Genomic DNA, 576,716 nt, shown 5'->3' with positions numbered 1-576,716 from the left:
GTTTTTTTAAATGTTCTGGAGATGGCTGGTAACAATGGTGATGCAACAATGTGAATGTTCTTAATGCCACAAAACTGTACACTTAAAACAGTTAAAATTATAAATTTTGTATTATGTATATTTTATCGCAGTAAAAATCAATTAAAAAGGCAAAAAAAAAAAAAAGAATAAACAAGACAGCCCTGGGAAAACGAATGGGACGAGAACAGAAGATATGAGAAGAGATGACTGAGATAAAGGTGCTTTAAAAACACTCTAACTTTATCTGTGCAGATAAAATTTATAGTGAAGACTGTGGCCTGGTTCTTAGACTTGATAGTCATTTCAAACACCTCTGGGTTCCCTGGTTTCACACACCTGGGGTTTATCACACTGGGAGCTAATCATTCACACAGCTCTGGGCCAACACTGTTAAGTGCGTCAGCAACTTTAAGGCTCCTAAGAACAGAGCTGGGGCACCCGCTTTCCTCCAGACACCACTGCACCATGTGACACAGCTGGGGCGTGGGGGGAAAAAGAGATGGGTGACATTGGTGGGGTTGCCAAGGTAGAGCCATCTTTTAGGTCTAAAGAAAATCTGAAAGAAAAAAAAAACCCACATCAGATCATTTCTGCAGCTATGACCAAAACCTGGGGAGCCAGGTCAGGGAATGGTGAAAGGGTGTCACTAAATTCCTGACCCAGGAAGCCAGGTCCCAGCCTGGACATGGCAGCTTGGCAACTCCACATGCTTCTCACCAGGGCCTGCAGGGAAGGGAGGCCAAGACCCCAGCACCAGCCCTGCCTCCTGCCCTGGAGGCCCCACTGCAATCTTTCCCAGACTCTGAATTGGATCCTCCATTTGGCCTCCCATTAATGGGGTCTCAGACCAGTCCCAGCAGAAGCACATGTGGCTCCAGTCTCCTTGTGTCAGAAAAGTCCCAACCCCATCATTCCCCCTCCTCGGCCTCCCTTCTGTTCTCCACTCCTGCACTAAGCCAACGTGACTATGTGCACTGCTGCAAAAAAAAAGATGTTCCAGACCACGCTGGCAGCCCTGATGCCAGTCATGGAAAGGGCCAAGAGGGAGAAGAGACAGGGTGTGGGCCTGGCCCCAGCCACACCCCGGGACATCAGCTGGAGGGCTGCACATGCCCTCCACACAGGAGAACACACCAAAACATAACACAGCCCTGTACCTTTGCAAATGACCAGAGCCTGCAGCCAAACATGACAGAGCCTTCCCAGCTCCCCAGCAGATGGAGGCATCAGCCAAGCTTGCCAAGCTTGAGTTCTGTCAAAAAGACTCTGGAGGGGGCTTCCCTGGTGGCACAGTGGTTGGGAGTCCGTCTGCCGATGCAGGGGACGCGGGTTCGTGCCCCGGTCCGGGAGGATCCCGCATGCCGCGGAGCGACTGGGCCCGTGAGCCATGGCCGCTGAGCCTGCGCGTCCGGAGCCTGCGCTCTGCGACGGGAGAGGCCACAGCAGTGAGAGGCCCGCATACCACACACACACAAAAAAAAGACTCTGGAGGGAGCCTATTGAACCACAGACTGTGCTCTCAGCCCAAGAGCAGAGCCAAAGCCTGTCATATCCATTCAAGGAGCAATGGAGTAGAGGAAGTGGAGGATCTAAGGGGCTCTGTCCTCAGGGCAGCCCCAGACGTGCCTCTTAGGAGTGGGCCCTGAGGACTTGATAACTTGTCTGAACCTCGCTTGCCATATCTGCAAAATGAGGCTAATAAAACCCCACAGGCTGACTGTACTAAAAGAGAAAGTAAACAAGTGCTCCTTGATCTTAGTTATGATTATGCCAATGACTATTAATCATTGCTTGGTTAATCAACATGAATTTATTGATCACCTACTATACGCCAAGGACATTCTACACATTGCCTCATCTTATCTTCACAACAGCCCTAACAAGAAGGTATTGTTATTCCCGTTTTATGGTCAAGGAAATGGAGGCTGGGCAGGGAGGTTAATCATTTGCTCAGAGTTATGTTGCCAGTAAGTAACAATTCTTGCAGACGTGCGGCCTCCAAAGCCCATGGTCTTTACACTGTAGGACTCTAACCCAGCTCTCCGGGGCAGAAAACATGCACAAGAGACAGGACGCACGTGGGTGGAACAATTAGGGTAAGGTGTAGACTCAGGCTGAAGGAGTTCAGCCTCCAGGGAGAGACAGGTGAGCAGACAACAGAAACCAGGGCCCAGTGTCCGGTGAGCCTGGAGCCCCCTAGGGCCAAGGTGAGGGCTGGGTGAGAGAGAGCAGCTGCGAAAGGGCTCCTCTTGGAGAGGGGGGTGAAGGGGGATGGGTAGGTGCAATGGTTTACAGAGACCCAGGGAGTCAAGTCTCTGAGAATGTTCTCCTTCTAGAAGCTGTGACAGCCCCTCTCCCCACCCCCAACTCAGAGCACAATTACAGCTCAGCCAAGTTTGCCTTCATCTCCTGCAGCTTCCTCATCTTCACCCTCTGTCCCCTTGGGGGTTCCCTTCTATCTAAGCACTCAAGACTCCGAGGTTCCCTTGTCCTTCCACTGATTCTCAACTCCTCCTGAGCACTAGAATCTCCTAGGGGACCCTTAAAAACAGACGTGGACCCTCCTCTAGAAATTCCATTTCAGTTAGTCCGGAAGGGGTGAGGAAGGTCGACAATGGCCTGAGAGATGAAAGGACTTTTCTGGGTCACAAAGCCGCTGGCAGGGAGGCCTGGATTCCCCTAAGGCTTCCTAACTTGGAGCTCAGTTCCTCCCCGTAGCAACCGCGTGCCTGTGGAGGACGGGCTCCCGAGCACTTGCCCACGCGTGGCTCCTAGTGTCGGGGTCCCGGGCTGGAGTTCCTCCCTCGGCCTCGCCTTGCCCCAGTCCACGCCCAGCAATGACCACTGCCGTTTCCCACTTGATGTCAGAAACACGTTCCTCGGCAAAGTCTGACTTTTGGACTTTGGACAGTGAAAAATACAGCTGTGATAGCCAGGCCGTGTAGAACCCAAAATAAGTTTCCAAACTCCTGTTGACTACAAGGCCTGTAAATAGACTTCGATGCCCCTCAGGTCAGCCCCTGGAGGCCCTTAGCCTTGGTTTCCATGTCTTGAATTGAGAATAAATACTAGTCCTAACTCACAAGGCTTTTGCAAAGGTAACTGGAAATGATACTCACAGAGAAGAATGCCTGACAGAGGAAGTGGCATTCAGTCCTCCCACAAATGCTTGCTCAGAATCTGCTGCAGACTAGGCGTTATCTGAGCATGAGGGGAGAACGTTTGTGTCCCTAAGATGCCCCTGTCTCAGGGCTCCCAGGAGAGGAGGGATTCAGGCAAGTAGAGAGGCAATTAGTACGCAGAGAGCCGTGTGCTCTGGGGACACAGAAGGGACACAAGTAACCTATCTGAGAACACACATCCAGAGGTTCCCATGAGTCAGGCTGAAGGGGAAAGGAGTCAGGGCAGCCCTGGAGGAAAGGCGAGTACAAGGAAATCCAAGTAACTGCGCGTCACAGCTGAAACAGAAGTCGTGCTTTGGTTTCCTAGGGCTGCCATAACAAACTACCGTAAACATGGTGGATTAAAAGGACAGAAATTTATCCTCTCACAGTTCTGCCAGCTATAAGTCCAAATCAAGGTATCATCAGAGCCAAACTCCCCTCTGAAGGCTCTAGGGGAGAATCCTTCCTTGTTTCTTCCTAGCTTCTGGGGGGTCCCGGCAATCCTTGACGTTTGTAGCTACATGACTCCAATCTCTGCCTCTTCTCTCTGTGTCTTTTCTTCCCATGAGGACAATTATCATTGGATTTAGGGCCCACCTAACCCAGAATGAGCTCATCTCCATCTTTAATTACATCTGCAAAGACCCTAGCTCCAAATAAAGTCACATGCTGAGGTTTCCGGGGATGTGAATTTGGGGGTCATGTTTCAACCCACCACAGAGGGCAAGGGTGGAAGTGGAGAGAGATGAGATTCCCAGAGGTGGGCTGGGGACACACACAGACTTCATCCAGGGACACTGGTGACAGGTGGAGGCGTTTTAGAATGTAAGCTTTCGAAAGATATGCTGCCTGCGGGATGGAGGGCAGATAGAGAAGAACAAAGTCAGATGCTTTATAGTAATTCAGTGAGATGTATTTCTTGACAGTCAATAGGTATTTGGGAGACAGAACTGACAAGGTGTGGTGGTGATTTGGAAGTAGGGAGAAGGAAAGGAGCCACACTGTGTTCTCAGGTTTCTGAGTAAGGGAACTGAATGAGGGCACGTGGCAAGGTGGGAAGGAAGGAGATAGGAGACCCAAGCGGAGATGCTGAGGAGACTCTGGACTCGATGCAGGAGGCTCAAGCTCAGGGGAGCTCTCAAGGCTGGAGAATGAGCTCATGGAAGGACCTGGCACTATGGGAAGAGAGTGATGTGTAGTGTGGGGAGAAACAGAGGCTCAGAACAGACCAGAGGAGCACCAACATTAAGGGCTCGGGCAGCCAAAGAGCTCACGACAAAGACTAAGGAGGAGGGACGAGAGGCCAGGGGAGCGGGCAACGGGCAGTCACACAAGGAGACAGTGCCCAGCCCTTTCCCTGTCCCCCTCCTCGCCTCCTGTCCACTTCCCTTTCCAGTTTGCTACAGTGAAAGTACTTGACCTTTCTTGGGGTGATGGGAGGATAGCCTCACAGGGCAAACGGTACAGCTCCCTATTTATTTACTCAAGCTTGTTCTGTGCTTCTGTTACCTAATCACAGCCTGGACTGGGCAACCCTGGTTTCACTTCCATCATCTTCCTCCAGCCCCACACCCCTGGGTAATCCGGAGCCTTCCATCCAGTCATCTCTGGCAAAGAGCCCACACCCTCCATCTGCTGTCTCCAAAAGGCAGCTGTCAGACCCATGTGGGCTAATGTTGATCACCTGAGATGGGGCTGGTACGAATGGAGATGTGCACTAAGTGTAAATTAGATGTGGATTTCAAAGACTCACTCTGAAAATAAATGTAAACTATCCTAGGAATAATTGTATATTGATTACATGCTAAAATTACATTTCAATATATGTAATTATTAATTAAATTAATTAAAGTATATTTTATTAAATATATTAATTAAATATATATTAAAATATATTACTAAGTTAATTAAATGCAGATGCAGTTAAATGCAGGTTAATTGAAATATATTATTTTAATTAAATTATATTAATATAAATTAAATTAAAATAATAAATATATTAATATATTTAATATATTGATATTAAATTAATATTAAATTTAATTTAATATTAATTCAATTAAATGCAGGTTAATTAAAATATATTATTAAGATTAATGTCACCTGTTTCTTTGTACTTTTTTTAAACCTAAAATTACATATGTGGCTTGCATTATATTTCTTTTGGGTAGTACTACCCTAGAGACCTTCTTTGATATCAAAACTTACCGGAAACACAGAACACTTTTGCATTTCCCCAGAGTCCGGCTGGCACAGGTCATGGCAAGGGAGAATGGCATGCTGTATGTTGCCCCTGGTTTTTCACGTTCTCATTTTATTTCTCATAACTCATGTGATTCCCCCTCTGTCCCCTAACTTTTTAAATGAGAAAACCAGAGGGCAAATTTAACTCATGTCTACTCAATTCCTCAACCCATAATTTGTCCAATACACAATGTTGTCAAGTCTAATGGTGGTAATAGTTTTTAAGGAACCCCCTTAGATAGTAACAATAATAATCCCTTTATGCACATAAAGTGTCTTATATCATTTACATCACCCCATCTGCTCCAAAAGAAAACCTTAAGACTTCCAACATAAAATATTTTCATTTAAAAATTTTGTTTATACACGGCAGAAAATTAAAAGGTACAAAGAAATAGAAAAGTCAACTTGCCACCCACCCCTGACTTGCTCCCTCCTGCCACCCTCCACCCCTACCTCCCTCTCCACCCCTACCTCCCCCTCCACCCCTGCCAACAGCATGCTCTGTATATCCTCCTAGTGATGGTGATGCACAAACACAATCAGACATGCATGTGGATATATGGCCATTTTCCAAAAAACTCAAATAGCAGTAGATTGCACCCATATTCCACGTTACTCTTTGTACTTAGCACCTTATCTTGGAAACCCTTCATATCAGTACATAAAGGTCTGTCTTTAACTGATATGTCATATTTAACTGAAAAGACTTTCATCAATTACAAAATATATTTAAATCAGGAAACTAAGTTCAGGGAAGGAGTCACTTGTTCTCCTTGACGGCGACAGTGACAGATTGAGACCAGCTGATTCCAGTCCGAGCCTGCTTGCTCTCCTTGATGCTCCCCGTGCCCCCATCTGTGAAACAGTAGCAACAATTCCTGGCCCACCTACTGTGAAACTGACATGGAGACTGAAGGAGCTAATGAAACCTGGAAAGCAAAATTCAAACAAGAAGCATCGTCCTTACTGTTACTGTAACTGTAATCTGAGTCACATTTTGGTAGAAATGTAAGCAACGTAGGGGAGGGCAAATGTATCTGGGCAGGAGGACTCTACCACCCTTTGAATCACATCATCACTGGGCCCATAGTATTGACCCCCACCCAGCACTGATCTAGCCCAAGGGGACAGATCCTGGCTGCCTCCTTAAAAAGGGTTGGAATGTTCTGAAGGGCTCAGGTGTGACTGTCCAGCCCCTCATCTTGCGGGGAGTAGGTGGTCACAGGTTCTGGCCCCCAAGGACAGGCTTTCTCAGGAAGAAAACTTCACTCACAAGGCTGAGACATAAACACACACAGACACAGGCCCTGGAAATCTGGAGCAAGGTGAGTGGAAAACTGTCCTCCGCCTAGGAGTAGCTGGCTGTTTATGTACAGTAGGCCACGGGCTGACATTTTCCAGGCCCAGGCTCAGCACGGGAAGCTGACTGCACCCACCAGCACAGCTCCAGCCCAGACACAGGAGCAATGTGACTGACAGGAACCACAGCCAAATTAGGCTGGCCGAGGGGTCTGGCTGGCACGGCCCAAGCGAGTGAGCGACTGCTTAAAGGGATGCTGCCTCATTTCATCTGGCGGCCCTGCCCACCGCCTTGCTGTCTGGGGCTTTCTTCTCCTTGCTTGTTCCCAGCTCTCCCCTGTGACCCAGGGTCTTGGGGACGAACAGGGGGGAGGGGGAGGAGACACATCTCCAGGGAAGAAAAAGCAAACCCAGGCTTAGCCAGCATGTACCCCACATGTCTTCTCAGCTCCTCCAAGTTGGCCCCATGGTCCCCAGATGTGCAGGAAAAGTGTGCTTAAGCTGTGTGATCACAAAGATTGAGCTTCCCCAAGAAATTTCTAGAGCCCATTAGAAGGGCTCACAAGGCACAGAGCCTCCAGAAAACGTGCCTTCCCTTACCTTGGTTCCTCATCTTGGCAAAACTTCACGCTGTCTCCACCCAGAGAGGTGGAAGGCCAGTCCACTCATCCTGTTTATAGGAGAAGGGTGGGGAGAGTGAAAGGACAAGTTCCAGCCTCGCACAGGGCTTCTCACCAACCTGCCCTGTCTGAGCAGTTACTCTCTGAGCTCAATCGACCATCCACTCTTCCTAGAGTCAGCCGGTCAGTGCTCCACACAGTTGATCCTAAGAAAGAAACAAGTATTCAAAGCTGGATGTTCAAAGCACATTGCCGACAGTCCTCCACTTAACAAAAGAATTAATTATGGAACTTCTTTGAAGAGACAACTTTCCTAGGGCGTATAAGGTACAATTTTTACTTAGCATCAATGTATTCACAATTTTGGGGGGTATAAACCTAAAAAGGCGCGTATGTTTGGCTATAAATGTATTTGTGTTATTTTTCAATTCTCAGTACAAAAACTTGATTTAGGCAGGGCTGGTATTATTATTTCTACCTTTCAGGTGAGGAAAGGGAGACTCAGAGAGATTCTAAGCAAAAATGGGCGTTCCCACTGCTCCACAATGACTGGCTGAGGGTCGTATTTCTCAGCCTGCCCAAATCCCACTGTTATACCTGCGCTGTTTACAGAAAGTGGGGTGGACGGTACCAGGGACTGGGGAGAGGGTGGGGAAGATATTATTTAATTGGTGCAGAGTCTCTATTCTGGATGATGAAAATGTTCTGGAAATGGATAGTGGTGATGGTTGCATGACATTATGAATGTCCTTAGTATATGCCGAATGTACACTTAAAATGGTTAAAGGGTACATTGTATATTAATTTTTTAACATAGAAAAAGAATTACCTAGCTGAAATTCTGAATCGTAGCAGGATTATGTTAGTTCACTTCTCCTCTGCCCTTTCCTTCCACCTCCCACTTCCCCCATATAATATAGAGAACTAATCAAGAGAAAATAATTAAAATTGAAGTAACACTGAGAAATCACTTCTAACCCAGGAGATTGGCAAAAAATAAAGTATGATAATACTCTTTGCTGGTAAAGATGCAGAAAAAGGACACTCTCGCACACTGTTGTTGAAAAGATAAACTGGGCAGACTGGAAAACAATCTAGCAATATATTATAAAAATGTTTATTAAAATTAAAAATACACATACGTGGTATTGGAGACAGGGAAAATATACAGATCAAATGAAGAGAATAGAGTTTGAGGAGAGGGATATTTCCTAGACTAAAACCAGGGGTGGGGTGTGGTCTATGGGTCACAAGATCAATTGGAACTTGCAACCTGCTCACTAAAGGCACCCTAAACTGAGAGACCCTCAGAAGGAATAGTGGTTTGGGGTATCCTGGGCTCTGGGATCACCATAGAAGCCCATGACCCAAAGGTGATCATCAAGATGCAAAACCTGCAGAGACCACACCTGGGGTAGGGGCTTCTCCCCTGTGATCAATATGGACCCATGGCAAGGGGGCCTGGACACTTTACCCAATCCAGTGGCGGATCAGTTAGTGACCAGAGAAAGATTTCGGTTGAATTTCCTGACATCCCAGTAGGACGGGGATGTGAAGTCAACATTAAGTTGTGTTTGGTCAGGGTTTCCCAGAAAAACATAACCAGTAGGAGATAGATAGATAGATAGATAGATAGATAGATAGGTAAAGATTTATTATGGGAATTGGATCACACAATTGTGGAGGCCAAGAAGTCCCGGGATCTGCCGTCTGTAAGCTGGAGAAATAAGAAAGCTGGTTGTGCAATTCAGTTCAGATCTGAAGCCCAGAGAACCAGGAGTGTCTATTCAAGCAGAGAGAGTGAATTCATGTTTCCTCCACCTTTCCGTTCTATTCAAGCCCTCAGTGGATTGGATGGTGCTACACAAATTGGTGAGGGGGATCTTCTTTACTTGACCTATTGATTCAAATGCTAATCTCTTCCAGCACCACCTCAGACACACCCAGAAATAATATTTTACCAGCTATCTGAGCATCCCATAGCCCAGTCAAGTTGACACATATAATTCACCATCACAAACAGTTTTTCAGAAAGTAAAGAACTATGCTATTACCTGCACACCTGAGTTGGTGAACTGAGAGTCTTCCCAGTTACATGAGATTTAGAGGTAGGTATTATGGATGAGGTGGGGTTCAATCTCACCTTGAGCACAACAGGTAGGGATTGGGGTGAGCACAGGTGTGTGACAGCCCAGGTGAGCAGGGAGTGGGTGGCAGGGACAGTGAAGAAACGGGCTTGGCTGGAGCATATGGTCCCAATTAGGGAGCGGAAAGGACCCACTCTTAGTGTCTGTCCTCCTCATTATCAAAACACATCTGTCACTGAACACCTCCACGTACAAGGTTCCGGGCTGTACGCTGTGAGGTATGGAAAGGTGAGAAATGCAGGGTCAGCGCTTTCTGTGAGCTCATAAGTTAGCTTCATAATGTGCGTCCATGAAGAAAAACCCTCAGAAAGTGGAGTGCCCGATTCCTGACATAGATCATCCATACACTTGTTTCCTCAGCTAAATCTTACTGTGTTTAATCCTCATACCGGGCTAAGTATTAGGGATGCAGAGATGAATGATAGAGTGCACCATCCCTGGGAAATGCATAGAAATCACCTCCGGCTGAGGAAGGTCTCCCAGAGCTGGACCTAGGTGGGCTGGTAGGATGTGATAGGCACCTGGGACTGATGGCCTGTGGAACACCCAGGTGAGCTGGGGGCAGGGGCCGGGGGGTAGGGGAGGTGGGCAGAGAGCAGCAGAGAGCGGGCAGAAGATCCAAGTGAGGGCAAAGAGGCAGATGAGGCTGGACAGGACAGCTGGGCGCAGATGACAGAGTGTTCTGTGCTCTGGATTTTTGGACTGTGGGAACCCGGGGTTAGTGAGGATTTCTGATCTGCCATGAGGCCCTACTGTGCCCACCAAGCTCCTGCCACCTCCAAAGTGAGTGGTAGATGGGGCCGAGCAGGGCTGGGTTTTTTAACATGAGGAATGTGCCCAGCAAAGATCATCTGTGGCCCACTTAGCTAGTGCCCATCCCCGAGTAACTTCTCTCCTGGGACGCCTGCCAGCCCCGGACACTCACCAGAGCCCACGGGAGCCCTCAGCCTCTCCAGCCTGACCGGGAGGCCTGGAGGGCCCATGTGCTCTTGAAGAGCTGAGCTCCAGCCTTCCTTGTTCCTCCCACTCAGAGAGCAGGGAGTCCCTGTCACATCAACCTCTGCCCCCCATCACCAGCTGAAAGGTGGGGAGCGGGGAGGAAGCCCTGAGGCTTACAGCAAAACCTCAGGGTGCCCCTGAGTCCCAGGAGTGCTCAGATGTTGTCTGGGCCAGCCAAGCCTGCTGGGCCATCAACTTGGATGCAGGATACACAGAATGTACCTTCACCTCCTCGGGCAGGTAGGGGTGTGTGTGTGTGTGTGTGTGTGCGCGTGTGCACGCACGTGAGCGCACACACATGTGCGCACATGAGGCTCCCGGGCACAGGGTGTTGGGTAACCTACATCTAATGTCCCAGCCCAACACGCAGCCAAAGGATTGGGACAGGCTTTGCCTTTGAGGATGCCGACAAGCACATCTCCTTGTGAGAAGATCATTGTCCCCGCGAACCCTGACGTCACAAACCCATTGCAGCATGTCCTCCCTCTTCTCACGGACAGTTGTGTCCAGCTGAAAGCAAGCACCAAACCTCAACTTTAAGCTGTGTGCCTAAGTTTTCACCAACACCAAGGGATGCAGTAAGTGCTGATTTGATGGTAAAGGGGTCATAGAAAGACCAACCCCATGGGGTTTTAGCATATGGAAGTGAAGAGGGCTTTTCTATCCCTTTCCTTTAGGGAGGTGGGGATGGAGGCAGAGGTGATGGGATTGATGGGGAAGGAGAGAAGCTACGGATTTGCTACAGCAGAATCTCTGGGGCATTAGTAATCATGCATTAATATTTCCTAAAGCTCCCCAGATGAAGAAAAACATTGAGAACCAACTGCCCCAAGGAGAGAGGTATGAAGAGGTGCCTTCTTTCAGATTGAATCGTGCGCCCAGAATAAATCAGTCCACCACTGCTGTAGAATCCACCTGCTGGACGCTCACTGTGACCCAGATTCTTGTCTCATTCCATCAGCCCCATTCCACGTCTCCCCCGCCCCCACCCCCAGCCTTATTCCAGTTCAGCCCCTTTAATATCCCTGCTCCCCATTGACTGCCATTTCCTTAGGACTTCCTTCCAGCCCCAGTTAAGAAAAACATAGGATCACCAGCTTCCAGACCCCACCGCTTCCATTCTGCATACTCCAGGACCCTCTCCCAGATTGGAAGGAGTGAGAAGAGTTTGGGGTCTTTCTTCCCCCCAAGCGAGTGGGCATCCAGATATGGGCAAAATCAGAGGGTGCTCAGCATGCGACCTCCGGGTGTCGGGATGAACGTGCAGGCCAGGCTGCAGCCCTGCCAGGGTGCCCGGCACTTGGAATCCTTAAATGCAAATTTCCCTTGTGGCAGCCCTGGCCTCTTCTGCAGGGGTGGCAGCCGCCCTGGGAGGAAAGACGAGATTTAAATTGGTAATCAAGCACTGTACCAAACCGGACTTTGACCTTGCTCAGAATTCCACTGGCCCGTGTTCCCTGACCCGCCACCGCCCTGTCTGCCCAATTGTTCCCTTGAGTAGCTGCCTGCTATCTAAGGCAGTAAGGCAGGCTGTCACCAGCTGCTGCTTCCCTGGCTGCCTTCCACCTGGCTGGATCGGAAGGCCTTGGAAATCAAAGAGCTTTGCCTTTCCAGCCACTTTGCTACCTCTGCTCCTGGAGCAAGACAAGAATGGTCTGGATGAGGTCTCTGGTCCTGGCTGTGTCTGCTGGTAGGGCATGGGAGAGGTGAAGGCAGCCCTGGCAAACTTCTTTTATGCCCTCTTGGTTACCAAAGCGATTCCCAGACAAGGCCTGGAATGGCCAGTGTGGGCCCACACGCCTGCTATGTCCAGGAAGCAGCATGGATCCAGCATCCATTCTCTCCAACTCCTTCCACTGACCCAGAACACCCTCTGCTTGCTGCAAAACAGCACGTTTTTGCTCATTTCTTCTGCCGAGAAGGTCTTCCACCTTCTCTTCTACATGTCTTAATTCGGCCCTTCCTCCCATGGCCTGGGGAACCACTCTCCACCGTAGAGTGCCTACTCACCCCCCTGCAGCCCTACCACGCTTTTTCTCTGACCTCCTCAATTCATGACTCCAACCAAATATCTGGGGCATCTAGTCACATGTTGATTTGCCATGTTGTCTCATTGTTTCAAGTGTTATCTCCCCAACAAGATGGTAGGCTCCTAGGGACTATGCATTACCTAGAATTGGCACTTAGTAGGTCTACTGGGAATCAGTGAATGTGAAAGGACAAATGAATGAATATAGGCATTGCTTTATTCGGAGCTCTGTTTTCTTTACACACCTAGAATTCTTCCCAACAAGAGAGCTCTTCTTTCCATTGGCTGTCGTCACAACGAAGCTGCCGGTGGAAACTTTGCTTCCCATGCCTCCCAGAGCACAGGGAAACCAGGAATGTTTCACCAGGAGGAGTGAGTTGCCAGAACAGTTGGATTTCCACCAGCGTGCAGGGCACTAGTGGCTGCTGGGAGCAGATGTCCTGCCCTCTTTGATCTAACTGGGATGCTAGACTGTGCCCACACGAAGCTTTGTTTCCGTTAATACACACAGTACGTAAGGGCTAAGAATGACCGGGTGCAGAAAGCACCCAGTCTAGGCTGTCCTAATCAGAGAGCATGTGAAGGATGCAGAAAATAGGGCTGTTGAAAGGAGGCAGGGGGAGGCTTGGTGTCCAAGGGAGGCATGAAAGAGTGCCCCTACTCCCTCTTCCCCAGCCAGACTCCATCTGTCCACGTCTGCTCCCCCACCCAGGTGAGCAAGAGCCAAAGATGGGGCCAGGACAAGGGACAAGATTGGGAGCAGGGTGGAGGATGGGTAGTTAACCCAGGGGGTTCATCTGAGAGGAAACACCTTGGGAATGCAAGGCAGCTCTCACACATGCACTAGCCATCCGAAGGGGAGGCATAGAGGAGGCTCAGAAAGCCAGGCGAAGACCAGACAGGCAAGAAAGAAGATCTAGAAAGACAGGTGAAGTGTGAGCTGTCACGTCTTTGTACACAGAGGGCCCAAGGGTTGGGGTAGGGGGTCGTTGAGGAGCTCTGTCCATGGGGCTTCCACCTGTTGTCTCAGAAGGAAGTCAGGAGCCGGGGGCCAAGCATGGAGCAGCCTATGTGTGGCCCCTGTGTGCCATCGTGCTCCTGTGTCCTTCGCTGTGGTTAGGGCAGAGAGATCCTCTGACAAAAAGACATAGGGTGCTTGTCTTCTGGGCAGAGGAGAGGCTCAGAGACAAGAACCTGAGTGAAGGGGAGGTGGCAGCATCTGACTACAGGCAAGTGGACCGAGTGTGGTGGGGTGAGCCTGGGTGTGGAGGAGTCATTCTGGGGCTCCCCAAGGAGCAGAAATGCCCACATGACGTTTCCTAGCAGCGCCCTCCCCCAGGCCCTTCCCCTCTGGCCTCAGGCCTCTTGCCTGCCAGTGCATGCAGTCCCATCATTGATGACAGTGATCAGAGTTTGCCAATTCCATTCCTTTTATTACTCATGCCTTTCCCAGGGAAAGGAACAGGCTCGAAAGAGAAGGCAGTTGCCATGGACTGGCACTTGCTGACTCACCTCTCAGCTAACTCGACCCCTTTCTTTCAAGAGGAATTTTACACAGCCCATTTTATGGGTACCTACTGACATCAAAACTGTTAGTCACAGGGCAGACATCCAGGTCAGAGAATGCCCCACCCCTGGGGCGTATTTCCTCCTTCTGCTCCACAATGTCCCCCAGGACCATGGGAGGATGGGCAGGCAAAAAAGAAGAAGATTTCATATGCCCAGATGTGTGTGCAGGGGAACTTTCTCTCCCACTCTATAGCCAGAGACATAGAATTTAATAAATCCTCAGAACTGGGGAGGCAGGGGTGTGTGAGAATGTCTTTCATTGTGGGGAGGCTGGGTCAAACACCTAGAGCATCTGATAACCACATGCTCTTGAGAGCATGCCCACACACATGGTGTACTGCTGAGGCCCAGAAACAGAGGGAAGAGAAAGGGGGCCAATCTGGAAGCCAGTGCTCCATCCCCAGTCACTCCACATTGGTTAGGACTGTGGTTCCCATACCTGGATGGATGGCAGAATCACCTGGCAAGCTCAGTGAACGTGCAGATTCTTGGGGTCCCACTGCAGTTCCCACCAAGTCAGAACCATGTGGGGTGGGGAAATTGGGGTATGTGTGTGTGTGTGTGTGTGTGTTCAACAAGCTCCCCTGGGATTCTCATGCCACATTCCCCTTCCTGAGGTTAGAGTTGCCGGATCCACGTGGGGTTCCTTGAAAACTGATGCTACTCTTGTTCAAGGCCACAGGCAGACCTCCAAAGACAGACCCCGGACCCAGCACATGGAATGGGAGAGCCAGATCTACTCCCAGAGAAGCACCTTGCAGCCTGAGTATCCTGCTGGCACACTCAGCCACTGCAGGTGATCACCTGGGATGCTTTGATTTCCATTATCCCATAGGACCTCTTTTGTAGCATTTTGTTGTTTGTTTTCACAAAATCAACTATTACAGATATTTGATGATGGACTTGAATGCTATTCTTCTCCCTGTTTAACATGTTTGCCAACCAACCTTACCTGCCAAAGGTAATGTGGAAACCCATCACCCATTGGCTTGTTCAAGATGAGCCCAGGGTCGCTAAACAATTATCCTATTTTCTTTGGAGCTTCTATTTGCCTGAACAACAGGCTGCAAAGTGATTTGGAAAATCAAGGTTAGACCCATACCCCTGGGCAAAATGCCTGAGAAGAAAAGACAGTTTCTTATCTCTTTTTTTTTTTTTTCTACTTTTTTTCCCGACCTAAGGTATATATAAGGTCACAAAAAAAGAGTGTTGATTCCACGTGGCTGGAGCTGAACCCTTGCAATTTACCAATGACGTTTCACTCACTCATGAGTCTTCCTGGGTCTGAGTCACACACAGTGAGGCTTTTAAGCAGAGAAAAGAAAATTCCTGAAATGAATGAGTTACATTCTGGCCCGGGAGGCAATACCACAGAAGCACTCACTCTCACCCACACAATCGGGCCTGATAGCTGATGGAAATTTGTAGGAAAGGTTGTGAAATTGGGGATTACAGAAACAAAGTCTAAGGCAGTGGAAGGAATGCTACTGGCAGACTGCCTTTGAACTTGAACTCCCTTGGGTTGCCAGCCTGCTGGCCTGCCCTGCAGATTTTGGACTCGCCCGTCTCTATGATCACATAAGCCAACTCCTTAAAATAAATCTCTCTTTATATGTGCACATCCTATTGACAAATGCACAGTCCAAGAGACAAGAACACCTACACACACCCACAACCAGCCCAGCAGGGAGATCTTTAGTCCCTACAGTGGGCCAGACTGTTACAATAACAAAATCAACACTGACCTAGACTGCAGTTTCTACATGGCTTCTGTCAAGTACACAAAGGTGTATACGGGACAGAGTCCCTGTCCTCCAGTGACTTTCCAACTCGTCACCAAGTTAAAGAACCTCAACACTGAAAGGGGCCCCAGTGAACCTCACCTAGTCCAACCCCTCTGTTTTACAGACAGGGAAACTGAGGTTCTGAGAGGGGACAGGACCTGGTCCAGGCAGCACAGCCTGATGGTGGAAAGGTCGGGACGAGATCCCAAGGAAAACATTCCAGACAAAAAGAGCGTGAGTATGAGTGATTGTGTGTGTGTGTGTGACACACACACTGAAGAAGGTGGGAAGGTGAGCAGCTGGAGCAGGGTAATTATGGGCTGCACACAAGGTGGAAATGGGGGAAGGTGACCGTGGAGAGTGTCAGACACCTGCGTGTGAAGTTTAGAATGGGTCCACCGGATTGGAGAAGCTTCCAAACACTTTGGATGTGGGGAGCGACATGATGAAAGAGTTCTTACAAAAGTGCTGCTGTTACAGGAATATTGTAAAAGAGAAACATGTTGAAGAAAACCTTCTTTTTTTTTTTTTTTTTTTTGGCCGCACCACACATCTTGTGGGATCTTAGTTCTCTGACTAGGAATCGAACCTGTGTCCCCCGCAGTGGAAGCACGGAGTCCTAACAACTGGACCGCCAGGGAATTCCTGAAGAAAGCCAAACCTTATGACAGATATCTGTCTCTTGAGAGATTAGGAGGCCCGATACAGATTAGAACTGGAGTAGAAGAATTACCCAGTTAGAAGAATGTCAAGGGAAAAGCAGAATGAGACAGAATGAACTAGAAGGGACTTCCCTGGTGACACAGTGGTTAAGAATCCGCCTGCTAGGGAGATCAGCTCGGTGCTTTGTGACCGCCTGGAGCGGGGGGATGGGGAGGGTGGGAGGGAGGGAGATGCATGAGGGAAGGGATGTGGGAACAGATATATATGTACGACTGATTCACTTTGTTATAAAGCAGAAACTAATAAAAAAAAAAAAAAAAAAAAGAATCCGCCTGCTAATGCAGGGGACACAGGTGTGAGCCCTGGTCTGGGAAAATCCCACATGCTGTGGAGCAGCTAAGCCCGTGCGCCACAACTACTGAGCCTGCGCTCTACAGCCCATGAGCCACAACTACTGAGCCCACGTGCCACAACTACTGAAGCCCACATGCCTAGAGCCCGTGCTCTGCAACAAGAGAAGCCACCACAATGAGAAGGTCCCGCACCACAACGAAGAGTAGCCCCTGCTCGCCGCAACTAGAGAAAGCCCGCGCACAGCAATGAAGACCCAACACAGCCAAAAATAAATAAAAATTAAAAAAAAAAATTAAAAAAAAGGAATGAACCAGAAGAGTAGAGATCATGAGCCAATCTTCCAAGGAGGTATCCAGGCTGTTCAACACCAAGAATAGCAAGGAGATGCTGGGCTTTTTGCTCAGAGCCTGTGAGGAGGTACAAGAACCTCTCCACCAAAAGCTGGATGGTTGAGCCCCACCGAAGGCTCAGGCACACCCTTGGCCTCTGGTCTCCCCACCGGAGGTGAGGAGGGCTGGCTCGTATCATCTTCGGAGTCTCCCTGTGGCCTCTGCCTCCCATAATGGGCCCCCCTCCCTCCCAGGCCTCCAGGGTCTGTTTGCCTGAAGCTGGGTCCCTGGGAGATGGTGGGTATCCCTTCTTCACTCCAGTGACGCCAGGCTCCTTCACCAGCGCTCAGCAGCCCCTCCCTGGTTGTAATGTCAGGATGGTGGCACCGTCTGCACGTCCAGCCTTTCCTCCCCCTCCCCACAAGCCCTCTCCTAGTCACAGCTTCTTGTCTGGGGACTTCAGCTTTTGGATCAATGCTCTGCTGAGGTGCCTGACCCAGACCTGAGCTCAAGAAAAGATCAGGACTATTTTCTTGTTTGGGTTCATCCTCAAGGGCATTCTCTGAGGTGTCCTCTGATGAGGAATCTGCCAGAATCCTACATTGACAACTTTTCACCATTAACGTGCTGTAAACATGGATAAAACATGTCACAGATGCTCAGCCTTAGAAAAGAGATCATACGCTATCTCATGCCTCTCTCTCTCTCTCTCTCCATCTCCTCCTTCCTCTCCTTCCCCACCTTCTCTCTCTCCTTCCAGAACCTACTTTCCTGGGGTGGTGGGAGAAACTGTGGGCTCAAGGGAAATGTTCATGTACTCACCATTCACCCCACACCTTACTCACAAAGCCAGGTTTCTGACTGAGTAACAGAGTTACTAACCATGTTGCTCTCTGAAGCACAGTCCGGGGAGGGAGCCGGCTCACATACTCACTGTGGGTGTCCAGAGACATCAAAGCAGAGCTCAGGAAATCTGCCTAGACCAGAATCTGAGACAGGTGGTGGATTTTGCCTGGTATAACTGGATGAAATAGGTGAGGGTGAGTGTAAAAAGAGAGAAAGAGAAGACAGCTCAGGACACAAGAACAGAAACTGGTGAGAGGAGACGGAGCAGGAGAAACTGGAGACCCAGGAAAAGCAGGAACGTGTGTGGTGTCAGGGGATTTAAGGGAAGAGTGGGGGGTTTTCTCTTGCTAGGAAAAAAGAGGTCAAAAGAATCAAATCTGCTGAGAAAATGCACACTGGCTCTACAGACGGGCCCTTGGTACCACACTGAGAGCAGTCTTGGCCCAGCGGTAGATGGACAAGCCAGAGAGCAGTGAGTTTGGGCGTGAACACGAGGGGGGAAAGTGCTGGAGAGGGCAAGTATAGAAAACACCTTCCAGACGGTGTGAGAAACAGAGTGGCAGGGCGTGTGAAGACAGGAGGGAGGCTTTTATTTTTTTGAATGAATGAGACTTGATTGTGTTAAATGCAGGTGGAAGGCAGACTAGCCCAGGGAGAAGGGATAAAGACCTGAGAGAGAGGAGACGTTTAAGGAGATCAGTACGTTGTGAAATTGGGGGTGTTGGTGTAGGATGTGGACAAGAGGAGATCACAGACACAACTTCTACTGTGACCCAGAGAAGGATCAAAGGGTGCAAACAAATAAAGGAAAGTTTGGGGACCAGGAAGGGGAAGAGGCTGCTTCTGATGGTTTCTATTTTTCTTTTCTTTTTTTAAATAGGAAGGCCCTCATCTTTGGGACACAGGCTAGTTCAAGTCAGAGGAGGCATCGTAGGGTGACAGGCTTAGAGTCCCTGGGCAACTGTCTTCCAGAGCAAGTAGTCATCCCTGGGCATGCATCTGATATGGCCTATGAAATAGATACTTGTTTGCCTCAGAACAGACTGGCTTCAAACCCAGACTGATGAAATGATGCTCTCAGTCTACCAGCTCATGGTGGCCAAAATGTGAGGCTCTGTGGAGACACATGGCCATGGGTGTGGTTGTGCAGCTACCCACCAACCATCAGACTCCTGGGACTCTCCCGACAATACCTGTCTTAGTCCATTTGGACTGCTATAATGCAATGCCAGAGACTGGATAGCTTATAAACAACAGACATTTATTTCTCAAGGTTCTAAAGGCTGGACGTCCAAATCAGGGTGCCAGCATGGTCAGGTGAGGACCCTTTTCTGGTTTTCTCATTGTATCCTCGCATAGTAGAAGGGGCTGGGGAGCTCTCTGAGATCTCTTTTATAAGGGCACTAATCTCGCTCATGAGGGCTCCACCCTCATGACATTAGGGGCCACCTCCCAAAGACCCCATCTACTAATACCATCACATTGAGGATTAGGCTTCAACATAGGAATTTTGGGGGACACACATTAAGACTATAGCAAAACTCTAAATCCCCCTTCACACAGTGTTGGTACCTCCCTAGTAGTGGTCACCACAGTCCCCCCGGATCATAACCATATGTGGCTATATTCAATATCCTTTCCTGTAGGTTCCTGAAGAGTTGGAATCCTAAGTTATTGATCCTTGCTTCCCTATTCAAAGTTGCTCTCTGCATGAAATTGATCTGTTTCTGGCTAAATTCCACAGTCCTGATGCCGACATTTTGGCTCAGCCACCACTCAGAGATGGTCCCCAGAAAGCCCCTCTTCTGGCACTGGCCTGCTTCATATAAGAGAGTTTTGGGCTTCCCTGGTGGCGCAGTGGTTGAAAGTCCGCCTGCCGATGCAGGGGACACGGGTTCGTGCCCCGGTCCGGGAGGATCCCACATGCCGCGGAGCGGCTGGGCCCATGAGCCATGGCCGTTGAGCCTGCGCGTCCAGAGCCTGTGCTCCGCAACGGGAGAGGCCACAATTGTGAGAGGCCCGTGTACCGCCAAAAAAAAAAAAAAAAAAAAGAGTTTTAACAAGATGACACCCAGAGGCTTACAAGCCCCCTGCCCCACTCCCAGCAGCCAGATCAGAAAGAATTCCAGCTCTTCAACCCTTCCTAGCACAGCTGCCTCCCAACCAAAAGAGAATTGCTGGGAGGTTGTAAAGTCCCAGGCTCACAGCTTTTATTGTCCAGCACATGATTCCTTCTCCTTCCCCCTTATTAATTTGACACCGGCCAGTACTACAAAGACATGTGCTGAATTCCAACCATGTCATCACTGGGGAAACAATAAAATGCCTGACTGACCATAAAGGGTCTAACTGTCACAGAGATAAAGACCAGTCTCCGATCTTCTCCAGTAAGGCGGGGCTCGAAGTACAGCCCGGGAAAGCTTGGTTTTCTTGTGGCAGAAACTGTGAAAACATTTCCTGCTTTGAAGCCCTCACTGGCTCTTCTGTAGGACAAAATGAGCAAGAGACACAAGGCAGCAGACTGTGCTGCCAGCTGGAGGACCCCAAATTGGGCTGAAAGAGCCCCACACCCACATATACCCGTGTGGACCACACCCTGTGGGCCCGTGTGTTCTGATTTAGTTAATATCTGGAGGAGGAAAAGTCCAGCTGATTTGTAATCAAAAGTACCATCCTGGGCTTCCCTGGTGGCGCAGTGGTTGAGAGTCCACCTGCCAATGCAGGGGATGCGGGTTCGTGCCCCAGTCCAGGAGGATCCCACATGCCGCAAAGCGGCTGGGTCCGTGAGCCATGGCCGTTGAGCCTGCGCGTCCGGAGCCTGTGCTCCATAACGGGAGAGGCCACAACAGTGAGAGGCCCGTGTACCACAAAAAAAAAAAGTACCATCCCTTACTGCAAGGGCTCTTTCACATTTTTAGCTCATTTGATCCTCAAGACTAGCCCGTGAGGGCCTAAGACAGGTACTCTTATTCCCATTTTAGAGACAGGAAAACTGACACCCAGGTTGTGAAGGGTTCTTGGCTCTTAAGTGGCAGAATCACTCAGGTCTTCTGATTCCTAGTTCACGTTTTTTTCCTGCGAAAGCGCACTACCTCCCCTTTTTAGAGAGTGGTTATTGCACTGAAAGTTACAAACAGACTCTGAAGATCCTGTAATTTCTTCATCCTCTCAAGCCCACTGGGCAGCAAAGCATCAGGGGTGGTCTCCTCAATTTCAGATGCAATAACCGCTCCGCACAGCGAGCTCTGACTGAGTCACAGCACACGCTCTCACTGCCTGATCAGAGCCAGAGGGTGAAGGAAGCTCTCGCTCAATCTCTGCTTTATCCACCAACTGAGACTCCAAACCAGGCCTTCATGGGGTAGCGTCTTCATGGCATCAAGGGCAGACAGAGGTTCCTTCAGTGCTTTCTCTGTAGAACAGGGAGATTGCCTTTCCTCCCGATGGGCTGGGTCTGCTCTGGCCCTGGGTTACCTTGAGAAGTTGGTTACAGCACAGGACAGAATTAGAGGCTGTCCAGGCCAGAGCAGATCCGGTTAGCAGATCCCAGAGAGGACGGTCCCAGGAGTTCTGAGACCACCTCATGGGCCTTTGGGTTACCTTCAGGGCAGGTCTGAACAGATCTGGTCCAAATTTCCACTTCCCATTGGAGCCCATGTATATGACTTAACGTGAACTTGCCATCACCAAGAACGTGCTTTGATTGTTAGGCTCTCTCATGGCTGTGGTCATCCTGACTCCTCAATTGCGTGGGAAGTGACGTGAGGGTAGGGAGGTGGGCAAGTGTTTCCCAGAGCCGTAACCTCCCATTTCTCAGTCCCTCACCCTCCACAGAAGCCCTTCTTCCCTCTCAGGTAATGTAACATCCTTCCAGGCTCTTCCTATCAAAACCTAATCTCAAGAAAGGATCTGGGGTTTCCCTGGTGGCGCAGTGGTTGGGAGTCCGCCTGCCGATGCAGGGGACACAGGTTCGTGCCCCGGTCCGGGAAGATCCCAGATGCCGCGGAGCGGCTGGGCCCGTGAGCCATGGCTGCTGAGCCTGCGCGTCCGGAGCCTGTGCTCCACAACGGGAGAGGCCACAACAGTGAGAGGCCTGCGTACTGCAAAAAAAAGAAAAAAAAAAAAAAGAAAGGAAATAAAAATTAAGCAGAATCCAAGCCAACTGGAGCTGGAATGATGCCTTGACTTTCCAGATGAGGAGAGTGAGGTTACGGCAGCACTTAAGGTACAACACATACCCTCAGAGATCAAGAGAATTCCAGGATCAGTGAGGAGGGAACATCATCTGTGAGTGGTCAGAGCCTTTCACTTATAGCCCCTGTTTACAAAATCATCACTGATGACTCTGCTTCCTTTGAAGACTGCATGACCTAGTAGGGATAAGACTTAGCACACCCTTGGCACCCATAGACAACAATTCCAGGAACACAGGTGAGCCACTCTGGGTCCACATACCTGATATGGACATGCTTGAACTTGCACTTAGACATTTATTCCCAAGGCATTGGCTCCGGGTTGACAAGCAGGGAAACCTCAGAGCCCTCAGCTCTTTACCATTTTTCTTGATCACACGAGAGTCACCAGATGCTTTGTGGCTCCAACACCAGGACAGTCACAGTTCACTCCACTTGGGTCTCCCCAGGTAGGCAGTGGCTGGAAGCAGGAGCCCTCACCTGCCATCTCATTCACACAAGCTGGTTCAAGGCACATTTTTTGAGCACCTACTTTGTGCCAGGCCCCAGGATAGGTTCTGGGAACCCCTAGCTACATGGGCTCTGTTCTTGTGCTCCTCACGGTCAAGAGGAGGACACGGGGCTTCCCTGGTGGCACAGTGGTTAAGAATCCGCCTGTCAATGCAGGGGACACAGGTTCGAGCCCTGGTCCGGGAAGATCCCACATGCTCTGCAGCAACTAAGCCCGTGCGCCCCAACTACTGCGCCTGCGCTCTAGATCCCGCGGGCCACAACTACTGAGCCTGTATGCCACAACTACTGAAGCCTGCGTGCCTAGAGCTTGTGCTCCGCAACAGGAGAAGCCACTGCAATGAGAAGCCCGCACACCGCAACAAGTAGTAGCTCCCGCTCGCTGCAACTAGAGAAAGCCCGCGCACAGCAACAAAGACCCAACGTAGCCAAAAATAAATAAAATAAATTTATTTTAAAAATTTAAAAAAGAAGAGGAAGACACATAACAAACTGACAACCCAGTTCACCACCTGTGTGCTTTGCCAGAGCTCTTCACAGGGCTGGGGCTCTGGGAGAGGAGCAGCCCCTAACCCAGACTGGGGTGCATGGGATGCTGGGGTGGTCAGAGAGGCAGGCATCCCCCCGCACAGATAATTTCAGTGAAACTGGGAAAGTGAAAGGTTAGAGATACATACAAAATCTGTCTTAAAAAGAAGGCTTCCCTACCCCTGCTCCCCTTTAGCTTCATTTTATCATCTCCCGCTCTTCAAAGCAAAGCTTTTTGGAAGTATCTTCCACTCATTCCCTGCTCCACTGAAACTGCTCTAAAATCACCAGTAACCTCATGATTGATAATCCAACATGCCCATCTTCACCTCATAAACCCCTGTGGTACCTGGTCTCTCGGCCCCTGCCTCCTCCTTTCTCAGTCTCCCTGGTCCCACCCTCCTGATGCCCCCCTAGTCCCCCCTTCCAGGTCATCCCCCCCAGTCTGCCCTCCGCACTGTGGCCCTCTCTTTCTAAAACTCTGACCACACTACCCCCTTATTCAAATCCTTCACTGGTTGCACAGTGCCCTCAAGTCAACCTCCAAACTCTTTGGCTTGGAAGGTAAAACCTTCTAGGACCCAGCCACCTGCCTCTCCAGTTCGCCTCTGCCGCCCGTGACCCCAGAAAAGCCCTAAACTCTGTCCCACCAGGTGACTTTGTACATGCTTTTTCCTCTGTCTATAACCCCTATGTGGTAAACCCTACTCATCCTTAATCTTGTTCAAATGTCACCTCCTCCAGGAAGCCCTCCATTGCTCCTCCTTTCACTCCTTCCCAGGCACATTTCTGTACCCCCTCTTCAATCTTCCCAGAGCATCCTCTATTCACCACTGGCATGTAACTGATCACTTGGCTATGTACCCCTGCACCCCTAACTAAGTTACACAGGCCTCATTGCAGATGGTGCCTTACTGATCTTTGCACGGTACTTGGCAAAAAAGGTTTCTTTAATGAACATTGATTGATTGCCTGGTTGATTCATTAATTAAGTATAAAACAAGGTCCCCTGTGAAGAAACCACAGTCCAGATGGGAAGGAAAGCCAATCATGGGTGAGGTGATGGAAGATACTCATGCCAAGAGTAAGCATATTTTCCTGACCACAGAGGACTCGGGAAACTTGGAGGAGGAAGATACTGAGAGAGCTTGGAAGGACGGGAGCAACAGGAGGTTTCCTGGATGGGAAGCAGGTTAATCAATGCACAAGCCTGGGCTGTGGCTTCACCTACACCTGGTTCATTTCCAGCAGCAGCAACATTGCAGCAAGGATTTGGTGCCAATGGGCACCCAGGGTCCCATCCACGTAATTAACATGTCTCTGGGGGAGGCCTGAATCCCACAGTCTGGAATGTAGACAAAGAGGATCTGTTCCAGTTATGCTAATTGCTGCCTCTCTCCCACAGAGGATAGGGCGGTGAGAGATTCCAGGAGGCTGCTGAGCAGAGGGGGAATTCCTCAGCTCCTGCAGCCTGGCCCGAACCCAGGGAGGGGCCCCGCCAGCCCCCACCGGGGAAAGCTGGAGGCAGAGCCGCATTCATCTGCCCCATAGGCTGTCTCTGAGAGGTGTGATTTGAAGACCAGGCAGCTTCCTAGCCAGGCACCCTAAACCTTAAAACTGCACTTTAGAAACATTGCTTTCCCCTGAAAGCCACTTTTTAAATGCAAATGACCCAGGAAGAAGTAGCACATTAAGTTCCTAACACCTTCCGTATAAATGGGTGGCTGTGCAGCTTTCCCAAAGGGTCTGGGAACCTGGGAAGGCAGGTGCCTGAGCTGTAGAAGGGACACAGTGAAGACAGGAGGCCCTGGATCACAGATTCACTTCTGCCACAAATGTACCCCCCCCAACCCCTGACCGTTGTTGCCCCACAGCCCGGTTCTGTGCTGGCCTTTCCTTCTGCCACCATCCTGGGCTGAAGACCTCGTTAGCCCTCAGGGGTGCCCACCACCCCACTCTAACACCTCCTTCTCCACGGCTTCCTTTGCTCAAAATCAGTGGCCCCCTGAGGCCACTGGCACCTCTGAGTTTACAGCCCTCAGCTCCCTTATTGGGATGCTGGTCCAGGCTTTTGTGTGAGGCATTTCTGGGGGGTAAGAGCACTTGCTGTGCATCTGCAGTGGTTCTCTGACCCCAGCCTGCAGCAGAATTGCTGCGAGGGCTTGTTGAAACAGATTGGCTACAGAGCTTCTGTACGTCTGAAGTAGAGCCTGAGAATCTGCATCTCTGATGAGTTCCCAGGTGATGCTAATGCCGGTCCGGAGAACCCACTCCGAGAACCACAGCTTTATAACCTTGCGACTCACACTGTGGTCTGCAGACCAGTATCCCTGGCATCATCCAAGAGCTGGTTAGAAACGCTGAACCAGAAGCTGCATTTTAACAAGGTCCTGGGTGACTTGTATGCACATTACATTTTGAGATCCCTTCCCCAAAGCAGTGTTCTCAAAGTGTGGGGCAGACCACCTGCATCAGCATCACCAGGGAGCTTGTTAATAACAAAAGCTCCCCTACATTCATAGCAGCACCATTTACAATAGCCAAGACATGGATACATCCTAAATGTCCATTGACACATGAATGGATAAAGAAGATGGAATACTACTCAGCCATAAAAAAGGAATAAAATAATGCCATTTGCAGCAACATGGATGGACCTGGAGATGATCATACTAAGTGAAGTCAGAAGAGAAAGACAAATACCATATGATATCATTTATATGTGGAATCTAAAATATGACACAGACGAACTTTTCTATGAAACAGAAACAGACTCACAGACATAGAGAACAGACTTGCGGTTGCCAAGGGGAAGAAGAGGTGGAGGAGGGATGGACTGGGAGTTTGGGATTAGCAGATGCAAACTATTATATAGAGAATGGGTAAACAAGGTCCTACTGTATAGCACAGGGAACTATATTCAATACCCTGTGATAAACCATAATGGAAAAGAATATAAAAAAGAATGTATATATATGTATAACTGAATAACTTTGCTGTACAGCAGAAATTAACACATTATAAATGCACTATACTTCAATAAAATAAATCTTTTTAAAAAGTTCTCAGTGCCCCCTTCCTCCTCCAGGCCTTCTGGTGATCACCGTGACCCTAACGTTTAGGAACTTGTGCTTCACAGTCTCCACTTTGGCTACCTGTTAGAATTCCCTGAGGAGCTTGTCCAGGCTGCACCTCCAGAACAATCAAATGGGTTCTGGGGAGTGGGGACCCAGACATGGGCATTTCTAACATTCCCCAGGTCACGGCAATGTGCATTTAAAGCTGAGAACTTCAGTTTAATACCATCCTCTTCTCGATAGCAAATGTTGGAGCATGTAGCCCAGGTTACCTTACACCGAGGTTCTCAAACTTGGCTGCAAATCAGAATCCCCAGAAAGCTTTTAACTTTTAATTTTTTTTTTTTTTTTTTTTTTTTTTTGCGGTACGCGGGCCTCTCACTGTTGTGGCCTCCCCCGTTGCGGAGCACAGGCTCCGGACGCGCAGGCTCAGCGGCCAGTCGCTCCGCGGCATGTGGTATCTTCCCAGACCGGGGCACGAACCCGTGTCCCCTGCATCGGCAGGCGGACTCTCAACCACTGCGCCACCAGGGAAGCCCTTAACTTTTAATTTTTGAGATGAAATTCACATAACATAAAATACATCGTTTGACTATTTTAAAGTGGACAATTCAATGGCTTTTAGAACATTTTAGAACATTCTTCACAATGTTGTGCAACTATCACTACCGTCTAGCTCTAAAACATTACCATCAGAGAGAAATTTCCCATTCTCTTCTTTGTTCACACAGCTCCTGGGGTTCAGCTTTGGTTTTGGCCTCGCCTCTGCGTGTAGGCCACCCTCAGGTGTCTGTTCGCCACCAGACAGGAGGGGGTTAAAGCAGCAGCTGATTAGGGCTCTCTTGCTCTCTCAGGCTGAGGAGAGTGAGGGGTATGGTGGTCATAATTGGAATGAGGGGCGTGCCTGCGGTGGCAGAGGCTGGCATGACATTGCAACCGCCAGAGGCATGCCATGTGTTCTCCCGGGGAACTTGTCCCTGGATCATGGGACCCTGCCAGTGGCATGCTGCACAGGCTCCTGGGGGTTGTGGGTAGTGACCTGTGCTTGCACACAGGATTCTTGGTGGCAGCGGCAGCAGCGTTCGCCGTTCATGCCCATCTCTGCGGTCCAAGCTGATAGCCATGGCTCGCGCCCATCCCTGGAGCTCACTTAGGCGGTGCTCTGCCTTCTGTGGGCACACTGGGAGGGAATCGCCTCTCCTTGCGCACTGTGAAACAGGTCTCTTGCCTCTTCAGCAGGTCCAGACTTTTTCCCGGACTCCCTCCTGGCCAACTGTGGCGCACTAGCTCCCTTCAGGCTGTCTTCACGCTTCCAACCCCAGTCCTCTCCCTGGGGTCTGACCTCCGAAGCCCGAGCCTCAGCTCCCATCCCCCACCCACCCCGGTGGGTGAGCAGACAATCGTCTCAGGCTGGTGGGTGCTGGTCGGCACCGATCCTTTGCACGGGAATCTCTCTGCTTTGCCCTCTGCACCACTGTTGCTGCGCTCTCCGTTTTGTTTTGGGATTTTTTACTGTTTATTTTTAATAATCACAACAACCCTGCAAGGTATTGTCTGTTTCTCAGATGAGTAAATAGGGGTTCAGAAAGATTGTATTTAGCCTAAAGTTCAAATAATACTGAGTGACACACCAGGACTTCTGACTCCAAGTTAATTGCTCTTTTCTCAATCCCCCTCCTGCCTGTTTAAGCAGCAGGTTTCTCGTACCTAATGTTATTCATTCACTTAAATATCTATTGAACACCTAATATGTTCCAGACACTATTCTAGGTTCTAAGACTGCAATAGAAAACAAGCCAGATAAAAATCTCAGCCCTCTTAGAACTAACATGGCTAAAGGCCCAGGGTAGCGCTGAAAACAGAGGTGAAAACTGAGAAAAGTACATTTGGTAACAGTGGCTGTTCTAGTACCTACTTGGCATCCATCCTTCCAAGGAGTTCAGTGTTTCAGTTTGTTCATATAGTCAAAGGAGGCCCCATGGAAGCACCTTGACTCTAATTTGTAGAGGGGGCGCCACTGGACCCCCAAGTCAGACAAGACACAATGGAGGCACCCAGACTATACTTCTGCCTTTCGGCAATTTCAAGAAGTTCCTTTAGTCGGCCAGAAAGAAGGTTTCAGCCCTTTCCTCTGTCACCTGAATTAGGTTAAGAATATATTTCTTACTCTCTAACCCAGTCCCCCCACCATGTCCATGATTAAGCCTGGTATTTCAGAATGTCTTGGGTGGAAGTGAAGAACAGCCACTTCCCACCATCATGAAGGCCCCTAGAGATTTTTCTTCTCACTTTAAAACGTTTTAACATTTAAGACTAGAAATAAAGTCAAATGTATGTACTTCATCCAACTTCATAGTGATAGATCAGTTTAAATTTACTAAAAGTTGACTACAAGATGGAATGACTTAAAGGGAATAAAAATGAATTCCTGGGACTTCCCTGGTGGTCCAGTGGTTAAGAATCCGCCTTCCAATGCAGGAGACGTGGGTTCAATCCCTGATCAGGGAACTAAGATCCCATGTGCCTCGGGGCAACTAAGCCTGCACACCACAGCTAGAGAGAAGCCCAAGCACCGCAAGGAAAAGCCTGCATGCCACAACTAAGACCCGACACAGCCAAATAAATAAATAAATATTTAATTGCATTTTCAGCTGAGCCCCTGGGCACCCTGAAGAAAGACAGCATTTTTCAGCTTCTGGTATGATCATCCGACTGATTTCTGGCCATATAATGTGGGCAACTCCTCACTGATGCTCTTAAAAGGTAATATTTCCACCCCTTTCCACCCTCCCACGGGCTAGAAGTGGACCTAATGGGGGACACTTTGGACTGTGGGTGTGAGGGGAACATCCTATGAATGACAGAGCAAAAACTAAGAGCCTGGCTTTATGGAACAGAACCTCAACACCAGCTGAGACTTTAACACAATAGAGAATTCATCTTCTATCTGGTTTAAGTCACTGTTATCTAGATGCCATGGGACCAAACCTATATCCTCACCAACGTTCCCCACTACCCAGCCCTCCTCCCCTCCCAAACACCCACCTTCAGGACTTTCTACTGCGATTCGAATAATTTCTCCTCTTGTTCTTCAGTGAAAGGAGTTGTTGTCTGCTTCTTACCAACAATTAGTATCAAATAGAGAATATATCCTATATTAAACTAACTTTTTGTCAAAACCTAGCCTTAGGCAGGATAATTCTTTCAAATTTAAGAACTGAGTTGCTAGACCGTGAAGAATTTTGTAGATTTTTATTATTTTACTATTAAAATTTTTAATCTTGAAATCAGTTAATCATAAAGTAAAAACTAACCATATATTTATTTTTATACATTATATACATTTGAGAAATAAATAGTATTCTAAGCATTTAAAAAAGCATCATTATATACAAATAAGGCTTCAAGCCAAATGTATAAATACGGGACCCACTGAGGATTCGATTCCCAAGGCTTCCATTACAAAAGTAGAAGTAACCAGGATGCACAGTCAATAATACAAGCTGTACCTTGGCTAGAATGCAGTCACAGAAGCAACAGAAAAGGCACACATTGGATTGAGAAAATACCTTGAATTAAGGTATTTGACTGGTTATGTCTTCAGAGGTTTGGCACAGAACAATGACACAACCTTGGCACAATAGAGATTAAAACAATGTCCTTTTAAAACCTAAGTACAGAGAAAATCACTCTCCCCCTTTCCCACCTGACATCACATCTCCTTCCAAATCAATCTCATCCATAAAAATCCCAACCCTTGGCCCAGTTGTTCTCCCAGTTATATATTAAGAAAAGAGTTTCGGGTTTCATGGATGGCTCTGAAAAAAATTCCTTGCTTGTTACATCCGGGGCGTATTGGTGGGAAGTGGCTATACGAGTCCTGATGAAGTTGCAGAGATGAGCATACCATGGGCATTGCCTCCGGGAAGTCTAGGTCCTCACCTGGCTCCTCCACCAACTTGGTATATAACTCTAGGCCCGTGCTGAACCTCACTAAGCTTCGGTTTTGTAAAATAGAGATAATAGTAACTGCCCTGCTCACCTCCTGTTGTGAGTCTCTAATTAAGTGATGCATGTTCAAATCTTTTGAAAATTATAAAAGGGTTCCTCAGATATCATGTATATTAATTCAAACCAAGATCTAGAATTAGGGGCTTTTTGAAGAAGTTCGGCACAGAAAGGGCACTGGTATCGGAGCAGGATATTTCAAGAAGGAAAAAGCATGGCATTAATTCAATCTTGGCACCAGCTGTGTGCGACAGGTGCTGGTTTCTGTATGAACAGACATGTGTAACATATGTAATAGCCTCCAGCTTCCTACACAGAAGAGATTTTGCCAATCATGTTCAGCAATTGGCACCATTCTGTCCCTAACATGTATAACACTCCACTTGCCACCCTGCTGGTGATCAAAGATGTCACTCTTAAGGGAAATGCACTTTAACTAAGAAGAAATAGGTAGAAATCACTTAAAGCCTCAGGGTCCCCAACTCTTACATCCTGTAGCCCTCCCAGTGCCCCTCATGCCTTTCATCACATGCATATTCATGGATCATCTAAACGGGAAGGGAGCCTAGACATCCCAACCCCATTAGGTTTCAAATGAGAAGATGGTCTGCAAAGATTTACTAAGGTGTCTACTGCCATGTGCTAATTAAGTTTCAGGGCTTAATAAACATTTGTCCAATCAAAACATGAGCAATGGAGGGGCTTCCCTGGTGGCACAGTGGTTAAGAATCTGCCTGCTAATGCAGGGGACACGGGTTCGAGCCCTGGTCCGGGAGGATCCCACATGCTGCGGAGCAACTGGGCCTGTGAGCCACAACTACTGAGCCTGCGCGTCTGGAGCCTGTGCTCCGCAACAAGAGAGGCCGCGATAGTGAGAGGCCCATGTACCGCGATGAAGAGTGGCCCCCGCTTGCCACAACTAGAGAAAGCCCTCGCACAGAAACGAAGACCCAACACAGCCAAAATAAATAAATAAAAATTAATAAACTTCTACCCCCAACATCTTCTTAAAAAAAAAAAAAGAGCAATGGAAAAAGAAGAAAGCCAATGATGTGTACTTTAGAGAAGGAGCTGGGGAACAGGACCGAATAAAATGTAACCAGTCCACATTACCAGTTACCCATTGAACCCCAAGAGCGAGGACCACCACACCTCCCCAGATCTACTCTCCCTCCCCCGGTGAACAAGGTCCCAGCTCTGCCATCCTGACACGAGTCAGCTCCCAGCAGCAAGAGCCCTCATTATGACTCAAGTCAGGTCAGGCAGCTGACAGCACTCCACGCAGAGTCACTCAGAGCCTGTGTTCCTTGTTGGGTGAAGCACAGGCTCATCCAGTCACTGAGAAACCAGCCCGGTATGCAGAGAGGCCAGGGCATCGGCCATTTGCACACAGATCTGGACTTAGAGCTATCCTAGAGCAGCAGCGGGAACAGCAGGAACAGCAGAATGTGGTCTCCTCTGGAGAAAAGTCCCAGCCATCATGGGAGGCACGGTGCTGGGCCCAGCAAGTGGGCTCCTCCCATTGCTCCAGGGTCAAGGCCAAGAAGGGTCTTTCCATCAGGTGGGTCCTCAGCAGTAACGTTCCTCCATGTGCTTGGAAATCAGGGAGTGGGGGGCCTTGCGGGCACCTTCAAGGTTGCTCCAGGGTTGGACTGAAAGGAACCACATGGGAGTGGTGTTCATTAGCTGGCTCTGCAAACATGCAACTCTGTTTACCACAAGACCAAGCTTCCTTCCATACCTCTCAGCCTCTTTTATTTGCTTCCCTTTCAGAACAAATGGAGAAAAGTCCTGACTTCTCCTTCCTCCCCCTCCCCCAACAAGCCACAGATTCACTTTGAGAAACACCACACCGGAGCCTGCTCTGGGTTCCTAGTTCCATACACCTCAGTGTTGGCGTCTGCGTATTTAGCAGAATACTCACCCACAGCACGCACACGTGCGCACAAGCACACACACACAAACACAACTCCGGGGAGAACTATAAAGTGCCCCTTTGCTTTGATCTAGAAACACAAGAGAGCCGGCAGTACGGCAGGAAGGGGACAAGGCAAAGTCAAGACATCTTGATTCTAATCTCAGCTACACTAACACGCTATTGAGACTCTCGGAACCTCAGTCTCCTCTGTGAACAGGTGAACGGTCTCCATGGCACGAGAGAGAGTACTGAAGGTGTAATATATGTCCAGGGATTCACCACTTCCTGGTGTTAATTTTTTACTCGGGCTCCTATTGCTTTCTGTTCCTTTAAATGCAAAGGAAAGAAGCTGTTTTCTCAAAGAGGTATTCTGAGGCGATGTATAACGGTCTCAACTGTTATGAAGTTCTGGAGTGGAAAAGAAGTATATAAGAATAAGAATAGCAATCCTTCCTGGGTGTGTCCAATTTACATGGCTGTTCTGAGGATCAATGAAGTTCATACATGTGGAAGCACTTGGAAAGGTATAAATTTGAATACAAACATAAAGAATTAAAATTATTACTATAGCAGAAAATCATGTCCAAACTAGACTGAGTCACTTAATTAGATGGGCAGTTTTCAGAATCCCACAAGTCCTGTGATCACCGAGCTTGTGGTCACGCTGATGCTCCTGAACAGGAGACAGAGCAGCCAGGATGTAGCCCGGCCCTCCGGGTCGGCAGACAGTTAATCACAGGGGATCCCAGCACGGGCGCGGCTGCTTGATAACTGATACCCATATTGAGGAGAGGTGACTTATCTGAGCAAGTGGAACCTCCACGCACGAGAAAGAGCACAGGCTTTAGAGTAAACCAACCTGCTTCAAAGCCTTACTCTGCCATCACCAAGTGGGGGACCTGGAAAAAGGGACCAAACCTCCCTGAGTCTCAGGTTCCCCCACTGTTCACAGGGTTACGACACCAGCATCATGAGGTTGATGATCAAAGTAAATGGGATGATGTATGGAAGGCACTGACACAGGGTGGGCACACACTAGGTGCTTGGTGTAAGGCAGCAGCATTATTATCTAGTACCTCTGATGGAACCATGGGTAGGGGCTGGTGAGGGCCATCTCCCTCCTCCTCAGCAGGCATTTAGACTCAGAGGGTGTGTGACGGAGTCCCCTTTTGGATGCACCCACTGCCTCATACCACGAGATCATCCTTCCTCAATTCTGAGATAATGAGACTTGCACGGAGCAAGGAGGACACTGAAGCAAGAGCACGTGAGCATTCCTGCTTCTCAAAAAGGGGGAGAGTTGCCCACTAATATCCACTCACACCAACCTGGGTTCCAGAAAACTGTAAAGGGGGGCTATGCCTTGTGCTTCTCCCTTACCTCCCACCCAACTCCCCACTCCAACCTAGTGCCCAGAAGGAAGCTGGGAGCCCTGGAACTTCCCACAGCCCCAGTCACTACAGAGAAGTTCCATCTAAGATGAGGACATGGGTACCAAGCTTGGGACTTAGTCACTGAAAGACCTCATTCCAGCAGGACCATGGCTGTGACACCTACAGGATGAAGCAGAGTAAGAGGCAAAGGGACATTCACATCATCCAACATCCTATCACACTGATTTGTCTGTCTCCTTCCAGCAGAAGGTCATCTTCATAAAGGAAGGGACTTTTATCTGTTTTTGTTGACTTCTATGTCCCGAGTGCCAGACACATGTCCTGCCTACAATGGGGGACCCACCAACATGCATTGCATGAACCTCTGAGAATGTTCTGCTTACCTGGTTTCATTTTTTATTCTCCAGCCATCCCGACACTTGTGAAACCAGAGCTCTTGGCCAGGGGATATGCGGGTGTTCTCGAGATCTTCTGCACAAAAAGTCAATCTAGTAGGAAAAAGAAACCACTGATGTAGCCAAAACTCTAGGGGTAGGTACATGGCTGTGCAACAGCCCTATGTTGCTTTCTGGACCTGAGGCAGATGGAATAAGGAGAAAAGAGAAGTTTTTATCATGTGACCCCTGACTCAAGACCCTTCAGGACTCCCCACTGCCGCTACAAGCACGCTAAAAGGGTCTCACTTTGATGTCTCCCATGATTCAGCTCATGCAGACTTTAATCACACCCCTTCCACCCTCTTCCTTCTGTCTGTCCAAAAGCTTGCCTGCCTACCAAGGCATATCCTCTCTGAAGCCTCCCTGATTGCCCGAGACCTTATTAATCTAACCCTCCATTGACCTTCCAATTTCATAAATAGGCACATCCTTATATAAATGTTGCTTTTGTTATTGTCATTACTTCTTATGGCATGGAGTTAATAATGAAAGCTTTAGCTCATTTTAACACATTATATCTTGCCTTGAATAGCTTGTGGATTCTTGCATCCATGGTGGACTATAAACTCCTTGAACAGAGGAACTCCAGGTCCCTCCAGCATGGTGTCCAGAAATACCCATTGAAAAGTGTAACTGGAACTCAGCTGTGAGTTAATATCAAAGATTCAAGAAGTAGACAACCAAGATCACAGGAAGAATCAGTGATCTAATAATCGTTTCAACTGTAACTTACAGCCCAACCATGTGGGCTGCCCCAGCTTCAGTGGTGTGTGGACAGCATGACCTCATGACCAATAGACATGTGGTACAACTGACCGTGATGCTTACCAGCAGGACAAAAGCCACATTTCCGAGCAGCTTTCAGAACCTTTGCCAGGAAGTCCAAACAGCCCATAAACACCCGCAACACTCACAATCAGGAAATACAAATGAAAACAACAGTCGGGGACCAATTCACACTCAACGGAATAGCAAGAATGTCCACCAAAGATAGATGAGGAGGAGGGGGAAAAGGAAGCTCTTACTCTGTGGACAAGATTAAAAATTTGTCCAACCACTTTCGAGAGGGATTTAATAATATCCAGTCCAGTTGGAGAATACATATACTATAACCCAGTGATTCAACATGCCCCAAAGAAGCCCTCACACACGTACACAAGGAAGAGGTCCCAGGATGTTCGTCTCAGCACTATTTGTAACTGCAAAAAAGTAGCAACAACTTAAATATTCAGCAGAACAATGGTGAAACTATTGTTTGTGCAATGGCAGTTTACATACAGGAGTTGAATGTGAATAGACCAGATCTGTATGCATTGGATAAATCTCATAAACTATGTTAAATGGAGAAAAGCAACTTTTAAAGGAATATGTCCACTCATGTAAACTTCAGAAGCAACCAAAACAATTCTATAGGTTGTTTATGGATACAAACAGAAGTAGTGAAAGTATAAAAATCATGAAGAGGAAAACACAGTAACATTAGTTAATGTTGGAAGATCAGTACATTTGGTTTGAAATGGGAGGAGTCGGACAGGGGAGGGGCACAAAGGGGCTTCAGCTTTATCTGTAATGTTTTACTGTTTAAAATCTTATATCTGAAACCAATATGAAAATGGTTTACAGTTATTAAGTCTCAGTGATTTATTAAATTTGAAATATTTTATAAAAATGATCATCTTTCTGCTACCACACATCTTTCTGGTACAGGCTGCACTTATAAGCACCGAGAGAAGGAAAAAGACATGCAATTATCTAGACCACAGCCTTCATACTAACAGCTCCCCTCAGCTGGCACCCACCCCTGCCACATACACACCAGTGCACAGGTCTTTAGACCAGAATCACTCAGACAAGAACCTAAGCCTCCACCCTCTGCATGGCCAAGCTGCACCATAGGTGGTGGATGGAAACGGGATGCAGGAAGAACTGTAATGGAGAAAGTGCCAGAAGAGATAGAAAGAGGGTGGAGCCTTCTTCCCAACATCCCAAGGCTGGCAGTGACCTCCCGGAGGTCTGCTGAAGGATTTGGCCAAGGAAACCCTCCTCTCTTGACAAAGGTCTTCCGGGCTTCCTGGCTCCCACTTAGAAGCTGCTCCAAGAGTCAAGCCGTGTTTTAGTGGCTGATTCAGGGGTGGATTTTTCGTGTTAGGCTTGGTTAACAGACGTGGGGAAACTGCCAGCTGGCGTGGCACAGAGGAATCTGTTACTTGACGTTAGTGCCCCACCCATGTCCTTGAGTCAGAGCCTCCCAAGGAGAGGTATAATGCTCTGAAAATTGGATGCAAGGGAAGCCAGGACTCCCACAGACCTCATGCATGCAGGCTCCCTAAACTGGACAGTCTGGTTTGCTCTGGACAGGAGCAAGCAAAGGCTTTTGGTTGCATGGGCCCCAGAGCAAACAAATTAACAAGGCAGCATTCCTAAAGGGCCCTGTCCAGGAGAAGCCCTCTTCCTCCGGGCCAGCACAGGGCTTGGCAAACGGAACAAGGGCTGGATTCCAGCCCCCGCTTGCCAACCCCTCTCAGCCCAGGGCCTGCGATCAGGGCACAAGCTGCACAACAGTTGACAGAGGCCTTGATCTGGAATTCAGTTTTCCTCGCAAAGGGTTTGCGGTTTTGCCCATGTACTCTGGATACGGAAAGATGGAAGGTGTACGCTTAGCAAAGGAAAGGATGCTGCAGAGACACACGCCTTCTGCTGACCATGGACGCAGAACAGGGAAAGGGTCGTGAGGCACTTACTTCCTCTGGGTTTCCCCAGATTTGACCCGGATGCGTCTGATATTCAGCTCTTGCTCAGACCTGCGGGGCTGAGACAGGTAGCTGCGAAGCTCTTTCCACAGGTTGTACCAGGACTGAGAAGTCCTCTCCCAGGTGAGTTTGATCTTCAGGAGGTCTCCCAAGTCCTCCTCGGTGTAGACCAGGAAGGTGTTGGTGGCATTCAGCCCGATCTGCTCCACTCTGCAAAGGGAGAGGGAAGCTGGTCTCAGTCCCCCCGCCACCTGGAAAACTGCAGCACCGTGGGGGTTGATGCAATGGCAGCATCTGCCCCACTCGGATTGGAGAGAAATGCACAAGAGGTCCCCCCTACGTCCTCCACATCCCACCAGCAGGACCAGGATGGAAACTCAGCTGTGCTCCACACGGGCAGAGAGATCATGTTGCCCACGGTACCCCAAACCATTCCTGAGCATCCCCCCATTCATGCTACTTCCTGGGGGGACAAGACCAGGAAAGAACAGAAGTGAGAAAGGGCAAAGAAGTCACATCCCCACTCAGCAGTGCCTCCTCCTCTCAGCCCACAGGCATCCATCTCCCTCGAAACTCTCAGCCCCTCTTGCCTCTCCCTCTCACGTGGCACTTGGGGGAGCCTGTCTCACCCCATCTGTGTGCATGAGTGTGTGCGTACAAGCCTGTTCCTCCCGCTAGAGCCCCAGCCCTGAGAGCGAGTATTCTGATGACGTTACTTTGCACGCCCAGCATTACTCAGGGTGGCGCTTTGCACCTTACAAGTGCTCAACATGTACAGATCACCGTGTGCCCCTCCCACAGATCATTAGAAACATGCCAGGGCTGATGTTTATCAAGTTCCAAATTTCCTAAAGCCTCAGGAATCAGGCGTTCTCTGAAATGAAACAGCAGTTTCTGCCCAGCTGATCCAGCAGATTCTCACGCTGCTGATTCATCCCAGGAGCTGCCCTCCCAGAAATTTTCTGAGTCAAGGGCTAGGTGGAGGGTGTGAGGCAGGAGAGGAACCACACAGCTCCTCCCTGGCACTCAGACTAGCTCCTCTGCACTTGTTCATCTGGCACACAGAGAGCTCCTGCGCTCTCTCTACTTTTCAAACCAACTAGTTCTCTGTCCTGAACTCAGCAAAGGAAACCTGTGACTTACATTTCCAAAGGCAGAATCTGGGAGTCTGCATTGGTGCCATAAATGGTGACATAAAAGGTGGGCTCGATTTCTCCCATGTTCTTGTAGCTGAAGACATGGATTTTCATCTGATAATGGTAAACTGCAGAGACAGCAGAACAAAGACATTTGTGAGCCTTGCTTGTCATCTTAGGGCACCCTGACCAAAACTGAGTCACCCAGCACAGTGAGTTGTTTGTTTTTTTTTTTGCGGTACGCAGGCCTCTCACTCTTGTGGCCTCTCCCATTGCGGAGCACAGGCTCCGGACGCTCAGGCTCAGCGGCCATGGCTCACGGGCCCAGCCGCTCCGCGGCATGTGGGATCTTCCCGGACCGGAGCACGAACCCACATCCCCTGCATCGGCAGGCGGACTCAACCACTGCGCCACCAGGGAAGCCCGAGCACAGTGAGTTTATAGGGACTCTCATCCTTTTGGTCCAGCCCAGCCTCTAGCCTCCCTTTGATCTCATTCTGTCCAATGACCTAAGAGGTCACTGCAGTATAGAAGAAGGAGCCCTGAACTTGGGGTTTGGGGGACCTTTGGGGGATGCTGACCTAGATGCTTTCTAGCTGTGTGACCTTGAATTAAGGACCAAGGTATTAACTTCTTGAGCCTCAACTTCCACCCACAATACCCACAAAACCTTACGGTTTTATAACATGCTATAAAGATGCGAGATATCATTTTGATCCCGTTAGTCCTATCACAGATTATTTTGATGATCAAATGAGAAAACAAATATGAAACAGCTTTGAAAAGCTAAATGCAAGATAGAAATTTAAGATAGCGATATTGTGATCATAGAGTGATGATTCACATCACAAAAGGAGTCCCCATCATTTATTTTTAAAGATTTACTTTCCTAGGCATACACAATTTAATGTGATTTGCAGTTATTTGATTTAACTTCCGGAATGTGCCTGTCTACAATGTGGTATTCAGAAGGAGGAAAAAGGTCCTTCCCCAGGGCAATGCAGGTTTGGATGAAGGTTACCTCTGAAAGGCATGCCTGCCCGGGTTTTTAGGTACATTTTGCTGTTCCTCTTGTTCCTCATTTTCTTGGCATTGTAGCCAATGCTATTACAACGGTTCTTCCGGCAACTGAGGCAGATCCCCTTTTTGAAGCGGTTGGAGTCCGTGCACTGGAATGCGAAGCTCGGCTTGTCCTGATTCACCAGGGAGTCGACAAAGAGGTGTACTGCCCGCTCGTGCTCGCATCTCACCACCTCTGCAATTGCTGGGGGAGAGAGAGACGGAGACCATCAGGATGAGCTGCTTCTAGGTGATCCGCCCACTCCATCAGTAAGTACTGTACACTTCATCAGAAATAACTGCTTTTCATGTCGCTGTTAGTATGCTTGTTTGTGTCATTCTTAATGCATGCCCAGTGATACGCTGTCTTTAGAACTGAAAGCCAGGCCTGCCACCAAACTGCTTGCCCTCCGGGTGGGAAGACAGCACTGATACACATGAAGCAATAAAGAGCAAGAGAGTGCATAGGACAGGCACTAAACAGGGTGATGGAGACCAGTTGTGCAGTAAGAGTCACTAAGTCCCGATAGAGTCATGCGGTCACAAAATGCTGGAAATGGATCAGATGCTAAACATCATCTAGTCCGGGGCTCAGCAAACTGCACCTTGCAGGCTGGCCCCATGTTAGTAAAGTTTTATTGGAACATAGCCACACGCATTCATTTACCTATTGTCTCTGGCTGCCTCCATGCTACGGTAGCAGAGTGGAGTTGTTGAAACAGAGACTGTATGGCTTGCAAAGCCGGAAATATTTACTAGCTGACTCTTTAAGAAAATGTTTGCCGGGCTTCCATGGTGGCGCAGTGGTTGAGAATCCACCTGCAAATGCAGGGGACACAGGTTTGATCCCTGGTCTGGGAAGATCCCACATGTCATGGAGCAACAGAGCCCATGCACCACAACTACTGAGCCTGCACTCTAGAGCCAGTGTGCCACAACTACCGAGCCTGCGTGCTGCAACTAGAGAAAGCTCACAAGTGCAGCAACGAAGACCCAAAGCAGCCAAAAATAAATAAACAAAATAAATAAGTTTATAAAAAAAAAACTTAAAAAGAAAAAGGAAAGAAAATGTTTGCCAACCTCATTCTAGTCCAATACTTTCAGTTGTAGATTATGGGCCCAAATGCCCTTAGAGGTGAAGTCATTTGCTCAGGGTCACAGAGTCAGTTGGTTGCAGATTAGGAGTATAATTTGGATTTTTCTGACCCGCAGTAATCATTATTTCTTGTAACCAGAGGCTAAAGCCAATAGTTCCAGTAAATCCTTGGACCTTAAGAAAAATTTGGCAAAGCTCCCCTTCCCCTTCCTGATTAACATCACCAGGCTTAAGAAATGCCAACATCTGATCTCCCTGAGGCAGGGCTGAACTCCCCTTGCATGAACCCCCAAGCCCCGCAGGGGCTCCTTGGATGTTATCACCTTAGGAGAGGGCAACTTAAGACTGAGTGACAGCATGGACATCCCAAGAGCAGAGCATCACAGTGGAGGGAACCAACTGGGGCCAAGACTTTGAAATGCTGCCAGGATGCAAGGCCGTGAGCAAATGAGAAACCAAGCACATCAGTTTCAGCAGCAAACTCACTTCAGCCCAAGACTGCTGGGAATAGGCTTAGGCATTCAGGAAGACAGATTATAAGTGAATGGAGGAAGAATCTTGATTTTATTTCTTTAAAATGTTACCAAAAATTAAATTATAGTACTTCCATGCTAAAGAATATTATATAGCCTTTTAAAAGAATAAGGTAAGTAGATATATGTACTCTGATGTCTAAGAATGCCCATAATATATATTAGGACTGAAAAAGCAAAGTTGCAGAACAATGTGATTTTGAAAAATATCACACACACACACACACACACACACACAAATAACTTTGCAAAGCAGTAAGAGTGGAAGGATACACACAACATGATCATATTGGCTACATCTGGAGAGTGAAAGGAGTAAGGTGTGGGAAATTAGGGGGTATTTTTACTTCTTGCTTTAGGCAATTTTATAATGCTTGATTATTTTCCTAACAAATATGTATTCCTTTTGTTATAAAAAGAAATTAATCAATAATAACTGTGGGGCTTCCCTGGTGGCGCAATGGTTGAGAGTCCGCCTGCCGATGCAGGGGACACGGGTTCGTGCCCCGGTCTGGAAAGATCCCACATGCCGTGGAGAGGCTGGGCCCGTGAGCCATGGTCGCTGAGCCTGCGCGTCCGGAGCCTGTGCTCCGCAACGGGAGAGACCACAACAGTGAGAGGCCCGTGTACCGCAAAAAAATAAAAATAAAAATAAAAAATAATAATAACTGTGACCTCAAAGCACAAGAAAGCAGAGCAGAGACCACAGGAAGGCTGTTAATAGGCTTGCAGGATGATGAACTGTAGAATAAACAGTGTTGAAGGACCACTAGGAGGTAGTGGGAATAATGAAACGGATGCTGTCGGGAGCACTAACAGCTCTGGCTGATTTAGGAGGAGATGCTATAATTGAGTCAAAACAAAAAATAAGGAACTCGGGGCTTCCCTGGTGGTGCAGTGGTTGAGGGTCCACCTGCCGATGCAGGGGACACGGGTTCGTGCCCCGGGTCCAGGAAGATCCCACTTGCCACGGAACTGCTGGGCCCGTGAGCCATGGCTGCTGGGCCTGTGCGTCCGGAGCCTGTGCTCCGCAATGGGAGAGGCCACAACAGTGAGAGGCCCGCGTACCACAAAAAAAATAAAATAAAATAAGGAACTCACTTCCATATGCAATTGACCCCAAGACATCGTTGAGTCCACAGCCCGGCTGGAAGTCACCTCCGTTGGGGTAGATGTCAATGTGACCCACGGGCATCTGAATCCCGATGCTCAAGCCAAAGGAGCGCGTGTAGGTGTGCAGGACATCCACGAAGTCTGCATCGTCAGGGGACAGCCTCTTGTGGATGTCAACCCCTTCAAACATGGGCCCAGCAGGATCCAAACCTACAGCAGAAGGGGGAGCCAAGACCAGCTGTGTCAGGTGCGCTAAGGCAGTGAGTCCTGATGGATAGCTAAGTCGGGGAGTATAAAATGAAGACATCCCCACCCTGGGAATCCTAAAGGGTGTGGTGCCTGCTGCAGAGGAACGTATGCTTTCTTCTGAAGCCTTCACCTGTCCTGACAACTCAGCTGACTCAGTAAACTGGCCACGAAGTTCAACTGACACGTGGATCTGAGGAACCGTGCACTGTCAGAACTGAAGCAGTTCTAGAGGCTTCCCTGGTGGCACAGTGGTTAAGAATCTGCCTGCGAGTGCAAGGAACACAGGTTCGATCCCTGGGCTGAGAAGATCCCACATGCCACAAAGCAATGAAGCCCGTGCGCCACAACTACTGAGCCCGCGTGCCACAGCTACTGAAGCCTGCACGCCTAGAGCCCGTGCTCCAAAACAAGAGAAGCCACCGCAATGGGAAGCCTGCACACCACAACGAAGAGTAGCCCCCGCTCACAAAACTAGAGAAAGCCTGCGTGCAGCAATGAAGACCCAATGCAGCCAAAAATAAATAAATTAAATTAATTAATGAGAAACAAGAAGAACTGAAGCAGTTCTAGAAAGAACTTGGGCTGGCTGAAACTAAGCCATTCATTCCATTTATTCTGTCTTAATTTTAGCAGAATTTTGACAGACTAACTAAGCTACCTACATCTTCAAGAGGGAAGACTCAGTCTCCCCAAACTGAGCTATTTGTATTTGGACTTACACTTCCCCTGCCTTCAGTTATGAATCAGGCCCAGGAGTGGGATGGCAAGAGGCGGGTACCCAAGGCACACTGAGCAGCCATATCTCAAGCCTCCAGAATTCCTCTCTTTTGCAGCCACAAGGAGAAAACCTTTTGTCTGCAAACTTTCTGTATCAAACGAACAAACAGCACTGCAGAGAGCACTGGTTCTCACATTTGAAACAGCACAAATATCTCTGGGGAGCTTCTTACAAATTTGGATTCCACCGTGTAGCTATGAAAAACTCTGGGAGGACGCACAAGCCCCAGGTCACCTGTGTGTATGTGTGTCGGGGGAGAAGGCAGGGAAGGCAACTGCAAAGATAGTGGCAGCAACAGAGACACTTTCACCATCTTGTATAATAGCTTGGGAACCACATGAGTGTAAAACCATTCAAAATAGAATTTGCAAAGCATAAAATGCAGATTCCCTGACCCCCAAGAGATTCTGATTGGTAGGTCTGGTGTAGAGCCCAGAAGCAGAGCTGATCCTAAAAATAAGTGGTCTGTGGACCAGATTCTGGAAACACTTCTCCATGCTTCAGTAGCATTTCGAAAATGAAATCTGAATGTCTTGATTCATACAGTTCTTGTGCGCTATTAAGGAGTAAGGGCTTGTCAAGGTAATACTAGCTACTATTACCAAGCTTAAGTAATTATGGGAGCTGGATTCATCCCAACCTAGAGCCCTGCAGACACAGAGAGAGGACCTGGAGAAAGTTAAGAAAAGATTATGTGCAGCAGAGGAAGGGGGTTTGTTTAGTCTAGAACAGTGGTTCTCAACTAGGAGGGATTTTGCTCCCGAGGGGACACTTGGTGACGTCTGGAGGCATCTTTGGTTGTCACAACTGGGGAAGAAGGAGAAAAGAAGCTGCTAGCATCAGGGGGTAGAGGCCAGGGATGCTGATACACATCCTGCAATGCACAGGTCACCTCCCACACAAGCATTATCTGGCCCCAAATGTGAATCGTTACTGAGGTTGAGAAACCTGGATCTAGAAACACCAAGGTAGGGAGGAGGTATGACCAAGAACAGAGCTGTGAAAGCAGGAGATGAGTAATAGAACAGTGTTTCCCGGACCCCAGTGCAGTGGAACAAGGGAGCACATCGTGAAGCTTGAGGGGGGTCATTTTAGGATAAACAAAAGGTAGAACTGTTGTCCAGAGTGGACAGCAAACTTGTGGAACTCGCTACTCATGAGAACTGGTAATGAATGATTAACACTCTGAAGTTGAGAAAAATGTATGAATGACAGTGGCAGAAAGGGAGCCCAGGCTGCCTGGGGGCTCATCTCTAGCCCAGGACCCAAAAGAAAGATGGCACAAAAACAGTGGCCTCCCGGAATAGCCCTGGATGACTCTTTTTAGGGACTGAATGGACACAGTACTGACACAGGTGGCCTCTCCCTGCCTCTCACTATGTCCTCTGGAGAAAAAAAAAAGAAGAGGAACATTCTGCTTTGCAGCCAATAAGAGAGGGGCTCTTGTGTCGGTGAACAAAAGTCTCCACCAGACAGTCAGTGCCATGGAAACCAAGCTGGGCTGGAGGAATGCAGGCAGCTGACGGGCTTCTGGAAAGGCAGGCTGGCAGGCAGGCTGAGCTTTCACCTCCCCAGACTGACCCCGCCTGACATGTAGCTAGGGCCCACCAACTCTGGGGAAAAGTTTCACAATTTACTTCTTAACTAGGAGTGAGAGGGTGAACGCATCCCCTCCAAAAAAAGAGATGATGGAGAACCACCTCTTCTTCCATTCAGTCAGACTCCCCCCAAGATGTTCTGTCCAGCAAATGGAATATACACATGCATGCACACGCACACACACCCTGTTGTGCACATGCATACACACAGGAAAACCTCCACCTTCTGGCCTGGCAGGGCGGAGGCTGCTGCGCTGTAACAGCTACTGTATCTCTCCTAGCAGGAGAGCGGCAGCATTGTGCAGTGGTGAGGTGCAGGTTCTGGAATCTGATGGCCTGGGTTTGAATCCCAGCTCTGCTACTCAGGATGTGAGATATCATTAAAGTACATACTGAGTCCTATTTTCCCCATCTGTAAAATGAAGCCCAAGGACCCTTTTGCCTGGATGCTATGTGGCTTACATATGGCATAAAATACCTGTCACACATTGAGTACTTGACATTAGGTAGCATCTAGCCCATAGCCTGCAGGATGGACACTTAGTTCATATCTCTTGAATGAATGAACAGATCTGCTTGCTTATTTATTTATAACTAACAAGACACAAGTTCAATTAGAAATATATGACCTCTTCCCTAATATGTCACGGAATTCCCTCAGAAGCCTAAGAGGATAAAACTTTAGCAAACCTCAGTCCACAGCTCTCTGGTCCAAACAAGACTGGGGTTCAGGTACCTCCTGCAGGTCCAGGCTAAGGACCCCTGCTGGCCCCTGTACAGCGGCATCACTGGCCTCTGCCCCACACAAGCTGCAGTCTCTGGTCCTCTTACCAGTCAGGACCACCTGGTTCCCAGACCCATGGGAAGTCTGAGGGGAGAGGAGAGGGCACAGGCCTCTCCCATCAGACATGCACAGCAGCATGCGTCAGGTCAGCCGGATACCCTCTGAGGTGCTGCCTGGCAACTGGACAGAGGCCACTCCTTCCTGTTATGTTCACCCCGGTCCCCTGCTCCACAGAGAGAGGCCGCAGAGAAGGGGCTGTGCTCAGGACATGCCGGCCCCAATGCTCTACGCAGACAGCCCAGAGCACTGATTAGCATTCTGCCGGCAAAGCCCGCATCTCAGCAGCTCCCACCCAGACAGGCAGGGGGAAAGAACTGGAACCCTCCTACTAGCCCCATCTCATTTCAGGTTTAGAAAGAGGGAGAGGGCGGATCTGCAGCTTGTCTTTGTTGCCAAGGACACTGGCCCTGGTGCTCTGGCAGGGGCCTTGTGTGTGCTGCAGTTTGAGCACAGCTGGCCGAGCTCTGCAACATCTTGCCCCTTGCTGGGGGCTAGGAGGAGGTGCTCAGCCAATAGAACCCCGAGGGGCTTGAGGCCCAACGGCTTTGCTCCAGCGATGGGTTAATGAGCAGTCATGTGTGGCCACATTGCCCGTTAGACAGTTCAGGCCCCGCATCTTGATAACCAAAAGTAAAGCTCTCAAGCTACGCTGAATCAAACAGTTGGATCTAAAGGAGTGTGTGTGTGTGTGCTCATTAGACTTAAGCCCAGGGACAATGATTTACGCAGGGCTACTAAACCTCACAAATGTATGTATTTTTAAATCTGCCCCACTGGCTTGTTGCTGAAACCAGAAACTCTACCTTTACTAAATCATTCTCTAGCTAAGGACTCCCTTCTACCTGAACCCTGTTTTCAAACGAAAACATTGCCAGGAAGGAGATGATTAACTCTTTTCTTCTGGGTGGCCAGTTAGGCCCTTAGTATGTTGGAGGTGAGGGAGAAGCTGGGAGGGAAAACAAATAAAAGAATGCTAACAGGGGGATAAAAATTCAGGGCAACAAATTTGCCATTAAGGACTTCCCTGGTTGCACAGTGGTTAAGAATCCTCCTGCCAATGCAGGGGACACAGGTTTGAGCCCTGGTCCGGGGAGATTCCACGTGCCACAGAGCAACCAAGCCCATGCACCGCACCTACTGGGCTCACATGCTGCAACTACTGAAGCCCACGCACCTAGAGCCCGTACTCCGCAACAAGAGAAGCCACCGCAATGAGAAGCCCGTGTACCGCAAAGAAGAGTAGCCCCCGCTCGCCGCAACTAGAGAAAGCCCGTGTGCAGCAACGAAGACCCAAGGCGGCCAAAAATTAATTAATTTAAAAATATATATATAATCTTAAAAAAAAATTTGCCATTAATTTTCTCCTAGAGGAGAGTATGTTTTCTGAGAGGCCCCTCAAATGGGGAAGAGAATCCTTTCCACTTTTCACAATCATTCAATGATTTAAATCAAACTCTCATATCAAAAGGTCACCAATTATTTGCCAAGGGGAAGGGGGGAGGGAAGGATTGGGAATTTGGGATTGGCAATTGCAAACTATTATATATAGGATGGATAAACGTCAAGGTCCTACTGTAGAGCACAGTGAACTGTATTCAATATCCCGTGATAAACCACAATGGAAAAGAATATGAAAAGAATATGTATATGTATAACTGAATCACTTTGCTGTAGAGCAGAAATTAACAAAACATTGTAAATCAACTACACTTCAATAAAATTTTTTTTAAAAAGGTCACCAATTCTGCCTATGGAATGTGTATCTCTCCAAATAAACTTGCTTTCACTTAAAAAAAAAAAAGCTCGCTAAGATGGAAAATTCAAATTTCTATCGACTACCTGGGTACCAAGAAAGGTAGCAGAAAGGTCTCTTTAATGACAACATTTAACCACTCATTCTAAACAGGTAATTATCACTAATAAATATGCCAACTAAACATGGGAAAGAGGCTGTTCGCGGATGAAATAGAAACCAGAGGCAGAATTCAAACCACAACCCATCTCTCATTCCTTGCCCTTGAGGTCCTGGCATTCTCATGGGCAGAGACTAGGAGTGAGTACCAGAAGCTTGCAGGCCTGGGCTCCACCCCAGTTCTGCCCTTGAGTCTTAGCTCTTTGCCTCTGGGTGTTTCCTCACCTGTTGCACTAGACCTGGTTTTCAAGCTGTGCTCCCTGGTGCTCTGGGACCCGGAAATTCCTCCAGAAAAGGGGGAGGCTCAAATAACAAGGTTAACACTACTTGCAAATACCCAGCTTTGACCAGAACACACCTTCTATCTGTTTTGTACATTGGGGACCTGCACATGTTCAATTTGAAAAAGGGCTCTGAGACTTTTTGGATATTTGAAAAGCCCTGGATTAGATGTTCTCCAGGTTTCTTCCAAGGCTAACCCTCTACGGCTCACTCCTGCTGCCTCTTAGGGAGCACTCTGGTTCAGGAAAGCCTGGTGGGTAGAGCAGCTGAGGGAGCTCCAGGATCAGCCACGAGTGAAGGGAGCAACACTTACCCGTGATTCTGCCCACCATGCCTTTCACGAAGTTGCCAGCATACCCGGCCACGTGAGCTCCAAGGCTGTAGCCAATCAAGTGAACATCCCCGAGAGAAAAATCCTCCTTCGCCTGCAGGAAGTCACAGAGGTGTGTGAGTGAAGAGTGTGGTCCTGAGCCCCAAGGCCACCAACAATTCAACAAGTCAATCACGTTGGGGAGACGCGGGAGGGGGGAGGCGGGGTGGCAGTGTGGAGCTCAAAGCCACCGGGCTCACTGGAGACTAAGCGTCAGCCACAGCCTGCAGCAGGGTGCTCCCTGCCCACCCTCTCAGGCCCATGAGCTGCCGATCTCCTCATTCCAAACCTGCCTGGGGCCCCAGATTTGAAGCATCAGACCCTGACAGGGCACTCAGCAGTGGGGGTGAGGAGGTGGCGATTTGACCCCATGGCTCAGGAATCAAGCTCGACAAAACAACCCAGGTAGAGGACTGAGGACTGTTCAAGACTGCTGACCAGAATTCTGCCAAAATTATTCAGATTCCATGGGCTTCTAAAAGGAAGCTCAGGCTGTAATTACCCAGATAATAGGGTCACTTAGCCAGTGTACCAGCCAGTGTACCCCTGCCTCCCATTAAGTCCACTGATCTCGGGTAAATCATTAACCTATAAAAAGTAAATATAAGGGCTTCCCTGGTGGCACAGTGGTTGACAGTCCACCTGCCAATGCAGGGGACACGGGTTCGTGCCCCGGTCCGGGAAGATCCCACATGCCGCGGAGCGGCTGGGCCCGTGAGCCATGGCCGCTGAGCCTGCGCGTCCGGAGCCTGTGCTCCGCAACGGGAGAGGCCACAACAGTGAGAGGCCCGCGTACCGCAAAAAAAAAAAAAGTAAATTTAAGACTTCAAGATCTGTTTTCCACATGTTATGCAAGGCACTAAGCTACATTGGTTTGAACCAACCCTCCGTACCCTCAGCCCAGCCACCCTTCAGAGGCCAGAGCAGACTTCAGTAGGTATTTAAGATTACAAACTGGTCCTGGCTTCTCAGGGCATCAGCAATTAATGAACCAAAAGGCAAATTTTCTTCCTGCAAGTAAAGTAAAAGGAAAAATCCAGAAATGTGTCAATAATTAGGAAGTTTTCTAAAAGTCCCAGCTTCCAAATATTTCAAGCAATACTTAATTCCGTAAAAACTGGAAGCTCAAAGATATTCTCAGACTCCTGAAGTTCACTGTAACTGACCTGTCTGACCTGTATTTGTTTTACAGTCTTAGAATTTTTAAAATAAATTTATTTATTTTATTTTTATTTATTTTTGGCTTCGTTGGGTCTTTGTTGCCGCGTGTGGGCTTTCTCTAATTGCGGCGAGAGGGGGCTACTCTTGGTTGCAGTGTGCGGGCTTCTCATCGCGGTGGCTTCTCTTGCGGCGGAGCACAGGCTCTAGGTGCATGGGCTTCAGTAGTTGTAGCACACGGGCTTCAGTAGTTGTGTCTCACGGGCTGTAGAGCGCAGGCTCAGTAGTTGTGGCCCACGGGCTTAATTGCTCCATGGCATGTGGGATCTTCCCGGACCAGGGCTCAAACCTGTGTCCCCTGAATTGGCAGGCAGATTCTTAACCACTGTGCCACCAGGGAAGCCCCTGACCTATATTTCTTAAAAGGGTTCAGGTTCAAGGTCCTGCTCGTAAAAGGAGATGACTCCCTTTGCTCCCGTTACCTGCAGCCAGTTGAGCATCCTGGCAACGCTGTGTCCCACCTCCCTTGTATGATTGACCGCGTCTGTGTAAAGCTGGTGAGCCAGCGGGAGCCAGTCCACCACCACGACGTTGGCTCCTTTCTCTCTTGTCTGCAGGGCTGACACGAGTTTGTACAGCCAGCTTTCAAACATGCCGCTCATCTGCAGAGAAAACAGGACTTTAAAAAAAATTCTTCTTCTGGGTTTCAGAAATCCTAATGAATATGGAATTCAGTTCCATGACCTTCTCCCCAGCCACTTCCAAAACGTTCACATTGCCTACCCAGGCATCAAACACTTGCACATGAGCCGGGCCAGCCACAGGCAGGATTGCTACATGGGTGATTGTCTTCCACTGCGCTTGACATCTCCAGTTTTTCCCATCAAAGATGTCAGAGCTGGTGTCCTCTGCTGCTGCCCCACTGACTGATAGGCCCCCTATGAGATATAAGTTGGTGGCGATGCTGGCCTGAGGTTAACCCAAGTCCCTGTCACAGTCAGGCAAGTAAGTGGCCTGGTCCATCATTCAAAGGCAGCTGAGAAGGGTTGCCCTGGCGAATTAGTTTCTTTCTCAGAGATGCAGGGAGATTCTGTCTCTTAGGCAAATGCAGAGTTAACAAATGACCCCTTCCCACAAGCCATCTCTGCCACCCTTTTTGACCCCAGAGTAGGGAAGATCTGTCCCTGGAATCCCAAATTAGAACTCAGAACACACGTTCCCACAGAAACAAAGTGTAAATGGTGACTAGGTCCAGTTGTAAACCCATCCACAAGTACCTTATTAGATAAATAGATTTTCTGTGCCTGGCCTGGGAATCCTAACGCTATTTACAATCTTGCTTCTATGGGAAACTGCTGTTCCAAGTTCCAAACAGATGATAAAAGAACTTTCTGGAATGCAACCCATTTGTAAGTTGCAGGCAGTTTGTATTTGCATTTTGACAGGGGGCCTTATAAAGGTTCAAATGCATAATTCTAATCCTAGGCTGTGGGGTGAGGATGGATGGCAGGCCCTTAATCATCCCTTCAATTACATTAGATATATAGGTGCCTACATACCACCCACCCCCACCAGGCCTGACCCCAACAGTTGGTGATAGACCTAAAGACCCAGAAAGCATGTAACGGATATGAATTTCTCATCATTAAGAGGCGGAATGTCCCCTCCCAAGTAGCCCAGGCAGAAACCTGCTCACTTAATAGTGCCATTTTCCTACAGACTGCCATTAGATGAATGAATAAATCCCTCGCTGGTCAAAAGCTTCTGAGGCTGAGTGTTAAAGCCCTTTTTTGTTGAAGTTCGTCATGGGCTTTTCAATGTGAATTGCTCAGCTAGGTCATATAAAGACTCCAGTGCCTTTAAACGGAGCCATCTCTATGCAAACAGGAGGGCACCATGCCAACCAGGGCCAGCCAGCCAGGCCAGCTGCCTCCTCACAGACTCTCTGAGCCAGTCAAGTTGCTTCAGTTCAGCTCAGCTCTTATGGAGGGATGGCCCCCGCGACGCAGTGGTTGACCAATGTAATTAAGCATAATTAGAGGGCCCCTTAAGAGCCAGTGGAGCTGGGCTGCTGCCCTCAGGAGAGCCACTTTCTGAAAGCCCGCTGTGTGCCAGTGTTAAATACCGCCCTGCTGGAGTCCAGATTGCCCCCTTAGCAAAGTGCCCATTACATTCTTCACAGCTGTCTGAAATACAAGCAGCCCACAAGAAAAGAGGGGGAGAGAGAGTGGAATCTGGAAGCACCAGTATTCTTTCTAATTGACCAAAACAAAGGAAACCAAATCTCCCGGAAAGCTGTCGAGCTCCCTCCCCCAGAGGCGGCTCACCGTCCATCCATGAATGATGAAAAAGGTTTTGGCTGTCATGTTGAAGCCACAGTCTTCTAAGGGCTGGCTGTGGCCAAAGGAGAGGTAGCATCCTTCGTGTTCTGGGTCCTCAGAGGTGCGGAGGTTAAATCTCACAGGGGGTTTGGCAGCAGCCGGTACAACCCTGGATTTGTTGAGTTCATCTGGGGAGAAATAACAGAGCAAGCGTATAACTAGCAGGCCTGGGTGGTGAGAGATCTAGGGTCTAGTTCTAATTCACTCTTGAGCAAATTACTTAACCCCACTGGGTTTCAGTTTTTACATCTGCTGAATGTTTCCTCCTCACCTCCCAGAAGAGTTGCGAAGATGTTATAAAAGGGACATCTCACCAATATTTGAGTATTAATTAGTCACTAGGATCAATTACTGTGAATCTGAAATAAGTCTCTCTTGCTTTTCTTTCTTCTTCCCCATCCAAACGAGTTCTCTTTCTTTCCCTCAAGTTACTAGTTTCAGAGTATGGGTCCTTAATGCTTTTCCTGAAATGCTTGGGACCAGTTGAGTTTCAGAATTCAGAAATTCTCAGATTTTAGAAAGGTATTATGGCATATATATATATATATATATATATATATATATAATATATTATTATATATATTATTATATAACACCCCCAGCAGGGTCTGGGGTATTCCCATTCATCAAACACACCAATAATATTTCTGCAGGGAAATACATAACTACTCACACTCAAGGGGAAAAAAAAAAAAGATTCTAAATACCCTCTTGTCGGTTCAGGTCAGTTTTTGCTGCCAAATGAGTAAGAGTTCAGGTCAGGTAAGGCCAGTTCTTGCTGCCAAACAAGTTACCAAACAGATTTTTCAATTTTCAAAGATTTTGGATTTTGGAATTGGCGGTAAGGAGCTGTTGACCTCTTATGCAATGGGCTTCCCTAATGCTCTCATCTCGATTTCAACACTTGCTCCAAAGACCTCATGCATCATCCTCAGTGCTCCTTGCAGCACCAGACATGTGCCAGACATGCTTCTAGTCGGTTGAATAAATTAAATAAGTTATTGAAGCCATGGAGAAGCTCATAAGAGCAGCAAAACCTCTCTTTTCAGCTCCACTGCACACACACAGTGCCGTCTAGGAGACGGCCCTACTACAAAACACAGCCCGTGTCACTCATGGTCCCTATGGCCTTTTAACACTAGGTACTGTCATCACCACACTATTTCAGAAGGTCCTAAATGAGCCTCATCTAGCATTCTTCCAACCATCCAGGATACCATCCCTTGATAACAGGCTAGGAAATTAGAAAATCAAACTGTCCGGTCACCCAGAAATCAAATGAAAAGGTACCAAATGACCATCCCAGGAGCTTCATTTATCCCAGAGTTAAAAAACAAATGGAGTCATGGAAAGAGAGACCAGAGTGGTGGACAGGTTGGTGGTGAAGCGGACAAGGGGGAGGACAGCAATGCACCAGATGTAAAAAGGGTAAGGTTCCAGAAAATGCGACTAAATATACATGAACAGAACTTTGTCATTTTGTCATTAAAGTAATGAACAAAAGCCCCAACTGACAGAAATTTGAACCACGGACATAACTCATTCAATATCTCCCAATTTCCACCCAGATAGCCACTCACAGAGACCAGGTGGGAAGTCCAGGAAAAAAGGAAAGGGAGTCTGCTGGCTTCCTGGCACCGACTTGTGGACAAACTCGCAAACTGACATAAAAGGTTCACCTGAGCAGCTGGCTCTCTCTGACACCACAGTTCTCTAGCTCATTTCTACTACTTCCAGCCTGAGTCACTTCAGCCTCTGGAACTTCATGATCGTCCTTCATCCGGATGTCCTCAGGCTCATTCTCTTACCTCCTCCAGTTCCTTGCTCAGGGGTCAGCTCCTCAGGGATGGAAGCCTGGTGCCAGGCTAACACTGCACCACCTTCTCCCACCAGCCCTCTGTACTTTCCTCCTCGGCTTTATTTTTTTCCATAACACTGAGCACTATTTATATATTTTAATTAGTTGACTAGCTGTTTTCCCACCACTGAAATGTAAGATCCACGGGGGTAGGGGTTTACACCCATTTTGTTCTCTGCTCTATCCCTCACTCCGAGAAGCATGCCTGGCAAACAAATACTTTTTTGAATGAACGAAATGGCCCCCAAATACTCAGAATCGCAGAACATAGAAGTTGGAAGGAATGCTAGCATTTTACAGGAGAGGAAGTAGAGATGCAACCTACCCTGGTTCAACTGCACTAGAGTTGGGAACATGTTAAATAAAACAAGTTTTTTTCCATTCATTCCAATGAACCTCCTGCATGCACATAAGCAACATGGACCAACATCATTTGACCCAACCTCAGCAGAATAGTAGAAGATGAACTAATAGTGTGCGGTTCAGAGGTTCCCCACTCTCCCCTGCTTCACTAATTGACTTGGTACTCCCGCTGGGTGACCCTACCCTCGCCCCTTGGGGCAGGTTCCTCCAGTAGAAAAGACTGCCACGCAGAACTCAGAAGAAAAGCTGGCAGCTGGGAGGAGGAGGAGGAGGAGGCCGGAGAGGTAGAAGAGAAAGAGCAAGGGCTGGAAAGCCTTGGGGAAGAGGAGGCCGGCAACCCGGGGAATAAGCCCAGCAGCTTCTCTGCACAAATTACTCACCTAAGATTTCCGGCAAGCACTACTCAAACCAGAGCCAGCTACCCTGATACCTTAACTTTCAAGTCACCTACACCGAGATTAAAAGGAAGGGCACCAGGTGATAGAGCTCTAACAAGCTTCTTGCCTCGAAAACCCCAGGCTCAAAGAGGAGGACAGGTTAAACAGCTGCTGGCAGCCAACTCTGCTGACTGGACAGCACCGAGCGGAGAACCGTATAACAAGGGGGTGGGGCGAGAGCGAGCGCGGGCGAGCCTGCGGCCTCTTGGATGCCTGGCTGGGGATGTCCTCGTCGGAAGCGCCCAGGAACAAGTGCTCTCCGAGGCTGATTAGGACCAAATGGACAGCGCAGGGGGTAAGGAAGGAGAATGACGCAGGATCGAGGAAGAAGGGTAGGCAAGACAGAGGGGAACCGGCACAGAAAAGAAGTTGTGGGGTGTTAATAAAAACAAGGACACGTTACCTTGCAGCCGACCCTCTGGACCAAGGGTTGCGGGACCTCCCGCGGCAAAGCAACAGTAAGCGCTCCAGAGGCAGAGCAGAAGACCGGAGTTTCTCATCCTTCCCGGCCACCACAGCCCCTTCCCCCAAACGGGACTTTTAGAAAGACCACAAAAAAAAAAAAAAAAGCCGCCTCTCGAACGATGTTTCCAGCAGTCCGAGCCCGTAAGACCCGAAGTGGGAAGGCTTCTCTCGACCAGAGAGAGTGGTGGCCTTAGACAGCTGCAGGTGGAGAAGGTGGAAAATGAAAACTTGGCTAAACTGAGCCACGGGGTGGTGCGGGGAGTGCGAAGATGCTCCAACCAGAACCAGATCTGCCCTCACCCGTGCCGCTCGCCCGGGAAGCCAGGGCTCGCCACTGTCACACCGCGAGCTCCCCGGCGAGGTAGTTTTTTAAACTATTGGAGTCATCTGACCCATCGCCAGATGGTGATTTGCATAATTTATTCCCGTCCCCGGACTCTGATTGGTCACACCTTCGCTGACGCCCGAACCAAAGACTCCCCAAAGTTTGAATGAAAGCGCCGCACACCCACCGCGTGGACACTCCGCACGCGCCGCCTTGTCTCCTCCCCAGTCAGCTTCGCGGGCAGCCGCGCTCTCGCCACCCCACTTTTTCCTAGTGTCCGTGCCCGGACCCTAGATTCTCCGCTCGCCCCTGCAGCCCCAGGAGGGTCATTGCCCCAAAGCCCTGTTCCCGCCGCGCTTGCGATCGCTGGAGAAGGAAGGTTGTTCTCTCCAAGGCGCAAAGCCATCCCCGCGCCCGAAATGATCTCTCCTCGCCCCGGGCCAAGGGTACGGATGGAGGAAAGCCACCTGGTCACCCTGTGGTCCTTCTTTTCTCCCTTTCCTCCTGCGCTCCTGCCTAGCGAGGCCCGCGACAGGTGCAGACGGCGTGATCAGACAATAACCCGGCAGAGCGGAGGGGCTGCGGGCTGTGGCCTGGGCATCAGGATCGCTCAGACGCCTCTCGGAGTCCTCGCTCAGCTACTAGCTGCAAAACTCGCGGCAAGCCACCCAACTTCTCCAAGGCCTTTCCTTAGTCCCCAGTACGCGGGCGGTAACAGTTCCTGTCGCTTAGGAATGTTAGGGAAATTTAAAAACCTACTATAGTTCAGAGCTCAGTGCGGCGTCTGCCGCGTGGTAGGCGCTCTCACACCTGCGGGTGGAGGACTAGAGGGACGCCAGGCGACACTCCGCAAAGGAAACAGTAAGCCAAGCTTGGGGATCTCGGGCGCATAACCAGCGCCGAGAGTCGGCTGACGCGCGCAACTACTTATTGAGGGGAATTAGGCAGCTTCTTCCTCTCCCTCCTCATTTTTTCCTCCTCTCCTTCCCTTTATTGCGCGTGTCCCTGCTTCTCCCACGGGTGCCGGCTCCATCTCCGCCCGGGGGACCCCGGGACCGAGGGTGGCGAGCGCCCCGACCTTGGCGGGGAGCCCGGGGCGCTAGGCCGGCAGCGGCCGGGACAGCTAGGGAGCGGCTGTGCCTCAAAAGCCCTCGGGAACGCCGAGGAGGTGCGAGAGATACAAAGCGCCGCGGCGGGGCCGAGCACCGCCATCCCGCCTCCTTCCAGCCAGAACTGGCTCTCCCAGACCACACCTTTGACTGCGAGTAACCCCGCCGTCACCAGAACCGGTCCCGCTCCTGCCTGGGGAGGAAAACGGCCCGAGCAGCCCCGCGCCCCTTCCTCCCTGGTGTCGGGGGCCCCTCCTGGAAGATCTGTGTGGGGAAACCAGTCTGGAGGAGCAGGTCCTGTTCCAACCTTTCCTCGTTACTTTTGTTACTCCAGCTGCCAGCAAAGCACGCTTCGTTCCTCCTGTACGCTATAATTCATTAACAAGAGGCAGGCCGGCTTTATTTTTTCAGTGTAAAACTCAATGTATTTTATGGGATGGTAAATGGCACCCCCCCAATATGTTTTTTCCCTCCTCTTACCGCTCTCCTTCTCCACTGGCAAACTATACAGACATAAGTCAGGTATCATCTCCATTTTACAGATGGGAAAACTGAGTCTCGGGAACAGGCTGCCGGTCTGAAGCAAGTCTGACAACCAGATCTCTCTCTTCTGCTCTCAGTTTGATTTAGCCAGTTGACCTCTAAATATGCGCCTTTGGGAGTCATGTCTCCATCTCTTCAGTGGTCCAGTCAGTAGGTAACCTGTGAGTCAAAAATCCCCTTATCTGGGGACTTCCCTGGTAGCACAGTGGTTAAGAATCCACCTGCCAATTCAGGGGCCACGGGTTGGAGCCCGGTCCCGGAAGATCCCACAATGCCCTGGAGCAACTAAGCCCTGCGTGCTACAGCTATTGAGCCTGCGCTCTAGAGCCTGCAAGCCACAAGTACTGAGCCCGCGGGCCTAGAGCCCATGCTGCACAACAAGAGAAGCCACCACAATGAGAAGCCCGCACACTTCAAGGAAGAGTAGTCCCTGCTCCCAGCAGAAAGCCGGTGCGCAGCAATGAAGACCCAATGCACCCAAAAACAAACAAACAAAAAAAACCCTCTCTGTTCTGAGTTACTCAAATCACAGTCCCTAGAACCTTAACTGGACAGTGTGGAGGGTGTGTCTTGGGGACCTCTGTCACAAGTGAGATCCCCTAGGAGAGCTTAGGCACTCCTACAAAGTTGGTTATTCTACCTTAAAAAAACGTAGATTCAACAAGATCAACACCCATCTTTTTTACATTTTATTGCTGGTTGGTTAGAGTGCCCTCCTGTGTCTTTATATTAAAACATCATGTGAGAACTTCCAAAGGACATCACGAAATTATAATCACAGTATTAAAGTAATGGATAACATCAACTGTCTGTTATGCAAAGCATAACATATGTATAAAATATGCAAAACATATTTTCCAGAAGAACCATGAGGAGATTTGGGGAGCCTCCAGTGTGGAGGAAGTCCCTGCCTAGGGAGTGTCAGCAGAAACTTCTGTTTGTGTCGCAGTCAAAATGTCAGGGCCTCAGGTTACTCTAGCAAAGGTTCTGGTCATTCTTTTAGGCAGTTTGTCATCTGAAGACACCTGCCTATGTTAGAGGAATGAATCTCCCTCTCATGAGAGAAGCCCACTTTCCACTTCAGAAGCCTCCCTTGCAGCTAGAGTTCCTGGTTTAAACTCAGCCAATCAAACCCTGAGGTGAAAGCAAGTGAGCCTGAAGGCACACAGCCACTCCACTCCACCAGTGGGGCAGCAGCAGCCAGCTCTAGTTTTGGGGGGCAGCAGTGGCATCACCCCCAGACCAGTCTGCAGTGGGACTTGGGCAATGCAGTCTGCCTGAGTATACTTTCCAAGCCTGGTTCTTTTGCCCTGCAGATAATCTGATTGCTACCTAATATGTTTTTAATGAGTTCCTCTTCTGCATAAATGAGCCAAAGACTGTGTTGCTTATAACTAAGAAGATAATTTAATCACCTGATTCTTATTGAATGTCTACTGGAGTAAAACACTGAGCACCCCAAGGAATGTTCAGGAGGCCATCCATGCTCTCACAGACATGATGTTGAAAGTATGGTATGTAGGAGTTACCAGACATCTGGACCAGTGCTGTCCAATAGAAATATAATACAAACCACATGTCTTGGTCAGCTATAGCTGCCGTAGCAAAATATCATAAGCTGGGTGGCTCGAACAACAAGAATTTATTTTCTCACAGTTTTCAGGGCTAAATGTCGGAGATTAGGATGCCAGCATGGTCAGGTTCTGATGAGAACCCTCTTCCTGTTTTGTAGATAGCTTCACTGTGTCCTCACATGGCGGGGAGAGGGAGAGCAAGCTCTCTGGTGTCTCTTCTAATAAAGGCACTAATCCCATCATTAGGGCCCCACCCTCAGGACCTCATCCAAACCTAATGGTCTTCCAAAGACTCCATCTCCAAATACCATCACATTTCGGGGTTAAGCCTTCAACATATGGATGGCAGCGAGGGAAAGGATTGTTGAAACACAATTCAGTCTAAGCACCAAATATGTGATTTTACTTTTTCTAGTAGCCACATAAAAAGGTAAAAAGAAACATGTGAAACTAATTTTTTAATAATTTTTTGTTTAATGTAATATATCCAAAATATCATTACTTCTACATGTCATCAAAAAATTACTGAGACTATTTACATTCTTGTTTTGAAATCTGGTGTGTTTTTACACTTACAGCACATGTCAAATTGGATTAGCCACATATAAAGTGGTCAATAGCCACATGGAGCTAGTGGCTACCCTATTAGACAGCATACATAGATTTAGAGTGTTAAACCTAAAACAAATCTGAGACATCACTTAGTACAGCCATCTCACTTTACAAATCGTGAGCCTAAGACCCAACCAGATTGACTCACTTGCTCAAGGTCACACAGCTGGTAAAAAAGCAAAGATGGAACACAAATCCAAGTTTCTGATTCCAGGACTTCCTCTCCCTGTTTGAAGACAGAGAAGATGATGGAGAGCTGAGAGGACCAGACTTAGTGGAAAGTCTAGAATAAAAATCATACCACTGGTTCAAAAAAAAAAGGAAAAAACTAGCACAAACCGGACCCCTTCAAATATTTATTAAACCTCTGTCATAGGCCCAGCATTATGCTAAATGCTATAAGCAACTCAAAAAGAAATGGAAAATATAATTAAATGCACAGTGTACTCAAACTCCACTTTCCAAGATCAGAGAAGAGAAAAATATAAGTGAATCAAACTGATAGAAAAGACTATTAGGTGGAGATGGGACTTAAAAAGACTTTAAAGAATGAAAAGGCCTTAAGTCCCAGCTCTTGGCTGGCACTTGGATCCCCCTGAGTGAAGTACTGACCACAGAGTTTGGAAAGGGAGTGCCAAGCCTCCATCAAGGGGGTAGCATTCCTCTGCTTACTCAGCTGTTAGTTCTGGGTGACAAGCAGGAGTTAAAGTCGCCAGACTCTTCTCTTGATAAATTCAGAGACCTGAGGTCTCCAACTCCTGAAGCTTATATCACTCAGAAGCAACATTTCCTCCAAAAGAAATAAGCTAGAGAAGCATTTCCCCATGTGGGCCTGGGATGTTAATAGGTGTTACATGGAATAAATATGGGAACACTGAGTTAAGCAAGCTAAAACAGGCTTCTTCACTGCAGGACTTCTCAGGACCTTTATTATGCTTTAACCCTTCAGTAGCTTCAGGCTCGAGATTAAGACCCTTCAAATGGCCAAGCATACCCTCCATGGACTGGCCCAGGCGAGAGGCACCACTCTGTCCCCCACCACCCTCCTCTCCTCTCTCTGCCTTCCTGCTACCCTGGCCTTGTCTTAGCTCCTTTATCTGCTCTGTCCAATCCGGTACCCACGGCCCCCTGAGCACTTGAAATGTGGCAAGTCTAAACTAAGTGTAAAATGCATACCAGATTGCAAAGACTTAAAACCAAAACATATATTAAAAATACTGTATTCAGGGCTTCCCTGGTGGCGCAGTGGTTGAGGGTCCGCCTGCCGATGCAGGGGACAGGGGTTCGTGCCCCGGTCCGGGAAGATCCCACATGCTGTGGAGCAGCTGGGCCCGTGAGCCATGGCCGCTGAGCCTGCGTGTCCAGAGCCTGTGCTCCGCAACGGGAGAGGCCACAACAGTGAGAGGCCCGCGTACCACAAAAAAAAAAAAAAAATACTGTATTCATAATTTTTATGTTGATTAAATGTAGAAATGACAATATCATGGATACACTGAGTTGGGTAAAATATATTACTAAAATTAATTTCACCTTTTTCTTTTTACATTTTTAATGATTGCTGGAGAATTTTTCATTACATATGTGGCTCATATTATATTTCTAGTGAATGTTCTAAAGCATCAAGATTTGGCTTTTGACCTAGTTAATGCTAACTCTTACCAAATTTCAGATATCTACTTGTGTCCCTTCTTCAGAGAAACTTTTCCTGACCCCTGGCCTAGGTTTCCTATAAGAATGCTGCTTTCTTGTATAAAACTTACCTAGGTCTTTAATTAGACATAATTTGTTTCGTTATTTGATTAATGTCTCTCTCCCTGTTGGTGTATAAGCTCCATGAAAGCAGCAACTGGATTTGGTTTTGCTTATTATTCTCTCTCCCAGAGCCCACCATAAAACCTGGTGCATAGAAGGCTCATCAAATATTTGTTGAATGATTATGTAAATGAAGGTGTGATGAATCTCCAAGAAAGGGACAAAGTATTCAGCTTTTGCTAAATTAAGTTAACCACAGAACCCTCACCCCACAAAGGGTTTAGTGAAGGATCAGAATTCCCCAGGAACACAGTTTGGGAAGCACTGGATTAGGGGTTGTAACTACAGAGAGAGAGTTAACTGAGCCCCATTTTAAATCTCCATCTGCTATATGACCTCAGCTCGCCTATGTGCTGAAGGTAGCTCTGCGTAGGTTTGTTTTGTTTTGTTTTATGTTTCCCTTCCTCTGCAAACCACAAGCTCCAATTCCTTGAATTCTTCCACTTAGAAGACATCTAAAGGAAGCTGAGTTATTCTTTATTCTTAATAGAGAGATTTTTATGCAAATTCAGACATGCAGTTCATGAATGATTGTATGTTTTTCTCCTGCATCTATACAAGCATGGAAGAGGTGAAATATTGAGTTTAACCAGGACTGGGGGTAGTTTAAAGGAATTTACCTAAGAAAGAGTCAGGCCTGACACATTTCTTTTGGAAAAGATAGCATGATAATGGGCTACCTGATCAATTGACCCAGAGGATAAAACCCAGGGAAAGGTTGTCAAGTCACACTCATACCTCCCAAGAAAACAACCAGAGTGGTTCAGCTCACATGCCATTTTAACTCACAATGTTAAAACATGTCTTCTGCAACTAGCCCTGCACACAAAAGCTAAATGACTGCTATGGGATCAGCGAAGAACTTGAGGATTCTGAGCAGCCTGGAGACCAGCACCTCCCAGGGGGAGGACGAGAGGGAGGACGGCAGCCAGCCCTGCTCGGGGGAAGCAGAGCTGAGCAAACCCCGCCACTCCACCTGCCAGACCCTTTCACTTGTCCATCACTTCCACACCACAGAACAGAGAGAGGAAAAGCCGAGACAAAGGGGCTCATTGCCAAATTGAGAAGCATTTAAAGTGTTTCCAGTGACAGACTGGAGAGGCGGATCACCAAACTAAGTCCATTTTTAAATGCTCTGGGCCCTTCCAAAGCTCTGTGGGGAAAAACAACAAGAACAAAAACATTTAAACCTGATTCCAAAAGGTCCATTCTCTAACAAAATATGTTACAAAGAACTGACCTCAGAATATCTAAATAGACCAGTAGGGACTTCCCTAGTGGTCCAGTGGGTGAGACTCCATGCTCCCAATGCAGGGGGCTCAGGTTCGATCCCTGGTCGAGGAACTAGATCCCTCATGCTGCAACTAAGAAGTCCACATGCCGCAACTAAAACATCCCACGTGCCGCAATAAAGATCCCACGTGCCGCAACTAAGACCTAGTGCAGCCAAAATAAATAAATAATATTGTTTTTAAAATTAAAAAATAAATAGACCAATAACCACAAGAAAAGATTGAGAGTGACCAATCATCCTATCCACACAGACCTCCAAGATGCCAGATGGATATGGTTCCCCAGGCAAATTCCCTCAAACTAAACCTTGATTAAATCCCATTTTTCACCTATTTCTGCACCTACACCTACAAACAAGCTTGCTAAATTAAATTAGTAACTACTAATCTCAAGGGGTCTTTTAATTCTGCCTAGCAATCAACCGTATTTCTCTAGACCCCTCCTACTCCTTCTCCTAGATGACGCTCTCACACCTTCTTCTCTCCCCTCAGACCTCCAACATCTCTCCCATCCTTACTCTGAGCTGATGACCTGACTTCCCATCTTACTGGAAAAATAAAATCAATCAGAAGAGAACATCCACAAGCCACCACTGTCACACCCCCAACTATGCGCATCTGTACCCATGTCCTCAGCCTCCCTGCCAGTTACTAGAGATGAGCTGTCTGTGCTTCTAAATACCCCCCATGCCCACACACATTAACACACCAGATTCCATCCCCTCTCACACAAGGACATCACTCCAACAATTTCTCCCTCTCTATTGGATCATTTCCATCAACATTCCAGCACAAGTTACAAATTCTCCACCTTAAAAAAAATTCCAGTGACTCTACTTCCCTCCCCAGACTCACCCTATTTCTCTGCTGCCCTTTACAGTGAAATTTCTTTACAGAGTTCTCTATGCTCCCTGATTCCAAGCCCTCTCCTCCCGTTTTCTCTCGAGCTCCAACTCCTCCCCACAGCCCTGCCCACCAAGGTCACCCCACACAGCCGGCTGTACCCTCAGTCTTCCTCTCGCTCCATCACAGGCTCTGCCTCCTCCTTGAACTCATCTGGTTTTCCTTCTCTCTCACTGGTCCCTCCTCCCCAGTTTCCTTTGCTGACTGACTTCCCATTGTTGGAGCATCCCAGGGTTCATCTATGGATCTCTTCTTTTTTGTTCATCTAAAATCACTCCCTTGATAATCTCATCTACTCTCATGCCTTCAAAGACAAATACGTGATTCTCCAGTATACACCTCTAGCCTGAACCTCCTCCCTGAAATCCAAACTTCTTTATCACCTTAGATGACTAAAAGGCATCTCAAACCTACCATGTTCAAAACTGAATCCCTGGACTTCCCTGATGGCACAGTGGTTAAGAATCCGCTTGCCAACGCCGGGGACGCGGGTTGCAGCCCTGATCCGGGAGGATCCCACATGCCATGGAGCAACTAAGCCCATGCGCCACCACTACTGAGCCCGTGCTCTAGAGCCCACGAGCCACAACTACTGAGCCCACGTGCTGCAACTACTGAAGCCCACGTGCCTAGAGCCCATGCTCCGCAACAAGAGAAGCCACCGCAATGAGAAGCCCACGCACCTCAACGAAGAGTAACCCCCGCTGGCCGCAACTAGAGAAAGCCCACAAAGTAACAAAGACCCAACACAGCCAAACATAAAATAAATAAAATTTTAAAAATAAATAAATAAATGGGGAAAATGTTTAAAAAAAAAAAAGAAAAGAAACCAAATCCCTGATCTTCCCTCAAAATCTACTCTTGCCTCTGTCTTCCCAGTCTCAATAAATGGAAAACTAACTGTTCCAGTCACGCAGGCCAAAAACTGGAGTCAGCTTTGATTCCCTTTTTCCATATCCCACAGCCAATATCCAGCAAATCCCTGTGGCTTCACCTTCAAGATCCATCCAGAATCTGACCACTGCTTACCACCTCCATTGTTCCCACCACAGGGCAAACCACCATCATCTTTCATCTGAAATAAACCAAATACCCTCCTATGAGTCCCTAATTCATTCACTGTAAAGACTGGTAACATATAGTAACATACCAGGGTCTGCAAGGTCTCCCTTTGACCTCTCTGATATTAATTCATACTCTTCTCCCCTGGCTCACCCCTCCTCATTCTGGTCTTCTGACTGTTCTTTCAACATACCTGGCATGTTCCCACCTGAGATCTTTTACATTTGCTGTTCCCTCTTCTGATCCCCAGGTATTTTCAGAGCACAGTTTCTCACCTCCTTCAGATTTTTGCCCAAATGTCACTGGTGCTTCCCTGATACCTACCTGAAAATTGCAAAGCTCCTCCTATCTCCCTCCCCTGATTAATTTTTCTCCATAACACTTACCACCATCTGACACATATATCTTAGCTACTTATTTATTTACAATGTGCCTTCCCCCACTAGGATGAAAGGGATTTTTGTGCATTTTGACCATTTCTGTATTCCCAGCCCCAGGACTTGATAAATACTTGTTGACTAAATGCATGAACAAATTCTGAAACTAACTAAACTTTTTCAGAACCAGACAAAAAATAAAAGCTTCAAAATGTTTTCTACAAATTCAGGATAACACTGATACCAAATCTGACAAAGACTGAAATGAAGAAAAAAAGAAAGAAAGAAAAACTATAAACTGATTTTATTTCAAATATTTTAAGTAAAATTTTAACAAATAAAACTCAACAGTACAGATTTCCCTGATGGCACAGTGGTTAAGAATCCGCCTGCCAATGCAGGGGACACAGGTTCGATCCCTGGTTCGGTAAGATCCCACATGCCGCAGGGCAACTAAGCCCGTGCACCCCAGCTACTGAGCCCTCACTCTAGAGCCCGCAAGCCAGAACTACTGAGCCTGCACACCACAACTACTGAAGCCTGCACACTCTAGGGCTTGCGTGCCACAACTACTGAGCCTGCATGCTGCAACTACTGAAGCCTGCACAGCTAGAGCCCATGCTCCACAGCAAGAGAAGCCACAGCAAATGAGAAGCCTGTGCGCCACAACGAAGGGTAGCCCCGGCTCGCCGCAACTAGAGAAAGCCCGCTTACAGCAACAAAGACCCAACGCAGCCAAAATTTTAAATAAATAAATAAATAGATTGCATTAAAAGGACAATACATCATGAACAATTGAGGTACATTCAACCTAGAAATATAAACATGGCTCAGTACAAGGAAATCTATAATTCGCCACATATATACATCAAAGGTGAAGAAAAAAATTATTTCAACAGATGCTTGAAAAAATTAGAAATAAGATAATCCAGTAACAAGGGTGATTACATAATTACTATACAAAAATCTCTACTTTTCCAACATCATAGGGAAGGATTTTTTTTTTTTTTTTGGTTTGTGATAGGTAAGAAGTGGATTTATTTAGAGAGAAACACACTCCACAGAGTGTGGGCCATCTCAGAAGGCGAGAGTGGCCTCATAGGGAAGGGTTTTTAAGCAGGATATAAACACAGCAGATAAAAGAAAGACATAATAATCGTGACTACACAAAATTTTTTAAAAACTTGTCTGCAGTAAAAAAAAGAGTTTAAACAAATTCAAAAGACAATTTAAACTGTGTTATAAAATATTTGTTACATACAAGAACTTGTTTTATTAATTTTCAGTAAAATTTTACCAAAAAAAAGAAAGACAATTCAATATGCCACTTCCATGCAAATTACAAAAAGGATTTCCCTCCTTAAGATGCTTTACTTTTGGAAAAAGCTATCATGCTATACTAATTTTGTTAGGACAAGACACTTCATTGCCACCTGCCAGAAAAATGGCATAACAAATATTGAAATCTATGATTTCTATGATGTGAATAACATCTGCTAGGTTGGACAGCATACAACCCACACAACCATTAAAAACATCTATAGTCTAGACTTAGATCATTGAAAATAGTATTATTCACTTATATGAACATCCACCAGGATTAAAAGTTTGTGTGGGATACAACTAAAAAAAAAATTTTTTTTTTGCAGAATTATATGCATTCTTGGCCTCTTCCTAAATTCCAGTAATACCCTCTAATCATTGAAACAATCATAAACACTGCCAGTTTTCCAAAATGTCCCCAGGAGATGGCACTCCTCTTGGAGAACAATGGTCTAGATTGATTGGAAGACATAAAGGAAGACTTTAACTCTTCATTTTATGCTTTTCGATACAGCTTGAATTTTTCACCATGTGCGTGCATAAGAAATGAATAATTAAATATAAAAATATAAATAAACTAAATTTCTACTCTAGAGAGGAGCTAAGTATTAGGGATGAAAGAGGGATTCCAATAAAAGACACGCAATATTTATCCCAGTACATAATAGTAACAGAGGTCTGAGGTCCACCAAGGTCTCAGCAGTAACTAGTTGAAAGAACTTGGTCCAGAAAGCCAAGAGCTTGAATCTCCCCCAAGAAAAACATCAGCAACCACCCCCATTGCGTCTTGCATCTCTAAATAGATGGATGCATCTCTAAATAGAGTGCGGTAGTGTTCAGACTTGTTCAGATGAGAAAGCACCTGAAATGCTTTTTGCTGATGCTTTTTGCTGAAGAGCTTTAAATGTTAAAATATTTCATTCCGTCACATAAGCTATGATCTCACATAAAACTGTTTGTTTAGCTAAAGTGCGTTGCTTTAAAATGTCAGTTTAATTAAGTTTACACACTACAAAATAAAGTGAAAACACAATTACAAATACAGATGAAAAACCAGCTTTCACAGCATTATCAGCCAGTTCTGAGTTTTTCCGTTACTACTCCTTTGTTACTTATTTGTTTTCTTTTATCTGTTGGAAGCACACAAGTAGTAGAAAGCACAAAAACTTTAAGAAAAATTATGTCTTTTCTGTAAGCCTAAAATGAGTTCAAAATAAAGCTTTTTAAAACGGTAAAATTGGGGCTTCCGTGGTGGCGCAGTGGTTGAGAGTCCGCCTGCCGATGCAGGGGACAGGGGTTCGTGCCCCGGTCCGGGAAGATCCCACATGCCGCGGAGCGGCTGGGCCCGTGAGCCATGACCACTGAGGCTGTGCATCCAGAGCCTGTGCTCCGCAATGGGAGAGGCCACAACAGTGAGAGGCCCGCGTACTGCAAAAAAAAAAAAAAAAAAAAAAAAAGAAAAAAAAATGGTAAAATTGAAATAAAGACTGTGGTTTAGTTAACGGTATTGTACCAGTGTTGAGCCCTTAGTTTTTGTTTTTTGCGGTACGCGGGCCTCTCACTGTTGTGGCCTCTCCCGTTGCGGAGCACAGGCTCCGGACGCACAGCCTCAGAGGCCATGGCTCACGGGCCCAGCCGCTCCGTGGCATGTGGGATCTTCCCGGACCGGGGCACGAACCCCTGTCCCCTGCATCGGCAGGCAGACTCTCAACCACTGCGCCACCAGGGAAGCCCGAGCCCTTAGTTCTGATCATTGTGCTGTGCTTATGCAGGATGTCAACATTAGGAGAAGCTGGGTAAGGGATATGGAGGTCTCTGGACTATTGTTACAGCTTTTCTGTAAAGAAGAAATTAAGGGGCTTCCCTGGTGGCACAGTGGTTAAGAATCCGCCTGCCAATGCAGGGGACACGGTCCGGGAAGATCCCACATGCCGCAGAGCAACTAAGCCCGTGCGCCACAACTACTGAGCCTGTGCTCTAGAGCCCGTGCTCCGCAACAAAAGAAGCCACCGCAGTGAGAAGCCCACGCACCACAACGAAGAGTAGCCCCGCCCTGCCCGCTGCAACTAGAGAAAGCCCGCGCGCAGCAACAAAGACCCAATGCAGCCATAAATAAATAAATAAACAAACAAACAAATAAATAAATAAAATTAGTCCAAATAAAATTCTTTAAATTATGGGAGAAAACTTGAATTTGAGAATATTATCTCTGTCAATTTTTTCTGCAAATTGGGAGAAGGCAGTTATTCCATTTAAGTTAAGAATGTTTTATCTCTTCTTGAAACTCACCAGAAGCAGCATAGTTTGGAAAACACAGGCTGGGGTTGGGGGAAGCAACCTGAGACCTCAGCTTGCAAAAACCCCTTAAGTGATTTTAATCCACACCGTCAGCAAGAACCACTAGAGAAGTACACTCTAAGGTCTCTTTCCAATCCCTTTGTCTTGTACACTTGGCAAATTCCTGTTCATCCTTAAAGGTCTAAGTCAGAAATCACCTCCTCCATGAAACCCTCCTTTGCCAGGAAGACAACCAACTAGAATTCTGGAGACGCTGTTCCCAGATGAGGTGAATTTACGCTGTAAACCAAAAGGAGCCAATTGTCTCAATGGTAGACCATAGTGGATGTCATGAGTCATGACCCAAATGCCCCCTGCAGGTCCAAGGCAGACACCCGCCCCCAGCTAATGGGAGTGTCAGCTGCTGAGGATTCATAGCTGAGTCTCTCCCTGGGTTTGCTCTTGGCTTAAGGGAATTGCCTGCCCAAAGTCACTCTCCCTTCCCCCAAGGCAGCCGGTATATAATGTGTAGTCAACTGTGGAGTAGAAAGGCCAGGTTCCCTTTGCCCCAGTTCAACACAGCTTTGCAGGACTGACTGTGATATCTCTGTAGCGTCACAGTTCAACTCCTCCCTCTGCCTTCTTGTGCTGTCCTGGACCCCTCAAAGGTAAGATCCCAAGAGCACTTCCCTAATAAGCCACCTGCACAAAAAATTCTGCTTCAAAGTTCATTTTCTGGGGAATCCATCCTAAGACAATCACAACTGCCAATACCTTGGAATTATCCAATTTATTTAAAGAAATTTATCCTTCATTTTGCTGTACAAATTCATATACCCACAGGATAATTTATTGCAGCATGTTTGCAATAGCAACATATTATAAACAAAGTTCATCGACAGACAACTGTAAATCATGGCCGTGGTGGAATAATACGCAGCTGTACAAAAGAATAAGGAAGCACTTTATGTCATGGTATGACCAATCTTCAATTTATAAATTTAAGTAAAAAAGCAAGGTATAGAAGAGTGTGTACAGTATGCCATAATTTTGTTTAAAAAAACAAAAAGAAAAAATATATGTACATGTTTATATATTCACAGAATATTTCTGGAAGGATTTAGAAGAAACTAGAAACATTAGTTGACTCTGGGAAGGACATCTGAGTGACTGGAGGAAGGGGTGGAAATAACTTTTTGAGGTTGTTTTTTTTTTTAATACCATAGCTTTTTTGAACCTTTTGAATTTTGAACCACATGAATACCTTGTTCAGAACTAAATAGATGAGGGACTTCCCCAGTGGCACAGTGGTTCAGAATCTGCCTTCCAGTGCAGGGAACATGGGTTCGAGCCCTGGTCTAGGAGGATCCCACGTGCCACGGAGCAACAAAGCCCATGCGCCACAACAGCTCAACTTGTGCTCTAGAGCCCACAAACCACATCTACTGATTCCGCGTGCCACAACTACTGAAGCCCGAGCGCCAAGAGGCTGTGCTCCGCGACAAGAGAAACCACCACAATGAGAAGCCCATGAACTGCAACAAAGAGTATCCCCCGATTGCCGCAACTAGAGAAAGACCGCACACAGCAACTAAGACCCAACACAGCCAAAAATAAATAAATAAATTTATTTAAAAAAGAAAAAAACTAAATAGATGAAAGTAAAGCAAAAGGAAATACATGTTGAGGACTGAAAAGAGGCCTTGGTCTTGGAGAACAGTAACTATGGAGGGTCCTCGGGAAAGAGGTTTCAACATAGTCATGGAAATAGAGTCTTCCTCAGTGCTCTGATCCCACCTTCACAAGTGGATCTGAGGCAAACAAAGCCCCTTCACTGGCTGGCAGCAGCAACCTAGCACCTTAATCAGATTTCTCTCCTTTCAGCATCTGATCTGAGAAATACTAAAGGGTCAAGTAGGAGCCGAAGAGGGAAGCCAAAAAGATGCACAGAATGTCAGAGGGGCCTTGTTAGGATCCAAGTGAGCCAAAACCAGCTATGGGAGATAAAGAAAAGATGCACAGGGAATTCCCAGGCTGTCCAGTGGTTAGGGCTCTGCGCTTCCACTGCAGGGGTACAGGTTCAATCCCTAGTCGGGGAACTAAGGTCCCACAAGCCGAGCAGCATGGCAAAAAAAAAAAAAAAAAAAAGATGCACAAAGCAGCAGGGGATTGTGAGGAACAATTCCTGAAGGATGAAAACATCAAAAACAGAGAAAGTGGGCTTCCATGGTGGCGCGGTGGTTGGGAGTCCGCCTGCCGATGCAGGGGACACGGGTTCATGCCCCGGTCCGGGAGGATCCCACATGCCGCGGAGCGGCTGGGCCCATGAGCCATGGCCGCTGAGCCTGTGCATCCGGAGCCTGTGCTCCGCAACGGGAGAGGCCACAACAGTGAGAGGCCCGCGTACTGAAAAGAAAAAAAAAAAAAAAAAACAGAGAAAGTGGCTGAGTCACAATAATGGTGATTACACAAGGCTAAGGGCCGAGGTCCATGAACTATGCTCTTAAGGTTGCCAGACCTTGGAATTCCCTGGTGGTCCAGTGGTTAGGACTCCACCCTTTCACTGCCAAGGGCCCGGATTCAATCCCTGGTCGGGGAGCTAAGATCCCACTAGCCCTGGGGCGCGGCCAAAACAAAAACCAATAAAAGGTTGCCAGACCTGTCTTAGACAGGAGGGTGACAAAGTGTGGTGCTCAGACCAGCAGCCTCAGCATCACCTGAGAACCTGTTAGAAATGCAGATTCTCTGGCCCTGCTCCAGTCTGACTGAATCAAAAACTCTGGAGGTGGGGCCCAGCAATCTGTGCTTTCACGAGCCTTGCAGATGATTCTGATGCACCTTAGAACCACTGCCGTAGACCTTAGAACCTGAGGCCCAGCTGTACTAGGTCTCCTCTGTGTGGATGATTCCTGCCTGTGTGCGTCTTTACAACAGACCCCACTGCTAAAGCTAGCATAAGCTCTCTAGCAGAAGGTATTGTTTCCTGCACCAAAAGTGCCTAATACAACCTTACCCCACTGGGCAAGCGAACTCCTACTCTTATTTGGAGACTCTGCTCAAGGGCCACCTCCTCCAAGAAGCCTTCCTTGAAGATCTCTCCCAGCCTAAGTTAAGTGTCGCTCCGCTATGCTCCTGTAGCCACCCCCTAACCTGTGGCATAACACTTATCACCATGTCCTGTACTCAAGGACCTATTTGTACATTTCCCACTAGGGTGGGACTATGTCTTCATTGTATCTCCAGCCTGGATACTCAATTAATATTAGTTCTTTTTTTTTTTTTTTTTTTTTTTTGCGGTACGCGGGCCTCGCACTGCTGTGGCCTCTCCCGTTGCAGAGCATAGGCTCTGGACGTGCAGGCTCAGCTGCCATGGCTCACGGGCCCAGCCGCTCCGCGGCATGTGGGATCGTCCTGGACCAGGGCACGAACCCATGTCTCCTGCATCGGCAGGCGGACTCTCAACCACTGCGCCACCAGGGAAGCCCTAATATTAGTTCTTAATAGCTATTATTATTAAGCACTCAATAAATAAACAAATGTATATGTGGAATGATTATTATTTTCCGTGGATTACAGCAGCTTCCTTAAACAATGCCTAACTCCTCACTTGAGATGTTTACCAGGAGGGCAAGCTTGCTGAGCCAAGTGATAATTGTTACTAATGGGCTGTGACAACCCAAGCTGAATTAACCCTTTGTTTCTATGCAGGGAATTCCAAGTAGTTGGCAGATAATCACTGGGCAAAAGCAACAGAACGTGGCCAGGAGGTGTGCCCTGCTGACTGGGTCTGTGTTTGAGGTGCAGATAAAAGGTCCCTTCTCTCAAGGATCCTGTCTAACAGGGAGGCAGACACATAAGAGATCATTTTAACACAAACTATCAGTTCTACAAAGATGATACAACAATAAGATAATCAAGGGAAAGGAAGAGGAAAGAAAATAAGAAAGTACTCAGAATATATGCATAACATATATGAGTGAGCTAACACTATGAGTGGATAAATGAGGGAAAATATGCATAGCTGTTACTGTCCTCGTTTCTATAACTGGTCACAAGGCTATAGTGGATATTTAGGACTTTCTTCTCCCACCACCCCATTCCACGTGCCTTCTGTCCTCAGCCATTATCTTAACTGCTTCCATTCTTTACTTGGTGAGGCGACCCAAACCTTCATTCCTGAAAAGTCTGAATCTTCACTGGGCTTGCCTTTCTTAGTGGCTGTATTTTTACATTAGCTTCTATTATTGGACGTGGAAGTCCTAAGAGACACCCCAGAGAACGCCCAGAGTTCCAGACATTGTCTTCTTTGCCCCAACTGAGTGGCAGTAACCGAATTTCCCCAGGTAATTGGGGTCAGTCACGCCTGCAGTACTTCATAAGCAAGTGACACTCTCATCTTCCAATTCAATGGAACCATTATGGAGTTTCCCATTGGAACCTTCCTCTCTTAGGAACTAAGACCTCCAAACAATCAGATCCCAAAGGTGCAAGAACCACAGACAAAAATTCCGTGAATGGGGCTTCCCTGGTGGCGCAGTGGTTGAGAGTCCGCCTGCCGATACGGGGGACGCGGGTTCGTGCCCCGGTCCGGGAGGACCCCACGTGCCGCGGAGCGGCTGAGCCCGTGAGCCACGGCCGCTGGGCCTGCGCGTCCGGGGCCTGTGCTCCACAGCGTGAGAGGCCACGGCACTGAGAGGCCCGCGTACTGCAAAAAAAAAAAAAAAAAAAAAAAGAGCAGCCCCCGCTCTCCACAACTGGAGGAAGCCCGAGTGCAGCAACGGAGACCCCACACAGCCTAAAATAAATTAAATAAATAAATTTATATTAAAAAAAATTCCGTGAATGGGTTAAGTGTAATAATTAGGGGAGCCACTGATTCCTAGACCCTATGTTCCATATGTGGGAAAAGCAGCACCATGTTTTGGTCACGGATTCAAAGCATATTCTACATCCTGTAAGCCAAAACCTCAGCATTTCAGGTTGTTAATCCCAATTAGCACTGTATCTAAGTCTTCTATTCTATCACTCAGGCCAAAAGGGGCCACAGGGTAAGAACAGTGATTTCCATGGGCTTGAGCCCATTGTTAGTTGTTGAAATCAGTTCCTTGGTCAGAAGTAACGTTGTTTGGATACATTATGTGTATAAAGCATTCTATAAATTCATAGATGGTGACAGTGCTACGTGTCAAGACTGGAGAAGGCAAATCCATGCTCAGAATACTACCTATTCCAGTGGGAACAAAACATTATCCCCTTCCTAATGAAACAGACCCAATGTAATCAATCTGCCACCATGTGGCTGGCTGACCTGCCCATCCCAGGAAAAACTGCTCCATTGGGGGCTTAGCTGATCTCAGGTGGCCTTGGCCTGCAATAGCTTGAAGTAGGGTTTCAGTTCCCAGCCAGTGACTGAGGTCGGGTGGCGGCAGTGAGAGCGCTGAATCGTAGCCACTAGACCAGTGGTCAGCGACAAGGCCCTGGCCCTACAGCTCTGCAGAAAAAGAATTCCCACAAATACGGAAAGTAGTGAAACAAGTAAAGTATTTATTAGGAGAAAAGAAGAGTACAGTACGTGTGGATAAACACACAGGTGGACTCAGAGAGAGAGTTGTGCCTTCATGGTAGTTTGAATCACTTTTATGGGACATTTCTTCCGGGTTTCCTTTGGCCAATCATTTTGATTTGCCTGGTTCAAAGTCTGTACTTGGGGGCTTCCCTGGTGGCGCAGTGGTTGAGAGTCCACCTGCCAATGCAGGGGACACGGGTTCATGCCCCGGTCTGGGAAGATCCCACATGCCGCGGAGAGGCTGGGCCCATGAGCCATGGCCGCTGAGCCTGCGCGTCCAGAGCCTGTGCTCCGCAACGGGAGAGGCCACAACAGTGAGAGGCCCGCGTACAGCCAAAAAAAAAAAAGTCTGTACTTGGTATATCTCAGACCTTCCTATGTGTGCGCACAAATCTCTTAGCCAAGATGGATTCTACCGAAGAGGGCTATGGGTAGTTAGCATCACTTAGCATCACTCCCCCACCCTTTTTTAAAAATTTATTTATTTGTTTGCGCCAGATCTTAGTTGTGGCTTGATGGCTCCTAGTTGCAGCTCGTGAACTCTTAGTTGCGGCATGCATGTGGGATCTAGTTCCCTGACAAGGAATTGAACCCTGGCCCCCTGCATTGGGAGCGCGGAGTCTTTTTTTTTTTTTTTTAACTTTTTTATTTTATTTTATTTATTTTTGTATACAGCAGGTTCTTACTAGTCATCAATTTTATACACATCAGTGTATACATGTCAATCCCAATCGCCCAATTCATCACACCACCATCCCCACCCCACCGCGGCATCCCCCGCTTGGTGTCCATACGTTTGCTCTCTACATCTGTGTCTCAACTTCTGCCTTGCAAACTGGTTCATCTGTACCATTTTTCTAGGTTCCACATACATGGGCTAATATACGATATTTGTTTTTCTCTTTCTGACTTACTTCACTCTGTATGACAGACTCCAGATCCATCCACGTCTCAACAAATGACTCAATTTCGTTCCTTTTTATGGCTGAGTAATATTCCATGGTATATATGTACCACAACTTCTTTATCCATTCGTCTGTCAATTGGCATTTAGGTTGGGGAGCAGGGAGTCTTAACCACTGTGCCACCAGGGAAGTGCCAGCATCACTCCCCTTTTGACCTCCAAGGAGCCTTTCTGCACATGTGTAGTCAGGGAGGTCTCCTGACTTCGAGAATGGGAAATATGTGGTCTCTTATCTTCTATCTGGGCAGGGCCCAGCCTCTGCTATTCGCATCTCGGAGTATCTGTCCACAGGAGCGAATTCCAACCATTTGCCCCGGGGACCCATCTACCTCCTGCCTCATAGCAATGGCCCCTGCTGTCAGCATGTTAGGCTCTCAGTAAAAGCAGTATCCATATTAGTTTTGGTGAAGGGAAGACCTTCTCAGGAGTCTGAGCACCAACTTAGCAGAGCCTGTTCTCCAATCACGAGGTCCCAGAAGGAACTAGGAGATGCCCCTTTCTCAGAAGCCTCCATGGGGCCCCTCCTCTGATACTCTAATATCAACCTCTTCTGCTTGTCTCCCATCCCCACCTGCTTTCTGTGGTTACAATCTCTGTATTACTTCCGTGTTCCATTTTTGTTCTTTCAGCCAATGGCCAGTGAACCATGGGAAAAAGGAAGAAGCGAGGGTGCTCATCCCCCTCCCTCTCTATCTCTGGCAGCTTCTCCAGGGGAGGCATGTCTCCACCATGGCTCCAACTGCTATCTGTCAGACCCCCTGTGGTTCCAGTCTCCCTTGGGAGATCCTGGCCCCTGGCTGTGATAACACTACTTCCTCCCTTGGACCGTCTGACCTCAGAGCTGTCAGGATGCGCTTCCTCCTTCTGTTGCTTCTCTGGATGCCTCGTCAGCCCTTATTTGGCACCTCAGCTCCTCCATCACCTGTGTAACCAAGACCCAGCATTAAATTCCTCCTGTTTCACAGACTTCAGTGGTTTCTCTTAAGCTGGTTAACCCCTAATTAATATAGTTAGATTTGATTGGTTTGGATTTTGAAGGCACATTCATAAATTCATTACACCACCACCTTTGTTTGCCTGGAAAAATCTTATTTCATACCTCAAGTTTCAGCTTGAAAATTCTTTCCTTTCTAAAGATTTTCTTATCTCCCACTTCCCCCACCTCATCTCACCTTTGCCCCTGAATTCATTGCTCTGCCCCTGGACTCTCTCAGCACTTGGATTTTATCACTTGTTCCATATTATTGTTCCCGTGTCTGTCTTTGACTACGTTGGGGATTTCTTGATGGCAGAAACTAAATTTTATACACCTATTTATACGTTTGAAAGATGATAGGTATGTAATAAACGTTTACAGCATGAACGAGGAAGTAACAGTAACCTCCTCTGCTTAAAACAAGAACAAGGGGCTTGGGGGAGGGATGAGAGAGGAGCTTTCGTTGGATGGGGTCAGAGTTTCCTTTTGGGAAGATGAAAAAGTTCTGGAGACAGAAGGTGGTGATGATTGTACAACAATGTGAACGTACTTAATGCCACTGAACTGCACACTGAAAAATGGTTAAAATCATAAATTTTACACCATGTCTATTTTATCACAATTTTAAAAACTAACAACAAAAATACCCTTTATTCTCACCTATAAGATAAAGTGCTGCACCCTATTTTTGAGATCAACCTCGAGGATCAGCACCTTGGGAATATTCCCACAAGGAAGGAAGCAAGTCCATGGAATTTCACTGCAGCCTTACTTACAACAGTGACAGCAAGGGGGAAGGAGGGACAACTCAAATGTCCAGTAGGAAAATGGGTAAATACATTGTACCATACTATGAAATACTCTATAACATTGAAAATGAATCAGTGAGAACTTTATTGATCAGCACAGATCAATCTTAAGTGAAAAACAAAGGTTGCAAATTTTATCTACAGTATGATTTAGTAAATCTTAAAAAGAAACAAAACAATATAACATATTGTTTATGGCCACATTCATATACGTAGTAAAAATATAAAAACATGCAATTTCAGGTGAGTGATTAACCTGAAGGGAGAGAGCAAGAAGGGATGAGAGTCTCAGCCTTTAATATTTTATCACCTACAAAAGGAGAGAATTCTGAAGCAAGTAGGCAAAATATCACACGTTTGTTCAAGTGAGCGGGATATATGGAGGTCAATCCTATTTTTCGGTACTTTGCTGTATTCCTGAAATATTTCATAATTTAAGAATCTAAAATTAAATTAAGTTGATAAAAGTCAGATTCCTTTGTGATACATACTTTGACTAACCAAATCCCTAATACACAACAATTTACAAACCCAGGCATGTGCCTACTTACTGCAGCACCAGGCAGTGCCAAAAGATTTCAGTAAGAGGAAATAATTGCAATAGGATGATTTGGGCAACAAAAACCTCACAACACACCACATGACGTGCACATGCATGGGTGGGTACACACACACACACGCACACACACACTCACATACAGACAAAACAACCAGCTGTAGAGCGCTAAATGAAAAATCTAGAGTGCCCACAGTAGGACAACAACAGAGTAGAAATGGAATGTCCTCTCTTTTTTATTAAGAAAAGAACCAATTAGGTCACTGCTTGAAAGCAAAATTTCTGCTAATGACAGCCAGTGCAAGTAAGCCTGTTACCCAGAGGCTGGTAACAATGCAGGAAGAGCAGTGAAGAATGCTGATTTCTCATCGTCTGGCCTAAGAGGGCCTCGGGGAGAGCCAGGCTCTCAAGGAGGGTGAGCCAGGAAGCGGGGGAGCCGGTGGCCACCTGCCCAAGATTCCAGCAACTCACAGAGGGAATTTTGCCAAGGCCTCTAGTGCACGGAATCCTTAAAAAGCTTCCAGACCAACTGCGCACCTACCGCAGAAATCTCTTTCACAGCACCCTGTCAAACCTCTGCTTAAACACTTCCAGAGTTGGGGCCCCACTCTTTTCTGAGGCAGCCAATTCCATTATTGGACCATCTTGGTTGTTGGAAGAGCCTTATAGTTTTGAACAGAAATAATCAGAACTAAAGCAGGAGGCATAATAGTACAATCACAGTGTGTAGAATGTGTATGGGTTATCTGTGTGTGTGTGTGTGTGGTGGGGGGTGGTTTGGGAGATCACACACCAAAATATAAAATGTTAACACTCTTGGGGAATTCCCTGGTGGTCCAGTGGTTAGGACTCCACGCTTTCACTGTTATGGCCTGGGTTCAATCCCTGGTCGGGGAACTAAGATCCCACAAGCCATGCCACGTGGCCAAAAAAATAAAACAAAATATTGCAAAATATTAACACTATGATTAAACTCTCCGAGCACTGGAATTACTTGGTGATTTTTATTTTATTTATTTATTTGTCTGTATTTTCTAAAATGAACAAGTTTCACTCTGGTAAAGTGGGAAGAGGTACTATTACATATATTTTAAGTTTGCTGGGGAGATACAGTTCTCACCGAGGTGAAATAAGCCCTTTCCTGTCTTGTGTCCATTGGTCTCAGTTCTCTTGGATCTACTCTCAGGGAGGGAAATGGATCCAGGCGGGGCCAGCTGGAAAGAGGCCAGGTCAAAACTTGCAGTGTGGCTGGTTCACACTGGACCCATGCCACCCAGTCTGAAGAGAATGAAGCTTTCCGGAAGCTCTGGTAAATTTAAGCATGTTCACACTTGAGATCAGTGAGTCGGGAAAACCAGTTTCCTCTCAGGAAAGGAGGCTGTACTCAGCCCTCACCTTCCAGAAATGCAATGATTTTAAAGTTAGGCCAGCTAAAGACAGGTTAATGGAGGAACGTTTTGGTCTGAGCACTCCTGGAGAAGAAGATAATAATGCCTGGCCTTCATACAGCACGTTGAGAGAAAACGTTTCTCAAGCATCATCTTAATTGACCCTAACCCAAATACCGTCCTCTCCTACCACCGCAACCAACACACATTGTATCCAAAATATTGTGTGTCTATGCATATGTCCACTTTCCTGGGATGAAGGGCCCAAGCTTTCGTCCGATTCTCCAAGGAGTTTGCTTACCCCAGAAGATTTAGGACCACGGGGATGATGGATGGAGCCCAGAGCTGGTTTTTCAGAGGGCCAGCTCTGATTCCTCATCCATTATAGGAAGAGTTGGGGGCTTCCCTGGTGGCGCAGTGGTTGAGAGTCCGCCTACTGATGCAGGGGATGCGGGTTCGTGCCCCGGTCCGGGAGGATTCCACATGCCGCGGAGCGGTTGGGCCCGTGAGCCATGGCCACTGAGCCTGCGCGTCCGGAGCCTGTGCTCCGCAACGGGAGAGGCCACAACAGTGAGAGGCCCGCGTACCGCAAAAAAAAAAAAAAAAAAGAAGAGTTGGGCTCATGATTTCTGCAACCCTTTCCAGCTCTGACTTCACACTGTCCAGTCCCTTGGGAGCTGGAACTTATTCCCAGAGCCTGGAGGTAACCCCATCTTCACTGTCTATCAGGGCCTCCCACGGGACCGCTTTGGAGCAGTAAGGACGTCTGCCTGCCTGGTGACAGGATCTGCAGCCAACAAAACCCTCTGTCAGGCAGGAGGATTGTGCAGCCTGTCTGGCTGCAATTTATTCTGCTCTGTCACTTTGACTTCAGCCAAGTGCCAGGAGAAATTTGAATCTGAATGCTGCTGCCTCTGAAATAAGCTTAGAAAAATATACAGGCTCTCTTCAACAGAGAGCAAGCCTGGCTGAATCTGAAGAACCCCGTTTGGGGTGGGATAAAGGCACACAGGCAGACACTGTCCAGTTGAGCCGAGTCTCAGGAAACCAGACGGAAATTAACTTCTTCCTGGAAGGAGAGCTTGAGCCTGCAGGAGAGGCAGTGGCTTTACTTAGAAATGTTGATGAAGGCAGGGCGTGACCTGGAGGGATGGGTTTATGTCAGAAAACCTTTACTGAGTTCACCTGAAGGATGCACTGGAGAAATCACGGGGGTTAGCAGGGAAAGGGCTACTTCAAATGTAAGGATGTGTAAGGATATTTGTTGCAACATGGTTTGCAATAGCAGCAGATGGAGACAACGTACATGTGCATCTCTAGGAGACCAGGTAAATGCACTATGGAATACTATCTGGCCATTAAAAAGAATGCTGGGCTTCCCTGGTGGCGCAGTGGTTGAGAGTCTGCCTGCCAATGCAGGGGACATGGGTTCGTGCCCCTGTCCGGGAAGATCCCACATGCCGCAGAGCGGCTGGGCCTGTGAGCCATGGCCGCTGGGCCTGCGCGTCCGGAGCCTGTGCTCCGCAACGGGAGAGGCCACAACAGTGAGAGGCCCGCGTACCGAAAAAAAAAAAAAAAAAAAAAGAATGCTGTAGGTCAGTGCAGGCTCGTATAGAAAAACTCCTACTTTCTTGTTAAGTGAAGGAAAAAAAACAAGGTATAGCCTGTGAGGTGTGTACAGAACCTAACTCTTTATGGGAATATGCTTCTATACTTATATAATATCTCTGAAAGAATTCCCAAGAAACAGGTTAAGAGTGGAAAGCAGACTCACTGTTTACTAGATACTTTTCTAGACCTTTCAAATTGTTTACCATGTGCCTGTATCAAGAAAAAAAAAAAGCAGCAGCAGCAGCCACTTCCCTTCAAAATCAGCTCTGCCATGGAATCATCCTCCCTTCCCAGGAGTAGTGGTTAATTTTATGTGTCAGCTGGCTGGGCCAAGGTACCCAGGGACTTGGTTATTCTAGATGTTTCTGTGAAGGTATTTTTTAGATGAGATTAGGATTTAAATCAGTAGGCTTTGGGACTTCTCCAGTCATCCAGTGGCTAAGACTCTGTGCTCCCAATGCAGGGGGCCCAGGTTTGATCCCTGGTCAGGGAACTAGATTCTACGTGCCACAACTGAAGATCCCGCATGCCACAACTAAGACCCAGTGCAGCCAAATAAATAAATAAATATTTTTAAAATAAATAAATAAATCAGTAGACTTTGAGTAAAACAGGTGACCTTCCATAGTGTGGGTGGGCCTCATCCAAACAGGTGAAGACCCTAAGAGGAAAAAAAGACTGAGGTCCCTGGAAAAAGAGTCAATTCTGCCAACAGATTGCCTTTGGACTCAAACTGCAACTTTTCCCAAGGTCACCAGCCTGTCGGCCCATGCAGCAGATTTTGGACTTGTCAGCTTTCACAATCACAAGAGCCAATTCTTTAAAATAAACCTCTCTCTCTCTCTCTCTCCATATATATATATATATATATATATATATATATATATATATATATATCCGCAGGCTCCATATCCGTAGATTCAACTAACCACAGATCAAAAATATTTGAGGGGCTTCCCTGGCAGTCCAGTGGTTAAGACTCTGCGGTTCTGATGCAGGGGCCACTGGTTCAATCCCTGGTTGGGGAATAAGATCCCACAAGCCGAACGGTGCGGCCAAAAGATTAAAAAAAATTTTTTTTTGAAAAAGAAAAAATCCAAAAGAGTTCCAAAAAGCAAAAACTGAAATTTGCCATGTGTCAGCAACTACTTACATAATATTTATATTTAATTTACCACTATTTACATAGCATTTACTTTGGGTTTTAAAAAAATTTTTATTGGAGTATAATTGATCTACAATGTTGTGTTAGTTTCAGGTGTACAGCATATACTTTATATTAGGTATTATAAGTAATCTAGAGATGACTTCAAGTATACAGGAGGATATGTGTAGGTTGTATGCGAATACATCATTTTGTATAAGGGACCTGAGCATCCTCCAATTTTGGTATCCACAGGGGTCCTGGAACCTATCCCATGTGGATACTGAGGGACCACTGTATGGTAGGTTCTGTTTCTCTGGAGGACCCTGACTTGAGGGTCTGAGGGGATCTCTGAGCCCAGACTCCTGGAAAGGCAGAGGTGTCTGCTGGGGAAACGGCCAGTGTGAGAATCACTTGGTGGGGGATGGCCACTGACCTCACTCTAGGAGGAAGAAGGCAGCCTAGCCCGTCCTCCACCAGCATGTGGGACAAACCCTGCTGTGATCCTCCCACGGACACTTTGGATACTCCCTGAGCAGTAACTGATTGGTTCCTTTGTGTCCTCCTGGACCTTCCTCACGATGTGGCTTTCTTTTCTTTTTCCTGCCCCACTCGCCAAGTCTTTTCTCTTCCATGTCTTCTTTGTGAGCAAGGTTACACCAACAAGGCAAAAATAAAGATGTTGCCAGGTTGCCGTTTCCTCCCCACTGTGATCCTATTTGCCTCAGTTCAGTTTCTGGTTTGGGCCTCTGAGGCCAGCAAATTCTGCTGAGCAGAAAAGACAGTCAATCAGCCAGTTACTTTGTCTCAGAAGAACCAAGAAATAAGTTTAACCATTTTCCCCCGGCTTTTGTTGTTTGACCAAATAAGACAAGGCAATTCAAGTCAAGATGATTGAAAATGACATGTATAGATATTCTCTTTTTTTCTCCTTTCCCAACTCATGACACACTGCGTTATTCATTCCAACTGTGTTATTCAGTCTTCATTCCACCATGAAAGGGGGCATAAAATGATCTCAAACCTAAGGTCCTTGCATTGGGTGGTCCCTTTAAAATAAGTCTCCTTCCATGGATCCCAGCTTCAATTAAGCAGTCAATCCACAAAGACTAAACCAGTTATGATTAAGGCATTACATTAGGCATTGAAAGGATTCAAAGGAGCAGAAAAAGAGCTTATGTACCAGGGGAGTAGATAAAGCACACACATAAATAGATCATAAATTAACTAAGCAGTATAGGGTTAAATAAGTGACAAATGAGATCAGTCACTGTGGGCTAGAAGGCTCTGAAGGCTCTGGCCTGGGCACCGATGATGGACAGAAGTCAAGAAATAATCCTGTTCTAACTTCCATGATGTCATTTAATCCCTACAGCTGCCCAGCAGGGGAGGTGGTTCCAGCAGGCCTTCCCACTGTCCAGGTGGGTTCAGTTTGAGTAAATAAATATTTCCTGCCACATATCAGGAATGAATGTTCAAAGAAGCCAAGAGCTTTGAGCAATATTACCCCGCACATCAGTGCTAGAATCAGGGCTGGAGCAAGATTCCTCAGCACCCTCCTTGGTGCTCTGTTGACCAGATAAGAAAAATAGACAAGGCTGTCCAAGCAAGAGAGGGCATCAACAGACACAAAGGCCCAGAGACAAGGGGAGCGTGAACAAGCCAGGCTGGCTGGCACAGGGGGAAGAAAGCAGAGAAAGTGGGGGTCCATTCCCATTCCGCCTGGGGCATACACACACACACACACACACACACTCCTTGTTTTCCTCAAATTATACTTCTGCCTGAGAGAGTATGAACAAGTGAAGAATTAATCATGCATCAGCTGAATCAGGATTCAAAAGGATAGCTTTGACCGATAGGCCCTTGCCTGCCATAGGAATCCAGCTACAAATCCTTTCAGCAGGATTAACATGATATAAAAGCTTCCACACTTGGGTCTTTCTGACTTTCTGTCAGAAACTCACAGAGGAAGTAGTAGCAATTCTATTCAACAAAATAAATAAATAAACTAAAAGAGCTTTATTATCTATGCAAAATTATGCGCATTGTCCCCAAACTGATAAACTGTGGCACAATTACAGGTACACACAAAAGAATTATCAGCGAGACAAGGAATTTGCACAAGCAGCAGTAAATAGTGGGGTGAGGTGTTTACTTCAGCTCATTGGTCTGGAGCTTCCAAATGGACAAGACTCTGCCGTCAGGTGACCAGCTTGGATACACTGTAACGAAACTGTTACAACCCCAGCTGATGTGGGCAGCAAAGAATTGAGCGTGACCCGCCAAGAGACACGGACGGTGGCCTCCACTTTGTCTCCCCTGGTGGGTCCGTCCCCTTATCCGTACAGTCAGGATAATAAAACTCAAAGAAAAGTTTCCATGAAGCACTCAGAGGGCACTTCCACGTGGGAACAACCACTGACATCATCCTGACTTTTACTCCCAGGCAGACTGTCAGTGTGAGAAGGGGGACCCATCTGGGGGCCTCTTCAGCAGAACTTCAGTCCTGGATGGGTTCACGAGCAGAGTGAAACTTAACTTCCTCCAGGATATTTCCTCCACCTGGCTGCTGGACTCTGCAGCTTCCACCTTTGATAACATCTGAGAAATACAGACTCTCTACTTCTGAGATCTTAAACCCTCCCCGGCAGATCCCCATCCAGTGGTGGAATCCCCTCCGGTGCCCTGGACAGGGTTCATCCTGCCATGGATGCTGGTTGGACCCAGGTGATGAAGGGAACAGGCCACTTCAGAAGGTAGCCTGCTCATTCTATTTAGGTCACTGTACATGTTAGAAGTCTTTTATTTGAGGTTAAATCTATTCCTGATAATGCCCAGTATTGATTTTAGTTCTATCTAAGCCCTCATCCATGTGGTGACCCAAGTTCCAGAAGACTGTCAGTATGAATCTCACCTCTGAGTCTTCTCTGATCTGGGCCAAACACCCCCAAGTTACCTTAGTGTAACACAATGAGTATGAGCTTTAAATCTACAGGCCACGTTTGGAATCCCTTCTCTACTACTTTTTACCTGAGCGCCCTTGGGCAAGTTACCTAATATGCTAATCTTCCTTTTCCTCACTTGTATAATGAGAATAGAAATGTCCTCTTCAGAGATGGTAGAGCAGACCAACTCTAAGATGGTCCCTATGATACCCACTCCTGGTCTCGAGCCCTTGTGTAATCTCCTCTTCCAAGCCTGGGCAAGACTTGTGACAAGCTTTCAACCCATAGAATACAGCAAAGGTGACAGGATATCACTGCCATCATTATGTTACATAAGATTCTAACATCCATTTTGCTAACAGACACGATCCTCGTTGGCTTTGGTGAAGTAAGCAACCATGTTGGTTACGTCCACATGGCAAGGACCTGGCAGCCTCTGGCCAACAACTAACTAGGACGTGATGATGGCCTCTGGCTAATAGCCGAGGGGAAGTTGAGGCCCTCAGTCTGACAGCCAATAAACACCTGAATCTTGGACTGATCTTGGACCGTGTGTCTTGGAAGCAGATTCTTTCCCAGTCAAGCCTTCAGATGAGAACCAAACCGTTGAGTGCAATCTTGCAGAGAATACAACCTTGCCCGGACTCCTGACAAACAGAAACTGTAAGATAACACATATGTGTCGTTTTAAGTCACTAAGTTTGTGGTTATGCAGCACGAGAAAATGAGTATGCTGAGATAATGCAAGCAAAATTCTCAGCCAATGCTTGGCAAATGATAAGTAACTTCAGTCGTTGGTAGGTTTTTTTTTTTTTTCATCTTCCTGCTCCTCATATGACATTTCAGCAGCACCTCGATCCTCTGGTCTACTCTCCTCAGAGCTTTTCCGGTTTGTCACTAATCTTCAAAACCTATTTGTGACCGAGAACCCTTCTGTTAAAGAACTGCTTTTCCAGATCACTATTAAAATGCACCTGTGTAACTACCTGGCATGGGCCCTTCAGGAAAACAATATTATCTTCACATGCGTGAGCTGCCACCCTGGGAAGCAAACACAGGGCTCCAAGGGAAAGTTCACAGGTTTGCTTTTGATGGGCAAAGGTGGTTTGGAGCAGGGAGCGGTACCTGAGAAAGTTAAATCTGGAAACAGCCCTGACTTGGAGGGCTTCAGAGAAGAATGGCATCTAAATAGGTGGCAGAAGGCAGAGGACTAAAGAAAGGGGGGCCAACTTACCCCATGGACCCTGTTTAAGGAAGCAGCATCAGGACCTTAACATCCAAGGCTACAGCACCTGGAGGGTTCAGTATTGATGACATCATCATCATCCCCAGAACTCATGGCTCCTGCGCTGTGCTCAGCCTACTTAGACCTCGACTGTATTACTGCTTGTATCCCAGGGTGTTTCCCTTAATTAGGTCTGAGCCAGCCAAAGGGGCTTAGAGACAGGGACCACATCATTTTTATCTTTGAATCGTCCTCATCTAGCACATTACTCACACATTGTAGGTGCTAATTCAATTTTAATGAACTGAACTACGTGGGGAAGAAAGCTTAGTAACTAGCCTTTGGAGAACTTTGCTGGGAAAAGGGGGAAGAAAGGGGCAGTAGAAAGGAGTTGAGGGAAGAGAAAGAGGAGTTGGAGGTGTCTAAAGGCGGAGTGGGAGCCCCAGGGATGCTGAGAGTGGGAGCCCTGGGAAGGAATGGGGGAGGTGGAGGGACTGTGAAGCAAGGAAGCAGGCGGAGGGTCTCCTGGAGGGCTCGTGGAGTAGGAGACAAAGCCATCCTCCATGAAACAGAAACAAATGCACGGACATAGAGAACAGACTTATGGTTGCCAAGTGCGGGGGTGGGGGTGGGGCAGCTGGCTGTGGACTGGGAGTTTGGGATTAGCAGATGCAAACTACGATATATAGAATGGGTAAACAACAAGGTCCTGTTGGATAGCACAGGGAACTACATTCCATATCCTGTGATAAACCATAATGGAAAAGAAAAAAAAGAAAGTAGAAATGAAGAATTGAAAAAAAAAAAAAGAAAGCCTTCCTCCAGGAGTGAGGGGGCATCTGGGGCCCAGGAGCGATGGACTCGCTGCAGTGACAATGGCTGCCACGGTTCCCAGAACAGGAGCACCATCTAGGCACAGCCACTGGTACTTGTCAGAACTATGTCTCAATTTTTTTTATCCCCCCCAAAAATGTGGCCACTAGAGAAATCACCCCTGAAGGTAGGTGGGAATGCAAGGGCATTCAGCAGCCAGGGGCCAACAGCGGAGAATCCTTTCCCCCAAAGAAATAAATAAAAACTTTCCATGTTGATTGTATTTGCACTTAATTGTATTTGCATTAAGAAATTCAAGAAGAATACCCAAGAAGTAATAAACTGATGGTTACTCATGGGTTGAGGGGTAGGAGGATGAGACAGATGGGGAAAGGGAGAGAAGTGACACTTTTTATTGATTGCCTTTTAATATTGTTTTGATTTTTGAACCAGATGAAAGTATTCCTTTTTTTTTTTTAATTTATAAGAGACAAAACTTGAAAATTTTGTCTAGAGAATTTCAAATGGACAAAAGAAAAGAAGTTCCTTCAGAAACAAAGAGAGGGGAGCCATAGTTGCAACCTTTATCTAGTTGCCTTACAAAACTGGAAGGGTCACAAGGCAAAAGATGTTAGGCCAATATTTTTTATTAGAGCAATCGGGTAAGTTGGGGATCACTTGCACAGAAAGCAACAGAGGAATGCCTCTTCATCTGTGTAATGAGAAGGTTGGGCTAAAAGACCTCCAGATCCCTCCAGCTCTCATGCTCTCCCGGCCTTTGATTGACTGTCTTACTCGGTTTGGTGTTAAAGGTAGGGCACTGCTTCTCCCCACTACAAGCCAACATTTGTGGGGCTGAGTGTGAATCATTCTCAGTCTCCTGGCCTCTCCCTCCTGCCCTATTCACAATCTCACCTTTGAAAAGCATGAGAGTCAGCCCAGGTTGGAGGAAATACAAGTTCATTACATCAAAGTAGTATTTACACTTCAAGGTAAACAGAACTTTCTATGCACACCCTTTGCCCACAAAAAGTGTTATGGGAAAAAGCTTTAACTCAACGCTGAACTGGTGCCATCTAGTGGACCATGGTGTCACTCAGCTACAACAGAACTGTGTCCTTCAAGAGACGTTTTTGTGAGCAATATTAGAGTTTCTTTCCAGGCTAGCCCTTGGCAAAATTGTGAAATCCAAGGCAAATTTTCGCATAGTTCCAGCTTCCCCTTTCCAAACTCTCCCCCATGACAGGCAGGTATAATGGAGAGAGAGCAAACGTGGGGGTCAGGACAACCTAACTCTATGCTCAATTTGTCCTGTCCTGACTGCTGATTAGCTGTAAGATCCAGGGCAAGTGACCGAACTCCCCCGAGCCTCCAGTCCCATCCTCTGTGAAATGTGGGTAGTTCAATCTTCCTTACAAAGTCGCTGTGGGGAATAAATGTGACAAAGCGTACACAGCACTCAACATACAGTAGATGTACCCTAGTTCCATTAGTTAGTTCCATTCTCAAATACATCATTATTTTTTTTTATTTTTTGGGGCACCACAAAGCATGCAGGACCCTAGTTCCCCTGCCAGAGATCGAACCCGTGCCCCGTGCAGTGGAAGCACAGAGTCTTAACCACTGGACCGCCAGCAAAGTCCTGAGTACATCATTATTTTAAAAATAGGAGTGGGGCTTCCCTGGTGGCGCAGTGGTTGAGAATCTGCCTGCTAATGCAGGGGACATGGGTTCGAGCCCTGGTCTGGGAGGATCCCACATGCCGCGGAGCAACTGGGCCCGTGAGCCACAACTACTGAGCCTGCGCGTCTGGAGCCTGTGCTCCACAACAAGAGAGGTCGCGATAGTGAGAGGCCCACGCACCGTGATGAAGAGTGGCCCCCGCTTGCCACAACTAGAGAAAGCCCTCTCACAGAAATGAAGACGCAACACAGCAAAAATTAATTAATTAATTAATTAACTCCTACCCCCAACATCGTCTTTAAAAAAAAAAAAATAGGAGTGAAAGGGGAATTCCCTGGCGGTCCAGTGGTTAGGACTTGGCGCTTTTACTGCCAAGCCAGGTTCGACCCCTGGTCGGGAAACTAAGGTCCTACAAGCCATGCAGCACGGACAAAAAAGAAAGAAAAAGAAAAAAAAATAGGAGTGAAGAGTTAAATACTGAGCTCTGGTCCCTGGAAGTATTCAAATAGACGGTGGATAATTTTCTCTTTGGATGCCAGCAGGAAACAATTCCATGCAGAGTTCACCAGAAGGGCTTTAAAGGAACTCAAGAGATGGGGACAAAGTTAAGGGAACTTACAAGAGACACTGAGGCACCCAGAGAGTAGCAACCACAGAAGGATGTTTCCATACTCTGGACTGATTGGACAAAGAGGTACTGAAATGGAGCTCAGAAAGATCTGAGCTCGGTAGGACGGGCAATCTGACAGGGGCTGTAGCCTTAAAGGGATGCAGTCACCCCAGAACCTGGCGCTAAGGCAGCAAGGGAGGTAGGAAGAAATAGTCTAGCCTTTCTCCCTGACCTTCCAGCTCCTACCTATGCTCACCATGGGCCACTCTCAACCAGAAGTCAGCTAGCAGGGAAGCCTGGGTTATAGTCGTTGGGCTCAGCTTCACGAGACACAGACATTACAGAATGGATCTGGAGGAGGCACCCAGAGGATAACCAGTGCAGGATGTCATAGAGGAAATCCCTGCCTGGGGAAAAGAATCAGATTAGGTGATGTCCAAGAATAAATTCTAAGGAGAAGTGTTAGGAGAACCACTTACCGAAACCGCCCTCCCTGGCCAGGCAAGAGAGTAACCCCTTGCATGAGTTATCTCTTACAACAGAAGGAACTAATGAGAACTAACAGAACACGGAACTAACAGAACGCGGAACTAACAAGCTACCACCAACTGGAAGAATTCAGGAAAGGTCAAAAGGAGAGAGGAGACGCCAGTCCATATGTCCTATCAACCTCCCAGAATCCTCCTCGTTGAAATCCATCTTGGCTGAGAGATGCGTGCACCACCAGGAAGGACCCTGAGTCAGAACGACTGGCCAGAGACAACCTGGAAATTAACCCCATCACCATAAAAGCCAAGACTGCGAGCCACGTGGCAGAGCAGCTCTCCTGGGCTCCCTTACCCTGCTGCTCTCCGCCCCGGCCCCCCTTCCCAATAAAGTCTCTTGCTTTGTCTGCACATGTGTTACCTTGGACAATTCATTTCCGAGTGTTAGACAAGAGCCCTGGAAGGGGTCCCCCTTCCTGCAACAGAAGGAGAGAGAATGTAGGAATTAGCCAATATTACTGAATATCTAACCTTGTGCTATTCACTGTGTCTTTTATCTTTCTCTTATAACTTTCCTAGCAACCCAGTACAATTGGTTTGTTATCTCTCTCTCTTTTTTTTTTTTACAAATGAAAGAGCAAAGCTCAGCAAAACCAAGTAACTTGCATTGAGACACCCGACTGGGAAGTAGTGGAATTCCATTCCAGTTACTGGAAGTCAATATCCCTCTACACGATCCTCCTCCCCCCAGTGCTAGCTCTGGGTGGTTGGGGAAAGACCAACCAGATGGCAGGGAGGAGCTGGCAGTAGCACACCATCCTAAGAGGCAAAGAAAAGGACTCCACCCTTGGTGTAAGGGATTACATTTTCCTTATTGTCATGTAAAGAATCCCCCTTTCCTGGCAAAGAAGGCCAATTTCTAAGGGAAGCTCAAACAGCATTGTATGGGAGGCTCAGACTGAGGAGAGCCAGTAAATCCTGCTAAGGGATTAAGGCTTTCTTCCCCTGGCTCTCCTGGAGGCCCAGGAGCCAACTATCTGAAGAATATTCTACAAAGGGGTGGGGAGGTGGATGGTAAAGCTAAAAGACAGAATATTGAATATTCACTCATCTGAAAATCCCCAAAGACATTCTTTTCTGAGAAGATGGTCAGACTAATTCATATTGGCCAACTGACTGAACGGCCAGGCAGATAAACCTTTTCCTAAGAGATTTATAGCCTCAACTGAAAACAGTTATTTGGACAAACTGTCAAACTCCTGCAGGGCCCACTTGACATCTGTGTTTGTCAGGTCAACTAGGAGAACGGCTATGACTTTGAGAGGCTAAGGATTTGTTGTTTCCTGCTGCTCCCTGGAGATCTACACAGCAAATGAAGCCCCATGGGTTGCCATCAAAAAGAATCCAATAGAAGAAGGTCCCAGGGGAGCCATGTTTCAGTCGTGTTTGAGGAGTCCAAAGGCGTTTGCTGTTGCATTCTCACTTTCTTCGCCCTTGCCAAACTCATATTACCTCATCTGCTACAGCTTTTCTGGTATTTTCTAGAATTTTCCAGAATTTAATCCGAGGTTGTTGGCCTCACCAATCCACCTAGTGCCTCAGAGCCAGAATAATCCTCCTCAACATTGCTTTCATTAGGTTCATCTTGATGAATGCAGGCAGCAGTGGGCTGAGAAAGTGGGACTGTGAACCAGGCACCAGAGAGCACTGCAAAAGCTGGAGGAAAGCTTGATAGCCAATCAAGACACGGATGGTCCAGAGGCAGGATGGGGAAGCCAGGCCAGCCACAGTGAGCCAAGGGTCACCAGGAAAGGTGGAGGTCCCTGCCTCAGGGAGGCAGGGATGTGCAGAACTGGCAGACAGGATTCTAGAAAAAAACACAGGCATTGTTACCAAGGCTGTTGACCCAAAATCATACCCCTGCCCCTCCCTCGAATGGAAACCAATTACTCTTATCTAAGCTTCAGGAGGAAGCTGCAAAGAGAAAAAACAAGAACTGGTTAGAACCAACTAGACCCAAGATGGAGGAAGCTTTTGACTTCCAGTGGACATTGAGCCTCACTATACTGCTCACTGTAATCCATTAATATGTTAAATGACACACCCACCAGCACCATGACAGTTGATGATTGCCATGACAACAACCAGAAAAGCCCATACAAGGACTGAAAAGGAGGGTTGCATCAGTTCCAGGTCCAAAGCACACACCAGTTCTCAGATAACTCATGAATATTCCTCCCACTCTTTCCAATTCCCTCCCTTTTACCTCGATCTTCCTATATATTTGGTGTTTCCTCCCAAATTGTGTTGAGAAGTTGATTTGCAAACTAGGTTCCCGCTTCTTCATTCTTTGGCCATTGAATAAAGCTTGTGCTGTTCAGTCTCAGCATCGGTTCATTATCGGCTGCATGAATTCAACTGGAAAAAGAACCTGGCTGAAGAAAACTGCCTTACCCAAGGTCACACCCCCTTCCTGGGCAGCCTACATCCAGTGATTGATCAGTGGACTTACAAAGGCCCAGCCCCTTCAGCCAACTTGGGACCACATCCAGCTCCAGAGCTCCTCTGGTTGGGAGTGGGGTACTGGTTGAATCTTTCACTGGGGACTGCATCAGAGCCTGATTTGGCCCTCAGGATCAATCCTGCTTCCTAACCCTCCTTTCCATATTATTAAACCCATGAGCACTTGTTCATCTCTGTCTCAGACTCTGCTTTCTGGGGAGCCCAACCTGAATATGCTCCTCCTCCCATCATGAAGTTCCAAGCACTAGCGAATATAGAGCATCCAGCCACAATGCCGGTGTAATAAATGCCAGTCCCTTCTCCCAGCCTAGCTCAGTTGACCCAGTATATAGTCAGCCAAATTCTTAAAGGCTACTGTAAGCATTTATTCAACCAGTATGTGCATGATGTCCCTTCTATGCCGCCAAACGTTCATTATGCAATAGAAAGCAGTCGCCAACATTACTTAAGACCCGCACAACTCTTCTGGGTGTGAATCCTGTGTTGTTTTATGACATGGCTTGCATTGCCTTTACTTCTTTATAAAATGTATCTGTGTCTTGCTATCTACCTAGGTAGAATACTGCTTAGCATTTACTATGCATGGACAGTGCATAGCCCACCCTGTACATGTAAGGCCTTCTTAGTTGAATGCATTAGTGACTGAGTGACACAAAGGAAAAAAGAAATTGTATGAATTTTGTTGTTTAAGCCACCCAGTCTGTGGTACTTTGTTACAGCAGCCCTAGCAAACTAATACACCCATGGTTACTTAAAAGAATTGAAACATCATACAAATGAAGAATAATACTGAATGTATTACATATATAATATATATATAGACACATATCATATGTGTATAACTATGGATTTTCATAAACTGCACCAGCTTGCAGGAAAGAAACTGTGAAACCAGCACCCAGGTTAAGAAATAGGACATCGTCAGCTCCCAGAAGCCACGTTTTACCCTGTTCCCCTCCGAGGGCAACCACTATCCTGACTTCATACAGAAAAGATTCATTTTTGTCTTTTATATAAATGAAATCTTAGAAATATGATCAGTCTTTAAGGTGTGACTGCTTTCACCCAACTCTGTTTGTGAGCACATAAGTGATCTTAGTGACTACTGTGCTGTTCACTGTTATAACTTAAAAAGTATTTTCTGTATCCTAAAACAGTGCCCTCCACTAAGATGGGGTGTTAACACTACTGCTGGAAAAGTATGCCAAAATATCAGTAACTTTACAGCAGAATTTAGATGTGATGAAATGTTAGGGAAAAGCTTTTTTAAAAAAGCAATCCAGGGCTTCCCTGGTGGCGCAGTGTTTGAGAGTCCGCCTGCCGATGCAGGGGACGCAGGTTCGTGCCCCGGTCTGGGAAGATCCCACATGCCGCGGAGCGGCTGGGCCCGTGAGCCATGGCCGCTGAGCCTGGGCGTCCGGAGTCTGTGCTCTGCAACGGGAGAGGCCACAACAGTGAGAGGCCCGCGTACTGAGAAGAAAAAAAAAAAAAAAAAGCAATCCATAATATGCCATGCTGTTAATTTAAGAAATCTTTCTCTGAAACATAGTAATTTTTTATTTAACAAGTACTTAATAGCACTTTCTGTGTACCACACACCATTCTAAGTGCTCTATAAATATTAACTCAATCCTCATAACAACCTTATGTGGCAGCTTCTATTATCATTGTTCCCATTTTACAGTTATCTGTAAACATATCTCATCTTTCCAGGTATCTTTCCAGTTATCTGGAAAGATAAGATAAGGAAACTGAGACACAGGTAACTTAAGTAACTTTCTCCAGGTCAGGCAGCTAGTGAATGGCAGTCCTAGAAAAAGAGAGAGGAGATGGGATTTGAAACTCAAAGTCTGGCTCCAGTGTCTATGCTCTTAAGCACTATGCTATAAAATATTAAAGATAATGCTGAAAAAAATAAGTAGACTGTTATGACAGTTGCATATTTAGATGTATTAGGAATACATTCCTTCTTCTTTTATGTTCATTGCTATGGAAAATGTCTTGCATTATGAGATGCCTTCAGGAATCCATCTGTTGCAAAAAAAAAACAAAACTCTACCACCTTCTACTGCCAGATTCTCCTCATAGAGGCTCTACTCACCTTCCATTGCTGAAACTGTGCACCTCAGATTGGGACTTGAACCCACGTGCCAGGACTCGAACATGGCCAAAACCCACAATCTTCCAACTGAGATCACACACCTGGTTTCAGGACTTAATGAAGCTCAGGTTCCTGACATCTTATCGCAGAAAGAATTCAGTGAGAGACCAAGTGATAGGTAAGAAGTGGATTTATTTAGAGAGAAACACTCTCCACAGACAGAGTGTCGGCTATCTCAGAAGGTGAGAAAGGCACAAGGGTTTGGGGGTTGTCAGTTTTTATAGGGATGGGTAATTTCATAGGCTAATGAGTGGGAGGAGTATTCCAGCTACTTGGGGAAGGGGCGGGGATTTCCAGGAATTAGGCCACCAGCCACTTTTTGATCCTTATCGTCAGCCTTGGAACTATGGTGGCACCTGTGGGTGTGTCATTTAGCTTGCAGATATGTTACAGTGATTGTATACTGAGGCTCAAGATCTAGTGGAAGTCAACTTGTCTGCCATCTTGGACCCATTTGGTTCTAATCAGTTTGGGTCATGTCCTCAGGCTATGTCATTCTTTCAAAGGTTGTGCCCTGCCCCCTTCCCTCCTGTTTCATTCCCACCATCATTGCCTCATCCCTCTCCAGATTTTATTATTATCCATTTTCTAGAAAGACCCTTGAACCCCTCCAGGGTCTGACTCTGGAACCCACATAAGTAGGGCACATGCTCGCTGAGATCTCCAAAACCATTAAGAGAATGGTTTAAGGACACCTACTTCACAAGGTCTGTGAGAAGACCCTCAAGATTTTCTCAATGAGAAAACCTACGAGAAATGCTTCAAACTGTGCCTGGCTCATAGTAAGTGCTGCTTAACTTCAAATATGTTTCTTCCTATTATCCTCCCCCACCATATCTACCAAACTATCTGCATCTACTCCACAAGCAATTCAATAAAGACATTTTTTTTCAACAAATGGTGCTAGGAATTGGATACCCATGTGTAAAAAGGTGAATTTATTTATTTTTTAAAATTAATCTATTTATTTTTGGCTGCACTGGGTCTTCGTTGCTGTGCACGGGCTTTCTCTGGTTGCATCGAGCGGGGGCTACTCTTTGTTGCAGTGCATGGGCTTCTCACTGCAATGGCTTCTCTTGTTGCGGAGCACGGGCTCTAGGCGCGCGGGCTTCAGTAGTTGTGGCTCGCGGGCTCTAGAGCATAGGCTCAGTAGTTGTGGCGCACTGGCTTAGTTGCTCCACAGCATGTGGGATCTTCCCGGACCAGAGACTGAACTCATGTACCCTGCATTGGCAGGCAGATTCTTTTTTTTTTTTTTTTGCGGTACGAGGGCGTCTCACTGTTGTGGCCTCTCCCGTTGCGGAGCACAGGCTCCGGACGCACAGGCTCAGCGGCCATGGCTCATGGGCCCAGCCGCTCCGCGGCATGTGGGATCTTCCCGGACCGGGGCATGAACCCATGTCCCCTGCATCGGCAGGCGGACTCTCAACCACTGCGCCACCAGGGAAGCCCGGCAGGCTGATTCTTAACCACTGTGCCACCAGGGAAGTCCCTAAAAAGGTGAATTTAGACCCTCACCTCAAACAAAATTGAGTTACAAAAACTAAATCAACGTAAATTTAAGAAGTACAAATATAAAACTTCTAGAAGAAAAACAGGAAAAAAAATCATTACTTTGGGATGGGAAAAGATTTCTTAAATACAATACCAAAATCACAATTCATAAAAGAAAGAAAGAATCAGTATATTGGACTTCATCCAAAGTTAAAACTTTTTTTTTTGGCCATGCCTTGCGGCATGTGGGATCTTAGTTCCCCAGCCAGGGTTCGAACCTGTGCTTCCTGCAGTGGAAGCATGGGGTCCTAACCACTGGACCGTCAGGGAATTCCCCAAATTTAAAACTTTTGCACTTTATTAAACATAATTAAGAAAATAAAAGACAAGTCAGAACCTGGGAGAAAATATTTGCAAAGCTGATAAAGAACTTGTATCCAAGGGAATTCCCTGGCAGTCCAGTGGTTAGGACACCAGGCTTCCACTGGCAGTGGGCACAGGTTCGATCCCTGGTTGGGGAACTAAGATCCCGCAAGCCGCACAGCAGAGCCAAACCAAAAAAACCCACAAAAAACCCTTGTATCCAGAATATAAAAATAACCCTTACAACTCAATAATCAGACAAACAACCCATTTAAAAATGCCCAAAAGGGGGCTTCCCTGGTGGCGCAGTGGTTGAGAATCTGCCTGCCAATGCAGGGGACACGGGTTCGAGCCCTGGTCTGGGAAGATCCCACATGCCGCAGAGCAGCTAGGCCCGTGAGCCACAACTACTGAGCCTGCGCGTCTGGAGCCGGTGCTCCGCAACGAGAGGCCGCGATAGTGAGAGGCTCGCACACCGCGATGAAGAGTGGCCCCCAGTTGCCGCAACTAGAGAAAGCTCTTGCACAGAACTGAAGACCCAACACAGCCATAAATAAATAAATAAATAAATGCCCAAAAGGGGACTTCTCTGGTGGTTCAGTGGTTAAGAATCTGCCTTCCAATGCAGGGAATGTGAGTTTGATCCCCAGTCAGGAAACTAAGATCCCACATGCCAGGGGTTGGGGGGGCGGTATATTGAATAAGCCCAGGCGCCAGAACAAAGATCCCATGTGCCACAACTGAAACAGGAGGAAAGGGGCAGGGCACATTTGAAAGAATGACATAGCCTGAGGACATGACATAAACTGATTAGAACCAAATGGGTCCACGATGGCAGACAAGTCGACTTCCACTAGACCTTGAGCCTCAGTATACACTCACTGTAACACATCAGTAAGCTAAATGACACACCCACAGGCGCCATGACAGTTCCAAGGCTGACCATAAGGATCAAAACGTGGGCAGTGGCCCACTTCCTGGAAATCCCCTCCCCTTCCTGAAATAGCTGGAATACTCCTCCCACTCATTAGCCTATGAAATTACCCACGCCTATAAAAACTGACAACCCCATACCCTAGGGTTGCTCTTGCTTTCTGAGATGGCCCACACTATGTCTGTGCTTCTCTCTAAGTAAATCCACTTGTTACCTATCACCTTGTCTCTCAGTGAACTCTTTCTGCGATGACACATCAAGAACTTGGGCTTCAGGGCTTCCCTGGTGGCGCAGTGGTTGAGAGTCCACCTGCCGATGCAGGGGACACGGGTTCATGCCCCAGTCCAGGAAGATCCCACATGCCGCGGAGCGGCTGAGCCCGTGAGCCATGGCCGCTGAGCCTGTGCTCCGCAACGGGAGAGACCACAACAGTGAGAGGCCCGCGTGCCGCAAGGAAAAAAAAAAAAAAGACAACTCTCAAAATGGGAGAAAATATTTGCAGACGAAGCAATGGACAAAGGGTTAACTTCCAAAATATACAGGTAGCTCATGCAGCTCAATATTAAAAAAACAACCCAGGGCTTCCCTGGTGGTGCAGTGGTTGAGAGTCCGCCTGCCAATGCAGGGGATACAGGTTCGTGCCCCGGTCTGGGAGGATCCCACATGCCGCGGAGCGGCTGGGCCCGTGAGCCATGGCCTCTGGGCCTGCGCGTCCGGAGCCTGTGCTCCGCAACAGGAGAGGCCACAACAGTGAGAGGCCCGCGTATCACAAAAAAAAAAAAAAAAAAAAAAACTGGGCAGAAGACCTAAATAGACATTTCTCCAAAGAAGACATACAGATGGTCAAGAGGCACATGAACAGCTGCTCAACATCACTAATTATTAGAGAAATGCAAATCAAAACTATAATGAGGTATCACCTCACACCAGTTAGAATGGGCATCAACAGAAAATCTCCAAACAACAAATGCTGGAGACGGTGTGGAGAAAAGGGAACCCTCTTGCACTGTTGGTGGGAATGTAAATGGATACAGCCACTATGGAGAACAGTATGGAGGTTCCTTAAAAAACTAAAAATAGAATTACCATATGACCCAGCAATCCCACTACTGGGCATATGCCCTGAGAAAACCATAATTCAAAAAGACACATGCACCTCATTGTTCATTGCAGCCCTATTTACAATAGCCAGGACATGGAAGCAACCTAAATGCCCATCGACAGACGAATGGATAAAGATGTGGTATGTATATACAGTGGAATATTACTCAGCCATAAAAAGGAATGAAATTGGGTCATTTGTAGAGACATGGATGGATCTAGAGAGAGTGTCATGCAGAGTGAAGTAAGTCAGAAAGAGAAAAACAAATATCGTATATTAACGCATATATGTGGAACCTAGAAAATGGTACAGTTGAACCAGTTTGCAGGGCAGAAATGGAGACACAGATGTAGAGAACAAACGTATGGACACCAAGGGGGAAAGTGTCGGGGTGGGGGAGGGGATGAATTGGGAGATTGGGATTGACATGTATACACTAATATGTATAAAATGGATAACTAATAAGAACCTGCTTTATAAAAAAGTAAATTAAAAAAAGTCTATGTGTTTGAAAAAAAAAAGTTAAACATAAACTTAACATGTAACCAGGCAATTCCACTCCTAGATAACTATCCAAGACAAGTGAAAACATATGTCCGTACAAAAACCTGTACTCAAAAGTTTACAACAGGTTCATTCATCAGAGCCCAAAACATGAAACAACGGAAATGTCCATCTACTGCTGAACTGATAAACAAATTGTGAGATAGCTGTACAATGGAATTCTATTCAACAATAAAGGAATGACTTACTGATACATGCAATAATCTAAATGAATCTCAAAAGCATTGTGCTAAATGAAAGAAGCCAGACATAAAAGACTACATACTGTAGGATTCACATGGCATTCTGGAAAAGGCAAAACTACAGCGACAGAAAGTAGAGCAGTAGTTGTTAGGTCCTATGGGTGGTTGGTTCCAAAGAAATGTTAAAAAACAAAGCCTGAGTAAATCTGAAGAGTTCATTGGCTTTATTATGTGATTCATTTAATAAATCTTTTTTTTTTTTTTTTTTTTGCTGTACGCGGGTCTCTCACTGTTGTGGTCTCTCCCGTTGTGGAGCACAGGCTCCGGGCACGCAGGCTCAGCAGCCATGGCTCACAGGCCCAGCCGCTCTATGGCATGTGGGATCTTCCCGGGCCGGGGCACGAACCCATGTCCCTTAGCATCGGCAGGCGGACTCTCAACCACTGCGCCACCAGGGAAGCCCACAAACCTGTTTTTAATTGATTGATATTTAGAATCCGTAACTTTATTTCTGGATACAAAAAAAGAAGAATTTTGAGACGGTTCCTAAGGGGGCAATTCGTTTCCAGATCTTGTTCCACACTCCCTTTCTCCTCCGCCCTCCCACACCTCTTCAAATCTCGTTCCTTGGCTGGGAATTTCGCGAGATGTCGAGTTCTCATGAATTCTCCCGTGAACCACCGCTCTTCCTTTTCCGGTCAGCGGCCTGAGGTGAGTGTTTCTTCGGCGTCTCTTCCGAGTGGTGAATCCTCTGGTTATCGCTGCCATCCTGGCCTCGGCGGTGCCGATTTCGAGACCCTCGGGAGGAGGACTCCCGCGGCTACTGATTTCTTCCTGGGAGCGGCGTTCTGTGCGGGGAGACGTGTCGGAGTCCCCCGCTTGGCGCCCCGGTGCTCTCGGGCCTCAGCGGGGCGCGATGGTTGGGAAGGGGGCTGGCCGGGGATACAGGCAGGCTGTGGTGGTTCCCGACTCCGGAGGTCCAGTGTCTTCGCGGTGAGTGGTGGCTGCTAACGCAGCGCATTTGTGGCCGCATCGAGAGAAATTGGGGGGGGGGATAAAGTCAAGTAGGGTCGAGGCTTTTATTCAGTGGCTGAACGTTAAGTGTTTCGAGTTCAGCGGCGCTTGATGCGAGTAATTGAAAGTGTGGAAAAAAGACTGGATTACGTGTGAAGTTGTGTGAGTAAAGGAGGTTTCTGTAGGGGGAGCCTGTAGAGGGTTGTAGTTGGGTCGAGTTCGTCCGAAGGATCCAGGCTTGGATTGAAACAGGCTGTGTTTTCTTCCAGAGGGTAAAAGGAATGATGTCCGTGTCACTAGTCTAGTGTCAGCACTGCTGTAGTCACTGGTAGTTCCACACGGGAAGAAACAGTGGATAGAAGGATGGCTGCGATGATGGCATTTCTTAGGACACCTTTGGATTAATCATGAAAACAACTACTCTCTGAGCAGCTGCGGGCAGCGTTTAGTACATAAACCGTGTAAGTTACTGTAAATGTGTTGACAGAATTATCCTTGCTCGTTTCCAGGTGACCTCTAAAAATGGTTCGCTATTCACTTGACCCAGAGAATCCCACAAAATGTAAGTGAACACGAAACATTTTTTATTTTGGAGTAAGAGGCAACAAGATGCCCAGAATTAACCAAAACTTTTCTCTTTGGTATTTTTTAGCATGCAAGTCGAGAGGTTCAAATCTTCGTGTTCACTTTAAGGTAAGTGAATCATATTTATGCTCTAAAAGAGTTGTTTCACGAGTTCTAGTGAGTATTTTTTAACCATTCTAAAAAGGTAGCTGCAGTGATGCATTTCTTAGGACACCTTTGGATTTACCGTGAAAATAAATCGATTTTGAGCAGCCACCTTTTGGCCCGTGATCATCAGTATATAATGAGCACTTTGATTCAGGATTTGTGGAATTGGGTTAAAACTACTAGAGAACTGCTTGAGAACCTAGTGTACATACCAAGATACGGGACACGTAATTGTAGTTCATAAGATGATGGAGAACGTATTAAAGTGAATAAACATGCTTAGGGTTCACTTTTTTCCACCTTCAAACCAAGCCTCCCTCGGCTCATAATCACAGATTTTTTTTCTTCAATGTATCAGCTCACGTCCTAATAATGGAAAGGTTTCGGCTGTTGATAAATGTTGACATGTTGAAAATGTTAGAATTTAATGTTTAAAATCTGTGATTTTTAAAAGAATATATGGTTAACTCACAGCTTACATTATTTATATTTAGAACACTCGTGAAACAGCCCAGGCCATTAAGGGTATGCATATCCGAAAAGCCACCAAGTATCTGAAGGATGTCACTTTAAAGAAGCAGTGTGTGCCATTCCGTCGTTACAATGGTGGAGTTGGTAGGTGTGCCCAGGTGAGAATTCATAGCTGTCATTTAAAAAGACAAACTGTTAGAGAAGGTGATTGGAGGGAGTAAGAATGGCCAAGATCTGCCTTTAATCAGGCTCTTTCCGGTTGCTGTGATGACAGTCTTAGGACACCTTTGGATTAACCATGAAAAAAACCATCTTCTGAGCAACCTTGGTGTTGGTTAAAATAAACTCATCTTGTAACATTCATTTAAATGGGGGGAAGTGACGAATGGGCCCTCTGATTTTGTTTTCTAGGCCAAACAGTGGGGCTGGACGCAGGGTCGGTGGCCCAAAAAGAGTGCTGAATTTTTACTGCACATGCTCAAAAATGCAGAGAGTAATGCTGAACTTAAGGTACCCAAACCATAAATACGTATAAACCATGTATAAAACATGTAACTTGGATTGTTATTCAGTTAAAGTTGCTGTTGTCCAGATTTATTTCCTTGATTGTCTTGCTTTCTTAGGTAGCTAAATTCTCCATTAAAAGAGTTCTTTTAAATCTCTACCTCCAGTTTCCAACAGACCAGAATTTTTGTCTAAAGCATTTCAGGAGCATGGTCTGCAGTTAGTTCAAGCTTAAGTCTTTAGAATTTCCCCCCCTATAATCCCAGTACATGCAAAAGAAACGCTTTTTTTTCCTTGAGTATTTTACCAAGGGTTTGTAAACTTTCTTGTGCCATGGACCTTTTTTATACTGTGGTTTGTGAATCCCTTCACAGGATATTTTTAAATACAATAAGATACGTACTATTCCAAAGGAACCAATGTGATTGCTGTAGTAATGATTAATGTGGTTTGTTGCCTACATTCATAGTTGAGAGACATTAAATTTCAGTTAGAAGTTAAAACAGCTTTGTTTAACTGAACAAAACCTGTGTCAGCAAAACAGGTTTATCCATTTGAGGAATTATCCATTACCCTTTTGCATTTGGAAAACTGGGTCAGAGCTGGAATTAATGTGGGTCTGTTTAGCTGTAGCCCTTCTAGCTGCTAAGCCTTGCTGTCAATATCCTGTTTATCATCAAGGCTTAGAAATAGACATAGACGCTACCAGATCCTATAACTCCACTCCTTTATGAATGCCACTTACAAACTTGGTGCATTTAGCACGGAGTTTTGGTAGTTAGATTTACAGAAGGACCCTTTAGAATAAAGGTTAAAAAAACTGAACAAATAGGCTATTTAAAGTCCTAAGGATTGCCTTTCAAATTATTTTTTTTAAGGCAGGGACTTGAATGATGCAGTTTGTGGTATTAAGAAAGATGTTACCTGATTTTGTTCCAGGGCTTGGATGTAGATTCTCTGGTCATTGAGCATATCCAGGTGAACAAAGCCCCCAAGATGCGGCGCAGGACTTACAGAGCTCATGGTCGGATCAACCCATACATGAGCTCTCCGTGCCACATTGAGATGATCCTTACTGAAAAAGAACAGATTGTTCCTAAACCAGAAGAGGAGGTTGCCCAGAAGAAAAAGGTAAATTACTTAGTCTCTGCTCAGTTTCATTTGGTATGTTAGATTTGTGGTTGCTGTGATGACTAACTTAGGACACCTTTGGAATAACTATGAAAGGAGACTGTTCTGAGCAACCAGCAACCTCTTCTAACCATTTTATTTTGGCTTTCATGGGTCTCATTAGTTTCTTGATTAACAGTGAATAGTAACTTTGTATTGTTCATTCAGTATGTTAAAACCCTGTGATTATCTGCTTATGTCCCCACCTAGATGTCCATAGCCAGTTCAAATGCAACATGTCCAAAACTGGGCTCTCCTCCCTGCCCCCCAATAAGCTTGTTTTCAGTATATGATTACATTTAGTTCTTTAAGCCTGAAACCTGGGAGTGATTCTTCACACCTAACGGATTTGTCTTCTGTTGGTTTTATCATTAAATATTCTCCTCCATCCTTGCTGCCACTTAGTCTTACCAGCCGGGCCCCCTGCCTGCGGTCTTGGTCTCTCCTGCTGACTACCCTGATGTCCTCCCGGCTGCCCTTCTCCCCGTACCACTTCTCTACGCCAAAGGACTCTATGTTGTTCTCTTTATGTTGACATTTCCGATTACTCTTTCATTGAGATACAACCTTCTGGAATCTTAATAGTGCTTTTTTCTTTTCCCCAGATATCCCAGAAGAAATTGAAGAAACAAAAACTTATGGCCCGGGAATAAATGCTGCAAAAAATAAATGCAAATAAAAGTAAAAGCAGAGTGTTGGTTGTCTTCATTAGTAAATCTATTTCAAGTGTCATCACAAAATGAAACAAATGAGTTTTCATAAAACATGCTGTTTTGCATCTTTTGGTGCTTTGCGTAAAATGGAATTAGAACATGGGGAAATTTCTGAATCTCTTTTCACCCACTTTATTGAGATTTAACACGCTGTACAGTCTTCAGTAGCATTTAGTATATTCAGTTATGCATCCATCAGCACAAGGAATTTTAGAGTTTTTCATGATCCCAAAGAGGAACCTTGGTAGTGGTTGGCTGTCACCTCCCCCCCAATCCAGTGCTGGGTGACTACTTAACCTATTTCTGACTGTAGATCTGCCTATTCTGGACAATTCATATAAATGAAATCAGTGTGACATTCCTCACTGGCTTTGACTTAGCATGATTTTTTCAGGGTTGTAGCATGTATCTGTGGTTCATCATATCATTTGGGGCTTTTTTTTCTTTTAGCTACTATTAGTGTTGCTGTGAACTATAAAAGTTCTTGTGTGGGCATATTTTCCTTTCACTTGGGTGTATACCAAGAGTGGTATTGCAGGGTCAAAAGGTAATTTTAATCAACACTGGAGGAATTGCAGGACTCCTACAGCAGAGCTGTTCACAGTGCGACCAGCAGTGTATGAAAGTTCGAATTTCTTCATCGCCTAGATTTCGCTGATTATAGCTGTCCTAGTGGAGGAAAGTTGTATACCCATTTCTTGTAAAAATAACCGCTCAAAGCTGACGATGTTAATTTCCCTTGCTCTTGAATTTAAGACCCTTGTAGCAGGGTGAGTAGCTTAGCCACAACTGCGTTCGAAAATAGCCTAGCCATCACCGCAAGCTTCCCTGTTGGTGGTGAGTCACCGGTACAGGCGCTTATCTTCTCCTGGGTCTGCGTCATAGACCTTCCACTGACCGGACACTGGGGAGCACAGCGCTTCCGCCTCGCCCGCAAGCTCTAAGCTGACTGCGGGGCTGCGCCGGAAACCGCCCCCGTCCCCGCAGGGCGTCACCGTTACGTCGGGTGCGTCCTCAGGCTGACGCAGGCGCGCCTTTGTCGGTCCGTCTTGCGGTGCCCATTGGGTTGGCTGCGTCACGTCCCCCCGGCGACCCTCCCTCCGGAAGCGTGGACACGGCCACTGGGGCTTGGTGGCCGCGGGTGAGCGGGGCCGGGTGGGGCCGGGTGGGGCCGGGCGGGTCCGGGCTGCGGCCGGGGCTTCGGGGCGCTGCTCGTTCTCCTGCCCTCAAGGTACACCAGCGCCCCTGCCCTGTGCCTCCCCCTGCGTCGGTCTCCACCCCTTCCTGCCTCCGTCCGCCTCTCTTTGCCTCAGGATCCGCTCTCTGGCCTGCATTGTCGGTATCACTTTTTATCGTCGTCACCATTCGCTCGTACTCTCCCTTGTGTTTCAGTCCTTGCCTTTGACTTAGCCTGTCCCGCTCTCTTTTGTCTCCAGTGAAGTGATCCGCTGACTGGTTACTTAGAGGAAGTGGCGTTCCCCCGCCACAGCTGCTCTTGTTCTCATAGAGCCTCCGCCTTTTCCTGTTCCACTGTATTGGACTAAGTCGAATGCAAGAAATTCCTCTCCTCCACGTTTCAATCCATCTTTCTCGCTGTGTTGTATATTCGAGAATTGGCTTGGAGAGAGTAAATAAAATCATGATTTTATCAATTTATCATAGTCACCTTCTAGACCTTTATAAGCCATAATTATAACAAAAGTAATTAGTACTAATTGTTCTTGAGAATTCATTTAAAGCACAATTTCAAGTAGGTAAAAACCTGAATCTTTATGATGGAGGGATTGCCTGTCATCGTATTAGCGTAGTGCTCGGTAGCATTGCCAGTTGTTTTGAAGGGTTTAGTTGCATTTGAAAGTTTGGTAGAAAGGGGAATAACATGATCGTGTTTGGGGGAGAGAAAATGCAAGAGCACAGAGCTAGGAAACTGGTTTCAGCCAGTTCTAGTTACTTGTTACCTGCAGTGTGGACTTTGGACAGGTTACAACTTTTGGATGTGTTTGGGATTTGTTTTGTTTTTTTTTCTTATGGTAGCAACATTTACGTAGTACTTAATATATGCAGTCACGGTTCTGAGCTTTGTATTCCTATTAATTTATCTCATCCACACTACATCCCTGTGAGATCGGTACTATTATTGTCTTATTTTTACGCATGGGAGAATTAAGGCACAGTCTGGTTAAATAATTTGCCCAGGAACACTATCTAGAAAATGGTGAATGCAGGGCTCAAATCCAGGCAGCTGCCAGCCATCCTGTTTGATTATCATGCTATGGTACCTAAACCAGTAAGAAGTCTTTTCAGATCAGATTCTAAATGTCTAGTAGCCAAAAATTATGATTTCTTGAAAAATGCTGAAAAAGACTCTTGCTCGTTTGGCTTATTTTGATCAGAGGATATATTCTTTAAAATTTTGGAACAAAATATTTTGGCAAATTCTAAAATTATTTTAATTTGTCTAGGGGACTGTTTTAAAGACTCCAGTTATGAATCCCTTATAAAATAGTTGGTCATTCCCTGATACACATTTACATTTTTATTTGTTTACAGCTCTTGTAATTCATTTCAAAGCCACATTCAGATTGGATTATGTATACCACTCTTCACTTGTGTTGTGAATCATTTTAAATTGCCTGAGCGTAGCAGTACTTACTCATTTACCACTAAATACTACTTACCCTACAATATTTGAAAATAAGTTTAACATGCTGAGTTATTAGCCTTATGCACTGTTCTGAAGTTTCTTAGTTTTTAAAGCCTTTGCTAAGGGATTAAAAATTCTTGTAAATTTAAGAGGTCTTCGGTTTAATTGTGTGTTATGGAAGTAATATTGGCTCTTTTTCAAGAAATTGCTGATCTGGAAAATTCCAAGTTGACTTCTACTTATCAAGGAAATTTAGGTGTTAATTTTTGGAAATGGACAATTGACTTATACCAATAATACTAAATAAAACTTTTATTATTCAATACCCCTTTATTGCCATTAAAAAGAAAAAGCAAATCTGTCAAGGGAGAGGTGTTGGCTGGGAAAGGCCAGCCAGTATGCAGCCTAGAGGTCTTCCAAAGTGATATCTTAGTGAGTTCCACATTACAAGATTTGCCCTTAGCATTGTTCAGTCCCTGGAGATGATTAGGCCCTGGGAGTTAATTCACACTAAACTGGCGTATGTCAAAATTACCAAATTCCTTAATGTTTTTGTGCCTCCTTTTCTTTATCTGTAAATGGAAATGCCAGGGTACCCAACCTCGCTGGGTGTTTTGAGGATTAAATGAGTTGATACGTGTAAAGGGCTTAACTGCCTAGCACCCCGCAAATGATGGTGTCATTCCTTTATCATCAAATTTATGGTTGTGGAGCAGTGATTGGAGAGGTTTGGAGGCAGGCACCTCACTATTATTTTCAGGTCTACCACCTGTTATTCCTTTACCTTGTAGATAGCAGCATTTTTATTTAATAGACTTGCTTTAAGCTAATACCTGTAGTGTGATTTAAGTTTTTCCTTCAGTGTAGAAATAGTCTTTTCATATATCTTAATCTAGGTAAATTCCTTCAGTCATTACTCTATGATGATCTAATTTGTTCTTTCTTCTTGTTAATCAACAGTTCAGGATCTCAAGCCTGGGACAATGGTGTGCATTCCTTGCATTGTCATTCCTGTTCTGCTCTGGGTCTACAAAAAGTTCCTGGAACCATATATATACCCTCTGATTTCCCCCTTTGTTAGTTGTATGTGGCCCAGGAAAGCTATACGAGAATCCAATGATAAAAACAAAGGCAAAATAGACTGTAAGGTAAGAACACTAAAATGCCTTGAATAAGGGGGCGTGGGGATGCAGGATGAAATACTTGGCTTTTGGAAAGGCAAGTTCTTCCAACCAGAAGTTTCATTAATGTGTCTAAATTTCCTTCTTTTTTAAAATAGAGGTTTTGGATTTTTATTTGTAATTAATGTTTGCTTTAAACTGAGGTTTTAAACTAGTCCTCTGATTTATGCATTTGCTTCTTGCTTTATGGCCAAGATAATAACCAGTATTTCCTGAGTGGTAAATAGTTAATAAGTAACAAGAGATGATTCTAAAATAAGCCAAGTTTCACTGACTGATAACTTTGATAAGAAATTTAATCGGTAGGATCATAGAGGTTTGTTTTTTTTAAACAAAATGGAGTTATTTTTTAAAATGAGTATTTAGACAACTCTGTTGTCTTTAGTGTTGGTGATTGTTAAATACAACTTTGTGTTCAACTGCACAAATTTAGCCATCCTGCACATTTCTAGAAGTAGTTTTTTCATTTTGAAGTTATTGTCTGTTTTTAAAGAGACTGTCTCTTAAAATGTATGTCTGTTTGTTGTAATAATATCTAAAGTGGTTTTTCATTTTAGGGTGCAGACGTAAATGGATTACCGACAAGAGGACCAACAGAAACCTCTGACGAGAAGAAAGACTAAAGTGATGGTCCCAAAGGATCTCATTGTTTGAAAAATGGATCTGATAGTATGAAGCACCTTCTTTGTACTTGTCTCTGATCTTTTTCCCTGAAACCAGAATTTGAGTTAGTTTAGATATTTACCTGACACTAATCAGGAAATACCTGGTATTTGTATTTAAAATGTAGCTAGTTATATTTAATGACCTCATTCCTGAGTTCCTTTTTCATTAAAGTAGCTTTCATTTCTTTTATTGCAGTTTTAAAAATAAGAATAAAGAAAAGGTTCATGCCAGTAGACACTGTTACTAAATCAGTCCCTAAAAATCCTTGGGCCTCTAGCTTTTATTCAGTCTCTTCAAATTTGAGGAGTATAATTTTACTGTGAAAGAGTGCAGTGAGACTGTGCAGTGAAATGAAAGGTAGTTTTTGGAGATGATAATGACTTGAAACATAAAGATGCAATTACTGTCTCACTCAATGGAGCAGCTTATCTGTGAGAGTAGTAATTACTGTTTATTGCTCTGAGGAAGATAGACTAGACAGGGAAATGGGGTAACCTCTCTGAAAAATGGAACATCTTTTACATAGATGGCTAATGTATATTATAAAATTTTAATTTTTGTCGCATTCCTTCTGTTCCTACGAAAGTATTAAATATTCAGTTTAGCTTGTTGTTCTTTTTTCTTTTAAAATATAAATACTTAAAAGTAAGATTTTTTTAACCACTTCAGAAATCAGGATTGTAATAATGTGATGGCATCCGGATAGTTATGGGGCAGCGATATTTTTTTTCTTCTTTTTTTTTAAAGTTTAGATTGTATCAGTTATTTTGTTCCATAATAAGACACCAAAATTCGTGGTTTTCAGCAACAGTGATGTGACTGGACAGTTGTTTGCTGGTCTGGGCCTCTCCACATGATCTTTCATCCCTAGACCTCTTCATTTTAGTGTAAGGATGTATAAATATTCAAAGACGATGAGACATATCTTTATAGAATATTTATTTTCACTGAAGCAAGGAGAAGTTAGGAAGGACTCCCCACCTTGGGTCCCCAGTGAAGTCCTGGGTCCTAACTGAGGCTCTGTTAAGCTGTGTCTGGTCAAGTCATTGATCCACCTTGGACTTCCTTTGATATAAATGTGTTTCAACTTTTCTGCCCCAGCCTACCTGAGGGATAAGATAAATTCTCATTAGCAACTAAATCCAGTTGATTAGTTTGTTTTTTAAGGTATTAAAACTATATTATGAAAATAGCAGATGTTCATAGTAGAACAATGCAAGGGCAGCTTAAATGAAAAGTTAATGTTCTTTCTCTACTCTCATTCCTTTGTTCTAGCTCCACAGATGTAACCACTATTAGCTTTTTGTATAGCCTTCTAGCAACTTTCTTAAAATATATCATTTTTTAAAAATCAAATAAGGTCTATAATGTCCTTACTCCCATAGTCCCCAAGGGCTTTACTCATTTAGCTGTTGCTTTTGTTTAGGATTTATCTTCATATTTTAAGTGATAACATGTATACTGCAGTTTTTGGAGCCATCAACTTTAAACATTATTGACTTCCTGCCATGGTTGAGATATAGCTGTTTTACACTGTAGTCCCTGTGCTTCTCCCACACATCCTCCAGATATGTTTTTTTTTTTTTTTGCGGTACGCGGGCCTCTCACTGTTGCGGCCTCTCCTGTTGCTGAGCACAGGCTCCAGACACGCAGGCTCAGCGGCCATGGCTCACGGGCCCAGCCGCTCCGCGGCATGTGGGATCTTCCCGGACCGGGGCACGAACCCGTGTCCCCTGCATCGGCAGGCGGACTCTCAACCACTGCACCACCAGGGAAGCCCTCCAGATATGTTTTTGTAAATTTTGGTTAAGTCATTGATCAGTGTATATATCATTATGCGTGCTCCAGATGTTTTCCATTTGTTCCTCCAAATCTCTGCTCCCTCACCCTACTCTCCTGCTCAAGAAAACTGTATGCACTACATCAACAGGCTTCCTATGGCCTCTGGGATCGGTTGGTTTGGCCAGTGGTATCTGCAGCAGGAGATGGGAGGGAGTGAAGGAAAGAGTGAGGTCAGGTTATTTATTCCCTCGGCTCCTTCCCTTCAAGGTCTCTTCAGGTCAGATGCGTTCCTCAGCCAGAAGTCACTGTACCTCATGGTGACCAACTCCACATGACCCCTTTCAGTTTCCACTAATGTCTCCCTTTCCTTGTCTTTTTGGGCCTAGGGTTGATGGCATCTTACTACTGGCTTTGGGACACTGCTTTATCTTGAGCATACCATCTGCTTCTTGCTGGACACTGATAGGATGAGCAGGTGACTGCTGCTCACTGCATAGACTGTGAGTGTAGTGCGATTGAGTTTCCCTTCACTTAGAGTATTGCTTGCCTGCAGTTACTCATTACCTTTTTCTCCCGTACAGTTCCTCCATTGACTAGTTGTTGCCCAGGCCCGAGGCACAGTGGCAGTCCTTGGAACTTTTCTTCACCACTCCTGTGTTGGATCTCTTGTTCCCTGGATCCCATATCTTCCTCTGTTGGTTTACTCCTTCATTTTTCCTGTAGCATACGAGTTTTTCTAAGTCAGTACTCTTAAAAAGTTGAGATGGATAATTTTGAAAAGTGATCCCCCAGGTCACTCCAGTTCATTTAAACCTACCTTCCTGAGAATCACTGGTCTTCTAAGGCCTTTTCTGCTTCTAGCAGTCTCCCACTAGAGCACTGGTTCCCCATCTTGTATTTTCACATACTAGTAAAAAAATATTTTTAAAAAAGTTGAGGGGGCTGCTACACCATTACCAACTTTATTTTGCCAAGCGGGAATGTATTAAAAGGCTGTGACTTATTATCGCCATTATTTCGTAAAAGAAGACATTTTGACACCAAAAGAGTGAAGAAGAACATGGGAATAAAGGATAATAGTAGCCCATTAGTGTGAATACGTTTACAAAAGATATCTTTGTTTTCGTGAGAAATTCACAATTTTGTCCATATTTTTCTTTTTCTTTTTTTTTTTGTCAAAAGCTTTTTCTGCATCTCTTGAGATGATCATATGGTTTTTATTCTTCAATTTGTTAATATGGTGTATCACATTGATTGTGTATATTGAAGAATCCTTGCATCCCTGGGATAAATCCCACTTGATTATGGTATATGGTCCTTTTAATGTGTTGTTGGATTCTGTTTGCTAGTATTTTGTTGAGGATTTTTGCGTCTATATTCATCAGTGATATTGGTCTTTAATTTTCTTTTTTTGTAGTTTCTTTGTCTGGTTTTGGTATCAGGGTGATGGTGGCCTCATAGAATGAGTTTGGGAGTGTTCCTTCCTCTGCAATTTTCTGGAAGAGTTTGAGAAGGATGGGTGTTAGCTCTTCTCTAAGTGTTTGGTAGAATTCACCTGTGAAGCCATGTGGTCCTGGACTTTTGTTTGTTGGGAGATTTTTAATCACAGTTTCAATTTCATTGCTTGTGATTGGTCTGTTCATATTTTCTATTTCTTCCTGGTTCAGTCTTGGAAGATTATACCTTTCTAAGAATTTGTCCGTTTCTTCCAGGTTGTCCATTTTATTGGCATAGAGTTGCTCATAGTAGTCTCTTAGGATGCTTTGTATTTCTGCGGTGTCTGTTGTAACTTCTCCTTTTTCATTTCTAATTTTATTGATGTGAGTCCTCTCCCTCTTTTTCTTGATGAGTCTGGCTAATGGTTTATCAATTTTGTTTCTCTTCTCAAAGAACCAGCTTTTAGTTTTATTGATCTTTGCTATTGTTTTCTTTGTTTCACTTTCATTTATTTCTGCTCTGATCTTTTTGATTTCTTTCCTTCTGCTAACTTTGGGTTTTGTTTGTTCTTCTTTCTCTTGTTCCTTTAGGTGTAAGGTTAGATTGTTTATTTGAGATGTTTCTTGTTTCTTTAGGTAGGCTTGTATAGCTACAAACTGCCCTCTTAGAACTGCTTTTGCTGCATCCCATAGGTTTTGGATCGTCATGTTTTCACTGTCATTTGTCTCTAGGTATTTTTTGATTTCCTCTTTGATTTCTTCAGTGATCTCTTGGTTATTTAGTAATGTGTTGTGTAACCTCCATGTGTTTGTGTTTTTTATATTTTTTTCCCTGTAATTCATTTCTAATCTCATAGCGTTGTGGTCAGAAAAGATGCTTGATATGATTTCAGTTTTCTTAAATTCACTGAGGCTTGATTTGTGACCCAAGATGTGATCTATCCTGGAGAATGTTCCATGCGCACTTGAGAAGAAAGTGTAATCTGCTGTTTTTTAATGAAATGTCCTATAAATATCACTTTATCTGGTCTGTTGTGTCATTTAAAGCTTCTGTTTCCTTATTTATTTTCATTTTGGATGATCTGTCCATTGGTGTAAGTGAGGTGTTAAAGTCCCCCACTATTATTGTGTTACTGTCCATTTCCTCTTTTATAGCTGTTAGCAGTTGCCTTATGTATTGAGGTGCTCCTATGTTGGGTGCATATATATTTATAATTGTTATATCTTTTTCTTGGATTGATCCCTTGATCATTATGTAGTGTCCTTCCTTGTCTCTTGTAACATTCTTTATTTTAAAGTCTGTTTTATCTGATATGAGTATTGCTACTCCAGCTTTCTTTTGATTTCCATTTGCATGGAATATCTTTTTCTATCCCCTCACTTCCAGTCTGAATGTGTTCCTAGGTTTGAAGTGGGTCTCTTGTAGACAGCACATATATGGGTCTTGTTTTTGTATCCATTCAGCAAGCCTGTGTCTTTTGGTTGGAGCATTTAATCCATTCACATTTAAGGTAATTATCTATAGGTATGTTCCTATGACCATTTTCTTAATTGTTTTGGGTTTGTTTTTGTAGGTCCTTTTCTTCTCTTGTGTTTCCCACTTAGAGAAGTTCCTTTAGCATTTGTTGTAGAGTTGGTTTGGTGGTGCTGAATTCTCTTAGCTTTTGCTTGTCTGTAAAGCTTTTGATTTCTCCATTGAATCTGAATGAGATCCTTGCCGGGTAGTGTCATCTTGGTTGTAGGTTCTTCCCTTTCATCACTTTAAGTATACCATGCCACTCCCTTCTGCCTTGTAGAGTTTCTGCTGAGAAATCAGCTGTTAACCTTATGGGAGTTCCCTTGTATGCTACTTGTCGTTCTTCCCTTGCTGCTTTTAATAATTTTTCTTTGTCTTTAATTTTTGCTGATTTGATTACTATGTGTCTCAGTGTGTTTCTCCTTGGGTTTATCCTGTATGGGACTCTCTGTGCTTCCTGGACTTGGGTGGCTCTTCCCTTTCCCATGTTAGGGAAGTTTTCGACTATAATCTCTTCAGATATTTTCTCGGGTCCTTTCTCTCTCTCCTCCTTCTGGGATCCCTATAATGCAAATGTTGTTGTGTTTAATGTTGTCCAAGAGGTCTCTTAGGCTGTCTTCATTTCTTTTCATTCTTTTTTCTTTATTCTGTTCTGCAGCAGTGAATTCCACCATTCTGTCTTCCAGGTCACTTATCCGTTCTTCTGCCTCAGTTATTCTGCTATTGATTCCTTCTAGTGTAGTTTTCATTTCAGTTATTGTATTGTTCATCTCTGTTTGTTTGTTGTTTAATTCTTCTAGTTCTTTGTTAAACATTTCTCGTATCTTCTTGATCTTTGCCTCCATTCTTTTTCTGAGGTCCTGGATCATCTTCACTCTCATTATTCTGAATTCTTTTTCTGGAAGGTTGCTGATCTCCACTTCATTTAGTTGTTTTTCTGGGGTTTTATCTTGTTCCTTCATCTGGTACATAGCCCTCTGCCTTTTCATCTGTCTCTCTTTCTGTGAATGTGGTTTTTGTTCCACAGGCTGCAGGATTGTAGTTCTTCTTGCTTCTCCATATTTTTCTTTTTATTGTTGGTGAAGACTTTTTTTTAATAAATTTATTTAGTTTGGCTGCATTGGGTCTTCTTTGCTGTGCATCGAGCTTTCTCTAGTTGCTGTGAGTGGGGGCTACTCTTTGTTGCAGTGCACGGGCTTCAGTAGTTGTGGCACATGGGCTCAGTAGTTGTCACTCACGGGCTCTAGAGCGCAGGCTCAGTAGTTGTCACTCACGGGCTTAGTTGCTCTGCGGCATGTGGGATCTTCCCGGATCTGGGATCAAACCCGTGTCCCCTGCACTGGCAGGTGGATTCTTAACCACTGTGCCACTAGGGAAGCCTGGTTGGTGAAAGCTTACCACCTATCCTTGGACTGGACTTGGTGGCCACTGTTCTATACCACACAACTATTCTCTTGCCCCCAACCCCAAAAATCAATTCTGACGTGTCAATCTATATTATATATATGTTAAGTGTAGAGTCTAGGATTCCAAAGCTATACTCTTAAATTGTCTTAAAATATTGATCCCCTACAGAGTGATCACAGCTGCTTATACCTTGTAAGACCTTAGTGGGAATAATTGGGCAGAAATGGAGAGGAAGAGTGTGGACTAATCAGTGTGGACTTGTTTTCAGTGTTTGATTTTGATCACCTTTCGTTAGCATGACTTTTTAACTTACCTGGTTTTCAATAGCTTATTTTGCCCTAGTTAACTTTAACTGCATTTCCTGTCTCTGTGAGACGGGCTCGTTTTCTCAGATAGTTCTCTGAGGCTCACCTGAAAGACTTGGGTTTCGTCTCATCTTTTTCATTACTAAGTGGCCTTCCTAGGAAACAGGTGAGTCAGCACTTCCCCAAAATGACCACGTCTGATGTGTTGATCTACTCAACAGACTGATGGGATTGAAAAGAACTTTTACCCACTGATCCTAAGCCTCTTGAACTCTCTAAAGCTAAATGTCCTAGGTTCACTCATAATCAAAAGGAAAAAGACGAGGGAAGTTCCCTTGTGGTTTCCTCTCCGTATAGCTACTGGCTAGTTCTATCCGCAAAGCCATATTCATGAATATGATAACAGTTCCTTAGGAAAGAAACAAAGTCTATGGGTAGATGTATTTAAATGAAGTGAGAGGTTAAATTGAGAAGATATGGCTGTGAAGGGCAGTGTGTGGTGGAGTAGTTGCAGAGTATACTTAAAAACTCCAAATGTTGAGCTGGTATGGACCTTCAGATACACCTAACCCCATCCTCTCATTTCTACTAAAATGGCTCAATGGCCAAAAAAAAAAAAGTTAAAAGAGGTAGGCTAGATGCTGGAACAGGGCAGGTCTGCAGGACTGCCATGTACAGTTGTGCTATGTGCACTGCCCAGTTTCAGAGAGCACCATTCACACAGACAACAATGTAAATGATGCCCCTAGATCTATACATTGCACATCCACAATCCTACTCAGAGGTCCTGCTCCTGACATGTAAATCAGCAGATGAAGTTTCACACCTCCTTGGTGTATTCATTTTCTATTGTTGCTTAAAAAATTACCACAAACTTAGTGGCTTAAAACAACACAAATTTATTATCCCACATTTTCTGTAGGTCAGCCATCCGGGTATGACATGGCTGGATTCTCAGGGTTTCACCAGGCTGAAACCAGGACATTGAGGTTCTTGTCTGGGCTTCCAAGTTCACTGGTTGCCAGCAGAATTCATTCCCTTATGGCTGTAGGACTGAGGTTCCTACTTTCCTCTAGTCAGCCACGGACTGCACTTAGCTCCTAGAGGCTAACTGTGGTTTCTGGGCATCTGGCCCCTATAGGCAGCTCACAACATGGATGTTCACTTTCTTCCAGGGCAGGCAGAGCACCTCTTTGATTTCTAAACTTCTGGGACCAGCAGAGAAAATTCTCTGCTTTTAAAGGGCTCATGTGATTAAATCAGGTTCAAATAATTTCCCCAACTTAAGGTCAACTAATTTGGGATTAATTACATCTGCAAAATATCTTTACAGCAGCACCTAGTTTAGTATTTGATTGTTGTTTGGGAGAAGGTGTGCGTACATCAGGGGCCGGGAAGCTAGGGGGACCATCTGAGAAGTCTGCCTGCTGCACTTAGCCTCTTTGTTGACTGATGATTCTAGTCCTTCTATTCCTAGAATCCACTTTGGATTTAAATCTCATGGTCTCCACCTATCAGTGTCCCCAGGATACATGATTTTAAACTCTTCGGCATTTATAATTGTGAAATTTAAAGAGCTACTCAGCATAGTCTCATCTAATTTGATGATCAGAAATCATGTCAGAAGAGAGGAAGAGGAAGGCAGTTAGTGTATTTTACAGAAGAAGAAAGGCTCATAAACATATGGAGACACATGTTTCAGCAGGGAAATGCAAATTAAAACCACAATGAAACAACATCGGAATGGTTAAAATTAAACATCAAGAGTTGGGAGGATGAAGAACAGAAAGTGTTTGTATATACTGCTGGTGGGAGTGTCAACTGGTACAACTGCTTTGGAAAACAACTTGGCATTCTCCAGTAAAGTAGAACATGCACTTACACTGTGCCATTCCATTCCTAGAGTCTAGATACCAGAGAAAACCCTGTTTCTGTGTACCAGGAGATGTACAAGAATATCCTTAGAAGTGTTGTTTATGTAACAGCCCAAACAAAACAAAAAACCCACAAAAGTTCATGTAAAGTAGGAAGGATAAATAAATTGGTATATTAAAACCTTGTTATAATGCTTTAAGGAGAGTTCAAAGAATTCCATTATGTAAACTTTGGGGTAATATCATTTTGGGTTCATGAAATCATGGGGGCAAGCTTTCTTAGCTCACCTGATCAAGGGATCGAAAAGCCAGTCAGCAATTATTTTATGTCTAAATTCACAAAATATGTGTATACTGGAATACTATGTAGCAGTGAAAAATGAAAGAACTCAAAAGTAATTATGTTGCATGATGTATGAAGAGTGGTTACTTCTGGGAGATTGGAAAGAAGAACAAGTGAGCTTTCTAGGGTGCTGGAAATGTCTATCTCCATGTGATTGGTGGTTACACACATATATATTGAGAAGATACACATAAGAGAAGATTTAGATACAACCTTAACATTTGCCAGTTTACTATAGGCAAGTCAATAAAAAAGTAAATATAAAAGTGAATTCTTTGATGTATGCATCTACATGGGTGAATCTCGAAAAGTAAATTTGAGGGGAAAAAAAGCCACAAAATAATATATGCTGAATGATTTTTATATAATTCAAAAATAGGCAAAATAAACAGTATTACCAAAGTGGTAAAACAATTTCTAACAATCTAGAGAATAATTAGCATAGAAGTTAGGATGGTGCTTACCTCAGGGGAGAGAGATGCAATTAAGGAGAAGCACAGAGAGGGCTTTCTGGGATATTGCTACTGTGAATGAAAAATGTTGCCTGCCATATCAGTAAACAAGGGATGCTGCAGCCATCAAGCCTTCACATTACAGCAGCAACCCCCCACACACACCCCCAACACTGAGCCCTAAGGGAACTCAGGGTGGAGACAGGATGCCTGCCACCAAGCCCTCAGCCACTGCAACCACACCCCAATGGAACACTCTGAGGAGACTCAGGATGGAAAACACAGGATACTGGCCCCAGATAGCTGAGGTGCGTATCAAAGGAATGATTTCAATGAGCCCATACTTTTGCATCTCCCCATACAGAGAAAAGTGCTAAATTCATTAACTTGAGATGACTGGTTTTCTTTAATTAACAATAATCTTTTGACTACCTGTTTTTTGTAGCAAAAACTCCCATATATCCTGGCTCCTCCCTTCCCTCTTCGGAGCAGTCCCTCCAAGCTATCTGAGAGGCTGTCTTCTGGGTTTGGGTCCTCAGAGAGTCCACCGAATAAAACATAATTCTCTACTCTTAGGTTGTGCAATTTTTTTTAGTCGACACTACTATTTCTTAGTTGGGTAGTGGGTTTAACAATATTGTTCTTTAAGCTGTGTCCATTAAATATTTCCTCTCATGACATGTTTCACAATTTAAAAAACAGCAGCATGGGTCACCTTCCCAAACCCTTTACTTATCAATGCATCTTTCCTAGAGTTTAATATTATTCTACAACTAATACATTAATGTATTCTTATTGTAAAATATTTTTAAAATACAGATAGTGGGACTTCCCTGGTGGTGCAGTGGTTAAGAATCCATCTGCCAATGCAGGGGTCACGGGTTTGAGCCCTGGTCCGGGAAAATCCCACATGCTGTGGAGTAACTAAGCCCGTGCGCCACAACTACTGAGCGTGTGCTCTAGAGCCCGCGAGCCACAACTACTGAGCCCACGTGCTGCAACTACTGAAGCCTGTGCACCTAGAGTCCGTGCTCCGCAACAAGAGAAGCCACCGCAATGAGAAGCCTGCGCACCACAACGAAGAGTAACCCCACTCACTGCAACTAGATAAAGCCCGCACGCAGCAATGAAGACTCAATGCAGCCCCAAAAATATGTATAGATAGATAGTATAAAAATCCCTCCTGACACCCCTCCTAGATTTTTTTCTTATGGTGCCTTTTTTTTTCTTATTGTTGACTTTGAAGATAGACTTTAAACAATCTGAAGGAAAAGAAATTAACACGTTAACAATCTTTTTTTCTTCAGTTTTTAGTTGTGCGGTTATTCACCTTAATTCATTAAAATTGTACTTGTCTTAAAGACCCTATAAATAGAGTGACCACCCACTAATGTGGGATATGAGTAAGTCGCCCCTCTCAGTGTGGTATTTTTTCTTTAAAAAGCAGAGTTTCTTATAGAAATCTTATTGATCACACAGTAGTTACAAGAATGTCAGATATAATGATGTATACAATCTAAACAAGTCAGGCTAATTAAGAATTTACATAATGTAAAAATATACATATTAAATGTTAGCCATGTGGACAGATGCATGCATCAGGAAGAGTAGTTGATTGGGGTTGAGGGCCCATATGCAGTAATATTGCTTTTTCTTCCTCAGTTACAATAAATAACTGCCACTCACAGGTACAAGTTTTCCACACACATTTAAATACACAAGGGTTAATGGTGACCTGTTAGTGTACAGTCTCAAGTGGGTCTGTGATCCTTCTGTGATAGCTCTCACAAAAATAGTACATAGTGAACCCCAGGCGGGTAGTAGGAAGCACTGGTTATTTATTCTAGTTGGACTTTGAAAATGTTTAACGTTTGATATTAATATCTGTGAAGAACATGTTTCCTTTTGCTATTTTCAAAACTGACATGCACATGGAGTGGGGGAATTTTGATGACTGCTTGACCTAACAGTGATAACTGAAATACTCTTAAAAATGCTTTTTAATAATATATTTTAGTCACACACTTAACATAAAACGTGGATCATCTACAGCTTTAAGACAAAAGGTAGAGAAAGTGTATGTCAATTTTAATGCTTTTAGTTTAGCGGTAGTTGTGACGTATGGGCTTAGGTGCTCCGCGGCATGTGGGATTTTCACGGACCAGGGCTTGAACCCGTGTCCCCTGCATTGGCAGGCGGCTTCTTAACCACTGCGCCACCAGGGAAGTCCCTGTGCTGTTCTTATAATAAAAATTAAAATAATATATAAACATTGAGAATAGACGACAGACGACTAGGCTTAAAACAGATTGTTCAGACACAAGAGCAGTCACTGTCGCCACAGTCGGAGCCGTGGCAGCCACCGCCTGGAGCCGCCGGGACCCTCCACCTCGCCGCCCCCGCCCAGCCTGCCGCGCCATGCCGTCAGAGAAAACCTTCAAACAGCACCGAACCTTCGCACAAAGAGTAGAAGATGTCCGACCTATCCGAGAGCAGCATCCTACCAAAATCCCGGTAGAATGATACGAAGGTGAAGCAACTTCCGGTCCTGGATAAAACAAAGTTCCTGGTGCCTGGTCACGTCAACATGAGTGAGCTCAAGATAATTAGAAGGTGCTTACAGCTCAACGCTAATACACCCAGGTATAACAGCCCATTTTACTTAGCAAGATGATGTAACTCTATGGAAGTCATCATAGATCTTCACACACTGGTGGTGTTGGCATAAAGACCTCTGAGATGACCTTTTCTAGTAAGCGTGGGCTCTGCAGCCAGACTGCCTGGATTCGAATCATTACCTGCTAGCTTTGTGTTGTTGGGAAATTTAACTTCTTGGCACTAAAACCAGGACGATAAATAAGTACCTATTCTGGAGGGTCATAATGACCATTAAGTGAGTTAATATACCTGAAACTTTTACCACAGTGCCTGGTATGGGTAGGTGTCTTCAAAACATTGTTAGCTAATATTAGTTTGTGACTCATCCTAATTTGGCCCCAGCAGGAAGGAGACACTGACAACTGCACAGTAACCCCTCTAAGTCCTCCAGCAGTGAGGCAGTGGACAGCTCCTCTTAGGAACTGTGGTCGTCTGGCTGTCCAAACAGCTTTCTCACAAGGCTTAGCCTCAGGGCTCCGGGTAAGGAAAGATGAACAGGGGCTCTGTAGACTTAGATGTATAGCTGGGCTTTCCTGCAGGCAGGAGGGATTTGAGAACTAACTGGGTAGCCTCTCACTCGGCCCGGCAGGCAACACTCTGGACCTGAGGAGTCACTGCCTCTGAGTATTCAACACTGTCTGCAGCAGTGTCTTACCTGACTGCTAAGGGCTGGCATTGCAGGGGATTCATCGTCACTGCATACAGTGAGGCCTAGGGGACTGCTCAGTCCAGTCATCTGCACAGCTTACTGGCTGTGTGTCCTTGTCTGAGTCCTCTCATGACCCTAAGGCTCAGTTCCTCACCTCTAATATAAAGAAACTTGGATAATTGCCAATGTCCCTTTCCAGGTACAATTTTATTTGACTATCTGTTCATCCAGCCTATGCTTGAACACATGTAGTGATCAGAATCTCATTTTTCTTCCAGGTAGACCATTTCATTAATAGTAAGCTTAATTTCACTTCACAACCTATTGTGAAATGTTTTCCAGGCCATTAAATAAATTTCTACATCAACTCTTCCTCACAGGATTGTTTGCAGATTTAAATAAAATAACACTGCATAAGTCATAGCAAACAATCCACAATGTGAATTGTTAATTATTAGTACTGATCTTATTGTCAAAAAAATTCTTATATGGAGTGGAAATCTGCAACCTGTAACTTCAGATCTGTGGTCCTAATTTGTTTCCCTGGCACACACAAAATAAGTGGTCATGCCCCCTGCTCCATATTTATCTCAAGTCTTCTCTTTATCTAGTTGTGCATCCTCAGATCTGTCAGCCATTCCACATCGAACATGAGACCTCTCACCATCCTGATTGCCCTTAATCTAGTTCTGGTAAATGTATCGTATATCCCTGTTAGGAGGGCACCCAGAAACTGGCAACTACATGTGAGTTGATTACCATCTGGATTATGCAGGTGAATTAACATTTACAGAAAAAGGCACACTACATGCATTACTTAATTTAACTCTCACAGCAACTGTGAGATACGAGTGGGGTATTACTGTCTCCAGTAATAGAAAACTAGTCTCACAGAGGTTAAGTAGCTGCTATGGGCTGCATGTTTGTGTTCCCCCTAAATTTATATATTGAAATCCTAACCCCAATGGGACAGTATTAGGAGGTGGGCCTTTTGGAGGTAATTAGGTTTAGGTAAGGTCATGAGGGTGGAGCCCCCAGGACAGGATTAGTGTCTTTTTTTCTTTTTCTTTTGGCCTCACCATGCAGCATGCGGGATCTTTGTTTCCTGACCAGGGATCAAACCCGTGCCCCCTGCAGTGGAAACACAGAGTCTTAACCACTAGACCACCAGGGAAGTCCCAGGACTGGTGTCTTTATTAGGAGAGAAAGAGAGTAGACCTCTCTTTCTCCACCATGTGAGGCTACAGTAGCAAGAGCCATTGACAAACCAGGAAGAGTGTTCTCACCAGATACCAGATCTGCCAGCACCTTAATCAACAGAGGTTGGACTTCCCAACCTCCAGAATTGTGAGAAATAAATGTCTGTTGTTTAAGCTACCCAGTGTATGGTATTCAGTTATAGGAGCTAACTAAGAACAGACTAGGATAGTCTCTTTCTCAAATCATTCAGCTCATAATTATGGAAACGGAATTCAAAGTCAAGTCTGACTCCAAAGTCTGCTCTTCTTTCTCAGAAAAGTTGGAAACATAAGCACTGTTCTTGGACAGGCTTGAAACAATAATCTAGAGATAGTTTTGATCCTGCTTGTGGAGTGGTCTTCTAATAGGCATAGGTCCTTTTTGGCCCTTTAGGTTCTAAGAAGAGAGTCAGCACCCTGTAGATGAAGACTTATTCACACATGAAGTCTGTATTCAACTTGCAACAGAGAAAAGCTGCATGCCAGACATTGTAAACCAGCAGTTATAAGAAACTCAACTTAGAAGGTTTAGAAAGACACCTGGTCTACCCATTTGGCTCCAGTTTATGCCCTGACCCTTCTTTTCCTCCTGCAGGGCTTCCCTGGTGGCACAGTAGTTGAGAGTCTGCCTGCCGATGCAGGGGACACGGGTTCGTGCCCCGGTCCGGGAAGATCCCACATGCCGCGGAGCGGCTGGGCCCATGAGCCATGGCCGCTGAGCCTGCACGTCCGGAGCCTGTGCTCCGCAACGGGAGAGACCACAACAGTGATGAGGCCCGCGTACCGCAAAAAAAAGAAAATCAGAAATAAAAATCTCATTCAGAGACTTGCAGTGTATTTCATTCTCTGGGTAAACCTAGTAAAATTTCCATTATTCCATAGCCAAGGCCATTTGACCACATTGGGAACCATTTATTACTGAGGGGCCATGGTGGCATTTAGCACCTCTGGAATAATTTTTTGTTGACTTAGTTCAGTTCTATTTGTTTCTTTGTTTTAACCCTAAAGGAAATTTCAATTTTGCAGGTATAAACTTTATTATTAAGATGTTGAAAATACTGGCCCTGCTCATCCAGAAAATGGTTAATTTTTCACCATTTATTTCTTGAAAAGCTGTTTTCTTGGGGCTGGATACCAGGCTGTGCTGACTGTTCTTGTTCTTCATGGCAATTTAACCCAATTTTTAATTGTATAATGCCTGTTTCCTCTTCTAGGCCTTCAGCTTGTTGAGGTCAGGCCCAGCTCTGAAGCACAGTGCACACAAAATTGCTAAGTAAATATTAGCGGAATAAGTGAATGAATGAATCAAATGGACATCCTAAATCAGAAGTACCAGTCCTTGTTTTAAGTATCTTTCTGGAAAGTCACTGAGGATGAGGAGGTTACGCAGGACTGCAATTTCAGATACCAGAATGTTTCCAATGACTCACTTGACACTTCATTGCTTGATCGACTTTCCTATGGAACTCAACATGTTTCCGGATACAGCTTGTTTTTATAATAGTCTAACCAAAATGAGCTGGGAAGTGAAGTATAATTTTTTGTGCGTTTTCTGGTTTACAGTTTCTTTCTAAGTAGCATGGATATTTGTACAGTCCCAGATTGGGAATGTGTTGGCAAGACAGGTAGCCATTTGGAAATTTTGTTTTTAATTATACCTTTTTTTTTGTTTGTTTTTTTGGCTGCATTGGGTCTTCGTCTCTGCTGCACGGGCTTTCTCTAGTTGTGAGTGGGGGCCACTCTTCATTGTGGTGCGCAGGCTTCTCATTGCGGTGGCTTCTCTTGCTGTGGAGCACAGGCTCTAGGCATGCAGGTTTCAGTAGTTGCAGAACGCAGGCTCAGTAGTTGTGGCATGCAGGCCCTAGAGTGCGCGGGCTTCAGTAGTTGCGGAGTGTGGGCTCAGTAGTTGCAGCTCATGGGCTCTAGAGCACAGGCTCAGTAGTTGTGGCGCATGGGCTTAGTTGCTCTGCGGCATGTGGGATCTTCCTGGACCAGGGCTCAAACCCCTATCCCCTGCATTGGCAGGCGGATGCTTAACCACTGTGCCATGAGGGAGGTCCCTACACTTTTTAATTTTTGAATGTATTCGTTTTCCATTACTGCTACAAAAAATTACCACATATTTAGTGGCTTAAAACAACACAAATTTATTGTCTTATAGCTCTGTGGGTGAGAGTCTGACTCAGTCTCACTGAGCTAAAATCAGGGTATCAGCAAGACTGTGTTCCCTTCTGAAGGCTCTAGGAGATAATCTGTTTCCAAAGCCAGTAATGCCTGGTCCTCACATTGAATCACTTGATCTTCTGCTAGAGCCATATTTATGACTGATGTTTTCTGCCTCCCTCTCACTTTTTACTTTTGTGATTACATTGGGCCCACCCAGATAATTGGGGATAATCTCCCTATTTTAAGGTCATCTGATTAGTGACCTTAATGCCATCTGCAACCTTAATTCCCCTTTGCCATGTAAACTAATATATTCATAGGTTTTGGGGATTAGGATGTGGACATCTTCAGGGTGGCCATTATTCGGCCTGCCAGAGGGAATAATTTCAAATTTACAGAAGAGTTGCAAGGTACAGACAGTTCCCGAATATCCTCCTCCTAGTTTCCTTAAACGTTAATATCTTATATAACCGTACACAATTGTCAAAACTAGGAAATTAACATTGGTACAATATCTTTAACTGAAGTCCAGACTTTATCTGGCTTTCATCAGTTTTCCCACTATTGCCTTTTGTGGTTCCAGGATCCAATCCAAGATACCCCATTGCATTTAGTGGGAGGGTGTTTATGGCCTTCTTGTTAGTGTTTCAGCAATAACTAGACACTGAAGTGGTCAAGTCAAAGTTATCATGATACTTGTGCAGGCAGTATTGAAAGTTGCTGACCAAGGATAATACTTTTCACATTACATGTACAATAAGTAGTTTTCAAAGGACTGCTACTTCAACTAATGCATTACATATTGTTAAAACCATTCCTATTATTATTTTCTGATTTATGATGTTTTCTTAGCAACATTATGATATTTGCCTAGGAACACTGGTTTCTAGTGAAACTTTTTATTTCAAGCCATGCAAAAATTACAAAAGGTAGGGAATATTAAATTTCACAAACAGGATTGCCTCAAAGTAGAATAAGTTGCTTCTTGGTCTATCAAGAAAGTTCTGAAGAGATGCTCACAGTTTTTGCTAGGTCACTTTGGGGTAGGTAGACTGTGTGATTTTTGTATAGGCAAAATTAAAAAGTACTTTGAGGTTGATTTGGTGCCTGACTCTCTTTTTTCTATAGTAATTTAAAAATAAAATTATACATGTAATTCATATTTATTGCAGAAAAATTAGAAAACATGTAGGAAAAAACTATTTTTAATCATGCATGGGGACTTCCCTAGCGGCACAGTGGTTAAGAATCAACCTGCCAGTGCAGGGGACAAGGGTTCGAGCCCTGGTCCAGGAAGATCTCACATGCCACAGAGCAACTAAGCCTGTGTGCCACAGCTACTGAGCCTGCACTCTAGAGCCCGTGAGCCACAACTACTGAGCTCACGTGCTGCAACTACTGAAGCCCATGTGCCTGGAGCCCGTGCTCTGCAACAAGAGAAGCCACCAAAATGAGAAGCCCGCGCACTGCAACGAAGAGTAGCTCCACTCACAACAGCTAGAGGAAGCCTGTGTGCAACAACGAAGACCCAATGCAGCCAAATAAAACTAAATAAATAAATAAATTAATTAATTAATTTATTTAAAAAAATGCATGACCTCATTTCCCAAAGATAATAATTGCTAATATTCCTTTAGCCTTTTTCCCCTTGGGCCATATATACATAAGTATTATAAATATAACTTTTTTTGAAAACGGATAATACTGTACATACCATTTCCTCTCAATATATCATGAACACATATTCATAGCATTGTTTACAATGGCTGCATAGACATAAACTATTTAATTTCAGAACATTTTTATCACCTCATTTTTAGCTAGGCTTCTCAGGTATCTTGTGTTTTAGTATATTTTCCTGTAATTATTCTGCAAGTTCAGGGAACTTGTTGGCAATAAAAGTTGGAAAAGTATATGTAAGACCTCTATAGTATTTTTCAGAGTGTATTGGCACATACTGTTTATATTAAGGAAATAAGTGATATCTATCTCATAGCGTTATTTGAAGAAATAAAGTAACAGTGAATAGCACATAGAAAACAACCCATAATGTGAGTTGTTTATTATTACTGACGTCGTTAATAGTCCTGTATGGTTAGTATCATCATGATCCCGTATATGCATTTTAGATGAGGAAACTGGCTGGAGAGGTGAAATAAGGACCTAAGGACGTCAATCTGGTAACCTCAGTTCATTTGACTTCAAATTCCATACTTTTGCCACTGCACCACATTGACACTCTTTCCTGTTGGACCTGTCCTTTCTGACAGTATTGCAGGCAATTCTAGATCTGCTATTCTGCCTCCATCAAACTTTATTTTCCTATTTCCCAATTCTTTAGAGTCCTACAAGGAACTGCTTGACTTTGGGGTGATTATTGTGTTGGAATGAACAGGAGTCTTAATGAAGTTAAGTTACCAGAACAAGTGCTGTAGGGTAAGCCAGGACTGCAGCACGAAGGTAAGAAGGTTTAGCAGCTTCTCAGTTTTGCCAAGCGGATTTGCGGTTGCCCTGTAGGCGCAGGAGAGTGGAGAAACGCTGAACGCCGGAAGCACTGCATTTCCCAGAAGTCCGCGCGCCGCGCGCCACGTGACCGCCGGCTAGAGCGCGCCGGGGCTTTCGGTACCCCGGGCGTTCTCCGTAGCTTCCCTCCTCTCTCCCCGCCCCTGGGCCTCCGCACTGACGCTGTCCGGGCGGGAGCCGAGCCGGAGTCGGAGTCGGAGCCGGAGCAGCAGAGACGTGGAAACGTGGAGGCCTGAGCCGGTGTGCGCCAACCCGGCTGCGGCGGCGACCGCGGCTTGTTCTGTCCCCTCTGCCACCCGTTCGTCCGTCCGTGAGCTGGAAGCGGATCTCCCCGCCGGCTGAGACAGGTGGGCTGTGGCGCCGCCCCTGGCAGCGCGGCCCTGGGAGCCGGGCGGGGCCCCCGCCCCTTGTCAGAGCGGGTTTGGGGACACCCTCCCCTCCCCCGGGCAGAAGGGTCCCTTCTGCCCGCGGGGGACGGGGCCACGAGAGCTGCCCCCCACTTCCAGGATTCAGTGGCACTTAGAGACGGGAAGTGAGGGGGTGTGCTAATCAAGAGAGTGAGAGGGGCCTCAGTCCGAGTCTGGTGTTAGGAGTTGGTCGGGGCGGGGGATACCGAAGAGCAAGTCGATGCTTCGGAAGATGGGGTTGATGTGACAAGTGGGCGTGTGATGGGCAAGGTGAGCAATAATATTGATTGTTTTTTTGACATACAAATTTTTATTGAGATGTAATTGACATACCATAAAATTCACCCTTTAAAAGTACAGTAAAGTATAACGCAGTGGTTTTTTCTTTTTTTTTAACTCAGTGTTTTTTAAAAGCATATTCACAGGGTTGTGCAACTGTCTAATTTAAGAACATCTTTATCACCCAAAAAAGAAAACTGTACCCATTAGAAGTCACGCCTTATTCTCCACTCCCTGGCAACTAGCGATTGTGTTTTAACTGAAAGGTGAGAGGGTGGGAAGTTAGCTTGGGTGTTTGTGAACAGTAGTGAGTTAATAAAGCTGATAGGATGAAAATACTGAAATAGAGAGAAGGGATGGGATGATTGTAATAGGGCCAGCAAAGGGGTACACAGGATAGACTCGCTAGGGGGGCAGATTGAGCGGGATCCTTGAAAGCTGGAGGGAGAGATGTGTAGAGAGAAGGTGCTGAAAGATATGAAAACACCGGGGGGTGTGTGGAGGCGGTGGAGAGGAGTGTACCCTTTCAGACGGACCCTGGCTTTGGGCGGATGAATTGAGGGCTCAAGAGAGGAGCTGGAGGTGGAAGGGAAGGGGATCTATAGTAATAGGTGAATGGTTGCTGGTGAGCATGGAAGTTATGAATAATGTAGATTTCTTGAATGGTTATCCTGCTTTGTATTGTTTATCTTAGATAATCTTCTCTGCAACTCAGAGACAGACTGGGCAAGTATAACTATTCCCATTCTGCAGATGAAGAATCAACCTTTTAGCTGTTAGGTGACTTCCTGAAACTCATTAGGTTAGTAAATAGGGCAGAATGAGTGGGAATGAAAGAATTGATGCACGTGGATTAAGTGGCAGAAAATTGAGATGGGTCAATGTTACAGGAAGGAGTTTCAACTATTAAATATATTAAGAAATCTATATTATTATGATAGTAGGTTGAGGACTTTGTTTTTGTAACTTTTAAATTTGGAAAAGTTCAACCCAGGATAATGTAATATACCCCCGCGTACCCATTACCCAGCTCTAACAATCAGTAACTCAGGCTAATTTAGTTTCATCTATGGCCCTATCTATTTCTATTCCCAACTCCATTTCATTTGTAAATATTTGGGTATATATCTCTGGAAGATTGAGTCACTCTCTTTTTAATATACCCACAATATGATTGTCACACCTAAAAAATTAATAATAAGCTCTTAATATCTAGAAGGACTTATTTTTTTAAATGTGGTATCCATTTGATATTGAAGAAGCAGTGCAAACATTTTGATGTTTGACTTCCTGAAAAATATAGTTTGTTTCCTGATTTTTCCAGTCAGTCCTGTTCTCCTGACTGTTCCATTTTCTTGGTTAATATGGTTCATCCCTCTATAGAATGCTTGAAGAATTGTCACTTTGGCTGGCTCTTTAATGGGTGGAGTTTTGTGAGGGCAGGAGAAAAATAGAAGTGAAATATACCACAAAATGCACAAATAACATATCTCATACTGCTCTAAGTTTTTGGGCAATTTGATTATGTTTCTCTCCTCCAGATGATTTCACATATTGTTAGAAGTTGTTTAATGTGTGTGTATTACTTTTCTATGACTACTGCAACAAATCACCACAAATTTAATGGCTTAAAACAATACAAACTTATTCTTTTAAAATTCTGTATTTTAGAAGTCCAAAATGGGTCTAAAATCAGTGTGTCAAGCCTGTGCTCCTTTTGGGAAGTTTCCAGGGGAGAATCTGTTTCCTTGCCTCTTCCAGCTTTTAGGGGCCGCCACATTCCTTGGCTTGTGACCCCCTTCCTCCATCTTCAAAACCAGCAGCATTGCATCTCTCTGGCTGTTCTGTAGTCCATCTGACCACAGCTGGGAAAGGTTCTCCACTTTTAAGGACCCATGTGATTAGATCAGGCACACCTGGGTAATTCAGGGTAATTTCCCTCAACTTAAGGTCCTTAACTTAATTACATCTGCAAAGTCCCTTTTGCTATGTAAAATAACCGAATCACAGGTTCCATAGATTAGGATGTGGACATCTTTGGGAATTGTTATTCTGCCTATCACAGTATGTTTTGGGATATTTTGTTGAGACTTAAGAAAATCAGTGATTTTGTTTGCTGCTGCAAATGCAGTGTGTCCTCTTTCACTTTGTAGATAATGGGAATAGTTAGTGCTGAAGAGGACTGTTCCATTTTCCTTTTAGTGACTGTAAACAAATATGTGGGAAATACCTGTGACATTTGTAGGATAGGCTTTGGTAGAATGAGACATTTAAAAGTGTAAATATAAAAACAATGTAATAACATGTAAAGTTTTTCTGTATTTTGTTTCGGTCTTTTTCATATTCATGTTTTTTAAGTATTGTTTACTTGTAATCAGAGTGTATATAATGCTCAGCTGCTACTTGAAGTCACAGGACACTCTGGCAATGACGGTTCCCATGCCCAGAGTGAGAGGGCAGGGGCTCTCTGTCCCAGTGGGTGATGGAGCCACCTCCAATTCAACAGGAAGACTCAGAGGAAGAAAAAATTTTCAGGAGGAATGAGCTACTGTGAGAGTTGGGCTTGAATTCTCGTCTAGAATTTTCCTTATGTGACTCAGCTGGGCGAGGTTGAGTGCTGTGGGCCTGAAAAGCAGAGGGGCAAGATGGCTGTCACTGCCCTTCCTCTCCCAGGATGGGGGAGAAGACTGAATCTTAGAGGTGGATTTCAGGAAGTCCTGTAGTTGGTATCCTTCTTCCTGAGGGGGTTCCACTTTCCAGCTTAGCTCTCAAGGTCTTGACTGCCTTGGAGCGTGAAGGTCTGGTCTCTCTGATGGTGGTGTGTTTTAGCTTACCGCTTCCAGTAAACATAATGGAAATTGTTATATATCTGTGCCTATTTTTAAGCTTGTTTCCCCTACTAAGATTCTTAGTTGAGCTTAATGCTTTGAACTTCTTAAAAACTGCTTGCAGTTTTAAGTTATACTCATGTATGTCTATTTGTAGACAAAGCAATCTAATAGGGCTAAGAACAACTTTACAGATAGCTCTTATTTACTGAAAGCTGTTTTTTTTTTATTTATTAAGAAAGTTTGGTCAGTACTTTTTGATGTCTTCTCTAGTTTTTGTTACATTCTTTAAAAATGCAGACACCAGGTGAGGGGTCGGGGGTGGGTGAAATGGGTGAAGGTGGTCAAAAGGTGCAAACTTCCAGTTATAAAATAAATAGGTCCTGGAATGTGATGTGCAACGTGGTGACTATAGTTAATAATACTGTGTTATATGTTTGAAAATTGCTAAGAATAGATCTTAAATGTCCTCGTCACAAGAAAAAAAATTAACTGTGTGTGGTGCTGGATGTTAACTAGACTGATTGTGGCAATCATTTTGCAATACAGTATATACGTATATTGAATCATTGTGTTGTACACCTGAAATTAATATGTTACATGTGAATTATATCTCAGTTAAAAAATGCAGACACCAAAAGTGGCTGTAACTCTCCAATAAGGATATTGGAAGAATTAACAACAATTTTTTTGTATGTCATATGACAGATAATAAGTTTCTTTTTTAGATTGAGTCAATCACTGAATCTTTTTTTTTTAAATATTTATTTATTTATTTATTTGACTGTGCCAGGTCTTAGTTGCGGCACCTGGGATCTTTGTTGTGGCATGTGGGATCTTTAGTTGCGGCATGCAGGCTCTTAGTTGTGGCATGCATGTGGGATCTAGTTCCCTGACCAGGGATCGAACCCAGGCGCCCTGCATTGGGAGCACGGAGTCTTAACCACTGGACCACCAGGGAAGTCCTGAAGTCAATCACTGAATCTTGACAATTATTCCTTCAAAATACCTTTCGCAACCCTCCACCTTACAATACTTTCAAAGCCTCCTGTGTCAGTTAAGATTAGGTTTGTCTCTGAGTAACATACAATTGCTAGCTTGAACATGTTACTAGTTTGTTTCTCATGTAAGAGGAGTCCAGAGGTAGACAATTCAGGGCTGGTATGGTGGCTATGCTGTCACCAGGGACCCAGCCTCTTTTCCAGCTTCTTACTCTGTCATCTCTAGGATATGGCCCTTGATTTCTGGGTCCATATAGTAATGTATGGCATGTAGTCAGATAAATGGTCTGACACCCATAAGACAGTTCTGGACTAGACTTAGGTATTTTGAAATCATCAGTGTATTGGGGAAGAGTTCACTGGTCTAGAAGGCTGAGTGATGTATGCAATTTTATAGTTACAGTGGGCAAAGTAGAAGACATGCCCTTTAGTAAGTGTCCCTATCAGGCATCAGCTCGCTTTCTGGCTTTTTTTGCTTCCCTCCCTACTCTAGCCATGTTGAGCTTTTTTCAGTTCCCTGGATGGGCCCTGCCTGTTTTTCCTAATCCTAGGCCTACACACATGCTTTTCTCTCTTACTTTGAAAAGTTTCTTAACCCCACACCCAACCAGGCCAGTCCTTCAGGTCTTAGCTTTTTTTTTTTTTTTTTTTTAATATTTATTTATTTGGTTGTGCCAGGTCTTAGTTGCAACAGGCGGCCTCCTTAATTGCAGCACGCTGGCTCCTTAGTTGTGGCATGTGAACTCTTGGTTGCAGCATGCATGTGGGATCTAGTTCCTTGACCAGGGATCGAACCCGGGCCCCCTGCATTGGGAGCACAGAGTCTTACCCACCGCACCACCAGGGAAGTCCTAGGTCTTAGCTTTTATGGCATGACCTCTGGGAAGCTTTCACTGAGTCTTGAATAGTTGCCATATTATAATTTCATGTTGCTTTATTTGTGTCTCAACTGTAAATAAATTCTATCCATCACAATTTTAACCTTGGGTCTTGGTATTGTGCTGGCCACATAGTGGGCACTCAGGAAATATTGACGGAGTCGTTGTGCTTACATAACCAGTGTGATGGAGCTTGGGTATTGCTAGTTTGTTTTTTCAGCCCTGCACTATTCTTTGATATTTGCACATTGAGTTATATGAATCAATGATTGTGAAATAGTAAAGCACATTCTCTCCAATGTATCTAAAAGTTAATATTTCTACTTAAAGTAATACTTGCAAATTGTTAGAAAATATAATAATTTATAATAATGTTATAAAAGATCAGCAGTACCCTGCCTTACCTATCCTTTTTAGTCTGGTTCCCAGAGATAACTGCTTTTAACTGTGTTTATACGTAATATGTCTAAATGGCTGTTTTGTGATTTATCAATTTTAGGTAATACCTGTTGATGCCTGTTGTGGTAGATGAGGTCCTCTTCCTCCTCCTCCCCCTCTTCCGGCCCTTTTAGTATAGATACTTAAGAATTCTTGATTAATTCAGTGTTTACATTATCCTGACTGCATAAATATCACTGCTGGGCTGAGTTTACCTTGTTTCCCCACCCCCAGCCCTATTTGCTTTATTTTTCTGTGAACATATTACTGATTTTTACCAAATACTTTGGAAGACCTGGGAGATTGGGACCCAGGAAACTGATGCAAGATGTTACTCTGGCTACTGCTGTTGCCGTGACAGTGAGTTGTTTTTCATCCCCTCCCAGAGGCTTCATTGTCTTTGTTAATAAAGGTGAAGTACAGTCTCACACCTTCACAGTTCCCGACTTGACAGTGTCTTAACTTAATGCTCCTCTGTTTTGTTCGTGCTTTCTGTTTGGAACTCCTGTTACTAATCTATTAAGACCTTCTAAATGGGTCTTATTTTCTGTCTCCTGTTTTCTATGTGTCTTCCTGTTCTTGATTATGGGTGTTTTCCTTGACCTTGTCGTCTCTCCTGCCTATTGAATTTTTAAATCAGTTTTTAGTTTTAAGTATCTTTTATTTATTTATTTATTTATTTATTTTTACAGTATGCGGGCCTCCCACTGTTGTGGCCTCTCCCGTTGCGGAGCACAGGCTCTGGACACGCAGGCTCAGCAGCCATGGCTCATGGGCCCAGCCGTTCCGTGGCATGTGGGATCCTCCCGGACCGGGACACGAACCCGTGTCCCGTGCATCGGCAGGTGGACTCTCAACCACTGCGCCACCAGGGAAGCCCTAAGTATCTTATCTTGTTCTTTTTTTTTTTTTTTTTTTTTGCGGTACGCGAGCCTCTCACTGTTGTGGCCTCTCCCGTTGTGGAGCACAGGCTCTGGTCGCGCAGGCCCAGCAGCCATGGCTCACGGGCCCAGCCGCTCTGCGGAATGTGGGATCCTCCCAGACTGGGGCACGAACCCATGTTCCCTGCATCGGCAGGCGGACTCTCAACCACTGCGCCACCAGGGAAGCCCTCTTTTCTTGTTCTTTGATTATTTCCTTGACATCTTGTTCTTGGTTCATGGGAACAATGTGGTATAGTGGTTAAGAGCATGGTTTCTGCACCCAGACTGCCTTAGCCTGAAACCTGGTCTGTCACTTTCTAACTCTGTAGTCTTGGTCTTGGGCAAGTCGCTTAACCTTTCTTTGTCTCAGTTTATTCTTCTAGGCCAAGGGTTGGCAGACATTTTGTGTAAAGGGCCAGATCGTAAGAATTAGGCTTTGTGGGCCCAGAGGCAAAATGAAGAATATTTTGTATGTACTTGCAAAACAAGGGAGAAAAAATTTCCTCGAGTTTTTTTTTTTTTTTTTTTTTTTTTTGCGGTACGTGGGCCTCTCACTGTTGTGGCCTCTCCTGTTGTGGAGCACAGGCTCCGGACACGCAGGCTCAGAGGCCATGGCTCACGGGCCTAGCCGCTCCGCGGCATGTGGGATCTTCCCGGACCAGGGCATGAACCCGTGTCCCCTGCATCAGCAGGCAGACTCTCAACCACTGCGCCACCAGGGAAGCCCTTACTCAAGTTTTTTAATTGATGAAATTAAAAATACAATACTAATAATGGTTGAGAACTCTTTTTTTGGTAATATAGGTTTGCTGATGAGAGGAATGAAATCTCTTTTGGGGGAGAAGGGATAACATTTTACTTAATTGGAGTTTAAAGTTACTGTTTCCTATCATCAAAATTGATCATAAATGTTCCTGTTCAATGCTGATTTGTAATGAGATTTAATGTATTTCACCTTTGAATATATCTTCTTACATAGATAAGTATTGCCAAATACTGATATCAATCTATGAACATTTTTTTTTTTTTTTGGCTGAACTGTGTGGCTTGTGAGATCTTAGTTCCCTGACCAGGGATTGAACCCGTGTCCACTGCAGTGAAAGCCCGAGTCTTAACCACTGGACCACCAGGAAATTCCCCCAGTGGTTTTAATAGAGCGTATTTATTGCTTGGAAGGCATCTATAGAATTATGTTAGATTCATTTCTCATATTTACCCTTTAGCAAATCATTCCATTACCGACTAATCACTTCCAATTGAGGACTACGTGGAACTCCTTGTTGCACAGTTAAATGGTTTTTGAAATGTGGAAAGTACTTTTGTACTTGCACTGGGGTCTGAAAAATGCTGTTGGAACTGTAGTTTGACTTTGGAAAATATATCTACTGCATACATGTGTGGGAGTGGAGGTCTCGAGTCTTATTTTGAGTTTTGACAGCATCAAAAGTGTATAAAGGGACTTCCCTGGGGGTGCAGTGGTTGAGAGTCCGCCTGCTGATGCAGGGGACACGGGTTCGTGCCCTGGTCTGGGAAGATCCCACATGCTGCGGAGCGGCTGGGCCCATGAGCCATGGCCGCTGGGCCCGCGCGTCTGGAGCCTGTGCTCCACAACGGGAGAGGCCACAACAGTGAGAGGCCTGCGTACCGCAAAAAGAAAAAAAAAAAAAGTGTATAAAGCAGCTTGACATTACCTATGATTCAAACAGTATCAGTTGTCCTTGAAATGACTTTACCTCAGTATAGGTTTTACAGATTTTTAAGTGCTGTTGGCCTTCTAATTTTAGGTAGAATTCATTGAGAAATATTATCAAATCTGCAGCAAAAACTAATTTCCAAAGCCATTCAGTGTCCAGTAACAGTGGTTGCGGGGATTCTTCTTGTTCAGAACAATTTCAGTCTCAACCCTGAGCTTGAAAAATTTAAATAAAACTATACCATTGCTGAGCCATTGTATTGTTGTGTGGTAGAACATATCAGGATATTCAGTTTTTATTTCTGAGAAAAATTTTATGGAACTTATAGTTAAGTTCATGAGAGTGGATGAAGTTGGCTGTTGACACTGCTGGTTCAATAACACATCATAGATTCAAATATTTTTATGCAGAGTACCTGCTGATAGATAGCATAATGAACACTGTAGGCTATAAACACCTTGCATTTAAGAAATATTTATGTAATTTACTTAAAAATTGAAATAATAAATCCACATGTTAACATAAATAACATATTTTTGTAAAAAAAGTATGTTTTGCAAAGTAAAATAAAATTTTGTAAACACCTTGCATTTTCACAAGGTTTGTAAACTTGTCCAGCTAAGCTTTTTCCTGCTCCACACATGTTTACCACCATCTGTCGTTATTCATCTTAGCAGATACCACTTCAGGTTGTACTGAATTAGTATTTTCTCAACCAATTTGGAAAACATTCATGGCTGTAATTGTTCCTTACAGGCTGTTCTTGGAGCAATTATTTTCACTGAGAGACAGGTCTTAAAGATGTTTTATTTTCTCTGGACACATTTCTTTGTCTGCTGTAATCAAACACAATTTAAATCATGATTGGTAAATGACTTTCCTTGCTTGGTTAACAAATGAGCCATTCAGAATCTTACTCTGGTTGTAGCCTCATTTTCATTTTTTATTTTTGGGAAGACATTTTGATTGTGATGAAATGCCTTGTTTTAAATTTTCTAATTTTCCTGATTGTTGCTCTGATGAGTTGGGAGTGAGTGCTGTGTGGTAGGGCATGTCATGTTATTACCTTAGTTGGTAATGTCTGCCTATCTTGTATTCTTCTGACATAGCTACGATGATATTACATGATAAACATAATACTTCGACATCTAATTAGATAAAAAAAATGTACACTCCACTGTGACTTAAAAGTGTGACATCAGAGTCTACTTTGTTCTTTTTTTTTTTTGGCCACGCCTTGGGGCTTGCGGGATCTTAGTTCCCCGACCAGGGATCGAGCCCAGGCCCCAGCAGTGGAACCACAGAGTCCTAACCACTGGACCACCAGGGAAATTTCCCTTTGTTCTTGTTTTGATATGAGAGATATTTACTGGTAATTAAAAATGTCGAAGTATGGCAATATGACTGACACTTGAAATGCTGTCATTGTCACGTGTCCCTGAGATTTGTAGTGCACTGAGCAGCAGTATAAAGGGATGAATGCACCACATATAGTCTCTGTTGTAACTACTCAGCTCTGCTGTTGTATCACGAAAGCAGCTTTAGTGTGTAAACAAATAACCATGGCTGTGTTCTAATAAAACTTGTAGACACTGAAGTTTTAATTTCATATGATTTCCACGTGTCACAAAATGCTGATTTTTCTTGACCACTTAAAAATGTAAAAACCATTCTTCATGCAGCAGGCTTGATTTAGCCCTCGGGTCATAGTTGCTAACCCGGTGCAGATTAAACGACTCAATATGTGTCAAGCACTTTGAATAGGACCCAGGGACATAGTAGGCTGTCTAAATGTTTGCAGTTGTTATTATTATTATTTTTATTATCTCCCTGAGGATATTAGTTTATAATTTTTTTCTTAGAATCACCTGTTTTCTGATTAATTTCTTTGGTTTCTTTTGGTTTCTTTATTTCACATCAGAGGTTTTCCTCACAAGTCTAATCGTTTTTGGTGGACCACTCTTAAGATTGAGACTCCCACTATTGCTTGAAAGCTCTGTGTGTGAGTGGATTTTGCTGAATGGTGGGCATTGCTGTAGGTGGCAAGCCAGCTTTTTTTTTTTTTTTTTTTGCGGTACGCGGGCCTTTCACTGCTGTGGCCTCTCCCGTTGCGGAGCACAGGCTCCGGACCCACAGGCCCAGTGGCCATGGCTCACGGGCCCAGCCGCTCTGCGGTGTGTGGGATCTTCCCGGACCGGGGCACGAACCCGCGTCCCCTGCATCGGCAGGCGGACTCCCAACCACTGCGCCACCAGGGAAGCTCAAGCCAGCTTTTTAAATGGGGGGAATCCCAAATGTCTGTATCTTTTCCATGGTTCCCCCTTCATTTTCTCTTGGGAAGAACCCTCCAGTCTCCTGCTTTGGAGGCTGGGAAACCCACTGTGTATCTGTGCAGCAGGCAGACTTCAACTTTATTCTCCTGTTTTTTTTTTTTTTTGCGGTACGCGGGCCTCTCACTGCTGTGGCCTCTCCCGTTGCGGAGCACAGGCTCCGGACGCGCAGGCTCAGCGGCCATGGCTCACAGGCCCAGCCGCTCCGCGGCATGTGGGATCCTCCCGGACCGAGGCACAAACCCGTGTCCCCCGCATCGGCAGGTGGACTCTCAACCACTGCGCCACCAGGGAAGCCCATTCCCCTGTTTTTATCCTCTGCCTCATTACTCTCTCCGACCTTGGCTTCGGAGTCCAGGGTCTCTTCATTCAGATTTCTTCAGAGTGCACATACGTGGTTTCCTACTCGGGTGGAAAGACTCACAGACTTGAGCCCCCTGCCTTGCCCAGTCATTCATGGTGCTTTTCTCCAGTTCTTTCACCTTCCCAGGGTTCCATGGGGTGGATTGGCTTGCTTCTTGTTAGGGTCTCCTTTGGCAGGCAGGTATGTTGGGGGCATCCTCAGCTCCGCCAGTTCAGTTACTAGCACTCTGTCACCTTTCCATCTTTCACACCTCCTCTGATCTTATACTTGTGGGCTTACATCTTTTTATTTTCATTGCTTTCATTTCACTGCCATGGAATACCCAACTGTACTTACTTAATATAGCACTTGGAACATAGTGACCTTTTAGAGAATGTTCCATTACTTGGACTAATGGCACCTGTGGTGTTTTAACACGTCCTTTGGCCAGTGATCACTGCCCACTATTTCTATGGACTCCTGTTTCAATGATGAGGTTTCACTTTAAAGTTTGTTGAGTACAGATGTGTGTGTGTGTGTATGTTTGTGTGTGTACACACACATATATACATTCAGGCGATTCTGGAATATAGTTTATGATTTATGGAGTCTCAACTTAAGTTAGGACAAAGTGCACTAGGGTGTTATTTGTATATTTTGAGGGTGTTAAGACAGAATTTGGTTATCATGGATTTTCAGATCCACTTATGTTTACTTTCCAGCTAAGATACATTAAATCAGGAGACAGTGAATCAGTACATATAGAAGAGGAAGGAGATTTATTTTATGTATATATCAGATATTTCACAAATTAAATACAAAATATTGAGCATATCATTTCTTGTTCATAGTGTTCTTTTCACTCATGATAGTAAAATCGACTTGGAATAATTGATCTCAAGTGTTAAATAGCAGTATAAGTCAGACAGCAAAACAAGGCATTATCAGAAGGGTAGTTAAATTCTAAATGAATGGTGAAGATAATGAGTGCTCTAGGACTGTAGAGAAAAACGAGCGCTCACACGATGCTTAGTGAGTAGGGTTTCAGGTGCTGTGGGACAGGTGTGTGGCAGGGAGGCAGGTGTGAACAGGAACAGAGGGGTGGGAGAGCATGCTAGGTGTTGAGGACGTGGCTTGCCTTTGTTCTGGTACTTATTTGCAAATTGAGGTTCACACACAATTTGTATCAAAATCACTGCGAATGCTTTTTAGAAAATGCAGATGCCTGGGCTCTGCCCTGACATTCTGAATCTTTGAGGCGTAAGCATTCGCATTTTTATCCACATGCTCCACAGGTGTTTTTTATGTACCTTGAAGTTTGAGAACTACTGGTTTGGAGGACAGTTGGAAATAAAATTGGAAAGCGAGCTTTCAGACTGTGGAGGGTCTTGAATGTCAGTATTTGGCTTTTCATGTAATGAAGAATCATTGAATATTTTTGAGCTGGTTAAGTAAAATGGAAGTGGTAACTTCACAAATATTAAAAATAGATTATATTTGACCTTTTATTTGGCTAAACATGCCCTGTGCCAGGTCCTTTACTGAGTGCTTTGCATGTGTCATCTTGCTTCATCCTCAGAAAATCTTTATGAGTTGTAAGTAGTGTTGTTTTTCTCATTATGCAGTAGGGTTTGATAAGTGGTAAATGGAGATTCAGGCTGAGTCTACACAGACTTAGCAGGGTCTGTCTCATACTAGAACCTTTGGTATGTATGTATGTATGTATGTATGTATATATTTATGTTTTTGGCTGTGCTGGGTCTTCGTTGCTGTGTGCGGGCTTTATCTAGTTGCGGCGAGCAGGGGCTACTCTTCGTTGAGGTGCGCGGGCTTCTCATTGTGGTGGCTTCTCTTGTTGTGGAGCTCGGGCTCTAGGCACGTGGGCTTCAGTAGTTGTGGCACGCAGGCTCAGTAGTTGTGGCTCGTGGGCTCTAGAGCGCAGGCTCAGTAGTTGTGGCGCATGGGCTTAGTTGCTCCGCGGCATGTGGGATCTTCCCGAACCAGGGCTCGAACCCGTGTCCCCTGCATCGGCAGGCGGATTCTTAACCACTGTGCCACCAAGGAAGCCCAGAACCTTTGGTCTTAATTTTGATGCTGGACTGAATTTCCTTTGTTTTTTTTTTTTAAGGATTAATGTAGTAGTGGAGTGTGCAGGGTGAATCGAATTGGAGAGATTGGGAGCAAAGAAATCAGGATACTGTTGCACTGAATCATGTGAGATTGTAGAAGCCTGGTCCAGCATAGAAGCAGCGGGAAGATAAAGAGATGGGCTTAAAAGTTGATATGTAGAATTGTGGGTATTGTAGAAGAACCCACAGGACTTGTTGATGTCATTGGAGAGTCACCCTAGTAAAGTGGTAAAGACCAGGGACTCTGGAATTAGATTGCCTGGGTTCAAATCCTGACTTTTCCACTTATTATCTCTGGGACCTCATGAATTTGGTAAGTTACTTAACCTGTCTGTGCCTTAGTTTCCTCATCTGTAAAATGAGAAAACTGTGCCTACTTCTCAGAGTTGTTAAGGGGGACTAAATGAATCAGTGAGTTTAAAGCCTTTAGACTGTGTAAATAAATCTGCTAATAGCACTGTTGCATATGAGGTTCTTCTGCCTCAGATGCTCCTGTGTATTTCCATGGATTCTTGTAATAACTCCATTGTAATACTTACCAAATGTGTTATAATAATTTATTGATATGTTTGTGTCTCCAGGATTTGAGTCCATTAATGGCAGGGACCTGGTTTTATTCATTTTTGCATTTCCGGTAGCCATCATAACACCTACATTTATAGTAAGTGTGTAATAGGCATGTGTGGAATGTATGCTTGGGTATGTGAGTGAGGTAACTTGACCCAAGAATGCTGATGACGTTGATAGGAATAGTGACTTTTGGAAGGGTTGCTTGTTTTGGGGGACAAATGTTAAATTCTATTTTAAAATTTATGATGATAATACGACATCAGTTGTTATGTTCAATATGTAGAGATTTATGCTTAGATTTTTGACTGAGAAGTCAAGACAAAATATTAATTCTGGGGTCACTCACATAGAGTTTAAAGCACAAGCCAGAAGTACATTCAGAGCCTTCCTGAAGGAGAGCAGGTAAAGAGAACAATCCATTTATTTAAGATTTTTTTTTAACTGTAAATTGCAACATCTTTCTGGTTTAAAAAAAAGTCAAGCAGTACAGAAGGACATAAAGTGAAAAGTCCCTTCCCTCCAGATTTCCATTCCCATTCTTCAGAGGGAACCAGTCTTGGATCGTTGCTTATGTTTCCTTCCAGAAATTATCTAGGCGTATATAAGAATTTACATGTTTATTTAAACTAATGGGATTTTACTATATGAGCTGTTCTGTGTCTTTGTGTTTGTTTTTACTTGCGGTATTTGGGATATCTTTACATATTAACACATAAGATCTACCTCATTCTTTTCAGTGGCTACATTGTATTCCATTATATGCTTATTCCATACTGTAGTTAATCTCCAGATGATGGTCATTTAGGTTGTTTTGTGTATTTGCTATTCCAAATAGTGATTAACATCTGTATGTATAGAACTTGTCAACCTGTATGAGTTTACCTGTGAGATGAATTTCTAAAACCAAAATTGTTGGCACACTTAACATTTTGACAGGTGTTGCCAAATACCTACACACTAATGGTGGGGATGCCTGTTTCCTTATTACTCTCACAACTGCTATTAAGGTTTTTCTTAACCTTTGCTAATCATATTGGTAAAAATCATACCTCACTGTTTTAATTAGCATATTTTATTCCTCATTTATACTGAAGATCTTTTCATATATTTATTAGCTATGGGACCTTAGCTATTTCAGTAAGTATTTTTTTGAGTAATATCTCTTCAGCAGTGTGTTGTAGGTTACTTAGTCATAAGGAGGAATAATCTACCTTGGGAGATATGTCATATATATGACAAAAACATAACATTTAAAGGTAGTTTTTACATAATGCAAACTTTAGGTGAGTGGTGGGAAGGTGAGAGGGAAGACTGGTTTTGGGAGGGAGGGTGGAATCAGTTTTACACACGTTAAGATTGAATTATTCACTACATTGCCTTAAAGATAGGTCTTTTGAAAGGTACTGCTAAAAGCATCAGCAGTTGCACACTGCTTATTTCTAGTATAGATTTATGTAAGGAACATTGTTATCCACGAAATTACTGGATATATATGTATAAATTTTTGTATGTTACATATTATAATTAATATATATATAATTGTTTATATTATATATATTATATTACCCTTAAGTTAAAAAAAATTCCTGTTTTAGGCATATTGATAGAACTGGCATTCCAGTCAGAGGTTGGGACTAGGAGAGGTTTGAAAGTATTAATAATATCATGGAAGGCACTGGTGAAACCAGGAGAGAGGCTCAGTTATTGAAACATTGAGAGAAAGAAGAGCTGAAAGCCAGGAAGTCTTCTGATGCACAGTGAGAGGGAAGAGCATTAGGACTATTAGGAGGTGGGGTGATTAGATAGTGGGGTTTTCAAGTTCCATTTTATTGTGGTTTTCATTGGTAAGTGTGTTGGGAGTTCCAAATACATTGAGTGCAAGTGGTGTGTGTGTGTGTTTGAAATCCTTGGCATGAATCAGATGCAGAAGAGGTGCTACTGGGCCTCAGTTTTCTACTTTGCTTTCTGCGAGGGTGGGAGCAGATGGAACTTTCTGGCAGGAGTACCTCAGTGGCTAGTTGTCTTTGCTTGGCTGAGCTTGTTCCTCCTTGGCATTGCAGCTGCCTTGGGTGCTGCTTTCACTCTCTGTTCTCAGCAGATAGTACCCTGTTGTTGCTGCCTAATGGAGTGAGGGCAGGGGTGACTGGGCAGGGTGTCCTAGCCAGGTCTGTTGCCCCTGGGCTCCGGCCCTTTTCTGGCCAACTGCTTCTGGACTGGGGTTGCTGTTCCACTCTTGGTGCCCTTGATTGAAGACTCTTGAGCCTGCCCTGGATGTCACTTTCCTTTTCAGACCGTCTCCAGCTGTTTTACATTTTATGGGGATTTCTCACAGCTTCTGGTTTCCTGTGAATTTTTGAGCATGGCTGTGTAATAATTGACAAAATTTTTTTGCATTATTTTAGGGTTAGGTGAGGAAAAGAGGGGAAGGAGGCATTGCATTTTGTGCTCAGTTGGCTGTCTTGGTTTTCCTTGTTAATATTCTGTTCAGTGTCTTCTTATAGCTGACAGACTTTATTCATATTGTTTTAGGAAGGTTTCATACTGGTCCTGGATGGAGCAGTTATTTTAGTACTTTGTGGTCTATCCTAGCAGTTTTGAAAATAGAATTTATTTCCTATAAATCAATAGAAAATAGACAAAGGATATGAAGAGGTGATGGCCTCATTCACAACAAGAGAAATGAAATGCAAATTAAAACCATATTGTAAACTATTTTCATGTGTCAGTTGGCAAAGATGAAAAAGTTTGATTAAACAGTGGTGGCTGTGGTGTGGAGACACAGGCATTGCTGAAGGGAGTGGAAGTTGGCAACCTCTAAAGGAGGCAGCTAGGCAGTGTAGGGGAGGAAAAATAATTTTCCGTCTACCCTTCTGAGCTCTTAACTGTGATAAAAGATCAACAGGAGAAAAACAGAAGTTTATTCACATGTGTACCTCATGTATGCATGGGAGATACCTAGGGGAAAATGACTGGCTTAGAATTCAGTTTAATACCATCTTAATAGAGAAAGGGGAAGGGGAACGTAGGCCTCTCAAGGGAGAGTAAATGATTTTTAGGAAAGATGAATGGGCCTTAGAAGAATAGATGAGAGGTATGATAGTTTGTGACAAAGTTAGTCTCAGTGTTGTGTCAACTTCTAGGCGCTCTTGTGATAAGAGTCAGTCTTCCCTGGTTGATGAAACTGCTTAATTTATGATTTATGATAATGGAGTTCCTTTTGGAGAATCTGTCTTTAGGCAGATAAGGAGAGTTCAGAGAAGGCCTCGCCCTGCATTTGCTATTTTTCAAGTGCCTACAGCTCAAAATAACGTGGCAAAGTGGCAGATTTTGAGGTGGCATATTCTGCTACTCTTCAGCAGTATCTACCAACGTTAGAAATGCACATAATCTTTGACCCAGCAATTCTGTTTCCCTGGATTTATTGTACCTATATACTGATACACATGTGAAATATGTACCAGATACTTATTGGAGAACGATTTGTAATAACGAAAGATCATAAGCTACTTAAATGCCCATTGATACGGGATTTATGGAATGAAAAACTGGAATGTTAGAGTTATAAAAATAAATGAAGTGCTTTATATACATATATGTAATGATTTCTAGTATATATTAACTGGGAAAAGCAAAGTAAAGAGTCATATATAGGGTGTTATGGTTTGTATAAAAAGGAGAAAATATGTGTTTGTATATACATAGAAAATCTGTGGAATGATATCCAAGCAACCAGTAATATTTTCTCTTGAGTTGAGAAACCAGATGGTTAGGAGAAGGGATGGGAGAGAGACTTTTTACTCTATACCCTTTGAACCCTTTGTATTTTGTACCAGGTGCATTACTGATTAAAAAAAATAAAGTATAAATAAATCAAGTCTGACTTAAATTTTCATTAATAGACTCTGTGATAGTCTCATTGTTGCCTTATTTAGGAGAGGTGGGATGGAATTCTGTTCTTTTGAAAATTCAGCATTTATGGACCTTATTAAACTCCCAAAGTAAATTTTTCATTGATTGCTTTTAAGGCACCACAAGAAAAGTAAAATACTGGTTTGTTTAATTGAGAACAATTTGCTCTGATTCTCATTTCTTTTTATCTGGTGTCATTTTTATTCTGTTAATTTTAATGAAGCAAAGAGAAAGGAAATTGAGTCCATGGCAGAGCCAAGGGAAACCATAATTAAAGTGCTTATTGCCAGTAAACCAGCACTCTCTTAACTAACCATTTTGATCCACACATTTAGGTGTTTATCCAATAAACTGTTGTTAGGCCCACAGTGCTAACTGCTAATTAGCATGGGTCCCCCCGATAAACAGAGGACTTATAAACAAGTTGTGGCTGTCTTTTTTGTTTGTTCTTAAAAAATTTCTTTGGGGCATATTCAAGAATTGCAGGGATTATTAGACAAATAAAATAATTTGGAAGGTTTGATAAAAAGGAAATAGTTCCTGTAAGTAGGTGGTAGAGGGCAAAATCTGTTGTATACTCCCAAGTTATGAAGTTAGTGTGGAATCCCCAAACGACCATGACTTATTTTGCTTTCATTGAAAAAGTTCAGTTTCGAATAAGATTTGAAAGAAAGAGTTTATTTGGGGAAGCTAAGTGAAAGAGCATTCCAGGACACCAAGTAAAATAAATGTGAGATCCTAATCATCTCACCATGTGATAATATAGGTGATGAATTAATTTAATATGTAAAAATAAACTTAGTGGTTGTGATAGAAAATAGCTGTTAGTCTGATTTGTTGGCACCTTTCTTGGACATATAGATTTGATTTTGGGGTTTGATTTTGTTTTTATTTTAAAAAACTTTATTTTGAAATAATTGTAGACTCATAAAAAGTTGCAAAAATAGTGTGGAGAAATTCCATGTACCTTTCACCCAGCTTTCCCTAAGGTTAATATAACTATAGTACATTATCAAAACTAGGAAACTTATATTGGCAGCACAGAATAGGCTGCAGACTATACTAGGATTTCTCCACTTTTTACATGGACTCATTTTTATTTCTTTTGTGCGTATAGTTCTGTGAAATTTTATCAAATGTATAGATTCAGGTAACCACTACCACAATGAGGATTCAGAACTTTTCCAGTCCCACAAATGAGCTTGCTCATCACCTGTATTCTGCATTTGTCCGAATCATTCCTCATGGGGCCCTCTGATTTGCTTCTCTATCCCCAGCTTATTGGTTTTGGGCACTCAAAGCATTTTATAATTTCTCTTCTTTAAATTTAAGATGTGTTGTATGGCCCAGAATGTGGTCTATCTTGGTGAATATTTAATGTGAGCTTGAGAAGAATGTATGTTCTGCAGTTGTTGGATGAAGCAGCTAAAAATGTCAGTTATATCCAGTTGATTGATGGTGGTGTTGACATCAGCTTTATCCTTACTGATTTTCTGCCTATTGGATCTGACCGTTTCTGATAGTGGAGCGTGCAAATCTCCAGCTATCATAGTGGATTCATTGTTTTCTCCTTGCAGTTCTATTGGTTTTTGCCTCACGTATTTTGATGGCCTGTTGTTAGGTGGATACACAGTAAGTACTGTTATGTCTTCTTGGAGAACTGACTCCTTTATCATTATATAATGGCCTTTATCCCTGATAAGTTTCCTTGCTCTGAAGTTGGTTGTATCTAAAATTAATAAAACTCTTCCTGCTTTCTTTTGATTAGTGTTAGCATGGTATACCTTTTTCCACCTCTTTACTTTTTTAAAAAAAGATTTACTTATTATTTATTTATATTTATTTTTGGTTGTGTCGGGTCTTAGTTGCGGCATGCGGGATCTTCGTTGAGGCAGGCTGGATCTTTCATTGTGGTGCGCGGGCTCTTTTTTGTGGTGAGCAGGGTTCTCTCCATTTGTGGTGTGCGGGTTTTTCTCTTCTCTCTTTGTGGTGCGCAGGCTGCAGGGCACGTGGGCTCTGTAGTTTGCGGCACACAGGCTCTAGTTGAGGTGTGTGAGCTCGGTAGTCGTGGCACACGGGCTTAGTTGCCCTGCAGCATGTGGTATCCTAGCTCCCTGACCAGGGATCGAACCCTCGTCCTCTGCATTGGAAGGCAGATTCTTAACCACTGGACCACCAGAGAAGTCCCTCTATCGCTTTCTTTAAAAAATAATTTGTTTTTGAGATGTGTCCGTGTTGGTAATTGTAGCTCTAGTTAATTCATTTTCACTAGTGTATTACATCTCATTGCTAAGATATTAAAAATTTTAATTTTAAATAGCTTAAAAGGTATAAAGTAGCTTTGGAATAGGGTATGACAAGTAAGGACTTTCTATATTTCAGAATATTTCTTTATAGCATTTTCTAATTGGGCTCAATAATTACTTGAGACATTAAACTGAAATCTAGAGTTATGATTGACTGTTGGCTTGATATGAAGCCTGAGTTGGAGTCAGCTAGTGTTGGGGTCCCTGTCCCCATGATTAAGGAGGAGGAAAGTAGTGTGTGGCCTTGAGTTCAGGGGCAGGTGATAAGAAGCCAGATCAGTGTTTCCCACTCATATTCAGAAGGCCCAGCTGTCCATGTGCATTGGGGAAGCCTCATGTCCTTAGATAAGCAGCTCAAGCCAGTCCCAGAGTTCCAGAGGGAATGTGGAAGACGTGCTTCCAAATTCTGATCTTGGCTTCGATGTCTTTGTGGAATGAGGAGGGACGTAGGTGAGAAAGTAAGTCATTACTAATGTAAATTCTCTTGTAACCCAAGCTTCCTTTAGCCACCGAACCTGTGTAGTTTCCTTTCATTGTGATGGTAAACTTTTTTTAAATAAATAAATAAATAATTAATTAATTATTGGCTGCGTTGGGTCTTCGTTGCTGTGCGCGGGCATTCTCTAGTCCTGGTGAGCAGGGGCTACTCTTTGTTGTGGTGTGCGGTCTTCTCATTGCAGTGGCTTCTCTTGTTGTGAAGCACAGGCTCTAGGTGCACGGGCTTCAGTAGTTGTGGCTCGCGGTCTCTAGAGTGCAGGTTCAGTAGTTGTGGCGCACGGGCTTAGTTGCTCCGCGGCATGTGGGATCTTCCCAGACCAGGGCTCGAACCCATGTCCCCTGCATTGGCAGGTGGATTCTTAACCACTGCGCTACGAGGGAAGTCCCTGTGATGGTAATTTTAATTTAGTTTAATTTATTATTCATTATTTTATTGTCAGTGAGAGACTTTTTCTGAAGAAGTTGAGATAAAACATGATCTTGAACTATGTTAAGTGCAATTTGATGAAGACTGTGATTCATTTTGTAACTGATCTGTTAGTTTTCCCCTTCATGACCAAGCACAACAAATACTGAAGACAGTAATAATTTATTTACACTCATTCCTTCCTTCAACATAATGCTGTTTAGAGAATGCCTGTTATATGCTAATGTAGACATCTAGAAAGATGAATAAGATAGTTCTTATTTTTAAAAAAAAACCCCAGCAAAACACAGCAGCTCATGGTTTAGGAGACTAAGAATGCCAGCAAAAAATATATGTGCATTACAGCAGGGTGAGAGAGGCACTGTCTGTGACTCCTTTGGAATTGGGAGCCCTTTCACTTTAAGCCGGTAACTCACTTCAGTCCTCATTCTCTCCTTAAGTGTAGGTAGCACATGGTAACTACTTGAATAATTTTCTGCCCTTAGCACATTCAAGCCATCCAGTCTCTATTTCTGTAGCACCATTGTTTTAGACTATTTTTTAGTAAGTTATCATTGTTATGAATTTGCTTTGAGACATTTTCTTGGGCAAAGGTATGCCCATTCTAAGATCTACAAGTATAGATTGGGATTTTGTGTTAAGTTGGCTAAGACAGATTTTAGCCTCATTTTTCGCTTTGTAACTTTGTATTTGATGTCCAATATATTTAAAAATAAAGAGAGGTATGATTCCTTTTACTAAGTTTAGAGTTTCTTACATTTAGGTCAGGGGTAAGAAAAGTATGATGATTATTTTGAACACGTTTGAAATTTCTTTTCATTCTTTATAGATTGTCTTGTGGAAATGAAGGTTTAAGGACAAGTTATCTACCAGATTAAAAGATGGGATCGAATAGCAGCAGAATTGGTGATCTTCCTAAAAATGAGTACTTAAAAAAGTTATCAGGCACAGAATCTGTCTCTGAGAATGACCCGTTCTGGAATCAGCTACTGTCATTTTCTTTCCCTGCACCAACTAGCAGGTAAGAGTGTACTTGGAATTTGAAAATTTGTATCAAGGGCCACATAAGCTTGTGTGGTATGCTGATTAAAAAAAATTTTTTTTTATTTTAATGATCTGTCTGTCCCTCCATTTGTTGTACATGTACCAGTAGAAAATTCAAAAGGTATGAAAAGGAGGAAATAAGTTTTTCTCTTTCCTTTCCCCCACTCAGCCACCTCCCTTGCCCAGAGATAGTTCCTGTTAGCAGTTTCTTTTGAATGCTTCCAGAGATAGTAAAACCATATTATTTCATGTAGTTTTACAAAACTGTTTAAACACAAATGGTAGCACACTACACATACCTTTCTTTTTCGTTTTTGCTTGCTGTCCCTTGCTTTTTTTCCCCACAGTTAAGTAAAACATATGTATATGCATACATGCAACTGCCTTATTCTTTTAAATGACTGCAGAGTGTGCATAGATTATATGAAATCGATTTTTTATTGGTGGACATTTAGATTGTTTCCAATTTCTTCTTATAACAGATTATACTGCATACATAATTTTTCAAGCATACAAATAAATCTCCAGTATAAATTCCTCAAAGTAGCATTGCTGGGTCAAAGTATATGTGCATTTGTAATTTGCCAAACTGCTCCATGGAAGTTGTACCAATTAATACTCCTACCAGCAATGTATGAGAAGGTCTGCTTCCCCACCCGTTTGTCAATTTAATGCATTTTTAGATTCTTTGGCCTTTGTCAATTTGGTAGGTGAAAACCAATATCTCATTTTTAACTCTTTATTGTAAAAACTGACAGACACATAATTATGTAGAGTGACTAGAATATTGAATTCCCATTACTCAGTATCTAGATTTTAAACATTTTTATTTATTTGTTTTTAACAGCTTTATTATGATAGACTGAATAATGGCCCCCTAAAGATACCTGTGTTCTAGTCCCTGGAATCTTTGAGTGTGATATGTTATAGCATGTATCAATATTTCATTCCTTTTTATTTCTGAGTGAGATTCCCTTGTATGAATATACCATCTTTTCTTTATCCATTCATCAGTTAATAGCCATTTGGATTATTTCCATATTTACTTCATCTATTTTTTAGGGTTTTTTAAAGTAAATTAAAATATGGACATTTTCTTTTATAACTGTAATACCATTATCACACCTTACAAAGTTAACAATAATTCCTCTTACCCAGTCCATTTTCAAATTTCCCTAGTTGTTTTGTAGTTCATTTGTTACAATTAGGAGATAAATAAGGTGTATACATTGCATTGCAATACACTGCAATAAGGTAGTTACATTTCTTCTGTCTTTAATCTCGAATAGAGGTATGTACTCCCCAACTCCTGCCACTATTTTTTTCCCTATGCTGTTACTTTTTTTTTTTTCTTTTAACAAACTGGGTCAGTTTTTCTGTAGAATGTTCCACCTTCTAGACCTACTTGATTGCTTCTCATATTTTGTTTTTTTATTTACTGTATTTTCTATAAATTGGACATCAGATTTAAAGGCTTGATAAAATTTGGGTTAAACATTTTTGGTAAGAGTATTTCATAAGTGATGCTAGGTACCTTATATTGTATTTCATTAGGTTACAGAAAATGTGTGGGTTTATATCAGTTATCATGCTAAGACTGATCAGAGGTTTGAGTGTGTTTTAACATCCATTGATTTTGGTCTGAATCACCTGTTTCATAAGAGATTCCAAAATGGTAGTATTTTTAATTTGGTCATTTCTTGTACATTTATTAACTGGAATTCTCCTGTGAAGTAGTGCTTTCATGAATTAGGATATATAAAACATAGTTTTTATTACATTATTAATAAGGGTAAGCACTTAATTCTTTTCCTCTACTGATTTTCAGTAACGAAAATGGTGTAATAGTGACAAATAAGTCTGTATTTCCCCTTTCCCCTGACCCCAGGGTTGGAAGGGCTATCTCTCTCTTTTGAGTATGAATTTAAAAATATATAAATATTGATATATGTAAATAAAATATATGTGTATGTATGTGTGTTGTGGTCCTTTAACAATCAAGGTTATGTTTATTTTTATAAGTTTAAGGATTAAGGATTATTGGTATTCCCTTTTTGTGAATTGTTTATATATTTTGGCAATACATTTTAATTTCTGACTTTTGGGTATAGTTGGATTGGACTTTACAAGGTTGGCTTAGTTTGCAGTTTTTGTGATTATGTGGATTAGTTGTATATTATGGGAAGTGGATACATACTACTGCTTCTGAGATCCTTGGAAAATTAAAGGTGGTTGTGGATTCGTGGGAGAGGTCAAACTGGAGATGAGCTGTAGCGTCAGCAAGTTTTGAAACCATTTTGTTAATCCTGAAGGAATTGTCATTGAGTATCACTGTTCATGTAGTAATAAGACTTAGAGAAAAAAGGGCATATAAAGAGAACATTATTTATTATCCAAAATAAATTTTCTTTTCACTTATGTAAACTGTAGTACAATCTATATATGCTCTTCCAAAAGACATTAAAGAAGACTTAACTAAATGGTGATGTATACCATGTTTAAGGATTAAGAATTTTAAAAGTGTCAGTTCTTTCCAAATTGACCTGTAGATTGAAGGCAATTCCAATTAAAATTCCAACAGCTTTTTTGGGGGGTGGGTGAGGAGATCTTGATAAGCTCATTCTAAAATTTGCATGGGAAAGAAAAAAACTAATAATAGCTAAAGTACTCTGAAGAAGGGAAGGAAGATGTGTGTGTGTGTGTGTGTGTGTGTGTGTGTGTGTGTATGTGTATACGTGTACTTGATTTATGCAAAGCTGGCAATTCAGAGCATTGGGGAAAGGATGAACTTCTCAAGAAACAGTGATGGGAATAATTTGTTAGCCATTTTTGTCTATTTCTTACTTTCTAAGTTTTACGTACTTGTGCTGGTGCCTTGCAGTTTGAATTATTATGACTTTATAGTTTGTTTTGCTAATTACTGCTTTTTCTCAAAGATCCTTTGCTGTTCTCATGTGTTTATTCTTTTTGATGTCATTTCTTTTTCTTAATTCATCCTAGTTTATAGAGAAAAGTATAAAGGAATCTTAGAAAATATAAAAAGATGTAAAGTGAGTAAACTGCACATTGTGGGGGGATGGGTGGCTATTCAGAATATCCAGAGAAGCTTTGTTTGTGGTGGTGCATATGCTTTTGGCACTTCTGTCACTTTGTTTGAGGCCCCCCACCCCCACCCCAGCTCCTCAGTCTGGTATTTGATGTGTGAACCTTGACATTGAGCAGGCCTTGAGGTAGAAGGTGCCACCACCTCATTGACAGTCAGGGATGGAATTACCTAGTTTATGAATTATTCAAGACTAAGAGGAATATCTTTAGGGAAGACTCTGAATCCAGACATTTCTGAGATTGCTCACTCCTGGAATTCCTTGGATCCCTTATGTGCTGTCTTCAAGTGCAGCCAAAAATTGATGGCTGCCAGTTTTTTTAGAAGCACTAAGTCCTTCAGGACTAATCTAATCCTTCCTTACTATAAACTGTTTTTTGGCACTAGAATAACCAGATTTTGTTATAGTTTCCAGGCATGGTTGAAAAATCTTTAGATTCTTCAATAGTTTTTAACTTTCCACCTTACTAAAATTCCTTGTGAAGCAAAGGTCTGAAATAAAATCAAGATTAATTCAAGAGTAGGGACTTCCCTGGTGGCTCAGTGGTTAAGAATCTGCCTGCCAGTGCAGGGGACATGAGTTTTTTTTTTTTTTTTTTTTTTTATTATTAGTTTCTGCTTTATAACAAAGTGAATCAGTCATACATATACATCTGTTCCCACATCCCCTCCCTCATGCATCTCCCTCCCTCCCACCCTCCCCATCCCACCCCTCCAGGCGGTCACAAAGCACCGAGCTGATCTCCCTGTGCTCTGCGGCCGCTTCCCACTATCTATCTACCTTACGTTTGGTAGTGTATATATGTCCATGCCTCTCTTTCCCTTTGTCACAGCTTACCCTTCCCCTTCCCCATATCCTCAAGTCCATTCTCAAGTAGGTCTGTGTCTTTATTCCCGTTTTACCCCTAGGTTCTTCATGACATTTTTTTTTTTTTAAATTCCATATATATGTGTTAGCATACGGTATTTGTCTTTCTCTTTCTGACTTACTTCACTCTGTATGACAGACTCTAGGTCTATCCACCTCATTACAAATAGCTCAGTTTCGTTTCTTTTTATGGCTGAGTAATATTCCATTGTATATATGTGCCACATCTTCTTTATCCATTCATCCGATGATGGACACTTAGGTTGTTTCCAGCTCCGGGCTATTGTGAATAGAGCTGCAATGAACATTTTGGTACATGTCTCTTTTTGAATTATGGTTTTCTCAGGGTATATGCCTAGTAGTGGGATTGCTGGGTCATATGGTAGTTCTATTTTTAGTTTTTTAAGGAACCTCCATACTGTTCTCCATAGTGGCTGTACCAATTCACATTCCCACCAGCAGTGCAAGAGTGTTCCCTTTTCTCCACACCCTCTCCAGCATTTATTGTTTCTAGATTTCTTGATGATGGCCATTCTGACTGGTGTGAGATGATATCTCATTGTAGTTTTGATTTGCATTTCTCTAATGATTAATGATGTTGAGCATTCTTTCATGTGTTTGTTGGCAGTCTGTATATCTTCTTTGGAGAAATGCCTATTTAAGTCTTCTGCCCATTTTTGGATTGGGTTGTTTGTTTTTTTGCTATTGAGCTGCATGAGCTGTTTATAAATTTTGGAGATTAATCCTTTGTCAGTTGCTTCATTTGCAAATATTTTCTCCCATTCTGAGGGTTGTCTTTTGGTCTTGTTTATGGTTTCCTTTGCTGTGCAAAAGCTTTGAAGTTTCATTAGGTCCCATTTGTTTATCTTTGTTTTTATTTCCATTTCTCTAGGAGGTGGGTCCAAAAGGATCTTGCTGTGATTTATGTCATAGAGTGTTCTACCTATGTTTTCCTCTAAGAGTTTGATAGTTTCTGGCCTTACATTTAGGTCTTTAATCCATTTTGAGCTTATTTTTGTGTATGGTGTTAGGGAATGATCTAATCTCATACTTTTACATGTCCCTGCCCAGTTTTCCCAGCACCACTTATTGAAGAGGCTGTCCTTTCTCCACTGTACATTCCTGCCTCCTTTATCAAAGATAAGTTGGCCATATGTGCGTGGGTTTATCTCTGGGCTTTCTATCCTGATCCACTGATCTATCTTTCTGTTTTTATGCCAGTACCACACTGTCTTAATTACTGTAGCTTTGTAGTATAGTCTGAAGTCAGGCAGCCTGATTCCTCCAGCTCCGTTTTTCGTTCTCAAGATTGCTTTGGCTATTCGGGGTCTTTTGTTTTTCCAAACAAATTTTGAAATTTTTTGTTCTACTTCTGTGAAAAATGCCAGTGGTAGTTTGATAGGGATTGCATTGAATCTGTAGATTGCTTTGGGTAGTAGAGTCATTTTCACAATATTGATTCTTCCAATCCAGGAGCATGGTATATCTCTCCATCTATTTATATCATCTTTAATTTCTTTCATCAGTGTCTTATAATTTTCTGCATACAGGTCTTTTGTCTCCTTAGGTAGGTTTATTCCTAGATATTTTATTCTTTTTGTTGCAATGGTAAATGGGAGTGTTTTCTTGATTTCATTTTCAGATTTTTCATCATTAGTGTACAGGAATGCCAGAGATTTCTGTGCATTAATTTTGCATCCTGCTACTTTACCAAATTCATTGATTAGCTCTAGTAGTTTTTCGGTAGCATCTTTCGGATTCTCTATGTATAGTATCATGTCATCTGCAAACAGTGACAGCTTTACTTCTTCTTTTCCAATTTGGATTCCTTTTATTTCCTTTTCTTCTCTGATTGCTGTGGCTAAAACTTCCAAAACTATGTTGAATAAGAGTGGTGAGAGTGGGAAGCCTTGTCTTGTTCCTGATCTTAGTGGAAATGGTTTCAGTTTTTCACCATGGAGGACAATGTTGGCTGTGGGTTTGTCATATATGGCCTTTATTATGTTGAGGAAAGTTCCCTCTATGCCTACTTTCTGCAGGGTTTTTATCATAAATGGGTGTTGAATTTTGTCGAAAGCTTTCTCTGCATCTATTGAGATGATCATATGGTTTTTCTCCTTCAACTTGTTAATATGGTGTATCACATTGATTGATTTGCGTATATTGAAGAATCCTTGCATTCCTGGAATAAACCCCACTTGATCATGGTGTATGATCCTTTTAATGTGCTGTTGGATTCTGTTTGCTAGTATTTTGTTGAGGATTTTTGCATCTATGTTCATCAGTGATATTGGCCTGTAGTTTTCTTTCTTTGTGACATCCTTGCCTGGTTTTGGTATCAAGGTGATGGTGGCCTCGTAGAATGAGTTTGGGAGTGTTCCTTCCTCTGATATTGTTTGGAAGAGTTTGAGAAGGATGGGTGTTAGCTCTTCTCTAAATGTTTGATAGAATTCGCCTGTGAAGCCATCTGGTCCTGGGCTTTTGTTTGATGGAAGATTTTTAATCACAGTTTCAATTTCAGTGCTTGTGATTGGTCTATTCATATTTTCTATTTCTTCCTGAGTCAGTCTTGGTAGGTTGTGCATTTCTAAGAATTTGTCCATTTCTTCCAGGTTGTCCATTTTATTGGCATAGAGTTGCTTATAGTAATCTCTCATGATCTTTTGTATTTCTGCAGTGTCAGTTGTTACTTCTCCTTTTTCATTTCTAATTCTACTGATTTGAGTCTTCTCCCTTCTTTTCTTGATGAGTCTGGCTAATGGTTTTTCAATTTTGTTTATCTTCTCAAAGAACCAGCTTTTAGTTTGGTTGATCTTTGCTATCGTTTCCTTCATTTCTTTTTCATTTATTTCTGATCTAATCTTTATGATTTCTTTCCTTCTGCTAACTTTGGGGGTTTTTTGTTCTTCTTTCTCTAATTGCTTTAGGTGCAGGGTCAGGTTGTTTACTCGAAATGTTTCCTGTTTCTTAAGGTGGGATTGTATTGCTATAAACTTTCCCCATAGAACTGCTTTTGCTGCGTCCCATAGGTTTTGGGTCGTCGTGTCTCCATTGTCATTTGTTTCTAAGTATTTCTTAATTTCCTCTTTGATTTCTTCAGTGATCACTTCATTATTGAGTAGTGTATTGTTTAGCCTCCATGTGTTTGTATTTTTTACAGATTTTTTCCTGTAATTGATGTCTAGTCTCATAGCATTGTGGTCGGAAAAGATACTTGATACAATTTCAATTTTCTTAAATTTACCAAGGCTTGATTTGTGACCCAAGATATGATCTATCCTGGAGAATGTTCCGTGAGCACTTGAGAAAAATGTGTATTCTGTTGTTTTTGGGTGGAATGTCCTATAAATATCAACTAAGTCCATCTTGTTTAATGTATCATTTAAAGCTTGTGTTTCCTTATTTATTTTCATTTTGGATGATCTGTCCATTGGTGAAAGTGGGGTGTTAAAGTCCCCTACTATGATTGTGTTACTGTCGATTTCCCCTTTTATGGCTGTTAGTATTTGCCTTATGTATTGAGGTGCTCTTATGTTGGGTGCATAAATATTTACAATTGTTATATCTTCTTCTTGGATCGATCCCTTTATCGTTATGTAGTGTCCTTCTTTGTCTCTTCTAATAATCTTTATTTTAAAGTCTATTTTGTCTGATATAAGAATTGCTACTCCAGCTTTCTTTTGATTTCCATTTGCATGGAATATCTTTTTCCATCCCCTTACTTTCAATCTGTATGTGTCTCTAGGTCTGAAGTGGGTCTCTTGTAGACAGCATATATATGGGTCTTGTTTTTGTATCCATTCAGCCACTCTGTGTCTTTTGGTGGGAGCATTTAGTCCATTTACATTTAAGGTAATTATTGATATGTATGTTCCTATTCCCATTTCCTTAATGGCTTTGGGTTCGTTATTGTAGGTATAGTCCTTCTGTTGTGTTTCTTGCCTAGAGAAGTTCCTTTAGCATTTGTTGTAAAGCTGGTTTGGTGGTGCTGAACTCTCTCAGCTTTTGCTTGTCTGTAAAGGTTTTAATTTCTCCATCAAATCTGAATGAGATCCTTGCTGGGTAGAGTAATCTTGGTTGCAGGTTTCTCTCCTTCATCACTTTAATTATGTCCTGCCACTCCCTTCTGGCTTGTAGAGTTTCTGCTGAGAGATCAGCTGTTAACCTGATGGGGATTCCCTTGTGTGTTATTTGTTGTTTTTCCCTTGCTGCTTTTAATATGATTTCTTTGTGTTTAATTTTTGACAGTTTGATTAATATGTGTCTTGGCGTATTTCTTCTTGGATTTATTCTGTATGGGACTCTCTGTGCCTCCTGGACTTGATTAACTATTTCCTTTCCCATATTAGGGAAGTTTTCAACTATAATCTCTTCAAATATTTTCTCAGTCCCTTTCTTTTTCTCTTCTTCTTCTGGAACCCCTATAATTCGAATGTTGGTGCGTTTAATGTTGTCCCAGAGGTCTCTGAGACTGTCCTCTGTTCTTTTCATTCTTTTTTCTTTATTTTTCTCTGCATCAGTTATTTCCACTATTTTATCTTCCACCTCACTTATCCGTTCTTCTGCCTCAGTTATTCTGCTATTGATCCCATCTAGAGTATTTTTCATTTCATTTATTGTGTTTTTAATCGATGCTTGATTCATCTTTAGTTCTTCTAGGTCCTTGTTAACTGTTTCTTGCATATTGTCTATTCTATTTCCAAGATTTTGGATCTGGGAAATAGAATCTTGGATCAGCTTTACTATCATTATTCTGAATTCTTTTTCAGGTAGACTGCCTATTACCTCTTCATTTGTTAGGTCTGGTAGGTTTTTATCTTGCTCCTTCACCTGCTGTGTGTTTTTCTGCTTTCTCATTTTGCTTATGTTACTGTGTTTGGGGTCTCCTTTTTGCAGGCTGCAGATTCGTAGTTCCCGTTGTTTTTGGTGTCTGTCCCCCGTGGCTAAGGTTGTTTCAGTAGGTTGTGTAGGCTTCCTGGTGGGGGGGACTAATGCCTGTGTTCTGGTGGTTGAAGCTCGATCTTGTCTTTCTGGTGGACAGGTCCACGTCTGGTGGTGTGTTTTGGGGTGCCTGTGGCCTTATTATGTTTTTAGGTATCCTCTCTGCTAATGGGTGGGGTTGTGTTCCTGCCTTGCTAGTTGCTTGGCATAGGGTGACCAGCACTGTAGCTTGCTGGTCGTTGACTGAAGCTGGGTGCTGGTGTTGAGATGGAGATCCCTGGGAGATTTTCGCTGCTTGATATTATGTGGAGCTGGGAGGTCTCTTGTGGACCCGTGTCCTGAAGTTGGCTCTCCCACTTCAGAGGCACAGCACTAACTCCTGGCTGCAGCACCAAGAGCCTTTCATCCACCCGGCTCAGAATAACAGTGAGAAAAAGTAGAAAGAAATAATTAGTAGAAGAAAGAAAGAGAGATTGAAAGAAAGGAAGAAGGGAAGTAAGGAAGGAAGGAAGGAAGAAAGAAAGAAAGGAGGGAGGGAGGAAGGATGGAAAGAAAGGAAAGAAAGGAGGGAGGGAGGGAGGAATGAAAGCAAAAGGAAGAGTGAATGGAAGAAGAGAGGGAGGGAGGGAGGAAGGAAAGAAAGAAAGAAAGACAGGAGGGAGGGAGGGAGGGAGGAAGGAAGGAAAGAAAAAGAAAGTGGAAAGAAGAAGGGTGGGAGGGAGGGAGGGATGGAGGAAAGAAAAAGAAAGAAGGAAAGGAGGAGCGGAGGGAGGGAGGGAGGAAGGGAAGGGAGGAAAAAAAGAAAGAGCAGGTAAAGTAAAATAAGAATAAAGTATGAAATATAGTAGCGTTATTAAAATTAAAAAGTAATTATTGAAAAAAAACACGGACCGAAAGAACCCTGGGACATATGGTGGAAGCAAAGCTATACAGAGAGAATCTTACACAGAAGATTACACATACACATTCACAAAAAGAGAGCAGGGGGAAAAATAAAAAATCTTGCTCTCCAAGTCCACGTCCTCGATTTGGGATAATTCGTTGTAAAAAGAGGAAAAGGGCGAAAAGTCTGAAATCTTGCTAAGTCCACCTCCTTAATTTGAGATAATTCGTTGTAAAAAGAGGAAAAAAAAGGGGGGGAAAGTCTTAAATCTTGTCCTCAAGGTCCACTTCCTCAATTCGGGATGATTCGCTGTCCATTCATGCACTCCACAGACGCAGGGCACATCAAATGGACCGTGGAGCTTTAATCCGCTGCCTCGGAGGCTGCACAGAGAGATTTCCCTGTCTCTGCTCTCACAGCTCCCGGGTCTCAGCCTTGGACCTGGCCCCGCCTCTGCGCGTAGGTCGCCGGAGGGCGTCCGTTCTTCGCTCAGACAGGACGGGTTTAAAGGAGCCGCTGATTCGGGGGCTCTGGCTCACTCAGGCAGAGGGGAGGGAGGGGAATGCCCTCTCCTCGCGCACCAGGCAACAAAAGGGAAAAAAGTCTCTTGCCTCTCCGGTAGCTCCAGACCCTTTCCCCGGACTCCCTCCGGGCTAGCACTAACCCCTTCAGGGTCTCTTCCTGCCGCCAGCCCCAGACCTCTCCCTGCGCTCCGACTGAAAGCCGATACCCGAGCCTCAGCTCCCAGCCCCGCCCGCCCTGGCGGCCCAGCAGACAAGTCTCTCGGGCTGGTGTGTGCCTGAGGGCACCGATCCTCTGTGCCAAAATCTCTCTGCTTTGCCCTCCACACCCCTGTTGCTGTGCTCTCCTCCGCTACTCCGAAGCTTTCCCCCTCCACCTGCAGTCTCTGCCCTCGAAGGGGCTTGTAGTGTGTAGAAACCTTCCCTCCTTCACGGCTCCCTCCCACTGGTGCAGGTCCCGTCCATATCCTATTGTCTCTGTTTATTCTTTTTTTCTTTTGACCTACCCAGGTATGTGGGGAGTTTCTTGCCTTTTGGGGGGTCTGAGGTCTTCTGTCAGCGTTCAGTAGGTGTTCTGTTGGAGTTGTTCCACGTGTAGATGAATTTCTGATGTATCTGTGGGGAGGAAGGTGATCTCCGCGTCTTACTCTTCCGCCATCTTCCTCCGGCTCCCCGGGCAGGTGGATTCTTAACCACTGCGCCACCAGGGAAGTCCCTGGACCCCCCCGCGCCCTTCGGGTTCCTCTTTCGTACCCCCCGCCAGGGACATGAGTTTGAGCCCTGGTCTGGGAAGATCCCACATGCCGTGGAGCAGCCAAGCCTGTGTGCTACAGCTACTGAGCCTGCACTCTAGAGCCCGCGAGCCACAACTACTGAATCCTCCGTGTCTAGAGCCCGTGCTGTACAGGAGAAGCCCCTGCTGGCTGCAATTAGAGAAAGGCTGTGCGCAGCAACAAAGACCCAACGCAGCCATAAATAAATAAATAGATAGATAGATAAATAAATATTAATTCAAGAGTAAAGTTTAAGTAATATACTGTTTGTCTTAATAAAATGTTTTAAAATTACTTATATGACTGATTTCATACTAAATATAGTAGCAAAACCAAGAAACAAAACTGTGCTAAAGACAAAGGTAGTAGAATCATCTATATCCACAATAAGTAGTTAAGGGATACATGAAACAAAAAGGTGTTGAATATGATGTCAAAACACTAAACTATGTATATGTAGTTTATATGTATAGTTATATATAAACCTCATGGTAGCCACAAACCAAAAATCTATAATAGATGCACACGAAAAAAGAGAAAGGAATCCAAACATAACACTAAAGGTCGAAGAAAGGAACAAAAACTACAAAAACAACCAGAAAATGATTAACAAAATAGCAATAAGTACATACCTATCAATAATTACTTTAAATGTAAATAGACTAAATGATCCAATCAAAAGACATAGAGTGGCGGAAGGGATACAAAAGCAAGACCCATCTATATGCTGCCTACAAGAGACTCAGTTCAGATCTAAAGACACAGACTGAAAGTGAGAGGATGGAAAAGTTATCCCATGCAAATGGAAACAAAAAGAAAGCAGGAGTAGCAGTACTTATATCAGACAAAATAGACTTTAAAACAAAGACTGTAACAAGAGACAAGGACGTTACATAACGATCAAAGGATCAATACAACAAGAAGATATACAATTGTAAATATATATATGTGCCCAATATAGGAACACCTAAATACATAAAGTAGTTAACAAACATAAAGGGAAAAACTGACAGGAACACAGCAATAGTGGGGGACTTTAACACCCCACTTACATCAATGGACAGATCATCCAGACAGAAAATCAGTAAGGAAACTCTGGCCCAAATGACATATTAGACCAGATGATATATGCTTACTATATATATTCCATCCCAAAGCATGAGAATACACCTTCAAGTCCACGTGGGACATTCTCTAGGATAGATCACATGCTAGGGCACAAAACAAGTCTCAGTAAATTTAAGAAGATTGAAATCACATCAAGCATCTTTTGTAACCACATCAATATGAGACTAGAGATCAGTTACAAGAAAAAAAAAAAAAACTGAAGAAAACCCCAAATATGTGGAGGGTAAACAATATGCTATTAAACAACTGTTGGGTCACTGAAGATTTCAAGGAGGAAAGAAAAAACCTGGAGACAAATGAAAACAGAAACACAACGATCCAAAATCTGTGGGGTGTAGCAAAAGCAGTTCTAAGAGGGAAGTTTATAGAGATACAGGCCTACCTCAGGAAACAAGAAAAATCTCAAACAATCTAACCTTATGCCTAAAGGAACTATAAAGAGAAGCAAAACCCAAGGTTAGTAGAAGGAAAGAAATAACAAAGACCAGAGCAGAAATAAATGAAGTAGAGGCTAGAAAAACAATAGAAAAGATCAATGAAACTAAGAGCTGATTCTTTGAAAAGATAAACAAAATGGATAAACCTTTAGCCAGACTCGTCAAGATAAAGGGAGGACCCATATAAATTAGAAATGAAAGGGCAGTTACAACTGACAGCACAGAAATACAAAGGATCATAAGAGATTACTATGAACAATTATATGCCAGTATAATGGACAACCTAGAAGAAACAGATTAATTCCTAGGGTGTACAGTCTTCCAAGACTGAATTAGGAGTAAATAGAAAATACGAGCAGACCAGTTACCAGTAATGAAATTGAATCAGTAATCCAAAAACTGCCAACAAACAAAAGTCCAGGACCAGATGGCATCACAGGTGAATTCTACCAAACATTTAAGGAAGAAATAACACCTATCCTTCTCAAGCTATTCCAAAAAATTGCAGAGAAATGCTCCTGAACTCATTCTGTGAGAACAGTGTCACCCAGATACCCAAACCAGAAAAGACCACAAGAAAAAGAAAATTACAGGCCAATATTACTGATGCAAAAATTCTCAACAAAATATTAGCAAACTGAATTCAACAGTACATTAAAAGGATCATACACCATGATCAATTGGAATTCATCCCAGGGATGCAAGGATGATGTTTCAGTATCTGCAAATCAATATGATACACCACATTAACATATTGAAGACTAAATCATATGATCATCTCAGTAGATGCAGAATAATTGACAAAATTCAACATCCATTTATGATAAAAACTCTCAACAAACTGTAGCTATAGAGGAAACATAACTCAGCTTAATATATGACAAGCCCACATCTAACATCATACTCAATGGTGAAAAATTGAAAGCATTTGCTGTGAGATCAGGAACAAGAAAAGGATGCCCACTCTTGCCACTTTTATTCAACAGAGTATTGGAAGTCCTAGCCAGAGAAGTCATACAAGAAGAAGAAATAAAAGGAATCCAAATTGGAAAGGAAGAAGTAGAACTGTCACTGTTTGCAGACAACATGAAACTATGTATAGAAAATTCTAAAGATACCACCAAAAAACTATTAGAAGTAATAAATGAGTTCAGTAAAGCTGCAGGTTACAAAACTAATATATAGAAATCTGTTGTGTTTGAACTAACAATGAACTATCAAATAGAAATTAAGAAAATAATCCTATTTTCAACTGCATCAAAAAAATACTTGGGAATAAATCTAAACAAGGAGGTAAAAGACCTGTACTCAGAAAACTGTAAGATATTGATGAAAGAAATGGAAGACAACACAAACAAATGGAAAGGTATATCCTACTTATGGATTGGAAGAATTAATATTGTTAAAATGACCATACTCCCAAAGGCGATCTACAGATTTAGTGCAATCCTTATCAAAATACCAATGGTGTTTTTCACGTAACTAGAGCAAATAATTCTAAAATTTGTATGGAAACACCCAAGACCCTGAATAGCCAAAAAAATCTTGAGAAAGAAGAACAAAGCTGGAGATAACACACTCCCTGATTTCAAACTATACTACAAAGCTGCAGTAATCAAAATAGCATGGTACTGGCACAAAAACAGACACAGATCAATGGAACAGAATTGAGAGCCTAGAAATAAACCCACACACTTATGATCAATTAGTCTACAACAAAAGAGGCAAGAATATACAATGGAGAAAAGACAATCTCTTCAGTAAGTGGTGCTGGGAAAACTGGACAGCTCCATGTAAAAGAATGAAATTAGAACATTCTTTAACACCATATACAAAAATAAACTCAAAATGGGTTAAAGATTTAATGTAAGGCCTGAAACCATAAAACTCCTAGAAGATAACATGGGTAGTATATGCTCTTTGACATTGTTCTTAGCAATATTTTTTGGATATGTCTCCTCAGGCAGGGGAAATAAAAGCACAAATAAACAAATGGGACTACATCAAACTAAAAAGCTTTTGCATAGCAATGGAAACTATTGAGAAAATGAAAAGGCAGTCAGTCTACTGAATGGGAGAATATGTTTGCAAATGATACATCAGATAAGGGTTTAATATCCAAAATGAACAAAGAACTCATACAACTCAACATCAAAAAAACAAATAACTGGATTAAAAAATGGGTAGAGAACCTGAATACACATTTTTCCAAAGAAGACATACAGATAGCCATCAGACACATGAAAGGATATTCAGTACCACTAATCATCAGGGAAATGCAAATTAAAAGCACAACGCAAATTAAAACCACAATGAGATACCCCCTCACATCTGTCAGAATGGCTATCATCAAAAAGACAACAAATATGTGTTGGTGAGGATGTGGAGAAAAGGAAACCCTTGTGCCCCGTTGGCAGGAATGTATGTTGGTACGGTCACTATGGAAAACAGTATGGAGGTTCCTCAAAAAGTAAAAATAGAACTACCTATTTTCCTTCTGGGTATTTTTCCAAAGAAAGTGGAAACACTAGTTAGAAGAGATACATGCACCCCTATGTTCATTGCAGAATATTTACAACAGCCAATGTATGGAAGAAACCAAAGTGTCTGTCGATTGCTGAACATACCAGAATTCATGTAGCCATTTACTTTTACCATTTGGATTGCTTCCAGTGTTTTCCAGTTACATATATTGAATAATACAGCAATAGCCTTATATGTAACCCATTACATATAATATGGCAGTAGCCTTATATGTATGGTAGAAGTGGCTTCTGTCCTGTGAGTAAAGTATGGCCAAATGACTTCCATTAATTCTTCCAGTTTGTGTTGGTAGAGCATGAGAAACAAGTATAATAGGTCAGAAACAGATTTTATGGAACACTGAACGTGCTTCCCAACATACTTCTTGTTTTTTTTTTGTTTTTGTTTTTTGTTTGTTTGGAAACTGATAAGGCTGGTCAGATGTATGTGGTGGCCTGGAGGCTCTGAGGGTGCAGGGGTTCTGACCACCGGGGACGTAACAGGAAGATCACAATCTGTCCACTTGCCCATTTTTGGCACACTGGTTAGAAAGCTGAGGATTAGAATTGATTCCTTGTGGGTTCTTGTTACGTGGATTTGGTGAAAGCATTGTTTTAAGGAGTTTACTTTTGGGGTGGAGTGAGTGGTAGATTGGAAAGAGGAGGAAAGAGGAGAAACTCAGGAAGGGAAACCAGATGGGAGGCAGCTGCAGTGACATAACCACCATGTAATGAAGGTCTGAATTTCTTTGCCTGTACAGGAAATGGGAAGTCCTCCAGCCACTATTCGTTAAAAGCTCTTTTATTTTAAATTGATATTTGACTTGAGCATTAATACTTAATAAGCTTAGAATTCTATATTTGAGAGAAGTGCTGAGCAATGTAGTGACAGCTTGTGTGCTTACCAAGAATGAGAATCAGTTTGCCAAAAGGTGTGGTGATTTTGGGCAAAGTGTAGAGAATGGAGACAGTGGAACATGGTAGGAGGAGCATAGATTTTGGAGCCAGGCTGACTTTGTCTTGCATCTCAGCTCTACTGCTTATTACCTCTGTGAGTTTAGTCAAGCTACTTAATTCTCACCGAGCCTGTTGACGCTTCTGTAAAATGGAAATAATATTACCTACCATGTATATAGATTTGTGGGGAGGACAAAACACCATAATGCATGTAAAGTGTCTGACTTTCCTCTTCTTTCAAGGAATAAATACCCATTAATTTAAAAAAGTGCAAGGGCTCTCTGTCTTGAGAGTTAGTCTAAAATATTTGAGGGTTGAAAATAAGTAGCAGAAATTGAACCAATTTTCTGATGACTGCTTTATCCTCTGATTGAAAATCCTATGACTCTTTTGAATTAATTGTTCAGCTGTTTTAAAAATTAGGCCAAACCCTGACTATAGTAATATTTGTCTTTGTGTAGACTCCATGTCCTTTTTATAAAGGCTACTTTTTAGAAGCCTTTACTACCTAATGAGAATTGTATTATGTGTACTGAGCACTAGATGGTGCTCAAATAAGGCAAGAGGCAGCTTTTGGTATAGTCACACAATCACTAAACGCATTTTTCTCAGTTGCAAAGTCATGTGTGTTCATGTTTAGTACCTTTAAATACAGAAAAGCTCAAGGAAGGTAAAAATGATAAACATAACATTAATCAGAAGTAACCTTTGTTAACTTTTTGGTGTATATCTTGTCAGTTCTCTCTCTCATTTAAAAACATTTGCATCATATTCTACACATTTTTTCTTTAACTCACATATTCTTCATGGCATTGTGTTCATACAACATAATTTTAAATGGTTGTAGAATGTTCTGTCTTATAGATGTCCATAATTTATATCGTTGAACATTTTGTTTGTTTCTTATTTTTCCTGATTGTATATAAAAAACTATGCTGGAATTCCTTGTAGCCAAGTCTTTGTGCATATCCTTAACTATATAACTGGAGTGAGTTCTTGGTAGTTGATTTGCTGGTAAAATAGTCTTTTTTTTTCTTTTTAAATCACACAAATCTTTCATTGTATAAAAGTTAGAAAATACAGAAACAAAAGGGAAAATTGTCCTGTATTATCATCATATAGAGATAACCACTGTTGATATTTTGGTATATGTTTTTCCATACTTTTTTTTTAATGGACATTCCTAATAATAGACATATGTATTTATGTCTCCCTCCCCCCATAAATATGTGATTGTACTGTATTACTGTTAAGTAACTTATAAAAATTAATGTATTTGATATATTTCCTATTTGTAAATGTGAATATTTTAAGATGTATTTACCAAAAAATGGTTATTGAATGCCTCCCATTTGTTAGGCACTGTTTTTAAGGGCTGGAAACATTGTAGTGAACATGAGGGGCAAGGTCCCTGCTCTCAAGCAGCTTATATTTTAGTGGAGTAATGGGCAATAAACAAGTAAAGAAATAAATACATAAAGTCATTTTTGAAAAATAAAGCAGAGCAAGGTCATGAAGAGTGATAGAATGGGAACAAACACCAGCGGGAAATTTCTTTAGCTAGAGGGTCTCTGGGGTAGCGGCATTTAAGCAGACATTAGTGAAATCAGGGAGCCCTGCATGTTCTGGGGAAAGCATATTCCACCGGGTAGAGGGAACAGCAAATGTAAAGGATTTGAAGCAGGAATAAGTTCTGCATGTTAGAGAAATAGCAAAAAGGCCAGTGTGGCAGAACAGTGAGCAGGGAAACAAATTACACAGGGACTTCTGGCCATGGTAAAGGTTTTTTATGATGTGTGGTGTTGCAGAGACGAGCATGCTTTAATGTTGGTATTTGGGGAATTTAGTCTAGTCTGCTGTAATTTACTTACTCTCCTATAATATGGAAAGATTTTACTCAGTTTGTTTTATTGTGGTATAATTTACATAACATAAAATTATATCATTTTAGCCATTTTTAAGTGTATAGTTCAGTGGCATTAAGTACGTTCCCAGTATTTTACAGTCATCACGACTCTCATTTCCAGAAGTTTTTCATTATCTCAAACCAAAACTCTGTACCCATTAAATAGTATCTCCCTATCCCCCCCACTTTCCAGCCCATGGTAACCTCTACTCTTCTTTCCGTCTCTATGAATTTGCCTATTCTAGGTACCTCATATAAATGGAATCGTTTAATATTTATCTTTTTGTGTCTGGCCTGTTTCACTTAGCGTAGTATTTTCAAGGTTCATCCATGTTGTAGCACGTGTCAGAATTTCCTTCCTTTTTAGGCTGAAAAATATCCACTGTATGTATTTCTCACATCACATAATGTTTTTTAAACTTCAGTTTGTTGTACTTTCTTACAAATTCTTTAAAATAAATGCCTTTCATTTCTCTTCAGCATTGTTAGGTTCCAGTTACCACTCTGATTTTGTTTTCAGGGATCCTCCTTGGATTCTAAAGAATATGTTCGTTCTGCTAAGAGACTTGGCTAATGTAAACAGCAGCGTTAATTTAGCAGTTATTTATTGAGCACTTACTGTGTGCCAGGTGCTGGGCGCATTCCTTAGACGCATTTCCTCATTTAGTTCTCACATCAAGTCTGTGGGGTTGGTACTGTTATTATTCCTGTATGTGAGAAAACAGGCCTGGGGAGGTATTCCAAGGTTACATGGCTAGTAGCTGCCATGGACCAGATTCAAACCAGGTTTATATAGATCCAGAGATGAATTCTGTTGGTCATTATGCTACACAGTCTCCATTTGGAAGCATAGACCAGTCACTGACTGACTACCAAATAATGGCTAAAGAGATGCAACATTAAATAATACATGCTAATCTTTGAGAAAAGAATCACCAGATCTATATATTCACATTTTCAAGCAGTTTCAAAGTGAGGGTGATAATAACACATACTTTATGTTTGAGTGCCATTGTTTACAATGTAAATGTAATAAATATATTATTTACAATTAATACAGGCAAGTTGATGGATAATCTGTCCTGTGTTTTAACCTTGCTTTGTGTCTTCTCTGTTTAAGGGGAGCTGCCAGAATAATCCTTCCTCAGAGTTTCTTTTTTTTTTTAAACATCTTTATTAGAGTATAATTGCTTTACAATGGTGTGTTAGTTTCTGCTTTACAACAAAGTGAATCAGCTATACATAGATATATATATATATATCCCCATATCTCCTCCCTCTTGTGTCTCCCTCCCATCCTCCTTTTTCCACCCCTCTAGGTGGTCACAGAGCACTGAGCTGATCTGGCTGTGCTCTGTGGCTGCTTCCCACTAGCTATCTATTTTACATTTGGTAGTGTATATATGTCCATGCCACTCTCTCACTTCATACCAGCTAACCCTTCCGCCTCCCTGTGTCCTCAAGTCCATTCTCTATGTCTGTGTCTTTATTCCTGTCCTGCCCCTAGGTTCTTCAGAACCTTTTTTTTTTTTAGATTCCATATATATGTGTTAGCATACAGTATTTGTTTTTCTCTTTCTCACTTACTACACTCTGTATGACAGACTCTAGGTCCATCCACCTCACTACAAATAACTCAATTTCATTTCCTTTTATGGCTGAGTAATATTCCATTGTATATATATGCCACATCTTCTTTATCCATTCATCTGTCGATGGACCCTTCGGTTGCTTCCATGTCCTGGCTATCGTAAATACTGCTGCGATGAACATTGTGGTACATGACTCTCTTTGAATTATGGTTTCCTCAGGGTACATGCCCAGTAGTGGGATTGCTGGGTCATATGGTAGTTCTATTTTTAGTTTTTTAAGGAACCTCCATACTGTTCTCCATAGTGGCTGTATCAGTTTACATTCCCACCAACAGTGCAAGAGGGTTCCCTTTTCTCCACACCCTCTCCAGCATTTATTGTTTCTGGATTTTTTGATGATGGCCATTCTGACTGGTGTGAGGTGATACGTCATTGTAGTTTTGATTTGCATTTCTCTAATGATTAGTGATGTTGAGCATCTTTTCATGTGTTTGTTGGCAATCAGTATATCTTCTTTGGAGAAATGTCTATTTAGGTCTTCTGCCCATTTTTGGACTGGATTGTTTGTTTTTTTGATATTGAGCTGCATGAGCTGCTTGTAAATTTTGGAAATTAATCCTCTGTCAGTTGCTTCATTTGCAAATATTTTCTCCCATTCTGAGGGTTGTCTTTTCATCTTGCTTAGGATTTCCTTTTGCTGTGCAAAAGCTTTTAAGTTTCATTAGGTCCCATTTGTTTATTTTTGTTTTTATTTCCATTTCTCTAGGAGGTGGGACAAAAAAGATCTTGCTGTGATGTATGTCATAGAGTGTTCTGCCTATGTTTTCCTCCAAGAGTTTTATAGTGTCTGGCCTTACATTTAGGTCTTTAATCCATTTTGAGTTTACTTTTGTGTATGATGTTAGAGAGTGTTCTAATTTCATTCTTTTACATGTAGCTGTCCAGTTTTCGCAGCACCACTTATTGAAGAGGCTGTCTTTTCTCCATTGCATATTTTTGCCTCCTTTATCAAAGATAAGGTGAGCATATATGTGCGTGTGTTTCTCTCTGGGCTTTCTATCCTGTTCCATTGATATATATTTCTGTTTTTGTGCCAGTACCATACTGTCTTGATTACTGAAACTTTGTAGTGTACTCTGAAGCCCTGGAGCCTGATTCCTTCAGCTCCATTTTTCTTTCTCAAGATTGTTTTGGCTATTCAGGGTCTTTTGTGTTTCCATACAAATTGTGCAGTTTTTTGTTCTAGTTCTGTGAAAAATGCCATTGGTAGTTTGATAGGGATTACATTGCATCTGTAGATTGCTTTGGGCGGTATAGTCATTTTCACAATGTTGATTCTTCCAAACCAAGAACATGGTATATATCTCTCCATCTGTTGGTATCGTCTTTAATTTCTTTCATCAGTGTCTTACAGTTTTTGGCATACAGGTCTTTTGTCTACTTAGGTAGGTTTATTCCTAGGTATTTTATTCTTTTTGTTGCCATGGTAAATGGGAGTGTTTCCTTAATTTCTCTTTCAGATTTTTCATCATTAGTGTATAGGAATGTAAGAGATTTCTGTGCATTAATTTTGTATCCTGCTACTTTACCAAATTTATTGATTAGCTCTAGTAGTTTTCTGGTAGCATCTTTAGGATTTTCTATGTATAGTGTCATGTCATGTACAAACAGTGACAGCTTTACTTCTTCTTTTCTGATTTGGATTCCTTTCATTTATTATCTTCTCTGATTGCTGTGGCTAAAACTTCCCAAACTATGTTAAATAATAGTGGTGAGAGTGGGCAACCTTGTCTTGTTCCTGATCTTAGAGGAAATAGTTTCAGTTTTTCACCAGTGAGAACGATGTTGACTGTGGGTTTGTCACATATAGCCTTTATTATGTTGAGGTAAGTTCCCTCTGTGCTTGCTTTCTGCATGGTTTTTATCATAAATGGGTATTGAATTTTGTCAAAAGCTTTTTCTGTATCTATTGAGATGATCATATGGTTTTTCTCCTTCAGTTTGTTAATATGGTGTATCACATTGACTGATTTGCTTATATTGAAGAATCCTTGCATTCCTGGGATAAACCCCACTTGATCATGGTGTATGATCCTTTTAATGTGCTGTTGGATTCTGTTTGCTAGTATTTTGTTGAGGAGTTTTGCATCTGTATTCATCAGTGACATTGGCCTGTAGTTTTCTTTTTTTGTGACATCTTTTTCTTGTATCAGGGTGATGGTGGCCTCGTAGAATGAGTTTGAGAGTGTTCCTCTCTCTGCTATTTTGGAAGAGTTTGAGAAGGATAGGTGTTAGCTCTTCTCTAAATGTTTGATACAATTCACCTGTGAAGCCATCTGGTCCTGGGCTTTTGTTTGTTGGAAGATTTTTTTTTTTTGCGGTACGTGGGCCTCTCACTGCTGTGGCTTCTCCCGTTGTGGAGCACAGGCTCCGGACGCGCAGGCTCAGCGGCCATGGCTCACGGGCCCAGCCGCTCCGCAGCATGTGGGACCCTCCCGGACCGTGGCACGAACCCACGTCCCCTGCATCGGCAGGCGGACTCCCGAACACTGCGCCACCAGGGAAGCCCTGTTGGAAGATTTTTAATCACAGTCTCAATTTCAGTGCTTGTGATTGGTCTGTTTATATTTTCTATTTCTTCCTGGTTCAGGCTCAGAAGGTTGTGCTTTTCTAAGAATTTGTCCATTTCTTCTAGTTTGTCCATTTTATTGGCACATAGTTGCTTGTAGCAATCTCTCATGATACTTTGTATTTCTGCAGTAGCATTTGTTACTTTCTGTTTTTCATTTCTAATTGTATTGATTTGAGTCTTCTCCCTTTTCTCCCTTTTTTCTTAATGAGTCTGGCTAATGGTTTATCAGTTCTGTTCATCTTCTCAAAGAACCAGCTTTTAGTTTTATTGATCTTTGCTATTGTTTCCTTCATTTCTTTTTCATTTATTTCTGATCTGATCTTTATTGATTTCTTTCCTTCTGCTAACTTTGGGGTTTTTTTGTTCTTCTTTCTCTAATTGCTTTAGGTGTAAGGTTAGGTTGTTTGTTTGAGATGTTTCTTGTTTCTTGAGGTAGGATTGTATTGCTATAAACTCCCCTCTTAGAACTGCTTTTGCTGCATCCCATAGGTTTTGGGTCATTGTGTTTTCATTGTATTTGTTTTTAGGTATTTTTTGATATCCTCTTTGATTTCTTCATTGATCTCTTGGTTATTTAGTAGTGTATTTAGCCTCCATGTGTTTGTATTTTTTATAGATTTTTTTCCTTGTAATTGATATCTAGTCTCATAGCATTGTGGTTGGAAAAGTTACTTTATACAATTTCTATTTTCTTAAATTCACCAAGGCTTGATTTGTCACCCAAGGTATGATCTATCCTGGTGAGTGTTCCATGAACACTTGAGAAGAAAGTGTATTTTGTTGTTTTTGCATGGAATGTCCTGTAAATATCAATTAAGTCCATCTTTTTTAATGTATCATTTAAAGCTGGGTTTCCTTATTTATTTTCATTTTGGATGATCTGTCCATTGGTGAAAATGGGGTGTTAAAGTCCCCTACTATGATTGTGTTACTGTCGATTTCCCCTTTTATGGTTGTTAGTATTTGCTTTATGTATTAAGGTGCTCCTGTGTTGGGTCCATAAATATTTACAGTTGTTATATCTTCCTCTTGGATTGATACCGTGATCATTATGTAGGGTCCTTCTTTGTCTCTTGTAATAGTCTTTATTTTAAAGTCTATTTTGTCTGATATGAGAATTGCTACTCCAGCTTTCTTTTGATTTCCGTTTGCATGGAATTATCATTTTCCATCCCCTCACTTCCAGTCTGTATGTGTTCCTAGGTCTGAAGTGGGTCTCTTGTAGACAGCATATATACTGGGTTTTTAAAAAAAATTTTTTTTTTATTAGTTTCTGCTTTATAACAAAGTGAATCAGTCATACATATACATCCGTTCCCACATCCCTTCCCTCATGCATCTCCCTCCCTCCCACCCTCTCCATCCCACCCCTCCAGGCGGTCACAAAGCACCGAGCTGATCTCCCCGTGCTCTGCGGCTGCTTCCCACTATCTGTCTACCTCACGTTTGGTAGTGTATACATGTCCATGCCTCTCTTTCGCTTTGTCACAGCTTACACTTCCCCCTCCCCATACCGGGTTTTTTTTTTTGTATCCATTCATACAGTCTGTGTCTTTTGGTTGGAGCATTTAATCCATTTACATTTAAGGTAGTTATTGATATGTATGTTCCTATTACCATTTTCTTAATTGTTTTGGGTTTGTTATTGTAGGTCTTTTCCTTCTCTTGTGTTTCCTGCCTAGAGAAGTTCCTTTAGCATTTGTTGTAAAGCTGGTTTGGTGGTGCTGGATTCTCTTAGCTTTTGCTTGTATGTAAAGGTTTTAATTTCTCCATCGAATCTCAATGAGATCCTTTCTGGGTAAAGTAATCTTGGTTGTAATTTTTTCCCTTTCATCACTTTAAATATGTCCTTCCACTCCCTTGTGGCTTGCAGAGTTTCTGCTGAAAGATCAGCTCTTAAGCTTATGGGGATTCCCTTGTATTTTTCTTTTTTTTTTAAAGAAATTTATTTATTTCATTTATTTACTTTTGGCTGTGTTGGTTCTCTGTTGCTGTGCGTGGGCTTTCTTTAGTTGCTGTGAGCGGGGGCCTCTTCATTGCGTTGTGCAGGCTTCTTATTGCAGTGGCTTCTCTTATTGCAGAACACGGGCTCTAGGCACACGGGCTTCAGTAGTTGTGGCTTGCAGGCTCTAGAGCGCAGGCTCAGTAGTTGTGGCACATGGGCTTAGTTGCTCTGTGGCATGTAGAATCTTCACGGACCAGGGCTCGAACCTGTGTCCCCTGCATTGGCAGGCGGATTCTTAACCACTCTGCCACCAGGGAAGCCCCCCTTGTATGTTATTTGTTGTTTTTCCCTTGCTGCTTTTAATATTTTTTCTTTGTATTTAATTTTTGATAGTTTGATTAATATGTGTTTTGGCGTGTTTCTTCTTGGATTTATCCTGTGTGGGACTCTGTGCTTCCTGGACTTGATTGACTATTTCCTTTCCCATATTAGGGAAGTTTTCAACTATAATCTCTTCAAATATTTTCTCAGTCTCTTTCTTTTTGTCTTCTTCTTCTGGGACCCGTATAATTCAAATGTTGGTGCAGTTAATATTGTCCCAGAGGTCTCTGAGACTGTCCTCAATTCTTTTCATTCTTTTTTCTTTATTCTGCTCTGCGGTAGTTATTTCCACTATTTTATCTTTCAGGTTACTTATCTGTTCTTCTGCCTCAGTTATTCTGCTATTGGTTCCTTCTAGAGAATTTTTCATTTCATTTATTGTGTTGTTCATCATTGCTTGTTTGCTCTTTAGTTCTTCTAGGTCCTTGTTAAATGTTTCTTGTATTTTCTCCATTCTATTTCCAAGATTTTGGATCAACTTTACTACCATTACTCTGAATTCTTTTTCAGGTAGACTGCTTGCTTCCTCTTTATTTGTTTGGTCTGGTGGTTTTTTACCTTCCTCCTTCATCTGCTGTGTATTTCTTTGTCGTCTCATTTTGCTTAACTTACTGTGTTTGGGGTCTCCTTTTTGCAGGCTGCAGGTTCATAGTTCCCTTTGTTTTTGGTGTCTGCCCCCAGTGGCTAAGGTTGGTTCAGTGGGTTGTGTAGGCTTCCTGGTGAAGGGGACTGGTGCCTGTGTTCTGGTGGATGAGGCTGGATCTTGTCTTTCTGGTGGGCAGGACCGTGTCTGGTGGTGTGTTTTGGGGTGTCTGTGACCTTATTATGATCTTAGGCAGCCTCTCTGCTAATGGGTGGGGTTGTGTTCCTTTCTTGCTAGTTGTTTGGCATAGGGTGTCCAGCATTGTAGCTTGCTGGTTGTTGAGTGGAGCTGGGTCTTAGCACTGAGATGGAGATCTCTGGGAGAGCTTTTGCTGTTTGATATTACATGGATCCGGGAGGTCTCTTCTGGACCAGTGTCCTCAGCTCGGCTCTCCCACCTCACAGGCACAGGCCTGACACCCGTCCGGAGCGTGAAGACACTGTCAGCCACATGGCTCAGCAGAAAAGGGAGAAAAAAAGAAAGAAAAATAAAATAAAGTTATTAAAATGGAAAATAAAAAATTATTAAAAATAGAAAAATTAAAAAGTCATAAAAATAACAAAGAAGAGAGCAATGAAACCAAAAAACAATGATAACAAGTGCTAAAAAGTAAAAAAAAAAAAAAAAAAAAGGACAGACAGAACCTTAAGACAGATGGTAAAAGCAAAGGTATACAGACACAGTCACACAAAGAAGCATACACATACACACTCACAAAAAGCAAAAAAGGAAAAAAAAATCTATCTATATGTTAAAAAAAAAAGGAAGAGAGCAACCAAATCAATGAACAAATCTACCGGTAATAATAAACTCTAATTACTAAACTAAGATAAACATAAAACCAGAAACAAATTAGATGCAGAAAGCAAACCCCAAGTCTACAGTTGCTCCCAAAGTTCACCGTCTCAATTTTGGGATGATTTGTTGTCTATTCAGGTGTTCCACAGATGCAAGGTACATCAAGTTGATTGTGGAGATTTAATCCACTGCCCCTGAGGCTGCTGGGAGAGATTTCCCTTTCTCTTCTTTGTTCGCACAGCTCCTGGGGTTCAGCTTTGCATTTGGCCCCGCCTGTGCGTGTAGGTTGCCTGAGGGCGTCTGTTTTTCGCTCAGCCAGGACGGGGTTAAAGGAGCCGCTGATTAGGGGGCTCTTGCTCACTCAGGCTGGGGGGAGGGTGGGGTACGGAATGAGGGGTGAGCCTGCGGCGGCAGAGGCCAGCATGACGTTGCAGCAGCCTGAGGTGCGCTGTGTGTTCTCCCGGGGAAGTTGTCCCTGGGTCACGCTCTCCTCCATAGCTCCAAAGCTTCCCCCCCAGCACCCCGGTCTCCACCCGCGAAGGGGCTTCCTAGTGTATGGAAGCTTTTCCTCCTTCACAGCTCCCTCCCAGAGGTGCAGGTCCCGACCCTATTCTTTGTCTCTGTTTTTTCTTTTTTCTTTTGCCCTACCCAGGTACGTGGGGAGTTTCTTGCCTTTTGGGAGGTGTGAGGTCTTCTGCCAGCGTTCAGTAGGTGTTCTGTAGGAGTTGTTCCACGTGTAGATGTATTTCTGATGTATTTGTGGGGAGGAAGGTGATCTCCATGTCTTACTCCTCTGCCATCTTCAAGGTCTCCCTCAGAGTTTCTTGATCTGTTTCCTGCTGAGAAACAGGAAAAGAAACTTTGATTGAATTAGGTCACAAGTTTTTAACTGACAGAAAGAAGTGATTGTAAAATTTTTGATGCTTGTCTCTGCTTTTATATTTTTATTCTCTTTGGCATGCTTTATGTACAATTTTATTAGAACTATTCAAGTTGAAACAACCTGCTCTGTCATTGAGGTGGGCCTGGGATAACTCCTAAACCGTTTTCTAAACTGTCTCTGATTCTTTCATCATATGTTTACTTGAATGGTGACCAAAATAGTGTACTAGGCCATTTTACTAAGGGAATAAATAATTCGAGACTTTTTTTGGCATCTTATTTTCTCAGATTGAGGGACCAAAAGAAGTTCAGCTTTTACATCTTGAGTCAAAACCTTTATTTCCCTATGTTTTATTTATACCTTTCTACACAAAATTATTTAAGAAGATGCTTGAGTTTGCCCAGGGTTGATTGTTCCCTTAAACTAAAAGCTTAAGTGGGGGAAAACATAACTAACATTGTTTAAAGCATGAAAATAAGGGAGAAAGTAAGTTTTGCTCCAAGTATACCTTTCTTTCCTTTTCTCTCTGTGTTGGTTGGAATCTGAATTTTTAAGTCATTTTTTTCTGTTGCTTTCTTGAGAAAATAAATGCAGTATGATCTTGCATGATAGTTGCTCAAATTTTTACATTTTAATAGTTACAGATTCTTCCATTTTGGAAGTTGAATGACAGCCTATAGAATTGTCTGTGAATCAGATGAATATAAATACTTTTTGGTTCTGCTTGGTGCATTAAAAATTGCTATAATAAATTTATATACAATTTTTATCCTTTAACTTTTTCCTTTGAATAGCCTCTTTTAAAACATTAACGTTTGGGCTTCCCTGGTGGCGCAGTGGTTGAGAGTCCGCCTGCCGATGCAGGGGACACGGGTTCGTGCCCCGGTCCGGGAGGATCCCACATGCCGCGGAGCGGCTGGGCCCGTGAGCCATGGCCGCTGAGCCTGCGTGTCCGGAGCCTGTGCTCCGCAACGGGAGAGGCCACAACAGTGAGTGGCCCGCGTACCGCAAAAAAAAAAAAAAAAAAAAAAAAAAAATTAACGTTTCCACAGTTTAACCACTGAATGGGCTGATTCTTATTGGTTTTGTGAATGATTTCCATAATTGTCTCTTTGCTAAGGTAAGAGGGAAAATGTCTTTAGAAGTGCTGCTATGCTTTTCTGCATGGTTACGTGTTGATTTTACTCATGTTGTGTTTTAAACTGACAAACATAATTTGTTAGAGAATGTATGTTGTGGGCTGAAAATGACACTATTAATATAAAATGTCAATTTTGAAATCATTTTATCGTGGAATTTTCAGGGAAAAAGACTTAAGAATTGGGCTTCCCTGGTGGTGCAGTGGTTAAGAATCTGCCCACCAATGCAGGGGACACGGGTTTGAGCCCTGGTCTGGGAAGATCCCACATGCCGCAGAGCAACAAGCGTGTGCCCCACAACTACTGAGCCTGCACTACTGAACCCGTGAGCCACAACTACTGAAGCCTGCATGCCACAACTACTGATGCCCGTGTGCCTAGAGCCCCTGTTCTACAACAAGAGAAGCCACCGCAATGAGAAGCCCGCACACTGCAACAAGAGTAGCCCCCGCTCGCCACAACTAGAGAAACCCCGTGCCCAGCAACAAAGACCCAACCCAGCCAAAAATAAATAAATAAAATAAATAAATTTATTTAAAAAGACTTAAAAATTTTCAGTGTTTATTTTATGAACCTCATAATTATATCTACTTTGATTGTTCAGCAAATCAGTGTTCAGAAGTCTGCGTGTGATTCTCCCCTCAATAACTTTCTGCCCATCTGCTTTTCATTAAAAGATTTGAACTATGAGTTTATCGTCTTTCATTATTGAGATTCACTTATGAGATTGGTGTGCTTAAAAGTAAAGTAAGGGGCTTCCCTGGTGGTGCAGTGGTTAAGAATCCACCTGCCAATGCAGGGGACATGGGTTTGAGCCCTGGTCCGGGAAAATCCCACATGCCGTGGAGCAGCTAAGCCCGTGCACCACAACTACTGAGCCTGTGCTCTAGATCCCGTGAGCCACAACTCCTGAGCCCACGCGCCACAACTGCTGAAGCCCGCGCACCTAGAGCCTGTGCTTTGCAACAAGAGAAGCCACCGCAATGAGAAGCCCGCACACCACAACGAAGAGTAGCCCCTGCTCGCCGCAACTAAAAGAAAGCCCGCGCGCAGCAACGAAGACCCAACGCAGCCAAAAATAAATTAATAAATAAATAAATTAATTTTTTTAAAAAGTAGAGTAAAACCAGTCTAAATTACTGAAAGCTGTGAATTAGGCAATATGTAATTTAAAAATTAAGCTTTCTTACCAAACTATAGTTTATGATTTCATAGCAGTTACAAAAAAGTCATCTGTCACCTTACCACTTTCCTTATTAGACTTAATTTTTTCTGTTTTCTTCTAGTTCTTTATCATTCACATAATTTTTAAATGATTTAAATCGTAACATGTAGTTTTTATAATGATACATCTATGATAACTTCTGTTAGGTATATATAGAAATTCCAGTTAGTGGTAATGTTCTAGATTGATATTATATGGGTTTGCCTTAATAAAAAAGTAGCTAAATATTATTCATATTGAAAGAGTATTAAATGAGACGTTTAACATTATTTATTCTTCTGTTGTAACCTGGGACAAGTTACTTAGCTTCTCCATTTCTGCTGCTTGTAGATTGAGGATACTCTTATTTCGTTAGTCAACTTCTCAGGGTTTTTAAAAGAAATCAAATGAAATAATCAATGTGAGAGAACATTGAATAGTATATAGGCCTCTACAGATTACAAGTTGTAGCTAATCAGCAAATTTATTTGCATATCAACAGTTAATATGCTGAAGTCTTTGAATATATTTCTTCTGTAGAAGGTTAAACAGTTCTTTTCCTTAGTCTTCTCCCATGTTGAAATACTTTCTTTAAAATATAACATAAAAGTTAGTTTCAACTCAATTTAGCCAAACAACCCCAAATTCTATGTTAGTGGAGTTCAAATTACTGAAAATCTGCTAAATGTTTACAATACTTAGTTGCAGTTTTGAGTTTTTTAAAATAAATTATTTTTCTCTGTAGTGTAAAATTTTTTTTTAAATCTGATTTTATGTGGGAACTTAAATTACTTCTACATTTGAGAATATGATAAGATTTGTTTTTTTTAGGTTGCTCTACAACCATTTGGTAAGCTTCTTTTCTAAGATTATGTATTATTCAACCTCTTTTTTCTTTCTTTAATCCCGGAGGGCCAACACCATGGCCTGGCAGTTTCCATTGGTACCCCTTATGTTACTTAAAAATTTGAAGTGCGGACACATGAAGAAGAATGAGACAGATGGGTTGACAGAAAAGAAAAGAGAAAGTTGAAAAAGAAAAAAAATGTTGTATGGTAGAAACTGCCTAAAGGACCACAAATAATTCCTTCTGGGGCTGTATGTTGGCTCTGTGGTATAGGTCATGGGTCATCAATTAAGTTATCAGCCTAAGTATGCTGCTTCTGTGAACTCCCATGGTGAGTATTTTACTTGCCAACTGTAGCCTGTCTGACTTGTTACACCAGCTGACTAAAATACTGTAAATAACTCTTACATATACTTTTATGTGTGACAGTTATCAGGAATAGGTGTTAAGTTCATTAGATGACCCATTTTATATATTTATTTTGGTTGTGGACACTTGTATTCTTGAACTACAGGCTTCATATGAAATTAGCTTTTTTCCCCTACCAACAAATGTTCTTTTTTGTTTATTTGTCAGTTTTGGAAAACCACTTGCCATCTGACAGTGGTACTCTGTTGATGAATGAAGGGATGCGTGCTGTAACAGTGAGCTCTGGTCTTTTTATTTTCATACACGAACTAATGGCAGGGTCTCCCTGAGGTTGTGGTGGAGAGCAGATCTAACCATCAAGGCCAGGGTTGTTTTTCTTCTCTTCTGTCACCTCGTGAATCATGGCTCATGACATCTGGACACATTTTCTGCATAAATGGGTGATATAGTTGATCATCTCTCTCTTTTTTTTTTTTTTTTTTTTGCGGTGCGCGGGCCTCTCACTGTTGTGGCCTCTCCCGTTGCAGAGCACAGGCTCCGGACGCGCAGGCTCAGCGGCCATGGCTCACGGGCCCAGCCGCTCCGCGGCATGTGGGATCTTCCCAGACCGGGGCACGAACCTGCGTCCCCTGCATCGGCAGGCGGACTCTCAACCACTGCGCCACCAGGGAAGCCCGATCATCTCTTTTTATAACGAAAAATATTATCCACAGTTTTTTACTTCGTATTTGCTAATTTTTTTCTTTTTCTATCACAATTGAACATTTCTGTATCCTCTTCACTATACCATTCTTCAAGTTAAGGCCAGAGTTGTTTGTCATGTCAGAGGATTGTAACACGGAGTTTAAATCCAAAGAAGTTGTAAACTCTCTGTACAGTGGTTTCTTGATATGCCCCACCATCCATGTTAGTTGATACAAAAATTGTCTGCCTGGTGCAGTGAAAGAATTTAGGTGGTGTTGAATAGAATTTGTTTTAAATTTACAGTGGCATGATAATTTGCCAGTTAGATGTCACATCCTTTATGAATTCCTCTCTATAGGCAATTTTAAAGGGAACAAAAAATCTGTTATTTGTCATGAAGTTATGCTTGCTTACTGTCAACACATGCATATCTGAATATAAAAATCACTGGATTTGGTGTTAAAAGATCTGGGTTTGTAATTTTGCAGATTTAGGAATATGTATGGGTTAAGCCACAGTTATGCATTTTGGTTTATACATTTTGGTGGGAATGGTAATTGGTTAAATCTTTCTGGAATGTAATTTGCAGTATTCATCAGAACAGAAGTGTCACTGACCTAGCAATTCCACTTTTAGAGTTTATGTTAAGGAGATGATTGGACAAGTTCAGAGATGTATGTATAAAGACACTGGTAGCAATGTTTATAACAGAAAATTGCTAACAATCCTAAGTGTCCAGATGAATGAACAAATAAAAATGGTGCATCTGCACACTGGAACAATATATAGACATTAATAATGATTATGTGTTTATAGATATGGAAAAATCCACAGCATATTAAGTGGTTAAAGCCAATTATAAAATCGTTCATATAGCATAATCTCGTTGAAGCAAAATTGTGTTATATATATTAATTTAAAAAATGTGTATATTTATATAATTCTTATGTATAAGTTTTTATACCTTTATTTTTATGTTTCTTTTTTTAAAACTTGTTATTTTGAAATAATTATAGATTCACAGGATGTTGCGCATGTGCGCGCGCGCACACACACACACGCACACACACACACACACACACACACACACACACACACACAGTAGTACAGGGGAGGTTCCTTGCATCCTTCCCTGTTTTCCCCAGTGGTAACATCTTGCGTAACTCTAGTTCAGTACCAAAACCAGGAAACTGACATTGGTATACGCCACAAAAGTTATTGAGATTTCAGCAGTTAGTTATACATGCACTCATTTGTGTGTACATGTATATATAGCTCTGTACAGTTTCATCACATGTGTAATCACCACCACAATCAACATGCATAACTGTTTCATACCAGCAAGGCTCCCTTGTGCTTTCCCTTCATAGCCACACCCATTCTTTCTACCTTCCCCATCTCTAAACCCTGGCAGCTAGTAATCAGTTTTCCATCTCTATAATTTTTTTATTTCAAGAAGGTGGTGTAAGTGGAATCATACAATATGTAACATTTTGAGATTGGCTCTTTCATTCAGCATAGTGTCTTTGAGATCTATTCAGGTTGTTCTGTGTATCATACTTCGTTCCTTTTTTTTTTGCTGAGTAGTATTCTGTGTTGTGTGTGTACTATAGTTTGTTTCTGTTTAAAGACTTATTGAAGGACATTTGGATTGTTTCCAGTTTTTGGCTGTTATGAATAAAGCTGCTATGAACATTTGTGTACAGGTTTTTGTACAGGTTTCTGTGTGAATATAAGTTTTTATTTCTTTGAGATAAATGCTCAAGAGTTTAATGACTGGGTTATATGGTAAATGCTTAGTTTTATACAAAATTGCCAAAACTGTTTTCCAGAGTGGCTGTATCACTTTACATTCTCACCAGTAATGTATGTGATAACCAGTTTCTCTGCATCCTTGCCAGCATTTGATGTTGTCACTCTTTTTTATTTTAACAGTTCTGATTGATGTATAGTGTTTCCTCCTGGTGGTTTTTAGTATGGTTCATTTTTACAATAATAAATAAAAATTATTTTCTTTTTTAAAGAAGGAAAAGTTACTTAGATTTAAGTTTCTTTTCTGCCAGTTATTAAATGTTACTTAATACTGAGAAGTTTTGCTAAGTGAATAAGGAATATTGATTTCCTTTGTAACCCACTAGTGTTATACTTCTACTGTAGTAACATATTAATGGAAATAAAATGAAAGCACATCACCTACAGTTGTTTGACACAGCTGCTTTGATACTATTTCAAAATGTAAAACTACTTCAAAAATTACTAAATTATGCCTTATACTTCCCCTCTGCCCCATGCGGGGAAGAAAGATGAAGACTGGCAATTTACTTATAAGATGTATTAAGGAATAAATATATGCAAAGTTTGACAGTTTAACACTTGTGGATTCATTTCATTTTGTTGTTGAGGGGTTAGGGAGCTCACATTTATTGAGCAGAGTGCTGAGCACTTTCCACACGTTGCTACGGTAGTCCTTACAACTATCCTATCAGATGGTGGCATCCTTACATCCATTTACATATGAGGAAACTGAGCTGCTCAAATTAAGTATCTTGGCTAGTCATACCAATAGGAATGAGGAAGCTGGAATTTAAATATGCGGCTTTGGAATCTTTCCATTATATGGGAGCATATGTTGTCTTCAGTAACGGGAATGGTTGGAAATCCATGCGGGCAGTACGCAGGAATGAGTTTGTTAATTGATGGTAATGGTTAAATCAAGAGGGTAGTACACTTGGAGTATAAGAATTGAAAGTGACCAGTCTGTGAATCTAGTGGGAACAGAATCATCTATATTATTTCTGTTACTGTTTCTTACTAGTGTTCCAATTTGGTATATTATTCTAGTGGAATTAAACTAGAATTTTTTTTTTCTTTTTTGACCATGCCATGCACCATGTGACATCTTAGTTCCCTGACCAGGGATCACACCTGTGCTGCCTGAATTGGGAGGGCAGAGTCTTAACCACTGGACTGCCAGGGAAGTCCCTAAACTAGAATTTTTAAAGATTATGTACTTGACTGTGTTCTGCTTTAGTAATAGTAGTTTATCCAAGTTTGCTAGCCCAACAGTTGGCAGCAGTGGTTAATTATAGTGGTGGTTGTATCTGGTTAGGCTTTATTATATGTACTACTAGAGGCATTATTATTGTTGTTGCTGTTCACATTGTTTTTTTGTTTTTTTTGCTAAAAATTTGAAGATGATTGAAGACATTTAACCATTGTACACCTGGGGCACCTCGCTGCTCTGTGAAGAGTTCTGTTAGTGTGTCTATATATATATTATAATATTCCAGCTGGGTTGTTGTTTTTTTTAAAATATTTATTCATTTGGTTGCACTGGGTCTTAGTTGCGGCGGGCGGGCTCCTTAGTTGCAGCACGTGGGCTCCTTTGTTGCAGCAGGCTGGCTCCTTAGTTGTGGCTCCAGGGCTCCTTAGTTGCGGCTCCAGGGCTCCTTAGTTGCAGCAAGCATGTGGGATCTAGTTCCCTAACCAGGGATCAGACCTGGGCCCTCTGCATTGGGAGAGTGAAGTCTTATCCATTGCATCACCAGGGAAGTCCAGTTAGTGTATATTTTTGATTTTTTAAAAAATTTATTTTTGGCTGCATTGGGTCTTCGTTGCTCTGCGCGGACTTTCTCTAGTTCGGTGAGTGGGGGCTACTCTTCGTTGCAGTGCGCAGGCTTCTCATTGTGGAGGCTTCTCTTGTTGCAGAGCACAGGCTCTAGGCGTGTGGGCTTCAGTAGTTGCAGCAGTTGGGTTCAGTAGTTGTGGTGCACGGGCTTAGTTGCTCCGTGGCATGTGGGATCTTCCCGGACCAGGGATCGAACCTGTGTCCTCTGCATTGGCAGGTGGATTCTTATCCACTGTGCCACCAGGGAAGTCCAGTTAGTGTATATTTTTGATTCTGTGCTTATTGGCTCCCTATTTTATGTAGGATAAAATCCAAATTCCTTTAGATGGCATTAAGGTTCTTCTCTCTTTTGCTCTATTTTACCTTGCAGGTCTTCTCTGCTACCTACACGTCCCAGTTACTTAACCTTGTCATGATGTATGTTGGCGCACTCAGCAGAGGTGGCAGAGATGACATTGATTGTTTGAGACATAACTTAGAAGTAATCCAGCTGTATTATTGGTATTCATTGGGGAATTTTGTTGTGGAAACTGTCACTGGAGCATGTGGAGAGTGAGAGGTTGACGTTGATGTTCTCTCCCGAGGGAGAGTCTCTTCATGAAATCTAAATAAGGAAGGGAATAGACTTAGGATATAGCCCAGAAATGGCCACGTAATGTTTAAGAACTTCCCTATAGTTGTGAAAATCTTGATAACCACTTCCTTGCTGAATTATCTTCAGGGAAGCCCAATGAAGGTTCTTAAAACTGGAAAAATCCCTTAGACCAGTTTCAAATTTTCCAGTGTGCGTGTGAGAGCTTCTTGGGCATGGCTCTCCAGTCCCATAGGTCTCATTGTCCATCGGGGTGTCACCCGCAAAACTGAGATTCCTGTTCTGTGAATCCATCTGTTTATGTTGTTGCTGGAATGGTAGCAGCTCTTAGGAGGAGGAGCCTGGTCTGCTGTCACATACAAGGATTGCTTCAGACAGAGCCACACCAGGCCATTGGAGCAATATGATTGTTTATCTAGAGTTTAGTTCCTTTAGCAAATGTTTAAGAGATGACTAGTTTTAAGTATTTATCCCTAATCTCTCATTAATGACATTTTCCATATTGACCTCGTTGTGGAGTTTATGTATACAGGAAGTTTGAAGACCTCTGTGTGATATTAATTTATTTAATCTGTATTGGTATGAATATTTGCTGCCTTTTTGCCCCCCTTTTGTATGCCTCCAGTGCCCCAAATCTGCCTTCAGAAACAGCATTTGGTTTCTAATTGTAATTGTCTTGGAAACATTGGCGTATTTTGCATTTCAATTTTACTTTTATTTACTGCAATTGATGATTGTTAGTTGCCTGCTACCAGAACATCTGAGTTCATTTGTTTAACTAAACAGTACTGTGCAAAAATGCCTATAAACACGCGGCAACAGTTACCAACCACCCCGGTTGCTTACCACCTCATTTTAGCTCTACATCAAGCACATGGGAAAGATTATTCTTAAAATGTTCCAAAAAGTGTAGAAAATTGGAGGATGGAGGGATGGGAGGAAAGGAATTCTATTATAACAATCAGTGTGTTGCTTTTGGCAGGGGTGTGCCTGGCTGATTTCCTTTGTAGAAATAACACTGCAACAAGCAGAGCTTTATGAATCCTTCATTTAATAGGTAATTGCCATGTGTTCTTCTCCTGACTGAGCCACTGTACCAGGCGTGGTGGGGGAAGGCATCGATGAATGAGACATTTTCTCTGTTCTCACGGAGGTTATAATCTGGATACTCAAGATGCTTCTGATCTGCAGTGCTGATTGTTGAGGAAGTGTGGTAGCTGTGGTGCTGTTTCAGATCATGGCCATGTGTAGGGGATGCAGGCTTGAGGGGCCTCATTACAGAATGGTAGGTGCTGGCTGGCTAACCACAAGCCGGAGCTTTCCAGCAGAGGCGGGATAGTTCCCAGCTTTTCCTGTCTCTTCATCCTTGAGTGACAAAGAAACCAGCCTGCTTCAAAAAGTTATATTATTTTACATTTAGAAACAAATAAGTGTCTTTAAAAATACTTTAATAAAAATTTAAACTTGGGGGCAGATGCTGCCTTGAAATCTGGGGAGCGTGAAGTGTTTCTTGAGGGACGGGGAAGGAATTTTGTCCCTGGTAATGAAGTGTCTGACAAAGGCTTTCATTGATTCAGTGCATTTTTATTAAGTGCCTGATTTGTACCAGGCTGAGAATGCTGTGATGAGCAAGGAGCACACAGTCTAGGGGGGCCACAGACGTAACTTGGCAGTCTTGCTCCCGGGTGCTCAGTTTCATGATTGGGTGCTGTTGGGACAGAAAGCAGACTTCTTACCTGGTCTTTGGTGATCAGAGGTGGTTTCCTGGAGGAAATGGTGTCTAAACCAACCTCACTAATACATGTTGGGATTAATTCTTTTTTTCAGGCTAATATTGTATTCAAAAGAAATCAGAACCTTGTTTTTGTTTTTGTTTGGGGAACACTCAACTCAATACCTTTCCGTTGAGAACGAGTTGAGAAACTGAACCCCATACTCCACCCATCTGGTATATTTTTCCAGGCTTGTAGTTGATCATTCTCCAGTGTTGATTAACCTCTGCTTCCCAGAACCTTCCAGGCTCTCTGTGACTGCCATGCCTTTGCGTACGCATTCCTTGTGTCTGGAAAGCCGTCCCTTTTTGTCTGCCCAACTGCCTTCTCTTCCTCCTTCAGGACAGAGTCACTTCCTCCAGTATGCCTTCCTTGAGTGCTAATAGGGTAGGTTGGGACAGGGCTGGGCTTGATCTGCGTACTTCCCCTGCACCAAATAGTCTGTCTGATTTTTCATTCCTCTGTGTAGCCTGGAGGCAGAGGCAGCATCTTTCACAGAGCCCAGCATGTCCTGGGCACCCAGGCAGTGTTTGTTGAACAAGCAAATTCCGAAGCTTTTGAAGGTTATAGCCACATGTATATAATTGAAGCTCTTGGTTCCAGCTGGTTTTAAGAGAGTGTTGTTGATTCAAAGTAGAAGCACCCGTGAAACAGACTTTATGCATGTGGTCTAGTTATTAGCCTCATAAAACTCTTTACAGTCTTTTGCATTTTATACGTCTTTACTTTTATTTTTTGCCCGAGTAACCCATAAACTGAGTAATTCATAGTTTTCACTTCTTGCCAACTACTAATGTATATTATTAAATCTGATCACAGTGATTTATTAATTAGAAGTCTTTTGGTTATTAACAAAAATCAATTTGATTTAGCATATGTCAGAAAGAGGGGCTTATGTGATGAAGAGAAAGGGCTGTCTCATAGAATCCCAGATGAGAAACACAGCTAGGCTTCAGGAAGAACTGGTCCCAAGAATTACAAGGCCAGCAGGACTCCCGACTGTCCTTTTTGTTTATCTCTGCTGCTCAGTGGATAGAGGATGGCTTCCTCAGCATGGCAGGCCAGTTCCAGCCATACGGAGAACCTGTCCTTACATCTCAATTCCAAATTCCCCAAGACTCTGGCATAGCTTTTGTTAGATGCCTATCTCTGAGCCTTCAGCTGTGGCCAGGGAGTGGGGGTCAGGCTGAACAAGCCTGTGTGCCTCTGCTCACCCCTGAGGAGTAGGTGGGAAGGTAGAAGAAAGTGGGGGGGAGGACAGTAGACAGATCATATGAGGTGGGCAGACTCTCCAAAAATATCTAAAACAGGGATAAAGACCAGGGACTTACAAACAGTTGACTATAGAATCATTTCTAGGTACTTTTGGCTAAACATTTTTCAATCTTAGGAGAAGCTTAAAGATTACTTTGGAAAGATATTTATCTTTTTGAATATGAATGTAATTTGAGATTCTTAAGGTAATGGCATATTCACTGAAGTAATTAGTTTTAGCTTTGTGTATATGTACAATCCTTCTTATACATGATACTGCAATTGCTGGGAGACAAGTTCTAGAGTAGCTCTAATAGAAATAAAAGGTTAGATTGGAATGTATTTGAAGTTTTCCAGTAGCCATGTTAAAAATGTAAAATAGTGCTTCCCTGGTGGCGCAGTGGTTGAGAGTCCGCCTGCCGATGCAAGGGACACGGGTTCATGCCCCGGTCCGGGAAGATCCCACATGCCGTGGAGCTGCTGGACCCATGAGCCATGGCCGCTGAGCCTGCGCATCTGGAGCCTGCGCGTCCGGAGCCTGTGCTCCGCAATGGGAGAGGCAGCAACAGTGAGAGGCCCACGTATTGCAAAAAAAAAAAAAAAAAAGTAAAATAAAACAGGTGAAATTAATTTTAACAGTATGTTTTATTTAGCTCAGTATATCCCAAATATTATAATTTCATGAACATAAAGATTAATAATGAAGCATTTTCTATTTTTTAAAAAATCTTTGAAATCTGGTATGTATTTTGTATTACAGTTCATCTCAGTTGGGACTGGCCACCTTTCAAGTGGTCAGCCACTACATGTAGCTAGTGGTTACCATATTGGACAGCATAGTTCTAGAAATAGCTAAAGTAATCCATTTTCTTTCATAGTTTCTCTAAAATTTTCTTGTCAAAAGCATTGGTGCTTATGGATTGTTTTTTTTTTAAACTATGCTTCAGCAGCAACAGCAGAGAACCCTGGGAGGTAAGGGTTTTTAAACTAGACCTTGAAAGAGTTGCCCATTTGGAGGATTTGCTATGTGCCATGTGTGTTGGCAGAAAAGAACAAAATTTTTAAACCAGTCACCAGGCTGTAAAGCTGGTTCTTGTTCTTCCTAGACTGCTGATTCCTGGAATGTTACTTAAACTCCTCAGAAGCCTCAGTTTGCTTATCTATTAAAATAGGGTTTATAATTGTCCTGCTCATTAGAAGAGGTTCTCATGTGCTAATAAATTTGAAAGTGCTTTGAAAAACTTTTAAAGGGTTACACAAATGTAAAGCATTATTTTAATTTATTAACTGGGAAAAAAGCACTGCATTTTGGAATCAGTAGTAGCTCATTTATTGAGGTTTTACTTTGTGCCAGGCACTGTCCTAAGTGCCTTATACATATTACATTATTTTTAGTAGTTGTGGGGCACGGGCTTAGTTGCTCCACGGCATGTGGGATCTTCCCGGACCAGGGCTCAAACCTGTGTCCCCCCCATTGGCAGGCGGATTCTTAACCACTGCGCCACCAGGGAAGTCCTACATTCACATTGCTGTTTAACTATCTCCATCGTCCATCTCCAGAACGTTTTCATCTTCCCCAACTGAAACTCCATACTCATCACATACTGACTTGCTGTCCCTCCCCCTCCCCCCACCTCCCTGTTCCCAACCACACCAATAGCAACCACCATTCTACTTTGTCTCTATGGATTTGACTACTCTAAGAACCTCATATACGTGGACTCATACAGTTTTTGTCTTTTTGCGACTGGCTTATTTCACTTAGCATAATGTCTTCAGGGTTCATCCACGTTGTAGCGTGTGTCAGAACTTTTCCTTTTTAAGGCTGAATAATATTCCATTGTATGTATGTACCACATTTTGTGCCATCATTCATCCATTGATGGACACTGGTTGCTTCCACCTTTTGGCTATTGTGAGTAATGCTGCCATGAATGTGGGTGTACAAATATCAGTCCTTTTGGGTATATGTATACCCAGAAGTGGAATTGCTGGATCATATGATAATTCTATTTTTGATATTTTGAAAAGTTGCCATACTGTTTTTCACAGCACTTGCTCCATTTTACACACCGATCAGCAATTGCACGAGTGTCCCAGTTTCTCTGCGTCCCCTCCAACATTTTTTTCCTTTTCCCTTCCCTCCTCTCCTCTCCCATCCCCTCTCCTTCTTTTTTTTAACTAATACCATCCTAATGGTGTGAAGTAGTATTCACTGTGGTTTTGATTCGCATTTCCCTAATGACTAGTGATGTTGAACATCTTTTCATATACCTGTTGGCCGTTTTTATGTCTTTGGAGAAATGTCTATCTGAATCCTTTGCAGATTTTTAAACTGGGTTCTTTGGGTTTTTTTGTTGTTTCTGAGTCAGAGTTTTAAAAAAATACACCCTGGATATTAGTGCCTTATCAGGTATGTGATTTGCAAACATTTTCTCCCATTCTGTTGGGTTGACTTTTCACTCTCTTGGTAGTATCCCTTGATGTGCAAAAGTGGTTTTTTTTGTTTTTTTTTTTGCGGTACGCGGGCGTATCACTGTTGTGGCCTCTCCCGCTGCGGAGCGGGCGTATCACTGTTGTGGCCTCTCCCGCTGCGGAGCACAGGCTCCCGACGCGCAGGCTTGGCGGCCATGGCTCACGGGCCCAGCTGCTCCATGGCATGTGGGATCTTCCCGGACCGGGACACGAACCCGTGTCCCCTGCATTGGCAGGCGGACTCTCAACCACTGCGCCACCGGGGAAGCCCTGCAAAAGTTTTTAATTTTGGTTAAGTCCAATTTATTTATGTTTTCTTTTGATGCCTGTGTTTTTGGTGTCATATGTAAGAAATTACTGCTGGATCCACTGTCCTGTAGCTTCCCCAGTTTTTAAATCTAAGAGTTTTATGTCTCTCTCTCGTGTCTCTGTGTCAATTTGCATTGGCTTCTGTTTTTCTGTATATTTATAAATTATTGAAGCTTATGTCTGTGTTTTCTCTCTTTTCTTGCCTTGTTTCTTTTTTGTTGTTGTTGAACTGTTTGAAAGTATTGTAGAAAAATAATGGCATTTTTCTAAATAACTATAATCCTATGATCAGTACTTCCTTGGAAATGGGCACATGAGGCCTCTGCCTTGTGCTCTGTGTTTGAGAATACCTTTCTCGAATTTTTCTAAGTCCCACCAGCCCCACCTCTCCTCCCCGCCTCAATACCTAAAAGGCAAGGTGCCCCAAGTGCTTTTCTTTAGGAGTCTCATGTTGAGAATTATAGTAAATTTTCTAATTACATTGAGAATAGAAGCTTTATTTTGCTGATATTATTGTTTACCACTGTACACCTTATTTTCCTTCTAAATTGTCTTTCTTGTCTTTATTTTTATGTATTCCTTTAACTGGTTAGTATGTACATAGTTAATGTTATAGTTATTAATTACCTTTCTTCTCATTTTCCAGTACCGAGTTGAAGCTCTTGGAGGAGGCAACCATTTCAGTCTGCAGGTCTTTAGGTAAGGAGGAAAAGTGAATGTGTGTGTGTGTGTGTGTGTGTGTCATGTGTATATATATATGTATGTGTGTGGAGACAGTTATTTCAAAATTTCTGTTACAGATTTTGCTGGTGCAATGTGAATTGAATTAATGAAGTGATATATTTTTGTTGATGATGATAATTATAATTGTACTAATAATTATATTCTTGGTGCTCATTGATGCCTCTAGAGGTTCTCATTCAGTTAACAGCAATGAGACACATGCTTGGTTTATTTGCAGTAGTGGTAATGGACTCCACTAAGCCATAGAGCTTATTCTTTTTACAAATTTTGAAATACTGAGAAAAACCCAAAATATTCTTTGTTTTGTAGTTGCATGTAAATAGTTCCTACAGAATATGGATCATTCATCCTTTGCTTTGCCAACTGCATGTACTACATATGCTGTTGCTGGCTGTGTTAACTCAATAATTATCACTCATTAATAGGAAAATATATTAGGAATCTTCCCAAATTAGTAATAACAACTTGTTGTTATGGTAAAGTGCATGGGCTCTGGAATTATTTTATGGTCTTAATTATAGCTCTGTTACTTACTAGCTGAGCTTTAATTTCCTCATCTAAATTGCAGGATTCTCATGGGAAGAAGTCAGATAACATATGAAACATCCAGTATAGTGCCTAGCATCTCGTCATTATTCATTATTTATGTCAACAAATGTTACCTTTTTTTGGACCTCATTTCTCAAATACTTTGCTTTCAAATTGGTAGCAATTGGAAAGAAATGTATGCTTTAAAAAATGTGAATGATTATACGTACATTTCACTGTTGCTTTGAAAATTAGAGATAACGTATCTGTGAAACGACTGGTGGACAGGAGCTTAATAAGTGACGACGAGCTTGTTTTTAAATCAAGCTTATGGATATGCTCCATATAAGCTATGTGGCTAACTCCCATATAAGTTACTCTGCCAAAAACAATCTTTGATGAAATATTTTTGCTTTTAAAAACAAATTACGTTGGTAATGAATGATAGAGGTGGTATTATAATAGTTGCCTTGAGTTTTGTCTGCAGTTATAACCATAGATTTGAGGATTTTGCGCTAAATAGAGCTGACTTTCAAAAACCTATATGACAGTTTGCTGAAAATTAATTTTATGTAACAGTGATATTAATGCAGTTATTATGATGATGGTTTTTAACATGACCTTGGGGTTTTACAAAAATAACATTTTAAAATGGGAGTAATAGTTACTTATTAATACAATGTGGAAAGCATACTAAAATGTAAAAAAGGCAGTAATTGCTCATATTCCACAACCCTGACATAGCTATTGGTAATATTTTGCCTTCTGTTATTTATTCTTTGGATATACATTTACATGCATATTAAATACACATACTCAATTATTTTAATCTGTGTTTTTCACTTGATATTATGTATCTAAGTGTGTCATTCTATATTTAAAACTACTTTGGAGAATAGCAAAAAAATATATATATACATTTAATTCCCCAAATTCTAACAATATAGTGGTATAGTTAAAATTAAAGTCTTCCCATATTAAACAGTGCAGGAAATCATTGCTAATCTTTTGTGATAAGATCAAAATCTTATCAGTATTCTGTGTGTATTGATTTATATGCACAATTTTATGTAAGTGGTATTATTTCTATGTTGTTTTCACTTAGCAGTATTCAGGAACTTCTTTCCACATTAATAGATATAAATGTATATCAATTTTAAGGGCTATGTGGGTATGTAACAATTCTCTCTTTTTTTTTTTTTTTGGTCTGAAAATGTTTTCATTTTTCCTTTACTTTTGGAGGATATATTTGCTGGGTGTAGAACTCTGGGTTGGCATTAATGTCTTTACATGCTTTAAATATACCATTCTGTTATTTTTCTGGTTACTCTCATTTTTGTTGAGATTAAAGCTGTCAGAAAAAAAAAAAAAGCTGTCAATGTTAGTGTTGTTCCTTTGAAAAAAATGGAGTTTTTTTCTTCTGGATGCTTTTAAGTTTTTCTTTTTTGTCCTTTGGTTTTCAACATCTTAGAATATGCTGAGGAGTATTTTTCCTTCCTTCTCTCCTTCCTTCCTTTTTTCTCTCCTTCCTCCCTTTCTTCTTTCCTTCCTCCCTCCCTCCCTGCTTGAGGTTTGTAGAGCTTGTTAAATCTGTGGGTTGATGTCTTTCATCAGTTTTGGAAAATTCTCAGCCATTATCTATTTATACATTGTTTCTGTCCTATTCTGTCTCTCCTCTCCTTCTAGGGTCTCTGTTATATTTGTGTTAACATTTTCATTGTGTCGCATAGGCTTGTTAGGCTCTCTCTCTCTCTCTCTCTTTTTGTATTTTACTTTCTTTTTTACTTTCTCTCTGACCTTCCGTAGGATTTTTTTTTTTATTAATCTGTCTTTAGTTTACTAATCTTTTTTCTGGTAAATACATCTATTGAGATTTTTAAAATAAAATTTTAATTTTAGAATAGCTTTAGATTTATAGAAAAGTTGCAAAGCTATGTAGAGAGTTCCCATATAACCCTCTTCAGTTTCCTCTGTTGGCAAGATCTTACATTAATATGGTACATTTGTCACACTAAGGAATCAACATTGGTACATTACTATTAAGTAAACTTGACCCTTTATTCAGATTTCACTAGTTTTCCCAAATGTCCTCTTAGACTTTTTTCTGTTCCAGGATACTACATTACGTTTAGTCATTAAGTCTCCTTAACCTCCTCTTGTCTCAGATTTTCCTCAATTTTAATGACTTTCAGAGTTTTGAGGAATACTGGTATAGTATTTCCAGAATGTCCCTCAGTTCGTTTGATGTTATTCTCATGGCTAGGTGGGGGTTAGGGGTTTGTAGGTGGAAGATCACAGAGGTGACATGCTGTTCTCAACACATCATATCAGGGATACATGCTATTAACATGAGTTTCACTGATGATGTTGACCTTGATTATGTGGCTAGGGTTGTTTTTGTCCATTTTCTCCACTGTAAAGTTGTGCCCCTGCCCTGCTGTTGCCTTCATTTTGAAGGAGAGTTTTTCTGGATACAGAAATCTTGGTTGGCATTTATTTTCTCATGTCCCTTTGACTATATCATTCTGTTGCCTTCTGATAAGTCATTTTTTTGTTACTGCTGTCAAGATTTTGTCCTTGCCTTTACAAAATTTTAAAATTTATTCTTTATTCTGCTTGGGGTTTGTTGATGTTCTTGGATACGTAGATTAATGTTTTTCATCAATTTGGGGATGTTCGTGGCCATTATTTTTGTTGGGCTTTTTATGTTATCTTTATTACTTTTTTCTATGAATCTGCACATGAGGTTCTCTGGGTCCAAACAGATTTCTTATTAAATATCTCACAGTGAATTTTAAGTGCATTTCCCCCACTTTTTCCTAGTTCTTACCTGCTAGGATAGTGCTATGAGAGCCAGGTCAGTTGTTTTATGTGAGGAGGTGAGGTTTGCTCTGTGTTTGGCTTGTTTAATTCTTACCAGTTGTTTTCTGGGACTTGTCGCCTCTGAATCTGTATAGCAAGGTATCAGGTGGGACGATTAACGTAAGTTTTCTGGTTAGAGTAGACAGAGGTACTTTCAGGCAGTTAGGCTAGCTAATGATCCATTGATTACCAAATAAAATTTTAGTCCAGTTCTGTAAAATTTGTAGTTAGTTAAAGTGTTTCCTGTTTTCTGGGGAAAAGGACTATCCTTACTCAGCCTTTTCATGAGCTTGTATCTTTTTGTATTTTTTCATAGGTATTTTATTTTTAATTCTTTATTTTAAAAAATTTCCCACTCATACAGAGGCAGACAGAATAATATAATGACCTCCCGTATGCTCATCTCCCAGTTTCAATCATTTTCAACTCATGGCCAGTCTTGTTTCATCTGTATCTCTCACCTATTTATTGACATATGGATATGTACAGAAAAGTGCACAAGTAAAAAGTGTATACAAAACAAAAAGCATCTCCTCACATAATTAATTTGACACAAACCTCTGGCATTATATTATTTCATCCATAGATATTGTGATATGTATCTCATAATAACAATTTTTTAATGGAAAAAAGTGCCATTATCTACTAAAAACAATTTTTAATATCGCAAAACATCCACTGACTGTTCAAATTTCTAATTGTCTCAGTTTGTTTGAATCAGGAGCCAAATAAGGTCCATACATTATTATTGGTTAATATGTCTTTACATTCTTTTCAGAGCTAGGTTCCTCCTGAATTTGTCTTGCCTATTTTCCCCTCTCAATTTTCTTATTGAAGAAAGTGGGTAATAGAGTTTCCCACAATGTAGATTTTGTCTATTGCATCCTTATGGATTGTTAGTATGTCTCTGTCTTTTATATTTATGGTATATTGGTTATTGGATCTTGGAGATCATGGGTATTTTAGTGAGATACTGGGGAAGGTTGTTTCAGGGGCTGGAAGCAAGGTCAACCTCTCACCCCAGCTGGAAATCCTCTTTATAATACCTTTGTCTGAGTATTACCTGGAATGTGCTTGAACTCCTGTGGAGATGGAGAATTCCTTTTTCACAAAGCCAGTTCAGTTAACAGATTGCTGCAAGTTCAAGCTCTAGAGTTAAATGAGTTAGTTTTCCATTACTGAAGTATTATCATTGCTTGAATTTTTACAGATGAAGAAACTGAGGCATGGGGAGGTTAAGTAAGTTGCCAGGTGTCACACAGCTAGTCAGTGCTGGAGCTGGGCTTTGAACGTAGTCACGTTCTGTAGTCCAGTTCCACGTGCTTTTCTGCCTTCCTGTCAGATATCCCCTGTTCCTACTCTGGTCCTGAAGTGCCTTCAACTTCAGTGTAGCATTTGATTCCAATTAAGTTTGATCCTGTTAAATTCCACTGGGGTATTTTGGAATATTGAGTCTACCACTGAGTATTGTTTTTGAAACATCATTAAGTGTACTTAATTTTATAAATTTATTACCCCATCTACATCTTGTCCAAAAGAGTACTATGGAAACTTAGAATGTCATCCACATTAAGAGAGGGAGTTCCTTTTGTAAGTATCTTCTTAGTACTTGACACAGTGCTGGGCACATGTAAGTAGCTCCATGAAGACATGCTGAATGAATGAAAAGGGTACACAAAACTTTAATTACATCAGTCTAGTAGTCTTGGTTGTTCTTTCTAACAACACAGGGTTTTTTGTTTGTTATTTTAATGGCTAAGCATAAAATTCAAATGATTACTTATAAAGCCATTCAATGGCTGTTGAATGAACACAAGATTGTGAAGTTGGGATTCGGAAATATGGTTGAAGTCCTGTCAGCCTCAGCATTTTGTTTCAGTATTTTGTTTTGATTTACAGTCGCTATGAAATATTAATTCATGCGGAGACACACTTGCACACATTAACTGGGTTTTTTGGCTGTGTTGCGTCTTAGTTGTGGCACATGGGACCTTTGTTGAGGCATGCAGGATCTGTCGTTGCAGTGTGCGGGCTTCTCTCTAGTTGTGGCCTGCGGGTTTTCTCTCTCTAGTTGTGGCATGTGGGCATGGTTGCCCCACAACATGTGGGATCTTAGTTTCCCGACCCGGGGTTGAATCCATGTCCCCTGCATTGGAAGGAGGATTCTTTACCACTGGACCACCAGGGAAGTCCCCTACATTAACTGGTTTTTAAAAAAACCGTTTGTCTTGAAATCTCAGGATAGTCTTTCATTAAGCTAAACCCAAAGCTTAAAAGTAGGAGATTTTTGATTCAGAGTGAAACTCTAACAATATCTAATCACGTGTCTATTCTGAATTATGAGATCTGGACAAAAACCTGCCCTAACTTAGAGCACAGGTTGCCCCTTGCTACTCACAGTGGGGCTCTCCACCCAGCAGCAGTGGGCATCACCTGGGAGACTGTCACAGCTGCAGAATCTCAGGACTCACTTCACACATGCAGAATCAGAATTTAAACTTTAGTGAGAATGCCAAGTGATTTAAATGCACACTAAACGTTGAGAAGCACTGTCAACTTCAGTAGTGTAGGGTGGCCGTGGGATTCTGTACTTGCAGCAAGCTCCCAGGTAATGCTGTTGCTGCTGGTCCATGAACCACACTTGGATTAGCAAGGTGCTCTACATTTTATCACAATGAGAAGATTATACAGTTACTTGCATCTCCTCTCAAGCTGTGACAAGAAAACATACCCAGCAGATAGACCTGGGTTAATTGGACAGTTAACTGAGCGCTAAGCAGGTGGGCTGTAATGGTGTACTTATTCCTATGTATATCTTTTCTCTGCAGTTTTGGATTCTGAGATGAGGTGGCTGTTTTCTCCTACAGTTTCTGTTATTTCCATTTGTAAATCATTTTTCGTTGTTTAGAATTAAGACCAAGCAGCAATCTCTCTCTTTGCTAATTTCCCCAATTAGATTCGAAACTGACAATAAGGTTCATCCCTGAACAACTTCAGTCTGACATTTGGCTTTATAAATGTTATGATATGCTCATTTTGATTTCAGTTCTTAACTTTAACTTTTAAAAACCTTTTCTTCTCTTGCAGTTGAAAACAATCCTCGAACAGGAAACCTTGGTGCACTAATTAAGGTCTTCCTGTCTAGAACCAAAGAACTAAAACTTTCAGCAGAATGTCAGAAGTAAGCTGGATGATTAAATCACACTCTCTCTATATTTAATTTATATTTAACAGTATGAGTATTTTTCATTTATTGGTAGAAATAGGGTATGGTCTTGGAATTGTTCTCATTATTAAGGCAAAAAGTAAAAGAGGTTTTAATTTACTGTCCAGGTCATTGTAATGAGATTATAAATTCTGGAATCTGATTTCAGCATTTTAGACAATCTTTAGAAATATATTCCTTAAGAAGATTAATTGTGTAATTATTATTAAAAGAAGGTAATTTTCTCCCATTTCCACTGCTGGTTGTGTCTAATTTAAATATAATAAGTCCCCTACATACGAACCTTTAAATTGCAAACTTTCAAAGATGCGAAAGTGTGTTTGCATGTCCAATCACGTAAGTTAGTTCACGTATCTGGCGTACATTGTCACATGTGTGCATGCTCTACAAGTGGTCGTGCTTTTGTGTACTTTACAGTACTGTATAGAGTACCGTAGTACAGTATCTTTATTTCAAGCCCAGGATGTCTGGAAGCAAGCGTAAAAGCAGCAGTGATGTAGCTGGTACTGCTAAGAAGTGCCAAGTGATAACGATGGAAACAAAAGTGAAAACAATTTTGAGAGTGGAGCGAGGCGTGTGAAAAGTATTATAAACCTATTACAGTACAGTACTATTTAGCCGAGTTTGTTAGTTGGGTACCTAGCCTAACTTTCGTTCGACTTACAAACAAATTGGACTTATGAACATGCTGTCAGAATGGAACTCGTTTGTATGTAGGGGACTTACTGTAATGACTTAGTGTATTGTTTCATTCCACATTTGTTTCCTTTATTTCTTTCATATTAGGCGAACAAAGGTTCAGAATAGATATTATGGTTTTATATTTATATAGTGGAAGGTTCACCTTTTATCCACTCGAGCATTTTTTGAAACCATTTTTGGAGGGTAGTCTCTTAAAGATTGCTCATTGCCCTGTTTCCAAATAACTTATATTGAATCCAGTTAAAATTGTTGTGAGTCCATGATTATTAATACAAATAGCAGGTATTGTACTGTGCAGCTGGTAATGCCCCATTTAAAATTTTGGTTGTGGGGACTTCCCTGGCCGTCCAGTGGTTAAGACTCCGAGCTTCCACTGCAGGGGGCATGGGTTCAATCTCTGATCCAGGAATTAAGACCCCACATGCTGCAGGACGCAGCCAAAAAAAAAAATTTTTTTTTTGGTTGTATATTTGCATATATTCTCTTTATGTTACTATAGTTTTTATTTTTTCTATTTTTAGTTTTCTTTTCTTTGAATTGCCTGTGTATGGGGCAACTATAAAGTTAAGAACAAAGAGCAGTCATGCCTAAAGGAAAAATATTTTAAAGTTGACTCATTATGTAAAATACACAGAATGAAATATGAGGTAAATTATAGTAGATATCGTTGGTCCAGTGTCATAAATCATGAGCCATAAAAAAAAGGTATGGACATTGTTCTAATATTACAAACAAAATGGGCAAAATGATTGAGAAATCAATGGACTAGAAATAAAGTGATTGTGCTCATGATTAAATACTGATTTTTGTGTAATTTTGCTCTTTCTAGCCACATCTTCATTTGGCAGACACACAATGCTTTGTTTATTATTTGCTGTTTGCTGAAAGTGTTCATTTGTGAGATGTCAGAGGAAGAGTTACAACTTCATTTTACTTATGAAGAAAAATCTCCTGGCAGTTACAGTAAGTATTGCCTTTGAAGATGCTCTGGGATAACGTGTGTAACATATAAGGATAGAATTTGCAGAATTAGAAGTATAATTTTGAAAATTCTACTTTTCCTCATAATTTTTTTTTTTTTTTGGCTGCGCCACGTGGCACGTGGGATCTTAGTTCCCCGACCAGCGATCGAACCTGTGAACCTGGCAGTGGAAGCATGGAGTCTTAACCAGTGAACCGCCAAGGAAGGCCCAATTTTCATTTTTAAGTGACCTGACACCATCACTCTTTCTTCCCCTATATTAATTTAAATGAGCTGAGACACTTATAATTTGTTTCTTTTTTCTCTTTTTTTAAATAAGGGGGCCAGGGGCTTCCCTGGTGGCGCAGTGGTTGAGAGTCCGCCTGCCGATGCAGGGGACACGGGTTCGTGCCCCGGTCTGGGAAGATCCCACATGCCGCGGAGCGGCTGGGCCCGTGAGCCATGGCCGCTGAGCCTGCGCGTCCGGAGCCTGTGCTCCGCAACGGGAGAGGCCACAACAGTGAGAGGCCCGAGTACCGCAAAAATAAATAAATAAATAAATAAATAAATAAGGGGGCTGTTAAGATTGAGACTTTTCTTTATTTTGACTTCTGTGTATATGGGAAATAAAAATCACGAATATTCCTTTCAGGAAACAAATGTCAATTTAAATACCATTACTAGGCCAACACATTATTAAGGGAGACAACCAATCAGAATTACAGATTTTATAAATGTTAAAGGTTATTTTCATAGGACATAACAGTCTCTGAGTCTGGGTATCTCTGGGACTCCTTGATCAGAAATAACGTTTTTAAGTATAGTTTTTTTTTTTTTTTTTTTTTTTTGCGGTACGCGGGCCTCTCACTGCTGTGGCCTCCTCCACCGTGGAGCACAGGCTCCGGACACGCAGGCCCAGCGGCCACGGCTCACGTGCCCAGCCGCTCCGCGGCATGTGGGATCCTCCCGGACCGGGGCACGAACCCACGTCCCCTGCATTGGCAGGCGGACTCCCAACCACTGCGCCACCAGGGAAGCCCTAAGTATAGTTTTATGATGCCAAGTGAAGCCATCTTTATGAGGGTGTTATGACTGTTAGTCCGCTCTCAGTTTGTAATTGAAATTTGTGAGGATTTCATATTTGAACATTTTCCTGTAGGCTATGTATGATGTGGTAGTAGATTGTTTGCCAGAGAGAATTTGTTTCATTATGCAAACATAGCTCTTTCCACTATTCCATGCCTTCGAGAACAGTCAAGGGGACAAAGCCAGCCCTAGGCAAAACTGTGAAGTACTACAAAGTTGTTTGCATTCTCCCTTTGCCTTCAATACAAGTTTCCCTTTCCTCTGTCTTGGTATTATGTCCTATTTTTGCTGACATAATAACTGATATTTATTTTACATTTTTTATGCATAAAGCCAATCTTTTAAGTCCTTAGGGGCCTAAATCTGTTGCTGGCTTCTGCAGACACTTACGGTAGCTTGTTTCCTTATGTCTTTGATGGTGCTGACTCTGAGCTTTTATTTGTTTGATCTTAACCTGAGGCCCCAAATAAGGGTAGGATTTGCATTTGCTTCTAAGGGGATCCAGGGGTTGCACCACTTCAGTCTCCTTCAGCAGTTCTTGGCTTAATGTGGCTCTCAGGCTCAGCTTCCCAGTGGCAAGTCTGAAGACTTAGTCTCCCGGTAGCTGGCTTCATCCTCAGGGACACCCTACCCTTAGAGTTTGCTTATTGTTCAGTGTTTTACTCTGGATTCAAGCCACGGTTTGTTTGCTTGTAGTGGTGGTTCTTTTTGGTTATGGTGCTGGGGTCCTTAGAGATTTCCTTTACTTTATGGAAGCCCATCAGTGCACTAAAGAGTGTATTTTAACCAAGAACTTGTTGTTTTGTACAGGAGGGCCCTTTGGAGTAACTACTCCACAATACTGCTGCCAGTTATAGTTTCTTTACAGATATTTTTAATTTTTTAAATGAGGGAAGATACCTTAGGAGATTGAGAGACTGAAGGTAAAAGCAAAAAAAAAAAAAAAAAAAAAAGATGGGCGAGAAGCTGTAAAAAGGTCCAGGGAAGTAAGAGGCACTAGGATCTGGAGCACAGAGAGGGAACACAGGTTTGCTCTGGAAGAACGTGCCACCTGTGTCCCAGAACGGGCAGGTGTCGGGGGCTGAGGAGGAGGGGGAGGAGGAAGGGCACCTGCCGGGAGCAAGACGTGTGGGCCTGAGGAGCCTGGGAACCAGTTAGCACAGCTTTGTGCAGAGTAGAAAGAGACTAGGCACGGGCTTCCCTGGTGGCGCAGTGGTTGAGAGTCCGCCTACCGATGCAGGGGACACGTGTTCGTGCCCCGGTCCGGGAGGATCCCACATGCCATGGAGTGGCTGGGCCCGTGAACCATGGCTGCTAAACCTGTGTGTCCGGAGCCTGTGCTCCGCGGTGGGAGAGGCCACAATGGTGAGAGGCCCGCATACCGCAAAAAGAAAAAAAAAAAGAGACTAGGCACTTGTCAAGTCCAGGTGAAAGGCTTGCTTGACTAGGTTTCCTTGGCGCAGAATAGCTCAATATATATTTATTTTTAAAAATCATTTATTTTGTAGGACTTGCTCTCAAGCATAGTAGATTAAACATACATGATCATCTTTGCTTTCTCCTGAAACCCCGGTGAAAGATCAGTAAAGGGATTTTTAATAAGTTATGAATTTATTAGGTTAAAGAGAAAGAGAGGGGGACACAGTGTTTTTTGTTTGTTAATTTTTTTTAAGTCTATTAAATTTGTTACAATACTGCTTCTGTTTTATGTTTTGTTTTTTTGGCTGTGAGGCATGTGGGATCTTAGCTCCCCGATCAGGGATCAAACCCGCACCCCCTGCGCTGGAAGGCAAAGTCTGAACCACTGGACCGCCAGGGAAGTCCCCACAATATTAGTAACATTTTGCAAGTTGGAAAACTGAGTAATGCTGAATTAAACTGAACAGTGAAAGCTGGGAGCTAAATGCCTTCAGGGTTGGAGAACTTCAGAGAAAAGCCAGTTCTTGCTGCAAAACCCTGGAGATGCTTAGGAATTGGAAGTGCCAGGTGTCTCTGAAGGCAGACAACCAGGGGGATTGATGGAAAGATCTCTCCCCTGTCATGTACAGTCATGGGACCACCCCTTCCCCCATTTAGTACTAAAATCTGCTCTCTGTAGAGGCTGGACCAATGGGGCCTCCCTCTGTGAGCTCTTGGGCACAGTGGAGGCAGTGGTGTACCGAGAACAGGGTTAAGAGAAAAGGCTACAAAATGGAAGAGTGAGGCATCTTGACTTGGCTTCTAGAATGCTGGCACTGGGGTTTTACCCACCCCACTTTCTTTCCTGCCAGAAGGCGAGTGGATACTCTTCTGGAGAAAATGAACCCAAAACAGGGAAAGACTTACAGAAAGGGACATTTAGATGCCCCTCAATGAAGCAGCTCACAACCCACCTGTGGGAACCCCTGCGTGGCAGGCTGTGCCGTTTGTCTCCCTCTAGCTGGTAGATGGGGAGTCAGGGATCCCATACAGGTGAGAAAACTTATAATTTGTAAGAGACCAAAACAAACAGAAGAAAAAAATTACATGAGATGGAAATTTATGGGAAAAAAATCCTTAATCACACTTCTTCAACACAACCAATTTCCTTTTCATTCCCCTCTGGCTTAAAACCTTTTCGAAACTGTTTGGAATTACCTTCCAAATCCGTGATGTATTTGTTTTACTAAATGCAGTGGAGGTAAATCTCTCTCCTTTGAAAGTAGCTTTGATTTCTTCTGGTGGCCGAGGTGCTTTGGCTCCCACCATGGCAGGGCTTTACTGCTCTTTCCTCCTCTTGAGCTGGTCCCTAGGGCCTGGGGCCGCTGTTGCTCAACAGGTGAACCGGAAATTGTATTGTGGGGGGAGGTGAGTGATTTTGGTTTTATTTTTGTCTTAATATAAAACTTAATAGTTTAATCTCATTAGTTATAGATAAGTAATGCAAAAACCCCCCAAAAAACTCCACGATAGTTGAACAATGTGACTCAGAGAAAAAAGAAAGCGCAGATTTATTCTTTTAAAATATTTAGTGTATAAGATTTGTAATCTGACTTTGCAGAAGAATAAAGTGCTTCTGGGACTCCTGACTTGTTCTTTGGTTATTTAATAGGTGATAGTGTGGTTCGCGATACTTCTTTCTCTCGCCTTCTTTCTTTTATGTAATCAGTGGAACAAAATGAATTAAATTTTACTAATTGGCACATTTTATAATGAAACCTCATAGAGTATATTATCCTTGAGGGTAATTAGAAACATTTCTGTTCGACTGCACAATAGCAGTTGACCAAAATTATTGCAGATTTTATTGGAATGGTTGTGTGACACAGGTTTATAAATATTGTAATGCATGGAAATGTAGACCAGTTTTATTTTTAGAAAAGACTGAATCCATTTGCTTTTCCTTAATTAATTTATGGAGACATATTTGATTTTTCTAATTAGAAGCTTAAATATGATTTTTAATACTTTAGAATAATTCCAGTATTAGCTTCACAGTTAAAATAGACAGTAACCTAGACTCTGTCATGTTTTTTCTGAGAAGAAGTTTATAGTAACTATAATCTAGCTATATGTCTTCATCTTAAGGAAGTCTTTTGCTCTGAACTTTCAGGCACTCTTTGCAGTGTAGCTCTGTTAATTCTTAAGTTTTAAGTACCTGTATTAGCACAGTATTGGGCAGCATTGAGAAACTGACAGTTTGACTTTCTGAATGCAAGGAAAACAATGATTAGCTCTCTGTCTTTTAATATTCCTTCTAATAACTATGTGTAATCTGATTTAATTGACCCATATGTTTCTTTTTTCTGGCTGCTGCTTTGTTTTCCGTCAGTGCTGTTTTTTCCCCTTCCTCGAATGAGTGCTTTAAAAATTTTTCTTTTCTCTCTCTCTTCCCCACCCCTCCTCCCCCCCAGCTCCGATGGAAGGCGTTTGGTTATGACAGTATTTTATTGTCTCTGGTTGTCTCCCTAAGGCCAAAATAAGAGAGTTGAATCTTAGTCCATGATTCTGAATGGGTGCCGGACGGAAAGCACTAACAGGGACTGGCCACAGCTTAGTTTCAGGTGTAGATTTATTAGAGCTGTGAGGGACCATAAATCTTGTCTTTCTTTCTCTTTCTTTGCACCTTCCTCTGCTGACGCTCATAGGGACCCGGGAAGTAGCATTTGGGCTTTAAAATGGGAGAACCTCAGGGATAGGGGTGGGATTTCAGTGACGTTGGTCTGCAAACTATTCGTAATAAGAGTTTGTATTTATTAGTCGTTTGAGATTATTTGTAAATTGGATATTTAAGTCAAGAACTTGAGTATGTGTTGATGAATGTGTAGGCTGTCACCTTGACATGTAAAGTAATATGTGGTATTTCCAATCTGTCCCCTAACACGGCTCAGAGTACTCACTTACCAGGGATTTCTATTTAGGGTCTTCAGTGAAACATGGATTGGTTGACTGGATTTTTTCCCAGCTTTGTATAGAAACAGGTCTTTAGAAGTAATTTGTAAGGTTTTTGTTTTTTTTTTTTCTCCTTTGGAAGTCTGAATTTGGGTTAAATCTGAATTCTGCCACTTACTCTAAGTAAACTAACCTCTCTGAGCCTTGATTTCCTCATCTGTAAAATGATGATGATCATACCTGCTCCTTAAGGGTTATTGTTAAGATTAATGTGAGCTAGAGAGAATGGAATGCTCATGACTTAAAATATTAAAATATTTAACTGGAGATATAGAGGCAGTTTAAAACCCTTTAAGAGATTAAAAAAACAGCTCTAGGTTATAAAAGTTCACAACACAGAAAAACACGCTGAATCTCTGCAAATTTCTTTACTCAAAGAGCATCAATTTACTTTGTCATGAGCCTGCAAATTTCAAGGACTTTTAAGATTCTCTTTCCTGTGAGAAATGCGTGAATAATTTTTGGCAGGTGAGTTTTATATTTACTTGTTTTTATTGAAACTAAGGAAGATATTTGGCCTCACATGAAAGCTAAGTGATATAAATGCTGCTTGGAAACTAATGCAATATGAGTGACTTGCTTAATGTAAAACCTGCTAAGCAGTCACTCTTCACTTGCTGTGAAATTATTTGCTTCTAGATTAGCCCCAGAAATGAGGGTATAGTATTATGCAAGAATGTTTTTCTTTAGTAAATGGAAGTTGTCAGAGATTTCACCTGGAATTTGCTTATTCTTGCCTTTAGTTTTGTTAGAACTTTGGCCTTGAAATGCTACTCTTTCCTTGTATGAAATGGATTTATCATTATTTTCATTAGTATTGTATTACATTGATAACGAAGCTGTGTATGTACTCCTTAATTAACCAGCTGTAAACTTGGCTGAGGTCATGATGTGGATGGCACATGGAACCAAAGAGAGGATCCTTGTCGCCATTTTAAGATTTGAAAATTAGATGTGTTTACACCCCGGAAGGAAAAAAATCCCATCAAGCACCATCTGTGTGTCCTGAGTACTTGTTCCCTCGCCTGCTGTGATTAAAAAACTTGTGCTGGGGACTTCCCTGGTGGTCCAGTGGTTAAGAATCCGTCTTGCAATGCAGGGGACGCTGGTTCGATCCTTGGTCGGGAACTAAAATCCCACGTACTGCGGGATCTACTGAGTATGTAGAGCCTGCGTGCCGCAACTACAGAGCCTGCGTGCCGCAACTTCTGAGCCTGCGTGCCACAACTAGAGAGCCCATGTGCCACAACTACAGAGCCCTTGTGCTCTGGAGCCCGCATGCCACAACTAGAGAGAAGCCCATGTGCCACAACTAGAGAAAAGCCTGCGCATCGCAACAAAAGATCCCACGTGCTGCAGCTAAGACCTGACGCAGCCAAATAAATAAGTATTTAAAAAAAAACCTTGTGCTCGCTGCTTGGCTGAACCAGGGGTATATTATTAAACTGGCTAATTTATTTGATCTAAAATGTTCTTTAGGGAATCAGTGAGTGACTTTAAATGTTCTTGCTGGGTCTGGGTCACCACACTCTCTGGGGTAAGCCAAGGAATGACAGTTCAGCAAATAAGTATGTATTATATGCCAACAAACCAACTTGTTGGAATCGGTTGTTAACTCGTTTGGGTTATGTTGGACAGCTTTTTTTTTTTTTTAAAGATTTATTTGTTATTTATTTATTTTAGGCTGCGTCGGGTCTTAGTTGTGGCACGTGGGATCTTCGTTGAGGCACGTGGGATCTTTTATCGTTGTGGTGCACGGGCTCTTTGTCCTGGTGTGCGGGCGTCTCTCTAGTGGTGGTGTGTGGGTTTTCTCTTCTCTAGTTGTGGCGCACAGGTTCCAGAGCATGAGGGCTCTGTAGTTTGCGGCACGTGGGCTCTAGTTGAGGTGTGAGAGCTCACTAGTTGTGGCACACGGGCTTTAGTTGCCCCGCGGCATGTGGGATCTTAATTCCCTGATCAGGGATAGAACCCACGTCCCCTGCATTGTAAGGTGATCCTGTTGGACAGCGTTGGCAGAGAGAGATTTAGTTACGTCTTCTCCTGACTTTCTTCACTAGTTGAGCTATAAGCCTATGACTTCTAGAATGAGATTTAATGTGGTTATTGAACTTGATTCTTGCTGTGTGTTCTTTTTAGCATTGATTCGTGTCTTCAGTGTGAAAGAATAATGTCTTCGAGCTTTGCACTGACCTCTCAGAGGGCTACTGTGCCAGTTCTATTTTTGGCGAGGCAGGAAGGAATTTCTTCATACTTTCTGATGATACCAGGTGATACTGTGGTCTAGAAAAACAGAATTGCTAAACTTTGTTTTGAGATTCCAAGTGCTTTGATGTTTTGGAAGTAACCACTAGATTTGGACTTAGACACCTGTGTTCACTTCATTGAACATGTATTGAGTGTGTATTATGTGCCCAGTTCTTTGTCAGTCATCACCCTGAAGAAGGACAAAGTCGAATAGGGGCCAGCTTTACATGTAGTCAGAAACTGAGATAGTGCAACCAACATTTATAATAACAGACAGATGCACAAGGCATAGATGCTGTGTAGATGATTATTTTTATTCAGGGTGAGGCAAGAGAGTTGGATTTTATGGAGGAGATGAAGACTGAGAATGGTTCAGGTAGATAAAGTTGGGCTTTCAAAAAAAAAATCAGGTTTTCTGGGCATTCCAGGAAGAGAGAATGTAATTGTGGGAGGCATGATATGGCATGTATCAGGCAGCTTGGCATTGCAGGAATATAAATCACGAAGGGAGTAATGGTGGGAGATAAAGATAGAAAGGGATTCAGGGCCTGTATCTTGCAGGGTCTGACATACTGTACTTTGGGGCTTTGAGTTTTTTCTGATGTGTAGTAATCAGCTTAAAGCAATTGACAGGATCTAAGCCAGGAGAATGAAAAGATGGAATTTAGTTAGCTCCCTCTGATAGCGATCTGGGGTTTGGATTGGAGAGGAGTAAAATTAGAGGTAGGAATACTAGTTAAGAAGGTTTAAAGAAGTTCCAGAATGAGTTTTAATTTAGTACATTTGTTTAAGTGAACTGAAATGATGACATAATGAACGAAAGAATGACAAGGAGTTAAGGAAAGAGGAAATATCAGAGGGGCAGACTGTGTAATTGAGAGGACCTAGAGATTGATTGGTTATAAAAAGATGAGTAGGAGAGAATCATCCGGGTTTGGGGCTTGGGTTACTGTTGTAGTCACCAAAAAGACAATAAAGAATAAAGAACTGGATTTGAAGTGTTGGGAAGAGGAGTTCAGTTTTGAGTGTGTTGAGGTTGAGGTACCAGTGAAGTATCTAGGTGGAGGTGGCCAGGAGGTAAGTAGATATAAAAATATGACGTGCAGTGGAGAGGCTGAGAGGAAAACCTTAGACTTAGGAATCACCAGGGTGTAAGTGATGGTTGATGAAGGGAGAACACAGGGAGTGAGACATGAAGAGAAGAAACCCAGTGGTGGAATTCTGGGGGAACATGTCAAGGTTGAAAGGTATTCTGAGGTAGCAGATACTGGGAATGAATAGAAAAAGTAGTAGGTTAGAAAGAAGGCTTAGGGACTGAGAGAAGAAAGGACTTCATGAAGGAGTGGGTGTCAGTAATGTCCAAAGCCAGGAGCCACGTGAGATCCTGATTGGCTTTGGAAGTTAGAAGGTCACTTGGCTTAGAGAAGTTTGGGACAGAGGAGCATTTCTATTGGAACAGTAATTTGTAACCTACCTTTGCTGCTCACTTATTCTGTGACTTGGGAAAGCCATTTTGTCTTTGGCTCTTTGTAAAGAGGTGGTTGGCCTCTTAGCGGGTTTCAGTCTGTGATTGGTGGGGCTCCATGGGTTCAGAGAAGGCACTTTGAGGCTCATCAAGGAGATCAAGGGTTAGGTCAGATATTCGTTGGGGGAGAAGGTGCAGATAGTCTATTCCTGATTCAAACAGAGCAGCTGGAGCAGCTTGCATTTTTATCTATTTTATCTATTTGACTTTAGTATCAGATTTTATTTGAAAAAACATAGTGCGGTATAAGAAACTTGAAAACTACTGGCCTACAGAAGCCATAGTTAACCTTCAAGCATTAAAAGAGATAGAATAAATAGCTGGTGTTCAAAATTCCTCTACTAGATGAAGATTATAATAGATGCTGACTTGCTTCATGATACAGATTTTATTCAGAGGTCAACATTAGTGTTCGAGTTTCTGTAATAATAATTATTCTTATTGTCATTAGGAATGAAAACTAAACTTCTAAATAACTGAATTCTAGGGACTTCCCTGGTGGTCCACTGGTTAAGACTCTGTGCTTCTACTGCAGGGGGCCCGGGTTCAATCCTGGGTTGGGGAACTGCATGCCACATGGCGTGGCCAAAAAAACAAACAAACAAACAAACAAAAACAAACTGTGAGCTGAACAACCGAATTCCATTTTACACTTTGTTAAAAAACGTTTTGTGTGTCTTACCAGGTTCTGACTCAGAAGATCTTTTGGAAGAATTGCTGTGCTGTTTGATGCAGTTAATCACTGATATTCCACTCTTGTAAGTTCTGGCTAAGCCAGGATTAGTTTTATCTTCTTTGTATATTGAAGATGGTAATTGATCATGTTGAAGAGTTTGTGGGTTGTGGTGTAGTATTTTCATGTATGCCTTTTATGTATGCCTCCATGTACATCCATGGGCTTCTTCTATCTCTCTTGCCTAATAATATTTAGACCCTGATGACCTGTCATCAACACAAGAATTTTATGTTGTTGAGGGGAAAATAAGCTCTTTAGCAATACTGAACATATGATAGGCACAGAATTAATCTCTGTAAACAAGGGTTTGAGAGGGAGACAGTTAAACCTAGTATATATGTGGTAGATGCTGCTAGTTTTCCACCCATTATTTGTTCTCCCCTTCTTCCTTGCTTCCTGATTTTATTGCTATATCTGGCCTTTTTTGGAGAGGTCAGATTTCCATTTCTAGCCTTTCTTGAAGCTAGGTGTGGTCAGTGAGATGTGGGGGGGAAGTCCTCAAATGAAACTTAGAGGTGCAGCTCTTTAAGGGGACCTGACTCATCTAGGAGGCATACATATATTTTTGTTTGTGAGAGCCCACTTTCCTGCTTTCTGGAATGTGGACAGGGTCTCTTTAGAGTTGTGTTGGACATCTTGGCACTAGGAGCTAAGAGACTCAGAAAAAATTCTGCTTTGGCGTCATTGAGCTGTTGAACCAAAGTCATCAACTACTACACCTCCTCCCCCTACCCCACACCCCGCCCTTGGATTTCTCATGTGAGAAAACTAGACCCTTATCTGTTTACACTGTTACAGCTAGATTTCTGTCACTACAGCTGAATGCAGTTTCTATGTGATTCAAAATGTTTGTTACTTTCAAAGCAGTCACTCTCAACTTTTTTTTTTAGTTGTCTCTCTGAGGAGTCTCTTTAGAATTTTTTTCTTTTTTTCTTTTGCGGTATGCAGGCCTCTCGCTGCTGTGGCCTCTCCTGTTGTGGAGCACAGGCTCCAGACGCGCAGGCTCAGCGGCTATGGCTCACGGACCCAGCCGCTCCGCGGCATGTGGGATCTTCCCGAACCGGGGCACGAACCTGTGTCGCCTGCATTGGCAGGCGGACTCTCAACCACTGCGCCACCAGGGAAGCCCTAGAATTTTTTTCTGAATTGCCTCTCTGAAGTCCTAATGAAATTTGAATACCCCAGATACACTGAATATCTGTTTATGTGCTATGGCCTTTTTGAGGGCCACACATCATTATAATATCTATGAAGTTTTTCACCTCTTAAGAACCAATTTTCACCCTCCTAAGGGTGATTTCGACCCCCCCATTGAGAATGCATATTTTATTTTATTTATTTTTTATTTTTTTATTTTTGGCCACACTGCACAGCATGTGGGATCTGAGTTCCCCGACCAAGGATCAAACCCATGCCGCTTGCAGTGGAAGCTTGGAGTCCTAACCACTGGATCACCAGGGAATTCCCGAGAATGCATATTTTAAAGGAATTATTTTTTGAACTAAAAAAGTAGGTTTTTAAGATTTATCATCACAGAATCTGAGTCTATGTGGGGATATCGTTGGAAATGTGCCACTTGCCTGTGGCCCAAAAAGGAGAGACAGGTATTTGTGAGAAAAGAGGCTCCTGACCTCTGTTGTGCACAAGTGCAGCATACAAAATTGTAATATAGATTTAGAAATGAGAGCCACCAAAGCCTGTTGTGACTTGGTCTGGTGACGTGCAGCCTGGAAGGTAGGGCTGAGACAACTGAGGAATCACTGACAGGGAAGGGCACGGGAAAAATGTCCCAGGCAAGTTGAACTCTTGTGACAGACACAGCTCTTTGCATGCCTGGTATCCTTCCTCCCCTTCCTCTCCAATATTGTTGGGGGCAGGGTGTGCCCAGCTTAGTTTTCTGGCACTTTGGGAACTAAATATGGCTCTGTGACACAGTCTGAGCCAATTACACGTAAGTGGAAGTCATGAGCTCGCAGAGCACGTACCTTCAGCCCGTTGCCCTTGACCCTTCTCTTCCTTCCTGGACGTGGAGGCAGTGTTTGGGCCATATTGAAACTATGAAGATGGGCGCCACACACGAAGAACAGTGTCCCAGCAGTGTGGGACACTGATAATGTTATAGAACCATTACACCAACCCTGGATGGCTTATCTTTGGATTTCTCCTTATGTGAAAAGAGCAAACAGTTATTTTGGTTAAGCCACTGTGGCTATTAGCTTTCTGTTACTTATGGTCACATGTGGGAAGGGGAACACATATACTGCCTACTGTTTGCTTATCACAGTATGTGTGGTGCTTCATGTGTTCCTGATTTAATTTTAAAAGTAGCACTACCTCTATTACATTTGTTGTTACCAAATACCAGCAATTCTGTATATATCCTGAATGAGCGCCTTTTGTTGTTGTTGATAAAATGTCATGGTAAAGTTAAGGGGGATGGAAATGATAAATCCCTTTAGATAGTAAATAAGCTGTGAATACAATAAATAGACCAGCCACTTAAACACTCTTGGAGAGGAAGCAGTGTTGTAATAAATCAAACATTTTAGTGTTTTATGTGTTTATACTTTTTAAATGAACTGAAAATGCACAGACAACCAGATGTCTTGTATTATGTACACTCAGCTTTAACCAGCTGAAACAATTTCTTATGATTTAATGTTCTTGGAACTCTATCCTACAAGAAGGTTTGTCTTGGTAACAGTTTCCATGTGAAACCAACCTACTCTTTAAATGTTTCATCTACTATAACCATAGTGCAGTGTTACCGATCAACTTATAATTTAAGGAGGAATGTTAACCTATGAAAACTGGGGATGGTCTAGACACACCTGACTATCATCAGTCTCGCTATGAACGTTGAAGTTTAACGTTGGCATGCCAGTGCTGCATTAGCGGGTGAACAGCAAGAGGAAACTAATTTTAATTGCCGTCATGGGTAGTGCAAAACTAGCTTAAACGTTTCATTTGAGACTATGAAATCATTCTATTAATATTGAAAGTAAATGATTACCAAGAACAGAGGTAGATAGACATTTAGAAATCTATACGTTTTAACTGATACTTCATCATTAAGAGAACAGGATCAACTGTGGTAGTTTAAACTCGCAGAATTTGTAGGAATTCATTTGTAATGAAAATGGACTTTTAAGTAGTAAGTGGATACTGCTTCTCAGTTTGGATTTCTTGATAAAATATTAATTCTCTGAGGTGTTAGTCTTCAAAGACAGATTCCAATTACACACCTCCCAGGAATCCTTCCTTAACACCACACCTCTCAGCGTTTATATATGTATTTAAAAGAAAGATTAAGTCAGGCGCCATCTCGGGACTTGACATTTTTTAGTGTATATTGGGTTGATCCAGTAGAATTGAAATGTCTTCCAAAAGTAAAACCTTGTCTTTAATTGTTATACCTTCTTGATCTCAAGGAGTTGAATGAGAGAGGAGTAAGGTACGATAAAGGTATGTCCCTCAAGACACTAATGGAGGGTGTAATGGAACATGGTCGGCAGGCCAGGGTTGAAAGCACACACTTAGAATTTGTGACACTGGTTTGCTTCTTTCAGTGTTACCGTGAGGGTTGAGTGAGACCCCGTGATTCTTCCCAGTGATGGAGTTTAGGTGGGGCCCTAGCAGCATAAGCAGTTACCTTGTATGGGCCTAATACTTACATTTTGAGGACTGCTTATGATGCTTTTTTATTATGAAATAGAGTTTATTTTGAGAACTTGAACTGGATGTCTTTCCTTGTCTTTTTGTCTCTGTCCGTTGCTGTTGTTTTTGTCAAAGCTGTCACTCTCAGCTGTTTACGGTGATTCCATTGTCAAGAACAGACCCTACTCCTTGCCTCTGTGCCCCCTCACTCTGGACACATCCTGAGAGGTCTGCTTAGAGTGGGCCTTTCTGTGGGCTCCAGCCCCTTCCTCTGAGATCCATTTATGTGTCTTCTCCTTTATCAACCTGTGAACTCAGTAAGGAGGATTGGGACGGCTTAATTCTCAGCCCGGCCCTGATGGGCAGATTTTTTAATTCTAAAATTTAAGAAACTTTAGTTTTTTCATAAGTTATATATTGATAAAGATACGATATTCAAACTGGATTGCCTTCCCCGCCTTTTCCAGGAGTGTGTGTATGTCTGTGTCGTGGGACTTTGCTGCTTCAGTGCAGGGGTATCTGATGTCATCCGCTGACCTTGTCCATGTTACTCATTCTGCTTCAATAACGCTGGTGTCCTTGCTAATTTGGAACAGGCCAACCCACTGCTGTCTTCAAAGCCTTTGACCTTCCTTCTGCTGCCTTGCATATCTCCCCTCAGACATCTGCATGGCTCTTGTCCTGACCTCCTTCAAGCTTCCTTCTGCTCAAAGTTCTGCTTCTTAGAAACAGCTGCTCTGACCTACCCTAAAATAGCATGCCTCTCATTTTCTGTCCTTTTATCATGCTTTATTTTTTTGTCCTAATACTTATCACTGCTTTTAATTAATTTATTTATTCATTTTTGGCTGCATTGGGTCTTCGTTGCTATGCGCGGTCTTTCTCTAGTTGCGGCGAGCAGGGGCTGCTCTTCGTTGCGGTGCATGGGCTTCTCATTGTGGTGGCTTCTCTTGTTGCGGAGCTCGGGCTCTAGGCGCGTGGGCTTCAGTAGTTGCAGCAGTCAGGCTCAGTAGTTGTGGCTTGTGAGCTCTAGAGTGCAGGCTCAGTAGTTGTGGCGCATGGGCTTAGTTGCTCTGTGGCACGTGGGATCTTCCCGGACCAGAGCTCGAACTGTGTCCCCTGCATTGGCAGGCAGGATCTTAACCACTGTGCCACCAGGGAAGCTCGTATCACTGCTTTTCATATTACCTGTTATTTCTCAAAGAAATTGGAATGAAAGCTACATGGAAACAAGGGCTCTTCCTGCGTTAACATTTGTTTTGCTCACTGCTGTCCCCTTAGTACTCAGGTTAGCCTGGCAAGTGGAAGACTCAAAAAAATTTGTTGAATGAGTAAATCCATGGGAGCACAACCTATTCAATGTGCTTAAATATTTTGTTTGTTTCTCATCATCTGGTCTATATGGAAACACAGTAGTATGCTAAGGCATATTCCATTGCAGATATAGTGGCTCAAAGCCCCTTGCAGTTAGTACATTATATTATAAACACTAGGTATCTTATAGACGTTAGCAGTGGAAAGGGGCTACTAGAAACCGAAACACTGAGAAATTACATCTGACAATATTTAAGGAAATGGTAGATTAATTAGCTATAAATGCTGACTAGTCTGGAGCCATTTAGTTTAGGGATGGACAGTCAGCATTGTATCTCAGTAGTCCCCCAGATGATCCCTTCACAATATAATAATTTCCTTTTCATTAAGTTCATCCACAAAAACATATGTTATGAATATACTAAACTATGTGTATTTATGGTACTGGGCCCTGGGCAAAGAAAGGCATGACTTTGGAAGAGCTTAGAGGTGGATAGATGCATAGAAAGATAGCCCAGTAAGAGGAACAACTGATACATGCTGCAGTCATTGGGAGCTGTAGTGATGAGCAGCGGCTAGGTCTTCAAGGAGGCAGAAAGGAGCTGCATAGGGACCTCTTGGATGCGTCTAATGTGTTTGGAGAATCACAAGTCTATTCGTTTGATTAGAGTGGAGGGTTTGTGGGAGACTAGGGCTGGAGAAGCTATGTGGTTTGATGGAGTAAAGACTTGCATATTAAAAGGACTAAATGTTTGATTAGGTTTAGGGTTCTCTTTATTAAGATATAAAAGAACATAATATATATATTTTAGAGCTAGTTCTCTGAAATCAATTTTGGATGTATTTGGGGAGGGATGAAACTGATTAAGAATCTTATTGGTAAAATTAACTTTACTGGATTTATGAAATGTAATTAAATGATATAAAATATACATTTATTCGACCCATAGTTGTTAGTATTGGCTTAGATGTTATACTTTGGAAAATCTGAATATTGAAAACTTTTGGTGGCAGTGGTGAAGTAGGTGGTTCAAGAACCTGAAGATCCATAAACAGTTTCTTTATGAAGTCTGCAAGTTTTTGAGAGTGAAGGAACTGGAGAGACCCACGTTGGCAGTGAACGGCCTAACTGTTGGGAAAATGTACAGCCCTGCATGTTGATACCCAAACTCTTCTCAAATCCAGCCTCAGCAGAGTAGGTAGCTAAAACAAGTCAGCATTTAAGTTTTAGGTGCTGTAAAGTAAACATCTGGTGTAGCTTTCTGGTTGAATTAGATGTTTAAGACATTACAAGCACTGAATTAAAGATGATAGCATTTTCAAATACCAAGACAGAATTAAGTTCACAATAGCTTATTAGTTTGAAAATTGATTTCTGGTGCCTCTGGGAAAAAAATCCTGGTTAAAAAGTTTTAATATGTAAGCCATTACCAGGTTTATTGAAGAAATCTGACTGAGATATATCCAGTACCACAAATGTTTATATTATAACCTATGTGCTCAGATTGTTCATAATTGCATTATTGAATATTGCCAAGAAGTGTAGGAGACATGTATTAGGAAAAAACACCACTAATTCTGCATCCAGAAGATAGTGTTTGAATCCTAGCATTACCACTCATCAGCATTGTCACTGCAGGCCTCAGTTTTCTCATTTTAAAATTGGGGTTCATAGATCATAGACTGTCACTTGGAAAAGACATTTGAACACATCTGGTTCAGTTGTTTAATAGTTTAGATGTGGAGATTGAAGTGCGTGAGTTTGGAGATCAACTCATGTAGCCATTGAAGGAACAGCCAGGCAAGTTGTTAGTTTAATACACCATGTCCTGAGCTGCAGTAGAGGGGCCTGCAGCTGAGAGGGAGCATCTCATCCTGGGATGAGGTGTGTCTAGTGCTCTCACTGCCTACTCTGTTGCTTAGGATTGCGTTGAAGACCAAGTAATGCACTCAAAAATGCTTTTATAAATTTTAAAATGCTTTATGATTATAAAACTATGTTGCTTTACACATACTAAGTACTTAAGAAAAATAATATATTTGCTTCTGAGTCAATTTTCCTATTTTAAACTTTTCAGTAAAAAGTAATAGCACTTGGGGGCTTCCCTGGTGGCACAGTGGTTGAGAGTCCCCTTGCTGATGCAGGGGACACGGGTTCGTGCCCCGGTCCGGGAGGATCCCACATACCCCGGAGCGGCTGGGCCCGTGAGCCATGGCCGCTGAGCCTGCGCGTCCGGAGCCTGTGCTCCGCAACGGGAGAGGCCACAACAGTGAGAGGCCCGCGTACCGCAAACAAAACAAAACAAAACAAAACAAAAAGTAATAGCACTTGGTCATTAACAAGTATAGTGGTCATAGGACGCAGCATGTCTGAGATTCAAAAGAACAAGGCTGAATAGTTTGTGTGGGAACTGAAGTAAGTTCCTGTTGGGTCAGGCTGCTTGGAGGAGCTTCTCTGGCTGCTTTGGAGGACTGGTTCTAGCCTGGCATTAGGTGTGAGAGATGAGCAGCAGCTAAAGCAGAGTCCTGAATCCTGACTGTCATTTTGCCTGTGTTTGCATGTTTCCTTGTAAGTTGTGGACTATTTAGAGGCGTATAATCATTGAATTTTTTAGAACTAGAATTAAGCTTATTTTATACATTTTCATTTTGTGTATAATGGCACTGAAGTAGAGAGAAAGGAAGTGACTTTCCTAAGGTCAGTTTGCAAGATTTTTAGGTAGCTCAGCCCTGAAAATGTTGAATCTCTGCCTTCAAAGAATTTTTACTCTTATGAAAGCAGGACTGGTACAGGATGCTTTTGTTAATTTCTTTTGCTGTTATTAATACATGTATAGCAAAATATGAATGAGGTGGTTTGATATTAATAACTACAACTTTTAATTCTACCAACAGTCAAACAATTGATTTTCTTTTCCTTTTTAAGTTTTTGTGTTACTTATATAATTCTTTACGGAGTGATTTCTTTTTGGGCACAATCCAGATTGCATTACCTTTGGATATTTAATGCTAGTCATTGATGTTGATGCAGTTATTTTAAATTGTAATGTATGTATGCACATGGTTTGGGAAGACAATCAAATAGCACAAAGGGCTTATGATGAGAACAAATCTCCTTGTCCTATATCCCTTTGCTCTCCAGAGACAGTCATTTTTCCTTTTTGACTCTTCTGGTGGTTTATATAAACCTTTACCCTTATCTTACCTTTATATGTATTTCTAAATAATATAACACTATTTCTTTTTTTTTTTTAATTAAAGGCTTTATTTTTCAGAGCAATTTTAGATTCACAGCAAAATTGGGCAGGAAGTACAGAGTATTCCCATACCCTTCCTCCCACACATAGCCTCCCCTGCTGTCAACATTTCTCACCACAGTGGTACATTTGTTACAGAAGATGAACCTACATTGATACATCATTATCACCCAAGTCATAGTGTACATTAGGGTTCACTCTTGGTGTGTTGTACAGTCAGTGGGTTTTGACAAATGCATAATGACATGTATCCACCATTACAGTATCATAAGTGTACTTTCACTGCCCTAAAAATCCTGTGTGTTCTGCCTGTTCATCCCTCCCACCCCCTTAACCCTTGGTCACCCCACTGATGCTTTTACTGTTTCCATATTTTCACCTTCTTTAGAGTGTCATATAGTTGGAATCCTACAGTTTGTAGATTTTTTAGATTGGCTTCGTTCACTTAGTAACATTCATGTAAGGTTCCTCTGTGTTTGTGGCTTAGTAGCTCATTTCTTTTTAGCACTGAATAATACTCCATTGTCTGGATGTAGTACATATACATACATTCACTTAATGCATATATACAGATATAGTCCTCATTTAAGTCTTAGAATTGGAGTTAAGTGTGACCATTTAAAAATTTGATAAAAATATAATAAATTTGGTAAAAACTTGTTCCCTAAAGGGAGTATATCATTTATAGTCCTACCAAAAACATTTAACAGAGCCTTGCCAATATTGTATATTATAAAATTTTTTGTATGCTAAAAATGGAAATCATACTGTGATCTTTATATGCATTCACTCATTACAAGTGAGGCTGAACATCTCTTTATATATTTAAAAGCCATTTCTAACTTTCGATGAAAGTTTAGCAATCGTTTCTAGTTCTTGAGAGCTCTTTCTCTCTGATTGTTCTTTGTTTATGAATGTTCTTTGTTTAAGCTGGCATAATTGCAATTTGGACACCCACATAACAATTTTGGTATATTTGCTTTATTATTATGTATCCACCTTATCAATCCATCTTAACTTTTGATTTTCTAGAATGTTTTTAAAGCCACTTTTTGGTTGAGCTTTATTTCAAGAAGGTATGTGGCTATATTTTATACATTTGATGCACTGTTACATATATAGCATTAGTTCTTTGAGAAGCCGTAAAAACATGGAATGGGTATTTGAGTTTATTTGATCCACTCCATTAATTTTTATGTATGATGAAGCTGACAGATAAGGTGACTGATAAAGGTAACGAATGACAGTTCTGATACTAGAATGCAGATTTCTTGGTGCCTAACCTCCAGGCACTTTCTGTTCCATTGTTAATACTTTTATAAATGAGTATTACCATGTCTTTGATTGTGTTAACTTTTTAAATTAGCCATTACTGCTATTGACCGTATCAGTAATACACTATACCACTTTTTAGTCTTTCCTCATATTTTACTTGTGGAATCTCCATGTTGGCATGACACTGATATTTCTAATTTTTGGTCTTAATCCTTTGAACTTGTCAGTTGTTTTTGTTAAACTTATGTTCCATTTACAGTCCTGTCAGTTTCTTATCCAATAGCAAGTCAAAGGAGGGTGGTTTTTTTCTCCTGCATGTTCGTTGACTTTGACCTTAGCCAACACTAACACCCATTTCGTGAAGGCTTTTGTCTTTATCCAAGTGTTCCACTCTGCCCTAGCAGAGCACTGCAAGGTCATGGCGCCTTTTTTTTCTTCACATGAAATTAATAACTTGCTCCAACAGTAGTTTGTTCTAGGACATTTCCAGCCCAGATGGTGGAAAGTTCTTGTGATAATATGGCAGCCGAAGCAACATTTTGGCTTTTTAAAGTTGACTTTGTTTTGGCGATTGTGTAATGAAAATCTTCTGAAGATTATGCAAGGACATTAAATAAGAAAGATCTGTTGGCTTAAAACATTTTTCATCTTTTAAAAACCACCACACTCAGCATGGTAGAATTTTGGTTTCTTTCAAGTATTGGCCTGTCTTGGCTCTTTTCCTTGATTATTTGGCACTTAAGATAGCCCAATTAATGGATTTAAAATGTTGTTTCCACAGGAATAAAACGTTGCTTTGAATTCCTTTTTTGGAGCATCATAGAAAGTTACAGCAAGAATTGACATTAGAGGTCATCTTGCCCAATGTACTTATTTACAAATAAGAAAACTGAGACCCAGAGGAGTTATTTTTTGAAGTTAATAGAGTGAGTTTAATAGAGAACTTAGAAACAGATCCTAGGTTTTCTCACTTGGGGTCAGTGACTCAGTGTACCACAATATGATTTAGTTTTTGTTTATTCTTATTTCAGTGTCATCAGATTTTAATCAGTAAATTTTGATTTTATAATTTATGATAATCCTCTATTTTTAGTTCTTGATTAATTTCATTTTCAAACAGGTGATACATTTATGTTGTTCAGATACGAAACACGTAAAAGTGTACATGAACAATCTCCTGGCTGTCCTGGTTCCCCATCTCTCCAGCCTTCCCATTTGTCTCCCTAGTAACCACTGTTCGTTCTTAGTTTCACATGTATCCTTCCTGAAATTTTTCATGCATATATATTCAATTACGAATTTAGATTTTTATTTCCCTCTGTATTCATATAAAAGGTTGGAAATTATACATAGTGTTTTGAATTTTCCTCTTTTTCTAGTTAGCAGTCTATCCTGGCAGTTTCTGTATACAAGCATTCAGAGAGCTTTCTCATTTTTGTCTTTTAAGTAACAACTTTATTGAGATATAATTCAAATACCCCAAAATTTACCCTTTCAAAGTACATATTTAAGTGGGTTTTAGTATATTCACAAAAGTTGTGAAACTATCACTGCTCTCTAATTCCAGAATTTCATTACCTCAAAGAGAACCCCTGTACCCATTAGCAGTCATTTCCCATTTCCCCCTCCCTCCTGTCCCAGTAACCACTAATCTGCTTCCTGTCTCTATAGGTTTGCCCTTTACGGACATTTCATATAAATAGAATCATATGATGTGTGGCCTTTTGTATCTGGCTTCTTTTATTTAGTGTAATGTGTTCAAGGTTCATCCATGTTATAGCATGCCCCAGTACTTCATTCCTTTTTATTGCTGAAAACTATTCCATAGTATGTATATGCCACATTTTGTTTATCCATTAATTCAGTTGATAAATATTGGGGTTGTTTCTACTTTCTGAATAATGCTGCTGTGAGCATTCATGTACAAGATTTTGTGTGGACGTAGTTTTCAGTTCTCGGGTATGTGTCTAGGAGTAAAATTGCTAGGTCATATGATAACTCTGTATTTAACTTTCTGTGTAACTGCCCAACTTTTCCTCAGAGGTTCCCTCATTTTACATTCCCACCAGCCATGTATGTGAGTTTTGATTTCTCTACATCCTTTCTCATCTGTTTTTAAAAGTTGCATTATATTCTGTTGTAGGTCAATATCAGTTTATATTTAATCATCCCCCTATTGAAAGACATTAGAATTGTTAACATTTTTTGCTAATATCCTGTGCTCATTCTCATTTTGGCACCTTTATTGTATCTATTTCTAGGACCAATTTTACATTAGAAAGTTTAGTCCTTTGTGACATAAATTTAAAGTACATTTTTTTTCTAAGTTTGCTTTTTGACTTATTTGCTTTTAGTATGTGTTTGTTTTTGCCATGATACATTTTTAAAATCTATTTTTGAGAATTTGAATTTATTGGGGCTTCCCTGGTGGCTCAGTGGTTGAGAGTCTGCCTGCCAGTGCAGGGGACACGGGTTCGAGCCCTTGTCTGGGAAGATCCCACATGCCGTGGAGCAACGAGGCCCGTGAGCCACAACTACTGAGCCTGCGCGTCTGGAGCCTGTGCTCCGCAACAAGAGAGGCCGCAACAGTGAGAGGCCTGTGCACCACGATGAAGAGTGGCCCCCGCTCGCCGCAACTAGACAAAGCCCTCGCACAGAAACGAAGACCCAACACAGCCAAAAATAAATAAATTTAAAAAAAAAAAGGATTTGTATTTATCAATCTGTTCCAGCTTTTAGGCCTCTCAGGCTTGTTGTTATCTTTTTGGTCTCCTCTCTTACTACTCTCCTTCTTGCAGATTTCATTCTAACCCCACTGACCTCGTTGCTGTTCTTTAAGTATGCTAGGTGTGTTCCTACCTCAGGGCCTTTGTGTGCGCTGGTCCCTCTCCCTGGGAGACTTTTCCCTTGCTTCCTTATTTCTTTCAAGTCTTTGTTCAAATGTGAACTTCTTGTTGTCTTCCTATTTAAAATTGTAACACACCTGTGATAGATGTCAAATTTTGGGGTACTGAAATATGAATTCACTTTTTAATGATTATAACAAATTAGGTGAGTGTTAGAATGCTGTTTGTTTCTTATGAAGGAACAAAAATTTCTAGGTGTAAAACCTTTCAAATAGTGCTTAAGCTTTTAATGACTAAATGCTTTTAATGAGACTGAATCTGTGACTCTGTGCCCTTTGCCAGTATTTAAACATTTAACTTCCATCTTTGGCAAGTGTGATGGTTAATTTTGTGTGACGGGTTGAGCTGAGGGATGCCCAGAGGTCAAACATTATTTCATTATTTCTGGATGTGTCTGTGAGTGTGTTTCTGGAAACAATTAACATTTGAATAGGTAGACTTTGTAAAGAAGATCATACTCACCAGTGTAGGTGAGCATCATCCAGTCCATTGAGGGCATGAATAGAACAAAAAGGTGGGGGAGGGGTGAATTTTTTCTCTTGTTTAATCTGAGACATCCATCTCCTTCTGTCTTTGGGTATTGGCACTCATGTTTCTTGGGCTTTTGCCCTCGGACCAGGGCTTTTCTGCCTCTCAGCACTTTGGGTTTGGACTGGAACTACACCGCTGGCTTTCCTGGGCCTCCAGCTTGCAGATGGCAGATAATGTCACCTTTAGCCTCTGTAATTGTGTGAGCCAATCTCTTATAATAAATTACTTTCTATGTATATATTTCTTTATATCCTGTTGGTTCTGTTTCTCTGGAGAGCCCTAAATAATGCAGCAAGTGTGTCTAATTCATTGCTACAGTCTGAATGTTCGTGTCTTCCCAAAATTCATATTTTAAAACCTCACCTCTAAGATGATGATGTTAGAAGGTATGGCGTCTTTGGGGGACGATTAGATCATGAGGGCAGAGCCCTCATGAGTGGAATTAATGCCCTTATAAAAGATACCCAAGAAAACTTCCTTGCTGCCTTCCATCATAGGATAGCGTAGCAAAAAGACCCTTAATCTCTGTGACCCAGAAGCGAGCTCTCATCAAATACTGAATCTGCAGGTATCTTGATCTGGCCTCTCAGCCTCCAGAACTGTGAGAAATAAATTTCTGTTGTTTATAAGTTACCCAGACTGTATTAGTTTGTTATTACAGTCCAAAAGGAATGAGACACTTAGATTGTTTTTCCTAGTGCAAATCCTCTTTACTTTGATTGTTTACAGTGAATTGAGAGAGAGGAATAATTAAGAAAACCTGGGACTTCCCCGGTGGCACAGTGGTTAAAAATCCATCTGCGAAATGCAGGGGACACAGGTTCAAGCCCTGGTCCAGGAAGATCCCACATGCTGCGGAGCAACTAGCCCGTGTGCCACAACTACTGCCTGTGCTCTAGAGCCCGTGAGCCACAACTACTGAGCCTATGTGCCGCAACTACTGAAGCCTGCGTGCCTAGAGCCTGTTTTCTGCAACAAGAGAAGCCCACACACCGCAATGAAGAGTAGCCCCTGCTCGCTGCAACTAGAGAAAGCCCATGCACAGCAACAAAGACCCAATGCAGCCAAAAATAAATAAATAAACTTATTTTTTTTAAAAAAACAGAAAAAGAAAACCTATGGTCTGAATGGGATTAGAGATTGTCCTCAGACCATCTCTCCTGATTTTTTTTTTTTTCAGGAAATTTCCTGGTGGAGACAGCCAGTTTGAAGTAAATATTTCTCCCATTCATTTTCTTTATGCCCTTCCCATTTTGAAAATTTAAATTAAAAATAATAAAAATATTCACCTATAATCTCATCTTCCAGGATTGCTCTTTTTATTTTTTGCATATTAACATCTGTATGTGTATTCACTCATGATGCATACTATTCTGCTATCTTTGCTCAACGTCACATCATGAAGCAAATATTTTTTCAATAAAGTGTATTTCAAAAGCAGATGGGATGACTTGTTTTATGAGGCCAGCATAACCCTGATACTAAAACCTAACAGTGGCGTTCCATAAAAAGAAAATTACAGACTGATATTTCTCATGAATACAGGAGAAAAAGCTTTAAAAAATTAGCAAATGTCATCCAGCAATATAAGAACAGGATAATACATTATAACCAAGTGGGGCTTATCTCAGGAATACAATATTGTTAACACTTGAAAATCAGTATAAAATGCCACATTGACAAAATAAATTAGAAAAGCCATATGATTGTCTCAGTAAATGTCGAAAAAGCATTTGACCAAATTCAACATCTATTCATGGAAAAAAAAAAAAACTTCTCAGCAAACTAGGAATAGAAGGAAACATCTTCAACTAGGTTAAGGGCATCCATGAAGAACCTGTAGCTAACATTACACTTAATGATGAGAGACTAAAGGATTACCTCATTTGTGATCAAGAACAAGCCAAGGATGTTTGGTCTTAGCATTTCTGTTTGCTGCTGTATGAGGCCCTAGCCAGTTCAGTAAAGCAAAACAAAGAATAAAAGGCATAGAGATTAGAAAAGAAAAAGTAAAACTATATTTGCCAGAAACATGATTGTTTATGTAGGAGACCCTAAGGAATATACAAAAACTACTTGAACTAAAAAGTGAGTTTAGCAAGGTTGTACATTGCAAGATGATTATACAAGAATCATATACTAGTAGCAAACAATAGGAAACTAAAACCTTAAAAACTCCATTTTAAAATAATATGAAAAACATGAAATACTTAGTAAATTCCACAAATATGTGTACAGCTTATGTATTAATAACTAAAAAACATTGCTCAGTGAAGTCAAAGAAAACCTAAATGTAGAGATACATCATATCCATGAATTGGAAGAGTCAATATTGTTAAGATGTCAGTATTACCCAGATTGATCTACAGAGTCAGTTCATCACATTTGTACCAGAGTATTTTTTGTTTGTTTGTTTTCTTCGTAGACATTGACAAACTGATTCTAAAATATATATGGAAATGCAAAGAACCTAGAATATCTGAAGAAATAATTGAAAAGGAAGAACAAATGGAATACTTACACTATATCACTTCACAGTGTGCTATAAAGCTACAGCTTTGAAGATAACATGGTACTGACCTAAGTATAGACAAATAAATCAGTGGATCAATATAGGGGGCCAAGAAATAGATCTGTACTTCTCTGGTCAATTGGTATTTTTTTGTTTGTTTTGTTTTGAGAAAAGAAGCAAAACAATTCAGTTGGGAAGGGAAAACTTTTTAAACTAATGGTGCTGGAAAAGCTGATTATATGGGAAAACAAAGCAAAGCAAAAAAACTTTGACTCCTACTTTCACATATAACATAAAAATTAGAAAAATACACACAATCTTGTTTTAGGCAAAGATAACTTAGAAAGCATACAGAAAGCAATAGCCAAAAAAAGAAAAACTTGATAAGTTAGACTACTTCAAAAGTAAAAATCTTGCCTCTTCAAGAGAGACGGTTCAGAAAAAGAATAGTCAAGCCACAGATGGGAGAAAATGTCTCCAAAACGTGTATTCTTGAATATATAAAGATCTCTTACAATTTAAAAATAATTAGGCAAATATCCCAATTAAAATGGAAAAAAGATTTAAATTGATAATTCACAAAAAAGATATATGAGTGGCCAATAAGCACATTAAGTTTTAGTGTGATTAATCATCAGAAAATGCAAATTAAATGCTATAGTGAGCTATTACTACACACAACTAGAATAGCAAAAATTAAGAAGACTGATAGTACTGAATGTTGGTGAGAATGTGGAGCAACCGGTACTTTCAGAAATTGCTGTGGGTAAAGAAGCCAATCTGAAAAGGCTGCATACTGTATTATTCCCACTATACATTTTGGAAAGGGTAAAACTATAGAAACAGTAAAAAGATCAGTGGTTGCCAGGGCTTGCAGGAGGAAGGGATATATAGACAGAGCACAGAGGATTTTTAGGGCAATGCAACTGTTCTGTATGATACTATAATCAATGATACATGTTACTACATTTGTCAAAATTTATAGCGATTATAGAAATTACACAGCAGTAGTGAACTCTAACGTATATTATGGGGTCTTTAGGTGATAATGATGTGTCAGTGTTGGTTCATCATTTTTAACATATATGCTACTCTGGGGCAGGATATTGATGGTGGAGAAGGGTATACATATGTGGGGGCAAGGGTTATATGGAAATTCTCTATACCTACAGTTTTGCTGAGAACTGGAAACTGCTTTGAAAAATAAAATCTATGTAAAAAATTGCTGTGTTGTATAAAATGGTACAACAGTTGGGGAAAAGTTTTGACAGGTTCTTATGAAGTCAGATATCCACCTCTCTTCTCATCTAGCAATTTTACTTTCAGGTATTTACTGAAGAGAAATGAAAATATATGTTTGCAAATGACTTGTATGCAAATGTTTATAAATCTTTCTTCGTAAACCTTCTCATAATAACCCCAATATGGAAACAAATGCCTCTCAACATCATCATGTTGTCTCTCTATACTTTATTCTCAGTTATTTCTTATGACTTTATGTCCAAGTCACTAAATCTCTCTTCTGCTGAGTCTAATCTGCTGTTAAACCCATTCATTGAAGTTTTCTTTCTTTCTTTCTTTCTTTCTTTCTTTCTTTCTTTCTTTCTTTCTTATTTACTTATTTTTTAAATCAAGTATTAAAATTTGGCTATTGTATTTTTCAGTTCCAGAATTTTTTTCTAGAACTTTTTAAAAAGAAATACCTGGTATATTTATATAGTTTACAGGTCCTTGAGAAATTTTTGATTTAAAAAATTTGGCTTTTATGCCATAGGTAGAGTAGGCATAGTTGTGTTTGGTAATTAATATTATTATTGGGAGAGTTTTGTTTGTTTTATGAGTGTATGGTGGTTCTTGTTCATGTAGTTTTATCTCTTTATGTGCCTATTTTTGATTGTTTGCTAGTTTTTGTATTTGTAAAGTTGTAGAAATAGTTTGATAGAATGATTTTATCTTTCTTCAGAGGGGATTGTTTCTGTTGGGTGCCTTGGATTCTTCTTAATTCCGTTTCAGAATTTTTCTGGCCACCCAGGGAACTTCTGGGTTGTAGTCCATGAGATTGTTGATTTACTTCCTGCTCCCCCTTACTTCCAAGGTAAGGATCCCCTTGAGGATCTCTACCCTGTGTGTGGAGTGGAGTACTAAGGCTTACTCCCTTGGCAGGCTTGGACTCCAGTTTTTGTCCCCTAGATTGTCAACCCTGTCAAAAGCACTGCTTGGATTCCCAGCCACTGCTTATGGATCAGGAAGCATCCCAAGGCCAAAGCAGTTCCAGATGTCAGGCTGACCTCTCTAGGTTTTCTTAGTGCCTTGAATCTTGGCCTTGTAATTCTTCAGTATTTTACTACTCTTTGGTCCTTTTAAAAAGTGCCCTTCCAGACCCTCCGTCAATGATTTTTGTTGACCTCATTGTGAATATCCTTCTGAATTTTCTGTCTGTCATTGCTGGAAATGGAAGTAGCCTCAATTCCTGTGATCTCTTTAAAAATTATGTGGTTGTGTAAGTTAATATATAAGCTGTGCTTTATTACATTTTTCATTTTCTAATATTGGTTGATTTTTTTTTTTTGGTTCAGCAAATATTTTCTTATGTGATATAGACTATAGACTATGAAAAGCATAGTCCCAAGTCTTGAGTGATGAATATGAGTCAGCCAAGCAGTTTGGGGGCAAGGGTAGAGGGAGCTGAAGCCCTCACACAGACTTGGGAGATGTGCGGGAAGATGGTAACTAGGAAGATAATTGATGGATAGTTGCATTTTATCCATGTGTGTCTTTAAAACATATTTCTTAAATGGCTATTTCAGAGGTTGTCCTGTTTAGATCATTTTTTTCCCCATAGGCAGAACCCAAATTTGTGTTCACAACTTATTTTGAAACTGACCTTAAAAATATCAGTCATTTTCTTTCTTTGTTTTTTTATTTTTTTATTTTTTATTTATTTATTTTTTTTTTTTTTTTTGTGGTACGCGGGCCTCTCACTGCTGTGGCCTCTCCCGTTGCGGAGCACAGGCTCCGGACGCACAGGCCCAGCAGCCATGGCTCACGGGCCCAGCCGCTCCGCGGCACACGGGATCCTCCCAGACCGGGGCACGAACCCGCATCCCCCGCATCGGCAGGCGGACTCTCAACCACTGCGCCACCAGGGAGGCCCTCTTTGTTTTTTTAAACTTTTATTTTTTAAAAAATTTTATTAATTTATTTTTGGCTGTGTTGGGTCTCCATTGCTGCGCATGGGCTTTCTCTAGTTGCGGTGAGCGGGGTCTACTCTTTGTTGCGGTGCGTGGGCTTCTCATTGCAGTGGCTTCTCTTGTTGCGGAGCACGGGCTCTAGACATGCGGGCTTCAGTAGCTGTAGCTTGCGGGCTCTAGAGCGCAGGCTCAGTAGCAGTGGTGCTCAGGCTTAGTTGCTCTGCAGCTTGTGGGATCTTCCTGGGCCAGGGCTTGAACCCATGTCCCCTGCATTGGCAGGCAGATTCTTAACCACTGCGCCACCAGGGAAGTCCAGTCATTTTCAATACCACTTATAATAGAAAATGGATTAAAGGAGGGCATGCTGAGTAATTATTTTTGCTGTTGCTACTAGCTCTGTAACTGTAGCCCCAGGAGTCTAGTGAATTTTTTTTTTCTTTTCTTTTTTGGCCACGCTGCACTGCATGCGGGATCTTAGTTCCCGAACCAGGGATGGAACCTGTGTGCGGCCCTACCACTGGACTGCCAGGGAATCCCGTTTTTCTGTGTGTGTGAATTTTTATGCAGAGCACTAAATCATGAATTAGTTTCTGGAAGCTGGGAGTTTCAGATATACTTTGTCATGTAAAATGTGTACATGAATGAATGTATTTTTCTTGGTTTTGGTAAACCCCAAATAATATTAATTTCTCACTGTGCCCAAGAGCACAAAGAGACTATTCAACAAATATGTGTGTACTTGTGGCCAGCCACTGTTTTAGGTGTCAGGGATACAGTAGTGAATAAGACATAGATTCTAGTTGTGCGTAGGGTAAGACAGACAATAAACAAATTAATATATTACTTAATGTTAGAATGTGACAAGTACAATGGAAAAAAGTAATGTCGTGGTATTTTAGTCAAGATTGTAAGGGAAGGCTCCTTGTGAAGTGGACCTTTTAATAGAAACCCAAAGGAAGTCAGAGAGGGAGTCCTGTCACTCTGTGGTGGGAGAGCATTCTAAGCAGAGGGAACAGCAGATGCAAGGCCCTGAGGTGGGTGCATGCTTGGTGTGTCCAGGGACCAGTAACTAGTCCATTAGAGCTAGAGCCAAATGAGCAAGGATGGGTGAGTGATAGACAAGGTTGGATGGTTAGTCAAAAGTCATGCAGGGTCTTAGAGGCTAGGTTAAGGACTTTGCATTTTATTCTGAGCAGGATGGGCAGCTAGTGGATGGTTATTGTCCTTGTTTGAATATTTGTTACTCTGTGCATTTAAATTTTCTTCTGCTTTGTGGCTATAAGCACTATCTTCATACAATGAAAATTGGAAATTGGGTTCTTGACATCTTTGCCAAAAAAAAGGAAAAGATTTTGTTTTAGCCATTTCTAGTATCTGCATCTTTGTTATGTCATTTGAAGCTGTGCTTCATTGTGTACTTAAATTATCTTCTACCCTGCCAGTTTGTTGGAGCCTGCTTTAATCCATTTATTTGAACATTATATTCTCCCCAGCCCCCAAATCTGGTAGATTAGTATAACTTTGAGTAATATTTTCATGTTGGCTGGTAGGGAGGTTTTTGGTTCTTATTGAAATTAGCATCTAATTCTTACTAGCTGCTAGTGGTAGGCAGAATAATGTCCTCTCCAGCCCAAGGATGTCCACATCCTAATCCCTGGAAAGCTGGTGAATAGATACCCTCACATGTCAAAAGGATTCTGTAGATGTGGTTAAAGTTAAGGGCTTTTTGAGGGGGAGATTGGGCCTACTAGGATAATAGAGGACAGTCTAATCACATGAGTCCTTAAAGGTAGAAGAGGAAACCAGAAGGGTGGGTCAGAGAGATGCAGCATGAGTCACTCAAAGCCACTAATGGCTTTGAAGATGGAGGAAAAGGATCCTTGAGTCAAAGAATGAGGCGACCTGTAGAGCCTCGGAAGTGCCCTCATCTTACTGCCAGCAAGAAAATGGGGACTTGGATCCTAGAGTCACGAGGAACTAAATCCTGCCAACAACCCAAGTGAGCAGGAAATGGATTCTTCCCCAGAGCCTCCGGAGTGGAAAGCAGCTTGCTGACACCTTGATTTTAACCCCGTGAAACCTGTACTGCAACTACAGAACTGCATGATAATAAATTTGTGCTGTTTTAGGCCACTAAGTTTGTGGTGATTTGCTAATGACAACAATATAAAAACTGTTGAAACATACCCAACTTCTCAAAGCAGATAACTTTAGCAAATTAAATTTGTTAAATATAGAATTTTGGATGATTCATGCACTCCAAATAATATCTGTTTAGTGCCTACTATTTGCCAGGAAATGTGGTAGGAGCTAGGAATAAGAGAGGTCCCTATCTTCACCAAACTCTAGTCTACAGTTGTGCAATTTTTAATTTTATATTTTTAATCTTTTTTTTTTTTTTTTTTTTTGCTGTACGCGGGCCTCTCACTGCTGTGGCCTCTCCCGTTGCAGAGCACAGGCTCCGGACACACAGGCTCCGCGGCCATGGCTCGCGGGCCCAGCCGCTCCGCGGCATGTGGGATCTTCCGGGATCGGGGCACGAACCCGTGTCCCCTGCATCGGCAGGCAGACTCTCAACCACTGCGCCACCAGGGAAGCCCTATATTTTTAATCTTAACGTAAAATTTTAAGCATATAAATGTAGAGAGACTAATGAACTCCCATATGCTTATCACTTAGCTTTAGTAATTAACAACTCATGGCCACTTTTATTCCAATTATACCCCTTCCACAGCTACCCTCCCCTACTTCTCAGATTATATTTAAGAAAATTCCAGACATCATATCATATCTGGATAGTCAATTTTATATGAAGCTTTGCTATGTAGTTATTTCCCGTTCCCCACTGACATTAGAAAAGTGCAGACTTTAATTTTATCATCTTTAACAAAGTAACTTTATCATCTGTGAGTTCATTTGCAATCGTTAGCTATTTTTTTGTCATGAAATTTTGCCTGGGATTCCTTTGATGCAAATTAGAAAATTACGTAGATCATTTCAACTTGCAGAAGTGCTGCAGAAAATTGTTTTGGGGTTATAAGTCAATTTTAGTGAGTAGGTAAATTCACAAACATGGAATCTGTGAATAAAGAGCATCGATAGATTATACATGTAAAGTGATTTTTCCATTTCCTGTGTTCTTGATTTATGTTGATAACGTCACCTTCTCTGAGTTCTAAATCTAGAAACCTTGGTCTTTCTTGATTAGTCTTAGTCCTTCTCGCCCACTTTAAGCATCCAATCTGTCACTGAGTGCTATTAGTTTTATTTTGTTAAGCGTCATTTAAGTCTTATTGCTCTTTTCCATTGCCATTGTCATTATTTTAATGGTGGTCCTTATAATGCCCTAACTGGATAATTTATTGCTGGTATTTTTTGTTTCTGGGATTAATCTGAGCATCCTCCCACTTCAATATGTCCTCCAACCTCTTATGCATCCCTTCATTCCACAATCCCTGATTTTGGACACATCAGGCATAGGGTTGAGTCAGTCACATTCTTCAGTTCAAGGGTCACTATCATCGCTGGTTTGTGTAAGGCCCATCTCCCCCTCCATTTAATATTAATCCATTTACTTATTCCCATTTATCCCCATTCATTACTCCTTTTCTTTCCCATAAACAGCCATTTTACTATGTTTAATGCATGCATTTTTTATGTATATGTCCGAGTACAAGATGTTATACTTATGTGTACATGTATTTTTCTTTTTTTTTAACATCTTTATTGAAGTATATTTGCTTTACAATGGTGTGTTAGTTTCTGCTTTATAACAAAGTGAATCAGCTATAGTGTACATGTATTTTTAATATACATAAATAGAATTGTGTTATAGAACTCTGTTTTTTCCTCTCAGAACTGTTTTTTTTTTAAATTTATTTTATTTGTTTATTTTTGGCTGCACTGGGTCTTCGATGCTGCGCACGTGCTTTTCTCTAGTTGTGGCGAGCGGGGGCTGCTCTTCGTCGCGGTGCATGGGCTTCTCATTGCGGTGGCTTCTCTTGTTGCGGAGCATGGGCTCTAGGCGCACGGGCTTCAGTAGTTGTGGCTTGCAGGCTCAATAGTTGTGGCTCGTGGGCTCTAGAGCGCAGGCTCAGTAGCTGTGGCACACGGGCTTAGTTGCTCCGCGGCATGTGGGATCTTCCTGGACCAGGGCTTGAACCCGTGTCCCCTGCATTGGCAGGCGGATTCTTAACCACTGTGCCACCAGGGAAGCCCTCAGAATTGTTTTTAAGAGTTACCTGTGATGCTAAATGAACACCTAGTCTATTGCTGTTAAAACTGCCCCATTGTGTACATCCACAACATTTTACTTATCCAGTTCCTCAGTGCTGGTCACCTGGGGTGCCTCCAACTTTGCAACACCATGAATAATGAATGTCTTTATATTATTTATCTATTACTGCACAATAAGCTACTCTAAAATTTAGAAGTTTAAAACAACATTGTTTCAATTCCATGTGATATCACTTATATGCAGAATCTAAAATAGGACACAAATGAACTTATCTATAAAACAGAAACAGACTCACAGACATAAAGAACAGACATGTGGTTCCTAAGGGCATGGGGGTTGGGGGAGGGATGAGTCGGAGTTTGGGGTTAGCAGATGCAAACTACTATATATAGAATGGATAAACAACAAGGTCCTACTGGATAGCACAGGGAACTCTGTTCAGTATCCTGTAATAAACCATAATGGAAAAGGATATAAAAAAGAATATATATGTATAACTGAATCACTTTGCTGTACAGCAGAAATTAACACAACATTATAAATCAACTATACTTCAATAAAAACAAAACAAAACGTTGTTTTACAGTTTTTTAGTATCAGGAATCAGGGTACTGTGTAGCTTGGTGCCTCTGACTCAAGTGTCTCATGAGTGTAGTTGATCTTATGGCTGGGGCTGTGGTCTCATCTGAAGGCTCAACTAGGAAGGACCTGCTTCCTAGACTTCTCACTTGGCTGTCGGCAGGATTGAATTTGTCTAGGGCTGTTGGACTCAGTTCCTTACTGGCTGTTGACTGGAGGCCTTCCATAGTCCTTTGCAAGGTGTACTTCTCTGTATGTCAGCTCACAACAAGGCAGCTGGCTTCCCTTGGAGAAAGCAAACAGAAGAGCAAGAGCAGGTGCCCAACACAAGCCACAGTTGTTTTGTAAGCCAGTCTCCTCTCAGAAGTGGCATGCTTTCACTTTTACTGTATTCTCTTGCTTCTAAGCAAGTCTCTAGATCCATCCTACACTCAAGGGGAGGCAATTACACAAGGACACGAATAGCAGGAAGCGGGGATTATTGAGGGTCATTTTGGAGGTTGCTTACCACAGTCCTCAGACATATTTCTGTGAATTTTTCTTTGGCATATACATATTTTAGAGAACAACATATAAATTGTTCTCTAAAATAACTGTGTTGGTTAATATTACTATCAGCAGTACATGAGGGTTTATATATCATTATGTACCTGCCAATACTTTACATTTTCTAGGACATCAAGGGATATTACACTGTTTTAAACAGACTGTTTTTTTATCTTTTGCTCTTTTTTTTCCTAGTGAAGTTCTTGGCTTTTTCTTGGCTTTTTGCAGGAGTTGCTTGTAATATTCTAGATATTAGTTCTTTGTTCTTCTTCCATTTTATCATCTGCCAGTTAACTTTGTTCAGGGTTTCATTTGTTGAGCCATAATCTTTAATTTTGATGTAATTAAATGCTTTTATTTATTTACTTACTTACTTTATGCTTTGTGTTCTTAGGCTTTTATTTAAGAAGTCCCTTCTTGTGCTTATGTTACAAACTTATAATTGTACATTTTCTTCTATTAATTTTAGTGTTGCCATTCACATCCAAGTGAATGTAGGTCTTTAATTCTTCTGTAGTCGGTCTTTGAATATGTTGTAAGATAGGGAGCCATCATTATTTTTCTTTATGAAATAAGCCAGTTTTTCCCAGCACCATGTTCTGTACAATCTGTTCTCCATTGATTTATGGATCCATTTTATTGTATGTTTTCATAGAAACACAGGTTTGACCTGTACATTCAGTTCTCAGTTGAGTTCCATTGGTTTGTCTAATTTTTTTGTGTGTGCTTGCAAATACCATACCATTTTTATTGCCACAGCCATGTAACATGGCTTGATATCTGGTAGAGGAAGTCCCTCTCTTCACTTTTCAGTTTCAAGATTGACTTGGCTATATGTTTATTCTTTCATAAAATGTCAAAGTCAATTTATGAAGTTTCTGAAAAAAACTCAATGAGAATTTTGGTTGTGATTAAGATTAATTTGTGTAGAATTATCTTCATGGTATTTAGTCATTCCATTCAGATCATCCTGTTTGCCCTTTATTAATGTTTTAATACTAATAAGTGGATGCTGGCCAGCAAAATCAATAGAAGATATCCTCTAAGTCAGTCAACAGCATCCTGGATCCTTTTTTCATGAAATTCCCTTTACATTTTTGTTGCAAAGAGTATTCCTTTTGTATTATCGTGTATTATATGACCTCAACATATTTCTTCCTCTTTGCTGTTCTGAGTTATGTATGCCTGGTACACTATGCTGATGACTGTTCAGGAAGTCCTAGTTAGTTCCAGTCAAAATCAGAGCAATAAAGATCCCTCCCATTTGTGATGTTCTCCCATTTGTGATGTTGTTTGGCCCAATTTATTTTGAAGGAGAACAGCCCTCTATTCTAAATCTACATTCTTTCATTAAAGTTGTCAGACACAGTATTTATTAATAGTCATAGTTTTTAGTTTTTTTTGCGGTACGCGGGCCTCTCACTGTTGTGGCCTCTCCTGTTGCGGAGCACAGGCTCCGGATGCGCAGGCTCAGCGGCATTGGCTCACAGGCCCAGCTGCTCCGCAGCATGTGGGATCTTCCCGGACCGGGGCACGAACCTGTGTCCCCTGCATCGGCAGGCGGACTCTCAACCACTGCGCCACCAGGGAAACCCCATAGTTTTTAGTTTAAACAAATTAAAGCAGTTTCTTCCTGGATCAGGGACCTAGTATAAGATGTTAAATTGTAAACCACTGCTGTTTTTTTTTTTATTATTATTGATGCAATGACTAAATGCATTAACAAGTGTACTGGAGGTAGTCACCTACCTAGATAGGGTGTACTGTGGCAAGATACTTGTTCTTCAGAATTTGGCTTTAAGCCCTGACCCAACTGAAAAGCCTAGCAAATTGACTACAGAGTATGGATTCCTGATAGGCATAAGCTGTATGAATAAATGATTATTGTGATTCAAAATCCTTTGGGTTTTGAGCACCCAAATCATCATTATTGAAGAATTAATGAATCCTAATACAACACATCAGGGTTGTTTTTCATTCAATTCAAGAAATAAGTACAAATGTAAGATGTGCCTTTTATGTGGTTAATATTTTACAACGATAATTATGGAAATTTCAGGAAAGAGAATTGTTCTACAGTATTAGATTTCTGAGTAGAAATGAGATTTATTCATTACATAATAAGATCATTTGCACAGGTCTCTTGTGTTTTGTTTTGTATACTTCGCTTTTAAAAGATATTTCATCAACAAAATAACTCCGTAAATATCCGGTAGAATTAGAACTTAAAAATCTGGTAAGCTTCTCCATTTCTAGAATCAAGTCCTCTTTAATTTGTTTGATGAGCTTCATTTAAGTAGGTGTTCAGTATTTTTCTTTGGGCTTTCCGTGAATATTTCAGTTCTGTAAAAAGAGCTGATATTCTTTTGGAGCTGTTACTCTTTTTGTTGTGTTGTTGAGATTTTCACTTTCCTGGGCTAACATGTTACTGTTCCCCATGATAATTGTGTTTAAACTTTTGCAATAATTGAAGATTTCTTGATGCATTTGTTCCTGTTCGTGCTCAGCCAAAATTTTGTTTCCTTTTTATTTGTTCTAAGATTTGTTTCTAAAAGGGGTTAATGATCTTCGGAGGACAACGGTAGTCCTTCATAAAAGAAATATGCTTAATAAAACAGGAAGAACAATTTGTTTACTGTTCATATTTTGCTGAACAGGCGGAGTTGGCCTTGAGAAAGTAGACACTTAGAGATAGAAGATCTAGGGTATACCATAGTTCTTACTGTAAAGTTATTATCAACTCAAAAAGACATTGTTGTCTTCCCTACACTGTGACTTCTTTTCAGTTTTACAATCTGAATATTGTTCCTGTGTTATAACTAAACAGGGAATGAACATAAGGGCTTTAGAGTGGACCTTCAAAGCAGAACACTGCTGGTAACTGTTCCCATTATACACTAATATATTGATACTTGTCATTCATTAGTAGATGGGACCTGGAAAATAGGAAAGTAATGGGATATTTGACCCAAGTACAAGAACTAATGACAAGGAAGGGTTTCATATTTTTGTTTGACTTAATTTTTATGTTAAACATACTAGTATTTTTAATAATCCGGAAGCATATTGAATATTTTGATTTGAGTTTTTAAATGTATAGTTTATTTAGAAAAGAGCAATATCTTAATCTTCCAAAGTGATCATTATTCTGATTTGTTTCCTATTTTTCCAGAGATATTACATATGAAATATCAGTAGAAGCTGTGTCAACAATGGTGGTCTTCCTTTCCTGCCAACTCTTCCACAAGGAAGTTTTGCGACAGAGCATCAGTCACAAGTATTTGATGCGAGGTCCATGGTATGTTTCTATTTTAAATTTGTCAAGTTTTTTATTGAATTAATCTATAGTTCTCGTCTTATCCTCTTTCCTTAGTGTTGTTCCATATCTCCAACCAGACATTTCCTCTGGTTGTTCTATCAGAACTTCAAACCCAACACATAAGGATCTGCTTTCCTGTCTAAACTATCCATCCTCCCTGCCCCTTTCATCCCCTAGCTTCATTACCTTCTCTAGTGGTTTCTTTTTTTTTTTTTTTTTTTTGGCGGTACGCGGGCCTCTCATTGTTGTGGCCTCTCCCGTTGTGGAGCACAGTCTCCGGACGCGCAGGCTCAGCGGCCATGGCTCACGGGCCCAACTGCTCTGCGGCACGTGGGATCCTCCCGGACCGGGGCACGAACCTGTGTCCCCTGCATCGGCAGGCGGACTCTCAACCACTGCGCCACCAGGGAAGCCCTCTAGTGGTTTCTTTGTGGAGTTGAAACTTTGAAGCCATGTTTTCTTCCTTCTGCATCATTCTTTATGTCTAAGCATTCATCCAGTCATATTTGTTCATTGAAATTATTTGTATCTTCCCCTTCCCACCAGTCCCATTGAAACGACTGCTGCAGTGTATGCCCCGTCACCATGTGTTTGGACTTCCCCAGCAGCCACTTAACTGACTGTTCCTACTTTCATGTAGTCAACAAATGTTTATTGTGTGCTAACCATGTGCCAGGCATGTGTTAGGATGTGGAGCTGTGCTCCTGAGCAGAGCAGAAACTTACAGTCTCCTGGTGGGTAGGGACGGGAGTAGATAAATATTAAACACACACACACACACACACAGAGAGAGAGAGAGAGAGAGACAGAGAGAGACAGAGAGAGAGAGAAGCACCTTTGTCTTTTTCACATCCCTCTTGCTACCTTGATTATACCTGTGGCACATTCACAGAATCCTTTAGGGCTCTTTTAGAACATATTTGAAAATCACTGATAATAGGGATAAAAGGCCTTAAGCGTTGGCTGAAAAGTCTATTCAGAAGTTTTCTCCAGATTGCAGGAATTGATTTATCACCAATTTGTGGACACATATCCCTTTTAACTTGTTTTCTCTCCGTTCTCCTCTCATTCTGTTACTTAAAAGCAAAGGGTATTAACATTAAAAGAAATCTGTATATATATGGATATGTTTTTTATATGCATGCATAGATTGAATAACTTCATATTTTTATTTATTTTAAACAATGTAAGATATCTAACAATTATTATATTGATTATATGTTGAATATTTTGGATATATTGGGTTAAGTCAAATATACTATTCAAGTCAATTTCCATACTTTTAAATTCTTGCTTTTTCCTACTGACTCTGTGTTACTACCTCCCTTCAAGTGCCAAGTACTATATTATACACTGAATTTATAATATCTCACCTGTTATACAGATTACAAATAAGGTAACTGAAGCTCAGGAGTTGAAGCGATTTGATGAATGACATATGGCATAGTAAGAGGAAAGCCAGATTTAAGCCTCAAGTCTGATCTCAAAGCCCATGGTCTTCACTGTTGTGACAGTGCCAGATTTCTTTGAATTGTGCTGATCCCTTTTATGTTGGTAGATTATATAGGTTATATTTATCACGATACAAAGTTAGTTGACTCCCCAAAATCTGAGTTTATTTTCTTCTTTTTTCTTTTTGTGTAGCCTCCCATATACCAGCAGACTTGTAAAGACCTTGTTGTATAACTTCATCAGGCAAGAAAAGCCGCCTCCTCCAGGAGCACAAGTTTTCCCTCAGCAGTCAGATGGGGGAGGGCTGCTGTATGGACTGGCATCAGGAGTAGCAAGTAAGTCTTACCAGATTTTGTCAGGTCTTTGATATACGTAGGTTTTGTCCAGTTAGTCATAAGAAATTCTGTTCAGTTGGCTGCCACTACTAACTGTTATATTGCATCTGTGCAGCTGGTTAAATGTGAAATACTGGAAATAATTTCAAATATTTTTTCCATTTGGTGCACATTTACACAAGGAAATATATGCAAATCATGAATAGATTGTTTACCTATAAGAGAACATTTTTCAAGAAGAATATTTATAAATATGCATATTGCATGCATTCTAGCTGTACAATATAAATACAGTTATGCTCTTTGAAACTTTTTACCGCTTGTGTTTTATGAGGAAATTATTCTGTTTTAGGGGCTTTCTTGGTTAGGATTTTACATGACTAATTAGGTATAGTTTTCTTATTATACTCAATGTTTCATTTGTTCGGTGACAAATTAGCACATTTTGAAGAGTCTTGTAATAAATTCTGAAGTGGCACAAATGTGAGTTTTATCAGATTGGAGGCAAATTTCATTAACTGAAGAAAGTCCTTTCCCACCATCCGGTAAAGCCTCATTTCTGCTTCACAACGTTTAGACCTAAAGAGACCAGAAATACAAGAGGACCTGGGTCATGTGAGGTTACGTCAGCTGAACTTGTGCTTTGTTCTGAAGGAGAAACAAAAACTAGACTGGCACTTTGGCAGTTGTAAGGTTTGCCTGGGTGCTCTTACTAAAGAAACAGTATACGGTCTGCTTAATTACATAGTGCAGAGTTCAGCTGTCTGAAGGAATTTTAAATGCAGCTGAGTTCCACAGCTGAATTAGGCTGGGACATGCTCTCCACACTCAGGCAGGGGTGTCAGTTTGTTAGGAAAATGGAGTACTGTGTGGTAATTTATGGGATGAGGAGTCTCAGGAGCCTCTTTGGATGAGAAGACCTCTGTTCTAGGTTTGCCTTCCTTTGATTTCTGTCAATATTATGAGTTGAATTACATTTGTGATCACTCATGGCTCTGTCTTTGGTGCTGAGTATGCTCCCTAGACCACCAGACCTGCAGAGGTTCACTCTCCGAGTCACCCCTGCCATTGCCTTCATTGCTTCCGATGAGGGGGCTGTACGAGGCGTGCTCATGTTTGGCCTCTGAAGGCAGCACAGGAACCCTGTGTGCCTGTGGGAAACGGGTGTCCCGTGGGAAGGCTTGATTAATCCATTAGTGCTTTCTGTTTTCAGTCATTAAACTGTTGTTAAGTATTCAAAAGCGGAGTATTTTCCCATTCCCCAGTATGGTTGGACATTTTTTTTGGAGGAGGTAGTAGAAGTTAGTTCATTACCTGCTTTCTTCAAAACAGTGGCAGTGCTTCGCAGTTTTTAAAAATATAGACTTGTGTGTAGTTCTTGATTTTTCTTTCAGTTATGTATCATCATAAAGAAGTCCAGTATGATATGTGGTGTCATCAGTGCTGGGTGCCAGAAAACTTGACTTGTTAACTTTAGATCTACTCTGCGTATCGGAAGGAAGTTCCTCACTTTTCTTAGCTCCCAGTTTCTTTGTCTATCAGATGTCGATCACGGTTGGAATAGATGATCTCTGAGACTATTTCCACATAACTTTTAATGGTTCTCTGGTCTTTTCCCCTACCACTGAGGAATTTAATATTCAGCTAAGAGCATTAAAAGAGACTTATAGTATGCCTGTAATCATAAGATGTTTTACATGGCTTCTTAAATCTTCATAAAATTATGCATGTAAAAGTATAAGTGATGGAGTAATTTATTATTTTACAGTATGTGACACAAAGAATTATGAAAAAACAGCCACAGGATGTTTTCCTTTTAAGTAGCACAGCTATGTATTGTGGGCAAAAAAATAAAAGTAAGAATGGTCATAGTCATGTAATTTTGAATTAAGCCACATTGCATGAAGGTCAATCAAGTTGACAAAGGAAATTTGACTTTAGTTGTGTCATCTTTTGATTTGATGATCTTTTGGTTGGTAGTTAAGGAATTTTCTTACTTTAATATTAGCTTGAGAAAAATATGATTTGGAAGTTCTTCACCGAAAAAAAAGTTAGATTCCAAAGCCAAATGTAAATTATAAACCCTTTTGGGTTTTTAATGGCATTTTCGTTGGGATTAAATTTTTCCTGGATATATCAATAGAAAGCATTTCCTTTCATAGCAGGATGTGTATAGTATGGTTTGCTTAAATTAGTTCCTTTAAATCAGGGTGCCTTATTTTAAAAAAACTTAACAGTTTTGGACAGTGAGGTTTTATTGTTACTGGAAGGGAAGAGGAGAATCTTTTTGCCAGAACTGGGGTCCCGAGGAGTGTGAGCTACACATGTGGACCTTCAAAGGAGTTAGGCAGGGCCCTCCCAGTTTATTCTCACTTTTTTCAGATGTGTATCTGGCTGTTACACTGTTTCCCAGACTTTAGCGAAAACTCTGTTGCTTCTTGCATGCCTGACATTCTTCCTTTTTCATACTTTTATTTAGGTTATCTTTTTAACCTAGAGTCCTACTTCCTCCTCTCTCGGGCTGATTTTTCTGCTCCTCCATGCATTTTTTTTTTGGGCTGCATTGGGGCTTTGTTGCTGTGCGTGGGCTTTCTCTAGTTGTGGCAAGTGGAAGCTACTCTTCATTGTGGTGCGTGGGCTTCTCATTGTGGTGGCCTCTCCTGTTGCAGAGCATGGGCTCTAGGTTCACGGGCTTCAGTAGTTGTGGCTTGCAGACTCTAGAGCGCAGGCTCAGTAGTTGTGGTGCACGGGCTTAGTTGCTCCGCGGCATGTGGGATCTTCCCAGACCGGGGCACAAACCCGTGTCCCCTGCATCGGCAGGCGGACTCTCAACCACTGCGCCACCAGGGAAGCCCTCACTTACTCTTTATTTAGTATCTTTCTTTTTTAACATTTTATTGTGGAAAATTTCAAAGATGTACAAACATAGAGAATGGTACAATGAACCTATGATCTATGCATAACCCATCTTCAAGAATTATCAACACTTTGCTATTTTTTCCCACTTACCTTTCTCCTCCTCTTTTAAAAGAGCTTTTTATTTGGAAATAAGTTCACACATATATAAAAATACCAAAACTAAAAAAATCCCCCAAATTATATGCCTTTAACGAGGCTGATTTATTGTTAACATTTTATCCCATTTGTATTGTATTTGTATTCCTCCCCCCAATTCTACACACACACACACACACACACACACACACACATTTTTTTAAACCATTTTTGAGGATAAGTTATATACATCATGGCCCTTTACCCCTAAATACTTGAATGTGTATTTCCTAAAAGGGGATGTCTCTTTTTTTTTTTTTAACTTTTGTTAAAAACATTGAAGTATAGTTAATTTACAATGTGGTGTTAGTTTGAGATGTACAGCAGGGTGATTCTGTTATTCATATATATTCTTTTTAGAATATATTACAAGATAATTGAGTATAGTTCCCTACACAGTAGGTCCTTGTTTACCCATTTATATATAGTGTGTATATGTTAATCCTAAACTCCTAATTTATCTCCCCCCCATCCCCTTTGGTAACTATAAGCTAGTTTTCTATGTCTGTGAGTCTCTTTCTGTTTTATAAATAAGTTCATTTGTATCATTTTTTTAGATTCCACTTATAAATGATATCATATGATATTTGTCCTTCTCTGTCTGACTTCACTTAGTATAATAATCTCTACATCCATGTTGCTGGAAATGGTATTTTCATTCTTTTTTTAAAATCAGTTAATTAATGTATTTTCTTTTTTCTTTTTTCTTTCTGGCTACATTGGGTCTTCGTTGCTGCGCACGGGCTATCTCTAGTTGCAGCAAGCGGGGGCTACTCTTCATTGCGGTGCGGGGGCTACTCTTCATTGCGGTGCCTTCTCTTGTTGGGGAGCACAGGCTCTGGGAGCGCGGGCTTCAGTAGTTGTGGCATGCAGGCTCAGTAGCTGTGGCTTGCGGGCTTTAGAATGCAGGCTCAGTAGTTGTGGTACATGGGCTTAGTTGCTCTGCGGCATGTAGGATCTTCCTGGACAAGAGCTTGAACCCGTGTCCCCTGCATTGGCAGGCAGATTCCTAACCACTGCGCCACCAGGGAAGTCCTATTTCACTCTTTTTATGGCTGAGTAATATTCCATTGTCTGTGTATATTTGTGTGTGTGTATGTATGTATATATTTATATGTGTATATGTGTGTGTGTGTGTATACACACACACACACATATATATATATATATATATATATACCACATCTTCTTTATCCATTCATCTGTTGATGGACACTGAGGTTGCTTCCATGTCTTGGCTTTTGTAAGTGGTGCTGCTTTGAACATTGGTGTGCATGTATCTTATGATATTACGAATTAGAGCTTTCATCTTTTCTGGATATATGCCCAGGAGTGGGATTGCAGAATCATATAGTAGCTCTATTTTTAGTTTTCTAGGGAACCTCCATACTGTTCTCCATAGTGGCTGTAGCAATTTACATTCCCACCAACATGTGCTTGTGCTTACACCTTGGAATTTCTAAGCCATTAGATATGCAGTGCAGCCTGGTCATACATATTTTCACTAAGCATTCTAGATGGTTCTGAAAGAGCTGGTCCATTTCTGCACCTCTCTGTGGTGCGGATCCCTTTCCTGTGCTTGCATCTGTTCTGCTGTGGGCCCATCATGGCAGATAGTTGAGCCAATTCTGTTAACTATTGGGGATTACATTGTTTTGAGGCAGCTCTAATGGGTTTAACTGACACTCTCCTTCAGTATTATCTTGCTTTCTCTTCTTATTGCTCTCTTGCTGATGAGGTCCAGTTTATCAGGATTGTTGGTTTTTTTTTATTAATTTATTTTTTTATACAGCAGGTTCTTATTAGTTATCTATTTTATACATATTAGTGTATACATGTCAATCCCAATCGCCCAATTCATCCCACCACCCCCACCCCCAGCCCTGCCACTTTCCCCCGTTTTTTTTTTTTTTTTTTTTTTTTTTTATATTTATTTTTGGCTGTGTTGGGTATTCGTTTCTGTGCGAGGGCTTTCTCAAGTTGTGGCAAGCAGGGGCCAATCTTCATTGCGGTGCACGGGCCTCTCACTGTCGCGGCCTCTCTTGTTGCGGAACACAGGCTCCAGACACGCAGGCTCAGTAGTTGCGGCTCACGGGCCTAGTCGCTCTGCGGCATGTGGGATCCTCCCAGACCAGGGCTCGAACCCGTGCCCCCTGCATCGGCAGGCAGACTCTCAACCACTGCGCCACCAGGGAAGCCCCTCCCCCGTTTGAGTGCATACTTTTGTTCTCTACATCTGTGTCTTTATTTCTGCCTTGCAAACCAGTTCATCTGTACCATTTTTCTAGATTCCACATATATGTGTTAATATACGATATTTGTTTTTCTCTTTCTGACTTACTTCACTCTGTATGGCAGTCTCTTGGTCCATCCATGTCTCTACAAATAGCCCAATTTTGTTCATTTTTATGGCTGAGTAATATTCCATTGTATATGTGTACCACATCTTCTTTATCCATTTGTCTGTCGATGGGCATTTAGGTTGCTTCCATGACCTGGTTATTGTAAATAGTGCTGCAGTGAAAATTGGGGTGCATGTATCTTTTTGAATTATAGTTTTCTCTGTGTATATGCCAAGTAGTGGGATTGCTGGGTCGTTTGATAGTTCTATTTTTAGTTTTTTAAGGAATCGCCATGCTGTTCTCCATAGTGGCTGTATCAATTTACATTCCCACCAACAGTGCAAGAGGGTTCCCTTTTCTCCACACCCTCTCCAGCATTTGTTGTTTGTAGATTTTCTGATGATGCCCGTTCTGACTGGTGTAAGGTGATACCTCACTGTAGTTTTGATTTGCATTTCTCTAATAATTAGTGATGTTGAGCAGCTTTTCATGTGCCTCGTGGACATCTGTATGTCTTCTTTGGAGAAATGTCTATTTAGGTTTTCTGCCCATTTTTGGATTGGGTTGTTTTTTTTAATATTGAGCTGCATGAGCTGTTTATATATTTTGGAGATTAATCCTTTGTCTGCTGATTCGTTTGCAAATATTTTCTCCCATTCTGAGCGTTGTCTTTTCATCTTGTTTATAGTTTCCTTTGCTATGCAAAAGCTTTTAAGTTTCATTAGGTCCCATTTGTTTATTTTTGTATTTTTTTCTGTTACTGTAGGAGGTGGGTCAAAAAAGATCTTGCTGTGATTTATGTCAAAAAGTGTTCTTCCTATGTTTTCCTCTAAGAGTTTTATAATGTCCGGTCTTACATTTAGGTCTTTAATCTATTCTGAGTTTATTTTTGTGTATGGTGTTAGGGAGTATTCTAATTGCATTTTTTTCCATGTAACTGTTCAGTTTTCAATAAGTTTTACTTATTGAAGAGGCTGTCTTTTCTCCATTGTATATCCTTGCCTCCTTTGTCATAGATTAGTTGACCATAGGTGCATGGGTTTATCTCGGGTTTCTCTCCTGTTCCACTGATCTGTATTTCTGTTTCTGTTCCAGTACCATGTTGTCTTGACTACTGTAGCTTTGTAGTATAGTCTGAAGTCAGGAAGTCTGATTCCTCCAGCTCCACTTTTTTCCTTCGAGGTTGCTTTGGTTATTCTGGGTCTTTTGTGTTTCCATACAAATTTTAAGATTTTTTTGTTCTATTTCTGTAAAAAATGTCATTGGTAATTTGATAGGGATTGCATTGAATCTGTAGATTGCTTTGGGTAGTATAGTCATTTTCACAATGTTGATTCTTCCAATCCAAGAACATGGTACATCTCTCCATCTGTTTGTGACATCTTTGATTTCTTTCATCAGTGTCTTATAGTTTTCTGAGTACAGGTCTTCTACCTCCTTAGGTAGGTTTATTCCTAGGTATTTTATTCTTTTTTTTGCAGTGGTGAATGGAGATTGTTTTCTTAATTTCTCTTTCTGGTCTTTTGTTGTTAGTGTATAGGAATGCAAGAGACTTCTGTGCATTAATTTTGTATCCTGCACTGTACCAAATTCATTGATTAGCTCTAGTAGTTTTCTGGTGGTGTCTTTAGGATTATCTATGTATAATATCATGTCATCTGCAAACAGTGACAGCTTTACGTCTTCTTTTCCAATTTGTATTCCTTTTATTTCTTTTTCTTCTTTGATTGCTATGGCTAGGACTTCCAACACTATGTTGAATAAGAGTGGCGAGAGTGGACATCCTTGTCTTGCTCCTGATCTTAGCTCCTGATCTTAGAGGAAATGCTTTCAGTTTTCACCATTGAGAATGATGTTGTCTGTGAGTTTGTCGTATATGGCCTTTATTATGTTGAAGTAGCTTCCCTCTATGCCCACTTTCTGGAGGGTTTTTATCATAAATAGGTGTTGAATTTTGTCAAAAGCTTTTTCTGCATCTGTTGAGATGATCATATGGTTTTTCTCCTTCAATTTGTTAATATGGTGTATCACATTGATTGATTTGCGTATATTGAAGAATCCTTGCATCCCTGGGATAAATCCCACTTGATTGTGGTGTATGATCCTTTTAATGTGTTGTTGGATTCTGTTTGCTAGTATTTTGTTGAGGATTTTTGCATCTCTATTCATCAGTGATATTGGTCTGTAATTTTCTTTTTTTGTAGTATCTTTGTCTGGTTTTGGTATCAGGGTGATGGTGGACTCATAGAATGAGTTTGGGAGTGTTCCTTCCTCTGCAATTTTTTGGAAGAGTTTGAGAAAAATCGGTGTTAGCTCTTCTCTAAATGTTTGATAGAATTCACCTGTGAAGCCATCTGGTCCTGGACTTTTGTTTGTTGGAAGATTTTTAATCACAGTGTCAGTTTCATTACTGTGATTAGTCTGTTCATATTTTCTATTTCTTCCTGGTTCAGTCTTGGAAGGTTACACCTTTCTAAGAATTTGTCCATTTCTTCCAGGTTTTCCATTTTATTGGCATAGAGTTGCTTGTAGTAGTCTCTTATGATGCTTTGTATTTCTGCGGTGTCTGTTGTAACTTCTCCTTTTTCATTTCTAATTTTATTGATTTGAGTACTCTCCCTCTTTTTCTTTTTTTTTTTTTTTGTGGTACGCGGGCCTCTCACTGTCGTGGCCTCTCCCGTTGCGGAGCACAGGCTCCGGACGCGCAGGCTCAGCGGCCATGGCTCACGGGCCCAGCTGCTCCGCGGCATATGGGATCCTCCCAGACCGGGGCACGAACCCGTATCCCCTGCATCGGCAGGCGGACTCTCAACCACTGCGCCACCAGGGAGGCCCATCTTTTTCTTTTTTTAAAAATTTATTTATTTTTGGCTGCATTGGGTCTTCGTTGCTATGTGCAGGCTTTCTCTAGTTGCGGTGAGCAGGGGCTTCTCTTCGTTGCAGTGCGTGGGCTTCTCATTGCAGTGGCTTCTCTTGTTGCAGAGCATGGGCTCTAGGCACGTGGGCTTCAGTAGTTGTGGCACAAAGGCTTCAGTAGTTGTGGCTCGCAGGCTCTAGAGTGCAGGCTCAGTAGTTGTGGTGCACGGGCTTTGTTGCTCCATGGCATGTGGGATCTTCCCAGACCAGGTCTCGAACCCGTGTTTCCTGCACTGGCAGGCAGATTCTTAACCACTGGGCTACCAGGGAAGTCCCCCCTCTTTTTCTTGATGCGTCTGGCTAAAGGTTTATCAATTTTGTTTATCTTCTCAAAGAACCAGCTTTTACTTTTATTGATGTTTGCTATTATTTTCTTTGTTTCTGTTTCATTTATTTCTGCTCTGATCTTTATGATTTCTTTCCTTCTACTAACTTTGGGTTTTGTTTGTTCTTCTTTCTCTAGTTCCTTTAGATGTAAGGTTAGATTATTTATTTGAGATGTTTCTTGTTTCTTGATGTAGGATTGTATTGCTATAAACTTCCCTCTTAGAACTGCTTTTGCTGCATCCCATAAGTTTTGGATCGCTGTGTTTTCATTGTCATTTGTTTCTAGTTATTTTTTGATTTCCTCTTGGATTTCTTCAGTGATCTCTTGGTTATTTAGTAATGTATTGTTTAGCTCCATGTGTTTGTGGTTTTTTTACGTTTTTTTGTTCCCTGTAATTGATTTCTAATCTCATAGCATTGTGGTCGGAAAAGATCCTTGATATGATTTCAATTTTCTTTAATTTACCGAGGCTTGATTAGTGACCCAAGATGTGATCTATCCTGGAGAGTGTGCTGTGTGCACTTGAGAAGAAAGTGTAATCTGCTGTTTTCTGATGGAATGTCCTATAAATATCAGTTAAATCTATCTGGTCTATTGTGTCATTTAAAGCTTGTGTTTCCTCAATAATTTTCTGTCTGGATGATCTGTCCATTGATATAAGTGAGGTGTTAAAGTCCCCCACTATATGGTGTTACTGTTGATTTCCTCTTTTATAGCTGTTAGAATTTGCCTTATGTTGACTGAGTGGCTCGAACAGCAGACATTTATTTCTCCCAGTTTTAGAGGCTGGGAAGTCTAAGATTAAGGTGCTGGCAGATTTGGTTCTTAGTGAGGGCTCTCCTCTTGGCTTGCAGATGGTTGCACAGTATCTTTACATGGTGTCTCTTCTTCCTCATATAAGGGCACAAATACCATCATGGGAGTTCCGCCCTCATGACTGCATCTAAACCTAATGACTTTACAAAAGGCCCTACCTCCTATCACCACCACATTGGGGTTAGGGCTTAATATATGAATTTGGGGTTGGGGGACACAAACATTCAGTCAGTAGTAGGTATTAAATAGGTCATGCTGGAATTCCCCTCACTGAAATTCTCAGTTTGGGAGGCCATTGGTCTCTTTTTTATGTCAACAGCTAAGGCACCTTTTAGCCCCAGTCATTCTTTATTTTAAACCACAACCTGTTTAGTGGTGGAGGTGAGGGTTTTGCCCAAAGTAGATCACTCACAGCCCATTCCAACCTCACTAATATGTTTTTTTTTTAAATAAAGAAGGAAAAGGCATTCCAGAATGCATAAGGATTCCCCCCCGACCACCAGCACCAAATAATCCTGTGATTGAAACAAATTATTTTCTATTCTGATTTTGGAGGCCACTCCTTATATTATCCTTTGGGAGGGACTAGCTTTAGATTTTGATAATTTGGTATTATGGAAGAGGCATAAGTATCAGACTCTGGCTGTTGGTATTAGACCTAGAATCGAAAGCCAGTCCTGCCATTTACTAACTAGATGTTCTTTGCCTATTTATCCTCTTAGTGACTCAAATTCTTCAAGGCAAAATGAGGATAATACCTTCCTTTATAGGGCTACTGAGGGCATGAAATGAGCAAAAGTATAAGAAAGAGCCTCATACCCAGTAGGTGCATAATAAATGGTCACTGTTAGTCACAAATATTACATAGTTGTATTTGAAAGATAACTTTTGTTTAAAATATATAGAAAAAAGACAGTGACCTTATAATGATTTACAAGTTTACCCAGATTTTTAATGTAAATAAATTATGAAAATATCTGATATTTAGTATACACATTTATAATAGAGACTTCAGATAATCACTACAAGAGTTATGTTGAAATTTTATATTGTGAGAAGGAAAAACAGTTACAACATTTATTGTTTTTCTTTTGATTCTATCCTTACTTCTTTGACCCTGTCTTTTAATATATTTTAAAGCTTCTAAATTGCCACTAATACTTAAAAAAAAGGGTGAAGCAAAGGAAGCATTGACCTTGAAATTTCTTGTGTGTTTTTTCATTATAAGACAAAGCTGTAATGTGATTGTAACTGAGTATTTAACGTTTTAAAGAGCCAAGCCTAATTGAATGTGTTCTGCCAAACTGGGCTTTCCATCACAACTACTGAGGTTTCACACGATAATTTCTGATATATGGCTTTTCCATTTGAATGAGCCATCAAAAATGTTTTTTTTTTCCTTTGCTTGCAGTGGTGGGTGTCGCAGCCAAATTATAAAGCCAGAGTAGTGATTATTTGTTTAGGTAAATGCTATAATAGAGAAATTAATAAAGTAGAATTTGAAGATTAAAACTCATTTCTGTCAATTGGTGTTATTGAATTCATTATGATAGGTATGGTATGAAATAGTTGTATTTTTTTTTATGTGACGGTTGTTTTTCTCTTCAGTTTTGGCTTCTTCTGGGCTGACTCATTGAGAGAAAGAAAAACTACAGTAAGCGAAAAAGTATGTGGCACTCAGAAGCAGGCATAGTTGTGAAAGCATTTCTAATTAAAGCACTTTGAATTTTCAAAAAAAGAAAGTGCTTTATAAACAGTAATTACGTTCTCAATTCATTTTTATTTGGAATGATCTGATAGATTTTTATATTCCAGGTGAAAGAATGACTTTTTTCTCCCCTTCTTTATTTTTAGAACTGAACTCATTTTGTGACTTTCAAAATATAGTTAATTTAAGTTTACTGTTTACTTGTAATGGTTCTTTGCAGGCATACAGTGAGCATTTATTTATTTTTGGCTGCGTTGGGTCTTTGTTGCTGTGCGTGGGCTTTCTCTACTTGCGTCGAGTGGGGGCTACACTTTGTTGCGGTGCACGGGCTTCTCATTGCAGTGGCTTCTCTTGTTGCGGAGCACAGGCTTCAGTAGTTGTGTCTCGCGGGCTGTAGAGCGCAGGTTCAGTAGTTGTGGCCCACGGGCTTATTTGCTCCATGGCACGTGGGATCTTCCGAGACCAGGGCTTGAACCCGTGTCCCTTGCATTGGCAGGCAGATTCTTAACCACTGTGCCACCAGGGAAGCCCCAGAGTGAGCATTTAGATTAGTATCTACAATACAAACTGACCATATTTAGTTGTAGGGTCATAGTATAAGTTATTTTACTTTTAATTGCTCTCTGAAACAATCATTGTTTCAGATTTTAGACTTTTAAACAATATTTATTAAAAGATAATTGTTGGAAGTGTCAAAATATAATATTGACTTGTTCTCTTTTATCCTTGTAATTTGCTGACAACCGCTCCTAAACCAGTTTCCAGAATTTTTTTTGTGTGTGTGTGTGGTACACGGGCCTCTCACTGTTGTGGCCTCTCCTGTTGTGGAGCACAGGCTCCGGACGCGCAGGCTCACGGGCCCAGCCGCTCCGCGGCATGTGGGATCTTCCTGGACCGGGGCACAAACCTGCGTCCCCTGCATTGGTAGGCTGATTCTCAACCACTGCGCCACCAGGGAAGCCCTCCAGAAATGGTTTTGAAAGTCAGTATGCCAGCCCTCTAGTCCCATTTTCTTCTTAACAGATTTGAGGGGAAGACTGAAGCTTTTTTTATGCCACAGATCATTGGGGGAATGAATTCATTCATATTCACCAGGAAGAAAATAGAATAATGCAATCAATTTCAGATGAAATCCTAGGAATAAGTTTCTAAGACTGCTATAAATGTTGTTTATTTGGCATCAACGATTTAATCTGTTTTTGAGACTCCACTAGTGTAATTTATTTTATTGTGGAATTTAAAATATTAAAAATATTTTAAATATAATATTAAAATCATGGAATTCTAATTTTGGGGACCGAATCTTATTTGAAAAATGAAGCAATTAAAGTGGATTTGCTGGGGCTTCCCTTGTGGCACAGTGGTTGAGAGTCCACCTGCCGATGCAGGGGACACGGGTTCGTGCCCTGGTCTGGGAAGATCCCACATGCCATGGAGCAGCTGGGCCCGTGAGCCATGGCCGCTAAGCCTGCATGTCCGGAGCCTGTGCTCCGCAACGGGACAGGCCACAACAGTGAGAGGCCCGCGTGCTGCAAAAAAAAAAAAAAAAAAAAGATGGATTTGCTTTAAAACTGTTAAATTCTGTCACAGTCAATAAGTATAACTTTTATTAAGCAGCTGCTTTAAAATTTACATTAATTTCAGCATGGATGTTTGGAGTAAATGTAAAGATTAGATTTATTCAAGATTACTTGCTGACAATTTGTGAATGCTAGTAAAAACCCTCATAAATTATAGTTGGTATAGTTTTGAGACCACCTTTCACATGAATAAATAATAATTTAAAGTCTAGTGTTAGGAGTTATTCAAAGACTTCCCTCTTAGGGGCTTCCCTGGTGGCGCAGTTGTTAAGAATCTGCCTGCCCATGCAGGCGACACGGGTTCAAGCCCTGGTCCAGGAAAATCCCACAGGCTGCGGAGCAGCTAAGCCTGTGCACCACAACTACTGAGCCTGTGCTCTAGAGCCCGCAAGCCACAACTACTGAGCCTATGCACCACAACTACTGAAGCCCACGCACCTAGAGCCCATGCTCTGCAGCAAGGGAAGCCACCGCAGTGAGAAGCCCGTTTACCACAATGAAGAGTAGCCCCCGCTCGCTGCAACTAGAGAAAGCCCACGCAGAGCAACAAAGACCCAACGCAGCGAAAAATAAATAAATTAATTTTTAAAAAAACCTGAAAAACAAAGACTTCCCTTTTAAAATGTTTCTGCAACTTACTTTGAAATACGTTAATAAAATAAGCTACATTGTTGGGGAATATAGGGATGCATAGAAGGATAGGGATGTTATCTCAAATATAGCAAAATGTTAATGTGAAATCTAGGTGGTGAGTATATGGGTATTCACTTTATAATTCTCTCAACTTTTCTGGATGTTTGACAGTTTTCATAATAAAATGTTGGGGGAAAACCAGAAGCACTGTGAGGATGAATTAGTGTTGTAAATTTCAGTGTGTCCATTAAAAAGCTGTCTCTTAACTTCTAACCCTTCCAGAGTTGCTAGGTAAGATTCTGAAGAACGTGGGGGTCTGGCCAGACCTGGACTCGAACATTTACTGCAAGCTGGTTAGCTCTGTAACCTTGTGAAAGTTTTGTATCCTCTCCAAGCCTTTTCCCATCTGTAAAAATGGAGTGATGATTCCTTGCAGGATTTTGATACATGTCTATTTTTCTCTTGTACTTTGCCAGACTGTGGTCCTTGAAGGCCTATCAAATCCAACTGGATGGAATGGTGGAGAGAGAGAGGGAGTTACCACTCATTGTGCTGCCCAGCAGCCTCCAGAGTCAATTCTGTGAGGTCATAGGGGTCCCATACTTTACAGAGGCTAGGCAAAGGAACGGGAGGGGGAGAGAAGCAGCTAGCCATCCTTACCAGCTCATGGATTGGAAGAGAATATAGCTTTTGGCATCAGATAGATCTGAGCTGGAAACCAGGCTCTGGCTTCTATTAGTTTTGTTTAAGTTACTTCACTGAATCCTAATTTTCTCATTTTAAAAGTGGAACTTAGAATATCTTTACCTGTGGGCTTTTGTTACATTTAAATAACATACCACAAGTAGTGAATAAATGTCTAGAACATGGTAAATACTGAAAACAAATACTAGCTACCCTTGCCTGCCTCATCTTTCCCCCCCAACCTGTGTCACTTTCTCTTGTTTTCCAAACACCTTACATAATTTTATCTTACATGTTTCATGTTCCCTTAGCCTTTGTGCTTACAAAATTAAGGCAATCTCCCCCTCTGTTCTAGATTACGAAAAGGGAAGATAAACACAGATTGACCAGGAGCCTCCTTAGCATCCTTAACCATGACTTCATCAAATTGAAAGCCTTGCTTAGCTATCAGTACCATTTTTCAGGCCAATTGAGTGGTGCAAAAGCAAGCCAAGTTCAGCTAATTTTGCAATTAAAAATGTCACAAGTTACTGAATCATATATTTTCATAGTCTGACATGTATTTTATTTTCTGTGGCTCCTGATGCTGTGGATTGAGGGTAAATGTTGAAAAGTTTTAAACTTGTCTTTTCACAACTTATTCTAATAATACTTCCTGTGCCTCTTTGTAGTTAGTCAGTTCTCAACCCCCAGTTTCTTTATTTTAGAAAGTGTACACAGATTAACAGATAATTAGCTTTAAGAGAGGAGATTTTTTCAGTCGTAATTATTCCAAAGTATAAAGCGTTCCAGGAATATTTCTAAAAGTACAAATAGTTTTGCCTGCTTACGCATCTCTATTGCTCAACAGGTAGTGCTGTGTGAGTAAAATAGCAATTTATGGCTTTACCTATTTGTTTGTTTTTAAAGATCATTTCTAGACAGTTCCGGTTTGCTTTCAGTTTCCTATTCTTGTTTGCCATACCCCCGCCACCCCCAGTATTGTTCTTCCCTGTCTTCTTTGCTCTTAGCTTTCTAGCCACTGCATTTCCTGGCCTTAGTTTGCTGTTTGTGGCCCTGACATGAACAGCTGCTTCCATCTTGGAGTTGCCAGTGCTGGGAGCAGTGATGGCTACAGGAGAAACCACGTGGTCCTGAGCTTGGGAACCTTGGAGCAAGGGTCTGAGGTGGTCGGCGTAGGCTTGAGCAGAGTCAGCTGGAGTCAAGAATTAGAAATACTGTAGTGTAGAGAGGGGTGGGATCTGTGCTGGGCGGCCCCAGTTCTTGAACTGTTGTAGGACTCTCCGTTACCTGACTACTGCCCCTCGCTAGACTGTGAGGAAAGTCTTATGAGCAGGAATTACTTGTTGTTCAAACCTGTATCCTCAGCACATTAGCAGAGGGCCTGGGTTGTGGGAGATACTAATTACTTGTTGAATGAGTGAATGTCATGTAGTCTCTGAAAATTATATGACTGGTCTGTAAAACCTGGATGACTGCGGCCTAGAAAAGTACCATTGTAAAGAGGTAATTGTTCTGCTAAAGATTTTTGAAATTTTTCCATTTTTAGCCCTGCTTCTAACTCCTGCCCCCAATCCATATACCTTCTCTAATTCTAGACCCTTGCTAAAGATCTACTGTATAAATGGACACTCTCCTTTCATTATAGCTCCTGCTATGAGAATTTCTGTCTGTGTCTTCTTCCACTGTGTTCACTGTTAACTTTCTACCAGAAATTTGTTAAAATCTTTCAGCTACTTATGGCCCTATTCCCTTTATGGTTGTGGATTTATACTTTTAATTACTCCTTTACATTTCATTTTTTAAAAAATTAATAGACTTTATTTATTATTATTTTTTGGAGTGGTTTTAGTTTCCAGAAAACTGAGCAGAAAATACAGAGTTTCTACTACCTCCCTTTCCTCCCTCCCCAGTTTCATACATTTTTTTATTTAAAAAATACAAATGATATTTTTAGCAATTTAGGTTATTTTGTTGTCTTAACACTTTCATTGTATTTTTTTTAAGGTTCATTCATGTTATAACATGTATCAGTACCTCATTCCTTTTTATGGCTGAATAATATTCCATTGTATGGATGTACCATGAAATTTACAACTATTTGAGTGATGTCAATTAAGTCAAATAGCTTTATTTTTTAAATATTTATTTATTTATTTGGCTGCATCAGGTCTTAGTTGCAGCATGTGGGATCTTTGTTGTGGCATGCGGGGTCTTTTTCAGCGTGTGGGCTCTTTGTTGCAGCATGCTGGCTCTCTAGTTGTGGCATGCAGGCTCTAGAGCGTGTGGCTTAGTTGCCGTGTGGCATGTGGGATCTTAATTCCCTGACCAGGCATTGAACCCGCATCCCCTACATTGGAAGGCAGATTCTTAACCACTCAACCACCAGGGAAGTCCCACTTTCATTGTATTTTTAAAAGAAAATACTTGATTCAAGTTTTTTCTCCCATAGACTGGTTTTCTTCAATAACAATCAGAGCATTGACATGTAGGGTTCCAATTGCATGATTACTACTGAGTGATGTTTTGAGATTATCAGTGATTATATGGACATTTTGGTACAACAAAATGACATGATATATCCGTTTGTTTTTAAATTTTATTTGCATGTTTAAAATCCTGGCAGAATTAGATAAAATTGGGCTGATTATTTGAAATGTGTTTATTTTGAGAAATTTTTAAAAATAACCTTTCGATTTTTCACATAGTCAGTGTGGCAACAGCTTAATTTAAGTAATCAGACCATAAATGTTGATAGTTTTTCCATAATGGACAGTGATTGGTGGAGAGTGGGGGAATTCTCTGCAAAGAACATCACATTTTCTCATAGTAAAGAAAATTTAGTATTTAAGAAATCTATTACATTTTCTTACTACAAATGTTGGTATACCTTTTTCCCCCCACACCTGGTGAGCAGTCAACTATAATTCTGTTAGATAAAAATACCCTTCAGTATTTTTTTGCATGGGAGTGTAAATTTATGGAGCCTAAAACTGTATGTCAAATGACCAAAGAAATAAGCAATGTTAATAAACATTATTACGACACATAACAGGAGTTAGCCAATCAGGAGAAGAGACTAGTAAGTTGCTTTGGGATGCTTGGGATACTTTCCAGAGATGTACAAAGGATAGGGTACGAATATCTTAATTCACCCTGCTGGTCCTGTGTGGAGCTAGGTGCTGCTTATTAGACTGTAGATGTAGTTTTACCCTTATTTTGCACGAAGTGAAAGTGAATTAAATTTGTTTCAAAATCAGACATATATGAAAGTAGGTACAATTGCAGCCAGTAACTTTCAGAGGTATAACACTGGAGATGAATGTTATATTTTAAATTATGAAAGAAGGTGTTGGTACACCAGTGGGAACTCTGACAACTCTGCTAAGAGTGTAATTAGGTATAGCTACTTTGGAATATATTTGGCCATTATTTAGTGACACTGAATATGAACGTACCCTGTACCCCAGCAGCTCCATTCTTAGGTATATGTCCTAAAGGAACCTGCACACCTGAGTGCAAGAAAACATGAGGAAAGGTTCGTAGCAACATTGTTTATAATCATCTCCAACTGGAAACACGTCAGATGACCATCAAGAGTGGGATGGATGAAGAGTATTATGTTCATGACATGCGGCTGAAGGGACTGCAGCTCCCCATGTAAACTGATGACCCTTAGAACACCACATGGCATGAAAGAAACAAGTTAAAAGAAAACATACAGTATGAAAGTTCAAAAGTAGGCAAAACTACACCAAAAAGCCAGGCAAAACTAAACTACATTGTTTAGAGTTTGGTCTGTAGGTGTTTGAATCTATAAAGAAAAGCAAGGAAATGATTATTGTAAACTTGTATAATAATATTTGATAAGGGCGCGGCTATGCCGGGACGCTCTCGCGTGGCCGCCCCGCCTCGGGCCCCCGGGCCGAGTGGGCGGGCACGACTGCGCCCAGGTCACGAGGCGCCCTTCGACCAGCAGCGCCCGGGGCGGGTGGGTATAAATGGAGCGGTGGCTCCCCCAGCCGCCTCTCTCCGCCCCGGGTCGCCGCAGCCTCCGCCGCTTTTGGGCCTAGCAGCCTGAAGAGAAAAAAAGAAAAAGATTTAAAAAAAAAACCCCGAAAACGCTTTAAAATCTTAAAAAAAGAAAGAAAAAAAAAAAAAAAAGAGCGAATCCTCCTCGGAGAACCCACGGGGAAGTCACTTTTGCACGCTTCCGGCCTGCCCGACGCCGCCGTCGCCGTCGCCGCTGCCGCTGCCGCCGCACCTGGGCGTTCTCCGGTCCCCGTCCGTCGGTCCGGTGGTGAGCCGCTCGCGCGCCCGCGTCCACGCGCCTCAGCCCGCCGCTCGGCCGCGCCGCGTGGCAGCCCCGCGCCCGCCGCCTTCGCCCCCCGCGCGCCAGCCTCCGCGCTCAACGTGTCCGCGCTGCCCTTCGCCGGCCCGGCGTGGGAGGCGGTTGCGCGCTCCGGCCGCGCGGGGCTTGCCGAGTCGGCACCGACAAATATTTGGTTTCCCTCTTCCCCGGGTTGCTGTAATCTTAAACCGCCGGGAGCCCGAGGCCTATATTTATAGAGAAACGCACGTTCCGGAGGCCGCCGTGGGCACCACTGGGTTGCCTCGGGAAGAATTTTTGTAATTTGGAGGACAGTCCCTGTTTTCATTGTTTTCATTTTTTGAAATTGGGAGTTTCCAGACCAGGACAGCTGAAAATTAACAAACTGCCAGGGAGGGCCATATTGTTTTTGAGAGCCTTTTGTCTGTGGTTGGGCAGTCTCGTCCGAGCTGTCCCCGCACTCCTCTCCGGCCCTCGGAGCCGACTCCAGCTTCTCTGAGCTTCACTGCCACCTGTGGGCCGCGGCTCGGAGCGGAGCCCCTTTTGTCCTGTGTGCCCCCCCCTAAGAAGTCCTCCTGGCGGGGCTCGGGGTACTGGGGGCTGGGGAGATGAACGCTGCGGCCAGCAGCTACCCCATGGCCTCCCTGTACGTGGGTGACCTGCACTCGGACGTCACCGAGGCCATGCTGTACGAAAAGTTCAGTCCTGCGGGGCCTGTGCTGTCCATCCGGGTCTGCCGCGACATGATCACCCGCCGCTCCCTGGGTTATGCCTACGTCAACTTCCAGCAGCCGGCTGACGCTGAGCGGGCCTTGGATACCATGAACTTTGATGTGATTAAGGGAAAGCCAATCCGAATCATGTGGTCTCAGAGGGATTCCTCTTTGAGAAAATCTGGCGTGGGAAATGTCTTCATCAAGAACCTGGACAACTCTATAGATAACAAGGCACTTTATGATACTTTTTCTGCTTTTGGAAACATTCTGTCCTGCAAGGTGGTGTGTGATGAGAACGGCTCTAAGGGTTATGCCTTTGTCCACTTCGAGACCCAGGAGGCTGCCGACAAGGCCATCGAGAAGATGAATGGCATGCTCCTCAATGACCGCAAAGTCTTTGTGGGCAGATTCAAGTCTCGAAAAGAGCGGGAAGCTGAGCTTGGAGCCAAAGCTAAGGAATTTACCAATGTTTATATCAAAAACTTTGGGGAAGAGGTGGATGATGAGAGTATGAAAGAGCTATTCAGCCAGTTTGGTAAGACTCTAAGTGTCAAGGTGATGAGAGATCCCAGGGGGAAATCCAAAGGCTTTGGCTTTGTGAGTTACGAAAAACACGAGGATGCCAATAAGGCCGTGGAGGAGATGAATGGAAAAGAAATCAGTGGGAAAGTCATTTTCGTTGGCCGTGCACAGAAGAAAGTGGAACGGCAGGCCAAGTTAAAGCGAAAATTTGAACAGCTGAAACAGGAGAGAATTAGTCGGTATCAGGGGGTGAACCTCTACATTAAGAACTTGGATGACACCATTGATGATGAGAAGTTAAGGAAAGAGTTTTCTCCTTTTGGATCAATCACCAGTGCTAAGGTGATGCTGGAGGATGGGAGAAGCAAAGGGTTTGGCTTTGTCTGCTTCTCATCCCCTGAAGAGGCAACCAAAGCAGTCACGGAGATGAATGGACGCATCGTGGGCTCCAAGCCACTGTATATCGCCCTGGCCCAGAGAAGAGAAGAGAGAAAGGCTCACCTGACCAACCAGTATAGGCAGCGGGTGGCCGGGATGAGAGCGCTCCTCGCCAATGCCATCTTAAATCAGTTCCAGCCTGTAGCTGGGGGCTACTTTGTGCCAGCAGTTCCACAGGCTCAGGGAAGACCTCCATATTACACACCTAACCAGTTAGCACAGATGAGGCCTAGTCCACGCTGGCAGCAAGGTGGGAGACCTCAAGGCTTCCAAGGAATGCCAAGTGCTATACGCCAGCCTGGGCCTCGTCCAGCTCTTCGCCATCTGGCTCCAACTGGTAATGCTCCGGCCTCTCGTGGCCTCCCTACTACCGCTCAGAGAGTCGGGTCTGAGTGCCCGGACCGCTTGGCTATGGACTTTGGTGGGGCTGGTGCCGCCCAGCAAGGGCTGACTGACAGCTGCCAGTCTGGAGGTGTTCCCACAGCTGTGCAGAGCCTAGCGCCTCGTGCCGCTGTTGCTGCCGCTGCTCCTCGGGCTGTTGCACCTTACAGGTACGCCTCCAGTGTCCGCAGCCCTCACCCCGCCATCCAGCCCCTGCAGGCACCCCAGCCTGCGGTCCACGTGCAGGGGCAGGAGCCGCTGACCGCCTCCATGCTGGCCACAGCACCCCCGCAGGAACAGAAACAGATGCTGGGTGAACGTTTGTTCCCGCTCATCCAGACGATGAACTCAAACCTGGCTGGGAAGATTACGGGGATGCTGCTGGAGATTGACAACTCGGAGCTGCTGCACATGCTGGAGTCCCCCGAGTCTCTCCGCTCCAAGGTGGATGAAACTGTGGCAGTCCTGCAGGCTCATCATGCCAAGAAAGAAGCTGCCCAGGAGGTGGGCGCTGTTGCTGCTGCTACCTCTTAGACAAGGACAAACCGATTCAAAAGCCAAATAAACCCTCATGGAATTCAGCTCAAGATTTGAAGACGTCCTAGCTTGTCCTATGGACCTCAACACCAAGAACCACAAATTGCAAATTTAATAGGTCATTTTGTATCAAAAGGTCAATTATGAAGCACCTAGAATTTTTCAATTAAAAGAATATATTCTCTGGGTTCTGATATGGCCCAAACAGTGTTATGTTAACTTTTTTTTTTCTATTGTGAGTTTTGATTTCCGCCCCCCCCCCCCCGAAACTGGTTTTATTTGATGTACCCAAGTCTTAAGTTTCTCAATAAAGAAAAAATCTCCATAAAAAAAATATTTGATAAGGAGTGAACTACCTGTCCTCCTCGATTTACCGTGGGTGATAGCGGTGTGTAAGAGTTTTATTCTTCAGACGCCTTTGGTTTGCAGTCTTATATTAATTTATTACTTGCTCTTGTTCATTACTTTTATTTTTGTCCTTCCTGCCTTATAATCATATTATCCTTTCAACATATTCATCACTTGAAATGCCTACACAGAACACTTCCTCCTCTCGTATATTCAATATAGTGGATCTCTGGTTCTTTGAAATGTTTTGATATAATTTACAAACTTAGATTCTCTTATGTCTTGGTGTTGCGTGCATCCGTGGCGGTTCTCCTGCTGTACACTGAACCATTTCTGTTGTCCCCCTGATGCCTGGACACTGAAGGTCCATGCCCTTCAGATGGGGTTTTGTTTCAACCCTCTCCTGCATGCATGGGTTCAAGTTACACCAATATGTACTTTATTCTTCAGGGAGATTTCTGTTTTGCAGGTGTTTCTTAGCATGTTTCCCCATTTTGTCATCCTAAGGAGCCTTTTTATTTTTACTTTTAGTTTTTTTGTAATATTTCTTTTTAAAAATATTTATTTATTTATTTGGCTGTGCTGGGTCTTAGTTGTAGCGTGTGGGATCTGTAGTCACAGCGTGCGGGATCTTTAGTTGCGGCACGTGGGCTCTTTTAGTTGTGGCATGTGGGAGTGAACCTGGGCCCCCTGCATTGGGAGCACGGGGTCTTAACCACTGGACCACCAGGGAAGTCCCAGGAACCTTGTTAGACTGGTTTTTCTTAATTGCCACTGCCACTCCCAAAGGAAAATTAAAACTACAAATATACTGTATATCTGTTTATGTACTATATATGTCTGTGCTTCATACATAAAAAGAGGGTTTTTATTTTTTGCTCTCTTCCGAATCAGGTTTTCAGAGTTTTTCCCCTTGAGATGATATTGCCAACTTTGCAATGTGTAATGTAAGCAAAAGTCTGCAGCCCTCCACTTAGGCTGAGCCAAATTCCTCCCTATGCTTTTTACTGTTGGAATGCATTTTCTCTTCTTTCATGTTCTTTCTATCTGGCTGGGCCATAACTCTCATAGATATTTAAATGATTTACAATTTGATCTGCATTTCCCTCATGCCCTTGTCACGCTCTGCAGTCACAACACTAACTGATGCTAATGGCAGTATAGTTTTAAACATCCTGTCTTGTTCATGTAACATTATGTTGTATTTCCATGCCATTAATATTTCTTCATAAATACAATTTTAATCACGTATCATATGGATTCACCTTAATCAGTTAAAATGATTCGTCATTTTGGTGGTTTCCACTGTTTTGTTATTCCAGATAACACCCTAATGAACATCTTTATACAATATGTTGCAAGAGACCCTGCTGGCTCCACCACATTAGGAGCCTTACTACCTGAGCAGGAAGCCGTTGGAATCCTGATTGAATCTGCTAGAGATCCCCCCAGAAGCTGAAGGAAAAATGGCTTCTCTGTTCTCACACCCCACCCTAGCCCCAACCCAGTGTCTCTGATTCTCTGCCCTAATCTGAAGCCAGCAGGCAGAGAAGTTTGGAAAATATAGTTTGCAGGTTTCTAGTCCCCTGCACTGCAGATCATAGATGGGCAGGGTGTGGAAATGGCTAGTACTGTGGCCTTATTTTACAGAGGTTATGTAATTTTCGTAAAGTCACACAGCAAGTAGAAATCATTTGTGGCTGTCTTTCTCCATACTGTATGCTGTATGTATGTAAGATACATACGAGTGTGAGTGTGTGTTTATAAAGTCTTAAATATTATCGCACAGGGGGCACTAGAAGTTATGAAAAATTTTAAAACTAAGATTAGCTATAATTCTACCACTGTAACAAATCAACTGTTCCCATTTTTTCATTCTTTTTCCAGTGCTTGTCCCTATGTATAGGTATATACTTACAGCAAATTAAATGGTAAAGAAGGAAGCATTTAAAACGTGCAAATAATAATTAAGTTTTATCTTGTTATTAGGGTTATGAAAATAAAATAGTATATTACTATGTATTTGAAAAGTTTGAGCCCTAATCAAGAAAGGTGCGGTTGAAATCCAAGCTCTTACTTTTGTTAATTTCAGTTCCTGACTTGGTCAAATCAGGAGAGCAGGCAAATTTTTGCTGTAAAGCAGCTAAAATTACTTACCTCCTTCTTTTGGCTGTATGGTTAATAGCTCATGTTTTGAGGTATCCGGTTGCTAGTATTCAAAGGGAAGACGTCATGGTAAGACTACCAATACTTCTGCCAGTTCTCATGTTGTTCATAAAGCTCACTGGTTTATCTGGGCACAGTTGTTTCCCTGAGCAAAAGTAAAGACAGGGCTCTAAAGACAGGGGACCTGAGGCCAAGTTCCATCATCTCAAGTAGAAGGGATATATTTTGGAGACATTGCAAAGGGTTTATTCATATGTGTCATGATGATGACTGCTAGTTTGTCTCCTCCCCCATTTTAGCTGACTGCATGGATGCCAAGAATAGTTATATTTCTCAGTCCTCTTTTCAACCATATATGATCTATATTTTGGCCAAGGGAATGTAAGCAGAAGTGGTATGGGCAAACCTGCAGGTGGAGTTCTCAAAGGAAGTGCATGTCCTCATCTCTGTCTGCTGACTTGAATGAAAATGTGATGGCTGGAGCTGGATGAGCCACATTGTACTGTGAGTAAATTTAGAAATAGAGACTGTACACAGTGAAGCAAGAAGAGAAAAGGAGCCTGGCCCTTAAATATCATGGAGTAATGGGCAAGCTCCACTACACCTACTTTTGGACTCCCGTTGAAGCCATAATTAATACAGGTCTGTTACTTGTAACTCACCCTAATCCTGATTTATACTTGGTTGATAACGTATAGTGGATGGAGACGAGGCAGTAATATAATAAACTAGCTTTCTAGGGCAGGTTATTTGTAGGAGTTATCAGCATAATCTCACAGAGACCGGAAGACGGTGGGATGAGGCAGAACCTGGTACTTCTCCCTCTCTGCATACCAGATTTTGTCCTCAGTCCCCCAGCATTTTTGTTATACTCTTCACAAAATACAACATTTAGGTTCAGAGTAAAAGAAACAACAACAAAAACAGTGAATTACACAAATAATCTTTTTGTTGTTGTTGAATTCTGCCAATCATAGTAATTTACACATTATTGAGAAAACCATTAGAGCCGTTAACCGTGCTTTTTCAGCCAGCCCATAACAGCTGAGGCAAATGAGTCATAACCTTAAAGATGTAGGAGTTTGTCAGAAGCCTCTTAGCAATGCTCAGGTTTCATATTTTATCTTGTAAATTAATGCACATTTTAAGTTCTACTTCAGTAATCATATCCACGTTTGTTTTATTACTATTAAGATGGCATTACCTGCCAGTCCAGTGACTTAATTAACTTTCTAGAAATCTTAGTGTAAGATTAGCGATCCAGGAAAAAGTATCATGTTTGTTTTCTGACCTTGCTTATTCCTGGCACATCATGGATTGTCTCCAAAAGTTCATGCATACCTGTTGGGGAAATAGCATATGTATCATTTGAGCCTAATGGGGTTTCTTAGCTAACTGGATTTTTCTTTCTTTCTTCTCTGTGGTGTGATATATTGCAAAAAGCCTGAAACCTGGATTTAAGCCTGCCAGTTTTGTGACCTTGGGGGTAGTGATTGGGATCATTAAATTTCTACTTTCTGGTAGCTTTTGTGATCTGCAGATCTTCAGATAAATCTTCAGATTTATCTTCCAGTTCACTAATTCTCTTTCCAGTTGTATCTGATCCATGAAATTGTTTCACTGACATTTTCTAATGTTTGAATTATAACATAGGTGCAGTAAAGTACAAAATCTTAAATGTACAACTGTATGCAGATTTAAGTGAGAGGTTGATTAAGGAGAGGCCTTAGAAATGACTGTTGGAATCTGGTAAGATGGAAGTTGTTAGTTACTTTGTCAAGAATCATTTAGGTGGAATGGTGTTTAGGAAGCTAATTAGGGTGGGTTGAGGGGAGAATGAGAGTCAGAGAACAGGCAGAAAAATAGGGTAGCCACTGGGAGGGGACATGGATTCTAGGGAGGTTTTATTTTTTTATTTTTGGCTGGGAAATGGCTCAGCATGTTTACATACTGTGGTAGGAATGATTCATTCCAATTCTGTAAGTATTACTAAATGCCTGCATTCATAGAACTTACATTCTATTACAGATGGAGAAATTCTTATTCATAAAGATTGGAGAAGGGATATTTCACTCCTTTATAACAGGAGTGAAGGCAGTGTATGTACATGTTGATGCAGGTGGGTTTGTGGATTTTAAAGTGGAAAGACAGGGTAATTATCTGATTAGACTCTATTGAAATAGAGTCAGCTGAGCATGAAGATTGGGGATTGGTGTTGGAAATTTACCAAGAGAGAGCTGTAGGAGAGTTAATTCCCCTGGGACACTAGAGACGCATAATAGGATTGCCAGACAGAGCTGAGGGCCCACTTGAAGTTTATGGGGATGAACTTAAAAGCAATCAGAATGGTTGTATGTTGTTCTTCAGTTATGTATAGCTGCTTTGGAACATGGGGTAGTTAGAGAATTGGATTTAACCAAGGCTGGAGCTTTGCTAGGCAGTTATGATGGAGGAAAGCAGGAGTGTGAGGGAGTTGGGAAGGAGGAAGCAAGGGAGTGTCCCTGATGCTGATCCACTGAATCCTAGCTGGGTTAGGAGGGGGTGGTGGTAGACAATGAAAAAGTGGTAGAGAGAGCCAACCAGGTCAAAAATTGTTTGAGTCGGGTACTAGAGGAAATGGTCTGGAAAGCTGGGCGGTGGTGGTATTCAGAGAGTGGAATATATGAATTCAAAATTGTGGTGGTAGTGCAATTATTAGCAAAGAGAATGTGCAGCCAGGGCATGACCATGGGAATGGGTAGTTGGGGTAGGTTAGAGGAAGTGAACAAGCAGACCAAGGCCTTAGAGACCATATTTTTGCGTGGCTTGAATATGAGTATGTTGATATTTTTTAAATGAGGCCTGGAGTAGTGTGGAGGGGCAAACAGTGAAGCAGGTGCTCAGATGATTAGAAAATGAGCAGGAGTGACAGTGCTGTCTATAAATGACTGTAGCAAGAAGCATTGATGGGTAGTATAGTCTGATGGGATGTTTCAGGGCAACTGGGATGTCAGGAGAAATAGTTTGGAAGCTGTACTGCTTCTCTGTGGTACATGGGTTGTGGAGAGAGAAAAACAAGTCACCACTTACAAAGGCTCCAGAGAAAGAACTGTTCTCAGGGGACACCCAGGTTTCTGTTAGACCAGCCATAATAATCTTACTTTTCCAAGCTAATAACTTTCGGAATATTACATAAGCAATTTTTACATTTTTAATTTATGCTTACAGTCATCTTTTTATCCTACCACAATGGAAAAGTTTGTGAAAATAAATAAACATAAAATAAATGATGCATAGATCAAGGAAAATTTCTTAAAAACTGAACTATTGCACAACAAATCAACATGAGAATAATATATGCAAGTAATATAAAAATGCATTTAAATACATTGCATCATGTTTCATAATTCATAAATATATTTCACCTACTTACTGTTTATAATAATCTCTGGGTTCTGGAATTAGATGATTTCTTACCAACCCATTTCCATGTAGTACATTATAATGAAATATAATGAGTGAAATATGTGAGTTCCAGAGGGGATGGGGAGAGCTGTGGGAGACTGTGTTAGTTTAGGGGCTGTACTGAATCATACGGCCTTGGGCTGGGGTATGTAGCAGCTTTAGTCCTCTTTGCTGATCAAGGTAAACAGGGATATAAGGCATAATTATAATTAGCCCTGATGATCCTTTAGGGGAAGATAGGTAGTAATTCTGATTATAGCTTTGGACAGTTTGTCATGGTGAGGCTTTTGGCCTCATGGCCTGAAAAGGAGGTGTCTTACTGAAGGATTCAGAGCTCTGTGAACCTCCCTTATATCCCGCTGGTTGGTTGTGTCCTGGTAGGGGAAAGGGTATCTTATTAGTAGTGTGGTCTTAATAATTATGCACCGTTGTATTGTGTAGGGTTAACTAGAGAATCTACAGTCATCTTAACTGCTCATTTGGAAGCTAATTTAACTGAAATTTATGACTTAAAAAGCTTGAAATGCATCAGTGGGAGACCATGACCAATTCAGAACAAAATGGATAACAGAACTTCCTTCTCCCAAGCTGCCGGAATTCCAGGCACCTGTGATATGTATGTCTGCGTGTGTGTTTGTGCACAGGGAGCTTTGCAGCACAAACAAGCATTGCACAGCAGCCAGACTTTTTGATAGGAGACTTAGTTATTAGGATCTCCTGTAAACTCTAGTTTTTTCTAGATTTATGAAAATACAATATCCCATAACTGATTTAGTGAGTTAATAGGTTAGTATTAATCCGAGGTAAAACTGAAAGTGAAGGTTGTATGTATGTATGTATGAATTGTATGTCATTCATTTGTAAGATCACCAGAAAGGACTTGAATTCTTGGTCTGTTTGGGGTCCTTCAGAATGGGCAGTTGGAGTGACCTTCGGAAGCCGCGTCACGTAGGCCCCTCACAATCTGCCCTCTCTTTCCAGCCTCACCTCACTCAGCGTCTCCAGCTGGAGCGCCAGATGCACCGAAGGTTCACCCCTGCCCCGCTTTGTCTGATACCATCCCATGCACCGAAATGCCCTCCTCCTCTCCTCCTGCAGATCTGTCACTCACCTTCACACCCCAGGTTACCGGCAGCCTTCTTTGGGAAGCTCTCCTGGAATGCCCAAGCAAAGCTAGTCCTCTTTCTTTGCACAGGACTCTGTGGAACTCTCAGAACATTGTGTTATAAAGACATTCCTGCCTGTCTCCTCAAGAAGATTATGGGCACCTTGAATGTATTGAAAACAATTTATTCATTGAAGAACCTGTGCGTGCCTGCCAAAGAGACAATTTAGTAAATGCTTATTCACCATAAAAGGGCAAAACGCCTGGGAGAGATGGTTCCTTAGGGGGATATAAAGAAATGCAGATGTGGTACCAAGATGGACAGAAGGCAGTAGAGCCAAAAACACAATCCAAGCAAAATATATATATACATGTAGGGTTCCGTGGATGAGGCTGAAGAGTGGGAGAGACTTCTGTCTGGCAAGATAATTTGGGACCAGACTCACTGTAAACCACAGAATGCTATTCCTTATAGCAAACAGATTGAATTTAGGCCTGTTACATCCCAAGTGCTTGAAGATCTGACTTGTGGTAAATTTTAAACTTGTAATCCTCAGCGGAGGCCAGGGGACCCCGTTTATTGTTTTGGAGCTGGAGGGGCAGTGAGGGTAGTGGGGGAGAGCATCTGCTATAGACTCAGAGCACTGTGGGTGCAGACCTGCTTAGCTCTATTATGTGCATAAGGAACTTAGCCTCTTTGAGTGTAATTTCTTTATGTGTAAAATTAGGTGAATGATAATGCTTGGTGAGTTATAAATTTGATAATTTGTATAGATCACCGTTTAATGGCAGAAACTGCTCTTTTTCTTCCCCTCTTTCTTTCACTGCCTCTCCCCACAACAGTCCCTTGTGTATAGTAGTCTTTACTTATTTATTTATTTAATAAATTTATTTATTTTATTTATTGATAAGCTGTGTTGGGTCTTCACTGCTGCACGCGGGCTTTCTCTAGTTGTGGTGAGCGGGGACTACTCTTCGTTGCGGTGTGCGGGCTTCTCATTGCAGTGGCTTCTCTTGTTGCGAAGCACGGGCTCTAGGCGTGCGGGCTTCAGTAGTTGTGGATCGTGGGCTCTAGAGCGCAGGCTCAGTAGTTGTGGCGCATGGGCTTAGTTGCTCCGCAGCATGTGGGATCTTCCCGGACCAGGGCTCAAACCCATGTCCCCTGCGTTGGCAGGTGGATTCTCAACCACTGCACCACCAGGGAAGCCCTCCCTTGTGTATAGTAGTCTTTAAATGTTATTGATTGTACATCCCATCAGTGTAACCTTTTAAAGAAACCCCCCGATTTAAGTGGATTGACAAAAATTATATAATACATTGTTATACCAATATATTATGTAAATTATAAGATATCTGCAAATCGACACTTTCCAAAAGATAAAATTAATTAAAAATTTTAAAGTATTTAAATTTGAGTTTATACCAATACAGAAAAAAATTTGATATTACAAATATTATTATTAACAATCATCTGGATGAGGTTTTTTTTGTTTGTTTGTTTTTGCAGTATGCGGGCCTCTCACTGTTGTGGCCTCTCCCGTTGCGGAGCACAGGCTCCGGACGCACAGGCCCAGTGGCCATGGCTCACGGGCCCAGCCGCTCCGTGGCATGTGGGATCCTCCCGGACCAGGGCACGAACCCATATCCCCTGCATCGACAGGCAGACTCTAAACCACTGCACCACCAGGGAAGCCCTGGATGAGTTTTTAAACTCAGTTGCTAATCACAGTGCCTTCATAGTGTCATTATTTAATGTCCCAAGGAACAGTATATTTTATAGCCATGCTCATTGTTAATAATGGTGGCTATAAATCTTTATTTCAGAGAGGGTTGGTAACGGATGGGGAGGCAATTTTCTTCAGAGATTTGATAAACATTGTCTTTGTTTTTAGCTTACAAAAATGGCTTAACAAAGAGCCGACACGGAGTAGAACGGTAGGCTCTACTGTTGTTTGCTTGTACTTGATCTTTACTATATATTTTTTTTGGCCTGTGATTTCTTTATCAGAATGTTTAAAACAGTTTTATGGTTCCAATTTTTTAAAATTTTTCATTTTTTTTTGGCCATGCCACATCCGTGGCTTGTGGGATCTTAGTTCCCCAACCAGGGATTGAACCCAGGCCCTGGGCGGTGAAAGCGCCGAGTCCTAACCACTGGACTTCCAGGGAATTCCCTGGTTCCATTTTTTAAATTAATTAATTAATTTTTAATTTATTTGTTTATTTTTTTAACATCTTTATTGGAGTATAATTGCTTTACAGTGGTGTGTTAGTTTCTGCTTTATAACAAAGTGAATCAGCTATACATATACATATATCCCCATATCTCTTCCCTCTTGCATCTCCCTCCCTCCCACCCTCTCTATCCCACCCCTCTAGGTGGTCACAAAGCACCGAGCTGATCTCCCTGTGCTATGCGGCTGCTTCCCACTAGCTATCGGTTTTACATTTGGTAGTGTATATATGTCCATGCCACTCTCTCACTTCGTCCCAGCTTACCCTTCCCCCTCCCCGTGTCCTCAGGTCCATTCTCCAGTAAGTCTACGTCTTTATTCCCATCCTGCCCCTAGGATCTTCATGACAAATTTTTTTTTTTAGATTCCATATATATGTGTTAGCATACGGTATTTGGTTTTTTTTTTAAATTTATTTATTTTTGGCTGCATTGGGTCTTCGTTGCTGTGTGCAGGCTTTCTCTAGTTGCGGTGAGAGGGAGCTGCTCTTCGTTGTGGTGTGTGGGCTTCTCATTGCGGTGGCTTCTTTTGTTGCGGAACATGGGCTCTTGGCGCGCGGGTTTCAGTAGTTGCAGCATGTGAGCTCAGTAGTTGTGGCTCGCGGGCTCTAGAGGGCAGGCTCAGTAGTTTTGGCACACGGGCTTAGTTGCTCTGTGGCATGTGGGATCTTCCCGAACCAGGGCTTGAACCCGTGTCCCCTGCATTGGCAGGCGGATTCTTAACCACTGCGCCACCAGGGAATCCCTGGTTCCATTATTTTTAAAATAGATTTTTACGAGAGTCAGTTTAGTTAAACCTAGGTAATATAATCAAGCATGCTAAACCACAGTATGTCTCCTTATGCTGGAAGAGAAGGAAGGAGCGCATGCCTCTTTCCCCCCTGTTGCAGGCAGGACCCCACTCAGGGTACCTGGATTACTGGCATGGCATGTGACTTCTGACAGGTGGGCTGAGTGTGAGCACCAGTGCCAGTCTGAGTAATGTGTACCGCTAAGGCTTAGGGTCTTCATATTTCTTAGATGAAACACAAAGTTCTGATATTTTCTTTGCTCACCCACTTTGGAGACCATTAGTGTTAGTGTGTGTTTATTAACTGCTAGTTGGATTGTATTGAATGCTCTGTGGATATTTCTTCAATCTCATGAGTCCTTTCAGACCATTTGATCTAGTGTTCACTCTTGTTTGCATCTACTACCTGTAACTTTCATTTGGGGATCATTTGTATCTTGGGAACTCTCTGGATTCATTAATTTGGAATCCTCTTTTTCAAATATTTATGAATGTGCTCTCTTTTCATGGATTCTACTTTCCTAGTCCCTCCTAAGCTTATATCTTACTCTTCTTATCCTTTGATGGTAGATGATGTTGCTGTTGCTGCCTTTAAGGCATTTAAAAATTCATTTCAAAGTGGTCTGAGTTTTGGAAGAAATTCTTCCCATCTTTCCTTGAATGTCACTTTCAACCAAAGAGTAATAGTTACTCACAGATTCTCAGTTTTTAATGCCCAGGAGAGTAACAGCTGGAAACCTATATGGAAAAAATGACTGTTACTGAGGTGGGAATAAATCTCTTCTGCATATTTTGTTATAGTCGTTTGATTTGTATTTACTCCTTCACAAGTGGAAGTTGAATGCTAATGTAGGCACTCATTCTAAGATTTTACTGTTAGAAATCTATTTGTAGATTCCAAATGGATTCTTTTTGGTTATTGATACTGTTAAAGTTAATAAACTTATTAGTATAGGTAGTTTTTGACAAAATCTCTTGCATAATTCAGACTTCAATCCTGATTTTTATTTGGAGAAAGTAAGAATTTTGTATGAATATTTTTACATAAAATGTAAAAAATTCAGTTTGCAAAAATGCAAAATTAAAAATTACTCATTTCCTATTTAATGTAATATAAAAAATTACATTGTCAGGGTGCAAAGGAATCAAACCACAGTGAAGAAGGGAGACACCCATCTCAAGCAACCCACAGTCTAGCAGGGAAGACAGTCATGCAAGCCACATGTATGAAGTAGTACAGCTGTGTATAAGAGAGAGAAGTTTGTAGTAACAGTGAAAGCTCTAGCCCTAATAAGGCCCTTTAATTTTCACAAGGGTGACATACTACACTCTTGGATTTCCTCAGCTGAAGGAGGGGTGAATGGTTGTATTTGGTTAAAGCTTGTTGAAAGGTACTTATGTTTCTCTTCCATCATTAACACACATACCTCTATTTTATGTTTTGTTGGGGATGCCTCATTGCCAGCAGATGGAAAGGTGGCCAGGGTATTGAGGGGCTAGAGGTCATGTATCATGGGAAAATGTTGTGGGAACAGGGCTTTTTTGGTTTGAAGAGTGGGACTTCTGTGTAAGTATACACTGCCAGATGCTTAGAGCTGTGATGTGAGGACTTCTCTGTTTTCCTACAGGAATATTTCCCCAACTTCACCCACATTCATGCAACCACCATGATTTTGTCTTATATGAGTACAGCTTGAATTCCAGTTTACTTACCTCACTTTTTCAAAAATTTAAGCATATTGTTTACTCTATCCTTATATTACATGGTGAAGCCCTTGAAAATTGAGATTGATATCCTAGTTTATATATTTCTAATATACATAACTCTTGAAGATTTTTAAGAAGTGCCACACTTAACCATCTCTCACTTCATCAGTGGTCTGTGCACCATTTTGGGAAACACTGCTTTAGGGGCCAACCTCAGGACAGATGGAATGAGGTTACTGGGGAACCAGATATGGACCTGTTCAAGGGAAGGGCTGTCTGTCCTCTGAGCGTACAGGCACAGTGCCCCTTTCTTATTTCTTGCATCAGATTTAATTTATTTAATGTTTTTGCATGGGGGTATGAGATGGGATTTATCTCAGAGGACACTAGGTTTTTTATTCATTTTGTTTCCCTTCATACTCTACACTTTACTATAGTACCTGGCTCATCTTAGGTTCTCATAAATGTTTATTTTAAGGATATGTGATTCTAGAGTTTTACTTAGACCAATGAATTCTGTTACCTTTCATTGTCTCTCCTTTTTGAAAACAGGTGTTATCTTCATAAACACTGAAGTATTTCAGTGGATTTTTTTTTCAATTTTTCTTTAATAGTTCTGTTCTTAAAGGAGTAAGACTTTTAAAGTTTCATATGGTTTATATTATGCTGGATTATAAATCAGAGGTTCTGAAAGATTTCAGACTACAAAGGTGGATACAATGTTTTAGTGTGCTATGAGTTTTTAAAACATTTTCCTCTGTTCTTTTGTGGTGTGTTTTTTTCTCTTTTTTGAGATGGTCAAAGCATTCCTTTTGGGAGACAGGCTGGGGGTTTTAATATCATGTTGTTTTGTGTTAGGAAAATTGAATTTGACTCAGAACTGTTTTAGGAACTAGCAGTCACCAGATATTTTAAGAGTGCTTTAAATGCAAACACATGTAAAAAAGTGAAAATATTAGTGACCTTCCCACCACCCTTCCCCCTTTCCTAGCACTGTAGTATGATTGGCTGTAGTTCAAGATTGTGTATGTTGCTGTTTTATATTCATTTTCAAATGAAAAAAAAATTGCTGAAGAATGTTTTCTTAACATATAGGCTGATTACATAGAGAGGTACTTGAGGACTGTGCCCTTTAATAAAGATATAATATCAAATAGGGTATGTTTTCCTCAATAAACTGACATTTTAATATATTTCTTTTAAGAAATATTGTTCTAAAGATATCATATAAATTTTTTTCAAATTTTATGGTTTCTTTTACTACATTATCATTTTAGAAATCAAAGCATTCTAATGAGAAAAACAAATCACCTTTAGTTCCAGTAATCAAAGGTAACCACTGTGAGCATTCTGGGATATACTTAACATCTTACAAAAAGGAATGCATACTGGGTTTTCTTAGTGGTAAACATTTTAATGTAAGTTTAACATATAGAAAAGTGTACAATTAGTGTATAGCTCAATTCATTGTCATAAAGTGAATGAACATACATGTCATTACCAGTCAGGTCAAGTAATCCCAGCATCCCAGAAACCCCGCTCGTGTACTCTCCTAATCGCTGTCCTCTCCCAACTGCACGGGAAACCACTGTTGTGACTTCTAGCACTGCAGATTAGTTTTGAACTTTATCCTTTTTTTTTTTTTTTTTTTTTGCGGTACGCGGACCTCTCACTGTTGTGGCCTCTCCCGTTGTGGAGCACAGGCTCCGGACGCGCAGGCTCAGCGGCCACGGCTCACGGGCCCAGCCGCTCTGCGGCATGTGAGATCTTCCCGGACCGGGGCACGAACCCGTGTCCCCTGCATTGGCAGGCGGACTCTCAACCACTGCGCCACCAGGGACGCCCTTGAACTTTATATAGATGGGATCACATGCTGTGTATTCTTTGGCATCTTCTTTGGTTTGTAAAGTTCATTCATGTTTTTGCATGAAGCATATTTTGTTCATTTTGATTATTATATATTATTTTATCTTAGGACTATCCCATATTTTATTTATCCTTCATACTGTAATGCATATGATTATTACACATTTGATTATTTCTAACTTTGGCCTGTTAAAATAATGCTGCTGTGTATATTTTTGTACATGTCTTTGCACATAATGTAAGCATTTTGTTAGGTATAATAATTAAGCAAATTGCTGGGTCCTAGCTGTGCATCATTCAAGTGTAGTGGTTACAGTTAAACAGTTTTCCAAATTATTTTCACCAATTTACTCTCTCACTATAGAGTATATGAGAGTTCAACTTGCTCCACATCCATGCCCAACGTGTTTTTGGAGAGGGAAAGGATGGAGTCATGTTTACTGAGATATAATTTAAACACAGTAAAATTTACCTTCTGTTAGTTTTAACAAATATGTATAGTCATGTAATAACCACCATAACCATAAGATTTTGAACATTTCCATCATCTTTAAAAGTCTCCTTGTGTTCCTTTGTAGTCAGACCCTAACAACTGACCCTCCAAACTAGTTATAGAATGCAGGTATCTACCACTTAATATCAGTAATCACAAAAATCAGACATTATGCCAAAAATACTGATCTGGAACCTATTTAAATACCATTATTTTAAATTTTAAAAATTATAGTGTATAGGGCCTCCCTGGTGGCGCAGTGGTTGAGAGTCCGCCTGCCGATGCAGGGGATACGGGTTCGTGCCCCGGTCTGGGAGGATCCCATATGCCGCGGAGCGGCTGGGCCCGTGAGCCATGGCTGCTGAGCCTGCGCATCCGGAGCCTGTGCTCCGCAACGGGAGAGGCCACAACAGTGAGAGGCCCGCGTACCACAAAAAAAAAAAAAAAAAAAAAAAAAAAAAAATTATAGTGTATATAATAACTCAAATTACTCAACCAGTTTTTTAAAGCACACTAAATGCCAGTGTTTAACAAACTAGTGTGTTTTTATATAAAATGCTTAAAATATGGCTTCCTGATGAAAGTGCTGATTTAAATAGTAATCTCTTCTCTTCCATTTAGTCATTTTTTTCCTCTCTTCTTTACAACCTTTTCAACTTTTACCTCTTATTGTATAACACTTAGCAAAATCAAAGGCTCAGTGTGAAAGGTCTTAGGAAACTCATTTAGTATGTGTGCCCAGTGGTGGAGAATGGCTCACACAGGGCATGACACTAAGATGCCCATTAGTTATCAACAACATCTGAGACATTCATCTCCCCCTTTCTTTTTTTTTAACACTCAGTTCAGTTTCAAAATGTCAGCAGTTCTGTCACACCAGTTATCTTTGTAATGAAATTTGATTACCCCTCTCACCCAGTACGTTATTTTCTTTAAAATGTTTTGAGTTTTGGAGATACAAGTATAAAAGATTATTTTATGAACACTAGTTGAAAAGGATTAAACTGAGTGATATATTCTAGGAAGTTTAGATATTAAAAACTAGCTGACATTCTACTGGGAAAATGTTAACCTTGTTGACATTCTGGGTGATATGCCTGGATTTCTAACCATGGCCTTGGTTTTCTCTTGTGTTGATGAGTTATGTCACAACTAATTCAGCCAGTTTCTTCTTATTCAGTATTTAAGTGTATATGTTTCTCTTGAGTTTTAAGATGGATAGCTCTTTAATTTGATCTTTGTATTCATTCTTTAGAATAAATTGTGGAATTGGACTTCTTAGGCCAAATAATCTGTGTATTGTTAATGTTTGTGATGCACATTTCTTGACTGTCTTTCCCAAAGATGGTGCGTACCCATTTACAGTCCTACCACTGGTGTCTGAAAATACCTGTCTCCTAGTATTCTCATCAGCATTAAAGTATTATAATTTAAAATATAGGACAAAAGCCAACTTTTTTTATTTTATTTTATTTTATTTTTTGCGGTACACGGGCCTCTCACTGTTGTGGCCTCTCCTGTTGTGGAGCACAGGCTCCAGACGCGCAGGCTCAGCGGCCATGGCTCACGGGCCCAGCCGCTCTGTGGCATGTGGTATATTCCCGGACCGGGGCACGAACCCGTGTCCCCTGCATCAGCAGACAGACTCTCAACCACTGCGCCACCAGGGAAGCCCTAAAGCCAACTTTTGACACTTATATTTAGAACTTTAAAAACAGCATGCTTTTCCTTTAAATAGCAAATATAAAATCTATATTATTTATATACTTTTAAAATATCAAATATAAACTCTGTCTTATACACTGTAAAAATAACCTTTGGTAAGTAACTGAAGTAAGAAAGAAAGTAAAGTAAAGTTGAAGTAAAGGAGCAAATTAAGTTTATAAGTTGGAGCCCTCTAAGGAATATGTAACATGAAAAAGATGTAGCTATTTTCTATCAAGGAGTCCACAGGAAGATTTGTGCCTAAGTTACATACATAAGTATAATCAATTTCAGGCTGTGGTAAGTACAGTGCTGGAGAGAGCTATATAATCTAAGTGCTGTAAAAGCAGTCATTTTTTGCTTCATTAGAATAGACGAGTCTGATTTGGAACTGGAAGGATGCTCTAAGCAAGAAAGAAAGTAGGAAAAAGAGATGAAAGAAAATTTTTTAAAACTGGGGGGAAGTAGAATGGCTTGTCTGGTTAATTGTAAACTTGGAAAAAGTCTAAACCAATGGTCAGTTCTACACATTGATTTCTGAGTTATTTCTCAACTGTTTTTTTCTTCCAGGGTCATCCTGACATTTAGGTAACATTCTTTTTCTCCCTGCAAACTCATTACCGTTTATTTATTTGCTTGTCTTTTCCATATCCATTTCTCCTTTAGACTATAAACTTCATGGATAGGGCCTCATTGTCTTTGGGTTCCTTAGTGTCTAATCCAGTTTCTTGCACTTTGTCTAATCCACGGTGGTACATTTCCTCTGTGGCTGGTATGTGACTCTTAAAAGAAACTAACTTCAAAGAAGTTTAGTGATCATCAGATATTTTTTCCCCATACACATGTTCCTAACTGGTGATGGAATTGTTCTGTATTTTGATGGTGTCAGTGTTAAATCCTGATTGTGATACTGTACTATAGGTTTGTAAGATGTTACCCTTAGAGGAAATTGAATAAAAAGGTGCGCATTTTTTACAAGAGCATATGAATCTATAATTATCTTAAAAACTTAAATAAATTTTTGATATGCAAAAATTTTTTTTAAACTATTGTTTGGGAAAAAAAAGGTCTCTAACCAAGCAATTATATTTTGGAACTTTATAACACATAATTGTGTTAGTATATTGGTTTGGCTTTTAATAGAGATCAGATACCAGTGGCTTAAAAAAGATAGAAGATTAATATTTCTCTCACGTAGAAGTCTAAGCTAGTCCAGGGGTGAAGCAGGTTTGCTTCCTGAGGTCATCCAGGGACCAGAGTTTCTTCTGTCTTGTTTTGCCATTCCCTTGGTGGTATCCTCATGCACAAAGTCAAATCTGTCGGCCCACCACTCTACCTGGCTTCTAGCCCATGGGAAGGGTGAGGATTTTAAGAGAAAATAATTTCCTTTTAAGGATATAATCTAAAACTCGCATGGGCTGCTCCCAGTCACATCCCATTGGCTGGAATTTAGTCATATGGCCATAGTTTCCTGTAAGGAAGATTGGGAAATGTAGTTCTGCCCAGCTAAATCTCAGGGCGTTTTATTAATGAAAGAGAGCGTGGTATTGGGATCAGATACTCACTCTGCCCCAATGTTTGCCCTGGGATGCATGTTCAGTAACTTTATTGGTGAAACTGTCTTCCCTTATTTCACTGTACTTATATAGGAAAAGTATAGATGTTTGAAGAGTTAGGTATATTTGTTGGATCATTATGGCAATGAAAATTGGTATGAATATTTGCTTCCCCTTTCTCTAACCTCCTCAAAGACAAAGTATAACTTTTTTCTTCTTTGTATTTTTTATACCTGGCACAGAACCTAACCCTAATTAGGCACTCACTACCTATTTATTGACTGATTACCGTTTTATCTGTGTTGATTGAAATGTCTCTAGAAGAATTTTTCATAAGTATTTATAATAGCTGACCTGCTTTCTCCTTAATTTCTTCATGGTCTCTGTTTTGTTGCAGTATTACAGTCTCAAAATATATGAATATGACCCTTTTAGCAGATTTTTATAACTATGGATGACAGTATAGTATGTTATCATGTATTTTTTTGTATAGTTTTGCTTGAATAATTAGTGTCCTGTTATGTATTTTTTAGATATAAGAAATCAGTTATAGTGGCAAGTGGCATGTTTAGTAATATTAAAAAAAACAGTAATTTACCTTAATTTCATTGTCTTAATAGTTTACTTTTGAGTTCAAAATTTCTTAAAATGAGAGTTCTTTTTTCTTTGGTTATTATTTTATTGATGTTTCAGTTTGTCATACTTTATATTTTTCTCACATTTTTATTGTTAAGGATAAATAATCTTGAGTCACTACTTTTAAAAGGTGGAATCATCAACACTGGATTTTTTCTTTTAGTTAATTTCAGTACTTTTTTAGTTTTAGTTAGATGAATATTATTTTAAGCATTTATTCGGAGGACCTGAGGGATACAATTAAAAAACTTTGGAGACCATCCTTAATTTGGTTTTTAGAACAGAAGGAAATATACTGTAACTTTCCCTTATTTTTTTGGTGGAGAGAAGCTTTTTTTTGCCAACAGGAAAATACAATTCTACTAAGATTCTTGGGTCATAGATCAGAGGCTTGGATCAGCAAAAAGAAACAAACTTTTGGAAGAATTCTGGTCCAGTATTATGGCCAGTTTAAACTACAATGTAGGCAGTGGCAGGCTGCCTCATTTCTCCCTGTAAGGAAAGGCCACATAGCAGTAATATTTATCAGAGAAAGGAAGGAAGGCTGTCTGTCCGGTGGGGGTGGGGTGGGATAGCTTCTCAATAAAATGTTCATTTGTTGAGATTATAAGCAGCTTTGCAGCCCTCTTGAAAAAACTTGAAGGGGGGTGGTGGGGGGAAGGAGACTTCAAGTTCTGTTAAAAGCAAGTCAGAATTTTGTTTGTGAAATTTGTCCAGTGCTAGTCAACTCTTATTTCTCCTAGTAATGAAGATGCACAGATGTGAAGAGAATCCCCCCAAAAATAAAACACTTATATTTTACCTTGGAGAGCATTTCGTGATTTTTTTTTTTTTTTGCAGATTGAACTTTCTAATTGTGTTTTTCTTTGCTTGCAATCCTCGAACACACAGTGGTGGATATAGGGGTAGGCAGTCATGGAGCATACTCTGAGTGGAAGGAAGTGACTGGAAATTTTTTAAAATGTTAAGATAAACAACAAATCAGTCCCAAAGCAAGTAATACTTGGCTACTGGTTGTACTTTCTTACATAATTTTGATTTTCTTATTAAATGCCTCAAGTTTCCCAACTGTATCATGAACATTGTTTTGAATAAATTTGTGTTGTGTAGTGATCACTTATTTTTTTGGTTTGTTTTTAACTGAAGTACAGTTGATTTATATATAATGTGTTAATTACTGCTGTACAGCAAAGTGATTCAGTTATACATATATATTCATTCTTTTTTTTAAATATTCTTTTCCATTATGGTTTATCATGGGACATTGAATATAGTTCTCTGTGCTACACAGTAGGACCTTGTTGTCTGTCCATTTTATATATAACAGCTTACATCTACTAGCCCCAACCTCCCACTCCATTCCTCCCCCCACCTCCCCCTTGGCAACCACCAGTCTCTTCTCTATGTCCTGTTTCATAGATAGGTTCATTTGTGTCGTATTTTAGATTCCACATATAAGTGATAGTTTTTCTCTTTCTGACTTGCTTCACTTAGGATAATCTCTAGTTGCATCCATGTTGCTGCAAATGGCATTATATTGTTCTTTTTATGGCTGAGTAGTATTCCATTGGATATATGTACCACATCTTCTTTATCCATTCATCCGTGCTTGGACATTTAGGTTGTTTCCGTGTCTTGGCTATTGTAAATACTGCCGCTGTGAACTTTGCGGTGCATGTATCCTTTCGAATTATGGTTTTCTCTGGGCATATGCCCAGGAGTGGGATTTCTGGATCATATGGTAATTCTATTTTTAGTTTTCTGATGAATCTCCTTACATATAAGTCTTTCACCTCCTTGGCTAGGTTTATTCCTAAGTTGTTTTTTAATGTGATTAAATGCATTTTTTAATCCAGTTTCTGTATCAAGGAGATTTTTCTGGCCTTGTCAAATGAGTATGTAGCTATGATTCTTGTTCTGTACTTTGGCACTGCATATATAGTATGAGAATTATCTGTACTTTTAGGGTTTGGTAGACTTATTTGTAAAAAAAAAAAAAAAAATCTGGACTTGGATGGTTTTTAAGGATTGGCTCTTTGACTCTGGTTTACACTCTTATAAGGTTATTTGTCCATTCAGGCTTTCATCTTCTTTGGCCAATTTTGTTTTCTCCTAGATATTTTAATATTTTGCTTAGGTTTTCAAATATATTGGTATAAAGTTGTATGTGAAATTTTTTTTGTAATTATGTGTATGTTTTGATATGTAAAGAAAAATTTAGAAAGATACATAAGAAACTTAATATTATCTTGGTTATCTATGGGAAATGGAAGTGGAATTATGGGAATAGGGAATGACAGTCTTTAAAAATCTTATGTCCTTGGACAATATGAGAATTTCCAAACTATGGACTTGTTTTACTTTCATAATCAAAAAAGGGAGTGTTATTTCAAACTTTAAAATGTGAGAAGGTATAGAATATTGTACAGAAATAGATTCATCTTACAAGTCCCAGCACATTTCTTTTTTGTAGTTTTCCCCCAGAGCTGAGTTGTATTTTTATTTTTTTTTATTTATTTATTTTAATATCTTTATTGGAGTATAATTGCTTTACAATGGTATGTTAGTTTCTGCTTTATAACAAAGTGAATCAGCTATACATATACATATATCCCCATATCTCCTCCCTCTCGCATCTCCCTCCCACCCTCCCTATCCCACCCCTCTAGGTGGTCACAAAACACTGAGCTGATCTCCCTGTGCTATGCGGCTGCTTCCCACTAGCTATCTATTTTACATTTGGTAGTGTATATATGTCCATGCCACTCTCTCACTTCGTCCCAGCTTACCCTTCCCCCTCCCTGTGTCCTCAAGTCCATTTTCTTCGTCTGCGTCTTTATTCCTGTCCTGCCCCTAGTCCCAGCACATTTTAATTGTGTGTTTTCTTCTCAAGCTGGACTCTGGACTGTTTTCACACTGGGCGGTGTGGGCAGCAAAGCGGCTGCTGCTCCAGAAGTTTCTTCCCCTCTGGCCAACCAGAGTCTCCTGCTTCTGCTGGTGCTGGCCAACCTGACAGATGCTGCAGATGCACCAAACCCCTACAGACAGGCCATCATGTCCTTTAAGAATACACAAGGTTTGTGGTATTTTTTTTCCTCTGAATAGTCTTTCTAATGAGGAAAGAGGGTATTGTTTACCCCATATTGTGTACTTTCACTTGTGGAGATGACTGTGAAGTTGTATATTTTCAGGTTGGTTTAAGATGAGAAAAACTAAATTTTCTGTGTATATTCTCAGGAAGGTCAAGTAAATCTTAGATGAGGGCTGTGGTTCTTTATATCCATTTATATTTACACTTCTTTCAGAGATAACCAAGCCAGCATGTGCTTAATTTAGGTCCACCTCTCCTACATATTAGGGATAGGAATTAACCTGGAAAACTCCGAATGGTACATTATTTGAAATTTTTAATTTAAAATCTATATTCCATTTAGGGTTTTATATGACTAAAAATAGGAACAGAACTCAGCAGACTTTTTCTGCAAAGGGGCAGATGGCTTTTGTGGTCTCTGTCACCACCTCTTAACTACCATTGTAGCACAAAAGCAGCATAGGTAATACATAAGCAAATGAGCATGACTGGGTTCCAGTAAAACTTTATTTCCAAAACAGGTGGTGGTGTGCCTGTGGGCTGTAATTTGCCAAAACCCTGAAGTAGAGCACGCGCAGATAGTTCCATGTTGAGGCAGTAATCACTTATCAGAAGGTTAGACTCGAGAAGCAAGATTAACATGGTAGCTAGATTTTCAAAATACATCCAACGCTAATATAATTAAGATGGGTAAGAAGTGCAGTTATTGGCTAGGAAGATTTTTAACACTTCTGGTGCTCTTTGCTTTGTTCCTTTCCAGAGCTGTTCTAGGATACGTTTCTTATAGACAGTGTTTGTTGAACCTTTGCCAATTCTGGCATTATTATTTGCAGGGGGATATGATTCTCTAACAATTAGATAGATAAGAAATGAAAACTCATGTATCTAATAGTATTTTCTGTTCTCATTGCGGTACTCTTCTTAGTGACAGTGTGACTTTAGGGTTAAAAAAGGAAGTTTTGGAGTCAAGCTGACCTGAGTTCATGTCACACTCCTGTCACTTCAAAGCTGTGAGGGCTTTCACAGTTTGCTTAATCTCAATAAGCCTCAATGGCCTTTTCTGTAAAATGAAGATAGTATCACCTAATAGGATTTGTATAAGTACCAAACAAGGTAAGGTTTTGAAATGATTAGCTCAGATTTTGCAACATAGCAGGTGTTCAGTATATGGTATCTGCTATTATTGCTTTTGCTGCTCTGGCCAAATGATACTGTTTAGGGTTGAACCTTCTTGGGAGAGTCATCTTTTGGGAGACTGTGGTACAGAACAGTGTGATTCAGAACATTGGCTTTAGGGTTAGACTGACCTGGGTTCATATCCCAGATTATATTCTTTATATACTAGTTTCCTTATTTGTGAAGCAGGGATTATAATCTCTACCTCATAAGGTTCTTAGAAGAATTAAGTGAGCGTTTATCATAGGACAGACTCACTAAATTATTGCTGCTGTTGTAAGAAACAGTATAATGTGGTGAAAACAACAGGAGCTGATCTGTGTTTACTCAGGGATGATCTTTGAAAAGTTGCTTAATCTCTCTAAGCCTCTATTTCATCCTTTGTAAAACTGGTCAGTGTAATGCCATGGTTGTCATATGGGTTAAATAAAGGATAATACACATAAAGCTGTCAGTATAATGGCTGGTTCATAGCACTTACTAGCTAGTAACGTATAGCCACACAACATATGTATTCCATTTGTAGTCAGGTATAATACAGGTTGATGAACCTGTGTTATTCTGCTTCCATTGTAAAGAGGTGTAGTGTGTCCAGCATCTTCCTCCACCAAGTCTTCTGTAAATCCTGTAATATTTGCATACTCACAATATATCCAACACTTCCTTTTGCCATCCTTTGCAAAAATATAGGTCAGTCTTACAAAACAATTATTTTTGTAAGTGTCAAAAATACAGTGCTAGGATTGAAAAAATAACCTATGTTCTGAATGTGGAAGGAAAAGTGAGGGCACTTTGTAGTAAAGTTGAAGACATTTTTTAGATGCATTTTTTCACAAATGTAAAGGTTAAAAAGGAAAATCTGAGAGACATAGGACTGTGCTATCATAAAGATTTTGTTGGCACACGTTTCTTTTCCATAAGAGCACAGCTTCTGGAAATGTTAAAGCAGTGGTTTTTTAAAATTTTGTTTTGTTTTGTTTTTTTTGCTAGTGGTTCTGGGTCTTTAAAAAAACAATTCTTTATGCATACTTGTCAAAACACATTAAAATATCAGCTCTTTGTGCTGTTATGTTCCAGTGTTTTATCTGATGAGACTATAATTTTCTCTAAGTCAGTTGACCTAGCTTTACCTCCTTTTTAACTTCCTAACCTTGCTTGCTTCAGTTTTTAAACAAATCCAGTAAACTGTAGGAAAGGGGCTATGTCAGTTTCGGAATATCAAGAATTTTCCCTATGTGGATTGTAATTTATGCTTTTCATCATTCCAGTAACTCTACTTTAAAAAAAAAGTTTCTTAGTAGTTGTAGTCAATTAATTTTAAGTTTTCCTTTAAACAAAAATGTTTTATGTTTTCCAAGAGTTGTCTTAGGTTTGGTATGTTCTATTATAGAAGCTAATGTTGAACATACTGATTTTGATATCATTTTAAAATTATCTAAATTATATGTTATCCTAGCTATTTTCTTCATAAATGGATTGATGACATTGATGGATACTTCAGCCGTGATAATTCACTTGAAAAAAATTAACTTAGCTTCAAGGCAGTTTTTTTTTTTTTCTTTTTAACTCAAATCTTACAAGAGAATTTTCTGTTTGTCTCTAGATATTTTTATTTAGGACTGATGGCCATTTAGTTTTGGTAACAAAGCATTTCAATGTTGTGGTTAAATTGTATGTATTAAAGGTTTTTTTTTTTTTGCCTACCCCCATAGCTGTATTTATTTAAGCTCATATTTTTATTGACAATTTAATTCAGCTATGTTAATGCAAAAATAGTAGTGGAGTCAAACTGCGTGACTTAGTTTAGTTTTTTTTTTATACTTGGCTTTTTTAAAAAAAGTCACTCTGTTACATGCTATTTGTTCATATATTTATAATCATTGGAAAGCTGTGGTTTAGATAGTACAGAGAAATAAATTGTCCAAGTTTAGGTTGGGTTGGGTTTTTGTGTTTTGTGTGTGTGTGTGTGGTTGTTTTTTTGTTTGTTTTTGTTTCTTTTGTTTTTGGTGAGAACATTTCAGTTCTACTCTCGTAGCAAATTTCAAATATACAGTACTGTGTTATCAACTGTAGTCATGTTTTAGTGTAGTTGTTTTTTCGGTAAAATTTAGAATACAACTTGAAATTTTGAGCCTGAAATGTAACAACTTATACAAAATTAATGGGAACTGAATTGTATACATTAACAATACTTTTATTATTTATTATTTAATATCAGGCACAGTCTAGAAAATAGATGTAATATTTTAAAAATTTTGTGTTTTCCGTATTCCAGATAGCAGTCCTTTCCCCTCGTCAATTCCACATACTTTCCAGATTAACTTTAACAGTTTGTATATGGCCCTGTGTGAACAGCAGACATCTGATCAAGCAACTCTCCTTTTGTATACATTGCTCCATCAGAACAGTAATATTAGAACATACATGTTGGCTCGCACAGATATGGAAAATCTTGTAAGTATCATATTAAACATGGTTTTATATTTTATAATATTTTGAAGAGTAATTTCTTTTCCCAAGAGGATATGTATATTTGCCTGGTTGCAAACGCGATAGTCAAGAGGTTGATAGGGAGATGCCACCAGGCAAAGGCAGTTTTGCCTTTGTATGAGTTTTACAGTGTAGGAGACAGTGCACGTAGAGATGGCGTCACAGTGCAGAGCAAGAGAGCACACAGCACAGCAAACTTCCTTGTCTTTAGGTCCTTAACAGCCACCCAGTGCCCATAATTCAGCCTGGATGAAGTCCTCCAAGAAGCACTGGCTGCCATTGTCAAGAAGATTTTTATACCCTCTTGGTTCCTTTCCACTACCAAGTGCCTGCTCACTAAGTTCAAGTAGCTGGTCACAGTTGTTGCATATTCCTAATGAGTATGGCTAAAAGGAAGGGTGATTTTTCAACTCAGTTTCCCAAATGTCCTATCCCTTCAACAGGCTTTGACACTAAGGCTGTCTGAACTCAGTTCCTGGAGTGTTATAGTTATTTTAAGGTACCATTGCCAGATATCATATAAATGTACATTACCCTTTACTATGTGAGTGAAATTGGTTCCAAGTTTTTGCCCATAGACAAAAACTCCTGTGGGCAGTTATTGATTCCATTATAATTAATGTGTAAACAAAAATGTTTCTGTGAAAAGTAAGCTGTCTCACTAAGGTGTTGATGTCATGTTTGAAATACATAATTATTTATGTATACTTATTAATTATGTGTGTATATTATGTATACATAATTATTTATGTATATATTATGTATAATGTTGGACTGTTCATGCATTAATAAAATTGTGAACATCTCTGAAATAGCTGGCAGCTTGCTGGTGGCAACAGGAATGTCCCCTCTGCACCAGTTTTTATAGAGTGATAGCAGGATTCACGAGGGATTTGGTGGCCACTTTGTTTCAGCATTAAACATGAAAATAATGAGTAAATGTGGAATATTAGAATTTATTTGAAGAGCATATTCTATGTCAGAGTGACAGTAAGGACAAAAAAATGTGATGAACGAAGCCATCTGCGCACCAGCTATATGTGGAAAACATTGGCTTAAATAGCAAACTTGGGTGTGACAGTGTACGGCTCATGTGAGTAAAAGCTTGTAAAGAAAAGGCTTGCTTACTAATGGGTGAGTGAATATAAGCAGAGACAATTCTGAGCATGATGAAGCCTAAGAAAAATGATGGGAATAAGCAGAAAGCCCATGACATCATCGGCTCTAGAAAGTTCCATGGTAAGGATGTTGGTACAAAAGATCATGCAGGGGAACAGTTGTCTGTATATGATGACTTAACACCAGTGAAAAGTTAAAAGATTTTGTTTGGGGATTTTTTGGGGGGCTGGGATGGGGTGAGGTGGGGCTTGTAAATTTGTTTTTGTTTTTAATGTCTTGCATAGATTACTTTTATAATGTTTTAACTGATGTCCTTCCCTTTCCTTTCTCTTCTATAATTTGTTGAGTCTGTGATTAGAAAATATGTTACTGGTAGGAAATTCACTACGCTGATCTGATTTTGTTGTTAACAATTCTTTTATCCTACAATCTTTGCTGTTAAGAAGGTAATGCTTGATATATTGCAGTGTTTGTAAGAATACCTTACTGTGTAAGTTCCTGCTAGGCTGGAGGCCAAATCGCCTCTGTTGAGTGTCAGGTGTTGACCATGAGCCTAAATGGTCTCTGTAAACCCAACCTTTACGTGGCGGCAGACCTTTGCAGAAGAGGATGCTTTTCTCTGCTGGTACTTTAGTTATACAAATGGAAAGTACTTTCAGTCACAGGCTGGTTTGTGAAATTAAAGCAAAGGGTACATGATAAAAGTATAGAGGTTTAAAACATTGGTTTTATAATAAAGTAATTGTAATAGTAAATTAAAAATTTTATTCACTAGGTTTTACCAATTCTCGAGATTCTGTATCATGTGGAAGAAAGAAATTCACACCATGTCTATATGGCCCTTATAGTATTGTTGATCCTTACAGAAGATGATGGCTTCAATAGATCCATTCACGAAGTGGTAAGTTACCTTCACTTTAATCAGAGTTACAGAACAGACACGTCACTCCATAAAATTTACTACCCTTAGGACCCTACTTCCTTCTTTTCCTTCTGGTAGATATTTCTGCAAGTGCCTGACTTAGAAATGGTGTGCCTTTCTTCAGATTTATGAAGTGATGCTTTTGTTTTTTTGTTTTTTTTTTGTTTGTTTGTTTGTTTGTTTTTGTTTTTTGCGGTACGCGGGCTTCTCACTGCTGTGGCCTCTCCCGTTGCGGAGCACAGGCTCCGGACGCGCAGGCTCAGCGGCCATGGCTCACGGGCCCAGCCGCTCCGCGGCATGTGGGATCTTCCCAGACCGGGGCACGAACCCGCGTCCCCTGCATCGGCAGGCGGACCCGCAACCACTGCGCCACCAGGGAAGCCCGCTTTTGTTTTTTTTTGAATGACTATTAGCTACTATTAAAAACTCTGTCAAAATAGTTTCTTTAGTAATTGATAGAAATGTTTTTGCTGCAGTGAGATCATTTTTCTTCTCCGTTTCCACTTTTTAGTTGTGGCAGAAATTATCAAACAGGTTTGCTCCTTTTATATAGAATGAGTGAAAGAGTAGGGAAGAAGAAGAGGATTGAAAATTGTTTTGTAAAACAATGTAAAATAGTGTAGTATAATTTAACTCCTTAAATTTTAGTCCTGTTTGTGAGTTCCATTCCCAAACTGATTTTATCTTCCTTTTTGGTATTTTCTTTGTGTCAAAGTAATACGTGTACATAGTTTTAAAACTTACACAGAAGTACTAGGTTTTAATGCAAACTAGCAGACCCCAATGTCTACCCCATACCTGATTACCACTCTCCAAAGACAAATGCTGTCAGCTCTGTCCATGTTTCTAAATAACATGCTTATATTGTTATTTCTTGATTTTTCAGATTTAGAGATTAACTGCTCTCCCTCCTGCACATCTTGAGTGTTCCCTCTGGGTTCCTAGACCCCTTTCCAGCACAGAGACTTTTTCCTTCTTCCATCTTATTATCATTTTTGGTTAACTCAGCTTTTACATTATTATGATTTTGTTAACTATTATTCTACCCTCAGATGGAGTGTATGGTAATTGTATTTCCTTTCTTGTACCTGTTTTAATTTTTCTGTAGCACATCATTGCCCTGTTTTATATTCATATACCAATCACTAATGCAACTCCCAACTTCAGCAGAACCGAGAACTCCCTCTAAAGCTATTAAAACATATTGCATATTTTCTCCGTTTCATTTTCATCTTTGGCTCCTGTCTTAGTCCTCATTGGAGGCTTTCCTCAAATGTGTGGTGATTCTTGCTTATCTGTTTCTATTGAGCATGCACTGAAACGATTGCAAGTTCTGTGTGTGGGCAAGACTTTTTCAGCGTAATGAGCTCTACATACTCTATTTCTCTGGGTGTCCTACTCGCTGTAGGCCTTTTCTTTTGGGGTAATTGATCAATTTCTGAGAAGGGATTCTTCCAGTCTAGTGTGGGGGTCGACTGGGAGAATGGGGCTATAGGGGTCTCACTCTTCTTCGGATACAGGCACCTTCTTCGGATACAGGCACCTTCTTCTTCTTCAGAGCTTTCATGTCCTCTTTACTCTTCTCTACTGTTCCTGTTGAAACTATTTTTGCCTCTTACGTAGCGTGACCATCATTTCAACTAAGGTTTAAGGGATTTTGACACTGTAGAAAGAGGATAAAACATACACATTTTTGGATTCTTTTATTTAGTAAAGTACCACGAGAGAAAATATTTGCACTGACTTAGGTTTTTTTTTAAACTAGCATTTATCTTTCTTTTGATAAGAAGTTGAAAAACCAGTGTGATTTTTAAGACGTTTTAAAATTGAAGTATAAAACAGAAAGTACACAAATTTTAAAGGTACAACTTATGAGTTTCTATGTATGTATATATACCTGTATTATTACCACCTAGATCAAGTTATTGAACATTTCTAGCATAGTAGAAGACTCCCTTTTGCCCTGTTCTGGTCAGTATCCCACACCAAACTACATTCTGCATTCCCTCCTAATAGATTAGTTTTTGCTTCTCCTTGAATTATAGTTGTCACTGGAGGCAAATGGGTAAAGGATACATGGGATATCTGCATTTTTCTTAAAACTACAATTATTTCAAAATAAAAAGTATAATTTAAAACATTGGGGAGAAATTTGGAAAAATACTTTTCAAAAGAAGATATGTAAGCACATGCAAAGTACACGAAAAATGCTTACTATTACTGGGCATTAGGAAATGAAATTAGGGTGTTCTCTTTTATTTTGGCTTCTTTCACTGAAAACTGATGCTAAAATTCACCCGTGTTACTGTATCATTAGTTTGTTCTTTATTATTGCTATGTACTATTCCATTTTATGAATATGCCACAGTATATTTATTCATTCCCTTCTTGGTGGATATTTGGCTTTTCTTTCCCCACTTTGGGGCTATTTTTGCTAAAGCAGCTGTGCACATTTTTGAACATGTATTTTGGTGGACATATGCACTCATCCTTTTGGGCATATACCTAGGAGTAGAATTGCTGGGTCATAATACAGGTGTGTGTTTAGTTTTAAGGGATACAGGTAAAATTGAAGCTGTGTATACCCCACAAGTCAGCATTTCACTCCAAGGTTATCTAGGAAGATTCTTGCACATTTGCAGAGAAGACATGCTTATTAGTGGTCATCTACAGCACTGTTTATAATATTGAAAATGTGTGGAACATGCAAAGTAAAACAGTCAGGGTACTGGCTATATCAGAGCAAGAAAGGGGAATGAAAATGGGGAAGGGTGCACAGTGGGGCTTCCCCTAGGTCTGTAATATTCTTTTCACTTCAACAGCAGCAAAAACAAAAGTAAAAGAAGTAACCACACAAAACTTTGAACCATATCTGACCAAAATATTAAGATTTGACATAATTTAACAGTGGATATACTTTTTATTATATTATTTTCTATACTTTTTTGTATCTTCATTATGTTTGGTAATTAAAACAATTTTAAGTTAGCACAGGATTTTGCATTAAAATTAAATTTTACTGACTGCCAAAACAGGGATGGTAAGATAGGGAAGGCATTAGATTCAGTTAACATTCAAGTCCATTCCATAAGGATTTCAGGATATTCTAGATGACATTTAGGTGTTTAAACAAATTGTTCTTTTTCTCTAGAGTCTAACTTTCTTGTTGATCTGTTTACTTTTATCCTTTTCCTTTTTATGTGTAATAGTAAAAATGAGTCAGTCAAGTGTTTTTACAAAGTTCTCTACGTGGAATCATCCACTGTGGACCTAGCTGTCCGTGAAATATATTCTGGTATCTTATTCGGGTTAGAATTATCATTTCTTAATACCCAGTGATACTGAGCATTTTTCATGTACTTTTCATGTGCTTATACATTTGCTTTTGTGAAGTATTTTCCAAGTTTTTCCCCATTGTTTTAAATTATACTTCTTATTTTGAAATAATTGTAGTTGTAAGAAAAATTCAGAGAGATCCCATGTACCTTTTACCTGTTTTCATTCAGTGACAGCTATAATTGCAAAACAGTAGTATAGTACCACAACCAAGACATGGACTTTGAAATAGTCGTGATTCAGAGCATTTCCATCACCAAGGGGATGTCCCTCATGTTGCCTTGTTTAGCCATACCTCCTTTTATTATTTATTTATTTATTTATTTATTTATTTATCTATCTATTTATGGCTGTGTTGGGTCTTTGTTTCTGTGTGAGGGCTTTCTCCAGCTGTGGCAAGCAGGGGGCCACTCTTCATCGTGGTGTGCGGGTCTCTCACTATCGCGGCCTCTCTTACTGCGGAGCACGGTCTCCAGACGCGCAGGCTCAGTAATTGTGGCTCGTAGGCCCAGCCGCTCCGCAGCATGTGGGATCCTCGCAGACCAGGGCTTGAACCCGTGTCCCCTGCATTGGCAGGCAGACTCTCAACCACTGCGCCACCAGGGAAGCCCCCCATACCTCCTTTTTTAAAAATTGGATTTTTGTCTTACTGTTGACTTGTAAAGCTTCTTTATATATTCTGAATCATGTGGATTTTTTTCCAGTCTGTAAATATAGTGAATTATATACTGATTAATTTTTGAATATTAAATCAACCTTGCATTCATGGGATAAACTACGCTTGGCCATGATGTAGTATACTTTTATATATTTTTTCATATACAATTTGGTTAAGTTTTGAGCTTTGGTACTTTGTGTATTTCAAGGTATTTGTACACTTCTAAGGTATCACATTCATTGTCATTAGTTGTTCATAATACATTCTTATTACTTTTTTTTAAATTTATTACCTTTTGGGCTTCCCTGGTGGCACAGTGGTTGAGAGTCCGCCTGCCGATGCAGGGGACACGGGTTCGTGTCCCTGTCCGGGAAGATCCCACATGCCGTGGAGCGGCTGGGCCCATGAGCCATGGCCGCTGAGCCTGAGCGTCCAGAGCCTGTGCTCCACAATGGGAGAGGCCCGCATACCGCAAAAAAAAAAACAAAACAAACTTATTACCTTTTATATCTGTAATGACCATAGAGATGTTAACCTCTCTCAATCTTGGTATTGGAATGTGTGTCTTTTCTCTCTTATTCTTCATCTATCTGGCTAGAGGTTTTTCTTCTCTTCTCTTCTCTTCTCCTTTCTTTTTTCCCTCTCCTTCTCTCTCCCTCCCTTTCTGCCTTTCTTCATTCCCTCCGTTAAAATCTTTTCAAAGGACCAACTTTTGATTCCATTGAATTTTCTCAATTTTTAAAAATGTCATTAATGTCTGCTCTTTATTTCCTTTCTTCTGCTTGCTTAAGCTTTACTTGTTCTTTATTTTTTTCAGTTCTTTAGGTAGAAGCTTAGATCTTTGATTTTATATCTTTCTGCTTTTCTATTACAAGCAAAATATATGAAAGCTAGTAAGATTGATAAATCCCTAGAAAGATGATCAAGAAAAAAAGCTACAAACATTATTGAGAGTGCGAGTGCATATGAGGATCAGGAAAGGTTCCACAGATATTTAAAAATCCTCAGAGGATACTATTGATACAAGTAATTTTATACCATAAAATTTAAATGTTACATGAAATGGACACATCCCCTCCCCCTCTAGAAAAAACTTAAGCAAAGCTCACAGAAGGAACAGAAAATCAAAATAATTGTTTATATTAAAGAAATTGGCTTTGTAATGTAAAATCATCCTAAATAGAAAATTGTAGGCACAGATGATTTTTTTACCTATGAATTCTTCTGAAAATTGAAGGAAGAAATAACACCAGTCTTATAGAAGCTCATCTAGATGGTAGAAAAAAGGGAAATCTTTCCAGCTCATTTTAGGAGGCCAACATAATCTTGATACCAAATTTAACAAAATTTGAATAGGAAAATTGCAAGCATGTGTCATTTATGCAAATAGACAGGAAAGTAGAAACAAAATATAAACAAACTGAACCAGCAATATGTGAAATGATAACATGTCATAATCAAGGTGGATTTATTCAGGAATGAAATGTTGGCTTAACATTTGGAAACCAATGAATGTAATTCATCATTTTAACAGAATAAAGGAGAACTGTCAAATGATAAATCTAAATAGATACCAAGAAAGTATTGTGTAAAATTGAGTCTCTTTATTCTTTAAAAACAAATAAGCAAACAAACAAAAAACAAAACTTAATGAATCAGGAGGAAAATTCTTAATCTGATGAAGGGTATCTACCAAAAAAAGAAATAAACAACTGTGTTAAGCATCATATCTAATGATAAAATGTTAAAAGTCTTCATTCTGAGATCATGAACAAGTCAAGGATATCTGCTAGCAATACTCTATTGAACATGTGATTGGAGGTCTTTTCAGTGTATTATAGAAAGAAAAAGAACTAAAATATGTAATACTAGAAAGGAAATAAAACTTTTTTCAGATGATATGATTATATAGATAGAAAATTCAAAGACATCTATATATAAAATGTTAGAGTTAGTAAGTGAGTTTAGTAAGATTGGTGGGTGTAAGATCAGTCTTAAAAAAATTGTATTTCTCATACCAGCAATAAGTAGAATATGGATTTTTTGAAAGATACCTTTTACAGTAGCATCATAAAATATCAAATACTGGGCTTCCCTGGTGACGCAGTGGTTGAGAGTCCGCCTGCCGATGCAAGGGACACGGGTTCGTGCCCTGGTCTGGGAAGATCCCACATGCCGCGGAGTGGCGGGACCCATGAACCATGGCCGCTGAGCCTGCGCGTCCGGAGCCTGTGCTCCGCAACAGGAGAGGCCACAACAGTGAGAGGCCCACGTACCGCAAAAAAAAGGAAAAAAAAAAAAGGAAAAAAAGAAACAGTGGGTGAAACTGAGGAAAAAAGAAATACAGCGCCACTTCCCCACTGTGTCCCAACACACACACACAAATCTCAATATATCTGCTGGGATGGAGTATTGTTACTCTCACATACCCTGGAGCCCTGATGGAGTAAATAAGATTCTGAGTTTAGGCATCTGTCATTGAGGGGCTTAGGCCTGAAATGTTGTACCTTAAACACACGCAGATGGGCCTTGTATCCAAGGCCAGTGCCCAAAGGGTGAAATCAGACAGTCTTCTCCCTTTTTTTCTTGATGAGTCTGGCTAATGTTTTATCAATTTTGTTTATCTTCTCAATGAACCAGCTTTTAGCTTTACTGATCTTTGCTATTGTTTCCTTCATTTCTTTTTCATTTATTTGTGATCTGATGTTTATGATTTCTTTCCTTCTGCTAACTTTGAGGGTTTTTTGTTCTTCTTTCTCTAATTGCTTTAGGTGTAAGGTTAGGTTGTTTACTTGAGATGTTTCTTGTTTCTTGAGGTAGGATTGTATTACTATAAACTTCCCTCTTAGAACTGCTTTTGTTGCATCCCATAGGTTTTGGGTCATTGTGTTTTCATTGTCATTTGTTTCTAGGTATTTTTTGATTTCCTCTTTGATTTCTTCAGTGATCTCTTGGTTATTTAGTAGTGTATCGTTTAGCCTCTATACATATCTTTTTAAAAGGAGGTGCTCAATGACTTAGTAATTCTGCTTCCTAGCAAACTCTTGCCGAAGTGCTTGTGAAGTCACTGAGTACCACACACTGGGTAACGTATAACAGGGATTTTACAGATATTTTTGTTTTCAAAATCTGTGTAATTCCTGACTTTAGGTAATTAATGGCCAGATACTACAAGTATGGAGAGTAAGGACTCCCTGGTTTCTGAGTTTAATGTAGTGAGATTTTGGATAATGAGGGTAAGGATCTATATTGTAACATTGATTTTAATAGGGAAAAAACTGGAAATAACCTAAATTTCCATAATAGAAGAGTGGATAAAAAAATATGACCTATTGGCACAAGACTGTACCATGCTTGGATGGAATGAAGTAGAGGTGATTTTCAACTATTTACCTGTCACGGATCAAAATCGTCCAGTAAAAATGGTTGTTGTCCATATATCCTTTGTCCTCTGCTGTACATTAATTGCCAAACCACGAGGAAGTCCTGAAGGAGTGGCTTGGGGCAGCAGCTATTTACTAACTAGTATAGAAGCAGTTCATTAAAAAAACAACTAGTACTGTTAGACCTTGGCGTATGTGGTAAACATAATTCTTTATATATATATATATATATATATATATATATATATATATATATATATATATATATATATATCAATATAGAGGAGTTGCAGAGACCTATTGAGTGAAAAAATTTGGATGCAAACAAATACTTAAGTATATCAGTTTACTATTGCTGCCATAACAAACTGGGTGGCTTAAAACAACAGAAATTGCTTGTTACCGTTGTGGAGACTAGAAGTCCAAAAGCAAGGTGTTGGCAGGACCATGGTCTCTCTGAAGGATCTAGGGGAGTGATTCCTTGCCTCTTTCTAGCCTCTGGTCATCATTCCTTGGTGTTCCTTGGCTTGCAGCTGCATCCAGCCTCTGCGTTGGTCTCACATGGCCTTTTCTCATGTACCTGTTTGTCTCTCCTCCTTCTCTTATAAGGACACCAGTCATATAGGATCTAGGGCCCACCCTAATCCAGTGTAATGTCATCTTAACTTGATTGTGTCTACAAAGACCCTATTTCCAAATAAGGTCACATTCACAGGTTTTGGGTGACATGAATTTGGAGGCCACTGTTCAACCTGATACATTATGGTACTGTTTATGTAAAGTAGAAAATATACAAAGGAATGCTGGGTTTTGGTTGTGTGTGTGTGTGTGTGTGTGTGTGTGTATACATATAAAGTATTTGAAATGGACGGGAAAGATATATACTGAACTCAAGATAGTGCTTGTCCCTCTTTGGGGGAATAAAATGAGATTTTCATCTTAAAAAATAAAACATTAACGTTAAATGTTAATGTTAATAAAATGTTAATGTCATTTGTGGGAGTATGGAAGTTCATTATTCTTTGTGCTTTTCTATATATGTTTAATTTTTTAAAGAGTTGATATTATATAATATGTTACTATATAATATTCTAGCCTTTGTAACATATGGAAGAGATATATTCAATAAAAACAAATCCTATGGGGGGAAGAAGCTGAAAAGAAGACCTAGAACCACAAACAATTCTCATATACTTTTTTTTTTTTTTTAATAAATTTATTTATTTATTTATTTTCAGCTGCATTGGGTCTTTGTTGCTGTGTGCGGGGTTTCTCTAGTTGCAGCGAGCGGGGGCTACTCTTCCAGTGCACGGGCTTCTCATTGCCGTGGTTTCTCTTGTTGCGGAGCACGGGCTCTAAAGCACAGGCTCAGTAGTTGTGGCGCACAGGCTTAGCTGCTCCATGGCATGTGGGATCTTCCCGGACCAGGGCTTGAACCCGTGTCCCCTCCAGGCGCAGGGATGCCCCGCAGCCTCGCAGGAACTCGCGGATGTTGCTCAGGCACTCGCCCTCGCTCCGGGGCTCCGGGTAGACCTGCAACACAGAGCGCAGGCGCTGAGCGCCGCGGGCTGCGCCCCGAGGGGAACGCGATGCGGCCCCGGCGGGTGTGCCGGCCGCACGAGCGACCAGGGCGGGCTGCCCCGGTGGCCCGGAGCTAGCCCGGCCGCCCCCGGCGCCCGCCCGCTCGGCCACCGCCTCTCCTCACCCTCTCTCATATACTTTTTGAGAAGGAAGATATTTTCAGACCCTTGAGGAGTTTCCTTCTACATGTTTGAGTTATTTTGGCATAAAATGTTAAATGTATGTAATGTGTAATCAAGATGATAACAGTCTACAGCTATTAAACTGTATGGATGTTGAATGCAAGAGATGAGGAATTTTTTTAATAAGAACCAAATAAATAGGTCAAGAACTACAGCCAGGTTACCAAGAAAATTTTCTGTATGCTGCCTAGTATGCATTAATGTCCCCTGGGAAGCTGTGTGAGCTCTATAGCTAGTTAGTTTTAATTTTTCTGAAACACTACCAGAATTTCCAGATAATGACTTATTTTTCACAGGAGGAAAAGACAGACCTTTATGTAAATGCCAAATTGGATTTCTGATTTTCATAGTAACATCATAAGTTTACTATGTGGATACTCATTAAATATTTGTTGAATGTTAAATGAATAAGACTACTTTTATTCAAAACACTTCTTCCATCCAGTTACATAGTAGACACGCACAAGTAAACGCTAAGAACCAATGACCTTGATTTCAAATAAGGTGGCTTATGATAATTTATTTCTTAAACACAGGAGCTAAGAGAGAGGAGAAACCAAACTATGCTCAAGTGTGTGTATGCTCAAGTGTGACCTTTTAAAAGACAGAGACTCCTCTCACTAGTAAAGTTGCCTAATGAGTGTCCTGGGTTAGTATTCCCTTGGAGACATAGAACAGTGGTCTTAACCTTGTTGGTCTTTACACTTAAAAGTAGTTTAGGATGCCAAATAATGTCTTTATGTGGATTATTGTTCTCTACATTTACTGTATTGGAAATTAAAACTGACATCTTTTAAAAATATTTGATTAGTTCATTTAGAAATAATTATTATGATAATAAACCCCATTACATGTTAGCATCAGTAACATATTTTTATGAAAGTAACTATTTTCCACAAACAGAAGTTTAGCAAGAGAGTGGCATTGTTTTACATTTTTGCCTTAGATTCTCATGTCTCCCTCTGTCTTAAATTTGTTGTGCTATTAGACATGTTATGTAGCCTCTGGAAAGCTGAACTATACACTCAGGAGAGAATGAGAGTGGAAAGTAATGTCTTGGTATTATTGTGAAAATAGTTTTGACCTTGAGAATGCTCCAGGAATTTCTCAGGGACCCCTAGGTCCCAGGACCACATTTTGAGAACTGCAGCCTTAGAGAGTAAATCAGAGGGACTGAGCATTGCATCATTCCTTTATAAAGATTCAGCTGGCAAATCTCATTGTTCTGAGTATTTTCAGCTACTATCATTTGTTTTACACATAGGCTATCTCTTCTAGTTGATTAAGGTTGTTATTAGTCATGAATAAATGGAAATGCTTAAAGTGTTACATTTTCCTTTTTTTGTGGGGGGGGGTAGCGGGTGTACGTGGGCCTCTCACTGTTGTGGCCTCTCCCGTTGCGGAGCACAGGCTCCTGACGCGCAGGCTCAGCGGCCATGGCTCATGGGCCCAGCTGTACCGCGGCATGTGGGATCCTCCCGGACTGGGGCACGAACCCGTGTCCCCTGCATCAGCAGGCGGACTCAAGTGTTACATTTTCTACTTTGCAAACAGTACTCAGCTACCATGTAGTGGGCATTTGTACATACCATCCCCTGAGTGGAGCCTCTGGCACAGGTCACGGTTGGGTTATTTGTAACCCAAATGGCGGATTCTAGGTGACATGGGTCTCTTGTCAAAGAGTTGAACTGCGTAAAAATCTGTTGTGGAGGCACTTATGGGCACTTACATGAAGTTGAAGACAGTATTTCTTTACTTTTTAATGCTTATCTGCTTCCATGCCCCCTTTCTCATTTTTAATATTGTTTGGAATTTGCAGGGAGGCAGACTTAGCAGAGAAATATTTATTTGATCTTAGCAAAGAATTAAGGTCAACCATATTATTTAGATTTAATTATATTTTCCTCATTTCATGAATTATAATTGTGGTGTTTTTGGAGGGCGGTTGTTGTTGTTTAGTAGTCCATATTTTCCTTCCTCGACTTTATCTGGCTGTTACTGTTTTGTTGTTGTCATTACGGTGGTGAGGAGGGACAGCTAAGCACTTACATGTGTGGTGGTTTGTTTTTTCCCCAGAAATAGTGTATGGGTGGTTCATGCTGAGTCTTTGCATACTTAAAAGTCTTCACTTTTCTGTATCCTTGCGTGGTAGCTTCTCTAGACATAGAATTCTAGAATGATAATCTATTCCTCAAAAATTTGTAGACATTGTTCTGTTGTCCTTCAGATATATAGTGTTCAAGAGGAGAAATCTTATGTTAGTCTACCTTTCTTTCTTTTGGTGCTAACATGTTTTTTCTGTCTAGAAGCCAATAGATTTTGGCATGTTTCTTCTGGCTAGAAGCCAATGGATTTTCTCATATACTGTTGATTCAGAAATCTTATCAGAATAAATTTTGATTTTTTTTCAATATTTTTGCTTAAAGTGTTGCAAGTTTCTCTTTCCCTCGAAGAAATTTTCTGTTACTAATTTTTCTTAAAAAAAATTTTTTTAAATAAATTTATTTATTTTATTTATTATTTTTGGCTGTGTTGGGTCTTCATTGCTGCACGCGGGCTTTCTCTAGTTGCGGCGAGTGGGGGCTCCTCTTTGTTGCAGTGCGCAGGCTTCTCATTGCAGTGGCTTCTCTCGTTGCGGAGCACGGGCTCTCGGTGCATAGGCTTCAGTAGTTGTGGCTCATGGGCTCTAGAGCGCAGGCTCAGTAGTTGTGGCGCACGGGCCTAGGTGCTCTGTGGCATGTGGGATCTTCCCGGACCAGGGCTCGAACCAGTGTCCCCTGCATTGGCAGGCGGATTCTTAACCACTGCGCCACCAGGGAAGCCCTATTACTAATTTTTCTCTTTTGGTTCTACAGTCCTCCCTTGGTATCAGCGGGAGATAGGTTGCAAGACCCGCCATGGATACCCAAACCCACAGATGGTCAAGTCCCATAGTTGGCCCTCAGTATCTGAGGATGCAACCTGCGGATACGGAGGGCTGACTCTATACTTACTGAAAAAAAATATCCACATATAAATGGACCCATGCAGTTCAAACCCATGTTGTTCAAGGATCAATTTTAGTCTGTTCCTTCTGGAACTCTTATTAGGTATATACTGAATCTCCACTTTTCTCTTATATTTTGTCTTTTTGCCTTATACTGCTGTTGTCTGAGGAAACTTCTCAGTTTTGTCTTTCACATCCCAAGTTCTGTTTTCCATAGCACCCATTCTCCTAATTTCTCTCTCTTTTCCTTTTTTTTTTAAATTTAATTTTATTTATTTGGCTGTGTTGGGTCTTCATTGCTGCACGCGGGCTTTTTCTAGTTGTGGCGAGTGGGGGTTACTCTTCGTTGCAGTACACAGGCTTCTCATTGCAGTGGCTTCTCTTGTTGCGGAGCACGGGCTCTAGGCGCGTGGGCTTCAGTAGTTGCGGCACGCGGGCTTAGTTGCTCCACAGCATGTGGGATCTTCCTGGACCAGGGCTTGAACCCGTGTCCCCTGCATTGGAAGGTGGATTCTTAACCACTGCACCACCAGAGAAGCCCTCCTCTCTCTCTTTTAAGTCTCAGTCATCATATTTTTAATGTTCAGTAGCTTTTCTTCATTCTGTGATTCGCATTTTTCATAGTAGCCTGTTCTTATTTTATGGATACAGTATTCTGTCAACTCTCACCGAAGATACTAATTAGAATTTCAAAAACTTTTCCCCAGCCTCTTAAATTATCTTTCTTTAATTGGGGGTCTGTTTGTTCTGCTTGTTTAGTTTCACATTTATTCATTTTCTTCTTTGTTTATTTAATAAACTTTTAATTATGCACACATTAAATGTAAACATAATTGGAAAAATAATATGATGAATCCCCATGGATTCATCAACATTCTTCTGTTCTCATTTCATCTACCCACCCCACCCCCTCTGCCTTTTATATTTTGGCTAAAATATATGTTTTAAATCTTATAAATCATATATATATGTAAAATTTCATTTGTAGATATTTAAGTATGTCACTTTGATAAATATAGGCATAAAAAGTAAACATAATACCATTATCACATCCAACAAAACCAACGATATTTTATTTTATTTATTTATTTAAATAAATTTATTTGTTTTATTTATTTATTTTTGGCTGCATTGTGTCTTCGTTGCTGTGCGGGCTTTCCCTAGTTTCGGCAAGCAGGGGCTACTCTTCGTTGCGGTGCCTGCGGCCTTCTCATTGCCATGGTTTCTTTTGTTGCGGAGCATGGGCTCTAGGCGCGTGGGCTTCCGTAGTTGTGGCACGTGGGCTCAGCGTTTGCGGCCCGCGAGCTCTAGAGCACAGGCTCAGTAGTTGTGGCGCACGGGCTTAGTTGCTCCGCGGCATGTGGGATCTTCCCAGACCAGGGATTGAACCTGTGTCCCCTGCATTGGCAAGCAGATTCTTAACCACTGTGCCACCAGGGAAGCCCGACGATATTTTTAAAATACTACTAATATTCAGTTTTCTCTCAATTATCTTTAAAATGTCTTCCTTGAGTTGGTTGGTTTGAAAGTTTCCAAAGCATTTAGTTCTTGACTGTTATCTGTAACAGTCTCTCCCTCTCCCACCTTATTACACCATTCATTTTTTTGTAGCAACTGACTTATTTGTTTAGTAGAATTTCTTATATTTGGCTTTGAATGATTATATCATTGTGTTATCTATCGTGTTTTTCTGTCCTCTGTATTTCATATTTGCTGGCAATTAGAACAGAGGCTTGATTAGATTCACCATATCTTTTTCACTGTTGGATTTCTCTACTTTTTTGGTGGCTTCTTGTCCATTCATAATTATTAATGAAAGTCTAGATTCACTTATTTTGAAAGGTGGTGAGACCTCCTTTGGAAAGTGTGAATGATGGAGGTCTCCTGTGCTCTACAGGGAGGTTTATCTTCTTAGTGGAGTGGGCGGGAATCAGCCAGAAGTCTTGTCCTTTTTCAGGCATGGATGGAAAGAATGTGGCCCATTGGCTTCATGCGTCAAGGAGAAAAGAAGTAGGGTGACCTCAATGGAAGAGAACGTTCGAAGAGTTCTGGTGCCAGATGAGCCTGTTGGTTTTTGTGCGTTTTGCCTCCTTCATTGCGGCAACCCAGCATTGGCTGCTGTGCTGCCCAGTTTTTCTCTCTCTTATGCCCGTGTTACAAGCCTGTGGAACTGCGCCAACTGAAGCTAGACAGTTTTTGCTTACCAAGGCCCGGAGGTGAGCACCAGAGCTGGAGCAGATCTGGCATGGGCGCATCTCTTCTTGAAGATCTTGGCTAATTTGCACTCTTGGCCTCTCCTCGACCCAAGGGTAGAGATTTTCTGTGGTTGTTACGATAGCTCCACTTTTTCAAGAGACTCCTCGGTTTTCTTATTTTTGCTTTCAAACTACTGACCTCTGATGGTTTTTCTGTCAGACTTGTTCTATGTGCCATACCTTTTTAAATATAGCTCCTTTTTGTCTACTAATGATAGCATCGTCTGGTTTTTTTTCTTTTATATTTAAGAAGGAAGAAGAAGAAAATACATCAGCACAGTTTCACTATCTTGAACTGAAATTCTCACAGTTTACTTTTATATACTGTTTAACTCACCTTCAGAGCAAAGCCACAGCTCGTCAGAAATTGTAGACGTGGATAATCCCTTTTTCCCTAAAGCAATCATATTTACTTAAAATTTTCTTCCTATTACAGATATTAAAAAATATTACTTGGTATTCAGAACGGGTTTTAACTGAAATTTCACTGGGGAGTCTCCTGATACTGGTTGTAATAAGAACTATTCAGTACAACATGACAAGGACAAGAGTAAGTATTCCATAGCTGTTTTTCTACCTTTATACATACAGTACAATGAAGACTATAGTTTAAAGCAATCTCAATATTTAGAGTGAAAATGTTCTCATGGAATATGGTGGAAAAATATAGACCAACATATAGTCACTGTATTATGATCCTAGGGTAACGTTTAAAGTGTCTGCTTCTTAATATTTCATAGGCAGTATGATCAGAGATATTTTACATGTAATAGAAAATAAGCAGTGGAGCACATTTAGATAAAAGATGTTGTATGTCTTTGCTGGACTGATAAAACTGACTTACCTTTTAAAAGTAGCAACAACAAACTGTAAGAAGATACAAGCACAAGAAAATATGAATTCAGATGGGAAAGAAATGGAGAAAAAGAGAATACTTTAAAGAGTAAAAGGAACATTTCAACTAGATTGTATTTGCTATGCCTGGGAGCAAATTTCAGTTCCAGTCACTAGAGAAGCAATATACAGAATTCATAGCTTAGAGAAGTGGTCAAATTTACTGCACTGTTTTCCGTTATGCCCCTCCGGGAGGCTAACGTAGGTTAGCCTTTCCACAGTCTTTTATCTGAAACTCTTGGAGCCACGTATGTTTTAGCATGGAGAATGTTTTGATTTTAGAAAGATAATTATAGTTTGTATGCTACACTATATGTAACCATGAGGTACTGGAGCCGTGCACTGTAACTAAACATTAATATTTCTGCAGCAAAATAGTTCAGTATTCTTCAGGGTGGGCTTAATGAAGACCATAAATAGCATCATTATCTTTTGTGCCAGATGTTGGTTCCAAACTAGCAGTGAAAAAACTTTGGATTTTCAGTGCTTTATGGATTTTGGAATTAGAGAAAACACATTGTGGATCTGCACTTTCTAAAATCAGTGACAATTGAGTTTACATTTGCTTCTAGTTAACCTTGCTTAAAATGTCGAGAAGACTCGATGTATGTTTTAAATTTGCTGTTTTCTGACAGGACAAGTACCTTCACACAAATTGTTTGGCAGCTTTAGCAAATATGTCGGCACAGTTTCGTTCTCTCCATCAGTATGCTGCCCAGAGGATCATCAGGTAAATATGAGCTTTAAAAGAAATGCTGATTTTTGCCTTTTAGCTGGCCTATTGAAAAGGATACTATGGTGGTCCCTTTTAAAATGCAATCTGCAAGGAATATCACATTTTCCTACTTATTTTTTAATCACCTTCTTGTCTGGCTGAAAATACCTTGTTCTGCTTTGTTTTCTAACCCAAGGTTTTCTATCAAAGTTAATTGTATTTGCTTTCAACCTTTTTATAAAATCTAGTTTTAAGATTCGTGTGTTAGCCTTTTACAGCAGAGCAGGTCTATGTCTTAGTAATGCAAACTAAATCTTAATTCACATATTTGCTGAGCATTTTATAGAGCATCACTCTACCCTTTTCAAAAGCAGTTATCTGTTTTAGAGAATTCTTTCCGTGGCAGTTAACCATTGTATTAGTTTTCCAATGCTGCTGTAACAAATTACCACAAATTAATGGCTTAAAGCAACACAAATTTATTATACAATTCTGTAGGTTAGAAGTTCAGCACGGGTCTTACCAGGCTAGAACCAAGATGTCAGTAGGGCTGCATTCCCTTCTGGAGGCACTAGAGGAGAGTCTCTTTCCTTGCCTTTTCCAGCTGCTAGAAGCTGCCTGCATTCCTTGGCTCATGGCCCCTTCCTTTCCTTTCAAAGCCAGCAACAGTAGGTTGTTGAGTTCTCCTCACATCTTACCACTCTGACTTCCTCTTCTACTGTGAGGATCCTGGTGAATGCCTTGGCCCTACCTGAATAATCCAGGATGATCTACCCATTTCAAGGTCCTTAGCTGAATCACAACCACAGCAGAGTCCCGTTTGCCCTGTAAGGTAACATATTCATAGGTTCGTGGAAGTTAGGATGTGGATATTTTGGGGGAGCCATTATTCTGCCTGTCAGAACATCACCAGAAACTCCCATCCCTTACCTGTTCTTTGCCAAAGGCACAATCTTTAAGGTTAGGAAAGCTGATTAACAAATGAATGAATGACTATCATTTGCAGGATTTAACAAATATGGTTACTTTTTGGTCTTCAGGTAGGATGCTCAGTATTGCCCTAGCAGCTCTCAAGAAGAACATTTTTTATGTAGTCAGTGACATTAGATCCTTTCTTTTAATTCTTGCTTTTGGGGCAATGCAGCTCTGATAATAGTTGTTATGTTCCAGTCATTGGTGGTTATCACAACTCCTTATCACTTTTAAACTCTGATCTCACTTTCCACCCTTTGGTTAGAGACATTTATTGACCTGGGCTCATTTTGACAATCAGTTAGAATTAACTTATCTTCTTAGTCTGTTTATTTATCCTCAGAATTTAGCACAGGATATTTTCCTTTGACTCACTGTTTACTTTAATCATACATTATTTTGGATTTGTTTGTTTATTTGTTTGTACTTGAGAAATTGTCCAGTTGACTGACTTTGGACTAACTTCATGACTGAAAGTAAACATGGTGTCTCCTCATACCTCAGATTCTTCCAGGTGTTGTGAAGAGCCTTTAGTTTCTAAAAATTGACCTTTGTCACCATGCTTTATTTCAGCATGACAGATGTAATGATATCTGTGCTGCTTCGTGGTCTATTTTTCTTTGTGTGTATGTGGAGTTTTATAATGGTTTTAGGAACATTTCATTACAAAATTTTCCTCAGCTGATATATAAACATTTGGACTGTTCAATATGAAAATGCCAGATGAACTGGTTCAGAATTTAAGTTCTGATAAAATGATTCAAGTTAGATTAAATAAAAATTTTCTAGGTGTCAGAGTTGGAAAAAAATGCAAATAAAGCATTGTGTCCAATTTTCTGTGATGACTGAAGTAGAAAACCAATAGTATTTGGAGAAATAAGAAATGTAATTTAGATTTGTGATTTGAGACTATTTAGATCAAGCTTATCATCATTAAGGAATAATGCTTTACTTCAATTTTATTGGAGCTTTATTTAGCATTTAGTGAGGAACTGTGTTATGCAATGCAGGGAATATCAAAATTAGTTATAAAAATTCCTACCCTTAAATAGCTTGTAATTCAATAGCCGAGATAAGGCAAAGACCAACATATGTAATATCTAGCAGAATATAGTAAATATTAGAATGAAAGAAAAATTCCTGTGGTGAGGGCAAGTGGTTGGTTCAGAGAACGGGGAGGTCACATCTCATTGAGAAATCAGGCAAGGTGAGTAGAGAGAGACGGCTCTAGAGACTGGCCTGATAGGGGAAAGCATCAACCAAACAAACCAAAACAAAACGAGAGGGGGTGTAGTGAGAGAGCATGGTTTATATTTAGAAAATAACCAGTCCATTCAGTTAGCATGTTGTGGACCAGTACAGGGATTATAAGAGAGAAGCCTGAAAGAACCAGCTGGGGCCTCCTCGTGGAGGGGCTTAGCTTTTAGATCCACAGTTTAGGATAATGGAAAGTATAGAAAGAAAAGAAAGTGTCACCTTTTCTACCGACAAAAAAGAAAATGTCAGTGAATGAGTTGTAAATGGATTTGAAAAGAAATACTTTAATGTAAATGCCTAGAGTTATCAGCTTCAGCAGATGATATTGGTCTGTTGTTTGTCACACTGAGGGCTGTGCAGTTCTCAGAGTCCCCCAGTAGTGCCAGTGCTTCTGGTCCAAGCGCCACAGTGGAGTAGCCAGTGTGGACCAGAGCATCGCATCATGCAGGAGGGAGCTTGTTAGAAATGCAGAGTGTTGGCCTGGTTTCAGATCTGCTGAATCAGAATCTTCCATTTTAACAAGATCTCTGAAAGATTTGTACATGCATTAAAGTTGGGAAAGTACTTTGAGTTTGGGCATGGAAGTCAAGATTATTAAACACTTAGAAAACACTCGTGTTGAATTGGAAGTGGGGGCCAGCATTTTTGTATCTTGAGGAAACTCATTTTCTACTAAATGTTTGTGAGGAAACTCATTTTCTACTAAATGTTTGTGTTTAGGGTATAAAATTGTAAAGTATAATAAGGAATGCATAACCAAGAACTGTTTAGATACACAGAAGATTTATTATAGCAGCACAACTCAAGATTCACCAGATGCTCTAGTAACTCCTTCAAATGAGAAGTAATTAGTTTTCATATACACGGTTTCTAAATCCTTTTTTAGGAAGAGACTACACAATTTTGTAGCTGTCATTTGCAAAACTTAGAGGAGCCAATATTTCATGTGATCTTCAACAAAATGCAAAACAGTAACATGTTTCATTGCTGTGAAAGTAGGATGTGAATAAAGCTTTAAAAAGTCTTCTTAGCTGGGGCTTCCCTGGTGGTGCAGTGGTTGAGAGTCCACCTGCCGGTGCAGGGGACATGGGTTTGTGCCCCGGTCCGGGAAGATCCCGCATGCCGCGGAGCGTCAGGGCCCGTGAGCCATGGCCGCTGAGCCTGTGCGTCCGGAGCCTGTGCTCCGCAACGGGAGAGGCCACAGCAGTGAGAGGCCTGCGTACCGCAAAAGAAAAAACACAAAAAAATGTCTTCTTAGTTGGACATAAATGTATGGAATGATTTCATATGGTGTCTAAGCTGTTGTTTCATATTAAATGACACTGTGTCTTCCACAAACTCTTGGTATTCTAGAAAAATCACAGGCATACATGATATAGGTTTTGTTCACCTGTGAAATTTTTTGAATATGCTGTAAGCATGGATATTTGATATGATCATTATTTGGGATTATAGAGCTATTAATTCAGTTAAAACATTTATGTGGAGTAGATTATATGCAAGGGATTGTTGTGAGTTACAAATATATCATCACTTACTTCCTGCCCTTAAGACTTTCCCTCTTGCCTGTCTTACCCTCCCCCCCACACACCCCCCTCACTGGCTCCTTCCTCTGGCTCCTCCTTCACCTTTGGCTTAACAGATACTTACACTTTTCTCCAGTATTTCATCCTAGATTGTTCTTCTCATCTTTGCTCATTTTCCTTGTGAGTTCACATCTATGCCTGTGACTTCACCTACTCTACAAGAGCACAGACTCTGAGTTTGGTATCCCAGCTTCAAAACTGACTAGCTATGGAATTTTGGAGAAGTTACTTAACTTCTCTGTACAGCAGTTTCCCCATCTATACAATGGGGTGCAGTAGTTGCTATCTCAATGAAAAGGATGAAGATTAAGCGAATTAATATTTGAAAAGGGCCTGGCACATAATGTTCACGATGTAAGTGTTGACCCCTTGAAACCTAACTGCTAACCTCACTACCTGGATATCCCACACTTACCTCAAACTTCTATTATGTTTAAAACAGAACTCATTTTTTTAAAAAATTTATTTATTTTTAATATTTATTTGTTTTCTTTTTATTATTTTTTTGGCTGCATAGGGTCTTAGTTGTGGCACGCAGGATCTTTGTTGAGGCATGCGGGATCTTTCATTGCTGCGGTTGGGCTTCTCTCTAGTTGTGGCATGTGGGTTTTCTCTCTCTAGTTGCGGCACATGGGCTCCAGGACATGTGGGCTCTGTAGTTTGCGGCACGTGGGCTCTAGTTGATGCGTGCGAGCTCAGTAGTTGGGGCATGCAGGCTTTGTTGCCCCCTGGCATGTGGGATCTTAGTTCCCCAACCAGGGATCGAACCCCCGTCCCCTGCATTGGAAGGCGGATTCTTTACCACTGGACCACCAGGGAAGTCCCCGGAACTTGTTTTTATTTATTTATTTTAAAATACATTTATTTATTTATTTATGGCTGCTCTGGGTCTTCGTTGCTGACTGCGGGCTTTCTCTAGTTGCGGTGAGCGGGGGCTACTCTTTGTTATGGTGCACAGGCTTCTCATTGCGATGGCTTCTCTTGTTGCAGAGCTAGGGCTCTCGGCGCACGGGCTTCAGTAGTTGTGGCTCACGGGCTCTAGAGTGCAGGCTCAGTAGTTGTGGTGCACGGGCTTAGTTGCTCCGCGGCATGTGGGATCTTCCCGGACCAGGGCTAGAACCCGTGTCCCCTGCGTTGGCAGGAGGACTCTTAACCACTGCGCCCGGAACTCATTATTAAACGTGCTCTTCCTGTTAAATTCCCTATCCTAGGTAATGACTCTCGCTACAGCCATCTAAATTGCCAAGTCAGAAACTTACAAGTAATTCTGTGCCATTTTTTTCCTTCCCCTCAAAAGCTCTATCTGACTGGGCCCTGGTGTTCTGTCTAACTCTACCATTGTAACTTGCATTCATACCGTTTCTGTCTCCACTACTGCTGTGTTAGTTCATGTGTTCATCATCTTCATCCAAAACTATGTCTTTAGTCAGCCTTGTCCTTTTGCCTCCCTCCCTGCCCCTCTACAGTCGACCCCTGCACTGCTCCATTCATTCGAGAAGCAAATCTGATCCATTTTGTTTTGCTTCCTATGCTTAAAATCATTAAATGCCTTCCTGTTGCCAGCAGGTTAAAATTCAACCTCCTTAAAGCTGTGGCTCTCGAACATGGGTGGTTTTGCCCCCAGGGGACAGGAGTCAAGGTGGTTTATTTGGGTTTGTTTTTTTTTGCTGTTTTGTTTTGTTTTTGTTTTTTCTGTTGGCGCAACTGGGGAGGAGGTTGCTACTGACATCTAGTGGGTAGAGGCCAGAGATATTGCTAAATATCCTGTAATACACAGGACAGCAAAGAATTATCCAGCCCCAAGTGTCATTGTGCTGGGGCTGAGGAGCCTTGTCTTAAGAGTGCGCCTTGTCTGCCCAGCTGGCTCTACTCAGCTCCTCCGTGGCGGGCCAGGAGTCACACAGCCAGTTTCTGGCCCAGGGGCTAGTTTCTGGGGTAGAAATGGAGAGGAGAGGGCAGGGAAAGGAAGAATATCACATGTTAGAAATATGGATTCTCTCAGAGAAGGTGTCAGGGAGAGAGAACTTCAGAGTCTTGCCCTGGCCAGTGTAGTTGCTTGTGACACACTTGCCTGAAGCTTTAAGTCTCGTTGCTCAAGCAGAGTAGTAATTACTGGAGATAAAAGATTTGTCTTAGATTTCTTTGCATCACTTTATGAGAGTAGCTGTTAGTAGGTACACAAGAGAATTTTAATAAATACCTAGCCACTGATTCTTAGAAGATGGGCGGGCATCTGGGATTGAAGCTCAGTTGTGGCACCCATCATTCTGAGACTTAACCTAAATTGATTCATCCCATTTTGCAGATATCTGCTGCTGCTTAAAACTAGTGAAGTTGATGACAGTGCACATTACGGAAAGCTTTATGGTCTTTCAAACTTTCTGAGAATAAAATAATAAAAAACATAGATTTTAATTAAAGCTATTTAATTACAGTGCTGGTTTTGTTTTTTGTTTTTGTTTTTGGGGGGGGGTTTTTGTTTGTTTGCTTTTTGTTTGTATTTTTGCTGCGGTACACGGGCCTCTCACTGTTGTGGCCTCTCCCGTTGCGGAGCACAGGCTCCGGAGGCGCAGGCCCAGCGACCACGGCCCACGGGCCCAGCCGCTCCGCGGCATGTGGGATCCTCCCGGACCTGGACACGAGCCCGCGTCCCGTGCATCGGCAGGCAGACTCTTAACCACGGCGCCACCAGGGAAGCCCTTTATTTGTGTGGGGTTTTTTTTTGGTAAAATCTAATCTTGTAATTTAAGAACTTTTAAATACTTCAGTTCATAATTTATGCTTACACGTTTTCTAACCGTTAATAGCCACTAGTGGTGAACATATACTCTTCGGGTTTTAACAGGTTCACTGCTGTCCATCTTGTCTTTGGCTAGCCCCAGGCTGGCAGTTTATGTAAGGTGCCTTGTTCTGCTCTACACGTGTAATGGTACATATTGTAGTCACCCAGCCTTTTTCTGAAGACTACAAAAACACAGCTTGCCTTATTTAACTCTGGGTGGTTAATTCCTCTATTTTGGACAAATATAGATGTTTCAGAATGTCCCATGAGTCAAAGAAAGTTGGACAATTTGCTTTTAATTAATACCTCCTAGTATTAGCTTACCACATCAGGCTTCCTCACTTTTGTCCCCACTGAATGAAGTCTTCAGGAGTTGATTTTTTTTCTGAACCAAATAATATGTTGAACCGAAAAATACAAGAGAATGTTAAGAAGCAAAATGGCCTGTTTGTTGTTGGGATACATTTATATTATACAATGTAAAATATTCAGATATAGTAACATGTCTGGTTATTTCTCTTGTTTGAGAAATAACCAATATTTGAGAAATATTGGTTATTTCTTGGTTTTGATATTTCAGGAATACTGTCTTATTTTAAAAATAAGGTCCATTTAATGATAAATTCGTACCTATCACCTTTAGTGTTTCATCACTTCTCTCTCTTTTGTTACATTTAAGACTGGTAAAAGTCTGGAGGCTTATATAATTTAAGATGTTGGTGTTGCACATCTGACAAGTGGCTATGCAGACACTTGGCTGACAAGTTTGTCCAGATTAAAAGCCCATGCCTATTCCACTGCACTGTCATGGAAAGACTGGCAGGACATTATTAATGAGAGTAATTCACCTGCCATAGGACCATCAATCCAAACTCTCTGGGGTTTTCTGAAACAGATGGTTCTGTGCAATCTAGGGTAGCCAAACCCTTGTTGATTATTCACTTTGCTGCCCCCCACCCCTCATTCCAACTTCCTTCCAGTATAGCTAAACCCCTAAAGTTATAGTAGCGAAGACTGGGTCTTTCTTTCTTTCCTCCTCCCTCCCTCCCTCCCTCCCTCCCTCCCTCCCTTCCTTCCTTCCTTCCTTCCTTCCTTCCTTTTCTCCCTCTTTCTTTCTTGAACTGGCTAGTTGAGAAAGGTATGGATGTGTCAGGTATTGCAATACAAAGTGTATGGGTATTTTCTGGAAAATAAACATGGAAAAAAGGACAAGAACTGTATATATTTCAGCCTGAAATTTAATATTTTTCTTACATCTAATCCTTGATGTTACATTTTTTTAAACTTTTTGCCAGAATTTACTTATTTATTTATTTAATAAATAAATTTATTTATTTCTGGTTGCATTGGGTCTTCGTTGCTGTGCGCGGGCTTTTCTCTGGTTGCAGCGAGCGGGGGCTACTCTTCCTCGTGGTGCACGGGCTTCTCATTGCAGTGGCTTCTCTTGTTGCGGAGCTCTAGGCGCGCGGACTTCAGTAGTTGTGGCTTATGGGCTCAGTAGCTGTGGCTTGCGGGCTCTAGAGCGCAGGGAGTAGTTGTGGCTCACGGGCTTAGTTGCTCCGTGGCGTGTGGGATCTTCCCGGACCAGGGCTCGAACCCATGTCCCCTGCGTTGGCAGGCGGATTCTTAATCACTGCGCCACCAGGGAAGTCCCTGATGTTAGATTTTATTTTTAGTTCAATAAGTACTTACTGAGCTTTTGCTGTAAGCATACCACTGCCAAAGTCCTCTTTAGTTTCATATTTGTTTATATTTTAATTTCAGACAAATGCCATTCATTGTATCTAGAAATTAAGTGTTATAGTCATGTTGGTTTTATTTTTTAACACTTAATTCAGTTTCAACCTCGTATCATTTTCTGATTTCATTGTAGTTAGGAAATTGTTTCTTCTTTTTTTTTTTTAACGTTTTTATTGGAGTATAATTGCTTTACAATGGTGTGTTAGTTTCTGCTTTATAACAAAGTGAATCAGTTATACATATACATATATCCCCATATCTCTTCCCTCTTGCGTCTCCCTCCCTCCCACCCACCCTCCCTATCCCACCCTTCTAGCTGGTCACAAAGCACCGAGCTGATCTCCCTGTGCTATGCCACTGCTTCCCGGTAGCTATCTATTTTACATTTGGTGGTATATATAAGTCAGTGCTACTCTCACTTCGTCCCAGCTTACCCTTCCCCCTCCCCGTTTCCTCAAGTCCATTCTCTAGTAGGTCTGTGTCTTTATTCCCGTCTTGCCGCTAAGTATTTTTTTTTGTTTTTTTTTAGAATCCATATATATGTGTTAGCCTACAGCATTTGTTTTTCTCTTTCTGACTTACTTCACTCTGTATGACAAACTGTAGGTCCATCCACCTCACTACAAATAACTTAATTTCGTTCCTTTTTATGGCTAATATTCCATTGTATATATGTGCCACATCTTCTTTATCCATTCTTCTGTCGATGGACACTTAGGTTGCTTCCATCTCCTGGCTATTATAAATAGAGCTGCAGTAAACATTGTGGTACATGACTCTTTTTGAATTATGATTTCCTCAGGGTGTATGCCCAGTAGTGGGATTGCTGGGTCATATGGTAGTTCTATTTTTAGTTTTTTAAGGAACCTCCATACTGTTCTCCATAGTGGCTGTATCAGTTTACATTCCCACCAACAGTGCAAGAGGGTTCCCTTTTCTCCACACCCTCTCCAGCATTTATTTGTAGATTTTTTGATGATGGCCACTCTGACCAGTGTGAGATGATATCGCATTGTAGTTTTGATTTGCATTTCTCTAATGATTAATGATGTTGAGCATTCTTTCATGTGTTTGTTGGCAATCTGTATATCTTCTTTGGAGAAACGTCTATTTAATTCTTCTGCCCATTTTTGGATTCGGTTTGGATTCGGTTGGAAGATTTTTAATCACAGTTTCAATATCAGTGCTTGTGATTGGTCTGTTCATATTTTAACACTAGGAATTTGTTTCTTTAGGGAAGGAGTTATGTGATATTAAGAGTTATGGGCTTCCCTAGTGGCGCAGTGGTTGAGAGTCTGCCTGCAGATGCAGGGGACACGGGTTCGTGCCCCGGTCCGGGAAGATCCCACATGCCGCGGAGCGGCTGGGCCCGTGAGCCATGGCCGCTGAGCCTGCGCGTCCAGAGCCTGTGCTCCGCAATGGGAGAGGCCGCAACAGTTAGAAGCCCGCGTACGGCAAAAAAAAAATAGGAGTTATAACAAGTAGCTCAGTTTTGTTTCTAAAATCTTGTTAAGTTGTTTAACTTCTGTTTTCCATCTCTAAGATGACGTGTGATACCTACTTCATTGTAGTGTTGTGAGAGTTAATAATGGCTTATAACGTCTTTTGTAGCTGTATTATAACATTTTGAAGTAATTTTAATCTAAAAATAAATCTAGATAACATCCTTACAGAAACTTTCTTGCTCTCTAGAAATTGGGCAAGGAATTGGGCAGAGAGTCAGAATATTCCTAGATTCCGATTCCTAGCCCAAAGGATCATCGAATTGCCTGTATTTCCCAAATATTTCCCTCAATGGACAGCTCATTGAATATAAATGGGGAGTTTTTGTTTTGTTTTGTTTTTTAGATGGGGAGTTTTTTATGATAGTGTTTTATTTTGGATTGGTTGGAGGTCTAAGCAATGATTTTGCAGTTTAAGTATTTCTTTTAAACTTATGTGATTTATTTTTTAAAAGACAGAGTTAACTTTTTCTTGCCCAGTGCCTGGGCCATAAAGTAGTTCCAGTTTCTCCATTGCTTTTGGTCTTTGCTGATCCTTGTTTGCTCTTGACAAAGCAGTAGCCAAGAAAGGAAGGAGGAATGTTTTGCCTTAAAAATCCGCTTCCTAAAAAAAACACAAAAAAACAAAAATCTGGCTTCCTGCACTTCCTACAGCCAGTGATACTTTGAAGGTAGCTACATTTTTCAGGAAAACCTGTGACATGGTTTGCTTTTCAGCTTAGCCCTTTCTTTAGAAGTTATATTGAGAGCATTTAGACAGCTCCCAGTTGAAAATTCGTAAGTGTTCAATAGAAAATTTCTAACTGTTCAGAGATTATTATTATACCACAAAGGGTCTTGGTAGACTTGATGGGACATGTGAAATGTTAATAATTTGAAGTTTAGTTTCAGTTTAGACTGCTAGCACATTCAAAATGTCAATTTTTAAAGAAGCATCTCATACATTTATCTGAATTTTGATTTCTTATAAGTTAAGACCTTTGTGGACAAAATTGTCACATGGGAAAGTAAACATTAAAATATTGGCATAGAGCTTTATAAAGTGTTACATTCATATTATAGAGGTAATGGGAGGGTTCATACCTTGTCCTCTTAGCCATGAATTATTAAGCCCCCATTTCTGTCTACTACTGTGAAGAATCCGAGACTTTTACCCTACTCTCAAGCTAACAAATTAGCCTGCCAAAGTTTTGAGGATCTTCTTAGAGACTCAAGATTGCTGGGTCAGAGACAAAGGACAGTTTATTGCTCACAGTAGTGTGAGCCAGAGTATCATCATTTTCTTGTGTGGTTCCCCATGCCCACCGGGCAGTGTGACCAGGGTCAGGTGACATCTGCACATGCAGTGGCTTGCATTAGTGGAGAGAACCCTGAGCTTAGGAAACCCCATCTTTTATAATAGGCTTCAAGCAAACCTGCCCAAACTTTGCTGTGGATGGAGATACCTTTCATGTATTTGGTAGCAGCAAACTGCCCTCTGCTTTAGAGAGAGTCACTATCTCTACTTTGCACATCTGTTCACTCTACAAAATTCATGAAAAGAGAATCCAGAGCACAAGGCTGCTAATGCCTCTGCTTTCAAGATGTACAGAAACACCAGAGACCCATGGGGAACTCTCCCTATAGTCTTAGTACCTAGTTAGGCCTTTCTGTTGCCAATTGGAAAAACCTGTCACCAAGTCATTAAGGTAGCTAGTTGATGCTGTTCTAGCTAATGCATGGGATTTATGTATCTTAGAAGAAGTAGTAAACGACTGACTGGCCTCACTAGCCTCTGCTTTGTCTACGTGTCATAGTGAGTCTCCTGCTTAGGTGTCAATGTCATTAATGCAATCCTTAAAGCCTTGTTTCTGAGTGGCTTTGACATAACCCCAATATTTTTGTATTAAACACAAATCATAAAATTCTAGGTTTGGAAGGGCCTTTAAAGAACATCCAAGAGAAGTTTGCACATTTTACATATGGAAATATTGACACCTAGATTTATTATGTGACTTGTCTAAGTGAACACTATTGCAGAAGCAGACGTAGAAATCAAGCCTCCCAGCTCCTTGCCTAATATTCTTCCCAGAACAAAAGAGAAAAAAGGTGTGTTCACGCACACATCTTCTCTCTCTCTCTCCCTTTCTCTTTTACATAGTTGTGATACCTGATACGTTTAAAATGCTAAGCCAGGTAAGAGAAATAAAATGACTTAATAAAGCATTTTCTTTCTTGATGAATTGCACATGCTTCACGGACTTTGTAAAAAGCACCTTTCCAAGACAAAGAAACAAGCATTGTGCTAACAGGAGAAATGAGAGTAAACAGAAGGATAAAGAGATTTTAAATGACTCACGTGTCCCATATAAACACATGCAGAATCGGATGTACCTGAGACGGGGACCCACAGGGAAGGGAGGATGCGTCTTTAGGTAGGAGGATAGTTGGGAAAAGGTAGCTGCCGCAAAGGTAGGTAAATACTCCCTGTCAGCAATACTGATGAGTATTCTGAGCATTTACCATTCGTTTATTCATTTAATGGGCCTCGATTTCCTCATTTACAAAATGGGAATATCCTCTTAGGACTGCCGTGAGGAATAAATGGGCTATTATACGTAAAGCACTTAGAATAGAGTCTTTTCAATAGCAATCACCTAGGAATTATCAGAGGAAAAAAAAATCTTGCTTGTTAGAGGACAGACAGCACCACGTCTTGCTTGTGGTGGCTCAGTCGGTATTGGAACGAATGATGAAATTCTGACACTCTAACTGGATTAAAAGAAAAATAGTTAAAATCTACAGCTCTAGGTGAAGAGGAAACAGCATGCCATATAGACCGCCTTTGTTATTTTTGTTTTTTTGTATGGCTGGTATCTGCCGTATGCTACATACTAGGCCCTATACAACATGTTACTTGTGTTATCTGATGATGTGGGTATTATTATTTCCATTTTATAGTGAAGAAACTAGATTTCAAAGAAGTAATTTCTTTAAGGTCACCTTGCTGGACAGTGACAGCGACAGTGACAGTGCTGGGGTTTAAGCCTTCATCTGTCCTCCATCCACGATACCTCCTTCCATTGTCAAATGCTTCTTGTAAATGAGGTTTTAAACTAAAAGCATGCAAATAATTTGTGTACAAGGATTTTAATATCGCATCCTGCCCTGGGTGAGTTGCTTCTGACCTTTCTAAGCATATGATCCCCTTGTTGACATATTTTTAAAAACTGTTGACTATCTTTTAGTAACTGAGAAGATTCCAGAGTGAACTGTGGGGTCTCACATACCTTGTGATACTGTAGCAGCTTTCCTCATTTGGGGTTCTGTGAGGGAGTCAAGCCCTGTGGAGAATGACACGAGTGACAGTTTTTTCAGTTCTTCCAAGGGTGGCACATAGACCACACCTCCCTAAACATGTAGCAGAGAATTTGATCAATTACCAGATTTACACCTTCATAGGAACTCTGGTTGAAAAAGATCTGAAGGGCTTTTTGGGGTTGAAACACATAAGTTAAGAAAAACTACTATAGGAACCCAGTGATGTTTTTCCATCTAAAATGTGCCTGTTTTCTTACCTTCATTAGTCAAACATGAAGATCATCCTGAAGCCCAGGAACATTTGTATATTATTTACTTGATGAATTTTCATGACCCCATTAGTCCTGGCAATTCAGAAGTGTACACAACCCTGTCATTATTTACTGCTATAAACATAATCATGGTACCTTTGTACATAAGGTAATCAAAGACCTTCATATCATTACACATTTCCCATTTAGAATCATTCAGTCTTAAATAAATCACTGGGATTCTACATATACCCTCTGAGAAACTAGAGTAACTGGGTTCTAATAATGTTTTCTTCATGGAGTGTTTTGTAACACGACTGTGATTTTTTAAAACAAGGGTAGGTATTTTGGGGTCATTTAATCGTTTATCAAATATTTTGTACATCTGCTTGTGTTAGACATTGCTGGTCATTGGAGGTTCGCGTCATATATTTGTGCTCTGCTTTCAAAGAGCTTCTCATCTGGCCGAGGCAGTGGGTTAACAGTCATCGGGCAGCGTGAGTAGCACGCTGACGACAGGGCGACAAGGGAGAGAGCAGACAGCTAACCTGAACACCACTGCGCCCTTCACTGGTAAGGTGATGCTTGCGTTATCTGAAGCGGTGAGCAGTCTACCCTCTTTTATATTGGTGATAAGGGAGACAGTTCTTTTCTCCACCTGTCTTGCTCTCCCTAAACTTCCTTTAGAAACCCTAGGTAAGATTTCATTTATATAAATATAGCTCCCATTTAGCTACCTACAGAAAAACTCACAAAACTTAACTTCATCTAACTCGATTCCTATAGGAAGGTGATAAAATTTTTAAAAAATATGTATTAAAATAAAAACTACTACTGCAGAAGCCATCTGGCAAGCTGACCTTAGAGCAACTTTATTTTCCTATTCAGAAAACTTTTCAGCTTGTGTTACAGTTGTCACGTTATTGGAATACTCATGTGACTTTAAAATTTGGTTTGACTAAAGATGCAGATTACATCAGCACTTCCCAGGTGGAATGGGATGGGAAGGGGCAAGGAAAGCGTGTGGTGTGTGTTGTTGTGGGAAAACTACTAGCGTAGACAGTGACTTGTTGAACCTGTGAATCTGTAAATTATCAAATTAGCTAGAGTCAGTGGACAAACTTAAGTATCATTTAAAGACTTTTCAAATAAGTGACCAATGTTTTCCTTTTTAATTTGGAAATTTCAAAACGTATTTAAAGAGCATACTATAATGAACCTGTAGGTTCCCATCACTGAGCTTCAACAAATATATCAATTCATGACCAGCATTATTTTGTTTATACCTCTACCTTTTCCTCCTTATTTTGAAGCAATTTCTGACATTTCATCTATCAAAATTGCATTATGTTAAAGGATGAGTTTTTATGACAATCTGTTATGATTTGGTCCCTCCACAAGTGGTAGAGAGAAAAATAAAATCAGTGTTACCACTGTCATTCAAATATGGACATTAGCCATATTTCTGGTTCTTAGTCATTTAGAATCCTGTTCAGTTTAGGACTTACTCTGTGTCACACACAGTGCTTGCCATTGTTATTTGGAGACTGTCCAAGTGTGACTATAGCCCTGTATGTGGTACATAATTCCTACTTTATAGATGAGGAAACTGAGGCTCAGAGAGGCTGGGAAACTGATTCAGGACCAGACAACTCATAGTGTGATGGAGCTGAAATTGGAATCCTTGAGTAACCCTAGCCTAGAAGTGTTCTTTCTTCTCTTTATGGCAGACCTGACATTGATAAATACTGAAAAGGAAAAACAGATGTCAGCCACTTTAAACTCAAGTTCTCAGTTATGAATGAGTGAAATGTCTACTGTACAGAGTTACTACAGTCTTTTTTCTTGAATCACACCTGTGCAGAGGTTCTCAAAGTGTACTTCACAGACCACAGCGGTTCCATGGGGTCTAAACCATTTTTTATAATAGGACGTCATAAGCCGTTTCCACTGTGCTGACATTTGCACCAGGGTTTTGAAAGCTACGTTGGGGTAAAACTGCTGGTGCCTTAAGCATAAATCAAGGCAGTGGCACCAAACTATACTGGGAATCACTATATTTTCCACAATCACATGCTTGCAGTGGGAAAAAAAAAAAGCCACTTTTGCTTAATGTCCTTGATGAAACAGTAAAAATGATTAGTTGTAATAAATCTTGATCCTTGAATCCATGTCTTTGTAATATTCTATGTGATGAAATGAAGTTCACATGAAAACAGTTCCACTGCATACTAAACTACAGCGATTATGTGTGTGATTGAGTTGTGAGCTAAACTAGCCCTTTTTTTGATAGGATACAATTTTTCCATGAAAGAACGAGTGACAGTCTGTGGTTATTTAGACTATGCAGACGTTTTCTTGAAAATTAATAAAGTGAGCCTGTCACTTCAAGAAGACAGCTGCTGGTGTTGGTTGCCAATGATAAAATTGGAACTTACAAGCAAAAATTAGAATTTTAAAAAACTTGTTTTGGCACCATGAGTTTGGCAGCTTCCCAATAATTAAAGACTTTTGTGATGACACTGATGATTATATTAATAAATGTGGGATTTTTTGGATACTGTATGATGCAATGTGTTGACATTTGGAAGATCTTTATAACTCAGTGAAGTGGTATTTTCATAAGAGAATTTTGATTCTCAAAAAGTTGACTTCCACTCTTGGTCTGAATTGACTCCTTTTAACCTCTTTGCCTTAATTCCAACATCTTCGAAAGACGCTAATATAATTGAGACTGTGGAAAGAAAGTTATTTCATTTTGTGAAGAAGTTTGAAGACAAATATCATTACAATTATGACTCATCTCTAAAAGTTTAATGTTTCAACCTTTGCTTATTATTGTCTTTTTGTGCAGCATGATTAATGCAGTCTGTTTCTTGTGACTGGCACAAGAGCCATGAAATTAACAACTTTTCCTTGAATGCTTGTGTATATAAACTTACCATGTAAAAAGATTACACCACTCAAAAAAATAATGAAGTGGTATATTTCAAATGACCAGTGCATGAAGTTACAAATTATGCATGAGTGAAAAGATTCATTAAAAGTATACAAAATAGACTAATGATGAATCTTAATGCAACAGACTCAAAAAGCTTTTTGTTATGGTGTCTGATTCTACCTTTTTACCTATCTTTAAGAAACTACCTCTTGTTTTATTGTAGTATCAAAGAAGAGTATCTGCGATTTTCTGTAAAGGGCATTAAAAGACTGCTCCTTTTCCCAAGTCCATATCTTTTTGAGGCTGCATTTTCTTCATATGCTTCAGCCAAAACACATATAGCATGAGACTGACTTCAGAAGCAGGAATGAGCATCTGTTTTCTGTTAAGCCAGACAGTAAAAAGATCTGCAGAAATAGAAAATAATGCTTCTCTTCATCACATTTTCTTTTGGTTTGGAAAAGAGTTGTCTCTCATTAAATATTTATGTTAATGTGTAATGTGTTCATTATTATATTTAAATGAATTAATAAGTCTTTTAAATTTTTTTTAGTTTCATTTCTACTATAGTTAATGTTTGTAGGTATATTCCACATACAAAAAAGTTCTTTGGGGTCCTCAGTAATTTTTTAAGAGTCTAAAGGAGCCCTGACATAAGTTTAAGAACCACTGTTCTAATGCCCTTTCAGAGGAAGGGGTAGAGATAGTGAATGTGAGCGTGCCTGTATCTCAGAGGTCACTGTACGTACTTTTAAATATCTATTTCTGAATTAATTATACCCTTACTTCCTTCCATCAGTATAATCAGTAGTTAGCTGTGTTGGGCTTCCCTGATGGCGCAGTGGTTGAGAGTCTGCCTGCCGATGCAGGGGACGCGGGTTTGTGCCCCGGTCCAGGAGGATCCCACATGCCGCGGAGCGGCTGGGCCCGTGAGCCATGGCCGCTGGGCCTGCGCGTCTGGAGCCTGTGCTCCGCAACGGGAGAGGTCACAACAGTGAGAGGCCCGTGTACAGCAAAAAAAAAAAAGTTAGCTATGTTTGTATTATTCATGCTTCCATTTAATAAATATCTATTGAGAACTCAGTTATCAGAGGTTGGAAGAGAAAGGGGATATACAGAATATATAAATCATGTTTATTCCCTGTAAGAGGACATGGTTCCTATCTCTAAAAGTCGTAAGATGGAGGGAGTTCCCTGGTGGTCCAATGGTTAGGATTCGGTGCTTTCACTGCCGAGGGCCCTGGTTCAATCTCTGGTTGGGGAACTAAGCCATGCAGCGTGGCCCGCCCCTCCCAAAAGTGGTAAGATGGAGATGTTACTGTACTAAATTGTCTTTTAAGTTTATTGCTCATCTTGCCAGGGTGTGGCTATAAAATAAATTTGTTTTGGTTGTTTATTGCTATGTAACAAACCACCCCAAAACTAAGTGGTTTAAAACAACGATGTATATAATTCTCTCTCCCAGTGCTGTGGATTGATTGCTTAGCCGAGTGATACTCACTCCAAGTTTCTCACATGCTTGCAGTCAGACAGCAGCTGGGCTGGATATCCAGTGTGACCCAGTCTCCTGGCTGGCAGGTGATGCCAGTTGTCAGCTGGGGGGGTCTGTTTAGACAGTGACTGGAGCACCTCATTTTTCCCATGTGACCTGTCCACAAAGTTTGGTCTTCTCACCGGTTCCCAAGAGGGATGCTCCCAAGAATGAACATCCCAAGAGTGACAAAAACTAAGGTTTCTTATGACCTAGCTCAGCTGTCTCCGAACCTTGCTTTCACCACATTTTATTGGTCCAAAGCGGGTCACCGGACCAACACAGATTGGAGAGGAGGGGACCACAAATGACATAAACTCTGGGAGGCTTGGTTCATTTGTGGCCGTCTTTGGATACTAGCTGCCACAAGACTGTCATAAATTATTACGCAGTGTAGCTGAAGAAATGAACAAGTTTTTTTTGTTTTTTTGGGGTTTTTTTGCGGTATGCGGGCCTCTCACTGTTGTGGCCTCTCCCATTGCGGAGCACAGGCTCCGGACGCGCAGGCTCAGTAGCCATGGCTCACGGGCCCAGCCTCTCCGCGGCATGTGGGATCTTCCCGGACCAGGGCACGAACCCGTGTCCCCTGCATCGGCAGGCGGACTCTCAACCACTGTGCCACCAGGGAAGCCCATGAGCAAGTATTTTCATTCTCAAGTTCTAGGCTTAAGGTAAATGTCTAGATTTCTATTCAAAAGAGAAAATTAAGCTGAATCTGTTCAAATGCTAAGAGTTCTCTCCCCTGACTTTTGCCTGTATTTGGTTTCTTTTGTTCAGAGGAAATGCCCACTTTGCGTAATGGTGTCTTATACCAAGTGGGCGAAATTCCTGTCCTGTAAATGCTCGTGGGGCTGCACTTGCTGGTTACTGAGCGGCTGTCGACAGCCAGCGCTTGGCTTTGGGCTGAGAAAATGTAGGGCTCTGTTACCCTGTGGCAGCGTGACTGGCCCGAGGGGCACTCCAATGATGGCAGCTGCAGAAGTCCTATATAAGGGAGGTTGAGTGGCAGCATTAAATTTGGAGGGCGGAGCTTAGAGATTGTTTGGAGGTGGAATTTGTACAGCGGTTGCACTGTCTCCAGCCGATTATGTGTTTGCTGTGGCTTTGAGACCTGGCTGAAGGACATCTGATGGGGGGATGCATTAGCTAAAGCTCCCCTTGGTGGTGCTGTTGCGCTATCAACTTCCAAAGAAAACATCTTTCGGTGCCAGTTTTTTTTAGCAAACATTTTATTGTTCATCTAAGGTGCACCAGGCCCTGTGCTAGGCTTAGGGGAACTAAGACGTGGTTATTGTCCTCATAGTCTAATCCTTGCCATTCACTTTCTTGACATTTTCTGGAAAGTGAAAAAATAATACCTAATTGAATTCAAGCCAGGCCCGTAGCTACCTGTAGATGCTCTGAAGGTAGTAACCAATTTGCCTAAAGATGATGTATTCACAAAGTTTAAAAGTTTTTAAGTTAAAAACTTATCAGAGTTTTTAACTCTGATAAGGGTATCAGAGTAGTTAACTAAACTTTAAAATGCTTAATTTCACTCTAATAAGAAAAATGCAATTTAAAACTTCACTGAGATTGCCACTTTCCACCCATCAGATTAGAAAAATCTGTTTGCATGGTTATGTGGAAACAGACACTGGAGTGTAAATTGGTACAAACTCCTATGAAGAACAATGTGGCAATATGTGAACAAATTCTAAATACATTACCCTGTGACATAACAGTCATTCCTGCATTTGTGCAAAATGACAACGTACAAGTTTATTTTGGCAGTATTTTTTAATAACACGCAAAGGTTAGAAACAACTCAAGTATCCATCCGTAGAGACTTATTTCAGTAAATATGGTACACTGATACAGTGGACAGCATGTAGCTTTTAAAAAAAAAAACCCAGTAAGGGTACTGATAGGAGGCTTTCCAAGATATATTATGTGAAAAAGCAAGTCATGGTTTCCTTGCTTTCCTCGGTTTCAGTTACCTGTGGTCAACTATGGGCCGAAAATATTAAATGGAAAATTCCAGAAATAAACAATTTATAAGTTTTAAATTGTGTGCCATTCTTGTACCGTCCCACCCAGGACATCCCTTTCTCCAGTGTATCACTTAGTAGCCACATTGTGTGTGTGTGTGTGTGTGTGTGTGTGTCCACTATGTTGCGAGGATATAGTACCGTAGCATGACAGCTTCAAAATATCATTGAGTTTATCCAGTAAAATTAATAATGTCACGTATTGGATATTTAAGGTGTTGGCACACATGCATATACATACACATACAGCTCTGGAAAGAAAATCCTTGCGTGTGCCTGAGGGACAGTGTATGGTAGTGGTTAGCAGTCACACTGGAGCTGCCGCTTGCTAGCTGTGGACAAGTTGCTTGCTACCTGGACAAGTTACCTAACCTTGCTGTGGGTATATCTGTAAAATGTGGATTAAAATAATTCCTATTTTATACCATTGTTGTGAGGATTAAATCAGTAAAAATATGAAAACCTTTTAGAACAATGTTTAGCACATTTAAGTGTTAGCTAGCCTCTTCTCTCCAAATATGGGGATAAAATGGCAGACTTGGTTCTGAGTGACTATTACTGTTCATTATTAATGACCCTCAAAACTCTTCACAGACATTTGTTTGTAGCTGGTCCTTTAGGTACTCTCCCCTATAGTGATCCCTGGGGTCACAAGCAGGAGGCCCTTATGGATAATTTGCATGAAGATACCCAGAATGAGCAGCTGCAGAGGAGTTCTTCACTTCAAAGAGGTGAATCTAAGTTGTGCTCCCAAATCTCAGGTGTGTCTTACGCCTCATTATGTATCAGGGAGAGTTGTTCAGCGTCTTTCTGGGGAGAGCACGTTGAAAGTGGGTGATCCCGGATTCCTCATTCACCTTGCTAGATGATGTGAGCAAAGAGAAGACCTGGTTGGACTAACCTGACTCTGCTTGGTTATGTGCTGTGTTCTCCCACCACCTCAGAGGCTATGTAGTTGCCTTTTGGGGCAGTCAGTTCACATTTTCCCATCTCCTTAGATTACTATTTTTAAGTTTTTATGTTTTTCCTTATTTATTGTTAATTAGCTTCTAGAATTCATCCCTGCCTGTTTTCCTTCCTGAGTCGCACCGTTTATAAAGCAGTTTCTTCTTTCCACATATTGGTTCTCTTGAAGCGGGATATACTTGATCACATTGAAGTAGTTTTGAAATACAAATAACATGACAGAATGGCTGTTGATAAATATTTTTTTCATTTATGTACTAATGGATATTTCACAGACCACCCTCATAGAAAGGAGAAACTGGAAGTCCTTTCTGATAGGTTTTAAAAGAAGGTTTTAATTTTTAGATTATCTAAAAGTGACACCTGAAATGTGAATAAAGCATTCCACAACCAAAAAATTTTTAAACTAAATTTTCAAGTCTTTTACACAGATTCTGTTTTCCTCATGTCTAGAATCAAATGTTTCATGTTAAGATTGAATTATCTTAAACAGATTTTGTTTGCAGAAGTCTTTGCTTCCTTATGAAGAAAAATAGTGTGAAGGTTTTATAGTAGTATGTGTTTTTTATATTACAGTTATGAAATGGAGTATTTTGTGATAATTAAAAGATTTAGGTATTTTTTCAAGCCATAGATATATTTTTTTCTTTCACAGCGATATATAGTACTTACTTGAAATTGTGTTTTTCTTTCCTACCAAACTATTTGTATCTATTTTGCTCATGTATACTGTATCCATAAGTAGTTACTAATCCTGACTGGTCTAGACATTGATAGTGATGTAATCTTATGCCATTTTGTTTAGACTTTCTTAAAATTGGATCATATACTAAGTATTATGAAGTTTGAAGTCATGATATATCTGTTACAAATAAAAAAGTGAAAAATAAACCTCATTGAGGACTGTCTAACTATTATCATTGCCTATATAAAGTGTTCACAGCTTGAAATAGTATTTCACTTTAGCCTCTTCCACTTTATAGCAGTTGATAATGATCCTGTGCTAGGTTGAAAGGATTTCGTCAAGTATATCAGTCAAATTTAGGTTCAACTGTGAGTAACTGAAAAACTGACAATCCTAGTAGTTTAAAGAAGAAAGAATTTTATTTTTCTCCAGGTAAAAGTCCAAAGCAGACCTTCAGGGCTGATAAGGAGGCTCTACTACAGGAAGTCTGTATGAGTTTCCTTTCTCTGCTGTAACAAATCACCACAAACTTAACTCCCGAAGACAACACAAATGTATTATCTCACAGTTCTGTAGGTCAGAAGTCTGGCTTGGCTCAGCTGGTAACTCTGCTCCAGATTTCACAAGGCCTAAGTCAAGCTGTTGGTCTGCTGGCCTGACCAACAGCCTTCTCCTGAGAAGGAAGCTCTGGGGGAATCTGCTTCTAGACTCCAGGTTGTTGGCAAAACTGGTTCCTTATGGTGGTAGAACTGAGGTTCCCATTTCCTTGTTGATACTCGGCTAGGAGCTGCGCTTAGCTCCAGTAGCTTCTCTCTGGTCCTTGTACTTGGGCCCCTGCATCTCAGAGCCTAATGGCACATCGGATGGCTCACATGCTTGAGATCTCTTTTATTCTTTTGCTGCGTCCCCCTGACTCTAGCCAGAGAAAGTTCATTGCTTTTAAGGGCTCATGTGATTAGATTGGGCATATCTAGATGGTCTGGGATAATCTCCCTATTTTATGATCTGTAGTCTTCATTACGTCTGCACGTTCCCCTTTGACTTGTAACATATGCACAGGTCCCAGGGATTAGGGCATGGGCATCTTTGGGTAAATCCCTTTCATTGTACCTCCACCATCCCTAGGGTCTGATCTTCCTTCTTACGGTCCCAGTCAGCATCTGAGTTTAAGCCACAGAACAGAGGAGGAGACAAAGAATAAAAGGTGAGGCAAGGCACCAGGTGACTCTTAAGGAAGGTTCCCAGAAGCTGCCTCAATATCTACTAAGCCAGAACTTAGTCACTTGACCACATGGCGCAGCAGTGGAAGCTGAGAAGTGTAGTTTTTATTCACTGCAGCCATGTGCTCTGCTAAAAGAACCTTTTGCTATAGAAGGGAAAAAGCGGACCACTGGGGAACAGCCAACAGTTATATTTTGCCAATTACTGGAAAACAAGAAACTAGGGGGGATTATAGTAGCACAACTACCATATTTAAGAGTGGGGCAGCAGTGGCTTCCTGGGTGAGTTAAAGGCCCTTAGGGGCAGATTGAAGCAAAATCCTTAAATAAGCAGTGTAACATGACACCAGAGTACCATGTTTCGATACCTAGAAGAGCATTTAGTCTGGATTTATTTGTCTGTTCTTGTGTACCAGGCACAGTGCTTTTACAGAGTGGGTTTTAGTAAGTACTTTTGGAATGAATAAAAAATGTTACTAGTCATGTGGCACTTGCTTGGAGTAAGATTCTTCCATAAAGCTACAGTGAATCCAGCTGTTCTGTGGAAATACATTCTAGAAATCCCCTCAGTATATCACCCATCCGTCCATTTTTGCATTATGTGAGTCCTTAATTCCTACAACATTTAAGTATCTTATCTACTGAAAAAAAACGTGAAAGTGTAGTTTAGGAGTAAGAAATTCAGTTTCAATTCAGTAGAATTTCTATAAGGCCAACTGTAAAATAATACAGGAAGTGATAAGTTGCTCAAAGTGCTGTAGGAACATAGAAGGAAGGGGAGAGTAATTCTAACCTAGGATAAAATGGAAGACTCCATGAAGTACCTGACAGTCAATTTCAAAAGTATGAATAATATTTCAACAGGTAAAGGCCGGGAAACGGGAAAATCATATGTGTAACTAAAAAATGTCAATGGGCTGACAAGGAAGAAGAATTCCGAGAAGTATTTAGAACTGCCTGTTATTATAGAAGAATTACTTGTTTTTTATTTTATATCAATGAATATTTACTTCAGAACTTTTCTGGTCTGCAACCTCTAGTCCTTTTCCTGTTAGCAGAAGTAAAATCAGATACAGACACTATTTTAGGAGCCATGTTGATGTGGCCCTCTTCAAGACTAGTCAGTACTGTAATCTGCATTTGGACTTTGACTAAGGTTCTTCTGGTAATTTTTCAGCTCTAGATGTGCTAGTACAATATGAGGCTTTTTAATGGCTGTTTGATGTCATTATCTTTGGATCTAGACTGCCACTAATTCAAAGGAACTGGACACAAATAAATTCACCCCACCCTGCTCTGTTTTGCAAAGTGGGCATGCTGACGCTAATAACTAAAAGGGGTGTGGTAGCTTTCATACGTTTCAGTATCTTTCACATTGAACAGTGTAGCAATGACCTACATTTCAGCTTGACCTGGGAAAAGGCTAAGATAACTTAAGCTATTCAACAGTGGCTACATACCTTTGGAGGCAGCATAGAAGAAATTGATGGAAAGTAAAGAACAGCGAGGTCCCTCTCAAATCCAAGATGCTACGGTTCTCCTTTTGTGTTTTATTCACCTGTAGATCTCATGTTTTCCTTGGTGGTGGCCACATGAGCCACCAGGGCTCTCATGCCGCCCTACTCGTCCCAGAGCAGCACTGCTCTACTAGTGTCTGTGTTCCTTGTTGCACTTTCACACCAGATTTTGTTTGAAGAAAGGGTTTCCATTGCTTTAAATACGTGCATGCATACATACCTCCATGAATAAATAACTAAGGTGAAAATGAGAAAACACTTCTTTAAATGAGGTAATGAGGTTGATCTTAAGGTTCCTCGAACTTCTCAGAAGGCAGTATATTATTCTAAGGTATGATATCCATCTAAAAGATCTACAAAATGAATATCATACTGTAGAATAATAGCATTTTTAAAGTACCATTAGTGAAGTCAGTGTTTTTTAAAATAAATAATGAGTTTATTCGGTAATTTAAACTCTGCATTTTCTTATATACTTAAAATTTAGAAACATTCTCTTTTGTCTTTAATTTATTTCTACCTGTAGGTTATTGAGTTTTTCTACTTGGCTCTATCATTTACTCTCTCTTGTTCTCTGCCTTCCATAGAATTTTTCTATTAAAATATAGAATGTAGATTCTTATGGAGAAAATCTGTTTTCTTAATTATAAGGCATATATCCCAGACTACCAAACCAAGTATACTGAGTGTTTTAAATTAAATATTTAGTGTTTTATTGACTGTTTCCTCTGGCTTCCATTAAGACCTCCAGAAATAATTCTTCTCTAATAAGCCTTTTGTATGTTTTAGGCCAATATGCAGATTGGTATGGAATGAACCATTGCTGTAATACTTAGTGTGTGGTAAGCTTTTCTTGATAACATATCTAACTTCAGTATAGTTCATTTTTGTTGAGATGTTCAGTTTCTGTCACAGTAGGAAACACTTGGTTTTTGTTCTCAGTAGACAGTAGTACTTATTTGGGAATAGTAAGAAGTTTTTGATGATGCATGGAATAAGAAACTTTAAAAGTGTGCAGAGATTAAAAAGGGCTTGACATTAAAGGTTTTTACCAAGACAAATGGTCTGTGCTTGAACAGGATATATAGAACTGAGCTGGGAATCTATAACCTAATATTCTTCTTCCCTTGAATACATTTGGTATGTCTGACTAGCAAAGGCTAATATTTCACCATAGATGATTGTTGTTTTTAATTTTTTAGGACAGTTTTAAAAATTGCTTTATTATGTACAGAAAATTTCTCCTTTTTTGTGTATAGCTTTTTGAGTTGACAAACACATATAGTCATGTATCTACCACCATGATCAAGATAAAGAAAAGTTTTATCTCCCTAAAGATTCCCCTGTACGAGTCTATAGTCATACCCTTTCAGTCACCTACGCCTTATTCTGTTCCCATGTAAGTGAAATCATATGATATGTAGTCTTTTGAGTCTGGCAATTCATCCATGTTGTTGTATCATTCCTTTTTATTACTGAGTAGTATTTCATTGTATGGATACTACAGTTTATCTATTTGTCAGTTGAAGGACATTTGGATTGTTTTCATTTGGGGGCATTTATGCATGAAGCTGCTACAAATATTTGTGTGGAGAATTTTGTGGGAATGTAAGTTTTCATTTCTCTTGGGTAAATGCCTAAGAATGGCATCTTTGGGTTATATAGTAAGTGTATATTTAACTTTATGAGAAACTGCCAAACTCTTTTCCAAAGTGACTGTACCATTTTGCATTCCTACTAGCAGTGTGTGAGTGTTCATTTTCACCAAATAGCTAATAATATCTTTTTGTAAAGGCCATTCTGATAAATACATAGTGGTATCTCATTGTGCTTTTAATTTGCATTTCCCTGATGATAATAACATTGAGCAGCTTTATGTTCATTTAATTCATAGAACTTCTTATATTCATGTATTCATATAACTCATATTCATATATCTTCTTTGCTGAAAAGTCTATTCATACCTTTTGTCCTTTTTATATTGGGTTGTTTGGCTTTTTGTTTGTTTTTGTTGTTGTTGTTGTTTTTGTGGTACGCGGGCCTCTCACTGTTGTGGCCTCTCCCGTTGCGGAGCACAGGCTCCGGACGCGCAGGTTCAGCGGCCACGGCTCACGGGCCCAGCCACTCCGCGGCATGTGGGATTTTCCCGGACCAGGGCACGAACCTGTGTACCCTGCATTGGCAGGCAGACTCTCAACCACTGCGCCACCAGGGAAGCCCGGGTTGTTTGGCTTTTTAATTTTGACTTTTGAGAGTTCTTAATATATTTTAGATATAAAACTCACAGGTGTATGTTTTGCAAATATTCATCTACCAGTCAGTGGGTTGTCTTTTCCCTTAATAGCATCTTTCAAAGAGCAGAATTTTTTTATTTTGATGATGTGATGATGCATATTCTCGTTATTTCCAATTGAATGGACACATCTCGCCCACTGTATTAGTTTCCTAAGGCTGCTGTAACAAAGTACCAGAAATTGGGAGCTTAAAACAACAGAAGTGTATCATCTCACAGTGGTGGAGGCTAAAAATCCGAAACCAAGATGTCAGCAAGGCCGTGTTTCCTCTGAAACTTGTAGGGTAGAATGCTTCCTTTTCTCTTCTAGCTTCTGGTGTTTGCTGGCATGCCTTGATAGTATTTGGCTTATAGATGCATCACTTCAGTCTCTGCTTCTGTCATCAAATGGCCATCTTCTCCCTGTATGTTCCTGTCTCCTCTTCTTATACGGACACCAGTCATACTAGATTAAGTGCCCACCCTTCTTCAGTATTACCTCATCTTAACTAATTATGTCTGCAAAACTCCATATCCAAATAAGCGACATGTGGAAGGACCAGCAAGTACCAGGGATTAGGACTTAAACATGTATTTTGGGATGATACAGTTCAATCCATGATACCTACATTATATTTTTCTCCTGATACTTAATTCTTTATAGTCTACGATCTTCTCTTTTGTCCTGTTCGTAACCTCTTATTGTCATAGATTTATTATTATGTCAATTAGTAAATATATGGAATTGTGATAATCTTAGGTAGTTTTTTTTGTCATTTAATTTTTACGCTGTTTATACCTTGAATCTTCAGCTACACTATAAACTGCCTGATGGGTAACCATTGGTTAATTTTCTTATAGATTACATACCAAAGAGAGATGAGAAGAGTCAAAGAACTAATAACTATTTATTCAGATGCTAGATAAATAAGCACCTATGTCACTTCCATCATGATATAGATCTTTCTTGTACCCTGTTTTCTCCTTCTGTGAATTGTCATAAAAACAAAGTACTTTGGTCTGTCTTTCCGTAGTAAGCTTTTTTTAAAATTGAAATATAGTCGATTTACATTGTTGTGTTACTTTCAGGTGTACAGCAAAGTGATTCAGTTATATATATATATATATATATATATATATATATACACATATATATATATACATATATGTATGTATTCTCTTTTTACATTCTCTTCCATTATAGGTTATTACCAGATATTGAGTATAGGTCCCTGTGCTATATAGTAGGTCCTTGTCGTTCCTCTATTTTATGTATAGAAGTGTGTATATTTTAATTGCAAACTCCTAATTTATCCCTCCCTCCTCCACTCTCCCCTTTGGTAACCATAAGTTTGTTTTCTATGTCTGTGAGTCTATTTCTGTTTTGTAAATAAGTTCATTTGTATCTTTTTTTCTTTTAGATTCCACCTATAAGCGATATATGATATTTGTCTTTCTCTGTCTGGCTTACTTCACTTAGTATGATAATCTCTAGGTCCATCCATGTTGCTGCAAATCATAGTAAGCATTTTCCCTCCTTTTTTGATCTCTTTCATCCCATCTTGGCCATTTCCTGTATCCAACAGTTACAACTTTTGTCTTAAAAAAAGCATATGAAGCCTTTTATAAGGCACCTAGCTCTAGAAGTCGGTAGATTGTTGCAAATTTTGATCCAAAATAATGTAAAGAAATTCATAGAATGAATAGAGTGATAGCTAGTAAGGTCTTCAGAACTATTTCAGGATGGCCAGCTCTGAAGTTAATCATGTTGATCCAGTACTTTACTCCATGGAAAGAAAATTAAAAGTTTTTGTTTGTTTGGGGAGGGTGGAAGTGATTAAGACGGTTGAATCTTTTGCACTTCTGCCATGTGGACAAATCATGGGATTCTTTTTAAAAACTTAGAAGTTAGGGCCTTAGAGAGAAATTATTGTGTAAGTTCCTGTTGCTAGTGATTTATAGACCTTTGCTCACTCCTAAGGAAGGAAGTAATTTTATATTTATGGTTATGACTCTGAATCCCAGCCCAGCATACAGTGTGATTGTCAGTGTAGCATAAAATGCACAGAAACCCTCATAAGCAGAGTAACTTGTGGATCATTGAATATGGAACATTAATTTTTGTCAGTTTTCCTCTAGTGAGTCAGTAAATATTGTGCTTTCTTAATTCCAGGCATTGTGCTGGGTGCTAGGGAAACAAAAATTCAGGATCTGCCCTCAAAGAGGTTAGGGTTGAGAGAGAAGATAGATATGAAGACAGTTACAAATGCATTTTGTTAAGTTGTGTATTGGCAGTAAGCACAAGTCAAAATGGGAACCTAGAACGGAAAGCACCAGAATGTGCCTGAGGCAGTCAGGGAAAGCCTCACAGGAGAGTCACACTTACAGAATGGAGGAAGAGGAGTTTGCCAAAAGGACAAGGAGGTGGAATGAGCATCTCCAGATAGTTGGCAGCAGGTGCAAAGACCCAGAGGCAAAAGAACACATGCCTGTTTTTCCCCCAGGAATAGGTGTCCTGGCGTGTCTGTCAGTTACTGTGGCAGTAAGGCTAATACTTCAGTTAGGCTGATGAGAGCATTGAGCTGGTGAGACCAAGATCAGGCTTTTCATCTCCACCCACCTGCGCCAGTGAGCTTCTTCAATTTCATGATGACCACATTCCTGTAACAGACAACTCCCGTGATCCTTGCCTGCCAGCTCACAGATGTGGGTATAGTGTGTGTCACCACGCCCACGTGGGTGAAAGGTTGAGGGAATGTGGTTCTTCCAGTGTATATCCATAAGCACACTGAAAAATGACTCCAAAATGGTCTTCTGATGATGGGTTATTAGCATAATTTGTATATGTGAAGATTTGTTCTTATTTTTAATGACCTCAATAGATTTTCAACTCTTGATTGTATAGCATTTTATCTTGTGTGTATTTTTCCAGCTCTGCTATAGAAAGGATGTGACATAAATTTTTAATCAGTCTTAATAGAATTGGCCTTTTTTCATGGCTCCAGATTATCTAACTTCACTGATCTAATACTTACGGCATATATGTTGAGAATTAAGACTCAACTCAGATTTCTCAGAATAATTTTACAATAGCTGTAAATCTTTCTGTGCCTTTTTGTCAAGAGAGTGTTTGTAAAATATAATGACCATAGAAGTGAACAAGCTTTTTGATGGTCTTAAAATGTGCTGAATATGCTATTTTATACCTATTTCATTGTGAACCCAGTCTTTCTATTACATTCTTAGTGTTTATACCCCAGATTACTTAGTGTAGACAGATGTGTGTGGACTGAGGGACACTTTTTTTTTTTTGCAGTATGCGGGCCCCTCACTGCTGTGGCCTCTCCCGTTGTGGAGCACAGGCTCCTGATGCGCAGGCTCAGTGGCCATGGCTCACGGGCCCAGCTGCCCCGCGGCATGTGGCATCTTCCCAGACCGGGGCACGAACCCGTGTCCCCTGCATCGGCAGGTGGACTCTCAACCACTGCGCCACCAAGGAAGCCCTGAGGGACACTTTTGAATCTAGTATATAGTCATTATGAATGTCCCCTGAAGACTAGATTTTTGAAAACAAGTCTTTTAATTTCTCAAGATGATGTGTAAAGATAAATTTTTTAAATTTCAGGCTAAGTTCTCTGTCTTTAATAGCTATTTCTGTAATGAGCATGTGCTTAGGTCTTCCTTTCCTTCAATCAACTCCACCCCCACTGGAACCAATTTGGAATCTGTGGGTGTCATCGCTTTAACGTGTGCTCTGTCAATCTACCACCTCCCTCGATAGAAAGAGGAACATAATGACATATAGAAATGTTTCTTTCAGAATGTAAATTGTAAACAAATCCAATCAAGAAATTGTTTACAAGTAAATTTTCTTTCCTTACGAAATTTCCATCAGTGTTTCCTTCCTCCTAACTCTTAAGTTCATGGGAAGAAAGTGTTAGGAACTTGAAATGAATGTCTGCATTTGTAGATTTTTTTAGACCTTGTTATTAGACCACAAGTAGGGTAGAGAACAGCACACTGTGAACACGTTGAAATACAACTTCAGGCCATATAGCATAACTGTGCATTGTTGGGAACAAGCCAGCTCCACATTGCTGCATGGCCATATTGGATACTTGTAGGAGCAAACGTCTATAATGGAGAGCCACGGCGACATTATTATTATTATTATTATTATTTTTTTTTTTCTGTGGTACCCGGGCCTCTCACTGTTGTGGCCTCTCCCGTTGCAGAGCACAGGCTCCGGACGCGCAGGCCCAGCGGCCATGGCTCACGGGCCCAGCCGCTCCGCGGCATGTGGGATCTTCCCGGACCGGGGCACGAACCCGTGTCCCCTGCATCGGCAGGCAGACTCTGAACCACTGCGCCACCAGGGAAGCCCGACATTCTTTTTAAATGGTTGCCTTGTCCACAGTCAAAAGACTTTTTTTTTAAATACATATGCCATGTAAAAAGGAATGCCGGTAATAAATTGATTTGTTTATCCACACCTGTAAATATAGATCGTCACATCATCTTTAAAACAAGGGACGATGTTATACTTAATGAGTACCATGTAAGTTTCCATCAGCTTAGTCTAATATTTTTAGATATTTGGTACATATGACACATAATGTTTACAAAACTTAAAAAAATACATATTTTCAAGTGCCTTATCCTCTTTGCTTTTATAGTATATGAAAATCAGTGCTTTTAACTACTTTGTTTTCTATAAAAAGGAGAACGAGGGCTTCCCTGGTGGCGCAGTGGTTGAGAGTCCGCCTGCCGACGCAGGGGACATGGGTTCGTGCCCCAGTCCGGGAAGGTTCCATATACCGCGGAGTGGCTGGGCCCGTGAGCCATGGCCGTTGAGCCTGCGCGTCCGGAGCCTGTGCTCCGCAACAGGAGAGGCCACAACAGTGAGAGGCCTGCATACTTCAAAAAAAAAAAAAAAAGAGAGAATGAGATTCTGTAAACTGTGATCAAAGGCAAAAGTTGAGATTCTCAGAAACATTCTTGGAAATAAAGTTTGCCCTTAAAAGTTAGTATGATTAATCCTATAGATGCTACCAAATATATATCTGATTATAACAAATATTTTAAAATCAGGAAGCAAGTACATTTACAAAGACATCATGAAATTGCCATCTAAAATATTTGCCTATTTTTTTTTACTGCTTCCCCCTACCCTTTTTTATTTTTTATTTATTTATTATTTTTACAACTTTATTGGAGTATAATTGCTTCACAATGGTGTATTAGTTTCTGCTTTATAACAAAGTGAATCAGTTATACATATACATCTATTCCCATATCCCTTCCCTCTTGCGTCTCCCTCCCTCCCACCCTCCCTATCCCACCCCTCCAGGCCGTCACAAAGCGCCGATCTGATCTCCCTGTGCTATGCGGCTGCTTCCCACTAGCTATCTACCTTACGTTTCCCCTACCCTTTTTTAAATTGAAATGTAGTTGATGTACAGTATTATATGTTATAGGTGTACAGTATAGTGACTCACAATTTTTAAATGTTATACTCCATTTATAGTTGTTATAAAATATTTGCTATATTCCCTGTGTTATACAATATATCCTTGTAGCTTATTTTATAGACAATAGTTTTTACTCTTAATCCCTTACCACTGTATTGCCCCTCCCCCCTTTCCTCTTGCCACTGGTAACCACTAGTTTGTTCTCCATATCTGTGAGTCTGTTTCTTTTTTTGTTATATTCACTAGTTTGTTGTACTTTTTAGAGTCCACATATAAGTGATATAATGCAGTATTTGTCTTTCTCTGTCTGACTTATTTTACTTAGCATAATACCCTCCAAGTCCATCCATGTTGATGCAAATGGCAAAACTTTATTATTTTTTATGGCTGAGTAGTATTCCATTGCATGTGTGTGTGTGTGTGTGTGTGTGTGTGTGTGTGTGTATACCACATCTTTTTTTTTACATCTTTATTGGAGTATAATTGCTTTACAATGGTGTGTTAGTTTCTGCTGTATAACGAAGTGAATCAGCTATACATATACTTATATCCCCATATCTCATCCCTCTTGCGTCTCCCTGCCACCCTCCCTATCACACCCCTCTAGGTGGACACAAAGCACCGAGCTGATCTCCCTGTGCTATGCGGCTGCTTCCCACTAGCTATCTATTTTACATTTGGTAGTGTACATATGTCCATGCCACTCTCTCACTTCGTCCCTTCCCCCTCCCCGAGTCCTCAAGTCCATTCTCTACATCTGCGTCTTTATTCTTGTCCTGCCCCTAGGTTCTTCAGAACCTTTTTTTTTTTTTGATTCCATATATATGTGTTAGCATATGGTATTTGTTTTTCTCTTTCTGACTTAACTTCACTCTGTATGACAGTCTCTAGGTCCATCCACCTCACTACAAATAACTCCATTTCTTTTTATGGCTGAGTAATATTCCATTGTATATATGTGCCACATCTTCTTTATCCATTCATCTGTTGATGGACACTTAGGTTGCTTCCATATCTTGCCAATTGTAAGTAATGCTGCTATGAACATTGGGATGCATGTATCTTTTTACGTTCGTGTTTTTGGTTGTTTTTCACATATATAATCAGGAATGGAATTGCTGGGTCATATGGTAGTTCTATTTTTAGTTTTTTGAGAAACCTCCATACTGTTTTCCACAGTGGCTGCATCAATTTACATACCCACAAACAATTTAGGGGAGGGTTCCCTTTTCTCCATCCTCACCAGCACTTGTTATTTGTGTTCTTTTTGATGATAGCCATTCTGACAGGTGTTAGGTGATAGCTCATTGTGGGTTTTTTTTTTAACTTTACAATCTTTTTTTTTAAATTAATTAATTAATTAATTATGTATGGCTGTGTTGGGTCTTCGTTTCTGTGCGAGGGCTTTCTCTAGTTGTGGCAAGTGGGGGCCACTCTTCATCGCAGTGCACGGGCCTCTCACTATCGCGGCCTCTCTTGTTGCGGAGCACAGGCTCCAGACGCGCAGGCTCAGTAATTGTGGCTCACGGGCCCAGTTGCTCCGTGGCATGTGGGATCTTCCCAGACCAGGGCTCGAACCCGTGTTCCCTGCCTTGGCAGACGGACTCTCAACCACTGCGCCACCAGGGAAGCCCTCATTGTGGTTTTGATTTGCATTTCCCTGATGATGAGCGATGTTGATCATCTTTTCATGTGCCTGTTGGCCATCTGAATGTCCTCTATTTTTTTGGATCTGTCTCCTAAAGCAAAGGAAATAAAAGCAAAAATAAACAAATGGGACCTAATTAAACTTAAAAACTTTTGCACAGCAAAGGAAACCATCAACAAAATGAAAAGACAACTTACTGAATGTGAGAAAATATTTACAAATGATATAACCGATAGGGGGTTAGTATTCAAAATATATAAACAGCTCAAATAACTCGACATAAAAAAAACAAACAATCCAATTAAAAAATGGGTAGAAGACCTGAAATATTTGCTTATTTTTTAAATTTCTAAAAATGTTCACATTGTAGGTCTTTATTGATGCATTTATATCCCAAAATAAGTAGCTAATTTAGGATGAAAGTGCTTATTAGAAGATTTTTAAATCAGAGAATTTAATTAAATTTCAAGTATCAATGATAGCATAAGGTCTAACTGATTAAAATGTTGTGTTACACTGCAAATCCAGGGGATTTTCTTATTTTGAATTTCTTCAGCAAATGAGAATAAAACAATTCACAGAAAAGAAGTTTATATCATAGTGTTATATTGTTGTTGAAGAAGTCCTTTTTTTATTATAATTACAATCTCTATTACTTTCTAGACCTGGCAGTGGGATATTAGGTCATTTCATCCCTTCTGAGCTAGTACTAGATTGTTCCTTTCAATGTATTTTCCAGTGTTTGGGCCAGTTTGTTAATCCTTCATACTAGAGATTCTCAGGATCTTCATTGCTGGCAATAGATTTCGCTCCAGGAAAAATGGCTTCTGCTGCCAGGGAGTTAAATGATTCAAGGGCTGTGCTTCCACCACTGCTGTGTAGTTTCCTGACACTTGTCCCAGATTTTATTTTGCTTAATTTTTTGGATATCCTTAGATATCCACACTGTATTGTAAGTTTTATCCTATGTAAAATTATGTGTGTGAGAGCTATTTTTAAAATTTTTTGGTTTGCAGAAATCACCCCTGGCAACTTAATGACATTTAATGCACTTAAATGAGCTAATCAGTGGTATTAAACAGAAGTCTTATATCCAGAGTTGTGTTTTAATGAATGGTATTTTTTTATGTTGCTAACAAAAGGGACTGTTGGTCACCAGTGACTTTCATATTGCTAAATCCAGGAGACATTTTCTGTCTTATTTGTCCTCTCAGTTGCATTTGACACTTTTAACTACTCTTTCCTTAAGATAGTCTCTTCTTGGTTTCCTCATCTTCCTTCTGGGTTGATTGGTTTGTTTGTTTTTGCCACTCCTCAAAATTCTGTGCAAGTTTGTCTTCCTCTAGTCTAGCTTTAACGTGATCTTATTACACTATTAAATGTTGGCATTTCTCAAGGTCACTCCTAGATCCCCTTCCCTCTACTCCTTTGGTAGGTGATCTCAGCCGCTACCACTTATATGTGGATGACTCCCAAACGCACATCTCCAGGCTAGACCTGTCCTCAGACCTCTGAAACCTTTTGGTCCAATCAGATACATGGTATCACCTTTCAAGTTTCTCAGAGTCATCTCAAACACAACACGTCCAAAATGTAAATCTTGCCCTTTCCCAGCGCTCCCCAGTCCTCTTTCTTGTTCCCTGCCTCAGTGAATGACATCACCTTTTATGTGAGCCTGAAAGCTGGGAGTTATTTTTTGACACCCCCTTTCTCTTACCTGCCACATCCAATTGGGTAGCAAGTCTTGTTAGTAACTCTCTCTCAAATCCATTCACTTCTCTCCTTTACTCCATTGCCTTAGTTCCCTACAGTAACTTCGGAACTGGTCTGTTACCAACTCTTCCCTCAACTGTCTGTAGCCAGACTGATCCTTTCAAAATGCAAATCTTATCCTGTAACTCTTCTGCTTAATAGACTTCAGTTGCTTGCCATTGTTCTTAGGATAAAGACAAAACTCCTGTGTAATCTGGCCCCATTTACCTCTCTTCTCCCACAAGGTCAGCTCCTGCCACACTGTCTTTTACTTGCATAGGATACGTGTTCCCTTTGTTCTGACTTTCACCATTGTTCATATATGTGATGGCTTCATCTCTTGATGATTGACCGAATTAGTTGTTTCATTATAGGCTGCCAGAAGGAAAAATTTTAATTATAATATTACATGCATATTTTTAGGTAGGATTCTTTTCCAGTTAGGTTTAGTTGGAAAGACAGGATTAATGCTTAAATAATTCTTTCCCTTTAAGTGCACTTGTTACCTCCAGTCCTAACTAATGCATTTTTGTTTCTTGTTTGTTTTATTTTATTATGATCTCCTTGATCTCTGTCTCTCTCTATATATACATATATAATGTGTTTCAGTGTATATATATTGTGTGTGTGTGTTTGTGTATGTATATGTATATATATATGTGTATATATATATATATATACACACACACATATATATATATATATAATGTGTTTCAATCACTTGCAGAGTAATTTTTCTGATTTCTTACTGTGCCATCTTTGGCCAATGGCAGACCTCGTATGATATTGTCTATATGTCCTTTTGATAGGACCCCATTTGTCTTTGATAGTTTTCTTGCTTCCTTGCTCTTAGGCCAATAAGATGTCTCAGGCCATCTTGCACATTTCCTGTCTCAGACGTAGAAACAGCCATTCTTCTAAGGACTCTGGTTTCTTTTAGTGGGAATGATACTTAGAAACCACAATCTGGCTCGTAGGTGATAGGGGTGCTAATTGCTAAGGAGATTGTCATTTCTTTTAGCTCTCTTCAGTGGACAAAGCTAGGAAAATATAAATTCTTGAAAAGGAACTGTTAGTTCTGATTCAAATTTAAGATTATTTAACATAAATTCTGATTTGATTGTTTGAACAGCATTAATATATTTTTCCTCTTTATCCTACTAAATATGTCTCTATATGTCTGTGTGTCTCTCTCATGTCTGTCTGTCTCTCTCTGTATATATGTATGTATATTTGTTTCAAAATAATGTTAATATTACTACTGTCAGTGAATGAAGTTTAGGATTTTTGGTGCCTCTTTGTCCTTAGAGTATATCTCACTGAGTATGTAGGATCAATTCTACATTTTAAAGTTATACAAAATAATTATTTGTGTAGTTTTATCATCACTTGGATATACGGTTAAATTCATTTCAGTTCTCAGTTTGAGGGAATTTTTTCTTTTTGATTTAATTTTAGTTTTTGAAATTATTTTGAGCTGTACTGATAGAATATAATTTTCTCATCATTGCCTGAAACACAACACATCTAATATGATGAGTTCACTTATGTTGCCATATTTTAAGAATAACCAGTGGTGTACCAAGCAGTGGATGATATCAGTGGTTTAGGCAATAAGGGAGTGTATTGTCTATGCCCATAAAGAATTTTAAAACTATAGTAAGACCAACTAAAAGTTGGTTTCCATTTTATTATCAATTCTAAATACTACAGTGAGAAAATACTCCTCTTTGCCTTTCTTACATTGATGAGAAGGTTATTAATCAATGTGAATGTCCAAAGAAGAGTAATAAGACTGATGAAGAATTTAGAAACTGTAGTTCTTGAAAGATGGAAGAACAGATGTTTAGTATCAGTGAGAGAAGAAAAAATTAAGGGGTTCACAGTTTCTTTATACAGTCAAAAGCTATTATGTAGAGAAAAAAGTTAGACTTTGTGTATCTAATTCCAGACGCCATAACTGGGTAGAAATTTAACTTACTTTAAGGAACAATTTTCTAATTGTTACACTTATCTGTGGAATGGGGCTGTCTGTCAAATTAGACAGTTCCCTTTTGCTTGAAGATGTATATAGTAAGAGCAGTATGAACAACTTGCAGGGGTGCTTAGAAGGACATTCTGTTGTGGGTAGAAGACTGGATAAAACGACCTCTTGGGCCCTCCCAGCCCTGTGACTATGAAATCACAGATCCGCATTATCAGGCATCCTCATTTTTCCAGTCCCATCCACTGAAAAAACTCATTATCTTGTTCATGTCTGAGCCCCATTCAGATTTATTAATATCTCTTTCAGTTGAAATATCAAATGTTTTTATTCAGCTATGGAGTAAAGAATGTAAGTTAGCTCATAATATCATGAAATACTGGAGAAGTTGAGATTGTAGTTCTCCTAGGCATTCATTTCTCAGCTCAGATGTCATTCCATTGGTGAAACCTTTCCGAACAACACAAGTTAGCCCCTCTGGTCCCTCTCCCACCACCCTTGTTCATATTTTCTTTATTTCATTAACTGAAATTTTCTTGTTTTTTTTTTTAACTCAGTTGTTCTTAGTCTTCCTTCCTATTCAAATGCATGTTCTGTGAGATCAGAGCCCATGTGCATAAAACATCCATATTCCTGTACTCTTGCCATCCCCATCAGCTTTTTTTAAAAAACACATCTTCCAGTTTGATAGCCAAAAATTGGTGTTTCATTCTTGAAATTTTGTTTTTTTAATCACTGGTGAGCGTAAATTGTTTTCAAATGTTTATTGCTTGTATATTTTATGAATTACCAGCATATGCACTTTGTTCACTTATCAGTTGTGTTTTTCATCTTTCATTTATTGATTTTAAAGAGTTCTTTATAGACACAAGGAAAAATTGACTGTCTTATTTTATAAATATATGTGTTAACTTTTAATTTTATTGATTATTTTGACATTTTAAATGTTTATAAAGTAACATCAATCATCCTTTTTCTTATGGCCACATCTCCCACTTCCCTCTTTTATTCTTCTGGTCCTTTGGTGGATTTTGTTTGATTTGCTATGTAAGAAATATGTCTGTTTGGGTTTTTTTTGTTTTTTTTTTTTGTTTCAAATATGTTACTGGTTTTTCTAGACACATAGCAAAAAAAATCCCTCTCCCTTCCAAAGTTTAAATGCAACCCTTAGCACATACTAGATTCTGTTTTTTGGTTTTCTTAGCTGTTATACTGATTCATATGTCTGTTTTTCTTCTAGCACTTTTCTGTCCACTTTTATTATTATAGACTTAGTATTTGAATAGCATAAGGTTAAATCCCTCCTAATTACTATTCTTTTTCAAAGTCTTCTTGGCTCTTTTACCTATTTCTTCTTCTACACAGGAGCTCAGTACTTGTAGTTCATAAATCTGGGACATAGGGATCATATGAATGGGCTTCAGGCATTCCATGAAGATCTTGAAATTTTATATAAAATTTTGTGTGTATGTGACCTTCTGCATTTTCCTGTAAGGGGATCCATATCCTTTATTGGCTTTTAAGGCGAACACTTAAATAAAAGAAATTTAGGAATCACTATAAGAGAGTTACACTGTCAAAATCAAACATTCCTATTGTGATTTTTAATCTGTGGAGGATAATGGCATTCTTTGTATTTTGTTTTCCCATGCAGAAGCATACTGGTGTGTCTTCATTTATTGAAGACTTCTTTTATGCACAATAGTAAATTTTTGTAATTTTCTTCATATTGGTCCTAAACATTTATTATTAACTTAGTTTTCTTGGTATTTTAAATCTACTGGTGAATCTGCTGACAAGTTTTTTCAAAAGAAAGGGAGGGAGGGAGAAACAAAAATGGAGATTGGAAAGGGATCCACAGAATATTCTAGGTAGTCTGTAAAGTTGAACCTGCCCCTGGTAACCTCATTTTTCTGTTGTAATTTTATTGTCAAAGTATTGTAAAATACATTATTAGAAAGCCTGACCCTAGGTTCTTTTTAGAGCATCACTCTTTTGCTTGTGGTTTTGAGGATCTTTTACAGACTTAAATGTTGTTCTAGGACAGAAATTTTCCTATTTTACTTTGGTGAGGCATAACCATATCAAGTAACATTTCAGAACTATACATTGCATAATCTTGGACATTTTCATGTAAGAAGGCACTGAAGATAATTTATTTTTTATGGAAGTGCAGCTCTTAAGTAACAGTGACTGTTTTTTATGGGATAGCTCCAGACCACATTTGCTTACTTCCCACACTCTAGTTTTTCTGATGTCCTAAGCTTTAAGTATAGAGGTCAGGATGACATTTTAGGGCTCTAGGTTTGCATTCCATAACCTTAAAATGGATGTTATTCACTATATCAAAAAGGCTAGTTTGGTTTTCTTTATTTTCTCGATTAAAAATAAATAAGTTTTTTGATGTTATAATATTGTATTTGTTTTTTAAAACCTTTTATCTTCAAATTGCAGACTTGGAAAGATAGTATAAAGATTTCTTATTTACCTTTAACTCAAATTCCCAAAATGTTAAAATTTCACATTTGCTGTATCATTGTGTGTCCTATTTTTTTCTGAAACGTTTGAGAATAAGTATATAAACAAGATGTACCTTTACCACCAAGAACTTCAGTGTGTATTTCTTAAAAATAAAAAGATATTTCTCAAAATTAGGAAATTAACATTGAGAAAATACTCTTGTCTAATCTACAGGCACTCAAATTTTGTCATTTGCCCCACTAATTTCCTTTCTAGGAAAAAAAAAATATGCCTTTTTATTACCCTAGTCTGGGATCCAGTCCCAGAATCACATACTACATTTAGTTGTCTTCTTTATTCTTCTTTAATCCAGAACAGCCCCTTGGTTTTTCCTCATCTTTCAAAATTTGAAAAACGCAGACCCTTTTTTTTTTAGATAAAGAATGCCCCTCAGTTTGGATTTGCCTGATGATTCCGTGTGGTTAGACTTAATCTCTGCTGTGATCATATCAGGAGACACATAAGGTTTCCTTTACTGATGTTAATATTCACTGTGATCGCTTGTTTAAGGTGGTGGTGATTCGCATTTTTAAAGAGCACAATTTTTATGTTTTCTTAAGTTTTTGCTTTCCTTTGGTGGATTGAGTCCTGGAGTCCTTTCTAGGACTCAGTAAAAATATCTATTTAATTGTAAACCTGTTAAAAAAATTTTTTTAACCCTACCTTATCTTGGACATTATCAGCTTCTTAATAATACTTTTATTTGGGAGAAGTGAGCAGGAATAGGACTTGGAGAACTTCCAGAGCAGATGGGTCCTGGGCTTGGATATTCATTTATAGAGTTAGAAAGCCTCTGGGCCGGAGCATGACAGTATTGTTGGTGGATTCCACCAGGTAGAATTCTTCCATTACTAATTGACAGGATAGTTAACATGTCACTTCTTTATTCTGCAATTTTATCATTTGTTAAATGGGGATTCTGATACCTGTTTTTAGTTACCGTGGTGGAATATGGGGACAAAAAACATAAGTAGGTCATAAATGTGAAAGTATTTTTTTTCACATTCCTCCTTCATATATTTATGGCTGAAAAACATGAAAATGCTGTTGATTAGTGTTTCTCTATGCACTGATGGCCAACACAGAGATCGCTAGTGCATTTTCCTAGGAGGTCTGTCCTTGACCTGTTTCTATTCAGTGCTTCTATTAATGATTTTCTTAGAAGAAATCATGAGAGATATTCTCAGTTTAGTAGATGACAAAGTCACAGAGTTCATATTCAAAATTATCTTGACATATTAGAATGAAACCAAGCGCTGCAAGATGACGTTTCCTAATTTAAGTTCCAAAGATCAGTTGTAAAATAAAGGATTGGAAAGATTGTCCTATAATGCGTTACATTTGGTCACCAGCTTAATATGAGCAACTGCTAAAAATCCTAATGTAAACCTATGCTCATCAAAAAAATATTATACTGTTCCATTCATGGAAGGTGATAGTAATATTATCACTGTGTTTTAAGAGTATTTAAAAATTAGAGTATATCTAGAAAAAGGTGACCAAGATGTTGATCTTTTTGTCTCAGCAAGATTTCAATCAGATGCCATATAACTTTTTCAGTAATGATTAGAAGGTATTCTTTTGTGTAAAATGCTGAAGTAAATGCAACATCATATCTTTTTATCTATTTTCATATTTGTACCTTTTGAAACATTTTATTAATTTTATGTAGACTACATGCCTTTAAAATAATTTCATAACTGAAGTCTTGTTCAGCAACCAATAAATATTATTTATCCAGTGGATGCTCATAAAAATTAGTTAATAATGACAACTGAATGTAATTAAAAGCCAATTTTCTGTGCCTTGATTTATATTTAAGGACTACAGATAGAGCTGAATTCAAAATAGCAATTTCAAAGTCTAGGGTCTACTGAATTTTGAATTCATTTTTTACCATTTTTACAATTGCTGTGAAAATATTCAGACAGACTTCATGATACACTTATAAGTGGTTAAAAGGTAATTCCGAAAAGCTAGTTGTGTTGCTTTTTGTTCATTTCTTGGTTTTGTTGTTATTGTTGTAAGCTAAAAGTATGAAGCTAAAAGATTTTTCACACAATGAGAACACATCTGTCACATGGCTGCTGGTCACCTGGGCTATTTCCATTCACTCTCTATTAAAAAATAATAAAGAATATTTCAAGATGATTAAATTAATAGGAAGGAGCTTCTCTAAATTGAACAGTAGCTCTGTTTATAAAAATATTTTTAACTATTTCAATCATACGGTTTGAAAAGTTTATTTGTTTAGCATATTTGGAAATTATCTTAAAGGCGTATTATTACCAAGGCTACCTTGAAACACTCCTTTTCTTGATTTCTGACAACACTCTTAGATTTTCTTCCTGCCACTCCCTCCCTCCCTCCCTCTCTCTCTCTCTCTCTCTCTCTCTCACTTGGAAAGGCTGTAACTTCTGGGTCCTGCTTCTATCTCATCACTTTGACTATAGGTGATCTCATACATGCTCTCAGAGTTTTGATTTCCATCTGTGTGTCTATGTCTATATCTACCTGTATCTCTAGGTTAGTTAGGCCACACCTCTCCTAGCTTCAAACTTACCCATATGCCAACTTTTACTGACATCTCACAACTACAATATCTGATACTGTACATGTTCAAAACCAAACTCATGATCTTTTCCATAAAATCTATCTCTCCTTCAGTTTCTCCTATCTCAGAAAGTTTACTTTCATTCAGTTTCTAATACAGAAATTAGGGAGTTATTCTTGATATCTTCCTCCACTGACATCATCCCCCATTCCAATCAGTGTGCAGGTTTTACTGGTTTTACTCTGCCATACCTGTGCTCTAAGCCATCAGCAGTATTTGCCTAAACTATTGTAGTAGCTTCTTACTGGTCTTTGCTTTTCTACTCCTGCCCTTGTCCAGTTTTATCTTTCAACTTTTGCTCCTCTCCAATTTTATCTTTGCATTGCAGAAATGTATCTTAAAAAATGTAAATCAGGGACTTCCCTGGTGGCACAGTGGTTAAGAATCTGCCTGCCAGTGCAGGGGACATGGGTTTGAGCCCTGGTCCAGGAAGATCCCACATGCCGCGGAGCAACTAAGCCCATGTGCCACAACTACTGAGCCTGTGCTCTAGAGCCTGCGGGGCACAACTACTGAGCCTGCATGCCTAGAGCCCATGCTCTGCCACAAGAGAAGCCACCACAGTGAGAAGCCTGCACACCACAAAAGAGAGTAGCCCCTGCTCTCCACAAGAGAAAGCCCGCGCACAGCAATGAAGACCCAATGCAGCCAAAAATAAATAAATAAATTTATTTAAAAATATGTAAATCAGATATAGTGGCTCTCCGTTCAATCCCTTCATTAATTATCCATGATAGGATAAATCTTTTAAAATAGCACATAGCCTGCATGCGCCTACCTTACCTTTGACCATGTATTCACTGTTACAGCAGCTGTACTGAACTTCTTTCAGATCCGTGAACTTGCCTAGATCTCCCTGCTTTAGAATATTCCCTCTGATTGAAAGTATCACTCCTGTGCCCCTTTAAATTTTTAAAAATTAATTAGTTATTAATTTATTTCTGTGATACATGAAAATGGCAGAAAGTGCAAACAGTACAAAAGATAAAGAGTGAAAAGTGATTGTCTCCTCCATTCATATTTTCCATATTTTTTTGTGTGGTCAAATTGATGTCCTTATTTTTAAATGACTCTCAGGTGTATGGTTTATTTTTTAACTTTCTTGTAGTAGTGTTTTTCTTTCAAGCCTTTGATCAACTTGGAATTTATTTTAAGAGGTGAGGTAGAAAGTCAGCTATATTTTTTTCTAGTTATTTACCCAGTTAACTTAATATCATTTATTGAATAACTTATCTGGTTTTCTGTTTTAAAGTGCCACCTTTATCTTGTACTAGGTTCCTATCCTATTTGAGTCTATTCTGGTGTTCTGTCTGCTCATGCACTATACCAAACTGTTTCTGATAATGTCGCTTTAGAGTATTTTTTAATAGGTGGCAGAGCTAATCCCATCTTATAACTCTAGTTTTTCAGAATTTCCTGGCTTTAATTAATTTATTTTTGGCTGCGTTGAGTCTTTGCTGCTGCGCATGGGCTTTCTCTGGTTGTGGCGAGCAGGGGCTACTCTTCATTGCGATGCACGGGCTTCTCATTGCGGTGGCTTCTCTTGCTGTGGAGCACGGGCTCTAGGTGCACGGGCTTCAGTAGTTGTAGCACACAGGCTCAGTGATTGTGGCTTGTGGGCTCTAGAACGCAGGCTCAGTAGTTGTGGCACACGGGCTTAGTTGCTCCGCAGCATGTGGGATCTTCCCAGACCAGGGATCAAACCCGTGTCCCCTGCATTGGCAGGCGGATTCTTAACCACTGCACCACCAGGGAAGTCCCCCACCCCCCTGGCTCTTCTTAAATGTTCAGTTTCCTATATGAACCTTAGAATTAACTTGTCTAGTTTCTAAAAAATCTTACTGATATTTGTGAGGATATAAATTTTTAGATTAACATGTGAACATTTGGTGACTTTACAACCCTAGAGTTTCCTGTCTAAAAAAATTTTTTTCCATTTTATCAAGTCTAAAATGTTTCCTTACTACCATTTTAAAGATTTCTTCATACATATTTGTACATAACTTTTGATTTATTCTTGAATACTTCATCATTTTTTGTTGTCATTGTAATGGAATCATGGTATTTTTTTAAAAACGGATTGTTTTTTGAATAGAGGAAGGCTATTAATTTTGAGCCCACTCTTTTTGCCACATTCATATATTATTTGTAATAGATTTTTAATTTACTCATGTCCCCTCTTCCCAGCCCACACTCTTTATTTAGCTAACTTGCATTCTTCCTTAAGATGTCAGCTTAAAGTTCACTTTGCAAGAGCGCTTTCTCAACCTCCACATCTCAAGGAGATCCCCATTTTACTCCTCTTGAAGCATTCTGTACTTTTCCTTTAGAGTGCTTATTGCAGTTCAGAATTTGAAATTATACAGTTTTTGGTGTAATTTTGTTACTGTCTAACATCTGTCTTTCCCTCTATCTTGTAAGCTCTATATGGGTAATAATTGTATGTATTTTCTTCCTCATCCTGTCTTCAATGTTGAGCACTGTTCCTACATGCAGTAGATAGTAGATACTGCTTGGCTTATTAGTTGATTGATTGGTTAGTTGGTTGAATGGATGATTGGATTGTCCATTTGTGGAAATTTCCCTGTTTCTAATCTTTCAGTCTCTTAGTTTTATTTTGAGTTCTACCACACTTTAAAAATCACTGGTTGCCTCCTTGGGAACTTTGATAGACTTTTGGTATGGTTTTTCAGACATGGTTCTCAAAGACAAATAGTCTAGGCATATCAATTGATGTATTCACTATTTGGCTAATCGACCTTGATTGATTTGGCATTTTCCTCTTTCAAACTTGTTGTTTTTAAGTGGTCTGAAATGTGATACAAGTGAAATTGCTCTGGCAATAATAATAATAATAATAATAATAAATTCTTACTATTTTACCTTTTTATAATATCACTTCAAAGTTTTGGAGTAATTTAAAACTTTGTACTTTCATGTTGCAATTTGTGGAATTGAGACTTAGATCAAGTACCAACTGTTATAAAGCTGCCAGTGGCTGGGCTGGATCTAGATTTCTAAGTTTTCTGACCCCTAGTATTCCCTCTACCATGGCATCTTCCACCTTGCTGTAGTAGTATTACCTGCCTTCCAGGAATGTATTTGTAACACTGCAAAGAGAAAATATCTCACGTCACTTTGCTCTACCAAGGCAAATTTTATATCGTTAACTAATGACATGATATTTTGAGACTTTTCCCTCTGTCAGTATATCTTTTATTCCTTTTAAATAGACTTCTTCTTTAAGAACAGTTTTGGGTTCCCAGCACAGTTGAGCAGATTGTGCAGAGAATTCCCATGTACCCCTGCCTCAACCCTACACTTAGCCTCCCCCACTACCAGCATTCTGTACCAGGGGTGATACTTTTGTTATAATTGATAAACCTACTTGGACACATCATTATCACCCAGACTCCATAGTTTCCATTAGGTTTCACTCATGGTGTTGTACATTCTGTGAGTTTGGATAAGTGTATAATGTCATGTATCCACCATTATGGTATCATACAGAAGAGTTTCACTGCCCTAAAAATCCTCTGTGCACTGCCTTCCTCCCCACTAACTCCTGGCAACCACTGATCTTTTTACTGTCTCCATGGTTTTGCTTCTTGTAGAGTGTCATGGAGTTGAAATCATACATTATGTAGCCTTTTCAGATGGGCTTCTTTCACTCAGTAATATGCATATAAGTTTCCTCCATGTCTTTTCATGACTTGATAGCTCATTTTTTTTTTTTAGTGCTGAATAACATTCCACTGTCTGGATGTACCACAGTTTATTTATCCTTTTACCTACTGAAGGACGTCTTAATGGTTTCCAAGTTTTGGCAATTATGAAAAAAGCTGGTATTAACATCCATGTGCAGGTTTTTGTGTGGACATAAGTTTTCAGCTCATTTGGGTAAACACCAAGAAACATAATTGCTGGATTATATGGTAAGAGTATGTTTAGTTTTGTAAGAAAGCTAAAACTGTCTTCCAAAGTGGCTGTACCATTTTGCATTCCTATCAGCAATAAGTGAGAATTTCTGTTACTCCACATCCTTGTCAGCATTAGGTGTTGTCAGTATTCTGGATTTTGGCCATTCTCATAGGTATGTAGTGGTATCTCGTTGTTTTAATTTGTATTTCCTTCGTAACATATGATGTGGAGCATCTTTTCTTATGCTTATTTGCCATCTGTAAATGTTTGGTGAGGTGTTTGCCTAGGTCTTGTCCATTTTTTTTAAAATCAGTTTGTTTTCTTGTTTTTAATCTTTTTAATATTCTCTTTTACAGTTGTTTTTTCTTGGGCACCATCTAGTGAAAATACACAGAAAGCTTTGAGGTCATTGAGAATGATTTATTTTTTCAAAGGAAAACTCCTCTCTTTCTGTTTTTCTCCTTTTACCCTTGTCTTTCAGTTATACCTGCCGCCACTTGCGGAGATATGTTTATGTGTTGGACAAACTGTATTTTCCCCACTCTCACTGTTCTACGCTTCAACATTGCTTCTCGACCCTCAGTGACAATGGAGAGGAACTCTTGTCTTTAACTTGCTCTCACATTCTCAGATCCTATGCTTCCAGGTTATTAACCTATGCTGTCCATTTACTGCATGCTGCATGCTGTATATTGACTGATAATTGCATGCTTTAATGGGATACATGTCAATTAAATGATTAAGGAGGAAATTTATATTTGAAGTGATACTAAATAATTCTTTAAAAAAGTGGCTGGGATTTTTTTTTTTTAAACAAATGTCTTAAGTACTTTGTTATGTTTCATGGGAGAGAGAAAAGCTTTTCGCCACATAGTTGTCATGTAAACTTGACAGAATTTTTCTCTACTTTGCTTCATTTGGAAATGTTTAGGTTTAACTTATAATAGTTGGGAGGGCTCTGTCTGGTTTATATATGAAATTACATATGAATTTTGAGGTCTCTTTCTTGCTCTGCTCGTATAGCTGAGAGCTGGCTGTGAGGCTGCACCCGTGTTTTGATAGAGGCACATTCAGCTGAGCAGGTTTGATTTTATAAGAAGGTAGAAATTATTCATTGGGATTTTGTATTTCTCACTCATTTCATTTACATACAGAGGGGTTATAAAATCAGCAAGTTGCAACGTGTCATAGATGAATCTAGATTAAAGACAAGCCATCAATCTCAAGTATCAGAGAAAATCAACTCCTGTTGTTTAGTAGAGGGGCAGTATGACATTACTGCTTTGTACTTGAAGTTGACATTTCTAACACACATTTTCTGTAAGTCAGAGATGACGCACACCAGCACTATACTGTTAGCCAAGTATGATGTCTGAAGGCAGTGTCTTCACTGCCAGTTGATTTAGAGGAAGACGGAAAAAACTCCATGACCACCTTCTAGAAAAGAGAAAGCATTTAGAATTAAAATAGATCTTTTCAGGTGAAGACGCATAGGAAAGCTTCAGACTACACAGTATATCTAAGTGAAAACACTTTGATTATTAGGAATTGAAGACAGTGTGACAACTAAGGTGACAGATCCTTTTCTTGGTAGCAGAAAAATTTTAGACTCTCATAATGATGTTGGTCAGACTCTTACTGAGTCAGTAACGACACTTTCAAGAAACGAAAAAAGTCAAATAGAAAAGCAAGTGGAAATAATAGATCAACTCTTATGTGTATAATATAGGAGAATTTATCAAACTAAAGCCAGTGACTTTCAACTGGCTTATAAAGTGAGTGAATATCAGGTAAGTGAATACTCTTTGGACCTGGAGACAGAACTTGTCTAGTTTCAAAGAATGGAGAGAGCAGCTACTAATCATTGAACCTCTGAATTGGACACCGTAATTGACCTTGCCCTTGTTTACTAGTGTACTAGTCAGGGTTCTCCAGAGAAACAGAACCAATAGGGGTGTGTGTGTGTGTGTGGAGAGAGAGAGAGAGAGAGAGAGAGAGAGAGAGAGAGAGAGAATAGTTGAGATTTATTTTAGGGTGAGTCTGAAATTAGGTGGAAATTCAGGTATTGATGTTTCAGTCTTAAATCCTAAATCCATAGGGCAGGACAGCAGTCTGGAAACTCAGGCAGGATTTTTATGTTACAGTCTTGAGACAGAATTCCTTCTTCCTCAGGAAACCTCAGTCTTTGCTGATAAGGCCTTCACCCACATTACAGAGGGTAATCTGCTTTCCTTAAAGTGAACTGATTATAAATGTTAATCGCACACCCAAATACCTTCACAGGCACATCTAGACAAGTGTTTGATCAAACAGCTGGACACCATAGCCTAGCCAAGTTGGCACATAAAGTTACCACCACACTGTGCTTCTGTTTTTCTGTGTGTCTTCATGTGCATCATATCCGTCCTACCAGACTGTGAGCCTCCTGGGAGTGGACACTGAATCTTATTCCTTATCATACATCTTATAGCACCTCATGCCTGGTGCATTGTTCATTAATACTAGTTGCAGCAGGTTTTACCATCTGCCACGTGTGACAATGTGCGACTGTACTCTGTAGTCACACCCCTCACCTCACAGGAACAGACAGGAGACAGAAATACACAGTCAACTGGGAAGATGAAAGAAAACAGAAGGAAAAGGATGAGGAAGACAAAGCAGGAAGGAACAAAAGTGAAAAGTTGACAGGAGGAAGATGAAGGTACCACGTGGCTAAAGAAAGCAGCGTGCGATTCCCAAGCCCCCTTCAGCTAATTCCTGGCAGAGTTAAGTCCACCCTCAGTTTCTGAGTTGCTGTAGCATTTCTTTCCCATTTTCCTTGTCCTCATTCACCACCTTTGCTCAAAGGGCCACCTCAGCCCATCCCTACTCCTGGTCCCTTCTCGTCCTCAGGAAGTTGCTCAGTATTCTTAGCAGAGGTTTAAGGCATCAGTCCTCCAAAGGGACTATTTTTCAATCCAACGCCCTTGTCAACACTGAAAAGCCTTTAGGACACGTTGGTAAGGAAATGTCAGGCCCAGGTACCTGGGTAAGGAAACATTCTGATGCCAGGAATACTTGCAGCATTTTTGAAATGCTGCCCCCTTGCAAGCCTGTCTCCTCTCTGACATCTCCCGTCTTCTCTCATCTTGTAACAGGGCGTTTGCATCAGAGGTGTGTGCTGTCTTTTGGCATCCAGTTTCTGCCTGGCCCTGTCTACTTTTCCTCAAGTGCAGAGGTTAGGGCCTTGGGCCCCTCCTCCTCCCCCACTGGCTTAACATCCACCACTTGCAGGCTGAGACAGTGGACAGGAAACGCTTCCATTTGGGACAGACTTCAGAATGTGGGCAGGATTCACATAAAAGGAGACGTCTGGTCACCTTTGTGGCATGTTCATCTGCAAGTGATGAACATCCTGCATACACAGTGACACGTGGTCAAGTGTGATCTAGTCCCTGCAGTTGAAAGATTTTTCTTTCAACTATGTTGTATGGGAGGATAAACCAAGCCAAATGTCTGAAAGGAGCAATCTCAGACTCAGCTCACAACCTCAAGTAGCTTTGGGTTATGCAGACTGTTTAAAATGTAATTCAATTCCTAGAGAGAAATATAAGCCTATTCCTTAGGAAGGAACTTTACCTTAGTCTAACACGAATCACTGCGATAGAAATTTCAGTCATTCTACTGTAAACTTCTTTCCAGTGTAAGAGTTCTTTTTATAGCATCCCTGAGAGAGAGCTTCTGGGTGCTTCCTACTTCGGGAGGTGGTAGGGTTCTTGCTGTTTCATTGTTAGAAAGGTTGTCATATGTGCAGTCTGCCTGCCAGTAACTTTCATGTATTGGTCTGGCTCTGCTTGAGAGACACACATAAATGTATAAACTTTGCTGCTTATCAGAGGCCTTCAGGTTTTTAAAAACATCTGTCATGACTCCCCTTAAAGTTTTTTCTTTAACTTAAATAGCCTGATTACATTAACCATTACAGAGACAAATGATCTTCAGATTATTCAGCCTTCTTTTTCTCTTTCTGGATAATTATATTTGTCAGCACGTATCACAAAATTTGGTACCCAGAATTGGATGTAATATTCCAGTTGTACTTTATAATTTTGGCCTTTATAAATGAAAACTATATAAATTATAAACCGAATTATAGTTATAAATTATACTCTGTTAATTTGTCCTAAGACAAACTACACATTTTAAAGCAGGCACACCTTAGCTCATGTAAAATTCCCAGATCTTTTTCACCTGAACACACATCTCCTTAGACCTGTTGCACATTTAATTTTTTTTTAACCTAACTGCAGGGCTTTACATTTATTCTTAGTTTAATGTATTGATTTTGGCCCATCTTACTCTTGAGTCAAACCTTATGAAGCTATAAGGCTTTCAGACCTGGTAGCTTCTACTGTTTATCCACACAAGCCTTGAGAGCAACTCTCAGATTACTAACCTAAGAGTTGCCATCTGTAGAAATCAAATTTAGAATTTTAAGTGAGCATTTGAGAATTTTAATTAATCACTAGTAACTACAAGTAAACTATATCCTATCAACTCAGTGGAATATTTTGCACCCATTAAAAATATTATAAGGAAAAATGAGTAGAAATATGGAAAACATCTGGTACAGTGTTAAGTGAAAAAAGTATATAGAGTTATGTACTGCTGTTAATACAACTGTGTAAAATTATATGCACATGGACAAAAACTAGATAATGTATAAAAATAGTTGTGGAACATTAATAAAAGATATATGACATTTCTTTTAAAAATAAGTTTGCTTATTTTGCAAAATTAACTTAAAAAATTAATTTTAAAATAGTTTTCTTAATTATGCAAATTTAAATTGTAAGTTTCTTCTCTCCCTTTTCTGTGCCCTCTCTCCACTGCCCAAATAAAATCTATGTCTTTGGCTTTTCTTTTTTTTCCCCCTACCAACATAGTATAATGTCATTTTATTAATTGACAAAGACCTGCAGTGTGATTTATGGGAATAGATAGGAGTTCCCTGATCTGTGATCACAGAAAATTTCTCCCATGGCTTATGTTAGAATTTTTATTAATTCGTTATTTTTTCTTTTTGAGAAAAGAAATTTTGGGTCTATAATTCTAAGCACAACATTAAGTCATTTCTCTGTCTAACTGTCAAATTTAGGAGTGCTTTTACCCTATTTGGTATGTCTTTTATATTGTGGTTTAAAAAATCACATCCGGTGCCATTTTATTGCTTTGAAAGGATTGCCTCTTCAATCTAAAGCTAAGATAATATTCTAATGAGTTTCCTCAAGAGAGGGTTTTTAAATTAGTAGAACAGTCTTGTCATAGTGTATGCTGTTCACCAAATTTGTAATGAGTAAATATTTGAAGCCATAGTCATAATTTTTCATGCATATGATACTGTCTTAATAATTCTGTTGTGGCTATGTGCTTTATTGATTTTGGTGCCACTTCTGTGGCATGAACGAAATGTATTATCCCACTTAAACCATTACGGTTTCCTTTCGCGTTACATATTCACTACTTGATCTTGTCATCAAGCTTATCCCATTTTCTGTAATGTGGTGTTCAGTCTTAAGATTTATTGCCTTAGTACTCAGTGCTGTATAAATCAAAATAGGACAGGTAAATTCAGATCAGAAAAGTTGGGAGGAATAAACAATAGGCAGTGAAATTTTTTTTAAATCACTATTCTAAATTAGTATGTGTTCTGATCCGGAGATTTGGGGGTTTCTTTTTTCTTCTCAAGATGTATGGGAATGAATCATCGCCGTGCATTCTGGAGAAAAGAGGAGGGCAAAGCTTGACACACCTAGCCACCATCTTTGCTTGGTCTCAGAGCTGAGGTGTAGAGAGCTTTGTCCCACACCCTTCTCTTCGCTTCTGTGAAATTACACTCCTGGCTTTCTTCCCACCATTTTGCCATTTCTTTTTAGGTTCTTTTTAAAAATATTAGAATTCCTTAAAGCTTGATCCTAAAGTCTTCCTCTCCTTTCACTTAAACTCTTACTGTAGGCATTTTTGTCTATTTCTATGACTTTCCATGTCATGCAAGTGTCACGACTTCTCAAATGGATACCGCCAGCTGAAATTCTGAGCTCCAGTCCCATACTGTCAGCCGTCTTCACGCTATAATCACCACTCACACCTCTCACAGGCCCCATCTTTCAGGTGAACTCTTAACCTTTCTCCATTAACCTTTTCTTTTAGTCTCCTCCATCTCAGTAAATGGTGTCTCCATCCATCAAGTTACTTATGCCCATCCCATGAAAATCTTAAGCATTTTCATTCCCTCACTCCCTACATCCATCCTGACTCTATTCATTTCATTTCTGTATCCAAAATGTAAGTAGTATCTGCCTTCTTTTCTCTGTGCCCACTGCCAGCCACTCTAGCTCAAACTGTCTTCTCTTACACCTAGACTGAGAAAACCTATCTGGTTTTTCCTCCTCCAGTCTTATCACTCCCGCTCCCACCCCTAATGCCTCCCCTAGCGAGCATGTTCAGGCACTAAATCCAACTAGTGCTTTTCCTTGCTCCAGACCCTTCAGTGGATTCCCTTTGCCCTTAGGATGGTACATCCTCTAGCCATACCAGTTCTTTTATTTTCTAGGATTTGCTGACCCTGTTTCCATCTTTAGGCTTTTTACATGCTCTTCCGTGTCTAGAATGTTCTTTCCCCAACTCTGTATTTCTTACACTTGTTACTTCCTCAGATTTTTCCTTATCCCCAAATCCATTGTTATACTTAATATTGTACTATGTTTTCTCTCTCACACACGTTCTTTCTCTCTCTCTCTCAGAGTAGACTCTAAGCTCCATGAGGACAGAAAACATATGCTTTTTTATCCGCTAATCCCTAGCACCTAATATCATACTTAAGTATGCAACAGGTGCTTCATATTTGATGAGCATGGATGCTTTTAGTTTATTACAATTAACTTTTTTGCAGACTAGCCCAGTCTAATAATGACCACTTCTTCAGCGATTACTTGACCAGAAGCAGTATGATGACAATCCTGTTTTAATGCTACTATATCTTCAAAATGGCATTCAAGGTAGCATCATTAGATAATCAAGTATTCTTGTCATACTTTCTACAGATATGCAGTAAAACTGCCTGCCAAAGGAAGGCTCCTTAATTCTTGAATATGTGAAATTGCATTGCTTTTTTTCTCTCCGTTAAATATTTTACAAATTTTCCACTCACTTTTTGGATTTATATGGTAAACCATGACCATCAAAGCAATATCAACATGGTTTGAAAGATGACTCAAAAAATGCAAAAATATTTTATTTGGTGGCTCTAGCTAAGCAGAAAAAACTCAGACAAAGCAGTAAGCTTATTTTACATTAAATTTTGTCTCTTGAAATTTAAACATAATACTACACACCATAATCATATACAGCATTTCAAATAATTTGAAGCTAGAATAGTTCTTACAAGCTTTACCACCCTCCCACCGAAAAGTTGTCCTTTGGCATAAATAAATTGTGGAGGCTAGTAGCTGTCATAGTAGTAACAGAATGAAGTTTCAGAAATATAGATAAGAAGTAAAAAAAAAAAATCACTGTGTGTATTAAAAATTCTATGTAACTTCCTTTTTAATTCAAAATTACCTAGTAGAAAAGCAAACATATTCATTTTACTATACCTAATTGGAAACGTTTAAGAAAATATTTTCAGTGTGTTACTTATAAGAATATTGGTAAGATTTATTGAAGATCAACAGTAACATTAAAACCCTTCTCAAAATAAATTGTTATACTAGCATGACATAGTGATTGGCACTAAAATGTCGCCAAGTCACACTGCACAATTTATTGTCCAGAGGGAAGAAATGTAGATTAAGTCAGTAAAATATAACAAAAGATACCTATTAACTAAGTAAAAAAAAATTTTAACTGGTAAATTGGATTTAATGAAAATTAAAATTCTCTGCTCTTCCAAGGACACTGGTAAGAATAATGATTGGGAGAAAATATTCAATGTACATATATGTAAAAACACTTCCAAAAGAAGATATTAAAATGATTAATAAAAAAAGGAAAATTACAAGTTACAGATAAGTAAAATTTTAGTCTAAGAAGGATATCATGAAGATTTTTCCATATGGAAACAAAACAAGAAAGAAAGGAAACAATAATATGAAATTCATATTTGATCCCCCAAAGTGGTAATAGATCTTTTTTTCCACCAAATGCGCTTGGTATAGATTTCATTGGTAAAGGAGGCACTCAAGTCTTAGTTAATGTACCTGTGATGTGTAGGTGTAACCAGAGTTCCCGAAGATGAACACTCTAAACAGCAAAATTAAAACTTCTCATGCAGTTTAGACAATGTATGGAGGATTTGGAATGGATACAAAATCCCCCAAGTTGGATGCTCTTTCCCTGGGGCTGCCATTTGCAGGGAATTTCATGTACATATTCAGACATGCAGACCTGCATAACTGCTTATTATAGAAATATTCTTGGTTACTGAATGTCTAACAGACTTAAATATACAGGGTTTCCCATATATGGAAGAAAAGTGATTTCACCCATTCTCCATGCCTTGGCACGTCACAATTCCAGGCTTACATTTATTTGACTTCCAGAATTTAAATAGGCAGTGATGTAAATCAGAAGTTAATGTTTCACCTACTGGCAGTAAGTAACTAAATCATTGTACTCATGACGAGAAAGGCAAACCTTTTCAATTTGGCCACAGAGTGGGAATGACATTTACTCTAATCCTATCCCTCTAAGTTAGATTGACAACAAATTTAATTCCATCTTACAAAAAATGAGGAATTGGAGGAGAATATGGAGAAGTTAAATGGTTTGGCAAAGATCACGCAAGCTAGAAGTAGAATCCAAGTCTCTGGAGATCAGAGTTTCACCTTACTGAATGTCACAGCATTATAAAGTGAGAAATGCATCTCGCTATATACATGTGCTTAATGAATTGTTCTCAATAGATAGCTCCCCCAATTTAAAAAAAAATTTATGTTTTGAGATTTTAAATTTTCAGTTCAATCCTGTTTTTTTTTTTTTCAATTTTTAAATAAATATTTATTTATTTATTTTTGGCTGCATTGGGTCTTTGTTGCTGCGTGCAGGCTTTCTCTAGTTGTGGTGAGCAGGGGCTACTCTTCGTTGCAGTGCGCGGGCTTCTCATTGCGGTGGCTTCTCTTGTTGCAGAGCACGGGCTCTAGGTGCAGGGGCTTCAGTAGCTGTGGCTCACAGGCTCTAGAGCTCAGGCTCAGTAATTGTGGCGCATGGGCTTAGTTGCTTCACGGCATGTGGGCCCTTCCCAGACCAGGGCTCAAACCCGTGTCCCCTGCATTGGCAGCTGGATTCTTAACCACTGCACCACCAGCGAAGTCCCTAATCCTGTTATATTTTAAATCTGTTACATTTTAATCTCCATCTTAAAGATTTGATCTGGAATAGGAATTGAAAAGCTAATACTTTTCTTAGGCATTTTTCCATGTGCATTCTTATATTGATCTTAAATTAGAATATATTCCAAGAGGTTGCTGTTTTGCACAACAGTTCTACAAACTAGCTGTCTGTAAGAGGCAGTTCATTAAAAATTAATTTTTAAATGAACTTTAGATGTACTGTATGGATTTTCTAAAGGCTGTATATTAAGAGAGTACATACAAAATATTTTCTTTGCCCAGTAGTGGTAATAATAGCTAATATTTATTGAACTCTCTTACTCTGTAATGGACACTGTTGTAATTATTAACTTTTTTTTGATTTATTTATTTTTTATTTTATTTATTTTTGGCTGTGTTGGGTCTTCTTTGCTGTGCGCAGGCTTTCTCTAGTTGCAGCAGGTGGGGGCTACTCTTCATTGCGGTACACGGGCTTCTTATTGCGGTGGCTTCTCTTGTTGCAGAGCACGGGCTCTAGGTGCAGGGGCTTCAGTAGTTGTGGCTCGCAGGCTCTAGAGCTCAGGCTTAGTAGTTGTGGCGCACGGGCTTAGTTGCTCCACGGCATGTGGGATCTTCCCGGACCAGGGCTCGAACCCTTGTCCCCTGCATTGGCAGGCAGATTCTTAACCACTGCGCCACCAGGGAAGTCCCTATTAATTATTTTTATCCTCAAAGCAACTCTGTGAGGTATTTAATATTGTTATCTCCATTTTATAGATGAGGAAACTGATGCACAGAGTTTAATACCTTGCCAGAAGATGGTAAAGCCAGTATTGAAACTGAAACTTTTCTAGCTGTAAAAGCTACACTTGTAACCTTATACTGCCTCCCAAGAAGCCTTTTAATAATAGTATGATTTTGTTAAGTAACTTTGCCCTTGAAATCATTTCAGCCCATCTGAGAGCCCAATACAAATCCAATATTATTTGATGATTATACATTTTAAACTATTTATGTTTAAATTCTTGAACTTCTCTACCCACTCAAAATTTCACTTGGAGATAGTTTATAAAACTGGCTAAAATTCAAAATTGAACTGTGGACTGTAGAAACAGAAGAAACTCAAAACTGTATTTCTTGGTCCTCTAAATTCTGTAGGTACCATTTAGTCTGGTTTCTACTCTCTGAACATGCAGTGTCTCCTGTTTTTCAAAGCTACTAATCCTTATAAAAGTTTCATAATGTTGTATCCCAAATGTCTAAGTTAGGTTTTAACTTTTGCTATAGGTTTGATAATTTTTCCTTCTCAAAGTAAAAAAAGATACAAACTATTCTCAAAAGGTTTTTAACCAGATTTCACAAAGTAAGCATTTATAGGCATATTTTCAAGGTAACCCAAAGGATATGTTTTACATTTTAGTTACCACTGGGAAAAGAAAAAATAATTGCAGTTAGCAACTGAGTATAATTTCCAATAGTGACTAAAAGTCTTATAGCTTCCATGTTACTCCTCTGTTTAGTGACTAACAATTGGGTTGTCCTTCTAACGTTGAATAAACCAGCAGAAGCTTTCCTGGGGATTTAGAAGTATAGTTACTATCTATATATGTACATTTTTTTTACAGGTAACATTTACATCAACTTAAAAATGTTTGTTATTTTTAAGTTTATTCGTGGTGTATCTCATGTTAATACCAGTAATTGCTTTTCCTATGTGCATTTATTCTCAGGTAGCGCATACTAGAAGCCAATAGGAAGCTCAGGTCCCTGTCATGCATGGCAGTAGAAGTTTTACTGTATGGGCTCTACGTCCTGGCGTGCGGTGCCTGTGGCAGCACTGGGAGTCTGGGCAAAGAGCAGTTTGTGTCTTGTTGCAGTGGGTCCACCTTTTAGGGTTTACGTAATGTCCCTTCGGTCCTAAACTTCCAAAATCACATTTGAAGATAGGGATGCAACTACATATAGTAACATTTCAGTATCATTTCTATAAAATGTTAGAAAATAAAAGAAAGGTTAACAAATTAATCTAAAACCAGTAAATAAATAGCTACAGGTAAATTTATTTCTGAGTGCGCAGTGAAAAAAGTGCATTTGGGGAATATTGTTCATAGTTCAGCTGATTGTGCAATAGCCTCAAGATTCCTCTCACTGTCCTTCAATGGTCAGGTGGAGAGCATCACTATGGATTAAATACGGGTCAGTAAGACACAATGGGCAATCATCTGTTCTGTGGGCTTTTTAATTCTTGCTGTTTTCTTGTCTTGCATAACGAAATATTACTGTAGCCAGCAAGATATTGAGGCAATGTGTTGTGATAGGAAAGGAAAGGAAAGAGCTTTGATTTTCATTCGTTTTTTTAATATTCTTTCTCAAGAAGCGCTGCCTTGATTTTTGTGCCTGACACTAAGCAGCAAATGCAAGAGGTATCCAAGCTACCAAATTTTGCATGACTCTTGGTGTGACTATGGTAATGTGGTACTTCCTGTTACCATGGTTTAGAGATTTTATTTCACTCTCACAGTCCGGTTTTCTAGTCCCTCCCTTCCTCTTGTGAATATAATAATGACAATAGTAACCTGTTTATATAGTGAATCTATATACATTAATTACTTGTGGTTCCACTGAAAGATGATCCACTTGAGCTAGAATCGTGACTAAACTCAGAGGCATTGGTTGCAAACTTGTAAATGTAACTCACGTATATATCTTTTCTTTAAGTGAGACCAAAGTCAGTTTGGCTTCAATTTGCAATGCCTTTTACAGCCAAAATGGTGGTGGTTTTGTTCTGCTGTCATGGGAATATTAGCCCAAACAGTAAAATGAACTCTTAAAATTGTTGCTTTGTTAACTAACTCAGCTCTGGTGTATTTGTAGTCTTGGATTTGAATTTGTTGGCACATGGTTTGAATCACTGCTTTTTATGTATTGGGGAACGTACATACTTATATAAGTCAGTGTTCTTTAACTTGAAAAATTAAAAAGAATCAATAAGTAGCCTTTTCAGAAGGTGATGTGGCCTTATTTACAGCATGTGGAAATTTGACATACCTCCCCATAACCAAAACCATAGAACTCACTTTCCCATCACATGTATTGTAGCATTCTTTAGCATAATGAAGTTATGTATTATGCTATATGTATTATCATGGTATTCCTAATCTGGTTCTGGAGGTGCCTTTTCTGATTTCGTGTATTTACAGAAGCTGATTTTCCCTCTTACACAATCAAATGACATTTCTTCCGATAACCTATACTTGTATAACTGCAGTAGTTATTTCCTTGCTTATTAATATTTGTTATTCAAATATTTTTCTGAGAAGAGTTTAGTTTTCATTTTCTTTTTAGATACATGATCTCATTAAAAATATCTTTTTGGTGTTGTCGTTTCAGCTTTGAATTTTATTTTATTTATTTATTTTTTTATTAGTTTCTGCTTTATAACAAAGTGAATCAGTCATACATATACATCTGTTCCCACATCCCTTCCCTCATGCATCTCCCTCCCTCCCACCCTCCCCATCCCACCCCTCCAGGCGGTCACAAAGCACCGAGCTGATCTCCCTGTGCTCTGCGGCTGCTTCCCACTATCTATCTACCTTACGTTTGGTAGTGTATATATGTCCATGCCTCTCTTTCCCTTTGTCAGCTTTGAATTTTAATTCATTGTTGTTTTAGACAAACTATGATGTTCAAAAGTTACAATATTACCTAGAACTAATTATCTTCCTCCTTAAATGTAAAATACCACTGAAAAAATATGAAAATGAGAGTTATTATACATTAATTCATTAGTCTAGTTCACTAAATACCACTAGTCTTTGGCCTAAAAGAGATGGTTTTTCGTGGGACATTTTGTTTTTCTAATTTTTCTCTGTAGCAGATATCTCTGTCCTTATTGTCAGTGTGGATGAACAGAGCTCTGGTGTTCAGAATTGGGCGAGTTGTAGGTGATAGCAGCAGGGTAAGACCAGTGTTCCAATTCACCGATATTTTTTCCCACGAGACTTAAGAGTAATTTTTTTTATTGTGTATTACCAGTGAATGTGGTCTTCTTTTTGACAATCGTATTATCCACATATCACTTTTTGTCCCTGTATCCTCTAAAAGCAATGGTTCATTTATAATTTTTAGTAAGATCCATATGGATTGTGCATTCTTTTTGGTTAATAGATATAGATATATCTAAAAGCCCTACTTTTAAGTTGTGAAGTTTGTCAGGATTCACATACCCTTTGATGTCAGTGAATATGATGAACCTTATAGTAGTGTAATAACAAAAACAATTCAAATTTGAATCTGATGGATTCAGTCCATAAATAGGTCAGGTGGGTGCATGGGTGTTCTCAGGTAGGCTTTACTGACTAAAGTGACTCTTAAAAAGTGATTTGAGGAAAGAGATTTGGCAGATTAGTAGGTTGTTCCAAGCGTAGGGAGTGGCATGAAAGAAGATACAGGCAAGAGTAGGCGAGAAAGACAAAAGGTTCATTTAGGAGAAAAGAATGGGGAATGGGACAGGGTGTGGGAGGAGATGAGATCAGACATATAAATTGGGAAAGAGTTGTGGGACCATTTGGAGACAAGAAAAAAGTAGTACTTTAAATGTTGAGAAAGCCAACACTCTGATTAGAAGAAAAGGTCTAATGAACTTACACCCCCAAAAGAAACAGTGATGGCAGTTTACTATGTTTCATTGTTTAATAAGGAAGACAGTGAATGGGTGGAGCAAAAAATGAAGTGATTATTAAGTAGATGACCATATAATTTATCATTCACACCAGGACCCTTAACAGAGTGAAAGGGAACTCTGCCGGATAGTTCCAGTGGGACAAAATGTATAAACTGGGACTATCCTGGGCAAATCAGGACATATGGTTCTCACATTATTATTGAATATTTACGTGGAGTTCATTCATAGATCACAAAGATAGGAAGCATTAAAATCCTGAGCTTTGAGAGCGTTACACCGTAATATTCCTTAACAAAATAAAGTGTCAGTAGTTGTATCAGATTCTGGCCCTGACTAGCAGGACCCATCACTGAGGTTGATTTATAGACATTGACATTTCCATAGCGTTTCCATGGCATGATGCTTAGGTGTTGAGTCAGGCCTAGACTTGACTGCTAGTTATTCTTGAGCAAGTAAGATGGAGATTAATAGGGAAACCTGCCTCTCTAGGTTGAGGTCAGATTTAAATGAGATGATGTATGCAAAACACTTAGCACAATACTAATGTCACATACTAAGCAACCAAATTCTGCTATTATCGTTTTTCCCATGATTACTACAGCCACCATGACTATTTATATATTGGTGGTTAGCATGTTTTCAATTTAAGCTAATTTAAAGTAACAAATACTGATGTTGCTGGTAGCTTTCTGCCTTTTATTTGTAACGATAATTCAGTAATTAAAGAAATAAGTTTGGAAAACTATTTTTCATTCCAGCTTTAATATAATACAACTCACATCTCACCTTCTATCTATCTCTGCCAGAGGTAGACAGATTGTCACAGTCATATTATTGAATACAATAACTCTCATTTTGTATTCAGGTAAGTCTTAAAAATGTTTTCAGTAGCTAGCATTGTGGTTTTCAAATCCAGTTCCTGTTCTGCAGCAGACTGCTGGCTGAAGAGTAATCATTTAATTTTCTGTTTTAGGTAAAAAAAAAAAAAAAAAAAAAAAAGAAGTTAAACTTAGTTTTGCTGGGGGTGGGGTGTGGTCTTGGCAACTAAAAATAGTGATGTGTTTTAGATCTTTTATGCTTTAAGTAATTCTTTAGATAGGTTCTTGAGATTGTTACCAGTAATGCAACTTGAACATGCCCTTCTTTGGTCCACTTACATTTATTATTACTTTTTCCTAGAATGCTCTTTCCCCAGATATCTACTCAATTCACAGCCTCACTTTCTTCAGGTCTTTACTTAAATATCACTTCCTCAGTGAAGCCTTCTCTGACTACCCCATCCAAAACCAGAGCCTCTCTCCACTTTATGTATTCTTTCTTTAGCTTTATTTTTGTAAAGGACAGTTATTTCAGAAGCACTGTGATCATCCCCATACCTCTGAGATATATATATTGCTGGAGTAAATATAAACTCTAACCTTATAAACCAGGTTATAGAATGTCTGATCTTTTTGGTTTGGAGTGAGTTGTGTGGTAGCAGTGGCTAAGGGTGAAATAGCAGCACTGTTTCAAGTATAGCCCTCCAGAGGAAAGACAGAAATAAATTTCTTTTTAAACAGAAGAGAGAGTTCCTACTGCTGGTCCTTGAGACTCAAGAACGCTAACCTGCCTTCTGATTGGGAGAGAGGAACCGCCTCATCTTAACCACCTCCCTATGTGCATTAGTCAGCTCAGGCTGCCATAACAAAATCTCATAGACTAGGTGGCTTATTTAACAGAAATTTATTTTCTCACACTTCTGGAGACTGCAAGTTGAAGATCAAGGTACTAGCAGGATTGATGTCCGGTGAGGGCTCTGCTCTTGAGTTGCACATGGCTGCCTTCAGGCTGTGTGCTCATGTGAGCTCTCCTTTGTGCCCACCTGGAGGGAGAGGGAGAGGGAGAGGGAGCTCATGTCTCTTCTTATGAGGACAATAATCCTCTCTGATCAGGGCCCCACCCTTATGACCTCATTTAGCCTTAGTTACTTCCTTACGCCACATACAGCCACACTGGGGGTCAGGGCTTCAACATAGGACTTTTGGAGGGACACATACATTCAGTCCATGACATGCTGCCTCCCAAGTTATTTCTGTTTCTGAGTTTAGTTAACTAAACAACCACTTTTTGAGAATCTTTTAAATACATAGGCACTATGCTAGGTACCAGGGAGGCCAAAGTGAATTATTCCATGCTCAAGAACTTCATATTTTAGTGAGGGAAATAAACATGGATACAACTAACTAGAAAATGTGATTGATGTTTTTTCTAAGTTTAAAGGGTGAGTAGAAATTTGCCAGGCAGATTTTTGTAGGAAAGGGATGTAAAGGCAAAGAGGTTAGTGTGAACAAAGGCATAGTATATTCAGGAAATGATGAGCAGAACAATGAACAGTGTGTGGAATGAAGTAGAGGGTGATGGACTTGAACTAGAAATGGAAAACTGCTTTGTAGTGTTTGTCTTCCCTAATGGCGTCACAACATTATCTGAAAAAGTAGAGAGTACCTAGTATGTTGATTTCTACAGTGAAGAATAATGAAAAAGACTAGGAATGACTGGCACTTATAATCTACAAAGGAGACTAGTTAGTGCAAATAAAGTAGAGTTAGTACAAGGCATGTAATTAGTGGGATTATTTTGAGGGAATACAGTTTCCACACAGATTGAACTAAGTGTGTACTTAGTGTCATATTTGAGAAATCAGGGTGAAATTTAAAATACCGTGATGATTAGAGGTGGGAAGAATTGTACAATCACAGCTTAAGTTAAGTAAGAAAAAATATTAGATTAAAATTCTTTGGTTTTCTCCAATGTTCCTTAAGTTTCTATATAAAATTTGTAAAACTATGTGTTTTTTTCCTATAAATATTTTAAAATCACTATTCACTTCCCACCAAGATAGAGTAGCAGAGAGTGGATTTACCCTTCTACCTGAAACGACAACAAAACAGACAAAATATATGAAACAGTGGTTTTCAAGACATTGAGCATGAGACAATAAAAGAACTAATCCCTGAGAGATGGGAAACAAAAGGAAGTGATCCCTGGGAAAATCTCAGTTTAGTATTCTAAGAGAATTTCTTGACCACTGCTCAGAATTATAACTAATAAATCAACAAGTGGACTCACAAAAAAACCTCAATTAACCCAAAAGAAGACAGAAAATAAAAAGGAAAAGGGAAAGAAAAAAGAAGAGATGGGACAAATAGAAAACTAACAGCAACATGATAGACATAAACTTAACCCCATCAGTAGCACTGGTCAAAAGCAAGAGGGAGTGGCTTCAGAGCATAGACTCTCCAGGAATAAAGGAAGCCATTTCATAATGATAAAGGAGTCAGTTCATCAAGAGGACTGTTAGAATCCTAAATGTTCGTACCAAATAGATAGAAACTTCAAGATCCATGAAGCAAAACACTGATAAAATTGCAAGGAGAAATAGACAAATCCACAGTTACAGTTGGAGATTTAAATATCTCTTTCTCAATAGTTGATAGAAGGAGTAGACTGAAAATGAGCACAAATATTGAAGACTCAGACAACACTATCAATCAACTTGACCTAATTGATATTTATAGAGTCCTCCAACCAATAACATCCCAGTACACTTTCTTCTCATTTGCACACAGGAACATTTATCAAGAAAGACCATATTCCCAATCAGAACATGCCAGGCTACGTTCCAGACCATCAGAGTCCTGCTATGACCCTGACTTGTTAATGTGATAAACTTGACTCATGCCACAATATCAGTGGGTGGAAATGGTTTAAAGTGTTAGCTTGCAATGATATTGGGGCCCAGACTGGACTTTCTAGGGCCTTATATAAATGCAAAAACTGAACAGAGATATCTTTTCATTTCCCCCTCTGTCTTAGATACTAAACTTACACATAGATCTCTGAGAGAAAAAACAGGTTAAAAAATAATTCTTTTATCTGGTTTTAAAATTTAAGGAGTTTTTGTTGTTGTTATTGTTTTTGTTTGTTTGTTTTTAGTTTACATTCTCATTTACTAACACTCTAAACTCTAAACCATTTCTTTTAAGTAGACCGTGATTCATGCTGAAATTAATAGTATTTACCTGCTGAAGGCTTTATACTGAAAGGAAAAAAAGAGAAAATGTATTTCAAGTCTTAGGATATACTAGGTATTTTTTCTGAATATGGTGCTTTTTCTTAAAGGTCTAATTTCTTATTATATTTCATTTAGGTGAGAGATAGAACTTACAGATTTTCCAAATTTAATATTAACTTAGAATAAAACTTATTCACAGATTTTCCAAAAAGACCATATTCTGTGCCGTCAAACAAGTCTCACTAAATTTAAATAAAAGGGTTCCAGCCATGGAAAACATATCCTCTCACCATAAAGGAATCATAATAGAAATCAATAATAGAAAGCTCTCTGGGAAATCCCCCAGTATTTGGGAATTTAAAAACATACTTGTGAACAACCCATGGATCAGAGGAAATTTAAAAAGTAGTTTAGACTAAATGAAAATACAACAAATCAAAATGTGTGGGATGCCACTAAAGCAATATTGAGAGGGAAATTTATAACTTAAAATGCCTATATTGGAAAAGAAGAGAGGTCTCAAATCAGTGACCCCAATATTCACCTTAAGAAACTAGAAAAAAAAAAAGAAACTAGAAAAAGAAGAGCAGATTAAACCAAAATAAGGAAATGAAAGATAATAATAAAGAGCAGAAATCAATGATATAGAAAACAGAAAAGCAGAAGAGAAAGTCTGTAGAACCAGAAATCATTCCTTGAGAAGATCAATAAAATTGATATACCTCTAGCCAGGATTGTATGTTCAGTAATTTTATACTGTATCCTGGACATATGAATGTTATGTTGTAGAGACTTTGGATTCTACCATAAACCAACTGATCTATCTCTGATAGAGCATATTCTCTTTACTGGAGAATCAGGGATTAAATGGAAATGCATTTATACAAAAATCAAAGATTTTAAATTGGAATGTAACTATAGTACTGAGCTATCTCAAAACTGTGGTTTACCAGGAAAAACACACTTTTTGCTTTGAGTTGTTCTCATAATATCTTCTTAACCTCTACCCTTAACTTTTCCTGCTGGAGCACATCTATTTCTTCTAGAACATCCATCTAACCCCAACACAGCCTTGACTCCCGATACCTTGCTCAGTTTCATGACATGTGGCATTTCCAGTGATTCTCCAAAGCAGAAACTACGGTCTGGATTCAGCCCAGAGAGATACTGTGTTTGGTTTTGCACAGTATGTTTAAAAAGTTAGCATTTGTTGCTAAAATATAACAGATAAATGGAATAGCTGATAACCCAGGGCCCACATTTCTCCATGCCAATAATCAATTGGAACTGACTGGTGGCTTTTTCCTTTGACTCCCTATTAAGTGTTTTTACATGAATTGAATTAATTTAATGATCACAGGAATTCTTGTTCAGTAGCTTTCACCATCATCAGCACCACATGTAAGGAAATTGAGTCTCAGAAAAGTTAAGTAGCCAAGTTCACATAGCTGGAAAGTGGAGGACTGGTGTTCAAACAGAAATGTATCTGAATTATTCTAAATGCCTTTCTTTATAACATCAAAAACAAGGTAATTTTTATCTGGCATTTCAGTTGAAAAATCAATATCCATAAATATTATATGATGATAGCTATAGAGCCCTGGGTAACAAGTTTATCACATTATTTAAATTGTGCAAGGTTAAAATTTACATTCATCTGTCAGTTTTCCCTAAATTTCTTAAGGCTGGATTTAACCCAGGCTACTTTCTCACTTCTAAAATGTTGACATTTTTTGTTTGTACTGTCCAAATTGGTTATCAGTAGGTAATTGAGAAATATATTCATTTTAACACTATTTTCCTATTTATTTAAATACTTTAACATGATTCCCTTCCATGAAAATAACAACTAATCACTGCCAGAGAACAAGGATGGGCACTGATGCCTTTAGTTTTCTGTTTTCAAAAGGAACACAGAATTTAAACTTTACTTTGAATAAAAATTGTTCTTGATTTAGATAACAATTTATATCTTTCATCAAGAAACAAATGTCTCTTCCCTGCAAAGATAGACTTGTATATTCTAGCTTAATAAATATTTACTTTTTGTCTGAATAGATTAGATTCTTTAATCCCAGACTGTTTGTGTCTATCTAAATAGTATTGTTATCAGACTAGAGCTAGTATTTCCAGTTTTCCACACACAGACTACTTGACAAATAATTAAATACATCTATTCTACAAAAGTCAATTGGAATTAAATACTAACTTATTCTTCGGGAACATTTATGGCATAGGTCATATACCTTATTCAACTAAAAGTAAGGAAAGTATTAACCTCCCCACTTTAGATTAAATTTTAAAAGAAATTAAACAGGTTCTTGTTTTTAATAAACTATCTTTTCCCTAAAGCTTTCATTTTTAATTGGGCACTGTCCGAGAAAATTAAAATCAGGGACACTCTTTGTATGTCTGCAGTGAATATTGGTCAGATGCTCTTACCAGTTGTAATTACAGTTCAGTGAAAAATCTGTGTGTGGCCCAAAGATATCAAGCTTCAGACTTTAGGTACTTGTAGCAAAGTATAGTCTTGTACATGAAGACATTGACATTGTTACGGAATAGAAGGAACACTGGATTAGGAGTCAGAGCAGAATTATTCTGTCTCTCAGTATGCTGTGTGACCTTGGTCAAGTTATGTTTTTCTTCTTTTATTTTTCCTCAAAGCCCAAAGGAGGGAGCTGTATTATATCTTTAAGATCCCACATATAATGTACCATTGCCTTTCAGTGTGTTGTTAATAGGATTGCATTGTACAAAATATCTCCCAAGAATGGGATTAACTATAGCTATATAGCCAGCAGAGGGAGCACAAGGCATGAATTTATGTCTGGATCTTAGGAAAATTGAGGGATTGGGGGGGTGGGGGTCATATGGTTAAACATTAACCACAGTTCTTAAAACAGAAGATTATTTTTTATCAGGTTATGTTCGACTTGATTTGAGCTATAATTGTGTCTTGAAATGGTGACATTTTTACAACTACTGATAGAATTCTACCTCTGTAATTATTGGTAGTTATAATAAAGAGCTGTGTTCTAAAATGACATTTAATAATGGTTATTCGTGAAGATTACTGTGGTTTATATTCTGTATTGTTAAATATATTTAACAAAAAAATCATAATTTTTATCATATCAGAAATATTCTGGTTGATACTGTAATAACTCTCCTGTTTGAACTTAACCCAGAATTAAAAGGGACTGTGGCTTCAAATATTACAGGCTTTTAAAAGTCCTGTTTAAGTAATACCTCATTTATCTACCATCCCTGGAATTATGGATTGCCAAATATTTTCCAGATAACAAAAGCATGTTTCATAAAAGTACTACCTTAAAATGGTTTAAAAGTATTTCAGATAAGAGATGTTGCTATTGCAGACTTTCTCGAGTTTTTAAGTACAGGACCTTGCGCACATTTGAGTCTTTTCCTTGATACTTTTGTTGCTGTGAACATGGACTGTTGTACTGAAAAGTAATGGAATTCTGAGTTTGCTCCACTTTGATGTCAAAACTCTCTTCTCTTTTTTGGTTACGCTATTAACCATTTTGGGAAACCATCCTGGTTTTCCCTTCTTCATTAATTTTATTATTTAGAAGTTTTAGCTGAGGAAGCTAATAATTTAGCTTGTTGATAGTTGTGTTAAATCAGACAAATAAGACCTTGAGTTAAGTTCATAGCTTTCGTTTGGTCATTGATAACCACTTCTTGCATGGAAATCTTTTTTTTTGGCTGTTTGGGTTTGTTTGTTTTTTTTAATCGATCTTTATTGGAGTATAATTGCTTCACAATACTGTGTTAGTTTCTGTTGCACAACAGAGGGAATCGGCCATACGCATACACATGTCCCCATATCCCCTCCCTCTTGAGCCTCCCTCCCATCCTCCCTATCCCACCCCTCTAGGTCATCGCAAAATACTGAACCCATCTCCCTGTGCTATGCTGCTGCTTCCCACCAGCCAACTATTTTACATTCGGTAGTGTATACACGTCAGTGCTACTCTCACTTCGCCCCAGCTTCCCCGTCCCACCCCATGTCCTGAAGCCCATTCTCTACGTCTACATCTTTATTGGCTTGGGTTTGTCTCTGCAGGTAGGAAAGGGGGCTGCTCCTCTATTTGAGGATGAGTCACGGTAGAGGAGAGTTTCTTAGGAAGTTACTATGAATACGTATTTGGTTTCTTGGTTATTCTAAAAAGAGTATTTCTAAACTTTAACTCAAAGTATATCTTATCCACCACCAATCAGTCAGTGGATATTTTTCTTGAAAGTGGAGAAGGAAATAACTAAGTCACTGTGTATACATGAGAGGCATTGCAAAGGAGTTGAAAGAAAAGAAGAGGAATGGACATCTGTGCCCTTGAAACTGTGTTCACCAAAAAAATGGAATAAATATACAAGCAAAAGATAAAGGAAGATATATGTTAAAATGTGTAGAACAAGTATAAATTAGTAATTAAGTACACAAAGGTTGAAAGGAAGTTGAAATAAGAGGATAGAGTTTTTACAAATCTTAAGATTTTTAATAGTAATGAGGCTGACAGATGGTGAGAAAAGGCACTTACTAGTAAAGACCTGTAATTCCAATTAAGACTTCTGTTCCTATAGTCCTCCCAAAGACTAATTGTATTTGCTAAATTAAGATTGCGGGCTAAGCAAAAAGAAATCTTGAAGTTCTAGTTGGGATCCTCAAATTAAGGGTCTACCACCATCTTCCTGATGAATTGTTTACAAGAGTAGGTATCCTGGGACTTCCCTGGTGGCGCAGTGGTTAAGAATCCGCCTGCCAATGCAGGGGACACAGGTTTGATCCCTGGTCTGGGAAGATCCACATGCCATGGACAACTAAGCCCGTGGGCCACAACTACTGAAGCCCACGCGCCTAGAGCCCATGCTCCACAACAAGAGAAGCCACCTCAATGAGAAGCCCGCGCAGTGCAACGAAAAGTGGCCCCCGCTCGCCGCAACTAGAGAAAGCCTGTGCACAGCAACGCAGACCCAACGCAGGCAAAAAAATAAAATAAATAAAAATTTAAAAAAATAATAAGAGTAGGTATTCTGCATCATTTTCTAAATACAGTTATTAGTGTCATGTTTCCTTTGACTATCTTTGTAAAATCTGACATAGAGTAAACATACTTCATTTGGTAGGTTTCCCCTGGGAGGAAATTTCTTTACACTTAGGAAGTGCCTTACAATTTGTGATAATAACTTATAAACTGTTCACTCTGGCTCCTCTTGTGTTCACTATGAGATAATCCCACTTTTCAAATGAATATTCTCATTAGATATCATTTCAGTCCTAGTTGTTGCCATAAATTAGTGACATTTTGCTACAGAATTTTTGTTTTTAAGTGAATAGGTTTGCTGTCTGCTCAGTGTGCATTTTTTTAAGGGACTAAGAAAGGGTGTCAGAAGAAGGCAACCTAATTTCTTTCAAGTCAAAAGATGCATTTCTGTTCTTTATAGAATATATTTTCTAAAAGAGAAAATACCACAAAACTTCTAATAAACTTGATATCTTTAGAATTATATACTAATTACAAAATACTTTCTGTCTTGTGCTGTTCTTGAGTTTATATACGGATACACATTTTTAAGTATGTTAGCCATGAAAGAAGTATAAAGTGAAGTGAAGACTAGGGATAAAGTTTTTCTTTTGAGATAAATTACCAATTTTTAAATTTAGTTAGGTCATTCTTATTCGGTAGCATTTCTGACCAAATTTAGTCAAAATTGAAAAAAAAATCTGCTTAAGAAAACAACCCTTTTGCATTATGTCCACTTATTAGAAGTTTTCCACTGAATTACTCCAAATGTTAAAAACATGCAAGAAGTTTTGCATGCATGCCTTTGTGAAAAATAAAAGTAACTGTTTTTAAGTTAATGATAAGATTCTTTTATTTCATGCACTTATATTTTTGCTAATATAGTTACCAGATCATGTATTTTATCCATTATTTTCAAAATATTTTTACTTATAATAAGTCATGTAACATTATTTTTAAAGTTGTTAGTGATCTTTCAGTTTTCCTTCTGTGTCTTCCTTATGTTGTTACTATAACCAGGGGAAATTCAGTTCTTGAGTTTTAAGTTTGTTTTTTTTTTTTTAGTTACATTGTTGGTCGTGTTGCATGACATGCATACAGTGCAGATTATACTGGACATTGTAACCATAATTTCAAGTTCTTTCCAAGATACCTTTTGTGCTTTTATGGCAAAGAGATTGGATTCTCCAGTTGCAATTCAGGATGTGCCCAGGCTTACTAGATTTTATAAATGGGTGTCTGTGTCTTTTGCTTTTACTTCACAGTTTTTGAAGATGAGTTACTGCCTTTTCCTTAGAGTGCTGAAACATGGAATCATGTAGACCTGATGGAACATGTTGCATTCAGTGTGGATGGACACATCTTCCCATGCATTGTGCTCCGTACTGCTAGTCCACTAAACATTTGCATTTTAACAAGCCTTACTTGAAAATCAACAAGCTGGTGGTGCTGAGGTTTCTTATTTTGTACTCTGCCTTATATACCACAAAAATCAATGCCATTATATATCTAAAATAATGTTTATGGTTATTAAGTCAGTTACATGTGAATAAATGGGCGGTTTGCTCTAACCTTGCTTCTTTTTGTAAATGTCAATGTTTTTAGCAAAGATAATTATGTAGTTGGTTGTCTCCTTCATCTTAATTTTAGATCCTTAAAAATAAGAATTTTGTGTTCTAAAAATAAACAGAGACCTCTCGTTTCCAATTTTGTAAGGCAGGATTATGGATATCTTTGAAGTTTCTTTTACTGGAGTAAGAAAGATGGAAGAGAAATAGAAAGACATTATTAGTAGCAAGCGTATTTTCGACCCTGTTACATGTAGAGTACTGTAAAAGATCTACAATCAAGGCTGTATGTGAAGTTAGCATTTGGAGGGAAACCATATTTGCTATACACGTATATATTTTACATATATATGTGTGTAGGCGCATAGCAATTTAATAGCATAAAATGAACAAATAATTAGGAGTACGTAGTTTGATAGAGAGGAAAAGCCTGGGAAATTACTTTTTTTTTTTCTATTTCTGTTATATTCTACAAATACAAAGGGACACATTTTATGAAATGAATTTGTTCTAGTCTTCATAGACTTTGAGTTTTTAATCACTCAGAGGTGTTTTAATCCTCAGATTTCCCCCATGTTTATTAGAGCCATCCACTTCTCCCTCGGCCTTTCCCCCAACCTCTGATTTGATCTGACTGGCTTTGACAAAGACTACAGGAATCTTGTCTTTGGCAATTATTGCTCTGCTTGACTCTCTCCAAATAGATGGAGGGATTTTTCACAAGAAGCAGACATATATGTAAACAGACCAATACTTCAAAAGTAATAGTCATCATCTTCAACTCCCCTACAGCTACTCACATCTACATGCACACACTCCAAGGTGCCTCTTCCCCACTCTCCCAGTACGGGTCAACAGTCATTTTATGCTGCATCAATAGAATGTTTACATGGTTATAACCAGATATTATTCACAGATGATCCATATAGTATAGATGATCCATATAGTTTACTTTCTTAGACAATTTGTCAAAATGTCTTCAATCTTTAGAATAAAAATTTGGCAGGGTTTAGAATTCTGTGTTCAGAGTCGCTTTCACTCTGCATATGGAAGGCATTGCTCATTGTTTTTTAGCTGTTAAGATGTCTAATGCCCTACTAATTCTTGACAGTTTGTATATGGCCCTCCCTCCTTCTTTCTCTCTCTCTCTCAGTTTTTATGATCTTTTGTCTCCAGTGTTTTAAAATTCCAGTCATATGCTATTATGCTTTGTTTTTACCTGTTTTCTGGATTCATGGAGGACTCTTTCAGTTTGGAAATTCATGTTTTTCAGTTTTGAGAACTTTCCTTGGAATAATTCTTTAATGATTTCCTTCTTTTCCCCTTCCATTTTCTTTGCTCTTTTAAAACATTCTATGTTAAACTTTGTGGACCAGTTCTCTGATTGCCATTTTCCCACTATTTTCCATCTCTTTGTCTTTTCTGTTCTACTTCCTGGGAAAGTTCTTCAATTTTAGTTTTTAACTCTTCTGTTGAATTTTTCATATTTACATTTTCCAAGAGCTCTTTTTTGTTCTCTGATATTCCTTTTTATATGACTTCCTTCTTGTTTCATAGTTGCAGTATATTTACTTTTTCCTTTAGCTTAGTAATTGTAACATTTTGGGAATTTCATCTCCTCCCTGCCTTTTCTCTGTTTCATCCAGGTTCCTTTTTTCTTTTTTTACTTGTTTGTCATTTTAGTGGATTTTTCTGGTGATCTTTGGCAGAGTTGATATTTAAAGTGAGCCACTAAAGAACGAATTGGAAGTTCTCTGTGCTTGGGTTGGGCTTTTTTTTTTTTAAATAAATTTATTTATTTTTATTTTTGGCTGTGTTGTGTCTTCATTGCTGTGTGCGGGCTTTCTCTAGTTGCGGGAGCGGGAGCTACTCTTCGTTGCAGTGTGCGGGCTTCTCATTGCAGTGGCTTCTCTTGTTACGGAGCACGGGCTCTAGGCGTGTGGGCTTCAGCAGTTGTGCCATGAGGGCACAGTAGTTGTGGCTCACGGGCTCTAGAGCACAGGCTCAGTAGTTGTGGCACACGGGTTTAGCTGCTCTGCGGCATGTGGGATCTTCCCGGACCAGGGCTCAAACCCATGTCCCCTGCATTGGCAGGCAGATTCTTAACCACTGCGCCACCAGGAAAACCCCTTGGGCTGGGCTTTGTTGGCTGGTGGCTTCATCTCAGAGTGCTCCAGCTGGACTAAGTTTTTGGAGAATCCCCAAATGTTGGTATCTTTGGGTTCGTCTTACACTTTTTTTTTTTTTAATTTTAATTTTAATTTTTTAGCAGCACTGTGTAGCTTGTGGGATCTTAGTTCCCCGACTATGGATTGAACCTGGGCCCATGGCAGTGAAAGCGCTGAGTCTCAACCACTGCACCGCCAGGGAATTCCCCACCTTTTATTTTCTCCTGAGAGTAATCCTCCAGTATTTTTCTTGAGTATACAACCTCACTGATGGCATTCTCTGAGCTGATGAGGGGATGAAGCCAGAGGTTTCAGTGTTCAGCATCTAGGCTTTTACTTAGGCACTTTCAGTGTAGCGCTCCCATCCTCACTTGGGTGTTACATCCGTAAGTCCAGAGTCTGCCTGCTTCCTCCTCTGGAGAGTGAACACCTCTATTCTTCTGCCAGGTTGGAGGGAGGCTGAGTGGGAGAAGGGAAGGGACTGAAAGTCTGACTTTGTAATAACAGACTTTCAGTCAGTCTTCCTGTTCTGGGCCTCATCTGCATCCTACTTTCTAATACCTGGTACTTTTAAGATCTGTACCTTGCTGGAGTTCTAGAGTATAAACTCATTAGCGTCTGGTCTTCCTTCACTTCTAGCTTAGGTTTCAGCTTTTTCTAGTCTCTCTTCTGCTCTCTATCTATACTAGTCACTGAATTTTCTCATCCATTGCCATGGCTTTCATTCCTGGTTTTATGTTTACAGTTCCCAAATGCATATCTCTAACCTAAATCTCTTTCCTGAAGCTAGATGCACACATCCAAATGTCTAGTTGAAACTTTCACTTGGATAATGAATAGGCATCTCAAACGTAGCATATCTAAGAGGGAACACCTGATGATCTCCCTGGAACTACCCCCACCCCAGTGGATAATCTCCCATATCAGTAAATGGTATACCTACCCTTCCATTTGCTTATGCTAAAAACCCTGATCATATCCTTGACTCTTCTCTTTTACCTCAAATCCAGGCTGGCAACAAATCCTGTTGGCTTTGGCATCAGCTAGGTGTGTATACCAAGGAAAGATATTGGAGGATAGCTCTCAGGAGAAACTGAAAAGTGTAAGACAATTGTATTTCGAGGTAAATGGGAGAGAATGCTTTTTTTTTTAAGTGCAGTAAAGATATGGAAAGGAGATATTTGCCTAACTATAAAAATCTCAGGTATTTGTGTAAAGAATCAGAAACTAGGTAAACTTTGAAATTTTAAGCTTAGCAAAAGTACTTTTCAGGGAATTTCTGCTTTGTATTTTATTCAGTGAACCAATATCGAGTACCTGCTATGCACCAGGCGTTGTTCTAGGTACCAGGAATATAGCAGTGAGCAAAACAGGTGAAAATCTCTGCCATGGTGGAGCTTACATACTAGTGCAGGATCAGAAAACTTTTTCTGTAAAGGACTGGATAGTAAATGTTTTAGGCGTGGCACATCAGATTGTCTCTATCACAGCTACTCAGCTCTGCCATTGTAGCATGAAAACAGCCATAGACAGTACAGGAATGAATGGATGTGGCTGAGACCAAATAAAACTTTATTTACAAGAACAGGTGGTGGACCGGATTTGGTCTGTGAGCTGTAGTTGGCCAGCCTCTGTTCTAGTGGATGGAAGCAGTAAAAACATATCAGTAAAGCATATAGTATTTTATAAATTGATAAGTGGTATGGGGGGAAAAAATAGAGCAGGAAGGAAAATAAGGCATTCCAGGGCTGGATTGTGATCGGCTTCAAAGAGTAGGTGACATGGGCAAAAACTTCAGGATGAGGGAGTAAGCCATACCAGACTCTAGCAGGTGTGAAAAAGGAAAGGTTTGTCTTACAGATACTTAGTGGAGAATAGCTAACAAAAGAAATGCTGGCGATGTTGGGAACCTCAGAGACTTGAACTGGGGAGTCAGCACCTCCAGGGCATATTCTCTGCCCACCTCCCCCTCTTCTTCCTCTCTTCCTGTGTGTCTGTGTCTATATGCCTGTGTTTGTGTGTTGTGTCTATGGTCTGTCTTTCTCTTTCACTCTCTTAGCTTAGGTTCATTCTCTGCTTTTATACGTGGATTTTCTCCACAAAACTAAACCATGACCTTACATCTCTACAGTCTTCTAACCAAAGAGGAGAAACAGTCTTTCTCACCATTCCTAGTTAGAAAAATCTTAGGCAAAGTTTTCAACTGGTTCAACTTAAAACACATATCCATTGACCAATCTTTGTGACCCAGGGAATGGGGTATTATAACTGACTCACCGTGTGCCATGAACTCACCTTTTTCGGGAGAGTCAGTTCTTTTCCTAAAAGAAGTAAGTGGGAGTGAATCATGCTGGGCAGAGAAAAAAAAAAAAAAAACAGACCACCCCAGATAAGAGATAATAAAATAAGGTGGTTATGAGTACCGGCTCTGAAGTCAGATTACAAAGGTCTAAATTCTAGCTCTTCCACTTAAAAGCAGTATAATTCTTGGCAAGCTAATTTACCTCTCTAATGCCCTAGTTTCCTCTTGTATGTTGTGACGATAGCATTAACACCCTTTTTATTAAGCATGTTGTATGTTAATTTAGTTAAAAAATATGAAAAATTAAAAAGGTGCATGGCATAGAGTACATTCTAAGTAAGTGACAACTACCGTCATTCTTATTATTTATCCTCAGCATATAAAAGGATAACCAGTGGGATCGGCCCTAGGAATGTAAGGTTGCGTTAACATACCATCATCAATTAGTACAGTCTGCTGTATTAGTAGACTTAAAACTGTATGGTCATCTTTATAAGTATAGGAAAAGCATTTGATGAAATTGAACACCTATTCATGATGATAAGAAAATTCAGTTAGCAAGGAATAGCAAGGAATAGAGGGGAATTTCCTCAACTGAGGAAATTCTATGAGAAAACTTAGAGCTAAAATCTTACTTAATGGTAAAAGACTGAATGCATCTTCCCTAGGATCAGGAAAATAACAAGGATCTTCACTCTCACATTTATTCATTATTTTGCTAGAGATCCTAGCCAGTGCAGTGAGTCAAGAAAAAGAAATGTTAATAATCCAGATTAGAAAAGAAGATCAAAGTTGTTTTTTCTCACATAAAACATGGTCATATGTTTAAAAATCCTAATGAATCTACAAAAAATCTACTAGAGTTAATAAATGAGTTTAGCATGGTCGTAGGATAAAAGGTCAGTATATAATAATAATTGTATTTTGATATCCTTGTGATAAACAGCCAGAAATTGAAATTTTAAAACAATACTATTTACAGTAGCTTAAAAAATATGAAATAACTTAGGAACGAACATAACAAGATACAGGCAAGATCTGTACAATAAAAACTAAAGCACTGCTAAAAGAAATTAAAGAAGACATAAATAAACAGGGTGATCTCGTGCTCGTGGATCAGAGACTTAGTATTGTTAAGATCCTGAAATTGACCTATACATTCAAGTGATCCTAATCAAAATCCCACCAGACTTTTTGGTAGAAATTGATGAAGTTGATTCTAACATTTGTATGGATATAAAAAAGACCTAGAATGCCCAAAAGAAATTTTGACAAAGAATGCTTAAGTTGGAGTACTAAGACTACCTGATTTCAAGATTTACTCTAAAGTACAGCTAGAGTAACCAAGATAGTATGTGATAGCTTTTTAGACCAATGGAATAGAATAGAGTCCAGAAATAGACCCATGCACATACAGTCAATGAAATTTTGACAAGGCTGCCAAGGTAATTCAGGGGGTGAAAGGGATAGCCTTGTCAACAAATGGTTCTACAACAATTAAATATTTATATGCCAAAAAGCCCAATAACAACAAAGTGAACCTTGACTCGTACTGCATGCCATACATACGTATGAAGTCCAAATAGAGCACAGACCTAATTATAAGAGTTAAAACTATAAAACTTCCAGAAGAAATTATAGGAGAAAATCTTTGGAATCTTGGGTTAGGCAAAGATTTATGATGCAAAAACTACAAATAATTTCTTTTTAATTTCATGAATTGGACTTCATCAAATTTTAAAACTTTCTTCCACTTCTCACCACCCCACCCCCCGAGTATGGGAGAAGTTGTTTACAAAAATAAATAATACCTGATAATGAGATACAAAGTAAGGAAATGTAGGTCCTTTTCTCAGGGTAGTTAGGATCATTGTTTAATCTTCATCAATATGTTAAATTCTTCCTTTAGTTTTATAACCCACCCTACTCTGTGTTGTACTTAGGGTATATTTTCATATTTATAATTTATAGGTCATAAGAGACAGCTGCCTCTGAGTAGACTGTAATTTTATCTCAATGACAGTACCCAGATGTGTAAAAAATGATACTACAACCAATTTGATGTTTAGCTGATAACAAGGTCAGAGAGTACACACTTCCAGTTTTATGATACATAAGTTCTGGAGATCTAATGTACAGCATGGTGATTACAGTTAATAGTACTCTAGCACATCCTTGAAAGTAGTTCGGAAAGTAGGTCTTAAATGTTCTAGCCACAAGGAAGAAATGGTAGTTATGGGATGGGATGGAGGTGTGAGCTAAAGCTGTGGTGGTCATCATTTTGCAATATGTATGTATCAAATCAGCATGCTGCACACCTTAAACTTTCACAGTGTCATATATCAATTACATCTCAATAAAGCTGGGAGAAAATATTTTAAAGCTGACCCAAAAAAATACCTGATAAAGGACTTGTGTCTAGAATATATAAAGAACTCTCACAACTCACGAAGAACAAAAACAACCCATTTTTTAAATAAATGGACAAAAGATTTGAATAGACACTTCAACAAAGAAAACATGAGCACAAGGAAATTCGTTAGGGGAATGCAAATTGAAACCACAGTGAGATCCACTTCACACCCACTAAAATGGCTAAACTTAAAGACTGAAATATCAAATACTAGCCAGAGTGTAGAACAGACAGTTTGGAAGTTTCTTATAGAGTTAAAACAAAGAGCATACAACACAGCAATCCCACTTCTAGGTATTTATTCAAGAGAAATGAAAGCATATGTTCACATAAAAACTTGTACAAGAGTGTTTATAGCCTCTTTATTCATAATGGCTCAAAACTGGAAGCAACCCAAATGTCCACCAACTGATAAATAAACAAATTGAGGTTCATTCATACAATAGAAAACTACTCAGCAATAAAAAGGAATGAATTACTGACACACAAAACAGTGTGGATGAATTTGAAAAACATTATGCTGAGTGATAGAAGCCAGACACAAAAGAGTACATAGGGTATGATTCTATTTACATGAAAGCTAGAAAAGGCAGGACCATAGTGACGGAAAACAGGCCAGTGGTTACCTGGAGTGCGGTCTGGGGGTGGGCATATTGGAGGAGGGACTTGACTTCAGAGGGGCACAGGGGAACTTCTTGGGGTAATGGGAATAGTCTCTATCATGATTATGGTGATGAGCCACATGAATGTTGGTATTTTTCAAAACTCATTGAATTGTCTACTTAAAATTGGCCAATTTTATAATATGGAGATCATTCCTCAATAAAGCGGATTAAAAATAAAGTAACCAGCAATGTAAGACCGTATTTAAATATCAGCCGAGTGGTAGAGAAGTTAGTATGGTTCAGAGGCAGGGTGGGCGCAGGTTAGAGAAATCTTTCACAGAGGGTAGGGAGTTGTGCCTTGAAAGAGAGGCAGCACTTAGATGGGTGGAGGGGGCAAGAAAGGCTTCCTGCACGTAGAAGGGGTCCGTGTCTGCAGAGGAGAGAGCCCGAAGCTTGGCGGAAGGAGGTTCGGTGTCTAGCTGGAGCTCTGCCTTCAATAACCTTAATAATATTTTGTGGTTCTCTGCATTTAAATAGCTCTTTCGGGTTTGTACAGAGCTTCTGTATTCACTACTCTACGGAACTTTGACCTTGGATGAACGACCAGCTCTGTAGCTGAGCTTCTTCATCTGCTCTCGTTGTAGTGTGGTGCTGAGGTGCTCCTCATTTCTCCGGTGACTACTGTTTGACTGTGTCAGAGGGAGGGACTGGGGCACGGAGAGGAAGTGACTGCAAGCTGTGAGGGATGTCTGCAGTTTTCAAGGAGGGAACCCCACGCCACCTCGCAGTAACTGACCTCTGTCTGCGTTGCCTTCCCCGTCAGGCGGTTACTCTTAACTCTCCTCGCCCCAGCGCCGCCCGTTTCCCCACATCCTGCTTGTCTCTCAGCCACCAAGGGCCAGCTTCTGCCTCCTCCTCCCCACTGGAAACAGTTTCGGGTACAGTAACCGTTGATTTCTTTCCTTGTGTCAAATCCAGTGACTTTGTTTCTTTTTTTCAATCCTTCTTTACCTTTTAACAGTGGTGAGTGCTCCCTCCTTACGATTATTCTCCTGACTTAGAGAAGAATGTCTTTCTCTTCTTGTTCTTTACTGCTAGCTCTTTGAGTACCCTTTACTGTGTTTACCCTTTCAGTCTTGGTGTTTCCCAGATTTCTGTCCTTATCTCTCTTGTTTTATATTACATGTTTTCCTTGGGTGATCAGATCACCTGTACTTTTATGATTTCGACTGATGCTAATAGCCCTTAAATTTCTTACCTCTCTCCTGAGCACCAGATTAGCATGTCCTGAATCTGGATATTTCTTTTTTTTTTTTTTTTAAGAAATCTTTTCCAGGGCTTCCCTGGTGGCGCAGTGGTTGAGAGTCCGCCTGCCAATGCAGGGGACACGGGTTCGTGACCCGGTCCGGGAAGATCCCACATGCCGTGGAGCGGTTAAGCCCGTTAGCCATGGCCGCTGAGCCTGCACGTCCGGAGCCTGTGCTCCGCAACGGGAGAGGCCACAGCAGTGAGAGGCCCACGTACCACAAAAAAAAAAAAAGAGATCTCTTCCAAATGCAACTTTTTAAAAATTAACTAATTAATTTGGTTGTGCTGGGTCTTAGTTGTGGCTAGCAGGCTCCTCAGTTGCGGCACATGGGATCCTTACTTGTGGCATGCAGGCTCCTTAGTTTTGGCATGTGAACTCTTAGTTGTGGCATGCAGGATCTAGTTCCCTGACCAGGGATCGAACCCGGGCCCCCTGCATTGGGAGCACGGAGGCTTACCCACTGTGCCACCAGGGAAGTCCCTGAATCTGGATATTTCTAACCACTTCCATCTGGATATTGCCGAGCACCTCTGCGTTTCGTGACAGAATTGTTAAGAGCACAGCTCTTGGAGCTCTTGAATTTGTCTCCTGACTCCACCACTTAGTAGCTATGAGCCTTAACCGTACTTCGCCTCAATTTCATCATCCCTTCAAAATAAAAAAAAGCATGGAGAATAGTAGCACATCTGTCAGATGGTGATCTGATGAACAGTGTCTGATGTGCAGGAAGCACCCTGCCACTGAGCTGCTGCTGCTTGTTTCCTTTGAGGCACAGCTCTTTGTCTTCCCGGGTCTTCTCCCTACTCTTTGGCTCTTCTTCTCTATATCCCTGGCATGTTCAGTCACATTCTCAGCCAGCCACTAAGTTTCCCAAGTTTCCCAAACCTGAGAGTCACCCATGATTCCCTTTTTTCACTCTGTGTTGTCTCCTTTGCTTTCCAAATAGCTCATATTTGCTTCAGTTCAAGCCCTCCTCACCTCTCACTTTTAGTGGCGTAAAAGTTACCCAAAGTATCTTTCTGTTTCCACTCCTGTTCCCTTGCCCACCCCTGTCCATCCTTCCCATCCTCTTTAGGAGCCAAGGAATCTTTCTAAAACACATGTAATTGTTATGTACTTATACCTCTCTGCACAGGTATGTGGCTTTCAGGTTCTGTGACAGGGCCTCTGCGGCCACTGCGAGATGAGAGCACATCAGGGAAAGATAGAGGACAGAGATGAGCAAGGTTGCTCCATCACCCCTCCTGCCCATCCCTGCCCCCACCTCCCACCTGGACACTGAACATAGTAGCTTTGCTTCTGTCTCTCTTACTTATCATTATAGTCCTGCTGTCAGAAAACACCTCTGGCTTTCAGGATGAAGTCCAGGGTCTAAGTAAGACACAAGAGGCACTTTATGAACTGTTCCCGCTACTGCCCTGACCATACCGTGGTGCTCCAGATACTTAACACTTTATGAGTGTGCGTGCTGTGATGTTTACTGCACCCACTGCTCAGATTTCTCTGCCTACCCTCATGCTCTTTTCTCTGCCCACATTACCTTTACCGTTGCCTGAGTTGCTTGGCTAACTCCGGATTGTTCCTTAAGATTCAGCTCGGCATCACCTCCGGAAATGAGTTCCTGTCCTTACTTCAGGTACAGTCAGGCAGCCTTCATCTTTGTCCCCAGTGCAAGCCATGCTTCTCTCCATCACCACAGTGACAGTAGAACTTCTGTGTAGGCATAGCCTCCTTGACCTGACTGCACCCTCCAGGAGCGCAGAACAAAGATCGTGTGGCTTTTGCTTGTTGCTATATCCCAGGCAGACAACTCTCTCATTCTCTGGCATGTAGTAGGTTCTTGGTAAATGTTTGAGTTACTGTCTGTCTCAGTGACTTAGTGCAGACCTCTTAGCATGGTCCTCTTTAACAGGCCCAGGCTGATCTTGCTAGCTTCATCTCTCGCCATCTCGAACCCTCCGCCCCAGTGGACTTGACTTTTCTGGCCTTATAAGCTATTGGTACTTCCCTGAAGTCTCTCTGTGCCTTTCTATACACTTTTCCCCCTTTCAGAATGGCTCTCCCTCCCCCTTTACTTTTCCCAACAAGCAAACCCCCTAACCTTCAAGGCCACCATCAAGGTAGATTTCCTCTGTGAAACGTACCTAACCTTCAGCTGTACTCCCATGACACTCTCTTCAGACCCATGGAGTTCTCTAATTTCACTATTGTAGACATTTTTCTCCCCTTATTCCATTAGACTTGATTTCCTTGGGGGCAAGGAATCATGTCTCTTTAACTCATTTTGTAAGACTGTAACATTAGCTTCTTACTCCATACAGAAAGGTCCAGGACTTTTGATGGGCCACAAGAGGCCCTTCACACTCTGTCTTTAAACTGTCCTCATCTGCCACCAGCTGGGTGCCCTAAAGGACAGCCCTTTGCAGCAGCCAGTGGTTTTCTGAGCACATTCCAGGTTGGACTCATCATGCATATTTATATGCTGCTTTCTTTTGTGAAACGCTGGCTTTTGGCGGGGGCTCTGTTTTCTTCAGGATATAATGTTCTTTTTATTCCAGTTTTTAAAATGTGTAATATTTCAGGCATACACCAAAAAAACAGTAATATAGCAGTCACCTATGTATATATCCAGTATTACTGAAAGAACATTTGAGAGAGAGCTGAACCTCTTATTTCTTCCTCCCTGATCCTGTTTCCTTCTCTTCTTTCTCAGAGAATAATGACTATCCTAAATGTAGTGTTTATCATTTCCATATATGGTTTATTACTTCAAATGTTTTATCTGTAGAAGATATGTAATGTTTTGCATGTTAAAACCACTATATAAATAGTACCTCATTCACATTCTCTACCAGGGTCCTTGCTTGTAGAACAACATTGTTTTTGAGGATTATCCCTATTGTTACACGTAGGTTTAGATAACCTTAAATTGCTACATAGTATGCCATTGTATGACTCTTCCACAGTTTATTTACCCATTCCATTCCCGAGAGTTTTTGTTGTTTTTAGATTTTCACTGTTAAACCAATTTACAATGAACATTCTTGTACAAAAAGGAAAATCTAGTCTTTTTCTAATTTAAATAAAAAAGTATTCTGGCAGCTATATCCTGAGTGAAGATCAGTACACTTGGAATCAGTTTCACTTATTTCCAGAATCAGAATTACCCCTTCCATACAAACATCATGTGTGTCACTCACTCTAGCATTTAGCTGGGGCTGGTACTTTGAATGCAAAAGCTTTAAGCAAAAGTTACATTTCTCAGCAATCTGAAAGTCATGTCTCATATAAATTTAGGTCATTTTGCCCTACAAATGCTAAACAGGAGACAAAATTAGAATGTTTTTTAAAAATTAAAAAAAAAGAAACTTTGAGAGCTCTGGCTAGCAGACCTGAGGAAAAAAGCATATTAGATTGTAGAAAAATAACAGCCTGAGTAAGTGTGAATTCTGTTTTTAATTCATGATAGAAAACTGGGAGTGACCTCCAATCATCTGTTCTTACACCAACTTTCTTAAAAACAGCTGGGAGCAGTAGCCACAGCTTCTTGAGGTGGACCATGTCAACATTTTATGCCCATAACAGTCAAATTTTCTGTTATGTCCAACTGAAAGAGCTTATGTTTGAATTGCAGCTCCCTTCCTTGTTTTGTCTTCTACCAACAAGGAAAAAGGATTGTTAGTATTCTCTTTTAAAATAAACAAACTAGCCTTTCTTCTCCAAAGCAAACAATATCAAATCCTTTTTGCTTTGATTCCTAGGACTCGTTCCATAAATTTCTGAAAGTGATGATAAAAGTTACGATAGATTAACCTCTGTTGTCCTTCTCTGAAGGGTACACTCTTAGAACACTGACAGAGAAAATCCCAGGTTTATTGAACCCATAAAACAGCTCCTGAGTTCTGGTATTTTGTAAACTTAAAGGGCACTGCTGTACTTCACTTGCCCCCTTTCCTCTTACTAACACCAAAAAGCTCACTCCTTCCAGGTATATTTATTGCTTTTGCTTTTTGTTTGGGCATCCAATTGATGCCTCTGAGTCTTGCCATGCCCTATACTAAAATCAACCACCAAAGTCCATTCAGTCTCAAAAAACTTCTGAAACTCCATTTATTTCAGAAAATACACTACAACCAATTAAAAGAATCTTACTAATTGCCCTCTTTTATGCATTTCCATGTGAATATGCTTTATGCACTATCCCAACATATTTTTATCTTTTAATTTTCATTGCCTGCAAAATAATTTGTATATTTAAGAATATATACCCCCATTGCAGTTTAGTACTGTGTTCAGTTATTCTTTTACTCAGCAGTTTTACTTTATCTATAGTCAGTCTCGCCTCAGGTATACTAAAAGTTATGTACAAGGGTGTTCATTGCAGTGCTACTTATAATACAAAAAACTGGAAACATTGCAATGATTCATTTCTAATGGACTAGGTAAATTAAGGTATATCCCTATGCTTGGATATCAGTTAACTGGCACTCAATATATGTTTATTGAACGAATCAAGGATTATATTGTTAAGTGGAAAAAGTGCAAGGTACAGAGCAGTACCTATTTTGTGGGAAAAAAACATGGATGTATATGTACAGTATTCATTCATATACATGCCTTGATGCATATAATATTGTTGGAATCATAGACAGTAAACTGCTAACATTTGTTACCAGTGGGTCATGGGTATGGATGTGAGGAAAAAGTGTGATGTTTACTTTTAACCTTAAAAAAGAAAAAACAAGCAAAACTAAATCTCAAATAGAGAAGACCCAGAAAAGTAAAATGATTGAAAAGAATGTACATACCCTTACAGATTGAGTCTTTTTCCCTACTTCTTTACATCACTTCCACTTCACTCTTCTCACTGTCCCCTGTTTTGCCTCTGTGTTTTGCCTTCTGTTTGGAAATGCCTTCTCTCTTCTCTTGCACAGATCTTTTTCCTTCTTCATAAAGTCTAACCCCTTCATGAAACTTTGCTGAATGATTCCATTTCAAAGAAGTCTCTCTTATCAACATATGCTTGATGAGTATCATATGATTTCACACTTATTCACTTAGTAATTATTTAACTTATTTTCCTGCTGTATTTGAGTATAGATTTAGAGAATATTCTTGGCTTTGTTACATTTGCTTTGTACACATCCAGCATTACCAATAAGTGTTAAGGAATTTTTTTTCACTCATTTTTTTAACATTTTAAAGTTAAAACTTAATCTAGAAAGAATACTTAGTAGTCTTGTTTTCAGTAATTATCCCATTTAAACCATTTGAAATAAGTAGAGATTTTCATAAATTGATATTCAAATCAATATTCTGTTTAGAAAGATACCACTAAGAAATACTAGAGTAATGTTTTGGGCATTAAAGAAGATACTACAGGTCATACTTATATGGAAAAGTACATGGAATCAGAATTGTCTTTATTTTTAACTTGTCATCTAGCCCAAGGAAGAATCCTTTATTCACTAGATATAGTAGCTTTAACATTAGGATCATATAATTATGTGTATTTGAAGCTCTATTATTAGGTACATACACATTTAGGATTGTTATAGCTTCTTGATAAACTTGCCATTTCATCACTGTAAAATTTTTCTCTTTATCTCAGGTAATAATATTCTTATCCTTAAGCCTACTCTATCTAATATTAATATAGCCACTCCAGCTTTCTTATGATTAGTGTTTATACAATATCTCTCTTGTATCATTTTACTGTTCACTTATCTGTATCTCTAAATTTACAAGCGTGCCTCTTATAAATAGCATGTTCCTGGGTTTTGCTTTTTTATCCAGTCTGACAATCTCTGTCATTTAACGAGAGTGTTTAATCCATTTACAATTAATGTAAATTTGTTTTATACTTTGAAAATTGCTCATTTAGGTCTGTTGGGATATAGCCCTACTCCTAAAGCCTGGCCTTTCTGAGAATTCAACTGAGTGTTCATGTTCAGTGAGTTTTATCCACTCTGGCTGGTTGGAACTTCAGCATACCTCCAGCCTTTTGTGATCTCCAAAATCTCTGTTCAGTTTGTGGCTCCTGGATGGTGGTTTATTGCCACACCTTGTGGGGTCTTTTCTTTGCATTTAGCCAAATGCTCAAGAAGACACTGGGGCAGGTTTTGAACATTTCAGACGTTCAACGTCTGAAAACACTTATTTTATATATTTTGTTCAGTTTTTCTTAGTTGTTTACACAGGGGAGTTATTCAGTACCAGTTAATCCATCCTGGCCAGAAGTGAAACTCTTATAATACATATGTTTAAAGCCATTCTTTTTGAGAATAAGACTATAAAGCTATAATATAGAATCATAGACTCTGTATTATGCTAGAGAAATAATCCAGTGCACTTATTTGAAAGATGAGATACTCCAATAAAGATGTTTAAAAAAAATAAAATGAAACAAATAAACCCATGCAGTAAGATACAAAAACAAGATGAGAAAATTGGGATACAGCAAGCTCAAGTAACTTGTAACAGATTGCACTACGAGTTACTCATAAAGTCAGTCCATATCTCAGGTTTTCTTTTTTTTTATATTATTAGTCTCTGCTTTATAACAAAGTGAATCAGTCTCAGGTTTTCTTAATATCTGTCCACTGTCCTCTCCATGATAGTAATCTTCTGAAAATTTCTCCTCTGTTTGAAATATAATTTGAAACTGGCAAACTTTTATATTAGAACCCTTATAATTTAAACATTCTTTTCACTTTATTATTTGTTATATCAATAGTATTGTTAATCCTGCTGTTAACACAGGCACAAAAAAAGAACCTTGTAGAATAATCGACATTCTGTGGAATGTCAATATAAAACCTAGAAAAGGAGACACTTAGTTCTTTTAATATAATTGGGGTTTTGTTTTTTTTTTCAGCTTGTTTTCCTTGCTGTCTAAAAAACACAACAAAGTTCTGGAACAAGCCACACAGTCCTTGAGAGGTTCGCTGAGTTCCAATGATGTTCCTCTACCAGATTACGTAAGTAGTTACCTTACTTTGTCAATACAAAAATTTTCCTTTCATTGCTAAATTTAAAAATAACAATACCCCTCTCTTCCCAAGATCTGGCTGTGATCTTGTTCCCTGAGGAACCTATGATAGGTAAATAAAGGATTGACATCTCAAATCAAGGGAAAAAATTTTTGATGATTATTAACAAGTAGTTGAAGAAAGTCAACCCTAAATCAATGATTGTTAATAATTAGAAATCTTATTAGTCAAGAAAACCACTCAAACTAATTACAGAGAAACAAAAAGAGGGATTTTATAAGAAGTGTGCAAAGGTTTCTCACGGAACTCAAGGGGAAGATGTACACCTGGATTTCAGAGAATGAGAACCTGAAATGGAAAAGCCATTGGATTCATTCAAAATAGCCTATCTTGGGACTTCCCTGGTAGTCCAGTGGTCAAGAATCCGCCTGCCAATGCAGGGGACACGGGTTCGAGCCCTGGTCCGGGAAGATCCCACATGCAATGGAGCAACTAAGCCCACGCGCTACATGCTCCTAGAGCCTGTGCTCTGTGCTCTGTGCTCTGTAACAAGAGAAGCCACTGCAATGAGTAGCCTGTGCCCCACAAGGAACAGTAGCCCCCACTCGCCGCAACTAGAGAAAGCCCGTGCGTAGCAATGAAGACCCAGCACAGCCATACATACATACATACATACATACATACATAAGGAATGATAATTCTTAAAATTAGGAAAAAAAAAAAAAAAAAGAAAAAAAGCCTCTCTTTCTGCGGCATTTAGTTTCTGTTATCTGCTTCTTTTTTTTTTTTTTTTTTTTTTTTTTTTTTTGTGGTACGCGGGCCTCTCACTGTTGTGGCCTCTCCCGTTGCGGAGCACAGGCTCCGGATGCACAGGCTCAGCAGCCATGGCTCACGGGCCCAGCCGCTCCGCGGCATATGGGATCCTCCCAGACCGGGGCACGAACCCGTATCCCCTGCATCGGCAGGCGGACTCTCAACCACTGCGCCACCAGGGAGGCCCTATCTGCTTCTTTTTGCTTCAGTTTTATTCTGCCGCTGCTTTCCGTAGGCCCGTTTTCCCTATTTGCTAACTGAAATAGCAACCCCGACCCCTCCCCCACCCCCTTTCCCTCCCAACCCTTAACATGTCCTTGGGAGTGTCATGCCTTTTGCTGACTGATCACAGTCCTAATTCTCAGATTCTGGGGGAGAGAATCTAATTGTCTCTGCTTGGGTCAGTATGCTGCTCAATTCGTCAGTCGTGGTCAGCAGAGAACAGCAGTAACATGTTGCATTTGTTCCCTCCTCTTTAAAGATGAAGAGCTTATTACCACCTGACCTCAGGGGATGATGATGGAACAGAACACAGCACAGGGATGAGCATTATATAATAGAAGGGGGAACTCGTTCTGAGTTCCTTTAGGGCTGTGCCACTGTCCGTGACACCTCTTGTGTTTTGGAACATACCTTAGATGAGGATGCTAAAAACTTTCATGTCACGAACCACAGAGGTAGTTCATCCAGTTCTAATAAGGACCTCCCTGTTTGTTTGTCTGGGGACAACTTAATGAGTTGATACTTAGAAACTTTAGGAGAGAATTCTTATATTCTAAGTTTGAGGTGGTGATGTGTACCAGACAGCCAGAGAGTTGTTTTGCTTGTTTCCTGGCTCTCATTTGTTTCATTTCTAAATGGTTGTGCTGATATGAGACTGTGGGAACAGCACCCAGTCCAGATATCAGACGCTGATAAACAGAGATAGCTGTGTGCAGCCACAACCTGACTGGTGCTATTTTTCATCTCTTTTATTTATTTATTTAGTGTGGGTGTGAGAGAGATGTTATGATCTGTCTTCCCATTATGAAGTTTAAAATTCCAAAGTACTTCTCTCCTACCAAAAAAATTAGTATCTTTTAAGATTTTCCTGCTAGTTGAATATTCTCAATTTCTTGAAAAAATGGGCATTATAGTTGACTTAATTCTAACCTTGTCATGACTTGTTCTAAGAAAAGTAATTCTTTCTAATTGCTCCTTGGAAACCTCAGTTGGGGCCAGAGTGGCAATGGGGATTATGTTTATTAAGAACTTGAATTTTGTTCATCTGTAAGTGTTTTGTCATTTTTATACACATATTATTTGATTTATATAGTATTCCTGTTAATTCCACAAAAATGTGTTGAATGTATGTAGTACTGAGGTTGCCCTAGCAGTATTCACCTTTAATCAGAGGCCAGAAAATTGATATTTCTTCAAGAAAACAGGTCATATTTAACAGTATTTGCCAATCATGGAGGTGATTATGCAGTGAAAGGACAAGTTGAACTCGTAATGGACATATGAATTCTGTTGAACTTTACAGGTCATTGACTGTTTTCCTCTTGCATGAAGTTTTCACTGAGTAAAACTGAATTTCTTGAGGCATCCGCTTCCTAGAAATACAAGGAAAATTCCATTTGGAATCTGCTGTTGACAGTCTTTATTATAACATTTGTGGGTATGAGACTTTGCAAATCACAGCAGTTTTCCAAATGGGTTTATGAACTTGAATTTTGTTGCCTTTCCTCGGAGCTAAGTGCAGAGGGTGGGTAACACGGATTCAGTAGTAGTGTTGAAAACTGTGAATCACTCCTCCTGCCACTGAGCTGAAAGGTGATTAAAGAAAACAATAGCAGCCTTAAAAGTAAGTACTACACTATGTTCTTCTTTGGTGATAACTCATGTTTTATTGGTCGTTCCCATTGCTCAAAATACTACGTAGAAGTGAGTGAACATTTGAAACCATATTCTCATTATGATTCTCTTTTAATTTGGTCATTAACTGGGCAAATACAGTATGTTCCCTTTTTCTTCCCCAGAAATTTTACTTGTTAAGTGTCTCTGCCAACAACCACATAAAATTCTGTGTCCTTGACTAATGCTTTAGAAAACTTGTTTGTAAAAGATGGAACAGGAAAACAAAAGGGTCTTAATGCAGCATTGGATTCCCGGATGTATACTTTCTACAGCAGGATTGAGAGAACTATAGTAGCAGAGTTTGAATAACTGTGTAAAAATAAGGATATGTTTTTCTTCTCACTGTAGTACATAGAGTACTTTCAGTCTACCTAGAGATTTTTGAGTTTATTAAGAAAATGTTTATTCTCATTATACTGTATAGTTCACCAGTCAATTGAGTAACAACATAGAAAGCAAATAGCAAGTTACAAAAACATTAGTATTAGTACTTTAGTACAGCCATGTTTGTCTGAACATCTCAGGGGAAACCTGAAGCCTTCAACCAGCTTCTAGAGAATGAGAAAATCCCCTGACTGCTTAAGGGAAAATAAAACAAAAAATTATACTCAAGTTCTCCCTGGGGAGAGAGAATGCTCACTACAGAGAGTGATAGCTGGTCAGAGAGTGATAAAGTTGTCTAGGAAAGCTAGTGAAGTTCAGTTGACTTGGCTGAGTTTTGGTGTCTTTATATCAGGGTTTCATAAAGTTTAAATCAGTGACTAAAGAGACATGAGAGAATTGTTAAAGAAGAATCTTTCAACGCTTTTTTTTATAGATTTATTTATTTTTATTTACCTTTGGCTGTGTTGGGTCTTCGTTGCTGCTTGCGGGCTTTCTTTAGTTGTGGTGAGCGGGGGCTACTCTTCGTTGTGGTGTGCGGGCTTCTCATTGCAGTGGCTTCTCTTGTTGTGGAGCACGGGTTTTAGGCACGTGGGTTTCAGTAGTTGTGGCTTGCGGGCTCAGTAGCTGTGGTGCATGGGCTTAGTTGCTCCGCAGCATGTGGGATCTTCCTGGACCAGGGCTTGAACCCGTGTCCGCTGCATTGGCAGGTAGATTCTTAACCACTGCGCCACCAGGGAAGTCCCAACACTTTTTTTTTTTTTTTTAATAAGAATAAACCTCTAGGGCTTCCCTGGTGGCGCAGTGGTTGAGAGTCCGCCCGCCGATGCGGGGGACACGGGTTCGTGCCCCGGTCCGGGAGGATCCCACATGCTGTGGAGCGGCTGGGCCCGTGAGCCATGGCCGCTGAGCCTGCACGTCCAGAGCCTGTGCTCCGCAACGAGAGAGGCCACAACAGTGAGAGGCCCACATACTGCAAAAAATAATAATAATAATAATAATAAACCTCTAAAACAACTTTGGTCATATAAAACAGAACCTGAATATAGACAATGAAGCAAAAATAATAAGTGAGTTATAGTTGCTTTTTAAATATAACTGTGGCTTTTAATTATGACTGTTGTCACATGTCATGTAAGCATTGTTTCCCTAATGTCTAACAATTATCTTAGCAACTACTTGAGATGAGAGGAGTCTAACTTTTATTCTAGGTGGAATCATAAGGAACCAAAATTTATTGCCCCATGATCATCAAAGAATTTTTGAACCTTTTCATAGGACCAACTTTCCCATCTCATTCCAAACGTAAATACAAAGGCACAAGCCAAAAAGACCCTGGCCAAAGGGTAAGGAGCCAAATCAGAAAAATCAGCAGAAGTATAAACAGTAACTAAGAGTTTATCATCAACTTGCTAAAAGCAAGTAAAGTCAACTCCCCCCTTAGCCACGATTTTGCTTTCTGAGATTTCATTTACCTACGGTCAACAGCAGTCCAAATATATTAAATGGAGAATTCCAGAAATAAACAATTCATAGTTTGAAATTTCACACCATTCTAAGTAGTGTGATGAAATCTCTCGACATCCAGTTCTGTCCTGCCTGGGACATGAATCATCCCTTTGTCCAGCATATCCCGACCATTAGTCACATAGTAGCCATCTGGGTTATCAGATGACTGTTGCAGTATTGCAGTGCTTGTGTTCAAGTAACCCTTATTTTACTTAATGATCCCAAAGCGTAAGAGTAGTGGTGCTAGCAATTTGGATATTTTCTTACTGTACATAATTCATGAATTAAACTTTATCATAAGTATGCATGTATAGGAAAAAACGTACTATACAGTTGTCCCTTGGTATCTGAGGGGGATTGATTCTAGGAGCCCCCTCATATACCAAAATCCAAGGATGCTCATGTCCCTTATATAAAGTGGTATAGTACAATCGGCCCTCCATGTCTTCAGATTCTGAATCTGAGGATTCACCCAACCACAGATAGAAATTTCCATTCAAGTTTGGTTAAATCCACAGAAGTAAAACCTGACAATATGGAGGTCCAACTGTATATTTATTGGAAAAAAATCCACGATGTGATGTAGGATGGTGAGTGATTGCTGACGGTACATAGTCTCTTTCGGGGATGATAAAAGTGTTTGAAAATTAGATTGTGGTGATGGTTGCACAATTCTGAATGTACAGAAAACCATTGAATTGTACATTTTAAATTGACACAGTATGTGTGGTGTATGAATGTTGTCTCAGTGAAGCCATTAAAAAAAAAAGTAGTACTTGGAGCACTAGGAAAAAGAAAAAAAGAACTATTTGTTGAACGTAATGGCATATAGATACCAGCTTGGCTGCATTATGGCATGAGGATGAATGTTAGAAAAATAAATTTTATACTTTGAGAAAGTTAATATTTTCAATTAGGGAAAATGATTCTTGAGTAGTGTCTTGACTCTAGAAACTGCTAAAGTCAATTAGATATGCAGTTACGAAAAGATATGTGTATTTTTCTGTCTGGCTTAAGAGCAAAATAATGGAAACAAGCAAAATCTATCAATAGGGGACCGATTAAAGTTTAAATCTATCCAATGCAGTATTCTGCAGACATTTTTTTTAACAAATTCAGTCCATATAGGTTTATCTGAAAAGATATCCATAACACTTAAATCAGTAGAAACAAACAGAAAACAACACTTTATAGTATGTAGGTTATATGTACATGTATGTTTGAAAATATGCATTTAATTTTTCTGGAATAATTCATAAGAAACTATTAAATAGTGGTTACCTGTAGGAAGTCAGACTGAAGGGAAGGGAAAATAGAACTTACACTTTTTGCCTTATACTCTTCTTTATAGGTATAGATCTTTACATTTTTGTCAAGTATATGACTTATTTTCCCCTCCTTCCCTCCCTTCCTCTCTTCCTTCCCTTTTTTTATTCCCTCCCTCAGTCCTTCCTTCTCTTCTTTATTATTATCAGGTAATTTTAGACTTAGAGTTTTCAAGAATTTCCATATATCCTTCACCAGCTTTCCCTTTTGTAAATATCTTACATAACCATAGAACATTTTTCAAAACTCTTAACCTTGGTTACAATACTGTTAACTAAAACACAAATCTCATTTGAATTTTACTAGTTTTGACACTAATGCCCTTACTCTTTTCTAGTATCCAATCCAGGATGATCCCACATTGCATTTTGTTGTCACGTCTCCTTAGTCTTCCCTTGGATTTCATGACCTTGACACCTTGGAAGAGTACTAATCAGTTATTTTGTAGGATGTCCCTCAATTTGGGTTTGTCTGGCATTTTCTCATAATTAGGTTGATGTTATGCACTATTGGGAAGGATACTACAGAAGTGGTATGCCCTTCTCAGTACATCATTTCAGAGAATACATGGTGTTGGTGTGTATTACTGGTATTGATCACTTCACTGGGATGATGTCTGTCCAGATTCTTCACCATAAACTTGCTGATTTTCCCTTTGAAATTCCTGTATGTTTTATATAGTAGTTATTTCCACTATATTGGAACAGTATATGGGGGAGATACTTTGAGATGATGCTGATATCCTGTTTCTTCCTATACATTTTCCCACAAATTTTAGCATCCACTGATTGATCTGGCTTCAGCATTATTTTACTGATTTATTAGTGATTTTCTGTTTGTCTCATTCCCTCTAAATTTATTATTAGAATTCTTCTGCAAGGAAGAGTTGTCACCTCTCCCTCATGTATTTATCTATGCAGTTGTTTATTTCTATCACTGTGGACTCCTGGATACGAATTTTCTTCTTATCATCCAGAACTGTTGTTATTTTGTTACTCAGGTTGTTCCAACTTTAGGCACTGGGAGCTCTTTCAGGTTGTATCCTCTGCCCTTTGAATATGCGTCAACCCTTTTTTTTTTTTTTTTTTTTTTTTTTTTTTGCCACCTTCAAGATGCTCCAACTCATCTTGTATTTCCCCTGCTCCAACCCTAAAATCAACCATTTCTCCAAGGAGGATCATGAAATTTGAATCAAGATCTTTATATTGATAGTTACTTTCCTAATGTCAAAACCAATGTAAAAAACAGAGCCTGGTCTTGTGAATAAGGTTGCAAATCTTACGAACATCCCTAGAAACAACTGCTTTGAACTTAAGTATTAACAGATTCCAAGCCCCACACTGATTAGGTCCCAGGAGGTTTCTTCTTTAGAACAATTGATTTTAAAAATCAAATAAATGAGGCCTCTAACAAGTGAGCAAGCTCCACACCCTATCCCTGCCACTTTTCTTCCTAATTAAAAACCAGGCCTGACTTTAACATAATCAGACTGATTTTCTTGGTTGTGTTATAACTTGGCTTTGGATGCATTTCTGAACTAGGAGTTCTGGAAATGTTCTGAGAATGCTTCTAAGGACAGTTTTAGTTGGAGGGATCCCCTCTTGTTTAAAAAAGAAAAATTTCTTCACTCTTAAAAAGCACACCTGAATTGAGGTAAAGAATGTTGCCCTTTCTTTATTCCTAGAGAGGAAATGTGTCCTGTCCCTTCTTATGGAATATGGTAGAATATTCTTTTTAAGGATTTTAAAAAATTATCATTAAAAATACTTAAATAACTTTTATGTTCCTTTTAAAAGGAAATAGGATGTGTTTGCATTGAAATCTGGCAATGATTAATTAACCTTCTAAGAGAACTTTAAAGAATACAGAAAACCCATGCATATTAAATTCAGTAGCAATGTGTGCTAATTTAAGAAATCATAGTGATTTCTTAAATAACAAAGAAAGTTTGAAGAATCTTAGGAAAAGCTGTTTTTATATTAGCTCTGTAGAGCAGCAGGTAAGAATATTTTCACTACAATGGGAAGGGGGAAAAAAGAAACTGTGATCACTGGTTTTTACAAATTTATCACACATTGCTACTGAATTTAATATGCATGGGTTTTCTGTATTATTTAAACTTCTCTTAGAAGGTTAATTAATCATTGCCAGATTTCAGTGCAAACACATCCTATACACTATGAAGTGTAAAATAGATAGCTAGTGGGAATCAGCCGCATAGCACAGGGAGATCAGCTGGGTGCTTTGTGTCCACATAGAGGGGTGGGATAGGGAGGGTGGGAGGGAGACGCAAGAGGGAGGAGGTGTGGGGATATATGTATATGTATAGCTGATTCGCTTTGTTGTAAAGCAGAAACTAACACCATTATAAAGCAATTATACTCCAATAAAGATGTTAAAAGAATCATTTTAATTTTCTGTTTGCTCGAATTTTGATTGTTTTTCTCTCTCTTTCTCCCTTTCTGCCTGAGTTCATAGTTCCTAATAGGAAGAAAAGAAGTCTACTATTTGGAATTTTCTTTGATATATCCTTGATTTACATGGCAAATAGAAAGCAGCTGTCTATTTAAGCATCTAATTCTTGAAACCATAGTCCCCTCAAGCGTCATCTGGAAATAATGTAGCTTGTAAAACAAAGCTAAGAAGAAAAGGCAATGTTTGTTTTATGTGGGATGAATGATTTCTGTTGGGGTCCTTTAATTCGCCTATTATGAGGGTTATTAAAAAGCAGTATTACAAAAGAGGTTTAAATGAAAAGAATTTTTTTGAGCTGGTATCTTATTATTACAGTTAATTATAGTCAAATCTGCAAATATTTTATAAATGGCACTTTATTATAGTTTCTCCAAATAAGACCCCCAAAACCTAGTGATCTTACTCATTGTATGAGTGGAAATTCAACTCTTTCCATGGTGGATTTAATTTCTGAAAACAAAAATTGTATTTGAGAATTCAGCTTTGCCTATTTTCCTGGAAATTTCATGGCTTTCTGAAAAATTCTTAAGAAATCTTACAAGAGTATTTGGGGATTACCTTATAAATGCAAAAATGAACATGAAAGCAGCAGAGTTTATCTAGGCTTCAGGTTTTATTGGAAGACTCAATTAACACCAGATAAAGTTAAGCCTAAATTGTTTCTTAACTTATTTATAAATTACTTGAGTTTCTGAGATGTGAATTTGGAATCTCAGTCCTGAGAAGCAGTATGCTTTGGGAAACAGAAGACAAGTTAATTTGTGCTTTGACAGTTGTTAGAGGCTATTCCATGATTGGAGTGTATTGGTTTTCTTAATTTGTTAACACAACATAGTATTTGTTTTTGATAGTTGACATATAAGAACTAAGTTTCAGTTCTTAAGTGTACTTGGTACCACAAAAAATAAAGTTACTTAACATGTTTGATTATAAATAGGGCAGGCATGGTTAATTATTTTTATGCATTTGAGTCTTATCTCTCACCTGGTATATTCTATGATCTCAAATTTGTATTTTGACTGAGGTCATAAGGAGAATATTGTGTTACTCTGAAACATATCTTTTTTTAATCTTTTTTTCTTGAACGTACAATGTTAATTGATCAACTTAGTGAATGAATTAATGTCTTATCCTTTTTAGGGTCATATTCTAAGCCTAAAAAGTACTGAGCCTTTAATAATCAGTATTAACTCTCTTATGAAGTTATCTCTTATGTATCATACTGGTCAGTGAATTCCAATTAGAGTAACTTTCGTTTCATTATTAACTTTTGTTTCATTATTAGTAGTGCTTTAGCTCATTAACCGATTCCAAGTCCTAAATTCCCCATACCCATTGTGAATTCTCATATAATTACTAATATCATTCAGGTTAACAGTAATATCAGTTACAAAAGAGTAGTACATGCATTAAAAAGAACTCCATATGGTACTTGAAATTCCCTATTCTTTCATCCAGCAAGTAGTGAGCAACTGCTGTCTTCTCAGGCACTTTTCTCTGCCCTTCATGACATCAGTGGAGATAAAAATCTCTGCCCTCTTGAAGCCTACATTCTAATGAAGAGAGATGTGTAATGATTGTATGCATGGGCAGATGAATGAACAAGTGAATGAAATGTAAGAAGTTCCCATGGGAAAATAAAGCAGAATAAAGGGGTTGGGAGCACAGGCCATGGGAAGGTAGCAGTGTAATAGGTGGTTAGTGGAGGGTATGCCTCATTGAGAAGGTGACATCTGAGTAAAACCTAAGGAAGGAGAAGCAATGAGTCAGGCAGAGGTCAGTGTGTTCTAGGAAGATGGAACAGGGAGTGCAGAGGGCTTGAGACAGGAGCCTCCATGAGCCCTGACAGGGTGTAGTGGCTGGGAAGGAGATTATCTGGACCGTATTTATAATCATCTTGAACAAATGCATATCGACGGGTGATCCAGAAAAGGTTTGGATAGAGCAACAGCCTGAAAATTAGAGGACCTATTTCTGGGGTTTTGTTTTGTTTTGTTTTGTTTACCTTTAATTTGCTGTGGGCTTGGGCAACTTATTTTGCCATTCTGACCCTTGATTTCCTTGCCTTTAAAGTGTATCTTAAAGTAGATTTTTTGTGTGTGATTTCCTTTTCCAATGTGATTGGCATCCTCTGATTATATAGAAAGGGATTTGTATTGCTGCAATGCATAGCAATTATAGGGGATTCCACTCTCTTTGTATTCTGTATGAACCGTGTCTCCGAAACATATCCTAGAATACAGTGTGCATGGTGTACCCTGTAGTTACACAACAGTAGTGGGCCTGGGTGTATGGTGAGACTCAATAGGAAATATAGAATGATGATGCAGACCCTTTCTTTAAGGATTTGAGACAGCCATTTTTAGATGTCACAGAGTGATGTACATATTTATAGACGAGATAAATATCAGTTTATGTTTTACAGAATGTTACAAATAAAAGGCTCCTCTGAGAAGCCATCATAAAAGTTTTGAGTGGTTTTATTCTGAGTCTTACAAAGTAGAAGGGCCTTTAATTAAGAGTCAGTATATATGATGGTTAGGCATATAAGCTTTGTGAGGAGAATTCTTGGAACATAAACCCAGCTTCATAGTTTTTTAGTTTTCTTGAAATTTCCCCATGAAAACAAAGAGAATGCATCAACAGACACAACATTTACAACAAAACTAGGTGACAGGGTAGCCACATGAAACCCAAAATAACAGAGGGTAGGTACAAACTACCAAGAGCTACAAGATCCTTGCAGTATCTGTGTGAGAGCAACTAGAAGGAATGAGACTTCCAAGGGATCTGAGAAGTAGCCAAAAGGGATTCACTGGAAAGTCCACAGGCCAGTTTGAGAAAAGCACCTGAAACTGGTAGGGGTTTTGCATACCCTAACTCAGAGTCAATTGTCAGGGGTCTGCTGTAAGATCTGAAGGGGTTCCAGCATCTGGGCCCTATCGACTCTTAAAACTAAATAGCTGAGGGGCTTCCCCGGTGGTGCAGTGGTTAAGAATCCACCTGTCAACAATGCAAGGGACACGGGTTTGATCCCTGGCCCGGGAAGATCCCACATGCCGCAGAGCAGCTAAGCCCACGTGCCACAACTACTGAGCTTGCGCTCTAGAGCCCACGAGCCACAACTACTGAAGACTGTGTGCCTAGAGCCCGTGCTCCGCAACGAGAAGCCTGCACATTGCAATGAAGAGTAGCCCCCGCTCGCCATAACTAGAGAAAGCCCGCATGCACCAACAAAGACCCAGTGCAGCCAAAAATAAATAAAAAATTAAACTAAATAGCTGAAGCTCTCTTCTAGGACCAAGCCCCACACTGAAGTGAAGCTGCTACAATTGGAGCCCCCAGAGAAGGTCAGGGACAATAAGCAAAGAAAAAAGAAAGGTTCAGATAAATGTAGGGTTGGAGAAGAGAGCCAGGAGATTCCAGAAAGTGCATGACCATGTTTATAAACACTTCACATAAACGAAGAAAAGGTGGTCTTGAAACTAGAGAGTGCTACCTTGACCTACCCTCCATGAGAAAAAAGTCGGGAAAACTAACTTCATTAAAAATGAGCAAAAGAGGGACTTCCCTGGCAGTCCAGTGTTAAGACTCCAGGCTTCCAATGCAGGGGGCATGGGTTCGATCCCTGGTTGGGGAACTAAGATCCCACATGCCACACGGCCAAAAAAAGAAAGTGAGCGAAGAGAAAAAGCTCAGTCAAATTCAGTGCAAAGAGAGAAGAAAAAAGAGAATAAGGAGAATAATATGTCTTGTAAATAAAAGCATGATATATACCCATGCTTTTAAAATAGATAAGTGTCCATCCACAGATGAATGGATAAAGAAGGTGTGGCACATATATACAATGGAATATTACTCAGCCATAAAAAGAAACGAAATTGAGTTATTTGTAGTGAGGTGGATGGACCTAGAGTCTGTCATACAAAGTGAAGTCAGAAAGAGAAAGACAAATACCGTATGCTAACACATATATATGGAATCTAAAAAAAAAAAAAAACAGTCATGAAGAACCTAGGGGCAGGATGGGAATAAAGACACAGACCTACTAGAGAATGGATTTGAGGATACGGGGAGGGGGAAGGGTAAGCTGGGACGAAGTGAGAGAGTGGCATGGACATATATACACTACCAAATATAAAACCGATAGCTAGTGGGAAGCAGCCGCATAGCACAGGGAGATCAGCTCAGTGCTTTGTGACCACCTAGAGGGATGGGATAGGGAGGGTGGGAGGGAGGGAGACACAAGAGGGAAGAGATATGGGGATATATGTATATGTATAGCTGATTTACTTTGTTATAAAGCAGAAACTAACACACCATTGTAAAGCAATTATACTCCAATAAAGATGTTAAAAAAATTTTTTTTAATCATTTGAAGTAACAATGGTTCAGAGAATGTAACTAAATTGTCTAGAATTGCAGAGCTAACAACTAGTTGTCTGTCTTGATATTAACGTGACTAAAAGAAAACTTTTTTTAAACAAACATATCAGTGCTTGTTCACTGCCAAAAATAAAAAAAAATAAAATAAATTAGATGAGAACTGTTAAATAACTTTTCAAAACAACTAAAAGAAACTAAGAAAATGATACAGGATGTAACAGAACAACAAATCAGAATTACAAAAACTCAAATGGACAAATTTTATTTCTAAATAAAATTAGAAATAAAAAATTATTTGGGACATGTAGACTCCATAAAGTATTTAGTAAATAGGGCTTCCCTGGTGGCGCAGTGATTGAGAGTCCGCCTGCCGATGCAGGGGACACGGGTTCGTGCCCTGGTCCAGGAGGATCCCACATGCCGCCGAGCGGCTGGGCCCGTGAGCCATGGCCGCTGGGCCTGCGCGTCCGGAACCTGTGCTCTGCAACGAGAGAGGCCACAACAGTGAGAGGCCCGCGTACTGAAAAAAAACCAAAAAAAAAGTATTTAGTAAATAAATAGATATAATGCCTTAAGAAAAATAGAAAGTAAAAAGGAGGAAAAGCTTAAAAGCAAAAAGAAATGAAAGAAAAAGGATTTGAGAGAAAGTCACTAAACACTATAGGCAGAAATCCTATAGTATTTATAAAATACATATATAAAATAGGAATCCCCCCAAGAGAAAAAAATACTTCAAGGAAACTTTCCTAAAATTATGAAGGAAAAAGATTTGAAACTACATGTTGAAAGAGCATACACTGCATGCCTTGGAAAATCAACCTAGGACAATAAATACCAACACATACTCCAGTGAAACTGCAGTTACAAAGCTAGAGAGAAAAAAATTTGAGGGGTACTCAGGCAAAAAGACCAGGTCACTTTTAAGGGAAGAAAATAAAATTGTCAGCAGGCTTTTGGGCAGTGTTTTATGCCACAATAAAATGGAATAACATTTTTAAGATACTGAAGGAAAGCAAATGTGAGCCAAGGATTTTATATCCCACCAAACTGACTTGCAAGTATAAGAAACACAATCTTATGAAATCTAGGAACTCTGAGAATATTGTTCCCTTCCTGAGGGCTCTACTAGAGTAGTGGTCAGCAAAGGTTTTCTATAAGAGCCAGGCAGTAAATATTTTAGACTTTGTAGGCTACATTGCTATCTTTGTCACATATCTTTGTGTGGGGTGTTTTGTTTTGTTTACAACCCTTTAAAAATACAAAAACCATTCTTAGCTCAAAGGCCATATTGGGACAGACCACAGATCTCATTTGGCCCATGGTTCGTAGTTTGCCAACCCCTGTACTAGGGAAAGAACTTTAGACAACCACAATGACTGGAGAGATACAAACACAAAGACTGGTGATAAGCATTATCCATATTTTTACTTGTAGAACTAGCATGAAACAATATTCATGAAGGAGAGAGTGTGGTATAGTATGTAAAGGCTGTGTCTCTGGCAATGCAGATACATCACAACTATTAAAATATGGAGAAGGGAAATGGTGAGAACATGTAAAAAGTAGAATAAACTGCTGATTGCCTGATGGTTAACTGGGAGTTAAAGGATATTATTTCAGGTCAGATGCTGGGAGAGAAGTGGGAGAAAGAAGAAGAGGTAATTAGCTGATTTGATATTGTTTACAGCAGCAAACCAATAGAAAATTACCAAAAAATAAGAAGACAGGAATTATATAGTTATTCACATAGGGGTAACCATTAGAAGAAAAATACGAATTTCCTGAATACCAAAAAATAAAATATAAAAAGAAATCAAGTAAAATATACCACATATGGAAAGGCTAGTTATATAAAAAACCTATATATATATATATATATATATATATATATATATGAAACATAAAATTATATGTGAGAGCATTGAAACCAAACCAAAATTGATCTTCAGTCTAAAACTCCATTGATAAGAACTGGTTGAATGAATTTTGGTACATTCACACAGTAGAGTACTATCCATCTATAAAAATGAATGAAAAGTATTTCTATATGAAGTTCTATAAGTTGCCACATAATCATCCTCAGAATAGGTTGGTGATATCCATTTGTATCTATTTTTGTTTGAAAACAAAAACAATGGAAGGACAAACTATAAAAAAACTTTTTTTAAAATTGTTACCTATAAGGAGAGTAAAAGAATAGGATGGAAGTGACTGAGAAGGATAAAGCTGGATTTTGAGTAATTCTTGATTTTAGATTTAACTTAAGAACGACATAAATAGTTCCTAAGAAAAAGTTCCTTCTGTAGAGTTGGATTGAATATTAGTGATTATACATATAACATGATTATAAAACAGTTTAAAAGAACAGTCTCTAAAATTTAAATAAATTGAAATAAATAAACCTAAATATATATCCAGTAGATGGTATAACCAAACATCCAAGTGATTCTTTATCCCTAGGAAGCTGTACCTTAAGACACAACTGAAAAAAAAAATTAAACTGTTTTTACTAATCACATTTGTGTAGCAACCTTGGTATTGTTATTTCATGACATGGGCTTTTAATGTAAGATAAAGCAAATGAGTAATTGTACAATATTCTAATTTTGTTTTCCCCATTGCCTTGGGAACCTGGATTCTTGGCGTGGGAGCAGTATATGCAGATATAAAATAGAAGAGATTGAATAAAAACTCTTTGATCTTAGTTTGAATAGGAAGACTCTGTATGGGCTCTGGTTTTTGTTTTTTGAATATCTGTAGCTATGTCTAGTCATTCTACTTCTGTCCTTTGAACTCACAGAAACAGTGACCAGCCCAGTAGCACAGCGTTGAACATCACTAGCAACCAGATTTCCACTAAAAGGAACAAGGAATTTATCCTGCCTTTCATATAGGATGGTAACAAAACAATAGTTATGAGAAAGTTCCTTTTTAGAGAAATGTTATAGCTGATAACTGTAAAGGGAATGATATAAGTAGAATATCACCATTTAATTAACCTTAATAAATTAGTAGAGCCAAGCAGTGGACATGAATAGCCTCTCACTTACAAAAAGAGAACCAGACATATGTGCCTCCTGATGTAGAACACACCACCATTCATGAAGGAGTCTTGTTTTAAAAACAAAAACAACAACAAAAAAATCTAGTCTGGGGCTTCCCTGGTGGCGCAGTGGTTGAGAGTCCACCTGACGATGCAGAGGACACGGGTTCGTGCCCCAGTATGGGGAGATCCCACATGCCGCGGAGCGGCTGGGCCCGTGAGCCATGGCCACTGAGCCTGCGCGTCCAGAGCCTGTGCTCCACAATGGGAGAGGCCACAACAGTGAAAGACCCGCATACCACACAAAAAAAAAATCTAATCTGATCAGGCCTTTAGATTCATCTACGAATTTATCAGAAATATCTAGAACAGAGAGACATGAAACGCCACCACCAAAATCCAGATTGCAAGGAATTATATAGGACAAATAACGTGGTTTATTCAACTAATAAATTGCAGTGAAAAAGGAGAGAGAGAGAAACACCCTTTAATAAAGTCCAGTTGCACCGTAAAGACTTTATTTGGATCCTTATTCTCACAAACTGTCTTAAAAATAAGAAAACCATTTTTTTGCCTAATTAGAAAGTTGAGGACTGACTGGATATTTGATAATTTTCACAGATTACCATTAACGTTTTATGTGTGAGAATGGCATTATGGTTACAGTTTTAAAAGAAGAATCTTTATCTTTTGGAGATACTTACCAATATATTAATAAAGGTATATCTGGGGTTTGCTTCAAAATGACACTTGAGGGGAGGAAGTGAGTGAGTGTAAAGAAACAAGATTGGTCCTGAGCTGATAATTGTTGGAGCTGGGTAAAAGGTAAATGGAGGTTCATTATACTGTCCTATCTTTGTGCTGTATTTTTCCAATTAAAGAAGTTAAAGAGGTTGCACAACAGTGTGAGTATACTTAACACTACTGACATGGTAGAAAAATGGTTAGGATGGTAAATTTTATATTTTACCACAGTTTTTTTAAGTTAAAGAATATGAGCTTTGGAATCTGAAAAAAACTGCATTTAACCTGCCTGTGACCTTGACCTAAACCCCTCTGATCTTTGGAATAAAGATACAGACGTAGAGGACGGACTTGAGGACACAGCGGGGGAAGGGGAAGCTGGGACAAAGTGAGAGAGTAGCAGTGACACATATAGACTACCAAATGTAAAATGGATGGCTAGTGGGAAGCTGCTGCAAGGCACAGGGAGATCAACTCCATGCTTTGTGATGACCTAGAGGGGTGGGGTAGGGAGGGTGGGAGGGAGGCTCAAGAGGGAGGGGATATGGGGATATATGTATACATATAGCTGATTCACTTTGTTGTACGGCAGAAACTAACACAACATTGTAAAGCAATTAAACTCCAATAAAGGTGGGGGAAAATTTTTTTAATTAAAAAATAAGTTAAAGAATATGAGCTTTGGAATCTGAAAAAACTACATTTAACCTTCATGTGACCTTGACCTAAACCCCTCTGATCTTCGGTTTCCTCATTTGTTAAATAAAAACAATAATACCTTGACCATGGGATTGTTGTACCAATTAAATGAGATTATGCATAGAAAGCACTTAGCGCAATCTGTGGCATATAACTTTAACTATATAAATATGTATTATGTAAATATTAGTGGCCATTATTACCACCACTACAGCTTCTGCCACCTACAGTAGGAAAATATATCTTTCATTCTCCCATCACTGAAAACTTTAGAGGAAGCCTGTTAAAAATTCTCTTTTCAGTGTGCTGTGGTGTAATGGAATAAGCTTACTGTGCAAGTTAGACAGACTTGAGTTAACTTAAGTTTTAGCACTTACTTGGTATGCTACTTTGGTTAGTGAATATTTACTTAATGACCTTAGGGGAGTTATTGTAGCTGTCTGAGCTTTGGTTATCTCATCTACAAAACGAGGAAGCTAATACCTACTTTTTAGGTTGGATTGAATATTAGTGATTATACATACAATGTTCTTGACTGCATGCATTGATCAGGTTTTCAGTAAATGATGGATATTATCATCCATGATTGTATTCATTCATATATGATTATCATTGTTCAGGAATGGAAGGTAAGACGGACTTTTCCATCTATCCTTCCTGGCCAAAATTTATCTGAACATAAGAATATTCTATTTCTGATTTAATTACGGCCTTAGATTTAATATGGATTTAGTAGAACATACTAATAAATCATATCTATTTTTCTCAACTTTTGAAATTTCAGTATCTATCTTTTTTTCACTGGGTTTTGTTTATCAATAGAGCCTTATCCCCTTTCTGTTTAGAGGAATGAATGCTCCGAGGGAGGAGTGCTCTGTTGTTGGTGACTGTGGCAGATTAAAGATAACTGGAATGGTGATGCCCAGTGTTACCTTGCTTTTTTTTCTAGTAACATATGAAAATCCTACACCAAAAAGGACTTCTTGTTAGATACCAGATACTCTTTTTCCCACTAGAGATTCAAATACAACAGAGGTGAGGTCTGCATCTAACAGGAATGCTCTAGAACTGATTCCAGAAATATAACAGAGGTGACTGCTCAGATCTCTTCCTAACTCTGTCCCCTGTGATTCTTCTTGTCTCTATTTATTGCCATCCTCACTGCTTTATTTCTTCTCATTGAGTAACTCAGCATGACATTTCTCTCATTGTAGCATCATCATTATTGCTTACAGAGCATTCACAAGAGATAAAGCAGTATAGAAGGCTTCATGGAACTTGCCTGATGCTAGGAGACCTGGCCATTGTCCTTAAGGAACTTATCAGTCAGTAGCATCACAAAGGGAAGCCACAGAGATTTTTTTTAATGAATTGATTGTAGAAAATATATATTCTCAGTATGTAAGTAATAATATGCATCTATTTTCTTTCCCAGAAAAAAAAACATTCAAATTCTTATTACATAAGTCTGATAAGTCATATGTCTGAGCTTCAGTTTCTCCATCCAAGAACAAAGACTCTGGAATCAGACATACCTGGATTTGAATCCTGCTTCTCTCTCTTAGTAGCTGTGTAATAGTAAGGAAATGACAGTCTTTTGAATTTTAATTTCCACTTCTGAAAATAATCATAACAGTCCTACTATTAGTTACTTGTTAGTTTTTAAATAGGATTAAATACAGTGAATACAAAAGTAAAACAGCATAAATTCAAGAAGGGCATCATCCATTCAAAACATATGATTTTATTCGTGTCATATTTTGCCCCAGGCTTTGAGTATACAGTCATGAATGAACAGACGTGGACCCTGCTCCACCTCAGGGAGCTAGTAGAGGGAAGAGACCAATCAATTAGCAAGCAAATGAATGCAAAATTATAAATAAGGTTAAGGAAAATAACTGCAACATGATGCAAGAGAATTGTGAGAATCTTAATTTAGATTTTGGGATATGGGGGAGATCGGGTATTTGCTCTCTGAGAAAGTAATATTTGACTGAGACCTGATAGATGAGTAATAGTCAGCCAGAAGAAGAGTGGGAGTAGTGTTTTTAACAGCAAATGCGAAGGCACTGAAGCAGGACAGGACTCTGTTTATTCAGGAAAATGTAAGCAGACCAGAATGTCTTGGAGTGTGGATGTGAGAGGTAGAGAGGGAGTAGCATTAAATGAGATTGGAGGTACAGGTCAGCGTCAGCCCGTGCCAGGCCTGACAGGCTCCTCATTTTAAGGAGTTTGGATGTTATCCATCGTTTGGCATAAAGCCATTAAAGGGTTTTGAACCATGGAGCAATTGGCCCAATATGCCTTTGAAAAGAATATTGTGGAGAAGTGATTTAAAGAGGTGAGAGTTGGGCTTCCCTGGTGGCGCAGTGGTTGAGAGTCCACCTGCCGATGCAGGGGACGTGGGTTCGTGCCCCGGTCCGGGAAGATCCCACGTGCTGCAGAGCGGCTGGGCCCGTGAGCCATGGCCCCTGAGCCTGTGCGTCCGGAGCCTGTGCTCCGCAACGGGAGAGGCCACAGCAGTGAGAGGCCCATGTAACGCAAAAAAAAAAAAAAAAAAAAAAAGAGGTGAGAGTTAAGACTGAGAGTCCAGTTAAATCAACGTGGTGAGAGATGATAATGGCTTGGAACTCAGAGAAGTCTAGACTAGAGATGGAAATGCAGAATGAGATAGTCAAAGTCATGAGATAGATGAGAGCACAATGAGAGAGAAAGTGGCATGAGAAAGAAAGAGGGATCAGTCCGGAGCCCTGAAGGGCCCCCAACCTTCAGAAGTTGGATAGATGAGGAAATGCATGATGTCAAGTAGGCATGTCTTAAAGAGGAAGAAATGGTGAACCAGCTGTGGGTTGAAGATTGAGGATGAGATGAGGATTAAAACATATGCACTGGGTTTGGCAAAACACAGATGGTATCTGGGCGTGTAAAAATGGGAATTATTTTGAATAGTATAAGCTGACACGTAGCTAGATTAATCATGAGAAGATTTTTTTATGGGTTCGATTTTTTAAATCGAGGTCTAAGAAAGAAAGAGTACCACACTGTTTATTCTCAGTCTCCTGGTTAACCTTTCTTACCTTAGAATATGTGTCTACCCCTGTTCCTACTTCTTAGCATACCCAACTTTATGCATTTTTTGTGTGGACTAATGATAATAGTTAAGCTTGTTTTAAATGCAGGTTAGGCAATATTTAGGAATAAATTAACAACAAATACCTAGGAATTATATTAAGGTTATGTTAAAAAAAATTTTAATTTATTTATGGCTGCATTGGGTCTTTGTGCTGCACTGCTTTCTCTAGTTGCGGCGAGCAGGGGCTACTCTTCATTGCGGTGTGTTGGCTTCTCACTGTGGTGGCTTCTCTTGCTGCGGAGCACAGGCTCTAGGCATGTAGGCTTCAGTAGTTGCAACACGTAGCCTCAGTAGCTGTGGCACAGAGGCCCTAGAGTACACAGGCTTCAGTAGTTGCGGCACATGAGCTCAGTAGTTGTGGCACACAGGCTCAGTAGTTATGGCTCGCGGGCTCTAGAGCACAGGCTCAGTAGTTGTGGTGCAGGGGCTTAACTGCTCCGCAGCATGTGGAATCTTCCCGGACCAGGGCTTAGACCCGTGTCCCCTGCATTGGCAGGCGGATTCTTAACCACTGCGCCACCATGGATGTCCCAGGTAATGTTAAAATATTAATGAAGAGATAAAATAAGGCCTAAATCAATGGAGAAGTAATGTATCTTTCTAAACTTTAAGCTCTGAAATTCTGAAGATTTCATCCTTAATAAATTAATATGTCAAAGTTAATGTAATTTTTCCATGTAAATTGATAAAGTAATAATAAAATTCATTTGGGTGAATAGACACCCTCTCTCTCTCTCTCTCTCTCTCTCTCTCTCTCTCTCTCTCTGCAGGTTAGGGAATTCCCTGGCAGTCCAATGATTAGGACTCAGCACTTTCACTGCTGGGGCCTGGGTTGAAACTGATCAGGAAACTAAGATCCCACAAGCCCCGCAGTGAGGCCAAAAAAAAAAGAAAAAAAAATGCAGGTTATACATAAGGACTGTAATTAATAACAACTCATCATAATTAACTTATAGCTAAATATCCTGATTACTTTTCTTTAAACGTACACATTATCAGATTTTAAATTAAGTTATGCTTAATAAACCAGGTGAAAAGTACTAAAGTCAAAATGTACAGTATTCCCACAACTCAGGTTATAGGAAGCTCCAAATGGTTTCCTCATAGCACTGATATTATTTCCATGGGACTGCAGGATGTTTTTAAGTATCTCTTACCTTATATAATAAACGGTGCATTCACCATCCCATCCGTGGTTCAGAGGAAATGCTCTTTGAAAGCATGTATAAATGTATCTTTGCTTTACAAATGTTTGTCATTTTCCCCTCAAAAAACTTAAGGAAGAGGTTTTGAGAACCGAGTACAAATGAGGAAAACGTGTGCTATGTAACAAAGAATGACAGAGAGGGAGAGGGAGTGTGTGTGTCTGAAAAAGCTTTAGGTTGTTTTTTTCTTTTCAATCTTTCATCCTAGTGTCCTTACTATTATATTACTTATGTAAAGCCTTCTGTCCATTGAGTTCAAAGCACTTAGAATCATTAAGTCATTTATTTCTTGGATTTATTGAATGGGTGCCCATTGTTCAAAAGCCCGTGGGCGTAAGTACAAAGTTATAAAAGCACACAAATTAAATGTAATAGCACAGGAGCAAGAGAGAATGCCAGCAGGATCACTGCTGTGACTATTGAGAATGCCAGACTCTTATAAAGAAAGAAAAGAGAAAAAGAAAAGGAATAAAACAGCCACCTAGGATTCATTATATTCTGAGAGTTACAAAATAAATTTGTCAGGTCAAAAGCAGTGACCACAGGGTACAGTTAAGAGGCCTAATTGAATTTAGAGGGTGCTCTGGAAAATGGTCCAACTCTTAAACAGACTCAGATTCTACTCTAGTAATGAAGCAAGAGAAATAATTATTCTCTCTCCCTCATTTTACAGATAAGATATTCAGATACATGGGGAGTCGGTCAACTGCCATTGTCTCGAAGCAGTGTCACAACATTTGAAGCATGATCTTATTCTGAGATTCCCAGTTAAATCTTGTTTCATTTCTTTCAGCATTTTAGCTTGGATATACATGTTTCTTTTTACTTGTCTCCTTCATATGGTGGTTTAAAAATGGATATTTTCAGTTCAGTAAATCAGAAAGCCTCAAGCTGATTCTAAAATGAATTTAGAAGAGGAAAAGCCTCTCATTTTTCAAGAAGTCAATAGATATTTGAAAATTCTAAAATTAAGAAATACCAGCACACATTATTATTTCCAAATAAGAAGACAGATGTTGGAGGAAGTAGCTAAAATGGTTCAAAATACTCACCTCTGGGGAGTGGGAGTTAGGAGAAGGGAAGGGAGGATGGGTCCTGGGATTGCTCTTGTTTTGTTTCAGACCTAGTAGTAGTCTTAACTTTCACACTATGTTCATTTGTTACTTTGATAAAAATTAAAACAGAAGTTTAGGGGAAAGAAATAAAGAACAGGAAACCAAACACATGTACAATAAATATTTGAGATTATTTTCAAAACTGAGTTTAATATATTATTTTCTAAGTCTTAAAGTAATAACAAGCTTGTCAGCACCCTCGCTTTATAACGCCAAGTCTGATTTTTGGTAATTCAAGAGAGATTGGCTAAAACTGCCAATAAATTATGCATTCCACAATTAGGTATTTTCTTCTACTTCTGGTATTTTTCTTTATTTCATTGGAAATCTCTAATGACATTGACTGAAACTCTTGAAAGCATTATAATGTGGTCTTAAATGGGACACTTCCTGTGCTTTTGTGTTCAAGTCTTGGTCTAAATTGCATTTTTTTTATCCTCCCGTTTCCCCCTTTTCTTTGCCTTGAAGGATTTCCCACAATTCACAGTAATCTCCCACTGGAGTCTAAGCTCCATATAGGCAGGGATTACATCCATTGGTCACTGCTTGAATCCAGTGCCTGGTCCAGTGCCTTTTCACAGTGCCAGTCATTCAGTATTTTTAAGTAAATGACAGATTTCATCTGGGAATGTTGAGTTAACTAATAAATAGCTATTGGGAGGACTGATTAAATTGTACCAGTTAGCCTGGTAACCTGAAGGAGTTAATAAAATTTCCCCAGCTGCCAAGGCTACATTGAACCAGACCTTCCAAGGCCACTAAATTACAGGGGAGCACAGAATACTGGGCAGGTGTTCAGTATCCGTGCTGTTATCGAAGCTCTTAGGAGGTGTAAGGAATATTCAAATAGCAACTGTTTTTGAGATCTTTTGTAAAAGGCAGTTTGTAACTGTTTTGTGTGTGTGTGGAGTTAATGAGATTTTAATTTCTCCCTCTGTGTCTTTATATGTCTGTCTTGCAGTTTCTGTATTCTTTTTGCTCAACACGACCAATTCCTCTCCCAATTTACTCAAATTTTGAATGACATAAAGTTGAAGCCATTAAGAAGGTTCTAATCATTCTTTTATTTAGCTTGTTGGCACCCCAAAGAATTAGAGTTAGCAGTGACTGTTGAATAATAACCAGTAAATTAGTTGAAATAATGTCACCACATGTTTCTTAAATATGAATGAAACACACATACAAGGAGAAAAACTGCTTCCTAAACACTTTGGTTGGAGAGGCATTTTTATTAAGAAAGCAACTAAATTGCTAAAATTGATTTTATACTGCCGTTTTCTTGTTCTTTGGATAGTTGAGAGTTCTTGTTCACCCAGCTCGCAGTATGATCTTGCGGTAAAACCAAGTGATTATCAGGAAGTTTGAACTGATCATTGACTTTATTGATGCAGTGAGGCAGAGGTTTCTCTGTAATCGTAGCTGTGCACGTTTAGGTCCTTGCCAGAGCTAAGTGAATGGCATCAATCACAAAAGACTTTCTCTTGCACTCACATCTGTGATTGTTGCACACATGCTGCAGCATGTTCAGTCTTTTCCACTTGAGCTGGTGCACATCTAATAACATCTCTGACTTTGGACCTTAAGGAAACCATGGTTTTCCATTAACTAAAGAAAAACTAAAATTGTCTGTCTCTTATTTACAAACCTACAGGACAGCTGACCAAAGAGAATTACCATTAAATTGCCACTTAATGGTCTACACATTGTAGAAGAAGCTGCATCTTCATTACATTACTTCCTTGTACTGTCACTGTGGGGTTTTCTTTTTAGTGAGAAATGCTACCAAGCAAATTTTAGCTTTGTTGCCAATGATACTAGCATTAGTACTAGAAAGTTTTCTTGTTACAAGGTACTCATTACCCTAAAATGTCTTTTGCTTGCATTTTGTATCTTCCGCCTAACAAAAATTTTTCCTTATTCCCAAATCGATAAAGACGTGCAATAGAGAAAAGGAAAGGGAATCACATTCCTTGTTGTCAAGTAAATTTTGACTGAAGAGACTCCTTTAATAGCCTTTTTCTTTATTTCTATGTTCAAATCACCTTTCCTTTGCCTCTCAAAGAAGGGTTTCCTTCATGTTACATTACCCCCCATTTTGATTTTATCTTTTACATATTGATAGTTGTTTCTACAAACTTTTGTCCAGGAAAAATGTCCAGAAAATAAAATTAAGCATCTCTTACCAAGAAATCAGCACCAAATAGCAAAACGACAGGCAACCCCAACTCATGACTCGATTGCTAAACTATGATCCTAAGGTGGGCCATTTTAAGTCAAATCCTTATAAATGTTACACACGTTAAGTTCCTTTCCCCCAAATCAATTTCATGTTATAGAAACAGAAAAACAGATTTCAGTGAATGAAAAATTTGTATTTTATAACCTTATATCACAAACAACAGCAAGATAAAAATTGGGTTCCGTATAAGCTTTTGGGTGCCTTTGAGGCTTTTGAAAATATAAGTCCAATAACATTTAGATTGAAGACATCTTGTTTTAGTAACTCTTCCTGTAGTAAGCATTATTCATTACTCTAAGGACCTTCAAACTGCTTCTAAAATTAGTTTCTTCCACAAGAAATAAATTGCAAGTTTAATACAGGATTGCCTCCCAAAGTTTTTGAATGGTAATTGCTGGGCGATAGGTAGTTGCCATGGCAACTCTTCAGTGATTCCCTTACTCTAATTGTAGCAGCAGACTGAGTCACCTTCACTGCCACTGACCTTGACTGAATCGTGAGCATTGGCAGTTGTTTTTACAAAATGTAGGCATTGGTCCCAGCCATTAAGCAACCATAAATACAACCTTTGGCCATTATGTGGAATATGGTTATAATGCAGTGGGTTTCAAATCAAGCTGTCTTCAATCAGGGGTCACCTATATTTCAGCAGTAGACTTGGAATTTTTTTTTTTTAATTTTATTTATTTATTTTTGGCTGCGTTGGGTCTTCATTGCTGCACGCAGGCTCCCTCTAGTTGCGGCAAGCAGGGGCTACTCTTCGTTGCAGTGCATGGGCTTCTCATTATGGTGGCTTTTCTTGTTACGGAGCACGGGCTCTAGGCACGCGGGCTTCAGTAGTTGTGGCTCACGGGCTCTAGAGCGCAGGCTCAGGCTCAGTAGTCGTGGCGCATGGGCTCAGTTGCTCCATGTGGGATCTTCCCGGACTGGGGCTCGAACCCACATCTCCTGCATTGGGAGGTGAATTCTTAACAACTGCGCCACCAGGGAAGCCCAACTTGGAATATTTTTGAACATACTATTTCCTAAAAGGATTAACCATTTAGTATAACAATAGCATTTAGGTTCTTAAAGATCTCAGATTCACAGTTAGCTCAGAGCGTTTCATTGTAATGCACACAAATGTTCTAAAATTCAAATTTCAGTGTCATGGGAGCACTTCTCTGTAAATAGACATAAAAGTGCAAGTCAGAAAACAATACAGTTATATGAATTAGTGCCCGTTAGAGTTAACCTACATCCCAGTTACATCTGTATGTAATTGGAAACTTTGATTTATTATTACTATTGCTTTTATTAGTAAAAGCAACAAATAAAGGGCAAGGGCTGCATTTTATTTTATAGCCTTAGAATCTGTTCTCAGTGCTTAAGACGATGCTACATGTCATGACATTGGCCTTCAGTTACTGTTTGTGAAATCATTGTCTTCTGTGGTTATTTTATGTTCATTTCACTGTCTATTTCAATCAGTTGAGAATCTGTTTTGTCAAATTTTGTTAAACCGTGGGATAGATTTGTTTATTCCCAACTAGAAATAATTAATAGAGATAGCATTCATTTTACATGTTAGAGGGAACTTCCATTTTAAAAATAAAAATGCCTCAAGTGTCAGATATAATTTGGGGTGCTTCCCTGTGGCGCAAAAATAAAATAAATTAAAAAAAGAAAAGGTATACTTTGGTTTTTACATTAACAATTCAAAAAATGCATCCTATATTATTGCTTTTTTATTTTAATTTGCTAGTTACCTGAAAAGTAAAGTGGAGTGCTATTTAATGCTATTTGAGACTTAGTCTCCGTACAAACCTTACACAAAAGCTTATTTGCTGCTGCTTTGCTTGAAATCTCACAGACACCTAGATTTTCACCCAGTGCAGTTTGAAGACCATTGACTGAGTGGGGAGGAGGGCCCGCAAGATCACTGGGTTAAATGTTTTTTGAAATTTTTCAAATATACAAAAAAGTTGAAAAATTTTACAGTGAACACCCATATACCTACCACCTAAATTCTACAGTGAACATTTTACTAAACTTGCTTTATTGCCTACCTATTCATCTCTGACCTTCTATCAATCCATTGTTATCTTTTATACATTTCATAGTGAGTTGCCCAGTACCCATCATTTTAATAACTACATGGTATTCCATTGTCCAGATGGACTATAATTTATTTAACCAGTCCTTGACTGTTGGACATTTGGGATTGTGGTAGGCGTAATGACCCTTAGGAATTGTGGTAGAGAAAAGTGTCCATGTCCTAATCCCCAGAACCCGTGGATATGTTAAGTTACACAGCAAAAGGGACTTTGCAGATGTGAGTAAGTTTATGAACCTTAAGATAGGGAGATTAGTTTCGCTTATTCAGGTGGACCAAATCGAAACACAGAAACTCTTAAAAGCAGAGAACTTTCTCCATCTGGAGCAGAAGACAAATGCCAAAAGGGGAAGTCAGAGAGATTCAAAGCTGGGAAGGATTTGACACACCGTTGCTGGTTTGAGACGGAGGGGGCAATGTGATGCAGGCAACATAAGTTACTAACAGAGATTCCCAGCTGACAGCCAGCAAGAAAATAGGAAACTCAGCTCTGCAGCCATGAGGAACTGAGTTCTGCCAACAACCTGAATGAACTTGGAAGGGGATTCTCCTTCAGAGCCTCCAGATAAGTGCCTCGCCCAGCTGACAGCTTGATTTTGGTCTCCTGAGACCAGGGCAGAGGAACCAACCAAACCTACCTGAATGTCTGCAGAACTATGAGATAATAAATTTGTGTTGTTTTACACTGCTAAATTTGTGATAATTTGTTATGTCAGCAATAGAAAACTAATTCAGAGATGATGAGAATTTTTTTCTCTCGTACAATAAACATCCACAGGGCTAAATCCTTGAGCACAGTCTGTCTTATTTCCTTAGGATAAGTTTCTAACATTAGAATTGCAGGGACCATAGGGTCATCGAATTTAATCCGATTTTTGACCTTGTAAGAAACATCCTTGTGAAAAAAACATTTAATTGGCACTGACAGAAAAAAAAAAGAATTGCAGGGACCAAAAAAAAAGTCTTATTTTTTTAAGACTTTTAGTACATATTTATAAATTGATCCCTGAAAAAGTTGTTTCAGATTACACTTCCATCAGTACTCTGTTGAGAATGTCCATTTCCTGTCTTCTTGACAATATTGGGAATTTACTTTATTTGTTATTTTTAATCATTGTGATAGGTGTAAAAAAAAGATACAGCGTTATAATTTTATTGCACATTTTTTAACTACTAGAAAGTTGAACATATTTTAATGATTTTATCTTTTGTGAATTATGTGTTTGTGTCCATTGTGCATTTTTCAATTGAAGCCCCTTTTTCCTACTTTACCAAAAAAGTTTTCAAATGAGAAATGATAATTAAATTTTCTCAAATTCCTTTTAAAAATCGACTAGGATGATCATAACTTTTTTCTTCTTTGAGTATTTACATGATTACATCAATAGATTTCCAGACATTGCATCATTCTAGAATTTTTGAAACTATTTGGGTTGTAGAATTTTTTGTATGATGTTGACTTTGATAAATATATGTTTTATTGAGTATTTTGGTGACATTGGTTTTTATTTTTATCTTTGAGCTAACTACCATATTTTGAAATCAGTTATTGTTACTCTCCTTTAAGGAAAAAAATGAGAAACTATCTTTTTCTTCTGATTTAAAAGCTTAACTGGCATAGTAATGGTATATTCCCTAAAGATGTAAAGGAGTTACTTGTAAAACTATATAAGCACAATCCTTTTTAACAGCATTATCTCTGACACATTTTTCCCTTTTTTTCATGTTATTCTCTTCACATTTTTTTTTTTTTTCGCAGTATGCGGGCCTCTCACTGTTGTGGCCTCTCCCGTAGCGGAGCACAGGCTCTGGACATGCAGGCTCAGTGGCCATGGCTCGCGGGCCTAGCCGCTCTGCTGCATGTGGGATCTTCCTGGACCGGGGCACGAACCCGTGTCCCCTGCATTGGTAGGCGGACTCTCAACCACTGCGCCACCAGGGAAACCCTCTTCACATTTTTTATTTAATTATAGGTCAAGTTGAACAATTTGTATTTATGAAGATAACTTTTTTCATTCAAATTGTCAACTTAAAAAAATATTCTATTATGAAAAAATTCAAACATATTACAGAAGTTGTTTAATGAACCCCTATATGCTTATTATCTAGATTTGACGATTAGATTTTGTCATATGTCCTTCATCTGAACCTTTTATTTTTTCCTTTGCTGAAGTATTTCAAAGTACATCTTGGAATTTTACTCCTTCATATTTTGGTATGCATCCCTAAAAATAACAGATTCTTTCATAATCACATATCATTATCATACCTAACAAAAGTAACAATATATCCCAGTTGTAATCTAATATACAGCATAATCAAAGTTCTCCAGTAGTCTCAAATAGGGCTATTGGCAATGTGTTAAAATCAGAATCCAAATAAAATTCACACATTTAGCTGTTATGTCTATTAAATCTCTTTTAATCTAAAGCAATTCCCTCTCCATTTTTTTTTCCTATACCATTCTCAAGTTGCAAAAACAGCCATTTGTTCTGTAGACTCTTCCATATTCTGAATATGTCCTTTTGCTTTCTTTGGTATTATTTAACTTGTTCTGTGTCCCTCATATTTACAGTACATTGAAGTTAGCTCTAAAGGCTTGAATAGATTAAGATTCATCTTTCTAGGCAAGAATACTTCATAGGTGGTACTGTTTGCCCCATACATTAGGAGACATTGTCTTACTTTCAGTGATGCTAAGATCAATGATTTCAGGTGGGGACAGCCTGGTTTCTCCATTGTGAAGTTTCACTTCAGATTTTTATCTAATAGTTTACAATTCATTGAATATTATTGCCAAAATTAGTTGATTAAGAATTGTTATTTTGATTTTTCAAAATTGTTTCTTTTTATAGTTACTAGCTGTAATTCTTCTATAAAGAAGTATATTCCTCCATCAGATGGGGCTAGGTGAAATACAGTTCATAAAGGAAAAGCTTAATTACTCCCTTTTAATCTTTAATTTTCAGAGTAAGAAGCTGGTGGTCTAGTTATAATGTTGTCCAATGAATTGGTGAGTTTTGGGGGTGAGAGGTTTCTCTCATCTTTTAAAGGATTATTACTAAACTTACGGAGGTTTTTTAAATTGAAATATGGTTAATTTACAATATTGTATTAGTTTCAGGTTACAGTATAGTGATTTGGAGGGTTTTTTGCAGATTATATTTCATTATAGATTATTATAAGATACTGGGTATAGTTCCCTCTGTTATACAGTCAGTCTTTGTTGCTTGTCTAACTCATGGAGTTTTACATACTGAATATGTTTACACCCACTGCATTCTTATTCTTAAAAAAAAAAACTTTTTAATGAAGTATTGCACACATACAGAAAAGTGCATAAATCATAAGTACATAGTTAGAAGAATTTATCACAGATTGTCCCCCTTTGGCTGCTTTTAAGATACTCTTTGTCGTTGGTTTTTTTTAGCAGTTTTACTTAGAGTGATTTTGGTCAAATTTATCCTGCTAGTGTTTATACTGCTTCTTGAATTTGTTGCTTGAAGTATTTCATCAGTTATAGAAAACTCTCAGCTAGCACCTCTGAAATATTGTTTCTGTTCCTTTGTCTTTATTCTGGATGTTTTATTATCAACTATTTTCTATTTCACTAATTTTCTCTGCAGTTGTGTCTTATCTGCTGTTTAACCCAACCATTAAGTTCTTAATTTCAGTTATTGTATTTTTAATGTCCAGGTTTTTCATGCAGTTCTTTTATGTCGTTTCCAATTCTCTGCCAGAATTCTCAGTCTTGTCCTCAAATCTGTTAAGCACAGTTATTTTAAAGTACATGTCTGATGTTTCCCTGTGGGTCTGTTTCTACTGTCTGTTGTTTCTCTTGTCTTTTGGTTATGTGCTTCTCTTTAGAAGTGCCTAGTTGTTTTTATTAAGTGGGAGACACTGTATATGAAAAATTCTGGAGATAATTAGAGGCCCTGTGTAATGTTTTCTTCCTCCAGAGAAGATTTTTGCTTGTGGCAACTGTCTAGGCTAGGAATGCTTTACACCCAGATTGGCCTAATCCTGTCTGATTAAGATGCTTCAAAGCTGGATTTGAGTCTCTGTGAGGGGTGATCTTTTTCTTTTTACTCTGGACAATTCGTGTGTAGCTCCTGGACTTTCAGACGAAAGCCTGAGGGAATTTACCTGGGCCCCTCTTCTTTGACAGACCCTGAATTCCAGTCTTTGTGAATTCCAGTCTTTGTCCTTGCCTTCTTCAAGTCCTTTGACCCTGTCGAACTTTACACTAAGCTTCTTAGCTACTCAGCTACTCAGGCTCTCAGCTATACTTCAGCATACACCTTTAGGGGAAAAGTGGTTCTAAATGCCAGATTTATCCTCTGGGCTTTCCTTTTTTCCTAAATCTTGCACTAATAATTTCTTACTGCCTTGATAGCTTTCTGAGGCCATTAAATGTGTATGGTGACTTTCTGAGGACATTAAACAGTGTGTATGGATATGTACATGCACGCACATATCCAGCTTTTATAGCTGTTCTTGGGTGAGAGAGTCAGTCTAAAACATCTATTCCACCTGCCAGAAATCTCATATCTGAAGCTCAGCTCTTTGAAGTTTTATCTTTGGTTACTTATTATCACATCATGTTGACTTCTGGGTCCCTTTAAACACAGTCCACTAGTCATTAAAAGCTTCCTTGATTTCCAGCACAAGATGGCCCAGCTAATATTGTATACTTTCTGCCACAGACCTGGTATCAGTCACCTTTTCAAGAAGACTTGGGTTGGGTGGGGGGTTTTTTTGTTTGGGTTTGTTTGGGTTTTTCTTTGGTGGTGAATGGTGTTTAGAGAATATAATCTGACAGTTGATGTTCCCATTGCTATTTGGTTGTCATTACTACTAGACCTTTTCAGTGGACTATTAATAAAGATACATACATTTTTCCAAAGAAAGTCATTTGTTTATGATTTTAAATTCACATTTAACATTATGAACTTTTAGCTTTATTTCTTCGGGTTTTTTTTTTTTTTTTTTTTTTTTTTTGTGGTACGTGGGCCTCTCACTGTTGTGGCCTCTCCCGTTGTGGAGCACAGGCTCCAGATGCGCAGGCTCAGCGGCCATAGCTCACGGGCCTAGCCGCTCCGCGGCATGTGGGATCTTCCTGGACTGGGGCACGAACCCATGTCCCCTGCCTCGGCAGGCGGACTCTCAACCACTGCGCCACCAGGAAAGCCCATATTTCTTCAGTTTTATGTTTGTATCTCCTCTCTTACACTGAAAACCTTGATTCTTAAAAACATTAACATAATTATTTACTTGCATTAAGTAATCTATAGCTTCAAAATAATGCCACCAGTGTGACTGTTAGCAGTGAGACTATTGAATAAAGTTTGATATTTCAGTTCTATTTGTCCTTAGAATATATTCTACTTAATATTCTACTAAGATTATACTTACATACAGTCAAACTACTATGTTCCAAAGCCACATGAAGTAATTATGTCTGTGTCCTTGTGTCATCCTTCTGATACATCATTCAAGTTTGTTGTCAGGTTTTAGAGAATTCTTCTTAATTCTTGATTTAATTTTATTTTGGGTTATGTAAGGTATATGTTTCCAAAGTCAAAACTGTGTAACAGGCCTTCCCTGGTGGCGCAGTGGTTGAGAGTCCGCCTGCCGATGCAGGGGACACGGGTTCGTGCCCCGGTCTGGGAAGACCCCACATGCCGCGGGGCGGCTGGGCCCGTGAGCCATGGCCGCTGAGCCTGCACGTCCGGAGCCTGTGCTCCGCAATGGGAGAGGCCACAGCAGTGGGAGGCCCGCGCACCAGAAAAAAAAACAAACTGTGTAACAAGGTGTACCTAGGAAGGTCTTGCTTTCATCCCTATTCCCTCTTCTTGTTTCTTCCCTTCTTCTAAAGGTAACTATTTTTTTTCTTTTTTTTTTTAAGTTTTTTTTTTTTTTAATTTATTTATGGCTGTGTTGGGTCTTCGTTTCTGTGCGACGGCTTTCTCTAGTTGTGGCAAGCGGGAGCCACTCTTCATCGCGGTGCGTGGGTCTCTCACTATTGCAGCCTCTCTTGTTGCGGAGCACAGGCTCCAGACGCGCAGGCTCAGTAATTGTGGCTCATGGGCCCAGTTGCTCCACGGCATGTGGGATCTTCCCAGACCAGGGCTCGAACCCTTGTCCCCTGCATTGGCAGGCAGATTCTCAACCACTGCGCCACCAGGGAAGCCCCAACTATTTTTATTTGTATTATTTTTAGTTTATTCTTCCAGAGGTTTTGTTTTGTTTTGTTTTTTGCTTTGTTCTGTTTGCATACACACACTCTCTCTCTTCCCTAAGTCCTTTGTTACTCAAGAGATAACATACTATGTGTACTGTTCTACACCTTGCTATATAAACAGTAAGTCCCAGAGGTCACTTCATCTTAGTGTAAAGCCATCTTCATTGCTTTTCCCGACTGCATAGTATTCCATTATGTGGACATACCGTAGTTTATTGATGGACATTTTGTTTTCTTTCACTATTGCAAATGATGCCATAATGAATAGCCTTGTGCATACGCTGTTGCATAGTTGTGCAGATGTACCTTTGTAATCACTTCCTAAAGGTGGGATTTCTGAGTCAAAGTGCAAATGCCCATTTAGTTTTTCTGTATATTGTCAAATGTTCCTCCAATGAGGTTGTACCATTTTGCATTCCCGCTAACATAACATGAGAGTTCCAGTTTTCCTACAATTTCGCTAATAGAGTATATCATTAGTTTTTCTAATTTTTGCATTTTTGTCACAGATTGTCTATTTTCTTAGAGAACTGTACGAAGAATTTTAATTGAAATGTCCTCCATATCTGTAGTTACAGTCCTTTTATCTTCCCTGATGTTTTATATTTGTGTTTTTCCTCTTTTTCCTGATGAGCATTTTGTCTATCTTTTGTTTGCTTTTAAAAGAGCAAATTTATTTATTTATTTTCTTACTTATTCTCTTGTGTTTTTTTTCTGTTTTCTTATTCATTTAGGTTTTTATTTTTTATTATTTTTTTCTGTCCTGCTTTCTATGGGTTTATAATGTTTACTATTTAAATTTTACTTATTTGCTTATGGATGACTGTGAGGCTGTGCCTTTTCTGTAAGTATGCCATTGGTAGCATCTCTGTTATTGATTAGCATTTTTCAATTTAAGAGATTTACATTTTCATGTATTCAGAGCTGTGTGTTTTTTCTTTTAGGAGCTCTGGATTTTTTCCCCCAAACTTTGAAAAGCCTCCCTGTCTTCACTATCTCATCCCTGGGTCAAGATTATGAAAATATTTACCTGTATATTTTCTACCGCCTTAAGATTTATTTTTCACCTTTCAGTGTTCTAGCATTCTTTGTGTTGAGAGGAATGAATTAGTGATCTTGCCTTTACTTTTTTTCTATTTAATTATTACTCAGTTAACCCAGTAACAATGATTCAATTATTTATCCCCTCTGATATGAAATGCCATATAATTTACTGAATTCCCATGTATTCTTGGATATGCTTCTGGATTCTTTTTCTTCCGATGTTCTTTTGAAAGGAACAAATATATTTCTGTGGTACCATTTCTAATACATTAATTAGTAAAGCTTTGTGTACTATGTATCGTTCTGTTAGAAAATGTCTTCCCTTTGCTGTTTTTCAAAATGGTAAATAGTAGTTCCAAAGTTCACCCTTAACTTTCAGTGTCTGCTATCTCCTTTCTGTTTCTCATGCCCTTGGCACTATGACTAGCAAGTAACACGCCTGAATCTCTACCTCAGTAGGTTTTCAGAATGTGCTCCCTGGACTTCTCTGGGTATTTTTCACCGTCTCTTCTCCTAGAGCTCCTTGAAGGTCTCCAGTGCTGGTCTTTAGCCAGAAGTGGTTTTCCTTCTCTCTTTGGGTACTTCTCAGCTGGAAGGAGCCCTAAACGTCCTCTTTGTACTAAGGGAAGTCCTGAACTCATCTGCCTTGACCTGTGAGGCCTACTTGATCTAGTTTCACCTCTTGTTATTCCTTTCTTATATTTGACATTCTAGCCAAACTGGATGTCCCTACTGTTTCATGGTCCACTTCACTATTAGGCCTTTTGTACATGCAGTTCCTTCTGCCTATCCACCTCTCCCACCAACTTGTACAGGTATCTGCCTATTAATAATAAGTAGTCATAGTAACTACCAGGTAATGAGCACTTTCCATCTGCTAGGCAAGACAGCATATGTTGTTAAGTACATTGTACTATTTAATCACATCCTATAAAACAGTTAATATTCTAATTTTTCAGATGAGAAAGCTGAGGCTCAAAGAAATTCAGTAAATTGCCCAAGGACACACAGCTAGTAAATGCTAAAGCTGGGGTTCAAATTTAGACCTGACTCCAGAGCTTATGTTCCTAACCACTCTGCTGTACTTCCTCTGGGAAGTCTCTTTCTCCTGCCTGCCCCCGCATCAACCCCCAAGTGTTCCCATAGCACCGAATACTTCTCAGGGTGTATCTCCTCTAAATGATAACCTGTGTAAAGGTATGGACATGTCTGGAGCACTACTCTGTCAGCATTTACCAAATCATATATTCTGTTTTACTTATGGACCATATAACTTATTTTATGTGTCTCATAATTTTCTGTTCAATGCCAGTCATTGTGTATAGGACAGCAGAGTCTAAAGCAAAAAGTATTTATGACTGTAAATGGTCACACCTCTGCTGCTAGGCTGCTAATAGGGAGTTGGATCATTCTAGTTAGGACTGGAGTTGGGTTTGGGTTTTGTATCTTCATTGTACCACCAACTTCAAATTTCCCCAGCAGTTGTTACCTGTGCTTAAAGGGTGGGCCTGGGTTGGTTTGTTGTTTTTTTTTTCAGTGTTCCTTTATCATAGTCTACTTTCAGCAATCCTTGCAGTGGAGTTAGAGAAGAGAAGGAATATTTCTATTGTCCTGGTCCAGCCTCAATCTTGAGGAGTCCTTGGGTACATCCAGGTCTTAGAGATGGGGCTTTCTCCGCATCTCTGCTCCTCCTCCCCTTGGCAACCAAACTCTGCCTCGTATCTGTGGTGGGCTTTGAGTGGGAGTTTTCGGCCCCTTGCCCAGTGATAGCAGACCTCTGCTTGGTATTGGTATAGGTATGGGATCCTGGCCCCAACCCCAGTGTTAGAAGGTTTTTGCTTCTATCCCTCCACCATCAAGAATGGATCTTTATGGTCACCTTATCTTTGATAAAGGAGGCGGGAATGTACAGTGGAGAAAGGACAGCCTCTTCAATAAGTGGTATCTCCACTCAGATACAGTGGAGTTTGCACTCACCCAAAAGTTCTTTTCCACTGGACTCCACCGGGTGCTCATGAGCCCCTCTGCTTGGCTCAAGCTTGCAGAAGGTGACCAGCTGCAGCTGGGGGCAGGCACCAAGACTCCGTTACTTCCCAGACATTCTTCTCATGCTAAGCAAAAGCCTTAAGCTGTTGGGACAGCAAACCCTTTCAGCCTAGAGCACAGGCAAACTTCTGCTGTTTCTAGGGGAGAAGTAGGAACATAACCCACCTGCCTCTGAAGAGAAGCAAGAAACCCTCTCACCCCCAAGACACAGGCAAAGATCCATTCTTTTTTTTTTTTTAACATCTTTATTGGAGTATAATTGCTTTACAATGGTGTGTTAGTTTCTGCTTTATAACAAAGTGAATCAGTTATACATATACATATGTCCCCATATCTCTTCCCTCTTGCGTCTCCCTCCCTCCCACCCTCCCTATCTCATCCCTCTAGGTGGTCACAGAGCACCGAGCTGATCTCCCTGTGCTATGTGGCTGCTTCCCACTAGCTATCTATTTTACGTTTGGTAGTGTATATATGTCCATGCCCCTCCCTCACTTCGTCACAGCTTACCCTTCCCCCTCCCCATATCCTCAAGTCCATTCTCTAGTTGGTCTGTATCTTTATTCTTGTCTTACCCCTAGGTTCTTCATGACGTTTTTTTTCCCTCAGATTCCATATATATGTGTTAGCATACGGTATTTGTCTTTCTCTTTCTGACATACTTCACTATGTATGACAGTCTCTAGGTCCATCCACCTCACTACAAATAACTCAGTTTCGTTTCTTTTTATGGCTGAGTAATATTCCATTGTATATATGTGCCACATCTTCTTTATCCATTCATCCGATGATGGACACTTAGGTTGTTTCCATCTCCGGGCTATTGTAAATAGGGCTGCTATGAACATTTTGGTACATGTCTCTTTTTGAATTATGGTTTTCTCAGGGTATATGCCCAGTAGTGGGATTGCTGGGTCATATGGTAGTTCTATTTGTAGTTTTTTAAGGAACTTCCATACTGTTCTCCATAGTGGCTGTACCAATTCACATTCCCACCAGCAGTGCAAGAAGGTTCCCTTTTCTCCACACTCTCTCCAGCATTTACTGTTTCTAGATTTTTTGATGCTGGCCATTCTGACCAGTGTGAGATGATATCTCATTATAGTTTTGATTTGCATTTCTCTAATGATTAATGATGTTGAGCATCCTTTCATGTGTTTGTTGGCAATCTGTATATCTTCTTTGGATAAATGTCTATTTAGGTCTTCTGCCCATTTTTGGATTGGGTTGTTTGTTTTTCTGATATTGAGCTGCATGAGCTGCTTATAAATTTTGGAGATTAATCCTTTGTCAGCTGCTTCATTTGCAAATATTTTCTCCCATTCTGAGGGTTGTCTTTTGGTCTTGTTTATGGTTTCTTTTGCTGTGCAAAAGCGTTTAAGTTTCATTAGGTCCCATTTGTTTATTTTTGTTTTTATTTCCATTTCTCTAGGAGGTGAGTCAAAAAGGATCTTGCTGTGATGTATGTCATAGAGTGTTCTGCCTATGTTTACCTCTAAGAGTTTGATAGTTTCTGGCCTTGCATTTAGGTCTTTAATCCATTTTGAGCTTATTTTTGTGTATGGTGTTAGGGAGTGTTGTAATCTCATACTTTTACATGTACCTGTCCAGTTTTCCCTCTTGGAAATTCATTTCGCTTCATTACCTTGCAGAACTATTCTCTGATGGCCTTAAGAAGACTTTTGACTTATTAAATTATCTGGTTATTCCTCCTTGTTAGGGTAGGAGATGACATTCTTTGCAGCTTTCCACATCCTAAGCAGAAGTCAGTCTGAGTCCCTTAATGCTTCCCTGCATTGCCCAAAGAGCCCATTTGTTTTACATTTGAGGCACAGAAAGGGACTTGTCCGGTCTATGGCAAAACTGAGACTAGAACTCATTCTAGAGCTTCTCTCTACTAACTTGTAGCTACCTCTCTTTCTCCTTTTTCCTTTTTTTAAATATCAGCACTACAGTTCTTTCTTTTTATTTATTTATTTATTTATTTATTTATTTTTGCGGTACGCGGGCCTCTCACTGCTGTAGCCTCTCCCGCCGCGGAGCACAGGCTCCGGACGTGCAGGCTCAGCGGCCATGGCTCTCGGGCCCAGCCGCTCCGCGGCCCGCGGGATCCCCCCAGACCAGGGCACAAACCCGCGTCCCCTGCATCGGCAGGCGGACCCTCAACCACTGTGCCACCAGGGAAGCCCTCTTTTTATTTTATTTTTTTATTTTTTATTGGAGTATAGTTTCCTTACAACGTCGTGTTACTTTCTACTGTACAGCAAAGTGAATCAGCTGTACGTATACATATATCCCCTCTTTTTTGGATTTCCTTCCCATTTAGGTCACCAGAGAGCACTGAGTGGAGTTCCCTGTGCTATATACAGTAGGTTCTCATTAGTTACCTATTTTATACATAGTATCAATAGTGTATATATGTCGATCCCAATCTCCCAATTCATCCCACCCCCCTTTCCCCCTTGGAATCCATACGTTTCTTCTCTACGTCTGTGTCTCTATTTCTGCTTTGTAAATAGTTCTCTTACATGTGATTCTTCACTGCTCTTCTTAGCACGACCTACCCTTCTTCCCAAAAATGAATGAAAAAAGGGCACCAAGCATCATTAGGACTCATTAGGACGTTCATGTAAAATCCCTGACATACAACTTAGAGATTATTTCCCTTCTGTGCCTTAACAATATCAAAGATAATTAACAAACACTGAAAAAAATGAGATATAGAAGAATCAGTAGGTTCCTTGGTTTAGAGACTGATTATTTTCAAGCTTAGCCTTATACATTTTTATTCTCAAAGTTTGTTGGGATTTTTTTTCCATTCTAAACGAACAGTGACACTATTTTAGGTGCTGCGATAATCTAAAGTAAATTCTGAATTTTACTGAAGTTTGAGGTCACCCTAAGATTTTTCTACATTAATTACGTTTTTGGTTAGTCTAATAAAATTTGCTTTCTAAATTCAGTATTTTCTACATTCTTTAAGGAAGCTAGGACTAGGAAGGGATTTTTTAAATCTCACAAGCACTTATTTTTGCAAATAAAAAACGGCAACTCAGGTTAAGTGGTTACCTAAAGTCACACAGCTAGTTACTGTTAGAATTGGAACTGGAACCAGGACTCTTGTATCTCAGAGTGGGGTGATGGGAGGCACTCAGTACAATGTCAAAGCCATGTTCAAAAAGGCAATACATCTGCATAGAGAATACTTCACTTAGATATTACTTTTTATAGGATCTGGAAGGACATTGGCTTTATAATAAAACACCAATGTAGTTTGGTTTTGGGTTTTTTTTTTAAGATTTGTTTCATGTGGACCACTTTTAAAGTCTTTATTGAATTTGTTGCAATATTGCTGCTATTTTTATGTCTTGGTTTTTTTGGCCGCGAGGCACATGGGATCTTAGCCCTCCAACCAGGGATTGAACCCACACCCCCTGCATTGGAAGGTGAAGTCCTAACCACTGGACCGCCAGGGAAGCCCCAACACCAATGTATTTTGGAGAATGCAAGTGAACACTAATTCTTGATGCAAAGCCTTGCATTTTTAAAAACAATATGAAAAACTCCCAGCTCGGGTGTGTGCTTCCTCTCTTCTGCCAGTGGGAGGGCCTGGGGAGGGGTGAGAAGCACTGTTAGGCACCCCACGTGCTGCCCAGTATGAGTAGCCTGCTAAGGGTAACTGCTTGTTGGGGGCTGCAGCCTAGCTGGATTTCAATCAGAATGTTCCTTTTTTGTGTGTTCTCTGGCTGTTTTCCAGGTATGGGAAAACATGTGAAGTTAGCCCATGGCCCCTGGCAGCCACCATTATCTTGCCTTTCTGCCACCAGTAAGCATGTTTTAAATAACAGCCTTCCCAGGGTTCTAGTTTAGGCTTGTGGGCCACATTCAGACCCTGTCCAAGGAATGGAGAAAACGACCACATCATTTTACCCAAGTTGGTGGTGCTAGAGCACAGCCTTCTGCCCTCCCCCTTCCTCCCCACCGCATCATCTCCTCTGGTCACAGGATTGATTCTTCAGCTGTGATTTTGCAGGTGAAAGCTAGTTCTCGCTATCAGAACCTCGATATTCTGGGACAGATCCAGTACTGGCTGGAAATAACATGGTGGTCACAAAGCTTTTCATCGTGTGTGCCAGTGAATTTTAACAACATAGAGATAACAAGACTCCATCACCGAATGATTGGCTTTGAAGGCCATTTGCACATTAACTTTAAAAAGAGTCTTGCTTGTGCGCTTCCTCCCCGCTCTTCCCCACTTCGGCAAAGTCCCATTAATTTTGTTGAAGGTTTTATTTTCTGCTGAAAATGCAGGAAATTTAGACAACTCTCTTGGAATCTCCCCAAAACTAATACAAACAAGATACATATGCTTCTCTTAAGGAAACTAAAAATAAATTATTTGAAACTATTTAACTGTATAAATTCCCTCTTGAAAGGAAAAGGAAGTTTATATAATGAAGCAGCCATGACTGCTGTTGACAGGGTAAGATACTCCCACAACTGCCAGCTTGTCCGTTTGACGTAAATTCACTGCTTAGCACAGATCATGTTCAGTGTTCATTACCAACATGTACAAAACCATCAGAAACATCTGAAAATGGAGCCATTTTCTCAGGGCCCTTGTTTTTACATTTGAGATTTTCTACAATAAAATAAGTCTGCCTTTTTTTTTTTTTTTTTTTTTTTGAGAAGAGAGTCTGTTTGACGAGGGATCCATTCCTGGAATGGAAGCTGTATGTACTAAAAAGAAAATACCATGAATAAAAAAGGCACAATATTCTCCACGTATTTTGCTTCTCTACCAATGAGCCATCTGATATTATCTCTGACAAAGCTAATTTTTGTTAGTTTTTTAAAACCTGTCTCTTTTTTAAAACTTATTCCATAAATGTGACTCCATTTTTTTATACACTTCCCTAAAGGACCAGTTTTGTAGATTAATAAAAGTGTAAGTTAGGAGTTACATCTAAAACTAAGAGATGTGATTCTTTGCAGTTATAGTAATTGCATTAATTTATCCACTTTGCAAAGGCAGTTATTTTTTGTTCTTTTTGTAATAATGTCTAAAATCTAAATGATTTACAGTGTTACATGTTAAAATAGATATTGTCAGAAAATTATAATCAACCACTCCCTAATTTAAACTTATTTTTAATTACTAAATTATGTTTAATTTCTCATTTTTGTTTTATAATTGTTTTATAACATTAAAATATACAGGATGCTGTCTAGTATGATGACAATATGACAAAGCATGATATTGTATAAACTGTCTTTGCTGTAGCTTCTTACATTATATTTTCAGTTGATTTGAGTAATGTCAGAGAAGCTTTATGTCCTTGTCATTTAATTTGTAAATCTGCAGCTGAAAATAATCTTTAAAAGATAGCATTAGAATTAGGACTTGTCACAGAAACAATAAAAAAGAAGTTAAGTAAAATACCTAGTAACTCCTATAAGTGTGAGAGGGTTAGTATAACCCTTAAGAAGCCTCAGTCAGATTGGTTAATGCAAAGTGAAAACTAACGTGGAGGATCTTCCCTGGTGGGCCAGTGGTAAAGAATCTGCCTTCCAGTGCAGGGGACACGGGTTTGATCCCAGGTCGGGGAACTAAGATCCCACATGCCGCAGAGCAACTAAGCCCGCGCACCGCAACTGTTGAGCTCAGGCGCCTCAACAAGAGAGCCTGCGTGACACAAACTGCAGAGCCCACGAGCTCTGGAGCCCGCGCGCCATGAAAACCCGCACACCACAAAAACCCACATGCCACAACTAGAGAGAAGCCCGAGTGCCACAACGAAGAGACTGCGCACTCCACAACGAAAGATCCCACATGCCTCAGCGAAGATCCCGTGTGCCTCAACTAAGACCCGAAGCAGCCAAAAAATAAGGAAAATAAATAAATAAAAAAGAAATATTTTTAAAAAAAGAAAGAAAACTACCGTGGAGTATGCTTATTGACATAAAGTTTCCAGTTTGTACTTCACCTGACTTGGGAATAAAATAAATGGTCAGTAGTTTGGTTTGGGTTTAAATGAGCAGGTGCCTATTTGGGAGTTGAGTATATTACCCTGCTTGTTGCAGCAAAATACTTATTAAAACATTGAGAATAAACTATCAATATGTTTGAAAGCAGAAATTGTAAGCTATCAAGAGGTAATTCATTTTTGATATTTAAGTTTAATATATTAGGACTTAACATGAATGGGGTGTGAATACTTGTGAACATAAAATTCTGCAGAAGCTAATATTCTGACTTGTATCACTACAGTAGTCATAGTGTCACACTGGCTTGCTCTTGGATGACTTTGAGAGAGAATTCTGAAACTCAAAGTTTCTTCTTCCTCTTCTAATTCAAGTACCAATGTGAGATGAAAATATAATTGAGAGAGCTGTAGTCAAGATTATTTTGATAGTTCCCAATATGAAGGCTAATCCCTTCCCTTTGTTCCAAAAACATAAAAGTAATAGATGAACTATAACAGGAGAACCTTTAAAACACATAGCCGTACCCCAAAATGAGATAGATACTTCAGGATCAACCAGAAATAGAAAAAGCCATCAATGCAGATAGCAAGGTCTGAAGCAGTGAGGCTGCCAAGCTTCAGGCCTTGAAGGAGGCGGAAGTGGCTGGGAGCTCAACTGCTGCAGGGCAGGCTTAGCACTAAGGGGCCCAGTGAGAGGCAGCATGCTAGTGCCAGATTCCCTGCTAGAAACTGAGAGCTGGAATAGACCACTTACTGAAAAGAGCCTGACTAGAAGTACTAATAATGACGGTTAAGTTCTATGCCTAGGGAGGTGGGAGGGCACAGAACCAGCCTCATGATGGGATCTTGAGCCCATTGTGAGGGATGTGGCTTGGTGACGGACCCTGTCTATACTGCCTTCAATGTGACTGCAGGGCAGCAGCCCTGAGATACCAACAGTGAGACCTAGTTTCAGACTGGAGGCTCTAGGAAGCTGCTGCACGACCTGTAGATTTGGGGGGATTAAGCCACATCAGATGAGCCTACACAAGCAAAGTTCCAAAATACATGCCAAAATCTAACTTAATACTAAGAAAGACAGCCATGAACATAGTCATGATCATAAGTAAGGTAAATTTATCCAAAGAGAATTAAAATTTAATAGGATAATTTTGAAAGCACTCTAAGTATTTTCAATACCCTCAGAGATAAATGAAGGATTGAGATGAATAAATAATTATGAAATAAAAACAGGGAGAAATGAAATAAGAACATGACTCAGAGAACTATTCAATTAGAAAGCTTAGAATGAAAACTATAGTCATTAAAATTGAAAGCTCAGTAGACAAAGTAAGTTCTAAACTGGGTACTCTCAAAAAGGGTTAGTAAATTGGAAGGTAGCGAGAAAAAATTATCCAAATTATCTTTATGGAAGAGACTAGGTTGTCAGATGAAAAGTATGCTCTGAATACTGAGCAGGATACATAAAGATAAATCAACACCTAAACACATGGTTGTGAAACTCGAGTGTTAAAGGATGAAAAGTAAATCTTAAAAGCTATCAAAAAGGTTTTCTACAGGGGAACAGTAGTTAGGTTTGCAGTAAACTTCTCCATGACAAAAATAGATGCCAGAATAAAGTGAACCAATATCTTTAAAGTGCAGAAGAAAGTAACTGTAATTCTAACTATAATTCTTATTTATATATAGTTAAAATATAATGTAAGAGTGAATGCAAAATCAAGACATATTTCAACCACACAAGGACTAAAAGAGTTTATTAGCCATAGACTTCACTGAAAGCACTACTAAAGGATGTACTTCAAATAGAAGAAGAATAGATCTGTAAAGAAGTGGAATGCAAGAAAGAATGCTGTACACTGAAATTCATATGTAAATTTAGTTAACCATTGACTTTTTAAAAACCAATTTATGGGGTTTTTTAAAAGATGAAATTAAAAATCTAAGCTACTGTAACAAAACAAGGAAGAATGGGGTCAGGGGCTTGCTGTTCAAGGAGAAGTGAAAGTATGTTAACCTCCTTAGATCTTGTTCAGGAGGAAGACAGCAGTATTTTTTTTTGTTTTTTTTTTTGTTTTTTTTTTTTTTGCGGTACGTGGGCCTCTCACTGTTGTGGCCTCTCCCGTTGCGGAGCACAGGCTCCGGACACGCAGGCTCAGCGGCCATGGCTCACGGGCCTAGCCGCTCCGTGGCATGTGGGATCTTCCCAGACCGGGGCATGAACCCGTGTCCCCTGCATCGGCAGGCGGACTCTCAACCACTAAGACAGCAGTATTTTTAAAGTTGGATGTGTATGTTAAAATTTTAAGGGCTACCCCTATAAGAATAGAAATGCTATCTTTAGCCTGTAAACCAGCAGAGAGGAAAAGGAGGGGCCAGGATAACAAAAAGCTTTATGAATTCAACAGAAGCTGGAAAGGGAAGACAGGTTTGCAAGAGGTAAACTTATAAAGGATGGCAAAAAAATATGGCAGGTTATACATTCCAGAGATGACGGCCACAACATCTTCTGCTTCACGTGCTCCTCTAGAACTTTGCCACTCCTCAGTAAATTGTGTGTGGCACCATTTGGTAGTAACACTAAATGGCAGTGACAGTAAGTGATTTCCAACATTGAATCTCCTGGAACCTTCAACCTGTGAGGAAGCTCATGCAGCCCAGAAGAGACCATGCAAAGAAGAATCAAAGGCTCTGGTCCCCACCCACAGCTGTGCCCCCAGCTCACAGCCAGCACCAACTTGCCAGCCATATTATGATAGAGAGCTGTCATGAAAGTAGATTCTCCACTCAAGCAGCCCCATGTGAAGCGTATGGAGCAGAGACAAACTGTTCCCACCAAGGCCAGCCCAATGTTAGCAAAACAAATGATTATTGCTATTCTAAGCTGCTGAGCTTCGAAGAGCAGGCATACCTTGGAGATAATTTCAGGTTCGGTTCTAAACCACCGCAATAAAGCGAATATCACAATACAGTGTGTCACGAATCTTTTGGTTTCCCAGTGCATATAAAAATTATGTTTACACTAAGTCTATTATGTATGCAATAACATACTGTCTAAAAAAACAAATGAGCATATCTTAATTAAAAATTACTTTATTGCTAAAAACTGCTAACCATCATCTGACAATGCAGGGTTGCCACAAACCTTCAATTTGTAAAAAAACACAGTTATCTGTGAAGTGCAGTAAAATGAGGTACGCCTATAGTTAGTTATACAGCAATAGATTACTGATATAAAGTCACAAAACAAGATGGTAGGAATAAATTCCAAAGATATCAATAATAACACTGTAAGTGAATTAAACTCAAAAGTCAGACTATTAGATTAGATTTAAAAATTATAAAGCCTAGCAGCATAGTTGCTTTTAACCATATTTGTTTTCAGTAACACAGAAGGTTTGAAAATTAAAGATATACCTAGCAAATGCTAAACAAAATAAAGATGGTATAGCAATATATATATTTGGGGGGGGGCACTGCATTGGTTCTTCATTGCTGCACGCAGGCTTTCTCTAGTTGCAGCGAGCAGGGGCTACTCTTCGTTGCGGTGCACAGGCTTCTCATTGTGGTGGCTTCTCTCATTGCAGAACATGGGCTTCAGTAGTTGCAGCACGCAGGCTCAGTAGTTGTGACATGCAGGCCCTAGAGCGCACGGGCTTCAGTAGTTGCAGCGCGTGGGCTCTAGGGCCCACAGGCTTCAGTAGTTGTGGCTCGAGGGCTCTAGAGTGCAGGCTCAGCAGTTGCAGTGCACAGGCTTAGTAGGTCCATGGCATGTGGGATCTTCCCGGACCAGGGATTGAACCTGTGTCCCCTGCATTGGCGGGTGGATTTTCAACCACTGTGCCACCAGAGAAGTCCCAGCAATATTAATATCAGTAAAACATACACTTATGAATAAAGAGAAGCAACACATAATGATAACGTTTTTAAAAAGAGGCCAATCATGAACCTACAGTCACTTTGAATACAAGAATCACTCAGAGGAATTGATAAATACTTAATCACTATGGGAAATTGTGATCTAATGTTATTAAAAACTGATGACTCTTTCAGGCAGTGAATATTAAAAAGAACAATTACACTTGTTGGTGAGAAAATGAGAGCAGGAGCTTTCCTACATTGTCATTGTAAATGGGTTGTTATAGCTCCTTAAGCAATGTCTGGCAACATCAATTAACATTACAAACACAACCTTTTCAGCCATCCCTCTCCTGGAATCTCTCCCAGAGAAACAAAAGTGCCCATAGGGCTTCCCTGGTGGCGCAGTGGTTGGGAGTCTGCCTGCCGATGCAGGGGACACGGGTTCGTGACCAGGACCGGACCGGGAGGATCCCACATGCCGCGGAGTGGCTGGGCCCGTGAGCCATGGCCGCTGAGCCTGCGCGTCCGGAGCCTGTGCTCCGCGACGGGAGAGGCCACAGCAGTGAGGGGCCCATGTACCGCAAAAAAAAAAAAAAAAAAAAAAAAAAAGAACAGATCTACCAGGATGCTTATTGCAGCCTTGTTTATGGAAACAAGGAAACAAAATAAATTGGATGCCCATTAGTAGAAAGACATTTTGATAAATTTTACGTATTTTACAGGTACTATAAACCTATAATACATTGTTACTGTTTTGTTTCTGAAATCAGTTTTCTTTTAGAATGATTTAAAATAAAAATGTCTTTATTTCCTTGTGTAGATCTGCAGTTCTGTCTAGTTTCATATTCCTCCTGTCTGAAGAAATTCCTTTAACATTTCTTATAGTGTGGGTGTACAAGTAATACATTATCTCAACTTTTTTTAGTCTGAGAAAGTATTTATCTTACCTTCCTATTTGAAAGGTATTTTTGCTAGTGATAGAATTCTTGCTTGACTCTTATTTCAACACTTTAGTGATGCTGCTCCATTTAAATTGGCTTGCATAATTTCTCATGAGGAGTCTACTGTAATTCTTAGCTTTGTGCCTCTGTATTTAATCTGTTTTTTCCTTGGGCTGCCTTCAAGATTTTTTCTTTCTCTTTGGTCTTCAGTAGTTTGAATATGATGCATCTAGTTGTGTGGTTTTTTGTTGTATGGGGGGGGGGGGTTGTTTAGGGAATACTTTGGAGTTATTCTGAGCTTCTTGGATCTGTTGTTTGATTCTTTTGTTATTTTAAAAAATATGCTCAGCCATTATCTCTAAAAGATTCTTTCAAGTCTACTGTTGAACCTATCTAGATATTCTTTACAGCTATTACCATTTTTTTTAAATTCTAACATTTCCGCATTGTTACTTTCTTATAGGTTTTTTTTTGTAATTTTTAAATTTTATTTTTGGCCACATGGGGTCTTCATTGCTGCATGTGAGCTTTCTCTAGTTGTCGTGAGTGGGGGCTACTCTTCGTTGCGGTGCGTAGGCTTCTCATTGTGGTGGCTTCTCTTGTTGTGGAGTATGGGCTCTAGGTGCACGGGCTTCAGTAGTTGCAGCAAGTGGGCTCAGTAGTTGTAGCACATGAGCCCTAGAGCACACAGGCTTCAGTAGTTGTGGCACACAAGCTTAGTTGCTCTGTGGCATGTGGGATCTTCCCAGACCAGGGCTAGAACCCGTGTCCCCTGCATTGGCAGGCAGATTCTTAACCACTTCACCACCAGAGAAGTTCCCTCATAATTTTCAACTCTGCTAAAATTCCCCATCAATGCAAGCATATTATAGACTCATAGTAGATTTTGTATATCATAATTCTTTTAAATTCCCTATTTGATATTTTCAATATCTGTGTATCTCTGAGTCTGCTGATTACTTTGTCTCTTGGACATGGATTGTTTTTACTTGCTTTTTGTTTATCTCATAAATTTTGATTGAATGCTGGACATTATGGTTAAAACAATACAGGTGGAGGTAAATTGTATGGAATAAGTATACCTTTTTGTCTGCTAGACCAGGGGTAGTAAACTTTTCTGTAAGGCACCAGCTAGTATTTTTTATTTTGTAGGCCATACAGTCTTTGAAGTGAAGTGTACTTTATCAGATATTAATATAGCCATCCCTACTTTCTTTAGATTAATATTTGCATGTTATATCTTTTTCCATTCTTTTACTTTCTATCTATCTATCTTTTACTTTAAACTTTATTTAAAGTGAGTTTTGTATTTGAAGTTTCTTATAGATTGCATATAGTTGGGTCATGTGTTTTTTATCCACTCTGCCATTCTTTGGGTTTTAATTATTGTATTTATACTGTATACAATTAATGTAATAATTGATATGTTAGAACTTAAGTCTGCCATTTTACTTTTTGCTTTCTGTTTGTTCCTTGTTTCTCATCTGTCTTATTTGACTGCCTTCCTGTGGATACTTGAACATTTTTTTAGAATTCCATTTTGATATATCAGTAGTATTTTTGTGTATACTATCTCCTTGTATAAATTCACTCTAGGCATTTACATACATAACTTACCACAGTCTAGTCGTGTTGACATTTTACCAGTTCAAGTGAGATGTAGAAACCTTCCCTCTTTAAATCCCTTTGCTCTCCCTGGTTTATAATGTAATTGTCTTAGGTGTTCCTTTACATCCATTGAGAACCACATCAGACAGTGTTATAATTTCTGCTTCAGCTGTCAAACATAATTTAGAAAACTCAAGAGGAGAAGGAAAGTGTTGTATTCACCTGTGTTTTTGCTTTCCATTGTTCTTTCTTTCAAGAGAGATATTGATTGCTTACTTTGAGTTTTGCTCTTATAACTATTTCACATTCAGATTCCCAAAGGCTTTTGATTCTGAGGAAGCAGATACAAAACAGTAGGCTCTTTATACGTAAATATGGACGTTGAAATGACAGTGCAGAAAAATTAGGTCATATTCTGAATTAGACACTTTGCTTGGAATTGGTAAGACCCTGCCACCACTTTGTACTGTGCAAGTCTAATGATTTAGGGTGATACAGTGATAAGAGTACAAATTAGGATCTATTAATCAAAGTACTGAATAAGCTCCAAATTTCCTTCTAGATAGGCAAGTCTATAATTTATTATGTGAAATTTATAATTATCACCATACTAAGTTCAAAAGATTTTAAATCCTTTAGTAACTGATAAACTTAATTGTAAAAATTCTTGACAGAAGTAATCTCGAAGAGCTCTTTTGCATGATCTTTCCAATGCTGTTTGAATTGCGAAGCAGTTGCCCTCATTCTAATTAATTCTGTGTCAAGGAGAAAAACACAGACTCTATATGGGGATTTTCTTTCTTTATCAGGCACAAGACCTAAATGTCATCGAAGAAGTGATTCGAATGATGTTAGAGATCATCAACTCCTGCCTGACAAATTCTCTTCATCACAATCCAAATTTGGTGTATGCACTTCTTTACAAACGAGATCTCTTTGAACAATTTCGAACACATCCTTCATTTCAGGATATCATGCAAAATATTGATCTGGTAAGTGTAAATGGAGATATTTATTATGATTCTTTTTTAAATATTAAAGTAGAGAAAGTTTAACAAACCTTGATAAAAATACTGCAATAATTAGTCTCTTCAACGTTAACTCTATTTGCTGTCTATTCTGCTATAACAATTGTCACCTTCCGTATGTGTATGTATTATATACAGACATATATATACACGCATGCATATATATTTAGTAGAATTGAGATCATACTTTATATAGTTCTGTATTCTGCCATTGTTACTTAACATTAACATTTTTCTGTGATATCATCAATTCTTTGAAAAATCTCACATTTTAGTATTTGTATAACCTGTATTATGGAGGTCCTAAAATATATTAACTCTTATCCCATTATTGCTCATTTGGTTGTTTCTCATATTTTGTATTAATTTGTAATTATCAGTTTGTAAATACATCGTATCTCACCTTTTTTAGTTCTATTTTTGAAGTAGTCTTAAAACTGGAATTGTACTAGTTTTTGCTGTCAGAGGGATCAGTATTTTCAAGACTCAACCCATGTCAAATTGCTTTCCAGAAATATTGTACAATTAATGCATCTGTGTGTCATCTTACACTTCTACAAGTGATGTATGAGAGGATGTATCTCACTATACTTTTACAGCTTTATTATAATTATTTTAATATTTGTCCTTTTATATCAAAAATGATATTTCATTATTGTTTTTAATTTTTATTTCTTTCATTATTAGTGATTGAACATTTTTCACAGATCTATGAACTTTCACCTCCTGTCCTTTTTAAAAAGGTTTTTCTGCTATACTTTCTATTGTTATATTAGTGTTTCCCAGTTCAGTTTGATTCCACAAAAATTTCTTGCATAGCTAATCAGATTCATAATGCACAAGAGGAAACAGAAGAGCCACCATCCCTGTCCTTGTGTTACTTACATTTAGGAAGATTTTTAATAATTAAATTATTGCACAAGTATGAATATATAATTTCCATCATAAGTAAGCACTTGTACACGCCTTCCTCCAGGGTGTACACCTCATAGTGGATTTGCTGCATAACATGTACCGAACCAAACCGTTTCCCTTGGAGTGCTATCATTTTACTCTTCAACTGGTGGTGTATAAGATTCCTGTTGCTTCACATCCTCATGAACACTTAGTTTGGTCAGTTTTGTAGTAACATCTCATTATAGTTTTATTTTGGATTTCCTCTTTTCTGAAGCTAATTCAAGTCTTTTGCCAGTTTTTTCTACTGAGTTATTTATCTTTGTGTAGATTCTTTGTATGTTCTGGATTCTAGGCCTTGCTTGGTTATGTTTTGCAAATATCCAGTCACTAACAAGTACAGACTTTCTGATGTAACTCTAAAACTCCTCTCAAAATAGTCAAACATCAAATTCTCAGTTCCATTCTTTTCTTGGAGAGCTTGCTTCCAGCTCCAACCAGGTTGTACTCTGGTTCTCCTGCCCAGCTTCAGCATCTTCCTGGGAATTTCCTTCACCTGTTTCCTTTGGTTGATCTTGGCTCCTGTGAATTCTTCTTTCTTGGTTTACTGCTTCATGTTGGTGGAGCATATACTACAGTAGCTTTCTGGGGCAAGGGTGTATGTGAGGTAGGTTTTTTATTTTTTAGTTTCTCGTGTCTGAAAATGTTTTTCTTCTCTTTTTACATATGACCTGCTGTCTTGGGAAGCTTTTGGGATCTCCCTATTATTGTGTCCTGAAATTTCATGGTTTGCTGTGCCTTGGTCAACTGTACTTGGCTCTTGGAGGGTCCTTTGAGTCTAGAGGCTCATGCTCAGAACTTTCAAATACTCATTTTAATTATTTCTTCCCAGTTGTCTCTCTCTCTCTGTCTCCTGCTATTTCCTCTCTATGAAACTCCTATTAGATGGCCATTTCCTTTTGAGCCCCCTCCTGTCAATATCTCTAAGTCTTATTTTTGGACTGATCAGTGTCTTCATATTAAGAGTCCTCCGGGCTCCTGCCTGGGGTCCATAAGCCCATCTGTGAGGGTTTTAAAAGCTGAGGTAGAGGGCTTCCCTGGTGGCGCAGTGGTTGAGAGTCCGCCTCCCGATGCAGGGAACACGGGTTCATGCCCCGGTCTGGGAAGATCCCACGTGCCGCGGAGCCGCTGGGCCCGTGAGCCATGGCCGCTGGGCCTGCGCGTCCGGAGCCTGTGCTCCGCAACGGGAGAGGCCACAACAGTGAGAGGCCCGCGTACCGCAAAAAAAAAAAAAAAAAAAAGCTGAGGTAGAGAGAGGCTGGGTAAAATTGGGGGTGGGGAAGAGAGGGTGAGAGTGGCCTCTAAAGTGAAAACTCCCAGTCTTCTTTCAGGATAACAGCAATACATAAATGGACACATGGACTCTGATCAAATTTAAGATACTTAAGAACATCTCTATCCATTCTCACTAAGCCAGTTTACCCAAGTAGGTTAATTTTTGCTCATCCCAGTAGAGTCCTGTGTACTTGTTCAGTACTTAATTGAAATCAGCTTTGAACTATAACCAGGCTCCCATTCCAGACTCTTAACACATAATTCTGTAAACTGCTGAATACTCTGGAATCCACACAATTACATGAGTTTAACTACGACTATGTATACTGTTGCAGGTCTGTTCATTGATTTGCTCCATATCACTGCTGTGTAATGATTGCAGGTAAACAGAAATAAAAATTAAAACTCTTTGCTGTCAGCATGAAAGGGTGCTCAACATCACTAATCATTAGAGAAATGCAAATCAAAACTACAGTGAAGTATCACCTTACACCAGTCAGAATGGCCATCATCAAAAAATCTACAAGCAGTAAATGCTGGAGAGGGTGTGGAGAAAAGGGAACCCTCCTGCACTGTTGGTGGGAATGTAAATTGATACAGCGCTATGGAGAACAGCATGGAGGTTCCTTAAAAAACTACAAATAGAACTACCATATGACCCAGCAATCCCACTACTGTGCATATACCCTGAGAAAACCATAATTCCAAAACAGTCGTGTACCACAATGTTCACTGCAGCTCTGTTTACAATAGCAAGGTCATGGAAGCAACCTGAGTGTCCATCGACAGATGAATGGATAAAGATACGACACATATATACAATGGAATATTACTCAGCAATAAAAAGAAACGAAATTGAGTTATTTGTAGTGAGGTGGATGGACCTAGAGTCTGTCATACAGAGTAAAGTAAGTCAGAAAGAGAAAATACCATATGCTAACACATATATATGGAATCTAAAAAAAAAAAAAAATGGTTCTGAAGAACCTAGGGGCAGGACAGGATTAAAGATGCAGTTGTAGAGAATGGACTTTAGGACATTGGAGGGGGAAGGGTAATCTGGGACGAAGTGAGAGAGAGAGTGGCATGGACATATGTACACTACCAAGTGTAAAACAGATAGCTAGTGGGAAGCAGCCACATGGCACAGGGAGATCAGCTCAGTGCTTTGTGACCACCTAGAGGGGTGGGATAGGGAGGGTGGGAGGGAGACACAAGAGGGAGGGGCTATGGGGATATATGTATATGTATAGCTGATTCACTTTGTTATATAGCAGAAACTAACACAACCATATAAAGCCATTATACTCCAATAAAGATGTTAAAAACAAAACAAAAAAAACCCTCCTCTTTGCTGTCACTTTAATTAGCGTTTTCATGAGCTTTCCTTAAGTCACCTCAACTATATACCTAATGGTTGCAGCTATAGCAAATTATTTTGCCACACACACCCTTGTCATTTTCCTAAACTACTATCAGTATTATTTAGATTTCATTAACAGAACTGGGGCAGCTGGGTACTCTTGTCATCTTTGCGGTTAGGATAAAGCAGAAACATCATTTCAAATGAGCATGTTTATATCTTAGAGTTAGACTTGACATTTATATTCTTTAATTAAATTCTCACCGTTATGAACCAGTACTCCCATGTAGATTTGTTGATATTTAGGATGTGTGAGAGCATCCTCAAGCTGCTTCTCAAATATTTCTTCTCTGGCCCCATGTCCTTCTTGTTTAATGGGAAAAGCGCCTCCTTTTAAAATTGGTAAGTAGTGGTAACAAGATTATGAAACAAATGATTGCCCAAGGGACATCCATCAGAGCTTATTTCTACCATTTTCTGTTGGCTAGATGCTTTCTGAGAACGAAGTAGTCAACTAAGATCCTGCAAGCCGCGCAGTGTGGCCAAAAAATTTTTTTAAATAAAATAAAAAGCCATTTCTAGCCAGCCTGTTCATGGATTTGTCCAAATTCATTTCTAGTTTCTTGCTTGTACCATTTTGGGGAGTAGAATACTGAGATTAAGATTCGCTGTGCATGTGAGGAAAGGTTCAACAAAACCCTTTTCTCTTTTACATGGGAAATTGGCCTTGGGTTAAGCTACTTTTAGCTCTGTTCCTTGGAAATCTGATGAAGGTGGAATGTCAGCCATGTTACTAGGTAACACTGCTGTAATAAAACGAGAATATGATAGAATGACCTTTGAATGGTAAGTTGAGTCTGGACTGAAAGGACTATAGCTTTCATCTTCCCTGAGTGAAAAAATTCATAACCAGGCATGTCCTTTTCAGGGACCTAGAAGCTGAGACTATCACAAGGGGTATTGGTTTCTGTTTGGGACATGGCTTCTAAGCTAGGGTGGCTATTGGATCTGTCCATGGTAGTCTCATTCTCTCACATTGGAGCTATCGTTTGAGGGTCCAAAGACCAGGCCCGAGACCGCTGTGAGTATTCCCAGGGAAAACAAAAGCCTGGGGCTGTGCTGTTGGCATGCTCTTTTTCCTGGCCTTCTATCCTTTTAAATTAATCTTATGCTCAGTGTGGCCTATTACACTCTTTTTTTTTATTATTATTATTTTTTATTTTTTATTTATTTTTTTTGCAGTACGCAGGCCTCTCACTGCTGTGGCCTCTCCCGTTGCGGAGCACAGGCTCCGGACGCGCAGGCTCAGCGGCCATGGTTCACGGGCCCAGCCGCTCTGCGGCATGTGGGATCTTCCCAGACCGGGGCACGAACCCGTGTCCCCTGCATCGGCAGGCGGACTCTCATCCACTGCACCACCAGGGAAGCCCTTTTTTTAAATTTTTAAAACTTGTTATTATGAAAAATTTCAAGTGTATACAAAGTAAACAGAACCGCTATTATATTCTTGAGCCTCTCGATGTCTAATTGGGTCTAAGAATACCACCCAGGAAAGAGCACTGAAGTGCTAAAATAATATCTTCTTATAATACTTATAAATGTATCTCTTTCACATTCCAGGATGGAGGATATCCTGGTTTTTCCAAGGTTTATCCAGATCTTTGAATTATAGAACTATCCAATACGTCCTTTTTTAGCTTTCATATTTGTAACATGCGTCATCCTAATCATTTTAGTCTGCCCTTATGGCAAACCCCTACCCCTTGTCTCATAACTTTCGCCTTTCACTGGACCTCTCTGATTTCAGTTTCTTTCTTCATTCCTTCCTATCTTTTTTCTCCTTTTACCCTTTCCTTCCTCCCTCCCTCCATTCCTCCTCCTCCCCCTTCTCTCTCACTCACTCATTCTACATTTCTTTCTCTGGATAGTCACCTGAACTGTGCACAATATATGTCAGATAATCTATATCTGCAGTGTATTGGAAATGTCTTCTCTTTAATTACCAATACCTCTTTTCATAATAGTGCATTTTTTTCTTTTTGTTTCTGATAAAAGACTAACCAAAGTTTCTTTTTTCCTGTGGTCATAACTGTAATAGATGATAAATGATCACGTTGTAATACATTGTTTGGATTATTTAGTTTTAAATGTTTAAACCACATCAAAAACCATTCGCTCCTTTTCTATTCATCTCATCGTTAGCGTCGCTAGCTTTTATTGCATGCTTGCTAAGCATTTACGTGCATGATCTCTCTTAATCTTCATTTAAAAACAAACTTTGAGGTATATTTCATTTTAATTTTCAATTACAGTTAAAGATACCAACTTAGAGAGATTTAACTTGCTTGTGATCACATATTCAGAAAGTGATAGAGCCAGAACTCAAACTGAGGCAGTTTGATAATAACACCCTTGTTTGTAGTCATCATGCCTGACTACTATCCCCATTCACTAAACGTTCCTACAGTTTCTCATTGGTTTGCCTATTCACTGCCTGAAAACATCTGAAAACAAACCCGGAAATTTACTTTCTCCTTCAAGTTCACTTCTAATAATGTCAAATCAGTCTTTACTCCACCAGTGGTGAAAGTGATGTTCTTTTCTTAGTAACCAGGCTGTTGACATCCTTAAAAATAACCCTGAAGGACCATATTATTTTTTGAAAGGACACACAAGAACCATGCAAAGGATTTAAACTACATCCATTTGAAACTTAGTCTCCTTTGGAAGAGGTGAAAATTAGAGTAAAGATGAGGAAATAGAAAGGACCTCACTTGTTTTTCTCACAGTATACCACCACATGGAAATAAAAGCAGGGTGTTAAACTGGATTTATATCACTTTCCTGTCCTTGTCAGTAATTGGCCACTTACTGACACTCCAACTGTATTCGTGAAAAATGCAATCTCTGGGTAAACATTTGACTGTGTGCTGTTGTGTAGTTCTTAAAACTAGATAAATATATGCCTAAACATTTTTGAGTCCCTACTAAGTGCTGGGAATGAGGCTAAGTACCTTTACATAATATTACTCATTTATTCTTCTTAAACCAGTAAACTAGTTATTGTTATCCCACTTTACAGATAAGGAAACCAGCAGGCTGAGAGAAGCCTTCCCAGGTGATTTTAACACAGATCCCCACCTAAGAATCATTCCTCTTAGGGAATTCCCTGGCCATCCAGTGGTTAGGACTTGGCACTTTCACTGCCAGGGCCTGGGTTTGATCCCTAGTCAGGGAACTAAGATCCCACAAGCCATGCAGCAAGACCAAAAAAAAAAAAAAAAAAAAAAAAAAAGCCTCTTAAATAGTGATCACATGTTTGTGTAGGGCTTTATCATTGAGGGCTATTTGCATACGCCCTATCTCATTTGACCCTTAAATTATCCTTGTGAAGGAGGCAGAGAAAGTCTTCCGAGGTGAAATGGTTGGCTCAAGGTCACTTAGCTAGTAAATCACTCAGCCTTGAATCCAGATCTTCTCATTATAAACTCCATATTTTCAGCATTCACTTGGATAAACCTAAATAAGATTCCAAATGAGCAGATTTTCCAACAACTTTTTGTTGAATACTATCATCTAAAATAGTGTTGGACACACTGGAGATTCATTCAAAATCATTTTAAACTCTTTTTTACATATTTTGAAAAGAATACCGTGAGAAAGATAAAAATAACATCTCTACTTTTGCCTCTTTCAGCACTTTACCTTCTCCTTCCCTCCCCTAAATGCTCCTGAAATCTTGGCTTAAGCAAACCTTTGCTATTTCTTCTTTCAGGGAGTTAACCTTGAAAAATGTTGGTAGAGGAGACTATGAATCTACTGTTATTTTTAGCTGACAGGGAGTTGAGAGTTGATGTTTTTCATTAGACATTAAGCAATGTTGAATGTCTGAGACAGGAGTGACTAACCTTGGAGTACTTTTAACTTCTGCCGAAGGAGTTAGACATGTGCTTTTCAGGTAGCCAAATTACTGTTAGCCATTTGTACATAACCCTCCATTCTAACTCATAAGATGATATGATCTGGCTGAATTAAGCAACAGGACAAAATAGAAATACCACACCAAACGAGAGGGCATGAAAGAAATTTCATGGCTGAATATAAGTATAGGACAGAGACAGTGAACAACAATAGTTTTGTGGTATGGTAAAGGCAAGAACTATTTTTATCTCTTGACAGTGTAAAATTTACACTAGGTTTTCTGTATTTCCAGACCTGACCGTTCTTATTGAGCTCCAAACTAGCTCATTCAATTGACTATACAACAGTCCCACAAATGTTGAACAAGGTTAAATGAGAATTCATTATTTTCTTCAAAAAAAAATCAAACACAAAATGAATCTGCTTTTTCTTCTGCAGTCTTCCTTAGCTCTGTAAATGACATCAATATCTACCTAGTTGCTTATGCCAAAATGCCAAAAAAAGAAGAAAGAGGAATAATGAGTGCTATTTGGAATAGGGTTGGGATATTGCAGATTTAAAGAGTACAGTCAGAGAAGACCTGTCTGAGAAGGTACATTTGAGCTCAAACTTGAAGGAGGTAGAAAATGAGTTGTGCAGATACCTGGGATCAGATGGGGTAAAGATGGGAGCATGTCTTTGTCTCCCTCTGGAGCAAAAGGTAGACACTCTTACTGAGCATTATAAGAGATTTGGGTTCTCTAAGCTCAGAGTTCTGTTGCTATAATATAATCCATGGCATTTGCAGGGGTCATCTGTTCATCTTCAGATCACCTTGTGCGGCCCCACTTACATCAATGGACGTATCATCCAGACAGAAAATCAGTAAGGAAACACTGGCCTTAAGTGGCACATTAGATCAAATAAACTTAATAGATATATATAGAATATTTCATCCAAAAGCAGCAGAATACACATTCCTTTCAAGTGCACGTTGAACATTCTCCAGGGTAGACCACATGCTAGGCCACAAAACAACTGTCAGTAAATTTAAGAAAATTGAAACCATATCAAGCATCTTTTCCAACCACAGTGCTGTGAGACTTGAAATCAACTACAAGAAGAAAAAAATGCAAAAAACCCAGACACGTGGAGGCTAAACAATATGCTACTGAACAACCAAAGGGTCACTGAAGAAATCAAAGAGGAAATTTTTTTTAATCCTGGAGACAAATGAAAATGGAAACACAATGATCCAAAATCTGTGGAACAGCAAATGCAGTTCTAAGAGGGAAGTCTATAGCAATACAAGCCTACTTCAGAAAACAAGAAAAATCTCAAATAAACAACCTCGCCTTACACCTAAAGGAATTAGAGAATGAAGAACAAACAAAACCCAGAGTTAGTAGAAGGAAAGAAATCATAAAGATCAGAGTGGAAATAAATGAGATAGAGACTGAAAAAAATAGAAAAGATCAGTGAAACTGAGAGTTGATTCATTGAAAAGATAAACAAAATTGATAAACCTTTAGCCAGACTCACCAAGAAAAAAAGAGGGCCCAAATCAATAAAATCAGAAACAAAAAAGAAGTTACGACTGATACCACAAAAATACAAAGGATCATAAGAGATTACTACAAACAACTGTATGCCAATAAAATGGACAACCTAGAAGAAATGGGCAAATTCCTAGAGATGCACAGTGTCCCAAAACTGAACTGGGAAGAAATAGAAAATATGAACAGACCAATTACAAGTAATGAAATTGAATCAGTCATTTTAAAGCTCTCAAGAAACAAAAATCCAGGACCAGATGGCTCCACAGGTGAATTCTACCAAACATTTAGAGAAGAATTAACACCTGTCTTTCACAAACTATTCCCAAAAATTTCAGAAGAAGGAACACTTCTGAACTCATTCTGTGAGGCAGCATCACCCTGATACCAAAACCGAAGACATCACAAAAAAAGAAAATTATGGCCAACATCACTGATGACCATAGATGCAAAAATCCTCAATAAAATATTAGCAAACTGAATTCAACAATACATTAAAAGGATCATACACCATGGTCAAGTGGGATTATCCCAGGGATGCAAGGATAGTTCAATATCTGCAGTATGGAGATTCCTCAAAAAAATGAAAAATTGAAATTGAATTGAAAAAATTGAACTACCGTATGACCCAGCAATTCCACTCCTGCATATATGTCTGAAAAAAACAAAAACACTAATTCAAAAAGATACATGCACCCCAGTGTACACAGCAGCATTATTTATAACTGCCAAGATACAGAAGCAACCTGTGCAACCTAAGCAAACTATGAAAACTTCCCCAATCTGGTACTGTTTAATTTTTCTGAAAAAATAAAATTAATAAAATTTTATTAATTTTATTGATTTATTAATTTGACCCTCAGTAATGTATTAAACTAATGGTGATCATGTAGGTTTTAACCTGCAGGCTTTCCTAAAATTTACTTTCAGTAGATTTCACTTGATAGTCCTGACTGGTTTGGGTGAGATGACCTGCGCCACCAAACTCAGTTCTTACAAATTTTTCGCCTATATCAGGCATAAAATCAGGAAGATAGACATATAACTACAAAGAAATGTTATTGATCAGATACATTGGTGGGGTACTAACATTCATGGGTTTCATCCTTAACAGACTACTTTTACATGTATTATGATTGTTTCCTATGCAGTAGATGGGGCAACTTTTTCATTTTATAAACAAAGATACTGAGATACACCTAATGATAATCATAGTTACTGACATTTGTGAGCACTTCCCATGTGCCAGGCATCGTTCTTCGTGCTCTGCAAGTATGAACTTAATTCTAAGAACAACCCCATGAGGCAGGCATTCTATTTTTCCTCATTTATAGATCAGGAAACTCAGGCATGGAGATGTTAAATAACTTGCCTAAGTTTATAAGGAGAGTTGGGATTTAAATGCAAGCAATCTGACACCTGATAAGTGCTCCAAACCACCGCACAATTCTACATCTGGAAGAAGTTGAGCATCTTACAAGTCACATGGTTAGTAAGTATCACAGGCAGGACCCAAACTGGGCCTCTGACTTTGAGCAGTTTGTAGTGTACACTACCATGATGTCTTAAATCCATTTAATTATACATTTGATCAGTGTCTTGTCCCCCAATTACATTGCATCTTTCTCTTTTTTTTCCCTTTTATTGAATTTCAGTTTCTGTACACATTGCCTCTTTCTTGCAGACACAAAGTATCATCTATTTCCTTTGTAAATTCCCTGATTATTTCTTCCACTGAATAGGTTGTCAAGGGTATCATTGGTGTCTTAAGTAAAACACAAAAACTTCAGGTACAACCAAAATTCAAAAAATATTTTCACAGAGTTTACTTATTTTACACGTATAAAGTGTCCATTTAAAAATAAAAAAGAGGGACTTCCCTGGTGGTGCAGTGGTTAAGAATCCACCTGCCAATGCAGGGTACACGGGTTTGATCCCTGGTCCGGGAAGATCCCACATGCCACGGAGCAACTAAGCCTGTGCGCCACAACTACTGAGCCTGTGCTCTAGAGCCCGCGAGCCACAACTACTGAGCCCATGTGCCACAACTATGAAGCCCGCATGCCTAGAGCCCGTGTTCCGCAACCAGAGAAGCCACTGCAATGAGAAGCCCGCGCACCACAACAAAGAGTAGCTCCCGCTCGCCGCAACTAGAGAGTCCCCGCGCAGCAACGAAGACCCAATGCAGCCAAAAATAAATAAATAAATAAAAAGAGACTTAATTACAAGTTATGAAAATCAGTTACAGTACCTGTTGTGTCTAAACTCTTGTGAACGAAACTTTATCCCAGAGAGCTTAAAATCTGACTTGGAAAAAACAAGACCCATAGGCACATGTTGAAAACCAACCTGTCATGGACAAAATAAGCAACTTGCAAAGGAGCTGGTGCCAGCAAACTGCCTGAGATAAAGAAATGATTTATTTGGAATCAACAGCAGTGTAACCAGGCATTGGCTGCCTTTGTTTTCGCTCATTGCCACAAGGCACAAGCTTGTTAGGGTTCTGGCTCCAGCTGGGTCTCTACTTTCCAGAATAAATCCATTTCAGTGGCATTTATGTCATATCATGCACCTTCCACTAGAATGGTTAGGAGAAAAGTTATTGTGCATTTGAACAATTAATATTTAGGAGAGTAGTCTTGAAAGAAAATCTAGAAAAATATTTGGAAATAACTCTTAGTTAACTTAAAATAATTTACCTATAAAATAGAAAACATGTAAATGGAAATACTCAACTTTTTAAGAAACATAAATTTTTATATTTTTGCAGGCATCTCTGACTATAAACACTTGTCTATAGTGTATAGTCTCTTGAATAAAAAGTGGCTTATGGTCTTCTTGATTTATTAACATTGTGGTTTTTAAGTGATTTCCTAAAAAATGATGACAGTCTTTTAGTTTTTAATAACAAGTGTTAAGAGACAGTGTTATTTCCAAATGTTACTGTGTTAGCACCTTGCTACATAGTTCAGGCTGTACTGTGACATGAAACCAAAAAATTACAGCTTGCTGTTGATTATCCCCGGTGCTCAGAGGTAAAGAGTGTTGTGGATAAATTAAATTGATAAATAATCCCCAAAACATCATTTTAGCCATTAGCTTCAAATTTCTTTCTTATTAAGACTTTTTCTGGACAACTACTGTTAAGCCTCAATATTAACAGATATTAAGCTTTAGCTTTCTCTTCCTACCTTCTGATGGGTGCTTCTCTCTAAATGAAATATGAATGCAAGGTGAGACAGCACAAGAGAGGGCAGAATTCAGGAGCCTGCTTAATTCACAGAATGCATAATCAACCCTGAATATTCAGGGGTTGGCTCTGATTCAGCCATCAAACCCTTTATACAGAGGACTGATTTAGTAGAGCCAGTGAATTAAAAGCCAGGTCACTCGAAGAAATGGAACGATGATCCTTTGACTACCATGTGAGAAAGGCATCTACTGAAAATACCTCTCATACATCTACTTGTTTAAAAAAATAACACTTTACATTCCAGGTGATCACCTTCTTTAGCTCGAGGTTGCTACAAGCTGGAGCTGAGCTGTCAGTGGAACGGGTCCTGGAAATCATCAAGCAAGGGATCGTCGCACTGCCCAAGGACAGGCTGAAGGTGAGACTGGGGGAAGAAACATACTGTTGTATCACTTGATGTAAATATTAGTGTCTGAGTGGGCTCTATTCAGAATCATACCACTTACACAGCACTTGCGCTGGAAAAGGCTCTCTAAACTTGCGCTGCCTACTCTACTGTATATTGACACACACAACTGTGGTGAAGGATTCTGACAGTTTTCCAGAAGAAATAGCAAAAGGACTGTCTTCACACCACTGCATATCCTATGAGTAACCACTGTATATACTATGAGTAATTTATATATATACTATGAATAAAGGAGCACCTTATTTTTTTAACCCAGTGAAATAAATACAGTCTTGTAAGTATCATCAATGGTTGATGGGAGGATGGTGGTGATGGTGATGGCGATGATGATGACTACAACAGTAGCTAATATTTACATAGTGTTTATTCAGTGCTTTTGGGAGGTTCTAAGTGTCTTACATATATTAACCCGATCAATGCTCACAACAGCCCTTTGACGGTAAGTAGCGTTATCATCCTAATTTTCAGATGAGGAATCTGGTGCACAGAGAGGTTAAGTAATTAACGCAAAGCCATATAATTAGATAATTAGGAAACTAGGAGATTCATACCCAGGCCCTCTGGCTCCAAAGTCCATGTTCATAATCACCACGCTATTTACTGTGTGCCCGGGAGTAGCTATAGAACAGAATCACTTTATGGAAGAGGTAGGGGAAATATTGTATTTTGAGGAGGCATTTACATTTGTGTGTTAGATATGTTCCTGAAGTGATCTCATGATGTAAAACTCATACTTCAAGACTAATTTTCCCATAGGAAAATATGTAAGAGGGATATTTGGGGGAAGATGCATGAATGTACAGCATTGTCGCCTATTTTTACCTTAATACTTCTTTTAATTTTTTCCTTCATTACCTCTCATTTTTTTAGAGTGCTCATTCCTAAATGAACAGCACACAGGGTGTCATGGTGAATGTTTGGCCTTCTTCATAGTGTTTTATCACAACTAGCTTCTGTTCCAGAGTTACTGTTTGTGGGGCTCTGTTTTTCAGCACTATCACTAGAGCCGCTGCTTAATGAACATGGTAGGATATGAAAATATTTTCAGTTATAATAACAGAGTTTATAAAGCAACAGCACATTAGTCATAATCACTTGCAGAAGTTCCACTGTCCGTAACAGCTGTGCAGTTCACGCAGTGCTGAGCAAAGGAGGGGTTTCTGCTTATCAGCTAAAATGGCACCACCATGTGGCAATAGTATAAAACCTGATTACGGTTCACCAGACCCTCCAGCTTTGACTTTACTCTCTTTTCCTGACAATTCCTGAAGTGTAGAGAATTCATATTATTTCCTTTCTTACCTAAAGTAAGACATCTGAGGTCTTTCGGGTTTTTTCTCACTGTTTCAAATTTATTTGAACTCTACCATGTTAACCAGTACAAAAATCTATGATGATTAGACTGGCAACTCGTAGGAAGTGATGGATCATGGTGTTTAAGCTAAGTCAAGAAAGAAGTGGAGCTATCAAGAAACCATAAGGAAAGGATAATGCAGAGGAGTCAAGGGAAGGGGGATTTTGATGAGATCAAAGAGCCAGCATAGTAGAAGAAATGGAAATTGTGATTAGAGAGCAGTGTATTTAGACCAAAGATGTTCAAAAGGAGCAGATCTCCATGACAACATGAGTGGGGGACTGAAATGATACAAATGTGAATGAACGTCAGTGTGACTGAGCCAGTTAATGAATTGGAAGCCAAGGATGGGCCATACCCATGGGCATCATAGGCACCCAGGATGATAAGCCATGGGCGGAAAGAAAGACTGAGCCAGATGCTGTAGTAAATGAGAGAGAGGCCTAGGAGTCAGTAGGCGGCAGCTATAAGGAGGAGAAGAAGCTGGTACCAGCCTCATATGAACAGAGCTTTGTACTTAAGGGTAGAAGGATAATAGCCAAGCAACAACAGTGAAAACAAAGAAGACACCAACTGCACCTCCAGACCCTGAAGGCTGGGGAGTGTGAAAGAACAAGCAGCTTTTACCTCCAAAGGCTGCAGGGGTTTGGGAGTCCTGAGGGGAGAACCAGGTTTCAGTTAAAGAGGTGGTGAAGAGAGAAGATTCAGTGCAGGGACTGAGAGTGTGGGGATACATCCTCACCATGAAATTGGGGTTTGAAAAGGCAGTGTAGGGTATGGGAGGCAGGGAAGTAATAGGAGGCTGCATCGGGGGAGAGAAAGTACAAAGAGGAATGGAGACGAAGGTACAAAAGAAGATGGCAGTGACCAATGATGAGGACATATGACATTAGGCTTAAGCTCACCACAAGGTTCCATCAACACTGAGCAAGTCTTTCTCAAGCGTCTGCTCTGTGACAGTGTTGCTGTAAGTGCTTGGGCACGTAGTGAGCGAAGATCCCTGCCCTTTCAGGACTCACAGTCTAGCAGGAGGAAACAGACAGTGAACAATCAGTGTAATAAAATAAATAACAAAATGATCTAGGGGACTAGGATGTGATAAATGCTCTGGAAAATACAGAAAAGGTAGAGCAGCTTGAGGGGGTCTGGGAGTATCCGTGAGGTTGTGATGGGAGAAAGTTTTACAGAGAATGGTCCGGGCAAACCTTTAGCCAAAAAAAAAAAAAAAAGAGGCGAGAGAATTAGGCATGCTTATTCAGAGTAGAGTCCTAAGCAGTAGGAACAGCTACTAAAAAGGTCCAAAGCCAGGAGGATGCCAAGCATGTTGAAGAAATAATGAAAAGAACAAAGCAGCTAGAGCTGTGTGAACAAGGGGAGAGGAACAGGAGGTAAACAGGATGCTGGGGGTGGGGAGGTGCAGTGAAATGGGAAACCAGTGCAAGAGGAGAGACACAATGGGGTTTCAGTTTTAATAGGACCACTCTGGCTGATGTGTTGAGGATAGACTATAGAGCAACAATGAAAGCAGAGAGATCAGACTATTGCTTGACTTGGACCACGGTGGAAAGGTGGAAGTGCTAACAGAATTCGTCCAAGAAATTGTCTGGTGGGCAGAGGAGTGCACTTAGGCCTTTTAGGAGACAGCTGTAGTCTGCATTGATTACAGGAGCTCCAGGGAATGGTGGCTGAACGTAGGTTCTGATGGACTGGTTAGAGAACTGGTCTGCAAGTACTGGAAGAACTGTTCATGGAAGTGGATTTGGACTTGGACTAGGCGGTCTCAAGGACAACTTTCAGATGTTGGCTAGCTGAGTCTTTCATCGTTAGATGCCTGGCTCTGCTTTGCTAAATGTTGTGCGGCTCAACAGTATATGTGAGTCGATCTGCTACTAGTGTCTAGAGGCTGTCTGTACTAGACAATTCAGAGCAAACTTTGGAGGCCACACACCATAAGACAATTTGGAAAACTTTCGGAGAATCACCAAAATTGTGAAAGAACACAGGGAGTGATTACGGGAATTCACAGGATCCAAGCAGAAGAGACTTGTCTTCAAGTACTGGAAGAATTGTTTACAAAAGCAGATTTGCACTTATTATGTGTGGTCTCAGGAATAGGACCAATGGGTAGAAGGAACTTGCATTTCAGTCCCATAGAAGGAAGAACTTTCTAAGAAATGGAACTACAGTTGACCCTTGAACAATGTAGGGGTCCAGGGTGCAGACCCTCCACACAGTCGAAAACCCAGATATAATTTATCATCAGCCCTCTGTATCCACAGTTCCTCTGAACTCACAGATTCAACCAACCATGGATTGTGTAGTACTGTAGTATTTACTGTTGGAAAAAAATCTATGCATAAGTAGATCTACCCAGTTCAAATCCTTGTTGTTCAAGGGTCAACTGTATTTAGAGATGGAATAGGCAACTTCTGGGAAGTGGTGCATTCACTGTCACTGGAGGTGTTAAGAGTAATAGGACAATGGCCAGTTGACAGGGATGCAGATAGGTTCCATCTTGCATGAAGCTCTTATCTGTTGGTACTAGCTGGCCGGCACGGTAGATGGAGAAGGATTCTAAGGCTGAGTTCAGGTGCAGCAGGAAAAGTGCTGAGATCCATTAGCAATGCCTGCCATTGGCAACAGGAGCAGAAAGCCAGGAGCACATGTACAGTTATTTGCCATTCCAATTGTAAGGACTCAAATATTGGTGGGGAAAACCAACTGTGTGTGACTTTTTTTTTTTTTTTTTTTTTTTTGCGATACGCGGGCCTCTCACCGCTGCGGCCTCTACCGCCGCGGCCTCTACCGCCGTGGAGCACAGGCTCCAGACGCGCAGTCCCAGCGGCCACGGCCCACGGGCCCAGCCGCTCCGCGGCATGCTGGATCCCCCTGGACCAGGGCACGTACCTGCGTCCCCCACATCGGCAGGCGGACTCCCAACCACTGCGCCACCAGGGAAGCCCCCAACTGTGTGACTTTTAAGAACGTTTCCATTCCTAAGAGTATAATTTTGTCTGTGTATATACTAAAATTATCATTCTCCACAAAGCAGGAAACTGCATAAACTTTTGATAACAGTTTTTACTCTCAGAAGATGCAAGAAACAATAAGGAAATATTATTAATCTGGGGATTTTTTATGACAGAGATCACCTTTCAGTTCATAATAGCAGAGGGCATAGTCAGGTTTGTATGCCAAAAGAACATAAATTGCTAAAAGTTGTATATGGTTCATAACAAGAAAAAATGTAGTTCAAGTGGGATGGAAAACAAATAAAATAAAAAATATTAACTATCCCATCACTGATTGTTCTGTGTAAATAAATATGAGAACTATGTTTGTACTGAAGTATTTGTTTTCAACTCTGTATCACATTCGCCTCCTTCTCCAGTCTCCTCTGCATCACAGAGAAGCACCCAGAGTACATTTCCCAGAATCCTCCTGTCTGCGTAGTTCCAAATTGCAGTCGGCCAAGGAGAGGCACACTTGCATGTGATTTGGAAAGCAGAAGAGAAGAAGCCATTATTCTCCAGAGGCAGCTCCTGCCTGGCCTGGTGCTGTAGGCGGCCAGGGTCATCGATGTCTCCCCAGAGATACTGAGGTTTGCAGCAGCTTGCAGTGAGCTCTTGAGAACCTCCTACTCCAGTGCTGAAGACAGTCTTCTGTTGCAGCTTCCCTGATCTTGCCTTTCCAACAGTTGCATAAGCCTCTATTTTCCTTACAAAATCCTTTATACTCAAGTTATAGAGAGGACCTTCTGTTTTCCCTACCAAACCTGTCAGAGAAATAAAACCCCTGATTGAGAACAGAAAGCAATTTAATATAGGAAATTTGAAAGTCATTGAAAGGACTAAGGAAGCCACTTCACCAAAAAACAGTGCTGGCTTTCAGGAAATCAGAAGTGGCAAGAATGTCATCACCGATGGTCTGGCCTGCCTGCAGTCATCCATCTGGAGGTCTGCAGGAGGATTGCTAGAAACCACTGTCAAAACGTTTGCTGAAGCCCACAGTCTGCCCACCACTGTTACCAGAGCACCAGTGGCCTCTGTTTCTCTTCTGCCTTCTGAAATACAAGTTCCTCTCCTTGCCACAGTCTAACCCAAAGCCCTTCTGGAGAGATGCTAGGACATGTAGTTTCCAGGCTTTCAGCATGAGAGGGGAAGAAAGGTGCTTGAGTTGCCAACAGCGTGGCATATGATCAAAAGGAACTAAAGAAGCAGAATGAGAAGTCCCTTGACGAGCATGGGTTTTTTTTTAAAGGATACCTGCAAAAGATAAAAGAATGATATGTACAGAGGCCAAAAGTAATGGAGTGGCATGAACTTACACAAACGTTGTCAAAGACTCGAATTGGAAGGGGCCTTTGATCCTCTGAGAGGAGAAAGCAAAGAAAATAAGAAATTGTGGGCCTTCAGCATAGGAACAGTGGACAAGATTACATGATTGATTGACTGATTTATGCATTCTCCCATTTTCAAATGCTAGTTCATCTCCTTTAGTGAGAATAATCTCCAACTGGAAAAGAGTATATCCTCTAAATAAAATTGAAGCCTAAGGAGGCAAAAGACTTGTACTCAGAAAACTATAAAACACTGATGAAAGAAATCAAAGATGATATAGGGCTTCCCTGGTGGTGCAGTGGTTGAGAGTCTGCCTGCTGATGCAGGGGACACGGGTTCATGCCCCGGTCTGGGAAGATCCCACATGCCGCAGAGCAGCTGGGCCCGTGAGCCATGGCCGCTGGGCCTGCGCATCTGGAGCCTGTGCTCCGCAACGGGAGAGGCCACAACGGTGAGAGGCCTGTGTACCGCAAAAAAAAAAAAAAAAAAAAAGATGACATAAACAGATGGAGAAATATACCATGTTTTTGGATGGAAGAATCAATATTGCAAAAATGACTCTACTACCCAAAGCAATCTACAGATTCAATGCAATCCCTATCAAACTACCAATGGCATTCTTCACAGAATTAGAACAAAAATTTTTACAATTTGTATGGAAACACAAAAGACCCCGAATAGCCAAAGCAATCTTGAGAAAGAAAAACAGAACCAGAGGAAGCAGGCTCCCTGACTTCAAACTATACTACAAAGCTACAGTAACCAAGACAGTATGGTACTGGCACAAAAACAGAAATATAGATCAATGGTACGGGATAGAAAGCCCAGAGATAAACCCACACACGTATGGTCACCTAATTTACGACAAAGTAGACAAGAATGTACAATGGAGAAAAGACAGCCTCTTCAGTAAGTGGTGCTGGGAAAACTGGACAGCTACAAGTAAAAGAATAAAATTAGGACTTCCCTGGTGACACAGTGGTTAAGAATCCACCTGCCAATGCAGGGGACATGGGTTCGATCCCTGGTCCTGTAAGATCCCACATGCCGCAGAGCAGCTAAACCCGTGCGTCACAACTACTGAGCCTGCGCTCTAGAGCCCACGAGCCACAACTACTGAGCCCGCAAGCCACAACTACTGAAGCCTGCACACCTAGAGCCCGTGTTCTGCAAGAAGAAAAGCCACCACAATGAGAAGCCCATGCACCACAACTAGAGAAAGCCTGTACGCAGCAACGAAGACCCAACGCAGCCATGAATGAATAAATAAATAAATAAATAAATAAATAAATAAAAGTTGTTTTTTTTTTTTTAAAAAAGAATGAAATTAGAACACTACCTAATGCCATACACAAAAATAAACTCAAAATGGATTAAAGACCTCAAGGTAAGACACTATAAAACTCTTAGAGGAAAACATAGGAAAACACTCTCTGACATAAACTACAGCAAGATCTTTTTCTGACCCACCTCCTAGAGTAATGAAAATAAAAACAAAAGTAATTAAATGGGACCTAATTAAACTTAAAAGCTTCTGCACAGCAAAGGACACCATAAACACGACGAAAAGACAACCCTCAGAGTGGGAGAAAATATTTGCAAACAAAGCAATGCGCAAAGAATTTATCTCCAAAATATACAAACAGCTCATGTGACTCAATATCAAAAAAACAAACAACCCAATTAAAAAGTGGGCAGAAGACCTAAACAGACATTTCACCAAAGAAGACATACAGATGGCCAAGAGGCACATGAAAAGATGTTCAACATCACTAATTATTAGAGAAATGCAAATCAAAACTACAATGAGGTATCACCTCACACCAGTCAGAATGGCCATCGTCAAAAAATCTGCAAGCAATAAATGCCAGAGAGGGTGTGGAGAAAAGGGAACCCTTTTGTACTGTTGATGGGAATGTAAATTGATACAGCCACTATGGAGAGCAGTATGGAAGTTCCTTAAAAAAACTAAAAATAGAACTACCATATGACCCAGCAATCCCACTACTGGGCATATACCCTGAGAAAACCACAATTCAAAAGGACTCATGTACCCCGTTGTTCATTGCAGCACTATTTACAATAGCCAGAACATGGAAACAACCTAAATGTCCAGCGACAGATGAATGGACAAAGAAGATGTGGTACATATATACAATGGAATATTACTCAGCCATAAAAAGGAATGAAATTGGATCATTTGTAGAGATATGGATGCACCTAGAGTCTGTCATACAGAGTGAAGTAAGCCAGAGATAGAAAAACATATACATTGACGCATATTTGTGGAATATAGAAAAATGGTACAGATGAACCTATTTGCAGGGGGAATAGAGACGTAGACGTAGAGAACGGACATGTGGACACGGGGTGGGCGGGGAAGGGGAGGGTGGGACGAATTGGGAGATTAGGTTTGACATAAATACGCTACCATGTGGAAAATAGATAGCTAGTGGGAACCTGCTGTATGGCACACGGAGCTCAGCTCAGTGCTCTGTGATGACTCAGATGGGTAAGATGGGGTGGGGGAGAGGGAGGTCCAAGAGGGAGGGGATGCAGGTATACATATAGCTGATTCACTTCATTGTACAGCAGAAACTAACACAACATTGTAAAGCAATTATACTCCAATAAAAAAAATAAAACTTAAAAAAAAAAAAGAATGGTATAAGCGCTGCCAGCCTTTTTCATCTTAAGGCTCAGATGCACAGTTTCTCACGGTGCTGGCAGATATAACCTGTGAGTAAAATTTGAGAACTCAAGCTCAATAATAATACTAATAATGCTACAAGACACTTTTCTAAGCGCTTTATAGCACTATGAGTTGATGCTATTATCCTGATTTTCTAGACAAGGCAACTAAGGCTCAGGGAGGTTAAATTACTGCCCAGATGCAAAGCTGGGCTTCAAACCAAGGCAGTCTTTCTCCAGAGTCCATTTTGTTTACCACTGTCCTGTATTATCCCCTTCCGTGCCAGTAAGACCGCACTAGGATCGTTAGGTTCCATATGAGCATCACACTGGTAAACCAAGATGTGTGCACAAGCAGGTAAAGTTATAGTAAAGAGCCTGTAGGTCACATAGGTGAGGAGTAGGGGATATATAACCTGGAAAAGAGAGAAAAATATAAAAACTGTGTTCAGCTACTTTAAGGATTATACTGTGAAAGAGGAATTAAGCTTCTCATTTTATGCCAAGGGCAATGGGTAGTAACTGAACAAAGACAGGTATTAGTTCCACCTAAGGAAGTGTTTTCTGATGGGTAAAGTTGTTTAGCAGTCCATATGGGGCTTCATGAAGTAGTGAAGTGTCGTATTCACGAAAAGTTCTGGATGGTAAATGTAAAAAGAGCACGAGATGACAAATGAACTCAAATCTGTAACATAGGGGGAAAAGATTGAAAGAGTTCCTGTTAATAAAAAGTTACACAGGGGCTTCCCTGGTGGCGCAGTGGTTGGGAGTCTGCCTGCCGATCCAGGGGACACGGGTTCGTGCCCCGGTCCGGGAGGATCCCACATGCTGCAGAGCGGCTGGGCCCGTGAGCCATGGCCCCTGGGCCTGCGCATCCGGGGCCTGTGCTCCGCAACGGGAGAGGCCACAGCGGTGAGAGGCCCACATACCGAAAAAAAAAAAAAAAAAAAAAAAGTTACACAGGATGATCCCAAAGATTTCTTGCAATTCTTCTGAGTCTAGAATTCTGTCTTCTAAAATTCCAAGAAGAATTTTTGTAGAGCAGTGCTCTAGTAACATTCTTCTACTATTTAGAGGTCAAGCCCTGTTGCTCCCTGACAAGGTCTGGAGTCCTTAAGCTGCAATTCTAGACCATTCACAGTCTAACCCCAGCCTGCCATTCCAGTCCTTTGCCTCCCTACTTCCCATTACCCCACCCTCACCCGGTGCTCCAGCCGAGCGGAACTATCCCTGTGCCTTCTTCCTTCTTGCGGTTTTGGATTTACTGACACAATTTTCTTTTCCCAATATACCATTCTCCCACCTTTGCTTTTTGCTTATTCAAATTCTAAGCATTCATTGAAGCCCTTGATCAATTTAAGAACATTTAGGAAGCCTTTCCTTTTACTCCTCAACCTACCTGTGCCTCCCTCCTCTGAATATCCATTGCATTTTATATTTACATTTTTGGGAACTCCTCTCCTCTTCTACCTTGTATGTAGTTATTTAGATGTTTTCTCTCTCCCACTCACCTGTAACTTACTTGAGAATAGGGGTCATGTCTTAGTCATTTGCATCCCTTTGATGTTTGGTACATAGGAGTTGCTCAGTAAATGTAATAAGTAGATGAATGAAAAGCTCACTTTATATATGCTAAAGAGGAAATGGTGACTGGTTAGAATTCAAGAGTTCTGGAGTAAAATTTTCAATCTCCAGACCTGCTTTTCTAATTTTTATTTTACCATCCTCTTTGCAATTTTAATTCACTTAACTGTCTCTCCCTATATGTGTCAGGCACTGTTCTAAACTCTGGATACAGCAATGGACAAAGTAGACAAAAATCCCTGCCTCTTCGTAGAGCTTGTTTTTTTGTTTTTTTGTTTTTTGTGGAGGAGATAGACGATGAGAAATAAGTAAAATATTTGCTTTTTTTTGTACACTAATATTTTTTTATTTTTTGTTTTCTTTTTTCTTCTTTTTTTAATTGACATACAGTTGATGTGCAATATTATATAATTTACAGGTGTACAATATAGTGATTCACAATTTTCAAAGCGTATACTCCATATGTAATTATTATAAAATATTGGCTATATTTGCTGTGTTGTACAATATATCCTTGTAGCTTATTTTATAATATTTTCTATTTTAGGTAGCAGTAAATAAGAAAAATAGAGGAGGATAGATAACATTGGGAAGGGAGCAGTTTTAGATAGGTTGTCCAGAAGAGAAGATATTTGAATCGATGCCACCTTGATTTTTTTTTACATCTTATTTTAAAATAATTTTAGACTTACAGAAAAGTTACAGAAATAGTAGAGACAGTTCATGTAAACCCTTCATCCAGGATCCGCTGATGCTAACAACACATATAACTACATATAACTATAGTACAATTATCAAAACCAGAAAATTAACATGAGTACAATACTCTTTACTAAATTACAGGCCTTATTTGAATTATACCAGTTTTGTTTTGTTTTGTTTTTTTCTCCCAGTATTCTTATTTCTGTTTCAGAATCCTTTCCAGGACCCACACTGCATTTACTTCTTGTATCTCCTTAGTCTCCTCCAACCTGAGACTGTTACTCAGGCTTTCCTTATCATTCATGACCTTGACACTGTGGATGCGTGCTGGTCAGTTATTTTGTAGAATGTCTCTCAACTTGGGTTTTTCTAATGTTTCCTCATGATTATATTGAAGTTATACATATTTGGCAAAAATACCACAGAAGTGGCATTGTGCCCCTCTCAGTTCATCATATCAGGAGGTACCTGGTGCCAGCCTCTCTCATTGCTGTTGATGTTATCCTTGATCACTCGGTTAATGTGGTGGCTACCAGATTTCTCCAGTGGAAAGTCACTGTTTCTCCCTTTGTTATTGATTACTATCTTGGGAGTGAGACTTTGCTAATATCCTGTTTCTCCTCAAACTTTTGCCTTGATTATATCATTCATCAGTGGAGGTGCCCTACACAGTTATTACTGTGGTGTTTACCTAATGAATGATAATTTTATATTTTATTCTGTAGATTATAATTCAATATTATCATTTATTTATTTTGTTGCTCAAATTGTTCTAGCTTTGGCCAGTGGGAGCTCCTCCAGGTTGGCTCCTGTATCTTCCCCAGCCCCGGAGTCAACCATTTCTTCAATGAGCCCTGGTCCCTTTTTTTTTTTTTTTTTTTAATGGTATTTAGGAAACAAGACCTGGGCACTAGGCACCCCCCCCCTTTTTTTTTTAAACTAGCTGCTTTATTTTTTTTTTTTTTTTTTTTTTTTTTGGCTGCATTGGGTCTTCGTTGCTGCGCTCAGGCTTTCTCTAGTTGCAGCGAGCGGGGGCTGCTCTTCATTGCGATGCATGGGCTTCTCATAGCCATGGCTTCTCTTGTTGCAGAGCACGGGCTCTAGGCATGCGTGCTTCAGTAGTTGTGGCACACGGGCTCCAGTAGTTGTGGCACGCAGGCTCAGTAGCTCCACAGCATGTGGGATCTTCCCAGACCAGGGCTCGAACCCGTGTCCCCTGCATTGGTAGGCGGATTCTTAACCACTGTGCCACCAGGGAAACCCTAGGCCACCTTCTTCTTAGAACTTTCTGGACCCTTCCACTCGCCTGTCCTTTCCCACCTCCTTTCTCTTCTGATGACAGTTACTGCTTCCTCACTCTGCTGTTATACCCAGGTACTCTTCTTTTGTATCTCTACCTCCCCTATGATAAACCTTAGCTCCTCTCTTTTGGATTGTTTCTCACTAGTTTTGTCTTTAGTCCATTTTTTTCCTACTGAATTCCAGTCCCAAATTTTATTTACTAATTCCTTTAGTGAGCACTCCTGGCCCAAGAGCCACTCCACAGGCCATAGCAGATACTGAAAGTTAATTTTGTAGTTCACTATAATACTTACTTAACCTTAAAGCAAAATGAATTACAGTGTACAGCCTATATGTTTGAATGTTACTGTGTTGTTCATTTATTATACTATGTTCGGAAAGAAAATGCCCTTTATATTTGAGACAGTAAAATATAAATGAGAAATATAACTCTTGGTTTTTCAGGATTATGGCTAAATAAATGCAGAAATTAATTGATCTGTGGGAGGTCCCAGACCAGTTAACTCTAATTTAGAGCAAGATCCCATTGAAGCCAAGGTCATGGGTAAATTCTCTAGGTGGGCCGGTTAATTTTGTTCAGGAACATAGCAAGAAATTGAATTCCTGACTGCAGCTTACCATCTCATTCTGTGGTTGCAAGAGGGACAGATGATGGAGGATGGATGATTCAGTTTAAAAAAAGAGACAGAGAGAAAGAAATCCGTCCCCGGTACTAGAACAGAAACCAAAATTACATTTACTCACAGATGGTGAGTTATCCTCAGTTGGTTTAAATGATAGCACATTATTACCACAGATGTTTCTAGAAAAAAACACTGTTTATCTTTATAATCAAGCCTTATCTCAATTATTTTAATCATCTTTTGGATTGTTTATAATAAAACGAGTCACTTAAAACCTCTAGAGTTTAATTCACAGAATTCTGCTGTATCTAAAGTTGATTGAAAATTCAAGCTGTGTGTTGAATAATATTTGTACTATACCACATTACAGAACATTATAGTCTTTTGGGTGGTTCACTAATATATACTGATAAAATAATTGTCGGGTTTGTAATAATAGCTTTGTGCATGAGATTGATGTAAAAGAGGTTGTTTCACATTGGAAATGCTTTTTAGTAAGGTCTTTATGAAAGTGTAGAATCGTGTGCACACTTACTGATTTGTTCTTTCTTAAAATATAAATTAAACATTTGGAAATTTTAGAACGACCTTTTGGGTTCTTAAGAGAAGCACAGTGCCTCTTACTCCTGAGACATTAGCCAGCTAATGTCAACTGAAGAAGATGAGCCAAAAGTTTTTGAAGTTTCCTTTGAGTTGCAGCACTGAAGCCAAATTTGTAGAAGACTTATTCTTCCAATTTTGGGCAAGTAAACATTAAGATCTGGAAGCCCATGACATAGTAATTGACTTTCAACCAAATAAAATATTTTTCAATCGAATGTTATTTGACATAGCCTTGTAAAATATTTGTGTAATATCCTGTGTGGGAATATATACTCTTTGGATAAATCTGTCTATACAGTTAAACAAGTTGGCTATTCAGAGTAAATAGTATTAATATCATTCTAAACATCCTCTTCTTACGGGTATTGCGTGAAGTCTGGGAAAGGCAATAGCAGGTAATTAGTTTTGGGGGGGACCCTCCTGCATAAACAGAGACATAAAGAACAGGCTCTGAAAGCCTAAGATGCTTATTTCTCCTTTCGAGTTTGGAAGGAAATAAATAAAGTTAGTGTGTCCTCCAGGAGGTCAGTTAGAAGATGCAGCTCAAAGTTCTCACTGTCTACGTCCACAGCAGGGCCTGCCCCCGGCTCCAGTTTGGCCTACTAGTGAGCATTTGGAACGTCATGATGATGGGTCAGAATTCATCCACGTCTGTGCAGGGTCTCAGCCACCATCACACCACCTCGTACGTAATGATGTAAGGGTTCCTGGACCCCTCTTTTCTTCGGTTTAGTGAATTATCCATGTCTTTGAGGATTAAGAACTTTGCCATATCTAGTGTTTGAAACTCAGGTCATGCTTTTCAGGGGGAATGAGCCAGAAGATAACTTCTCTTTTAGTGTAAATAGGAAACTAGGGAAAATAGAAGTTACTGGCACTAACTGAACTTTTCATTTCATTCACTTAAGACACTTGACAAATCATAGGATTCGAGTGGCTAAGTGGTTTCACACTGAGTGATTTTTAAAGCCTTTATTTTATATCCGCCTTTTAGAATACTTTCATGGTTGTTGTTGCATAAAGAGCAATATAGAAAGTTGACTGAAATTTCAAGCGTTTTTTCATAGCCTCTTAATATCGACTCGCTTAAAATCTTCCCCCGTCTCCTATTAGGAGTCTCTCTCTGTTCCCAGCCCAAGTGTCTTTCGTTTCCCTGTCAGTTCTCTGTCTCCAGAGCAGAATACTGAGTGCCACTGTGGTGTGCCCACCTCCCCTTGGACGGCCCCACCTCAGGGTCCCACAATAACCAATGCTCATGTCCACGGACACACTTTTCTGCGTCCTTACGTGTGCGTTTCCACCCATGGGAATACGACTAGCCAGCCTCCTCCCCTGGGGCTGGGACCCGGCAGTAGCCCTCCAAGTGTCTTCTTTTTTTTTTTTTTTTTTTTTTTTATTAGTTTCTGCTTTATAACAAAGTGAATCAGTCATACATATATATCTGTTCCCACATCCCTTCCCTCATGCATCTCCCTCCCTCCCACCCTCCCCATCCCACCCCTCCAGGCGGTCACAAAGCACCGAGCTGATCTCCCTGTGCTCTGCGGCTGCTTCCCACTATCTATCTACCTTACGTTTGGTAGTGTATATATGTCCATGCCTCTCTTTCGCTTTGTCACAGCTTACCCTTCCCCCTCCCCATATCCTCAAGTCCATTCTCAAGCAGGTCTGTGTCTTTGTTCCCGTTTTACCCCTAGGTTCTTCATGACATTTTTTTTTTTTAATTCCATATATATGTGTTAGCATACGGTATTTGTCTTTCTCTTTCTGACTTACTTCACTCTGTATGACAGACTCTAGGTCTATCCACCTCATTACAAATAGCTCAGTTTCGTTTCTTTTTATGGCTGAGTAATATACAGCCACTATGGAGAACAGTATGGAGGTTCCTTAAAAAACTAAAAATAGAACTACTATATGACCCAGCAATCCCACTACTAGGCATATACCCTGAGAAAACCATAATTCAAAAAGAGACATGTACCAAAATGTTCATTGCAGCTCTATTCACAATAGCCCGGAGCTGGAAACAACCTAAGTGTCCATCATCGGATGAATGGATAAAAAAGATGTGGCACATATATACAATGGAATATTACTCATCCAAGTGTCTTCTGATGTCGGCTCAAGTTTAAGAAACACAGCAGTAGATAATCCCCCAGACACACCAGCACTCTCCACCCTTAAGGCCTCTGCTCGGGCTTCTCCTTCTGGCCTCGATTGCTTTCCCCCAGCTCCCTGCACACCTCACCCCTGCACCTCCTTCAGGTCTTTACTCACATGAGCAAATGAAGCCTCTCTCTCAGTGAGGCCTGCCTGACCTCCTTGTTTAAATTTCACCACTTCCTATCCCCCTAATCCTACTCTAGGTTTCCCTTGTCCACAGCATTTATCACCTAGCATGCTATGTAATTATTATTATTATTTCAGATAATATAAGCTCCAGGAAGGCAGGGCTCTGCATATTTTGTGCACTGATGTATCTTAGGTCGTATCTGGAACATAGTGGGTTAATGTTTGCTGAATGGAAGAGAGAGAGGCAGAGAGGAGGGGAGCTGTTGACCACTGAGTGATGGTCCCAGATGCTGCTTCAAGTAAACATTGTTTTTTGGAGAACAGCTCTCCACAGACTGTTGCAAGGTCAACTTTCTTGCCAAAATATTATTAGAGAAGCTAAGTTAAGAGTGGAGGCCCTGGTCGCTTTGCTGAAATAGTTACATTTTTTTAAGCTTATAATAATTGTTCCACGCTCATGCATTCTTATAGCTGCAAAACCCTGGTCTAAAGACCTCCACTTTAGTACTCCTCATCAGTAAGTTAATTACTATGTAAATTGGCCTCACTGAATTTTTAATAGTTTCTCAGGGGTTCTCTTCTTGGCTCTCACCTGCCACGATTTCATTACAGTTCAAGCAGAGTAAAATATTCTGATTTATGTTATTAGAATAAAGTTTCTCAGGTGATGTTATTTTATTCTATTTCTGAGTCTTTCTTGGAGAGTGAAGAACACGCTGGAATTATCAGGCTCATATGAAGCCTTTTTTTCCCCCTGTTTTAAAACTCATTTTGGACCTTTTTCCCCTGGCTGTTTTCTCTCTCTCTCTTTGAAATATTGTTATCTTAATTACTTTTTACTTTTAGGTGGCGACTAGGAAGCCCTAAAGCATAAAAGGGACAGCTCTGTGCTGGGCTTATCTCCTTAAAAGGGGAGACAAGCACACTCCTGCCATTTCCTTCAAACCCCAAAAGATCTCTGCAGAAGTTTGACCAGCAGAGTGGTTCTCTCTCCCGTTCTAACCCTCCTTGAGTTTCTTGTCCACTAAAGACAGAGATCAAGTCCTACTCATGACTTATACCAGTGCCTCTCATGGAACAGTAAACACAATCATAAATGGTTTCAGAAACTGCTGGAATAATGCTGGCACCTTATTTTTAGGACCATTCAATCCCATATAAGGATTATAGTATGAAATACATGACCTCACACGCACAAATGCATGCGCACTCACACACCCCCGCACGTGTGCAGGGTGCCGTTCTAGCTTTCCAAGTCACCGATTTTATACATTGAGAAGGAAGCAAATGGGAAAGCTTAACCAAGGACAGGACAAGACAAGGACTGTAGGAAGCACCATTGGAAAGCAATTATACTCCAATAAAGATGTTAAAAAAATTTTTTTTAAAAACCAAGGAAATGATGGCTAGGGTTAACAGTAGCCTTGATAGGATTGGAACTGTTTTATCTTCCTTTCCTACAAAAGACAGAGAACTTTCACTTCATGAACCTTAAAATAGAAGATTCCTTTTAAGTAGATTTTTGACATGTAACCCAAATATGAGAATTATCACCATTATTTTGTAAATTAAACAAATAGTAGCAAAAAATATTAAAGGCTATGGTCTTTTAAAATGTCACATCTGCTCTTTTTTTTTTTTTTTTCCTAATATTTAATTTGGTTGTGCCGGGTCTTAGTTGGAGCTCCAGGGCTCCTTAGTTGTGGCACGCGAACTCTTAGTTGCAGCCTGCGTGTGGGATCTAGTTCCCTGACCAGGGATCAAACCCGGGTCCCCTGCATTGAGAGCGTGGAGTCCTGTCCACTGAGCCACCAGGGAAGTCCCAGCATCTGCTCTTTAGTCTGACTTAAGTATCCCTCTTTTGACTCAACTCCTCTTTCTTTGTCGTTCATCATCTAGTTACATTTATTGAGCACTTGCTCTGTGCCAGGCCCTCTGCTAGGTATTTTTTTTACAGGTGTTCTCATTTAGTCTTCCCAACAACCATATGAACTGTAAGGATAATTTACATTTTGCAAGTGAAGAAGCAGGCTAAAGAGAATTTAGAGATAAGAGAATGGCTTGTCCAAGATTATTTCAGTCCCTCTTATCTTTGAGCCATAAAGAAGCTATTCTTTCTTTGAAATCTTAAATTTTTGTCTCCTCCTGCCTCACAAACCCATTGCCTATTAGATCAATTTGTTTAACCTGAAGCATTCATAATATAACTAAGTTCTTGGTTTTGACAGTATCTGTATACAGTGTTGTAATCTTTGGAATGTTTGAACAGTTATACCCATTGCTACTTCAGGGAGTATTGGAACACTCTTAGGCTTTTCTCATACATAATAATGAAACTGCACTGCACATTCAGTGGCTTCATGTCATATTTACTTTTAGAATAGCCATTCTTCATAAGCAAACTAACTCTGGTATTTGTTATAATGTCTTTCATTATTTCTGTTTAATTAAACATACGGTAGATTTGTAAGCAGTTTACAGGATATTTTCTCTTCCTTTCAATGGGTAAGAATTAGATTAAACTTAGTTTTTACTTTGTGATCTCAAAGAGTATAAAAATTTGGTCTTTATTACAAATCATTACATCTTGAATATAGTCATGAAAACTAAAACTCTTAACTGAAAAATGATAAATATTTGATTTTTCTATAGCAAAAAATTTTTGCCCACTTCTCCAAACCGTGGTTTCCGATGACCGAAGGACACAGGTTCACAAGGCAAGGTTTTCTCTTCTCTAGTTATGGTGCGCGGGCTCCAGAGCGCATGAGCTCTGTAGTTAGCGGCACATAGGCTGTCTTGTTCAGGCTCAGTAGTTGTTGTACACGGGCTTAGTTGCCCCGCGACATGTGGGATCTTAGTTCCCCGACCAAGGATTGAACCCACGTCCCCTGCATTGGAAGGCAGATTCTTTACCACTGGACGACCAGGGAAGTCCCTGTCTCTGCTATTACTTTTGATAGAATTATTTTCTTTGGTATAATCAGAAATTTGTGATTCACAAACTGAAATTTCCTAAAAGAGACTCTACTATGTAGGTTGAAAAATAGAACCATTTACCATTCTTCATCTGTCCCAACCTTGACTCTTCTGTTAGGCTGACCATATGAAAGTTACTGAGATTGTTTCATTGCCTCTACAATTACTGTTCAAGTCATTTATTGCAATCCTTACAAAGTATTTTGTAATCTGATTTATACCAAGAAATAATGGCTCCCAGATAGTTATAGAACTGTTTATCTTTAATGGATGATAAGTGAAAATTGAATTATTTCTGATAAAAAGAGTGACTAACAAATTATGTATAATAATTTGTTCTGTGGGTTCTGCTTATTTTATTAGTATTCTCAAATCAGCTTTTCTACATAGTTTTTAGGAAAATTAAATAATCGTATTGATAGTTGGTTCTTATGATTTTCGAAGGGATTTTTTGTTTGTTTGTTTTGTTTTTTGCGGTACGCGAGCCTCTCACTGTTGTGGCCTCTCCCGTTGCGGAGCACAGGCTCCGGACGCACAGGCTCAGCGGCCATGGCTCATGGGCCCAGCCACTCCGCGGCACGTGGGATCTTCCCGGACTGGGGCACGAACCCGTGTCCCCTGCATCGGCAGGCGGACTCTCAACCACTGCGCCACCAGGGGAGCCCTCGAAGGGATGTTCTTAATTGAGCATATATCCCAAAAGTTTCTGAAAACTTTTAAGGTGATATAAGGCTTTTTTAAGAAACCAAAGTCTTATTAAACACTAATATAATTCATTACACACAGCAAAATTGGTCATTTGAGGGAACAAAACTGCTTTTGTTATGATGACTTTCATTTCTGGGGTAAGTTGGAAGGGGCAGTGATCGGCGCATGTAACTAATCACATCGAGGTAGCTGGTAAGCATCTGACCATACAGTTAGAGTTTTTTTATAGAGGGTTTGTTGGTTTTAGAGGATTCGAGGGCCTAAAACCCTGACATAGTTCTATGAAGGCTGAATACGATTGATACTTAACAGTGAGTTTGAGACAGTTAATTAACTAATGTAACAATTTTTGTTTTCCTGTCAATTCAGCACACCCAGTTTCTTTATAGCAGCGGTCCCCAACCTTTTTGGCACCAGGTACTGGTTTCGTGGAAGACAGGTTTTCCACAGACCAGGGGTGTTGAGGGGAATAGTTTCAGGATGACTCAAGCACATCACATTTATTGTGCACTTTATTTCTATTATTATTACTTTGTACTACATAATGAAATAATTATACAGCTCACCATAATGCTGACAGGAGGCGGAGCTCAGACGGTAATGAGAGGATGCGGAACGGCTGTAAGTACAGATGAAGCTTCACTCGCTAGCCCACCGCTCACCTCCTGCTGTGCGGCCCGGTTCCTAACAGGCCACACAGATGGGTACCCGTCTGTGGCCCAGGGGTTGGGGACCCCTGCTTTATAGGATTCTTGCCTGGGAGCTCTGAGGGCAGTAGGAAGTACCTCGGACAGTGAACACTAATTGGTAGAAATCTAATCCATTTTGAAACTTGGAAATATTGAGATGGTCTTTAACCCAAGCACAGCTTAAAATATGAATTTGGACAAATAGTTGAGGGGATTTCCTCATCTCTGACGGATACAGTGCCAATTATTAGATTGTGAAGATCACTACCCGTATGCCGCTCTTGAAGAAAACCTAGTATACAAAAACCCCAGCCTTTAAAAATGATAAGTTATAGACTAATTCGTTGTGTTCAGGAAGAATCTTGGCTCACCAAAAAGATTTCTCACAGGATCTTTCAAATAGAACTGACTCTGTTACATTTAAATAGGAAAGAGTTTTTTTTAAGCACTTAAAGTCAGCTTTTCTCTGGTGCTAGGTAAGTTAAAGCAGACCTGTGTTTAGTATCAAATTATATTTTTGCTCAGTGAGATTGGAAGGCATATATTTTATACCCATTTTCAGAAGTATGTTGAGTCACAAGAATAGTAACTAACTTGTTCATAGTCATACATCATACCTAGAATGTAGCCAAGTTTCCATCTACTGATAAATCCACCACCACCCCCCTTTTTTTTTACTTTTTTAAATTGTGAGAAAGTGAATATCCATGTAATCACTCTTCAGAACAAGAAATGGAACATTGCCAACAGCCCAGAAGTCTCAATATATGTACCCTGTCCCCCTATAAATATACACTGTCTTGACTTTGAAGATGATTGTCTTCTTTTTCTTTATAACTTTACCATCTGTGTGTGTATAGTGCCAAACAATATGATTTCCTGTTTTTGAACTTTTTGTAAATGGAATCTTGCAGTTTATTTTCTTTTACACCTTTCTTCTTTCACTCAATGTCGTTTATGAAAGATGTTTATGTTGTTACACAAAGTTTGTTCCTTTCCACTGATGTATTAGTATTACATTGTGTAAATAGTCCACGATTTATGCATTTTACTAGTGGTACACGTTTAGATTATTTCCAATTTTAAGCTACTAAAAAAAAGTTGTCAAGCTATCTTTATATATAAATACGTATGTATATATTTTAATCTCATTTGATTTTAAGTTTCTTGCTGTACTTTCTATATTTATATCTCCTCCATAGTGTTTAACATAATACACTGCCTTGCACAGAATAGCTACTTATTAAATATTATTGAATGAATTTATTAATTCATTCAGCATGGTTGAAAATCAGCTTGAGAATACTTCCAGGTATCATGAACTAAGACCCTACCAGATGACACCCACTGCAGAAAACAACTATAAAGCCTGGACAAATAGTACAAAACACAGCTGCCTGTAGGTACTGGAGAGCAAATAGAAGCAAACAGACTCTGGCAGGGAGTTCATGCTCATTTAGAAGAGGGAGATAGGAAGCTATATAAGTAAGTTTCCATGTCCGTGGCCTTTAGCCCAGGACTAAGCACAGTCCCGTGGTTTACTTTGTAGTGGGGAGGGACTCACATGGAAAAACTGTTAGTTTTTCTGAGCTGGGGAACCCCAGAAGTGAGGCTGGAAAATCATGAGGACTGAAGACAGTAGAGGAATCCCAGAAGAGGAAAGAACCAGAGGAGGAGCCCCCAGACTGTATCTGTCCACACCTCTGATCTCTGAACCATATGTGGAAAACAGACTCAGAGCAGCTCAGCCAAAGACCAGAATTCTAAACTAAACCAGACTTGCCACCCCGAAGATACAGAAGAAAGAACAGATGCAAGAAAACTCTGGTGAAGAGTATACTTTCACTTGGAGAATGGGAAATAGCAAACTCCATATCTCTGAGGTCTTTTAGCCTAAGGCTAATTGCAGTCCATGGCACATACAGCAGAGATGGGACACATGGGGAAAGTTGTAGCCTTTCTGGGCTGAAGAACAAAAAAAAAAAAGCTGAGAATCTATGAACTCTGAAAATAGTGGAGGAATCCCAGAAGAGAAGGAATCAGAGAAGAGGATCCTTAAACTCTGTCTACCCACACCTCTGGCTAAATCGTGAACCACCCATCTGTAGACCAAACTTTAAGCAGCCTAGATAAAGACAAAAGATCTGAACAGAGATTGGTGCTGCTACTAAAAATACAGAGTTTGCAGTTTAAGCCCAGACAAGAATCTCCACAACTTAATATTATTCAGGATGCAATCCAAAATTTCCCAGCATCCACAGAACCAAGAAAATGGAACATGTTCTCTACATAAAAGAAAATCAATTGAGTTCAACCTCAAAACAAACCAGATGTTGGAACTAACAGACAAGGATTTAAAAGCAGTTACTATAACTCTGCTCAATGTTTTCATTGCATGAAACATGTTTCCAGTGCGTGAAAATCTCAGCAGAGACATGAGAAGACTCAGCTGAGAAATAATGACAATAAAAAAGTCAGGGGCTTCCCTGGTGGCGCAGTGGTTGAGAGTCCGCCTGCCGATGCAGGGGACACGGGTTCGTGCCCCGGTCCGGGAAGATCCCACATGCCGCGGAGCGGCTGGGCCCGTGAGCCATGGCTGCTGGGCCTGCGCGTCCGGAGTCTGTGCTCCGCAACGGGAGAGGCCACAACAATGAGAGGCCCACGTACCACCAAAAAAAAAAAAAAAAAAAAAAAAAAAAAAAAAAAAAGTCAGTAGTTTGCAGAGATGAGATGCTAATACCAAGCAGAATAAACACAAATAATCCCACATCAAGGCACATTATTGTCAAAAGTGTTGAAAGCCAGCGATAAAGACCAAGAGAAAAATGGTATAGTACATACAGAGGGACAACAATCCAATTAACATCACTTCTTATTAGAAACTGTATAGTGTTGAAGAGAATGGAACAGCATCTTTAAAGTGCAAAAGAAAAACAATAGTCAACCCAGAATTCTGTATCCAGTGAGAAGATCATTCAAGAATGAAAACAAAACAAAACATGATCAGGTAAAAGAAAACTAAGAGAACTTGTTGCCAGCACCTTTGCATTATAAAAAATGCTAAGAAAGTCCTTTGGGCTGAATGGAAATGATATCAGATGGAAACGCAGATTTTCAGAAAGAATCAATATTTACCAAAAATGGCAAATATCTAGATAAATGCAAAATGCTCATATCTATTCTGTCTCTATTTCTCTTCCTTCCACCCCCCATTTTTTGCTTAGCTTTTTTTGTCTTAATTTTTAAATCACATAAATTCCTTTTTAAAAAAAATTTTATTGGAGTATAATTGAGTATACAATGTTGTGTTAGTTTCTGCTGTACAGCAATGTTGTGTTAGTTTCTGCTGTACAGCAAAGTGAGTCAGTTACACATATACATATATCTACTTTTTTTTAGATTCTTTTCCCATAGAGGTCATTACAGAGTATTGTGTAGAGTTCCCTGTGCTATACAGTAGGTCCTTATTAGTTGTCTTAAATAAACTTATTCTTAAAACCAAAGTTATCACATTGTCTTGTAGGATTTATAATGTATGTAGATGTATCATATATACACACACACAACCGTAACATAAAGGGTAAAAGAGGATGAATATGATCCTGTGTGCTCTGGTCCTATATGACGTTCTGTATTTTATATGAAGTACTAAATTGTTATCTGTAATTTTACTGTGAAAAGTTAAGGGTTTACATTATAAACCTAGGGTAGCCACTATTTTAAAAATATGAAAATCAACAGCTAAAAAAAAACAGAAAAATTAAAATAGAAATCTAAAAAATATTCACATAATTACCTCTCCCCCCTCCCTAGGTAGGAAAGATGGACCAAAGGAACAAAACAGAGGATTCAAATAGAAACAAAAAATAAGATGATAGACCAACCTAAACATATCAATAATTACATTAAATGTTAATGCACTAAATACTCATTAAAAGGCAGGGATTGTCAGAATGGATAAAATAAGACCCAACTATATACTGTTTGCAAATGATGTGCTTTAAATATAAAAGCATAGATGGTTTGAAAGCAAACAATGGAAGGAAAAGGAAATGTCATGCAAACAGTAAGCATAAGAAGGTTAAAATGGCTCTGTTAACATCAGCTATTAAAAATTTCAAAACAAAACCTAAGATGAAGGAGATAGTTCAAAATGATCAAAAAGTTAGTTCAACAAAAGAAGACATGATAATTGCAAATGTATATGCACCAATGACAGAGCTTCAAAATCATGAAGCAAAAAATTGGCAGAATTAAAGAGATAAATAGATAATTCTATTATTTTGAATATTTTAACAGCCTCTTCTCAGCAGCTGGTAGAACAACTAGACAAAAAAGAATCAGCAAAAACATAGGAGATCACTTTGACTTGATTGATATTCATAGAACATCTCACCCAACAATGGCAGAATTCATCTTTTGGAATGCACAGGGCACATATTCTGAGCCATAGAACAAATCTCAATAATTTTTAAAACATTAAAATCATTAAAGCTAAATTAGATAATTAGAAATCAATAAAATGCTAGAAAAGGCAAAATTGTCACCAAAAACAGATCAGTGCCTGACTTGGGCCAAGGGGGATAGGGCAGGGAATCAAGTGAAAAGGTGCAGGAGGGGCTTCTCATCTATATCTTGATGGTAGTGACAGTTACGTGGTTATATACAAACAGCAAAATTCATCAAATTAAACATTAAAATTAGTGACTTTTAATTGTATGGTGTTAATCTCAAGCAGAAAAGAAGGAAACAATCAGTTTGGTCATTTTCACCTAACAAATACCAGAGTTCAATTCAAAAATATAATTGGAAACTAGAAGAACATTGCCAAAAGGAAAAAGAAAAAAAGTACTTTCGTGAAGCTCCCCTGTTGTGCAGGGTACCATATGGTTTCACCACTTGAGCAAAGAGCTAATTTATGGTTAGATCATTTAAAGAGCTCAGATTTGAAGTTCAGAGGTCTCAAGAGCATTTTTTCTCCACGTCCCTTCTCACACAGCCCAGACCCAGTCCTTGCAACAACAAAAGCTACATAATGCTATCCTCAAAAACCAAGCTTCCTTCGGTGGAACAAAAAAAAAAAGATTTTCCATCTAAGCATATTATCTGTCAAAAAGTTCTCAGTACCGGCAGCAGTGGTGTGCACTGTGACATCCATAGCCTGTCTGTGGCTCTCTCGGGGAGGATTCTGGGAGTAACCAGTGCCATATTCATGCAGTACCTCCAAAGGTTTTTTAAAAGCAGAATGGACAACTTCTTCCCAGGTGTCTTCAGGATATGAACATTCTGCACTTTGTATTGTTACTACATTTTTATGTAACTCTTCATACAAAGAGCAAAATGATTCCAGAAAAATCATTTTGTGTGGCCTATAGCCTCAAAACCTAGACAACACAGCACTTGTTATTACATTGGAGTTGTGAATTACTTGAACAACTACAATAGTATGTTTTACCAAAACATATTTCAGCCATTTACTTCTGGCATAATCTCTGTCGCATGGAGAGTAAACGAAAAGTAGGAAATTATTTATAGTGCCATCTAGAAGTAGGAAGGCATGGCTGTTTTTCTTAATGTGTCTCCCAGACTTCAAAACATCATAATACTTTTCATATGGTTGTAACTATGTTCATATTTATATTTATACATACACACTTACTGTGTATGTGTATTCACCCATCCAAATGTAGACACACAAATACAGACAGAAAGATTATTCCCCAAAATGAAAATATTTACTTACTTTGAGTAGTAAGATTAAGGGTGGGTTGGGTTGGGTTGCTTGCTTGCTTGCTTTGCTTTCTTAAAATTCCCTTTAATGTTCTGCTGCTACAGTAACAGGGTGCTCCTGCTAACACATTTCTGACATTGCTCTATCTAAATGGAGGATAAACATTACCACAGCTTCTACAGGAAAATATGCGTTAGCAAGCTTTTAAGTGTATAGGGTTTAAACTCTTCCCATGTTATATCAGATCCTTACTATAAACTAGCCAGAATGTTTCCCAGCAGAAAATAATAATTATGTCTTCCCTGGAAAGAGCACTTCATAAAACTTTTTTTTTCTAGAAAACAGAGTAAACATTCTTTTGATCCCTCTGCTTCCCTACCTCAAAACTTAAACTACCATTCCTTGTTTCCAAGACTCACAGCAGTAAATGTTTTGAATTCCCAGTGTTGGAAAAATTCTGATATTTTCTAGCATTACCCACTACCCCCATCATCAAAATGTGGATAAAATTTCACGTCTGTAGTTTAGCTTATCATGCCATTGCCAGTTTCCCAAGTAAGAATCCAGAAATGTGTGTTTTCCTCTTGATCCTGTCATTGCCCCCCTGTTCATTCTTCACTAAATCTCTCAGTACCTACATTTCCTCAGCTGTGTATTGGTTCTGTTTTTATCACTTTAAAACATTTCTGAGTGACTCTGATCCATGGAGGGAAGTCTGAGGAGAGGTGTGAGGCGTAGTGGGCATGGGGAAGTATCCCCCATTCAGGCCGAGCCGAGCCAGTAAACCTCCCTCCTCAGAAGCTGCACACTCAGCTCTCAGACGGGAAGGTATTGTGACTCATGTTGACGGAAAAGAACCTGGAAGGAAGGAAAAGCATACTGAAAGAGGGAATTTCCCTGGCTTCTCCTCAGAATAAGGACCTCAGATTCGTTCATACCCTAGGATCACGGGTCCTCATCCATTGTCCAGCAGTAAAGGTCATGCTGTCCATCCTTCTCCAGCAAGGAGGCAGCGTTGAAGCTGGGTCCCTGACCTCCTGGACTCTGAGCTGATGCTCATCTGAAGGAAACCCTGTCCTGCCTGCCTCCCCCAGGCTCATCGACGGCCTCTCTTATCAGGACTCCGTGCGTCACCTCAGGCCTTTTTCACAGCAGTTTCAACGTTATCGCTCTCTAAACCTTCCCCTCCTCTCCCTGACTCCCACCCCATCCAGCTTCTGAACTTGAGACCGTCTGGAAGCAGTCGAAAGACCGTCCAGAAGAAAACAGAAAAATGTTTTTGTTCTCTTGGAACTTACTATATAAGAAACTCACATGCTTTGCAGAATATTTACAAGAAACAGTTCTTGCGATTAATTAAAGGCTTCAGATGTGCTTTTGGCCATTAAACTCAGTCATTTGTAACTCTGTCCACAAAGCACTGACGATTATCCTTTAAATAACTCAGTTTTCATGTTATGAACCAGACTAATTGTCTCCTACCACAGGTAATGAGCTCTGTTTTTAAATTAAACCTTTCAGTTGTGCTTGTTTTCTGAATTTGAAAGTACCATGCACAGTTACTTTATATGAGATAATTAAAATTTGAAGTGGTTCATAAACATAATATTTAGAAATTTGTTTTTTGCCCTTGATTTATAAACTGTCACGTGACTGATCAGAGTCACAACTCAGATGGTTTTAAAATAACCTAGGAGGCTCCCTTTCCCTTCAGTCTTTCTGTTATCGAATGATTTGACCTAAACAAAGCAAACTTTACTGACTCCCTGTAAGTGAATGCACAGACTTCTCTCCCTACTCTGACCCTGGAGACAGCCCAACTCAATGTCACCAGGAATCTAACATTGAAGTCCAAGGAAGAAGACATCTTATGGTCCTAAAACCATGAAGGAAAGAAAAAATTGGATTGAATTTTTAAGGAAGCTAAAGGGCTCATTGGCTTTCCCTCTGTCCTTGTTTTATGAGTTTTTCTTGATGCATGAAATTAACATTCTCCATCTCTATAAACCTGGAGCATTTCCTCATTGCTGCTGTGACTCGCATTTGTAAGGGTGACGCTAATAGGTCCAGGTTCCTTACTGCCGGTCCAAGCCTGCAGGCCTCTTGAAAGCTCACTAGTTTCAGATTTTGTTTTCTTTATGTTTTATAATTAAGGGCCTGAAACCATTATTTAGAACTTTTTCCCTTCTCCCGCCTTCAAGTGTTCATTTGACTATTTTATGTAGGGTAATTGTGTGTGTTTTCTAAGCAAGCCCAAATTAGAGATTGTAAATCTGTCAAGTTAACCTTTGATAAAAATTTACTTGAAGTCAACAAATTTTTAAGTATATGCTTTGACCAATTCTGAATTAATGTGAAAAATGTTTTTTAAGATTTTTTTTTACACCTTAAGCATAAATACAGCATCTATGGTTATATTTATGAGAATTGCCTTTTCATTTACTTAAACATATAGATATTTATTTCATTTCAAGCTTAAAATGTAAATGATATTGAGATTAATTATGCTATTTACATTTCCGGTAAACTTGTTTCAGTACTTTGAGGTACTTTCTATTTAACTCCCCTCAGATGGACTTTCTGCATTTTACTCTTATTTATCTGAGAATTTGTTGGTTTTAGACGTTGCATTGCCCCAGTTCTAAATCTAAACTGATTGCTGAGGCTGTTTTCGTTTTGGTTGGACAAGGGGGAATAAGTTTAAATGATGAAGACCATTGAATCTGCTGTTCTAAAATAATTTTAATAGGCCTGTGTTTGCAGTCGTGCAGGTTAAAAAGCCCAGTATAATGGAAAGCATCTCTGATGGCAGCATCACTTCTTAAAGGGATACCACATGTTTGTGAAGACCTCTTACTGGCACTTCAGTGAGCTGTGAATGCAGTCTGGCAGCCGCCCTGTTTGCACGGGGCTGGCTGGCTCAGCAGCGATAAGCAATAGACAGGCTGGCTCCTTCAAGGAGTCTCGCAGTAAAGTCTGAACTCCCAACAATTCTGAAACTCACTGGCCGACTTTCCCCTGTGGACCATTCATTTATCAGGAAATGAAATTGGTTACAGGGTTTCTCACATTGCCAAACCTCACTGACGAAATCTGGTTTCTTCCAAAGTTCAGGAGGAGCCTTAACTCTTTATTGTTGTCCAGCATTTCATGTCTTCATCCATGGGAACCCCTGTCAATACTAGGGTTTGAGGAACCCCCCGCCCCCAAGGAAAGGGCTGGAGCGGGGAACAGGCCGTGGAGTGGGTCTGGGGGCTGCTTCCATAGGTATAAAAGATGACCCTTTGAGATAGGATTTCTTTTTCAATGTTGATACCTTCATCTTTGCAACTGAAGTGTCAGTTTCAGAGAACTGATTTTTTTTTTCATTTTGAAAAAATGAAAGCTTTTAAACATGACACGAGCCACCTTATTGGCAGCATAACCTTGTGACTTAGACCAGAGATCATTGTTTAAATTTTGTGAACTAGAAGAAACAAAAATAAAGAGAAGCACGTAGTTGTATGGCATAGAGAGCATTTGGGTAAGTGAAGGTTAAATTATTACAAAGTACGTAATCTAGTTCACATGTTTAAGGAGCGGAACTAGGCTAAATTATCTAAAATATTCTGATGTACTGAATCATTTCATTTTGTAAAACAAAATCTGACTAGCAGGGCATTGGGCTGTAGGCTCATCTGTTCAGTGCAGCCTCGACCTCCTGTGTTTGGAATTAGCAGGCCCAGAGGTAATACACAGCAGGCATGTGGCAGTTATTACGGCTGTGGAATTGGCTGCTGGCTAATTGATAGCAGTAGCAGCTAGAAACAGCCTTATTTAATTTTCAGTAGTCCCTATGACAAGACGCTATAAATGAGAACCTTTGTAGTCTTACCATTATTGTCCTTTCTCTGATATTAAATATCTGATATTTAATGTATGCACTTGATAGTATTTAGGATTGAATTCCTTAAACTCTGATTTTCCCCCTCTTTGGAGATACTTTTCTTTCAACTTTTAGCCCTGATTATTTTAAGCCCCCAAGTTAGTAAAGAATTACTAGCAGTGGACACTAGTCCCCTTGACTGGTGTGGCTCCTGTTTGCTAAAAATATACTTCGTCACAAAGCCAACCCTTAGCCTGTGTAGACTGATGACTTTGCTCATAATCTGAACCCCAAAGAGACATACTGGTTCCATAAAGGGTAAATGCATGACTCATTCTTTCTATTCATCACTCAGAGTTAAGCTTTTGTGAACTTGAATTGCACGTAGAGCATTGTGTCCATGGTTTCCATTGTATCACAGAGTGTTACACAGACTGAAGTGGGTGGTTACTTGTAGTCAAGAGGGATCTTATTTTTCTCCATTCAGTTTCAATATGTTTGTAGCAAAAGACCATATTTGGGGCATTGAAAGCACAGTCTTTCTTTTAAAATGTGCATTAGAGGAATTTCACAAGGAAAATATTCAAATAGTATGTCTAGTTTTTTTTTTGTTTGTTTCTAACAACCTCTGCCATTAAATAAATATCAGTCTTATCAAATTTGTGCATTCAGCCTTCTTCCTGTTGATACAGAGATGAGAAATAATAGCAGGTAGGCACTATAAAAGATTTTCCTTCCTCTCTGACCATCTGTATCTCTGCTCTAACCTTCAGGATCTGAAAATGAAAAATCAGGGAGTATTTTAGTCCTTTGTACACGTTCTCCATATTCTATCATAGAGCTTCTCATTGTTAACAATCCCTGCTGAAGGAGAACACTGAGGCAATATTGAGGTTTTTTCAGGTCAGGATATAGTGGGGTACATGTGGGCTCTTGATCACTGTACTTATTTATGTTGTTCCTGCAAATCCTTACACCTCTGAGTCCTTGAATAAATATCTCCAACATCCAGTGGCTAACGTTCCTCTTCTTACAAAGCTGCTATTTGCAATCGGCATTTTCTAGCCTGTCATTTATTTGTTCAACTAACATTGATTGAGCAACTCCAGCCTGCACAGCAGACCTCTAGAGGTTGTTCCCGTATAGGAGGGCACAGTTTGTAAAGTAGCAGTACAAGAAACAGCTGCTCGTAGTGAGGTGGATGGACCTAGAGTCTGTCATACAGAGTGAAGTAAGTCAGAAAGAGAAAAACAAATACCGTCTGCTAACACATATATATGGAATCTTAAAAAAAAAAAAAGTGGTTCTGAAGAACCGAGGGTCAGGACAGGAATAAAGTCACAGACATAGAGAATGGACTTGAGGACACGGGGAGGGGGAAGGGTAAGCTGGGACGAAGTGAGAGAGTGGCATGGACATATATACACTACCAAATGTAAAATAGATAGCTAGTGGGAAGCAGCTGCATAGCACAGGGAGATCAGCTCAGTGCTTTGTGACCACCTAGAGGGGTGGGATAGGGAGGGTGGGATAGGGAGGGTGGGAGGGAGATGCAAGAGGGAGGGGATATGGGGATATATGTATACGTAGAGCTGATTCACTTTGTTGTACAGCAGAAACTAACACAACATTGTAAAGCAATTATACTCCAGTAAAAATGATTTAAAAAAAAAAAGCTGCTCGACTCTTGTTTCTCAAATGAGGAATCTTAAGTAAATTAGGCGATGCAAACGGCAAAGGCAAGAGACAGCTCGAACCCTGAAGGGCTTTGAGATACCTTGATCTCCTTGACTGGCAATGAGAAGTGGCTACAAACAGAATACGGACCCCACCCCAGCACCCTGCAGCGTATAAATGGAGAGGCAGGCAGGATGCTGTAGGGCTTAAGAGTGAATCACGTCTCCACAGCTGCGTAGTCTCGGGCAGGTTACTTAACCCTCACTGTGCATCAGTTTCTCACCTCCAGGGTAGGTCTGTCTCTTAGCCTTGCTTACCTCCTGAGGTGGCCGGGGAAATTAAAAGAGACAGTGAATGCAAAGTTCCTAACACAAAGTAAGCCCTCAGTAATTGTTAGCCGATATCATTTTCCCATTTATCTATCAACCTCGCTCTTCTAGAACAAAACCAAGAACTCGAGCTGTAAGTTCTAAACAGTCAAATTCTGTGCACCTTATTACTAGGAAAGGGCCACAAGCCCTTTGCTCACAGCCTGATCCACGATCTTAACAAGCTTGGCCATCTGGTTCTCAAGTCTATTATGACAGATTAGAAGACACAACTTAAAAGAACTTCCACAAGTTAGTACGTTAACAGTAGTGAAAATCAAGGGCCGCTTGTCCTGGTATAACAAGGGAAGGAACAGAAAAACAACACATGTGAATCTTACTTTTCTTTATGTTATATGAACTTTTATATACTGTTCATCGGAGAAGTTGCAAGTCCATAGAGGTCATGACCCCGAGGAAAAGGTGGGGCAGTTATAGGATATCAAGTTGAGATCATCTCTGTCTTTGAGAAATGTAAGGGCTCACCTTTCAGAACAGCACATCACTGACCTAAGCCCAAAGAAGGCTCAAGTCACTAGTCTGAACTCTCAAAACAGATAAATTCCTGAGTGATTTTGTTTAACTGGCTGGTTGTTCTGATATTTTAGTTTGGAAGGAATCATAGCCAGATCCTCTTAAATAGTAACTTTAAAATTCTTTTAAATAGTTAAGTGATTTGATTTATAATAATTTACAGGTTAGACACCATTTTTTGTGATCACACCAATAGCTCTGTCAGGATTCAGTTATCTCATTTAACTCACAGATCGCTCCATCTAGAAAGTTCCGTGTTATAAAGTGAAGCTGAGCCAGGTTATCTAACTCTAAAGCTCTGTTCTTTCCATAGCCAACTTATTGTACTACTGTTTTGTTTTGCCCATGTTTCCTCGGTATACATGGTATTCTCAGTATAAAAAAACTAAAAACCTGGTATTACATATGTTTTCCCTGATTCCAGTACTTTTGAAAGACACTTTAGGGACTTCCCTGGCTGTCCAGTGGTTAAGACTACAAGCAGGGGGTGCGGGTTCGATCCCTGGTCGGGGAACAAAGATCCTGCATGCCGTGCGGCGCAGCCAAAAAAAAAAAAAGACACTTTAGTGGAAGTATTTATGAAAAGACCTATCAATCCATGCAGCTGTATTCACATTTACTGTTAGAGTTGGCCCTGACTCTATCTCACAAGTGTACCACTTTCCAGTCAAATAAAAAAGATGGTTTGGAATGGAATCACTCCCGGAGAAGAAATAGGAGAAGCCACTTCCTTGTTTTAAATTTCCAGTCTTATCCTCAGCCTATGAGAGCTGCACGTGATGTTTAAGTTGTAACAAAAGCAGCCAAGTGCCAGAGTTCATTTCTCTGGTTGTTTTGATTTGTCTTACACTTCTCACTTCCAGCAGCCCAGGGTAACAAAAACTGTGTTCAAATGATTTAAAAAACAATATACTCTGGAGTTCCTTCATGACTCAGGAACAGCATCAGACTGTGCCCTTTCTCTATTGTAAGCCTTAGGGTTTGTGGGAAAGATACGCAGGAGCCAGGGGTGAGTTTTTCTCATTCTTAAGGAAGTGGACCAAAAAATATGCCTTCTCTCGGCATTTAGTTGTTAGACTGGAGAGATAAGAGATAATTTAGAAACCCTGTTTCAACCCCCTTATTTTTTATGAATAGAGAAAATTAGGAGAATTGACTCATGGCCCAAGGTCACAAGGCTGCAGGGGCAGACGCAGGCCCAGAGCCAGGTTTCCTGATCCATTTGTACTACGTGACACTTCTCTGCATTCAGGGGGCGCTGGAACTCCTAACATCAGCTAAATCATCCATCAAAGCAGCCTCAAAATTTTTGAAAATCCAGCTATTGCAGTACTAGTAATTGGCTCCTTGCTGTTCTTTATATAGAAAGATGACACCATGAGTTTGTGCTTGCTGTTGATGATGTGTTTGTGTTAATCCAAATACTCTTTCCCTGACCCGTCTTCCTTATGACCAACAGAATCTCTTTACTACAGGACCACTTTCAGAGTACTGCGTGGCCTGTGACAGTGACATCGCAGATCTGTCTAGGCCTTAAGGGGTCACATTCTCAGGCTAGGCGTCAGAGGCTCCATGTTCTAGTACCATAAGTATTTTTTAGTACTGCATTTTGCAGTTGTTTTTGAATGCACATTTGTGACTAAATGTAAGGTTTTTAACTGGCAGACTTTAATTTTCTTATTATGTTATATATCTTATTTAGCTGCAAGTTTACTCTTTAAGGGCCATTTAAGAGACAGATTCTACCCCTGTGCACCTGAACATGGTATGGATCATTGTTTCAGGAAAGCGCTCATCCTCCCCTGTTCTCTAAACGTAACATCCCCAACCATGGCCTTTGCTCGTTTCAGTCCTGCGTTTCCCTCAAGGCCCAGCCGAGGTCAGGTCTCCTCCCCAGGGTTTTCACACGTCACTCCACTCCTTCCTCTACTTCTGTAGCTCTCATCATCTACACCGATTATTTGCTGTTTAGTGCATGCCACCTCTGTTAAGACTTCCCTTCTTATCTCTCTGCCTTTTTTCCCAACTCGATTGTAACATCTAATGTCCAGGACCTGTCATCTGCCTTTTATTTCCCCAACACTCAGCCTGCAGCCCTGCATACAGTATGCCCTCACCACGTGTGTCTTCACCGCAATGTGATGGGAAGGTGTGAGTCTGTTCCAGGAGGCCATGTTGGCCAAGATGCAAGTGTGATGGCCACTGACAAGCTTGGACAGCTTCCATTGAGGGTTTGATAAAGGGGCAGGATCAGGAATAAGAAAAACAGTAGACGAGGGCGATGTGGTTATTGAAGACCTTCAATAGAAGTTTGGCCTGTGTACAAATGTACACTCTGTTGAACAAATGTACACTCTGTTTCACTCCTAGGTGTACACCTAACGTGAATGTGTGCCCTTGCATGCCAGGAGACACGTATGAGAATGGCCATAGCATCATTGTTCATAATAGTCAAACCCTGGACACAACCCAGTGTCCATCAGCAGTAGAATTAATTTAAAAATTGTGGTGTATTTAAACAATAGAGTACTGGATGGCAGTGCAAATGAGTGAACCACAGCAAGTCCACTGTGTATGAACCTCACGAGTATAACACTAAATGAAAGACTACAGACACAAAAGGGTATATACTGTATAATTTCATTAATATGAAGTTAAAGTGAAGGCAGAACTCAACGACAGTGATAAGGAACGCTGGTGTAGGTGGTAAAAGTATAAGAGCAAAGAAGTGATTGCCATCAAAGTCAGGAGAGTGGTAACAAGTGATCCTGTGGGAGTGTCCTGCAGATCGAGCAGTGGAAACAGGAGTGTTTGCCTTGTACTAACTTAGTTGTCATGTATTTGTGTCTGTGGACTTTTCTGTATGTGTGTTACATTTCATAATAGAAAAGGCTAAAAAAAGTGAGAGAGTCCCCGAAGACTCCTTTATTTTAAAAAAGAGTAAAGTATGGTAAGTCATAGAAATGTTAAACAAGGGGATTTCAGTGAAGGTAAAAATATTTTTATCAATATGTAAGATTCTTCTCCATTGCCATTTGCATATAGAAATCAAATTGTCTACCTCTCCTAAAATATGATCTCTGCCCCCCCGCCCCACAAAAAAAAGAGGGGGGCTAGAGGAATATATATCAAAATGTTTAACAGTTGTTGTATTTGGATTGTGGAGCTAATGATAATTTTTTAAATCCCTGTTTTAAAATTTTTCTTCAGTGAATAATATATTTTATTTTACTATGAAACATGTAGTAGAAATTTTGTTAAATTTTTAATTTAAAAAAAACACCCATTATGGGCTTCCCTGGTGACGCAGTGGTTGAGAGTCCGCCTGCCGATGCAGGGGACACGGGTTCGTGCCCTGGTCCGGGAGGGTCCCACATGCCGCAGAGCGGCTAGGCCCGTGAGCCATGGCCGCTGAGCCTGTGCATCCAGAGCCTGTGCTCCGCAACGGGGGAGGCCACAACAGTGAGAGGCCCGCGTACAGCGAAAAAAAAACAAACAAATAAAAAAAATATTATGATTGCTACTATTAAAAAAAAATGTGAGGATGTGGAGAAATTGGAACCTTTGTGCACTGTTGGTAGGATTGTAAAATGGTGCAAGCACTATGGAAAACAGTTTGGAGTTTCCTCAAAAAATTAAAAATAGAACTATCAATGCTCCAGCAAATCCACTCCTGGGTATATAGCCCAAAGAATTGAAAGTAGGATCTCAAAGAGATATTTGCACACCCTTGTTCCTAACAGCACCATTCATGATAGCCAAAAGGTGGACAAATGGGTAAACAAAATGTGGCCTGTACTTACAATGGAATATTATTCAGCCTTTAAAAGGAGAGAAATCATGTCACATGCTACAACATGGATGAACGTTGAGGTCATTATGCTAAGTGAAATAAGCCAGTCACAAAAAGACAAATGATTCCATTTACGTGCGGTAGTTAAGAGAGTCAGATTCATAGAAACAGAGAACAGTAATTGCCGAGCGCTGTGGGGAGAGGAAAAGGGGAGTTGTTCACTGGTATGGAGTTTCAGTTTTGCAAGATGAAAAAATTCTTGAGATCTTTTTCACAACAATGTGAATATAGTTAACAGTATTGAACTGTACACTTAAAATTGGTCAACATGGTAAATTTTATGTTGTTTACCACAAAAAAAAAAAAGAGAAAGAAAAAGAGGAAGATGGCCTTGCCAGTATGAGTTAGAGGAGGGTGTTATGATGAATGTATGGACTTGGGAGTTAATGGTTTTAAAGCAAATGGGAATGGGAAAATAGATTATATCCCTTCTTTCTCTAAAACAAAGGCCCAAGTCTTCTGTGGGTATTTTAGTGATGTACTGTACATAGAACCCCAAGCCAAGGCTTGTGATTGGCCTGTGAGCACTTTCAGACAATTTGTATTTTTAAGTTAGCCTCTCTGATCTAGCAGTGAATTAAACAAGTAACTTGAAGTATACTTTAAACAGTTAGGTACTTTCAGAAATAAGAGTGCAGCTAATTTCAATTCTACAAGTAAGTTAAAAGTTGAGAGAATAATTTTTATAGTTTAGCAACCCATAGAAGTTGGGCATCTGTGTTGTTAAGAGTCAATTCTTGGTTATGACTACAGATTAATACCAGATAGATAAAAAGCAACCAAGGGTTGAATTACAAAACAGCATTTGAAAGTAAAGAGAAAATAAAACTGTTAAATAAAATTGGGATTAGCATGTAGCACATCACCTAATGCTTATCAGGTGGTTAATAAATACTTGAAAGAATGAAAACGAAAAAAATTTAATGTGTAGACATTGGATCCTGATTCAAATAAGCCAACTGCAAAAAGGCCTTTTTGACATTTGGGGACCTATACACACTGATAGGTATTATATAATAGTAATGATTTTAACTATTTCAATTCTGACACATTACTGTGGTTTTATATATATATATATATATATATTTTTTTTTTTTTTTTTTTGGCGGTACGCGGGCCTCTCACTGTTGTGGCCTCTCCCGCTGCGGAGCACAGCCTCCAGACGTGCAGGCCCAGCGGCCATGGCTCACGGGCCCAGCCACTCCGCGGCATGTGGGATCTTCCTGGACCAGGGCATGAACCCGTGTCCCCTGCATCGGCAGGCAGACTCTCAACCACTGAGCCACCAGGGAAGCCCTGTGGTTATATTTTTAAATATGGTGGATAAGAATTTGGGCAAGCTGTTGATAATTTTGAAGCTAGCCGGTAGATACATTGGGTTCATTATACTATTCTGTGTGTCTGTGTGTGTGTCTGTGTGTGTGTGTGTGTGTGTGTGTGTGTGTGAAATTTTCCATAATAAAAGTTGTTGCTTTTTTTTTTTAAGAGAGAAACTACAGTTTTGAACATGGGAAAAATTAAAACTAAATTTATTTCAATTGCGGATTTAGAAGTCTAAAAAGGAAAAATGTATATTTAGAACATGGTGTCCCAGAAGATTTGTTAGTAGAACTTAATACACTCTTGCTGGAGATCACAAATATATGTTAGCCTCTCTACATATGAGTGCAAAGCCTAAAAATTCCCTTGCATCAATCAGCCTACTATAGTTTTTTTTATTATTTTTAACTTTCAAGTAGTATTTCATGAAACGGATCAAAGCTAAAAATTCAGAGTGGCCCTCAAAAAGTGAATGTAAAATTTCTTACTGTTAACAATTTCTTTAGGGAATGTGAAGTCAGAGCTCGTTATGGAGGACTTCACAAAAATTAATCTATTTTCAGAATTATATATTTGATATAAATTTTTGCATGTTTATTTTCAAAGACATTTTCTTTGTAAATGATAAATGGCTTTTGGGAGAATAGATAAAAAGAGTAATTTAAAATAATTGAAATCTCAGAAGTTAATTTTTATTGACCAGGTTTATTAAACATCCCATTTTGAAATCAGAGAATTTATATTTCCAAGCTGGAATCTCCCTTAAAAGGCTGCTTTTCTAGGCATTGCAGTTCTGATAATTTTTTTTATAAAGTATACCATTTTATGATAAGAGTCTATAAAAAGTTTATAAATTATAAACTGTTAGTTTATAAGACATATGAAACAAAATTTTTTAAAAACCTAGTCCTTTGGGGAGTGACCAGTTTTACTATCTCCCCTCTAAAGATAAAGTTTCTGCTATTTTTGCATATGTGATCCTATTTGTATTTTTTCCCAATGTCTAAAGTGCTTCCTCCCTGTCAAAACTCACTCCTTTCTCTCAGGATGTAGAAATTATCACCTCCTCAGCAAAGCCTTTCCCCACCACTTTGTTAGCCCAGCCATTAGAGCCCTTCCCACTTGAATTATCACTGTGTCATGGCTGTCCCCTAGACTGGAGTCTCCTCTGGGTCAGGAACTGTCCTAAACCACAACACTCAGCTTCTTGGCTCTGTGATATAGTGTCTTTCATTTACATAGTGTTTCTTCAGTTCTGTCTATATATTCATTTACTTACAAACTACACCCTCAATACAACTTACATCCTAAAGCTTTTTATAGTTCAGAGGGAAGTTCTTTAGGCATAGATGAGGAACGTGTTGCTTTTTTTTTTTTTGCGGTACGCGGGCCTCTCACTGTTGTGGCCTCTCCCGTTGCGAAGCACAGGCTCCGGACGCACAGGCCCACCGGCCATGGCTCACGGGCCCAGCCGCTCCGCGGCACATGGGATCCTCCCAGACCGGGGCACGTACCCGTGTCCCCTGCCTCGGCAGGCGGACTCTCAACCACTGCGCCACCAGGGAAGCCCAACGTGTTGCTTTTTATCTCTTGTGGATAATTCAGAACTTATTGCGTTTCCATCACCCTTGTAATATGAGTTTTCTGTGTATAGGCCTGTGTAAGGTGTGAGAAATTGTGCAGAGTATATCATAATCTTAGTGGGAGGGTTCCTTGGAAGTATGTTGTGTTTTTAATTTACTGTGTGCTCATTCTCTTGTTTCTTTGTCCTAAAAATAAGTGTGCTGTCTTGAAAGTTCCAATTAGTAGGGTTCTAGTTCAATCTAGAGTTTGTCACACTGGGGAAAGGGGAAATGAGAGATGAGTAAAAACTGATGACAGAATATTCCAGATACAGAAAGCTCCTACGAGGGAATTTTGGTACCTTTTGCCCTTAGATGAAGTCAGGTTACCTTACTGGCTTTCCAAGTTTATTCTAATCTCCTCCTTCCTGTCACCCACTCCATTCCCATCCCTGATTTCCAGAAGTAAAAAAGGAAACGCAATGGGACAGAATCCTGGGGATGAAATTTGCGTGCACATTTTCCTAAACTTTGTATAGAGGATGAACCTGTCATTGGAATTGGTTTTTCTAAGCTGGAACCCTTGACCCTAGTGTGTCCTAAGGACTCCTGTTTTCTTTTCAAATAATTCAAGGACAGAGTTGGGGGAGAACACACGTCAAGCAATGTGACCATCCACGTGTGTTCCGAGCATGGGAAACAGGGTCCCATGAAGCACCTTGAGTCCAATCCAGTTTAACTCTCGTCCCTGGAACCTTCCGGGCTCACTGTTTTTCCCCAAACGTGGGAGGTAGTTTCCTGGCTCAGGCTTCCGGCAGGAGGACTGTCCATCAGTCACTGTGCATCTGCAGGCCTTGGAAATGTTAGAGTCAAGGCCTGGGGACTGACCAGGACATTTGTCAACAGGTCCTGAAACCTGAGCTAGATATGGGTGCATTTTCCTGAACTGGAATCAGAAAGTTAGTCGTTCACAGCCAGGCTCTCCTTGTTCCTAAGCCGTCGTTACTGCTCTCAATATTCACAGGCTGATGATCAAAGGTTGAAATGGACAAAATTAAGGAAAACATCTCCCTTCAGAAATAGGTACTGCGACTTCCTTCTAGGCTCTGTTTCCCTTTTCTAACTTTCAAAGATAGAAGCCAGAAAATCAGAATGGTGATAAACCCTTCCAGACAGCGTGCTTAATCTGTGAAGCTTTCGGGACTGGGGGCTGGTGTCAGCAGCTACTGCTGACCTAAATATAAAGGCTTTGTGAAGTCAGCTGCGCGGAGACCGTTTCCCAGAGGCAAACTGGGCTCCGGCTGGAAGAAACCATATCACAAAGATAAAGACTCATTAGAATGGAGCCAGACGGAGGATGGAACCGGATTTTATTTGTCTGCTCCTTTGTTTCTGGTGAAAAACAAAAGTAACAAAGGTCACTGGACTCAACATAGGATCATCAACAGAGGAGACTCTTGGATTTATTTCTAGATCTGTCGCTTCTGAGCGCTCATCTCCCTTTCTGGGGAGGGGCAGCCGTGAAGAGTGGCCAAGCCTCCGTCCCTCCCTCACCCGAGTGGCGTCCCCCACCCCTCCTCTATCCATCCCTTCCGCTGTTCCCACCGTCATCTCAGGTTCAGGCCCTCATCCCGTAGCCTCGACCCCTGCTCTAGTCACCCAGCTTCTTCTCTCTTGGGGCTTGCTTCACCACCCACCTCAATCAAATGGGTCATGTTGCTTCCCAGGTAATCCTCCACAGCGGCATTAAGGCCCTGGTCACTGCTCTGCTCACATATGCATAGTGGCTCCTTTTGCACAGACTAAAGTCTAGAATCAGGCTCAGTAAGGATCCATAAACCTGCCTTTAAGCTTTCTTTCACATCACTCCCACTCTTATTCCCCGTTTTCCAAACAGCCTGAACACTGGCTGGTCCTTGGGCACCCTTGTGCTTTTCTGCCTCCATGCCTTTTCTTCTGTTACCCCTCTGCCCTGAGTGCCCTTCCTCCTACCTTCACATGCCCGGCTTCTACCCATTGTGTACAGACCACTCAATTGCCACCTCCTCCTTGAAGTCTTTCTTGATGCCCCCATTTAAAGTAATTTCTCCCTTCCCTGGACTCCCATAATTTGCTTATCTGTAAACTTCACATGATACTTACCACTTCTACCTTGTCTTATAGTTATTTGTATAGATTTTTTATCTCCAGGTATAGGTTATAAACACCTTGGTGCAGAGTCTCTGTCTTTTCTCTTTGTTGTCTTCTCTGGCAGTAGTTTTCACTGAGAAGCCATCAAGGATCTTCTTTAAGCCACAGAGAACCATGATCAGCTTTTTTTTTTTTTTTGGCCACGTGGCACACGGGATCTTACTTCCGCGATCAGGGATCGAACCCGAGCCCCATGAAGTGGAAGCGTGGAATCCTAACCACTGGACCGCCAGGGGGTCCCCCATGATCAGAATTCATCACTGCTGATGCAGCCCTCACATGCACCCAGGAGGTCCTCAGAGGGGTCAATATATGGGAGGGTTCGAGCCATTTTCTTGTTTGGCCAGGCTTCTGAATAATTCTTCTGCCTGGAATACTTTCCCACCTCTCCCCTCTCCTTCAGGACTACTCAGATACACCGTTGCATCAGCCTCATGCGCAGAGTCTGTGTCTCTCCTAAGCCTCCATAGCTCCTGACGGGTGGGTACTTTCCTCACTCAGCAAAGCCTGCCTTCAAAACATTTATATCCGGTAGCGAGTGAAAACTATATACAAACCCGTATCCAGTCCAGGCACCTTGTGGGAAGTATACAGACAGATGCCTGTGGGTGGGCAGGCAGACACCGAGCACTGGAGGGGACCAAGAAGGACTTTGAGGAGGAGGGGAAACATTTGAGCCAGCTCTGTAGGAAATGATAATGTGGTGGGAAGGACATCTTAGCTATAAAGAGCAGTCTGAGAAATGGAGCAGCATGGAGAGGGGTATTGCCTGGAGTTTGCAGAGGACGTCAGGCAGTTCATTTTGGCAGAGGCTGATGGTTTGTGTAAAGGAGAGGAAGCAGATGAACCTAGGAGGTCACTTGGATTGTTTGTGCACATCCTAAAATCCATCTAAGTCAGGACTGGCAATTAGTACATTGCTTAGTCTAACAATATGTTATATTGGAGAATTGCTTTTTAGTGCTTCTTTTTTTCATTTGCATTCATCTTAACTGTCCAAGTAATTGTTAAGATTACTTGAGCCCAGGGACTATATGACATATTGTTTATCAAATACTTTTATGATACTAAGGACACTCTGTAACTTAATTTTGAGTTATCTTAAAAGTAGAGCAAAAAGTTCTTACCTGTTTGATAATATACAGGTTAATACTTAGGGATAAAGGGACTTCCCTGGTGGTGCAGCGGTTAAGAATCCACCTGCCAATGCAGGGGACACGGGTTCAAGCCCTGGTCCGGGAAGATCCCACAGGCCGCAGAGCAACTAAGCCCATGCGCCACAACTACTGAGCCTGCGTTCTAGAGCCCACGAGCCACAACTACTGAGCCCACGTGCCACAGCCACTGAAGCCCACGCACCTAGAGCCTGTGCTCCGCCACAAGAGAAGCCACCGCAATGAGAAGCCAGTGCACCGCAACAAAGAGCAGCCCCCACTCGCTGCAACTGGGGGAAGCCCGTGCACAGCAACGAAGACCCAACGCGGCCAAAAATAAATAATTAATTAATCTTTTTATAAAAAGAAAAGAAACATTTAGGGATAAAATTATAAGACTGGCATCAAAATAACCCAGAGGTGGGAAGTTTGAGGTAGCTGAAGCAAGAATGACCATAAGTTGACGGTGATGCCCAGGGCACACTATTCTCTCCACTGCTTTGTATGTGGGCGTCTCCAATAAAATGCTGGGGGAGACGCTGGACCCTGGCTGGGACTGAGGAAGCCTTCAGCTTGGCCTCCCAGCCGAGCGCCCTCACGGCAGCACTATGTGGCCGCCATCTGTGCCTCACATTGCATTGCTGCAGCTCTGACCACCGGAACAACCAGGAAAACAGCCAGGAGTCAGCCATTTGGTTGGGCTCGTGGTATGGTCACAACAGATTATGCAGACCCATCAGCCAGATGGCAAAGGAGACCATTATTTTTGTATCCACCATTGTGTTAAAATACCGTATTTGTTAAATCATCAGTGGTTATGATTAAAATGTAAATATTAACACAAAGGAAGGAAGGATGCATGGGTGAACAGGTCACCTTACAAGAGGGATTTAATCAGAAGTTTTATCTTAACATCCTTCATCAGAAAGTGTTTTGTATGTTCACTGGGATGGAGAATCGGTGCAAGATGTATCAACAGTGTAAATTACTCGCAATAAAGCACAACATTCTCTCTTCCTTAAGAAAGTAAAGCAGTAGTTTAAAAGCCCGGAACTCAGATGTCATCCCATTCATGCTGAGCATACAATAGTTCTCTTTAGGGGAAATTTATAGTTCCACCTTGTTTTCTTATTTATCCCAAATTTTGATTTTTTAAGAAAATGAAACATATGTTCTACATTCCTTTCTCTAAATAAACCCCAAGTATAAAAGAGTGTTTTATTATTTAAGTGTTCCCTATATCCAAGTTCTAAAATATAGTATGTTGATTATTTAAATTTAGAATTTCCCTTAGAAATATCCTTTAAAATGTTTCGGAATATTTTCAAGGTAAATTCCAATTTTAGGTAATGTTCATGCTTGCAGTGTATAACAAACTGAGTTATCTGTGGTTAGTCCCTGAAAGTAAATTAAGAGATAAGCAATGCATGTTTCTTTATTTTTTAATATTTATTTTGTTTATTATTTATTTTTATTTATTTATTTTGGCTGCGCCGGGTCTTAGTTGCAGCATGCGGGATCTTCCTTGCGGCATGTGGGATCTTTAGTTGCGGCATGTGGACTTCTTAGTTGCAGCATGCGGACTTCTTAGTTGCAGCATGCGGACCTCTCTTAGTTGCGGCACGCATGCGGGATCTAGTTCCCCAACCAAGGATCGAACCTGGGCCCCCTGCATTGGGAGCGAGGAGTCTTACCCACCAGACCACCGGGGAAGTCCCAACGATGCATGTTTCTTTATTGAAATATGTAAATTTGGAATAATTAGAGCCTGTGTTATAAAGCATAAGACTTCTTCTTGTAAACCATTGTCATGTTTTGGAAATGACTACAGATCTTCAAATGCTTCACCTACAGATGTTTTACTTGCCTTCTGAGGCATTGCTTTGAAACATAGATAGACCAAGCAACCAACCAAAATGGAGAAGGGAGGGGTCCCTCTATTCCCAGTTTTCCTTTGGCTGTGTGACCTTTGTCACAGGGCAGGAGATGGGCTCTTTTATGGTCCTTCTGTGGCATTGCTTCTGTGGACAAGGCAAGGGTCGGCCCAGCAGCCCTGCCTGGCCCTTTTTGGGCCCCCAGCCCCGTGTGAGTCACTTAAACATCAGCTCCCCGCCACTGGCAGAGCAGGCCTCATCAGCAGTAATGGTTTACAGATGAGGTAACTAAGTGTCAAAGGGGTGACGTTATTTGTCCAAGTTTGTTAGTGTCAGAGCCAAGTCTAAAATTCAGACATCCTGAATTTTCCCTCCATTATACCCGTCAGAGCCTAGATGGGAGAGAGACATATTAGTCTTAAAGGTTTATGCTTCCTTTTCATAGTGTTTATTTCAGTTTCAAATAATTGGTAGCTATGACCACTGCCATGAGGAGCATTAAGTACCAACTGCCCACCTTTTACAACCTCCAGTCTGCGTGAACTGGGGAATTAAAAGGGACCGGAGTCCAAATGACCTGCCTGGCCCAGTCTAGGCTTTCAGACTGTGAATGACAGAGGGCAGGGGGCCCCCGAGGCCCCAGCCGGCCCCCTCAGTTGGTATTTGCATTTGTCCCACCTCTGCCTGTCCCCCCAGCACGCAGAGCCACTGCCGCGGAGAAAACAGGAACAAGCACAACTTCCAGCCTCCTTGCCTTGCTCTTTCTGAGCACCATTATCCCCAGGTCTTTGGCCCTCTGGGTACATGTCCTGCTATTTAAGACTTGCAGATGATTTATCTCTTTTTCCTCAGTTTTAGAATTTCCATTCAGCTCAAAACACATTTGAATCTTTTATTCAGGTTGCTTTGCACCTAATGGGGCTTAAATATAGCTGCAGCATCTTTAGCACAGTTCTTCTGACTAATAAGCAATTTATGATTTTTCTTTTGTCCTCGGTTGCTATACCTGCCTTTCAGGAACTGCCCTCATTTTCAGGAACTTGAGAGTGAAACTTTGAAATCGGAGGAATTCCAGAAGAGCCTGCATCCTTATAAGGTTTTAAAAAAATAGTGTCATTTAGTGGTGGACGGAAGTGTGAGGGCCCAGACGAAGGATGAAGTTCCAGCTTCTTGAAAGTGTGGAGGAAGGGGTCTGGGGGCGGCTGAGAAAGCCGTGGGTTAGAATGTTTCATCACAGTCGCTTATCACTACCTGGTCCCCCTCCCTGTTCTGGGGCCACAAGCCAGTAAAGAAACCAGTCCCTTTTGAAGGTGTGTGGCTGGATCAGAGAAAAACGCACACCTAAAAGGATCTGTGTTAACAAGGCTGAGGGCCAGGACTACTGCCTCCATATACAAAGGACACTCCTTTTTTTTCCTTTTCTTTTCTTTTCTTTCTTTCTTTTCTTTTCTTTCTTTCTCTCTCTCTCTCTCTCTCTCTCTCTTTCTTCCCTTTCTTTCATTTTTGGCTGCGTTTGGTCTGCATTGCTGTGCACGGACTTTCTCTAGTTATGGTGAGCGGGGGCTACTCTTCGTTGCGTTGCGCGGGCTTCTCATTGCAGTGGCTTCTCGTTGCGGAGCACGGGCTCTAGGCGAGCAGGCTTCAGTAATTGTGGCACGTGGGCTCAGTAGTTGTGGCGCATGGGCTTAGTTGCTCCACGGCATGTGGGATCTTCCCCAACCAGGGATCAAACCCATGTCCCCTGTATTGGCGGACAGATTCTTAACCACTGCACCACCAGGGAAGCCCCAGGACAGTCCTTTTTATTTTACATTTCCAGTTTGCGAAATACCCCTTTTCAAGACTGTGCAGAGGTGAAAGGGTAAATGTGATACTTTGACCCAGGACATGAGCCGTGTCAGTGGAAAGCCTGGGACTCCGGGAGCAGCCCTCTCCACAGCGTGTAGAGTCACTCTTTTCTGGGCCTCCTGGTCCTGGTGGTTATTACCACTGTTTTGCCACCTCTGAGCATACTTTTTTTTTTAATCTGCCTGCAGTGTTATTGCTTATTCATAAAGTTGTAAAGCATTCCCTTCATAAGAAAATTATGGGAAAAAAATTGAAGTCACATGCATGTATACCAGTGCAGTTAAATTTCCAGCCTGCCCTGAAGCCTGCACAATACTCCATTTTAGATATGGGGGCCAGTTTTTAAACTTCTAACAACACACTAAGACATGAGACTTAAAACCTGTGTTTTTTGGTATAGGAAAGGGTAAAAGCAGGATTCAGGAATGGCAAAGAATAGGCTTTTGTAAATGGAAGACTTGATCTGTGTTTCAGCTTCCAAGTGTTAACGTCTTCACGTTCATTAGCTTTCCGTGAGTGTCTTCCTCAGTGGCATGTGATCTGAGATCCAGGATTTGATTTGTGATCACATCACCTGTGCCTTGTTTAGTATCCTCTCTCTATGTTGGTTTTGGATAGCAGAGAATTTGAAGTATTTTTCTCTTCTGCCATAATATTGACAATAAAAATACCTTCTCTTTAGTGGGCTGTTTAGTTGTTCTATTTCATTGTGGTGCTAGAATAAAGAAGGACCCTGAGCCTGTTGTGTGGCTGTCAGGTCTCTCTGAATTGTCTTAAAGGTCCTGCCTCTATTTCAGGGGAGTGGGAACAGAGAGTGATAGCTGAAGAAATGGGAAGGTGACTGGAATGACTTGGGAAACTCTGACGTCGTCTTCAGCCCCCCGCTCCTCCCTCCGCATTTCTCATTTGCTGGCTGGGCTGGGAGTCCCTCTCCACCCTCACAGCAGGGCCAGCACCAGCGCAATCACTGGCTGGCGGGGAGTGCGGGTGGCGGCGGTGGGGTGGGGGGCTGAGGGGGGCGGGGCAGGGGTGCTTGTTACTTAGTGGTCAGCCACTGGCCGCTGGTTCATTCATTCTGTATAAGCCCTCCCAGGGTATTTCTTGGAACCCTAGAGGGAAACATTTCTTTGTCTAGCCTTTTCCATTCTTCAGCTCGTCATAATCTTTGCCTTCCCGTTCTCACTGCAGGGAGACCTTTGTCCAAGTAATGGAATTAAAATTGTCAACCCAAAAGCCCATGCACAATTTGCCTGTTTGGCCACTCTGCATTTTGGGGGAGTTCTGCACGTAGCACTGAGCTATTAAGAAGATGGGCCGCGAGTAGGATCCTCATGACCCATTTAGAACTTCAAGCCAAAGAGAACGTTACTACTGTGGGTTAGAAAGAGCTCTTGACGCTTCGTATTCTGAATCTGTCTCCTGTTAACGTCAGCGTCATCGGGCTTCCCTGGTGGCGCAGTGGTTGAGAGTCCGCCTGCCGATGCAGGGGACACGGGTTCGTGCCCTGGTCCGGGAAGATCCCACATGCCGCGGAGCGGCTGGGCCCGTGAGCCATGGCCGCTGAGCCTGTGCGTCCGGAGCCTGTGCTCCGCAACGGGAGAGGCCACAGCAGTGAGAGGCCCGCGTACCGCAAAAAAAAAAAAAAAAAAAAAAAAAAATCAGCATCACTGAAGACAGCAGTAACCTAAGAGTCATTAGTTACTTGTGAAATGCTTGCATACTGGTGGAACTCGGAAGCTCCTAGCAAAATTTGCACTTACTAGATCGTCTTGAAGCACCATTTTTTTTCATCATCCTTTCCCTTTTTTTTCTCCCTAATTACCTTCACTTTGTTTTCAGGCTCCACACAGATGGTTCCCAGCTTCTGTCTGTGTCTCAGGGCCGGCATAACCCGTGGCCCAGAATACTTATTTCTTGTTAGGTCTCTGCCACGTTTTAGTCTTGCCACCTGAAATAAATGATGGTTATTGTAAGCCTCAGTTTCCCCACATGCCAGTTGAGGGAGCTGTCAAGATGGTGTCTGAGTCCTTCCAACCCCACCGTGCTGGGATGCCTTTGCTGTTCTGCAGTCTCCACCCCTCCCGATTGGTAAGAACTTTACTCCCACACGTGGCTCCTCCAGGATTGAAATTCCTTTTCTCTCAGGTCCTTCTTTGCCTTCTTCCTTCCTGGATCACAGAATATTTGGGACCCAAGAATTTGCATTTCTAACAAGTGCCTACCCGGGGGATGGTGATGCTACTGGTCTGTGGATCTCATTTCTCTAAGACGAATTTGGGTGGTGAGAGGGAATGGATGTAGTTTGTGGGGGGAAATGTCACACACACACACACACAACACGTATATATCACCGTTATCACTGCCATCTCTACCCCCAGTCATTTGAATAAACTTCACCACTTTTCTTACGTTCTTCACAGCCTGATACCCTGATGCCTGAAGAGTCCAGGAAGAATAAAGTACAATTCAAGCTCTGAGCCCAGTCCACCTTCAGAACCTCAGCCCTCACTGCCTACCCCCGTGTTCCTTTGCCTGCTGTCTGCCCCCCAGCCCCTGAACGCACTCTTCATTCTTGCCTTGCTTGTCCCTGCCTGAAGTGGCTTCCTCGCCCCTTCTCTACATGCCTGTACAGCCTAGGTCCCCGTGCCTCCATGAACACTGGCCCAGACGTGACAGATGTATTGATCTCTTCCTGCTGCAAACTTTTCAGTAGTTCACTCTCTATATCACTCTTCTCAGTATTTAACAATGAGATTGATATTTAAATGTTTAGTTTGTACATTTACATTTTGTCTCCTTACTAGACTTTCAGCCCGTTGAGAGTCTGAACTTTGCTTTATACTTGCCGTACCCCACAGTGTTTTCCACATAACAGATTGGTTAACTGATTAAGATGGAGTGAGAAGAGAGGAGGAGGAAGTCTGGTGAATGTGGGAGCCTCTGGCCCTTTCACGTACTTGTGCGTATTTTGAAATTTCTAAATCTTAAACTTTCAAAATCAAAACTTTTGGAAGTTCAAATCGCAACCACTTTTTTTTTAAACTATAAAATAAAATGTATCCTGTATTCCGTAGATGAGATATTTTATACTAATCTTTTAGTTAGTTCTTCTGTGATTATAACATAGCAGGTATAAATTCTAAATTATATACATCTGTGATGGTCCAAATTAGAGGGAGGAGTATTGCACCATTTCAGGTATTTTAGCTTTATAGTTTAATGTGTAGTCAGGTAGGTTCCCCTTCGTTTTCTTTTTTGGTCCTAGTTCTCAAATCACATAACTCTGTCGTGCTAGTGTTTCTCTCGTTCCACCTCCTGCCCTTCAGTGATGTACCCCACCACCCACTTTGCTCTGTCTTTGCTTCTTCCTGTTCATGTTTTCCCTGAGAAAAATTAGACAAACTGCTTTGATTAGTTCTTTCTGATGCATTCATTGCTTATCTCCTGTCTTGAGGTTTTCAACCAATTGAGCGTTTCACAATTGATAGCTATTTTACAAATAGAACACAGTGAGGACTTCCGTGGTGGCTCAGTGGTTAAGAATCTGCCTGCCAATGCAGGGGACACGGGTACGAGCCCTGGTCCGGGAAGATCCCACATGCCGCGGAGCAACTGAGCCCATGCACCACAACTACTGAGCCTGCGCTCTAGAGCCTGCGAGCCACAACTACTGAGCCCACACACCTAGAGCCCGTGCCCCGCACCAAGAGAAGCCACCACAATGAGAAGCCCGCACACCGCAATGAAGAGTAGCCCCCTCTCACCGCAACTAGAGAAAGCCCGCATGCAGCAACGAAGACCCAACGCAGCCAAAAATAAAATATATATATAGGTAAATAAATAAATTTATATTAAAAAGAAAAAAGACCACAGTGAGACGATATCTTACAATGTGATGCATGACACCAAATCAAGCTTTTGAATCATTTAATAATATGTTTACTAGCTTCAAGGAGATAAAAAACACAACTATTTTATCAATAGCATTTTTTTTTTAATTTTTGGAGAGTGTCAACTGTTTCCCGAAAAGGAACAAGCCTGAGTCTGAGGGCGTTTTGGGCTGAGGTAATGAATGTGTTCCCTATCTTAGAACAATTTCTTGAAGAAATCAACTTATACACTAGTCATTTAATATGAATTCCAGTTAACTTGGTAGACTAATGACTGTTAAGGATTTTTGTGGTTTTATTTGTACATTTTTGTACCTTCTTTTCAAAATTGGGAGCCTCTTCTAGTGCTGATATTCTGTGATTCCAGGATCCCTTAGTGTCAAGGTCCAGGAAAGTAATACGAATTTTTCTAGCTGGCCTAGACCTGTCTAGTTGAAGCTGGGGGAGCCCATCTTCTAGATTGCTCTGCCTGACATTGACATAACCATCCCTGAGTGAAATCTAAGGTGGACTCGCTTCCTAACAGCAAATAGGATTATCAGGAATCATCTGGAGCATTCTGCTTCTGTTCCTTTTCCTCTACATTTCCTAATTCCCTTTGTTAGTCCTCATGACTGTAGAGAAGGACACAAACCTAATTTTGTGCTTTTAATTCATTGCCCACACATGTTGGAGTAACCACGGGGCCAGGACTGTTGCATCTGACAGGAAGTCACAGGTCCGGCTCTTCCACTCACGGATCATGCTTGCATCACTGGGAGATACAGCCACAGGAAGCACTGAGACTGAATTTTATGTTGTAAAATGCTTACCTTTAGAATCATGGGATTTAAGTGGGATTTTCTCCAAGTAGATTGACGAAAACGTCATTGGTTTAGCAACCACAAGGCTTTCATATAACACTGGGCATAGATTGTTCTTTCCATAAGCAGAGGAAAAAAACCCTCTTATATAGTAGATACGTGGGACGTTGATTCTCAGAGCCTCATTTCAACTTCTTGCTAAGGAATAATTAAGGCATGACTTTTCTAAGAATGGGTGATGCCCCTTGAAGGCTTGAAAAACTGTCACATTTGCTGATAACGTAAATCCTAAGAATGTTCAAAGGAGATAACTCTTAAGAAATCAAAGACAACTTCCTATCTGTGCATTTGTCTTAGTAGGAATTCTGTTTCCCGGATATCTCTTTGACGTACTGTGGCAAAGGCTGTCTTCTCGCCTGATAGAATCACACAAACTCTCCTTCACTCAGAGACACTTCAGTCTGGGCAGGGGCGTGCCAGCAAAGCCTCTCATGTGCCCTTGCCCCCATACCCGCCACATGTCACCCACATGTAACTCCCAGCATGGACATTTCATACATGGCAGAGATCCTTGCTTTGCCAGAATTTGCCTAAACATGATTCAGAATCTTTCTCCAAATCTGCATCTCCCACTCCCACTTAATTCACATATTAATCTGAAAAAAAAATTCGTGTAAAGAAATATTGTCACAGACACAGTAGTTAGGACTCTTACGTGTTACATTTTGAGGCCATATCCTCCCCTTTTTTAAAAAAAAATATTACAGTCTTGACAAGAGTAAAAAGTAAAGGACTCATTAAAAATGGAACTTGTCTCTGTTTACATATTATACATCAGTTCATGACTAGTACATGAGCTCACTTTATGTTCCATAATTAGATATATTGAAATATAAAATATGACCATCACCATCTAGATTAATGTCATCCATTATTCGGGATCTGATTTTCCTAGGTAAGTGACAATATGACGGTGGTAGGATACTGGTAAGCAAGGAGAACAGGCAATTTGAGAAGTAAATTAATCCATTAGATTTGAAGTATTGCCCCCAAATCCCAGTAAGTCAGTTCATTTTCTTCTCAAAGTGACATGGGCTTAGTTTGGCTCATTTTATCCCAAATAAATTTGGGCAGTTATTCCACTAACTCACCCAGTGCAGGACTCAATTTTCCCAACTTATTCCCCCACCCCCATAACTCTGACTTAACTCATAATAACTTTTTCTACAAATAGCAATTTTTACCTCTTTGTTCATTCATTCCTTTATTCACTCACTCAACAAATATCTGTTAAGCCCCTGGCCATATTCTAAGCACTGGTAGATGCATCAGTGGGGAAGAAAAAAAAAATCCCTGCCCTCATGGAGCTTATATTCTACTTAGACTTTTATTTCATAGTAATACATTTATTTTTCTGACATCTCACTCTCTTGGCCAGGTATCTGAGTCCTGTCCAAAATAACGAGCCCACTGCAGGAAGGGCAAGCAATTCCAATTATCTGTGGCTCCCCCTCTGGGCTCGCTTTCAGCACAAGAAGTTCTGCCAGTAAATTCTCTCCTTTTGCCCTTCATCTGCCACTGTGGAATCAAAACATTCTCCTCTTCCCAGGCTTCTGAATTGGAATTGATTTGCCTTCAAAACAGGGGCTTTGACTCAATACTGCAGCTCAGTCTTCTTGAGGAGTTTACACACTTGGCAACTCCCACTGCCATCTCAGCTCTAATGACTTTTTTTTTTTAATTTATTTTACTTTTGGCTGCTTTGTTTCTTTGTTGCTGTGCGTGGCTTTCTCTAGTTGTGGTGAGCGGGGGCCATTCTTCAGTGCAGTACGCAGGCTTTTCATTGCAGTGGCTTCTCTTACTGCAGAGCACAGGCTCTAGGCACACGGGCTTCAGTAGTTGTGGCTTGTGGGCTCTAGAGCACAGGCTCAGTAGTTGTGGCTCACGGGCTCTAGAGCGCAGGCTCAGTAGTTGTGGCTCGTGGGCTCTAGAGCGCAGGCTCAGTAGTTGTGGCTCGCGGGCTCTAGAGCACAGGCTCAGTAGTTGTGGTGCACGGGCTTAGTTGCTCCATGTCATGTGGGATCTTCCCGGACCAGGGCTTGAACCCATGTCCCCTGCACTGGCAGGCGGATTCTTAACCACTGCGTCACAAGGGAAGCCCGAACTAATGACTTTTGAATTAGACATTTCTAACCGCATCGAACCTATTCTCTCAACTCTAAGCTCACCGAATGGACACTTGTTGTCCCGGCCTTCAAGGCCCCTCCCTGTCTGCGTGCTGTCCTTCCAGCAGCGTCCCCGGCTGCTGGCCTTTGAGCCTGGGCGCTGGTCCCACACGACTCTCCAGGCCCACGGGTGAGCCATCGGCCTCGCTGTTCGCTCACAGGGGTCTCTCCCCATGCAATGCCAGCTTCCTCCCTGCCCCCAGTCCCTCCCCAACAGGTCATAACCCATCTGTCAAGGCCTTTCTCAAACTTCCCCTGTGGCGGGAGAACCTGCCCTTACTTCCTTCTCCTTTGGGCCCCCCACCAACCCCCAGAAAATAGAGAGAAATTTCAAACTGAAGACATCCTCCTTTTCATGACCCACCTTAACCTGGACCTGTGAGAGAAGGGTCTAACAGGGACATTTTGCTCAGGCTTCAGATTCCAGTGGGCTTCAGATTCTGGCTGATGGCATGATGGTGGACAGCTCTTCACAAGCGTGGGTTCAACCTTCTGTTGTATCCTCTGTTTTCCTAAGAGTTTTTTTTATTTTTTGCCACCGGTCACAGACATCATTAGTGTCACTTGTAATATTCAGAGGTGGTCGCCTGGCCTGAGCTTTCAGGACAGGTGTCCACTCACCTTGTAGCTCTCTTCTTGGTGGTAACTTACTTCCCAGGGAGCCCCTGAGGTCCCCGCTGCCCAGCCAGCCATCGTGCTTTTAGATATACAAGGTATTATAACTGTCTTCTGAGCCACCTCATGGTGGGCTTCTTAACTTTAGCTTTGTATTTCTTCATTTGTAACTTTCAATCAATGGCACTTTATAATTTTCTGTATTTTGAATTTAGTTTTGAAACTGATTTGCATAAAATGGGACTGCTCCCCGTTCAGTGTTGCTGTTATTCATAGACCAGTGCTTATCTCCTTTTTGTCAAGTAAGTAATACTATTTGATCCATTTGCAGCTCTTTCCATCACACATAGAAGAGCCTGCAGCTCAGGCCTGTTCAGACCATAATTTAGCTGAATTATTATTTTTATTTTATTTATTTTTTGCTGTGTTGGGTCTTTATTGCTGCACGCAGGCTTTTCTCTGGTTGCCGCGAGCGGGAGCTACTCTTCTTGCGGTGTGTGGGCTTCTCATTGCAGTGGCTTCTCGTTGCAGAGCACAGGCTCTAGGCATGCAGACTTCAGTAGTTGTGGCATGCAGGCTCAGTAGTTGTGGCTCACGGGCTCTAGAGCACAGGCTCAGTAGTTGTGGCTCACGGGCTTAATTGCTCCACGGCATGTGGGATCTTCCCGGACCAGGGATCAAACCCGTGTCCCCTGCATTGGCAGGCAGATTCTTAACCACTGCACCACCAGGGAAGCTGAGTTTAGCTGAACTGATCATATAGATAGATGCTTCTCCTAGAGTTTGCTGTTCAAAGCCACCTACAGTCTTCCAACCCCAGTGTTGGCCCGTCTCCCTGGGAGGGCAGCCTTCTAGGGCAGTGCGCTTCCATGTTGTGTCATGCTCCCACTGTTCTTGTTCGTTCTGCTAAGCTATAACCCCTGTTAGAGGAGCAGCAGTTATTCCTCTTTCTTTCCTCTACGGCCTCAAGCACAGTGCTTCGTATATAGTTGGCTCTTACCAGTGTTTAGTTTAAGGACCCATCACTGAAGGACCAGCGTTTACACAATGAGAGTAAATGAGGGAAGGAATGGTAGGGAAACTGGCTCATCCCAGATTCACCTGTGGATAAAATAATTGTATGTAAATGCCTACCTGGATATCTTATGACAGAAGCTTGAAACAGGGTACTTTCCATCTGCATGGAACTTGCCCACCACGGCCCACGTGTGTGCTGCCAGCAGTAGCTCACCTCGTCCATCCTGTCCCACGTCCTCTCCCAGCAGTGCCGGCCGGCCGAGCTACTGACCATCACCCATCCCTTGTCTGTTCAGAGGCTTGAAACGGTCTTTGAAAGAATTTTTTGTAATGTGCTATATAGCTATTTGATTTTAAATTGCACTAAACTTTCTGGAAACATGCCAGGGGCTTGCTCGAGTTTCTGATGCTATCTATGTAATGGTGGAAGGGGGAAAACTCCATTGAACTTTTGTGGTAATAAAATTATTGCAGTTGAGCCCTACATCTGTTCGCTGAACTTCCTGTGGGTTTTCACCAGATCACATGGCTGAAGCAGAGACAGTCTTTAAAGCTTTTGGTCTGCTTATTATACCCGAGCCTCAACCACCAAATCAGACCTTTGCTTTGTCTCTGGGCTGGGCGTCCGGATGTCCCACTGCGGTGGGTTGATTCACTGGAGCTGATAAAAACATTCCGGCCAAACTTGAGAGTCTAGCATTACCTCTGGCTCCAAAAGTCAAAACAACAAGATTGTTGTAAGTAGCTTTGGATTGAGACCAAGCTCCAAGCTTGAGAGATGGTTTTTCCCTCCTCGTTGAGCTGAGTCACAAGACAACTGTCTCAGAAAGAGAGGAGCAAAAGCCTGGGCCTGTGGTGACCAGCACCCCGCCCTCTGCTAGCCCCTTCCAGACGAATTCTTGCCGTAACTGTCAAATCAAAGCCCCCGTCCCCCCAGACCTCCCTCCTCCGCTTTCCCAGAGCCTTAGTTGGTCCTCAAGCACATCCACCCAGCAGTCACTGGCTGGAGCCCACAGGGGCCTGAGGAGGGGGGAGGGGAGATGAGGTAGAGGTGGGGGAAGGCCCAGGTGGTCTGGGCCCTGCTGGCTGGGCCAGGAGTGAAGACACTCTCAAGTGAGGAAGCTGGGCTTCCCCCAGCCATCACAGGATGGCATTAGCGTTCTCCACAGGCTTGAAAAGAACATAAAGGAAAGAGTGATTTTTTTCTAGGTTGTTGATCTGGCATTCAGACTATGACATTTCTTGGACTGAATTCTGACAAAATGTGTCCCCAGTGTCATTAGTGCTAAATAAAACCATTTGCCTTTCTTTTCCTTAGCTCTCAGACTTCTAAGAGGATTAAAGGAGCACTTTCTTTCTTTTTCTTTTTTTGTTTTGTTTTGGTTTTTTTTTTGTTGTTTTTTGCGGTACGCGGGCCTCTCACCTTTGTGGCCTCTCCCACTGCGGAGCACAGGCTCCGGACACACAGGGTCAGCGGCCATGGCTCACGGGCCCAGCCGCTCCGCGGCATATGGGATCCCCCTGGACCGGGGCACGAACCCGTGTCCCCTGCATCGGCAGGCAGACTCTCAACCTCTGTGCCACCAGAGAAGCCCTTCTTTTTTTTGGCCGCGTGGCTTGTGGGATCTTAGTTCCCTGACCAGGGATAGAACCCAGGCCACGGCAGTGAAAGCGCTGGGTCCTAACCACTGGAGTGCCAGGGAAGTCCCGAGGAGCACATGTTTTTAAGAAAGTCTGTTTCACTCTCAGCCCATGCGGGCTCTCTCTCTGGCTAGATAGACAGGGAGACTTGGGGGGTGTCAAATTTGGTGCAGCTTAGACACAGCTAGTTACGCCGAGGCTGCATTCCCCTTCCGTCAGGTCAACTGAACAGTGTTTTCCAAACTCTTTTGCGATTTATGCGTATTATTCACCCTTTTAAAATGTTCCCAGTACACTGTCTTAAAAACAACTCATTGCAGGAAAAAGGAAGCTTTTTACCTTGTGCTTTGTTATGTTCACTTTGTTGTAGCCAGTCCTAGACAACATGCTCTGTTTTTCTTGCTAATTGTGTTTTACCCCCCTTTATGAACCTTTTGAGTGCTGGTGAAAAGTTTCAAGCAAATAACTCAAGAAATAATATCAGAAACTAACACACCATTGTAAAGCAATTATACTCCAATAAAGATGTTTAAAAAATTGTATAAAGAATTTAAAAAATAGTTACAGGAAAGTTGCAAAAAAAAAAAGAAAAAGAAATAATATCTCACAGCTCACTTGTAGCCCTGAGGCGAGAGGAACTGGTACTGGAGCTCGAGGAGCGTGCAAGCGTGCTGTCTGCAGTGTTCGGGTTTTGCTCGTAATAGAAGTGTGTTCGTGCTGCTCTGTTTGTGCTTGCTCTTTGGGTTCCCGCATGTCCAGTGGTGCACGCTCCATGGAAGGGGCCGGGCCTTCATTCTCTAGCACAGACGGGGCCACGCCTGGGACCTCAGCCCACTTAGCCACGAGCTCTCAGGCCACAGCAGCTCAACCATGGCCTCGTGTTTGTCTTGATTTTAAGCAATTGGGAGTCTCAGCCTTTAAAACCAACTGCTGTCAACCCACAGGACAGCTCAGGAACCTTCAGATATTGACCTTCTCCGCCGAGAGTGCCCCCAGGTGAAGCCTGGCTAAGTGCAAACCAGCAAGTGCTTGACTTGGGGGTTCCTGCTGAACCCAACTCATTCAGCCCTTTCTCCAGATGGGCCCAGCAGAGCCCGGGAGGCATGCAGAGAATGCCAGTGTGTAGACCTTACTGGGGTCATCTTGTAAAACCACACCCAATAGAATCAGAGGGAGCTTAAAGGTCCTTCATTTTACACAAGGTGAGACCCCTGAGTCCTGGAGAAATGCTGTGACTTGCCCCAAACTGTTCAGCCTGCCAGTAGCTGAGCCAAGACAGAGCCAAGGCCTCCTGACCCCCCAGCCTGGGGTCACCTGGACTCCAGAGCCAGAGATCAGTTCCATCTCTTCCCCGTGAGGACACTCAGGCACAAAGGGTTAGCAACTTGGTGGCTAGGGGACATGGAAGAAGTGTTTGAGGCACATTATCATTACTGGTAAGACATGGAAACCTCCCGTCCATGTAGGATATAGACATTTTCAAGAAAGACGCAGCTGGGTACCTGCTGACTCTGGAGAGGCCCCGGCGGAGAGGTGTAGTTTCCTTCGGCCTCTGGCTCTACCACGTCCTAGCTCTGTCCTCTTTGGCGTGTTATTTATCCTTTTGAACCTTGGTTTTCTTAGTCATTCAGTAGAGTTAATAACACCTGTGTCACAGGATTATGTGCATTTGAAGTCACGCGCTTGTTCATTTAACTCATCATTCAACAAGCATTTCCTAAGTGTCAGTAGTATGCCAGATGCTCGCAAGGTCCCTGCCCTCTTGGAGCCTGTATTCTAGTGGGGAAACATGGTACCCGAGTAAACAAACATACGCACAAGCTAAACCCCAATTGCCGTGAAGGAGATACGCCGATGAGCTGAGAGGTGCCGCTTTTGCTACCGGGTGGTCGTGGGCAAAGTGAAAGGCACCGGCACATGGGCGCTGTCAGCGTGTCACTTCCCCTGAGCGGGGTGGGCCCTGTGAGCTAGCAGAAGGCCCGGCGTCCTCGCTCCTGGTCACCTCAGCCGCTTCAGCCAGGGCCCCATGCCACACCCCTGTCGGAGGTTGTTGAACATGCCGCATAATCATCCAGGGAGACGGTGAGCCTCATGTCAAATACGGCTTAGAGGTGACCCTTCTCTTCTCATCACACGGCCACACGCTCCCCTCAGAGCCAGTCCTCAGCTCCAGTTGAGTTAAACAGCTACGTCACAGGATTGTGGGCAGACGTGAAGCCACGCGTTCGTTCACTTAACTCACCGTTCACCAAACTCACCGTTCACCAAGTGAGGACTCTGAGACGGACAGAAGGCAGTTCTTCAGAACCTAGCTTCTCGCAGTGACAGAACTGTGTTCTTTAAAAATGTTAATGAAGATGAGTCTGTCGCTTTTAAGCCATTTGTCAGCACTTGTTCCTGGGTTTTCAGGCAGAGTACAGGCTCAGGATGCGCAGGCTCAGCGGCCATGGCTCACGGGCCCATCCGCTCCACAGCATGTGGGATCCTCCCGGACCGGGGCACGAACCCGTGTCCCCTGCATCGGCAGGCGGACTCTCAACCACTGCGCCACCAGGGAAGCCCAATGTTTCTTTTTTAAATAAATTTATTTATTTTATTGTTTTATTTTATTTATTTATGATTTTTGGTTGTGTTGGGTCTTCGTTGCTGCGTGCAGGCTTTTCTCTGGTTGAGGCGAGCCGGGGCTACTCTTCGTTGCGGTGTGTGGGCTTCTTATTGTGGTGGCTTCTCTTGTTGCAGAGCACAGGCCCTAGGCATGTAGGCTTCAGTAGTTGTGGCTCGTGGGCTCTAGAGCACAGGCTCAGTAGTTGTGGCACGTGGGCTTAGTTGCTCCGCAGCATGTGGGATTTTCCTGGACCAGGGCTCAAACCTGTGTCCCCTGCATTGGCAGGCAGATTCTTAACCCCTGTGCCACCAGGGAAATCCTATGTTTCTGTTATTAATAACAGAGTCAGGAAACAGGGTTGCCAAATGAGAAGTGTCCAGCTGGGTAGAATAAGAGACACGGGCTTAGGACCAAGCCAGGGGGTATTTCTAGTCTTTAGATTTGATCACTGAAAGTTCTAAAATAAGAGCATACCTTACATTTGCATATCACTTCAATGTCAGTCATAATAGCCAACATTTATTGAGTGCTTCGTCAAAAGTGTGTTAGGCGCTTTTACATGGCTCATCTCATTTCTGTGAAATAGAATGGTTAAATTCAAAATCTCAGAGTAGAGTAAACTCTACCTTTTAAGAGCCTGAGTCTGAGTGAGGGTACAAGACTTGTCCCAAGTCACCTGGCTAATACAGACTGGACTTTCTTTCAGCTCTTAAATGCTGAGATTGTATACATCTTATTCACAGCTATGTTTTTAGTACTGTGCTTGCTACACAGTAGGCCCTCAGTAAGTATTTGCTGAATGAATGAATGAATGAATGAATGAATGAGGAAAGGTGGGGCTAGGACTCAAATCATATGCCTGCTTTTCAGGTACTTTTTCTAGTTACTTTGAAGATTAAGTGAGTAACTATATGTCAAGTGTTTGAACGTTCCTGCTATGTAATACGTAATCAGTTATGGTAGCTATAAATGTTACCCATAATCTCAGAATTAATTAATTAAGTTTTTACAGAGAACTTCTATAGAAATAATCATTGATCAGCTTGAAAAACTTCATAATGAAATACATTGCTATTGTCAGGTAAAGTTTATACTTTTTTATACTATTTTTTATGTACTGTTTTATATTATATTTGGGTATTCTTGCCACTCTGGATATCACCCTACATTGAGATTTTGTTTACGACACTTACTCCAGAGTGAGATGGATTATTGTTTTGACTTAAACTCGAGCCAAGACTAAAAATGAGGCATTTTCAGCTCCGTTTTTACCAGGTGGTGGGAAGGGTAACCATGGGGGTTCCAGGTGCTTCTCCTGGTGGCCTTTTCCTAGATCTGCCCGTGTGTGATCTAAAGGCAGTCTTTGATTCATTACTCTTCCTAACTGGAAAGTCATCAGAATGTCCCCAAAACCATGAGGGCGGGTAGACTTAGTGCCAGCACATGAACATAGTGCCACCCCACTGAGCAGGCTTTGCCTAAGTTTCTTTAATTCAGTTGGAGGGAATTCTTAGGAAAGCAGCTTGCTCGTTTTACTTCCCATCCCACCCTCCCTGGAGGTACAGAAAGCAGTCTCGGGTAAGTTGCCTCACACCCTTTCCTAAGGCCTGCCTTTGTAGGAACACCCCTAAATATGTCACTCGATGGAGAAAAGGTTTCACATCTTTTAGTCATTTTTATCACTGTGAGCAAGAAGCATGCCTTGTTGGTGGCATTACCACTTAGAAATGTAGAAGGTTATTATTCCAGCTGAAAGGGGCAATGCGGGGGGCTCTGGCCTTTTCAAACCACCACCTCCGCTCCCCCAGCCCCTCACTTCTCTTCAAGACAGCGTGAGAAGTTTTCTAAAGTTGAGCCATTCCAAGACCTAGGACTTGCATCCTCATTATTAGGGTAAAGTTCTTTTCTTCTTCACGCACAGTCCCCCATACTTTCTTGATTCTTGGCATCGTTGTGGGCTTGGTCATTTCTATCAGGACCAGCAGTGTGTGTGCTGCATTCTGTCCATACAGTGGAAGGGCACAGGACTAACCCCGAAGGGCCCCGTGGAGCCTTGGAGAATTGGATTTTAGGACAAAGCACTAGGGTGGCTATGACTGTGGTATCTCTTTTCAAACTGACCTTCCCACCCAGTCAGACCCAGGCTTCCATCTTGACTCCAGCCCACAGGCTGTGTGACCTAGAACCAGCCGCTTAGCTGCTCCAGGCCGCTTCACCTTCCATTGGTGGGGTTGGCCCCGTGGGCCTCAGCAGGACACCGTGGTGACTGAGCACGACGCGAGTGGGGAGCCTGCAGACCAACCTGGTGCTCAGGGGGTGCTCGGTTGGTGGCAGCTGCGTGCTGCACCCTGCTGCTATCAATGCAGATGTTTCATGGAGAAGGAGATCATGGTGTTGCTACCTATAAGACGCCTGATTCCAGGACAGAGGCCTATTGCCGCCTCCAGGAACCCTGTCCCCACACCTGAGAACCCCATGCCAGGCCGGAAGCAGCACAGAACATGTGAGGAGGCTCATCAAGGAAGCCCTAGGCCCCCAGAGACCACCCAGCTGCTGAGCGGCTATGGTGCACCCAGAGAACGGGGTGCGGGGGGGTTGACCCAGGGTGGGAGGGATTCAAGGAGACTTAGTGGGTGGATGACAAGGGAATGGAAGGCTGGGGGACCTAACTGAATTCCAGTCAGATCAGTACGTGCTGGAAGTAGTGTCATATCCCTGAGCTGATCACACTTTGTCAGCCAGACTGACCCCACGAGCGCAGTGGGAGAAGTTGTCCCCTGCACTGTAATCAGTATGGCCCTCAGCACACACAGAGACTTTCAGCCTTACACTGATGATACTAAAGAACTGATTTGAAACACTGGTTGTCTGAAAAGGCTTGGGTTTGCATTAAACCTGAGTAGTTTTGCAAAGTATGGGGTAAAAAGTGTAGGAGGAGGATATAGGGGTAGGTAGTGCTGGAGTCTGGGCCACTTATAAAGCCCATTTGTGTATATTCTTTATTTACTGATGCCCTGGGGGCTGTGGAATAGAATTGGTTTTCGTTAAAGCCATAACAGGTGGGGGCTGTGCCGTCTGTGGTATGCTGAAGTAGCTAACATCCATGACCAGAGGACCCTCCTTTGCACGAATTCCTATACACGTCTTTAAGATTTAGCTCAAAACTCACCTTGCCACAAAGCATTTCCTGCTTAACGCCGCCCCTCTGGCATCATTCTGGAACTCTGAGGATCCAGCACTTAGATGTTTAGTCTTAATCATTGCAAATGTTGTCTTAAAAATCTCTAACTCTGGGGCTTCCCTGGTGGCTCAGTGGTTGAGAGTCAGCCTGCTGATGCAGGGGACGCGGGTTTGTGCCCCGGTCCAGGAGGATCCCACGTGCCGTGGAGCGGCTGGGCCCGTGAGCCATGGCTGCTGAGCCTGCGCGTCCGGAGCCTGCGCTCCGCAACGGGAGAGGCCACAACAGTGAGAGGCCCCTGTACCGCAAAAAAAAAAAAAAAAAAAAAAAAAAAAGCTCTAACTCCACCCCCTTTTCTCTTTAAAATCTTTTAAATCCACCCAACTAATGTCATTTTAGTTCAGGCCCATTTGCCCTTCACCTGGACCAGGCCCCGTCCCCGCCGGATGCCCTCCAGTTCTCCACTCTGTGATCGGAGTGGTCCCTGCACAGAGCCACTCTCATCTAGCCCCCTTCTGAGACCCTTCAAAGGCTTCCGGGGCCTTCACGTGGAGGCCAGGATTCTTCATGTGGCGGCGTCCTCCCCTCTGGGCCCTGCTCACCAGGGCTTCTTTCCCTCCGCCCCTCCTCCTCCCTCCAGCATCAGGCGCCTCATGCCTTCCCTCCGTGCTGTTCCCTCAGAAAGAACACGCTTCCCTCTTCATCTGGCTGCCCCTCCCCGCCTCCCTCAGGCCTCGAGCCCCTAGTCCTTCCCTTCTTCCTACTCTGTTATCATTGTTTTGTTGCTGCTGCTGCTTCTGTTTGTCCCTCTGCTCCACGAGAAGGCACCTTCTGTGAGGACAGGGACTGTGTATCCCCAGGCCCTGGTGCACACACGGCCTGGTGCAGAGAAGCAGACGTTCAACCAGTATGATAATCAGTGAATGACTCACGTAAGAGGGATTGAGCAAGATAAATACCTGAAGTATTTATCATTGTGCCGGGACATCGTTGGTCCTTATACGGCTGATTGCTTCATTGATTCATTCATCAAATTGTTTATTAAGTGTCTGGCCACCCTTTAAGGAGACACAGCGACAAACACAATGGGTATAGAAATCTCTGCCCCCGTGGGCCACGCTTTCTGTGTGTGTGTTTCCCCTCTTGTCCCTTTCAGCCCTCTCCCGCGACCTTCCGCCGTACCCCTCCTCTTGGGACACTGTTGCTCCCTTCTCCCCGCCCCACCTGGGACACAGGTCACCAAACTGCAGCCACTCCTGTCAGAATCACCTTCGCCTGGGAGGCGGCCAGGGGGCTTTTAGTAGATTCCAGCAGCCCCTCAGGCTGCTGAAGGAGGAATCACTTCCTCCGCCCTGGCTGAAATAAACAGGTCAGGAGTAAAATTAGAAAATCAAAAGCCCGAATCCTGGTGAAACGCTGCAGTGGAAGTGCTACTTACAGGACCTCGAAACTGCACGTGTTCTCACTTACCAGCTGGGACTGCAGAGAGGGGCCCGGTCGCCTGGAAGCCTTTGTAGAGCCAGGAATCACCTCCACTGCCCCCGCCGCAAAGCCGGAGCACCCCCACCGCCCCCTCCGCCAGGAGGAGGAAGAGGGGGCTTGAGCTGTGCCGAGCCACTGCCGCCCCCGGCCCTGACCGAGGCCCACCGTGGGCGCTGCCTGCCCGCACAGTCAAGGCTGAGGAGCTGTGAAGGGAAGTCTTCACCTCCACGGTGACGCAGCCCTGAGAGGGAAGCGTCTCAAGGAGGCCCAGCCATCAGTATCCCAGTGGTGCAGTGGATAGTCTTTGTCGAACACTGTCTGTACCTGGGCGGGGCCTGTTTCCCTGCCTGAGGTTTCTCACCGCGCCTCGTCCCATCCAGGTCCCTGCTCCCCTCAGCACACTGACGTCCCTGACCAGGGCCGGTGGGGTTGTGCCCTTCCTACAGGTGATTCACGTGTCCTCCAGAGTCATCTGGAAGCTGGATCTGCGGCCCCGGGGCTCACAGGCCCTCCGACCAGTCAGGGAAGGTGGGCTCCCTGCACCCTGCACACATGCCGCGTATAAACTACTGCTGCTTTCCAATGGGGCTGTGAGATTGATTACATCATCCTCTTTTCGTTGCAGAAATTTCCAGAACTGAAATTCAAATATGTGGAAGAGGAGCAGCCCGAGGAGTTTTTTATCCCCTATGTCTGGTCCCTGGTGTACAACTCAGCGGTAGGCCTGTACTGGAACCCGCAGGACATCCAGCTGTTCACGATGGATTCCGACTGAGGACGGGACGCCGTCTCCCACCCTGACCCCCTCCAGCCAAGCAGCCCTTGTAGTTATTTTCTTTCTGGGGAACAGAGGTAGACAGATTCCCTGGTGCGTCTTCTATTAAAGAGGATCACACAGGAGTGTTTCCCTTGCACACTTGGGTTTGGAGAGTTGGTGCCAGTTGGCAGTAGATCACTCAGTTTAGATTATAGTGCAAAACAGGGGAGGGGAGTTACACAATAATAAATGTAAAAACCTGCTAGTTCACATGCGATTTTATTTCTAAACCAAAAATCTAGAGCTTTTCCAGGAACCTGATGCCTTAGGCATATAACACTTTACCAGTACCTACTTCTTTTTCTTTTCTTTTCTTTTCTTTCCCGACCCCCGCCCCCGGCATGTTCAGGATTTTTGTTTTGGTCATGTGTGTGTGTGTTTCAACATTGAGAAATACCAACCTGAAAAGATGACAAGACAGGAATTAATAAGGAAATGAAGCCGTGTATGCATGCAGTTGCCTTTCAGAAGGCCCATGATGTAAGCCTAGGCGGTTGGATATAAGCCTTTAGATCCTGGCATCTTTCCCTCAAAGAAAGAAGTAGCTCCTTCTCATGAAGCCCAGATTAGCTTTTTTGTGGATTTGGCCTCTGAGCTGTAGCTGAATTAAATTGGAGTCTAGCACAAATTAAGTTAATCTACTCTGTATTAATCATTGGGAAAAGAAAAGCTTCATTTTGAAAGCAATCTTTTTTCTTCAACCAGACTAATAGGAGAAAAAGGAGACCAATTTGATTAATACAGTATTCCACATGAGAGTAAACACATGTTTTTCTCTCCACTTCTGACTTTGTTTAAACTCTTTGGGGCCTGTGTGATCGCAGTTGGTCTCCCTGAGCTTCTCTGAGGGAAACAGCCGCTGGGGTCGCCCTGAGCAGAGCAGTGGGCACTGGGGACAGAGGGGACAGGCCTTTCGAGTCACGCGCTAGGCCCGTGGCCACCCCTTCACGGCCTAGTTTCACTGTCAAAGACACAAAAAGTATTTGCTTTTCTGCATAGGAAGCACGTAATCCCAGATGAGACCGACTGAGCACCCGTTTCATTCTGCCGTTGCCTAATCTGTATCGGAGGCAGCTTCTCTCCCCTGTCCCTGTGTCCCCGGCCTGGAGGCTGGAGTCATTTTGGTTCATCACCATCTTCTGAGGGTCTGGGAAGAGACAGCTTCTGTCACAACGAGCTCTGGAAAAGGCTGAAAGCATGACATGTCAGTGCACGTCCGTGTGGTTTCCACTCATGAAAACCCTGGCTGCTCCATCCCCTCAGCAGTCTCTGAGGTCGGCCGGGCGGTTTCATTTTCATCAGCACAGGGGCTGAGACTGAAGCTCCCTGCGGCTGACTGACTGAGGAAGCGCCCTCACTGGCGGGTGGACCCAGGAGGCACGTGCGGCCTGCCCGCTGCTTCCTCGGCCCCAGGCCTCTGACGTGTCTCCACAAGTGGCTGGGGACTCTGGTACTTCACTAAAGGTCACACGGACAGGGCCTCAGACCCGCAGATGAGTCATGTGAAGCGCTTCTGCTCAGTCTGGCTCGTGGGAAGAGGCAGTTTGAAGGTGGAAGGAGGAATCCTCCAGTCAGAAAGGGGAAATGATTGGATAATCATTTCAGGTAGCAATTATTTTTATTTCCTATATGGGAACGTGATATATAGCTTTAATTCGTTTCCAAAGCACTTTGATCTGCTTTCCTTCATTTAAACCAAAACACAGTTTTTAAAGGATCACATGGAGCAGCTGAACCCCTGGTAGGCCCCCAGAACTAACCTCGGAGGCTGAGGACTGGGCAGTGCCATGGGGCAGGCACTGGGCTGCAGGACTGTCAGTTCTCGTGACAGGAGGAGATATGGTCCCCCAGAGCTCGGTCATCGAGCGCAAACTACCAAGGAAGCCTTGATCGAGGGAGTCCTGCAGTCTCTTCCCCAGGCCACCTGGCTCACCAGGTGCCCCCAAAGCCCCGTTCTCTGGCAGTGTCCTCTCCCTCCCTCCCTGCCACTTTTAATTAAGCACACAGTAGAAGTGCTTGCTGGCCTAAAAGCTGAGCTGGGGCTACAGCCTCGGAGGAAGTGTGTGAGTACACACTCCCAGACACCACTGCATCACTGCTTCCACTCTGCAAATCTGCCAGGAGTCTCCTCTTTATTTTTGTGGAAGATTTATTACATGACAATAAATTTAAATGATAAACTTGAATTATGCTTGCATTAATTTGCTTAGAAATTGTTTGGTTTTCCACAAAGTAAAAATGTGTAGAATGAGGCAATACAAGACCATCATGTGTTTGATTGTAAATTAACATCTGATTTTACCCAAGATACAGAGCTGTTATTGCAATGTGTCATCTCTTCAACAAAGGGTTCTGTCATAATATTTATTTTTAAAAGAATGTGCCCCGTTCAGTAGCACCTTTCCTATCTAGAGTTCAAGGCACTGTGCAAAAAAGCTTCAGAATCATAACTCTGGTTCCCACATCACCCACTGACGCTGGTGTCATAGGATCTGTAAACAACAGCCTCGCAAGGTTGGCATCACAGGATGGCCACCATTCAACAGTGCAGATGGAAACAAGGCTGTGGAGCAGCTCAAGGACAAAGACAGAGAAAGGAAAGAAAAGAAGGTCCCCGAAGCACAGAAAGTACACTGCACACACAGTCCTCTCCTTCGGAAGGAAACTGCAGGAACTGTAAAAGAAGACGGAGAGAGGAAAGAACATAGGACCAGTGTCAATCAGAACACTCAGCAGCTTCCTCCAGCTTGTTCAGGGTACCCCCAAGAGGAACGTTTAGTGGGGGGTGCTTTTAGGCCCTAAATTTCTTAATATATCATTCTTTAGACAACATACTGTCCTGTAGGTTCTGTGGAGCCAGGGTTTTGCATTAGACGTGATGGCTCTCTGCATAACTGAGTCACTGCTTTCCAGAGCCATAAATTAGAGTTGTGGTACTCTCTGATACTTTATAAGCTTGAGTTTGCAAGGTCAACCCTTTGGTCTGTTAATCTCCTCCTAAGCACTATGCCTGCAGTTTCAGTAGCTGCCATTTGATATTAGGGGCTGATCCCTGGACATACGGACACCAAATTCAGGGCTATTCCAGTGTCCTACGTCGCTTCCAGGAGTCAAGGAGCTTCTAGTCTCTGACAAAGAGCCATGCTTCCTATGAATATGACACAGCTGAGGAATGGATTATAGCACAGGCCACAGCAAATAATGCATTTTTATTTTTTAAGAATTCAGAGCATAAAATTTGATCTCATTAGGGTACGTCCATTTGGGATCTCCCACCCAAAGCCAGGGAGATTCATCAGGAGCTCCCCACCCACTTGGTCAGGTCATGTATGGCAACCCCTACCATCCTGACTTCACAAGGCTATCAAAAGTGCCAGCTATTCAGACACAGCTTCTGGAAGTAGCAGAAGCTCCCCTCCAGAAGGAAAGCAGTCTCATATGACTAACCAGGTAATGCTTCACCATTCTGTTGGCTCTGGGCTGACTGCAACAAAATTTTATAATATTTCGGCCAGATTTCCAAGTTCCCCTTAGCTAAGGAGGGTTGGTTTGGATTACCTCGTGCTCCATTACTATCAGCAGACTATCTTTCATGGATACTGTGACCCAACTTCTAAATCACCTCAGTCACCGAATGTGGATTGAGGTGAAACCAGATTACTAGTGCCCCCGGTGCTTAGCAAATGTATGTTCTCTCTGGAAAACATGAACTGTTACGGACTGAACGTATCCTCCAAATTTCACATATTGAGCCCTAACCCCCAGTGTGATGGTATGAGTAGGTAGAGCCTTTGGGAAGTAATTAGGTTTAGAGGAGGTCATGATGGTGGAGCCCCATGATGAGATTAGTGCCCTTATAAGAAGAGACATGAGAGAGATCTTTCTCTCCAACATGTGGAGACACAGCAAAGAGACTACTGTTTATAAGCCAGGAAGAAATCCCTCACCAGGAATGTAATCAACCAGCACCTTTATCTTGGACTTTCCAGCCTTTTCATACTTTTCAGAACTGAGAAATCAGTGTCTCTTGTTTAAGCCACCCAGTCTATGGTATTTTGTTATAACAGCCCAAGCTGACTTAAGACAGGAGCATAACCCAAGGCCTCAAATTATTTCTGTTACAATCAAATATCCAGATATATGAGAAGACCAAATAATATAAATTACATGAATTAAAACCAGAGGAAAAAAAAAAAAAAAAGAAACCCACAGTATCTCCAGATGTCTCACAGAATTTGAAACACCTATGCTTTCTGTGTTACAAAAAAAAAAAGCGTGTGCCCAAGAATTTCAGAGAATTAGAAACAATAAAAGGGACCAAATGGGAATTCTAGAACTGAAAAATATAACAAAAATTCAGAATAATTCAGTGGATGGGCTCAAGAAGAGGTGAAAAGTCAAAGTTATAGAAAATCAAATTACAGAAAATTTAAACAACACAATTAGAAAACTTGCAATTCTATAACTTGAGTGAGGTGAAAAGTCAGAGCAAAACCAGAATCAAAAAGATAGGGCTTCCCTGGTGGTGCAGTGGTTAAGAATCCACCTGCCAATGCAGGGGACACGGGTTCGAGCCCTGGTCTGGGAAGGTCCCACATGCCGCAGAGCAACTAAGCCCATGCACCACAACTACTGAGCCTGCGCTATAGAGCCCGTGACCCACAACTACTGAGTCTGCGAGCCACAATTACTGAGCCCGCGTGCCACAACTACCGAAGCCTGCGCGCCTAGAGCCCGTGGTCCGCAACAAGAGAAGCCCCCACTCGCCGCAACTAGAGAAAGCCCACGTGCAGCAATGAAGACCCACTGTAGCCAAAAATAAATTTTTAAAAGATAGCAAATAGAGTGTTAAGAGACACGAAGGATACAGTGAGGATATCAAAAGCGTAAAAGAGTGGGATAGTTACATAAATATTGGCTGAGAACTTTTCCAAAACTCATGAAAGATATCAAACCATAAATTCAAGAAGCCCCAACAAATCACAAATGGGATAAATAAAACACAATCCACACCTAGACACATCACAGTAAAACTGTTGAAAACCAAAGAAAAGGAAAAATTGTAAAGCTACTGAGGGGTGAGGCATGGGTGGGAGAGGGATTACCATCAAAGGAGCAACAATTAAACTGACAGCTAACTTCTCAGCAGGAACAGCCTTTGAAGTGCTGAAAGAAAATGACCGCCAATGTAGAATTTTCTAATTGGGGAAAATATCCTGCAAAGATGCAGAAGAAATAAAGACATTTTTACACAAACATCTGGAAGAATTCATCAGCACACATACCCTAAAGGAAAATTAGAAGTATTCTAAAGGCAGAAGGAAAATGATCCCAAATGTAAGGATAGAGCTTCAGGAAAGATTGAAGAGCAATGAAAATGAGAAATGTACAGGTCAACATAAATACTAACTACATAAAAATAATTATGTCTTGTGAAGTTTAAATATATATTGAAATGTGTTCAAGTAAAGGTATATAGGTGGGGAGGGCTTTAATAGGGTTTAAGTGTTCTAAGCCCCTTGCATCATCCAAGAAGGGAGTTTTTAAAAATCCAATTTAATGTTAGACTTTGATAAGTCTAGGATGTGTATTGTAATATTAGTTAAAAGGTGTATAACTTTCAAGCCAATGAGGGAATATGGAATAATTCAATGAACAGGTTTAAGAGCTGCAAAAGGAGGGAAGAAAAAAAGAATAGGTGGTACAAATAGAAAGCAGGTTGTAAGATATACATGATAAATCCATTATTACATTAAATGTAAATGGGCTAACTAACACTCAAGTGTTGACAAAGATTGTCAGGCTTGATTTAAAAAGAACTACCATAGTAGTTATAAGATCTAGGGATGTGGTGTACAACATGATAAATACAATTTAATACTGCTGTAAATTATATATGAACATTGTTAAAAGAATACATCCTAAGAGTTCTCATCACAAGGAAAAACATTTTTTTCTATTTCTTTAATTTTGTATCTATATGAGATGATGGGTGATCACTAAACTTACTGTGGTAATCATTTCATGATATATGTAAGTCAAATAATTCTGTACACTTCAAACTTGTACAGTGCTGTATGTCAATTACATCTCAATAAAACTTAGAAGAAAAGAATTTAACAGTAAAAAGTGAAAATAAAAACAACTATATGCTGTTTACAAGAGACACTTTTAAAACATACGAATTTTGAGGACTTCCCTGGTGACACAGTGTTTAAGAGTCTGCCTGCCAGTGCAGGGGACACTGGTTTGAGCCCTGGTCCGGGGAGATCCCACATGCTGCGGAGCAACTCAGCCTGTGCGCCCAACTACTGAGCCTGCGCTCTAGAGCCCACAAGCCACAACTACTGAGCCCACGTGCCACAACTACTGAAGCCCACACGCCTAGAGCCCATGCCCCACAACAAGAGAAGCCACCACAATGAGAAGCCCGCGCACCACAACGAAGAGTAGCCCTTGCTCGCTGCAACTAGAGAAAGCCCGCATGTAGCAACGAAGACCCAATGCAGCCAAAAATAATAAAATAAAAATGTTTTTAAATGAAATCTATAAAAAATTTAATAAAAAAATACGAATTTTGAAAGAAAAGGATGGAGAAATATACACCCAGCAAACAGCAACTATAGGAAACTGGTGTAGATATATTAATATTACAGCAAACTTTAAGGCAAAAACCTTATTAGAAATAAAAACAGTCAATTCAATTACCAGAAAGAGGTAGTAATTCTAAATTTTATGCACTTGGTGATACAATTGCAAAATTAAAAGTTGGTAGAACTAGGAAATTTTGGCAAATATGCAATCATAGTGAGATTTTAACACATCTATTTCAGTAATAGTAAAAACAAGCATACAAAAATCAAGTTATAGAAAATTTAAACAATGCAGTTAGAAAACTTGGCCAAAGAGATACATGCAACAGCTTCCTTTTCAAACACAAATGGCACATGTGCCAAAATTTGTATGCTGAGCTATAAAACAAGTCTCAACAAACTTTAAGAGAGTTAATTCCAATGAAATATGTTCTTTGACCACAATGCAGTTAAGGTGGAAATCAATTATAAAAACATAATGTAATAATCCTCATATATTTGGAAGTTAAATAGATTTCTAAATAACTCATCTGTCAAAGAAGAAATCATAAAGATAATTTCAATTATTTCAAACTGAATAATGAAAATACTACATATTGAAACTTAGGGAGAAGAAAAACTGTGAGTTGCAACTGAAACTGTGCTTATAAATTTATACCTTTAACTGCATATGTTCGAATAGAAGAAAGGCTGAAAATCAATTATCTGAGCAACCACCTAGAAATTAAATTTAAAAAAACAAACCCATAAATAAAAGCCAAAATATAGAACACAAATATACGGTAAAGGGAATCAAGAAAGTGAAAAGTTGGTTCTTTAAAAGGATTGACAAGCCTGTAACAAGACTGATCAAGAAGGAAGGAGAACGGGTGGGAGAGTGGGAGCGGGACAGAGGAAGAGCCGGTATCAGAAGTGGAAATGGGCGAACTCACTCAGATTAGGCAGGCGTTAAAAATATGTAAGAGGATGTTATAGATACTAATAAATTCTAAATCTAGATGGAGTGATGTTTCAGGAGTGTATACATATGTCATAACTAATCAAATTGTGCACTTTACATATATGCAGTTTTGTATGTCAATTATGTCTCAATAAAGCTTTGGATTAAATGAACAAACTTCTGTTTTTAAAAAAATAGCTTTCTAAAACTGACATCAGAAGGTCTTGAAAATTGGAATCATCCTATATCTATTGCCTAAATTGAATACATAATTTAAAATATCCTCACAAGGAAATCGACAGGCCCAGATGGCTTCACTAGTGAATTCAACCAAACGTCTAAGAAAGAAATAATGCCAATCTTACACAAACCCTTCCAGAAAATAGAAAACCTCCAAATTGATTTTATGAGACCAGCATAAACTTAGATGTCAAAAATCTGACAGAAACAGTATAAGAAACTAAAATTGCAGGCCAGTCTTTCTCGTTATTGTAGATGCGAAAGGTCTAAACAGAACATTAGCAAATAGAAACTAGCAATATATAAAAGATTAAATTGGACTTATCATTCAAAAATCAATGAGTCATTCACATTACCAGAATAAAGAAAGAGGGCTTCCCTGGTGGCGCAGTGGTTGAGAGTCCGCCTGCCGATGCAGTGGACACCGGTTCGTGCCCCGGTCCGGGAAGATCCCACATGCCGCGGAGCGGCTGGGCCTGTGAGCCATGGCCGCTGAGCCTGTGCGTCCAGAGCCTGTGCTCCACAACGGGAGAGGCCACAACAGTGAGAGGCCCGCGTACCGCAAAAAAAAAAAAAAAAAAAAAAAAGTAAATGATAATAGGTGTGTCCAAAATTTTTTGATAAAATTAAAAAATCATTGGGTGATGTGTTTAAGCAAACTAGAAAAATAAGGAAATGTCCATTTGATAAAGATAGCTACAAAAAACCTACAGCAAACATATCATACTTAAAATATCAAAAACTTTCCTCCTAAGATTGGGAGCAAGAAAATGATGTCCATTAACACCTCTATTCAAAATGGTACTAGGTAATGATATACATGCCAAAGTACTAGGGGGAAGTATACTGATGTCTGCAGCTACTTTGAAGTGCATCACAAAAAGGGGCAAAGAATGGATTGATGGATGAATAGAAGGATGGAGAGATGTGTGATAAAACTAGTTTGGTAAGCTTCGTAAAATCTAGAATGGTAGAATCTAGATGGTGGGTATACAGGTGTCCACTGTACAATTCTTTCAATTTCACTGTGTGTTGGGGGGAAATAGCACCTGAGGTCTTAACCTAGTGTTTTTTTAAAAAAGAAAAAAGGTAAGATTGGATTAGACGGAAAGAAAAACTGTCATCCTGTGCAGAAGACATGATTACTTCAGATAATCTAAAAGAATCTACCAATAAACTAGCAGAATGAGCAAGGTCTGGATGCCAGGTCATATACAAAAATCACTTGTATTTCTATATGCCAGCAACAATTAGAAAATGAAAAATTTTAAGTGTACCATTTACAGTAGCATTTGAAAAATCCATTAAGTTCCCAGAGATCAATCTAAAAAATAAAAAAAAAAGTGAAATTAAAGCCCTAAATAAGTAGAAGCATATTAGATTCATGGGCTGGAAGGCTCAACATTGTTATTGCAGCTGCAAAGGGAGTAAAGGAGGGTTCCACCTGCCGGTCTCTACCTTCCCTTATCCAACATCCACATACAGTCTCGTTTCCCCACAAAGAGCACCACACACGCTCCTCAAAGAAAATAAGCCCAAAGTCACCCTGTCCCTGCCCCAAGCTCCGTGCCTGGCCGTAGCCCTCCTTCCTAAGCACGAGAGGAAGCAGCTTGGCCTAATACTTTCCCACTGCGTAACAGGGGACGCTGGATTTTCAGCCACAATGGGTGGATTCTTAACCATCTACCACCCAACCACCTCCTCAAGCTCAATGGCACATTTTAGGTGATGTTATTTGCAGCAATCATGTAGTCTACGTGAGCTAATCTAGGCAGAAAAAGATTTATTTCTGGATACTAGGTAGCTACCAAATTCTGGGCTGGGCTGGGGAACTAAGCTTACATGCTACACAGCCAGGAGAAATGGCCAGTTGCTCCCCAGGACTTGAGAGGCAGCTTGGCTGCGGCCTCACCCAGCACTCAGCACCCATCCACACAGCTAAGAGACCAGCCACTAAACTCTGCCCAGAGCTGCCCAAGAGGAACCAAGCCCAAATGCCCATGCACCTGCCACCACCCGATGCTCACTCTCACTTTCCAAGTCTCAGCCGGAGCACTTTGGGAAAGCTGGGTGCATGCAGAACCCCAGCTGCAGGGGAGCCTAGAAAGTGAAGCATTTTTGCTCTCCAGCCTGTGTCAGGAAAGCCCAGTCCACAGGGGTGGGAGTGTGCTACATGAGCCACACTGTGGCATCTGTCACTTTACCTCACGCTGTTGTTTGAGTCTTAAGTGAGACAATACTTAAAGCATGGAGAATGTAAATTCTCTAAGTCAGGGGTTTATGTCTGATTTCTGTGTGTCTGTACCCAACCCGTAACAGTACCGGACCTCAAGGAATATTTGTTGAATATGCCAGCATTTAGCACAGTTTCTAGAACATGATAGGCACTCAGTAAATAAGAGCTAGGGGACTTCCCTGGTGGCGCAGTGGTTGAGAGTCCACCTGCCAGTGCTAGGGGACATAGGTTCGATCCCTGGTTGGGGAATATCCCACATGCTGCGGAGCAACTAAGCCCGTGCGCCACAACTACTGAGCCTGCACTCTAGAGCCCGTGAGCCACAACTACTGAAGCCCACGTGCCACAACTACTGAAGCCCGCACGCCTAGAGCCCATGCTCTGCAACAAGAGAAGCCACCACAATGAGAAGCCCGTGCACCGCAAGGAAGAGTAGTCCCCGCTGGCGGCAACTAGAGAAAGCCCGCGTGAAGCAACGAAGACCCAACTCGGCCAAAAATTAATTAATTTTTTTTTAAGTCAAGGAAACAGAACAAATGCTAAAAACTATAGTTTAGGGGGGAAAAATAATAGCCAGTATAATTTCACATAATAGGAAGTCCCAGAGAGGGCTAATGCAGCACCCAATGCCATCTTAAGGACCCAAACTCTGCCCATCTGTAGCTTTGACCCCCTCTGACTGGCTCAGCTCATAGTCACAGAGGGCTGCAGCAGTTCCTGATGTTGCATCACGGCATGATCTCATCTAGGGCACAGCTTGGGAGTGGGGTTCCTCTCCCAGAGGTCCCCTCACATTTCCATGCCCAGGACTGCTTCCCACATCCATTCCTAAAGCATCATTGGCAAGGAGAGAGTTCCACCATCACGGCAAACGAATCAGGATCTGGAACCTGGATGGATCAGCTGTATGAAGGAGAGAGAATACCAGAATGTAAATCAGGCTCTTTTAGGAAGAAGGAAGAGGAAGGCAAGGGTGGACAGTTACCCAACAGTGTAGACTATGATCAAGGGCAGAGGGGAAAGGCAGAGAACCCCCCTCCAGAAGTCTCCTGTGTCCCAGCTCTTGGATCCTACAGTTGGATGAGGCCGCCCGAGAGTCAGGGGACAGTTCCCAGGGCAAGGGATTGTGGAAGGCCAGGAGGTGTGCTGGGTGGATGAACACATAGCCACTTCCTCACCAGGGCTCCCGCACACAGGCTACGCGGACGAATGGCGGTTCCTCCATCCCCCAGAGTCGGCTTAATAGGAAACAGGGTTTGGTGGGGAACAAACAATTTATGACAACTGAGCCCTCAAACTGGAAACATCTGTCCTTGCCACAGCACAACCCCTCCAGCCCAGCCCAGCCTGGCTCCTGAGGGGGCCCAACCCGGCCAGGCTGGGGAACTCAAGAACCTTCTGAGGATTCACGTAGAGGAGGCCCCAGCCTGGGAGGGGTCTCCAGTCTCCCAACCTCATCATGCAGACCTCGGCACTGCCCACACCCCAAGCCATGGGGGGATTCAGAGCCAGTGGCCCCAAAGGAGCCCTGGCTTTACTTTATTAACTCCCTGGGGGCCAGGGCTGGGCAGGGAGATGTTGTAGCTTCAATCCCACTGTCTCCGCCCACACCCTCTCCCTGGAACCCCCTCCTCTCCTGTCTCCCTGTCTCCCTTTAAGGCCAGGCTCAAAGTTGTCTTTGCCAGGCAGCCCCGCCCAGTGGCTAGACGACACCCATCCCCCATGCCCACGGAGTCCCGGTCGGGGCCCCTTACTATGAAGCTCTTCAGGGCAGCACTGTAGGAGCACCCCGTCGCCCTGCTGACATCTGTAAGGCCCCCAGTGAGCATCTGGGGGCAGGAGCAGTGACTAAACACACCTGGGACCAAGGGGACGTGGCAGGAGCCTGGGGCCCACGGGCTCCAAAAGGCGAAGTTGACTGCAACACACACAGCCCCACCTCAGGGCCACTATTTCGGGGGCAAAGACCAGGGCGGTCCCCCGGCTCCACTTGAAAACATCTGGCTTCAGAGCAGCTGTCCTGGCTACCTGGTGGGCATTTGTGCAGCCTGTTTGCCCAGTCTGTAACAAGGATGACAAGCCTGCCGAGGGTGGGGCTGCAGGAACGCTAGAGGTGAGAGGCCTGGGCAGTGGGATCTCAACGAGTGGCCCCGGGCAGGCTGCCAGCCATGTTGGTTGGGAACTGAATTCACCTGGATGACAGCCCCATAGGAGGAGTTTCCCCAAGTGTGTGTTGAAGAGATGGGGTGGGGAGGGAGGAGAACCTAAGCCCCAGAAAGCTCTGCCCAGAGCCTGGCACAGTGGGCCTTGGGGGGACCGTGGGTAGGGGTGGAGGGAGCAGAAGCAGCTCTGAACGTGGCCAGGGCAGAGCATATGTCCTGGCTGCCTCTGCGGAGGCCTCACCCCACTGGCCCCGTTTGAATCCAGCCTCCTCCAGGAAGTCACCCTGGACTAGACCAACTTGTATCCCTCCCTTCCTGGGCTCCCATAGCTCCACCACGGCCCTGCCACCCCAGGAGGTGTTCCAGGGGGCCGTGCCCCTGCCAGGTGGCAGCTTCCTCCGAGCCTCGGTGAGCCAACCTCCCCTCTGGGCTACCATAGCCCGCGGTCCCTCCTCAGCGCAGACCTCCTGAGGTTGTCCCCATTCTACAGAGGGGAGACTGAGGGACAGGGAGTGCGCAGAACCCTTGTTCCGGACTCTGCCTCCCTGTCCGCTCCCTGCTCCTCTTCTGCCCAGTGGATTGTGGGGAGAACTGGCCTCAGACGAGGAGCAGCACGCAGGGGAAGGGTTGAAGGCAGGGGGCTGTGGAGTGAGGGACGCTGGGTGGCTGCGGCTGGAGAAGGCTGAGGGGCCTGCCGTCTACTGGGAAAGCGTTTGTCTGCCAAGGCCGGCCAACCAGCAGGGCTCCGAGTGTGGGGGGCAGGGACACCCTTGGAAGGAGAGTCCTGTGCGGGGACGTTTCACCCAGGCCCTGGCTGCGCTGGCCCCCAGCCCTCCCAGGACTGGGCCTCAGTACCCCCTGCACCCTGCCAGCCTGAGGCCCGTGCAACCGCCCACACAGGGTGGCACTGACATTGGCAGAGCAGGGGGTGTCCAGGCGGTGAAAACACCCCCTAGACCAGCTCACCCTCAGTCCAGACGGGAGAGCAGGGGCCCAGACCCAGCCGTGCCCCTCAGTCCAGAGACCAGGAAACCAGGCGCCGGCGGGGGCGGCCGTTCCAAAATGCACACATCTTCAAAGCAAGGCTATTTTCCATGTCCTCTGGGCAATTTTAAAACAAGTTTGTAAAACTGGAATCTTAATAGATGACAGATTGACATGCGTGTAAGCATGTGGGCACGTGTGTGTGTGGGTCTTGCACACGCGTGTCTGGGCACCTTTGGAAGCTACTGCGGCCACAGCATCTTGGGAGATGGGTGGGCTGGGGGTGTTTTCTAAAGAATGTCCAGGTTCACTTCCACGTTCACCGTGTGTTTCGAAGGAGCTGAGCCTTCAGGAACTGGGGAGAGAAGGGTGGCGCTTCAGAGCCAGCAGAGGGGGCTATGGGCAGCCCTGGAGGCCTCCCGTGCAGGGTCGGGGGTGTGAAGTCGGCCTGATCCGAAGCCACTGCCGTGCCCCCCAACACTCATGCGCCCCTTCTCCTGTCTCGATTTGGAACCCAGATGTCTTAGTCTGCTCGGGCTGCTTAATAAGTATCCCAGATGGGGGGGCTTAAACCACAGACATTTATTTCTCCCAGTTCTGGAAGCTAGAAGAACAGGATCAAGGTGTCGGCCGGGTTGATTTCTCCTGAGGCCTCTCCCCTTGGCTTGGAGATGGCAGCCTTCTCGCTGTGTCCTCCCACGGTCTTCCCTCTGTGTCTATGTCCTAATCTCTTCCTTTAAGGACACCAGTCTTATTGGATGAGGGCCCACACTAATGACCTCATTTTACCTTAATCACCTCGTTTAAAGATCCTGTCTCCAAATGCAGTCACATTCTAAGGTTAGGGCTTCAGCATATGAACTGGGGCGGAGGTGGGGAAGGGGACACAATCCAACCCGTAACCCTGGATCCATGAGTTTGCTCCCAGTGTGGTCCCACAAGCAGCCCCTTCATGTTCAACTCCATTTCCTTGCTTCCCTCTTCTGTTGGACACAACAGACAGTTGCCCACACACACAGACACCCAGGGCAGGGCCCCGCCATCCTCTGGCTCTGGTTTGGGAAGATGGACCCCTCCCTCCCTGGAAACACCCTCAGCCAGTTCCTCATCAGCCTGCTTCTTCCATCCCTTCCTGCATCCTGTGCGTCGCTGGCTCGTTGATGGTTGACCTTGAACTTTCTGCCCATCCACTGGGGCACTCAGTGAGGGCAGCACCAGACCCCAGGCACGTGCTCAGGGACACTTCCAGCCTTTGCTGCCCAGTGCCTCACCCCGCTGTCCACACGCTCAGGCAGAATCAGAGCTGACGAGGGCGAGAGGAGAGAGAATAGCTGGAAACAGCAGGCTCTGCTTTTACACTTTGGGGGTGAACTGACTTGCAGATGGTGAGCAAAAAAATCCTTCTGGGCAGTGCACCCTTGAGTAGGCTGATGGGCATCAAAGGAAAAACCGCAGTTACGTTTGGATTCTCCCGAAAGCCATGAGTTGGTTACTGGGAGCACTACCACAGCCCACACCGCTCGGTCAAGTCTGCGTAGCCTTCCCAGCACCTCCGCCCTCAGCCCGATTTGCACCATTTCCCACTGCATCCCTAGAGGCCAGCTCCACACCTGTAAACCATGATGCTTAGACAATGCCTGGATAATGACCAGATGGATGGGACTGGGTGGGGGCCTCCAGACCAGGCCACAGGGGAGAGAAGCAGAAAACTAAGGTGGGCTCCTGGAGGACACCCACATTCAAGGGGTGACTGACGGAGGGAAGCCCAGCAGGGAAACTGAGGCCCAGCAATGAGGGAGAAGGTGGAGACCGGGACGGAGGGGGGCGTCAGAAGCCAAGGGTCAGGGTATTTTCTAGAAAGCCTGAATGGTGGCCGAGAGGTGAAGAAAGGCCAGGCAGAAATAAGCCCATTAACTTTATCCACCCAGAGATCCTAGGGGACCCTGGTGATAGGGGTATCTGTGCAAGGGTGGGAGCAGGAAAAAGATGGCAGCTCTTTCAGTTATCTATTGCTGCATAACAAATAACCCCCAAATTTAGCAGCTTAGAACAACCATTTTATTATGTTCACAGATTCTGTGGGTCAGCAGTTTGGACAGAGCACAAAGGAGAAGGCTTGTTTCTACTCCGTGAGGTCTGAAGCTCAGCGGGTAAGACTCCACAGCTGGGGGACATTCAACGGCAGGGGGCCAAAGTGACCTGGAGGTGTCTGTACCCTCATTGGTGGCAAGTGCCAACTGCTGGCTGGGACCTCAGCTGGAGCTGGCAACTAGAATATCTACACGTGGCCGCCTTGTGGCCTGGGCTTCTCACAGCATGGCAGCCTCAGGTAGCTGGGCTTGGACATGGCGGTCAGAGCGCCCCCACAGGCGTCCAGCAAACAAAGCAGAAGTGCATCATCTTTTCAGACCTGAAGTCACACAGCATCACTTTGACTTCATTCTACTGGTCACATGACCACCTGGATTGAAGGCTATCAAGATCACAGGGTGGCATGAGGGCTTTCAGGGATCACAGGAGCCTCGAGGACAAGGTCACATTTTCTCTGGACCTCAAAGTCTGCATGGGGGGGGCTTCCCTGGTGGTGCAGTGGTTGAGAGTCTGCCTGCCGATGCAGGGGACATGGGTTCGTGTCCCGGTCCGGGAAGGTCCCACATGCCGCGGAGCGGCTGGGTCCGTGAGCCATGGCCGCTGAGCCTGCGCGTCCGGAGCCTGTGCTCCGCAACGGGAAAGGCCACAACAGTGAGAGGCCTGCGTACCGCAAAAAAAAAAAAAAAAAAAAAAGTCTGCATGGGGGACACCATGAGGAAGGGCCCGGCCAACACGAAAGCAAGAGGCAGGTTCTGAGAACGGAAAGTGGCTCCACTCCACCGACGCCCAGGCTGAAAGGAGGGTGGAGGCCCCAGGCCTGGTCCCTGGGGTCTCAGGGGATGGTAATTCTGACTTTGGGGAACATGGAACAGGCTTAGAAAAAGGGTTTCAGAAGAAAGGCAATTCAGCTCTTCCATTTTAAACCCACTCCCCCAGTTACTGGAGCCCCAGGCCACAATCACAGTTATTTTGCTGCAGCCATCTTTAAACAGGGCAAAAAGAAATGTGCACACATCAGGACATTGATGTGAAATCACTCAACAAAGTGTGCGTTTGTGTGTGTGTGTGAGAGAGAGAGAGAGAGAGAATGGAGCCGTCACACATTGGCCAGCCATCATATCAACGTCAACGTCTGTGTGTGGGGTGCTTCCTAGAGTTAAGCAGTGCACAACCCATGCAGCCGTACCTGGCTGCCCTGAGTGTAACCTCCTGTATGCTAAAGGAAGCCCTTGAGGCCCAGGCCTGGCCCCCAGCCCGCTAGCCCTGCCTGCAAGAAGCTGCTCCCTAAGTTCCCCACCCTGCAGGCTGAGCCAGGTAGGAGCTTCCAGCTTCCAACTCCCCACCCCCGCAGATCACCCAAACTCCCCTCTGGGCCCCATCACTTCCCCTCATTGCCTCCCGGTGAGGCTGGTCCCTTGGCTAAGCGGGGAAGGCAGTGTCCTCTGATCCTGGCCACGCACCTCTATAGACACAGCAGAGGTGGCCGGGTGGCAGGGCGGCGTTCCCTTGGCTCTGAGACTTTGGCAGGGCCCCGCCCCTCTTACCTGAGTCATGGAATTCTCCAGAGGTGGGCAGGGCTGCTGCCGGGAGCCAGGAGAGGTGAGGTCATGGGTCGTGTCCTGCAGGGTCCCGCCCCTCCCTGGGGCAGGGCAGCTGAGCTCTGGTTTCTGGGAGCTCATTCACCCAACCTGGAGACTCAGACAGGTAGGAGGCTCCCTGTTGGTGCTGCATCTCCTTCTGGGCTTCAAGCCCCCTTCACCTCTCCAGACCTTCCCACCTGACAGAGAAGCCAGGGGGCTGGGGACCCCCGTGAGAGGGTGGGAGAGAATAGCAAGGCAAGAGGGACTGTGTGCACCAAGACGGGAGCTGGGGAAAGACTAAGGCTGTCCCCCGGGGGAGTGGGGTGTTGTAGGGACACGCCGGGGTCAGGGTGGAAGGATGGCTGGTGTGGGCAGCACCGGACAACGGGGAAGGTGACATCAGCCGTCAAGGGTTCTGAGCTGGGCGTGGCTTGGCAAAGTTCAGGGTTGCCCAAGGGCAACCCAAGGGCCCTTTTGGAGGCAGTGCTGAAGGGTTGGAGGCATCCTTGTGAAGGCAGTTAGACCCACGCGCTGATGGCCACAGGGGCGCAGATGGAAAATGGAGGGTGGATGGCAGTGCACCATGCACCTCATGTCACATCATCCATCCCCCCACCTGCCTGAAACAGGACACAGCTCACGGGGGAAGCTAAGGCTCCAAGATGTAGCCCTACGTCCAGGGTCGTAGGGGACCCCAGGGGCTTGACCGAGCACCCCCTCCCCAGAGCAATTCTCCCCCTTCTCTGGGAGGTGGTGAGATTCGGCCTCAGGTGACTGGACCAGGAAGGTGAGCACCGGGCTGCTTATGGGGCGAGCAAAGACGAAGAGACTGCTTTCAGAGCTGTGAGTTTCTGGTGGGGATGACACATCTGCCGACATGTGTAGAAACTACTGGAAACACAGGTCTGGAATGGAGAGAGGCCAGGACTGGGGCTTCTGATGCCACCTGCCCAGAAGCAGGAAGGATAACCCCAGACCAGCTGAGTCCTCAGGAATTTAGGGGTTTGGAGAACAGAGCTGCCCAGGGTGAGGTGTCATCCTGGGGCACTGTGGGTCATCAGACTTCACACCAAACCATAGCAGGTCACCCCAGAGCCCTGGATTTGGAGCTGGGATGATCTACGGCCGTGGACAAAGAGGAGGCACGGGCTTGGGGGGAGAGGGGCCTGCTTCCTCTTCCCCGAGGCACCCCAGCCCTAGGCCTGCACAGGACTCCTCCCTCCCCCAAGCTGCTCAGGGGGCTGAGGATGGGCTGGGGGTGAGGATTCAGTGCCCGAGCTGCCCGGTGGGCTCCCTAGGTAGTGAAATCTGCTGGGCTCTGGCCCGCCTCCTGTCTGCCAGGCCCCCTCACGGGTCGTGCTGGTCACTCTGGGGTGCAGCCTGGGAACCAGCTCTTTACCCTCAGCACTTACAGCAAGTGGGGAGGTTGGCTAGGCCAAAGGGGTGGCTTGGTTTGGGGAGGATGCCGGGCAGCCGTCTTAACTCACTTCAGAGCTCACAGGCTCTGAACACACACACACATGCACACACACACACATTCTCACATTCACACCCAGACCCATCACACATGCTTACACACTCTCACACGTGCTCACACACACATGCACACCTGCAGCCAAGACATGGGCTTATGTCCTGGGACCAGGGGGCAACCCAGGAGGGCAGGTGGGGGTGACCCTGGCTGGTCACACTTCACAGCCGTGGGCTGCGGCCCTGAGAGGGCAGGCTCGTCCAAGGTCACCCAGCCTGTCAGGCTCGGCCAGGGCTAGGTGGCAGACACCCCCAGCGTCTGCCCAGGACTCCCAGCACACTTCCCCTGCTGGCCCCTGGGGCCCCTGCTCCCCTCTGGGCCAGGCTGGGCCCTTTGCAGGTACATGCCTGATGCCAGGGGCCCCTTCCGAGGACCCCAACCCAGGGCTGGCTTCCCCAACTCTCGCCCTGAGCATCAGATCCTGGGCAGACAGGGTCTCCCTCCCACTCGCCCCCCTACACACATGGCCTGAGCTGTGCTCCACCCCTGTGACCTGAGCAGTGAGGAGGAGATGGAACAGACAGTGAGGCCACAACAGGAATGTCAGCTCCCTCTGCAGAAGACCCCAGACTGAAAGCTCACCCCCAGACCACAGCCCGTCAGCTACCCCTCCGCAGGGCCCGGAGAAGTGTGGGGAGGGCGCTGGCGGAGCCCAGGAACACAGCGAGCATGGTGGTGGGGGAGCAGTTCCTGCTCTGTCATTTACCATGTCTGTGACCTCTGTGACCTTGGGTAAGGAGGTCTCACTCTCTCATCGTGACATGGGTTTAATGAAAGTGCGCACCTCCGAAGGCTGCTGTGGAGGTTAGATGTGATGACCCGTAGAGAGGGCAGTGGAGGCTCAGCAGACAACACCATTTTTCCAAGGCCCAGGAGATGGTGGCCAGCCCAGAAGCCCCCAGAGCCCTGTCTCCTGGCTGTGCAAGCTGAGCTCAGGTAGGAAGAGCCAAGTCAGGGCCGCAGGGAGGGGGAAACCTCGCTGCCAGAGCCAGCCCAGCCTGCAGGTACCCGGGCCCCAGCTGTGGATGTGTGCAGGGTTTGAGGGGCGGGGCCTGCCCGGGATGCCCAGAGGCCCAGAGAGAGGCCAACAGAACACTGCCAAGGAGACACAGACGATTCCAAGGCGCTACCATCCCCCAACTGCAAAGCCACCCAGAGCTGGGTGGACGGTGGCCCTAGAAATAAAGGGGGAATGTCTGTGTCTGTCACCCTCACCCTGAACAGGGCCACGGGCAGGGGGCGGCAGGCAGCAGCACTGGCCAAAGGCCTCTTGCCCCATCGAGGCCTGCTGAGAGGGCACCAGGAGTCTAGGGGTGCAAAAGGCCCACCCCTCCTTCAAAGCCCCAGGCCCAGGCCCCTTCGGGGTTCTGTTCAGTGGCCGCCACGGGCCCTGTGCACAGCCGCTTGCCCCCGTCCCCTCTCTTGGCCTTGCTGGTTCACCCCACCGCTCAGACTCCCCACGGGTGAGGGCAAAGCCTCTACCTCGGTTTCCCCAATCGTGTCTGGCACGTAGCAGCGGCTTCACCCTGGGAGCGCTCCACAGAGGGTGGCTACCAGCACGTGCCTGACGATGGGGACAGGGGGGCAGGCAGGTGGGGGTGGAGACCAGGGTGGGCTCGCACCCAGATTCGCCCTAGGAATGGACAGGCCCTAACTAGGCTTTTTTGTTCAAACTGCCCTCATTCCCATGGGTCTGGCGAAAGGGGAGGGAGGCGGCTTCTCTTTCCCGAAACCCTGTGGCCCTCAGGGAGGCATCTTCAGGCGAACCCTCTCCCTCCCGGGCCTCAGTTTTCCCTCCTGCGAGCTGGTACCTGCCTGGCACACCTGAGGCTGTTCCCGTGAGCAGCGCCGTCATTGCTGGGAAGCCACAAGGCTCTTCCAGGACGACGCGCCGTAAATACCTCTTCCATCTCATCATCTTCATCGGGGCCTGGGAGCCCAGGCGGCACAGAGGTGCGAGGGCGGGGCACGTGAGTCGTCCCAGAAGAATGGGGCCCCTCCCGGGCACTGGGGAAGTGGGAGGACTGGGTCCCAGCTCCAGAGAGGCCTTGCCCTAGCCCCTCCACCCCCGCCCCCGGCCAGCTATCAGGCCTCTTGCCCATCCACCCCTCACCCATCCTCCACCTCCCAAGCATACACATGCCTCTGTCTGTACACCCAGAGGGAGGAACACTTGTCGAGCACATAATGCTGCCCATGGGTGCTAGAGGGCCCGGGGTGGCCCTAAAGGACAGGAGCGGGGCGCCCTGTTGCAGGGGCATCCTGAGGAAGAGCTAGGAGACAGGGAGGGAGGGTAAGAAGGTAAGAAGCAGTGGGCCCTATAACTGGAGAGAAAGGTAGAGGTGGACTGAGGAAGAGAGTCGGCTGAGATATACCCCTGGGCCAGGGATGGGCCTGGAGTCCAAGTCTCCTCTGCGGGCAGAGTTGGCGTGCGTGTACATGTGCGTCCCGAGGCCCTGGGTGCAAGATCAGCAAGTGAGGCGCCATCTCTTGTTCCCCACTGCTCCCTGTCTGGGAGGGGCAAGGCCCATCAGCACTTTCTGAGCTGGTGACCCACAGTCCCCAAATACACCCCAGATCTTCCCCTACCAGCCCCTCTTCCATCCTCTGGTCAAAGTCACCCCAGAGCAGGCCAGGCATCCAAGGGCAGTGAGCTGACTGTTATTATAACTAGTAAACAAGTTGGCAGGGTACAGCATCAATATGCAAAAACCATCTTATTTCTATACACTAGCAATGAGCAATTCAAAATGGAATTAAGGGGGGAAAATCCATTTACAAACAAACAAAAAAATCGCAAACAAAAAAATAAAATACTTAGGAATAAATGCAGGTCTTATCTTCTGAAAATTATCAATACAAAACATTGAATGAAATTTTAAAAGATTGAAATAAATGGAAAGCATCCCACATTCATGGATTGGGAAGCTTAATAGACTTAATATTGTTAAGATGACAATATTCCCTGAAATGATATAGAGAGTCAGTGGAATCCCCATCCCTTAAGGCTCTGAAATGTCTACTTCTGTAAAATGGGAATTTTTTTATAATAAGGGGTATCACCTTAGTCATTCCCTCAGAACCACACCAGATGGCTGCCCACCTTAGGGCAGTAAGTTAGTTGCAGAAGGAAAGCCCAGACTCTGGAGCCAGATAGGCCTGAAATAAATCCCAGTGCTGTGTGACCTTGGGCATGTTCCTTAACCTCTCTGAGCCTCTTTTTCACAAGATGGGGGTTGATACCTCCTATCTCACCGGGTGGTGAAAAACAAATGAAATCAATGTTTGCAAAGCACCTCACATATGGTCCAGCACACACCAGGATTAGTTTCCTACACGTTCCTTCTTTCCTCTCTCTATGCTCCTGGGTCAAATGGGTGCACCTGCCTTGGGGTAGGTCCAGGCCTAGGGAAGGCTTGGGGCCCAGGGGGATGTATACTCATGGATGTTGCCCAGTGGCGCAATATCCTATGGAATAGCTAGGACCCACTGGGGCCTCCCAGAGCCCTCAGGATCCTTGGTCATTGGTTGAAGGGTAAGCACTCCACACACACAAACCCACACAGTGCTGAGCATGTGTAAACTCCTTTAATCCTTATAACAACCCTATGAGGTAGGTAGCATCTTTAATCACAGTTCTATAGAGGTGGTAAGTACAATCTTTAATCACAATTTTACAGATAAGAAAACTGAAGCATAGAGAAGTAACTTGCTCAAGGTAGCACAGGCAGACCGTGACTGAGCTGGGACTTGAATCCAGACTGGCTCTGGAGCCCTTGGCCACTTCTTTACACAGTCCCTCGAGGTCAAGAGGGTAAATGCAGCTGCCTTTAAAATGGCCACAGCTACCACAAACTGAGTAATAAGATCCCCAGGGTGATCCCCCAGGGGGACTTCCCTGGTGGTCCAGTGGGTAAGACTCCACGCTCCCAATGCAGGGGGCCCAGGTTCCATCCCTGGTTGGGGAACTAGATCCCGCATGCCGCAAGTAAGAGTCCACACGCCACAACAAAGATCCCGCATGCCTCAACTAAGACACGGCACAGACAAAATAAATTAATTAATTAATCAAAAAAAAAAAAAAGACACCCCCGCCCCGAGGGTCTTGCCTATGCTAAAGCTCAGAAGACACAAAAGGTTCATAGAATGTTCTGGGCCCTCCAGGGCAGATTCTGAGGCCTCTGAGCATGCATTCCACAGGGCCCTCCCCTTTTCCCCAGGCGCGGCCAGACCAGCTCTGGGGCATAGGGCACCTGCCATTCCTATGGATCCCTCCTGTCTGTGTCTTATCAAAGTATGCCAGGGGTGGGTGGGACCCATATCCCCCCCGTACCCCATCTCCATGACTTTTACCACTTTGGGGGCTGTGTATGCCCCAAAGAAAAGCCGCCTTTGCTAAGACGCCCAAAGGCACCACAAGGGCTGGCAGTGGCACTAGGTGACTTCTGCGCACCTTGATTTGATTCCCTCCTTGATTTGTTCCCCCGCATCATCTCTTAGCAACTCTGTGACCTTGGGAGAAACCCCTTAACCTCTGTGAGCCTCAATTTGTTCATCTATAAAACAGAGCTATAATTGACTTTTCCTGGATGATTCAAGGATGACAGATAACATGCAGAAAGAGTTTGCATGAAGTAGTTGCCCAATAAATGACAGAGATTTATATTAGCCTTTTAGAATGTAGGAATGCAGGGTGAGAAAGAAATGCTGGAGGAGCAAGTCACTGGCCAGTGTGTGTCATAAAAGCTGAGGCATTTTAATTGGGCCGTGATGGAGAAGAAAGAGATTCCCATGCAAAGAGAAGGGAAAAGCAATACCAGGGCTTCCCTGGTGGCGCAGTGGTTGAGAGTCCGCCTGCCGATGCAGGGGACACGGGTTCGTGCCCCGGTCTGGGAAGATCCCACATGCCGCGGAGCGGCTGGGCCCATGAGCCATGGCCGTTGGGCCTGCGTGTCCGGAGCCTGTGCTCCTCAACGGGAGAGGCCACAACAGTGAGAGGCCCACATACCGCAAAAAAAAAAAAAAAAAAAAAAAAAAAAGCCAACACTTGTGTCCTGCTTACTATCAATAAATGGCAGAAACTGGGCCAAACTCTTTCAGGGGACTAACACATCCAGTGCTCCCAATCGCTCGCTTTATAGAGAAGATACTGAAGCTTACAGCGTTTAATAACCTGCCCGAGTTTGTGCAGCGGTGAGGGGCGGAGAAGGAACCCCACCTGTGGATGGCGAGCCTGGAGGCCAGGGCGGCCCTCTCCGCAGGCGAAGTGTGGGCAATGGCAGAGCCTGGGGAGGCGGGGAGGGGGATGCGGGAAGGGGGTCTGGAGCTGGCCCGGTCGACCCTCCCTGAAAACACACGGCCATTGACCTTGCCCAGCAGGCCTGACCGAGCAAATAAAGAGAGACGCAAAGAGGCAAAGCCAAACCACAGTGGGACGAATACAAAGGAAAGCAAGGAAGTGATGAGGTGAAGTCAGGATGGTGGGGCGAAGAGGACGCTGTGGCTGGGAGGGGCCCTGGGATGCCGGGTGGCTCCTGGGGTGTGGAACGTTCCCAGGATCTGTGTGGTGGTGGACATTTCCTTTATAACCCTTTATTCAGCTGTACATTTGTCTTAAATACACATTTATCTATGCCCGTTTCATGATAAGAAAGGTTTTTAAAAAGAGAGGGGGGAAACCCACAACAGTAAGATCAGGGGAAAGGAGCCCGACCTCAGAAAAGCATGAGACTTTTAGACCGTTAGCGAGTGTTGTGTGCAGCGTTCTGCCAAAACAGCTGAAGATCAGGATCACATGGATGCTTTTTCGGAACTGCTGGGGAAAGAGACTCAAGAAGGAAGAGAAACTCTGATCAGCTCTGGACAGACTCCAGGCCTGGGGGGCAGAGGGTCCCCCAAGTGGCTGGCACGTTCCACGCGGTTCACTTCCGGGATGGTTGTGATTTTTGTATGTAGTGTGTAGTACTTTTATAACAGGGAAAAAACCCAACGTTTAACAGCTAAAGGGCAGCTGTGGTCATTACTACTGAGCGCGGTGGCCTGGGTGGTGGGAGCGTGGGTGCGTGGAGCCGTGTGCTCCAGAGGCCACCTCCGCTGATGCATTTTCCTGAGGCGCCCTCCAGAGGCCCCAGCCATAAGGCCAGCGTCTCCACTGGACTTGTGCTAGGGTCAGTCGGTCTGGCCACTGGAGCCCGAGCCCCACTCTTTCCGGAAGAGCCCATGATCGTATCTCCCCTCTCTGGGCTTTGGAGCCAATGCTTCCCTGCCCCACCCCTCCCAGTAGGATGGCGTCTGGGGTTGGAGGTCGGGGGGGCACCTGTCTCCTGCTCGCCTTCCCTCCTGGGCCAGTGGCCAGCCGAGGAGTGAGTCTGCAGCCCTGGAGGAGGCTCCTGAGGGCAGGAGGGACTGTTCCAGGGGCAGCCAGAGGCCTCCATCCCAGGCTTCTGCCAGATAAAATACGTCTCCCAGGGTAACGCCTCCAGGCTAGGCTTTTGTGCCAACAAGGTCTCAGTCCCCATCATCTTACCCTGAAGTGTAGTATTTAGGGGATGCGGGGACACACAGAAAACAGAAAGGAATCCTTTGGCTACTTAGAAACCGAAAGAGGGGGAAAAAGACCTCATTAACAAAGTTCAAAGACAAATGACACATCAGGAGAAAATCTATATTTGCATCAGACGTAAAATATAAAGGATTTGTGTCCTGAATCTAAGCAAAAGGTAACCCAACGGACAAAAGATGGGGAGAAGAAATTCCCCAAAGAAAATAAAATGGTCCAGTTTTCTTCTATCAGCTTGGAAAAAAAATTTAAAAATTAATACCATGCAGTGCTGGGAGGGATATGAGAACAGTTAGCAGGCACTGTCCATTTGTAAGTAAATCAGGCCGTCTTTGAGGGGAGTTAATTTAGCAACAGTGATCCAATGCTTAAACACACCTCACTTTCAACACAGCAATTCCACGTGTGGAAAAATATTGCACAAAAGCACTGGTACAAGCTCACAAGGATGGTTTTGGAAAGATATTTATACAGCTTTGTCTGAATTAGCAAAAAATTAGAGACAACCTGAATGCCCATCAATTAACAGGTTGTTCCAGGAAAGTATAGACCCTCACACTCTGCACCTCAGGCATTACATTCGTTCCAAGGTATTTCCATGATATTGTGCTGTTGAGTGAAAAAGCAAATTATAGAGAAATGTATAAAAGGTCAGCCCAAATTTGTGGAAACAAAACAAATCAAAGCTGAACAATAATACAGAATAAAAACACTATGAGTACGAGAGAGAGAGAGAGAGAGAGAGAGAGAGAGAAGGAAAGAGAAGGAACTGTTAGCTCCAGGGAGTGGGATTGAAAGAAGAAAGTGTCTGGGGATGGGGTGGACATTCATTTCTTATTTCAATACTTTTGTGCTTTTTAATGATTTTTCAGCAAACACATATAATTTGATATTCTAAAAACTAATAAAGAAAACTTTTAAGTAAAAAGATATCTTGAGAGAGCCGGCAAAAGCAGTCAGCTGCAGGTGATTTTGTTGGTGGCAAAGGGTGGGAATTCAGGGTGAGGTGGCGGGTCACTGGCAGGAATGGGGCAACGCCTCAGTCTTTCCGTACCTTGGAGCCCCTTCTGGCCCCTTCTGCAGGACAGTGGCACAGCCGCTTTTCTCAACACTCCCACAGGTCCCGGGGTGTAGTCCTCCCTGGGAAAGCAGGCCGCTTGCTCTCCTCGGCAGGCCGCCTCCAGGTGGCACCTTTCTGAACCGCCCCAGTGCCGTCAGGATGAAGCCCTTGAGCGGTTCCCAGCTCTCCAGCCAGGCTCCCTGAAGCCCGCCGTCTCCACCCTGCCTAAACCTCTTGCCAAGACCCACTGCTTGAGCAGGACTTGTCCTCGGCCTCTGGGCTCCCCTTCCCAGAACGGTTCCGCCCTCTCTGCCAGGTGAACCCCACTCACCTGGAAGGCGCCCCGATGCATCTGCCCTTGGCCCTACCTGCCCCTGACGGTTCCCCCAGCCCACCATTTTGTCATGGCCTTGCAAGGCTGGAACCATGCCTTTTCCCCTAGAAGGAATGTACAGAGAAGCACTTTTTTATACACATACCCGTTGTAACCAAAATGCGTCCCATTTCCCACCGCCTCCAAAGTCAACTCCTGGGCCTTTGGGATCCTGCGTGATGGGTCTTGCCTGGCACACCTCATCTTTTTCCTTTCTTCGTTCAATAAGTATCTACTGCTCTGGGCAGGCAGTGGAAGGACTGGGAACCAGACAGACAGACTCCAGTCCACAAGGAGCCTGAATTCTGATGAGGGAGAAGCCAAGTAAGGGAAGGGGATACGTTTGCATGTTGCTAAGTGTTTATCTCTCCTTCTAGTCAGAACCGCCGCCCTGCCTCCCTCTGACTTTGCAAATCCTCTGCATCCTTCCAGCCCAGCTCTTCCTAATTATTTCAGCCCACCCGATCTCTCTCCTCTTCCAAAGTTCTTCAGTGCTTACTAAGTGGTGCTTTGTATTTTATCTTTCACTATTAAGTCGCATTTGTCCTAAAGAGTGTCAAGCATCTATATGAAACCCTTACGATGTGCCACATTCCAGGACACAGAGGAAGGCCCATCAGTTAAATGTCTTTTAATTATCACAACCCTACAAAGTTGTTATGGCCGTTTTATGTATGAGGAAACTGAGGTACAGAGAGGTCAAATGCCTGGCTCAAGGTCACACAGGGATGGAAACCTGGGTCTGCCAGAGCCCTAAGCCCCCTGAGGATTCCACAAACCCCACTGCAGGAGTCAGGATGGGGGCCGGCAGCTACAATGACATCCATCCCAGGTTCCCAGGGTGGCCCTGATTCCAAGCCTTCTGTAAGCATGACGTCCATCCTCTGAGCCTTGTGACAGCTAAAGAGTGTGGTTTATGAAAGAGATGGGGTGTGGGTTTTGTGGGTGCCCCCCACTTTGCCAATCTCAAGAAGAAGAGAAAGAGGGTCTGTGAGCAGAAGACATGCCAGGTTGAGAAGAACGAGGGGGAGGAGAGGGGCTGGACGGAAGAGGCTGGCCTCCGGGCTCTGCCTGCACTAACTACCCTCCAACGTGCTTTGACACGTTGCTCAGAGGAGGGTGTAATTATTTTCAGTAAGGGTTTCCTAACGTATCATTAATGGATCATTTCCCGCCCACTGCAGAAGGCGGTTGCTTAGAGACTGGGTGAAGGGGTACATTCTCTAAAGGACTGCATGAGAACCCAGGGAAAGCTGGATGGCAGCCCTGCTGCCACACCAGCCCACTGGCTCCCCAGCCCCCTCCGTGTCACCAGCAGACTTGGAGGAGCCAGGCATTCCCTTCTTTGCGCTCTGATCCACAGATGGACGGGTCCCAGTCAGCCAGGTCCTGTGTTATCTTTTACTGTATGTTTCCCAGACAGAGTGGGTTTACCCATGCTGCAGCATTGCAAGGCTGTGTCATCTCCTGCTGGGGGGCTGCATCAGCCTTTGGGGGGCACGGGGGGAGGGTGTTTGGGAAAGCTGCCTGGTATCAGGGAAAGAGCAGAGGCTTCAAAATCAGAAAGACACCAAACACCAGCCCCTCTAGCTGGGCAACTTTTGACAAACTGCTTAACCTCTCTGAGTCAAGTTCTTTTTTTCTTTTTTCTTTTTTTTTTTTTGCGGTATGCGGGCCTCTCACTGTTGTGGCCTCTCCCATTGCGGAGCACAGGCTCTGGACGTGCAGGCTCAGCGGCCGTGGCTCACGGGCCCAGCCGCTCTGCGGCATGTGGGATCTTCCCGGACTGGGGCACGAACCCGTGTCCTCTACATCAGCAGGCGGACTCTCAACCACTGTGCCACCAGGGAAGCCCTTTTTTTCTTTTTTTTAAGTCAACCTGTTTTGTTTTGGTTTTTTAATAAATTTATTTATTTATTTATTTTTGGCTGTGGTGGGTTTTCGTTGCTGCGCGGGGGCTTTCCCTAGTTGTGGTGAGCAAGGGCTACTCTTCGTTGGGGTGCACGGGCCTCGCGTTGCGGTGGCTTCTCTTGCTGTGTAGCACGGGCTCTACGCACGTGGGCTTCAGTAGTCATGGCACGGGGGCTCAGTAGTTGTGGCTTGTGGGTTCTAGGGCGCAGGCTCAGTAGTTGTGGTGCACAGGCTTAGTTGCTCTGCGGCATGTGGGATCTCCCCGGACCAGGGCTCGAACCCGTGTCCCCTGCATTGGCAGGCAGATTCTTAACCACTGCGCCACCAGGGAAGTCCTCTGAGTCAAGTTCTGGATCCATAAAATGAAGATTGTGCTACATACCTTGCAGGGATTTTGAGAGAATTAAAGCTGATGTTTGAAAAAAGATCAGAACAAAATATGTGCTCAATAAATGGTAGTTTTTGCTCTTTGGGGTTATGTGGATTGTCTTTCATTCACTCATTCATTCAACAAACACACCCTGAGCTAGGCACCGTTATTGGTACTCAAGATGCCTCTGTGAACAAAAAGCCAAATCCCTGCCCAAGCAGAGTTGACATTCTAGTGGGAGAGGTTAGCCTTTAAGCAAGAAACATCATAAATAAGTAAATTATACAAAACATTAGAAGGTAATCAATGCTATAATGAAAAATAGAGTTGAAGTTTTAAATATGGGGGGAAGGGAAGGCCCAGCTGAGAAAGTGACTGTGAACGGAGACTTGAAGGAAGTTGAGGAGAAGAGTAGGCAGCCAGGACAAAGGCCCTGGGGCAGAGGTGTGTCTGCACTGTTTGGGGGTCAACAAGGAGGCCTGGCCCTGGGGCAGAGGTGTGTCTGCACTGTTTGGGGGTCAACAAGGAGGCCTGTTTGGCTGGAATGGAGTAACCGATCCGGGGAGGGAGGTGGTAGGACCAGACGAAGTAGGTCGCTATTAGACCAGTAGTGCTCAAACTTGAGTGTGCATCCGAATCTGCTGGTGGGGCTTGTGAAACAGATTGCTGCTCCCACACCCCTGGAGGCTTGGATTCAATACGTCGGGGGCAGACCTGAGAATTTCTAACAAGTGTGGATGCAGCTGGTCTGGGGACCCTGCTTTGAGAATCACTGTAACAGATGACTGTCAGGTCTTTGAGTTTTACTCTGGTGAAGTGGGAAGCCATTGGAGGGTTTGGGGTTTTGAGCAGAGGCTTGCACTTTAAAAGGCTACTCTATCTGCTGTGTTGAGATTAGACTGCAGGGGGACAAGGCGGACACAGGGACACCAGTGCGTAATGGACACTTTCAGATGAGATTACCACAGTAATGGAGGGGACGAGAAGTGGTTGGATTCTGACTATACTTTGAAAGCAGAGTCCGTGGGATTTTCTGACAGATTGGAGGTGAGATCTGAGAAAGGAGAACTCACAATGACAGCAAGGGGTTAGTGAGTCACAGAAGGACAGGGTTGCCATTGGCCAAGCTGGGGAACACTCTCAGGGAGCAGTCTCGGGGGAGCTCAGGAGTTGAGGTTTATGCTGTTCTGTTGAGTTTGATAAGGTCGTTGGAGGTCCACATGGAGAGGTCAAAGAAGCTGTTGGATATTTGAGTCTGGAGTTTAGGGGAGATGGCTGGGCTGGAGGATGAACGGAGGAGTTGTCAGCAGACAGCTGAGATGGGCTGAGGCCACCAGATCTCCTTCCTGTAGCCGACAGAGAGCAGAGCCCAAGGATGGAGTTTTGAGCATCTGACTGTTTTGTTTTGTTTATTTTTGGCTGTGTTGTGTCTTCGTTGCTGTGCGCAGGCTTCCTCTAGCTGCAGCAAGCAGGGGCTACTCTTCATTGCGGTGCGCGGGCTTCTCATTGTCGTGGCTTCTCTTGTTGCGGAGCACAGGCTCTAGGTGCAGGCTCAGTAGTTGTGGCGCACAGGCTCAGTTGCTCCGCGGCATGTGGGATCTTCCCAGACCAGGGCTCGAACCCATGTCCCCTGCATTGGCAGGCAGATTCTTATCCACTGCGCCACCAGGGAAGCCCAGATCCATATTTTTTAAAGCTCCCCAGGTGATTCCAGTGTGGGCCCAAGTTTGAGAACCACTACTCGAGAGAATGGACTGATGTGCGGTCCTTTGGGGTCAAGATCTGGGCCTGTCCTCAGTGGGAGCTCTGGCCCGGGGCCCGGGACGTCCTCCCCAGCCCCACCAGTAGGCTCGAGAGCCCAGCTCTCAGCCACACCTGACATTGGTCAAGAACTGGCAGGCTGGCACTAAGGGTCCTGTCTGGAATTCCAAGGCTGTCACACATTCCCCATCACCCTGCCCGGGAGCCAGAGGTGTTACATCATGTTCAGGGCCCTGAGTCACTGCGAGGGTCCCTGGGGATGGCCACAGAGAGGGAAACAACCGGCGGGAGGGAGGAAGCTGGGAGCACAGACAGCCTCCCGCGTCGGCACTCTCACAGTGGCCCCATCAACGGGACCGGGCTATTTTCGGGGAGTAAGATCAAATGCGGTATCAGTTCCCCCAGCTACTTTGGACTGAGTGCTTCAGGTTATTTCTGTGAGGCCGCAGACTGTTGACACCCCGCGTCACTGAGCACTCTGGGTCTGAAATTAAATGTGCGTCTGCCTGGAAGAGCGAGTGTGAATTCCTATAGGATAGACAGTTGCCCAGCAACTGCAGTGTCAAGGCCAAAACACAGGCCAGGACAGGATGGGCACGGGAGACAGTCAGGTTTGCAACATGCAGACTCAAGCGCATGATGATCTCAAGGGTCTCCGCTACTCTGGACCCTGATATTCGCCCAGGACAACAGTGGGCCTTGAACCACATGGAGTGGAGATCCCCTGGAACTAAGGAGCTTGAGCCTCAGGGCGCCTCACAGCCGGGGCCCCTGCCTAATTTTGTTTAGTAAATCTGTATTATTTTTCTTAGGGAGATGCCCTCACAAATTATGGAAGCTTCAGGGTCCCCCGAAACCTGGAGCAACCTCTGAGCCCTTACCATAACAAAAGAAAAAAATTTACCTATACATATCCAGGTAGAATTCATTTACAACAAACACCACTGCAGTGAAAACTCCATTGAACAAAGCTTTGGTTAAACGCCCAGTTTATACGTGGGAACGAGCAGGGACCATAAAAGCCACCTAAGCTCGACCCATTTTTAAGATGGGGAAGCTGAGGGTCTGCGAGGTAAGGTGGTTGGCTCCCAGCCCCTCAAAGAGCTGTCAGCAGAGCCACTGTCTGTCGGCGGGCACCCTTCCCTGCTTCCACACCAGCCCCTGGAGCTGCTCAGAAGGGGAATGGACCTGTGATTATTTTGAAGAACACATCTCAGAGGTGAAAGACACAGAGTGCAAAGTGGCATTTTTTATTACTCTTGTGATGTCATGACTTTGAGAAGCTTATCTGTGCACACATCACACCACTCCAACAACAAAGTCAGCTTCAAAACAGAAAGCCCTGAAGCAAACTGTTTGTTTCATGAGTTGCTTAGCAAGGAGAGGCATCTGCTCTCCAGATTCTAAAACTGTAGGTGTCGTGGGCAGTGGCGGCTCCCAGGTCTCAATGGCCCCAGCCAGACCACGGCAGCGTCTGGGGGCTGGGGGCGGGGGATGCCCAGGAGGAGGTCGCTGAAGCCGAGACAAGCTGGGGAGGCCGAGGAAGGCCCAAAGTCTCCTCTTCTCCAACACCGGCCCAATCCCAGTGGGCTCCAGAATCTTATGCCCCACCTCCCCACCCTTGCTCACAAGCCCACTTCCCCCTCTCTTGCTGATCACCCGTCCTCCAGAAAACAAGACCCAGAAAGAATCTTGGAGCTCATCGAGCCCAGTGGCTTTTCAGATGAAATCTCAAGGCTCTGACATGCCGAGAGCCTGCGGGCCACGTGCTGCTGGCTTCTCAGCCACCCTTTTGTTTTTCTGGACCACCAGTCTTTTTGCCTTAAAAATCACTGCCCTGGGGAGTTCCCCTGGTGGCCTAGTAGTTAGGATTCAGTGCGGTCACTGCCGTGGCCCGGGTTCAATCTCTGGTCAGGGAACTGAGATCCCGCAAGCCGCGTGACGCAGCCAAAATTTTTTTAAAAAGGCAAAAATCAACAAATGGGAAAAAAAATCAACAAATGAAAAAAAAAAAAATCACTGCCCTGGGTCCTGTTCCTCTGGGGATCTGCTAGACCAGTGGTTTTCAGAGTGTGGTTCTTGGACCATCAGCATCGCCTGGGAACTTTCTAGATAAGCAAATTCTCAGGGTCCACCCCAGGAACTCCGGGGTTGGCACCCAACATTCTGTGTTTTAACAAGTCCCCCAGGTGATTCTGATGCACCTAAAATCTGGGAACCCCTCTGCTAGGCTGTAAACTCCATGAAAGCAGTGATCCACTTGCTTTGTTTACTGACGCGTAAACAGAGCTCCTGGAAGATAGTGGATGCTCAATCAATGCTTGTTGAAATTATACTAATTCAAGCTGGAGTTTAACCGCTGGAAACAGTTTGGTGGCTCTCTCTATTAACATTTGCATTTTAGCTGACCTTTAGGGAAAGCGGGTGATAAAGGGGCTGTGCACGGCCCAGAGCTGGCTGGCGTGGCTGGCGGGCTGGGCAGAGTGTCCCAGGGGTGGCGGAGCCCACATGCGGAGCCCTGTCAGCTGTGTCTGAGGACAGCTAGCTATAGGAATGGGGGAGGTCCTGGCTTCTCACGCTGCCTTTATTTGTCTAATCTCTTTTATAGAAATGGTGCTCTTGGGAGTTCCTTGGTGGCCTAGTGGTTAGGATTCCGGGCTTTCACTGCTGTGGCCTGGGTTCAGTCTCTGGTCGGGGAACTGAGATTCCACAAGCCGCGCAGCAGGATACAAAAAAAAAAAAAAAAGAAGAAAGAAATGGTCCTCTTGATTTCCTGGGAAGCAAGGCCATGGAAAAAGCAGGAAGTGAAAGCTGGATCATCACAAACTATAGACTAGCCTGGGGCTCGGGACACCTTGTCAACAATTTTTGGAACAAAGGAGCAATGGAGGATGTGTCACGTATTACTCGGCTGATGCGCAGTCCACACTGGGCAGGCATTGCCTCTGGCCAGGCTCTTTCAGTTCTGCTTGCTGGCTTTTGAGGTGAAGCTGCAGCGGATCCAGAAAGACAGGCCCACTGACCCCGGTCTGGGCCCAGGAGAAAGGACGTTTCCAAGAAGGGCCCTTGGTCGACAGCAGACATCTCTCGGGCTCCTGAGCTGTGCCTTGTAAGGCCACAAGCACGTGCTGTCCCCACCGACACCACGCCGGTCCCCACTCTGTGTGCCAGGTGATATGGGGATACTGCAGGGGCTCAAGGCACAGGCCCCATCCCCCTCAAAGGGGAAGTCTCACTGCAGAGGGAAAGGCAGCCCCACAAAGCTCTCTGCAAAGCACTTAGGGAAAGGCGGGCAGAGGAGACCTCTGAAGGCTGCCCCAATCCCGAGGGGTCAGCTCAAGGCTGCTGGAGGGGAGATACCGGGCAGGAGATAGGATGTCCCCCAAGAAGGCTGGTCTTGGAGGGCTTGTGGTGGGACAGTCCTGGAGGGCTCATGGGAAGCGAGGGGTGGCGCTGTGGTGGGTTAGGTTGGTCGGGTCACTTTTGGGGGGCATGACAATTGTCCCTGCTGCCTGCATGCTTTGAACTCACTGGGATTCACTGGAGAGGACACGGCACAATGTTCACCCCGAGATCCCCCCAGCTGCCAACCATCTCTGAGCCCCAGCTCCTGGCCAAAGTTTGACTCATGACATCCAGCCCACTCTTCCCTCTGGGTTGCTGTAGCAGGAAGGTCATTGCGTGGCGGAGTGCGGTGGAAGGGGTGAGGGAGAGGAGAGGGAAGCGCCTTGGGAATCATTTCTACATAAACAACTTACTATTTTAGTTCCACTACTGGGCTAAAAGCCAATATCAATTAAATTTTTTTTGAGGAAAAAATAGATGTATTAATCCCTGCTTCATCCCTTTGTTGGCATGTCTGCCCTTTGCTGTTTGTGAGGCTGTGTGTGGGTGTGAATGTCTGTGTCTGTACATGAGAAGTGTTTATAGCGTGTGCGCTGAGCACACACTGCGTACCCATACATATTCATGTCCAGATGATACGGGGGCCTTTCAAAAATTATAAAACTTCTTCTTCATTGATCCAACCTCAGAAATGACTGGGTTTAGCATTTTCATGGGATGAGGCGGTGAGGCATCTCACGTCCCCTCCACATGCCATCTCCCATGAGGACAGAAAAGGACATCATACTTTATTTTATGACCAGCGGGTCATTCGTCTATATCTGCTCTTTAAAGCCACTGAGGACATTTTGCCAATCACTAGGAGAAACTAAATAAACAGAGCCAAACAGTGTCAGCGCTCTGCGGCTGAGTAATTATGAGGAATTCCTCTTTAAATAGAAGTTTAAGTAAATATAGAAAGATCACTTTACAGAAGGCAGCTCAGGAAGAGATGGCGGAGCGGGCTGATGTGAGACCCCTTTGAGGCCAAGGAGGGGATGGAGGTGAGGCTCTGGAGAAAGGAGAACCAGGAGCCTCGGCTCCTACCGTCCACTCATCTCTGTCTGGGCACCATAGCCCTGTCTTCGTGTTGGCGCATTTCAATCTCAGGTGCTTCATTCATAAAAATGGCTTCTGTTCTGGGCCTGGGACTGAAACCCGGCCCTGAAGATTCAGTCTCTGGCAACCAGCTCGCCGGGGTGTCTTCTGTCCCTCTCGGGCACGGTGCTAAGCCCTAGGGGAGGGATAGGGGTGTGGATACAGGTAGACCTTGGGAGATCAGTGGGACACCTGGAAAGAAGTCATTGGTCATGCTGCATAACTAATTAATAATGCTGTTTGATTGGGGCTAGGCCAGCAGAAAGGCCAGTGGGCGATGGACAAGTTAAAGGAAACAATCATCGCCCCGGCCTGTGGAGGCAGAGGGCTGAGGAGGCTGTTCCGACAGGAGGGAGAGGTGGAGAAGGCATTGCAGGCAGGGCGCACCGGGCGAGCGAAGGCTCGGAGGTAGAGGGCAGGACTAGAGCTGTGCCGCTGGGGCGGAAGGAGCTTGTTGGGAGCCGCAGGAATCACGCCAGAGAGGCGAGGGCAGGCTCCGAATCACTCAGTGCCGGACTGGATCGCTCCATCCTGACGTAGGACAGAGGGACTCTGAGCTCGAACATGCCCCTCCCTCCACCTAGGAGGCAACTTTAGGGCATCGCCGCTGGCAGCTACTGGGGGCTGGCATCACCTTCAGCTTCACGTACCATCAGAGTACCTAGCTGGCCGAATTCGGTGGGTGACGTGAAACAACTGGGAGCATTCCCTCACCCAGCAAACAGTTCCGAGCCCCACCACATGCCGGCACCGTGCCAGGCTCTGGGGATGCAAAGAAAAATCAGCCACGGCCCCTGCCCCCTGGAGCTCACCATGCAGAGGGGGGACTCAAGGACATGGAGAATCCTGCTGGGTAACCGTCACCCCTGGAGGAGAAAGAAGCCACATTAAAAGAGCCTCTGGGGGGCTTCCCTGGTGGCGCAGTGGTTGAGAGTCTGCCTGCCGATGCAGGGGACACGGGTTCAATCTCTGGCCCGGGAAGATCCCACATGCCGTGGAGCAACTAAACCCGGGCGCCACAACTACTGAGCCTGCGCTCTAGAGCCCGCGAGCCACAACTACTGAAGCCCGTGCGCCGCAACTACTGAGCCCATGCGCTGCAGCCATAAATAAATAAATAAATAAATAAAATAAAAAGAGCCTCTGCTGGGTGCTGGGCGTGGCGTGGGGCATCACTCCCCTGGCCTTGACTCCACTGTCGGGTAGAGTCCCCCCCAGTGCTTTACATGGGAGTTTGTGGGGACCACCAAGGGATCTGTTGAAAGTGGCAGGGCTCACACTCTGGGATAAAGCAGATTCACTTTAGGCCATTAGTGTAAATGCAAACTATAAACCCCAAGAATCTCCAGGACCCTCAGGGAGGAGCTGGGATGATTTCCACCTGGGAGCCTGGGCTGCCTCTTCTGGAAGAAGGCAGAGTGGCTCTTCCTGCCCTGCACCATCTCCAGCCCTGGACCTCCGCTTTCTTGAGTCAACATTTTATTAGAAACTGTTTTTTAAATGTCAATGAATCATACTGCAAAGTGGCAAGAATTTTACAGGGAATACCTGCTTACCAGCCACCTGCACTCTACCGCTAACGCATTGCTGTTCTCACTCGGTCAGCCCTCTCTCCATCCCTTGTGATCTTCAGGACACACTGTGAAATAAACTGCAGGCATCAGTCACTTCCCCCTAAATACTTCAGCGTGCATATCATTCACTAGATTTCCGTATTTGTTTAAAGTGTGTTTTCTTTTGATATAAAATATATAGAGAGAGCAACATACACAAATCATAAGTGTACACTCACTGAGTTTAGACAAATGAACACAACACGTAACCCAAACCTCAGCAAGATACAGAACATGTACGTCACCCCAGAAAGCTCCTTGGTGGGTGGGCCTCTGCTTTTAACTTGAGACGACCCCTTACCTACTTCTCTCCTGAGATATGTGGGCAAAGCTCACTGCAGGTTCTGCCTGCTGTGTCCCACAAAAGTCTGACAAGTCCCCCGGATAAGCCCCACTCAGTGCAGGCTGCCCACCACAAGGGCTGTGTGATGATCTCTCTCCCCTCATCTGAACACTCTGTAGTTCCCTCTTAGGGCTCCGACTTTCCCGTGGTCTGTGGCAACAGGAAGAGTTGCCATCTTGAAAGCCAGAGCAGATGTGCTCCATCACAGTCCAAGTCACTCTTGCACGCAGACAGGAGGTCCTGGAAGGTTTTCCAGGGGAAGCGGCACTCGAGTGAGGTTTTGAGGACTGAATAGGAGTTCGCCGGATAAAGTGGGGAAGGGCATTCCAGAGCAAGTGCGATGTTTCCAAAGTGTCAATCACTCCCCAACTCTAAGGAGATGGAATGACTGGAATGTGAATGGAAGGGTACAGGGGAAGGAGTTGGGAGGAGGAGGTGAAGGCAGATGAGGGCTGGGATGAAGGAAGGGTCAGCCTCCTTAAAGAGGACTTTGTCTAAGGGCACTGGGGAGCCCTGGGGAGGTGTTAGGCAGAGCAGTGCAGATCCAAGCTCCTGTGCTTCAGACTTCCCAATGGTTGCCATGTGGAGAAACGTTTGAAGGGGGACAAGAAGGGAAGCAGGAAATGCAATGAAGAGATTATTGCAGGGTCTGGGTGAGAAATGATGGTGGCCTGGACCAGGCTGGTGGAGGGAGGTGGAAAGAAGTAGACGGATGGAGCCCTACGGGGTGAAATGAGGTAGGGGCTTGGTTGGGGTGTGGGGCAGGAAGGAGGCCAGGGCAGGGAGGAGGCAATTTGCTGGATAAAGCCAGGCTTTCTGAGACAGGGAAACTAGAGGGACAGCTTGGGTGTGGAAGGGTTGGATGTGTCTGTGGGACACCAGGGGAGAGGTCCAGGAAGCTGCTGGCTAAGGAGGTCTGGAACTCAGAAGAGAGGTCCAGGCTGGAGATGGAGTCTGGGTGCCCACAGCATTTGAAGCTATGCCACTCCTGGGAGAGTTGGAGCCAGGACAGGGCTGAGGACAGGCCCCAGGGGACCCTGCCTTTGGGGAAAGTGGCAGGAGAGACAGAGGAGCTCAAGAGAATTGTGGGAGGGAGCATTCTGGAAGCCAAGGCAGGAGCCAGAGGAGGGGATGGTGACGGAGAGGTCCTCAGTGGGAGGTCCTGAGAAGTAGCCACTGAATGATGTCATGGCGAGACTGGAGGCCGTCCAGGAGAAAAGTGGACCCCCCAGGCCGGCCTGGCTGCAGAACTGGCCCTGCCTAGCAGCCGCTGCCCATAGCCACCCACACTTCTTCCTACCAGGCAGGTGCTTGTCCGGAGAGTGGGGGACAGGGGTACTGTCCAGGCAGTGCTAGATGGGGGAGCAGAGGGGGCACAGACCCATGACTCTGCCGACGTGTCTGACTTGAACTTGAGGCTGAGGGGCAGATGTGTGAGGAGCCTTTATGCCCACCTGAGCAGAAGATGCCACTTCACTTACCTGGTTGAGGTGGCCAGGTCCTCACCTGCAGGAGAGACCAGCTGTGTCAACACTCATCCCAGGTGAGCAAGGTGTCCTCCTGGCAGGAGATGGCGGGGAGGAAGAACCTTCAGGTACTGGGGGAGGGGAGGTGTGATGGAGAAGGTACCCTTCACTTAGAGACAAGTAAGGCTCTAAAGGCAGAGGTTCTCAACGGATGAAATCAGAGTCTGTACCATGAGTCCTGGGCACCAGGTGATTCAACCCCTCCAGGGTTGAAAACCACCGGCTGGGGTGAGCAGAAGCTCTCATGTACAATTTTTTTTTTTTTTTTTTTTTTTTTTTTTTGTGGTACGCGGGCCTCTCACTGTTGTGGCCTCTCCCGTTGCGGAGCACAGGCTCCGGACGCGCAGGCTCAGCGGCCATGGCTCACGGGCCCAGCCGCTCCGCGGCATGTGGGATCTTCCCGGACCGGGGCACGAACCCGTGTCCCCTGCATCGGCAGGCGGACTCTCAACCACTGCGCCACCAGGGAAGTCCCCCCCCCCTTTTAAAATAAAGTTATTTATTTATTTATCTTTGGTTGCTCCGGGTCTTCGTTGCTGCGCATGGACTCTCTCCAGCTGCGGCGAGCGGGGGCCACTCTTTCATTGCAGTGCGCAGGCTTCCCACCGCGGCGGCCTGCCCTGCTGCGGAGCAAGGGCTGTAGGCACGCAGGCTTCAGCAGTCGCGGCACGCGGGCTCCAGAGCGCAGGCTCAGCAGCCGTGGCACACGGGTCCAGCCGCTCCGCGGCATGTGGGATCTTCCCGGACCAGGGCCCGAACCCGTGTCCCTGCACTGGCAGGCGGATTCTCAACCACTGCGCCACCAGGGAAGCCCTCTCACGTACATTTTAGTAACTGGAACAACGGAACCCCAAGAAGAGGCAGGACTTTGAGGGGCTGAAATGGCTGTATCGCAGGTCAGCATTTCCTTCTCCCTGTAACCCCCAGAAGCCCAGGTGTTGTCTACTCCAGGGAGGGCACCCCGTCCCACCCCCAGCCCCGGGTCCTGACCCAGCAAAATCCACTCAGGCCCTTCCCTCCCTTGCTCCTCGGGAGGCCTCCAGGCAATCCCAGCACATCTAGAAAACCTCCCTGGATGGGCTTTTGTGCGGGCCAGTGTCACCGCCATGGCTGGCCCACAAATCAACCCCAGTGCCCCTCTCCAGTGTCAGGAAAGTAGAAGGTCATCTGAAGGCTCCTCAGCCTACATCTGTCCTTGGATTAAATCGGAGCACAGAGAGGGGGCTGGGAAGCCAGCAGGCTTGGCGGGTAGGGGCTCAAGAGAAAGAGGGGAAGGGTCCAAGTCGATGTGGTTGCCCTCCTTCCTGGAGGAGAGCTTCTGGGAGGTCAGGAGAGACTTGTCTGCTGGAATCTGGAGATTGCAGACAGAACCAGGATCCCACCCCGCCCTGGGCGGGGCGGCCATAGCACTCCTCCCCTCCCCGGAGGAATCTGGGAATGACCTGACTCTGCTGTAACCTGTGACCTCCTCCTGGCCTCGCTCTTAACAGGTTCTGCAGAGACAGACTAATCTAATCTCCTCCCGGAGTAGGAAATGAGAACTCTACAGAGAGGTTAGGTGACTTTCCCAAGGTCACACAGCACGAGGTAGGCAAGTCGGTTCTAGAATCCAGGCTCCTGATGTGTGTTCTCAGGGAATTTAAAACCACCACATGAATCATTTCACAGTCAAGGAATACTGAGCCCCGCATCCCTCCTAGAAGCTCACTGAGGGGAGGGGCATATCTGTCTGTGTGTGTGCAGCCCGGGAGCCAGCAGCTGGGCGTTGGAGACCCCTCTTGCACACACACAAATCAACCTAAAGCCTCCAGGCAGGGCCTCGTATGGCACGGAGGTGCTCTGCTGTACAGCCCTCCGTGAACTCACAGAGGTGGGGATGGGGGTTGGGGGGACCTTGCACAGACCAGGTGAGCAGCGAAGCGGGCAGAGGGTGGATGAGCGGTCACTGGGGGCACCAGCTACAGGCTCCACCACACTAGAGCAAGAGCAGCTGTCGGGACACGGGGGCAGAGGGAGAAGGAAAGGACCCAGGGTCCAGGGTCCAGGACAGGCAGGACCTCTCAGGCTGTATGCAGGCCTAGCTTCCCTGCCCCTTTGTCCCTCCTGCCCACTGCTGCACAGGCACCCAGGTTTGCACCTTTATTTATTTTTTAATTTTTTAATTTTTTTATTATTTTGCGGTACGCGGGCCTCTCACTGTTGTGGCCTCTCCCATTGTGGAGCACAGGCTCCGGACGCGCAGGCTCAGCGGTCATGGCTCACGGGCCCAGCCGCTCCGCGGCACGTGGGATCCTCCCAGACCGGGGCACGAACCCGCGTCCCCTGCATCGGCAGGCAGACTCTCAACCACTGTGCCACCAGGGAAGCCCTGCACCTTTAGATTTGTCTTTAGGATAGTGACTATAGGGATTAACAGGGGTCTGGAAGCGGGGACGGGGGTGAAGGCTCTGCAGAGCAGCACCAAGGATCCGGGACTCAAGCCACCTCTGAACGGGGGCTTCTCCCCTGCCTGACCGGCCCCTCTCTGGGGCCTTTGAGCACCCAGCCCTCGCAGGCTGGCTCCCCTTCCACCTGAGTCCAGGGAGGCTGGAGCTGGATAAGAATTCGAGGCCTGGGCCTTTGGGAAGTAGAAACCGCTGATCTAATCCACTGGGCTCTGAGGAATCTGGCAGGGCAAGAGGAAGGGGCTCCAGGGACCTGGCTGGCTGGCCCTGAGCTGTCGCCCCTGCCCTGGAGCAGGGGTACACTCGTTATTAAAGCCCCACAATCAACGCCAGCCATAACCGGCCTCTCCCCGAGCAACACAGATAGACCTTCCAGTTTGGAGCAAGGAGCCAGATGAAGAAACTGCCAGACCCAACACAGCTGGGTTCTGTCCATGTAACAAATCCTTGGCTTGATGCCACAGCCTGTGTCCAAAGAGGTCTCATGTTTGCTGGTCCACCCAACACGCCAGGAAAGTCTCTCTGCTCTTCAGTTGCAGTGTTCATCCAGCCTCCGTGCTTTCTCCAGTGATGCTGTCCTGTCTCTTGTGGCCGGCAGAGAGCCAACCTGGGCCTGGAGGCTCCCTGTGCCCCCCCCAGTCAGAGGCCTGCCTTCGGGTGGTGGTCTACAGCTCTCCCCAGAGTGTCTCAGGGTGCAAGCACCTGAAAGAGCAGAAGCCAGGCCACTCCCCTTTAGGGATCCAAAGCACTACCTTCCCAGAGCTATTTTGTTTGCAGTTGTTTGTTGAGTGAATAAACAAATGAATGAATGAGTCACAGAAGTTAACCCACCTGGTTGCTAGGTGGCGCCTTAAGAGCGATTATATTGGGCTTCCCTGGTGGCACAGTGGTTGAGAATCCGCCTGCCCATGCAGGGAACACGGGTTTGAGCCCTGGTCTGGGAAGATCCCACATGCCGCGGAGCAACTAAGCCCGTGCGTCACAACTACTGAGCCTGCGCTCTAGAGCCCACAAGCCACAACTACTGAGCCCGCGCGCCGCATTTACTGAAGCCCCCGCATTCTAGAGCCCGTGCTCCGCAACAAGAGAAGCCACCGCAATGAGAAGCCCGCGCACCATAACGAAGAGTAGCCCCCACTCGCCGCAACTAGAGAAAGCCCGCGCACAACAATGAATATCTGACGCAGCCAAAAATAATTAATTAATTAAAAAAAAAAAGAGTGATCATATCACATGCAGACAAGTTTGTGAAAGAAGAGCGAATGGGCGTGAAGCACAGACAGGGGCTAGGGTGCCGCCTGCCCTAGCACCTCAGTGGCTCCATCAGGGCCTGGGTCAGGGCAGAGGTTCCTAGATGGAATCCATCCCCTCTCACAGCCCCTGAGTGGCCCCAGAGGGGCCATGAGAGGCCTCCTCAGGACACTGAGACCTGGGCCAGGCTAGAGAGCCTGTTTTGGGGTGTCAGATCATGAGCCCCCTGAAACACTCAGTAGCCTACTTTCTAGGTTCTAACAGAAATGCCCAGAACCCCTGCTGGGGAACTCAGCTCTGCCTGATTCTGATCTTGGCCTTGCCAGGCAAGGGCCCAGGACCTTGGGAAGGCCTGCCACCTGCGTGGGACCCTCAGCAACCTCCCTTAGCTGTCACCTCAAGGGAGGCTGCATTCGCTATGACTGAGGCTCCCCGGAGGCCTGGGGGCTGCTCCAAGCTCTGAGCTGTAAGGGAAGGCCTGGGAACGACCCTGCTGCCTGCCTTGCGGGGCCTCCAAACCAGGCAGGCCGCAGTGAGGCCAGGCCTTCCTAGGGACGCAGTGAGTGCAAGATAGGCCCTCCTCCTGGTGCTGGGCAGCAGGGAGCTCCTGAGACTGAGGCCAACCACGGGTCCAGAGGAGCCGTGCTGGGCTTTCAGAAAAACATGACTCTCTTCCTCAGTACGAGCAAATTTTGGAAAACTTTTAAACAAAGAAACCACGTGGGGAGAGTGGAAAAGGAAAAGAAGGGGAGGGCAGGAGAGGGCAACTTTTTTCCTGAGAACACTTACTTCTCTCTGAGTAGCCAAGCAAGGCCTAATCCCAGCAGTTTTGGGGCCAGATTCAATAAAAACTCTGTCTGCAGAGGCCTGAGCAAAGCCACAGAAAATAAATACTTCGTGGCTTGTCCGGTCTCCTGCCGCCTGGAGCCCCGTGGGCCATTCTATTGACTCTCAGCCCAGTGGGATATGGATGAGTGTGGAATTCTCTCCCCAGCCAATCAACTTCCTCTCCCCAGTTAGGACCATTTAAAAATCATAAGTAGAGTTTCCGGTGTGGAAGGGGAAAAACAGAAGAGAGCATATTTTGGTTGAAGAAAGAAAAAAAGAATTGCAGAAAGACCAATATTTTCGATCAGAGCCCAGAGCCGTTGGACAGTCTTGTTTGTGTGAAACAATACTGGGGCGAGATCCCTGCCTCAGCTCTCACACTCCCACCTCGCGTCTGCTTGAGCAAATTCTCGTCTCTGTGGGGTGGAGGCTGGGAGGAGCCCAGTGCCCTGGGGCCCCGGCCAGGGCCGTGGGCTTCTCGGGCTGAAGGGGCAACGGCAGCTCTGCAGGCCCCTCTGGGTGACAGTTAGGAAAGTCAAGGGCAAAAAAGAGTGCTGGGAAACCGAGACAGAAAAATACTCAGGGCCACGGCGAGGCTCGCCGGTCAAAATGGAACAGATTTTTATAAACGGAGGAAATACAGAGTCTGATGCTGTGGGTCTTTTCCAGGGAGGGTAAGGTGTGCCTGATGGGTGGGTGGATGGTCCGAACAAACGGGAAGATGGCAGGAGAGCAGAGTTAAACCCCACCCCAGGGCCTGGGGACAAAAATCCCCAACTTTTTACCAGGTTACAGGTCAAAGGGTGTGGACAGTCATCTTGGGATGTGAAAAGTCCTAACTAACCCCAAACTCAGGCCGCAAGAATGTGACCTCTATCCACTTCCTGCGTTTCCTAGACCTTCGCTCAAAAGTGGGTGCCTGATAGGCTCCAGGGGGGGCTGTAGGGTGGGGAGTGAATTCACACTCTTCCCCCGCACCCCAAACTCTAGGAAGAAATAATGATGGGTTCTTGTCTTCCAAGGGAAGGACAAAGGAGAGGGCTGGAGGGCTCTGGGTCTGGGTTCTGTCTGGGGCAGCCTGAGCCTGAAGCGCCAGGTCCCCTCTTTTAGTGCTGCCACCTCTGAAGGTCTGGCGGGGCTGCTGGAGGGCCGTGGACTCAGCCTACAAATATTATCTATCCCCTGACATGACATTCCACCCTCTGAGAGTGACTCTACTGAGAAACACCGTTCTCTCCAAGTTCTTATTTGAAAATGCAGGTAGTCTGGAGAAGGCTGATTCCGAGCATGTGCCTCTGACTGAGCTCCTTGGGGACAGGAGGATGGGACGGTCCCGGCCCAACTCCCAGGGGACTTTGGGTCGGCTGGTCCCCTTTCAGGTAGAGCCAACTCTTGCCCAAAACGTTCCCCGATGGAACTCAAAGTCAGCATTTGGTGGCTCATTGTACGGAAGGAGACTCTCAAGGCCCGCGGTTTGGGGAAGGGAGAAAGGAAGGAAGAAAAGGATGAGTAGAAGGTGCTGAGGACAGTCTTAGGCCTGGTCCCCACTTTCAGAGGGTAGTTGTGGGTAGTTTAAGATGAGCTTTGCAAGCAGGAGCTACTACATCTCTTCAGTATCTGTATTTGTGATGAGTGGTAACATCAACTAGTCAAATCCAAGTATCTAAAATCCCCATAGGAACAAGATTTAAATAGAAAAGACTTCTGAGCAGCCCAACAGATGTCAAAAACCCATGTTCCAAAACACTAGCTCTTTACTAGTTGGTGAGACCTTAGTCAAAACCTTTGAACCTTTACATACAATTGTTAACTGCCTGCGTGAGCTAGTGTCCAAACCAGTGGATGAGTGAAAGGTGAAAGAGAAAAGTACTGTTAAAAGAAACAAGTGATCCAAACTCAGCTGTCTGGATTGTTTGGACTAGGATGAGGGGCTCGCCTTCATAGTTGCTCTGAAGTCATGGCCCAAGGAAATAACAAGACTCACATAGGGGACCACAGTCACCAAGAAAAGAAAGCATTTCATTCTGCTCAGGGGAGGTTGTGACAGATTTAAGAAAGATTTCCATTAAAAATTGAACACAGCTTTTTACAATGAACATAGTTCTAAATTTTAAAGGGATAAACACTCACTGAGCATCAGGTTTCTCCTCCAGCCGAGCTGGGAGTAGAAATTTTACTGCACAAAAGTCTGATTCCAGCAAGCTCCCCGGAAACACCCCTGGAAGCAAGAATAGGAATGAGGGTCCTGCCCCTCAAACCTACATCAGTGACCCATCAGCACTCAGGCCCCGGGGCCTCTAGAGCTCCTGAGCTCTCCAAATGTGGCTGGCGCAACAGTGGAAGTTCATCTTTCATTTAAATTTAAATAGCTACGTGAAGCTAGCGGCTACCCTTTCCGGAAAGCACAGTGACCCTTAAGGGGCTCCACAGGGTCCCCTCAGAGCCCAGAGCCGTTGGACAGAGAAGCTGCTCACTGCCTGGTCGGCCTGGACTACCACAAGCATTCATTCATTACACGTGCCACAGTTATTAAGCACCTATTTTGTACCCAGCAGAAAAAGATTATCTGGTGAAATACTTGGGTGAGCTATCAGACCTTCCCTTCTGTATTTTTCCTTCTTTTCATAAGCAAAGCCTGATTGCCTACTAAGTGTTCCGTGCTGCATAGCAATTGTTCTCCAATTACCGTGAGCACCAGAATCACAAGGAGACCTGTTAAAAATGCAGAGCTCCCCTCCGGAACCATTAGATCGCCTGAATCTGAACCTCCGGGGGGCCGGGTGCTACATCTGAAGCTCCTTGCAAAGAATTAAAAACAATGGCAGGTGCTTTTCGGCCAAGAGTTTAGAATTTAGAAGGTGCGATTAAAACAAAACAAACACCAGAAAAACCAGGCCTGTAAACAGTGAGCTCTTTTTACAAACAGCTATTTCTCAAGGACTGTCTGCAAATAACCCAGAGAGGACTAATACCATAAGCCTTTTTATGGTGATCTCTTAAAGGAATTTGTTGGGCAGATGTTTTTCCTACCCAGAAGGTGAATAACTGCCGGGGAAGATCCGGCCTCCAGTCCTGCCTGTGTGACCTTGACAGAGGCCTTACCCTCTCCCTTTCTGTCCCCTGTCACCAAGCTTCATGGAAATGTTGCAGGAAGGGGGACCCCTTCCAGGGCCCGAGAGTGGGCTGTTGCCTAACACTGGGAAATGAATTGTCCGAGGAGACACACGTGCTGGCAAAGCAAGAGATTTTATTGGGGAGGGGCGCCTGGGTGGAGAGCAGGAGGATAACGGAACCCAGAGGACTGCTCTGCCACGTGGCTCACAGTCTCCGGTTTTATGGGAATGGGGTTAGTTTCCAGGTTGTCTCTGGCCAATCGTTCTGACTCAGGGTCCTTCCTGGTGGCGCACGCATCACTCAGCCAAGATGGATTCCAGCGACAAGGATTCTGGGAGGTTGGAAGGACATATGGATGGGTGCCTCCTCTCTCCTTTTGACCTTTCTCGAATTCTTCCGGTTGGCGGTAGCTTGTTAGTTCTGTGGTCCTTAAACAGGACCTCCTGTTTAAGAGAACTCATGCAAGTGGTTACCATGTTGCCTGGTCAGGGTGGGCAGTTTCAGTCAGTGTTTCCCCTAACAGAAACTTGAAGAACCTTGAGCTAGGACGGGCTCTGACCTGCAGAGGGGGTGAGGAACCGGAGTCCCTCCACCCCGCCCCCAAAAAAGGACAGGTAGACCTTTCTGCACGTTGGGAAATTTTCAGCTTCAGCTTGGAAAACATTATGTTCTTATTGTATTCTGGTTCAACTGGAACGAATTCAGAAAATGCATAGATGGGGTTCCAACTCAAACTGGTTCATTGGGTACTTTTTGAGTTAAAACAAAAATGGATTCAAGTAATGAGTCACTAAAAAAAAAAAAAATCTGAGCTCAGGATTGAACATTTCAGGTGGAAGGCTTTCATTCATTCGTTCAGTTTAAGTCTCTTGTTGTTCAGATCAACTCAACAGCATTTATTTAGCACTTAGTTTCTTCCAGGAATGGGTGTGGGATAGTCTCATGGAAATTCTGCTCAGCTGGGGAAAGAGACAAGTAAACAGTCTCGCTCCCAAACTCCCAGGAACCCCAACAGGGAGTGACAAGTTCTGGGTGAGGCTGGCAGTGGAGGAGTGATGTTTTTTGGGCACCGAGCAGTGAGCGAGGAGGGGCTTCCCAGGCTGTGGTGATGAGAAAAGGAAACAGGAAGGTCACAGAAGCTGTGGGGTGCACGCAGCCACAGAAGAGGGGAAGGGGGCACTTTGGTCTGCAGGGGGGCCATGGGCTTGGAGAGGTGCCCGGAGCACACCACGGGGACTCCGTGCTGGGCCTCTGCACGTGACACTGTCCCCACCTGTGGTGTGGGAGCTCTGTCGGTACCATAAATCCCCTGTGTGGAAAGAACAGTGTTGCATTTATCCAGTACTTATGTAACAGCTTTATTGAGATATAACTGACATACCATACAATTCACTCAAAGTGTACCATCGAACGGGTTTTAGACTATTCACAGATATGTGCAACCATCCCCACTGTCAGTTTTAGAACATTTTCATCACCTCAGGAAGACTCTCCATATCCTTTAGCTATCACCCTCCAATCCCCCAACCCCAGAACCCCATCCCACCCCGGCCCTAAGCAACCAAAACTGAGTCCCCTTAAAACCAAGTTCCTCTGCCAAGGCTATGATTAACCTCTCTTCCCAAAACGTTATTCCTTTTTTTGTCCAACACCTGTTCCCCTCAAGATTGAGGAGTATCAAAGAAAACGGGGGGCTTCCCTGGTGGTGCAGTGGTTGGGAGTCCGCCTGCCGATGCAGGGGACACGGGTTCGTGCCCCGGTCCGGGAAGATCCCACGTGCCGCGGAGCGGCTGGGCCCGTGAGGCATGGCCGTTGAGCCTGCGCGTCCGGAGCCTGTGCTCCGCAACGGGAGAGGCCACAATAGTGAGAGGCCTGCGTACCACAAAAAAAAAAAAAGAAAAGAAAAGGGGGGCATTGAAACCAAGGAGGACACTGGGGTACCCTCCTGTGTACAAAAGCCTTTCCGTGTCCCCCATTTCTTGTTTGGAGGAAGAATGTTTCAGCTGCCGAGACTTTCCCTGAGTTCCAAAGGGCAGATTCAAACAGTTACTAATTAAGGGAGTGAGGGAATGCAGAAAGAAACAATAGTGCAGCATGGGGCCTGGTCTCCAGTTCCTCCTGCAGGGATGCACATAACAATCTAACACAGATCTCTGAGATATTCTGCAGGAACTGAGGCCCCCACCCAGGTGGAGGTTGGTAACTTCAGGCTAAGCATAAGCACGTGGACCCCAGACTGGTTGCAACCAGAAGGCTGATGACTGAGATTCCTGGAACACTGCCCCGTTACCTCACCACCAACCAGTCAGAGGAAGGTCACACACCCTGCAGCCCTCCCCCCAAATCTTGCCTATTAAAACTCTTCCCCGAAAACCATCAGGGAGTTTGGGCCCTCTGAGCATGAGCCACCACGCTCTCCTTGCTTGGCCCTTACGATAAACCTTTCTCCACTCCAAAGTCTGGTGTTTCCGTTTGTTTGGCCTCCCTGTGCATCAGGCACACGCACTTGGGTTCAACAACATAGCCACTAACCTACTTTGTTTGTATAGATTTCCTTAGTCCGAACATTTCAAATAAATGGAATCATACAATACGTGACTTTTTGCATCTGGCTTCTTTCATTTAGCATAATGTTTTCAAGGCCCGTCCACGCTCTAGCATGTATTAGTACTTTACTCCTTTTTATGGCCAAATAATATTCCGTTGTATGGATATACCATATATCACTTATCCACTGGTCCTTTGATGGACATTCGGGTTGTTTCCACCCTTTGGCTGTAATGAATAATGCTGCTGTAAACATTCCTTGTAGGAGCTGTAAACAAACGTGTAGGAGTTTCCATACAAGTCCTTCCTGTTATGACTCCCATGTTACAGATGAGGACATGTGTTTTCATTTCTCATATACCGAGGAGTAGAATTGCTGGGTCGTAAGGTAGCTCCAATTGTTTGAGGAACGGCCAGAATGTTTGATATTTATACATTTATTTTGAGGAGGAGGAAACGAACGAGGAGATGGCAGTGATCATGGAAATCTGCTCAGAGCCAAGGTGGGCCCATGTTTGGGAAAAGGAGGCGTTCGGAAAGCAATCAGATCACTGTGAGTGCCACTGCCATCTTCCAAGTGACAGTGCCAACTGGGAGGAGACGGGCACAGGGCCAGCACAGGTGGCCATCCACCTAGTGACCGAGGGAACCTCCTTGCCACCGCCACACCCTCCAAAAACCAAGGTCCAGGCTGAGTCTCCAAGAAAGAAGCACAGCAAACACATCTTCACCCAGCCGGGCATCTCTCCCTTCAGACACAGTTAAAGATAAAGATAGGGCTTCCCTGGTGGCGCAGTGGTTGAGAGTCTGCCTGCCGATGCAGGGCACACGGGTTCGTGCCCCGGTCCGGGAAGATCCCACATGCCGCGGAGCAGCTGGGCCCGTGAGCCATGGCTGCTGAGCCTGCGCATCTGGAGCCTGTGCTCCGCAACGGGAGAGGCCACAACAGTGAGAGGCCCGCGTACCGTAAAAAAAAAAAAAAAAAAGATAAAGATAAAGGTCTGGCGGGATGAAGAGACTTCTTTGAGGGCCTGTCCAGCATGGACAGGCACATTGGTTGGCTCCTAACTATGTACCAGGGGCTGCTAAGCAAGTACACGTATTCTGTACACACAGGGCTCACCATGTGTCAATCACTGTTCTAAACCCTTGCCTAACTGAAATGCTTTAAATCCTTCCAACAACCGTGTTCTGGCTTCCTGTTCTGGCTCCCATGTTTCAGATGAGAACACTGAGTCAGTGGGGAGCTAGCTTTCCCAAGGTTGAACAGCGTAGTTCATGGTGATGAGGCTGGGATGTGAAGGCAGCCTGTGTGGCTCCAGTGCCCACCTCACCACATCGCCTCAACTGTTCTCTCACAAGGACAAGGTTGACACCCTCATTTCACAGACAAGGACACTGAGGCTGAGTTGGATACCCTTGCCCAAGGCTGAAGACTCTAGCCCAGTCTCCAGCCCACGCCAAGGCCTCCCTTTATGGTGACAGGGGACAGAGCTCAGCATGCAGTGAGTCACAGTGATTGGAGTTACGGGCGTGCATCTCCTCTAAGAAGTTCTCCATGACAGCTCCCCCAGTCGGGGTTACAGGTACCCCCTCTGGGGTCCCGCAGCTCCCACGGATGCCTCTACCATGGCCCAGCTCGCTGTGTGTGACCATTGGCCTGCAGGTGGCCGACGCCCACTGACTGTGAGCTTGACCTCATCCGCTCTGCATCTGCAGCACCAAGCCCAGGGCCTGGCTCAAGCAGGCGCCGACACGCATGTGGGTGCTAAACAGGTGAACCATGACAGCGAGGTCCGGGTAATAAGTGACAGAGGGGCTTGGGGAGGGAAGAGCTGAGGTGCACCTTGAGCCAGGTCCTGGGGGGGCGGGCACCCAGAGCAGCGGAGGGGTGGGGACCCCACATGGGACAGGGACTTCCAGTGGGGAGGGCTGGGGGTCCTAGGGCCCTGTGGTCTAACAGTCCAGAGAGCCTGCAGGTGGGGGGGACTGCTGTGCTGCAAGGGTGGGGGAAGCCAGAGGCACAGCGAGCACAGACCGGGCCTTTGTGCAAAAGAGAAGGTGCCCGTCCTCCCTCGGGTGCCCAGCCCTGCCCAGGGCCTTGGGAGCTGTCCGGACCCCTCATCTGGGCCCCTCGGGTAGGACACAAGCTGTGCACTGCATGTGAGATTCTCTGGGGCTGCGTGGGGTGTATGCACAGGGTGGTGTGTGTGTGTGGTGTGTGTGTGTGTGCTTCTGATGTGTGTGAATTTGCACTGCAGTTTCTAAATCTCCTCGGCTGGTTGGCCTCTGAACAATGAGGGGTGTGAGGGTCCTGCTTCCCAGAACCAGAGACGCGGGGTGGCTTTCAGAGGAGGTCACGGTGGCTTTCACCCTGTTCCCTGGGACCGGGGCTGACATGGATCCCGCAAGATGCCGAGAACAGGCTGTTGGTCCCTGGTGGGCAGGCTACAAGCCTGCCTTCCTTCCCTTGGCTTATTCCTTAGTTGGTGAGGGGAAAGGTGTAGACAGAGAGAAAGGAGGAAAATGTTCCCAAGTGGATCCCGGGGCCTGGTCACCAAAACTGTGGCTCAGAAGGAGACCCAGAAGGACAGACTGGGGGGTCCACATAAGGAAGAAGAACGTTTTGGAAACCAGAGATGCCCAATAGTGGAGGAGGCAGCCTCATAAGGGACTGAGGCTTCCACCCCAGGACTGTTCCAGCAGAAGCTGAGGACCCCGTGATGTCAGAGGATTCTCTCCTTTCTGGGGCAGGGTGTGGATAAGGAAAAAACCCACAGATCCCTTCCATCCTGAGGTTCTGAAAACGGACCAGGGCCCCTCAGGATGCCTCCCAGGAACTGCTCTTGCTCTCAATCCCTGGAAATTACTTAATACTTCCTCACTCCCACCCTCCTCCCTGCAAATACTCCAGGCTGTCAGGGTGTGGAGGGGAATTTAGAGCCCACCCTCCCATTTTACAGGTGAGGACACGGAGGCCCTTACAGAAAAGGGACTTGCCAAGGTCACGGTGGTGCCAACATTCATGGGTGCGTGTTGAACCAGGCACCCAGCTGAGAACTTCCCAGCTTCTCATTACAACTCCTGAGGGTCCTGTCTCCATTTTACTCAGACTGAGAGAGGGTCATTTGCCCCAGGTCCCACCACTAGAAAGAGGAGGGGCCGCATTCTAACAGGGTCCCCTCTGCTTCCAAAGCCCTTGCAGGTGACCCTGAACCTCAAACCTCGGTGTCCCACACACAGCGATAAAATCAGGTAAGGCCACTGAGAAATGTAGATGGTCCCTCTCAGTGATGTCTGCCAGGATAAGTCTAGTGAGCCTGGGCGAATCATTTTATCCTTTGAGCTTGTTTCCTTCATTGTAAAATGGGGGTAATAACAGTAACACTAATATTCAGGGCTTGTACAATTTCAGTAAATAACATAAGAAAAGGCTTCTTTTTGGAGCCCTCAACAAATAACATTGCTCCTTCCTCAATCCCTTCCCATAGCCAAAGTTTTATGGGTATAATGTTTTAAGTTATTTCTTTCAATGCATTTTCAAATGTTAAGAATGATGCCAAAGGCTGATTAGCCATATGACTTTGACAAAGCTCCCAGACTCCTGAGACTAATGGCCTCAATTTATTGAGGTATAATCTACATACAATAATATGCACCCATTTCAGAGTTTGGTGAGTTTTGATAGCTATATACACCCATGCAACCGCTTTGATCAAGATATGGGACATTTCCATCATCTCAGAGTTGCCCTGTCCCCATCCCAGTCACCTCCCTCTGTCCCAGCCCCAGACAACCAACGGCGGTCTATGGCTTAGATTTGTCTTTTCCAGCCTTTTTACAAGGGGGTCATACAGTATGTACTCTTTTATGTCTGGCTTAGATTCATCCACTGTTTCTTGCGTCAGTAATTTGATCCATTTTATTCCTACACAAGGATCTAACAAGTAAGCTGGTTGCTTCAAGGCGGCTCCTCTGACAGGCTGCGCTCAAGAACTGGCCAGTCTCCTGCTCAACTGTATCTTCGGTGCTAACCACGCAGGGCCTGGCCCTTAGTAGGCGCTGAAGTTTGTAGCGAGGAGATTAGTTAAACATGCAACATTTGTGAGAAGCCTAAACCGCCAGGACCGAGGTAGTGAGTCACTTCATTGCTTTTCAAGCAGCCCCACCAGAGTGGAGAAGAAGGGAGAAGGTAAAACTCCAATATGATGAAGTGGAAAGGAAGGTTTAAAATAAAGAGCTGAAGCCGACCTGGGAACAGTCCCTGCGTCCAATTACCCAGCCCAGCTCGGCCTTCCCCGCCCGCGCCCCCACCAGGGATAATTAAAACCTCGTCGCCTCTGTCGCTTCCCCGGGGAGGCGGCGATGCTCCCGTAGTGAATGCGCTCTGAGGAATGAATAACGACACAGTGGCCTCCTTGTTCGGCGTCCGGGGAAACTGAGGCCAGAGGGCGGGAGGGAGGCCGCCGGGTGACTGCAGTCTGGGTCACCGCGTGAGTCAGCGGCGCAGACAGGCAAGACTGCTGTCATTAAGGTTTACAGGTCCACCGCCGCCACCGCGGCTGTACGGCCCGCGCCCCGCCCACCCGAGTCCCAGCCGCGGGCGCGCCTTCCCGCGCCCCGCTCAGGCCACCACGCCTCGGCGCCTGGCGAGGGCGCCCCAACTTCCCCCAGCAGCGCACAGAGCGCGGCCGCGGGAGCTCGGCCACCCGCGGGGGTGGGGGGTGGGGGGGGGCGCGAGCCCTCTCGGCCCCGCCCCTCGCCGGCCCCGCCCCGCGCCGCGCCGCCGCGCCTCCGCCTCCGCCTCTTCTCCGGCTCCCCCCCGGGCCCGCCCGTTCGCCCGCTGGCAGCGCGCTGCTTCGGGCCGAGCCCGGCGGCTGCAACCTGAGCCCTGGGGTGGCCCCCGCCCCCGCCTCGGCTTCTACCTGCGCCACCCGCGCGGCGCCCCGGGAGGCGGCGCGGGCGCTCGGAGCGCGGCGCCGGGCTGACGGCGCACGGCCGGGCCCCGGTCTCCGCCCGGCGCCTTCGCTGCGGGCGCGTTCTCGCCGCCCCGCTCCCCCCTCCCCCCTCCCCAGCCGCCTCCCCCTCCCCCCTCCCCAGCCGCCGGCCCCCCTCCTCAGCCGCCCCCCAACTCAGTCTCTCGGGCGCTTGCCGAGCTAGTCCTCCCGGATCCCCAGGCCTCGCGCCGCAGCCGCCGCCTCCACCACCACCACCACCCGGCTGAGTCACGGGTGACTCGGGCCTTGGACCCTCACAGCCCGGAAGGGGGATGGAAGTCCCTGGGATGTTCCCTGCAGCTATTTTAGAGGTGCAGCGAGCATCTCCGCCAGTCCTACAAGAGAATCCCCCTCTCCCCCCAGCCTCGGTGGCTCCGCCTCCTCTGAACCCCTCTGTGAATGATATTCCCCCTCCTTATATTCTCCCCCTACCCTGGGCCCCGTCTTTTTTTATTTTTCTATCCTTTTTTTGGGGGGGGCCGTCTTTTAACCCGGCTTCCTTGCCAGCCACGGCAACGGCGGCACCCCGGTGCCACTGACCCGTTCCTTAACTCCTGCCCAGATGCCTGGTCTCTTGTGAGAGCTGGGGGAGGTGGGGAGAGGGGAGGATGCTGTTACCGAGGGGACCCGGCCGTGGGCCTGTGTCCAGCGGGTGGGAACCGCGAGCATGGTGGGGCCGGGGTCAGGCGGAGCCAGCACCCTGCTTAACCTGAGGGGTGTGGACCTGAATGCGTCCTTAAGTGTTTAAAAATTGTCTGGCCGTATAGAGAAGAACACTGGAACCTTTAAGTCCTCATCCTCTCGCCTGAGTCCAGAGTGAAACTCCAAACATACTTATTAAGAAACTGTTGCTGTATTTTGACTGGTTTACATAAATTTTCCGTTAAGGGGCGGGGTGGGGGGAGATGATGGTGGGCTTGTGGAATCCTGAAAATAACTTTTAATGGAGCGAAGCCTTCCATTATGGGAAGCGCCTGGACGCGAGAGGCGTCTGGAGGCCTAGGTTCCCGTCACAGCCCTGCCACCACCTGGCTGAGTGACTGGGCCACCTCGCTGCCCCTCCCGGCCAGTGTTAGGAAAGTGGACTCGGTGTGTAAGGGGCGCGGTGTGTAAGGCCAACGCCCCTCACCCGGATTGGAGCGATTGGAGGAGCTGTCTATACCGTTAAGAGAGCAGGCGGGTTTTCCTTTCTTAAAATGCTCTGATACTCTAGAGAGGCAAAGTGGAGATGAGGTTAAGAATAAAAAAGGTGAAAGTTTGCTTTCTGAATGGTGTGCACTGTTCCTAACTCCAGTTATATTTATCACTCAGTCAAGGTCAAGGTAACCTTCAAGGGTCTATGCAGTTCCATTAATTATATACTACCCTACCTCTATGGGGAAACCTCCCCTGAGAACTATTTCCCACATGGCTTCAGAGCCTTCAGACATTTGTACAAAGTCCCTCCAAAGGGGCATTCTGGGAGGGGCACCAAGGTCCTGAAAGGCGGGACTTTTGCTAGATGGAGAGAAGAATGAAGGTGGACAGGTGATGTCACCTTGATGTGTCACATTTCGGGTGAAGCTTTAGTACCGTGAAGCTTTACTACATGGTCATGTGCTCTGGGAACCTGTCTGACTCCTTTTCCCCTCCCCTCTGCTCTGCGAAGGTGGGAGGTGGTGGTGAGAGTGGGAGAGAGCCCAGGTTCATTCTGTGCTAAGCCAAGCAAGTGTCAGGGACGCCTTCCACGGCCCCCCGCCAGCTGCAAACATGCGTAGTATCACTTTTGTGATGGGCCAGATGCGGCATTGGGAGAAAAGCAAAGGGTTTAATTTTAAATGATGGAGTGGTGAGAAGAATGAAACAGAAGGTGATTAGTGCTCAACCTTGAAAAAAGGTAGGGGAACACTTACTTTAAAAGGTTTTCACTGGTCCTGTTCTGAAGAACTCACTCCTGTGCTAAAATCCCAGGCCAGCTCAGACCTGCAGTTCTGGATTGCCCAAGCGCCTCCCTGTTTTTTCCCTTTGAACACCAGCTCTCTGAGCAAAGGCCTCTTTTGCCCTCCCTGTGGTGCCCTCTCCCTTGTGTGTGTGTGTGTGTGTGTGTGTGTGTGTGTGTGGTACATGTGTGTATGTCTAGCTGGCTCCTATCTTTACATAGCAGTTTTCCAGGCTGGCAGTTCCGAGGCCTTGCAGGAGGAGAACCTCTCTAATTTATTCTCCTAGCTCTGCATCCTGACTTACTTGGGGCAGGTCTACATCACAGTCTGTCAAGTGAGTGAGGAAAGTGGCTTCAAGCAAACTGAAAACCATTTGGGAGAAGAGATGGTAGGCATACAGGTTGAGCACATACTCGAACCATAGCAACAAACCACAATCAGGGGAAAACCCCGCAAAACATCAAACTAGATTTAAAGTTGTTTGCAAATGGCTGGTTTGTGCCACATAATAAGGCTGGGCTATTTCCCACCATGAGGACTGCTTGCATCTTGAGGAGAAAAGATGGGTCAAAACTGGCCAATCATGGCTGAGAATCCGCCTGCCGATGCAGGGGACACGGGTTCGTGCCCCGGTCCGGGAGGATCCCACATGCTGCGGAGCGGCTGGACCCGTGAGCCATGGCCGCTGAGCCTGCGCGTCCGGAGCCTGTGCTCCGCAACGGGAGAGGCCACAACAGTGAGAGGCCCGCGCACCGCAAAAACAACAACAAAACTGGCCAATCTGCTCTTTGAACATATGACTGATTCTAAGGCTGGGGCAGGAAATACTCAAAATAAGTCTAGAGAATCCTGTAGTGCCAGAAAGCAGGAAAGTACTGAAAGATCAAAAGGATGGGGCATGCAAAAGGGATGCAGGAGCCCCAACCTGAAAGAGCCCCTGATGGCCAAGGCTGAAACAAACAAACGAATAACATCATATTGGATTTTAATCCCAAGTGTAAAATAAATACCGGTGAATGAATCCATACTGATACAAGAAATGATGGATTGATTGATTGATTGAATGTATAAATAAATAAATGAGAGAGAAGAGTCAAATCTCCCACACAGATAACTCCAAATAATTTATGTAGATATTCTTCCCTCAAAGAAGTGGAGCTTAATCCCCTTCCCCTTGAGTGTGAGCTGCACTTAGTGACTTAGTGCACTTAGTGACTCGCTGCTAAGGTTACAGTGTGGAAAGGTAGGAGAGAGTTACTTTGCAGTGCAGAAACCTGGCAAACACAACCTCAGCCGGGTGATCAAGGTCAACATCATCAGGGATAAGTTATGTCAATAGCGTGTACTCCTGATTTGATGTGAGAACAGCACTTCACCTCTGTAGTCTTCCTCTCCAAAACCCATAACCATGAGAAAAACATCAGACAAACCCAACTGAGGGGCGTTCTACAAAATACCTGACTGGTACTCCTCAAAACTGTCAAGGACCTCAAAAACAAGGAAAATCTGAGGAATTGTCACAGTCCAGAAGAGCCTAGGGAGACTAGGATTAAATGTAATGTGGTATCCTGGATGGTTCCTAGGAGGGAAAAAGGACATTAGGGAAAAACTGTGGAATCAGAATAAAGTATGAGATTGAGTTGACAAACGCAGTTTCTGAGTTGTGACAAAATGGTACCATAGTAATGTAAGATATTAACAATAGGGGAAATTGAGTGCAAGATATATGGGAACTGTCTGCACTGTCTTTGCAACTTCTCTATAATGTAAAACTATTCTAAAAGGAAAAGGTGTTTTTTTCTTTTGTCTAAAGCTAGTCTGGGGACTTCCCTGGTGGCACAGTAGTTAAGAATCTGCCTGCTAATGCAGGGGACACAGGTTCGAGTCCTGGTCCAGGAAGATCCCACATGCCGCGGAGGAGCTAAGCCCGTGCACCACAACTACTGAGCCTGCGCTCTAGACCCACGAGCCACAACTACTGAAGCCTGCGCGCCTAGAGCCCGTGCTCCGCAATAAGAGAAGCCACCGTACTGAGAAGCCCGCGCGCCGCAACGAAGAGTAGCCCCCACTCGCCACAACTAGAGAAAGCCTGCGCACAGCAACGAAGACCCAACGCAGCCAAAATAAAAATAAAAATAATAAAGGATCAAGTCTGGCTTGGGTCTTAGAATCACAGGCCAAGTCTGGCTTGGGTCTTAGAATCACAGGATTTAGGTGATTCTAAGAAAGGGAAAGGACTAGCAAAGGAGCTCCAGGGACCCTGAGAGAGACTGCTGAGACTCATTTGATGAGTTGATCAGGCAGAGTAAAATACTTTGGTTTTTAAATTGCTTCATGGTCCATATAGAGTGAATTTAAAGCCGCTTGCAGGTTGCCCAAATCAAAAACAATGCCATCCCCAAATTCCTCTACATGTGAACTTAAAGTTTCAGTTGCTTATAAAGAAAGTGCTTTTAAAAATGTGGTGATCCCTTTTATAGAAAGTTCAAAAGCAGGCAAAAATAATCCCAGGTGTGAGGAGTCAGGAAAATGGTTAGTTACCCTTGTTGGGGGAGGGGACTGGGAGGGAATGAGGAGGGGACATTCTAGGTACCAGTGATGTTCTTGTTTTTGACCCAGGAGCTGGTTATATGGGTGTATTCAGTTTGTGAAAATTCATCAAGCTGTATGTTTATGATCTGTGCACTTTTCCGTACATAGGTTATATGTCAAGAAAAAGTTTATAAATCATAAAATAAGTTGATTTTAAGCATTATACTTTAATGCTGGGAGAAACCAACATCCCTCTCGCCTCCCTCCAGGAAGCACAATCTAGAAAGTCAAATTGTTTGCCTAAGGGCAGATGCAGCAGGCCCTCCCAGAGCCCTGATGTGTGGGTCCCTGCTAACCAGGGCTTTCATGCTGGACGGCTCTGTGGAGCAGCAAGAACTCTTTAACCAGAGCACAGGGCTGGGTACAAGCACATCTTCGGGGAGGGCACTGCAATGAGGGGCAGCACCAACACCAACCTGGGTGACTTTGATCAAACTTTTATTCATCTGTGCCTCAGTTTACCTACTGTTAAAGAGGATCTTGACTACTGCATGTGTAGATCAGCCAAAATTGTTGCCCTGTCATTAAGTTAGACTAGTCGTGGTCTGTCAGCATCCTCAGATCCCACTGTGTGCTTAGATCCCTGGAATTTTGTGCGTGGAAAATAGGGGCGTGGCAGAAATGCTGGTGACAGTAGCTCTGGCTCAGGGTGACAAAGGGGAGAGAAGCTGACCAGAGCTGAAAGGATGGAGTCTTCCCTGGACTCTGTCTTGAACTAGAATGACCTCAAGGGGTCATTCAGAGAACGGACAGGTAGTCCAGCATAGAGGTCGCTGAGCCCCATAGGGGTAAAATGACTTGCCCAAGGTCACCTGGCTGATGGACTCCCTGAAGGTTCCTAGCTCAGTAACGTCCATGAACTATCTGGACTAAACAGGCTGCTGCTGTGACCATGAATTTTGTTTCCTTAAATAAAGTTTTTGTCCACAATTTCTTTCATTAAATAAAATATAGAAAACATAGAAAAGTGAAAAGCATAACACAACCAGAATTTACTTGTTCCAGCATTTAAAAATGCAACTGTCTGGAAGTTTTGTTTTGGGATTCTGTGTTCTTTTTTTTTTTTTTTTTAACATCTTTATTGGAGTATAATTGCTTTACAATGATGTGTTAAGTTTCTGCTTTATAACAAAGTGAATCAGCTATACATATACATATATCCGCATATCTCCTCCCTCTTGCATCTCCCTCCCTGGAATGTTTTACATTGCAAAAGAACACCTATTGTGACATAACATTTTTGTAGTTTATTGATTGATTGATTTTTGGCTGCATTGGGTCTTCGCTGCTGCGCATGTGCTTTTCTCTAGCTGCGGTGAGCCAGGGCTACTCTTTGTTTCTGTGCATGGGCTCCTCATTGCATTGGCTTCTCTCGTTGCAGACCATGGGCTCTAGGCGCACGGGCTTCAGTAGTTGTGGCACGTGGGCTCAGTGGTTGTGGCTGGCGGGCTCTAGAGCACAGGCTCAGTAGTTGTGGCGCTCGGGCTTACTTGCTCAGCTGCATGTGGGATCTTCCCGGACCCGGAAGGACTCGAACCCGTGTCCCCTGCATTGGCAGGCGGATTCTTAACCACGGCGCCACCAGGGAAGTCCCTGTAGTTTTTTAATATTTAATTTTTGTGGCTAAGTTAAGCAGGAGAATGGGAGCTCTTGGTTTACATTGTTGGGAGTTAAATGCGTCTTCTGAAGGAGGAGGAATGGAGGACATGGCCAAACTGCCTTATGTCCAGGAAATCCCATGGAGGCCTTTGGAGGGGTTTCCCTGGAAGAATTATACCAGCAAACATCAAACTCACTAGCGCTTTAAGAACTGGGTTCAGGCTATATTTAAAATAGATAACCAACAAGGACTTACTGTATAGCACAGGGAACTCTGCTCAATATTCTGAAATAACGTAAATGGGAAAAGAACTTGAAAAAGAATTGATACATGTATATGTATAACTGCATCACTTTGCCTTACACCTGAAATGAACACAACATCATTAGATTGTTAATCAACTATACTCCAATATAAAATAAAAATTAAAAAAAGAGAACTGGGTTCAGCTTTAAGGTTGTCTTTTTTTTTTTTTTTTTCACTTTTCTGGATTTTTTTTTTTTTTTTTTTTTTTTGGCCACAGGGTACCACTCGCAAGATCTTAGTTCCCTGACCAGGGATGGAACCCGGGCCCCCAGCAGTGGAAGCACGGAGTCCTAACGAGTGGCCCGCCAGGGAATTCCCTGCGTTTTATTTTAGAGCATTGTGGATTCATCTGCAGTTGTAAGAAATACTACGGAGAGATCTTGTATGTATACCTTTTGTCCAACCTCCCCCAGTGTTGACATCTTACACTAAGACTGTCTTCCGATGTGATCTGAAGGACTTTAGGAGGCTTAGTGGAAGATCATGTAGAGAAATCCTCCTCTTCTAGTGATAAGAGAACTGAGGTCTGGGGTGGCCAAGTGACTTACCCAGCCTCACACCTGGGAATGGCAGGGTCTGGACCTTCCTCCTCTGGGCCTCCATGGCTCCATCTAAAGGGGTTTCATTTTTTGTTTCCCAAGATACCTGGGATTAGGTTGGTTTGGCAGGTAGAGGTAGACTCCCTCTTGATCCTCCCTCCCGGCCCCCGCCCCAACTGGTGAAGCAGCAAAGGCTTACTTCTCACTCGGGTTCCACATGCCTATTGTGCGTGGTCTCAGGCTCCGCTCCCCGAGGCCCCCACTGGGGGCGGTTCCACGTCTGTGTGCGCACGATCACCAAAGGCAGGAAAAAGGAACACGTCACGTCATGTGGCTACACCTAACTTTATTTATTTATTTTATTGATTTATTATTATTATCTTTTTTGTGCGGTACGCGGGCCTCTCACTGTTGTGGCCTCTCCCGTTGCAGAGCAACAGCTCCAGACGTGCAGGCTCAGCCGCTCCGCGGCATGTGGGATCCTCCCGGACCGGGGCATGAACCCGTATCCCCTGCATCGGCAGGCAGACTCCCAACCACTGCGCCACCAGGGAAGCCCCTACACCTAACTTTAGCAGGCCGGGAAGTGCGTTTCTGTCTTTTGCTTGTAAGTGGAACCAGAAATTATTGTTGAGCAGCATTAAGGAACAACCCAGTCACCCTCACTCCAACAGGAGAGATAGGACCTTCCGAGTCGGTCACCGGCAAGCTTCTTTCTTTGCATGATTAGAGTGCTGGTTTTCGGATTTCAACTTTCCCATGGTGTTGCCTTCTTCTTTAGCAGATTCCCAGAGCAGGTAGGCTCCCGACAGTGGGTCCTACAGCCTTATCTCTCCAGGGAGGGAAAAGATCTTGGGAGGCATGCCTACACCCCCAAGTCAACGAGCTCTGGAAGCTCCTTTTGGAAAAGCTAATATAATCTGAGGTTGTGATAATAAAAGGGAGATGATAGTTCTGGTGTATTACGGTGCTAATTGGAGAACTTCATTCATTCATTCATTCACTCAACATTCATGAGTAGGACATTCCAGACCCAAAATGCTGTGATCGGGGTACCAACTTTAAACAGGAATGTTGACCAGTTGAGGGCCCCCAGAGCAGGGTGACCACGATGGTGAGGAAATCCTGGTCTGGGCCAGAACAGGGTATGTTTAGTTCCTAGGAGAGGAGGTAAAGGAAGACGTAGTAAAAATCTTCAAGAAGAGGCTGGTTGGTAGAAGTAGGTTACATTTGTTACGTGGCTGCTGAAGGTAGGAGTTGGATCGATGGGGGGAAGTTATAAGCAGGCAAGCCAGTTCAGTTTGGGGTCAACCTTTTAACTAGAAATTTCACTAACAGAAGAACAGGTTTCCTTGAAAGCAGGGAATTCACAGTCCCTGAAAGCCTTCAAACAGGCTGGATGATCTGATCTCCTATTGATCATTTCTAATGTTCTTCCTAACCCTGAGTCTATAATTCCTGAGAAATTATAGGAGAGAGACTTTCCAGCATCTCTTATTTCAGGATCTAAAATTTCATCTTTAACTACAAATGAAGTCGTCTACCTCTTAGATAAGGGGTCTTTTTCATATACGAGTCAATTTAAATATGAGTAACATTGATGATTGTTATTTTACAAGTAACACAGAGCCATGTGTCAGGAACTTTCCTAACTGCTTTACATATACTAATAAAAGTATTAATTTATTTAATTCTCAGAACAATCCTACGACGAAGGTGCCATTATTATCCTCCCCATTTCACAGATGTGAATACTGAGGCACATTGCTAGTAAGGGGCAGAGCCAAGATTTGAATCCAGGTAGTTTGGCTCCAGAGTTTGTGCTTCTAACACTAATTCTCATGCCACTCTTTTTTTTTTTTTTTTTTTTTGGCGGTACGCGGGCCTCTCACTGTTGTGGCCTCTCCCGTTGTGGAGCACAGGCTCCGGACGCACAGGCTCAGCGTCCATGGCTCACGGGCCCAGCCGCTCCACGACATGTGGGATCTTCCCGGACCGGGGCACGAACCCGTGTCCCCTGCATCGGCAGGCGGACTCTCAACCACTGCACCACCAGGGAAGCCCATGCCACCCTTTTTGACAGCTGAGGAAATGGTACCCGATGGGATTTAGTGATGTGTTCACAGTCACTAGGTGAGTGGTGGCATGTAGATCTGGATGGAGCCCCAATGTGCTCAGTGTGGAAAGCTTTTATCACCTATGACGCA

At 42.1% G+C, this 576,716-nt stretch overlaps 5 protein-coding genes across 6 annotated transcripts; 4 read left to right on the top strand and 1 right to left on the bottom strand.

Annotated features, from left to right (window-relative positions):
* Window positions 1–34,078: 34,078 nt before the first annotated feature.
* Window positions 34,079–54,559, bottom strand: LIPG (lipase G, endothelial type; the record flags this gene model as incomplete). Its single annotated transcript, XM_079717085.1, has 9 exons — window positions 54,457–54,559; window positions 51,342–51,523; window positions 49,497–49,676; window positions 47,800–47,911; window positions 41,812–42,033; window positions 39,044–39,286; window positions 38,030–38,150; window positions 36,878–37,096; window positions 34,079–34,187 (listed from the first exon to the last, which is right to left on the bottom strand). Exons 1-9 carry the CDS (start codon window positions 54,551–54,553, stop codon window positions 34,079–34,081), a joined length of 1,485 nt encoding a protein of 494 aa, XP_079573211.1. The 5' UTR covers window positions 54,554–54,559.
* A 44,792-nt stretch (window positions 54,560–99,351) lies between these two features.
* Window positions 99,352–102,412, top strand: RPL17 (ribosomal protein L17). Its single transcript, XM_079717822.1, has 6 exons — window positions 99,352–99,404; window positions 99,495–99,535; window positions 100,069–100,203; window positions 100,457–100,555; window positions 101,489–101,680; window positions 102,325–102,412. The coding sequence occupies exons 1-6, from the start codon at window positions 99,365–99,367 to the stop codon at window positions 102,370–102,372; spliced, it is 555 nt and encodes a 184-aa protein (XP_079573948.1). The 5' UTR covers window positions 99,352–99,364; the 3' UTR covers window positions 102,373–102,412.
* A 3,644-nt stretch (window positions 102,413–106,056) lies between these two features.
* Window positions 106,057–106,941, top strand: LOC307062221 (UPF0729 protein C18orf32 homolog). Its single transcript, XM_079717823.1, has 2 exons — window positions 106,057–106,224; window positions 106,815–106,941. Exons 1-2 carry the CDS (start codon window positions 106,060–106,062, stop codon window positions 106,878–106,880), a joined length of 231 nt encoding a protein of 76 aa, XP_079573949.1. The 5' UTR covers window positions 106,057–106,059; the 3' UTR covers window positions 106,881–106,941.
* Window positions 106,942–125,473: 18,532 nt separating this feature from the next.
* On the top strand, window positions 125,474–514,222 carry DYM (dymeclin). Its single transcript, XM_079717304.1, has 18 exons — window positions 125,474–125,619; window positions 147,062–147,253; window positions 189,109–189,161; window positions 195,684–195,777; window positions 197,354–197,487; window positions 207,436–207,508; window positions 234,664–234,789; window positions 236,455–236,597; window positions 278,524–278,710; window positions 282,177–282,351; window positions 284,282–284,407; window positions 299,246–299,359; window positions 300,339–300,433; window positions 347,362–347,526; window positions 387,259–387,361; window positions 436,973–437,155; window positions 449,737–449,850; window positions 513,826–514,222. Exons 2-18 carry the CDS (start codon window positions 147,114–147,116, stop codon window positions 513,973–513,975), a joined length of 2,175 nt encoding a protein of 724 aa, XP_079573430.1. The 5' UTR covers window positions 125,474–125,619; window positions 147,062–147,113; the 3' UTR covers window positions 513,976–514,222.
* On the top strand, window positions 255,487–257,579 carry LOC307061880 (polyadenylate-binding protein 4-like; the record flags this gene model as incomplete). Of its 2 annotated transcripts, XM_079717254.1 has the most annotated exons (2): window positions 255,487–257,001; window positions 257,137–257,579. In XM_079717254.1, exons 1-2 carry the CDS (start codon window positions 255,597–255,599, stop codon window positions 257,577–257,579), a joined length of 1,848 nt encoding a protein of 615 aa, XP_079573380.1. In that variant the 5' UTR covers window positions 255,487–255,596. The 2 variants fall into 2 exon arrangements, with proteins under 2 accessions (XP_079573380.1, XP_079573379.1); XM_079717253.1 differs by having other exon boundaries at window positions 255,487–257,579.
* Window positions 514,223–576,716: the final 62,494 nt, after the last annotated feature.

Source organism: Hyperoodon ampullatus (assembly GCF_949752795.1).
Source record: "Hyperoodon ampullatus genome assembly, chromosome: 13".
In the NCBI taxonomy this organism is placed as follows: Eukaryota; Metazoa; Chordata; class Mammalia; order Artiodactyla; family Ziphiidae; genus Hyperoodon; species Hyperoodon ampullatus.
Note: the sequence above shows the minus strand (reverse complement) of the source record. Positions and strands in the feature narration are given on the sequence as shown.

Bases quoted from the DNA above. Each gene is read 5' to 3' on its own strand.
- RPL17 (XM_079717822.1), top strand. From the start codon at position 99,365: ATGGTTCGCTATTCACTTGACCCAGAGAATCCCACAAAAT. The intron at 99,405-99,494 runs GTAAGTGAACAC...GGTATTTTTTAG, and splicing joins CCCAGAGAATCCCACAAAAT to CATGCAAGTCGAGAGGTTCA. The intron at 99,536-100,068 runs GTAAGTGAATCA...ATTTATATTTAG, and splicing joins ATCTTCGTGTTCACTTTAAG to AACACTCGTGAAACAGCCCA.
- LOC307062221 (XM_079717823.1), top strand. From the start codon at position 106,060: ATGGTGTGCATTCCTTGCATTGTCATTCCTGTTCTGCTCTGGGTCTAC. The intron at 106,225-106,814 runs GTAAGAACACTA...TTTTCATTTTAG, and splicing joins AAGGCAAAATAGACTGTAAG to GGTGCAGACGTAAATGGATT.
- DYM (XM_079717304.1), top strand. From the start codon at position 147,114: ATGGGATCGAATAGCAGCAGAATTGGTGATCTTCCTAAAAATGAGTAC. The intron at 299,360-300,338 runs GTAAGTATTCCA...GTTTTCTGACAG, and splicing joins ACAACATGACAAGGACAAGA to GACAAGTACCTTCACACAAA. The intron at 437,156-449,736 runs GTAAGTGTAAAT...TTTACATTCCAG, and splicing joins TCATGCAAAATATTGATCTG to GTGATCACCTTCTTTAGCTC.